At 42.0% G+C, this 531716-nt stretch overlaps 5 protein-coding genes, 4 long non-coding RNA genes and 2 other non-coding genes across 42 annotated transcripts; 5 read left to right on the forward strand and 6 right to left on the reverse strand.

Moving 5' to 3' along the window:
• Positions 1 to 1716: 1716 nt before the first annotated feature.
• Positions 1717 to 65764, reverse strand: MCCC1 (methylcrotonyl-CoA carboxylase subunit 1). 2 transcript variants are annotated; one of them, XM_067738169.1, is made up of 19 exons: positions 65547 to 65764; positions 62898 to 62944; positions 59952 to 60088; positions 56816 to 56911; positions 44566 to 44687; positions 43780 to 43927; positions 43576 to 43697; positions 34595 to 34706; positions 32965 to 33046; positions 24958 to 25085; positions 21680 to 21863; positions 19346 to 19455; positions 17675 to 17891; positions 15519 to 15605; positions 10091 to 10140; positions 6944 to 7081; positions 5312 to 5419; positions 2865 to 2936; positions 1717 to 2083 (listed from the first exon to the last, which is right to left on the reverse strand). In XM_067738169.1, the coding sequence occupies exons 1-19, from the start codon at positions 65633 to 65635 to the stop codon at positions 1955 to 1957; spliced, it is 2178 nt and encodes a 725-aa protein (XP_067594270.1). In that variant the 5' UTR covers positions 65636 to 65764; the 3' UTR covers positions 1717 to 1954. The 2 variants fall into 2 exon arrangements, with proteins under 2 accessions (XP_067594270.1, XP_067594271.1); XM_067738170.1 differs by lacking the exons at positions 44566 to 44687; positions 62898 to 62944; positions 65547 to 65764.
• A 7007-nt stretch (positions 65765 to 72771) lies between these two features.
• On the reverse strand, positions 72772 to 107955 carry LAMP3 (lysosomal associated membrane protein 3). Of its 2 annotated transcripts, none has more exons than XM_067738172.1 (7): positions 107851 to 107954; positions 107127 to 107319; positions 99314 to 100044; positions 98304 to 98432; positions 88584 to 88641; positions 85324 to 85494; positions 72772 to 74488 (listed from the first exon to the last, which is right to left on the reverse strand). In XM_067738172.1, exons 2-7 carry the CDS (start codon positions 107173 to 107175, stop codon positions 74355 to 74357), a joined length of 1272 nt encoding a protein of 423 aa, XP_067594273.1. In that variant the 5' UTR covers positions 107176 to 107319; positions 107851 to 107954; the 3' UTR covers positions 72772 to 74354. The 2 variants fall into 2 exon arrangements, with proteins under 2 accessions (XP_067594273.1, XP_067594272.1); XM_067738171.1 differs by lacking the exon at positions 72772 to 74488 and adding an exon at positions 82369 to 82940 and having other exon boundaries at positions 107851 to 107955.
• Positions 107956 to 112350: 4395 nt separating this feature from the next.
• Positions 112351 to 349679, reverse strand: MCF2L2 (MCF.2 cell line derived transforming sequence-like 2). 7 transcript variants are annotated; one of them, XR_010943598.1, is made up of 30 exons: positions 349046 to 349679; positions 324638 to 324721; positions 314644 to 314758; positions 289012 to 289102; positions 285892 to 286011; positions 275075 to 275191; positions 272201 to 272350; positions 261103 to 261227; positions 260391 to 260505; positions 259833 to 259952; positions 250705 to 250896; positions 248153 to 248344; positions 228263 to 228440; positions 223545 to 223636; positions 209346 to 209431; positions 174327 to 174393; positions 173192 to 173307; positions 171959 to 172028; positions 165441 to 165533; positions 164637 to 164729; positions 162254 to 162325; positions 159974 to 160099; positions 152479 to 152694; positions 151525 to 151617; positions 151274 to 151352; positions 129637 to 129681; positions 126501 to 126589; positions 126023 to 126126; positions 125412 to 125947; positions 112351 to 112628 (listed from the first exon to the last, which is right to left on the reverse strand). XR_010943598.1 is itself a non-coding variant. In XM_067738178.1 (30 exons), exons 1-30 carry the CDS (start codon positions 349095 to 349097, stop codon positions 125815 to 125817), a joined length of 3312 nt encoding a protein of 1103 aa, XP_067594279.1. In that variant the 5' UTR covers positions 349098 to 349679; the 3' UTR covers positions 123203 to 125814. The 7 variants fall into 7 exon arrangements, 5 of the variants coding, with proteins under 5 accessions (XP_067594279.1, XP_067594274.1, XP_067594276.1 ...); XM_067738178.1 differs by lacking the exons at positions 112351 to 112628; positions 129637 to 129681 and adding exons at positions 139341 to 139438; positions 140787 to 140820 and having other exon boundaries at positions 123203 to 125947; XM_067738173.1 differs by lacking the exon at positions 112351 to 112628 and having other exon boundaries at positions 123203 to 125947.
• On the forward strand, positions 188441 to 256233 carry B3GNT5 (UDP-GlcNAc:betaGal beta-1,3-N-acetylglucosaminyltransferase 5). 20 transcript variants are annotated; one of them, XM_067738184.1, is made up of 5 exons: positions 188441 to 188817; positions 192764 to 192869; positions 195258 to 195341; positions 198750 to 198835; positions 202751 to 206624. In XM_067738184.1, the coding sequence occupies exon 5, from the start codon at positions 203047 to 203049 to the stop codon at positions 204190 to 204192; it is 1146 nt and encodes a 381-aa protein (XP_067594285.1). In that variant the 5' UTR covers positions 188441 to 188817; positions 192764 to 192869; positions 195258 to 195341; positions 198750 to 198835; positions 202751 to 203046; the 3' UTR covers positions 204193 to 206624. The 20 variants fall into 20 exon arrangements, 14 of the variants coding, with proteins under 14 accessions (XP_067594285.1, XP_067594289.1, XP_067594286.1 ...); XM_067738180.1 differs by lacking the exon at positions 188441 to 188817 and adding an exon at positions 189398 to 189617; XM_067738192.1 differs by lacking the exon at positions 188441 to 188817 and adding an exon at positions 189881 to 190125.
• A 5400-nt stretch (positions 349680 to 355079) lies between the features above and the next one.
• LOC137224958 (uncharacterized) lies at positions 355080 to 370454 on the forward strand. 2 transcript variants are annotated; one of them, XR_010943606.1, is made up of 4 exons: positions 355080 to 355360; positions 364386 to 364564; positions 366032 to 366141; positions 368741 to 370454. It is a non-coding gene; the product is annotated as an uncharacterized lncRNA (long non-coding RNA). The 2 variants fall into 2 exon arrangements; XR_010943607.1 differs by having other exon boundaries at positions 355081 to 355360; positions 366054 to 366141.
• Positions 366222 to 366392, forward strand: LOC137225637 (small nucleolar RNA SNORA81). Its single transcript, XR_010943946.1, has one exon. It is a non-coding gene; the product is annotated as a small nucleolar RNA SNORA81 (small nucleolar RNA).
• Positions 366715 to 366846, forward strand: LOC137225606 (small nucleolar RNA SNORA63). The gene has a single exon (XR_010943919.1). It is a non-coding gene; the product is annotated as a small nucleolar RNA SNORA63 (small nucleolar RNA).
• Positions 370455 to 405939: 35485 nt separating the features above from the next.
• KLHL6 (kelch like family member 6) lies at positions 405940 to 466609 on the reverse strand. Of its 3 annotated transcripts, none has more exons than XM_067738195.1 (7): positions 466087 to 466609; positions 445887 to 446052; positions 427980 to 428429; positions 420890 to 421127; positions 413316 to 413518; positions 411574 to 411787; positions 405940 to 410223 (listed from the first exon to the last, which is right to left on the reverse strand). In XM_067738195.1, exons 1-7 carry the CDS (start codon positions 466377 to 466379, stop codon positions 409922 to 409924), a joined length of 1866 nt encoding a protein of 621 aa, XP_067594296.1. In that variant the 5' UTR covers positions 466380 to 466609; the 3' UTR covers positions 405940 to 409921. The 3 variants fall into 3 exon arrangements, with proteins under 3 accessions (XP_067594296.1, XP_067594297.1, XP_067594298.1); XM_067738196.1 differs by lacking the exon at positions 466087 to 466609 and adding an exon at positions 457685 to 457824; XM_067738197.1 differs by lacking the exon at positions 466087 to 466609 and adding an exon at positions 457439 to 457655.
• Positions 466610 to 481847: 15238 nt separating this feature from the next.
• On the forward strand, positions 481848 to 493273 carry LOC137224450 (uncharacterized). Its single transcript, XR_010943343.1, has 3 exons — positions 481848 to 481969; positions 482277 to 482341; positions 493236 to 493273. It is a non-coding gene; the product is annotated as an uncharacterized lncRNA (long non-coding RNA).
• A 9952-nt stretch (positions 493274 to 503225) lies between these two features.
• LOC137224961 (uncharacterized) lies at positions 503226 to 510856 on the reverse strand. Its single transcript, XR_010943610.1, has 3 exons — positions 510632 to 510856; positions 505356 to 505413; positions 503226 to 503472 (listed from the first exon to the last, which is right to left on the reverse strand). It is a non-coding gene; the product is annotated as an uncharacterized lncRNA (long non-coding RNA).
• Positions 510857 to 524918: 14062 nt separating this feature from the next.
• Positions 524919 to 529044, reverse strand: LOC137224960 (uncharacterized). 2 transcript variants are annotated; one of them, XR_010943609.1, is made up of 6 exons: positions 528760 to 529044; positions 528539 to 528620; positions 528225 to 528371; positions 526578 to 526743; positions 525420 to 525665; positions 524919 to 525131 (listed from the first exon to the last, which is right to left on the reverse strand). It is a non-coding gene; the product is annotated as an uncharacterized lncRNA (long non-coding RNA). The 2 variants fall into 2 exon arrangements; XR_010943608.1 differs by lacking the exons at positions 524919 to 525131; positions 525420 to 525665 and having other exon boundaries at positions 526287 to 526743; positions 528760 to 529039.
• Between the last annotated feature and the right edge of the window lie 2672 nt (positions 529045 to 531716).

Consider the following 531716-nt stretch of genomic DNA (forward strand, 5'->3'; position numbering starts at 1 on the left):
TGTAAAGGTAGTACCATACTGTGTATATCTCCTGGTATGTGCTATTTCACTACTATGAATCCAAGATTCATCCACGTTGATGCTCTTGTTTAGTTTGCTGTTACATAGTATTCAACCGTGCGCCATACCAGTTATTTACTCCTCCTGCCAGCCAACTCGGACTGTTTCCAGTGCTTTGCTATTATGGGTAATGTGGCTATCAACATTCTTGGTGCACAAGTGCATTTGTGCATTTCTGAAGTGGGATGTTAGGTCACAGGGTATACAAATGTTCAACCTTGTGAAATAATGTCAAAGTTGTTTTTAAAGGGGCACTAACAGCCAGATAATTTTTTTCAAAATCACTGCTTTCCCTGTTGAAAAATAATTCAGTGTAACCACAACTTGCAAGATAAAATCCAAACCTGCCATTCCATGCCAGTTAAAATCTGGTCCCGGGCTTCCCTGGTGGCGCAGTGGTTGAGAGTCCGCCTGCCAATGCAGGGGACGTGGGTTCGTGCCCCGTTCCGGGAAGATCCCACATGCCGCAGAGCAGCTGGGCCCGTGAGCCATGGCCGCTGAGCCTGCGCGTCCGGAGCCTGTGCTCCGCAACGGGAGAGGCCACAACAGTGAGAGGCCCGCTTACCACAAGAAAAAAAAAAATCTGGTCCCAACCTAAATTTTATACCTTTTCTCTTATTGTCCCTCCCTAACCCCCAAGCACCTCCCACCCCAATCGGGCAGATCTGCTCCCAGATATAGAACACAACTTACTCATTTTCAACAGCTCCTTCCTTTCTAGTCTGCAACCCCCCTGCACCCCTGCTACTGCCCTTGGGTTCTCCTTCCTAATGAAACCTACCCTGAGCACACCTGCCCACAGGACTCTCTTCCCCCCAGCTCCTAGAAGACATGTCCTGCCCCAGTCATATGCCATCAGCCTTCACCCCCATCCACGTCTTAGTGTGCTAGGTTTCATGCTGCCTTTTTGGAAAAATGGACATTCTAACTAAGCTGTGTGATCAGATTTACTTGAGAACTCAGTGTTTCCAAATTTAGTATTTGGTACCTTTCTCACCACTCTCTGGACAATGGAATTGCTTAATTGTGGATTTGACTGTTTTCCCACATAACTTTCGACATGATTATGTCTTATTTCCCCAATTAAATCATCAGTATCTTAAAAGTACAGAGACCATATTTTTAAATTTCTTTGTATTCTCTATAACATTTAACATAATCTCATGTGTGCAGTAAGAACTCAGTTCAACAAATATTTAACACTTCAGTGGATACCTGAAAATGCAGGGGACTGAAAGTGCATTTCTAGAAAAAATATGTTCTAGCATACAATTTAAACATATAATATGTAGGTGTATAAAATACATATACACAAAAGCATGTGTGTGTGTATATATATTTATACAAGCTTAGAAAGTACAATAAAGGCAGAGGCAGTCTAGATAGAAACTTTCCAATCACAAAAACAAGAAACAAATAGCATCCATGTGTTTAAACTACTTAAGAAGTTACTCTGGCAAAAAAACTCTTAGGTTTAGTGCTATGGCATCTGTCTCTGAAATATGTTACTGTCCATTTTCATCGTGACTGTGACTAGGAAATAATTCATTTAGTTAAATGACCTTTTCTTTTTCAGTTGTTCTCCTTTGATCAAGTTGCTGCTCACCTTCCTAAAAACACTACATTGTATAAAATTTGAGGCAGAAACAAACTATATTGTCTCCCAATAAAAAAGTATCATTTTATTAGTATGAAATATTCTGAGATAATTTATTGTATTTGTGACCCAAGTATATGATTCTTAAATACGAAACGGTTTTAAGCGCAATCATACAATCATTTAGTAAAAGTGCTGGTCATCAGACCCCGAGAAAAGCAGGAAGGCACTTTCCCATTTTGGTGTAGAGATACTACACTTAAGAGGCTGCTTAATTGGCCGCTTATTTAATGGAGTTTATTCTGCTTCCCTTTTGTCAGATTCTTCCTCCTCAAACTCGACTAAAGGAGCGTGTCTGTTGGCCTGAGAACCTTCTTTGTAGAACACTTTCTTGATAGTGCCATCCTTTGGAGCCTTTATGGTATGCTGCAAAGACAAAAGGCATGACAAACAATGGCTGTGATGCTAATGAGGGTTGAGCACACACCAAGTCAAGAAACATGAAAAGTGAAAAATGAAGCCAATTATTTTGATGTTTTGTCATGTATCAGTGCTTCCCGACCTTTCTCATATCACAGCACACAGAGAAAATAATAACAGTTTTATGGTGCGCTTGGGGATTGAGAAGAATCACTACCTTGATGCATCTGGTCAATAATTGGGAAGCTCTGAATTAGCTAGTAATTCTCAGCTCAAGCTTCACAGTAGACTCTCACCTGGGAAGCTTTTAAAAACTACTGATCCTTGGGCTCCCCTAAAGGAAATCCCAGTTCAACTGGTCTGGGAGGTACTTTTGCAAAAAGCTTCCCCGGTGCAATTTGTGACCAGGGCTCAGAACCAATGGTCTACAATTTCTAACCATCTAAAAACCTAAACAGCTAATTTAACTTGACTGAGGTTTTCACTTTGATACTGATATTTGGCATCCTAGGTATGGCCTTAGAAAATACCAGTAGCTAATATTCTGTTGGGTTACTGCCTGACTCTAGGCTATTGATAATTTCAGAATCACTAATGACAGGCACAATCTCACAAAATGAAAATGTAAGAGAAGGATGGTTTGGTTTTGTTTCCTGCAGTTAATGCTTCATCAATCCATGGTTCTTAATATTTAAAATGGTCTTAATTTACAAAATAAGACAAAAGAATGATTGGGACTGATAGCTCCCATAGTTTATTTGGCAAGTGAACCCGTGATTTCACTTACCTCCATCTTCATGGCGATCATAACCATCAAAGAATCTCCAGCTTTTACTTTGTCTCCAGCTTTCACAAACACCTAGAGAGTCAGAGTGACAGGTTAATATTTAAAAACGCAGAGGTCCTTTGTGGTCCACGGAGTTGGTATATAAATGTACACAGCAGAAGTATGTGTCTGTGTGGCTGTCTTATCTGCCAAAGACAAACATACTGGCACAACTCAGAGACCCATAGGTCAGTCTGGCATTGCGGGCACTGTTGTCAGTGGGGGGCACTCCTTAGCTACCCATCCCTGCCCCCTAACCCACTGAGTTTTCCTTGGATCAGATGAATACACTTAATGTATTTCAAGATCCTTTTGTGTTTTCATGAATACACAGACAAGACATGTCACCAACGGGGAAGGACTGACTACAGGTACACCTCGTTTTATTGCTCTTCACATTTATTTTGCCTCACAGATATTGCTCTTTTTTTTTCTTTTTAAGAAATTGAAGGTTTGTGGCAACTCTTCATCAAGCAAGTCTATGGGCGCCATTTTTCCCACAGCATTTGCTCACTCTGTGCCTCTGTGTCACATTTTGGTAATTCTTGCAAAATTTCAAACCCTCTATGAGTAAAAAGATTATGACTCTCTGAGGGTTCTGATGATGGTTAGCATGTTTTAGCAATACAGGTTTTTAAAAAATTTTTATTTTATATTGGAGTACAGTTGATTACAATGTTGTGTTAGTTTCAGGCGTACAGCAAAGTGATTCGGTTATACATCTATCTAAGTATTTTTTAATCAAGGTATGTACACTTTTTTTTAAGACATACTGCTATTGCACACTTAACAGGCTACAGTGTAGTATAAACATAACTTTTATATGCACTGGGAAACCAAGAAATTCATGTGACTTGCTGTACTGTGGTGGTCTGGAACCAAACCTGCAATCTCTCTGCTGTATGCCTGTACTACACTTAAATGTTTTCACGACAGGCAGGGTGGAGGGTCTTGCCTGGTTTTCTATTTTTTAGGTTGTTTAGGATAGTGTTTCAAGTCTTTAGGGCCTTGTGTAGTAAATGCAAAGACAATCTTCATGTGAAAGAATTAAACTTACTGGCAACACAGAAAAATATCTCTATTTTCCTTTTTTCAAGTATAAATGAACTCATATATCCCATATGGTTTTACTGTCTTCTTGGTTAACATGGTTATCAAGTAGTTTTCAGAAACATCACACAGTAGAGTTAGGTTCTGAAGTCAATGTGTACAGTCAAAACTGTGAAAAATGAGAAATATGTCTGAGAGCCCCACAATCACCCAATGCTGGGTGATAACTTTAGTAGCATTCAATAAAATCAATGATCTGGGTTTAGGTCAGTTATGGGGGAAAAAAGTGCATGTTTAAAAGTACACCCTGAGTAGGGATGCCCATATTACAAGAGGCCTGTGGGAACTGAGACTGAATGAGCAAAAGGCAGGTCCAAGTCCCTCGAGTCTGTTGCCCTTCTGGGGCAAACATTTCCAGACAGGAATGGTGGGTGAAATCACTCACACTATTTAAATAGTTGTTTTCTTCTTTTATTTATGGGTACCAAGAACATACAGTTGAATTTTTATGACTTAAATACATTTAAGGGGACTCTACTATATGTAAGTATATAAAAGGAGACTACTGATCTACCACCATTGGAAGATCTCAACTCTGAATATATGTGGCATTCAACACCAAACCACATTGTTCTTCACCAATACCATTCAAATTTTGGATAATGCTTGGTGAATGTGTCATTTTAATCATATAAAGACAACCTTGATTATTTGTACTTTGATGGAAATTCCCACTTCAAAGAAGAGTCTTTATCATAAATTAGGCAAATGGGGACTTCCCTGGTGGCACAGTGGTTAAGAATCCGCCTGCCAATGCAGGGGACACGGTTTGATCCCTGGTCTGGGAAGATCCCACATGCGGTGGAGCAACTAAGTCTGTGTGCCACAACTACTGAGCCTGCGCTCTAGAGCCCAGGAGTCACAACTACCAAGCCCGCGCGCACCATCTAGTGAAGCCCGCGTGCTCTAGGGCCCGCAAGCCACAACTACTGAGCCCGTGTGCTGCAACTACTGAAGCCCGCGTGCCTAGAGCCCGTGCTCCGTACAAGAGAAGCCACTGCAATGAGAAGCCTGTGCACCGCAACAAAGAGTAGCCCCTGCTCGCTGCAACTAGAGAAAGCCTGCGCGCAGCAAAGAAGACCCGACACAGCCATAAAAAAAAAAAAAAAATTAGGTAAATGGTATTTTCACTGTAATATAGAACTTGAATCTATAATAGATCCTCTTGTTTTCTTGAAATGGATGCTTTCCTATGAGCAAGATTTAGAGAGGGGGAAAAAGAATATATACAACAAAGTTCAACAAAGACATTTATTAGGACTTATTGTACATCATTCTACATACGTTCACATCATTACCTTTTCAACAGTTCCAGTCATAGGAGCTATGGCACCTCCTTGGGTTCCTTCTGAGCTCACTGCGGACAAGTATCTGGGGACTGGAATGCCAATCTGAATACTGCCATCCTATAAATAGAAATGATATTTATGGGGCATATATTTGTAACATAAATCAGAAATGAAATTAAGATCACTATAGTTTTACTAATAGACCTGAGGTGATGATTATTTTCAAACTATTTATTAAATATCAGTCATCTTTAATACCATGGTTCTAGTTTAGCTTTGTACCTTGAGCAAATTACTAAACCCCTCAGTCTTGGTTTCCCACTGTAAAGAAGTAATGGCATACATGCCTCACAGGGGATTAAAAGAATTAAAGGATATAACTGTCGGTAAAAGACAGCCACTGTCTGGAAGCCATTTTTAGTAGCAACCCCACTAGAAGGTGCTTAGTCTAAGCCAGGAACTCTTCTTAACAACTGTATGAACATATAATGTCATTGATGGTCCCAACAACCTTATGAGTTGGGTTCTGTTATTTATTTATTTCTGTTCATAGATGGGAGAACTGAAGCCTAGAGAGTTTAACTTGCTCAAGGTCAAGCAGATGCTGGTAGGGCCAGGATTTGAACCCAAGTAGCTTCATACTCCAGAACTCATGCCCTTCACCACTCCACTCTACGGCCTCTGCCATCATATTGTTCTAGCACATTGACTACGGCAAGAAATGCCTGGTAAAATGAGATCAACCTTGACTCCAAATATGTAGTTTAATTACTGGAATACTAAAGGCATCTCATCACAAAGGACTGTGGTCTGGAAGATGGTTCCCAAATGTGAGAAGACTCCGAAGAGGCCACAGTATATCTGATAATCCATTCCCTTTCTTCGTCCATGCAGAACACCAAGGTCTTCTAACAAGCTCCTAACCAAATCCATGCCGAGCCTACCCCAACCATCCTTTGACTGCCACGAGACCACCACTAACCCCACCCACCGCCCCCATAAGGAGTATTCGGTCCACAGACTCCTCCCACAATGGTCACCCTCCCAAGTCCCCAGGATTCCCAGTGCTAGGAGGATGGTGATTGGGGGAAGTTTTCAGGCCTCAAATCCCTGAGAGAACACTGCCCCCTGAGCAGGGAGATTCGCTCTGACAAAAAGGGGGTAAGGGTGTTTAAGAATTAAAGGAAGAAATGGATATGTGTCTGTCAGTGAGAATCTGTGAGAACAAAAGGGATGAATGGAGAAATAGAGAAGGTGGAAATGTGACAAAGAAATAGACTGAAAGGGAGACAGAGAAAAGGTCACAGCAGTGAGAGAAGGAAGCAGGATCTTTCTACTATCTCAGTGGAATACCTCTGGTCAAGCAATTTTCTCCCAATCTCCACAACAGTGTTATTATATTATTATTATTTTTTTGCGGTACGCAGGCCTCTCACTGTTGTAGCCTCTCCCGTTGCGGAGCACAGGCTCCGGATGCGCAGGCTCAGTGGCCATGGCTTACGGGCTCAGCTGCTCCGCAGCATGTGGGATCCTCCCGGATGGGGCACGAACCCGTGTCCCCCGCATTGGCAGGCGGACTCTCAACCACTGCGCCACCAGGGAAGCCCCCACAACAGTGTTATTATAAAGAAAAGACACTACCATGGAAAATAGGTAAATAGTGTTTTCCAGGATAACCAGCTTAGTTTTACTAGCAACTCCATTAACAGAAGATTTCAGGTAAGTGCAGTCTCCCTCACTGCAAAGATCACCAAGGACATGGAAAGTTTTATCTTCAATCTGAAAAAACAGAAAAAAGATCCTTAAAATAAAATAAATGAACAACCCTACAGAATTAAAATCAAAATCAATTCTTTACTAGTAAGTTTCAAAAGGTAATAGGTAAAATGTTTTTTTTAAAAGTCATGTAGGAAATTTCCTCCTAAGATTCATAAACAAAATACTCTAGAAAGAAACAGCAGTAAGATAATTAAAAGGAAAACAAAAGTTATAGAACATATCTATAGCATCATACTGCTACAGAAAAAGGTTCATTTAAGAATATCAATAAAAAAGTGAAATAGAAATACAGATCAAAGTAAGCAAAATTATTAAAATTCAGTTGAGTATATTACATGTTAGTACTCATTTCTGAGTACCCAAAGTCAAATTTAGTTTTACTGTGCCAAAGTTAGTAATGAAAAAAGCCAGAACCCCATAATTAGATAGATTTTACCAGCATGTAGATCCAATTCATGGGTTTCAGTTATGATTTAAGAAGATAAATTAGCTGGAGATTGACCACAATTTTCTTACTCTGAGAGAGAGGGTACCGAAGAACAGATTTCACACTTAACCTTCCAAGGAAGCTGACAAAAGGACATGAAACCTTTCTGTTTAAAAGGATGCTTTCTCATATACGCACTCAAGAAAAAGATTTCCCTTACACACAGAAAATTCATTTAAATCTTCTTTCTTTATTTTTCATTTCAATTCCCATGTTAGTGTCAGAGTCCTGTGGCTATTCTTTTCAAATATATTATGTAGGCTAAAGTGAAATAGGTCACACTGCAGTATCTATACATGGTTCTCATCTATCCTAAGTTAAAAAATATGACACTTTTCTCTGCTTTGGAACCTACTAAAACAGCCATTTGAATGTTTGTGGAATTCTCAGGACGTAAAGTTTAGATTGGGAACAGTTTTGTTTAAAGATCTACAGAAGCACATTCTAAGTTCGTGAATGTAGTTCCATGAGCAGATTAGAACAAATCTGCAATTTAATTTACCATTTACCAAGGGATAAGAAGGGGTTCCTAAACCAGAGGTACCAATATGAATTGCAACTCTCACATACTAAAGTAAGTAGATTTCCCATCATTTGTCTGAATCTCAGAGAAAGAAAACCAATGTGTCTCAGAGCGTTGGGTAATCTAAAGCACATCATTGATAAATTCATTTTGCAGGATTTGAAATCTCTTAGCTCGTACTAAAAATGATTTTTTCTATTCTCTGAATATATACTTACTATAGGAATTTGGTTGAGTTCTCATATTGTTTTTTTAACCCTTTTAGCATTTCATTTTGCCCGTATAATGGACTTTTGAAAATTGAGGTCTATCATAAAAATTTTGACTAGAGATTCTGAAAGTATGACCTGTGGATCCCTTGGGGTCCCCAAAACCCCTTTAGGAGTTCCACAAAGTCAAACAATTTCATAATAACATAATGTTATTTGTCTTTTTTTACCCTCATTTTCTCAAGTATACAGTGGAATTTTCTAGAGATTGCAGGACACGTGATAATGTTATTGCTCTGTTGGCTAATGGAATGTGTGCTTGTAATAAACTTTTCTCCGTTTATCCTGCAACTCAACAAAAAACCCAACCCGGTTTTTAAAAAAAGGCAAATAATTTGAATAGACATTTCTTTAAAGAAGATAAACAAATAGTCAATCAGCATACCAAAAGATGCTTAACATCATTAGTCATTATGGAAATGCAAATCAAAACCACAGTCAGATACTACTTCCACACCTGAGAATGGTTTCTTAAAAAAAAGAAAAACAACAACAACAAAACAAAAAAACCCACCAGAATATAACTGTTGGCAAGGAAGGATGTGGAGAAATTGGATCCTTTGTGCACTGTTGGTGGGAATGTAAAATGGTACAGACACTATGGAAAAAAGTATGGTAGTTCCCCCCAAAATTAAAAAGAAAATTACCATATGACCCAGCAATTCTACTTCTTTGGGTATATGCCTAAAAGAACTGAAATCAGGGTCTCGAAGAGATATTTGTATACCGATGTTCATAGCAGCATTATTCACGATAGGCAAAAGGTGGAAGCAAACCAAGTGTCCATTGAAAGATGATAAATAAAGTGTGGTATATACATACAATGGAATATTATTCAGCCTTAAAACAGGAAGGGAATTTGGACATATGCTACAACAACAGAAGGACCTCTTCAGCCTTAAAAAGGAAGGCAATTTGGACATATGCTACAACAACAGAAGGACCTCAAAGACATTATGCTAAGTGAAATAAGCCAATTACAAAAGGAGGAACGCTGAATGATTCCACTTATATGAGGTACCTAGAGTAGTTAAATCCACAGAGACAGAAAGTGGAATGGTGATTGCTGGAGGAGGGGTGGGTGGAGAAGTGGGAGTGGGCTCTTACTGTTTAATGGGTACAGAGTTTCAGTTTTGGAAGAGGAGAAAAGTTCTGCAGATGGATGGTGGTTGCACAACAATGTAAATGTATTTAATGCCACTAAATTGTACACTTAAAAATGGTTAAAATGGTAAATTACACATTATGTATATTTTAAAAACGTACATTAAAAGCATAATAATTTTTTTCTCTGTGTAATTTTCTAAATGGTAAATATTAATAGATGTAACTAATACAAACAAAAGCTCTTAGGGGAGTCTCAATAACTTTGAAGAGTGCACAGAGGTCTGGAGACCAAAAAATTTGAGAACTACTACTTTAGATATAAATACATTCACATAATTTAGGGGCTTATTACGTGTCTGATTCAAAACTATTATTATTATTATTATTTTTTAACCCATCTTTTATTCTTAAGGAACCCCACAGACAAACTGAATAAATAATCAGAAACTGTATAGGGGGTAATTTCTCCAAATTGGTCTGAAATAAAAGCTCATGACATTCTCCTAATTATAGTCATAATAATCAATGGCTTAAGAGAAAGTAGAGAGTTAAAAAATACTCTACTTAGTATGACAGAGATCAGATTCAGCTCTGAGCTGTAGAACAAAACCAAAAAGGCTTACCTGCATGCTGTGTGACCCATCACGGTTATATGTTACAGCTATGGTTACATCTTTATGGAGAAAGGGGGGAAATTGAAGAAAAATTAGAAGACATTCATTTATTCAGTAACTGAGATTCTGAAAACATCACTTTCAACCTAAGGATAACTAGTTGTTAGGGATATCAACATCTTTTAACTCTCTGACAATAAAGATTTAAAAAATTTAAAAATCAGACAGGTTTCAATAAAGGTGTATTTCAAACTTTTCTTTTTTAAAACTGGAGTTTTAGCTCTTTTAAGTTTATAGGATATTTCAGATACTTTCCCGTCAACAAGAAAGGCTGTAGTGTCATAGTAGAAAATGTAAGTAATTGGGAAAGAGAAGTTCTGGCTTAAGACCCAAATTTGCCATCTGTGGCAAGATCACCTCTGTGATCTTGACCAAGTCATTTAAAATCTTGCTTTTCTGATCCATTCTGACCCATCAACTGGGTATGAGAATGTAAATGATTAAATAAATGTGAGGGCTTCCCTGGTGGCGCAGTGGTTGGGAGTCCGCCTGCCGATGCAGGGGACACGGGTTCGTGCCCCAGTCCGGGAGGATCCCGCATGCCATGGAGCGGCTAGGCCCGTGAGCCATGGCCGCTGAGCCTGCGCGTCCGGAGCCTGTGCTCCGCCACGGGAGAGGCCACAGCAGTGAGAGGCCCGTGTACCACAAAAAGATAAAAAATTTTTAAAAATAAATAAATGTGAAAGTGCAGACTTTACAAATATAATATACAATATAGTTATATCATTATGTGACTACAGAATAGGTTAAAGGCTATCCTAGGAGATGGAAATTTCGTGGGGTAGAGAATGCAGACCAAAGTCATTTCATCTACTCCTGACACATCAACCAGCATCTTGATGCTGCCAGCTCAAATCTGTTTCCAGCCTTGACCTTCCTTCTCCAGAACTCTAGTTAGTCACTCCTAGCAGGATCCTCCATTGGCAATTTAAAATAAACATGGTGGAGCCAACAAATCATCTCCCCACTCCGCCTGCCTTCCCTCCTGACCTGTGAGCTCCATGACTGACACCATTTTTCTTGTCATCCAGGTTTATAACCTATCATTCTTGCCTTCTCCTTCTCCTTTGCTTTCCACCTCCAAGAGTCACCACAAAGCTGCCAAATTCTTCCCCTGGAGGACCTGTCATCTATACTTCCTCCTGTCCATTCCCATTGCTCTACTCTGATTCAGTCCCACAGCTTCTGGCCTGGCTGCCTCCAAAGAGGTCCTTCCAAAACTTCCTGCTTCCTGTCTCAACCGTTCCAGCTGATGCTGCCTAGCATGTCCCCACCACATTCAAAATACTTGGCCTGGTATGGAAGGCACCAAACTCCCAGTCTTGGTTCCCACTATTCTTCTACATAGCCCTGTGTTCCAAACAAATGGAAAAAATGGGCCAATTAATATTCTCCATATATGCCTCTAGCCTTGCCCACAATTGTGCCTCTTTGCTCATGCTCCTCCTTCACACTTTGCTGGTCCTCAGCCACACCAACTGACACATCACGCTCACTCACTGTCCTTGGGAGGAGTCTGTCTAGGTGGAATGAATTCTCTCTCCTCTGAACATTAAGACTTCGGCATATAAAATACCATTATGATTCTCCCCTCATCCAGTTTTATATGACAGTGATTTTTCTCTTTATCAGTTGTTTTTACAAATTGCAAAAATAGGACTTCCCTGGTGGCACAGTGGTTAAGAATCCGCCTGCCAAGGGAGGGGACACCGGTTCGAGCCCTGTTCCAGGAAGATCCCACATGCCGCGGAGCAACTAAGCCTGTGTGCCACAACTACTGAAGCACATGTGCCTGGAGCCCGTGCTCCGCAACAAGTCACTGCAATGAGAAGCCCGCTCACCACAAGTAGAGAAAAGCTCGTGCGCAGCAATGAAGACCCAATGCAGCCAAAAATAATAAATAAATAAAATAAAAAATATTTTTTAAAAATTGCAAAAATAAAAATATTCACAAAAGTTAAATACTGAAGTTCATAAACTAAAAAGTCCCCTCTACTGCCCAGATGTATTACTACTAAACATTTAATGTGTGAATCCTTTTAGATTTTTTCAAACGCACAAACTTATATTTTTCTTTTATAAAAATAGGATATTGTTATAATATTGTTCTGCAACCAACTTTTAAAAATTAACATGTGACATACATATCTATTTTGTTCTTTTCATAGTAGCAAGGGGATAATTTAATAATAATGATGATGATAGCTACTGTTTATTGACTGCTTGCTCTAGGTCATTCAATGAGCTAAATGCTAATGAGCTAAATGCTTTATAGGTGTTGCCGCATTTCATACACTCAACAACCCAAGGAAGTAACTGCCATCACCATCCCCATTTACGGCTGAGGACACTAGATGCTTAGAGAGGGTGACTTGCCCAAGGGTCACAGACAAGAGGGGAGCGGAATTCAACCCATACAGTCTGACTCCAGGGCCTGCATTATTAACCACTATACCGTCCGTCTTGCCAACATATACACTTCTCCTTTGCCAAGTGGTAAATTTCTTACATCTTTTTTTCTCCTCTTTACATTACTCAGAATATCTGTTTTTTCAAAAACTTTGTACTGAATGTATGAATGAATGAAACTTTCCCCATATATCTTACCAATATCTTTAAACTTTCTTATAAGAAAATACATCCAATTATGCCAGATCAGTTTTCTTTCAATTTGTAAGATATGAAAAGTATTTAACTGACATGAATGCCGAATGAATCATAGTAAAGGACTTCCCTGGTGGCTCAGTGGTTAAGAATCCGCCTGCCAATGCAGGAGACACGGGTTTGATTGCTGGTCCGGGAAGATCCCACATGCCGCAGAGCACCTAAGCCTGTGCACCACAACAACTGAGCCTGTGCTCTAGAGCCCAGGAGCTACAATTACTGAGCCCATGCACCGTAGAGTCTGCGCGCTGCAACTACTGAGCCCACGCACCACAACTACCGAAGACTCTGCGCTCTAGGGCCCAAGTGCCGCAAATACTGAGTCCACATGCTGCAACTACTGAAGTCCACGCACCTAGAGCCCATGCTCTGCAACAAGAGAAGTCACCGCAATGAGAAGCCCACGCACCACAACGAAGAGTAGCCCCTGCTCACCGCAACTAGAGAAAGCCTGTGCGCAGCAACGAAGACCCAATGCAGCCAAAAATAAAAAAATAAAATGAATAAATTTTTTTAAAATTAAAAAATCATAGTAAAGACATTGCCAGGAAAACTCTAAATTCTTTTATATAGTAACTGAATTTGTTCCTCCCTCCTCTAGGTATCTCTTGACCCCCACAAGAGAACCTTAAACATCTTCTTATAAATTTAATATATGTTTAATATCCTCTTACATACTTAATAAAGTATATAAGTTTAGCATGGTGCAGTGTTAGGTAAGCACATGTACCCTGGAGCATGGGCTCATATTCTGGCTCCACCAATTAGTTTTGGTGTGACTTCAAGAAAACTATTAATCTCTCTAAGACATGGTTCTCAATTTACAAAGTTGACACTAATAATAACACTGATCTCATTGGCCTATTCTGAAAATGCAAATGAAATAATCCATGGAACGTGCTTAACAAAGTGTCTGATATATACCAAACACTCAATAAATCTTAGCCATTAGTATTGAGGGTAGGGCAGGGTTCTGTGAAACATGGCCATAGTAACAAAGGAAGATTATTTTTCAAGCCCTGAATATTTAAAATGCTGGGTCGTTCTTACTGAGATCATTAGGAGTTGGTTCTACTTTAGATTCACAAATGCTTCTGGGCTCTTAGACTTCCTCTTTGGAGCACTCTCTTATTCAACCATGGTCACTACTGATTATATTAGAGACTCACCATAACATTCTGAAAGCTATTATATTCAGACCTGGATTATTGTTGAAAAATACTACCAAAAGGATGTAGTGAACAGCATGCATATTGGCTTTTCAATTATATATTTATTTATTTTAAAAATTAAAAAAGCAAAATCCCCAAAAATGCAGCATAATTCAAAACACTGCTCAGAGCCTTAGTGAAGACCCATGCCAGATAACACAGTTGGCTCACCTGAATTACAATCACACATGTGATTTTTCTGTTTAATTTAGGTTGAAGAGGTCACTGAAACTTTGCTGCTGATACTTGTGTTCAGCATAGAGGATTCTAGAGTAAGATATTCCCAGATTTTGGAGGCTGTTTTTTAGGACGAAATGAATAAATACACCAGTATAAAATGGATAGGTTGACCATTTGCAGAATGCTACTTTGTAAGGGATGTTTGCAAACTTTCTTTCCATGTACTCAAGGCACTTAGGGCAATGACCATCTAGGTTCAGAAAGAAAAAATACCTAAAGAGCTATAACCCAATCAACTTCTGTGAACAAAGAATCTTTTAGTAAATGACTGGATATCTACACAGAGTTGAGGCACAGAACATCTCACTCTGTCTGGGGCAGAGGGTGCTGTGATGAGCTGGCAGGAGCATTCTGTTCTACCTGGTAGGCGCATTCTGATAATGGAGTTATCACAGTTCATTGACATCTCACATTTAAGGCCATCCAGTCGTCCCAGCCCTGACTCTGTACATCTGGCTTGCCAGGCAAACTGTCCTGCAGCAAGAGGGATACAGCCACCTGCTATCACAGGATTCTGGTTCCTCTGGTACACTGTTCCAGCCATAAGTTTATAAACCACCTTCTGGTTTAGGTGTCAGCCCTTCCTGACTTAAGTTACAATAAATCAGGCCCCCTCCTGAGCCTATTCAAATTAGTTTGCAATCAAAACTCAATTTTCCACTGGAAAAGTGGTGAAAATAGCACAGGGGCCAAGGTCAAAAAGACTGGGTATCAATCTTGGCTCTGCCACTTACTAGCCTTGAGTAAGTTTTACTGCACCTCCCATGCCTAAGTTTCACCACCAATAGGTGGGTAAAACAGTGACTCCCCTTCATTAACGCTGCCTGAGCATTGGGCAATCCTTCCCTGGAGTAGTTCTGGTTACTGTTTTTCTTCTTTAAAAGTCATACATGCTCATTGAAGAAAAACTGCAAAGCAAAGAAAGTACAAAGAAGAGGCGGAAAAAAGACTGCTTCAAATCCCACCATCCAACGGTAATCTCACTAATGTTTTGTCATATTTCATTTGTCATTTTGCTATGTACGTTTTATGACATATTTTAAAAATAGTTACCAAATATAGAAAAAGTGTAAAAAAAAAAAGTCATTAACTCTACCACCCAGAGCCAATCAATTCTATTATTTTCGCATGCTTCCTTCCAATGTTTAGGCTAGGGATCTGAAAAAATGTAATTGATAGTGGCCAGACTGAATCCTTTTTTTTCAGGTAAATATGCTATATTTCTACAAAGCACATTCCTCTTTTAATAAAACATTACTTACTGTTTTTACCATCCCTAAGAGTCATGCTTCTGGTATAACAGATATTCAGTCTTCTTCCACTGCTGGATACAAAAGGAGAGTATTGATCTAGAAAAAATTTAAAATTCAACAACAAATTAATGAACATCAAGCTTACTAACAAAAGAAAATGTAGAGGTCCTATATCAGCAGCTCAAATGTGTTTTCTTTGTTCTATTCATTGCTTTAAATTTATTTTTAAAAAAGTTTTTTTAAAAGCTATTTTCTTCTTTTTAAAATATTTATTTATTTATTTTTGCCTGCCTTGGGTCTCAGTGGCGGCACGTGGGATCCTTCGTTGCGGCACGCGGGCTTCTCTCTAGCTGTGGCACGTGGGCTCCAAAGCGCAAGGGCTCAGTAGTTGTGGTTCGTGGGCTCCAGAGTGCATAGGTTCTGTAGTTGCAGTATGTGGGCTCTCTAGTTGTGGCGCGTGGGCTCAGTAGTTGCAGTGCGTGGGCTTAGTTGCCCTGTGGCATGTGGGATCTTAGTTCGATGCCCTGACCAGGGATCGAACCCATATCCCCGAATTGGAAGGCAGATTCTTAACCACTGGACAACCAGGGAAGCCCTCTCATTGCTTTAAATTTAAATTAGACACTTTCATTTACGGCTCAGGAAATTTTATATGAAAAATATCCCAGTTTCTCTTGAAAATCAGAATATTTGCAGCCTCAATTCTCATCCTCTGGTTACATAAACTGCACAGTGGTCACCTTTTTTGACAGGACAAATGCATTCCAGGTCACCCAAATCCTCACCACTCACTATTTTTCTTTTACCTGGCCTCTTTTACTCTTCTCTGTTACTGGTCCGCCCCAGACATTTGTGTGTTCACCCTCTGTTAGACAATATCCAGGAGCTACAGAGTAGCTAAATTGAAGCAATTTATTCTGAAACTCCTCACTGTGCTAGTTATAAATTTTAAAAAGGAAAGTGAGAGTAAGAGGACACTCCATTCTAAAAATGCTAAGTCCAGGCTTAGGAATACCAGATGGGGTATAGTTAGATGCATTTATTTAATGTAAAAGGACCAAATGAGGACACAGCACAAATCTCCAAATATAGTTTTATATTTTAAGCTTTCAATGTAACCTTCTTGAATGAATCTAGAAATTAAAGATCCCAATAACAGGATCCTATAATAATAATCCTAATAATAATAAAGGGATAAATGGATTCAATTTTTTTTTTCTGTTTGCTCCAAAGATCAGAAACAGCCTGAGGAAACATTATGGAGCAAATTTGGGAGAGCTCAGATTTTGCCAATTTAGAGGGAAGAACTTCTTAACGGAGAACTGACTGAAACTGTAATTAACTAACGAATTTTCATTATGAATTTCCAGCTTCCTGAGGTGTTAGGAGGCTGGGCAACAACTCAGCAGGGATGCTGAAGCAGGGATGCACGCGTGTGGCAGCCAGGATGAATCTCTCATAGGCCCCCCACCCCCACCCCGTGCCCAGATTCTATGATACAATGAAGTACCTAGGTGTCTAGCTAGTCAGAAATTTGATCACAGAATAGAAAAAGAGAGGAGGAACTAACTCAACAATAAATCATGGGTAACCCAAGGGAATCTGAGCATCTCTGGCGCTCTGTCTTTAGTCTCCAGGACCAAGGAAGTTGCTGCAGGTACAGAGGATACAACAAAGTAGGCCACAAGGAGTGGTGAATAAAAGAAGTTGGAAGGAAATGAAAAATAAATTAAAAAAAAAAAAGTTGGAAGGGATATCAGCATGGGATGCGGGGAGAACTTGTGTTTGCTTGAAAATAATTCCTTCTTTACATTACGCTGTTAGGTGATAAGTTATATTTAATGGGTTAAAGGGTGTTGATGGGCGCACCCATGTTATGTGAGGAGCTCTACTTCACACTAAAAAACACGTTAGCAGAGGAAGGTGTCAATCACTGACAGAAGAAAAGGGAGGTAGGAGTGGCATAAAGAAAGAAAAGCGGGAGTTCCCTGGTGGCCTAGTGGTTAGGATTCTGGGCGTTCACTACTGTGGCCTGGGTTCAATCCCTGGTTGGGAACCGAGATCCCATAAGCCGTGTGGCACAGCCAAAAAAAAAAAAAAAAAGCATGTTCAATGATTATTCATAAAATCTTGATAAGCAGAAGAAAGAGAAAAGCATTCCATACCTTGTGTCTGGATTTTGAAAACATCAGTCATAGCTTTCTCCTTGAGGATGAGCCCCAGAGCTGCCTGGCATAAAAATTCTTTGGCTGTGGTCTTCCGATGGGGCAACAGTTCTTTGCGGTGCTGAGGGATGAAATCAGTGTGCACTTTCCCAGCTTCAAACTCTGGGTGGCCAGACAGTTTGAGGAGGAAGTCAATGTTGGTGTTCAGCCCAACAATCTAAGGGGGAAAAAAAAGCCGATGTCCCCAGTGAGTGGGGAAAACAACATATTCAGAAAAACATTTCTATGGCATCTGCTCTTTCTACTAAGTATTTTCTACTATGAATAACCCTCAGAAAGAACAAAATAAAACGAAAAAACCCACTTCACCATCACTATACATCCGCACACAACACTATGTAATTTACTATGATAAAGACAATGTAGGAAATGGTGTTGGGTAGGTAGTGTGGAGATGTTTAATTGACTCAGATTAGGAAAGCAAGTAAACGTTAAGAAACTTAAGTGAGATTTACTTGCAAGATATCGAAGACTTGCCGCTCAGAACACACCCACGAAATAGGAAAACCACAGAGTAAGATTGCTGCACTGGGGATGGGTAGGATCATACGACCTGAAAAAAGCTTCCTTCCAACACTAAAATCCAACTTTGACACATTGATATAAAAATTTAAAAAGGTATAAAATTAACCCCAATCCACCCAATAAATAGGATCCCAGGCAAAACTGCTATCTGAGCCTTGGGTTCATTCATTCATTCACTCATTCATCCATTCATTCATTTTATAGCCATTTACTGAGTGCCTTTTAGGTGCCAGGCCCTGACCTGGATACTGTGGACGCAGTGAGGAACAAAACACAGTGAGGAAAAAAAAAAAAAAAACAAAACACAGTGAGGAACAAAACACAGTCCTTGCCTCCACATTCAAGGGACACATGACAGAAATATCTAATATAATGGCAGGTGATATGAAGAAAAAGAAGGCTGGCTAAAGGAAGAGAGAATGCAAAGGGTTCTGTGGGGTGGCCTGGAGGACTCTGAGGGTCACAGTGAGCAGGGCTCAGGATGGTGAGGAGGCAGTCATGTGGGGGAAGAATATTCTGGAAGGGAGAACGGGAACACATGGCTCCATGCTGGGGTGTCTAAGGAGTAGCAAAGAGGCCAGTGTGGGTGGAGCCACAGAAAAAGGAAGTTTGATCAAATTCACGATATATAATAATTTGAATATCATGGGTTAATAAGAAGTCCTTCTATGAAGCTAAATCAATGTGGTACGGGACTTACTGCACCAAGGAAATGAATGGCTACAGAAAAGCAACAAACTCTTTTAAATGGATAAGACTGAACATAATTATCTTCCTTCACAGAAAATAACACCAGACTATAGGCCACACGCGTGTCGTGGCCTCATCTACAGGATGAATAGAAATTTCATACTGAGGTTAACACTGATGCTAATAGTTTTAGTCTTGCAATCTTTCTTTTCTAGCTGAAATTAAGAAGTCCTCAAACTCTATTCTGACCCATGGGAAATTCTCCCATGTGAAATTATTCTGTTAGTGACATATGGGTAATTGGAGGAAATAAGTTGACAAGGACAAAGTTGACCAAGCTTGGCTGTAGAGATGCAGAGAACAACAGGGCCACTGACACAGCCCCAGGTCACTCACACTGTACTGTCGAAGGCTGTACTGCAGTTTCGTCAAGGCTGCCTGGCGATCTGCAGCCCACACAACCAGCTTTGCAATCATGGGGTCATAATGCACTGAAACTTCATCTCCTGAAATTGAAAAACCACAGTAACCAAAGTTAAAGAGAGAAAATATGATAAGTAAGACATTCTCCTGGGGCTTTACGTACATTTCACACTTAATCCTCACAAACTCCTGCACCACAGATATCCTTATCACCATTTTATTCATTAGGAACTGAGGCTCACGGGGGTTTAAAAACAGAAGCTGTTAAGGAGGGTGTGGCCATCCAAGAGCACCATGCCCCAGATAGTCATTCAATGACACACAGGCTGGTTTTCCTCATCTTATCTTCGTCTGAACCTTCTTTTCCCTTCTCATTTTGGGAAGTCAGTACAAACTCCCTCTACCTATCATATCACAATCACTTCTGTCTTTGGCATTTCCTTCCCTCCACCCCCTCAGTTTCCTCATCAGAAAAAAAGGACAATAATTCCTCTATCCTATATGCTTGTTGGGAGGATTGACAATCAAGTGTCAAATGCCATACCTGGCAGAGCTGATAAACAAACAGCAGCTGTCATTACTGTGACCAGAGTCTCAGAGAACAAGGATGTGAACCATGCACATCTCACTGGTTAGAATGGTTCAAGACAAAAGGATGTGGTGTATTACATAGAATACTGTTCTAGGACCTTTCTGTGGTTTTGACAGGCCACTGGACCCCTCTGAACCCCAGAGTCTTCATCTGTAGAATCAAGGGGTTAGATCACACTTCCTTATCCACCCATCCATCCACCCACCCACCTACCAACACATATTGAACACCTTCTAGGTCTAGGGTTGAGCAAAGTCCTGCAATTATAACATAGAAGACACAGTCCCTCTCTTAAGACTCTTATAGTCTAATGGAGAAGCTAGACAACAAGTAAAAGATCATCATAAGATAATATAAAAGGGCAATGCCCAAGGAATACACGAGGGACTCAGGGAACACAAAAGAGGAGGGTTGGGGAAATCTTCCTAGACTAGATTATCCTCCTCAGTGCCAGGATGTGAATCTGGGAGTCTGTTTTAGAATTATATCTCTGTTATCCTTTGAGCACCTTTATTAAAGTATATTGCAAGCTTTGCTTGCCTCACAGATTCCTTTTTTCTATTGCAATTTCCCTCTTCTCTCTATGATGTGCCGCTGATATGAAAAAATTTACTGACTACCAAATCTTGCTGTGGGTTAGCCAGAACTCTCAAAATGCTGCCAGTTTATCATTAAGAAGTCCTCATTCATTTTGGCTTTCCAGACCCTATACAATTTGCTTTCATTCTGTATCTCCAGCCATATCTCCAACTACTCAGTCCTGAACCCTTTTCTCCAGCCACATATTTTCTCACAGTTCTTCAAACACATCTTTAGTTAAATCCTCTTTTCTTTACCTTTCTGTATGCTGTTAAATCTGCCTACTCAAATCCACTCCAGACTTCCCCTTAGAAGCGTGTCCTGATTACACCAGCCTAACATAACCTGTTATTCCGAGAATTGCTGTATTTTATCACTCACCATCTGTATAACTTCTCTGGCAACTAAAGTTAAGGTGGCAGTAGACAGTGGTGGCTCAGAGCATAAAACCTGGAGCCAGAATGACTGGGTCTGAATCTTGGCTCCAAGGGTGACCTTGGACAAGTCACTTCTCTGTGCCCTGGCTTCCTCATCTGGAAAATGGGAGTGATAATAACATCTATTCATAGGGTAGTTCTCATAGTTAAAGGAGCCCAGGTAGAAAAATCACCTAGAACAGTGCCTGTACATAGTAAGTACTAAATAACTGTTATGACCATCGTTATTAGTCATATGTGAATCGTGATAGTTCTTGCACTGTCATTTTTTTTCTTTTCTTTCTTTTATTTATTACTGTTTAGCTCGCACTAAATTTATTTATTAATTTTTCAGCTTGACTTTCAGTACCTTGAAGGCAGAGTGCCTTGGACATAGCAGTTATCAGTCACCTTAAATTATATGTGGAACTAGGCAAAGTAAAAAATATAAAACAGTACCCACAAAATATTTGTTGCTTAGGCTTCACTAAGTGCTGCTGCATTTCAAAAAAGAGAGTAGTACTGCTTAAAAATACTAGTTATTCTTTAAAAATGACTATTCCAGAAGGAAAAGTAAAGATTACAGAGAAATCAATTAAATCCTTTATTTTTAAAGCACATTAGATATATCCACAAGACATAGGGAAAAGACCCCATACAAAACCAATAATGTACTAACAACTTTTAAACACTGAGACTTTTTGCTTTATTTCACTTTACCTTGCCGTACTCCAGTTTCAATCCTAGTGGCAAGGTCTGCTCGAGGGGTGGAGAGATGCACTAATGGTCCAGCCCCTGGCATGAAGTTATTGTTAGGATCTTCTGCATATATTCTAGCTTCAAAGGCATGGCCTCGCAGAGTTATCTCTTCCTGGCTCAAAGGAATCTTCTCTCCTGCTGCAATCTGGTAAAAGAAGAGTATGTGCTTCTTATGAATATCCACCTTCTAGCAGCTATGAGACTTAGTCGACGGTCTTATCCTTTTCTACGTAAAATGTACATCAGGACTTTATAATGAAGCCAAATAAAAACTCTTATTTTATCCACCTACTCGAGTATTGGGCAAAAGCAAAAGTAGATTAAAAAACAGATGCAGCTTGAAAATACTGTACTTATTACAATGGGTTTCTAGAATTTTTAAATAGAGAAAACAGGCAAACCAATGACTAAATCACAAATATAAGTATCAGTGCTTTTTCAATATAATGAAAACTGAAATTTCTTACTGGCAAGATATTCTCAGTTTTCATTTAAAACATTAGCACTCAGTTACCAAATCAAGCTTTTTTATAGTAAATTATTAGTTGGTGTTTAGGACTATTTTCACAGCTATGCCTAAAGCGTGGCATTAGTCATCTTTGTCATCTTCATCACCAAGTGATCAAGCAAAACAGAGGAACATGATGTTCTTAAAATTTTGTTATGTTTATTGCAAGATACCAGATTATAAACAGGATGATCAGCATTGTTTACCACTACTGATATTATTATTATTTTGGCTCTTATATACTAATACAACAAATCTCTCTTCAACTAATATAACTTGGAAAAGGCTATTGGAGGGCACACTGTCACTCTCTTCTCTCTTCCCTTAAGTTTTCCTCCAAGATGAGAAAACGACAAACTGAGATGGCAAAAGATACAGGGAAAAACTCTAACTGAGCAGCACACTGAACTAGACAGGTAAGTGTAAAACAAGCAAAGGTCTCATCTCTTTAAATCTGTAGATAAGAAAAATCAGGAACCACAACAGTGAAAATGAAAGGAAAATGGACTAAATTGAATGGCTTTATGCCATGGTGTTTGGAACCAAAGACTCTGCAGCCGTATTGCCTGGGTTCAAATTCTGTCTCTATACTTATTCTGTTCTGGGCATACTCATATTCTGGGTAAGTTTCTGTAACCTCTTAATGCTTCAGAGAAAAATGCCTGGCATAAAGTAAGCACTATGTAAGTGTTAGCTATTATCATTTCATTCTTATCCTTTATAATAAAATACTCTTTAATGTTCTGATAAAGAATTCTATTTCCAAAAAAAATAGAATTCTATTTGTTTTAGTATAAAAAGGAAAAGAATGACCATATGTCCGTATTCTAAGATGTGATCTTATTGCTGACTACATAGCGCAATTTCAACCTGGCTATCTTTGCCTATCTGTTTTCCTCTGAAGTTGGTTTCTATATGGGCCCAGAAGAGACTGACCCAACCATGCCTCTGGGTACTTAGAAAATGGTACCATCTGAGTTCTCTGGGGCTTAGACATTGACTCTTTGGAAGCCCCGGACCTTGGATATTTCACCAGCCTCTCCTGAAACCACTAACCATCTGAACCTGCAGCTGGGTGCTCACATCATTGCACCCTTGCTCTAGGAAGCTGGTGACTCCACAGACAGGTCCTGGAGCTTGAACTCTTGCCTCACCACATGGAGAGGCCCCTTGTTTTACCTCTGTTTGGAAGCCAGACTCCAAAGTACCTTGAACACTGTAAACAGGGTCCAATGGCATCCCTAAGTTCTAGAAACCCTCCCCAGATGATAAAACCCTATTTTTCTTTCTAGAGCTCTTACAGTTTCTTGACTTGCAGAATAAATGTCTGCTCGTCCCTCTAATGTCCAAAAGCTTTCTCCTCTTTAATCCTTGGAAACCCTTTATCCTTCATGATTTCAAAATTCTGGACTCTCGTGGTTACCGCTTCAGAAAAAAATATTCTTTTCCTTGAATTCTGGAAACATAAGCACTCTTTCCAAAAGTTTCTAAACCCGCTACAGTTTTCCTGACACTTACTAACACTTACTAGCCTGATGTGCCTGGTTTTCATTAGCTCCCAATGCCCAGAAGGCCCAGAATAATCTTATGGCTTAATTAAAACCACCAATCATCTCCAAAGAACCAGCAAAAGGAACGTTATATTATTGTCCACAGAAGTTCTGCAAAGACAAAATTATCAAAATAATCACGACTTTAGCATCACAACGTGGAAAAAATAATTTCGTTTCAGGATATATAAAGAACCAAGAATCCTACAGAGATCAAGAATATTCATACTACTTAAAAACATTTTTTATATTAAACAACAGGTTGTAAAAATCTACTGTTTTCAATAAAGAGAACAAAACAGACTAAGTTATTATCATTAATATTTGAAGGAATAAGCTTGTAGAACTCAGATTCAGGCCAGTGAAGAACAGCTGTAGACTTAAGATTTCAGTAAAATTCAGTAGATGTGTCACAGAAATGTTAAAGTGCTTTAAAATTTTCTAAACGTTTACTCTGAGTGGCTACATTTATCCCTTCATGGGCCATCAACAGTCTGTCAGCACTTGCACGTGGACCCCTCTGTTAATCTAGACCCTTCCCTTGGCTCTTCATTCCCATCTTTTCCTTAGCTTATTTCACCTTGGCTAGCATCTGTCCTGCCTCTAAAATCTCATGATGGCCTGGACCTGAATGATGTAGTCTCAGGGCACAAGGTTTTGTGTTGAGACAGTGTAGTCACAAGCAAGCCTCAGTGACAGCAGTTCGCCTGCTGGCTGCCCCATGTCTAAGGGGGAAAGATGGTAAGTGACAGATTAGGAATCTGAGTCCATAAAGTGCATCAAATGTAATGCCACCTTTAACCTCCCATTTTCCTATCCTCATGACAACCACTAAGAATTGAACCCTTGTCCAAAGCAATGCCTCCTTTTAAGAGGTTTTAAGAAGGGAATGTATTCTCGACACTGATTTTTTTTTTTTTTTTTTTCCCGGTACGCGGGCCCCTCACTGTTGTGGCCTCTCCCGTTGTGGAACACAGGCTCCAGACGCGCAGGCTCAGTGGCCATGGCTCACGGGCCCAGCCGCTCTGCGGCATGTGGGATCTTCCCGGACCAGGGCACGAACCCGTGTCCCCTGCATCGGCAGGCGGACTCTCAACCACTGCGCCACCAGGGAAGCCCCTCGACACTGATTTTTTTTTTTTTTTTTTGACACTGATTTTTAACAGAAAAATTACTCCCACCCTAAGCTGCCATTCCACCAAGTCAGTTCCTGTGATCATCTCAGTAACAGGATGTTCCACTTGCAGCCTTGTATTCATCTCCATGAAGTAGAAATTGTGCTTTGAGTCCATAATAAACTCCACGGTTCCTAAATACAAAATACAGTGGGTCACATTTCAACAGTATATAATCAGTAGGAATCAAAATCTTTCTTGATAGATTATATCAAGTTTTACAGCTGCCTTCATTCAATGGTAAACATTTTGCATTTCATGAAGAAAACATCTCACATTTTGTAGCAGCAAATGATTCTCAATCAAAAATATGGAGCCACATGAAATTTAACAATAGAAAAGTATATCTGAGGTTTCAAGCAAATGGTAAGCCCAGGTTATGAATCAGTCTCAACTGTTGTAGCAGTTAGAACATGGTTGGACCATGTGTTACTGCTTCTGTGTACCAAGATCCCTGGAAACCTCACTGTGACATCCCATCTCACTCTAACTCTGTGGAGGAAAACACAACATTTTTTTCTCCTGACTGTGCGCTTTGGAAGTGTCTTTAAAAGTCCTTTTTCTAGTGACCCACTGGGAGATTACTTAGTAACTAACACTATGTTAGTCTTATCTAGTGACATTCTATTAAGTACTACACTTCCCCCAACTTTATTAAGGTATAATTCCAGACAGTAAAATTTATCTATTTTAAATATTGTGTGCTGAGTTTCAGCAATTGAATACAGTCATATAACCCCCACCACAATGAAAATACAACATACTTCCATCATCCAAAACATTCCCTTGTTCCCTTTGCAGTCAGTCCCTTCCCCAGGCCCCAGCTCCAGTCAATCACTGGTCTGCTTTCTATCACAGTTTTTTTCTAGAATGTCACATAAATAAAATAATATAGTATACAGTCTTTTGTGTTTGAATTTTTTTCACTTAGCCTAAGGCTAATTCCATATAATTTAAAACTTGCTTTTCAAACTGTGGATCACAACCTATTAGTGGATTGTAAAAATTTAGTGAAGACTTCCAGTTTCTTGCCCAGCATGGAAGGAACTTAGAAGTTGCCATTCCATTCTGACAACAAGAAAATGCTGAATAAGATGAAAAATCAACAACTCTTCTTAGATGCGTCACAGACATGAGGTTACAAGGCAAGCCGCTGCCCCCCAAATTAGAGAGACAGAAAGGTGAAAACAGAGATTCACAACTTATTGGAACAGAAACCCATGAGCAAAAACCTCTGCGGGAACACATACTGGAGAAGGAAAACCTGGACTGTAATTGACAAATTGCTGGAGGCTCAGTGTGGACAGTTCCAAGAGTTAAAAACTCCAGGGGGGACCAAGTTATAGGGAGCTCCGAACACTTTTATAAGTTTTACCTCCAGAAGCTCTACCAGGTCCTCACAGTGAACATTGGAGAAAAAAACCCCTTGAGTTCCCAGCAGTGGGAGGGGAAAACGAACCATATGAAGTATGCCAGAGTTCTGTTCTTCTGAACAAGATCCGTCCTTAAGAGAAACTATTTTATTACAGCCTAAACTATTGGGATTTTATCAGGGCCTAATTAATGTAATTGAGGGAAGAGAAATACACAACTCCAGCCATTCTGTCCCACATAAGGGAATAAATAAAAAACAAATAAACAAAAACCAACTGAAAAACACTGATGAAGTTCACAGTTCAGAGCGCAAGCTCACCAAAAGACTTAGACTAAATCACAGGTCTATAGAACATTTCACCTTCCCTGTACCTAACCACTACACTACTAAAGACCTATTTACCACAGTTCCTTTTACCTGGTACATCAACGTCTGGCTATCAAGAACAAATTACACGGCATCCTAAGAGGCAAAAAACACAGTTTAGAGAGACTGAAAAAGCATCATAACCAGACTCAGATATGATAGAATTATAATTATCATAATTATCTGATATCATAATTATCTGATAATTATCTGATAATTATAATTATATAATTATCTGATATCATAATTACCTGATAGAATTTAAAAACCCTTTAATTAATATGTTAAGGGTTTTAATGGAAAAAGTACACAACATGTAAGAACAGTTAAATATAAGTAGACATGGAATTTTTTTTTTTTTTTTTTGCGGTACGCAGGCCTCTCACTGTCGTGGCCTCTCCCATTGCGGAGCACAGGCTCCGGACGCGCAGGCTTAGCGGCCATGGCTCACAGGCCCAGCCGCTCTGCAGCATGTGGGATCCTCCCGGACTGGGACACGAACCCGTGTCCCCTGCATCGGCAGGTGGACTCTCAACCACTGTGCCACCAGGGAAGCCCAGACATGGAAATTTTAAGAAAGAAAAAAAAAATTCTACAGATCAAACATACCATAAGAGAAATGAAGAATGCCTTTGATGGACTTATCAGTAGATTGCACACAGCCAAGGAAAGAATCTCTGAGCTTGAGGATATGACAACAGAAACTTCCAAAATTAAAATCAAAGAGAAAAAAGACTGAAAAAAAACAGCACAGAATATCCAAGAACTGTGGAGAACTAGAAAAGGTGTAACATATGCATAATGGGAATACCATTAGATAAGTAAAGAAAGGAACAAAAGCAGTATCTGAAGCAATAATGACTAAAAATTAATGTTGGACACTGAATCACTGATCCAGGGAGGTAAGAGAACACAAAGCAGGATAAATGCCAGAAAAACTATACCTAGGCGAACTATACCTATAATATCATTTTCAAAGTACAGAAAATCAAAAATCCTGAAAGAACCCAAGGAAAAAAACACACCTTATTTATAAAGGAGAAAAGATAAGAATTACATCTGACTTCTCCTCAGAAACCATGCAACCAAGGACAGCAGAGTGAACTATTTAAAGTGTTGTCTAAAAAAACCATCAAGGGCTTCCCTGGTGGCACAGTGGTTAAGAATCCGCCTGCCGGGCTTCCCTGGTGGCGCAGTGGTTGAGAGTCCACCTGTCGATGCAGGGAACACGGGTTCGTGCCCCAGTCTGGGAAGATCCCACATGCCACGGAGCGGCTGGGCCCATGAGCCATGGCCGCTGAGCCTGCGCATCCGGAGCCTGTGCTCCGCAACGGAAGAATCCGCCTGCCAATGCAGGGTACACGGGTTCGAGCCCTGGTCCGGGAAGATCACACATGCCGCGGAGCAACTAAGCCCATGCGCCACAACTACTGAGCCTGCGCTCTAGAGCCAGCAAGCCACAACTACTGAAGCCTGCGTGCTTAGAGCCCGTGCTCCACAACGAGAAGCCACCACAACGAGAAGCCCATGCACCGCAACGAAGAGTAGCCCTTGCTCGCCACAACTAGAGAAAGCCTATGTGCAGCAACGAAGGCCCAACACAGCCAAAATAAATAAATGAATGAATAAATAAATAAATTTCAAAAATCTATCAAGAAACTCAGCCAAGTATACAAAAAAAATCATCAACCTATAATTCTGTATCTTGTTAAGTTATCCTTCCAAAGTGAAGGAGAAATAAAGACTATCTTAGATAAACAAAAATTGAGAGAGTTTATTGGCAGTAGACCTGCCCTGCAAGAAATGTTAAAAGAAGTTCTTCATAGAGAAGGAAATGAAATAGGGTCAATAATCCAAGATGTAACAATACTTAATGTTTACGCATCTGAAAACAGGGTGTCAAAATACATCAGGTAAAAACTAAGAACTGCAAGAATAAATAGATGAATCCACTAATCAATTGGAGACTTTAATACCCCTCTATTAGAAATCGATAAACCCAGCAGGCAGAATATTAGTAAGGACATAGATGAACTCAATAGCACAGTCAATAAAATGGAATAATTGACATCTATAGACTAATTCATCCAACAACAGCAGATTACATATTGTCATACTTGCATGGAACAATCACCATGACAGAACACATTCAGGGCCATAAAAAAGACCTTAACAAATTTAAAAGAATAGATAACATATAATGTCTGCTCTCAGACCACAATTAAACTAAAAATCAGTAAATTGAACTAGAAATCATAACAGAAAGATAGCTGGAAAAAATCCCCCAATACTTGCAGATTAAACAACACACTACTAAATAACACGTGTCAAAGAAGAAATCTCAAAAGAAATCTAAAAATTGTTTAAACTAGATGAAAATGAGGATACAACTTTTCAAAATTTGTGAGATGCATAGAAAGCAGTACTTAGATGGCAAAGTATAGCATTGAATCCATATATTTGAAGAGAAGAAAGATCTAAAATTAATCTAAGTTTCTATTTTAGGAAACCAAAAAAGGAAAAGCAAATTAATTCCAAGGCAAACAGAAGAAAATAAATAATAGAGTAGAAATTCATGAAACTGAAGACAGAAAATAGAAAAAAAAATCAACAAAACCAAAAGTTGGTTCTTTGAAAAGATCAATAAAAGTGATAAGCCTCTAGACAGGCTATCTAAGAAAAAAAGAGGACAGAAATTACTAACATCAGACATGAAGGAAGGAACATCACTACAGACCTTATGAACATTAAAAGGATAATAAAGGAATATTATTAACAACATTATGCTCACAAATTTAATAACCTAGATGAAATGGGCCAATTCCTTGAAAGACATAATCTGCCAAAACTCACACAAGCAAAAAACAGACAATTTAAATAGGCCTATATCTATTAAAGAGATTGATAAATCATTAATAACCTTCAAAACAGAAAGCAGCAGGCCCAGATTGGGTCACTGGTAAATTCTACCAAACACTGAAGGCAGAATTTATACCAATTTTCTACAATCTCTTCCAGAACATAGAGTTTTTCCTAACTCATTCTATGAGGCCAGCATTACCTTAATACCAAAAGCAAAGATGCTACAAGAAAACTACAGACCAATATCTCTTAAGAACACTGATGAAGCAATCCTCAGGAAAATATTAGCAAATCAAATCCAACAATGTATAAAAATCCCACCATGACCAGGTAGGATTTATCCCAGGTATGCAAGGCTGGTTCAACATTAGAAAATCAATTAGTGTAATCTATCACATCAATAGGCTAAAGAAAAACCATGTGATCATATCAATAAATTCAGAAAAAGCATTTGATGAAATCTAGTACCCAATTATAATAAAAACTCTCAACAAACTAGGAACAGAGGGGAACTTCCTCAATTTGATAAAGAAGATTTACAAAAACCTACAGCTACCATCATACTTAATGGTGAGAAACTAGAAGCCTTCCCCCTAAGATCAGAAATAAGGCAAGGATGTCCACTCTCACCACTCCTTTTCAACATCATACGAGAAGTCCTATCTAATACAGTAAGACAAGAAAAGGAAATAAATGGTATATAGATTGGGAAAGAAGAAATAAAACTGACTGTTCACAGATGACTTGATCATCTTTATAAAAAATTCAAAAAAGTTGACAAAAAAACCTCCTGGAACTGATAAGTGACCACATCATTGTTGCAGGATACAAGGTTAATATACAAAAGTCAATTGTTTTCCAACATACCAGCAAACAAGTTGAATTTGAAATTAAAAACACAATACTATTTACATTAGCACACTCCCCCATGAAATAGGTATAAATCTAACAGAATATGTATAAGATCTACATGAGGAAACTATAAAATTCTGGTAAAAGAAGTCAAAGAAGAATTAAATAAATGGAGAAATATTCCATGTTCATGGGTAGGAAGACTCAACATTGTCAAGACATCAGTTCTTCCCAACTTGTTATATAGAGTCAATGCAACCCCAATCAAAATCCCAGCAAGTTATTTTGTGGATATCAGAAAACTGATTCTAACGGTTATACGGAGAGGCAAGAGACCCGAATAACCAACTCAGTCTGACAAAATGACAAAATGACAAAATGGGAAGACTGACACTATCTGAATTCAAGACTTACTATAAAGCTACAGTAATCAAAACAGTGAAGTACCAGTGAGAGAACAAATAGATCAGTGGAACAGAATAGAGAGTCCAGAAATAGACCCACATAAATATAGACAACTGACCTTTGACAAAGGAGCAAAGGCAATACAATGGAGAAAAAACAGTCTTTTCAAGAAACGGTGCTGGAACAACTGGGCAACTACATGCAAAAAAAATCTCAACACAGACCTTACAAAAATTAACTCAAAATGGTTCAAAGACCTAAATGTAAAACACAAAACCATAAAACTCCTAGAAGACGACACAGGAAAAAACCTAGTTGACCTTGAGCATGGTGATGTCCTTTTAGATACAACAGCAAAGGCATGATCCATGAAAAAAATAATTGATAAACTGAACTTCACTAAAATTAAAAACTTCTGCTTGGCGAAAGACAATGTCAACAGAATGCAAAAACTAGCCACAGACTGAGAGAAAATATTTGCAAAAGGTACATCTGATGAAGGACTGTTATCTAATATATAAAGAAACCTTAAAGCTCGAAAATAAGAAAGCAAACAACCCAATTAAAAAATGGGCAGGGCTCCCTGGTGGCGCAGTGGTTAAGAATCTGCCTGCCAATGCAAGGGACACGGGTTTGAGCCCCGGTCTGGGAAGATCCCACATGCCGCAGAGCAGCTAGGCCCGTGAGCCACAACTACTGAGTCTGCGCGTCTGGAGCCTGTGCTCCGCAACAAGAGAGGCCGCGACAGCGAGAGGCCCGCGCACCGCGATGAAGAGGGGCCCCCGCTCGCTGCAATTAGAGAAAGCCCTCACACAGAAACGAAGACCCAACACAGCCAAAAAATAAATAAATAAATAAATTAATTAAAAAAAAAATATGGGCAAAGACCTGAAGAGACACCTCACCAAAGACATACAGATGGCAAGTAAGCATATGAGAAGATGCTCCATGTCATATGTTATCAGGAAAATGCAAATTAAAACACTGAGATACCACTACACACGTATTAGAATAGCCATAATCTGGAACACTGACAATACCAAATGCTGGTGAGGATGTGGAGCAACAGGAACTCTCATACTCTGCTGGTGGAAATGCAAAATGGTACAGCCACTTTGGAACACTTTGGCAGCTTCTTACAAAACTAAACATACTCTTACCATGTGATCCAGCAATCATACTTCTTGGTATTTACCCAAATGAATTGAAGCTGTGTCTACACAAAACCCTGTACACAGATGTTTATAGTAGCTTTATTTATAATTACCAAACTTGGATGTCCTTCAGTAGGTCAGAAGATAAGTAAACTGTGGTACATCCAGACAATGGAATATTATTCAACACTAAACAGAAATGAGCTATCAAGCCATGAAAAGATATGGAGGAAACTTAAATACATATTACTAAGTGAAAGAAGCCATCCTGAAAAGACTACATACTGTATGATTCCAACTATGTAACATTTTAGAAAAGACAAAACTATAGAAGCAATAAAAAGATCAGTGGTTGTCAGGGGTTGGAGGCAGGGAGGAATGAAGAGCATATTTAGGGCACTGAGACTATTCTGTAAGATATTACAATGGTGTTTACATGTTGGACACGTGTCATTATATATTTCTTCAAACTCACAGAATGTACAACATCAAGAGCGAACCCTAATGTAAACTATGGACTCTGGGTGATAATGATGTGTCCATGTAGGTTCATCAGTTGTAACAAAAGCACTGCTCTGGTGCAGGATGTCGACAGTCGGGGAGGCTATGTTGCGGGGGGACGCGGGGTGTGGGAACTCTTTGAACTTGCTGCTCAATTGTGCTGTGAACCTAAAACTGCTCTAAAACATTTAAGTTTACTAATTTCGAAAAACGCAAAAAAATCATTTTAGCGATTTTATTTCAAAATAGGATAGAAAATATCAAATAGCATTATACAGAATTAGGCTAAGTACTGTTTAGTGACGTTTTTCCCCCGATATACATGTATACAAACATAAGCACATTTACATCCTGGTTCTCAACGTAAAATGTACTTCTTAATGTGGATATAGTCAAAAAAGTTTGAAAGCCTATGATTTCAGAGCTGTATGTCTCGTTTCTCTTTCAAAACACAAATGAATTTTCCTCCTCCTCTGTTAGAAGCCAGTCGTGACGTACCTGCGCCAACATAATTTACAGCTTTAGCAGCTCTGACCGCAGCTTCTCCGAGCTTTTTTCTTACTTCAGGTTTAATACCAGGCTATGAAAAAATATTTGAAATAAATTTCCATTAGTACTTTGTTCTACTCGAAGTTTCCATTAAGATTCAATAGTACATTTCTATGTATCAAATATTGCATTAAAGAGATAAGGATAAATATCTAACGTTGTACATTTCAGCATGAAATACTTTCTTATACCACAGTTCAACTATACCAAAGTTTAATGATTCTGTTAGTAATTTCTATGAATTGCAGATATTACTTAGCATAATGACATATCTCTGTCCCTTGTACCTACAAAATAACTATCTTTTCTTTTTTTTTTTGGCCGTGCTGTGCGGCTTGCAGGATCTTAGATCCCCAACCAGGGATGGAACCCAGGCCCACAACAGTGAAAGCACTTAGCCCTAACCACTGGACTGCCACAGAATTCCCCAAAATAACTCTCATGATCATATGTCCACTTAAAATTACATATATCAATAAAAAAACTTTGAATCTCTATTTGTTTCAAGATGATAAAGCAATCTGGGTCATATGCCCAATAATTATCTTGGAATAATGGTAAATGTTGAGATTACAAGTTAATAAGAAAGGTTCAGGGACTTCCCTGGCGGTCCAGTGGTTAAGATTTCGCACTTCCATTGCAGGGGGCGCAGGGAAATAAGATCCTGCGTGCCGTGCATGGCGCGGCCAAAAAAAAAATGTTCATAAAATGTTTATCAATAAGTAGGCAAAGCCTTTTAACACTGTTAAATAGCTCTCTACAGATTTTTATTTAAGCAGTCACTGCTTGAAAATAAGGCTTTATTGAAATTATTGTTGACATTTACTTCAGATGGTATAATGTACTCTGCAACAGAAATTGAATTTTGAATACAGTATGAGAATAACTAACTGATTAATCAGAAACCTTAGATCTCTGACCTTTTAGAAATACATATTGAAAAAAACATGCATATAACTTTGGACAAGAGGCCTACGGCAGTAGCAGATTCCAAAGAAATGTGAATCTGAAAATAGGTAATCCTAGGAGTAGGCCTTGACCTGGGTGATGACCTGAGTCAATCAAGAGGTAGACTCAGATGTAAACAATTATAAGGGGGCAAAAGTGGCCAAATAAGAGCAAATCCAAATCTCTCCTCTATACAACATAACCTTCAAGTTGGGAAGATGACTAATATATTTTAAGAACATCTGAAACACCAGTTAAAAGAATGTTCTTCATAAAAAATACATTCAATGAACAAGACCATTCCATTCCTCAAACACACTAGTTAATTACAATTTAAAATCTGCATGGAAATGGTAGCTGTTCACTGTAAGTCAGATACTACTTGGATCAGAGCAGATTTTCCCAGATACCACCCAGAAGGATCATGGTCTTAGTGCGCCCTCAGTATGGCAGCCCCAGAATATCAACCCTTCCTCATCCCCAACACTGCAGTGAGGCTGTATTACTACTGGGGAATGGTTGTTCAGCAGGACTTTGGGGGAATACTAGCTTCACAGATTTCTGACCCAAAAGTCAGTGACTGAGATTTACAATATACAGAAGTTGACAAATTTCTTTACAAGATCCTTACCCCTGGGGCCTCCTCAATGATCTTCTGATGTCTCCTCTGTACACTACAGTCTCTTTCAAACAAGTACACAGCATTGCCATGGTGGTCACCAAACACCTGGACTTCCACATGCCTATTTAAAAACCCAATGAGAAGTTTCCATTTGTAGGTTGAACATTCAAGAAAAAAAATTATATATATGAAATGAGTGAGAAATAAGAAAAGACAGAAAACACTGGAGACCATATTTATGACCTCACAGTAGGGGCAAGTCACAAGTACAAACTGCCAAGGAAAAGACTGATAAATCTGAATACATCAGAATTACAAGTTACAGTCACAATTCATGTATCCTCAAAAAGTCAATGAAAACACATTTTTATGATCAGGGGATTTTAAAAAAGCAACTCTTACAGTCAGATTTTATAAACTAAGGCAGACTGGAAATTATAATGGCTCATCCGTAGAAAGGTTAAGAAATAAATTTATATGGATCATTCGTTTTTTAAGAATATACTAAAATTAAATCATAAAAAACAAGATAAGGAACTTTATTTTCTTTTTTTTTTCTTTTTTTTTTTTTTTTTGCGGTACGCGGGCCTCTCACTGTTGTGGCCTCTCCCATTGCGGAGCACAGGCTCAGTGGCCATGGCTCACGGGCCCAGCCGCTCCACGGCATATGGGATCCTCCTGGACCAGGGCACGAACCCGCGTCCCCTGCATTGGCAGGCAGACTCTCAACCACTGCGCCACCAGGGAAGCCCAGGAACTTTAATGTTGAGTGTAAAATAGTAAAATTATCAGAAATCATATTAAGAGTAAATGCAGGACTTCCCTGGTGGCGCAGTGGTTAAGAATCCGCCTGCCAATGCAGGGGACATGGGTTCGAGCCCTGGTCCAGGAAGATCCCACATGCCGCGGAGCAACTAAGCCCATGCACCACAACTACTGAGGCCTCATGCCACAACTACTGAAGCCCGTGTGCCTAGAGCCCGTGCTCCACAAAAAGAGAAGCCACCGCAATGAGAAGCCTGCTCCACTGCAACTAGAGAAAAGCCCGTGTGCAGCAACGAACACCCAACACAGCCAAAAATAAATAAATAAATAACTTAATTTTTTTTAAAAAGAGAAAGAGTAAATGCACATAACACTTAAGAAAATAAGGGTAACACAGACCATTTGGTGAACATGAAAGCATTCTTCTCAGGAGATTCATTTTGATATGTTCACACTGTAGCTCACCTCACACATTCACCACCATAATACAGAAATGAGTGACCAGCAAACATTTTTTTCTGTTGAGCTTTTTTTTTTTTGGAAGATGTTGGGGGTAGGAGTTTATTAATTAATTTATTTATTTTTGCTGTGTTGGGTCTTCGTTTCTGTGCGAGGGCTTTCTCTAGTTGTGGCAAGCAGGGGCCACTCTTCATTGCGGTGTGTAGGTCTCTCACTATCGCGGCCTCTCTTGTTGCGGAGCACAGGCTCCAGACGCGCAGGCTCAGTAGTTGTGGCTCACGGGCCCAGCCGCTCCGCGGTATGTGGGATCTTCCCGGACCGGGGCACGAACCTGTGTCCCCTGCATCGGCAGGCGGACTCTCAACCACTGCGCCACCAGGGAAGCCCTCTGTTGAGTTTTTAAAATAAAAATTGTCAAACATAGAAGAAATTTTTTTAAAAACCCATAAAGTCTTATAAATGTACTATTTCAGCACAGTGGCTCATTTCTCTTCCTTTCTGTTTACCTCATGAAACACTTCATTAAACCACTTGGAAGAATTTTTTTCTTGATATATCATTTCTACTGAATGTTCCATTTAAAAATTTCCCAACTTGTCCAACATATTCTCTTGACAAAATAATAGGAGCTGACTTCTTCCTTTTGGATGTGCTTCCTTGATCTTTCCTCCTATTTTTACTTACCCTTAAGCTACTAACACCAAACACATTCTTGCTATTATTATTTTGAATAAACTTATCTGTGAGATCAATTAAGAATAAAAAAACCAAGAGATTTTATTTTGCCTTTGTTTATTCTTTCTCAATCGCTCTTCCTTTCTTTAAAGAGATCCAAGTTTCTGACCTGCATCATTTTCCTTCTCCCTGAAGAACTTAACCATTTCTTGTAAAGCAAGTCTACTGGTGACAAAATCCCTCAATTTTTGCTTGCCTGAGGAAGTCCTTATTTCTCCTTCAAGTGTGAAGGATAATTTCACTGGACACAGAATTTATAGGTTGATTTTTTTTCTTTCAACCCTTTATAAATATTTTACTCCACTCTATTCTTTTTTTTGCTTGAAAATATGCAGTGTTTATTTCAACAGTCCACTCTATTCTTAAGTCTGATGTATTTCTTTTTTTTTTTTAATTTGTTCACGACCCACTATTCTTCTTCTTTTTAATTTTTTTTTATTTTAATTTTTTTTTTTTTGCGGTACGCGGGCCTCTCACTGCTGTGGCCTCTCCCGTTGTGAGCACAGGCTCCGGACGCGCAGGCTCAGCGGCCATGGCTCACGGGCCCAGCCGCTCCGCGGCATGTGGGATCCTCCTGGACTGGGGCACGAACCCGTGTCCCCTGCATCGTCAGGCGGACTCCCAACCACTGCTCCACCAGGGAAGCCCTCTTCTTCTTCTTTTTTTTTTTTTTAACATTTTTATTGGAGTATAATTGCTTTACAGTGGTGTGTAGGTTTCTGCTGTAAAACAAAGTGTACAGCTATACATATACATATATCCCCATATCTCCTCCCTCTTGCTTCTCTGTCCCACCCTCCCTATCCCACCTCTCTAGGCGGTCACAAAGCACTGAGCTGAACTCACTGTGCTATGTGGCTGCTTCCTACTAGCTATGTCTGATGTATTTATTATCCTTGCTCCTCTATAGATAAGGTGTTTTTCCCTTGTAGCTTTTTTCAAGACTTTTTTTGTCTTTGGTTTCCTGCAGTTTTAGTGTGATTCAAAAAATTTTTGACATTTATCCTGCTTTTGGTATACCCTGAACTTCCTGGTTCTATAATTTGGTATATGTCATTAATTTTGGAAATATCTTGGCCATTATTACTTCAAATATTTCTCCTGCCTCTTTCTTTCTTCCCCTTGTAGTATTCAAATGATGCATATATTACACCTTTTAAAATTGTCCCACAATTCTCAGATATTATGTTCTGTTTGTTTGTTTTCATTATTTCTCTTTGCATTTCAATTTGGGAAGTTTCCACTGACATAAGTTCAAGGTCACTGTTTCTTTTCTCAGCTGTGTCCAGTCTACCCTGAGTCCATCAAATGCATTCCTCATTTCTGTTACAATGTTTCTGATTCCTGGCATTTTCTTTTGATTTTTTTTCTTAGAGTTTCCATCTCTCTGCTTACATTACCCATATGTTCTTGCATGTCACCTACTGCTCCATTAGGGCCCTTAACATATTAGTTACTTTAAACTCTAAACCTGATAATTCCAAAATTTGTGTCATATTTCAGTCCGGTTCTGATGCTTGCTTTTTCTCTTCAGACCATGCTTTTCTTGTCTTTTAGCACGCCCTGTAATTTTTTTTGGTTAAATGCCAGGCCTAATGTGTCACAGAACAGGAACTGAGGTGAACAAAACTTTCATGTGACATTTTATGTTAGCCTGGCTAGGAGGCAGGCTGTGTTTAATGTCTGCAGTAGCTACAGGTGCCAGAGGCTTCAGTTCCCTCTAGTGTCCTTGTTTTGTTTTTTCTCCTTTTGTCTTCGGGTTTCCCTAAGAACCCCTTAATCAGAGTCTGTGTCTTGCAGCTCTTTCGGTTGTAACCTGGTTATTATACAGGAGCCCTGGTGACATGGCAGTAGGGTGTGGGCGAGGGAAAGCATTCTATAATCTTAGGATTAAATCTCGGTCTTTCAGTGGGTCTGTGTCCCTGTGTGCCTCAGAAGTGTTTCTTAGCTTTTTTTTTTTTTCTTCCCTTACGTGAAACAGGAAGACTAGAGTTGGCTAACTGCCCTTCCCCCGGGACAGAAAAGGCTCTGGCAAAGTTCCCCTTAGAGTGCTGGCCTTTGGTAGGGAGAACAGACAGCTCTGGGTCTATTTCAGAATGGTTTCTTTTTTCCTCCTCCTGCCCCAAAATGTGAGGGAATTTTTCTTGGATTTTCACTTTGAGAACTTGGTGGTGTCCTTGGAGGAAAAACCTATGAAAATTTGGTTTTGTCACCAAAATTGTCACCATCAAGCTAGTCCACACGCAGCCTCTAGTAATTTGTCAAAATTCCCATTTAAGTGTCCCTATCAGTTTATGGCTCCCGCAGCTTCTGCTCCAGGTTAGCTGATCTTGGCTGTGATTTGCTGTCTTCACTTGCCTGCCCAGATTTCAGGGTGGTGGTTTGCCTTGTGGCCTCAGTTCTCTGATGGGTCTAAAATTCATTGATTTTTATTTTGTTCAGATTTTTACTTGCTTTTTGGGTGTGAGTAACAACTTCTATGCTCTTTGCATGTTGGAGCTGAGCTGTTTGTTTTTCAAATTCCAATTGTAAAACTTTACCACGTCCACTGACTCTCCCTTATCCTTTAGCTGCTCCAGGGAAGAAGGCACTAGAGCAGGAACTCTAGGTTCTGAAGTGAACATACGGGGGCCACACCAGGAGCACAACATAGCTCTTTCCTGACTTCTCAGAAGTTGGAAACACTTTCCTTTGGTTGTTTACAAGGGAAGCTCATTGAGGATCTGTGTTCTGTTAGGATTTCTGCGGTTGTCAAATCACCCTTGTTGTTTTCCTTTTTCTGATGATCCTTTTCTGTGTTGCTTTATCTAACTTAGAGATTCTGGAGCACAGTGCCTGAGAACCAAGAAGTACATCAAATCCCAGTCACTCCAATTCAGCCACTGCTGGGGTCTGGCTAGATGGACAGATGCAGCTGGTTTCTAGTAGGAATGCCTTGATATTTTCTAAGAGTTCTAAAGTTTTTATTTTCCTATTCACAGTTTTTTAAAATAGATTTTATTTATTTATTTATTTATTTATTTATTGGCTGCGTTGGGTCTTTGTTGCTGTGCATGGGCTTTTCTCTAGTTGCCGCGTGTGGGGGCTACCCTTCGTTGAGGTGCATGGGCTTCTCACTGCAGTGGCTTCTCTTGTTGTGGAGCACGGGCTCTAGGCGTGCGGGCTTCAGTAGTTGTGGCACGTGGGCTCAGTAATTGTGGCTCATGGGCTCTAGAGCGCAGGCTCAGTAGTTGTGGCACACGGGCTTAGTTGCTCCGCGGCATGTGGGATCTTCCCGAACCAGGGCTTGAACCCGTGTCCCGCGCATTGGCAGACGGATTCTTCACCACTGTGCCACCAGGGAAGCCCCATGGCGTTGGCTTCGACAAATATTTGCCTCCTAGAAGCTTTATCAGTAAGACGAAGAGACGTGCAGTAGCCAGTCTTCCACTGGACAGAGCAGGAGTGGCCTGCGTGGCTGCTAGGGTTCGGCCCAGAGGAGACTCCACAACCCTCTGGAAACATCTCCCCCTCTCTCAACTGTCTTTAAAAACGTTCGCAAGGGCTTCCCTGGTGGCGCAGTGGTTGAGAGTCCGCCTGCCGACGCAGGGGACGCAGGTTCGTGCCCCGGTCCGGGAAGATCCCACATGCCGCGGAGTGGCTGGGCCCGTGAGCTATGGCCGCTGAGCCTGCGCGTCCGGAGCCTGTGCTCCGCAACGGGAGAGGCCACAACAGTGAGAGGCCCGTGCACCGCAAAAAAAAAACAAAAAAAAAAACGTTCGCAAAACTTTCCCTCACCTGCTGTGTTACAAAGATCTAACTAAATAGACCTCCCTATAGGTTTTACCCAAAGGTTAAAAAAAAAAAAGTCCCATTTCTTTTTCACATAAAAACAGTACAATTGAGAAATGCAAATCAAAACTACAATGAGGCATCACCTCACCCCGGTCAGAGAGGCCATCATCAAAAAATCCACAAACAGTAACTGCTAGAGAAGGTGTGGAGGAAAGGGAGCCCTCCCGCACTATTGGTGGGAATGTAAACTGGCACAACCACTATGGAGAACAGCATGGAGGCTCCCCAGGAAGCTAAAAATGGAGCTACCATACGATCCAGCAATCCTACTCTTGGGCATATATCCAGAGAAAACCATGGTTCAAAAGATTACATGCACCCCAGTGTTCACTGTAGTGCTGTTTACAACAGCCAGGACATGGAAGCAACCCAAATGTCCATCAACAGACGAATGGACAAAGAAGATGCGGTACATATATCAATGGAACATCACTCAGCCACCAAAAAGAACGAAACAATGCCATCTGCAGCAACATGGATGAAACCGGAGACCATCATACCAAGTGAAGTCAGACAGAGAAAGACAAATATCATATGATATGACTCATATGCAGAATCTGCTTGACCCAAAAGGCTGGGGAGGTTAAGCCTCTTAAGCAGGAGCCATTGTTTCCTTTCAAAGCTGGGGATGGAGGGATCTGCTGAGAACCGAGAAGAGAGGGCCCTCACAACCCCTGGCCTCTGCTTCCTCTGTGGCTGCCCCAGCCAGATCTCCTCATCTCATCTGTTCCTTTTCTCGTCCAAAGTCACATGCAGGACCCATTACATAATTTATGGATCCACTGCAAAATGAAAATGCAGGGCCCCTTTTAAAATGTTATTAAGAATTTTAAGATGCCTCCACGGGGTATTAAACCAAATATGGACCCTTCTGAGCTTAGGGCCCTGTGCAACTGCCCAGGTCACATGCCTGGGAAATGGGTCCTGGTCTCATGATTCATGTGTGTGTTAGGTCAGGAGCTGGATCTGAGTCTTCTGCTCATGAAGGTGCTATACAAGGTCAGTTACTGGAGGCCCTGGAGCAGCCAGACAGGCATCAGCAGGCAGACGTGACTCTGAGAACTGGTCGATACTTCACCTTCTGGCCCTGTTTCTCCATCTGTAACAGGGATCATGATACCCTCCCACATTTTTAATCCCTCTAGAATGTGCACTGAATATGAAGTGAGGAAGGAATCTGATGTTTTTTTTAATTCTCTAAAATAGTACACTTTGAAGATTGTTATCTATCCCAACCTTTCAGATAAGCTCAATAGTTCTGATCAGATTTATTATATAATACATCTTGATTTCTACTTTTCTCAGTTATCAGCACCATCCTGACAATCTTCTGGTACTTCATTAACTCAACAGATAAATTACTTAGCAGAATATAAAATAGTGATTATCATGATATTGAAATGTTATTACTAGAAAACACAGAAGAGAAATATGTAGAAATGCTAATACTTATATTAGGAGAATGAGCTTATGACTGACTTGGTTTTCCATCTCTTGTATTTTCCAAGTTTGTAATGTATTCATCTTATTTCTATATTTAAAAAAATATTACTGATGCCTATCATGAAGAAAATAATGCCAGGTAATATATATGGGAAAATAAAAAGAAAGAAACTACCAGGTCCTTGATTCCCAGGAGCTTCCCAGGTATTGAGAGTATAAATTACAATGTGAGGTAATATTTAGCTAACATTTCACAAGTAAAGAATCTACATCTTCAAAAATGTTGTAGGCGTTGAGTTACAGTCACTGAAATAGCTAGCTGATGTCTCCACGACAATTTTAACTCAAGAGTATGCCAATGCGGATAGTTAGCCTATCCTTTACTGAAAGCTACTGTGGAAAGGAACCTTCAGTTCACCTTAGAACTTCCTCCATTTTTGCCTTATTTCCCACTAATAGGTGGCATACGTTGTGCTCTCCTAATCAACTGGCCTATTTTGAGATTGACTTTTTTGTTTTTTTTAACTATCACATTCTAAATGAATTTTAATTACTGTGCCATGCTCAGGGACAGTTCTAAGTTTTGTAGGGCTTGAAACAAAAACAATTTGGGAGCCCACTTTAAGATGAGTACAAAATTGGGTACAGGTTCTTCAAAGAGGTTCATGCAAGAGAAGGGCCTGAAGCTTTAGTTCATTACCTTCAAGGTAAATCTCTCTCTGGTCATGGTCCCCAAATGAATTTTTCTCTATAAAGTCACTTGACTTACAGGTTTATGTGTGTGTGTGTGTGTGTGTGTGTGTGTGTGTATTTAACACAAAATCTATGAAACAAGAAGCTTTTATAATCAATATCTTATTTTAAGCAATACACATGAAAATAAAATTCCTGATAATAAAATAAATTAGAAATCCACATAGTATCTGCTATAGTGGTACCCAGAGAAGCAGTTTGGTGTGGTCACTTAGAGTGTGAATTCTGGAGTCAAACTGCCTGGATTCAAATCCCAGCTTCACCACTTCCCAGCTGGGAGACGTCAGGCAAGTCAGATGACCACTCTGTTGCTCAGTATTTTCACCTGAAACATGGGAACAGGGTCCACCTAATGGGATTGTTGCAGGAATTAGACTAGAAATAGAAGGATAGCAAGATTATTACTTAGTATATGTAAAATACTTAGAACCTGGCACATGGTTAAGTGCAATATAAGGATGAGCTATTAGTATATTTGTTAACATATCACTTACAATTCAATTTGGCTAACTATTACCATTTTCTGAGCATCTCAAATGATGCTTTATCTGTAAGATAGAGCTTAGTTTCTTACAAGAATTTTTTTTTATTTTGAAAAGACTCTAAATTCCATCAACAAGAAATGAATTGAGGACTTCCCTGGTGGCGCAGTGGTTAAGAATCCACCTGCCAGTGCAGAGGACAGGGGTTCGATCGCTGGTCCGGGAAGATCTCACATGCCACAGAGCAACTACGCCCGTGCGCCACAACTACTGAGCCTGAGCTCTGGAGCCCGCAAGCCACAACTACTGAGCCCACGTGCCACCACTACTGAAGCCCGGGCACCTAGAGCCCGTGATCCCCAACAAGAGAAGCCACTGCAACAAGAAGCCCGCGCACCACAACGAAGGGTAGCCCCCGCTCGCTGCAACTAGAGAAAAGCCCACGCACAGCAACGAAGACCCAACGCAGCCAAAAATTAATTAAAAAATTTTTGAGTCAGAAAAAAAAGCTGAACCCACCTTGGTGTGTCCACAAACTTCTCAATCAGCATCCCATCATCATTGAAAGACTTCTTAGCTTCCCTCCGCGCTGATTCTAATTGCTCTTGAAATTCTTTTTCGGATCTAATGATCCTCATACCCTAATATGGAAAGATAGTTATGACTACAACATAAGTGAAACAGATAGCCCAAAATGGAAAACACGAGCATGCGCAATCTTACTTTTCCTCCTCCACCACGGATGGCTTTAATCATGACGGGGTAACCGATTCTCCTAGCATGCTCTTTCAGGCATTGGTCTGATTGGTCCTCACCGTGATAACCTTCCACAACAGGCACTCCAGCAGCAGCCATGATGGATTTGGCTGTGCTTTAGAATAAAAAAACCAAGATGTCTTAAATCTATGGATTATTTCATACAAGAGAAACACAAATACTTCCTAGTCTATAAAATACAATGGAAGTTTAAAAATAAAACATTCCATAGGTAAAAGGACTATAGTCTGAGACAACAAATATTAATACAAATGTTCAAATATCTATTAGTTTTCTCAATCCAGTTTTCATGTGGTAGCTCATCCCACCTTGTTTTTAATCCCCCAAACTGATTAACATATTGATTAGAAACACTAATTAGTTGAATATTTTCTGTAACTCACTGTAGTGGCAAATAAATAACTTTTGCCTATGATGACAAAAGGGTATAATTAACATGTCTATTATAGTTAAAACAAACCATTTCAATTAGTCTTCCTATGGTTGTATTTAAAAGATATAAACTTGGGCTTCCCTGGTGCGCAGTGGTTGAGAGTCCGCCTGCCGATGCAGGGGACACGGGTTCGTGCCCCGGTCCTGAAAGATCCCACATGCCGCGGAGCGGCTGGGCCCGTGAGCCATGGCCGCTGAGCCTGCGCATCCGGAGCCTGTGCTCCGCAACGGGAGAGGCCACAACAGTGAGAGGCCCGCATACCGCAAAAAAAAAAAAAAAAAAAAGATATAAACTCATACCTCTTTATACCCATGTCTCTAATTGCTGATGAAGGAGGACCTATAAAAATAATTCCTTCTTGCTTACACAGTTCGGCAAATTCCATGTTTTCTGAGAGAAAACCATATCCCGGATGGATAGCCTAGAAAGGAGAAATGAAAGGATAAACCTTCTAGTGCTCCCCTGGCAGACTCTGATGCAGGTGATGGAATCCTCCTCTGGGGAGGCCTCTCCCTATACTGGTGATAGGTATACTATGGTCTCTATCAGAATATGTTTCTAAAGAGGGGTTTCTTTAGAACTTTAATACTAAAGTTCTAAAGCCTTACCCAAACCAGAAATATCTATATTTCTTTTCATTATGGTAATACACACATCAAATTTACCATTTTAACCACTGTTCAGTGTATAGCTCAGTGGCATTAAGTACATTCACAATGTTGTGCAACCATTACCATTATCCATCATCCCCCAAAGAAACTCTATATCTATTAAATAGTAATTCCCCATTCCGATAACCTCTATTTTACTTGCCATCTCTATGAATCTGCCTATTCTCCGTACCTGATAAAAGTGGAATCATACAATATTTGTCCATTTGTCTCTGGCTTATTTTATTTAGCATGATGTTTTTCAAGGTTGATCCATGTATCACAATTTCACTACTTTTTATGGCTGAATAATGATCCACTGCAGGTATATTCCACATTTTGTTCATCCATTCACCTGTTGATGGACGTGTGGATTGTTTCCATCTTTTGGCTATTGTGAATAATGCCACTATGAACACTGGTATTCAAATACCTGTTTGAGTTCCTGCTTTAAATTCTTTTAGGTATTGGGTTGGCCAAAGAGTGCCTTTGGTTTTCAAGTAAAAATAAAAGACACATTTTTCATTTTTACCATGAACTTCATTGAACAATGTATTCACCCTTTTGTTCCACTACCTTCTGCCATTTTTCAGACAACTTCATAATTCCATCTTCCCAAAACTTTTTATCTTTTTGAGCAAAGAACTGTTCCAGGTGCCTTTTACAGTCTTCCAGGGAATTGAAATTTTTTCCATTAAGAGAATTTTGTAAAGACTAAAATAAATGGAAATCCGAAGGTGCAATGTCTGGTGAATATGGTGGATAAATCAGAACTTCCCAGCCAAGCTGTAACAGTTTTTGCCTGGTCAACAAAGAAACACGTGGTCTTGCGTTATTCTGACAGAAGATTATGCGTTTTCTGTTGACTAATTCTGGATGCTTTTCATAGAGTGCTGCTTTTAGTTGGTCTAATTGGGAGCAGTACTTGTTGGAATTACTCGTTTGGTTTTCCAGAAGGAGCTCATAATAGAGGACTCTTCCAACCCCACCATATACACAACATCACCTTCTTTGGATGAAGACCGGCCTTTGGTGTGGTTGGTGGCGGTTCATTTCACTTGCCCCACGATCTCTTCCATTCCACACTATTGTACAGTATCCACTTTTCATCACCCATCACAATTTGTTTTAAAAACTGAACATTTTCGTTACGTTTAGATAGAGAATCACATGCGAAAATATTTTTTTTTTGCTTAACTTATGTGGAACCCAAACATCAAAGCGATTAACATAAGCAAGCTGGTGTAAATGATTTTCAAGGCTTGATTAGGATATTCCGAGTATGTTGGCTATCTCCCACATGGTATAATGTTGATTGTTCTCAATTAATGTCTCGATTTGATCGCTATCAACTTTAACTGGTCTACCTGACAGTGGAGCATCGTCCAGTGAGAAATCTCCAGCACAAAGTTTCGCAAACCACTTTTGACATGTTCAGTCGGTCACAGCACCTTCTTCATACACTGCACAAATCTTTTTTTTGCATTTCAGTTGCGTTTTTACCTTTCTTGAAATAATAAAGCATAATATGCCGAAAATGTTGCTATTTTTCTTCCATCTTCAGTATTAAAATGGCTACACAAAAATTCAGCAATTTTGATAAGTCTTTTTTATTTATTATTATTTTATTTATTTATTTATATATTTTTTTGCGGTATGCAGGCCTCTCACTGTTGTGGCCTCTCCCTTTGCGAAGCACAGGCTCCGGATGCGCAGGCCCAGTGGCCATGGCTCACGGGCCTAGCCGCTCCACGGCATGTGGGATCTTCCCAGACTGGGGCATGAACCCGTGTCCTCTGCATCGGCAGGCAAGTTCTCAACCACTGTGCCACCAGGGAAGCCTGATAAATCTTTTTTAAATGACGCTGATATGACAGCTGTCACATACAATCTAACAAAATTGTTTCAAATGCAGTTAAAGACAACTAAGTGCTACTAGAGCCACCTTACAGAAAAAAACGAATGAAACTTTTGGCCAGCCCAGTATACACGAAATGTCAAGTAATATCAGCAAGCAGGAGTAAAGGGCTTCAGAGTGGTAAGGGGAGTGGGTGGCTGTTTGCCGTGTCTCCATATAAAGCTGGCCTAGAACTGAAACCACGTATCCAAAAGCTGAAAAGAGCACCCTAGCATAATATTAACTCATTTAGCTTCAGGTCACTATCTGCCGATGCTACCTTTCCAGAAAAAAAGCTAAGAAGCAAACAAAAGTTCATAGAGTACTAAAGTCTATATATACTTCAGTGAAAGAGGACCCCCCCTCATATTTTAACCTAATCACTTGCAACTTACTCAGAGTTTTAAGAAATTTATTTACTTGGCTTTCTAGGCCACAGAAGAGGAAAATCAGTAACTGAATGACAGCAAGACTGCTAAGAGAAACATGCTGACAGTGAAAAGGGAGGAAACAGAGGAAAGCAAAAAGGCTTAAATGGTTTAGTGAGGAATAAGGCAACTCTCCAACTTCAATAGTTCTGAGGGCATTTTTGTTCTTTTAAAATAATAATTAAGTATGTTTAATTATAACCAAGAGAATGTAAAAATAAAAAGCGTATCCAACCCTATTTCAAAATAGTTATGTCCAAAGAACATTTCAAAATAAAAGCAGTAAGCTTCAGATGTCTGGGAAACTCATGTGAATAGAAAAACCCACATCTTAGTGACAGCAAACAGCAAAATGCTAGATAGTGAATAAAATGCTAAATAATCACATTTTGATGTCAGCCTGGAGTTTTGCTCCTTTTAAACCAAAGTTTAATTTTAGTCATTTTTCATGAAATGTCAAATACTATTTATATCAGGCAAAGTAAAACAGGTCTACATCCCAGTCCTCCCTGGTTTTTTAACAGCTTTTTTAAATGTATGCTTTACAATGCATAACATTCACTCATTTCCAGTTTGATGAATTCAGCAAATTTATACAATGTGCTGTAACTGGACTATAAATATAATCCGGTTTTAGAACACTTCTACCAGAAGTTCCTATGTACCCATGTGCATAGATGATCAGTCCTTGCTCACAGAACCAGGCAACTACTGACCTGCTTTTTCTCTCTATAATTTCGCCTCTTTTAGAGTCTCACACAATGGAACCATATAGTCCGTAGCCTTATATGTATGGCTTCTTAAACTTAGCATAATTTTCGGTGGCTCACCCACAAACAAAAAATGAAATACTGGTGCATGCCACAACATGGATGAATATAGCACATTTATTTACAGATTGTATGGATATACCATATTTTGTTTTTTATTAATTTGGATTTTTCCCAGTTTCTGGCTATTATGAGTAATGCGGTTATAAACATGCATGTACAAGTCTTCGTTAATTTTTCTCAGCAATGTTTTATAGTTTTCAGTACATAGGTCTTGAATTGCTTTTGCTAACTTTATTACTAAGTATTTGATTTTCTTTGATGTTATTACAAATGTAACTGTTTCCTTAATTTCATTTTCAAAGTGTTGGTTGCTAGCCTCCTTTCTTTTGGAACAGATACTTAATTTGACAGAACCCTGATTAACTAGATAAATACTCTCCCTTCATAACTAAGAAGAAAAGCTGCTGTCTCCTTGCAAAAAATAATATTCAAACACATTATGGGAATGGCCTCAAGAAGTTTAATTTCTCTTAGGGTGAACACTTTAATATATCCAAACCACAGTATCCTTGAGCATTTGAATGGATTAAAAAGGAAATCTAGGGCTTCCCTGGTGGCGCAGTGGTTGAGAGTCCGCCTGCCAATGCAGGGGACACGGGTTCGTGCCCCGGTCCGGGAAGATCCCACATGCCGCGGAGCGGTTAGGCCCGTGAGCCATGGCCGCTGAGCCTGTGCGTCCGGAGCCTGTGCTCCGCAACGGGAGAGGCCACAACAGTGAGAGGTCCGCGTACGGCAAAAAAAAAAAAAAAAAAAAAAAAAGGAAATCTAACAATACTACTATTACCAGCGGGCTAATTCCAAGCCATCAGGCATGTATCTAGCTGCCAATTCACCCCGGTGGATCACAGGATTGTAAGCCTGTTTAGATTGTTCATCCCATAGGACTAATATGCCTTTAACAATAAAGACAGAAAACTGGCATCATCTCCTACCCTTAAATCTCTGCCAAAATAATTTCTTCCATGTTTTTAGTTTGTGTCTATTCGGCTCTGTGCTTGTTCAAGCATATGCACGGGTCCAAAGTTGTTGTTGTTGTTATTAGCTCTGTCTTCAGCAAAAATGAGATGTGTCCTTTCCGTGGTGGAGGGGACAAGCCATACTCTTCAAATTCTTTTTTTTTTTTTTTAACATTTTTTTATTTTTGGCCGTGTTGCGTGGCTTGCAAGATCTTAGTTCCCTGACCAGGGATCAAACCTGGGCCCCCGGCAGTTTAAGTCTGGAATCCTAACCACTGGACCACCGGGGAACTCCCTCAAAAATTCTTTTTTTTTTTTTTTTTTCAAATTCTTATTACCAAGAATTTCCTACCCCAATCTGTGATTCTTATGACATTTGGATTTCCTTTTGGTCAACCACATAGATGACCAGTATTTAGTTAAATAACTTGCTATATTCATTAAAGTTATTTGTCAGTGATTTTGAAACATCTCAAACAAAGTTATTCATTCCTGGTGGCACATTAAAAGAAACTGGAGCACTTTTACAAAACATTCATGTTCAGAAGCTAATCCAGATAACTAAGGGAATAAGTGAGGTCTGGCAAAAGCTTTTCACTAAAGAATAATATACTTACAAAAAAGTGCACATTGTAAGTATACAGCTTTTATAAACATAGTTTTCATAAACTGAATACACCTGTGTAGACAACACTCAGCTCAAAAAATAATCACTAGCTTTCCACCAGAGAGCATAAAGCTCCCTTCCAGGTGACTTTAGGCCCCTCCCACAGTACTGTATCAACATACTCTTTAAAAGGCTCCTCAGTGATTCTAATCTTCAGCCAGCACTTACTACTACTACCTCTTTCCCAGCCAGAGAAGGCCTGAGAAAACTGACTGTCAAGAGGACTAGCCTAATGAGCATGCTTACCATTACATCTTTTAGATTCTCTCAGTACAGCCATGTTACCAGGCAAATCATCAGAAATTTAGCTCAAGTGTAAATTTTACTCTAGCATCTATAAAAACGCCTATGTTAAAATGGCCACATTTAGAAGTCTACATGGAAACACAAAAGATCCCAAATAGCCAAAACAAACTTGAGAAAGAACAGAGCTGGAGGAATCATGCTCCCTGACTTCAGACTATACTACAGAGCTACAGTAGTCAAAGCAGTATGGTACTGGCACAAAAAGACACACACAGATCAATGGAACAGGATAGAGAGCCCAGAAAAAAATACCCACACACTTGTCAATCAATCTACGACAAAGAGGCAAGAATATACAATGGAGAAAAGACAGTCTCTTCAATAAGTGGTGGGAAAACTGGACACCTACATGTAAAAGAATAAAATTAGAACATTCTCTAACACCATATACAAAAATAAACTCAAAAAGGATTAAAGACCTAAATGTAAGACCGGATACTATAAAACTCCTAGAGGAAAACACAGGCAGTACACTCTTTGACATAAATTGTAGCAATATTTTTTTTGATTCATTTCCTAAAGTAAAGGAAATAAAAGCAAAAATAAACAAATGGAACCAAATTAAACTTAAAAGCTTTTGCACAGCAAAGGAAACCATTGCCAAAACTAAAGACAACCTATTGAATGGGAGAAAATGTTTGCAAATGATATGACTGATAAGCGATGAATATCCAACATATATAAACAGCTCATACAACTCAACATCAAGAAAACAAACAACCCGATTAAAAAATGGGCAGAAGAACTGAACAGACATTTTTCCAAAGAGGAAATGCAGATGGCCAACAGGCACATGAAAAGATGCTCAACATCACTAATCATCAGGGAAATGCAAATCAAAACCACAATGAGATATCACCTCACAACTGTCAGAATGGCTACCACCAAAAAGAACAGAAATAACAAATGTTGGCGAGGATATGGAGAAAAGGGAACACTTGTACACTGTTGGTGGGAATGTAAATTGGTGTAGCCGCTGTGGAAAACAGTATGGAGGTTTCTCAAAAAACTAAAAATTGAACTACCATATGACCCAGCAATTCCACTCCCAGGTATATATCTGAAAAAAATAAAGACACTAATTTGAAAAGATACATGCACCCCAATGTTCATAGCAGCATTATTTAGAATTGCCAAGATCTGGAAGCAACGTAAGTGCCCATCAATAGATGACTGGATACAGAAGATATGGTATATGTATACAATGGAATACTACTCGGCCATAAAAAAAGAATGAAATTTTGCCATCTGCAGCAACATGGATGGACTTGGAGAGTGTTATGTTAAGTGAAATAAGTCAGACAGAGAAAGACAAATACTTTATGACATCACTTATATGAGGAAATCTAAAAAATACAAGAAACTAGCAAATATAACAAAAAAGAAGCAGGGAATTCCCTGGCGGTCCAGTGGTTAGGACTTGGTGCTCTCACTGCCAGGAGCCCGGGTTCGATCCCTGATTGGGCAACTAAGATCCCATAAGCCATGCTGCGCGGCCCAAAAAAAAAAAACAAGCAGACTCACAGATATAGAGAACAAACTAGTGGTTACCAGTGGGGAGAGGGAAAACAGAAGGGGTAAAATTGGGGTAGGAGATTAAGAGGTATAAACTATTATGTATAAAATAAGTTACAAGAATATATTGTACAACATGGAGAATATAGCCAATATTTTGTAATAACTGTAAATGGAACATACCCTTTAAAAATTGTATTTGTATAAAAAGAAAGAATTCTACATTTTTGGCAAACTTCTTTCAAAATCATTATGCACATGTCATTCAATGTCCTTTATTACTGGGGTCCCCAACCCCTGGGTCACAGACTGGTACCAGTCCCTGGCCTGTTAGGAACCAGGCTGCACAGCAGGAGGTGAGCGGGGGGGCCAGCGAGCAAAGCTTCATCTGTATTTACAGCCACTCCCCATTGCTCCTGTTACTGCCTAAGCTCCACCTCCTGTCAGATCAGCGCCAGCATTAGAGTCTCATGGGAGTGCGAACCCTACTGTGAACTGCGCATGCGAGGGATCTAGCTGGGGAGTGGCTGCAAATACAGATTATCATCAGCAGAGAGGTTTGACTGTACAGAGACCATAATAAATCAATTGCTTGCAGACTCATATTAAAACCTTATCAGTGGGCTTCCCTTGTGGCACAGTGGTTAAGAATCCACCTGCCAATGCAGGGGACGCAGGTTCGAGCCCTGGTCCGGGAAGATCCCACGTGCCGCGGATTAACTAAGCCCATGCGCCACAACTACTGAACCTGCGCTCTAGAACCCATGAGCCACAACTACTGAAGCCCTTGCACCTAGAGCCCGTGCTCCACAACAAGAGAAGCCACCGCAATGAAAGAGTAGCCCCCATTCACCGCAACTAGAGAAAGCCCACACAGCAACGAAGACCCAACGCAGCCAAAACTAAATAAATAAATAAATAAAATTTTAAAACCCCCAAAAAACCCCTATTGGTGAGTGGCAAGTGAAAACAAGCTCAGGACTCCCACTGATTTTGCATTATGGTGAGTTGTATAATTATTTTATTATATATTACAATGTAATAATAATAGAAATAAAGTACACAATAAATGTAATGTGCTTGAATCATCCCCAAACCATCCCCCTACCCTGCACCCGGTCTGTGGAAAAACTGTCTTCCACGAAACCAGTCCCTGGTGTCAAAAAAGGCTGGGGACCGCTGCTTTATTAGAAGGATCAATATGATTCTTCTTCCAAGTCAAAGTGAGGGCAAGGTTTGCTCCCTTAATTGATAAATATCCTCTTATTAAAGAGCCCTGTAAATTGTAACCCACCAAATTTCCTTTTTGATCAGGGCTGCCAGGAAGAACTAAAGAAGCTTTCCTTGGCCTAAGTTTTCTGACTTAATTCCAACCACTATGCCCCAATAATAGTCCCATATTACTTATTTTTTGTTTTTATCTTAGTCTTAACCACTATCTGTAATGTTGCAAGTCACCTCAAATCTTGAATATCCAGGCAAAACGTGTGAAAATTATTTACTCTTTTCTCATTGTTTGTGTTATTAACAGAACATCTAACATAATACTAATCCAGATAGACAGAGTTCACAAATTCTCCAGAATTAACATATCATAAATTTGCTAGAGTCGTTACTTAAAGACATAGGTAATAGGGCTGAGAGTCAGGATACTTTTGTTTAATTCTTTCTCTTTCAATGATGAGATGAGTTTTGCTTTCAAAGCACCTGAGGACCTTGAAAAAATGCAAATTATGCATAAAAATGTAAATTACAGTGGGCTTGGAGTGTGGCCTAAGAAGCTGCATTTCTACCAAATGATGCCATGGACCACACTTTGAGTAGTGAGACTAGACGATTTTGAGTATCACATATCCTGTGCATTTTATATTTGTAAAATGGCGGTAATAATACTGTCTAATGTAAGCTCAAACATGCGATAAGTACAAAGTGACAATTATGTTAAAGTCCCTGGATTCCTAAGGGCCTTTTACTCCAAATGATAACTAAAAAACTTTAGAAACAAGCATATTTTAAATACCTGTGTGTATAAATTAGTGCCTACATTGTTCAGTCTAGAAACTCTGATTCTAAAGAAGAGAACAAAGATGCAGAAACACATAAATACAAAACAACTGCATATATTCATTAATTCAAATTAATGACCCTCTGTGCCAGGTCATGGGAATGTTAGGAGGTAGAGAAAATAAGTCTCAGTTGTGGGTTCTTCTCTTAAACAGAGCACAATTGAGTTGAGGAGTCATGATATGCATTAAAATTTTTAAACAAGAAAATGGCTAATTAAGTATAAAGATGACTGGAACAGGAAAGCAAATGCTAAAGGAAAAGGGAGACATCAGTGTGACTGGAGTCAAGAAAGTAATTGTAAGAGGCAGGAATTCCAGTCCCAGTGAAGGGCAAGACTGCTGCATTTGACTCCTAATTATTCTGCCTGCTGTGTTTGTTACCACCCCACCTTTGCCCCATCCCACTAGCCTATTCCCCACGGGCAGCCACATGATCTTATTAAAATATAAATCAGATCACCTCCCTCCCCTGCTTAAAATTCTCCAATAGCTACTTAGAATGAAATGCAAACTCCTTACTAAGGCCTATAATGCTCTAAATGATGCTGCCTCTACCACTCTCAACTTCATCATCTACCACCTTCCTCCTGTGTCAGTTGGTTTTCCAGCTCCAAATCCAACCTTCCATACTGAGTTAGTTTGGCGACAGGGCCCTGCAAATTACTGTTCTTGCCACTTGGTTTCCTATCAGGTTCCACCAGCAGGGGTCACTGTAGGGAAACTGGAAGCCAGGGAAGCTTCCTGTTCTTCCACCCTGGGCAGCAGCAGTTCCTGTGTTTAGTCTCTCTTGGAACTTCCAGAACCAGCCTCATTATGCTCCCTGCAGCCAGGTAGGGCCCCTCCATAGAGAACTGAGCAAGCGCTGCAGAAGGTCCTTCCTCCAACCTCTTCCTCAGCCCAAGGGGTCGTTATCAGTATCTGTAGTTTTATCATTAGGTAATTTCAAAATACTGTTTTCTCTTCTAGTCCTCTAACACTGGTAGAACTAATCCCTAAATTAATCTCCCTCTGTTGAAATATCTAATGGAATTTCAGTTTTACTAACTGGATCCTGAATGACACAGCCCCTCATTGCCTTCACTCCATCCACACTGAATATTTTTGTCCCTTGAACACAAGTTTATACTCATCTCAGCGTCCTCCCATGTGACTGAACCTTCCTCGTCAAGTGCTTCATATGGCTGGCTCCTTCTCATCAGGCAGGTCCCTGTTCAAGTGTCACCTCTTCAAAGAGGCCTCCACTGATCACCCTATTTAAAAGCATTTCCTAACCAGTCTTTACCCCCTTATCTGGCTTTATTTTCTTCCCACCACTTATAACATTCCGAGTTATATTAGTTCTTTACCCATTTAAATATTGGGTTGGCCCAAAAGTTCGTTCAGGTTTTTCCGTAACATCTTACAAACAAACTTTTGGGCCAACACAATATTTATTTTCTGCCTCAACTACAAGAGTGTAGCTTCAGACATAGGGTATAAACCGTGTTAGTCATTGCTGCATACGTGCTTTCTTTTTTTTTTTTTTATACATGCTTTTTAAAAAAATATTTATTTATTTGGCTGCATCAGGTCTCAGTTACGGCATGCGGGATCTTCGTTGCGGCATGTGGGATCTTTCGTTGCGGTGCTCAGGCTTCTCTCTAGTTGTGGTGTGCAGGCTCCAGAGTGCATGGACTCAATAGTTACGGCACATGGGCTCTAGAGCACGTGGGCTTAGTTGCCCCATGGCATGTGGTATCTTAGTTCCCCAACCAGGGATCGAACCTGTGTCCCCTGCATTTGAAGGCGGATCCTTTACCACTGGAAGTCCCTGCATACATGCTTAGAAGCTGGCACAAAGGAGGAGACCAAGTAACGTTTGTTGAGTGAATAAATGCATGAATGATATGAGAAGGAGGAAAAGAGCATTTCCAGCACACGGAACAATATAAGCAGATGCCTAGAGAAATAAGCATGATGTGTAAAGACAGAGAAAAGTTCATTGCAACCATTAGAAACAAGTGACGATGAGAAATAAGTTTTGACAAATACTGGAAACTCTTAAATGCTAGGCTGAAGAGTTTGAACTTTATCTTGTAACCACAAAAGATTTACTCACTAGGGAATAGAATGAGAAAGGGGTGAAGTTATTGAGGAAAAAAAAAAAAGAGCAGGTGGTAATAATGAAACAAGGGTTTAAGAAACATCTGTCTTACATCTGTCTTGCAGTAAAAACAACTGCTAGCAGTTATCTATCTAGCACAACTCATTGGACGGGCAAGAGATTTAGAAGTAGGGAAACCAGCTGAGAATCAGAAATCCAGATAAGAGATCATAAGGTCTGGCTGTGTGATTAAAAAGAACAACTTCTGGAGACATTTCAAAGAAAGATTCAACACAAGTTGGTTCCTATTTTATTTTGAAGGATGACAGATACAGTAACAGCAAACTTTTGAGTCTGGGATATTGGAAAACAGGGAGCGGGGCCTTAGAATGAGACTGGGAAGTCAAGAGGGAAAAGGATTTCTTTCTTGATTCTATTTTTCCTTGTAATTTAGAGCACCACCTATTTCTCCCAAAGAATCCAATGTTCCTAGGATCTGGCTTTGAAGGTAGAAGAGCTGAATTCCCTCTTAATTTAAATTTGTAATTAAACCCTCCCTCCACCTGTTTCCCCAAAGATCTAAAGTGCACAGGACTCAGTAAGACGGTAGCGTGGCTGAGGAGTAAGAAGCGACACGCCTACTTTACAATAACCATCCCATAATCAAATGTAAAAATCTTGGAAACAGCTAAACATAGAGAACGAGTTCTGTAAATAATAAGCAATTTTGTGTACCTGTACAAAACTTATTCCTTGGGGCTTCCCTGGTGGCGCAGTGGTTGAGAGGCCGCCTGCCGATGCAGGGGATACGGGTTCGTGCCCCGGTCCGGGAGGATCCCACATGCTGCGGAGCGGCTGGGCCCGTGAGCCGTGGCCGCTGAGCCTGCGCGTTGGGAGCCTGTGCTCCGCGGCGGGAGGGGCCACAACAGTGAGAGGCCCGCATACCACAAAAACAAAAAAACAAAAAAAACCTTATTCCTTTTGCTATGCAAATTTCTTCTTTTTTGGGGCCATACTACGTGGCATGTGGGATCCTAGCTCCCCAACCAGGGATGGAATCTGCGGTCCCTACATTAGAAGTGCAGAATCCTAACCAATGGACCGCCAGGGAAGTCCCTGCAATGCAAATTTCTTCATGACTCTTTTACCTGTGCAGCGGAGATCTTGGCCACTTGAATGATTTTCTCCATAGAAAGGTAGCTCTGCTGTGAGGGAGCGGGGCCGATGGAATGTGCTTCATCTGCCTGTTGAAGGAATATTACACGCTTAAAAGACCACACAGCTGGTACACACTAGTACACTATACAGAACTGCTGAAGGGTCATCTTATTATTATAAATAAAAATGCTGGCTCCTAAGAACAATGCAAGAATTGAGAAACACAAGCAGCAGCTCATGTCTATGTTATAAAAATAAGCCAGTTTGGAATCTTTCGCAGGAGGAGGGTACCAAAACTTGACTTTTATGTATAAAACACACAGAGTGAAATTAAAGTGCCTTGGGTTAGAAGGCAAGAGGCATTGGTCACAGTATTAATATTAGCAACAATAGTAACCTTAAATGTAGTTAATGCCAAAAATGTACAATTTGACAAAAGAGACAAAATATACAACAGACGTATACAGTAAGAAATAAAAGTTTCCTTAAGTTTATATAATTATTAGAGTATGATAATACCCCTTCTATACATTTATGAACTATTTTTATATTGTCCCTTAAAACTTTCATATAATCATAGCACCCCTTGAGGCAGACCAGATACACAATATCATTCATTCATTCAAAGACTTACTGAATGCCCACTATGTGCCATGCTTTGAGGTGAAGCTGCCTATACATCAGTAAATAGGACAAGTGTCTCTGTCTAGAGGAAGAGACAAACATCAAACATACATTCACACACTTAATGACAGCTGTGATAAAGGCCAAGAAGGAAAAACAGAGGACACAATGCAGGTAAGAGGAAGAGGATCAGGTTCAGTCTGGTCAGGGAAAGGCTGGGAGGGAAGGTCAAGGGGCTCCTTGACCTGGGACCTGGCCAGGCAAACAGGAGGAGGGGGTGGAGTTCGGAACAGGAATGGAGATGGGGGCAAGCCTCACTGGCAGAGAAAACAACACATACGAAGGTCCTGGGGTGGGAAGAAATCTGGCTCATTTGAGGGACTGAAGGAGGCTTGTGTGGCTGGAGCAATGAATAAGGGGTCAGGGACCAGACATGTGACTGGAAGACAGGGGGATGCAGATTTCAGAGGGCCTTGTGGGAGGTTAAAGCTTTGGATTGTCTCCCAAGGGGACACATGATGAGACTTTTTAAAGTGTGTCTTTTTAATTTAAACTTTTAATTCCACAATACACAAATCCATTCTCATTCTAAAGACTGTGAACAATAATACAGAAGCAAAGGAGTCCTTTGGCATTGCCCCTCTCCCTCACTCTAAACTCCTTCCAGATATAACCTCTATGATCAATTTGGGACATACCTTTCCATATCCACATTCTTATTTATTTGAATATATTTATATAAACATACAACAGTTTTAGTTTTTGTTTTTACACCAATAGGATCAAACTCTAGAGTCATCTTCTGCAATTGCTTTTTTCACTAACAGTATGTCTTGAGAGCTCTTTCCTTGCTAGTACACACGTCTACCTCATTTTTTTATAACAATTGCATAATGTTCCACAGTATGAAGGTACCATAGTTCATTTAATCAGGTACCTCTAAATGGACATTTAAGCTGTAATGGCAAAAGGATGCCAGCAGCATCTTGTGCATGCCTCTAGGTGCACATATGTGTGAGTATGTCTCTGGACAGAGATCTACAGGAGTGTTTGCAGGGCTGGGTGAAAGATATGACATTTTAATCGCTCCTGGTTAATCATCCCTTGAAATGGTGTCACTAATATACATTTCCATCAATAACCTAATTTCTAACCACATTAACCAACACTGAATATTATCCATCTTTTAAATTATTGATAATCTGGAGGATGATAAAAAGGTTTAAAGCATTTAAAGCATAGGAGTAACATGAAAAAAATCTGATTTTTAAGCTATCAGTCTGGCTGAAGTGTAGAAAATATTGTGGGAGGGGGTCAAGGGTAAAGTAGGGAGACCACATACAAGGCTACATACAGCATTTGACCAGGCGAAGATGACAGCGGCTTTGACTTAAGGTGCAGGTGGAAGACGGCAGAAAGAAGTGGAAAGAAATGTTTGAGAAGCAGAATTAACAGCAATTGGAGATTGTCTAGATGGGGAAGGGGGAAGGATGTAGAGACAGGAGGAAGATAGGAGATATTCAAAGACTTCCAGATCTCTGGCATTATTATTTTTATGAGCGATGGTGTTGCCACCTACTGGGTTAGGGAAGTCTGCAAGAAAAGCATGCTCAGTACAGATGAAAGGTGATGAGTTCAATTTCAGACATACTGATTTGGTGCCCATGCAGGTGGAGGTGTTGAGTGGGAGGCTGGATAGACATGTATCATGTTCAAAAGAAAGTCTGGGCTAGAAATAGACATTTGGAAGTTTTTAGCAAAGCCACAGGACTTGATGATATGATCTAGAGTGACAGTATACAGTGAGAAAAGAAGAAAATGGAAGATTCTTAACAGGGGAGAGGAGAAGGACTCCACAGCACAGGAAGACAACTAGCCTTGGATGGGAAGAGGACAGATGCAGATGCAGCGAGCAGATTCTGTGGCAGGAAGCTCAATTCTACGTCCTCTGTGACTCAAGATCATCTGCTGAGAATAGGTGGTAGAGGGAGAGTCAGAGGTTGGAATGGAGCAAAACTGGTTTGAGATAGTCCCCGCACAGAATTCAAGGGAAAAGTGGCAGTGTGGAAAGCCCAGGTGAAGCTGGTTATAATTTTACAGTTAAGTAAAGGCTCAGAAACATTAAATGACTTGTCTAAGATCCCTTGGCCAGTAACTGGTAGTTGCTAAGACTGACCTCGATCCTTCTCCTGGTACATCAGGGATCTGGATGTGCGCCACTGACAGTGTGATCTGTGGGTCAGCCACCTTCTCTGAGCCGTTTTAACCAATCCTTGATGAGACAGGACCTTGCCTAGAAGTCACTAGGCACACAGTGTAGTTCCACTGGTGTTACGTTTGGAAAAGGTTCCCAAGATAAATTTTTAGTGAGCAGTTTGAACTTACCTACTTAGACACTGTTAATACTAGCAAATATAAACCGTCAACAAAGAAGTAAAATACTGACACAATAAACAAATACAATCACTTACAAAATTTGACTTCCAGTCTTTAACAACGTACCATGTCAACATGCATGGAATTCCTGTCGGCCTCACTATAAACAGCCACAGACTGTACACCCATTTTTTTGGCTGTTCGTATCACCCTGCAGGCAATTTCTCCTCTGTTTGCAATGAGGACCTTGGTAATGTTTCGTCCTGTTTAAAATACCATGAAAACCATATACAAATGTTACTGGGGAATTAAGGAATGAGAATGCAAAATATAGTTGTCCCTCAGTATCCATGGTGGACTGGTTCCAGGACCCCTGCAGACACCAAAACCCACAGATGCATAAATACTAATACTATATAAAACAGTGTAGTATTTGCATATAACCTACCCATGCCCTCCAGTTTACTTCAAATCATCTCTAGATTACTTATAATACCTAATATAATATAAATGCTACAGGGACTTCCCTGATGGCACAGTGGTTAAGAATCTCCCTGCCAATGTAGGGGACATGGGTTCGAGCCCTGGTCCGGGAAGATCTCACATGCTGCATGCACCACAACTACTGAGCCTGTGCTCTAGAGCTCGCAAGCCACAACTACTCAGTCCATGTGCCACAACTACTGAAGCCTGTATGCCTAGAGCCCATGCTCCGCAACAAAGAGAAGCCACTGCAATGAGAAGCCCACGTGCCGCAAGGAAGAGTAGCCCCTGCTCGCCGCAACTGGAGAAAGCCCGCGCACAGCAACGAAGACCCAACGCAGCCAAAAATAAATAAATTAATTAATTAATTTTTAAAAAATGCTACATGAACAGTTGTAAGTACAATGTAAATGCTATATAAATAGTTGCCGGTGCATAGCAAGTTCAAGATTTGCTTTGGCAACTTCCTGGAATTTTCAAATATTTTTGATCCTTGGCTGGTTGAACCTGCAGATGCGGGACCTATGGATACTAGAGGGGCAAATGTAAATATTCTATGATATTAACTAGGTTATAAACATTTGTTTTGGTAAAATCAGCATAACAAAGCCTCAAATAACCATTTTAGCTAATATCAGTGCATTTCTTTTCAATGTCCAATATTTGTAGATGTTGCTACTTGTGTAGGGTAAAGTTAGACCTTTGCAGAGATAGGGTCACTTTAACTTATAGTGTCTCTATTGTCTTTATTGCAGATTGTCTCTCTGGGTAAACCAAGTTATCTTCTTTGCCTTTCCTTTTTTTTTTTTGTTTGCTTTGGCTGCACCAGGTTTAGCTACGGGACTCAGGATCTTTGTTGTGGCATGCGGGATCCTTTGTTGCGATGTGCGAGATCTTTAGGTGCAGAGTGCGCACTCTTAGCTGTGGCATGCATGTAGGATCTAGCTCCCGGACCAGGGATCAAACCCAGGCCCCCTGTATTGGGAGTGTGGAGCCTTAACCACTGGACCACCAGGGAGGTACCCCCTCATTGTGGGTTGTTTTTTTTTTAAACATCTTTATTGGAGTATAATTGCTTTACAATGGTGTGTTAGTTTCTGCTGCCTTTCCATTTTGACCTCGATTAGAATCAATGCCAGTGCGATCAGATCAGGGAGAGCTGTTAATAAGCCTTTAGAAGTCATGAAATTCAAGATACTCTTATTAACATAAATTCTTACTCAGCTTTTTCAATTTAAAATAAAAAGATGCTTTGTTATGTCAAAGATCAAATTACAATAGCTAAAAAAAAAAGCAGTTAATAATAACTAAATTTTAATACCTATTTTCTATGCCCCAGGTCCTCTGCTAAACACTCAGCTTGGACTTAAATCCTCACAATCATCATATGAAGTAGAGGCTATTATTATTATCTCAATTTTAAAAATGAAGATATTAAGATTGAAAGAGATACTGCTTTCCTGAAATCACAGAGCTAAAAAAAATGGTAGCTCCAGGATTTGAACCCAGGTTAGCTTCACTCCAGAATGTGAGCTCTTCATCACTCTGCTCCACTGCCTCTATCCCTCTGTACACAGGGGTATGTGGTTCTTGCAATATAAATGAATACTGCACCAGTTCACTGGCATCAGTGTCATATGACATGTTATTGTATTAATAAATAAAATACACTTCCATCATCACACATGAAATAAATGTTTTTGACAGTTTATAATATTTATTTTTCTCAAAAAATAAAGTTTTATATAATTTTAAAGTATGTTTTTTGGGACTTCCCTCGTGGTCCAGTGGTTAAGAATCGGTCTTACAATGCAGGGGACACCAGTTCGATCCCTGGTCGGGGAACTAAGATTCCACATGACACGGGTCAACTAAGCCCGTGCGCCACAACTGCTGAGCCTGTGTGCTCTGCAGCCCGTGCGACACAACTAGAGAGAAGCCTGTGCACAACAACAAAGAGCCCACACGCCGCAATGAAGGATCCTGCGTGCCGCAACTAAGACCCGACACAGCCAAAAAATAAATATTTTTTTAAAAAGAGAAAAAGCTCAGCATCGTTATAAAAAACAAACAAGCAACAAACAAAAAACTATGTTTTTCAACAGGGATCTATAGAACCCAAGCTGTCACAAGGGGTGCTAGGGTGAAGCATGCATGTATATGTTGGAGGAGGGGGCTACACTCAGTCAACCGGAAGTTACACTTTTAAATGTTTACAGTTGGGAACTCCAGGTAACACTTTTTTTGAAATAAAAAAAAAATTCCTGCTACTTGAAAGAACTGTTTTCAAGCACTGATTTAGACCATCATATTTATGCTTTTTCAATTCAATACACTAAAGAGGGTCAAACAAATAACAACATAAACATAAAATGTCCTTAACTATTTACCTATATAGACTCAAAAGCAAGAGAGATTTAACATAAGAGGTGAAAACCATTGACTCAATACTAAGAAAGTAATCATGAAAATTCAAAACTTTAAAAGTATATAAAAACTAATTCTATTATGCACACATTAAATAATTAAACATTTCCCTTTCTTACTTCATAAGCTGAAACAAGGCCAGATCGAAGAGGGTGTCAGTACCTGTGGTAGTTGCATACTTCATGGCTCTTTGCTTCCAAGTCCATCCCCTATAAAATGAATCCAAATGGAATTATGATTAAACAGGATATGTAAGATCTGTCATTGTTCTCTCAAAAGAATCTCAATTTTTAAAAACTTGCAACTAAGTCTAGATATGACTTTAGTTACATTTAAACCTTAAGCCTACAGAGTGATTCAATAAGATTTACTTTGTGGGAAGAAAACGAATCTAGAAATCAAAAGTTACGGTTCTGGCTGTTCTCCCTGGTACTAAGTGTCCTTGAGCAGATCACCTAACCGGCTCATTCCTGAGGCTGGCAAATGACCACGGAGTTAGAAACAATTAGAAAGCCAAGGTACTTCAAGATCATCCAGTTCAGCTTGTTTTCAAACTTTTTTCACCAGAACCCAAAGTAAAAACTATGTTTGACTTCACAAGCCAGTACACACACAGAAGTTTCATGAAAGAAAATTTCCCCTATGTTTCGATAGTTCCTGTTCTATTCCATTTTATTAAATAAAATGTCCTGGGAAGACCCACAGCTTTGGTACTTGAGTTCCACAAGATGGTTTTCTCAGGAGGCTACTGCTTTCCCACATCTTTCCAATCAACTGACCTCGCTTTCTTGATCTTCAATGGGGAGGTGGGGAATCACAGCATCTTCCCATCACAATCTTCAGATACGCTTACCAATAAGATTCAAGGCCTGTCTTGGGCAATGTGTCTATAAAATGGCTGCTTCTTGGTAAATCCAGCTTAAGACTTTGATTCAGTTTTAAGGACACTGCTGAACTAAAGTTTTCTTCTGCCATTTTCCAGTGAAAACCAAGAGACAACCACCTCCCCCACACACCACTTAACTATAATCTTCTATCCCAGCAACGTTCTGATTGGTCTATTCCATTTTCCACCATTATCTACACTACAATTTAAAATGGCTTAAAAAACATTAAGAAGTTGCTTCCATGCGATTATTCCATCCTGATTCAAGAATTTCTATACCAGTTTCTCCTCGTTTTTAAAATTCCACCACTAGACTAGATTTCTTTGCTGAGTTACTACAAAATCATGACACAAAAAGACATGTAAACACCCTATATACTGATAAGATTTTAATTCTACATGCCATTAACAACTCTAACATTTTCCAGGGTGACAACCACTTGAGAATGGTTCTATACATAATAGCTAAGATTTGAGAGGGAGAGGGAAGTGAGAGAAAATGGGTCTGTGTAATATCCTGAAGAGCCCTGGAAACCTAAGAAAAGAAAAATCAGGAGAAAAAGAAGAGCACTAACATTGGTTTCATCAACTGTCATATTTTGCTCTGGGGCTAGTCCTACAATTAAGTAACTGAAAATCTACATCCATAACAATAACTTTTGGACAATAAAAGCAATAAAAAAAAACTTAAGACAGGGCTTCCCTGGTGGCGCAGTGGTTGAGAGTCCGCCTGCCGATGCAGGGGACTCGGGTTCGTGCCCCGGTCCGGGAGGATACCACATGTTGCGGAGCGGCTGGCCCCGTGAGCCATGGCCGTTGAGCCTGCGCGTCCGGAGCCTGTGCTCCGCAACGGGAGAGGCCACAACAGTGAGAGGCCCGCATACCGCAAAAAAAAAAAAAAAAAAAAACTTAAGACAAATCATTGAGTCTGCAAAGGCTACATCTATGGATTGATTCATATGCATCAGATTCTGTTTAAGCCTCTTTACATTAATATTAATTCATTTAATTCGCACAGTCTAAGGCACTAATATTATCTCTTCTAGGGATAGTATCATCACCTCCTCCTAGGTAAAGAAATTGAAGCACTGAGGATAGTAAGTAACTTTCTCAAGGTTACTCACACACCCAGAGTAGCAAAGCTGAGACCCCTGCCTTCTGAGTGCAGAGTCTGTGCCCTTCAGCACTAAGCTATACGGTGTTTCCAGAATGATGGAGGAGGAGGGAAGAGAAGGCAAAGGAAGCTAAAGAAGCTTGCTACCTGGAAACCTGAGGGTGTCTTCACTGCCAGTAATTGTCTCCGAAGCTTAAAATCTGAAACTGATCTGGAGTCAGGTTAGTTAGAGTGAGCCATCTGATAGCTTTGTTCAAATGTGTGTACAAAGCTGTTGACAAAACCTCTCAGCTCTCCGGAGACAAATTTGCTTTTGTTAACTTGATTCATTTCAGCAAAGGGAAAGAACTCCAAGAGTCTTTAGCATCCTGGGGCCATTTCTTACCACTAGTATAAACTAGGGCAAGTCTTTGACCCCTTCGGACTTCACCAGAAGCGGGATCATAACAACGCTCCCCGAAGAGGGAATGCAGTGAAAACACAGTGTTAATGATTAGGAGCTGTACAAGCGTTATTCTCGCCCCTATGGCGAGGGGAGCATGGAGACGGCAGGCTCAGCTCCACCCCTCTCCCACGCCACAAAATTGGACAGAATGCTGAAGGCTGGATGTGTGGAAGGGAGAAGAAAGTGTGTGTCTCCCTCCCGATGCCGAGACTGAAAGCAGAACGTCCCCCGGCCTGGGCTGGAGTTTTTCTTCCGTCCTCCCCTCCTCCCTCTCTATCCTCGGTCCCTCCGCGCCTCTCACACGCCGCACGAGTCCATTCACCCCGGGCCCCGACACTGATCCACCGCCCCTCCACCCGCCGTTACCTCGGCGGCAGCAGCAAACTTGGGACTCGCTGCCATCGGTTCCTCTCCGCCGCCACCAGCACGACCGACAACGCAGAGGCCGCCGCCATGTCCCTGCAGCCCCGTCACTCTCCGACGCTTAGACACAGCAGCTGTGCTGTGTCCCACTCACTGCAAAACCTTGCCTCCGCTCTGCAAGCCTGTTGTCCTCCGCCGGCCACCGTCGAGGTCAGAGCCAAGCAATAGGTGAACCGAAGGGGTGGTGGGGGCGTCTCCACCATAACCAATCAAAGAACAGAGCAGGGCTTGGGTGACGGCGATTGGCCAGTCTGTCCGCGTGCCGCGGGGGTGCGGTTCCCGCTCCCTCCTCCCCTTGCGCCAACCAGAGGAGGGGTCGGCTGTGTCCTCAGCCTTCCTTGGACTCGGATCGCTGTTTCTTCCCTAGGCCCTCGGCGTTCCTTCGTTCTGGAACCCTGCTCCTGACCATTATCATTAAAGCCGCAAGGAAGTGGGCGAGGCAGAGTCATGGGGAAAAAGTCTAATGGAGTGGAGAGCTAGATAAAATTCTCTAGTGATCTCAAGAATGGATAAAATAAAATAAATAACTAAAATTAAATTTAAAACCACCCTGAGCTTTTAAAAAAGTGTTTTAACGGACTGTTGAGGAAAAGAGGAAGTCAAAACCGAATTGCAGAATATCTAGAAAACAAAAGTACTGAAAACACTACATATAGATGCTTATTTGATTTAACTAAAGCCGGGGTTATAGGAAAATTATAGTGAACGTAAAACTAATCATCTAATTTAAGGGTTAGAAAAAAATACATAAATAAAGCATAATAAAGTAGTAAAGATTTTTAAAAAAGAAATAAATGAATTAAGAAAACTAATATCGAAGCACTAATAAGTCCAGGAGTTCAGAAAATAAATCAATAAAAAAAATAGTAACTAATCTAATCAGAAGTAAAGGGGAGAAATGCACACTTGCTATGATTAAAAAGAAAAAAAAAGGTAAGTGGGGAAAAGGTGCAGGTATAGGAAAAAATTATAAATTTGTAAGAGACTATTTTGCTCAACTTTAAGCAAATAAACTTTGAAAACCTGGATGAAATGGATGCTGTTCAAGATAAGAAAATACAGTTTACCCAAATAGATCCTGAGATAGAAAATCTAATTAAACCATTACCACAGAAGAACAAGAGAATATTATCAAAGACCTATCGTTCCTACTGCCTTTATTTCCACCTTCACCTCCATCCCCAAAGCACATGACTCACCTTGTTTCACAAGGAAACTCCACCAAAATAGTAAATACTAGTTGACCCCAATGCTATTAATTCTGACCCAGAGCACAGAAAAAATTGGAAGTCCTCCAAAATCTTAATGAGGTGAGCATAACATTGGTACCAAAATCTAACAAAGATAGCGCACACACACACACACACACACACACACACACAACTATAGTCCAATTTCTTCACTTATGAATATTAATGGAAAAATCCCAACTATATTACTAACTAAAGTATCTGGTAGCATATGGAAAGAGTAATACACCATGATTAAGGTTTATTACAGAAATGTAAGAAGATTCAATATTAATATAACTAATTAATCTTATTAATAGTTTAAAAGAGAAAAGATTGTATCATGTTCATAGATGCTTAATAGGTCTTTGATAAAATTCAACATTCATTCTAGATTTTAAGACTCAATAATTCAAGAGTGGTATTGAGACAAGTGGCAAGCCCTCTGGGGGGAAAAAAAGTTGAATCCCTACTCACTCCTCATACCTAACACTAAAATAAGTTCCAAATGGTTAAAAGATTAAATATAAAAGATGAAATCAGGGCTTCCCTGGTGGCGCAGTGGTTGAGAGTCTGCCTGCCGATGCAGGGGACACAGGTTCATGCCCTGGTCCGGGAAGATCCCACATGCAGCAGAGCGGCTGGGCCCGTGAGCCACGGCCGCTGAGCCTGCGCGTCCGGAGCCTGTACTCCGCAACGGGAGAGGCCACAACAGTAAGAGTCCCGCGTACAGCAAGAAAAAAAAAAAAAAAAAGATGAAATCATAAGAGTGCTAGAATATATCATAGGATATCTTAAAGAAGGAAAGGTTTTTCTAAGTGTAACACAATACTCAGAAACTATAACAGAAAAAGAATTGATAAATTCAACTACATAATTTTTTTTGAAAATCTGCACAACTAAACATATATATAGAAAAAAAGTAAACTAGGAATAATTTTATAACTTATCACAGATGAAGGTCTACTTTCCTTAATATATAAATAACTCCTACAAGTCAATAAGAAAAAATATCTATAATGCAAGAGAAAAGCTTCAAAGAATATGAAGAGACCAAGGGAACAGAATAGAGAGCCCAGAAGTAAACCCACGCATATATGATAAACTAAGCTTTGACAAGGGTGCCAAGTGCACCCAATGGGGAAAGAATAGTCCTTTCAATAAGTACTGTTGGGAAAACTAGACATCCACATACAAAAGAATGAAACTGGACCCTGCCTTACACCACTAGAAGAAAACATAGGGAAAATGCTTCTTGACATTGGTTTTTTATTTTTTAGATATGACACCAAAAGCAAAGGTAAAAAACGCAAAAATAAAGTTGGGACAACATCAAGCTAAAAAGTTTCATCAGCAAAGGAAACAATCAACAAATGAAAAGGGAATCTGCTGAATAGGAGAAAATATTTACAAACCATATGTCTGACAAGGGGTTAATATCTAAAATGTAGAGAGACTTTATATAACTCAATAGCAAAAAACAAATAATCCAATTAAAAATGGGCAAAGGACCCAAATAGACATTTTCCCAAAGAAGACATACAAACAGCTAACACCTACATGAAAAGGTGCTCAACACCACTAGTCATCAGGGAAATGCAAATCAAAACCACAATGAGATATCACCTGTTAGGATGGCTATTATCAAAAAGACAAAAGATAACAAGTGTTGGTGTGGATGTGGAGGAAAGGGAACCCTTGAACACTGTTGGTGGGAATGTAAATTGGACAGTCATTATGGAAAACATCATTATTCAGAGTCCTCAGAAAATTAAAAATAGAACTACCATATGATTCAGCAATCCCACTTCTGGACATATATCTGAAGGAAACAAAATCAGTATCTTGAAGAGATATATGCATTACCACCTTTATTGCTGCATTATTCACAGGAGCCAAGATATAGAAACAACATAAGTATCTGTTGACTGAATGAATGAATGAAGATTATACACACACAAACACACCACAGTGGAATATAATTCAACCATGAGAAAGAAATCCTGCCATTTGCAACAACGTGGATGAACCTGGAGGACATTATGCTAAGTGAAATGAGCCAGATTAAGATAAATACTGTATGATCTCACTTATATTTGGAATTAAAAAAAAAAGTCAAACATATAGAAACAGAGAGTAAAATGGTGGTTACCAGGAGCTGAGGGGTGGGGGAAAAAGGGGAAATGCTGGTCAAAGGGAACAAACTTTCATTTATAAGATGAATAAGTTCTGGGGATCTAATGTATAGCATGGTGACTCTAATTATGATACTGTATTGTATATTTGACATTTGTTAAGAGAGTAGATCTTAAGTATTCTCATCACCTGACTGTGGTAATAATTTCACAATGTATACATATACCAACTCATCACATTGTACATGTTAAATATATACAATTTTGCTTGTCAGTTATACCTCAATAAAGTTAAGGGGGAAACTAACAAGTATAAAGAAAAAAAAAGAATATGAGGAGTTCACAGAATAGGAAATGTAAATAAATGTAAAAGGCACTTGACCTTATTACAAATCAAATAAATACAAATTAAAACTATAGGGCTTCCCTGGTGGCACAGTGGTTAAGAATCCACCTGCCAATGCAGGGGACACGGGTTCGAGCCCTGGTCCGGGAAGATCCCACATGCCGCGGAGCAACTAAGCCCGTGCGCCACAACTACTGAGCCTGTGCTCTAGAGCCCATGAGCCACAACTACTGAGCCCTCACGCCACAAATACTGAAGCCCATGCACCTAGAGCCCGTGCTCCGCAACAAGAGAAGCCATCGCAATGAGAAGCCCGCGCACTGCAATGAAGAGTAGCCCCCTGCTCGCCGCAAATAGAGAAAGCCCACGCGCAGCAATGAAGACCCAATGCAGCCAAAAATAAATAAATAAATAAATAAATTTATAAAAAAATAAAAAATAAAACTATAATGATATACCATGTTTCACCTGTCACATTAGCATATATCAAAAGTTTAATAACACTGTAATTAGTTAGGGGCATGAGAGTGTTATCATTATTGAGTGAAAATTGGTACAACCATTATGCAGAGTACTTTGGTAATAGTTATCAAAATTGCAAATTCACAAAGTTTTGAAACTAGCAAAGCTATCTCTTAGAAATCACCCAAGATATACTCACAGATATTTGAAATGATGCCTGATTAAGGAAACTTATTGTTTCATTGTTGGAAATAACGAACTAATTAAAAGAGACTGGTTAAATAAATGTACATTTATTTGGATTTAATGGATATTTATACATTTAATGGATTACTGTGCAGCCACTAAAAAAAGAATGAGACAGCACTATATGTACTCATATATTAAGATTCATTGATGAGTGAAAAAAGCAATGTGCAGAACTGTGGTTATTATTTTATCATTTGTGTAAAAATAGGAGAAAGACAAAACATACATGCTTATGTATGTAGCAATAGCCTCTGGGAAAGAAAAGTTATTGGCTCCAAGACAGGGACAGGATAGCAGGATGGTGACAGCTTTTTATTATACACCCTTTTACATACTTTGGATTTGTTTTGACATAACTTCAGACTTACAGAAAAGCTACAAGAATAGTACCCTTCACCTATAAATCCCAAGTGTTTATATTTTACCACATTTGCTTTATCTTTTGCTCTCCGTGTACCTACACACACACACACACATACACACACACACACTCATATACTCATACTTTTTTTTCTGAACCATTTGCAAGTAAGTTGCAGACATGATGCCCTTTTTTTACTCCTAACTACTCTAATGTGTATTTCCTAAAACAAACAGATTCTCTTACCTATACATGCTCTCTGAACCTGTTTGGGCTTGATCCTGGTTGTACCATTTCCATCTTGCAATTGATTACTGTTAGACCCATCCAGCTTCCTTACTTAGTGGATTTGACAGAATCCAGCTCAAAAATGGTCAATTCCGGATATATGGTCACTTAGTGTCCCAAGGTCAAGTGTTCCAGGAGCCAGTAACATGCCAAGAGCTGTTTCTCAAAGGGTATATATTTCTCTGCTGCAAATGGCATGGCCATGGCCTTGCTCCAGAATGCCCAGGGCCTGTTATGATTCTCCCACTAGAGTTTGCCAAAAATTTCGTGCTGTACCTTTACCCACTGCTGAAACCTCCAACACTGTAAGGTCTGTCTGAGTGTCTGGCTCAAGCAGCAGGGCTGATTGCATCGTGGCCTGGAGTTGCTGTACTGGCCTTTCCTGATCTGGCCCCACTCAAAACTGATTGCTTTCTATGTCACCTGGTAAATGGATCAGAGGAATTTTCCTAGCTGTAGAATGTTGTCACCAGAACCCAAAGAGGCCTAACTGGCTCTGTGTTTCCTTCTTTGTGGAAAGGATGCAAGATGAAAAACATCTGTATTTTATTTTGGAGGGGATATTCTGGCAGGTTCTTGATCATCTGTGTCCTTAAATACTTCAATGAAGTAGTCAGTCCCTGAATCTTCATACCTCCTGGAACACATATGTTTAACCAAGGCGTCCAGCATAATAACTGCTCCATGCTTGTCCTGTATAATTAGCATGATGTCATCAATGTAGTGGTTCAATGATATTCCATGGGACGTCTGTGCAGTCCAGATCGCTTTGGATTACATTATGACAGAGGACAGGAGAGTTGACAAATTCCTGGGGCAAAGCTATAAATGAATATTACAGAGCATGGGCCAACAACTAGCCTTCGTAGAAAGGCAAGTCAGACCGAGCAGTGGCTGGTCCATAGACTGTCAGTGCCAGGGCTTGAGAGGCTGTTCTCCTGGGGGTGTGCTACATCTGGGGCAGAGTTGGAAGCAGGCTGGAATCAGCCCTGCTCCTATTACCTTTTGTATAGGTTCCTATTAAACCACTTTTCTTTGTGTATGCACTGGAATTTCTTTTTTCTTTTTTTTTTTTTTTGCGGTACGCGGGCCTCTCACTGCTGTGGCCTCTCCCGTTGCGGAGCACAGGCTCCGGACGCGCAGGCTCAGCGGCCATGGCTCATGGGCCCAGCCGCTCCGCGGCATGTGGATCTTCCCGGACCGGGGCACGAACCCGTGTCCTCTGCATCGGCAGGCGGACTCTCAACCACTGCGCCACCAGGGAAGCCCTGCACTGGAATTTCTATACGCGAGTTTCCCCACAGAAGTAAACCAGTAATTCTACCTTGACAGTGGACGTGGGGTAGACAGCATCCAAGACAGCCCCCCCCTTGATTTCTACCTCTCCTGGTCTTCACTCCTACATTGTACCAGGGATGGTCAATGTGACCAACAGGATACAGCAGAAGTGATGTCATGTCACTTCTGTGATTAGGTGGTCGTCTCTCTCTCTTGGATCACTTGCTCTGGGGAAAGCCAGTTGCCATGTTGTGAGCATCCCTTTCGATATGCCACATGGTGTGAACTTGGGAGTAGATCCTTCAGCCCCATTTGAACCTTCAGATGACTGCAGCTCTGGCTAACAGCCGAACTGCCACCTGGTGAGAGACCCTGAGCCAGAGCCACCCAGCTAAGCTGCTCCCAGATTTCTGACCCTCAGAGACTGTGTGAGATAATAAATGTTGTTTTAAGCTGCTAGGTTTCAGGGCAATTTGTTACACAGCTATAGATAACTAACACAGGACCTCTTCTGATTTATCTCAGCCCCTACCAGACTGTCTGGCGTTTAGGAAGTCCTTAATCGATGTTGGTTGGATGAATGAATGAATGGATAATTGTGGCAGCACTTAAATAAACCAGTGATCCAATCAGGTAGTCTGGACTGAGAGTTGAGAAATTTAATTTATAACTTTAATATGGTTTATCTTCTCAGAAATTCAGTTTCTCTCAAATAGGTCTTCCTACCTAGTAATAATGTGGCAGTGGAGAATAGAACAAAATAAATTATTTCTAGGAAGACGATTTAACTTACTGATTCAAGCAACAACCTCCACTAAGGTTGTAAAACAAAATTTTTAATAGCACAAAAACCGAATTATAAGGAACGAATGACATAAATCTCCAAGGTAAGTTTTTATTACAAAAACTTTTAATACAATTCAATATTCTATTAAGACTAAAGGCAGGTCCTTGCCAACCCTACTGAGCCATAAGAGAACAAGTCAGGAAAGTGAATATGTTCTCCAGGGTGACTCGAATCATTCCTTTACTAACGAATGCTAGGGGTGTGTGATCTTTTCTGTTAACATTTCTTTGGTAGTGAAAACAAGGAGGAATAAAATTCTTGGCTGCTCTATAGAAAAACGTGAACTAGAGTGAAAACGTGGCCATAAAACTGCAGAAGAAGCAAGTTACCACAAGAGGGGGATCTACATTCGAGAAAGAAAAGTTGGTTAGCGGTTAAATTTCTCTTTCAAAGAAATAAAAAATGCCTTGAGAAATTTACTCCATTCCTTTATCCTTAGACTCGCAGCTTAACAATCCCTTGAAAATGAGAAACGAATGTTTTACAGAGCCTCTCAGTTTTCTTCGAGGGAGTAGAGAACTTCATTAAAGATAGGCTATTTTATTTCCCATTAAGCCCTCCTTTCATGTACCATAATCTCTCGTGATTCTGGACAAAATAATTTCCTCTGTAAAAGGGAGCATATGCCAGTATGAGGCTTCAGGCAGCGCTTACTGTCGTTGTTCTTGTAGGCAATTTGATGTAGTGAAAAGACCAGAGACCTTGGTACCAGACCAACAGGAAGTCAAATTCAGGCTCTGCCACTTGTTAGCTGGGTGACATTTAAGTGATTAATTTCTTTAAGTCTGAGTTTGCTCACATGTAAGTTGTGCAAATTAAATGAGATGTATATAAACTGCTTAGCCTAGTGTCTGACACATACCTGTTCAATAGTGAAAGGCCATTATTATCGTTTCTTGCTTATTATTTAATTCTGTTGTCTGTAGCCACCTAATTCTTAGTTTTAGTGATTCTGGAGGAGTCATCAAGATAAAAATATAAGCTGATCTATTCCTCTTGGTGTCACATCAAATATCTAGACAACCTATGATATGTTGCTCTTTTTGACGATTTTTAGAGAACATTTAAAGTGGAAAAGGAGGTAGGTCAATTGACATACATCTTACAAAACATGGATAGTAAAAGCACTGAAAATACATTTTACAGGCAAAGCAGAAGCATTTTTAAAAGTGGAAAAGATCAAGGATAAAATAAAATCCCCAACGTGAACACAGGTAACGTTCATTACTATTGATGCTTCGGTGTATAATGTGGAGCATATACCACTTTACATACATTATGTTAATTTAATGTATCTCAAATGTTGACTTTGGTTAAAATATTTTCAAGGACACTAGAAAATATTCTTAAACAGCTCACTAGATCTTTCATAAAATGAACAAAAAATATTTTGAAATTGATGTACTGCTTGAACTTACGTCAGAAATTTGGTTTTTGTGAAAGATAGTGGTTTACAAGGTTGGAAGGACCCACACTCCAAGGGAAGTCTTCAACATCCTGGAAACAATGAAAGAATTCTCTAAACTCCACCTTTTTCTTTTCCCTCGGGGCACCAGTTAGATTCTCTGGTATCCAGAAGATTCACGCCTTAAGCGGATTGCATAGACAATCAAACCCACTGCGAAGAGACCAAGCACGATGGCCCCAATCATGGGAAGCACAATTGTGTAGTCAGATGAACATTCGTCCACTAAGAGAAAAAACAAATACAGCCACTAAGGTTTAGTGCGGACAGACCAGAAAGCAGGCTAGAGTGGGGAGAATATGAGCTTTGGAGTCAGACCTGTGCTTGACTTTTGCTTCTACCACTAACTGTGTGAACCTGGGAGGGTTATTTAACCCTGCAATTTACTCATTTATAAAGGAAGCAAATAATATATAAAATTGTTGGAGGATGAAATAAAATAACTTTCTCTTCTCAGAAATTAATATTTAATAATTGTTAGTCCTGTTTTCTTCCAGGTGTTGCTCTCTGTAAAGTGGGATGTGCTTACGTAAAACAGACTGTGTCACTGTAAACCTTATCTCTTGAAAACATGGGATGTTTCTCCACTTTTTAAAACATTCATTTTTGTCACACTTACAGTTCTGTTTTATTGCTTTTAGTTAGCCAAAAATATTAGAAAATAGACCTAATTATTTACGAGAACTTAAAAGTGAAAGTTTGCAAATTTGTCAAAATTCTTTTTTCTTTATTCTGTTAGAGATTATTTATTCAGTTCATTTAAAATGTAATCAGTCTTGACTGGAGAAAGATGCAAGGCCCTGGGAATAAAAGGGACCTTAATTGAGTACAAATAAATGGAGAACTATATCTATATCTTATTCAAGAACAGATGAGAGGATATGCCCTTGAGGTCTTCCATGAACCAATATTGAAATTATGTCCTGAACCAAGAATCACCATTAATCCAATTCTCACCTGAGGTCCAAGTAAAAAGAATCAGGAGGGGCCAGGGAAGAGGGAATGGTAATTAGAGACTCCTGGGAAAAAAACTAAATCTATACAAGACAGGAACTGTGCTTGTGGTACACTATTTGATTTGGCAGTGGACAATATTTACATTATAATGATGCATACCTTATTGATTTAACAAAAAAGACAGTGATATAACCATAAAAAGGATGGTGTAAGAAGTATTAAATCCTTATCTTCCATAGCAAGAGGTTTAAAGCTGATAAATTAAGAAACAGTAGGATAAGCTTTTTATTATTTTTTAGAGAATTATGGAGATAGTTACCATAAGAAATTGTTAAAACTAGTTAAAGTGCTTTGTCTCTTAGAGGAGGGACAGGGAAATGTTGCTTTTCATGAATCCTTTTAGGGTATATGATAATTTTGTTATTTACATATTTGTTTAAATTACATATAATTTTGTTATATTAAATATTACATGTAAATATTTATATATATTTCTTAGATAGGAAAGAACATAATCTAAGAAGTTAAAATAATTTGGAAAAAAAATACAGAATTGTCAAAACGAAATGTAAAACACATACCTAGCAATCCAGCAATTCCACCACTAGGAATTTATACTGAAGATATATTCATAAAGTACACAAAAATATGTAATAATAATCTCCTTTTATGAGAGGAAAATTGACAATCTAAATAGCCATCAAAAATTTACAGTTGTATATTCATACAATAGACTATGATGTAGCCATCAAAAGGAATGTGGTAGATTTCCATGTGCTGACAGGGAAGTTACCTAAGATCTGTGAAGCACTGCATGGGTGCCTAGAGAAAAAAAATACACAAGAAGCTGGGGGAAGACTGGGATGGGAATAGAGGCAACTTTTACTTTCTATATAGTTTTATACTATTTAATATTACATTGTTTAAACATCTTCAAAATGCAGAAAAGTAAACAAAGAAAATAGTTATCCAATCACCATGTTTCTTCCACTTGAATTAATCACCATAAATCTTTGAGGCATTTGTTTCCTCTGTACATATATGTGTGCATGAGTGTGTGTGTGCTCATGTGTATGCTTAAAGAAAAATCATTGTATTTTTAAAAATGATATATGCTCATTATAAATCTCCTGAAAACCACCTACCCAGAAATTATCATTGGTAAAACATGGACAAACATTCTTTCAGGCGTCTTTCTTTACAACTGTAAGAATAGATGGGTAGAAAAATAAATAGAAGTGGTTTTATCAAAATGGAATCATACAAATGCTATTTTAACCAAAATTGTTCATTTTAATGTTACTTGAATTTCACAGAAGAAAAAAACTAAAACAAAACTAGAAGAATTACTGCACTTCAAATAAACATGTCTTTGCCGTGGGAAATATTGTTGCATAAAAGATCTCTTTAAGGTTCAAAGAAGACACAAAAATACACAAGTAGAAAATAAATGATTATGAAATGCATTAAGAGGTTATAAAATAAATTAGAGACGTGTTTTCGAAACTCTGTTTCCAGTTAGACATTATCTATTGATTCTGTTTTGAAAGATTAACACTAACAGATTCCCTTCTATTTCTAGTCTTCCCAACTCAAATTCTGAACAGCTATACATATTTTTAGAAACATTGTTCAGGTTTACAATATTTCAATTCTATTTGATAATTGTAATGCCTATAATTTCTAAAAATTCGTTTCAAATTTAGAACACATTCACTATTTAAAGTCAAAATAATATGAAATGCTGTACATTGAGAAGTTTCATTTCTACCCTTGTGCCATCTTCTTAGTTCCCCCTGCCAATATTAGACAACTACTTAATTTCTTATATATTTCCAATGTTTCAGATATAAGCAAAAGTGAAAATATACTTTATTTCCCATTTTCTTCACTATTATGCATTACACGTTTTTTAACAATATATTTTGGATAACTTTCCTTATACATACACAAACATGTATGTTCTCATTCTTTTCTTATAACTGTATAGTATTCTGTTGTGGAATGTATCTGTCCCAGATTGATGGACCCTTGGTTTGTTTTTAATCTTTTGATATTACAAATCTGTGATGAATAAGCATGCACATATATCATTTTATATATGAGAAGGAATGATAAAATCTCAGATCCATAATTGTTTAATGCTTTTTATAGTTTACTCTTCAAATAGATAAAATGCCTTAAAAAACAAAACAAAACTGAGCTTTCTCTATTCCTGAAAGATGTTTGCTGATATCCTTGCTTGTAATGTGGCTTCTCTCTGATCAAATTTCATTGTCAAGCTGTATCTTTAAGAAGAGCTCATTTGTGCTGTATCCCTTGAATTATTTCATGTTTGAGGATATCGGTCTATTACCTTTTTACTCAGATTATATTTTGGGGCCACACTTTCCCTTAGGATTTTGTAGACATTGGTCTATTGTTTTCTGGCTTTAAATGTTATTGTAAAGAAATCTGAGGCCAATTTTAACCTTCCCCCTTTATAGGTGATTTGCTTTTTTTAGGGGAAGGGGGAGTTTGTATGTCTAAAGAATTCTTTAGCTTTGGCTTACTTTGGATATATCTTAATGTTAAGCTTTCTGTGTCAGGTTTTTTTTTTCCCTTCCACCCTGGGATAGATACACTGTGCACTTTCAATCTGCAACTTCAATTATTTATTTTAAGGAAAACCTCTTAAATCATCAAATATATCTTCTTTTTATTTTTTAACTCTGTACTTCAGAGGCACCAGTTATCCTTATTTTAGATGATCTGAATAGCTTTCATACCTAGCAGCTTACCTATAATATTATAATCTTAATTTTTATTAACTGGTTAACTCAGTCTTTTTCTCTATGAAGATAATTCAGTTTTCAGCTCTATCTGTTCTGCCTTTCACTATTTCCATTTATTACGGAAGTGTGTTGCTTTGATGCTCAACTTGTTTTCTTAGGAGTGAAATGTCCTATTTACCTCACTCTTTCATTATAACTTCTCCTCTATGAGCTCTGGTTATATGGAATTCACGTTCTTATTAATTGTCAAAAAACAATTGACAGGTATTTCTCTCTGTTCCTTGAGTTAGGTTTTCTTTGTATTTTATCAACTATATTCCTTTCTAACCCTCCCTCCTTTAATTTTTAAAAATTGTGGTAAAATATACACAACATAAAATTTACCATTTTAATTGTTTTAAAGAGTACACTTCAGTGACATTAAGTACATTCACATTTTTGTGCAACCATCACCACTATCCATCTCCAGAACTTTTTTCATCTTGCAAAGTGAAAACTCTGAATCTATAATTTAGTTTAATCTTATATTATTTTTTCCTGCAGTAATTTTGCACTGTAGTCTTGTAGTTTGTTTTCATCTTGCTCGTTTCCTCTTGAGCTAACTAATTGGATTCTATTTTCTTTTCTATACCTTGGGAACTAGCTACAGACTGGGGTGTCCTCTGGTCTGGGGCTGGCTCCCCAGTTCATTTCCAGCAGTCTGTGTTTATTCTGCCTTGTCTCCGCAGTAGCCATTTTCACTACTCCTACCTAGCTTGAAGAAATGCGGGATCCTAGTTCCCCAACCAGGGATCGAACCTGGGCTCCCTGCATTGGGAGCGTAGAGTTTTAATCATGGACCGCCAGGGAAGTCCCAAGTGGCTGCTCTCTTTCTCTCCAGTTTTAGGAAGAGTAGTCAGGATTCACAGAATGTTTTTTTTTTTCACAGTATGGCTCCTTGGGGTAGGTGTACTGGGGAGGGTTAGGAGCCCACTCAGCTGCGCCTCTCCATTCTTCCTCTCAGTCTTGTATCTTTGCTGTTCATCAGTTTAAAATGTTTATTGCATTAGGTTATGTCTTTTTGACTGCTACTGATTCAAAAAAAAATGTTTCTCCCCTCAATCTATTAGACAATGTGGGAGAAAAATTCTGTGAGGAAAATTCTAGTCATTATTATTATTATTTTTTTTTTTTTGCGGTACACGGGCCTCTCACTGTTGTGGCCTCTCCCGTTGCGGAGCACAGGCTCCAGACGCGCAGGCTCAGCTGCCATGGCTCACGGGCCCAGCCGCTCCGCGGCATGTGGGATCTTCCCGGACCGGGACACGAACCCGCGTCCCCTGCATCGGCAGGCGGACTCTCAACCACTGCGCCACCAGGGAAGCCCCTCTAGTCACTATTTTAACTCCAATTTTTCATTTCATATATTTCTGTAGTGCTTAAAATTTTTTTCACAACCTATGTGTTTTTGTTCCCATTTGTTTCTTAAAAATTAAGAATTAGTAGTGAAGTATAAATTATAACCATTTTAAACAGTTTATGAAGCAAACCCAAAATTCGGGCACACATTGATACAAATTTGTTAATCAATGTCTGTTTTGTATGTAATTCATACGTAATTCTTTATTCACGTTATCGTTGTGAGAACCTAGAAACAATAAAAATTCCCAATAATAACAGAATAGTTAAGTAAATTATTGTGTAATGTTGATAGCATATTCAGGATAGCAGCCATAGTAATGACACTTTGTACCTCTAGCAGCATGGAGAAATGCTTATGGAACAAGGATACCAAACTGTGTCCTCTGTGTGCTTTCAGTTTGTAAAACAATATTCTTGAGAAGGAAATACAGTTGACCCTTGAAGGACACCAGTTTGAACTGCACGGGTCTATTTATAGGCAGATATTTTTCAACATTAAATACTACAGTACTACTTTATCCGCAGGTGGCTGAGGAACGCAGGTACAGAGGGAACCACCTAAACGGAGGGCCAACTCTGTTATACACACAGATTTTCAACCGTGGGAGGGTGGGTGCCCTGACCCCCAGCATCATTCAAGGGTCAACTGTACCCCAAAATGAACAATGGATAGGTTATCTCCATGTGGGCATTAGTGAAGGCTTCTACTGTCTCTAGGTAGGTTGCAGAGAGAGGGGTAAATTCAGGCGTTCTACCGTCAGCAGAAGGGAGAAACCGAGTTGAAACCAGCTGGAAGGGCAAGCAGCAGGAGAGCCAAAGGTCAGGGGCCAGTGCCGCCAGAGAGGATCAGAGGCCCCTTGTGAGACTTCCCGGAGTCCTACACAGCAGCCTCCTGCCCCTACCTCAGAAAGGGACAAGCAGTGCTCTGCAGTAAGCCTTTCAGCCCTAAGAGACGACTTGGAGGCAGCACGGCGCGGGGCTGGCGGGGGGCGGGGGAGGGAACCCCAGGACACGGAGGAGGCCACTTCCAGATGCCCAGTCTACCACAGTCCCAACCCCAGCACTTTCCCCTCTAGGACCCTCCTGGGACATCACTGCAACAGTGGGCAGAACTGTAAGGCAATAATGCATCCAGGCATTTATTTACTAATCATTCCAAGGAAACCTGTGTTCTTTTCGGTTACTAGAATGTTAATTCAAAGCAATTTTAAAGATAATTGGCGTGTGTGGGGAGGGGTAGATCACAGGAGTCTAAGCAGCAGCCGTCACTCCACAGAACTCATTGAAGATGGTAGAAAGGAAAATCAAACTCAAGCGAACTGCCTTATCCCTCTCTTCTTGATTTTAATTCGACTTCGTTTTCCTCTGCTGTGGGAGAAATTTCTAAACTAGGACCTCCCTTTAGTCATTCTACAGGGTGGTTAGTGGCACGGTGAATAAACAACCCGTGCTCTGTGGTATAGAACCTAACAAGCACACTTGAGGTGGAACTGGAAATGGGAGTCTAGTGTGGGTACTGGCTGACACCCACTGGAGGAAGGAGATGAAGACAGATGGCATCTCTCCAAGGCCATGCCCTTGCTGCTCAACCCGAGTCACTTTTGGGAACACTGGGTCCTCATATCCCAGATTTGCATCAACACCTCCTGGGGTAAGGAGGAACAGGAACGTCCTCACCCTCCTGCCATCTTCAAGGGCTCTTGAAGCTCTCTGGAAGCTGCTGTGTGCTCTCCCCACCCCCTCACTTCTGAGAAAGTGGAGAGAGCTAAAATACCTCAAAGGAAAGCAGTACACGTCCTAGATAAGCAGTGGTTATAGAGTGGTTGCCAACTTTCATAAACTTCCTCTTAAAAATAATGAATAACACCTCTGGAAAATACAGAAACACAAGAACAGTGTCTGTTAGTAAAAACAGTTAAAAACATCCAGAGGTCCATTACTCTCCCCTTTCTCTGAAAGACCAACCCCAGTTCTGCTATTTAAACAGTCAACGTAGTAGAAAACCATGAATAACATTCTAAACCATATTTTAATAGAACTTTTCCTCCAGACACCAATCACTCCCAATCAGGAATTTTCTGGTTTACGGTTTTTTTTGTTTTTTGTTTTGTTTTGTTTTGTTTTTGGTAAATGTTTGCTAAAAAAGGAAAGTGGATAATAATCTGGGTAGATTTACCTCTTCTCTTTGCCATTTATGACTGTTTAGATGCTTTGCCTACCTCCGCCCCCCACGATGGCCCAACTTAACAAATCTACAAGGATATACTAAAATCAAAGAAAAATAGAGACAGAGCAGAAAAAAGGTATTAAGAAGGCAGACAACAAATTAAGGTGAAGGACTGGAGAACTAACTTGTATGAAGCCTCTTTTGTTTGCTAAGATCTTTACATTAAAAAATGGAATGTTGGGAAGTTTTCTAGTTTTTTTTTTTTTTTTTACTAATAATACATTATAACAGTGTAGAATACGTCCTTTTAAAAATGATAGTCTAAAAAGACCTCCAGGGCTTCCCTGATGGCGCAGTGGTTGAGAGCCCCCCTGCCATTGCAGGGGACGTGGGGTTGAGCCCTGGTCCGGGAAGATCCCACATGCTGCGGAACAGCTGGGCCTGTGTGCCACAACTACTGAGTCTGCACTCTACAACCCGCCAGCTACAACTACTGAGCCTGCGCTCTAGAGTCCGCATCCCACAACTACTGAGCCCGCACACCTAGAGCCCGTGCTCCACAACAAGAGAAGCCACCGCAATGAGAAGCCTGTGCACTGCAAGGAAGAGTAGCCCCTGCTCGTCGCCACTAGAGAAAGCCCACATGCAGCAACAGACCCAATGCAGCCAAAAATAAAATAAATAAATTTATTAAAAAAAATAAAAAGACCTTCAGTCAACCTAAAAAAAAAAAAGATAGTCTATCAAGACTATCATTTAAGTAAATCAGGAGTTGGGCAAAATCCAGGAGTTTAAAATCACTTTAGAATTTATTTTAAAATGGATAGGATTTTAAAAGTAAAAAAGTTTTTTTAAAAAACTAGATATTGAGACTCTTAAAAATGTATACGAAAAATCAATGCAGTTTGAAAATGTCTTTCACACAATCTTCCCTCTGGGTGTTTGCTTTTTCCTTCTCACAGGATCCTGCTCACATCCCTGCCTCTTGTCCCTAATTCTCACGCCAGGCCTGTATTATCACGTGTGGATGGTGGAACTCAAGCCCATATGACCCAGGAAGAAGTGGGGTGGGAGCTGTCTTGTAGCTAGCCTGATGGCCTTTGGTAGAATGCTAATTTCCTAATCGGATTTGGAGGGTGGGGTTGGCAACTAGAAAAGTTGATCCCTTCGCTTCAGGCTAAATATACAGCCAGCATTCCCAAGGCCTTAACCTTGCACACTTTGAGGAAGGTGGGGTTTTACATGCGTTCATATCCTCTCCTGGGCCTCTTTCCGGTCACCAGGCATGCTGTTAGCAAAACGCCAAGCAATCCTGCGATACTCAGGCCCATGGCCACAGGGATTTCTTTCCTGTTTCTGTCACTGAAGCATTCGTCCGCTGTAATTGAAGTCAGAGTAACAGGTGTTACAGGCTGGCCACAATGCTGGGAAGTGATACTGCCCCTGCCCGCCTCAGCTTCACAGAGAAGGCAACTGAGAGAGAGATGGATCTGCAGGAACTGTCCCTGCTGCCTCAGACATATGGACAGGTGAAGATGAGAAGGGAAGGGGTCACTGCAGTGGACTGACTTGTAGTGCCCGTGATCACTTAAGGGGTGTCTTAACTGCAGATCCCCGGGCCCCGCACCCAAGCAGTTTTGATTCAGCGGGTCGGAGGTGGGACCCAGGTGATTGTGATACGGCTGGGAGGCAGATCCAACTTTGAGGAACACTGGTTAGGTCCAGAGGGTCAGGATCAGAATTGTGTCTTGACTCTCAAGCCAGGGTAAGCACGGGAGCCTGGTTTCCCAAGGTTGGAGACACAGACCTGGACCATATCACCTGGCCAAAGTTTTCTATTTAAACTCTGTGCTTCTTGAAGGGACTGCTGGACACCCTGGGCTCCTGGTACTGGAGAGAGCCTTTGCAGGCTCCGAGATTTTAGAGAGAAGGGGTTTAGAAAGGGGGTCAGGGGCCTACTGTTTGGGATGACTGTTCTCTTTGACAAGGCCGAGCGTTACACTTGCTGGATTCCTCTCCGGTTCTCCGAGCCCCTGTTGAAGGGTCACCCATCTGTCAGGACTTCTCTGACCCCCTTCCTGCAACGCTGTGCTCCTCATGCCTTCCTCTGTGCTCCCACGGCCTTTTGTACTTATGCCTTTTATAATGCCATATTGTATGGTAACTTCTATTTTTCAACTTGCTCCTTTTTCTCTCTTCTCTTACTCTCTGGTAGAAAACATTATTTACAGGATGACATACAACTTCACATCTGAGCACCTTTAGTGAAATTTGAGGTGCAAAGACTGGGAATAAGGAGCTGAGCTGAAGCGGGGACAGTGGAATGAACAAGAGAAATATTTTGGAGGTAGAACGGATAGGGTTTTGTGACTATGTATATGAGAGGGTGAAGGAGGGAGAGGAAAAAATGAAAAGATAGCTTTCTACATCTCCTCGTGAGCACTGCTTAATAGCGGCCAGGTGTGCTGCTAAAAGGTTTTTATTTCTCATCTCTGTCACCGAGAGGTTTCCCAGACCTGCTTACTTCCTTCTATACACAGGTTCTGAGGGGGAGGAAGAGAAAGTGTGTGCCTTATTTTTAAGACCACATGATTAAATACAGAGGTTTTTCAAGCCTTCATAATAAATTTTTAAAAGAGTTTCTCAAATTGGATATTTTGAGACAAGATGACAGAGTGGGGGAAATACCTACTAGCAAATTTTAATATTTAATCTTAGGACTCTGGTAAAGGTCCAAAATTAAGATAGAGATTGTAGGACTCAGACCAAACCTACAGATGTCAGGAGATCCAAGGCAAGTGACACTTCATACTGCCTTTGCTGAATGCCTTCCACCAGGTATATCAGAAGTTTTCTGCCAGACACATTTTCAGCTTTACAGTGGAATTCAAGTAGAAATCAGACTCATGTTATAGAAGGTTAACTTACAGCTACACCTCTAGCTAAATCTATTTTTGATAGCTGAGAAGTACTCATAAGGTCATTGACTTATTATGAGAGAGATGTTTTAGAAACTGAAGTTCAATTCTTGCCCTAATGTAGAAACCCTTGTAATACTGTTTTCCTGGTGGGGAGAAAAGGGCTTTTTTGGAAAGTCACCCTGGGCTGCCCCTGGCCTTCTTGTTAGAACCTGCTTCCCTCTGTGGTGGGAAAAACCCAAAGTAGAAGTTGCATGGAAACTAAGACTAATTATGAGGAAGCACTAGTTGGGTAGAACAGCTTGGATTTGAGAAGAGGGGATTCAACAGAGTGTATTTCTGTCTAGAATGATCACAACTTTCTCTTTTCCCTCCATAAGTGGGAAAGAATCTATTCTGAAATCTTGACTTTTAGACATATCACTAATACTCAGGATTTTAAGGTGTTCTCCAAAGACACCTGGGTTTACCAGTATTCAACAGCTTGTCCAGGGGAGGTTACTGATGGCGTTTTCTCACTCTTTGATTGATTGACTGTGTGTGTGTGTGTTTAAATGAGTCAGAATGTGTATCTTGGCCAGACAAGAAGAATGTATTCTGCTGTGGGAGGGCAGTGGACATGAGTGGGTTTAAGTGTCTGATTTTGTGGCTGGTATTGACTCATACAACGGTGGGAGGGAGGGTTGGCCGGAGAAACTTGACCCTGAGAGCTTAGCGGAATCATACTCTTCTAGGAAGTTCATGTGATTCTTGTCCCTTTGAAAGCTTCAACCAGAAAACAACTTGAAACTACTCCTGGGTCTCAGAAGTTTAGGTTTGTGACATGATGATCCCTTAACTTACCATTTCCAAAGTAGTTGCCTTCAAAATCAAAGGCTTGAAGTTGGATATTCATTGTTTTCAGCTGAAGGTGGGTGGAGAGCTGGATGCTCTGTTCGCTCACACACTTGAAGGAATGCCCCGCCACAGTCTCGAACATCACCATTGCACTTTTCATTCCTTGGTAAACTTTCTCTGAAAACACAAAGGTGAAATACCGACATGTAAGAACCCTGGCAAGTATCCATTGAGCCCCAGCTGTTGCTGGATGGCCCATGTGCAGTTAAATGGCCTTCCTTAGATGTGGTTCTCCACAGTTCTGACACCTTCGCCTCATGAAACATCACCCTGGTGCTGTCTGGGGACTTTTTCCTGATGCTCTGTTCACCATATATGGGGGCAATCTCACATAAATTAGAATATGATAACATTGAAATAAAAACTCTTCGGAATCTTTTATTCAGTTATTTTAAGTCACTGGGGGCAGAGTCAATGGGGGCTATTGTCAGTGCCTGCACACAAAAAAGTGTCCACGAAAACTTCAGAAATAAAAGAAGTAAGATTGTTCTCTGAGACAAAAATCACACGCTCTCATAATGCATCAGAGCAGAGACATGCAAAGTTACCAAGCAGAGTATTTGCATGTCACCACACTGAATGCATTCATATAGCAAAAGGAAGGACCAAGCCCATCATTGGGAGGGGTTGTCGCATCATTCATGGAAGCATAGAGAAGGGAGAGGCCCATCTGCATCCATCTGAGTGCTGCTGGGAGAGAAGGACCTGCTCAAGGACTGGCCCTGTCTCGTGAGAGGCTCACGCGTTTCAAGGAGGTGAGTGCTTCAAGGCCCATGGGGTTAAACATTTAAAATAGTTACACCATTGTAAAGCAATTATACTCCAATAAAGATGTTAAAAAAATTTAATAACTCCATTTGCTCTAATTCCACCTCTACCAGGCACCCTTCTGAATATAGTTTGGTTTCCCGAATGGGAGAAAGTTCATTGGCAGAGTACCCAACTGTCTTGGTCCCCTTGCAGTTATAATAAGAAACAGTAGCAAGATGAATGAACAAACTGGCATTCTGATTTTATACATCAGTTTTATGACCTTGGTTTAACATCAGGTTCCTTGAAGAAACAGCCGCTGACGGCTTCCGGGGCTGAGGACCAGACTATGGACCTCAGTGAATTCATCCACGGGCTGTTAGTGAGGGAGTCCGAAAGTTCCCTCCTCTCCTGCTGCTGCGGGTGTGTTCACTTGCATCTGACATAACATCTCACACAGAGGGTCAGCTCACTGTGTTTCAGGTGCTGTGCAAGTACTTGACGTGCATTTTCCTGTTTAATTCCCACAAAAATTTTTTGAGATAGGTACTACTGTCACCATTTTACAGATGAGAAGACGGAGTTGAAAACATTCGTCTAAGAACATACATCTAGTAAGTGGTATTTGGACTCAAGCCGTCTGATTCTAGAGCTTGTTACCTTAACTACTGTGCTGTTGTGTCTCCTGCCTGTTACTGTTGTATTCACTGCAGACTCCTGCATTTATACATTCAAACGTCCTACATGATGTACTGAATTATCCATGTACACTGCTGTATCTTGTGTTATATCCTGGGGTAGTCTACTACCACTGCTCGTGCTAATGTCACCATGGTCACTACCTCTGAACTACAACTAACTACTGTACTCACACCACCACCACTGCCACCATTGACATGAAAATTATCATTACTATGAGTATGACAGTTCCTGCTGCCACTCCTGAGCCTTGAGCATGCGGACCTAGAGTTGTTTTTTCCCCTCCCTCAGCCTCTCAATTAGCTTCTGGTCTGACTTTCCCTTCTCCTGCCCCTTGAGACGTTACTACCCTATTAGTAGCTAAAATTTGGTCATTATCCAGTGATAACATTAGCTGCTTTATGTTAGCATGCACAATATTTATTCCCCAGTCGATATGAGGAGACTCGTTTGAGATAATGTATATGAAAAGGTCAGCTGTGACATCTTACTTACATTTAACCAATAATCATTGACAACAACTTTTTGAGCAATACCAATGTAATATTGCTAATATTTAAAATAGATATATCTTCACATTTTCATTTCTCGGCAAGTTTCTTTAGTATAAGTTCCTTAATTAATAAAAGAATAAGTTTAAGCCAGTCCAAAGAATTTTGAAGAGGAGAAAAGAGACATGAAAACTCTTAGTACACGACCTGGCACAGAGGAGGTGCTCACTAACAGTGTGTTATCGAAGTCTAGGCTTTCGGGAGAAACATCGGAGGCCTCTGAGAAACTCCCTCAACTTGACTGGGAGCATTACTTTCCTAGAAGTGAACGTTGTAGGAGTTCTTTCAACTTGCTCTACTTTGGGTAATTTTTCATATAGCAACCAAAGTGAACCTTTATAAAATATAAATTTGATATATCATTTCCCTATGCCAAGCCCTCCAATGGCATCTTTTCACACTTTAGAATAAAATCCAAAGTCCTCACCCCGTCTTACCCACAGGCTCTCTGTGCTCTGGCCTGGCTGCCCCTCAGACCTCATTGGCTGCTTTGCTTGCTCTCTTGGACACACTGGTTCCTGCTGGTCCTTGAGTGCCCCAGCAAGCTCACTCCTTAGAGCCTGGGCACCTGCAGTTCCTGCCGCCTGGAAAGAGCTTCCCCAGACCCAGATGTCCCCAAATGGGGACAGCTCCCTGCTCAAATCTCACCTCTTCAGAGAGGGCTTTCTCCTCAGAGGGCTTCCCTACTACACCTTCCAGTCCTCTCCATCCTCATCCTGCTTTTTTTGCTCATAGAATTTAGCACTATTTAACTGTATATTATAATTTAATGCATCTGTTTACGGTCCTCTCCCCACTTCTATAATGTAAGCTCCATGAGGGCAGGGACTATATGTTTAGATAATTAGGGATACCGAGTACATACTATAGGACTTGGAACCTAGCAGGCACTAGCTACACTTTCGTAGAATGAATGCATGATTCCCAGAGTGTAAAATAAACCTCACCATTAACGGCAAATCTGTCCAAAAGTCACTCAACTCTATTGTTGCTGATTTGACACAATGTAGCCAACTTGCTGCCTGAGCAGACAAGCAGACTGAAGCACACAGAGGTGTATCAATAGTAAGTTCCCTCAAAGTTACATTGCTGGCTGCTCTCTCAGTCTGTTTCTCAAAGGCAGCATCACATATTAGCCAGGTGAAAACTGGGCTAACCAGAAACATAGCATCATCGCTGGTAGAACAGGCTTCTCCAACTACTTACCTGGATTTGAGACGGTCAAATAGGCTTCCACCTCACTGATATAATACGAGTTTTCATCCTGTAAAACAGCAGTGTGTCAACTTTTGGGTAATCTCTGTTTTTATGTTTATGATCCTAGTTTACAGACTGTTTAGGCAGGATTCCAGCTATTAAACCATTGATATAGGGGTTTGGGTTCGTTGGTATGGAGCCACAACTGTGTTTGAAATTTTCCAAAGAAGTAAATACATCATACAATAAATAGATAATAAGTAATGGCTTGCCCCTGGCTGAAAATTTCTCTATTGCATACTTGTTGCTAGAGCCTGAAATTCAAATTCCACTGGTACTATTTGAGTCCCTTCAGCTGGGCCAAGTTTCCCCCTGTTATAATGCAAATACATCTGGAAGGTGGATGGGTTGGGGGGGGCATACATTAAGCCCTTATTAGTAATTAATATCTTAGGGTAAGGATTCAAGCTGAGACCACTCATCCTTAAGGCTACCGTGGGTGGATTTGATGGGGTCCATAACCCTCCCTGGGAAAAACAGTGTATGCAAAATTGTGTGTGGATTTTCCTGGATAGGGTATCAATTACTTTAAATAGATTAATGGGTTCATGTCTCCAAAATGGTTACATGGGGCCATGAAGGATTCTGGAAAGAAAAGGTTAACCCTGAGATTACTGGCTGTTGTCTAGAAGAAGACCCCAGGTTGTTGTGTTCAGAATTATAAAGCAGTGCTCCACATTTTATCCAGAGACTGTACTTTTGGAAAAAAAAACAACACTAAAAACCCTACAAAACAGCCCTATAACTTCCTGAGAGAATCAGGGTATGGAACATTAAAATGAATTGGATTGAGATATGAAAGTTAAGCTGGAAAAGGAGTTTTTATTTTTTAAAGTAGGTGATTTACGGTGTTATTGCTTTTAAACATTCATTAGAAAACTGTCTGCAAGTGAGTTGCCAAAAACGTTAGTAGAGCAACCAAAATCAGAATCTGAAATTGAATTACTTTTAGTAGTCATTAAAGGAACTTAGCAATAATAATCTTGACCACATTCTAGTCTATTTATATATTGTTTGCAGATGAAATGATGCTTGCTTACACAATAAGGGTTCCAGAAATACAAACTGTTCCAGTGAGGCGACTGCTATCGATGCACTGAACTCTAGATCCTACAGTTCCTTGAAGCAGCTCCACACACTGGCTTCTCACCTCGTGCCAGGCACTTCTTACCTTGTGTGGCAGGCACCTCTGTGCCTCACCTTATTTAATCCCCACAAGCACAAGGAGAAGAAATGGACGCTCAGTGACTTGCCCAAGGTCACAGTCCTAATAGTTGGCAGGTGAAGATATGACCCCAAGCCACCTGGCTAGCCTTTAACTTCTCTTATATCCACTCCAGACCAGGCATTGCTCTAGGTCCTGGGGGAAGAATAAGACCCAGATGCTTCATTCAAGGTGCTCAGTCTTGGGTCTCAAAGGCAAGTTGGATGATGTGCTTGGACCATCCATTTGTTTTAGAGAAAAACAACTGTGACCCAGGCCCTTGGGTTGCTTTTACATACAGTTTATTCGGGTTATTCTTTTTTTTTTTTTTTTTTTGCCACGCCTTGTGGCTTGTGGGATCTTAGTTCCCCGACCAGTAACCCAGGCCCTTAGAAGTGAAAGTGCAGAGTCCTAACCACTGGACTGCCAGGGAATTCCCAGAATATTCTTTACTTGGGATCCCTTTTAGCATAAGAGAGACCTGTATGTCAGGGCCCACAGTCACTGTTATAAAATCCCTGCCCCATCCTAAGGGCTGACAGAATCCATTGAAGGGTTTTAAGCAGGGCAGTGATATGAGGGCTTTGTTTTTGGAAATTGCTTGGGCTGCAACAAGAGATTGATTAAAGAGCAGCAGGAGAACTGTGATGGGGCCAGCGCTGAGCTCCATGGGATACCTCCTGAAGTCTTCCCTCTCCTGTGGCATCTCCTAGAGCTATCCTCGCTGTAAGGAATGGGTACTTTGTATTTCTTTAATCGTTTTACAGTTTACTAAGTGCATTTTTCTGCCTTCTTTGGTCCTCACAACCCCTTTGAGGCAGAATAAATGTTCTCAGCCCATTTTACAGCTGAGAACAAAGAGCTCAGAGGAGGTAGGCCTCTACCTCTGATTCACATTGTTTGTAGGTGAGGCAAAGCAAGACCTTGTCTATGGGATCTTGCTCTACACTTTCCTTCATGGGATGTGTGGTTATAGAGAAAAAATTTGTCGTGCAAGAACTTTCTTTTACATTCCCTGGAATATATTTGCCTATATATAATCATCTATAGGAGGCAAGACCAGCTACATAGTTTGTGGACCTAGTTCAAAATAAAAATGCAAGATCAAAAATTATTAAGAATTCCAAGAGGGGAGGTAAAGCATTAAAGCAAGCATGGGCCCTCCCAGCTGTATGCCCTGACAGGAAGGGCTGTTCCTACTCTACCAGAACTGGTGCTATAATTATAGGGCTAATGCCCAAGGTAAGGCCTTCCAAAGCAGATGGCGGTGATCATACTCACTGCAAGTTTATGTCATAATGTAACAGGACTGAGTCCGGAGCCTGTATCCAGGTTTCCTTCTGTTTTGACTGAGTGAAAATTAGCCAGACGTTGACTGGGACTGAACTGCTGTCTATCTTCATGGTAAAGGAAGAGCATTTGTTAGGTGAACTTTTGTAAACAAGAGGTCAGTGGAATGTTTAGTTTCCTTGAGATTCCAAGTTTTACATAATGTATGCTGCTGATATCAAATGAGTCTTATTTAGACCATGGTACCCACTTTTTCTGTGGAGTTGTGTTAAAGAAAATAAAGTTGTCTTTTATTTAAACTAGAGCAAAGCATCTTTTTTTAGACTCAGAAATTCAGAATTTGGCCCCATTTGAATGGTAACAGAGCTGAAGTTTATTCTATATGAGGGGTTGGCAAGTTTTTTGCTGTAAAGGGCCATATGGTAAATATTTTAGGCTTTGTGGATCTCCCTAGCAACCACTCAACTCCACCATTCTAACACAAAAGCAGCCACAGATGACACATATGCAAATAAGTGCAACCATATTCCCAAAGAACTTCATTTATGGGCACTGAAATTTGAAGTTATATGAGTTCCTGTGTCACAGAATATTCTTTTTTTTTTTTCCCAACCATTAAAAAATGTAAAAGCCATTCTTAGCTTATAGACTGTACATTTTTTTGGTGGCGGCTGGATTTGGTCGGGGGTTGGGGGGGCATAGCTTGTTGACTCCTGGGCTACACCATCCATAAAGAACAAAGTTGCTGAGCAAATCAGTTGGTTATGAAATGTTATAAAGAGAGTGGTTAACCTCCTCTTTGGGAGAATAAACTGTTGCTAAGAATTTTTAAACACTATTTTAAAAATATGTCTCTGTTCCCATGTAACCTAGGTTAAGTTGTTGAATCTTGGTGAACATTGCAAACATTTAATTTTTTTTCCTATTCAGTAGCAGAATGGGGACAATAGTAACAGGACTTACCTCTTAGGTTGATGTGAGTATTAAATGAAGGAATCATGTAAAAAACGTATCACAAAGTCTTTGCTCAAATTTTAACTAGTGTTGTTAACAACAGTAATAAAAAGATTTCCCCTTCCCAGTAAACCTCTCTCACTGAGATCAAATGGTAATTTTTTTTTTTTTTGCGGTACGCGGGCCTCTCACTGCTGTGGCCTCTCCCGTTGCGGAGCACAGGCTCCGGACACGCAGGCCCGGCGGCCATGGCTCACGGGCCCAGCCGCTCTGCGGCATGTGGGATCCTCCCGGACCGGGGCACGAACCCGTGTCCCCTGCATCGGCAGGCAGACTCTCAACCACTGCGCCACCAGGGAAGCCCTCAAATGATAATTTTTAATCTATATCCTAGAGCTCAGATCCACCACAAACAAAAAGAAAGAGAGAGCAAGCCAGTGAGCTAAGCTTAGCTAGCCCTATGGATTAAAGAACCAGGCTGAAACTTTAGCTCTCAGGGACGGGAATGGGGTGGATACAGAGGAGGGCAGTGGTAGGGAGGTTGAGAACTTCAAGCAGGTGTCAGATTTAACCCAAAGCCCAAGGGAAATTACATGCCACACATTCTGCAATTTATATTCTGCAATTTATAGTGCGTTCTCCTTTGACACCCACGGGGTTATTCTCTGCCAGATGTTTTTCTCATTTGGGGTTGAGGTTGGAGAGTGACAAAAGGGGGCCAAGGACTCCTAAGAGCTGAATATGGTACTTTACCACTTATAGCATGTCCATGTGAAGGGACCATTTGCAGAAGTACCATCTCACTACTGAACCAATGGCTGCTGACAATGTGGCTCCTCACCCCCAGTGTCTAAAGAGAACTCTGCAATATCTCCTCAAAAGGTCTTAATTCAAGGAACTTAAACACTCTCCTTAGCAAAGGACAGGGTCCAGAGCAAGCCAGCCAGTCAAGCCTGCCCAGAAATGCAGCTTGCCAAAGACGGTGAGGCCCAGGGTCCTCTCCTCAACTTCTGCAAAATGTATCGTGGGAGTTTCACAGTCACAGATGTTCAGGATGTGGACAGCAAACAGGCCTTTTTTTGTTCAATGTTGTCGACTTCATCAAGAAACCTCTGCTCTGGAAACAGACTCACAGACTTAGAGAATGAACTCTAAGTGTGTTGAGGGGTGGGAAGGATAGTTAGGGAGATTGGGATTAACATACACACACTACTATATTAAAAATGGATCACAGGACTTCCCAGGTGGCGCAGTGGTTGAGAGTCCGCCTGCCGATGCAGGGGACACGGGTTCGTGCCCTGGTCCGGGAAGATCCCACGTGCCGCGGAGTGGCTGGGCCCGTGAGCCATGGCTGCTGAGCCTGCGCGTCCGGAGCCTGTGCCCCGCAATGGGAGAGGCCACAACAGTGAGAGGTCCGCATACCGCAAAAAAAAAAAAAAAAAAGGATCACAAACAAGGACCTACTGTACAGCACAGGGATTTCTGCTCAATGTTATGTAACAACCTAGATGGGAAAAGAATTTGAAAAAGAATAGACACAGGTATATGTATAACTGAATCTCTTTGCTGTACACCTGAAACTAACACAACATTGTTAATCAACTATACTCCAATATAAAATAAAAAGTTAAAAAAGAAAGAAAGAAAAGAAACCTCAGCTCTCAATGTCACAAAAAGAGGCCAAAGAGGCTATTTCTTTAGAGCTGCTGGTCTACTTCTTGGCAACTTGCCCCAGAGTTCTCTGTGAAATTTAGATTCACTCCTTTATGGATTCATTTGCTAAAGGTATACTATGTATAAAGTCAGGGCTGGGCACTAGAGAGAGGAACGTGAATAAGTCAAGACTTGCCTTCAAGATGGCAAAATGTGTGGTAAGTGCATTTATGGAGGTCAGGGAATATATGGAGGGTCAGGAAACCAAGAGAAGAAAGTGTCCCAGTTTTACCTGGGATGGACGTGGGGATTGGGGTGGGGAGACTTCACAGAGTGAAGATGAATTGATAATTCATCTCAAAGGATGAATGAGGGGTGGGAGGGGCATTCCAGGCAGAGGGAACCCCACAAGGGAAAACAGGGCAGGAAATGGTGCCGCACACTTGGCAAGTTCTAAACAGCGCACTCTGAGTGTGTTAACATTTGAACACTGATAACAGTCCTCAGGAGTCTATAAGCTAAGAGGGCTCCGAATGCCCCTGAAAGGCTCTGGAGAAACACCAGGTGGGTGGGCACTATTCGACTTCCAGACCTCATCGACTCCAACTCACTGCCTTGCCCTGGTGCTCCTCTCTCCTGGTGACTGATTTCTCCCAGGTCCCAGAGCCGGCGCTGGAGGCTTGCACTGCCCTTCCAACCAGGTGGATGAGAAAGGGATAGTGTTGAGAATAGAAACATAAACTCTACACAGTTACTGAAAGATGTTTTTAAAACAAAATATCCTTTAAAACAAGGAAGTTGTGGGGAGCAGGGGGAAAGGAGATATATTTATCTTGCCTCTGAAGGGTCTGAACAGCTTTCAGCACTGTCACCTTAATCAAATGAGACATTGACATGGAAACGTTTTTGGTTCTTTAAAAAATGAAACTGAGAGAAACGAGACAGGAAACCCCCCTCTCCAGACGCCGTGCTCAGCACTTTCACATACACCAGCCCAGTTCACCCTCACAGTGGCCCAACAAAATAGGTCCTAGTTGGTCCCATCTTAGAGTGTAGGAAACTAAGGCTCAGAGAGAGAGCTAGTGACTTGTCCATGGTCACACAGTAATAATATGGATAAGTGAAGTCTTGACTGACAACAACATCAAGTGACAGTTTAGGAGGCAAGTTTTTCTTTACGTTTCTGCCATTGGCAGTATTTCAATATTAAAAATGACAAATTATTGTACATGATTTGAAACCTAAAACTATAGCCTATATTTCTTTTATTTCTCCTGTTATGTCTAGCTCAGTGTTGGCGACAAAGTAGGTGCTCAGTTAATTCTTATTGGTAAATTGGCTGACAAATCAGTCTTGCTAATCAGCATCCAGTTATCATTCTACAACTTGGTTGTCTTTATAACATCTATTATGTTATAACATGCATTCCTATTTTCTAAGGCTCTCTTTTTTCTCTAGAGCACTGGTTCTCAACCGAGGGTGATTTTGCCCCTCAGGGGACATGTAGCAACATCTGGAGACATTTTGGGTTGTCACAGCTGAGGTTGGGTGTTGCTACTGGCATCCAGTAGGCAGGAGCCAGGGATGCTGCTCAACATCCCACAAGGCTCAGGACAGGCCCTGCCGCAAAGACTTATCTGTTTAAACCCAAGTGTTAATACTGTTGCTGTTGAGAAGCACTGGTGTAGAAGGTAGCAACATGGGAAAAGTGGTTGACTGAATTGTTGAGCCCACTTCTCTTGTGGAAGGTTCTAGACATCTTTCCTGCCTAAATGCATTTCACATAGTTCCCCCATTAGGGCAGAAGGCACAGTGCCGGGATCCACAGGCCAAAGCGGGCCTACAGCTGTGTTTCGTTTTGTTTGACCAATGGAGTGTTCAAATGTCTAAAAGATGTGTTGCCAACACTAAAAAGTCATGTGCTTTCAGAAAAAGATTGGGATTTCTACCTTCTCTTGAACAAGAAGGGTTGACAAACACTGGTCTCTTATTACTACCCGATAGAGGTGATGTGTAAATATTTAACGGGCACAGTAGGGCAGTGGCCATGCAGGACACACCACCGTCCAGAATGAACACCTACCATAAAGGACAGTGACAGTCCCCAGGGCTAGATGCCAGCCCCACCACCAACCCCGCCAGCTGGAGCTGAGGAGTGGCTGGTAGGGAGACGGGTACTCCCAACCCCTCCCTCTTGTCCCGTCACTACTGGGGCTGCCGCTTGTCACCTCACACTTACTCTAACATTTTTCTTATGCAGATTTAATGGGGAAATAAAGTCTTCCTCAAAGGTGTCAAAATAAAAAATAAGAGCTGCCCGTTTCAAGGAAAAAGACATTTTTACTTTTTCACTACTTCACTCCTTAAGTTCTATGCTTAGCCCCTGTAATCTTTGGATTTGTGGCCACTGCTCTGGCTTAAACAACTTCTCTTTTAAAATGCATAAATTCCCCAGAAGGGCTAAGGCTGGGGGGAACTTTTACTTTCTATGAGCCTTTTTGCTTTCTCTTGGGGCATAGCTAAGGGTGCCTGCTCCGGGTTTCGGTGCTGGCAGTGGAATGAATAAGGTGAGTTTCGTTGGTGAGACTCAGGCAAAGCAGCTGTTGCAACACCTGGGGCCGTGGACTGAGAGCGGCTCACCTTGCTCCTTCCCGAAGGTGTCGGGGGCAGGGAGCCCTGCTGGTCCTTCCAGCTCTACTGGACACTCATTTCCTGTCCACCCTCTGGAGGCACAGAGGATTTCCAGAACGGCTGGGATTCGGCACTTGGGTGGAGCTTGGTCAAACAGAGCCCAGCCTGAAGGCATCGTTCCAGGAGACAGAGGAAAGGAGCAAAGAAAGACATCGAAAGGTGCCAAGACACTTGTTCTGCCTGCGGCCCGGCAGCAGTGGCCACTGTGTGCCCCACACAGACACTGGAGGTTCCTGACGCCTTTCTGTAGGCAATTATTCACAGGGGCAGTGGGTTGGGTGGGATCAAGCCCTAGACTAAAGCATAAATTCTTATGCCTATCCTCTGCCATTTTGCCAAAGTGACTTTCAAAAAATCCCTGACACCTTTTTAGATTAACTTCAGTTGTGCAGGAACAGAGCGTTTATTCTGCCCTGAGTGTTCTTCTGGTGAAGGACTATGCTTGTTTCCATTTGGTACTGAAAGGAAACCACCAACTTCTCAGGGGCATTTCTACCTTAAGGAGAAAAGTATCATGAGAAGGACAAAGGCTACGAGACCAGGAAGCTCAGTTCAGTGTTCTGTGACGACCTAGATGGGATGGGATGGGGGTGTGGGGTGGGAGGGAGGTCCAAGAGGGAGGGGATATAGGTATACATATAGTTGATTCACTTCACTGTACAGCAGAAACTAACACAACATTGTAAAGCAATTATACTCCAGTTAAAAAAAAAAAAAAAGCTTATGAGACCAAGTCAATAACATTAACAATAATAATAACTCCATGCAATAAAGGCCGTTGCATGTATCACGCACTGTGCTAGTCGGTTTACATATACCATTTCTAATTCTCCCAAGGGTCCCACTAAGTAGCTATAACTAGTTCCTTTTTGTAGATGAGGAAACATGCTCCAACTAGTCCAAGGTCACGCAGCTAGTAAGTATTATGGCTGTGAGTCAATCTTGATTTGTCTGATCCCAAAGTCTGTGCTCATTGCTCTCCAAGATCTGCTAACCAAGACCCTCTAACTTCAGAGGTCACGTTAGACAGGTAAGAAGAAGGCCCACACCGAGTCCCAGCTGCAAGGGTCCTCTTGGCTTATTTGAAAGACACTTTGGACCAAGGAGGGGCAAGCCTCCTTTGAGAGGGGGTTGACCATCACTGTGTTCCCAAGACATTTGTCCTTTTCAGTCACTGTAATCACAGCCACAGTGACTATTGAGCATCCACGTTCCATGTACTGAACAAAGCTCTTTACGGGAGTGATCTTTCATTCTTTTCCCCATTTTTCAAATGATAAACAAACAAATAAACAAACCTCAAACAGATTAAGTTGCCTGCCTGATGTCAAAAGGAGAACAGAGTCCAATTTGTAGCCAAGACTCTGATCTCATGACCATGCTTTTCCACTCTACTCAGTTGTCTACCCCACTCCAGGATATGGCCTGGAAAACGCAGCCCCCGGTTAGTCCCTGAATTTTGCCTTCTGTGGTTGGAAAGAACCTATTGTGACATTTGACTCTGGTCTCAGAGTAATCCTGTTTCTTTTTGCCCACTGGGTATTTCTGTGGGTCTGTTCATCAGTACAGCTTCCTCCTTGGGGTGGTTTGCAAATGGCACTTCGGCCAGGTTCCCCAAGGCCACATCTCTCTCAAGAGGCATCAAAGCCCTTCTTGGGCCGCACAGAGGAGGCTGAAGAGGGAAGAAAGCAAACGGAAGATGTCGACACTTGCCTCCTCTCCGTCTCCATGACCCTCATTCTTATCAGAGAAATCTCGAAAGGCTCTGAGGTCTGTTTCCCCTGGAACTTAAAGTGTGGGATTGCACCACCGGGCCCCAGGGTGAGGGACAGGGAAAGCGATGCTAGAGCAGGTTAGTGTAAGGAGTTCAGCCTCACCTTGGTAAATGTCAGATTCACAAATCCGCCCTGGAAATTCAAGAGAAGGTTGGATTTTCGGAAGCCACAGTTCCCAGAGGATTGGGTTGCATTGGGGTCGATGTTGAAGTATTTCTGAGGCGAAAAAACCTAAACCAAATAAAATAGATTGGCTCAATGGAATGTCAAAGAAAACTCTAGCTGGGAGACCAGAAGCACAGGCTGGTAATTGAGCCTGAAACTCCAGGTTAGTGGGTGTTCACTGGAGAATTTCAAAGTCCCTGGAAGACACCTCTCATTTCCAAACTGTTATGTTTAAAAGACTTTTTTTAAAGAAGGAGTGCTCTAACAGAGAGGAGTTCCTTGATAGATAATTCATAGCAGGTATATTCTTGAAAAACCGTGTAGAATTTAATTTTTGTTCAAGCAAACATGTTGGGCGCTACAGGAAAGGTTTTGCTATCTAATGTACTTCTGTTTCAAATAAAAACCAAATGTGGAAGTTTTACTTGACATCATAAAAACTGTGCAAAAAAAGGAAGAATTTTTATAGTGATTCTTTCAGTAAATCAAATAATCTAAGCCCCACTCCCACCCTCTCCAATCTTCTCATTCACCTGGATTTTTCATATTAATGTCACAGCTGGCTGGAACCACAAAGACCGTCTAATGCAAACCTCTCATTTCACAGGAAAGTTGCTGAGGCTTGGAAGTCATCCAGAGGAGCAGGGCCAGGTTGGGGTCAATGCTGGCCACATCCAACACTCCGCCCATGGTGGCTAAAAGTGGAGGGTGTGCATATTTAAAATTTTGGTGTGTGCCTTTCTTCATTCGTACGGTCGCTATCAGTGTCTATTTTTGTATGTGTTCTAAAACAGATCCACCTCGTAACAGAGCACCTTGGAGAAAGAGGAGCCCGCAGATACCTATTTCATTCCAAGATATAGGATGCAGGGGAATGTTCATTTTCAGCAAGGCACTCCCCACTCAAAACTTTTTGAAGCAGTGCTATAGTCCTGTGCCGGACTTACCGACTCCGTGTCTTGAACCGTCAGCTCTATCCCCATCTCTGCTTTGATACAGAGCTTGCTTCCGTTCAGAACTTGATAAATTCCAGTCTTGGCTGACGATGGCTGGGGTGCGAGGGTGGGCCTGGGAGCTATGGTGGCAGGCGAGGCTCTGTGGGTTGCGTTGGTGGGCTCTGGGGTGTGGGTGGGTTGAGTAGGCTTCTGACTGGTTGTGCTGTTGTGTGGTGTGGTGGACAATGTTGCTGGAAGGGTGGTCTGGTTACTGAGTTGGGTGGTTTTCCCAGTTGTGTGGCTGACGGTCGACGGCCTGGCTCCAGTTCTGTGGGCTGGTGGGGTGACAGTGGATGGTGGTGGACTGGGACCTGTGCTGGGGCTGATTGTAGCCTCAGTGACTGGAGCAGCCGTGTGTGACTTGTTGGGTGTGGCCAGGGTTGTGACTAGGGTGTGGGCTGTCGGGCTGGTGGAGGGGGTGCTGTCTGCAGTTACCAGGGAAGCTGTTGCTGGAATTTTTATGGTTGTGTGTGTGGTTAGGGTCTCAGAGGTGGATGCTGTGACAGCTATCTGAGAGGTGACATGCCCATCTGTTGACCTTGCTGCTAAAGTTTTCTGAGGCACACGGTTCGTTGGCTGCAGGAGACAAGGTTTTGCTGTGGTCTGTACTGTTGCAGGTGGAGAATAGCCTGTGATTTCTGGAAACGCTTTTGCTCTCACATGACCGCCATAATGCAAAATCACTGCAAATTAGGAAACAAAAATGTTAATACACCAACCAATGGCTCACATGAGTGAAGCCCTCCCCCACTCCACTTTAAGGTTTCTTCATTAAAAATTAACATGTGTTTTTCAGATTTGGGGGAAATTTACAAGGAAATAACAGTGAAGTGAAGGTCACTCAAAATTCTACCACAAGGCCACAATTTTAACGTTTTGGTCGCACCCATGTTTTTACAGGGTTGTGAGCATACTGGAGATATTCTTCCCATTTCTCTGTGTGGGGTGTGGTACTATCACCCCAGCGAGCATGCTCAGCTAGATATCTAAGTGCCAATGCCTCTTCATTTTCCATCTTCAAATGTGAATCCAGACAGTTCCTGGATAGAGTGTGCTCCTGGGTAGGGTGCTGCTGTGATGACCTGATAGAGCTGGGGCAGCATGAATAACAGTAATAAAGATTTACACAGACTTGTATAGTTTTCAGAGAATCATATAATCCCAGGTTTGAAAGGGACCTTAAAGATTATCTAGTACAAACCCTAATCTGATGTGTGAATTGTACTGTTGGATATTTGCCATGTGTTCCGCCAATCGATGCATAATTACCTCCAATGACAAGAGATTCAGTTCCCTTCCATTTTTTATTTCACCATCAGTTTTCTTTTCTTTTCTTTTCTTTTAATACATTTATTTATTTATGGCTGCGTTGGGTCTTCGTTGCTATGTGCGGGCTTTCTCTAGTTGCGGCAAGCGGGGGCTACTCTTCCTTGCAGTGCGTGGGCTTCTCATTGTGGTGGCTTCTCTTGTTGTGGGGCACGGGCTCTAGGCGCTTGGGCTTCAGCAGTTGTGGTGTATGGGCTCAGTACTTGTGGCTCACGGGCTCTAGAGCGCAGGCTCAGTAGTTGTGGCGCATAGGCTTAGTTGCTCTGTGGCATGTGGGATCTTCCTGGACCAGGGCTCGAACCCGTGTCCCCTGCACTGGCAAGTGGATTCTTAACCACTGAGCCACCAGGGAAGCCCCACCATCAGTTTTCAAAATGTACCCCAGTTTCTGTCATTCCCTTACTTAACCTTTAGAGTAGCTCAGGCTTTTCCAACTGAGGAATTAAATTAATCCATAAGTGCTCTGATATATCTGGTGTGCCATCCTTCATGGTTTGGCTTAAATGTCAGCTCCTCAAAGAGTCTTTCCCATCCTTCCCACATGAAACAGCTCCCCATCCCCACAATTCTCCATCACAGTATTATATTCATTGCCTTCACTGCATTAATCACAGCTTGTAATTATATAAGGGGACGGTATTCAAATATTTAACAATAAGCCTGTCCAGACAGTGTGTACCAGCAGAATAGCAGCCCTGATTATATGTTTATTTATTAATTGTGCCTCTCTCCCACTAGATGAAAAGCAAGCTCAAGGTGGGAACTGTGGGTAATTTTTTTCACCACCAGTGCCTGTGCATAGAAGGTATTCAGTGGATACGGAATGAATGAATAAATAACTGAATGTGTAAATGGTGGTTACAGCATTGTAGACCTCCTAGGGTTATTAACAGGCTCAAACAAGGTGGTTTGAGTGAAAGCCTTCCTGGACTATTAAGCATACCTAGAGTGTGTATTATCGTCATAGGTTCTCTCCTGGGTCATCCCTTCAGGGCCGAAGGCCTCTGAATCTTTTTCAACCAGAATAGTTCTATCCTTGTCTCCTTCCAAGCACAGAGCAAGCCAGAAATTAGACAACTGCAGGTGATGTCCCTTGGGAGCTTACGATCAGGTACACTGAGAGATGGCACTGTCTCTTTAATGCTATGGTTTCACTATATTTATGCATTGTATTTTCACTCATTGGAGCTGTTACTGCCCGGTGCTGAGCAGTGACTTGGAAAAACACGGGGAAAAGGGAAAGAAGATCACTCTACGCTGGTGTTTATAAAGTCCTGAATTTCACATCGAATTAAAGTCATCCATAAACACCTTTACTATCTCTCCCTTTCATCCAATACATTTCTAGGTGGGTACTTTCCCCATAGCAATAAAAATTCCAAGTTACTGAACACTTACTACATGGCAGGCCTCAGGTCGAGGGTCTTATTTCACCAGCTCTTCTCAAAAACCCCCTGACGGGTACTAATCTTTATCTGTCTTTCAGATGAGGAAACTCAGGTTTAGAAAATTCTATTAACTTGACCATAATCACACAACTAGTAAATTTTGAAGCTGAGACTCAAGCCCCTGTCTGAACCAAAGCCTGCCCTTGGATCTGGGCATGGGTGGAGGTGGTGCGTGTCACTGGGAAGAATGGTAAGAGAAGAGACAAAAGCAGAGGAGAGAAGAGTAGGGTGCCCCTCCAGTGACCCCAGTTCACTAAATCCTCATAATGGTGGTCCTCAGAGAGTCTTTCAAAGGCCCACATGCTAAAACAGTGATTATTTTCCAGAAGAAAAGGCTAACTTTAAGCCCAGTAGTAGCACTTATAAATTATTTCTGCACAGCTGGTTTGCAAAATGGGAAAGACAAAAGTATCAGTTCAAAATGCCTTTGATAACCTTTAAAGAAGACATTATTCATGACATTAAGTTACTTGAGACTATTACTAAAGAGTCTTTTCTTGTATCTAAAATGTTTACTTGGACAATTGAAATGTATGATATTTGAGAGTTGCAGATTTTATGGGCTATAGATTTACTTCACCAATCTTTGTAAAATCATACGTGGAGCCTTTATGCCCATACTGTAGAGCTTGGAGCAAGATTTTTCCTTTCAAGATTGTTATGAAGGTTGACAGTTGTTGAAGATTTATTTGCATAATTCATTTGGGCTGAACCTGAGTTGCTGTTCCCTGGGTCAAAAACCCAACAGGAACACAGTTAGGGTCATAGTATTACTATGAAGAAATAGAATTCACTCCCAGATGTGGTATCTAGGAATATCTTGTAGTAAAAAGCAAAGATTGCTGCAGAGAACTCCAGGAGACTGGGAACCACCTGACTTTTGCTCTCCTGGAAGATTAGGTCCTTGATAAAATCCCACTGTGTACAGCTTATGCTTATGAACTAAAGCAAATCTTCTCAACTGAGTAGAATTTCCTCAACTGAGTAGCACACCCTTTCAAAGGGGGAGCCTTCCTCATAATGCAATTAGAACTCCTCTCTCAGCAGTGATGAATGAACTCAAGTAAGGGAAAAAAGCACATTGGCCGTTCATGAACGCACAGCACCCCAAACAGGACAAGAAGACTCACGGTACACTGTCAAGTGTGCTTGGTATATAGGAAGTCTTTGTGAGGTGCCTGGAGGTGATGGTGTCTCCATATGGTATGTGACCTTGAGGCGGACAGGAGCCTGGGCTGGTAGGTGGCAGGAACAAAAGTGACTGAAAGTAACAGAGTGTGTTACAATTAAACAAGTCTGGGAAATATTGTTCTAATATTCTTCTCTTTCTCTACTCTGGTCCCTCCCCTCGTCTCCTCATCTCCCTGTAGGAGTGTGGGGTATAAAAGATGGGCAGGCAGCTAGATGGAAATTTGACAGAGGTAGCTATGCTGTGCATTGAAATACATCCCAGAAAGTCCATATGTTTGTTAGGTACTCAATGGAAATAATGCTCTGAAAAATACTCTGTTTTACAAAATCTATGTTTATGACCACACATATATGACCAATCTTGGTCAAAATTGGGTCATAGTTTTTCAATGGGATCTTTGGCCTAAAGGTTTAGTCAAGTTCACTGGTCTGTCTGAAAACCACAAACTGGGCAGTGGGCAGAAGCAAGGGCAGGGCACAGCTCAGACTCTCTCAGTTCTCCTTCTACTCAGAAGAACACAGCCTGAAGTCCACACACTGATTTGCGAAGCTCCCACTCCCAGAACCTCAGCGTCTCCTCTCCAGGATTCAAGAGACTCAGCAAATGAGTACCCCGGAGCCTTAACCCCTTGTTTGTATTCCTCTATGTGGTGAACTGCAGGAAGGGGCGTGAGAATGTCTTGGTTTCCCTACAACTCGCAGGAGGAGTGAGAGATAACCCATCGGCCAGGCCCTGGCAAAGCCAGTGACCACACAAGAACTGCTTCTTTAGGTATTTCCCAGACAGTCGGGCCTTCCCAGAGAGCCTTAGTTTGGTTTCCCCGCCACACCCAATTCAGCAGATACAGAGGCGCCTCCTCTGAGCCAAGCTCCAGGCCAGGCACTGGGGTTAGGTCTTTGTTCTCAGGGGGGCAAAGCCTTGTGAGGCAGACACAGAAATGGACTATACTCCTCGGTGTGACAAGTGTTATTATTATTATTTTAATAAATTTATTTGTTTATTTATTTTTGGCTGCATTGGGTCTTTGTTACCGTGTGCAGGTTTTCTCTAGTTGCGGCGAGCGGGGGCCACTCTTTGTTGCGGTGCATGGGCTTCTCATTGCGGTGGTTTCTCTTGTTGCGGAGCACGGGCTCTAGGCACGGGCTTCAGTAGTTGTGGCACGTGGGCTCAGTAGTTGTGGTTTGCGGGCTCAGCAGTTGTGGCGCACGGGCTTACTTGCTCCACGGCATGTGGGATCTTCCCGGACCAGGGCTTGAACCCGGAACCCCTGCATTGGCAGGTGGATTCTCAACCACTGCACCACCAGGGGAGCCCAGGTGTTATTACTGAAGCAGGCCCTGAGTCCTATGGGGTGAGGTGGGGAATCCATCACAAGGAGAAATTCTTCAGGCAGACAGGAAAGTAGATGGCATCCCACAGGCAGGAGAAAGAGTATGTGTAAAGGCATGGGCTTCAGAGCCTGGAATGTCTCTGCAGAACAGCAGAGTCAGCATCATGGGAGCTTGGGAGGGTGTGAGGAGGGGTCAGGAGGAGGGCCAACAGGGAGCAGACCTGGCAGGTCTCAGAGGCTACCTTTTGCAGAGCTCTAAGGAGCACAGCTGGGGAGTAGATGGAGTGCCGTGGCCATGTCCAGGGGCAGGGAGTCGAGCTTAACTCCTGAGCACTTTCTCTGGCACCTCCCCGGGCAGCAGAGGTAGCCCTAGCTGGATGCGGCAGGAAGACGGTTTCTGGATGTGTGGGGCAGCAGGGGTGGGTCCTTGACAAGGTTCTGCTCACAGTTTCACAGTTTAATCTTAGGCCTTTTAGCAGAGAGATGTAAATCCTGCCTCTGTCAGTTTTCTGTGGGACTTGAGGCTCAAAGAAAACCCTTGAGCAGAAGGGGCTCTAGCCCTGTGTCAGAGACTGCTGGCTGACTACGCCAAAATCCAGTCTCTCCTTTTTCCTTAGTAACTGAGCCATGAGTTTAAGCTGAGCACTTGCTGCATGGAATAAAGCCCCCCATCTCTAAGCCTCCTTTCCAGATGGGTAGGAATGTGACTGAGTTCAAGTCAAAGCAATACAAGTGGTAGGGTTATGTGGGCCTCTGGGAAGGTTGCTTGAAGGAAGCTCAGTCACCTAGGGGGCCTCTCTATTGCCTTCCTGTTTCCTCCTTTAATCAGGCTGCAATGTGTATGTGATGGCTGGAGCTCCAGCAGACATCTAGAACCATGAGGAGACCTTGCAGGTGGAAGTCACACATTGGATGGTGGGTCCACAAGAATGAGTCCCCATACAGACCTGGTCTGAATTCCTCTGGACTTGCTTTCACTTGAGACAGAAACAAACACTTATCTTGTTTAATTCACTATTTGGCGCTTGTCTCTTATGTGCAGCTGAACCTAAACTTAACTGATACAAACTTAAATCTCCTCATTTTATGGGGTTTGAATTTGAGATCAGGGAAGCAAAGTGACTGTATAAAGATTACATAGTTAGCTTACCTAAAAGCTTTGTCTCTCCAAGCAAAATGTCGAATGGTTTTTGCTCACATGCAATTCAACAAGTATTTCTTGAACATATGCATGTAGAAGTATAGTGCAGAAGTGCAGAGCATGGACCCCGAAGGTGAACTTCCTGGGTGCAAATCTCAGGGCTGCCATCTGTTAGCTGAGCGCCCATGTTCACCTCTAAGAATGCACAACTCAGAGACGAAAGGGCAACGTGGGCATTTCCTTTCCACCTGCCTGTGCATTTATCTCACGTTCATTGCCCTCCTGAATCCACCAGTCGTCTGCCAGCCATTGAATTGGTGCCCACAGACAGGTCACTGAGGGTTACTGCTACATTGAAATCGTCTGCATTTTTATTGGCTTGCTCTGCTAAATATAATGATTAATTTTCATTTTGCCTCCAAAAGAATGTGAAACTCTAATTCTGAAAGTGTGGTACAAAGAAAAACAGCCTGGATTAGGGTCGCTGGCCTGACCTTTCACCCAACTTTCATGACAATTCGTGTTACACTCAAGTGCAGCTGTGTCTCCCATTTGAGCGTGTTAGTGAGGCCATGTGGACAGAGCTAGTTCCCTCACATGTTCAAGTCAGTGGTAGTGGAAGGAATTGTGAATCAACCAGCAAACTTGATAAAGCACATAAGAGGACTCAACGTCCTAGGGAGAAAATGTTCTTGGTGAAAGCAGGGGGCACAGACATAAAAGAATCATTAAAATCTCAGCTTCCCAGACAGTCTCTTTGATCTGACCTATACTGGTAATGAAACAAGAAATCTTTGATGCCCTGGCTGACATCTTTCTGAGACGGCAGTTTGTCAGACCACATCTCGTTCATCTTCACAACTCGCTGTTACATAACATACACATAGCGCTCCATTTAAGAAAAGCAGAAAAAGCAAGGCATGACGTGATTTCCCCAGGCTCTTGGCAAGAGCCCCATTTCTAAGTCCTGGCTCAGTTCTCCATCTCTTAAATCGAAGAGATTTGTACAAACTCTCCCTAATCAGGTGCCTACAGACCATTTGGGAACCAGGGGCAGCGTCACTGTCTTCCAGGGTGGACAGCTACTCTGCCTGACTCATGGAAAACAAGTCCAAACTGTGAAAGCCTCTGGAAAAGAAAATGAAGGTGTGCTCCACACGTAAGGTAATAAAGAGGCATTCCCAAGTCAAATACCCACAGTAGCTGAAGCCACTACAGCCATCTCCAATCTGTCCTGCCCCACCTTGGTCACTGGCACTAGAATGCATTTACATTTAATAGGACCGGATGTGGCAGGGTCACCATGGAAAGTCATGTGTGTCACTCACCGGCCAGGGACACGAAGAGCACCACCACTGCAGACAGCTGCCAGGACATGACTGGGGAGCCAGGGAGTATCGCTGCCTCGCCAAGGGACTGCTGGGCTCAGCGCTCAGCAAGGCTGGGTTTTCCGAATGGTGCAAGGCTAATTCCAGGGCAGGCTCTGGCAACAAAGTAGACACCTCCTTCTGCCCCTTATAACTTGTGGCAGAGAAAACAAAGTCACTTGCGTTATGAGAACTGAAAGGCCCTCCCAAGTGGTGTGCTGAGAGGGGAGGGAAACCACAAGTGGCTCTTGTGTGAAGGCAGGCACTTTTGTCTCTGCCTTTAGTGTTTGTGAGCGACGGGATGGGGGATGGGGCATGTCCCTCAGCCAAGGTGAAGGGCATCTGAGATCATTTTGCACAAGAGGTGGTGGATCTGTGGCAGTGTCTGCTTCCTTCTCTCATAAGTTGGGTCTCCATTTTTCTCTAAGATCTTGAGTACATTTCTGTAAACCCAGAGACACTTCTCAGCCAGGAGAAAACCAGTCCCTCAGTCTTGAGGGTGAGCATGAGTCAAAACTCCATGGGTAGAGTGCTGTCTGTCTCTGTGTGTTTTCACAAGAAGTCTGAGGCAGCCCTGTTCTCTGCTCCAGGCAGCCTCACCTGGGAACTTCATCTTGTGGGGAGGGGTCAGTGTGACCTCAGGAATCAGGGAGATCTGGGTTTGAATCTGGCCCTGCCAACTCACCGGCTGTGTGACCTTGGGTAACCTCTCTGAGCCTCGGTTTCTTCTGTTGTATAACAGGGATAACAATGACTACTCCCAGGTGGTTTTCCTGGAACACAAATAATATTGAATATCTTCAAAAGGCAACCTTTTCATGTCTTATCTCCTTCCTCTATTAATTAGACAAAACAATGGTGGTCTCTCTCCCAGAGCTGTGAGTCCCCGTGAGGAACACACATATAGGCAGTTTATCAGGATACCCTCCTGATTACTAGGTTTAGGGCTTTCAGGTTAGTCTCAAACCATTTCCTGAAAAACAACTTTGGCAACTATTTTATCTTACTACGTTGCTGTAATCAAGCAAATTTACCAAAGCAAGGGGTGTGTTTCCAAATTGAATTTTTATGGTGGAAGGTGAAGATTAATTTGTGTCAGTTGACCTAATTTCAGCTACTTGCTATCTAGAATTCTGGACTTTGAGTCAATTTATTCAACAGACAATAATTAAGCAGATACTCTGTGCCAGACACTCTTCTTATTCCATTTAAGCCCCACAGCCACTCTATGTGGGCACTATAGTATTATTGTTGTCCCATTTCACAGATGGGGAAACTGAGCATAGAGAGGTCAAGTGACTTGCCCAGAATCACTTAGATAATAAATGAAGAAGCTGGGCTATGAATCCAGTCGGCTTGAAAGTCTACGATTTTAAGCACTATGCTGTACTACAGCTGAAGAGGTGCTCTGGACTAGAATATAATATATGCTTTCAAGTTGCTTACTGCCTAGTTGAGAAACATTTATTGATATAAATAGCTAGAGAGCGACTGATCAATTGTTTGCTACTTAGAAACACACTAGATGAGGAAAGGAATAGTCAGAGATGACTTTGTAGGCGTTGAACCTTGGAGAGACTGAAGGTCATAGAGGATCTGGGTAGTTGGAGAATAGCAATAATAATAATAATAGCAGTAATAATGGTTTCCATATAAGGACTCCCTATTATGTGCCTGACACTGTGTAATGCATATGGTACCTCTACAGGGTAGATTTTTTTAATCCCCACTTTACTGATTTGGAAAATGTACCACCCAGCATCACATAACAGGCTAAAATTTGCATCATGCCTCGTCTGGCCCTGAAGCCTGTGCCCTTTCTGCTGGCTACTGGAGCAAAATCTCTTGAGTGGTGATAAGCCTGACTGGAGGGGCCTGGGGAGTTATTTTCTTAGTGGTTGCCCTGAAGATTACTGTACATCTCAGCCTATAGCAATCTAGTTTGGATTAATACTATCTTAACTTCAATAGTATATAAAAACTTTGCTTCTATCTATTTCCATTGTCTCCCCTTCCTTTTTGCTATTATTGCCATATAAATTACATCTTTATTCATTGTATACCCACCATCATGGGTTTATAATGATTGCTTTATGAAGTTGTCTTTTATATCAGATAAGAGAAAAAGGAGTTACAAACAATGCTATAGAGGAAATGTTTGTGTTCCCTCAAAATTCATATACAGAAGCTCTAATGTGGTGGTATTGGAAGGTGGGGACTTTGGGAGGTAATTAGATTATGAGGGTGGAGCCCTCATGATGGGATTAGTGTCCTTATAGGAAGAGGAAGAGAGCTAGTTCTCTCTCTGCTCTCCACCACGTAAGGATATAGTGAGAAAGCAGCTGTCTACAAGCCAGGAAGTTGGCCCTTACCAGAATGCCACCATGCTGGCACCCTGATCTCAGACTTCCCAGTCTCCAAACTTGTGAGAAATAAATCCGTTAAGTCATTCAGTCCATGGTAATTTGTTACAGTAGCCAGAGCTATGACAAACAAAAAAATATATTTATAATGTCTTCTATATTTACCTATGTAGTTACATTTATTGGTGCTCTTTATTTCTTCACGTGGATTTGAGTTACTGTCTAGTAACCTTTCATTTCTGAAGGACTCCTTTTAGCATTTCTTGTAGGGAAGGTATGTTAGTGACAAATTATCTCAGTTGTTGTTTATCTGGAATGTCTTAATTTCTCCTTCAGTTTTGAAGGACAGTTTTGTGGATATAGAATTCTTAATTGACAGTCTTTTTCCTTTCAGCACTTTAATATATCATCTCACTGCCTTCTGGCCTTGATGGTTTCGGATGGGAAATCTCTTATTGAGAATTCCATATGATTTGAGATGTGGATGAGCTCATTGCTGAAAAAATTATCCTTTCCTCACTCTATTGCTTTTGTACCTTTGTTGAATATCAGTTGTCCACACGTATATGGGTCTATCCTGTTCCACTGATATAATTTTCTATCTTTATGTCAAGATCAAATTGCCTTGATTGCTGTAACTTTACAATAAACCTTGAAATCAGGTATTATTAGCCCTCCAACTTTGTTCTTCAACATTCTTTTAGCTTTTCCCTTTCCATTCCCTAATTCCCTCTCTTATGCTTTAAATTAGCCAATAAAGAGTGAACCTGTGAAACCCTAAACACCCCACCCTTGGGCCCTAACAAAGGCAGAGCCCCAGGTCTGTGCTCTCTGTGTCTCAACCTGTGACCTTGCTTCATGGCCCTTGAGTGTGCTGTGTACTCTCCAGGACCTATGAGTAGTAAATCTTGTTCCTCAAAGTTCCCTGATGGTTTTTGGCTGAAGTGTGTACTGCAATCATTATAAGAACCACACGGGCTAGTCCAGCCACAACACTGGCCCCACAAGCTTGGTGAGTGCCTCAGGTGTTCCTAGTTCCTAGGCAAGAGCATCACCATCAACAGGATGGGACCAAACAGTAGGGGGGAACACAATTCAGCCCATAACAATGGTCTGTCTTGTTAAATGTTCCATGTGAACTTAAGAAGAATGTGTGTATTCTTTTGTTGTTGGATTCAGTGTTCTATAAATGTTATTAGGTTAAATTGGTTGACAGTGTTGTTCAAGTATTCTATATTCTCACTGATTTTTTCTTTATTGTTTTATCAATTCTTACGAGAGGAGTTGAAATATCAGATTAAATTGTGGATTTGTTTATTCCTCTTTGCAGTTCTGTTTTTGCTTTGTGTATTCCAAAGCTCTATTATTGATGTGTAAATAGTTAGGATTGGTATGTCCTCTTGACGGATTAACCGCTTTATTTTATTTTTTTTGCGGTACGTGGGCCTCTCACTGTTGTGGCCTCTCCCGTTGTGGAGCACAGGCTCCGGACGCGCAGGCTCAGCGGCCATGGCTCACGGGCCTAGCCACTCCGGGGATCTTCCTGGACCGGGGCACGAACCCGTGTCCACTGCATTGGCAGGCGGACTCCCAACCACTGCGCCACCAGGGAAGCCCAACACATTCTTATTCTTTTTATATTTAAATACTCAATTTTCTTTTAAGCAGACATAAATAATGAGGGGAAAAAGCTTCAGTACTTACTTATGTGATTACCATTTCCTGCAGTCTTCACTCCTTTGTGTAGACCCTTGAGTTTGTTGTTGCTACAGTTAGCCTAAGTACACCATGCACTTCAGATTCCTCAAGTGTTACCTGTGTTTAAGGTATGGCATTGTTTGACCAAATGTTTTTCTCAATGTGTGCTCCACTCTCAGCTTTAGGTCTTCCCTGGTACGTGTCAGAGTCTCTCCATGCCCTTGTAGCTCTCCCAGCAGACTCCACTGTTACTTGATAGTCAGTGCTTGTTAGCCTGGGGCTGGGGACTGAGCCATGAGGTGCTCTGTTCTGATTAAGTCTCAGGCAGGCAGGCACTCTGTCCCTGGGTCTTGAGGGGGTGTGACCTTCAAAGTGTTTCTATCCTCCCCCAGCAGTTTTGGGCACAGCACATATTCCCACCTTTCTCCCAGGATCAGAGGTTTGGTTTTTATTCCATTATTTTTCCCCAGCTGCAGTTGGATTTACCAGCCCTGTAAGGATGTGTTTATTGCCTGTTCTTGGACAGCTGGTTCTACTTTTGTTCTGTTGGAAATATGGGGCAATAGGATCCAAGCCTTGTCTCATGTCTTTCCTGCAGCAACTGATATTCCCCTTCCCCAGGCTATGCCCTCAAGGATGCTTTCTCAGGACTTTTGCTAATCTTTTCTGTGAGTGCCCAGTGAGACCATCGGAGGAGAAAAGCCTGTAAGTGGATGCAAATATTCATTATATCTATGGTCCCTTGGTTTTTATTTTCTCTTGCAAGCCTACACTGGGCCACAAATTTAGCAGAACTCTCTTTGCCAGCGTATAGCAGTGCCTGCTCCAGGTAGGCAAGTGATTGGAGTTCCATCTCTCTTTGTAGGTGCCTGTCTTTCCTTGGTCTTCAGGCTATATGGGTGCCCGGTGAACTCAGCTCTCTCATGGGTCCACAAAAAGTTGTGAATTTGCATATTTTCCAGATTTTCTGATCTTGCAAGTGTGGGGATAGTTCTCTTTCTAGATTTCTACATCTCAAGCAGAAGATATTATTTTTAATAGCTGCACAGAGTTCCATTGTATGTCAGTACAATATTTTATCAATCGGCTTTTTATATTTAATATATTTGTTATCTATCGTTAACAAAACTTAGGTGCTTAAAACAGCAAACATTTATTATCTCATGGCCCTCTGGTAATAAATTCAAGAGTGGTTTAGCTGGGTTCTTCTCGCTCCAGGTCTCTCATGAAGTTTCAGCCAAGACATCAGTTTGAGCTGAAGCCATCTGAAAGCTTGACTAGGGCTGGACAGTCTACCTCCCAGGGGCTCACACACATGGCTGTTGGCAGGAGGCTTCAGTTCCTGCCACGCAGGTCTCTCCTTTGGGCTGCTTCAGCGTCCTCTCAATATGGCAGCTGGCTTCTACAGTGAATAACCCAAGAGGGAGAATGAGGAAAAAACTAAAATGCTTTTTATAACGTAGTCTTGAAAGTCAACGAGCATCACTTCCACCACATTCTATTTACTGAGTCATTAGTACAGCCCACACTTAAAGAGAAGGTAATTTGATTCCACTCTTTGAAGGAAGGAGTCTCAATCTGGGGATAAATTTTTACACTACCACAGACATTTAGGTTGTTTCCCATTTCTCACTACTTGTTTTCCTGTTAAAAGTGATCCTAAAATAAACATCTGTACCTATAATTCTTTGTTCATTTGTATGAGTTTATCATTAAAATAAATTCCTAGAAGTGGAACTGTTGGATCAAATCATATACTTATTTTAAATTTTTGAAAGCTGTTACAAATTCACTTCTAAAATGATAGTACTAATTTACACTCTTACCAACAGTGTATGAGAGTGCTGGTTTTCCTATAGCTTCTCCAACACTGGTATTATCAAAGTTTTAAATGTTGGACAGTCTGATAATGAAATATGATATATCATTGTTTGGCCTCTTTTCATATATTTACTGGATTTTGAATTTTTTTCCTATGTATTCATGTCCTTTGCCCATTTCTTTTTCCATTGTTGTTGATTTGTAAACACTCTTTATACACCAAGGAAATTAGTCTTGTGTCATGTTTTGAAAATGTATTTATCTTTTGAGTTTTAATTTTTCCTTTTTTCTACATATAAGTTTTTGCCTCTTACATAGCTTAATTTGTCAAGATTTTCCTTTGTAGCTTCTGGTTTTAGTTTTTGCCTGGAAAGACTTTATCCTATTCAAGATGCTTTTCAAAATGTTTTGACTTTCATGATTTCTTTAAGTCACACACTTGAACAATAGGGAAACCAAGCAGGACCCTGTGGGAAGGGAGCAATGCAGAGACAAAGGAGGAGCAGTCAAGAAACAATAGTACAGCCCTGGGGCAGGTCCTGGTTCCACCTCAAGGGATACACATAACAATATCTTTGAGCTCTTTCCAGAATTAAAACGCCCAACAAATGGAAGATGTTAGCATTCTTCATTCCAGATGAAAGGAACCACAGAAGCTTATCAGGAGACCACCTGAGGCCAGATTAAAGGAGTGAAGGCCCTGCACACACCCTAATCCTTATCAGCAACTCTGGCCTTGAACCATTGCTATAAAACTGCTCACCAAATCCCTCTGGGTTGAGGACACACTGTTTTTGAGAGGCACAAGCCCACTGTGTCCCCTTTGCCTGGCAAAGCAATAAAGTTATTCTTTCTACTTCACCCAAAATTCTGTCTCTGAGATTCGATTTGGCACCAGTGCACAGAGGCCAAGGTTTTGGCATTGATATGAATGACTTTAAGGGCTGAGGTAAACTTACTATTATTTTTTCCATATTGCTATCCAGTGGTCCAAACACCACTTTTACAAAACATTTATCTTTTTGGTTCAGAACTAATTTGAAATGCCTTTTTTATAAATTCTGAGATGTATCTGGGTCCATTTCAAGATTCTCTACCCTGTTTTCCTTTTGTTAATTTCCATGGTATATGTTCCCTGGCAAATTAAAATATTATGGTATAAACCTACAATTTTTGCTACTTCTATAATAGCCATATTTGAAAAGCTTATCCATAAACAAAAACTGCTACCAGATTAAAGATGCAATTGACAAACATTTTGTAGAGGATTAGTGAAACTATATTTTAAAAAGCTTTCTATCCTCATCTGACAATAAACTTGGAACTCAAGAGACACTTGATACTTGTTGACTGATAAGCAAATGCTAGTGTGGTAACTTAGAATCTTGGCCTAGGAGTTGGAAGACATGGATTCTAGTTCCTCCTCGGCTGCAGGCAGGCTGGGTGACACTGACGCACAGTAACAAAGTTGTAGTTGGGCAATGGCCTCCTAGCTAGCTTCCCAATACTTCTTGCAGCTTGGTGAAACAAAGTTTTAACTAAGGGAATATAAGAAAAGATTTTGCATGCCACTTGCACACTGGGCCTTAAAATATTACGTATGCATATCTTCCAAGTTCTTTCCCTTTCCTGCAATCTGGAAACTGGACATTCCTGAGATCTGCTTTTGACTATGTAGGCAAAGACAATGCTCTAGTGGATGACAGAAAAACCAGAAGGAAGGAACCTGGGCCACTAAATGACCGTGTGGAGCACAGCAGCCTGCAGGCCCAACCCAGGATGTGTCACAAGACAGAAATATTCTTTAAGTCACTATATTGTTGGATATCTTTGTTACAGCAGCTTACTCTTTCCCTTTACACATGGGATGTTACATTCCACTAAGAAAAGGGTTCTGTAGTCAAATAAGTTTGGGAAATCATGAGTTTAACAAAAGTATACAGACATTCTTCCTGAAAGAGTTCTCTGCTCCTTTAATCTACTAATTGGGATCAACCAAGAGAGGAGCAGAACATGTAGTGTTTTTTTTTTCTTTTGGCCATGCCAAAAGAACTAAGATCCTGGCTTGCAGGATCTTAGTTCCTTGACAAGGGATCGAACCTGCGCCCCCTGCAGTGGAAGCGCAGAGTCCTAACCACTGGACGGCCAGGGAATTCCCCTGTGTAGTATTGTTTTTTTTAACCTCTTTATTGGAGTATAATTGCTTTACAGTGCTGTGTTAGTTTCTGCTGTATAACAAAGTGAATCAGCTATACATATACATATATCCCCATATCCTCTCCCTCTTGCATCTCCCTCCCACCCTCCCTATCCCACCCTTCTAGGTGGTCACAAAGCACCAAGCTGATCTCCCTGTACTATGCAGCTGCTTCCCACTAGCAATCTATTTTACATTTGGTAGTGTATATATGTCCATGCCACTCTCTCAGTTCGTCCCAGCTTACCCTTCCCCCTCCCTGTGTCCTCAAGTCCATTCTCTACATCTGTATCTTTATTCCTGTCCTGCCCCTAGGTTCATCGAACCATTTTTTTTTCCAGATTCTATATATATGTGTTACCATATGGTATTTGTTTTTCTTTCTGACTTACTTCACTCTGTATGACAGATTCTAGGTCCATCCACCCCACTACAAATAACTCAATTTCGTTTCTTTTTATGGCTGAGTAATATTGTGCCACATCTTCTTTATCCATTCATCTGTCGATGGACACTTCCATGTCCCGGCTATTGTAAATAGTGCTGCAATCAACATTGCGGTACATGTCTCTTTTTGAATTATGGTTTTCTCAGGGTATATGCCCAGGAGTGGGATTGCTGGGTCATATGGTAGTTCTATTTTTAGTTTTTTAAGGAACCTACATGCTGTTCTCCATAGTGGTTGTATCAGTTTACTTTCCCACCAACAGTGCAAGAGGGATTCCTTTTCTTCACACCGTCTCCAGCATTTATTGTTTGTAGATTTTTTCATGATGGCCATTCTGACCGGTGTGAGGTGATACCTCGTTTTAGTTTTGATTTGCATTTCTCTAATTGATTAGTAATGTTGAGCATGTTTTCATGTGTTGTTGGCAATCTGTATATCTTCTTTCTTCTTTGGAGAAATGTCTATTTAGGTCTTCTGCCCATTTTTGGATCGGGTGGTTTTTTTTTTGATATTGAGCTGCATGAGCTGCTTGTATATTTTGGAGATTAATCCTTTGTCAGTTGCTTCATTTGCAAATATTTTCTCCCATTCTGAGGGTTGTCTTTTCGTCTTATGGTTTCCTTTGCTGTGCAAAAGCTTTTAAGTTTCATAGGTCCAATTTGTTTATTTTTGTTTTTATTTCCATTTCACTAGGAGGTGGGTCAAAAAGGATCTTGCTGTGATTTATGTCAAAGAGTGCTCTTCCTACGTTTTCCTCTAAGAGTTTATAGTGTCTGGCCTTACAATAAGGTCTTGAATCCATTTTATTTTCGTGTATGGTGCTAGGAAGTGTTCTAATTTCATTCTTCTACATGTAGCTGTCCAGTTTTCCCAGCACCACTTATTGAAGAGGCTATCTTTTCTCCACTGTATATTCTTGCCTCCTTTATCAAAGATAAGGTGACCATATGTGTGTGGATTTATCTCTGGGCTTTCTTTCCTGTTCCATTGATCTATATTTCTGTTTTTGTGCCAGTAGCATACTGTCTTGATTACTGTAGCTTTGTAGTATAGTTTGAAGTCAGAGAGCCTGATTCCTCCAGCTCCGTTTTTCTTTCTCAAGATTGCTTTGGCTATTTTGCGTTTCCATACAAATTGTGAGATTTTTTGTTCTAGTTCTGTGAAAAATGCCAGTGGTAGTTTGATACGGATTGCATTGAATCTGTAGATTGCTTTGGGTAGTAGAGTCATTTTCACAATGTTGATTCTTCCAATCCAAGAACATGGTATATCTCTCCATCTGTTTGTATCATCTTTAATTTCTTTCATCAGTGTCTTAAAATTTTCTGCATACAGGTCTTCTGTCTCTTTAGGTAGGTTTATTCCTAGATATTTTATTCTTTTTGTTGCAGTGGTAAATGGGAGTGTTTTCTTAATTTCACTTTCATATTTTTCATCATTAGTGCATAGGAATGCAAGAGATTTCTGTGCATTAATTTTGTATCCTGCTACTTTACCAAATTCATTGATTAGCTCTAGTAGTTTTCTGGTAGCATCTTTAGGATTCTCTACGTATAGTATCATGTCATCTGCAAACAGTGACAGCTTTACTTCTTCTTTTCAGATTTGGATTCCTTTTATTTCTTTTTCTTCTCTGATTGCTGTGGCTAAAACTTCCAAAACTATGTTGAATAATAGTGGTGAGAGTGGGCAACCTTGTCTTGTTCCTGATCTTAGTGGAAATGGTTTCATTTTTTTACCATTGAGGACAATGCTGGCTGTGGGTTTGTCATATATGGCCTTTATCATGTTGAGGTAAGTTCCCTTTATGCCTATTTTCTGGAGGGGTTTTATCATAAATGGGTGTTGAATTTTGTCCAAAGCTTTTTCCACATCTATTATCATATGGCTTTTATCCTTCTGTTTGTTAATACGGTGTATCACATTGATTTGCATATATTGAAGAATCCTTCCATTCCTGGGATAAACCCCCACTTGATCATGGTGTATGATCCTTTTAATGTTCTGCTGGATTCTGTTTGCTAGTATTTTGTTGAGGATTTTTGCATCTATGTTCATCAGTGATATTGGCCTGTAGTTTTCTTTTTTTGGTGACATCTTTGGTTTTGGTATCAGGGTGATGGTGGCCTCATAGAATGACTTTGGGAGTGTTCCTCCCTCTGCTATGTTTTGGAAGAGTTTGAGAAGGATAGGTGTTATCTCTTCTCTAAATGTTTAATAGAATTCACCTGTGAAGCCATCTGGTCCTGGGCTTTTGTTTGTTGGAAGATTTTTAATCACAGTTTCAATTTCAGTGCTTGTGATTGGTCTGTTTATATTTTCTTTTTCGTCCTGGTTCAGTTTAGAAGGTTGTGCTTTTCTAAGAGTTTGTCCATTTCTTCCAGGTTGTCCATTTTATTGATAGAGTTGCTTGTAGTAATCTCTCATGATCTTTTGTATTTCTGCAGGGTCAGTTGTTATTTCTCCTTTTTCATTTCTAATTCTGTCGATTTGAGTTTTCTCCCTTTTTTTCTTGATGAGTCTGGCTAGGGGTTTGTCAATATTGTTTATCTTCTCAAGGAAAGAGCTTTTACTTTTACTGATCTTTGCTACTGTTTCCTTCATTTCTTTTTCATTTATTTCTGATCTGATCTTTATGATTTCTTTCCTTCTGCTAACTTTGTGGGGGTTTTGTTCTTTTTTCTCTAATTGCTTTAGGTGTAAGGTTAGGTTGTTTACTTGAGGTTTTTCTTGTTTCTTGAGGTAGGATTGTATTGCTATAAACTTCCCTCTTAGAACTGCTTTTGTTGCATCCCATAGGTTTTGGATCGTTGTGTTTTCATTGTCATTTGTTTCTAGGTATTTTTTTGATTCCCTCTTTGATTTCTTCAGTGATCTCTTGGTTATTTAGTGGCATATTGTTTAGCCTCATGTGTTTGTATTTTTTACAGTTTTTTTCCTGTAATTGATATCTAGTCTCATAGTGTTGTGGTTTGAAAAGACACTTGATACAATTTCAATTTTTTAAAATTTACCAAGGCTTGATTTGTGACCCAAGATATGATCTATCCTGGAGAATGTTCCATAAGCACTTGAGAAGAAAGTGTATTCTGTTGTTTTTGGATGGAATATCCTATAAATATCAATTAAGTCCATCTCGTTTAATGTATCATTTAAAGCTTGTGTTTCCTTATTTATTTTCATTTTGGATAATCTGTCCATTGGTGAACGTGGGGTGTTAAAGTCCCCTACTATGGTTGTGTTACTGTCGATTTACCCTTTTATGGGTGTTAGCATTTGCCTTATGTACTGAAGTGCTCCTATGTTGGGTGCATAAATATTTACAATTGTTATATTTTCTTCTTGGATTGATCCCTTGATCATTATGTAGTGCCCTTCTTTGTCTCTCGAAAACAGTCTTTATTTTAATCTTTTTTTTTTTTTTTTGTGGTACGCGGACCTCTCAGTGTTGTGGCCTCTCCCGTTGCGGAGCACAGGCTCTGGATGCGCAGGCTCAGCGGCCGTGGTTCACAGGCCCAGCCGCTCTGCGGCATGTGGGATCTTCCTGGACCGGGGCACAAACCCATGTCCCCTGCATCAGCAGGTGGACTCTCAACCACTGCGCCACCAGGGAAGCCCTAGTCTTTATTTTAAAGTCTGTTTTATCTGATACAAGAAATGCTACTCCAGCTTTCTTTTGATTTCCATTTGCATGGAATATCTTTTTCCATCCCCTCACTTTCAGTCTGTATGTGTCCCTAGGTTTGAAGTGGGTCTCTTGTAGACAGCATACTTACAGGTCTTGTTTTTGTATCCATTCAGCCAGTCTATGTCTTTTGGTTGGAGCATTTAATCCATTCACATTTAAAGTAATTATCGATATGTATGTTCCTATTACCATTTCTTAATTGTTTTGGGTTTGTTTTTGTAGGTCTTTTCCTTCTCGTGTGTTTCCTGACTAGAGAAGTTCCTTTAGCATTTGTTGTAAAACTGGTTTGATGGTGCTGAATCTCTTAGCTTTTGCTTGTCTGTAAAGGTTTTAATTTCTCCATCAAATCTGAATGAGATCGTTGCTGGGTAGAATAATCTTGGTTGTAGATTTTTTCCCTTTCATCACTTTAAATATGTCCTGCCACTCCCTTCTGGCTTGCAGAGTTTTTGCTGTAAGATCAGCTGTTAACTTTATGGGGATTCCCTTGTATGCTATTTGTTGTTTTTCCTTTGCTGCTTTTAATATTTTTTCTTTGTGTTTAATTCTTGATAGTTTGATTAATATGTGTCTTGGTGTGTCTCTCCTTGGATTTATCCTGTATGGGACTCCCTGTGCTTCCTGGACTTGATTGACTATTTCCTTTCCAACGTTAGGGAAGTTTTCAACTATAATCTCTTCAAATATTTTCTCAGACCGTTTCTTTTCCTCTTCTTCTGGGACCACTATAATTTGAATGTTGGTGCATTGAATGTTGTCCCAGAGGTCTCTGAGACTGTCTTCAATTCTTTTCATTCTTTTTTCTTTATTCTGCTCTATTGTAGTCATTTCCACTATTTCATCTTCCAGGTCACTTATCCATTCTTCTGCCTCACTTATTCTGCTATTGATTCCTTCTAGAGAATTTTTAATTTCATTTATTGTGTTGTTCATCATTGTTTGTTTGCTCTTTAGTTCTTCTAGGTCCTTGTTAAACAATTCTTGTATTTTCTCCATTCTATTTCCAAGATTTTGGATCACCTTTACTATCATTACTCTGAATTCTTTTTCAGGTAGACTGCCTATTTCCTCTTCATTTGTTTGGTCTGGTGGGTTTTTACCTTGCTCCTTCAACTGCTGCATAGTTCTCTGTCTTCCCATTTTTCTTAACTTACTGTGTTTGTGGTCTCCTTTTCATAGGCTGCAGGTTTGTAGTTCCTGTTGTTTTTGGTATCTGTCCGCAGTGGGTAAGGTTGGTTCAGTGGCTTGTGTAGGCTTCCTGGTGGAGGGTACTGGTGTCTCTGTTCTGGTGGATTAGGCTGGACCTTGTTTTTCTGGTGGGTGGGGCTGCGTCTGGCTGTGTGTTTTGGGGTGTCTCTGAACTTAGTATGATTTCAGGCAGCCTCTCTGCTAATGGGTCTTGCTAGTTGTTTGGCATGGGGGGTCCAGCATTGTAGCTTGCTGGCTGTTGGGTGGAGCTGGGTTTTAGCATTGAGACAGAGCTCTCTGGGAGAGCTCCTGCCAATTGATATTACATGGAGCCGGAAGGGCTCTGGTGGTCCAATGTCCTGAACTCGGCTCTCCCACCTCAGAGGCTCAGGCCTGACATCAGGCTGGAGCACCAAGACCCTGTCAGCCACTTGGCTCAGAAGAAAAGGGAGAAAAAAAAGAAAGAAAAAAAATTTTTTAATTAAAAAATTATTAAAATTTAAAAATTATTAAAATTAAAGAAATAAAAAAGTAATAGAAAAAAAAGGGAGCAACTAAACCAATAAATAAATCCACCAGTGATAACAAGCGTTAAAAACTATACTAAGGTAAACATAAAAATCAGAAACAAGTCATTCGCAGAGAGCAAACCCCAAGTCTACAGTTGCTTCCAAAGTCCACCACCTCAATTTTGGGATGATTTGTTGTCTATTCAGGTATTCCACAGATGCAGGGTACCTCAAGTTGACTGTGGGGATTTTATCTGCTGCTCCTGAGGCTGCTGGGAGAAATTTCCCTTTCTCTTCTTTGTTCGCACAGCTTCTGAGGTTCAGCTTTGGATTTGGCCCCACCTCTGCGTGTAGGTCACCCTCAGGTTTCTGTTCCTGCCCAGAGAGGACGGAGTTAAAGCAGTGGCTGATTAGGGGGCTCTGGCTCACTGAGGCCGGGGAGGGGGGGAGGGACGCGTACAGTGGTTGTAATTGGAATGTGGGGTGAGCCTGCGGCAGCAGAGGCCAATGTGATGTTGCACCAGCCTGAGGTGTGCCATGTGTTCTCCCAGGGAAGTTGTCCCTAGATCATGAGACCCTGGCAGTGGCAGGCTGCACAGGCTCCCGGGAGGAGGCATGTGGATAGTGACCTGTGCTTGCACACAGGATTATTGGTGGCTGCAGCAGCAGTGTTAGCGTTTCATGCCCAGCTGTGCTGTCCGCGCTGATAGCCACGGCTTGTGCCCGTCTACAGAGCTCATTTAGGCAGTGCTCTGAATCCCCTCTCCTCGCGCACCCTGAAACAATGGTCTTTGCCTCTCAGGCAGTTCCAGACTTTTTCCCAGACTCCCTCCCATCTAACTGTGGCGCACTAGCCCCCTTCAGGCTGTGTTCATGTAGCCAACCCTAGTCCTCTCCCTGTGATCTGATCTCGGAAGCCCGAGCCTCAGCTTCCAGCGTCTCAGGCTGGTGAGTGCTGGTTGGCACCGATCCTCTGTGTGGAAATCTCTCCGCTTTGCCGTCTGCACCCCTGTTGCTGCGCTCTTCTCCGTGGCTCTGAAGCTTCCCCCCTGCCCACCCCCAGTCTCCACCAGTGAAGCGGCTTCCTAGTGTGTGAAAACTTTTCCTCCTTCACAGCTCCCATCCCTATTCTTTTGTCTCTGTTTTTTCTTTTTCCTTACTCAGGTACGTGGGGACTTTCTTGCATTTGGGAAGTCTGAGGTCTTCTGCCAGCATTCAGTAGGCGTTCTGTAGGAGTTGTTCCACATGTAGATGTATTTTTGATGTATTTGTGGGGAGGAAGGTGATCTCCACATGTTACTCCTCCGCCATCTTGAAGGTCTCCCCTCCCTGTGTAGTATTTTTAAAGTGTATTTATTTTTAGATAATTCTTTTTCATTGTGGGATTAACTCATTGAATTCTTACACTCTTCTGCCTATGCTGCAAAATATACTCTGGGAAGTGCTGGTTTAGAGGATCTCTAACTTTTCTCATCATTTCATAGTGCATGGCTGGTGTTTAGTGTGGACTCAGACTCTGCCAGATTTTACAGATCCTGGGCCAGACCACTTTCACCTGGGGCTACAGCAGTCCCACTCCTCAGCAACGTGTTGAAATGAGTCCCTCTAGTGGGCAACAGGTGACATGACGAATTGAACGACTAGTAAAAGAAGGCTGGGGGGTTTATCTGATGGTTTTGGATTCTTTTCCATTTACCCAAACAAAATGATGATACAAATGTCACTCATAGAAGAGCCACCCTCTGTTTTTTTTTTTTTCCTGGTTTTTAAGAAGTCTAAAATTTTCAAAACTGTACTTCAGTTCCAGGAGCTGCAGTTTACCATTTTCCCAACACTTCCATAACCAGACTCAACACACAGCAGCAGGGTTGTGTGCTCCCACAGTATGTGTCACACCGTGTTGCGATGATCTGTTTCCACATCTGTCTCCCGCAACTGGACTGAGGAACCTCTCACTCATCTTCAAACCTCCTTGGTCTCTCCCGATGCTGGCACCTTCCTCAGGATGGGGGTGCTCAGGAAATAGGTGTTAAATGAAAGGAGGGAATACATACATAAATAAATAAATATTCTTATGGTCAAAATGGAACAAGGTGGGTTGGAAAATAATGCAGGTAGAAGGAAGTAAGATTTCCTATAGATTTGGGAAGAACTTTATTTGCGTGTGCAAATAGTAAGTATTGTATCCTACCAATTTGAAACACACTCTACCATAAGACAGATACTTTGTTGTTAGGAAAGGGGGCATGAGAGCGTGGACCCACCACAGAGTTCAACTTTCTGAAAAATTTCAAACACTCTGCTGGATAATCGTGCCAAGAAGCCCCTCCCTGATGGTCTATTCCTCAGTCTCTTCCCTTTTTGGCCACCCAGTCAAAGGCCTTCTTTATGGACACACTATTTTGGTTTTCTTGAATTCTTCAGTGATGTTCCCGAGTCTCATGGGAGACACTCCCCAGGTGCCTGCTGACCCACTCCATTCCAGGAATGAATCAGGGGACTGAAAACTCAGCTAGATCCCTCATCCAGTGAAAAGTTAAAATCAAAGCACCCTAACAATTCCAAAAACAACTAAATCCAAAACTACCTCTAAAAATAAACAACTCCAGAGCTCAGGGTGCTGGTTATTAGCCATGATCGCTCAGCTCCCCGCCCACCCTCTGCTCTCTGCTTTGTGGTTGGGGCCATTCGCCTCCTTTGCCAGCGAGGGCTTTGCTCCTCCCTGTGTGCCTGGGTTCCCTTCAGTATTGCCGTAGCAACTGGCCTTCACCCTGAGAGCCCCAGTCGGTTCCGGAAGCTGCAGTTTACCATTTTCCCAACACTTCCATAAGCAGCCTCATCACGCCCCTTCCTCTAGCACCAGCTGGCAGCAGAGTTCTGCATCCAGTTCCCAGGCCCGCCTTCAAGTTCCTGGGGGCACCTGGGGAATGCCACCCCCCCACACACCAGAGGGCTACCCTCAGCCATGTGGGGCTCCCAACCTCTTCCCTTGTTCCCTCTGCCCTTGGGCTGGTAGCTGCTTCTTATACTTAGAATCTTCATGATATCTCATTATCACTTTTTTTCCCATTAAAATCTCCAATAGCTGGATAGCACTTCTTTATAGTAAATCCTTTCTGTTAAAATAACTAGTATAGTGTCTCTCTTGATTGGATCCTGACTGATGAACTAAATAATTATAAAACTTAATAATTCTGAAAATAAACCTGAAAATAAAATAACTAAAAATAGTGAATAGAAAAAAAATTGAATTACAAAGACAAAACTGAAAAGAAATAACTGAGAATAAGTAACTCTGAAAATAACTCAGAAACTAGCTCAAAAATTCTGAAACTAAAAAATTCAAAATATAATGTTCAAAAATGCAACAACTGAAAATAAAATAATTTCAAACCAAATAACTAAAAAATAAAAAACCCAAATAATAAATGAATGTAAAAATAACACAGAATCTAAAATAAGTGAAAATAAATTACTGTGAATATAAGTAACTCTAAAACCAAATAACTAGCGGAAAAACCCCAAAATAAAAACAGCTATTTTATTCTGAAAATAAAGGAATTCAAAAACTTCCAGTGAGTTTTTACTATTCAAATAAGTAACTGTAAAATAAATAATTCAAAAATGCCAATAACTAATAATAGAATAACCATGAAAATAAATAACTCAGATATTAACAACTGAAAAGACAGATAATTAAAAATGAATAATTCTAAAGCTAATTTGGAAATATATAACTATTAAAACAAAGTAACTATAAATAACTGAAAATAAATAACTCAAAAACTAAGTAACTTTAAAGACAAAATAATTATAAACAGCTAACTTTAAAGCTATAAGATTAAATAACCAGAAAACTAAAAACAAATGAAAATTAACTAATAAAACTAAAAATAAATAACCGAAGATAACTGAAACTAAAAACTAACGAGTCTAAACGTAAGAAGTTAACCTGTAACCAACCCTCGCTAAAAGGAAGCAATCCTGGAACAAAGTAACAAAGGTATCACATTAACATTCCTGTGGGGATTAAGGGAGGTGAACACAGGGCTGCCACGTGGAGTCTGAGCAGCTCTGATCTGAGGTGCTCAACCTAGCTCCCCACTTCCACCCCAGCAGAAATTTGGCAATGTCTGAAGGCATTTTTGATTGTCATAATTTGGGTGAGTGGGTGGGGGGGTGTTACAGGCATCTAGTGGGCAGAGGCCAGAGATGCTCCCAAACATCCTACAAGGCACAAGAAGTACCAACAACGAAATATCCAGCCTGCAAAGTCAAAAGTGCCGACATTGAGAAACCCTGCGCTCAGCTCTCCAACACTGGATTATGCTAACCTCCAAAAGGCGCGTGTGCCGAGCAGCTCGAGGTTCTCCGCGGGGTCCACAACCAAGCCGGCTGCGCTCGCGCAGGCGTGCCTCTAATGGCGCAAGGTTCTCCACGGGCTCTGCGCCAAGTCCCTGCGCAGGAGTGCGTCAGCACCTGCAGGGTCTCCACGGGGTCTGTGCCGAGTCCCTGCGCGAGCGGCGCTGCACCAGGAGGGGTGGGCTCCGCGGGCGGATGGTGACCGCTCCTTAAGCTCCGGCAAGATGGTCCTGTTGCCCCCGGGCAGGGCAGCGGAGCCCCAGGTTCGAAGGCCCCTTTGCTGCTTCTGCTTAAGGGCGGGCTGGCCTCTGCAGCCACAGCAGCGGCTCCTGGGAATGCAGGAGGCCGGGGAGGCTGGGTTGTCTGGGACGAGTGTCAGTTCTCTGCGGAGGGCGGCCTCAGGCCCCCTTCCCGCGCCCGCACTGCCTCTGCTCGAAAACCGGTCTCCCCACTGGGGTCGAGCAAGCCAGCGGACATCCCAGGGCTCTCCTCAGTTTTGTTTGTGGCCCTGAAATTCCAAGAAGAAAGTCAGAGGAGCAGTGGCTAACAAGTTCGCTTACTTTTCTTTCCGTTTCACACTCACGTGTCCTCTTCGCCGCCCTCTTTCTCTCCCTGGATGCTTTCTCCCGTTTCCTGAACAGACTTGGAGGTTTCATAACTGTCGTCCAACTGGCAAAGCCCCGACATCTGGAAGGGAAGAGACAGGGGTGTAATGTTGCGGTTGGGTGGGGGGCGGGTCCGGTCCACACGGCGATTCCCGCTGGCAGGGCGGGGCCGCCCCAGCTTTCCTATGGGGCCACGCAGGTCCTCAGCAAGAGACCCTAATTTTGGCCAGAAACCAGGGGATCGCTAAGGAGCCAGGGATGCGGGGCCTGCTGGGCTGGGGGTCTGAGCCACTTTGCAGATCCAGTGACCTCAGCTTCCTGGATTAGGCCGAGTCCTTAATGGGTGAGAATCATGTAAAGGAGGGAGAGGGAAGGAGGAGAGGAAGAGGGGGCAGGAGAAGCTGATGAACAGGAATGAGGGAAAATATGAAAGAGGTAAGAAGGAAAGAAATTTACACTCAGAGCACTGCTCTCCTTTTCCGTATCTTCTGCACCTTCACAATTGTCAAAGTTTTCCATGGAGATAAACTCCCTGCTGGAGCAACCTTGGGGAAAGAAAAGGAAGAATTTGGCTGGCCGTGGGGAAGAGGGCATGGGAGGACAGGCCACGCAGCCTATGGCAGGATGGAATGGGCAGTACCGGTCTCCAGGAACCCATTCTCGCCATCTCTCCCTCCTCTCCCAGGACTGCACTGCTTCACCTGGGCCGGGAGGAGGGGGCCTGTGATCTCCAGGTTCCCTTTTCCAGCTCAAAATTCTGTAACTGTGAGAAGACATGTCCATATGGTGTTCACAGTCCTACCTCCTTGTCCTCCAAGAAAAGTCATTGTCTTTTTGTGCTTGACGACCTTCCTGCCTTCCCTCCTTCCCGCCCTCCTTTCTTCCTTCCCTCCTTCTCTCCCCTGATTACTGCCCATTTCCCATTTCCTTGGCAGCCTCTGCCAAAAGTCACTGCTCTCCCCGTGGGAAAATCAGAGGCAGAGGAAGTACATCCTGCCTCTCTTGCCACTGAATGATTAACTTACCAATTAGCCACACCATTGTGCACCTGTTCTGTGCCAGGGCTGTTAAAGACACTGGGGAGGAACAGCAAATCCCACCAAATACTGAGCCTGCTGTATGTCTGCTGGGATGTCAGGCATTTGTCAAAAGTTAAGCCTCACACAACTGTAAGGACCTTAGCCCTTGGCCTGTAAACACTGCAGTTGAAATCTACACATTTATACTTTTTTTTTTTTTTTTTTGGTGCCGTGCCAATCAGCTTGTGGGATCTTAGTTCCCCGACCAGAGACTGAACCCAGAGATTGAACCCAGGCCCTCGCAGTGAGAGCGTGGAGTCCTAACCACTGGACCGCCGGGGAATTCCCTACACATTACTACTCTAAAGACGGGATCTCTGTCCCCACAATTCTCCCAAGTCAGCTTAGGGAGGCGAGCATCTGCAGAAAGATCTTGATCTGAGGGAGCCCCAGGTTGAGCGTCAGCTGAGTCCAGTCCATCCCGCAGGAATCTCAGCACAGGAGAGTTTCAGTTTCGGTGAGAATTCAGGGGGAGGGGCCTTGTGGGGGCGCAGGTGCAAGCGGAAGTAGCCTGCAGTTGGGGTTGGGGGGCACAGTATCTCCGGGAGCAGGCATCCAGCAAGAGGGAGCTCCCGACCTGCCGCCCAGAGGCCCCCCCAGCTGTGCTCGGGGCATGGGGTACTCCCCGGAGCAGGGCCGTGAGGGCTGTGCGAGCACGACAGGGAGCCGCCGGGCAGCCGCTTCCTGGAGGCCTCCAGAGACGCCGCGGGACGTCGCAGGGGCAAAGCCTGGTTTAACTCCTGCTCCCGGGACGTGGTGGGGCGAGCGGAGGGAGCGCGGAGGCGAAAGTGGCTCTGGGAGGCGCTTCCCACCGCCCTCCTCCAGGTGTAACTGCGGGGCACCCGCGGTAACCCCCAGAGACGCCTCTTTAGGGCGGCCATCCCTCGTGGGTCCCCTTGGACCAGGAGCAGACAGTGAGGACGGAGGGATGGCGGTCTTGCTGGAAAGCTCTTAGGGAGGAACAGAGCAGGAGCGGTCGCGTCCTTGACCAGCCCCTGCGTGGATAGAAGAGCTGCGTCTGCAGGGGCCGTGGCCTCAGTGCCCCAGGCAATGCCGGGTGCCAGGGGCCCCAGAGCCGCCCGCTGGGAGGAGCCGGGGGTGGTAGCGGGGCTGGGCGGCAACCTGGGAACTGAAAGACGTGAGGATGAGGTCCAGACATTCCTCGAGGTAAGTGAAATGATGAGCTGGTGCCAGGGCTGCTTTCCCCTCTCTCCTGTGGACCCTGAGGGCTGGGGAGTGTGCGAGGGCCTCAGCCGGGCACAGGGCTGGCACAGAGGGGCCCTCGCACATTTGGCCACGCGTTGACTGCATTATTTCAGGGTCATCCAGGCCATCATCCCCTGCCTCCAGGTATGGATTTGCCTGGGCTGGCAAGAGGACCAATCCTCCGAGCACAGTCAAGACCCAGAAGCCACCTCCCTGCTGGGGCCGGCGGTGCACATGGGCTCCTCGGCTCCTGGTACCACAGGTGAGGGTGGGGGCCGCCTGGGGCCCCACAGGCCTCCAGTTTAGTCTAGGGCAGGGTTTTCCATACTCCTTAGAGTGTGACCCAGGGATGGGCAAATTTTACATCCCAACGCAGTGTACACACAGAAATACATTCACAGAATTAAAACCAACGTTTGTGGAACCATATTGTGCTTACGGTGTGTGATGTCCTCATCTATTCTGTTCTTTCTAGTCTATTCGTTTGTTCTGTTCTTTTATTCTGTTCTATTCTATCCTGGAGACAGAGGAGGAGAGGGGCTGTGGGAGGCGGCGGGGTCACCCACAGTCTCCTCACAGGACCCTTCGAGGGAGAGTTTCTTCTGAGACAAACTGCATCTGCCCTGGGTGAGCCCTCATGTGTCTCCCCCATGGGCCCCGGGCTCTTGGCAGCAGAGACAATACCCTGTTCACCCAGTATCCCTCATGGCTCCTGGAAGAAACCCAGAATTCTTAGAACCCGCAAGTCTTGGAGAACGTCCCTCAGTCAAAGCCCCCCAGTTGTGCAGGGGAGGAAAGTGCAGCTCACGGCAGTCTTTTGCTGTATCTTTGTCATTTCCATATTTAATCCCTGCCTCCTGGATTCACTGGCCATGGGCTCTGTGGTACTAAAATCTTAGGTACTAAGTCTTAGGTTTTATGGAGGTGGCAGCACTGAGGGGACCCCAGATTCCGGGTCTGGCAGGTCACAGGCACCTGAGTGAATGAGAGGCCCATTGCCTGGGGTAGGAGCAGGGGCTTTGGAGTCAGTCAGACCTGAGTGCAGTTTTGACTTTGTCTCTCATTCACTGGCTGTGTGATCTTGGGTAAGCCACTTAACCTCTCTGAGCATCAGTTTCCTTGTTTCTAAAATGGGGATAATAATACCTATTTTGCAGTGTTGATGTAATGATTAGCAAAAATGTTTGTAAAGTAAAATGGAATTTAATAAATAACACTCATTATTATTGTTAATAGTAATTATGATAATTCTAAAGAGAAGGTCTCAGAACCGCTCTGGGAACTCCAAGTGTGCTATTATTACTCACATTTTGGGGATATTTGTCTGCCATTTTCTTCATCCTCATAAACATCTGGGGGAGGAAACATTATAAAGTTAAAAAATGACTTTAACGGGAAGCAGAGTGCACACACACATGCACACACGCACACACACAGCAGAAAAACCGAACTGAACATACAGACCCTTGACAAATAGTTAATTTGATTACAGCAAAACTTCGAGTGATAGTTGCATTCTTGGAAAATGAGCAGAATGACCCTGGTACCAGCCCAAGGTCCAGCAGTGTGTTGGGAAGGTATACCCTGAGTCTCTGGGGCATTCCCAGTCCATGTAGAGAATAAGCGTAGAGTGTTGGTGGAGAAGGACAGGAAGAATAGGAAAGGTGGGCCATGAAAATTCATGCTGATGACAGGGTGTATTCTCTTTTTCCTCAGTGGGTGATCTTCATAGCATACACCACATAAATCCTAAAATATTTAGGGAATTTAGTTTCAGTTAGCACCTAGTGTTTAAAATCCTGATCTTTTTTTGTTTAAAAAATGAAATTTAGGGACTTCCATGGTGGCGCAGTGGTTAAGAATCTGCCTGCCAATGCAGGGGACACGGGTTCTAGCCCTGGTCCGGGAAGATCCCACATGCCACGGAACAACTAAGCCTGTGCGCCACAACTATTGAGCCTGCGCTCTAGAGCCCACGAGCCACAACTACTGAGCCCACGTGCCACAACTACTGAAGCCCACGCACCTAGAGCCCATGCTCCGCGACAAGAGAAGCCACCACAACTAGAGAAAGCCTGCGCGCAGCAACGAAGACCCAAGTGCAGCCATAAATAAATAAATAAATTTTTAAAATGAAATTTATTAACATGTAAGCCCATTAGTGAGTTTAAACTATCCTCTTCAGAATACATGTTTCTGGTAAACTATAGACTTTGAAGATAAAATTGTGGATTTTCCCTTGCTGTCCACTAGGTGGCACAAAGGGACAACTGTAGATCCTGCTAGTTCAGAGACAGCTCTTAGCCCATAGATTTCAAAGGGGCAAACTATTTCTATTTTCTTTCAAACTAGAGCTTCCTTTGTTCCTCTTTTCCTTTAAAAGAACTATCTCTATTATATGAACTAAAGTACATCATTTTCACCTGGGGTTGGGGGAATGGAGAAGTAATGCGTTAAGCCCCTGGGGCTTTCCTTCCCTTCCCTGGAGGAACAGACATGGGTAACTAGTTGCTATTTAATATGCTAGCAGCAATCTAGGCACCAGCCTAAGAACTTCATCTAATTCTCACAGCAAGACTATACGGTATTGCTTCCATTTTGTATAATAATTAATGAAAAGAATTTAAGCACAAAGAAGTTAAGTAATTCATCCAGAAAGATGGAGCTGAAGTCTGTAAGCCCTCAGCGCTTTGGCCCTTAACTGTGTGCTATGCTGCTGAGCTCTTTCTCTGCCTTCTAGGAGTCAGCCAGTGGGCTCATGTTCTGCCTAATTCATCCCAGTAGCTCTCCAGGGCTCGCGACAGGTGAGATCTCCAGGATGCTTCCACAGGTACTAGGCTGGATTAGGACCTTTTGCTTGGTGCCCCAGAGTGTAAACTTGGATGTCTAGGCTGGTCTATATTTGAAGTGTCCATTTCCTTTGCATACCTGACTCTGGCCAAGAGGAAAGGAATCACTCCTAAACATTCAATTAATTGCTTTCAGATTCCACATATTCTCACAGCACGTTTTTTTTTTTTAGTGCGTTTTTTGTTGTCAAAGTCCCTGCCAGCTTTTAGAGCAGTCCGAGCTTGCCATCTTAGACTTTCAGGGCTGCTAGGAGCTGGGGTCAAAGAAACTTCACAATTGGGAAACTATCACCTAGCTCAGCAACCAGCTGCCCTTTGATGTGTCTAGCTGGTTTTAGCCAAAGCCTTGCCCATTTCATCAGAGATTTAATGAGAATTTTTCCATAAGACTAAAATATAAAGCCCCCCAGGCAAAGGAAACAGTTGTCACGCTTGAGGAAGTCATTGATCCTGATTATCATGAGGTGGTCAGGCTGCTACCTAATAGAGGCAGAGAAGAACACATCCGGTGATCCACTGGGACGTCTCCCAGTGCATACTCCCCTGCCCTGCTGTAACTGTAAATGGGCAAGCAAAAGAACAACAGCTAGACAAGAGTCTGGGACACCCACTACGCATGCCACCAGCAGAAGTGCCAGATGAAGGGGAAGGGGATATAGAATGAGTGGGAGGGAGATGATGGCTCAAAGGTACAACCCAAGTGCAACTGCAGCGGCAGGTGGCAGACATAGATTTAAGTTAAGTAGGACACTTACTATGTCCACTGGTGGAAATGTCTCCCTTGGGAACCAAGACCTCCAGACCCACTGAGGCTGAAGTTGCAGGAATGGGAGGACAGATTCCCTATGTGGGTCACTAGTAGTGTGATAATGAATAAGGTCACAACTCATTCAACCTTTTGGCTCCCAGATTCATATTTTCTGCTTACTGGGGTCCTGGTGCCATAAAGTGGCCATTGGTTTAAGGTATACCCTGCATCCTAAAGTTAGCACCCCAACCCCTCAGTCTCAGGTCCAAACTGCTGCTCACCCTTGCCTTCAAGAGGCTACTCCATGGCTCTATCAGGTCGGCAGCTTCTGAATATGTGGTAGGACCAGTGGGTTGGTCCTGCAGTCACATGCCCATGGCTGTTCCTCTTTTGCCACAGAGTGAGTCCCCCAATCAAAACAATGTTCTATCCTTGGACAGTGTTGCAGACTGAGGCACTGAAGGCAGGAAAGGCACATGTGTCAATCCCATTCAGGGTGAATCACTGTACTTTCCAGCTTGGAGGATCTGATGAAATCAACTATTCTCTTCAAGGAACAGTATCCAACTGAGGGCTCGGCATGGATCTCTGTGCTGGCAGGTTGGACAGTCAACAGTGGCAGTATCTAGATTGGTCTTGACGGCAGGGAGCCCATGCTGCTAGGCCCGTGCACAGCCTCCCATTCTGCTGCCAAAGCTTCTCCATGTATGAGCCCATTGTGCACACACTGGGTTGCCAAGGAAGAAGCTGGCTGACACCTCCTGGCCAAGTCATCTAGGCAGCTTGGTTCTTTGGTAACTTCTCTGCAATGGATGTTCTCTGAGGGGCATTAAAGTGTAGCACAAAGATCCTTACATTTTGAGCTCGTTTCCATAGGTCTATGTGCCTCTTCCCTAGTCAGATTATGTTGTAATTTGACGCTGGTTATTGTTCTAGAAGGGGATTGGGAAGGGGGTGGGGATGTATCCTGAGGAGGGCAAGCATTGTCTTGTACAGTAAGTCCCCTACATACGAACGAGTTTCGTTCTGAGAGCGTGTTCATAAGTCCAATTTGTTCTTAAGTCCAACAAACTTAGCCTAGGTACGCAACTAACACAATCGGCTATACAGTACTGTACTGTAATAGGTTTATAATACTTTTCACACAAACAATACATAAAAAACAAACACAAAAAATAAAACATTTTAATCTTACAGTACAGTACATTGCAAAGTACAGTAGTACAGCACAACAGCTGGCATACAGGGGCTGGCATCGAGTGAACAGGCAAGAAGAGTTACTGACTGGAAGAGGGAGAGGAGGTGGGGGATGGTAGAGCTGAAGGATCGTCAGCAATAGGAGATGGAGGGCAAGCTGCACTTTCAGTCACGCCTGACGTTGATGGCACAGGTTCTGGTTCCTTGCTGGATTCAATTCCATCTACCCTCTTGAAAAAAATGATCCAGTGATATCTGGGTAGTAGCTCTATTTTTCTCATCATAGGTGACACGGTAGCACTGGACTGCATTCTGAACGGCTGCTGCAACCTTCGTGTACCATTCTACATTCAGGTCCTTTGCCTCAAAAACTAACAGTGCCTCCTCAGATAAAGAAAATCTTGCCATTTCCTGCGTCGTGAATCTCTTCCGTTCTTCAGTTACTTCTTCTTCCTCTTGTCGCTCCACTCTCTCAATTATTTTCACTTTCGTTTCCATTGGTATCGCTTGGTGCTTCTTAGCAGTACCAACTACATCACTGCTGCTTTTACACTTGCTTCCAGACATCCTGGGCTTGAAATAAAGATACTGTACTACAGTACTGTACACAGTACTGTAAAGTACACAAAAGCACAACCACTTGTAGAGGATGCACGCATGTGACAACGTACGCCAGACACACGAACTACCGTGACTGGACACGCAAACGCACTTTTGCATCTTTGAAAGTTTGCAACTTGATTGTTTGTATGTAGGGGACTTACTGTATGTCTCATCTGAGACTTCTGCATAATCTTGCGGGGAGGAGAAGGGCCAATCTTTCAACAAGGGGGAGTGGGCCACTTCTGCCAGCCCAGGGGAACAAGGGCATGTACCCAGATATCCTCCAGTTTTAGGGTCCTATATCTTCCCTGTCAGGGCCTGACTTGCCTGCTTCATCTGTTGGCACTAGGGGCCCAAAATAATAAGGCAGCAGACTTGTCTAGGCTGAGAATTCATCCTTTTCTCAAGTACTGCCCTCTGCTGTAGGCGATGAGGGGCTGAACACTGGAAAGGAGGCCCTCTGATTCTCACACTGTGCTTTAAATTGGCGATTAATCTGAGGCTGTCACTTTCTTCACTCTCTTCAATGCATCAGTGGTGCTTAGCAATAACCACCCAGTTCCATGTTCCTGATAGTTAATATTTTCCCTAAACCTCTCAAATGCTAGAGACATTGCGCCAGCTGGTGCATCCCTGTCTGCCTGTATCTGATCCCAGGTCACCACCAGGGAATGTCTTAGCAATTGAACTGCTACATAGGCCAGGGACCAGCACTTCCAACACTCCACCTACCACTAGCAATGGAGTCCTCACTGCTATTTGGCCAGCAAGTGACCCAACACCAGAATCCCATCCTTTCTAGGACCTCTCTGGGTACTAACTGTCTTAGGTCAGGTTTCCCAGAAGCAGATTGTACAAGCGAGTTAAGGAGAAAGGGCTTTCAGTTGAAATGTGTAAGGCAATGAGGGCAGAAGACAGAGCAAGGAAGAAGCCAGGTGCAGACGAGGGTTCAGCCAAGGTCCAGCATCTGCCTGATCCCCTGAGAAATGCTGGAATATGGATGGCACCACAAGTGTCCCATCTGAGGTAGAAGGGCTGGCTTTTGTGCCAGCCAGCCAAGCTGCCCTTGAGGGAGGCCAGAAGCTCTTAGGCATTTCTTGGCTGGATGACTCTGGTCGGCTGAAGATCGAAACTGACTGATAAAAAGGATCTGGATGAGGTCTCAACAACCTCTACTATACTACCATGTGTGGGCTTTTTATTTATTTATCTTATTTTTAGATTTTATTTTATTTTTTAAACATCTTTACTGGAGTATAATTGCTTTACAATGTTGTGTTAATTTCTGCTCTATAACAAAGTGAATCAGCTATACATATACATATAACCCCATACCCTCTCCCTCTTGCGTCTCCCTCCCACCCTCCCTATTCCACCCCTCGAGGTGGTCACAGAGCACCAAGCTGATCTCCCTGTGCTATGCGGCTGCTTCCCACTAGCTATCTACTTTACATTTGGTAGTGTACATATGTCCATGCCACTCTCTCACTTCATCCCAGCTTACCCTTCCCCCTCCCCGTGTCCTCACGTCCATTCTCTATGTCTGCATCTTTATTCCTGTCCTGCCCCTAGGTTCATCAGAACCTTTTTTTTTTTTTTTTAGATTCCATACATATGTGTTAGCATATGGTATATGTTTTTCTCTTTCTGACTTACTTCACTCTGCATGACAGACTCTAGGTCCATCCACCTCACTACAAATAACTCAATTTCGTTTCTTTTTATGGCTGAGTAATATTCCATTGTATATATGTGCCACATCTTCTTTATCCATTCATCTGCCAATGGACACCTAGGTTGCTTCCATGTTCTGGCTATTGTAAATAGTGCTGCAATGAACATTGTGGTACATGACTCTTTTTGAATTATGGTTTTCTCAAGGTATATGCCCAGTAGTGAGACTGCTGGGTCCTATGATAGTTCTATTTTTAGTTTTTTAAGGAACATTTATACTGTTCTCCACAGTGGCTGTATCAATTTGCATTCCCACCAACAGTGCAAGAGGGTTCCCTTTTCTCCACACCCTCTCCAGCATTTACTGTTTGTAGATTTTTAAAATAAATTTATTTATTTTTGGCTGTGTTGGGTCTTCGTTTCTGTGTGAGGGCTTTCTCTAGTTGTGGCAAGCGGGGGCCACTCTTCATCGCGGTGCGCAGGCCTCTCACTATCGCGGCCTCTGTTGTTGCGGAGCACAGGCTCCAGACGCGCAGGCTCAGCAGTTGTGGCTCACGGGCCCAGTTGCTCCGCGGCATGTGGGATCTTCCCAGACCAGGGCTCGAACCTGTGTCCCCTGCATTGGCAGGCAGATTCTCAACCGCTGCGCCACCAGGGAAGCCCCTGTTTGTAGATTTTTTGATGATGGCCATTCTGACCGGTGTGAGGTGATACCTCATTGTAGTTTTGATTTGCATTTCTCTAATGATCAGTGATGTTGTACAGGTTTTGATAGATACATAATGTCATGCATCCACCATTATATCATACAGAATAGTTTCACTACCCTAAAAATCTCCTGTGCTCCACCTACTCATTTCCCATCCCCTACCCTTAACCCCTGATAACTACTGATCTTTTTATTATCTCTTTAGTTTTCTCTTTTCCAGAATGTCATATTTGAAATCATACAGTAGGTAACCTTTTCAGATGGGCTTATTTCATTTAGCAATATGCATTTAAGTTTCCTGCATGCCTTTTTATGGCTTGATAGCTCATTTTCTTTTATTGCTGAATAATATCCCATTGTATGGATGTACTACAGTTTGCAAGTCATTTAGGTAAATACCGAGGAGTATGAGCGCTGGACCATCTGGTAAGATTATCTTTAGCTTTGTGATAATCTGCCAAACTGTCTGTACTATTTTTTTTTTTTTTTTTGCGGTACACGGGCCTCTCACTGTTGTGGCCTCTTCCATTGCGGAGCACAGGCTCCGGACGCACAGGCTCAGCGGCCATGGCTCACGGGCCCAGCCGCTCCACGGCATGTGGGATCTTCCCGGACCGGGGCACAAACCCGTGTCCCCTGCATCGGCAGGCGGACTCTCAACCACTGCGCCACCAGGGAAGCCCTGTCTGTACTATTTTACATTCTTGTCAGCGATGAGAGTTTCTGTTGCTCCATATCCTCACCAGGATTTGGTATTTTCAGTGTCCTATACTACATTTACAATGTAACTCTCAGGTTTTTTTGAGGTATCAGCCAATCTTTTGAAGAGCTGACTGGTTTTCGTGAACTTAACTAGTGAAAAAGTCACCAAAGCTCACATCGACCTAACAGTTACTCCCATGTTGTCTTTCTGTCTCCTGAAAGCAGCCTGCTTTCCTAGCATTGAAGGTGTGTGCATGCATGTGTGCACACAAACAGATACACACAGACACACATAAACATATATGGACAGTCTACGACCAAGCCTAGACTAGGATACCCGTAACTAAATGTCAGCTATTCCTCTGTTCACCTCATGCCTTTGAGTCTGATGACCTTGAATTAGCTGGACAGAGATAGAAGGAAGAAAAGAAAGCACCTGGATAATCCACATCTTTATGTTTTGGGTAAAGGAGGAGTTATAACTTTATTAACTGGCTCATATCTGCAAATTTGTAGATTGTACCAATGTTGGCCTTTCTGTCCTCAAGCAAAGGGTCTTTTTCTTTTTTTTTTTTTTTTTTGGCGGTACGTGGGCCTCTCACTGTTGTGGCCTCTCCCGTTGTGGAGCACAGGCTCCGGACGCGCAGGCTCAGCGGCCATAGCTCACGGGCCCAGCCACTCCGCGGCATGTGGGATCCTCCCGGACCGGGGCACGAACCCGTGTCCCCTGCATCGGCAGGCGGATTCTCAACCACTGCGCCACCAGGGAAGCCCGCAAAGGGTCTTTTAAAGGTCTCTTCAAGGGATTCTTGGAACATGAAAAAGGAGTTAGACACCTCAAGAACAAAACATATTTTATGATACAAGGTGGATAAGCCCAATATTCTAATAGTCCTTGATAATCTGAAGAGTCACTGTTAAGTGGGAAGCTAAGATATGACTTGATCAGAGACAGTATTGGGGGATAAAGCCAATTATTTAAGAGATGAAAATATTGTTTATCTTTTCTTTAAAACATTTTTCACAAGCCAATTACGTCTCCATAGGAAAACAAAACAAATATTTCATATCTCACAGAGATTCCACTACATAAAGGAACAGGTCTTATCACGTAAAGGAAATTTAGGGACTGTAATTCCTGAACTCTCACCAGCCACAATTTTTCTCAAGGCTTACTTTTCCTGGTCTGTACTAAGAAGAAAATAGGTAATTTTTCATTTTTCAAATATACAATTTTATAACACACATACACACCCTAATTGAGAATAACAGCCTTATTAAATGGCATTGCCTTAGTATTTGTTAACCAGTACTAAAAATTCAATTTCTTAATTAATTAACTCTTATTGAGTTAAGAAATTCAATTTCTTAATTTTCATAATTTCATAAGACATTATGAAAATTTCTTTAAAAAATTTTCCACATAATTAAGAAAATTTTGTCATATCCTGTCATACTTTGTCATAAAAAATTAATTTGTCATATCCTGCTCATTAGCATCCAAGGCTCTAGAAGTCTGAAGAGGAAACATACACTAGTTAGCCTTGTGCTGGAGTAGGGGGTGGTCTGTGTACGTTTCCTTAATGACAAGGAATTTGTAGCTTATAGGTGCTCAATAAATGTATTTTGAACTAAAATTCCTTTCAGAGCCCTTTTCCAAATAAAGTGTATACCTGAAGACATACTACATGTCGCACCAAACTAATCACATGATAATCTAAAACCAAAGTCTCAAATACTAAATTCCCAATACTTTGATTATGGGCAGTGGTAAAAGCATAATCTTTTGGAAAAGATTATCTTTAAATAGTCAAGGAAAGAAAAGATGACAACCAAAACAGCACATTCAAGCCCCATAAACACATAATCTATTATGTCATTAAAATAAAACACATAATCTATTATGTCATTAAAATACAAAATATAAAAATGCCTCCACATTTGTTTTTCTTTTTGATCCCACGCCCAATTCTGCCTGCCAGAAAACTGACACACAAAGAAGTTAGAGCTGAAATCTTGCGAGGAAACCCCTGATCAAGTGCTGCTAACCTTTCCAGGAAAGCTTTGGGAGAAGATGAAGTCAATAAACCCTGGATAGAGCAAGAAATACAGTGCCACCATCCAGTGTCTTTATTCCAAAGCAGGGACATTCTGGCAATGCTCTTAGCCTACAACCATTTCCTTAAGAGGACAGCTCTTCCAAAGAGTAAGTTACTTCTCAATGTGAAACATTTGCCCTTCATTTTAATTCTGGCCTAACTGGATCTATGCAAATGAATAGCAGGAAGTTGATTTTATACCTTTCTTCTTACTCACATAATTAAGGAAGGGCTGAGAATCCAGCAATGTCTTCCTCAGCTTCTAAGCAGCTGGTATCATAAAATTATAATACAGCACATTAAATGCTGTGATAGGATACTCCTTAAGGGAGTGGGTACAGAGACGAGGGAGACTCAGCTGTCCACCAGAGCCCTCACCCCTTGCCATCACCCCATTGCTTTCATGCCCCACTCTCCCATCGGATCCTACCTTTAATCTGACATGTGCTAGGGACTGAGACTTCCTTGCTACTGCTGGCTCTTTCCATATTTTCAATCCAGGGTGCAAATTCCACTTCACTGCCTTTGCTTTAGAGAAATATACATGACCTCACTACACTAGTTCTGTACTAGTTGAAGTGGAGCTGGCTCACACCAGATTATCCCCAGCTAAAGCCTTATGGACCTGCTTCCTCCTCCTTCTCTACCTGTGGTATGGAATTGCCCCAGCTCTCTGGTGACATTCAGCAAAGGAATGTTCAAGGGATACCACCTGCTGGATCATATAGTTAATACCTAACTGGCTGCAAATCTGAGGTGAGGAGATGGAATCCCCTTTCATTGTCTCAAAAGCTGTTTCAAGTGCTCAACAAATAAGCACTTGCTAGGCACTGGAGGTCTGAGATGAATAAGATGTGCCCTGAGCTAAACCTCATCACCTCCTAGCTCTGCTTGCAGAGTGGTCTGCTAGCCTGATGTGATTATTCAACCAGTTTTTTAATTTGTTTATTCACTAAATATTTACTGACCACTTACATGAGTGCCAGGCCCTTGTATAATATGAGGCCCGTGGGAAGCTAAAACTAATAAGACAACCTCTATGCCCTAGAGGAAATTCACGGTCTAATGGGGAGGAAAACTTAAACACATCATAAAATTATAATACAGCACATTAAATGCTGTGATAGGGTACTCCTTAAGGGAGTGGGTACAGAGAGGAGGGAGATTCAGCTGTCCACCAGAGCCCTCACCCCTTGCCATCACTATCATCTCTTTGTTTTAGGGCCTGGGCTGCCTCTATTAGGAACAGGCCAAATGAGCCTAAAAAACTAAGCAGGCTGTACCTGAACTGGATCACAGGCTACGGGTTTATTCAACAAGCATTTACTGGGTACGTCCTGAGTGCCTTGGACGGGGAGAGGAATCAGAGATGGAGAGTTTCTAAGTGGGCAGGAATAGATGGGGTAAGAAGCACCAGTGAGAACTGAACCTGAAAGAAGTGTGAGTGTATATTCCTCCAGACAGGGAGGAGTGAAGAGAGGACGAACAAGGATCAGGAGAGTTCCCGATGCAATGAGGGAAGCTGAACCAGTTAACATGCAAAGTGGGAGGCAGGGTGAAAATAGGAGTAGAATTGGAGGTCCTCAGAGGAAAGTTCCAGAAAACAGCCAGAAGCAAAGGCATTTACGGGAAGTTTCAAAATGGCAGGTATGACTCAACTGCAACTCAGCAAGCCAGCATTAGGAAAGATACCCTAGGCTGGCAGTGGGGTCAGGGAGCTAATATATTTTAATTAGAAAAATTAAATTAAAATTTAATTGGAAATCCCTTGTAATAAGCTAAGTGTTGAAGAAAATCAATGAAAGCAATGATGTAGAATCAACAGGAACTATCTGCAACATCTGACACTTGTTAAAAAAAAAAAATCAGTACACACCTAGTGCTTGCTTCAAACTGTATATTCCCTTGGCCTGAAATGAAAAAAACAGAAACAAAAAGCCGCAGCACTCTCAAATGTAAGCCAATTTGAATAGATTTTACATATTGATTTTATACACATGTACACGCACAGAATACTATAAAAATTGATGAGTGTGTAGATCTTGGTCTTATTTTCTTAGTCATTTGGTAAACCTCTCAGCAGTCCTGGCTCACTTGGCCTTGGCAACCCCTCCCACTTCTCTGCCTATCCTGCTGTGTCCCATGTGCCTTGATTCTCAGTCCATCCACGTTTCCACAGTTAGCTCCATTAGCACTGAATTAAGAAATAAACAATGGGCCCATTAAATGCTCACTTTTTCCACCGGAGCCCAAGTTACACGGCTTGGTAAGGGAAACATCATGCATTTCTGGGACAGGATGAGAATCACCTTCTTTGTTCGGGTGTTGTCCCAGCTGTGAGAACAGCACCAGGTCTCAACCTCCAGTGTCCCTCACCGCCTGCACCTGCATTAAACCCAAACTGATACTCCAGGCTTACCTCCTTCTCTCTCAACCTCATTTCCTTCCACTCTACCCATGAACCTCTCAAGCCAGGCTCCAAGTCATCACTGAACATGCTCTCTTGGTGGCAGCTCTGTGATTTCAAAGATTCATGGGTCCACCGTTTTTGTTGGTTTTTTTTTTTTGCGGTACGCGGGCCTCTCACTGTTGTGGCCTCTCCCATTGCGGAGCACAGGCTCTGGACGCGCAGGCTCAGCGGCCATGGCTCACGGACCCAGCCGCTCCGCGGCATGTGGGATCTTCCCAGACCGGGGCACGAACCCGTGTCCGCTGCATCGGCAGGCGGACTCTCAATCACTGCGCCACCAGGGAAGCCCCGTGGGTCCACCTTTATTACCCATGTGATGGCACGAGTTGCCCAGTTGCTAGGATGGGCCTGCGGCCGGGAGCACGATGCCTTGTACCACAAAGGGACTTTGCCTTGTACCACGCACCGTGCTGCCCCTGCGAAGCCGCCTGCCGCCAGAGCCCCTGCCCAGTGAGCCTGATCTCCCAGTGTCCCTAGGCCTCCCTGTCACACAGGGTCAGGCCACACTGGAGGAGGTTGTCCCAAACCACAGGGCCAGCCGCCCTCCTTGACTTGCGCCGCAGCATCCCACGCGTCGGGTTACGCTCTTCTCTTCCCAGCCCAGAGCCTCTCTGACTCTGTAACTCCCTCTGGGCACAGGCCCCTTCTGCCTGGCTGTCTCCAGAGGCCCTGTCTCCACACCCTCAGCGGCTCCCAGGGTCCGTCTTGTCGCCTTAGAGGCCCTCATCGCTGGGGGCCCGGAGGCCTTGCCCAGAGGGCACGGAGTTATCGTGCCCAGCAGTCCCGGTGGTTGAAGGTGGGGTCGGGCAGTGTAGGAATGAACTGGGGTGACGATGTGTAGGTGTCAGAGCCGGGCAGGGGTGAGGTCCTGATGTTCCTGATCTGGCAGCCTCTGAAACCTCCCTCCCCTGTTGCCTGATGCCCCTGCGTCTGTGTTCGGCCCTGGAGTCTCACCTCTCGGGGACCAGCCCAAGGCCCCACTCCTGCTCACTCACCCACAGGGCGCGGAGGCCCCTCTGAATTCCTAGAGCCCTTGCTGTGGGCATCACTCGCAGTGACATTTCATCAGACCCTGCTTGGTGAGCCAGGCTCAGGAGACCTGGTCCTGCTGCAGGAAAGCTGTGTGAAATTGACCCTCAGTTGGCCTGCCTGTGAAAGGAAGGGGCTGGGACCACACCTCTGGGCCGATCTTTCAGTTCAGCTTTTTTTTTTTAATCTAAACTACTTGCTAGCGTTCTGGTTCTGCTTCTTATTTATATTTTACATTCCTGTCACAACCTAGAGCACACAGTGCTGGGACTTGAGGAAGACTTAAGAAATGTGTTTCTGAATTATTAACTGAATAAATGCCATGACCTCACAACAAACGTGTTTTTCTGTGGGGCAGGGAAGGGCAGGGTGATCTAGTTAAAAATCTAGATTGTAGATTAAGCTCAATATTGTTAAGATGTCACTTCACCAAACTGATCTGTAGATGTTACACAATCCCAATCAAGATCCCAGCAAGCTTTCTTATAGAAATCGACAAGCTGATTCTAAACGTATATACAGAAATGTAAAGGATATAGAAGAGCCAAAACAACTTTAAAAAGGAAAAACAATGTCAAAGGACTCAAATGATCTGATTTTAAGACATTATAAAGCTACAGTAATCAAGATAGTAAGGTACTGATGTCAAGACAGATAAATAGATCAATTAAACAGAATACAGCAGCCAGCAATAGATGCACTTATATAAAGAGTCAATTGGTGGAAGAAGAGTCTTTTCAACAATGGTAGTAGAACAACAATTAATGTGCACAAAATTGAACTCTGATTGACACTTTATACCATACACCATAAAACCCCCTCAGAATAGATCAGAGACCTAAATGTAAAACTTAAACTATAAACCATCTAGGAGAAAACATAGGAGAAAATCTTTGTGACCTTTAGCCAAATATTTCTCAGGCACAACACCAACAGTATGATCCATAATTTTTTAAAAATTGTATTTCATAAAACTTAAAATCTTCTGCCCTTAAAAAGGTACTCTTAAGAGAATGAAAAGCTAAGCTACATACTGAAAGACAATATTTGCAAAGTATATATCCAATAAAGGACTTGTACTTAGAATATATTAAAAAAAACTCTCAAAACTAAATAATAAGAAAACAAGGAGATACACGTGTGATACAGAAGCACATAAAAAGACGCTCAACCATTAATCAAAACAAATTAAAACCTCAGTAACATGCCACTACATACCTATTAGAAGGCTTAAAATTAAAAAAAACTGACAATACCAAGTGTTGATGAGGGTGTGGAGCAAGTGGAACTTTCATACACTGCTGTGGGAGTATAAGATGGTATAACCACACTGGAAAATAGCGTAGCCATTTCTTAAAAAATTAAACATGCACCTGCCATCTGGCCTAACCATTACACTCTTAAGTATTTACTCAAGAGAAATGAAAACCTAAGTCCATGAGAAGATTTGTACTCAAATGTTCATAACAGCATTATCCAGAATAGCCCCTCAGAAGTGGAAAGAAAACAAATGTTCATTAACAGGTAAATGGATACGTAAACTGGGGTATAGCCAAACAATGGAATGCTACACAGCAATTAAAAGGAATGTACTATTGCTACACAAAGCAACATAAATGCATCTCAAAATAATTATGCTGGGACTTCCCTGGTGGCGCAGTGGTTAAGAATGCACCTGCCGATGCAGAGGGGACATGGGTTCGAGATCTGGTCTGGGAATCTTCCACATGCCGCGGAGCAACTAAGCCTGTGCACCACAACTACTGAGCCTGAGCTCTAGAGCCCACGTGCCACAACTACTGAAGTCCGTGCACCTAGAGCCCGTGCTCCACAACAAGAGAAGCTACTGCAATGAGAAGCCCGTGCACCACAACAAAGGGTGTTCACTGCAACTAGAGAAAGCCTGCGTGCAGCCACAAAGACCCAACGCAGCCAAAAATAAATTAAAAAAAAAAAAAAAAAAGCTAGGTGAGAGAAACTAGGCCAAAAAAAGTACATGCTATATATTTTCTTTATGGAATTTTAGAAAAATCAAAGTAATCTATAGCGATAGAAATGAGATCAGTAATCACCTGGAGAGCTGTAGGGGGGTAAGAGAGGGGCAAGAGAAAGGTAATAAAAAGAGACATGAGGAAAATTTTGGGGGTGAAAGAAGGGTTCATTATCTTGATTGTGTGATGCTTTCACAGGTATGTACATATGTCAAAATTTATCAAATTGTATAAATTAAATATGTGCAATTTATTATGTCAATTATATCTCAATAAAGCTGTATTTTTTTTCAATAAAACTGTTTTAAAAATTGTAGTTTGGGCTTCCCTGGTGGCGCAGTGGTTGAGAGTCTGCCTGCCGATGCAGAGGACACGGGTTTGTGCCCCGGTCCGGGAAGATCCCACATGCCATGAGCGGCTGGGCCCGTGAGCCATGGCTGCTGAGCCTGCGCATCCGGAGCCTGTGCTCCACAACGGGAGAGGCCACAGCAGTGAGAGGCCCGCGTACCGCAAAAAAAAGAAAAAAAAAATGTAGTTTAAGGCCTCTGCCCAGAAACTTTAATAAGCTACAATGCATATTCTCAGGTATAAGCCCTAGCTATCCTAATTCTACAGTTCTAGGCTAGGACCCAGAAATATGCATTTGACCCAAGTTCTTCAAGTAATTCCACTGCAGGCTGTCCCTAAACCACCCTTTGTGAAACACTGGTCTAGGGAGTAAGGATTTCTAGAACAATATTGTTATTAGAATGTTTGTTTCTGGGGAAAATAAGTAACTTTTTCTACTAGGGTTGTGACATGTTTCTGTACTATGCCCCCAGAGCACGCATATTCCATTACCATAACACATATTTAGCATACTATTAATAGTTCAAAAACAAAATTAAATCATAGTTTTTTTCCAATCTTACCTTTATATAAATTAAAATTAACTACATGATCTTGTTACCATTTCCTGGCAGAGGCCTACAGTGTAAATCGAGAAATTAGGCCACTTGATTGTAACTGAAAACCAATGTGGTGGTTTTTCCAATCACATTTCTTATCTTTTTCGTCATCTTTCGACGCACACCCACCCTCACATCCTCCTGACTAGTTCATGATCAGAGAAGACACAGAAAGAGCGTGAAATGATTTCATTCCTGCTAAGTCTCTGAAGACAAAGTTATCTTTTCACACTTACATAATTTTTCTTAGTAAACAACAAAAATCGTTGCCAGTATAAATGATAGGAGATAGGTTTTCCACATGAGACTAGCATCTCTTAACCCTAGCAACATTACCCGAAGGAAATATTAGAACTCAATTGATGAAGCTTTTTGTGGATTTTCCTATCTAATATCACTTGAGAAGACAAATGTGAAAGGGTAAAGCCTACTCAGAGATGATTTTTAATGATTAAAGGGAATACACTGAGTGACATCTGTGAAAATGGTGCAGGGGAAAAAAAAGCCCTCCAAAAATTCTCTCCTCAATGAAAGCATGGAAAAAACTGATAAAAATAGTCAGACACAATATTTTCAGAATGCTGGAAATTAAACAAAGGCAATCAGGAGAGCATTAATTCAAGAAGAATGGATGAATCTCAGTATGACCAGTGAGCTCTGTGGTGTCTTAGTTGCCCTAGTGCCATCTCACCCCTTCTTGGTGGTGGCCTTGGAAGCCAACAGCCTGCAATCATGGTGAAAATTAGCAAGCTGGCACCTGTAGGAAGGGACAGAACAGGGTTGGAGCTCCTTCAAAGTCTCATTCCCAGTAGACTGTCATTATTTGAGTTGTCTGGGGATTCCCTGGAATATCCTACATGCAAGGCTGTCTTTATTAACCCAACTAAGAGCTTGCTCAGTGTGAAGAGCCTTTTCCCCAGGGGCATTTGTAGAAAATGTCCAGGGTGATTGTTTAACTTCTTGGCTGCTTGAGGCACTGGATATCAGCTGGGGCAAAAATAGGCTAATCAAAAAGTTTAAAAGGAAAAACTTAAGAATAAGATATCCATAGTGGTTAGAATAAGATATCCATAGTGGTTTTGAAAAACTCCAAATAGTCCTGAGAATCTAGAAGTCCATTGTGCACATGACCAGGGTTGTGTGCATGCTCAGGAAAAATCTTAGCAGGGCTTATGCTCTCACCTTGGCTGATCTTGAGGCTCTGCACAAACAGGAATTGAAGGCTAACGTGGAATTGTCACCTGTCTGGCTGAATATTGAAGGTGTGCTTCAAAATCCATGTAGAGGGACTTCCCTGGTGGTGCAGTGATTAAGAATCTGTCTGCCAATGCAGGGGACACGGGTTTGAGCCCTGGTCTGGGAAGATCCCACATGCTGCAGAGCAACTAAGCCTGTGTGCCACAACTACTGAACCTGAGCTCTAGAGCCCACGAGCCACAACTACTGAGCCCGTGTGCCACAACTACTGAAGCCCACACACCGAGAGCCCGTGCTCCGCAACAAGAGAAGCCACCACAATGAGAAGCCTGCACACTGCAACGAAGAGTAGCCCCCACTCGCCGCAACTAGAGAAAGCCCGTGTGCAACAATGGAGACCCAATGCAGCCAAAAAATAAAATATAAATAAATAAATAAACTTATAAAAAACAAAAATCCACAGAACCCCTTGGCAAAGACTGGAATGCTTGTTGGTTTCAGGTGTTTAAGGAAATCTCTGTCCAGTCATGAACCAAGCAGAGACTTCAGTGGCTACACATGACCACGAATACAGATTTTATAGAATTGTTTCAGAAAAGTCAGTAAGTAAACAAACAAAGACAACAAATAGCAACAATAGCAAACACTGGAGATGGAGGAGAATCTGATTTCCAGGGTTGCCACATTATGTTATTTTAAATGTCCAGTTTTCAAAGAAAAATTATGACATGTGCAGAGAAACAAGAAAGTATAGCCCATACACAGAAAAAAAAGCAGTCAATAGAAACTGTCCCCGAGGAAGCCAAGATATTGCACTTCTTAGACCAAGGCTTTAAACCAGCTTTAAAAAAAAGTTTAGAATGAAAGGAAACCATACATAAAGAACTAAAGAAAAGTATGAAAACAAAATCTCATCAAATAGAGAATATAAATAGAGAGAAATTATATTTAAAAAGGGCCAAATAGATGTTTGGGGTTGAAAAGTATAATAACTGAAATGAAAAATTCACTAGAGTGGCTCAATAGCAGATTTGAGCAGGCAGAAGAAAGAATCAGAGAACTCAGATATGGGTCAATTGAAACTATCCAATTTGAGGAAGAGAAAGAAAAAGAATGAAAAAAAAAATGAACAGAGACTTAAAGACCTACAGGACACCAACAAGCATATCAACATACCAAGTATATCAAGCATAATGGAAATGCCAGAGGAAAGAAAAAAGGAACTGAAAGAATACTTAAAGAAAGAATGGGCAAAGACTTCCAGACTTTGATGAAAAATGCTAATCTATACATCCAAGATGATCTACAAACTCCAAGAAATAAAAACTCAGAGATCCAAACCTATACTGTCAAAATTGTCAAAAGACAAAGAAAGGAGAGACAGCCCAGATGGCAGAGTAGGAAGACTGTAAGCTCACCTCCTTTCATGGCCACACCAAAATTAAAACTATTTACAGAGCAACTATTGATGAGAACCACCTGAAGACTAGCAGAAAAGATTTTCCACCACGAAAGATATAAAGAAGGAATCACAATGAGATGGGTAGGAGGGGCAGAGAAGCAGTATAGTCAAAAGCAGTATAGGCAACCCACAAACGGGAGTATAATCACAATTGCATAAGTTTTCCTTAAGGAGCAAGAGGTACAAGTCCCATGTTGAGCACCCCAGCTCAGTGGTCCTGCACCGGGAAGATGAGCCCCCAGAGTGTCTGGCTTTGAAGGCCAGTGCGGATTACTTTCGGGAGAGTTAGAGGGCTCTAGGAAACAGAGGCTCTACTTTTAAAGAGCATGCACAAAATCTCACATGCTCCAAGACCCAGGGCAGAAGAAATAGTTTGAAAGGAGCCTGGGTCAGACCCACTTGATAATCTTGGAGAGCTTCCCAGAGAGATAGGAGGCAACTGGGACTCCCCCTGGGAATATAGATGCTGGCAGCAGCCATCTTTAGGAGCTCATTCTACCATGGTGACACTGGTGCTGGCAAGTGCCACTTTGGAATCCTCCCTCTAGATGATTAGTACTGGGACACAGCCCTACCCAGCAGCAGGCCTGATGCCCTAGGACCCCATGAGCCTCCAGCCATTCAGAGATCTAGCCCCACCCACCAGAAGGCCCGGGACCCAGACGCACTCACCAGTGGGCTGGCACTAGTCCTGGGAACCCCTGAGCTGCGTAGCCAGTTATGCCAGGACCAAGCATTGCTTACCAGCAGGTAGGCAGCCTCCTCCAAGAGGCAGAGCCTTGCAGCCAACTGGGGTGGGGGCCAGCCCTGCTTACAAGTGTGCTTACAGTAGTCAGCCTCATCACAACAGAAGGGTCCACACAGCCCACATAGAAGGCAGCCCTAGAGCACATTGGTGACCAAAGAGAAGCGGGCTGTTGGGCCCCAAAGAACATCTCCTACATAAGGCCACTTCTCTGACATTGGGAAACGTAACTGACTTACCTAGAATATATAAAAATAAAAACAGAGAATTAGGCAAAATGAGGTGACAGAGGAATATGTTCCAAATGAAGGAACAAGATAAAACCCCAGAAGAAATATTAAGGAATACTTATTACTTATCTACCCAATAAAGAGCTCAAGGTAATGATCATAAAATGCTCAATGAGCCCAAAAGAAAAATAGATGAACACAGAGAGAAATTTTTATAGAGTTAGAAAATATAAAGAACCAAACAGAGCTGAAGAATACAATAATTAAAACAAAATATACACTAGAAGGAATCAACAGTAGATTAGAAGATACAGAGGAGCAGATCAGCAAACTGGAAGACAGAATACTGGAAATCACCCAAGCTGACCAGAAAAAAGAAAAGGAATTGTAAAAAATGAGGATACTTTAAGAGACCTCTGGGACAGCATCAAGCATGTTAACATTTGCACTATAGGGGTTCCAGAAAGAGAAGAGAGGGAGAAAGAGGCAGATAACTTATTTGAAGATATAATAGCTGAAAACTTCCCTAGCCTGGGGAAGGAAACAGACATCAGGTCCAGGAATCACAGAGAGTCCCAAACAAGATAAACCCAAAGAGATCCACACTAAGTCATGTTGTAATTAAGTTGGTAAAAAGTAACAATAAAGAGAGAATCTTAAAAGCAGCAAGGGGAAAGCAACTAGTTACATAAAGTTGCAGGATATGAAAGTAATATACACAAATCTGTTGCATTTCTATACACTAACAATGACCTATCAGAAAGAGAAACCAAGAAAAAAATCTAATTTACAATTGCATCATAAAGTATAAAATATCTAGGAATAAATCTAACCAAGGAGAGAAGACTATAAGACATTGATGAAAGAAATTGAGGACAACACAAACAAATGGAAAATTATACCATGCTCATGGATTGGAAGAATCAATATTGTTAAAATGACCATGCTCCCCAAGACAATCTACAGATTCAATGCAATTCCTATCAAAATACCAATGGCATTTTTCACAGAAGTAGAAGAAATAATTCCAAATTTGTAGGGAAACGAAAGATCCTGAATAGCCAAAACAATCTTGAGAAAGAAGAACAAAGCTGGGAGTATCATGAGACATGATTTCAAACTATACTATAAAGATACGGTAATCAAAACAATATGGTAGTGGCACAAAAACAGACACATAGATCAATGGAATAGAATAGAGAGCCCAGAAATAAACCCACACTCATGTGGGCAGTTAATCTATGACAAAGGAGGCGAGAAAGAATATACAATGTGGAAAAAACAGCGTCTCCAATAAATGGTGTTGGGAAAACTGGACAGCTACATACGAAGGCATCAAATTGGACTACTTTCTCATACCATATACAAAAATAAACTCAAAATGAATTAAAGACTTAAATGTACGACCCGAAGCCATAAAACTCCTGAAAGAAAACATAGGCAGTATACTTTTTTTTTTCCCCTGTGCCGTGTGGCATGTGGGATCTCAGTTTCCCGACCAGGGATTGAACCCGTGCCCACTGCAGTGGAAGTGCAGAGTGGACTGGACCACCAGGGAAGTCCCAGGCAGTATACTTTTTGACATAAATTATAGCAATACTTTGTGTATAGAAATACTGAATTCCAGGTGTTGAGCACCTGGAACAAACATAGTTTTGTAGGTCAATTACCCTTTAATTAAAAAAAAAAAAAAGACAAGAGAATCTGGAAAGCAGCAAGAGAAAAGCAATTTGTCACATGCAAAGAATCTTTAATAAGATAAATAGCTTAATTCTTATCATAAACTATGGAGGCCACAAAACAGTGGGATGACAAAAGTGCTAAAAGGAAAAGACTGTCAGCAGAGAATTCTATATCTATGGCCAACTGATTTTCATCAAGCCTGTCTTGGTTCAGGCTGCTATAACAAAATACCATAGACTGGGTGGCTTAAAAATGACTGAAGTTTATTTTTCACAGTTCTGGAGGTTGGAAGTCTGAGAGGAGGGTGCCAGCATGGTTGACTTCTTGCGAGGACCCTCCTCTGGGCTGTAGATTGTTGACTTTTGATTGAGAAAATTGGATCCTGGCCATTGGGTATGTGGGAGTATGTGTAAAAGGGACATGCACACAACCACAAAAACCCACACACAATCTAAAGCATCCACAGGTGCTTCCAGGTACTATGAAAATGTGCCCACAGTTATTTTCTAGGCAAAGCATTTTCTTTAACAGTATCCCCAATCTCCATACCCATTACAAAGTTGGAATCAGTATAACTCTCCAGACTAAAGCCAGCAAGGGTAACCTTACCTTTAATATTGTTTTGTTGTTCCAGCAATAATTTACTTATTTCTGAAAACCAACAATCTCTGGTTTCTTTTGAAGCTGCCTGCAATTACAAATAAGAAAATACCATGAGTATCAGATCACCTGGTGCATTAATTGGACAGGACTTTTATTCTCTGGGTGACCTTTAGAATGTGACAGAAAACACTGGTTGAGTGATGGGAACACAATAGGGAAAGGGGAAAGGACACCTATGGGGAAGGCATGAATTTTACCTGTAGGATGTATTTCTCAAGTCCATTTTGGTTGGCAATTTCAAACTTTCTGTTGCTCCCCCTTCCAAGTTGGCGAATTGAAAGTGTCATTAACTATTGTAAAGAAAGAAGAAAATTTTCTATACCATCTTTTCTGATTTAAAAAAATTATCCCTGTCAGCCACTCTAATCTTTGCTACCCTTGATTGCTCTCTTCTTCCATCTTCCTTCCAAGTGTTTTGCTGTCCTCTGTTAAGAGCCCCAAGGAGCATAAAACATAATCTGGTACAGTGTCATTTGTCTTGTCTGTTTCAGAGGACAAGACAGACTATATGTTTCCATATGCAGAGCTGTAGCCTTCAACTTTAAGCAAAAAGATTATCTCTCCTTTAATACCTGAGTATTTCACAAATCTCTACATAGTAGCAACTGAATTTGTATCCATTAAGAAACAAAAATAACAAAAAGTACTATGAATAAACTACCAGTTTTAATCACAAGAGCACGTGTGTGTGTGCGTGTGATCGCTAGCTATGAAATATTTCTAATATGGGTGAGAGGCAATGTTTGGTGTGGACATGGGTTCCTACACCCCCAGGGTCAGGATGTTGCCTACACTTGCAGGCAAAGATGCATGGTTGAGAAGATGAAATCCAGCCCATGCTCTAATCTCCAAGGCGTTCAATCCTCTGCCTGGAGGAAAGAGGGTACTTTTCAATTAGTTTGTCCAGACAGGCTGCCATTGGGTCCTTTTTCTCCACCCAGCACAAAGGCACCTCTGTGCCAGCGCTGGCCCTATCTAGTGGCTGATTACAAGCTCTGACTCTGGAATCAGGCCTGTGTGTGGATTCTCGCTCTGTTGTGTGGCATTTGGCAAGTTAACCTCACCTCAGTTTCCTTATCTGTAAAATACGGATAACAGCATTTCTCTCCATAGGGTTGTGCTGACTCCCAAGTGCAATAGGACCCCTTTACCTTCATAGACTTCTTAAAGCTGTAGTGAGGAGACAGGCCCTGGTCACTGGGCTCCATTCGGATCTTACAGAACACTATCCCCTGTTCAAATAGATAGATTTGCCTCTGGCTGGGCTTAAATCGAATTAAATCCTTCATCTTATAACGCTCCTTGTGAACTGTCCAGACGTTGAAAGAGCCATGCATCAACAGCTTGCCCAGTTTTCTGATATCATCCTTTGGGAAACACAGACACACACAAAAAGAAGCTGTTAAATTACCTGACAGGAAAGAACTCTTAGGGGTCTGTTTTCAAATTACAAACCATGCTTATTTGAAGCTTACAGTCTTATAAGTGCCAGTCAGGCTAATCTGTCACTAATCAAAACTACAATTTTGTGAGCTTCACTGAGCATGGCATCATTCAGTTATATAAGGAAATAGTGCAGCTGTATAAGGTAATAAACACAACGCATGTTAGCAATACTTTGAACTGAAGATATTGGTCCTCCAATATTTTTGTCTTGCAATTAATTTTAGCTAGCAGAATTCCATTTCTTCTTCTTTGTTTTTGATACAAGACACTACTTAAAAAGGCCAAGAAATTAATATTTTAATTATGCTCGGGACAGCCAGAATCTTTGCTGCATTATGGATCTGTGGTAACCCATGTATTCCATCTGTATCCTAACCTCTCCTTCAGGTATATGAGAACCTGAAAACATGAGATTTGTTCTGAAAGGAGAAAGCTTAGTATGACCTAATCTTCATAACACTGTAATGGAAATGGTAATGACATTCAACTCTGCATTTTTCAGAGTGAGTGAACAGTGCAAAGACAATTCCAAATGACAAATCTTTTATTTCATCTTTTTGGCTCTAAGGCACACACTATGTCTCCTTCCACAATCATATGTCTGGTTCAAAGTCCAAATGAAGTGACCTGGCCTTCTCTGAGCTCTCTCTAAAAGTAGTGGAGTGTGATGAACTAGAAATGTGGTATTTTGTCTGGTATTTTTCAAAAATTATATCACTTAAAGTAGATAATCAAGACTTTATTTCTCTGAATCAAACACCAAAAGGAAAAATTATTTGAACAGGACCAGGACAGAGACATTTCCCTGAGTTATATCTAGCTGAGATAAAGCCCTACAATTTCTGATAATTATTACTAGACATATGTGCATTTTATAACTTATTTATATTGAACAAACTGTGAATACCTTTAAAAAAATGAATGACTTTATATCTGAAAGTCAAACAAAAACTTCAAGGGCAATAAACTCTAGTCATTTCTATGGTGCCTGTGTCATATTTTCAGAGCTATTTTTCTCTTTTTGCTTTGTAAAATTTACATGTGTTAAATGTAGTGAATAAAATCCTCAGTGAGGAATAAGAGCTCCAGTCACAAGGCCTTCTCTCCTAAAAGCATGATGCTTCCGCTGCTGCGTGCACAGGCTTAGCTTGACTGCACCCCAAGACAGATGGGCGATGGGTCCATGAGGACCAGTGAGGAGTTTTTCACTCTATCCACATCCTTCCTGCACCCACTCAAATGGAAACACCCCAGCCCTCAGTGATTGCTTTCTCCTTTACACCCATTCAATTTGTACAATTCAGACCTATAGAGTACAGGAAATATGTTTAGTCAAGGCAGCTGGCAAAAGTTGATGTTTAACATTTGCCACAGGAATGATTGTAATCAGTTTCTATTTAAAAATGTATTTATATTTCACCCCATTTCAAAAATTAGATACATCTTATAAAAATATATACATTATAGGCAGACAGAAAATAACTAAGGAAATTAGGCTGAAGAAAAAAAATAGAGATTACAACAGTAAGATGAAGAGGATGTACATAAAACCCATACAATATAAAGCATGTAAACTTGCTGCAGACTAGACTTTGACCTTCTGGCAGGCAGTACAGAGGGAAATCTGGTGAGTTATATGATTCATTATGTCCGAAGATATACCCAAACCAGTTGTTAAGGGAAAGCATGGCAATTTGTTAATAAGATGTGAGAGAAATTTCTCCCATGGGTCTTCATAAAGGGTCACTGTGTCAAATACTGAGCCCACCTTCAACCGCATCCCAGAATGGATTTTAGGTAAAGCTGTTTCTAATAACACATCTGGGGAATGTGGAGGCATCATTTCATAGTACAGCTTTTAAAAGCAATTCTGAAAGAGGCCAGAAGGATGGGGGAGCGGGAGAACAAGCCCAGGTGTACACTCTGATGACCTGCAGAGGGCTGGGCGATGTGAGTTAAGGCGTCTGCCAAGGCCGTGGGCTGTAGAGGCGGAAGAGGCCACCCTAGGCAGCGACGTTTTTGTCCTTTACAGCCTCTGCACTTCTCATCCCTCCCACAGCCACAGCTGTTTGAACCTTAGTAAGCAATTGGCCAAAGGATGTGAATCCAGAGACGGGCCAGCCCCTGACTACAGAGGCCCGGTGTAAAAAAGATGTGCCAGATGGCCAATCTGATCCCTGTCTGAACTGAGGAGAACTAAGGAGGAAGCAGTAAGCAGCAAGAGTTGTAGCTGTGAGATGCTTTATGAGGGCTGGAGGTGGAATAAATGATAAGGAAGCAGAGCAATAAAGAAGGTAAGTCATCAGAAACTATGAGGAAGAGGAAAAGACACCAATGGAGGGAAAGAACCAGTCAGCAGCCGGTGAGGGGAGAGGACATACCTGGCACATATAGGCAGAGCACACAGGTGAGAACCCCAGCTCCCTCCCAGGCCAAAGTCCTAGAGTTGCTGTGGATCCTGGAATTGTTTAGTTCTCACACCCATGAGCCCTGTCCTGTCATTGTTCTGACTCTTCCTGAGGCTATATGGTTGCCTTTTCCAGTAAGCCTGTCATCATTGAAGGTCACTAGAGGGAATCACTGGGTCTTCCGAGATGAGTTGGAAGAGATGGGCTACCTATCATCCAGGACATCTTGCATAAACTTTCTCAGGACCACGCTCGTGATGGGATCAGACATCTCAATGCTTGAGACCCATCCTGTGGTGGCCGAGGGCACAAGCCCTGTATAGCAGTGATGAAGGACAGGTGTACCTACGTTACTGTCATCCAGGACACATGCCTGTGTGGAGGCTACTCTGCCTCCAAAGGGAAGACGGTAGGGGGATTACTCTGAACAGGACCAAGGATGACCCTTGGCCGCCTTTTCAACCATATATATCCTTTCTTTCCAGTCAGACAGGAGTTGGTCCCAAGGCTAGAGACTACATGTACAACCTCTTGCAGATACTTGTGCCCTAAAGTATGGAATCATTTATTGGCATTTAGTGAGTGCCTGAGGGGACACAAAGCTAAATGCTCAGCACTGTGAGGAAGCTAATTCAGTGATGACCTTGAACTGGCTTGAATAGTATTTCCCAAAAAACTCATGTCCACCCAGGATCTCAGAATGTGACCTTATTTGGAAATAGGCTCTTTGCAGAGGTAATTAATTAAAATGAGGTCATACTGGATAAGGGTGGGCCCTAATCCAATGACTGGTGTCCTTATAAGAAAACAAAGACACACACATAGAGAAGACAGTTAGGACGATAGGCAGAAATGGTAGTGATGCAGCTATAAGCCAAGGAAGCCAGGAAACAAGCAAGGAAGGATTCTTCTCTAGAGCCTTAGAGGAACGGGCCTGCCGACAACCTTGATTTTGGACTTCTTGCCTCCAGAACTGTGAGAGAATACATTTTTGTGTTTTGTAGCCACCTAATTTGTGATGCTTTGTTATCACAGCTCTAGGAAATGAATGTAGCCTCAACCAGTTTTTCCACTAGTGACGTACTAGTGTGGCCATCACTTTGGTGTGTTGATGAATCTGATGGGTGTGAGCTCATAGATACAACATAGGGGCTGCCCCAAACAAATCAGCAAATGAAATGTCAGATGGTCTCCCTGATATGGGGAACGATGGCAAAATAATCTAGTAAATGCTACCATTTTCATGTGTGGATATTTTGTAGGTAAGAGCTCTGAGGTAAGAATTTCAAATGTGACTACATCGACCAAATGAAGAATCTGGCTGAGAGAGTGACCGTAGGAAAACTAGCCTCCAGAAGGAGACTTCTTTTGGGTGCCCAGGTTTTCCCTCCTGGCCATGACAGCTAAAGGGACAGAGCTATATACTTCTTGTACAAAGAGGCAGGAAACATCTGGATAAGTGAATTAGCACAAAGCCTGGTCCAGAAATGAAAAGTAGAAGCTGTGGGACCGAGGGGCCTGTGATTACAACTGGCAGAAGCAAAGGGGTTCCTTCCTTTCCAGCCTAAGTACACAAATAAGTCAGCACTGGGGCCCTTTGTTCAGCATCTACCAGGTGCCAGGCATGGTGCTAGGTGCCCTATGATTCAATCCTCATTTATGCCTCACAATCACCCTCTAACATGGGTGCTGTGAAGGTGGGATGACGTACAAGGCAATTCCACTGAGTCATCAAGATTATTTACTCAGCCTTATCTCTGCAGCCAACACGATGGTAAGGAAAGTGGGAACTAAAATAGAAAATAAAATACCTGGCCCTAGCCCACAATAAATTTGCCATAAAAATAATTCCTTTATCGAATAACATAAATTTGTTTCAGAAAATAAAATATTTCATTCAACCTTTACTATTCAACCTTGGAACATGTTCCTGGCAAGTGAGGATTTAAAAGAACTCTAAATGCATCTATATTTTATGCACTAAATTGAATAGGGGGGGAACTTTTTTTTTTTTTTGCTGTACGCGGGCCTCTCACTGTTGTGGCCTCTCCCGTTGTGGAGCACAGGCTCCGGAAGCGCAGGCTCAGCGGCCATGGCTCACGGGCCCAGCCGCTCCGCGGCATGTGGGGTCCTCCCGGACCAGGGCACAAACCCGAGTCCCCTGCATCGGCAGGCAGACTCTCCACCACTGAGCCACCAGGGAAGCCCCGGGGGGGAACTTTTTTTTTTTGTAAAGAGAGGGAAATAAATTACATCTCAGTGTTCCACAAAACAAATTTTCTTAAAAAATTTTTTCTTAAATCTTTTGTGATTAAATTAAACCAAGAACTAACTGAGTATACACAACAGGGAGAAAATGTAAATATCAGAAGGGCATTTTTTCTAGTTGTTTTAATTATGAATTCATCCCACCAAGTTCAATTTCTTTTCTTCACAAAACCAGGTTAATATTGGATGTCAATAGAGAAACTAAGAAGTTAAGTTCTGGATTCATCTCTACCTACAGCATGTGATGGGAAACACCTTGTGATAAAGTTCTACAAAGCTGATGCAAAGAATCTCAGAATCATTAGATCTGAGTTAACAGTAGTTGAGTTGTTAGTAAACTCTAAACAGAATCAGATGAAGAATGTGTTGAGAGGTTGACACCCTGGATAGGAAGTAAAGAGATCCAGGAAGTGGTCCTGGCTGATGACCACGTGATTGGGGTGAGTCAACTCTTCTTTCCATGGACCTGTTCCTGAATCAGAAAGTTGAAAAGTCCAATGCCTGCTCTTCCATAATTCAGTAGGATTGTACAAAACTGTCAGGATACATTACCTAATGTACTAGATGTAAAGCAAGTTAAGGTCTTAGTGAAAAAGAAACCATGGACTGTATTTCAAAGGTGCAATTCTGAGGACACATGGGGGAGAAAAGTTCTTTGCCTTGGTGTTAAAAAATCTCTAAAATTCTATAAACTCATTCATCTTATTTGCATGCAAACCAGCTTGGAATGAAATCAGAGTAGATTGCTATTTACTCACATTTTAATATTCTTTTCTCATAACTTCCCCTTCCTATGTTACTTACACTCAGAATAATAGCTGGGAGTTTCCTGCCCTGAGTACAGGTTCCAGGACACTCTTTTGATTCAGAGAAAGGGACATCTGATAGGGGTAGCTGACATGTGTTCAAAGATGAAAAGAAGAACAGAAAGATATTCCAAATGATTAAACAAATTGCTCTCTTGACTTTTCTTAGCCAAAGAAGGAAACAGTTATCATCAAGAAAACTATCCCCTCTGCCACACACCCCATGGTTCATGAATACCCTCTTGAATCTTGCATCAGTAGTAAGCAGAGAGCATTCTGGAGTCCCAGGGGACAGTAATAGCATTGCTGCCCAGATCTCAGCAAACCCAGTGGGGCTGTTTCTGAGATGCTGGCCAGAGGAAAACCAGGAGGGAGGGAAATCAAAAATCACAGGGTTTTTTGCCCCTAATTAATTTGTGTGGTTTGATTTCTGACAAGGAAAGAAAAGAAAGGTCATTTCATCTACTAACACCTCAATAAACAGTATGTTAAGTCCAGGTAAAAATGAAAAGGTAAAAAAGAGAAGGAAAGTATCTGTGTGACATGTATCAACAATTCTCTGAATGCTTGATTCCTGTGTGGGAGGCAGAAGAATGGCCTCCCAAAGATGTCCATGCCCTAATCCTTGGAGCCTGAGACTAGGTCAGGTAACGTGACAAATGAATTAAGGTTGTTCACCAGCTGACTTTGAGATGGGGAGATTATCATCGATTAACTGGTTGGGCCCAATGTAATCACAAGAGTCCTTAAAGGTGGAAGAGAAAGAAGGGAAGGTCTGAGTGATGTGATGGGAGAAGAACTCAACCTCCGCTGCTGGCATTGAAGAGGGAGGAAGATGCCATGAGCAGAGGAAGTGAGTGGGTGGCCTTTGTAAACTGGAAAAGGCAGTGAAAGAGATTTTCTCCTAAAGCCTCCAGAAAGGAAGGCAGACACCTTGATTTTAGCCTAGTGAGACTATGTTGTACTCCTGATCCGTGGAACTGTAAGACAATAAATTTGCACTATTTGAACGCACCAAGTTTGGGGTAATTTGTTATGACAATGACAGAAAATACCCCTGAGTCAAAATCTAGAGTAGCTCACAGTGAAAACCAGCTGAATATTAATTATGTCCCAGTCCCAGGGCGATCATACAGTTATAGAGGATAGTTTGCCTGGAATGCCTGGGTCTGGCCTACTTGGGATTAACTCTAATGCCAGAGTTGAGATGGCTCAACCCCCCAGCACTCTCTCTTTGGGTATTTTTCTTTAAGCACTTGGATTAGGGATATACAAGGCCTCTTCTGGGATCTGTGTTGTAAAATGGGGTTGGGTGTTCACTTAGGACCCATTTTCAAAGTAATTTTCACAGAGAAAATATAACTCAAGAGGGAAAATCTTTTAATATTTTAATGGTGCCACGAGTGAGAAAATAAATTACTCCCTCAGCACTTTCCCCTGCCCAATATGTTCTGGTTCCTGAGTTCTTGCTTTTTCCAGAGTATGGGTCAGTTTCCACATTCAGGATCCCAAGGACCACAACCCAAGATTCCTAAAAATGCTGAGGTGCTGCTTGGAATCTCGTAGCACAGGTTTGCTGACCGATTTAGGTAGCTTTCCTCCAGAGTCAAATTCCTTTCCCACAGATCAGTTCTCTAACTTTGCCACAGTATCTGCTACATTTGTAATACTGTGCCTGCCTTTTGTGGAAATGTCCCAGCACTTGCTATGGAACATACCGGACATCCGGTGACTGCTGCCAGGTCCACAGCCAACTCACAGGACTTGATCAAATCCTCCATCATGGCCAAAGCTTGTTGTAGGTCGTCTGAGAAGGCTGAATCCTTGGTCCTCTCTGGCCCATTCTGTGGAAACCAAATGCCTTGTTGGAAATCAAAAGGTAAACCATCTACCAAGGGAAGAAGGGAAACAGGACAGAGATAAGGAGCTACGGATCCAGCCAGCATGAAGTTACTCAGAAGGTAGGTACATCAACCTGTTTCCCTGCTCCCAAAGAATTGTAGCTAAGGATATTTGCTGGTTTAAGTACAATATATGATACACACACACACACACACACACACACACAAGCAAAATCATTACACTTTCTGCACATTGTACTAATGAAGAATGAAGTTCATAAAATCATGGACATTATATTCTGGCTATATAAGAAACATCCTGAGCTTTTGTAAAGCATGAAAACCCCAGCCCTTTTAAATAGGGTGCTCTCCCTTTTACTCCCCTACCCCCAGGGCCTATTGAAAAGTATAATCCGAGTATCATATTCCTGTATTTAATGTGACAGTCTTATTCCTATGGGTAAAATTATACTTAAAACCCTCCCAGAGGAGGATATTTGTAAACTTTAGAGGCAAAGAATGGGCTGCTATGCAGAGGTTTACTAATGATTTATGTGTAAACACCATAACGGTGGCATTTGCCACACTGAATCTCCCCGAGCTCTGCCCTTTCTCTCTCCTCTCCTCCCCCTGCCCTTCCCATATTCTATCACCATTAAATATGCCAAAGAGGTAAGCCAACGTGATCTGCACCTCCCAAACAGCATAAAGACCCAGAATTAAGGGAAAAGCTAATTTAAGACACCGACGTTCCAATTATTACTATTGTGACACTTAGGACATGGTAGGGATGGTTTCAGCTTCAAAGTCTTTCGCTTGGGGTTTCCATATTTTATTCACCTGCTACCTACATAGCGTATTTATCTGTTATCTGCTAAATACAAACAAAAAGATTTTGGCTTCGTCCATTTTTTTTTTTTTTTAACACATCAACTTCTACAACAAAGAACAGAGAGCTCTTTTCTGCTCCGCATATAGCCCCACCTCTTCTTATCCTCTACTGCATGATGTAAGCAAAGGGTTGTGTATTTTCTTAATCTCTACTTAAACTATAAAGATTAGCATGTTTGGATAAGAGATATGAGTGACAGGGCTGATGAATGGAGCAGAGCATGCTGCCTCCACTGAACAATTTTCCATGGATTCTTACCTTCTTACTTATGGTAAATGTGTTCCAGGTCCTGGTGGAAGACAACACACTCTCACCCGAGTTCATTGTAACATCATTAACAACGGATTAAAAGTTCTTACACCAGGCATCTTCCTCTTTCCTAAATACTTGAAACTCAATGTGCTTTTAGAGACTCCACGGCTACCTATTCCCTCTCCTTCCCACTAACCCTCCTCCCACAAACATGGCAAGTGGCTAGTTTTACATTGTGTGATATAGGACTCTTACAAACATTATTAAACCTCTCTAACTCAGGGTAAATTCTTACAAACATTATTAAACTCCTCTAAACCAGGCTAGCTGCATTTGCTCCAGGCTATAAAATTACTACCTGTGCCCTGAGCTTCCTTTAATCTTAAGGCATCCCCACAGCACCATGTGAGCAGAGAGGACATGCAAATGACCGCCCCTTGAGACACATGCCTCATGTTATTCTTGTTAAAACCAGAATTTTATAATAGAAAAATTGAAAAAACCCACTTCCAAGCCAAAAATTTCTTCCCAATCTGGTGTGGCCATCACTTCTTCCAAGTTTCTTCTTGGCTGTCTTAGAATTCACACACATATACACACACATTTGGAAGGGAACAGGGCATAATGTATATAGATTTACTAAGGCGTACAAAGAAGTAAATATAAATCATTCATAATCCTACCATGCAGGAAAACCACCGAAGGGATTTTATTATACTTACTTCCAGTCTTTTATGTATGCATTTTATACCTTCGCTTACTTTTGTATTCCAGTAAAACATTTTTATGTGGAAGGAAGAAGATATATTACCACTTATCCTATTACGAATCCCCACTTTGAAATTGTCTTTATTTTTTTGTTTTTTCCTGACTATGAATTATAGGATGCATATTATTTTAGAAAATTTACACAATAAAGATCATAAACAAAACGAAGTCGCTCTTAAGTCCTTCCATGTATAGGCAAACACCATTAGCAGTTAGTACACAGAACGATATTTAATATCCAGTACCTTAGCCAAACCTCCTTCTAGATCACCTGGGTCCATCTCCAAATCCTCAGGTGACTCAAAATCCAGCAGACCCTGCATTAACCCAAAAGCTTTATTGAAAATCAAAAAGTAGAAGGCCAACTTAATCTGTTGCGCAAACAATCTCCAGCCAATGCTAAAATGAGGATGTATATAAATTTGTCTGTTTGTCACAAGTAAGAGGGAAAGAGTAAATGGTACATTCAGCGCAGTGTTCTTTCCACAAACATAGAACCACATTGGACACACTATTTTGTAGCCTGCTTTTTCTCAACAACGTATCATGAACATTTTCCCATGACATTATATATTTTTTAAACATGTTTTAAAATTGTGGCAGAGTATTGCATCCTATAGCTAAATCATGATTGATTAATCCCCCCTACTGTTGAACATTTAGGTTCAATAATTTTTTACTAAAATAAAAATAATCTTTATACACTTTTCTTAAGGATAAATTCCTACAAGTAGAATTGTTAATGTTAAGAGTTGTGATGCATGTTTCCAAGTTCTTTAGAGAAGGACTATGTTCCCACCAGCCTTAAATGAAAGCTTTTTTCACCAGCCCCTAGCCTACATGGAGTATTACCATTTAACGCTGTACCAAAACATGCTCACAGATGCCGCTCTTGGAGGGAAGCAGAGGCTCCTCAGCCTCACTCCCAGGCTGGTGTGACGGCTCCATGTATAAAACAACAGCCGCACGTTACGTTGAGGAAGCTTCCTGGGGGTCAGCCCTGAGTGAGCTCTCTACTGCGTCACTCACTGGCTCCTCACAGCAACCTGTGCAGGAGGTTCTGGTGTCCTCACTTAACAGGCGAGAAAACCAAGGCCTGACAGGTGCAGGCATCCCACACTGGCAGTGGCAGAGCCGGTGCAGGCAAGGCTGGGCCTGCTGATGCAAAGCTGAGAGGGTAACTTGTTCTGAGGGCAAAACATTGGCAATAAGCTTAACTGCCTTGAGCCTCAGTTTCTTCACACTTCAGAGCCTTTTGGCACATCTGATGGTGGGGATTAAATAAGAAATACAGGTGGGTGTGAATTTTGTTTTATCTAAAACTAAATGACTTCCTCTTGGCCTCTGATGATGGGTTTAAAATTAAAGGAGCATCTGGTTTTGGTGTGGGGATGATCCAGGATTATGTTGTGACTGATGTATATTAGTTACTTGTACTTTTTTTTTTTGGATCTTTGCAAGGGGAAAACTACAAGTAACGAGTTTTATATATTTAATTTAAATCTGTTACAGGTTTTCATGTTCAGGATAAACAATTTTTCAACCTTGGGCGAAAATACCTGCAACGGTTTAAGGTGACTGTGTTTTACCTTAGGACAACTGTTGCATGCCAATTTGTGTACGTGTGTGTGAAAACACTTCAAAGTTGAGTTAAAAGATGTAAATTTAAAGTTGGTTGTGTATCTAATCTGCCCCAGGTTCAGTAAGTAAACAATTCTTTTTTAAAACAAAAACAAACAAACAAAAAGAAATACATGTGGGAAGATACCCAGTAAACAGCAGGGGCTTGTTTTTAAATTAAGTGAGAGTAGCCAACTGGGCAAGAGCTGCTTATAAAGGTTAACTCAAAACAGACCTTGGAGGAGTGACCCAAACCTTTCCCTGAGCTCACACCTGGGGAAGCAGCTTTGACAGAGCTCCTGTCCTGTGTGTGTGTGGGCGGGGTGGGGGGGTGGGGGGAGTGGGGGTGGGGGGGTGGCACACGCGGGTGGGTGGTGGCGCAGTCTGGGAGTGCTCTCCTGCAGGTGTGCTGGCGTCAGAGCAAAGAAAGAAAGAACCACCTAGGGATTCAGCAAAACAAAATTCATTCTGTTATGCTGCTCTTGAGAAAAATCCTCAGTCTAAGGGCAGAGGTAGATGTCGCAAAAGAATCCAGTTTTGTCTTCTCCCCTCCATTGTTTAAATGCACGTAAAATAGTAGCTTTAGGGAAAACCACAGCTCTTTCCTGAAGCTCCTTGCCCCAGCTGTAAGATGGAGCAGATGATATCTTACCTGTAGATATGTTACCGAGAATAGAGGTCTGGCTGCCTCCCCACCCTCTCAGCTGCCAGCAGTGTGGTGGCCTCCCTCTTCCCCACTTTCCTCCCAAGGACCTCTGCTCCCCCAAGCTGGGCTCTCCTTAGAGATCCAAGTTCTGGCCGCAAGCCAGGCTCCCGGGACCCTATGATTCTTTGGTTTTATTCCTCATTGAGGAGGCTGATTTAGACCTGGGGACAGAAAAAGCCTGAAATCTAGACATAGTTTCACCTTTGGAAGTCGAAGTCACAATTCTACGTGTCTAAGGAAAAGAGCACCATAGCGCCCACATCTGTTCTCCAAGCACAGGAAGCACTGTCTCATCGACTTACCTTCAACAACATCTGGTACTTCGTAAGTCTCTGGCTTGGTCCTCTCAGATACTTAAAAAGAGGGAGACTGTGACCCAGTTGACGCTGGCATACCTTGAAAAGCCAAACAGAAACAACATAAAACAAAACAACACACACACACAGAACAGAAGCGGCAGCATTTAAATACAAGAAGTGAAATGAGCTCTTCATGGAGAGAAGGGGCAGCTGTGTCGACCAGTTTCATAATGTTATTGGCTGTTCAGTCCCTCAGGAACAGTGTGTAAAATGAGAGTAATGGGAAAGGGGATGGGCTTGGCTAGTATTTTTATAGGCAAGTGGGAATGCCGGAACATTTATTTCTTTAAGAAAGTAAGTCCATTAGGAGGGAGACAATGGGGCAGGCTTCTGAAAAGGTTGTCTTAGAATTGGGGTTTGGGTGTGGTGGAGTCTAGTCAAGGGTACATGATGGGCTTATTGATATCATTCCAGGGAACCCCAAACTGTGACTTAATTCCACTTTTAAAACCCATCCTAGAAGAGGACCCTGGTTTTCTCACCAGGCTACAGCTGCTCATTACAGAGCTGTCCCATGGAGACTCAGGGCAGCATTGAAACTTCCAGTGTATAATTTCAAAAAAGGAGAGACTTTTAATAAACATAAATCCCAATTAATAAACATAAATCCCAATTAATAAACATAAATTCCAATTAATGCCAAGTTCCTCTTCCTAGTTCATACTTCCAATTTCTTTACAAATTGGATGTACATAAACAGCGTCCAGGGAAAACAGTTTGTGGGAGACCTTAGAAATGCAATGTTACCCCAAAGTAGGTGCAGTCTTGACATTCTTGCCAGATTGCCCTGGCTCGGGGCAGATTCTTATGATATTTAAAATATATTTGAAGGTCTTCTTTCTGGGTGAGAAAAAGTTAGAACAAATTAACCAGGTAGCATTTTTCAGTAAGAGGACAGGATAATACAGTTTATTCATTCATTCAACAGGCCTGAGTATTTTCAATGCGTAAGGAACTGGGGATGCACAATAAATAACCTTCTGTTGGGGTGAGTGTGTGATGGGGAGATGAACACAGGGTTATAAACAACGCAGATGTGAATGGAGTGCTGTGAGAGCAGCTACAGGACTCTGGTAAATAAGTAAGTAAATTCATGAACAGGAGTTGAGTTTTTACTTTATCCTTTCCCCTCTGCTCGTTATCTGGGACACCAATATCTCCCCCAGATAGTTCTGTACTGAGTAATAAAAAGGACAAAAAGTGCTCGTAGCTGATGGCCTCTCCTTTCTCTCTCCCCACTCACTCCTTTTTACAGTTATCATGATGCCACCCCTACAAATAAACCTAAGAAACAACCAAAGGTTAGAAACATCCCAGAAGGAAAATGTGGCAGTCTGGACACAAACCGAAGTGGTCTGGGCAACCCGTCTCAGACATCACCTTCAACCCGCAGCACAAGACTCCAAGACTGGAAAAGCTACATGACTATCTCAGTGCTAGAGATCAAGAGGGATTCCAAGTGCTGTGTGACCTATATTCTCATTGCATCAAAGACTGTGTGAGGTGGGAACACATCTGCCAATATCCCAGATAGAAAAGATACCCCCAGCCTGTGGAGTCAGCTTGCCAGCTTCATCCATTCCATCAGGAGAACCTGGTCCGTCCACTCAGCTGTGCTTGCCACAGAGCCCGGGCTGCTCTGGCAGAGATGACCACGTGGCCACTTCTTTGTGGATTTCTGTGTCCCTGTCCTCTTGCTGAGGCCACTCTTGATGTCCTTCATCTGGACATGGGTTATTTTTTCCCTTACAGCTTTCACTATGTCTATTCTATTTCTAAACACCCTGCTGTAGTGAATGATTTCCATTTCTGTAGCTCTTCCTCTCTCCCGATGGATTGGAAGTGGTCATTTCACTTCACTGCAAGGACTACAGCAACTCTGTCCTTTGCTATTCTCTCCAAGAAAAATCACACACACACACACACACACACACACACACACACACATGTTTAAGAAGGCAGACAGCCCTTGAGAAATGTTGTTCAGATTGGTTAAGAAACTAGAATAATTCAGAACTTAACAATAATAACTTCCTTATTCATTCACTCCAGAACTATCCGTTGAGTGCCTTTGATGTGCCAGGCACTGTGCTAAGTACATTTGTTAAACTCAATGGCTCCCAGAGTGTAGTAGCCTAGACTTGAGGAATACTCCTGCTACACTGAAGGCCAGGCTTATAAAACACTACAAACTGATTAAGGCATTTCACCCACATTTGGTTTGTCAGAGCACAAAGACATTGGCCTTTTGCTCCTAAAAGGATTCAAGGTTTCATTGCTTTCAACACTCAACACCAGAAGATCCTCAGAAGCTGGAGGAGACTGGAGATCCAGACTTCCACCCAGGAAAACATCGCCAACAGTCGGCCACCTTTCCCTAAATCCTCCCAGTAACAGAAAGGGACCTGGTTCTCTTGGTGGATGCTGAGCTGATACCTGTGTTCCTGAAACCTTCACCCTTTGGTCCTGTGTCTGCACTTTGAGCATCACAGAACATTATATGCCTTCCAGTACTGAAACACAACTACTGGCCTAAATTTGCTCTTCAGTCCAAAATTCCTTAGAGAAAGCATGTGCACTAACCAGCAGCATACGAAAGTACCTGATTCTCCTTACCTCCCTATAGAATAAATCAGGAGGCTAAAAAAATTGCTACCCCCTGTAAGGCCAACTGGCCCGAGGCAGGGGAACACAATCAGATTCACAGGTTTCATCAGACCAAAATTCTCCAGACCACCCAGTTCCAGAAACTACCCTGGAGACATTCCGGACCACCCAGTTCCAGAAACTGCCCTGGAGACATTCCGGACCACCCAGTTCCAGGAACTGACCTGGGGACTTTGCACCCGGCCCAGCCTTCCGGCCTTTCGAGGGGTGGGACTAACGGTCCCCTAGGATACCCGAAAAGACCACCAAATAAGGAATACCCTGCGACCTCCCAGATTCACCACACCCCTTTCCCTTCTTCCCCTATAAAATCTTGCCCAACCCTCGCCCGGGTGCGACTTCTCTGGCCCCTTTCTCTCGGACCAGTGAACCTCCCCCGGGAGCGCTCCCTAAAAAAGCTCACTTGAAGCTTTCCTCTGTTTCGCGGTGCCGTTTGTTTAGATCCGACCTTACACGCCCAACCTCATATTCACACAGGAAGATTTCTTATGGATTAAGAAGACTGTGGCTCAGGTTCAGTTCTTGGCTTTCTTACTTACAAACTATTTGGTCCGAGGTCAGTTACTTAACCTTCCTTCGCTTCAGTTTCTCATCTGTTAAGTGGGCTCACAACAGCAGTCAACTTCTATGATGGTTGTGCGATTAAATGGGAAGATGTATAGAAACCTCTCAACAAATGCCCAATACATGCAGAGTACCCAACAAATGGTAGCTATTGTCAAAGCATTTTTTACTTTTGTAGAGTCCTTCTGTGTGCATTATTTTATTTGATTTCCACAACTTTACATATTGGTATTACTAAGCTTGTTGTATGCAGGAGAAAAGTGAAACTCCTGGGGTTTAAGTGACATAATTGAGGTCATGCTGATAGCAAGTGGCTCAACTTAGATAAGAAGTTAAGTTTTCTGAGTCCCACCCCAGTGTTTTTTTCTATTGTACCACGTGAGATCTCAGAGCAAATGGGACTCAAAGTAAACTATTGACAAACGCTATTCTACATGGAGTTTGGTCTCTGGGGCAGAATCTTCCTGGATACTACAAGCTATCAAATCTGACTGAAACACTTGGCTAGAGCAATATTTCAAAATTCTTGTTCATGATTAGTGGAAGTCTGCAAGTATTACTGAGAAGAGGTAAACTGCTGTAGTAAATAGTGGGTGATGGGCCTGCCTTATTGGCTAACCAATACAGGTCTTTGCACAGCTGCGACAATGCCCTCAAGGATTCTCAAAGGTTAAGTAATTGTGGTTTTTAATTACTTCATTTGTCTCAGAGTAATACTTTGTGCTTGGAAAGAATTTATTACCTGTATTTTGTCCCCAACATCATAAATCATATAGGATTATATGCAGGTATGTGGTCTGGATTAATGATTTCTAGGGTTCCTCCCAACATGGGGGACTATAAAAAGCTCTGTAAAACTTTAGGAGAGGAATTTTTCTAAGAAAAGATGTTTAGTTAGCAATTGCCCGACCATTTCCTCAAACTTGGCAATTTTAACTTGATAATATCCTTTTTTTTTCCCCACAGGAATTTGGTCATTTTCTCATTCAACAATTTCAATAAGTCTTTGCAATAATGATATAGTCAGTTATGAAATATTACTAAACTCTGCAACGAGATTTCACATCGGTGGTTTGATTAACCCAAATTGCCAAATAGTATAAAACACGAATAATGCTATCAAAGTAAGTCAAAAAGGAAATTAATCAGATTGAATACAAAATGGTTTCTAATGTATCTTGAATTCTGTCACTGGATGAAAAACCTATGACAAGGCTGTGATGGAAAGCCCAGACAGGGCTATGGAAGGGGTCTTCTAAGTCGGTCAGAGTTCTGAGGGTTGAAGACTCTGTTTCTCCATTATGTCTAATACCTTGAAACCTGGGGATTTTTGTGTTGCTTGCTTTCAGTTTATCACAGGTACAGTAAGTCCCCTCCATGTTCTGAGAGTGTGTTTGTGAGTACAATTTGTTCGTTAAGTCCAAAAAAGTTAGCTTAGGTACCCGAATAACACAATCAGCTATATAGTACTGTACTGTAATAGGTTTATAATACTTTTCACACAAATAATACATTAAAAAAAACACAAAAAGTAAAAAAAAAACATTTTTAATCTTACAGTACAGTACCTTGAAAGTACAGTAGTACAGCACAACAGCTGGCATACAGGGGCTGGCATCGAGTGAACAGGCAAGAAGAGTTACTGACTGGAGGAGGGAGAGGAGGTGGGGGATGGTAGAGCTGAAGGATCGTCAGCAATAGGAGACGGAGGGCGAGAGCTGCACTTTCAGTCACGCCTGACGTTGATGGCACAGGTTCCGGTTCCTTGCTGGATTCAGTTCCATCTACCCTCTTAAAAAAACAGGTCCAGTGATATCTGGGTAGTAGCTCTTTTTTTCTCATCATAGGTGACACGGTAGCACTGGATTGCATTCTGAACGGCTGCTGCAACCTTTGTGTACCATTCTACATTCAGGTCCTTTGCCTCAAAAACTAACAGTGCCTCCTCAGATAAAGGAAGTCTTGCCATTTCCTGTGTCGTGAATCTCTTCTGTTCTTCAGTTACTTCTTCCTCTTGTCGCTCCACTCTCTCAATTATTTTCCCTTTTGTTTCCATCGTTATCGCTCAGCATGTCTTTTTACTTTTTTCTTTTTAGCATCTTTATTGGAGTATAATTACTTTAAAATTGTGTGTTAGTTTCTGCTTTATAACAAAGTGAATCAGCTATACATATACATATATCCCCATATCTCTTCCCTTTTGCATCTCCCTCCCTCCTGCATCTCCCTCCCTCCCACACTCCCTATCCCACCCCTCTAGGTGGTCACAAAGCACCAAGCTGAACTCCCTGTGCTATGCGGCTGCTTCCCACTAGCTATCTATTTTACGTTTGGTGGTGTATATGTGTCCATGCCACTCTCTCACTTTGTCCCAGCCTACTCTACCTCTCCCCATGTCCTCAAGTCCATTCTCTAGTAGGTCTGAGTCTTTATTCCCATCCTGCCCCTAGGTTCTTCATGATGATTTTTTTTTTTTTTAGATTCCATATATATGTGTTAGCATACGGTATTTGTTTTTCTCTTTCTGACTTACTTCACTCTGTATGACAGACTCTAGGTCCATCCACCTCACTACAAATAACTCAATTTCGTTTCTTTTTATGGCTGAGTAATATTCCATTGTATATATGTGCCACATCTTCTTTATCCATTCATCTGTCAATGGACACTTAGGTTGCTTCCATGTCCTGGCTATTGTAAATAGAGCTGCAATGAACATTGTGGTACATGACTCTTTTTGAATTATGGTTTTCTCAGGGTATATGCCCAGTAGTGGGATTGCTGGGTGGTACGGTAGCTCTACTTTTAGTTTTTTAAGGAATCTCCATACTGTTCTCCATAGTGGCTATATCAATTTGCATTCCCACTAACAGTGCCAGAGGGTTCCCTTTTCTCCACACCCTCTCCATCGGCGCATCTTAGTACCAACTACATCACTGCTGCTTTTATGCTTGCTTCCAGACATCCTGGGCTTGAAATAAAGATACTGTACTACTGTACTCTATACAGTACTGTACAGTAAAGCACACAAAAGCACAACCACTTGCAGAGAATACATGCACGTGACAATGTACACCAGACACGTGAACTAACTTACGTTATCAGACACGTGAACGCATGTTCGCATCTTTGAAAGTTCGCAACTTGAAGGTTCGTAGGTAGGGGACTTACTGTACTGCTCTTAGACTTATCAGTCATCATTTGAGCTGTTTAAAAATGCTTAAGTTGTTTGATCTATTGTCTCAGGCTCACAAAAAGAAAACAAGCAAGAGAATGAAAGGAAGGGCCGGTTGGGAGAGAGAGAAGAAATGGGAAAAGTTTAGAAAGCAAAGGGCACCGGGCTCATCTCCAAAGGAGGAAGGAGGCACTTGGTGGGGAATGATGCCGGCTAAGGCATTTCTCTGAGCCAGCTCCCAGGGAGCACAACTGGCCCAAAGTGCCAGCCTATTTATTGCCCAAAGCCAGGTGGAGAACTGGCAAGAGGGGAGAGGTCTGTGTGGTGGGAAGGGAAGCAGACAGAAATACGATGTTGTAGGACAGGAAGTTCACAAATGGGGTGCTAAGTGGAAGACAGGCTGTAGACTTAAAATTTTCTAACTTTCCTTGATGCCGTAGAAAATAAAATGGAAGAAAATGTATGTTCTATAGTTTCAGTTTAGTACTTCTTTTGAGAGTGTTACTACAACTTTAGTGAAGAATTTAAGCCTGCTGTATGATTCTTGCCCTAAAACAGTTAGCTTAGTCATTCAGAGAAGGATCCTCTGCCTCAGGGGTCTGGGGGGCCAGTCTTCCATTTCAGAGGACTTGGCAGGAAGCCAGGCTTACAGTCGTTCCCACCTAGCAGGGTGAGCTCAGTCAAACTGGACTCAGCTCACAAAGGCTGAAGTACTGCAAAGGACTCCCGCTTTGCATTCAAAAGGCAGATGTAAGTTTTTAGACCCCTTGTGTTTCCATTTGCCCTTGCCATTACACAGAAAATTAAGGGCTGACTTTAATCGCACGGTTATTTTGAGTTATTGGGAGCACAGACTTACTCTCTTGAGAAAGCAACGTGCCAGAAGTTCAGGGTTTTCAGTGCATTTTTCCAATTCTTTTAGAAAAGTCCTAGGGAAAGAAAACGATAATAATGCTTTGATTTTTACATGTATGGGGTTAACAAAATTTTCTGAAGTAAAATCACATAAGGTTTTAAGAGGTGCTTAGAAAAATGCTGTTTTCCAGGCTTTACCGCTTTTGACTCATCTTCAACATGCTGATTTGGAAGAAAACAATGTATTCTGTGACATTGCTAGGATTCCCTGAAACCACTCATACCAGTTCTGGTCATTCTAAGCACCAGCCACAGACAGACTGGATACACTGAAGATCCCTGCTACATGATAGTAATGTTAACAAGAACTGCTGTTGCTGCTGCCACTACAACTATCACGGAGAGCTGACTATAAATCAGGCATAAGCTAAGTGCTTTGCAAACAATATCTCATTTAATCCTCCACCAAACCTTGTAAGACAGGGTTTCGTAAGTGTGAAACCTGAGGTTCAAAGAGGCTGCATAACTCCTCCAGAGAAAGCAGAAGTGGGATTTCCATTTCAGCCTTGTGTCTGACCAATGGACAACAGATGTGGCTAAGAAACAACTGTAGTTCAATTCACCAAGCAGTCTCTTCCCTCCTATCATTAGATGTGTGATCCTGGGGCCATTAGAGTGAGTAAAGTTAGTAAACAACTTGTGGTTTTGTCATCTGTAAAATGAAAGGGTTGGAACATGATTTCCAAAGTCCCTTCCTTCTCTCATTCTCTAGAACCCAACACCCAAGCAGACCTGGGCTGAAAGGACAATTCCCTGACCAGTTAGCATTTTCTAACACCCTGGTTCCCAGCACTCCGCTACGATAATAGGTATGTGGACTTGCGTCTTGGTCGACTTTGTATTCCCAATGCTGAACACAGTGCCTGACACAGAACAGGTGCTCAGTAAATGCTGATGCATGAGTAGATAAATAAGGAAAGGAACCCACAAATGAGTACAACATCGATGCCTGACACCCGTACATGCTCCATTAATGTCTTTTCCCTTTTTCCTCGGGGACCTTGTGACACTTCTCGCATCCTTCTTATCCCATACCACCCCAATCCAATCCACTGACTCTGGACTACTTGATTAAGCCTAAAAATGTCTAAGCAACTTTCATCTCCAAATTCCATCATTCTGATTTCCATCCTTCTCTTATTTTCCATTTTCCCTGATAATTTGAATGAATATGTACCTGTTGTGAAATTCATAAAGTTCTCTAATATTCCCAAAGAGAAATTCCTTGTTATTCCGAAGAACATCTGGAATTAGATGCTTCAGCCAAATAAAATCCATTGGAATGATATATCCCTGCAGAGGTGGAAACAGGGTAGGTTTTACAAACAGGAACATATAAGAGATGATCTGACTTAGCCACTTTAATAATAGGGGAGTAAGGCACACATGTCCTGAAAGCCATTCCGTCAAAAACATTCTTCTGATATTATTTTCCTCATGTGTCTATCTTCAGAAGAAGATGGCTTAATGGCAATGATAATAAGATGGCATTTTTATAGGAAGAACAAATCTATTTTTTAAATTCGTCACATAAGTCAAATGTGAAAGGAAAAAACTTACCCATTATTTTATGACCTGATGCAATTACTATTGTCTTATTATATTTCCTTCATGACTTTTTTAAAAAGCTGTTTTATATGGTTATAATCACAGTACATATATAATTTGTAGTCTGTTTTTCCATATGCATTTTAGACTCTTATAAATTTCTACATACATTGTTTTAAATTTAATCTTACAAGCATTCATTTCAATGTTGCTGTATATTATTAAAAATAATTATTTTGTAACAGTTGAATAATATATCATTTAGCATGTATATAAGACTTTATCAACCATTCCATTCCCTGGACATTTGGTTTTCTTCTGATGTTTTATTGTAAAAAATTTCTATTATAACTTTGTACATATAGTTTATTTCTCAAGATTATTACCTTAGGAAAATAGAGAAAATATAAATTTTCACTCAAGCAAAAAATGCTACTTAAAACAATAAGAAACAATTCTCTCATTTATTTATCAAAAACATTTAAATTATCATACCCACTGTTGGCAAGCATATGGTGAACCTAGGTGGGCACTGCTAGAATCATGTGAATTGGTACAATCCGTTGAAAGTTATTTTGTTACATGAATCGATAGTCATAAGAACGTTCTTATTCATACTGAAAAAAACACTTGTGATATTACAAGACCTGAAATTTTGGTGGGGATTCTAGAGACATATGGCAACTCTTTTGAGTTTCTATCTGCAACAAAACTTTTCCAGTTTGAATACATGCTTAACGTCCCCCCGCCCCAAATCTACTTACGTCAATTATGTTTTTAATCTCTTTTATATAAGTCTCTTCCGTCTCAAGCAAGTCACGTATAATGCGCCTAAATCAGCAGCAGGTGGGAAGATGAAAGAAAGAGAGAGACAGAGGTGGGGTGGGGGCGGGAAGCAGTGTTTTAGAATTCTTCTAGAATAATGGTCATCAATACAGTTCCCCTTAGTGGCTCATCTACTTAGGTTGTGGTCAGTTCATTCCGTTCTGTTGAACACCCAAGGCCAACATCTCACAAAAGCACACTCTGATCACACTGGCATGAGAAGAAATGGCAAAGTTAAACGACTCAAAATCCATTTATGTAGCCAGAGAATGATCTGTTTGTGAGCCATAGCAAGGGGGTCAAGAGGGCAGACACTGGAGTCAGAAATACCAGGTTGGGATCCTTGGTCAGGAAGGTCTACCTGATCCCTACGTTGCACATGTGGTTTCCTGCTCCCTTCCTCTGGCATTCCATGTCTCCGTGTGATTGAGTTCCTCAGCCAGAAGACATGAGCTCTGTCTGCTTCCCCTGAGAAAGGCAGGTGGGAGGTGTGGTAGGCAGAATTCTAACACGGCCCCCAAGATTTCTGGTCCCTGGTACACACACACACATCCTCCCAGTTAGTCAATCAAACACTAACTTAAGTGCTGCTGGGAAAGTATTTTGTCATTCGGTTTTGTTCCAAATCAGTTGCCCTTAAGATAGGTAGATTACCAGGTTGGGCACATCCTCATCTCATGGACCCTTTAGGTCTGGGTCTAAAAGTCAGAGAGATTAGAAGCATGTGAAGGCGTTAGCACAAGGGAGATTCTCCTTTGCTGGGTTTGGAGATGGGGGGAGGGCATGTGGCAAGGAAGGCAGGCAGCCTCTAGGGGCCAAATGGCCCCCAGAAGACAGTCAGCAAGGAAACAGAAGCACTAGTCTGCGGTTGCAAGGTACTGAATTCAGCCACAACCATATGAACTCCTAAGAGGATACCTTCTAAGAAGCGCAACTGGCCAACACCTTGATTTTATCAGTGGGACTTGAGCAAAAAGCCAATCTTGTTATGCCTGGACTCCTGTCCCAGGGCAGTTGTGGGCTGAGCTGCTAAGCTTGCGGTCATTTTTTGATGCAGCAATAGAAAACTAATAGAAAGAGTGAGGCCAGTCCCCACATCTATCACCAGACAGACTGCTTTCTTTCTCTCCTCAGGCTGTGTGGCCATACTTTTTTTAGGGCTTTCTTTCAGGCCTCCAAGTGAATCAGTACAACTGTTCACATGTAGAATATATACATTTATGGTTTCCTGTGAGCTGTTGGTGGATTATCTATTAAACAGTAGCCTACCCTAGAAAAGAGTTTCTTTTCCTCTCATAAGAATGGGTATGACAAGGGACAAATAAAGGACACAATGTAGGAAATTCACACAAATACATAAATGGCTATTAGTCTTATGAAAAAAATGCTCAATATATATGAATCCAACAAAAACATATTAAAAAGAAGTACAATTTTCAACTTCTATAATATGGCAGACATTGCAAACCTCAAAGGAAGACCGGCAGATGAAGATATGGAAACACACTCGGATAACATTGGTGAAAGTACAGATTTGTGCAAGATAACTTGGAAATATCTCACCAAAATTTAAAACACATGCTCCTTGACTCAGTAATTTCACTTCTAAGTACGTTCATTGTTTGTAATTAGAACAATAGAACGACAACAACCAGATATAAACTGGAAATTACTTAAATTATGGTACATACATATAATGAAATGCTATGCAGTTTTTAAAAAGAATGAAGCTGACTGAATCATGCTGACATGACACAGTCAATGTATTTTAAGTGAATTTAAAAAAATAACCAAGATGTACAACAGTTTGCAGAGTGACTATTTGTATAAAATTTATACTATGTGTAAAATGAGCGTATATGCATACATATATGTAAAATTGTATATGCTTAGAAAATTCATGCAAAGAAACTTAAAACATTGTTAACAAGGGGGGTGGGAGAGGGTAGGGGTGGGAGTTTGGGATTAGCAGATGCAAACCGGTATATGTAGAATGGATAAATAGCAAGGTTCTACTGTATAGCACTAGGACCTTGGGGAAATATACTCAATATCCTGTGATAAACCATGATGGAAGAGACTATGAAAAAGAATGTATATATATATATGTATAACTGAGTCACTTTGCTGTACAGCAGTAATTAACACAACATTGTAATTCAACTATACTTCAATAAAAAATAAATTAAAAAAACATTGTTAACAGTGATTGCTTTTAGAAAGTGATACTGAAGACTAGAAATAGAGGAGAATTTTTACATTTTATTCTGCACCCTTTTTCAATCTTTGATTTAAACAAAAACTTTAAACATCCACTGCTTTTCTAATTAAAAAAAAATAGTTTACATGACGTTTTAAAATGAATGTTACTGGAGGTAATGACATATAAACCCCATTTGAGAGATATAAATAAATGCTATAATCTACCTATTTTATAGCTCAACAATTATTCTTTCTTAAAAATGACAATTTCCATATCTATTTATAAATGCTTGTTATAAGGCAAGACTGATAAAGGATAGCCATTGACCAAGGATACAATTGTAAGAAGTATAATTCTACCAAAAACGTTACTCTAAGATCATATTTAGCTTAACGGTGTCTCTGAGTTAAGAGGTTCCTTTGCTTTTTGTAAATCATCCTGAAATGATGATAGTTACTATGTCAGAAGGAAATATAGGCCTCAATACCAGTCTGTTTCTATAAGCCATGACATAAAGTACGACCACAGCAACAGTTAAGCATTCATAGAAAGCCAGAGTACAGCCAGCCTCTTATGTCTCCGTGAAGCACTGGGCTTAAGCAACTTGGCAAGGCTGTTTAAGAATGTGTTGACGACTAAATGAAGTCACAAGGCAGAAACAACTAGGTGGTGGGCAGAAATCAATCTTATCATCCAACAGTTAATATAAGAACTTAGAGACCCCTAGGAGTCTTTACGAATCTGACACAAGAAAAAATCCACAACTCAGAAGAAAAAAGTCCCTTGTCAGGTCATATCCCAGTTCCAACTGCTTCATTTTACTTATTTGAGGCAATGGATAAAACTCCAACAATAGAAAGTCTCCTGAACACTGGTAGCCTTCATTTCTGTTCAGATTAAAAAAAAAAAGTTCTCATACCACTGTTAACCATTCTTTTATCTTTCTTCTCCTTTGTTTTCCTTTCAAATAACTTTATAAAATGGGAGAGAATCGATGATTCTAGCTGACGATTGCCTGCTTTATTATTCCAAAGCACATAACTTTGTTCACAGAAAAAAAATCAAGGATTTAATATCTAAAGTCATCAAGTATATATAATGTAGATAAAAAACAGAAAACATCGGGAGTACTCAAGTCATTTTAAAACCTTAAACACCTAGAGCAACTTATGCCCTGGTGGACATCTACCCAGAGGTGGAACACTGTAATTAGGATGGGGTTCACAACGCCAGATCAGCCCGCACGAATGTAGTCTACACTAAATGTATACTCTGGCTTTGTTTTACATGTAAAAGTGGTTCTCCCCTCACCCATACCCCCAGGTCATTAAGGAGAAAATGGAGGCATAATGTGTTTTAAGGGACTGTTTCTTCTCTGAAGCCATATTTCAAGGTAGCATAAAAAAAGAGCTTTGGAGATCTGGTTCCATCCTATATGACAGCTCGTGTTTGTTTAAGATGATACCGTAAGCGAGAGGCAAGAAAGGAAAGCCTTTTAAAAAAATGAATGCAGCCCTATTTGGTAAGCAAGATCATTAATGTAGTATGTACATGTTAGGATCTCCTGATAAGTTTCTTCTTTGCCCACACACCTTAATCTGTTCCCCCTTTTAACCCTTGCCCCTCGCCCCCTCCCCAATTTCCCAGCTCTCCAATAGAAGAGTATCCTTTTGGAAACCAGTCTGTTAGAAATATATTTTTGCTCATTACCTGTCAATACAATTTGCCGTCAAGAGATTTCATTTACTCCTTGTATTCTATCATATCACTCGCGTCAGAAAGTATTATAGATTTTCACTTTAAAAAAGCTAGTTTTCATCTAATACTCTCTTTGCCAAATGGAAAGGTCTATTCTCATCCGTTTCAAACCCTAGAGCATCTGATGTAATGGATACTCATCTTAAACCTTTCTCTTCCTTTGGTTTCTCTTTATTATTCAATCTTCATTCACCACCCACCTCTCTGTTTCTTCTCTATTCCTTCCTTGCTTCATCTTCCTCCTTGTGTCTAATGTTGCTGCTCCCCCAAGGTCTGAACTCAGGTTTCCAGACTTCCTTCCCTCCTCTTCCCTCACGCTGTTGACTCTCCCACATGATCATTTTCCTGCCAGACTTTTGGTCATGCTCAAGCCCATGTTGCCAATGGTCTACATACGTCTTCACCTGGATGCCTCCCAGACACCTCATTACCTCAGGCTGAAATAGAACTCATCAGACAGAAACAGCATGCATATCTGTGGAAGGGTCATAACTCTAGGGTCCCTAAAACACAGTTGTCATTGCAAACTCCTCCCTGCCATTATCGCTTACATTCAATCTGTCACCAAGCCTCATCTTTTCATCTCTGAACACACCTCTTGGAGTCCCTGCTTATTCTCCATTGCCGACGCCACCAATACAGAGCAAACTCCCGAGCCTTCTCATCTTGAATACATTGGTGTACTCCTAGCCGCTCACTCTTGCCTCTGAGATCTCACTCAGATCAATCTATTTTACAGACCTCCAGTCTATTCCCTTCCTAAAGCTTCAAGTCCATTATGCCATCATTCTCCCTCTTCAAAAACTTAAAATAGCTTTCAGTTGCCCACAACTGTCAATATTCCTCCCAGGATTTCAAGACTCTCCATTCATGTGAAAAGAATCTTCCTAGGGGGCTTGCTCAAAAGGTAAGTACAGAGCCACAGATTCAGAATGGGGAGCAATGGATGAAATACAGAGGTAGAATCTGTAATTTTCACAAGCACCCCACATGATTCTAATGCGGATGTTCCCTTATTTGGCTAAGTAACACTGAGCTGATCCATTCCTTTGAGCCACCTACCCCCCTTTAGTTAGGCCAATGGTATCATTATTTTATACTTCTTTTCAAATTCTAGTCATTCCTGAAAGTTCCATTTCTCCCTTTTCCATGAAAACTCTTTCCAACAGCTTCAGGTGAAATTAGTACCACAGTCTTATCCTTGCTTCCCAGACAAAAACCATTAGATCCATTTACCAAGCGTGTACTAGCTCCCTATTATGAGCCAGGCACCATGACAGGCACTTGGGACAGAGAAATGTACCAAAATGCCAGGCCTTAAGGAGTTCATAGTCTAATGGCAGAGACAAGAAAATCAGTGACTCCTGTGCAGAGTGATAGGTACCAGGTAGCCAGAGGAGTCAGGAGCACAGAAGGGAGGGGACACTGCCGATTTTGAGTTGAGTGAAGTTTAATCAGAGTTTTGAAAAAAGCAAGCAAGGGGACAAGGACAGGGAACTGTCCCAGGCCAAGGACGACAGTGTGGAGGAGGGAGCAAAGGTGAGCGATGTATGCTCTCCCAGTACTTGTAAATTCTTTGGTGGGGCTGGGCCAACAGTCTAGTACATTCATAAAATGCCAGAAGCAGATATAAACTTAAAGACCATCAGTTAATCCTTATATTACAGATGGAAAAAGAAAGCTCCAGGGCCATGCACTGACTTGTCCAAGGTCTCTGGCTTTGGCAAAGTCCGTGTTCTTCCCACTACATTATGTTGCTCCTCTTGGCCTATGTTTGGGGTGCATCTAAAGTCCTGTTTGCTGATTATGAAATAAAACACAAATTAAAATGAAACTAGCATGGTGATATAAAAATACTGGGTTTCACGAAAATAGGTTTCCAAGTCTATTTCTGCTTCTAATATGCAGGGTAACTTTGAGCAAGACATTTTCTTTCTCAGGGTCTCCATTTCTTCATGTGTCAAAAGGCTGAATTAGATCATCCTGAGTATCCCTACTGGCTCTCATAGGTCACTCTATAAATACATCATTTTTAAAAATTTATTTTTAACATCTTTATTGGAGTATAATTGTTTCACAATGGTGTGTTAGCCTCTGCTGTATAACAAAGCGAATCAGCTATACATATACACACATCCCCATATCCCCTCCCTCTTGCGTCTCCCTCCCACCCTCCCTATCCCACCCCGCTAGGTGGTCACAAAGCACCAAGCTGATCTCCCTGTGCTATGCGGCTGCTTCCCACTAGCTATCTGTTTTACATTTGGTAGGTATATATGTCCATGCCACTCTCTCACTTCGTCCCAGCTTACCCTTCCCCCTCCCTACGTCCCCAAGTCCATTCTCTACGTCTGCATCTTTATTCCTGTCCTGCCCCTAGGTTCTTCAGAACCCTTTTTTTTTTTAAGATTCCAGATATATGTGTTAGCATACGGTATTTGTTTTTCTCTTTCTTACTTCACTCTGTATTACAGTCTCTAGGTCCATCCACCTCACTACAAATAACTCAATTTCGCTTCTTTTTATGGCTAAGTAATACTCCGACGTAAATAAATCATTTTAAATAAAATGTATGATGTGGTCTTTGGTCTAATCACACCTTGCTTCTCATTTCTCATAAGAAAAGAAGCAAAGGTCGTAAGATTTTCTGTCCATTTACACCCTCAATTAACTAAACACTGAATGTGTGACTGCATGTACAATAGGACGGCAAGGAGAAGGAATCAGCATGGGCTGGAGGGGTCTTGGTGGAGGCGAGATCTGGACTGTCTTGTGTAAGAGGTGCAGACTTGCAGCAAGACAGGAGGGTGTTCCAGGAGGAAGGAAACAGGAGCAGGGCTAGGAGTCGTGGCTACACCCAGGGCCTTGTGGGAACCAGGTGCTGGGGCAGGGTCTGGGTGGGAAGTGTGGGAGTCAGGGGGAGCCGGATGGAGGAGACGGCTGTCACTCCAGGCTACGGTAAGACTCCATGCAGGAGCCGAGGGGAAGGTTCAGGAGACTGAGTTGGCCAACGGGGACGAGAAAGGTCCAGGAGCCCGTTTCATTCAGCACTGAATAGGTCCTGAGGGTTCAGACTTAGGAAAACATGTTCTTAGTTTCACATGCTTCTTCTGTTTTGGTTAGGTGTTGCATAATTGCTTAATAAATTCCCAGAACTATAAATGGTAACAACATGAAACACTATGGACCCATACAATGACCTTGTTGAAATCAGTGATATTTTAAGCATTAATAAAAGGTCTGATGAATATAAACCGTTCTCTGTCTCCTGGAAGGCTAACAGTTGAAAGTTTTGCTCAGTTGCTGATAAGCCATCTGTTCTGTCTTCTCCACTTTTATATCTTAGTTTCTATATTTTGTCTGATGTTAATTGGATTTGATCTCATTACTCTGATGTGTTTAGGGTAAACAACCTTAAATTCTTTTTAGAGAAGGATGGGGCATAAGTAATCACTAAAGTTTATCTGGCTCACTCTTCAATATCACATAATAAATAATGACAAAGTAATTTCACACATACTGCACTTTTTAAAAGAGGGGCTGATTATAAACCAAATCCCATTAATCCTAATTCAAGTTAACAAACCTGCATTTGTGTAGCATTTTAGGGATTATAATTTTTTTTTTTTTTGGCCATGCCACGTGGCTTGTGGGATCTTAGTTTCCCCAACCAGGGATTGAACCTGGCCAGGCCCTGGGCAGTGAAAGTGTGGAGTCCTTAACCACTGGACTCAGGGAATTCCCCCAATTTTTTAAAAATTGTGGTAAAATATACATAACATAAAATTTACCATTTAAACAATTTTTAAGTGGCATTAAAATACAGTCACAATGTTGTGCAACCATCACCAGAACTTTTCCATCAATCCAAACTGAAACTCTGTACCCATTAAACACTAACTCTGCATTCCTTCCTCCCACCAGGCCCTGGTAACTTCCACTCTACCTTCTGTCTCTATGATTTTGCCTAGGTACCTCGTATAAGTGGAATCATACAAAATTTGTCCTTTTGCGTCTGGCTTATTTCACTTAACATAATGTATTCAAAGTTCATCCATGATGTAGCATGTGTCAGATTTCATTCCTGTTTAAGGCTAAATATCTTCCATTGTTTGTATGGACCATTTTTTTTTGGCTGTACGCGGGCCTCTCACTGTTGTGACCTCTCCCGTTGCGCAGCACGGGCTCCGGATGCGCAGGCTCAGCGGCCATGGCTCACAGGCCCAGCCTCTCCGCGGCATGTGGGATCTTCCTGGACCGGGGCACGAACCCGTGTCCCCTGCATCAGCAGGCGGACTCTCAACCACTGCGCCACCAGGGAAGCCCTAGACCATATTTCATTTACCCATTCACTTGTTGATGGCCATTTGGGTTGTTTCCACCTTTTGGCTATTGTGAACATTGGTTTGCAAATCTTTGTTGAGTCATTGCTTTTACTCCCTTTGGGTAGAATTACAGATGGAAATTACAGAAGGAGAATTGCTAAATTATAAGGTAATTCTATTTTTAACTTTTTGAGGAACCACGATATTGTGTACCATTTTACATTTCCACCAGCAAGGCACCAGGGTTCCAGTTTCTCCACATCCTCATCAACACATATTAGTTTCCATTTTTAAAATAATAGCTAACCTCATGATGTGAAGTAAAGTTATTTTTTTAAATGTGCATATCATCTTCCTTGATCCATTCAACACCTGACAAAGAGCTTCTGCAGGGCAGATGTCCTATCATCCATCCCTTGTCCCCATGCCTTACAAGTAGGAAATTCTCAATAAATGTTTATGGAATGGATGAAGGTAGATTTAAGGAACAGACACCAATTCTGTAAGCAGGAGCAGGCACTAATTGCTATTCTCATTTCACAGAAGAGGAAATTGGGACTCAGAGCATTAAGTAACTTGATTGAGGTCAAACTGCTGACTTGGTGCTGCCAGAAAGAGGTCAGGTCCAGGTCTTCGAGCTCTAAAACTAGAGACAGGGGAATTGACGTGCCAAGGGTGAATGTCAGTCCACTGAAACAGTACCAATATTCTGACTCTGCAGCATGGCTCTGTAAGGGACAGGGCCTGCACAGTAAGGACACAGGGAAGCAGGTTGGAGAAAAAAGGGGTGGCTCAGACCATCAGCCATTTATGCCTAGGATGCCTAGGAACCTGGATCAAATCTCAGAGCCACGGTGTATCCGCACATGTGCAATCCAAACATAACAAAACTTCATGGGAGAGATTTCTGGTACCAAGTAGACTCCTGGAATACTGCTGATAGGAAAACCATTACTACCTCAATTCATGGGAAGGGGTAGTACTGGTACTAATTCCAACAGGAGTATCCAGTAACCTGATAATCCTCCCATAAGGAAAAGAAATTGTGAAACAGTTAATAAGCTTCTGCCTCATGCAAAGGGAAATCTATTGCAAAAAAGGAAATCCCCAAAGATTAAAACAAAAAGTGTATAAAATAGTCAAAGATCAAAAATTGATGAAAAGACACACTGCTTTCTTTACCCTGTGTACCTTTTTGCAGACCTATTTGTATCTAGATCTACCAGCAGATATCCTATTATTCTATTAATTCCTTTCCTCCCAAGAGGGTTTGTTTGTTTATTATGCTAGAAACATATTTCTCAGAGATATTGCTCTTTCTAGGATTCCTTAGCCCTATATCTGCAGGATCAAATAGGTGTTAATTAATATTGGGTTTTATGTCCTTAGACCATTAGACCAATCAAGACTGATTCATGAAATGTATATTTTTTCAGAGCACATGGTTTGTCAAGAACTTTAGAATTGGCTTTTGAAAAGTGCTGTTATAAGAAAAATCTCACTGTAGCTATTTTTAATTCCTAACTAATGGTCCATATTTTAAATAATACTCAATATAAATCTCAGGCAGGACTATAACTGCCTTTTAGAATTAATTTGAGTAGGATTTGAAGCATGTATGCTCCATAAAGCAGGCAATGAGCACTTAGTAATTATTAACTATTAAGAAAAGGGTAATAGAGAATTAGATTTTAGTTGTCCCTTAAATATCAGCACAACCAAACTTAAGTGCAAAATTTCTAACTCAAATGATTGCATCTGGGCCAGGCACGTAGCCCCCATGTCATAGTCAACAACTGTTTTCTGAACATCTCCATGTGCTGTAATTTTCTTTTTTTCCTCTGTACCACCCCTCACAGGATCCAAATAGTTTTTCTCAGTTTAGATAACTGTGGGCAGGATGGTACCAATTGTCTTTTAAAAGTTAAGTGTTAATCAGGTAGAATTCAAGATTGTCCCTACACAACTATCACTCGTTCACTCAATTTGGATATATGCTCCTAGCTTGGGGAGAAAAAGGTAGACTTAGAGGCAGCCCCTCGGAACCTGCACAGAATGTTGTATGGCCCTGGGAGTGTGAAAGTGGATATATGATCTGCAGGTGGAGAGGGGAGAAGAAATGCTGAGGGATCTAATGGCAGGGAGTTGGTACCAGGTCACTGTCACAGGGGCTGTTTGAGCATTTGCAGCATGGAAAGGAAACCTGTGCCAGCCTCACTCCCACCTGCCAGTCTTCTTCCCCCACTCCCTCCCCCGAGTGAGGCCCACTCAATCCACAGTACAGCTCTACTGCACCAAGAAGGGTCCCAGCAAGCAGGGCCTGTCCCAGCAAGACTGTCCCTGTCCCTGTGGGACCCCTACTGAGGGTTATAGGGGCCCATGAGAGATGCCCCTATGTATTGATGTGGAAGGAGATGATGAGTTGAGGAGGTCCCTCCCCCCATGCAGAAGTGAAGAGAAAGGAACAAAATGGGTTCTTAGAATGGCCTGTGGGTGAGTACCTCTTTGTGCTGTCAGTTCCCTTCATCTTCCAGCTCTGGGTATACCTAGTATGGTTTCATCCAACTGCCAAGATCCTGGAATTGAGGGAGGCTGGTGAATGGTGCCAAACCACAGGAGCAGAAGCAGGAGCTGTAGGAAAGGGGCTAGTGTGCCTCCAATGTCAGCATTTGGGCCTTGTTGGCATCGAGGGAGAAGTACACTGGGGCCATTGTACTGTAGATGAGGCTTCTTGGACCGAAAGTTTGAACTTTTGATGAATGTGGGAAGCGTTCAGCAAAAATTCAATTCAACCAGCCATTAATACATATTCACTCCATGCAAGGCATTGTGGGAGGCTTCTTCAAGGGAACTGGAGATGACTAGGATGTGATCTCCATCCTCAAGAGGTCTGAGGACTCTCAAAAGAGTAGGGAAAACAGATCCACAGATATTTATACAGTGACATAATGCCACTGACTGTTATTGACACATAACAAACACCCTGGGCTGGGTCCACTGGCGAGAAGAAGGAGGATTCTGGCCCTTGGGGGTCATCCAACACCCACCCATTCACCATTTCACAAAAATGTATTTGAATATTCCATTTTAGACCTGCTAAGCTTACGACTGATGTGACACTTAAGTGAAGACACTCAAGTTTGGAGCTCAGAATCTAGACTAGAAATATAAATCATGGATTAAAGGCAATGGATGAGATCACCAAGCAGCAAGTGTGGTGAGAAAAGAATACCCAGAAGGATACATGTGGGGGTAGGAGGGGCTGGTGGGCAGTAAAGGAGGAAGAGGAGACAGCCAAGGAGTTGTTGCATTGTTTTAACTGCTGATGCTGTATTAAAAGAAAATGTATCTCTAAAGATGTGAAACACAGCCGGTCCTTTTATAGCAATGATGATGATGGGATATAGCATGAAGACCAGCTCACCAAGAGAGAGCTTTCTGTAGCCCACAGTGGCGTGAGGATGACAGCTGTCCACCCAGTCCATGAGGCGCCGTGCTCAGCACCTCACACATGTTACTGCTCTGTAGTCAGCCCTCACTGCACCCTTCCAGTCGGGAATTACCATGGGGCACAGAGAAGTTGGGTCGCTTGCCCCGATCTCGTGGCCAGCAGGAACTAAATCAGGATTCCACCTCACCTCTCTAGCTGCCCAGGCCTTGCATAGATGCTCACTGGTTTCAGAACACACAGCCTGTGGTGTGTCTGAATTCATGGGACAGGGCCTGTACAGGGTCTGTGAGGAAACCTACCTTCTACAGAAAGCTAACAAGTCAAGCATGGCACTATGTTGATATGCTTCAACTGTGTTAGGTATTAAGTAGCAGTTATCAAACCTGTTTCTCCTTTCATGACTTCACTAACACTTCTCTCTTTGGGTCTCTTTTGCTCCCACCATCTCCCAGTTTCTCTTGTACTCGTTTCAGTCTTCTTTTCCCCAAAACTAATAATACATGCTCTACTCTCTGGTCCTCTCTCCTATATCTGCTTCTCCCTCTGCTCTTTCTCCGCCTTATCTTCCCCCTTCTAAATTTAACATGCAAATTGCAATTCCTCTCAGTTTTCAAGTTTACCATCTTGATGCTACAGCTTTCTTTTTGCCACCACTTTCCTAAATTCTGAAGCAAAGTCCTGACGGTGAGATTGAAAGTCATTTATAAATTTTGTAGTGGTCTCTGTTCACAAGCAGCTACTGTGGACACTGAGGGCAAGGCGACTCTGTCTTCCTTCTTTGATGGTCAAATCAGCTTCACTACTGTCAGTTAATTTTATCTCCAACTAATTTCAAGCACTCCCTCCCAACAAAACAAACTGAGTACTTTGTTATATACTATCCAATCTATCATCCTCTTCCTCTCCTTCTGGGGTGGGATGGGAAGCCAGCCTGCTGTAGGAAATCATTCTCCCAGATGGGCAAAGACGCCATCCCTGTTCATGTATGTTCATGTGTGGGCACCTGGGCAGGCATTCTGGACTACCCCATCTCTCATCCACACCCTCTCCCCTCCTCCCACCAAAAGCCCCACATCCACTCATCAATCTCCTGACTTACTTTTGAAGCATTTCTCTGTCTGGCTTGTCTATCTCCATACAGGCTGATGTAAATATGTGATTTTTATATGTATTTATCAATGTTTGGTTCAGTTTGTATTTTTTGTGGGTACAGTCCTATGTGTTCGAGCATGCGGAATACACACATGCTGACACCTGCACCTATGTGGGTTTAGTTCCAGATGACGCGACAGGAATATAATGGCAATTGAACATTTGCACATAAATACAACATACACGATACCTGGGGGAGGGGGAATGTCTGTGGGTTTACTTACCAACAGGGTTTTATTTTGCATAGGTAAAGGGAGTTGCACTGCACTAACAATAAATTAGCTTATTTATGGGTCACTGTCAGTGATTCCCTTACAAATCACATTACCTAAATATTTCTATCTGTGGTCTGACATGCCACGTGGTCTGAGTTGATAATAGCAGTACTGAGCCATGCTCTCTACAGGTAATGTATGAAAGAAAATAACTGCATGGTTGAAAATATACTAAGGAGCTTAAAGAAAGCAATTACAAAACCTCTTAAGGGGCTTCCCTGGTGGTGCAGTGGTTGAGAGTCCGCCTGCCGATGCACGGGACACGGGTTCGTGCCCCAGTCCGGGAAGATCCCACATGCCGTGGAGAGGCTGGGCCCGTGAGCCATGGCCTCTGAGCCTGCGCGTCCGGAGCCTGTGCTCCGCAACGGGAGAGGCCAAAACAGTGAGAGGTCCGCGTACCGTAAAAAAAAAAAACCACCAATAACAAAACCTCTTAAAAATCTAGTTAGAAATAACATGTACAATGTTGTATTTACAGTTTCAAACTGACTCAGTAATCTACTTTTAAGTCATTACCTGTCATTCCTTTTACAATAACAAATCCAAAGCTTTTATTTTACTGAAGTAATGGGTTAATCTTTTGTTTTCTCTCATGTTCTCAAATATATACAATTACAAAGTCGTTCAAAATATCACCTCTGTTAAATGATAATATTTGTTCTATGAGGAGGATGCTAGAACAATATTTGGAGAACAAAAAACTAAACCCATAAAGGATTTATTTATAATCTCTTCCATTCAGTGGAAATTTATGTTCTCCTGATTTTGTCTATTACATGTATTAAGTATTTTGAATGGGGAAAACACCTCAAAGAGGATATTCATGCGGATCCTAGCTCACAGTTGATGATCTGACTAAATGATCTCAAATAACTAAAGAGGTGTGGAGAAGCACTTCCTGGAGTTGCCATGCACCGACAGGAATAGACTCAGGCGGGACCCATCACCTTCCCCAACACGCAGGGGTGGCGTCAAAGGTCAGGCCAGACTGGGCTTCGTCAGTGACGCCAAGAGGGGCAGGAAACGCGGCACGCTGGCCGCGCCCCCGCCCTCCGCTGGGAGCCCCTGATTGGGTCCCCCGCAATCTGCCCTCTGCAGCCCGCTCCCCTCCGGGGAGGCGAGCCCAGCCGAGAGCCGGCTGCCCAGCCCCTGACCAAGATTTTAAACGGGCAAGTTTTGTTCCGGAGACCCCCATGACTTTAGCTTCGCTGCCAGGAGGAGAGCCGACCTGCGATTTGGGAGTTTGAGGAGCTGGTCTTGAACTTGGTGAGTTTTGCTTTAAGCTCTCTTTGAAATTAAGTTGGGATTGAAGGTGGGGCGGCGTGAGTCTCTCCCCACCGTCCCACTGCATTCTTAAAACGAACCGCTGTAGCGAAACTGTATGCTGCAGATTAGAGTTTCCTTCTTTTGTCACTGAGGCCCCCAGAAGCTCGAGGCGTAAGTGGTGTGACAAGAGATCTTTTAAAGTCTAGCCTGCCCTTAGACCTCTTGCTCTGAAAAGGAAAATAAGGTGCTCAGAGAACTGCAACTCAGTCAAAGCTTATCTCCCGCAGATGAGTAAACCTTTGCATGTTCTGAACGAATGGATCGCCTGTCTAACAAATTCTACCTCCTAATGCAAACTGTACGGAGACCAGTTGTTTCATATGGAATTAATATATGTGATCAATCGTACCATTTAAAAAAATGCTCTGCATCCCACCGCATCCTAGCAGGGGCCCAGGCCCCTGGTGGGTGGAAATGTAGTCTTCTCTTCCGGATCACTAAATGTGGTAAGTTCTAGCCCGCTCGGCGGGGATAAATCTCAACTCCCCGCCTGGTTTGTTCTTTGTGAGGGGAGACTGACTCCCTCGGTCCACAGCGGAGGGCTCCGGACCGCCCGGCCTCCGCCCCGCCCCTGCCCGGCCTGGCCGCCTTGCCGCGCCGCGCCTCTCCGCAGGAGCAATTCCCGGGCTGCAGGACCGGAGACTCGGAGTCTGTTCCGCCTCCTCGGTGAGGTTTCCAGGGCCAAGAGGGGAAGAGAGTCGCGAGGAGGTGAAGGCACGCGCGTTCGCACGGTGGCTCAGGTTGGAATGCGCGCTGGGGCCGGGGAGGCACGGCTGAAGCAGACACTGGTCCGGAGCGCGCCCGGCCCGGCGTCGGGAAGCTGGGGCCGCCCTACCCGCCGCGGGTCAGGGCTGCCCGCAGCCCGAGAGCGCGGTGGGGAAGGAGGCGCGTTCCCTCTCCGGAGCGCCTTTGTTTGCTCGGGCCTGCGGGCGGGCGTTTAGCGACCGTGACCCTGGGCCGAGCCTCCGCCCAGGTGCAGCAGGTAGGCTGGGGGGCCCGGAGCTCCGGTGGGGTGAAGTGTCCCGGCGCCGGGCGGGGTTCCCTTTCCTCGGAGCTTCCGCGAGGCGGCCGCTTCGCCGCGATGCCGAAACCGTCCGGAGCCGGGAGGAGAACACCGAGCCCTGCGGGCCTCCGTTCCGGCTGGTGGCCCCCAACCTTGCAGCCACACCTAGGCTGCAGGGGTGAATTCGGGTAGAAATCCTGTGTCGTGTTGGGAATTGGGAAACCGCCAGACTAGGGAAGCTTTCGGTGAGTTACTGGCTGGGGAAATGGAGACAAGGAAGTAGGCAGGCGGGGAAACTGGAAAAAGAGACCTCTTTCTAAGTGGGGAGGTCTTTGCCACGCTTTCCTTTGACTCTGCTGAATTTTATTTTGCATCCTGAAGTGACAGAGTCAATTGCTTACTCAGATACCACTTACGTAGGTCCAGAGTAGGAACTTTTCATCCGACTCTGACTACACACCTTATATTTTTCTTTCCCAGTGTTGGTTTTCATAGTTTATGGGTCATGTTAAAGGGACACCAAAGTTGTAATCGCTCCGTGGCTGGTGGTGGCTTGGAGCTAATATTTAGGGTAATTCTCTGATGCAAGTACATCCATTAGAACTGGATTTGTTCCTCTGTGCCTTTATTTTGGGAAACTTTGCCTGGTCCCTATGGGGTAAGGGAGAAGGGTGTGAGAAGCTGAAACTGACCCAGAAAAGGATGATTGAAGGTAGTTGTATTCAGTGATGGCGCTGAAAAGATCCCATCCTGAACTTTCTGAAAGGGGGATTGGTGATTAGCACCTGAGGTTTTAACTTTCTCAAAAGAAACTTATGGTAGATTTTATATCCTGTGACAGGGCGGGGGAGAGGGGGGAGCAGCTTTTTGGAGTCAACTCTTTTCTTTTTAAAGAAGATAAATTCAATACCTGAAATGTTTCCATTAAATACTTAAAATGATTCTCCCCTTTCCCTCTCCTTCTCTCTCTCCCATCCCCTCTCCCACAGGCACTCTCCTTGAGTGTTTACTGAGCACCCTCTGAGGAAGAGGGTGACTCAGTCTGACTAATCTCAGCCCTCCAGGTGCTCACCGTGACACCTGAAGATGGGAATGAGTGTTGTGACAGGGAGAGTTCAAGCTGAAGCTCAGAGAGGCTGTTTCTGAGGAAGTGAGAAATGAGGGATGTTTAGGAGGCATAGATGATATTGCACACAAATGCTTTGACCACACACACATACACACACCCAAGCACAAACACAAACCATCAGAAGGTGGAGAAGAGTTTTCAACATAAAGTGCAGGCTTTAGCAAGGAAAAAATGTCACATTATATTTCATTAAAATAGAGATCAAATTTCCCTTTTATAAAAGACTGATTCAAATGAGATTGTAAGAAAAGGAAATAACTTTCAAATTCTCAAATATAGAACAGCTTGAATAATAACTCATGGGTTTTGAAATGGGTCATCTTTTAAAATGGGTCACTTTGGCTAGAATCATTGTACTTGGTGACTTTCAAATAGTCAAGGTAGAGTTCTTTCTGAGGACCAACTGCACTAGAGTCTACATAACAGAACATGGGATGTGGTAGAAAGAAACTGGGAAAAATTCAGAAGGAAATGATTTCTTCTCAAAGTAACAAAATGTATCCTGTCTTTTTGGAATGTTATATATACTCAACTGAATAAATCTTAGCTTTGCAATTTATGGCACATTATACCTTTTTGGGAATATTTCCATAGCCATTATTTTATTCCATTGTGGAATAATCTTGTGAGGAGATGTATACATTGTATCTATGTTCCAGAAATTGAGGAACAGCAAATTATTACAAGAGCCCTGCTATTAGATATAGAATCTCTGCCAGCAGAGATTTAGCCAGAACAGTGTAAATCTAGAATATTTGTCTTACAGTTTGCGTATATAAAAGAGATATAAGAATTCATATTTAAAGATAAGCAACTTGATCAGGTGAGATGTAAACTTTGAATAAACTTTGAATAAACTTGATCAGGTGAGATGTAAACTTTGAATAAAGTGATTTCTTTTTGCATTTTAATGCTAGACATTCAGAGGCTGGCTTTGACCAGTAACTTATTTATCTTCCATAGTGAATGTTTTAACACTAGAAGCCAGTTTTTTTTTTTTTTTTAAACAGAAAGGAATGTTCTACCAAGTCTGCAGGCAATAAGCCCCCTAAATTCCAAGTTCAGAGCACTATTACCCAGCTTAAGATTCCCTGAAATTTCATTATTTTGTCTCTTTTATTCCTTTTCTACAACTCTTTTGACAACGTTTTGGTTGTGCTCTAAGCAAAGTAAGTTAAAAAGATGACTCCACTCAGGTTTCCCTCTCCATAATTTACAGGGCCTTACTTTTGGCTGTGTCCTTTGAAATGTATTTTTAAGTGCTTGTGGGAACAATATTGTTCTTTCCTGTAAAGCATAATGGAAGACCATGTTCAGTCAATTAGGAATGATACCTCTGTTCTCAGTCACAACAGTATTTGAGTGGCCCTTAGTATTTAGTGGCCCTTAGCAATCAGATCAGTATTTCAAAAAACTCATATTCAATAAATATTTTTGAGAAGAATATAAAGAGTATAGCTCATCACTTTGAAAGGAAAATAACCCATAAAGAATATTGGCCATCTATTAACTAAACCATCATGGTAAAGATGCATCAGCAATTTCTAGAGAAAGGAAATTAGCATACATCAAACCCCTGATCTGGACCACATTCTGTCAATAAATCTTTTCAAATGATCCTCAGAAAACACTGTTGGTACAAGGTTTAGAGACAAATCAAGCTCATGTGATTAGTAAATGGAAGCTGCAGAATATAAATTACTTTTGTTCACATTCTAAAACTCTTGATTTTTCTACTCTCTTGACCCCATCAGGTCCAGATTCAAGGTTGCACCGGAACATTTTCTTACTCTGTTAGGGGATCTACACTGGAAACATCTCTGAAGCCCTCTCAGCATCCTGTCTGTGGCCTACTACACAGTATGTGATAAATTAATATTTGTTGAATGAATTAAATGTAGGTATTATCCTACTTTCAGGGCTGTGCAGCATAATGCCTGGGATAGGACAGGTGCTTAAATGGTAGTTAACTTATAATAAATGTTGATCAGCTGAGACAGAAATGTGTTATAAATATCTCTTATGTTTTAGACCTTCATTTTTTATACTCTGAACCCACAATCAAATGTGTCCAGAATGAGACATATGAACTGCCATTGGACAACAAGCTAATGTGCATAGCTTATATAACAGGTTTATACCAGGTTATATTGTCACCCTATTTTGAAATCACTATTTTTCATATCATAATTTGACCTCAGCTGTGTACGACTCCTCTCCTTTTATCTCATCCAATACTTATTCATTGAATACTTGCTTAAAACATCCTCTCTGAGTCCTACACGTTTTACTCTCTTCTCCTTCCCTCCTCCTTACTTTTTTCTTTACCCCCTTCTACCACTTTGAATCTCCACCCTTAAATTCCCCAATCTTCCTTGTGCAGGAAAGACTTTATGTACCCAAAGGACCCAGACTTACACGGTCACTTTTGCCCATTGTCTAGTGCTACTGAGATCAAGAAAAGGAAGGAGGGAAACTTGAGATGGAAGGTTAGGAAAAGGGTATGTTACAAAGAAAATAAGAACAAGCTCTGGTGAAGTGCAGGTGGTAGCAAAACATAAATGACTCCAAACTTTAGACAGTGAAGCAAATCTTTTGCCTTGGGTTGCTACTCTTGGTTCTGCCCTACCTGCTTCCCTGTCCTCCCATCCTTCTGGGAGCTCCAGGAAGAGCAGCTGTGCCAGTGCCAGAAAAGGCAGGTGAGGAGCTCAGGGACAGGGCTGTAACTGATCAGGTGCTTCTGAGCTGCCACAGGGTCTGGAATTTATGGAGGTTACATGGTTAATCCCATGTCTCAGTGCCTCAGTTTCTTCTTCTGCAAAATGGGGAGATAATTTCTCCCTCATAGGTTGTTGTGAGACTTAAAGAGTTACTATATATGTAAAGCATTCTGAACAGAGCCTGGTGCACAGTAAACACACCAAGTTAGTAACTGTTGCTAGACTGGGCATAAGGAGAAGTTTGTTCCTTAAGTAGGCAAGAACAAAGCTGTTAAGAATTGTATTTAAAGAGCAAGCAGCCCTGACAACCCAAACAAATATGCCTCAAGAATGAATACAGAAGGCCAAGCTTAGAAAAGCAAGTGCTTGACCTTTCTGAGACCCTCTTTATATTTCAGCTTTTTTGTTTGTTTCAAATTCTGTATAATCAAACTGGTTACTGGGAAATTTCAGCAACTTTTAATATAATTCCTCTGAAATATAATATATTCTATAATCCCTCTGTCACCAGTTTCCTTAGTGCTTATCTTTACTTAGAGGCTGTCTTTACTTGTTTGGTCATTTTGTATTTCCCTGTCTTTATTTTTCCTATAACCAGCAAACAGAAATCGACACCCATGTTTAACTTATAAAGAAACATATAACTTATTTTACATAAGTGGGGAGCAATACATTTTATAACCAGCTTTTCCCACTGTCCCATATCCATGCTTGCAGAGTTGAAATTTAAAGTCTTTGGACTAACACTGGATCAAGAACTAACTCTAAACATGTATTCTTTGTGGAGGGATAACAATTCCAAATGGCTTGTAATCTTTGCCCATGGCTTGAGCTAAAGTTTCATAGCTAGTCACAGCCACAAAACACCTAAAGACAGCTGTTGAGTGGAATTTGTCCTTTTTTACAGCCTTATATTGGAAATTTGATTAAGAATAAAATATAATTGAGAGACTATCTAATTTTTCCCACTTAAAATGTGAGTTGTAAATTCACATTTCAGGTTACTTCCTTCCTTCTTGAGCAAACAGAAGGGGAAATAGTGCTAAACAGTAAGAAGTTGTGTTTCTCAGCACCAATTACTACAACTAATTTACTAGGAAAAGAATCTATGAAGATCAAATTATAGCCTTTCCAGTAAATTCAGGGCTTTTTATTCCTGATTTCTTTAACATGGCAGTTTGGCTCCTGAGGATTGATTCTAGCTATATTTAATAGGGAATAGATGATCAGAACAAGCCAGGAAAAAAAATACTTGGAATGTAGAACAAAATGCAACATAAAGATGGGAGAGAAAATGTTATCTTTCTTTCCTTTGAGTTATGCCTGGAAAGGAACCAAAAACTGTGTCTCACATGGGACTTTAAGTCATGAAAGCTTAAGCATAAAAGTATCAAGTATTGAGGATTTAAAAAAAAATCTGTGACTTACTGGAGGAGCATCATTAGTCTATAGTCATACTTTTATCACTTTAATATTTTGTGCCCCAAACGACTGCCTCACTTGCATCTCCCTTGCCCTCCCCTGACAGTGGTCAGTGTGCTTTATAGAGGGAACGGAGAGGGCTGACCAGCCTGGGGAATTCCCGAAGAGGAAGCACATGTGGGATGAGATGGTGAGAATGTGTGTGATGTCTTTTCCTTTCTCTATGAGGCAGGAGGGGAAGTCATCAGCTAAGAGGAGGAGGACAGGCCTTGGGAGAGGGGGAATGATGTAGCATGGCTGGTGAAGAGCCTGGGAGAGGGAGAAGGTCCAGCACAAGTGGAGGACGGCCACACAGCCTTGAGTACTCTGCCCACAGCTGGATATCGCCACTTGTGGTGATGCTGTCTGCCTGGTGCGTTATGTTTCTCCAGCAGCCCGCAGGTGTTGTAGAGAAGACAGGAATGACCCAAGGTCTGGGGTTGCTGGGGTGGAAGGCCAGGAGCCAGGGAGAGGAGGGCAAAGGTGCCAGGTGATCCTGCATCTGCGACAGGGAGGCAGGTAGAAGAAAGGTCAGGAGATGGCTGGCTGGACCCGGGGTGTTAGGGGGCAGGTGGGGGGTGCAGAGGATTCCAGATGAATATTTAGAGGTTGTGGCTGAAGAGAGAGTGGATTGGAATTTGAAATTTCAGAAGAAATGCAGTTCTAAGTGAAGCCACATAAATGACTTTCTTGCTGGTAAGTTGTCTTGAGTGTGTGGGAAGTAACGTGAACAAAATGGCGCCTACACCATAAAACAAGGGCTCCTTAGGCTTCTGAGTGTTGTATGTCTACTGGGTAAGACGTAGAAATGTAGTTTCCCCAAGATTGGATGTTGTTCATGTATCACAATGATGGCCAGAAACGGTGGTCAAGAAACAAAGGAGTGGACACAAAAATATATGCATTTTTGAATTCAAACTCACTGGTTTCTCTAGTTAACATTACTCAGCCTTCAGGTCTAGATTCAGTGCCGCTTGTCCTCCTGGAAGATGCCTTCCCTAACTCCACCCAACCCCACCTTGAGAGCCCCCTGCGCTCCCAGCACAGCTCTCACTGCTCCACGTCTGTCTTCCCACTCGAGCGCCAGGACTAGCCTTTACGTCCTGCCTTCCGACTGTCTCCATCTTAATTTTCTTTGTTACCCCATCTTAATTTTCTGACGGACCAGCCCTTTAAGCTAGTCCCTGTTTTTTCTTACTCCTCCCCCTTCTCCTTCCCCAGAGTTTACTGTTCCAGGCCTCTGCTCAGCTCCCCCACTGGAGAGCTCACCCATGTTCACAGCCTCCATCGTCTTTACACGCAGGGTGCCCACCGGACCTTCAGTCCTGTCTGCCTCCAGGCTCAGATTACCTACTGGACTTCTCTACCTGCTGTCTCTCCAACATCTCAGTCAACGCAGCCAAAAGCCAAACATGTCCCCTCCTCACTCCTAACTCAGGAGACCAGAGTTCCCTCTTTTGTCAGGAATGCTTGAAACTAGGTTTCTCTCCTCTCCTTTACTCCTTTCCTTGTCACTCATCACATACCACTGGGGTTTTGTTTTTCTTGAGAGGGTCTTCTTTATTCCTTCCTTCCCTCCCCACTTCTACCATCCTAGACTAGACCCTCCTTTCGTCATTCTGCTTCAGTACGAGGCCCTGATATAACCAGTGTCCGATCTCCAGGCATCCTGCATCCATCCTGCATACCGCTGCCAGATTTTTGCATAAAGTTTAATAAATATTGACAAGGGAGTTATCACTAAAAACAAAAAGGGAAACTTCTGGGACTTGCTGCCCTGGGCACTCACTGGCTTCTTGCCTTATTTTCAAGGTTCTCCATAAGTACACCCCAACCTCCTGCTTTCAAACACATGCCTGTTTCTCAAGGATTTGCCATATTTTGTTTTCCTTTCTTGCCTGAAACAGACTGCTTGTCCTTCTGCAGCCACCTAAATCCTGTTCATCCTCAGGCCCTTCTGATCCAACTGTCACTGATCTCTACTCCTGGGGACACTCCTATTGTGCCTGGAGTTGGTATGACCCAGATTAGTGCCAACACACTGTCTGTACCTTACTGTGACATCCCCGTTGCTGTCTGGGGGAACTGTGTTTTCACATGGGCACCATGAGTCTTGTCTCAACTAGATTGTAGGTGCTTTCAGAGCAGAGACCAGAAAATACGACTTCATGACTCCCACTGTGCCTGGGATATTTCCATAGCAAATACTCACACACTTATAGGATTAATTGAAACACTGGACACTGAGGTTGTTTAACTTGAACTTAAAATGCCGACCTCATCATCTTGATTAAAATGTCAAAATTTACAGCAGATTTTGCGTAATATTTTAGGATCACAAAAGTAGACTCAACAAAGAAATGGGTTGACAGCAGTAGTGAAGTAGAAAAAAATCAGGGTTCATTAGTGCCTCTAGATGCACTAATTATTTTTGTTTTTGTTCTTTTTTTTTTTTTTTTTGCGGTACGCGGGCCTTTCACAGCTGTGGCCTCTCCCGCCACGGAGCACAGGCTCCGGACACGCAGGCTCAGCGGCCATGGCTCACGGGCCCAGCCGCTCTGCGGCACGTGGGATCCTCCCGGACCGGGGCACAAACCCGCGTCCCCTGCATCGGCAGACGGACTCCCAACCACCGCGCCACCAGGGAAGCCCTGTTTTTGTTCTTTTTAATCAGAAAAGTTTAAAGAGCTCTCTCGTGAAGAAATATTCTTGAGTGGCTGAGGGGCACAGCTCCTAGACTGAGAAGTATTTGGGGTGGGGTCTGCTACCTTCTTTTCTGATGTTCCTACTCAACTTCTGTTCTTATTCTTCTGACTACTTCTATCAGGAAAGAGAATACTAAGAATATCTGTTCCTTCTCAATCCAGATAGAAGCAAACCCAAGTTATATTCCAAATATTTGCATATTTTCCTCTAACCAGCTCTTTGTCCTGTTCTCTCAGCAGGCTCTGAAGTCATCTGTAATTTTTATATCCCCTCCGTAACAATACTTTGATCCTTGCCCCCAGCTTGCAGATTAAGTCACCACAGCAGAGTGCAGTGAGGGGTGCCCGAGGTTATACAATAAATCTGGCCCCAAACCGGGTAGCCTTGGTTCCAACCTGTTGATTGGTCACCCAGCCGCACTGCAGGCACAAAGGAAGCTGCACCCACAGCATTCTGTTGTGGATGGTTGCTGAGTTCACAATCATTATTGGGATCGCTTTGTTTCCTGTTAGGACTAGCATTTTCTTTCTCCAGGTCAGGGAGGCCTGTGGGCTTCTCTATAGCCCCCAACCCAGCACTTTGAATACAGAAGCTAGAGGATGTGCTTTAGAGAAGCTTTATGGCTGTGTGAACCAGACGGTGGGCCTTGATTGCCTGTGTGTGGTCTCCATCAGCAAAGCCAGGGCTGGGGCAATGTTATTTAGTTGTAACAAATGAATTTAGACCATGGAGGTGTTTTTGCTTTTGGTTGGAAAAGTCCGGGCTAGTGACTAAGTTCACTTTGGAGGAGTTGGGGTGTTCTTTTGCTATAAGAGAAGCTGGGTCCTCTAAAAGAGCCGTTTACCATTCCTAGGTCTTCCCCTCATCACATCAACACTATCAGGGAGACTTGGTTATGACGGACGTGAACAGTGGCTCCAACAATTCAAGCAGCTGCAGGTGGAGAAACCGTGTCTTAGAACTTCACACACTGTGCTGAGCCTGAAGAAGTAGCATGGCTTGTTGGCTTTGTGACAAGTTCTTTTTCATTTTTAAGAAAACAGTTGTGACTCTTAGAGGCCAACTGGGAACAATTGAAGAAATGTAGGAAAATGAGGGAAATACATACATGGCGGGGTAGGGAGGGGACAAAACCAATGTTATGGGCTGGTTTCTTGGCTGTAGTAGCAATGTTAGCAGCAACATTCCACTCGGGTGAGTAATAGACCCCATTCATGGGAGAGAGACTAGGGCCTCTGTGAGCGCAGTGTGCAAGTGGGTGCTGGCGGAGTTGGGCTGGTGGGCTGACTGTCTAGCAAGAAGCTCTGGGTTGTAAACAACTGTGAATAGGTGCAAAGCAAGCTGCCCTTGGAACATACTACTGAGTGCAGCTGCTCAGAAATGGGAAGCTAGTTTTGCCTGTGGTTCCAAGGGTTACTCTCCTCTTTGTTTCCTTCCCAGGATCTCTTGGAATAGGAACAGCAGATTAGTTTCAATTGAGAATTTTCTTAGAATTCTTAAACACTTACGCTGTCTTAAAATCTGCTGTTAGGGATTCCCTGTTACTTCGCATTAAGCCTCCAGTTCCTTCAGTATGTGTCGTGGAAGAAGTAGAAGGGGGTTTTGGCCTTCAGAGGTGGACCTTATCTAAGTGAGCACTGTTAAGACGGAGAGGAAGTGCCCCACTCCCCCCAAGCCAGTGAAGTGATTGTGCAAAGTGTAGGCAGATGCCATCATCAGAAATGGATGCTCCCTGCTGTCCTTCACCTACCCTAGAGCACTCGGTCCGCCATGACCAGCCAAACTAAGGGGGAAATTACCAACGTCGATCTAGCCCTTAGAATAGTATTCCTCACCTTTTTTGACAGTAAAGCACAATAAAAATGCATGTTACTTTACAACCCTAAAGGTATATACACACAACACTTAAAGTTTCACAAAACAATACTTACACTTACTACTTTCAATGCACTCTGCCATTCTCTATTCTGTTCTTCCTTTCTCTTTTCTCTCTTTCTTTTTTTTTTTTTTTTAAAGCTGTTTGTGGCTTCCTAAGTGGTGCTAGCAGTTTAAAAATCTCTACCCTTGGGGATAAGATGCCTGTGCTGATTATCTCTAGACAAGTCTCACTGAGGCTTGGTTCTAATCTCCTGTCCTCCTTGGACTTTTCGCATGCTTGGCTTTTGCAGTTATCACCCTCATGTGGAGTAATCCTGGGGGGATGTGAAAGGCCTGAAGTCAAGAAGGAATTCCCACAGCCCAGGTTAGGCCGGTACTGCCTGGTGCTCTCAGTGTGTGCAACTGGTTTTTAATCAGGGGCAAAGGGTAGGGGACTTGAGGATGAGGTCTTTGGGCACAAAAGCAAAGCCCTTGCCCCGGGGCTTGTGATGTGGGCTCAGCTACTCCGCCAGCCTGGACATCCTGGAATCTGCGTTGTCCTTTCCCTGTCAGTCTGTTGAAAGCCCAGGAGACTGATACGTCAAGCCCGAGGGGAGAGCCTGCTTCTCCAGGCAAAAGGTTGCATCTTAACTGTGGTAAGCACTGGGGACAGAATCCTCGAGGAAGGGTGGTGCTGTCTCCTAGTGGTAGGAGGAAAGGGAGGACACGTGGCAGGCAGTGGTAGCAGGGGCCTCATCTGAGGTGGTACCTGGCTGGGCATCCTGACCCCAGTTCTTCCCAAGTGACCAGCTGCTTGAGTGACAGGTGGCTCCACCCTCAGCATGGTTCTTTGCACCAGCGTTCAGAGAACGCCTACTAGGTATCAGGCACTGACATGGATGCTGAGGTAGGTTATCTACAACAAGGCATCTATCTCGTGCCTTGGGTCAGAGTTCACAGTGTAATTGGGCGGAGGCAGTTAAGTAGAAAATCTCAGTACAAGAAGATGGATGTAAGAAGGTGTTGTGGCTACAATAGCCAGGAAGGACATGGAAGCAACCTAACTGTCCATCAATAGATGAGTGGATAAAGGAGATGTTGTACATATATATAATGGAATATTACTCAGCCATAAAAAAGAATGAAATAATGCCATTTGCAGCAACATGGACGGACCTAGAGATTGTCATCCTGAGTGAAGTAAGTCAGACAGAGGAAGACAAATACCATATAATATCACTTACATGTGGAATCTAAAAAAATGGTACAAATGAACTTACTTACAAAACAGAAATGGAGTCACAGATGCAGAAAACAAACTTATGGTTAGCAGGGGGGAAAGGGGGGGAGGGATAAATTGGGAGATTGGGATTGACGTATGCACACTACTATATATAAAATACGTAACTAATAAGAACCCTCTGTATAGCACAGGGAACTCTTACTCAATACTCTGTAACGGCCTATATGGGAAAAGAATCTAAAAGAGTGGACATATGTGTATGTATAACTGACTCATTGCTGTACAGCAGAAACTAACATAACATTGTAAATCAACTATACTCCAATAAAATTTTTTGAAAAAAAAGAGAAAAAAAGAAGGTGTTATGGCAGTACAGGTAAGAGCAGGGGGCCCAATTCAGACTTCCCAGAGGCAGATGCCTGTAGAATTTAGTTAGGACTAGTAGACTTCCTTTAGCAAGGGGAGTGGGGCTAACAGGCCACAGGACTGCTGGTGCAAAGGCTGGTATGTGTGAAATAGCAAGGGTGTCTGAGCTTTCAGCCAATAATTTGGTATTGTCAACTAGTGGAGAGCATCTGAAGGGGTTTCAAGAGCTCAGGTAGTCTCATGGTTAGATCTGAGTTTTAGAAAGGTCACTCTGTGGGGAGGATGGGTTGGCCAGAGATCTTTCAGTCAGCTGTACTGGTCTGGCTGAGAAGTGAAGATGACATGAAAGGGTGAAGAGAGGTTTAGAAGAAGCAATTCACAAGATTAAATAATTAGATACAGAAGAGGAAGGAAAGGAGGACTTTCAGATTTCTGGCACAGACACATGAAGTGTAGTCAGACACAAAGAAAAAATGGAAACAGATTTTAGGGGAGAAGACAGTAGAAATGGCATTTGAGTACCCCCATGTGCAGGTAATTATTATCTATCTACCTTCCTCTATCTATACCTCTATGTATGTTCCCCTTTAATCTTCCCATTTAAGACTTCAAATTAAGCAGTGTTATTAGAATTTTTTACATTTCTGGGTTAGATGCATGATAAAGTACAACATACAGTAAGTGGCTGAGCCAGCACTGGTGTTCAAATTGCCTGACTACAAAGACAGTGCTTGTTGGTTATAATCCTGTGGCTTCCCAGTTTTGAACATGTTAAATTTGAGGTGCCTGTGGAGTTTCCAAATGGAAAAGTACAGAAAGAAGATGACTGTACAAAGGTTACTTTGGTTAGAGAGAGTTTGGACTATGCTTTTGAGAAGCATATCTCAACTCCTTGATTATGAACCTTAATTTGAAAAAAAAAAAAATCTTACTCCTATTCCTGCCTTGTCTGGGGCAAGCTTTAATGGATTTTTACTATTAGGAACTTCCTTTTCATTCAGTATTGTTCCCTGAACTATATAGCTGCGGTCATCCTGACTATATTCCAAGTTAATAGATTCATCGATACACCCATTTGAGAAATTTTAACTTTAAGTATATAAGATGATAGACATACTGGATGCTTTTTTTTTTTTTAAGGTTGAAAAGAGAAAAGGGTCTCTGTATTCTGAATGAGAAGATGATAGAGAGTGGTTCCTTCCCTTTCCCTGGATTCCCCTGAAAAAATAAACAGCTGTATGCCTCCACGCAACACCAGCTGCCCCATCACCTTTTGTCCAGATCAGTCAGGTTACATATCGTTTTTAAGGAATTAAGAGTAGTCTGTTTCTTTTTGGTAACTCAGTAACCTATTCACTTCTCATTTTTTCTCTTCCTAAATCTAATAGGTTGCACTTAACTTTCACAAAAAGGAGTACACAGAATAGCTGCGTAAGGCCAATCCCGAACTTAATGAAGGATGTCAGAGTGGGAGCATTCTGATGTGCCAGTGTCCTCATCCTGCAGTGTGTTCCGTTTTCTCCCCTTTCCGAAAAAAATGGTATTAAAATATTTTGTGAAATAAGAAGCTCCTTTTACATTTTTAATGACCAACATGCACATCTGTTCTAAAGAATACAAAGTCCTATGGTCTTGAAGAAGGAAGCACCCATTTAAAACTGACCCTGAATAAAAACAGACCTGAATGGACGTCAGAATGTTTGTTAGTGGCAGGAGAGTAAAAAAATGGCAATTTATTCAGTTATTTGCCACTTGTTTTGTACTAAGCCTCATGTTCTTCTGGATACCGATCGATAACCACATCGTGAGCCACATGAAGTCCTACTCTTACAGATACCTCATAAATAGCTACGACTTTGTGAATGACAGCCTGTCTCTTAAGCGCAGCGAGGATGGGGCTCCTCGCTACCAGTACTTGATAAACCATGAGGAGAAGTGTCAAACACAAGACGTCCTGCTCTTACTGTTTGTAAAGACTGCTCCTGAAAACTACAATCGCCGTTCTGCCATTAGGAAAACATGGGGCAATGAGAAGTATGTTCGCTCTGAACTTAACGCCAACATTAAAACTCTGTTTGTCTTAGGAACACCTTCTGACCCACTGACAAGAGAAAGACTTCAGAGAAGACTGGTTTGGGAAGATCAGATGTACAATGATATAATTCAGCAAGGCTTTGCTGATTCTTTCTATAATCTTACTCTTAAATTTCTTCTGCAGTTCAGTTGGGCAAATAGCTTTTGTCCACATGCCAAATTCCTTATGACTGCTGATGATGACATATTTATTCACATGCCAAATCTTATTGAATACCTTCAGAGTTTAGAACGAATTGGTGTTCAAGACTTTTGGATTGGTCGTGTTCATCGTGGTGCCCCTCCCGTCAGAGACAAAAACAGCAAATACTATGTCTCCTATGAAATGTACCAGTGGCCGGCTTACCCTGACTATACTGCAGGAGCCGCCTACGTGATCTCTGGTGATGTAGCCGCCAAAGTCTATGAGGCATCACAGACACTTAACTCTAGTCTTTACATAGACGATGTGTTCATGGGCCTCTGTGCCAATAAAATAGGGATAGTACCACAATACCATGTGTTTTTCTCCGGGGAAGGTAAAACTCCTTATCATCCCTGCATCTATGAAAAAATGATGACATCTCATGGGCATGTAGAAGACCTTCAGGACCTTTGGAAGGATGCCACAGACCCAAGAGTAAAAATGACTTCAAAAGGTTTCTTTGGTCAATTATACTGCAGAATAATTAAGATAGTCCTCCTTTGCAAACTGACCTGTGAGGATACGTATCCGTGTAGGGCTGCCTTTGCCTAATAGTACTTGAATGTTGTATGTTTTCACTGTCACTGAGCCAGACGTGGATGAAAAAACCTTTAAATGTTTGTCTATACCATAAGTGAAATGAATATGAAGAACAAAGAAATATTTTGAAAGCCCTGTCTATCAGAATGTTTCTTTGATTCTAGAAGCCCTTCAATATAACTTATCTACTTCATTGCCTAAATTCATATCAAGGAATTTATATTTAGACAAGGTTTATGAAAACAAAACTAAAGGGAATTTCAAGTTCACAGTACCACGTGTATATTAGAGGTGTAGAGAAGTTATTAAGGTGCCTAGGTGTTAGAATAACTGCTTTTGGAAAATACCAAGTAAGTGTATAGTACAACATTTCAAAGAAATGGATATATTGTTAGACCAGGTATACAAGTTTATTTTGATTAAAGAGCACTTGATGGAGTTGGTGGAGGCAGGAGAGGATTGGCCTAGAAGAAAGTACATGAATCTGGTAAAAGAAAGTTTCCTCTTCTTCAGAGGAGATTTAGGAAAATGTACACAATTTCTTTATAAACTGTCAAATCACTTACTGTCACATCCATGTACCTGGACACTGTTGGAGTCATTTTAAATATATTCATATCTTTTTTTCAAAGTTTAATGTGAAATTTGAGAGGTCATTAGTTCTGCCCTAACTAGTACTTTATTATGGTTCTTTTTGATTATTAGAAAATGACACAAAACATGGACAGTGTCTTACTCATGGGGTCCTTCTCTAGAGAGAAATCATTGTTAATTCAAATAAGCTGATTTTAATTTAATGAATTTTTCAACTGGTTTTTAAATATTCAATATGGGTCTGTTTTTAAGGCAGCTATTTGAATGTAAGTTTACATAGAGGAATATAATAATGAAGAATTCAAAAGGAAAGATAGAACATTAAAAGCCTCTTTTCTCCATAATTTATAAAATAAAAGTTTTAGTGTCTAAATTGTATTGATTACTAAAATTAGCCTACCCCTCTCCAACAGGGTCTCATAAACCACAGACTTTGTTCTGAGTTCAGCTTTTAATTGAGAGTATTAAACATCAAATCGAAGCTGTAGTATTTTAAAAAAATCTACTCTTTCATCACAACAACTGTCAGAGGTTATCTTCAACTTATAAATATTTCCAACTTCAAAGTAGAATGAAAGTGATAGAAACGTCACCAGAATGAGATTTAAAGCATTTGTAAAGCTGTAGTTTTCTTGTAATCAAAGAAATGTGGCTGAGATCCAATAGCGCATTACATTTATTTTACAGAGCAGGATAAAAATGTGGCTATGATGCAAACAACCTCCCCTCACTACAGAAAGAACTAGGTGATGTCTGTTGTTAGGGGGATTATATGAAAGCCAAAATAGTGACTTCAGCAAAAGCAGTCGAACTGATGATAAACCCTTTGTCTGCAGAGGCTCCTGTTAGGGAAAACTAAGATGTATCACTTAGTAAGATGTCTGAAACATGCAAAAAAACTAAAAAAGAATTCTCAGTATACACAACTGGATGATGATATGTATAATTTGTTGCAGGTAGCTTCTCAATGTTTACAGAAATTTTTTGTTAATTTTTTTCTATTTTGAAAATTGAAGCTTGTTTACATTGATTGCTCAGATAATTTAAAATTTTTAACTCATGTCAAAACTATGGTATCAAACATTCTAGTTTTTAGTTACTTTCAGAGTAGGTTCAGGGTTTTTAGATCATTACAGTTTTAATTTTCTGACCAATTTAAAAAACTGTAGAGAACAAAAGCGTATTTTGACAAACCAGGTTTATAATTAATTTTTATTAGTTGATTCTTTAATAACCATTTGCCTTTTGGCCATATATATGCCCTGTGTATCTATACTTGTAACTGTTTAAATTTGCCAGTGGTTGAAAACATCAGTGTCTCTCTGGCCATCAAAATGATCTTGTTTACAGCAATACTTTTATGAAACAGTTATTTATTTGTGAAAGAGCTCCCCTCAGTTGTGTTCATCTTTTTATTTTTGCTTAAAATAGAATGAAACAGTTAAATATGAAGGAAATATGAAGGTACTTCCTTTTTTTAATAAGAAGGAAATTGCTAGACTCTTCCTTCATCAGATTTAAAGTACTGAGAAGATTAATTGTAAATAAAGCATTCCAACCTTTTAAAAAGGAAGGAAAAAACTTTTTGGTGCTCCAGTGCAAGGCTGTCTTTTAAAAATCATCAGTAAAGGGAAAATAAACTCTTAGCCTGGATGGTCAACTGACAGTTATACACAGTGTTATTGCTAAAAACTTTTTACCTCTTGGTTGGTTTGCGTCTTTTTTCCATATTATTAATTTTATACCAAAATGTTAAATATTTATATTATTTGAATTTTGCTTATATGGCAAAATAGAGGGTTTTTAAAAATAAATCTATGATTTCCAATAAACAACTTGAAAATTGTCAACAGATGTGTATTTTCGCAAAGGTTTTTAAACTCGTGTGTGAACACCATTTGTTTATATAATCAACTAGTTCTGTTTAATGTCAGAGAGGTCTGTAGTACATGATCGTAATCCTACTTCCTGTTCAGACTTGCTGCTGTGCCCATGATAGAGGATTATTGTGTCCTCTGCATTGTGGAACCATCTAAAATGCTTCTTTTGTTTGTTGAAAGATTTATGCTGGAATGTCTAGGTGAGGGAATTCTTCTTTCCTAATAGATTGTTTAGGAAAAGATGAAATAAGAACCTATCTATAGCCATAGTGCCTTAAGACACCATTTGAAAGGTCATATTTTCCTTTTATTTGATATCATTAGCTATTCAACAGTTGATTCAAATTTAGCCCTAGTCTCTTAACGTTATGAATATTCTTAGGCCTGCTCTGCAGTGTTTGGTGTTTCAGTATATCTGTACATAGTATGTGCTCATCTGCTTTTCACCTGATTCTGGCTTGATTCTTAGCATAGTACATGGTGTGATTCAATCTATATATTTTTTAAAACTTGGAAGCATCTGAATTATTTGGTTGTAGTAGAACTTTTACTTGCATGGCATGGCTGGGGTGTTTGTAGTTGGGACTAAAATGATGATGACTCAGAAGAGTTAAGTTGACCTATTTTGGGGACTTTAATTGAATACCATAGCTACAGTGAGAATCAGACAGGGTTACTCATTCTTCTGTAATAATGAGAGAAATGTTAGGTGTCTCCTTGACTCTGCTTTCCCTGCAGTGACTGCATTCTGCAGTTGGACTAGCCTCAGTCGCAGCTTTCATTATGATGTTCCTTTGCTCCAGACCTCAAAGGCTCCTACTGCCCCAGCATCAAATCTAATCTCTTCTACCTGGTTTTCAAGGCCTTATCTAATCTTCTTTTCCTCCTTCATTCCCTGTAGCTTTATTTTTCCCACTGCCGCTATTACTCATCACAGATCTCATTCATGAGATCTTACCTTGCATAAATTGGTTTCCCTTGCTAGGAACACTGTTTCTCCTGAAACTGTTGAAATCTTGGATTTACAACCTTACCCTTGCTCCTCCATTAAGCATCTCCTCCCCTCCCTCTAAAGTATATATTTAATCAAATATTTTATTGTGCTACCTAGGAATCACTTCATGTCTTTTTTCCTAGTTAAAATATAAGTTATGAAGGGTAGGGACTATGCACAGTGCTATCACATAGTGCTTAGAATCATTATTTTTCCCAAATATAATAAAGTAATGTTATTCTGGCAAGCCATCCAAAAATGAAAAGAGATTAATTATTCAGGACCCTTAATGAACACTATCTGGTATAACATTTTACCTGCACTGCTTAAAAGCTTATAATTTATTCAACAAAATCTGAATGCTTACTATGTGCCAAGCATATTGTACGTATCAACTCTAGCCCAACAAATCTGTATTAGTTATACATAAAAACTCAAATCTATAAAATCAAAAATGAATAAGGGAATATAGATTAAACTGTTGCAGCAAAGATGGTGATCTTATAGTATTTATTCAAAGCTGGTTGTAGAACTAAAACAGTAGTCTTATAGATTCTCCTGTTTCCTTAATCCACTGGCTAATTTTGCCTTTTCTCAAAGATCTTTTGCAAGAATCTTAGATATTTTTGTTTCATTAAATGCTGTAACTTCTCCCATTTGCATTTCTCATTAGAAGTATGATTTAATCATTTCCTGTAAATTAATACAATAATTCATCAACTAACATAAAGGATTCATTATAAGAATTATAAAATTACAATTATAAAAGTAAGTATGGTTGTAGTAATAGAAAAGTCCCCAATGATATACTGTCACTTAAGGAAAATAACAGAATACATTGCCAGGTGGTGCTTTTCAGACATAACCCAAGTAAATACACTTTCAGATATGCTGAATTGGGCCATTTACTATAACTCAAAGGTATATTCAACCAGTAAGAGCCCACATGTTTCCTTGAGTACACCTTAAAGGGAAAGACTAGGAAGTAATCTAATTAAACTAATACTGGCTTTAATCAAGGGGCAAATTCCTAAAGATGTTTGTTCATTCATTCTACAGGCATTTTTTTGGAGGCCTGCTAAGAGCTAAACATGATAGACCCTTGGGATAAAAGCAGCTCATAAACGAATAAGTCAAATGGTGTGGGTAAAACAATGTGACAAAGGCTAGAATAGAAGTAATGATGGGGATTCTGAGTACAAGGAAAATTTTTTAAAAAATGAATTTCCTCTCATGCTTTTGGTCTTAACTGCCATAAGTTAGGCTTTCTGATCTGCAGAGCATTCACATGCATGCAAACACCTTGCTGTAGGCCAAAAATAGCATTACATTTGTATAAACTGTGTTTATGTGGAACCTGTATCCTTTAAATGCTTTAAAACCAATAATTCAATCAATATTAGCAATAGTTTTTCATTTAGTATTTTCTTGATAATACACTGTTTTTAAAAACTGAGTATCTTGGGAAGCCTGGTTTATGAGATGCCATTTTCAGCTCTTGCTTGTTGCTTTTATGAGATTCATGAGTTTCGTTCTCCGGTACACAATGAAGGTTAGTATAAAGAATAAATATGTGATTTTATCTAGGAAAGGTAAGTGATGAGATTTAAAACAGAGCATACCCTACCCTCCTCCCCCATTACCCCCACCCCTCTAAAGGGTTAAAATGACTTCTACAAAGAGATGTGCAATCTTACCTGCTGGGGGAGAGATGTTTGGAACTGTCAAGCTGCTCTGGCTCAGGGTTCTCCCCATCATGACTGCTTTCCAGTATTTCTTCATTCTGAAGTGAAAGAAATTTTGGTAAGATCATCTATTTGTTTGGGGGAGGAGGGCTCTTACCTATATTTTTCTATTCCTAAATGTCTTTGTTTTGTTGTTGTTTTTAATTTCCTAGATAAGTAACATATTCAGTTTCTCATCTTTCTCTTTCTTCCTGGGTTATCCCCAACCACTCTGTGGATCTTTTACAGTTTCCCCTTGAGGCTTCCTTCAGGAACATCAAAAACTCATTCACAAAAGCAGGTATCCTTTTTCCTTAAATGAAGGGACTATTAACATTGTATTCTTCCCCCTTCCCTGCTGATTCACAAAAATGATTCAGAGTTTGCTACAAGGGACAGCAAAGGGATCATTTGATTCAATGTTTTTTTTTTTTGTTTTTTTGGGGTTTTTTTTTTCTGGGTAAGAAATCAATGTCTGGAGAAGTTGTGGCCTGCCCAAGCCCAGAGAGAGAGCTAGACAGACGGGAGATAAGTCCAGGGTCCACTTTCCCAGGCTGGTAATCACAAGTCTGTTGAATCACACTGCCTTCTTAGGCCAGTGCACAGTGGTCACCAGTGCTGGCTTAAAGCCAGCTGGTGGTCGGAAGCCCTGCTCCACTGTGTGCCACCGCTGAGACCTTGGGGGTGTGTGTGTGTGGGAAATCCGGGAGGGGCCAAAAGGAGGGAGGAGACGCCAGCCCTACTCTGTCCTGCCAACCTCCCAGAAACCCTCATGCTGGGACCCATCTTGGCTGAGAGACGCATGTGCCACCAGGAAAGACCCTGAGTCAGACCAAATATGGGCCAAGCAAGATGACTGGTCAGAGACAACCTGGAAAGCTAACCCCATTACCATAAAACCTAAGACTGCAAGCCGTGTGGCAGAGCAGTTCTCCTGGGTTCCCTTACCCTACTGCTCTCCGCCCAGGTGCCCTTTCCCAATAAAGTCTTTTTTTTTTTTTTTTTAAACATCTTTATTGGAGTATAATTGCTTTACAATGGTGTGTTAGTTTCTGCTGTATAACAAAGTGAATCAGCTATACATATACATATATCCCCATATCTCCTCCCTCTTGTGTCTCCCTCCCACCCTCCCCATCCCACCCTTCTAGGTGGTCACAAAGCACCAAGCTGATCTCCCTGTGCCATGTGGCTGCTTCCCACTAGCTAGCTATTTTACATTTGGTAGTGTATATATGTCCATACTAATAAAGTCTTTTGCTTGTCAGTTAAGTGTGTCTCCTTGGACAATTCATTTCCGAGTGTTAGACAACAGCCCACTCTCGGGCCCTGGAAGGGGACCCCCTTCTGTAACAGCATTATCTGCTGCATAGCGTTGCAGATCTTTTTCAGAACACTGGGTGGACTTCCCTGGCAGTCCAGTGGTTAAGACTCTGCGCTTCCAATGCAGGGGGCGCGGGTTCGATCCCTGGTCGGGGAACTAAGATCCAACATGCCAGACAACGCGGCAAAAAATTAAAAAAAAAAAAAAAAGAATAACACTAAGCATTTAATTCTCAAAAAGAGACAAGACTCCCACTCAATTTACTTTCAAGAAAATATAATTTTAACCAGGAAGTGAATTTGTATATCATATTGATAGCAACGGGAGTATTATAAGGGTATTAACCAATAATGAACAAGTAGATAATTAGCCAGCATTTGAATTCTTCCTGCCTGCTAGGTTCTGTTTAAATGAGTTATTTTACATTCTCACAAAAGGGAGTATAGATTTAGAAAGGGCCCTCTTGCAAAAGTATTATTAAGGGAAATTTAATGAATAAAGATTCCTTGTAGATTAGAGCTAAAAGTTGGACGACGAGCTTTTCCCAGATTCAGATGAACAGATAGGAAGAACCTTGCAAAACAGGTGAGAGTTACAGGCTGCTCAGTTAGTTGTAGATACTGCAAGAGAGTCCTCTCCCTGGATTAACAGAGAGCAGTCAAGGTAAGGCTGTTTTATTATCCACAATGCAGACCACAGAGACAGCAATTTAAAAGTGTTCAGTGTATGAAAGAAAACCATGGATTTTCTGTCTTTTCATAGATGTCTTCCCAAATCTGGTATCATATCCACAAAGCTGGCTAACAAATAAAGGAGGATTTGGGATACTAGTTTGTTAATTTAGCTCTAAAATACACGAGCAATCTTACATTCAGGTTCATATTTTTTCTTTTAAAATAGGATATCATTTCAATAAGAATCTAAATTTTTAGTTCCCTCTCTTAACTATATTTGACCAGAGACTACAATATATTTTTCATTTCAGTCAATATACAGAAGTAAATACCAGTCCCTGGATTCAAACCAATCTAGGTATTTTCACTACACTACCAAAGCTCTTTCTTCACATTTTCTATGTAATGTTGAACTAATTACTATAGCAGTTAATGTTACACTGCATCCCTTTCTAGTTCCTCCTCTGTGATGTTACTGTGCCAGAAACACTCACTGGACTTTGAGCTCCAGCCTTATTCATCTTTGAATCTACAACATGCAATACCATCAGAAAGAGTAACCACCGTTACTAATAAAACTCCCTCTCACTGTAAAACTTGCTTATGCTTGTGAAATGAATTGTGCTCTTTCCAACTCTATTGATCTATTGTTAGTATGGTGGATTGCAGAGTCTCTTATTTCCTGACAACCTAGTATAGTGATGGAAAAATAACACTGACTTAAGGTGCAGGTATGGGCTTTATCATTTTATGCAGAATGATAGCGTCCCTCTAATTTATAGACTTTGTCATGCATGAGATGACCTCATGGGCTTGCTGAAATGCTTAGGCATGGACTTGGTCATGTCAACCCATATTCTTGTGGCCACATGTCAGACAGTTGGTGTCAGGGTGGAGGGAGGGTCCTCTGTCAATCAAGTTTGATGGAATGCAACACCCATGGTTTTGAGAATGTACGGGAAGGATCCACAGCAGATCTGGGGACTGTTTTAATAAGAGCCGGCAGTTAACTGCACTGTATACCAGTGTTTTGCTAAGGTTTAGATGGATTAGTTCTGGTGCAGTGGCTTTAAAAACTGACCACAACCCACAGGAAAAACGTTTACATAATAATACTTATACACATATACTGTGATTTATCATAAATATATATTTGGTCTTCATGCTGTTTCTGGCACAGAGCTCCTAAAACCCTTTAAATTTCTTGTGATAGAGTGTCTTGATATTTATAACAAACCCCTTTCAACCACACTTGAGTTTATGTTAATGAGGTAACTATTAGGAAGCACCTACAGCCAGCCAGTGTCTCAGAAGCACAGGTGACAACGTGGGTTTGCAGATGGTCTCTGAAGGGGCATGGGAGCAGTCTTATAAGGCTGAGCCCTCAATGTTTGGCATCTGATGCCATCTCCAAGTAGACAGTACAGAATTAATTGTTTGTTGGTGTTGGGGAAAAAATATACAGCAGATGTACGTATAACTGAAAAATGTTTGTGTGATTTTGTGATGGGATACATTCTATTTTTAAATTCTATCCCATTCCCTTCTGTTTATTTATTTATTTTTTTAAAACGCTGGTGAACCCACCAAACTGAGTTCACTATCACCATTGTGACCTGTAATTTGAAAACCTCTTAAAGAGTGAAAGGAATGCAAACTCAGGTGTGACAGGTAAATCTGGGTGGGAATCCCTGGCTTCTTTTTTTTTTTTTTTTTTTGTGGTACGCGGGCCTCTCACTGTTGTTGCCTCTCCCGTTGCGGAGCACAGGCTCCGGACGCGCAGGCTCAGCGGCCATGGCTCATGGGCCCAGCCACTCCGCGCAGCATGTGGGATCCTCCCGGACCGGGGCACGAACCCGTGTCCCCTGCATCAGCAGGCGGACTCTCAACCACTGCACCACCAGGGAAGCCCCCTGGCTTACTTTTAAAGAAATGGCCTTGGGTAGCACCTTAGTTCTCTGTCAGTAAAATAGGGGTATTACATCTACATCAGAAGGTTTTTGTGGTAATTAGAGATAATGTATTAAAATGCTTAGCACAAGAAAAGAATAAATGACATTTATGGTTGGCTCTTTAATATCTACTGTGTGGGGATTAAAATAGGTAATTATGGAAAGCACTCAACATGCTGACCTTACCTTCAGTAATTGCTGGATAGTTGCTACTGGACCCCATATTTCTCACTAGCTGGGAGATGTTGGCTGTCACTTAATCTCCCTGGGCAACCATTTCCTTCTGTGTAAAATGAGGGAGATGTTTCATTTGGCTATGAAACATTTCTCTGCTTATAATATAAAATGCCAACATAAGTGCTATTGCTTCCAATTTTGAGATGAAAGCTCAATTGTAGCCAGAGTACTTTTGGGAAAATTTTAAATTAAGCTTCTGAAAGTTCTAGGAGGAAGAGAGCATATTCAAATAAATGCCTGCTTTTTTCAAATATTGGTCCTTTGATTCAAATAATGGACCGAGAAAACTGACCGCAGACCAACCCACCAATTGCTGCTTTATTTCTTTGTTAGGGTTTCCTTATGAGCCTCAGTGAATTATACAGTAAGGTGATTTTAAAGCAGAGCACTAAGTTTCTTGTGAAATCATATCCTGTTTCCCTTCAGTCACCCTGACTTGGGGATGCCCCAGGGCACCAAAGAAGGGATTTTCTCAATCAACTGCTTTAAAAGGGAACCAACCCATAAACTACTCTGTTGGGAGGCCAATCAGGTGGGAGACTCCCTCCTCCTGTACGTTCCTTTTATTCTGAAGAAAAAGGGTGGCAGTGAAGGCAGGCAGGCTGGCAGCTGCTCCAGGCCCAGCGTCACTCCCTGACCCCCACCTCCACCCTAGCCTCTCTCTGGTTTCAAAATGACACCAACCCACATGCAGGTTTTCTAGGATCACCTTTAATGATGACTTCCTGTATCTTCTCAGCAACATAGAATCTGTTTTGTCTCCCCATATTTTGAAGAAAGATATATTTTCAAAATTTGAAAAAAAAACAGGTGAAGTGCCAAACCTGAAGGAATTTTTTTGTAAAAACAATTTATTTCAATTTGTCTGAAGAATCTTTTTTAAACTTATATTTTAAAAATTATCAAGAGGTAATTTTCAATTGATTATTAACATTTTTTTTCTTCCCCAAAGGAGAGAGAGCAACATTTGAAACAGAATCAAAGTTTTCCCTCAAGTTAGGTGATTTCCCTTTATGCTTTTAGGAATGCTTGGAGAGCAATTTCAGCTCCAACTCTTTTAAAGAGATAGTATCTGGTAATTTAAGGTAAAAGTATGATTTATTATATTATCACATTTCTTAAAAAGGAAAGCTGCTAGACCTAATTCTGAGAGAGAAAAGGTAAGGCAGATAAGGAGCTGAACCACCCTCTTCATTTAAAGCATGAAGAGTGATCATTGAAAGAAGCGTTTAAGGTTATTAACTCTTTTCTGGGATTGTAAATTAATTATGAAAACCTGAGAAAGTAAAAGAGGTATGACAAGTAAGAATCACTGAATAATTACAGAATGGCACAGCTTAGAGGAGGAGAGCAGGAAGGAAAGGAAACCTCTCCAAAGGGCAGTAACCTCCAGCCTCAGTCTAGGGTGGCCTTAGAGACACTCTGTTTCCCAGAGTGAAAAACATCAACCTTGGGAAAGAGTAGCCTCCCCTCTCCATTGCTGGTACTGCCGGGAAAGGGGAAACCCCAACCCCCCCCCCCCGATTTTTGAGGTTCAGTGGGTTCTGATGTAGAGAATAGGAAGGACTTCTGAAGAACAGGAACCACCTTGAGAATCTATCCTTCAAGTGAATTCCTACCCGGCTGGTCTGTCCTATTTGCTCCCTCTCGTTGGCCTTTTTCCAGCACATCTTTTCGTACACTTCACTGGCATTGCCTGAAAAAGCCACTACCTAAAGATTCCTTTAGATAATAGGGCAGTCAGTCCGTTTTAAAAGATGGCAAGTGTTTGCAGGAGGGTTAAGGGGCTGTCAGTCACTCAGCCTTGCATTGCTGTGAACTAGCTCATTCAGATTTCTCCCAATTCTAGTCCAGATTAGCTGCATTGGGAGGAGACTTCCAAGAGGGAGGGGAGGGGTGGCGAGGAAAGAGGAAGGTTTTAGGACATTTTATAGACTGAAGCCCTTTGGAGGGCTTGAGGAGACAGGCGTAACTGGTCCTGAAGCTTTGTGGAAAGGGGAAACGACTAGGGAAAGATAAGGAAATGGGTCCCAGATGGAAACTTTACAAAATTTTTCCAGGGTCTCTTTTATCTAAGATCTTGAGTTTCTCAGCTAGACTTGTTAGTAATTAGTTCAGTGTTCTTACTGGTTAAATTGGCTTTTATAGGCTGGACTAATACTCTAAACATTACTTATAGTATTTGTTTATGGGGGAAATGTCTTCTTAAAAAACCAAACATTGCAACGTTGTTTTACCAATGATATGCAAGTCTGTATTTCCGTTAAAAATATCAGAAAGTGAGAAACATGTCACAAGATACCTTTCTCCCATTCCCAAACCAAGAAAATGGGGAGGAAATAAGTAACCCAAGGACATTGAAAAGAAGTTGTCCATACATCCTGAATCTTCTCAGACTGTTTGATTTCATGTGATTTTAACTTTAATGCATAAATGTTAACGTAACAATTTTTACATGTCTGTAAATCTTACTTAACTCATAAATAAAATCACAAATTTGAAAAATGCTTTATTAGATTTGCAAAAGTGCCCTAACCTAGTTAATTTCCAAATAACCTCAAGGCCAACTGGTTGACTCTTGCTGGTGTGGGGAGGAGTAATAGCCCAGCTAACAGAAAGAGAGTGTGTAGGTTACTGTTATAGATCCACGAGACCACAAATGCTGGACTCAGCCTGCATAAGTCCTCACTTTCTACTGTTCCCCCGAGTACTCTATACTGGGCAACAAATTCATTCAATGAAGATTCCAAGATGGAAACCTTGAAGGTATTTTCAGTATCTTCTTTTCCCTCCCTATTAAATCTATCCCCTTATTTCTCTGCCTTGATCTATTGCTTCATTCATCAAATTTTCTCTGACAGTCTAGAGCATTCCAGGCACTGGGGAGAACACCTGGACTAATGGGTATGAGCTCTGCCCATCTCCTTTTTTGCCACTGCCATTAGTAGGCTCTCAACATTGAAGTCTCACCTGGACTGTGACAACTGCTGGCAGCTGGTCAGCCTGCCTCTCTTCATCTAATTTACTCTTCATTGCTGTACCAATGTCAAACTGATAAACAAATGCCCTTGCTGGCAACAACCCTCAACGAAAGCCTTCAGCAACCTGTCTTTGGTCTACCTTCCCAGCTTTCTTGGACTATTCCCGGAATAGCCTATGCTCCCTTCAGACTTCTGAGGCTTTACATCCTTCCCCATCCAGGAATGCCCTTCTCTATCTTATCCACCTTTCAAAGTTGTATTTATTCTTTAAAATTAAGTTCAGGGACTTCCCTGGCGGCCCAGTGGTAAGGAATCTGTCTTCCAGTGCAGGGGATGTGGGTTCGATCCCTGGTTGGGGAATTAAGATCCCACAAGCCACGGGGCAACTAAGCCCACGTGCCACAAGTACTGAGCTCATGTGCCTCAGTGAGAGAGCCCGTGCGCCACAACTACAGAGCCCACGTGCCTTGGAGCCCATGTGCCTTGGAGCCCGTGTGACACAACTAGAGAGAAGCCGGCGCATGGCAATGAAGAGCCCACGTGCCGCAACTAAGACCCAACAAAGCCAAAAAAAAAAAGAAAAATAAATAAAATTTTTAAAAAACTCTTAAAAAAATTAAGTTCAGGGCTTCCCTGGTGGCACAGTGGTTGAGAGTCCACCTGCCGATGCAGGGGACATGGGTTCGTGCCCCGGTCCAGGAAGATCCCACATGCCACGGAGCAGCTGGGCCTGTGAGCCATGGCCGCTGAGCCTGCGCATCCGGAGCCTGTGCTCCGCAACGGGAGAGGCCACAACAATGAGAGGCCCGTGTACCGGACAAAAAAAAAAAAAAAAAAATTAAGTTCAAATGCCACCACCTTTGGAAAAAAACACCCCGACATACTTGCTATGAACTGTTCCCTCTTCTGCCTTCTAACACATTATATTCCTTTTACTAGAGGTAGGTCATTCCGCTTTATATTATAAATTATTGGAAATATGTTGTTTCCCCCATGAAACTTGTAAGTTTCCTGAGTTTAGGCCCCATGTTAGAATTGTTTCCCATATGTGATCCGTAGCAATTGCTTTGATATATATTAAATTGAGCTGAATAAGCCACCCAAATTGGATACATCAAATATTTTAGTCATGTCCATTTTTTACTGATGAGAGAGCAAAGCCAACAGTGGTCTTACTGTTATTCTCTCTTTTTTCTCATGTAGTTCCCTCAGTGAAAAATACATTCTCATACAGTAATTTAGTCACATCCTCACTCTCCTGCATTTTGGACTCTGTATTAGCCTAAGAGATCCATATCTACCTTAATGATTTCTTCTTTATCCCAATTGCCTATGAATATAGCCTCTAGGCCAATGTGACCAAAAGTGCAGTCCCTTGTACCACCTGCATTCTAGTCACCAAATGCATAAGTTAAAAAGTCATATTCTGGGGCTTCCCTGGTGGCGCAGTGGTTAAGAATCTGCCTGCCAATGCAGGGGACACGGGTTTGAGCCCTGGTCCGGGAAGAGCCCACATGCTGCAGAGCAACAAAGCCTGTGCGCCACAACTACTAAGCCTGTGCTCTAGAGCCAGCGAGCCACAACTACTGAAACCTGCGCGCCTAGCTCTGCAATGAGAAGCCGCTGCAAGGAGAAGCCCGCGCACCGCAACAAAGAGTAGCCCCGCTCACTGCAACTAGAGAAAGCCCGCGTGCAGCCATGGACACCCACCGCAGCCAAAAATAAATAAATAAATAAAATTTAAAAAAAAAAGTCATATTCCTGGACCCTAACCCAGACCTCCTGAATCAGTGTCTCTGTGGGTGGAGCCTGAAAATCTGCATTATGAATAAGCTTCTCGGGGTTGTAGCACACAGGAAACCTTGAGGATCTTCATTCTAGATACTGTTCAGAGAGCTTGGCTGAGGAGATCAAGATTTGGTGGATTCTTTGAATCTCGAAGAATGACCAGACTTTAAACATCACAGAAAGTGAACAGTGAAATGTGCTTATGGTTCACATAGTTCTCTTGGTGAGAAACAGAAAAGTAAATGAAAGATTTTGGGATTCAGAAGAGTGAGAAAGCAAAAAACTAAATTTGGCCCTGAGCTCTGATCATTTGGCAAAAAGATACATATTCGAGATTAGGAGAAGCTATTTAATTTAAGACCTGAATCCAACCTTCCTTCAGCTTCTTCTCGTCTTTTACACAAAACATTCTATCTGTAAACACAGGATTAAATGGGAAACTAACATTACTAAGAATCTTCTGTATGTCGGGCATCATGCTAGGTGCTTTCCATATATTTCTCATTTAATCAGCCACCTGTGAGGTTACTTTATTTAACTCCATTTTGCAGAAGAGGAAATTTAGGGGATGAAAGGCTAAGTAAACTGCTAGTTAGGTAGATTAAGTAAGCAATCCGGTAGACAGGTTAAATTAGATAGATTAGGAAACTGCTAGATTAAGTAAACTGCTAATTTCAGATTCCAGTTGGATCATTTACTAGTTGTGTTAGACTTGGGGAAACTCACTTAGCTCCTCAGAGCCTCAACAGCATCACAGATAAAACAAAGGAGACATCACCTTCCTCACAAGTTATTGAGGACTTGAGATGAAATCAGGTACACACAGCACCCAGCACAATGTCTAGCCCTCAGTCAGTGTTAGCAACCCTTCCCTCACCTCTGTTCTCTTCCTGCCTTGACTTTTTTTGTTTTAAAAAAATTTTTATGAAGGAGCCTGTTTGCTCAGAAGCATGAAAAGATCTCGCTATTTTAAACGACTTTAATAGGTGCCCAACGAACACTGTTCGTTGGTGCTCACAGCCAGTAGCTCTTCCTTTTTCCTGAGGGTTGACATGCAGGAAAAGAAATCCTCATCAACCTTTGGCTTCTTTCCACCTCCAAAGAGGCCGTGACGTGAGCAGCCCAGGGAAAGCAGCCCCGGTGAGTCATGCTTTCAGCTTCCAACTGGTGATAGGAAGGGCAGAAAGTAGCCACATCACTACTGCTAGGAGCCACAGGGAAGGACTCCACCATGGCTTTCCCAGACAGTGTCAGTGAGCCAAGCGCAGCCCTCACAGCTGCCAGATGGCCCCGAGAATCTCAGCCGCCTCCTCAAGTTGAGCTTGTCAAGTTCCTGCGAACTGGCACACCAAGGATTCTCCTGCCAGAGAAGAGGGAACGCCTTTTTTGGGAATGAGTTCTCTGCTGATGATAAGACCTTATCATGATTTTAGTTGCAGTAGTGAGTATCGGTGACTCCAGCAGCAATCATGAATGGTTTGGATTTATAGCTTTTTTTTTTTTTCCCCTGTGAGCATTTACTCTTGAGGGCAAGGAGGGGCATTTATCACAATGTTATGATTCACTCTCCTAGACTGGTTATGCCTTCATTTCATCTTTCAGTTCCAGGCCTAAGGCCAAAAAGGTGTCAGAATTGTCACCGAGAGTCAGATGCATGTTCTCGTACTTATCCTGGTCATCTGTCTTGGACAGTGGCCACAAAACACAAGCAGCAGTGATTGTTCTTGATGGTAATCAACCTCCTTGTCCCTCTTTTGAACCGTGCAGAGATGAATCTAAACCTTCTTTTCTAACCTACTTTTTTTCTTACTAGTTTTCTTACATATTTTGGAATGATTATTTCCCTGGTTATATTACCCACCTTGGAAAACACTAATTGCATTTACTGACCCTAAACTGATTTCTAAGTCCAGGATTTGGGGATTTGGTGCACAAATCCCCTTTCTTCCTATTCATATTTTTCACGACTGTGGATTCTGCTCACTCTTCTCATAGCCCTGGGCTTTAGAAGCAGCAGTCTGACCAGCCACTGTTTTCCAAAATGAGGAAGTGTGGCAGCCTTTGTTCCTACCCTGCTTCCTTTTCTCCCTTGACTGTTAATATATATGTTCTTGGGGGAAAAGCCCTTCATTAAATACCCAAACAAGGCAACAGTAAGGGAAAAAGCAACACAAGCACAGAAGGATGATGGTAGCATGTACTCGTGCCTGCTTAGCAGTACCTATGCTGTTGGTGATCTGCCTAAACACAGGGGGAGAGAGCATCTTAGCAGGATGGGCTTGGAGCCTGAATTAAACAAACAGCACAGCAGAAGAAAGAGACCAGAAATCTGGTGGTCAGGGCTTTTTGAATTCTACTCAGCATTTTCCAACCCTGTTGGCCTCTGATTCTATCTCCACCCCTGCTCCTGCAGTGTCTATTTTTACAAGTATGTAACACAGGAGTAAATAATGAATGTAGCTTATGGAAACTTTTGGCCTTAAATACTTTTGAGGTCTTCCCTGAGGAAAGGTGCTTTATGTTTATTGACAATATTTCCTTTTTTTCTTTTACAACAAACAAAACAATAGCACTCATTGTATTGTTTACAATTATTGAAATAATTTACTCTAATTTTAATTCTTATATATGAGAACCTTAACGTACTTACAACTCCCACGGCATCTTTATGAAGTGTGCAGGTCATAAATATGTTGTCTAAAGACGGGCAAAGTAAGTCACAGAGATATGAAGTGAGTTCCAATCACATTGTGAGTCAATGCAATGGCATATGCGTTCAGGTGCCAAATCTGGGCTCTGGTGCACTTGACACAGCCCTCACCTTCAGAGATGACATTCTTTGAAGACCAGCATACAGAAAATGGTTGAGTGATGCTCAGTTTTGAAGGTGAATTAAATCCTTTTTATATTACTTAATGATTTCACAGACTTCATGAATGTCAAGTCAGGTGAATTTTAGTTACATTTGCCCATTTCAAAAAATGACTGATCAAGACTGGATGATACTATGAACAACTATATGCCAATTGGACAACCTGGAAGAAATGGACAAGTTCCTAGAAACATACACCCCACCAAAACTGAGTCAAGAAGAAATAGATAATTTGAACAGACTGATCACTAAAAGTGAGATAGAATCTGTAATAAAAAACAAAACAAAACAAAACAAAACCTCCCTGCAAACAAAAGTTCAGGACCGGATGGCTTCACTGGGGAATTCTACCAAACATACAAAGAAGAACTAATACTGATCCTTCTCAAACTTTTCCAAAAGGCTGACGAGGAGGGAACACTCCCAAAGTTATTCTATGAAGCCACTATTACCCTAATACCAAAACCAGACAAAAACACTACCAAAAAAAAAAAATTACAAGACTGTATGAAATTGCAGACTGTTTCCTAACGCTGGAAGACATGGTGATGCAATAACTCCAACCATGAGGGATTCCAAAACAGCAATGACAGTGTCCTTATCTGCCCAGAACACAGAAGGATGACTGAACAAACTGACAGAAGAATGCAGCTTTCTCTCTCTAAGAAAAGTCTGCTGGGAACTAGTTCCCACATTGTTTCTGCCTCCAGGAAGAAAAGCCTAAGACTTGCTTTCTGCCTGACTCCTTAATGGTCAGCGGAGTCTCTGTGGGGGGCCTAGATTTGGACACATTGGGAATTGATGATGGATATGAACTATTGCTGAAGTCCATTTGAGCCCATGGTCTACTGGCTTCTGTTTCAGAACCATTCAGTCAGCCAGATATTTAATTTTTTTTTTTTTTTGCAGTATGCAGGCCTCTCACTGCTGCGGCCTCTCCCGTTGCGGAGCACAGGCTCCGGACGCGCAGGCTCAGCGGCCAGGGCTCCCGGGCCCAGCCCCTCCGCGGCATGTGGGATCCTCCCGGACCGGGGCACGAACCTGTGTCCCCTGCATCGGCAGGCGGACTCTCAACCACTGCGGCACCAGGGAAGCCCCAGATATTTAATTTTTTAGTGAGGCAGAGGAAAGGGACCACTTCTGGGGTGGCTGTGCAGCAACATATATTCACAATTCATTTTGCTTGGGTTTTTAAATATAATGTTACTTTACGATTATATAGTGCTTGGCCATTTTCAAATTTTCTCTTAATGCTCAAAACAGTTTCAGGAGGTAGCTATTGTTATTCCCATTTTTACAGATGAGAAACTGAGGTTTAGAGAGGTTATGTCACTTAAGTCTAGGTCTGCTAGATTCCAAAGCTTATGTGCTTTTTTTTTTCACTTTTATTTTGAAATAATTATATATAGATTCACACGAGTTTGCAAAGAAATGTACAGGGAAGTCCCATGTACTCTCCCCGCAACCTCCTTCAATGTTAACATCTCACACAACTAGAGTATAGTATCAAAAGCATGAAAATGACTTTGGCACAATCCACAATGCTTATTCAGAGTTCACCAGCTATATATGCACACGTGTGTGTGTGTATGTGTGTGTGTGTAGCTGTATGTAATTTTGTCTTTTTTTTTTTGATAAATTTATTTATTTATTTATTTTTGGCTGCGTTCGGTCTCTGTTGCTGCACACAGGCTTTCTCTAGTTGCAGCGAGTGGGGGCTACTCCTCGTTGTGGTGCGTGGGCTTCTTATTGTGGTGGCTTCTCTTGTTGCAGAGCACAGGGTCTAGGTGCACGGGCTTCAGTAGTTGTGGTATGCGGGCTTCAGTAGTTGTGGCTTGTGGGCTCTAGAGCGCAGGCTCAGTAGTTTTGGCGCATGGGCTTAGCTGCTCCACGGCATGTGGGATCTTCCCGGACCAGGGCTCGAACCCGTGTCCCCTGCATTGGCAGGTGGATTCTTAACCACTGCGCCACCAGGGAAGCCCTGTCATGTTCTTTTTATATATAAACCATACACTGTTCTACCAATTTTAAATATGAAGTCAGATTATAGGAATGAATAAAATGACTTTTCCTTCAATAAAACAGTATCTACCAACAATTATGTACATTATGACCAAAGAGCTTTTGGTTTCTATTTGCAATTAAGAAGAAAGGAAAGGGTGAAATTCTACAAACCTCATCTCTTGGGAGCACTAGTCTGTGCTATGTGCCTTTATGGGCACATCTTCTGGAGGTGATGGTAGGTATGAAATAAGGAAACACAATTTATTGGTTTATTGATAATTATGGCAGCAATCTTATATCATGTCAGAAATTTCTATCAGTAAAGGAAAGATGATCCTACCTTGACTTCAAATTTAGTCTCATCATCTTCCTTTTCCACAGAGTTTAAATCCGTCTCCACATAACATTCCTCAGATGTTTTCTGATAAGGAGCTAGAGAGACAAAGAAAACCTGCCATTAATTTGGCTTATAAATAACTCAGAGCACTTAGCCTAACTTGGACCATGTTGATGCAGTTGATTGACAAAGCTTCATTGAGCTGCTACAGTGATTTCCAAGGTAGTAGATGAAATTGGAGGTGAAGGAGAGATGCAGAAAAGAGAGTCTTTGATCCCAGGCATTTGATTCAAAGAGAAAAAAGTCACACTCAACACCGCAGGAAACATCAAACCACAACAAATCAGTAAATGTAATGTGGTAAAAATGATAGTTTCCATCATTCCCAATTTTAAGGCCCAGCTAAAAAGTCACTTTCTTCATGAAATCTTCCTTAACTATTCCAGACTTCTTGGATTCTTTTAATGCCCTGATATTTAGCATTAATCATCTGCAATGTATAATATTGTACTTGATGCTCTTGGATTAGAAGATTCAATTCTAGGTACCACATTCTATTGAGTGTATTTTTTCCATTATACAGGTAATTAATTTGTGATTATTACAGAAAATTTGAAAAATACTAAACTCTTACCATTTAAACACACTGTGATTATATAAGGGAATGTCCATGTCTGCCCCAGGCAGAAATCGTTGCTAATCTGATGATCTAACAGTTGCATTCCCAAACTGATGCAAACGTATTTTTAGTGGACAGGATGACTGTGTGAAGAATCAGCTGAGTCTAGAGGAAATTGGGCAGCCTTGCTCTTGCTCTCTCCTCTCAATCATTCTCCCTCCCTCCTCTCCTTCCCACAGGGCTCTCAGACACCTGAGAGATACCCTTCTTCAAGCTCCATGGCCATTTGGCAGTAAGATTGGGATTTGGGTAGGAGAAGCCCTGGTTATGCTTGAAGCTTCTAACCCAGCTTTACCAGAGGGCTGCACTGGGGGTGATGGCTACAAGGCTAATAAGTAAGTGGTAACTTGAATTCTTGTCACCATCACCACCCTTGTATATACAGTTTCTTTGGGAAACTCATGGGATACTTGTGATTAATCCAGGACAGGATACGAGCATTTCTGGGTGCTATGGCCAAAATGTCATCCAGCTAATGCCACCAATAGCACCCTGATGCTTATCTGTGGTAGACTTGTTGGAGGTTGACTGTCTTGCCTCCAGAGGCCCCTCCCAAGCCTCAAGTTCTGTGAGACAACTGGAAGCAGCTTGGGCTTTCTGTGGGTTTCCCATACATGTTATGTTGAAATCTGTAGTGAAGCACTGTTTGCTGCCCCAGGTTATGTGACCACTGAAGCTGTTTTATAACAATGGACAATCCATTGGGCTCCTCATTCTCTACAGGATCTCTGTAACCTGAGTAATTCCAGGCATAACAATGGGAAGCTGGAAATGCATACACTAATTGGCAACACCCATGACTGAGAAGCACCTTCCCTTAACGCTAAGTACAGCGATGAAGTTAAAGGCAGGGACGTGGGAGCCATGCTGCCAGCGCTCAAATTTTGCTCTTCCACACATGAAGCATACGTTATCAAAGAGCCTTGGCCTCTTCATCTGTATATGGGGAATAATGAGAAAGCCTACAGTATGGGGTTGTTCTGAGGCCTTAATGAGTTAGTATGCACAGTGTTTAGATCGTGGTAAGCACTCAGTATATTTTAGCTATTATTATAGCCACAAAAGAATTTTTTCATGTTCCTTATGTACTTCAGAGAGGTTGAATGTTGTACGCAAGACACCTGGCTACCAAGAGTCAGAGCTGAGATTCCAGCTCCCGTCTCTAAGCAGCTCTGACCATGTTCCTTACACTGTGAAATATAATGGTCTATCTTGGCACAGACTCAGTTGCTAAAAATCAGACAAATGTATTTGAAAATCCTGTTAGCGATCAGCTAGAATCCACACTTGGTGGTTAATCTCCAAAACAAAAGTGCAGGATTGTTATACAAAATGAGCTAGTTGCCTGACCAAGGTCAACAATACCTGTTCAGACATGTCAAAGATCTGTGGATCCTAGGAGGGTCATTATCTACTATGAAATCTTGTGTTCAAAAAGCTGAGAAACAATCTATCATTCCTGCTTTGTTTACTTGTAACAAACGTATGTCCTTTATATAGGTATACATATAGCTGATTCACTTCATTGTACAGCAGAAACTAACACAACATCGTAAAGCAATTTTACTCAAATTAAAAAAATAATAATAAAGAGGGAAGCAAAAGTCGTCGAAAAGAGCATAATTTAGTTTTGGGAAAGAGCACTAGATGGGAGGTCAGGAGAACGAAGCCCTGTTTCCAAACATCCAAGAAGGATGTCTCTCTGTGTGTGAGTGTGTGTTTCTGTGGTATGTGTGCATAAGTGTGTCTGTGCATGTGTATGCATGTGTGTGGAAAAATTCAGGAAAGAAATTCACTGAACTGTTATCAACTTTTTAATTCTAAAAAGTTTAATATGTTGTAGGAGACAGGGGACTGTAAGCTGTACTAAATGGGGAGTTACCAAAAGACCCCATAATTTTCAGAAAAATAAAAACTGAAAGAATTTGTTGCAGACCTGCAAAACAAGAAATGCCAAAGGGAGGTTTTCAGCCTGAAGAGACAAGACACATGATGGTAATTCAACAAGGAATAAAGAACACCAGAAATGGTGAACAGGATGGTAAAGATAAAATTATATATATATAAAATTATAAATATAAAATTACATACATAATTTTTTTTCATTTTTTCTTCCTTTCTCCCAATTTCTCTAAAAGATATATGACTGTTTAGAGCAAAAATTATAACACAACATTGGGGTATGTAACATATGTAGATGTAATATTTAGGATAATAGCACAGAGGATGATTAAAGGGCACATGGAACTATACTTTTGCAAATTTCCTGTATTTACATAAAGTGTTACAATATTAACTCAAAGTAGATTGTGAGAAATTAAGGATGCACATGGTAAGCCCTAAAAGAAACACCTGGGGAAAAAACAATGCAAAAGTTATATATGTATGTTAAAAAGCCAGTAGAGGAATTAAAATGGAATACTAAAAAACTGGCTAACCCAAAAGAAGCCAGGAAAAGAGATCAGAAGAATAAAAAACATATGAGACAAATAGACAACAAATAACAAAATAGTAGCTCTAAATCCAACTATATCAATAATTACATAGTATGTAAAATCGACTAAACACTCCAATTAGAAAGCAGAGGTTAACATGTTTCTAAAAGGCAAGACCCAACTATAGCTGTCTACAAGAAATATACTTTAAAAATAGACAGAAATAGAAGAATGGAAAAGGTGTATCATGCAAACACCAAGCATAAGAAAGCTGGAATGGCTCTATTAATATCTGACAAAATAGACTTCAAGACAAGGACTTTTACTAAAGATAAGAAGGGAAGGAGAGATATTTCCTAATTATAAAAGGGCCAGTGTATCTAGAAGACATAATAATTATGAATATGTGCTTAATAAAATACATAAGGCAACAAATGACACATATATCATACCCAAGAGTGTTTACCCAGGAATGCATGATTGTTTTAACATTTAAAAAGAAATAATTGTAATCCACCATATAAACCAATAAAGGAGAAAAAAATATGATCATCACAATATATGCACCAAATAGAGCATCTGAAAAATTCAATAATCATTCATGATAAAACTAGCAAACTGGAATAGAAGGGAACTTCCTCAATCTTATAAAAGGCATCTGTGAAAAACTTACAGCTAATATCGTACTTCAAGGTGAAAAATAAACTTTTTCCCTGCATATTGGGAAAAGACATGGATGTCTGCTCTTACCACTGCTATTCAACATTGTACTAGAGTCCCAGCCATCAATCATCATAAGGCAAGGGGAAAAAAAGTATAAAGATTGAAACAGAAGTAAAACTGTCCTTATTCACAGATGATACGATTATATTTCTATACAGAAATATATTCCTATTGATAGTTATATATGGTAAGTTCAATTCATTATAGGGCTTTTTAAAAACATGAAATGCCTAAGATCTTTACACTCAAAACTACTATATTGTTGAGGGAAATTAAAGAAGACCTAAGTAAGTGGAATGTTATAACGTTCATGAATTGGAAGACTCAACATTGCTGAGATAAATTGATCTATATATTCATTCAGTGATCTATATATTCATCCCAGCAGAAACTGATAGGTGACTGTAAAATTTATATGGAAATGAAAAGGACCTAAAATAGCCAAAACAATCTTGAAAAAGTACAAAGTTGGAAAATTTACACTACCTGATCTCAAGGCTTACTAGTAAGCTATAGTAATCAAGACCACATAGGATTGGTGTAAGGACTCATCTTTTTTTTCCTTTTTTTTTCAAAGAACCAATTTTACCCCTCCATTGCTAGTAGAATCTTATGGGCCTTTTAAAGGTCCTTAATGGAGTTTATTTTATGCTAATGTTATTTGTGCATTTATATTATTCTTCTACTAGACTGTGAGCTTTTCCTGGCATACAGGCACTCAGTTTTACCTAAATTTATAAGTCGTCAATGCCTGTACTATTCCATATCTTAAATAATATCTGTCAAAACAGTAACCATTATGCATCTTAAGCAACAATAATCTAAACCCTCATGGGCATCGATGAAACATAAAGCCACAAAACTTCTTTCCCCCAGTAACCTACCCAAGGTGGAGGGCTGGTGGATTTTTGGTGACACCCATTTTGGGGAGAACTCAGGACGCGGGGCCACGGGTTGCACTGGGCGAGTCTGTCTGGCTGCCAGTTTCATCAGACTCATTTGCCTCTTGTGAAATATTTCCTGCACATCACCCAGCTTCTGCAGGACTTTCTGGGCTTTGGCCTGTGGGAACAAAAGCAGTTCATGAGCCGGTCACTCTGCACTGAGCCTGAGGACATAAGGCGTTCCCTTTCTCCCATCTTCCCCTCTTCCTTGCCTCCCTATTTCCTCCCTCAGGTGACCCTTCTCTGGGCATCTATATGCAGGTCATTGCACATCTCGCCTCATACAGAATTGTGCTTCTAAGAGTCTGTACCTCCCACTTGATTGGCAGGAGTTGTATCTTTTTCACCATTCTATCTCCAATGCCTGAAACACTGCCTAGCACCCAGTAGTGCTCAGTAAATATATGCTGAGTGGGTAAATGTTCACTAAGCCATATCCATTCACGGTAGAAAAGGATGCCACAGGCCATGAATGAACGGCATTAGACCAACTTATAAAACAGGAGGATTTCAAAATAAGAAATGTACGCTGAATAAAGGCCCTGATAGAGAAAAGACTGTAAGTATTCTGGGGGGAAAATGTGGTTAAATTCTGAAGCAGGATCAAGGGAAACACAAAGATCTGTAATGAAAAGGATACACATTTAAATTTTAATCTGTGAGACCCCTTCTTTATATATAAGTAGGAAAGAAAGAAACTGAAGAAATACCAGGGGAAAGATGAAACTCAAACATGTTCTCATAACTGACTATATGCCCTAAGGCAGAGAGAGGTTCAGGAGAACAAGAAACAAGACCCGTTTCACCTGAGTTTCCCCAAGGCCTGAATTCAGTTGAATATGTTTCTTCCAGTAGGATGTCCCTCTAGCTCTGGTGGGTCAAGGAAGTGGGTAGCCTTCTCTTTATCATGCTGAGTCTGACATCCACCTTGTGGATGATTTTAACCACCAAACAAGGGACCCAAAATTAGAAAAGCTGAACCACCATAATCCACGCAGGGTGGTCTGAGGATGCCGAACTCCAAAAGTACAGGCTCAGCACACACCGAGGGAGGTTGCCACAGTTTGCAACTGGAAAATGTAAGGTCTTCTCTATGCTGGGCCATCTTCTGACGAAAGGGCAAAGATTCCTAGGACTGGAGTGTTGACTATGCAACAACTGTTCCCTTATAGCCTAAGGCCCTGCTGAGGCTGACCTCTGCACCAAAATCTGGGGCTGGTCTCACTCTTTGGAGAGTCTGAGTGCAGACCTGCACTGTCCATACAGTATCGACTGGCCACATGTGGCTACTGAGCACCTGGAATGCGGCGAGTCTGAATTGAGCTGCTCTGTCAGTTTAAATACATGCTGGATTTTGAAGACTTATTTGAAAAACGAACATAAAATATCTCGTTAAAATACAATTAATTGTACAACAGTGATTTTTGTATGTTGAAATAATATTTTGCACAAAGGTTAAAGAAAACATTATTAAAAACTGATTTCACTTGTTTTTTACTTTTTAAAATGCGGCTACTAGAAAATGTTAAATTACATGTGTGGTTTGCATTACTTTTTTTAAAATTCATTAATTACTTTATTTATTTTTGGCTGCGCTGCGTCTTCGTTGCTGCACACAGGCTTTCTCTAGCTGTGGCGAGCGGGGGCTACTCTTCGTTGGCGGTGCGTGGGCTTCTCATTGAGGTGGCTTCTCTTGTGGTGGAGCATGGGCTCTAGGAGCGCAGCCTTCAGTAGTTGTGGCACGCAGGCTCAGTAGTTGAGGCTTGTGGGCTCTAAAGCACAGGCTCAGTAGTTGTGGCGCATGGGCTTAGTTGCTCCACGGCATGTGGGATCTTCCCGGACCAGGGCTCGAACCCGTGTCCCCTGCATTGGCAGGCGGATTCTTAACCACTGTGCCACCAGGGAAGTCCTCCATTATATTTCTATTGCAAAGTGTTTATCTAGACCAGGGGTTGGCAATTTTTCTGTAAAGGATCAAATAGTAAATATTTCAGGCTTTGCAGACCATCTGGTCTCTGTCGAATCTGCCGAACTTGGCTGTCTTAGCATAAAAGCAGTCGTAGATGATCGATAATACATAAATGAAAGAGAGCAGCTGTGTTCTGATAAAACTTGGTTTACAGAAATAGGTAGCAAGCAGCTTTGGCCTATGGGCTGCAGTTTGCTGACCCCTACTCAGAGTCTGTGTCTAAAAGGTCACTTCAGAGAATGTGCCTCTGGCCTCAGGAAGCTCAGTTGTGCCGTGGACTAAAGGTTCTGATTGCACAGCTATGAGTCCAAGTCCCAAAAAAAGCCAAATTCCCTTATGTCAGGGTGATGTATTTCTGGGGGGATGGTTATAAGACACCACTACTCTGCCCTTCTGGTCCAGTGATGAGCTTAAGGAAACTGAGACATGGGTGTTAATTGCTGCTCAAAGATCAAGAAATCTGACTCAGTGAATGATTGTCAAATTGGTGTTGTGTGGGGGACAGCCCTGGTGTGAGGTCAGTGTCACATGCTAGAGCCCAGTGACTCGCCACTCGGGCTACACAGGACTTGGATCACCTTTGCCCTTTTGCAGCTTTCTCTTGAGACCCCAGGGTGAACTCTGGAAATAATGAGGCAGTCAGAAGAGACCCTAAATTCCTAAACTCAGATGAGGGGGAGGTAGTGCAAGATTAACCATTGCATTCCCCTCTTTCCTCTTTTTACTTGTAAATCCATTCTCCATACCACAATCAGAATTATCTTTCAAAAATTAAATATGATCATATAACTTCCCTGTTTAAAAGCCCTGCAGGGGCTCTCCGCTGCATCTGGATAAAGTCCAGACTCCTCATTCGGGAGCTCTGAGCTCTTCAGGACTTGACCCTGGTCTCCCTCCAGTCTCCCACCTGCCAGTACCCACCCTTCACACTCCAGCCTCCAGCTGCGCCAGTTTCCCTAATACTCGTTTCCAGCCTTTCTGCCTTTGCACCTCTGTTCCTTCTGCTGAGGTCCCCTCCCTCCACTTTGTGTTCCCTGAAAACCCCTACCTAGTCTTCCAGACCAAATTTAGGCATCCTCTCCTATGAACACCTGGCCTCCCCCGGCTGAGCTGACCAATGCCTCCTCTATGTGCCTCACACTCCCTTCCATTCTATCTGCTCTTGGACTAAGGGGCATTTAGTGGGGACATGTTTGTCTTCCACCAAACTGCCAGCACTTTGATTCAGGGACTGTGACTTTCATTGTTGATTCCCAGAATAAAGGGCAAACTGGGTACCCAATGAATATTTGAAGAATCAAATTTTGCTGTTTGCTACTGAGATTGTTTAATTCCCTGGACTGGGCGGTGAAAGTGAATGAGGGAGAAAAATCAAAACAGCAGCACTAAGAGGATAGCACAATAGCAATGTATTAGGAAAAAACACTTTGAAGAGCCTCAGACAGAGACAGGGTGGCTGCTATAAGGACAACAGTTTAACTGCTGATGTCGTTTTGATCATCACTGTGTCTTAAGTGTAACAGACTCAATCTTTTAGACATAGAGTACCTGTTCTTGAGATATAAATTTTATTTTTTAGAATAGTTTTAGATTTACAGAAAAATTGCAAAATAGTACAGAGAGTTCCCATATACACCACACTCAATTTCCCCTATGATTAACATCTTATGTTAGTATGGTACATTTGTTACAATTAATGAACCAATACTGATACATTATTTTTATTATTAAAATAAATTATTATTAAATAAAATCTATGCTTAGATTTTCTTAGGTTTTTTTTTTTTTTTTTTTTTTTTTTGGTATGTGGGCCTCTCACTGCTGTGGCCTCTCCCGTTGCGGAGCACAGGCTCCGGATGCGCAGGCTCAGTGGCCATGGCTCATGGGCCCAGCCGCTCTGCGGCATGTGGGATCTTCCCGGACCGGGTCACGAACCCGTGTCCCCTGCATCGGCAGGCGGACTCTCAATCACTGCGCCACTGAAGCCCCCAGATTTTCTTAGTTTTTACCTAAAGTACCTTTCCCCCCTCCCAGGATACCACATTACATTTAGTTGTCATGACTTCTTAGGCTCTTCTTGGCTGTGACAGTTTCTCAACTTTTCCTGTTTTTTGATGAACTGGACTGTTTTGAGGATTATTGGTCAGGTATTTTGTAGAATGCCCCTCAGTTGGGATTTATATGATGTTTTACTCATAATTAGACTGGAGTTATGGGGTTTTGGGGGGGAAGACCACAGAAATAAAGTGTCATTTTCATCACACCGTATCAAGGGTACACACTATCTATGACTTTAGACTCTTGATGTTGACCTTGATCACCTGGCTGAGATAGTATTTGTTAGGTTTCTCCACTGTAAAGTCACTCTTTTATTTCTTCCTTCCCATACTGTACTCTTTGGAAGAAAGTCATTATGGGCAACCCACACTTAAGGAGTGGGGAGTTATGCCAGAGTATCTACATAAATAATTTGGAATTCTTCTGTATGGGAGATTAGTTTCCTTTCCTCCATTTATTTATTTATTCCATCATGTATTTATATCACAATGGATTCATGATATCTATTTTATACTTTGAGTTGTAATCCAGTAGTACTTTATGAATTTTGTTGCTCAAATTGTTCCAGCATTGGTCACAGGGAGCTCTTTCAATTGCCTCCTATGTCCCATCATTGTGATTTGTTTTGTTTTGTTTTGAGCAGTTCCTTACTTTCTGGCACTATAAGATGCTCTGGGATCATCTTTTTTTTTAAAAATTGAAGTATAGTTGATTTATAATATTATATTCATTTCAAGGGTACAACAGAGTGATTCAGTATTTTTATAGATTATACTCTATTTAAAGTAATTATAAAATATTGGCTATATTCCCTGTGCTGTACATATAACATTGTAGCTTATTTATTTTATACATAATAGTTTGTACCTCTTAATCCTTTACCCCTATCTTGCCCTCTTCTCCTTCCCTCTCCCACTGGTAATCACTTGTTTGTTCTTCATATCTGTGAGTCTGTTTCTGTTTTGTTATATTCCTTCATTTGTTTTATTTTTTAGATTCCACATACAAGTGGTAACACAAAGTATTTGTCTTTCTGTGTCTGACATTTCACTAAGCATAATGCACTCTAGGTCCATCCACGTTATTGCAAATGGCAGAATTTCATTCTTTTTAATGGCTGGGTAATATTCCACTATATATGTATAGTGGAATATATATAGGTATATATATATCAATCACATATATATACACTGTATATATACACAGTGTTATATATTTTCTTTATCCATTCATCTGTTGATGGGCACTTAGGTTGCTTCCATATCTTGGCTATTATAAATAACGTTGTTATGAACATTGGTGTGCATTGTATCTTTTCAAATTAGTGCTTTCATTTTCTTTGGGCATATACCCAGGAGCAGAATTGCTGGATCATATGAAAGTTCTATTTTTAGTTTTCTGAGGAAACTCCACACTGTTTTCCACAGTGGTGGCACCAATTTACATTTCCACCAACAGTGTATACGAGTTCCATTATCTCCATTATCTTCAGTTTGAATGTCTTCATAAAAAAATTGAAGTAGAGTTGATTTACAATGTTGTGGCAATCTCTGCTGTACAGCAAAGTGACTCAGTTATCCACATAGAGACACTCTTTTTAATATTATTTTCCATTATGGTTTATCCCAGGATACTGAATATAGTTCCCTGTGCGATACAGTAGGCCCTTGTTGTTTACCCATTCTAAATGTAATAGTTTGCATCTAACAACCCCAAACTCCCAGTCCATCTCTCTCCCTCCCCCTCCCCCTTGGCAACCACAAGTCTGTTCTCTATGTCTGTGAGTCTGTTTCTGTTTTGTAGATAGGTTCATTTGTGCCATATTTTAGATTCCACATATAAGAGAATATCATATTTCTCTTTCTCTTTCTGACTTACTTCACTTAGTATGATAATCTCTAGCTGCATCCATGTTGCTGCAAATGGCATTATTCCATTCTTTTTTTATGGCCGAGTAGTATTCCATTGACTATATGTACCACATCTTTATCCATTCATCTGTCCATGAACATTTAGGTTGTTTCCATGTTTTGGCTATTGTGAATAGTGCTGCTATGAACATAGGGATGCATGTATCTTTCTGAATTAGAGTTCTGTCCAGGTATATTTCCAGGAGTGGGATTGCTGAATCATATGGTAGTTCTATTTTTAGTTTTCTGAGGAACCTCCATACTGTTCTCCATAGTGGCTGTACTAACTTACATTCCCACCAACAGTGTAGGAGGGTTCCCTTTTCTTCACACCCTCTCCAGCATTATGTTATTAGTAGACTTTTTGATGATGGCCATTCTGACCGGTGTGAGCTGGTACCTCACTGTAGTTTTGATTTGCATTTCTCTAATAATTGGTGATGTTAAGCAGACTTCATGGAGGGCAGGGCAGGTGCCTGCCCCCCGGTGCGGGGAGCTGGGCCTTGGCCCTCTGATAGTCAAGGCCATGTCTAGAGGATGTCTAGAGGTGGCTGTGGGCTCAGGAAGTCTTTAGGTAGCCTGTCTGCTCCTGGGTGGGGCTGAGTCCCCACCCAGTTTGCTTGGCCAGTCCCAGCACTGGAGCCTACATGCTCTTGAGTGGGGTCAGGTCTTGGTGCTAATGAGCTAGAGGAAGGGTACCACAATGGTGCCCACCCACAACGGTGTCCAGTGGTAGAAGGAACTGCCAAGCATGGTTCCAGCCAGTATCTATGTGCCCAGGGTGAGCTGCAGCTGCCCTCCACCTCTCCAGAGACTCTCCAAAACCAGCAGGTGGGTCTGGCCCAGGCTCCTATCAAATTACTGCTTTTGCCCTGGGTCCCAGAGCATGTAGGATTTTGTGTGTGCCCTTTAAGAATGAAGTCTTTACTCCCCCCCCCCCCCCCCCCCCCCGTCCTGTGAAACTCCCTAAATTAAGCCCTGCTGACCTTCAAACACAAATGCCCTGGGGGTTCCTCTTCCCAGTGCAGGACCCCTGGGCTGGGGAGCCTGATGTAGGGCTCAGAACTCTCCTTTCTGTGGGAGAAACTCTGCAATATAATTATTCTCCAGCTTGTGGGTCACCCACCTGGGGGTATAGGACTTGATTATATTGTGAGTCTGCCTCTTCCAGCCATCTTGTTGTGGTTCCTTCTTTATGTCTTTAGTTGTACAAGATCATTTCTTGTAGGTTCTGGTCTTTTTCATTCAATGGTTGTTCTACAAATAGCTCTGATTTTTGTGTGCTCGTGAGAGGAGGTGAGCTCAGCATCTTTCTAATCTGCCATCTTGGCCAATCTCAAAAATAGCCTTTAACATGTTGAGATATGTTCCCTCTATACCAAATTTGAAGAGAATTTTTATCATGAATGGATGTTGAATTTTGTCAAATGCTTTTTCTGTGTCTATTGAGATGATCAGGTGATTTTTATCCTTCCTTTTGTTAATGTGGCTATCATATTGATTGATTTGCAGATCTGGAACTATCCTTGTATCCCTGGAATTAATCCCACCTGATCATGGTGTACAATTCTTTTTATATATTGTTGAATTCAGTTCACTGATATTTTGTTGAGGAGTTTTGCATCTATATTCATCAGAGATATTGGCCTGTAATTTCCTTTTTTTGTGGTGTCTTTGTCTGGTTTTAATATCAGGGTAATGGTGGCTTCATAGAATGAATTTGGGAGTGCTCCCTCTTCTTCAATTTTTTTGGAATAGTTTGAGAAGGATAGGTATTTTCTCTTCTTTATATGTTTGGTAGAATTCCCTTGTGAAGCCATCTAGTCCCGGACTTTTGTTTGATGGGAGTGTATTTTTATTACAAATTCAGTTTCACCACTAGTGATTGGTCTGTTCAGATTGTCTATTCCTTTCTGATTCAGTCTTTGAAGATTGTATGCTTCTAGAAATTTATCCATTTCTTCTAGTTGTCCAATTTGTTAGCATATAACTGTTTGTATTATGATTTTTTTTGGTATTTCTGTGATATTGGTTGTTATTTCTCCTCTTTCATTTCTTATTTTGTTAACTTGGGTCCTCTCTCTTTTTTCTTGATGAGCCTAGATAAAGGCTTTTAAATTTTGTTTATCTTTTCAAAAAACTAGCTCTTGGTTTCATTGATCTTTTCTATTGCTTTTTGGTCTCTATTTTATTTATTTCTTCTCTGATCTTTATTACTTCCTTCCTTCTGCAGACTTTGGGCTCTGTTCATCTTTATCTAATTCCTTTAGATGCCAGGTTAGGTTGTTGGAGATTTTTCATGTTTCTTGAGGTAGTCCTGTATCATTATAAACTCTTAGAACTGCTTTTGCTGCGTGCCATAGATTTTGGAAAGTTGTGTTTTTATTTCCACTTGTCTTGAGGTATTTTCTAATTTCTTCTTTGATTTCTTCATTGACTCATTGGGTTTTTAGTAGCATGCTGTTTAGTCTATACATGTTTGTGGTCTTCCCATTTTCTTCCTGTAATTGATTTCTAGTTTCATATATCTGTGGTCAGAAAAATCGCTTGATATAATTTCTATCCTCTTAAATGTGTTGAGAATTATTTTGTAGCCTGGCATGTGACCTATCCTGGAGAACATTCCGTGTGCACTTGAAAAGAAAGTATATTCTGCTGGTTTTGGATAGAATGTCCTGTGGCTATCTATTAAGTCCAACTGGTCTAATATACCATTTAAGAGTATTGTTTCCTTATTGATTTTTCTGTCTAGATGTGTTGTCCATTGATATGAGAGGGGTGTTAAAGTCACCTACTATTATTGTATTATGGTGGGATTCTCCCTTTATGTCTGTTAATATTTGCTTTATATATTTAGTTTTTCCTATGCTAGGTACATATATGTTAATGAGTGTTATATCCCTTGTATATTCTTTTTTTTTTTTTTTTTTTTAATGTTTTTTCCTTATACTTTATTGTCTGATATTAATATAATTTTCTTTCAGTTAGTAATTTCATAGTATATCTTTTTCCATTCTTTTAGTTTCAAACTTTCTGTGTCTTTATGTTACATACATAATTTTTATAGAGTATTAATTATATATTTTTCTAATATAATATACCTTTATTTTTTTTTTTTTTTAAACATCTTTATTGGAGCATAATTGCTTTACAATGGTATGTTAGTTTCAGCTTCACAACAAAATGAATCAGTTATATATATACATATGTTCCCATATCTCTTCCCGCTTGCGTCACCCTCCCTCCCACCCTCCCTATCCCACCCCTCCAGGCGGTCACACAGCACCGAGCTGATCTCCCTGTGCTATGCGGCTGCTTCCCACTAGCGATCTACCTTACGTTTGGTAGTGTATACATGTCCATGCCTCTTTATTGCTTTGTCACCGTTTACCCTTCCCCCTCCCCATAGCCTCAAGTCCATTCTCTAGTAAGTCTGTGTCTTTATTCCTGTTTCAGCCCTAGGTTTTTCATGACATTTTTTTTTTTCTTAAATTCCATATATATGTGTTAGCATACGGGTCTCTTGTAGACAGCAAATATATGGGTCTTGTTTTTGTATCCATTCAGCCAATCTGTGTCTTTTGGTGGGAGCATTTAGTCCATTTACATTTAAGGTAATTATCGATATGTGTGTTCCCATTCCCATTTTCTTAATTGTTTTGGGTTTGTTATTGTAGGTCTTTTCCTTCTTTTGTGTTTCTTGCCTAGAGAAGTTCCTTTAGCAGTTGTTGTAGAGCTGGTTTGGTGGTGCTGAACTCTCTCAGCTTTTGCTTGTCTCTAAAGGTTTTAATTTCTCCATCAAATCTGAATGAGATCCTTGCTGGGTAGAGTAATCTTGGTTGCAGGTTTTTCTCCTTCAACACTTTCAATATGTCCTGCCACTCCCTTCTGGCTTGCAGAGTTTCTGCTGAAAGATCAGCTGTTAACCTTATGGGGATTCCCTTGTGTGTTATTTGTTGTTTTTCCCTTGCTGCTTTTAATATGCTTTCTTTGTATTTAATTTTTGACAGTTTGATTAATATGTGTCTTGGCGTATTTCTCCTTGGATTTATCCTGTATGGGACTCTCTGTGCTTCCTGGACTTGATTAACTATTTCCTTTCCCATATTAGGGAAGTTTTCAACTATAATCTCTTCAAATATTTTCTCAGTCCCTTTCTTTTTCTCTTCTTCTTCTGGAACCCCTATAATTCGAATGTTGGTACGTTTAATGTTGTCCCAGAGGTCTCTGAGACTGTCCTCAGTTCTTTTCATTCTTTTTTCTTTATTCTGCTCTGCAGTAGTTATTTCCACTATTTTATCTTCCAGGTCACTTATCCGTTCTTCTGCCTCAGTTATTCTGCTATTGATCCCATCTAGAGTACTTTTAATTTCATTTATTGTGTTGTTCATCGTTGCTTGTTTCATCTTTAGTTCTTCTAGGTCCTTGTTAACTGATTCTTGCATTTTGTCCATTCTATTGTCCATTCTATCTCCAAGATTTCGGATCAACCTTACTATCATTATTTTGAATTCTTTTTCAGGTAGACTGCCTATTTCCTCTTCATTTGTTAGGTCTGATGGGTTTTTATCTTGCTCCTTCATCTGCGGTGTGTTTTTCTGTCTTTTCATTTTGCTTATCTTACTGTGTTTGGGGTCTCCTTTTTTGCAGGCTGAAGGTTCGTAGTTCCTGTTGTTTTTTGTGTCTGTCCCCAGTGGCTAAGGTTGGTTCAGTGGGTTGTGTAGGCTTCCTGGTGGAGGGTACTAGTGCCTGTGTTCTGGTGGATGAGGCTAGATCTTGTCTTTCTGGTGGGCAGGTCCACGTCTAGTGGTGTGTTTTGGGGTGTCTGTAGACTTATTATGATTTTGGGCCGCCTCTCTGCTAATGGGTGGGGTTGTGTTCCTGTCTTGCTAGTTGTTTGGCATAGGATGTCCAGCACTGTAGCTTGCTGGTCGTTGAGTGAAGCTGGGTGCTGGCGTTGAGATGGAGATCTCTCGGAAATTTTTGCTGTTTGATATTATGTGCAGCTGGGAGGTCTCTTGTGGATCAGTGTCCTGAAGTTGGCTCTCCCACCTCAGAGGCACAGCACTGACTCCTGGCTGCAGCCCCAAGAGCCTTTCATCCACAGGGCTCCTTAATTTGGGATGACTGGTTGTCTATTCAGGTATTCCACAGATGCAGGGTATATCAAGTTGATTGTGGAGCTTTAATCCGCTGCTTCTGAGGCTGCTGGGAGAGATTTCCCTTTCTCTTCTTTGTTCTCACAGCTCCCAGGGGCTCAGCTTTGGATTTAGCCCCGCCTGTGCGTGTAGGTGGCCGGAGGGCGTCTGTTCTTTGCTCAGACAGGACGGGGTTAAAGGAGCCGCTGATTCGGAGGCTCTGGCTCACTCAGGCCCGGGGGTAGGGAGGGGCACGGAGTGTGGGGCGGGCCTGCGGCGGCAGAGGCCGGCGAGACGTTGCAGCCTGAGGCGCGCCTGTGCGTTCTCCCGGGGGAGTTGTCCCTGGATCCCGGGACCCTGGCAGTGGCGGGCTGCACAGGCTCCCCGGAAGGGCGTGTGGCTAGTGACCTGTGTTCGCACACAGGCCTCCCGGTGGCGGCAGCAGCGGCCCTAGCGTCTCATGTCTGTCTCTGGGCTCCGCACTTTTAGCTGCGGCTCGCGCCCGTCCCTGGAGCTCTCTCAAGCAGCGTTCTTAATCCCCTCTCCTCGTGCACCAGGAAACAAAGAGGGACGTAAAAGTCTCTTGCCTCTTCGGCAGTTCCAGACTTCTCCCCGGACTCTCTCCCGGCCAGCCGCGGTGCACTAACGCCCTGCAGGCCGTGTTCACGCCGCCAACCTCAGTCCTCTCCCGGCGCTCCGACAAAAGCCGGAGCCTCAGCTCCCAGTCCCGCCCGCCCCGGCGGGCGAGCAGACAAGCCTCTCGGCTGGTGAGTGCCGGTCGGCCCGATCCTCTGCGCTGGAATCTGTCCGCTTTGTCCTCCGCACCCCTGTTGCTGTGCTCTCCTCCGCGGCTCCCAAGCTCCCGCACTCCGCCTCCCAAAGCCTCCACCCGCGAAGGGGCTTCCTAGTGTGTGAACACTTTTCCTCCTTCACAGCTCTCTCCCGCTGGTGCAGGACCCGTCCCTATCCTTTTGTCTCTGTTTAGTTTTTTCTTTTGCCCTACCCAGGTACGTGGGGGGTTTCTTGCCTTTTGGGAGGTCTGAGGTCTTCTGCCAGCGTTCAGTAGATGCTCTGTAGGAGTTGTTCCATGCGTAGATGTATTTCTGGTGTATCTGTGGGGAGGAACATGATCTCCGCGTCTTACTCTTCCGCCATCTTCTACCTTTATCCCTTGTATATTCTTGATCCTTTTATCATTATACAATGCCCTTCTTTGTCCTTTGTTATAGACTTTGTTTTAAAGTCCATTTTGTCTGATACTGCTACCTTTGCTTTCTTGTTTCCATTTGTACAAAATATCTTTTTCCATCCTCTCACTTTCAGTCTGTGTGTCTTTAGCTCTGAAGTGAGTCTCTTGTAAGCCACCTATAGAGAGGTCTTATTCTTTTTTTATCTGATCAGCCATTCTATGTCTTTTGATTGGAGCATTTAGTCCATCGACATTTAAAATAATTATTGACATCTTTGTACTTGTTGCCATTTTGTTACTTGTTTTCTGGTTCTTTTTGTAGTTCTTCTCTGTTGTTTCCTTCTTCTTTTAGTTTCTTACATTGTGGTTTCATGATTTTCTTTAGTGGAGTGCTTGTGTTCTTTCCTCTTGGGTTTTTGTGTTTCTATTGTAGGTTTTGATTTGTGGTTACTGTGGGGTTCATTCTATGTTGACCGGTAACTATAATTACTTGTTTTAAACTGGTATACTCATTTAAGTTCAAACACATTCTAAAAGAGCTACATTTTTAAAATTTCCCTTCCCCATGTTCTGTGTTTTTGATGTCATATTTTATATCTTCATGTGTACCCCTTCACTGTTTATTGTAGTTATAGTTGATTTTATAATAATTTTTGTCTTTTAATCTTCATACTAGCTTATTTAAATGGTTCATCCACAGCCTTTACTATATATTTGCCTTTACTATTGGGATTTCTCCTTTCCTATAGATTCTTACTTCTTCTTGTAGCCTTTTCTTTCCATTTCTTTCCATTTACTATTGGGATTTCTCCTTTCCTATAGATTCTTACTTCTTCTTGTAGCCTTTTCTTTCCATTTAGAGAAGACCCTTTAATATTTCTTTTAGCGTCCATTTAGTATCAATGAACTCTTAGTTTTTGCTCATCTGAGAAGTTCTTTATCTCTAAAAGATAATCTTGCTGTGTAGAATATCCTGCATTGTAGGTTTTTCCCTTTCAGCACTTTAAATATATCATGGCCAATCCCTTCTGGCCTGCAAAGTTTCTGCAGAAAAATCAGCTGATAGCCTTATGAGGGTTCCCTTGTATATCATTCTTTGTTTTTCGCTTGCTACCTTTAGAATTCTCTCCTTAATTTTTGCCATTTTAAATATGATGTCTTAATGTGGGTCTCTTTGGGTTCAACTTGTTCAGGATCCTCTTTGCTTCCTGTACCTGGATATGTTTCCTTCCTCAGGTTTGGGACATCTTCAGCCATAATTTCATCAAATACATTTTCAACCCCTTTCTCTCTTTCTTTTCCTTCTGGGACCCCTATAATGCGAATGCAGGTATGCTTGATGTTGTTCCAGAGGTCTCTTAATCTATTCTCCTTCTTAAAATTTCTTTTTCTTTCTGCTGCTCTGATTGGGTGATCTCCATTACTCTATCTTCCAGACAATTTATGTGTTCTTCTGTATCACCTAGTCCATTGTTAATTCCATCTAGTGTGTTTTTCATTTCAGTTATTGTATTCTTCAGTTCTGACTGGTTCTTTTTTTATATTTTCTAGTTCCTTCTTTTTTTAAAAAATACATTTATTTATTTTATTTATTTATTTTTGGCTGCGTTGGGTCTTCATTGCTGCGCGCAGGCTTTCTCTAGTTGCAGCAAATGGGGGCCACTCTTCATCGTGGTGAGCAGGCTTCTCATTGCGGTGGCTTCTCTTGTTGCAGGGCATGGGCTCTAGGCATGCGGGTTTCAGTAGTTGTGGCTTGTGGGCTCAGTAGTTGTGGCTTGCAGGCGCTAGAGTGGAGGCTCAGTAGTTGTGATGCATGGGCTTCGTTGCTCCACGGCATGTGGGATCTTCCCGGACCAAGGCTTGAACCCATGTCTCCTGCAGTAGCAGGTGGATTCTTAACCACTGTGCCACCAGAGAAGCTCTCTAGTTCCTTAATATTCCAATGTGTTCATCTATTCTTTTCCCTGGTTCAGTTAGCATTATTATTACTAATGCTTGGAACTATTTATCTGGTAAATTATTTATCTCTGTTTCATCAGTTGTTTTTTCAGGTTTTATTCCTTGTTCTTTCATTTGAAACAAATTTCTCTGTCTTCTTATTCTGCTTAACTTTTTCAGTCTTTATGAAATTAGGTGAAAGAGTTATCTATCCTGGTCTTGAAGGGTTGTCCTCTGTGGGAGCATCCCTACACAGTCTGCATGTGCCCAGTAGCTTTGATGGGAGAGCCGGATCTGACATGGGCCCAAGTCACATCTTTCCTCAGCGTGTGCTGGCAGCTAGCATCTTGGTAGGTGGTGGGGCTGGAGAAGGAGGGGCTGAAGCCAGGGCCAGGTGTGAGGCAGGACTTCCCCTCTGCTCAGTGGCCATCACTGCCCTGTTGGGTGTGGGGTCAGATCCCAAATTGCTGGAACAGAGGTCCTGAGGGCTGGGTCCGAGCTGGTTCTAAGTGTGTGCTCTCCCCTTCCCCCTCCAGCATTGATACCTTTGCCCCAAGGGGGAGCAGTGCTGGAACAAGAGGTGCCAGAGTGGGCACCTGGTGCAGGCTGGGGTGTGTGCTGGCATGAATCTGTTCCTGTTTCGTAAATAAGTTCATTTGTCATATTTTAGATTCCACATATAAGTGACATCATATGATATTTGTCTTTCTCTTTCTGACTTACTTCACTTAGTATGATAATATCCAGGTCCACCCATGTTGCTGCAAATGGCATTATTTCATTCTTTCTTTATGGCCGAGTACTATTCCATTGTATATATATACCACATCTTCTTTATCCTTTTATCTGTCGATGGACATTTAGGTTGCTTTCATGTCTTGGCTATTGTAAATAGTGCTGTAATGAACACTGGGGTGCATGTATCTTTCTAAATTAGAGTTTTGTCTGGATATATGCCCAGGAGTGGGACTGCTGGATCGTATGACAACTCTGTTTTTAGTTTTTTGAGGAACCTCCATACTGTTTTCCATAATGCATGCACTAATATACATTCCCATCAACAGTGTAGAAGGGTTCCCTTTTCTCCACATCCTCTCCAGCATTTGTTATTTGTAGACTTTTTAATGATGCCTACTCTGACTGGTGTGAGGTGGTACCTCATTGTAGTTTTGATTTGCATTTCTCTGATAATTAGCAACACTGAGCATCTTCTCATGTGCCTCTTGGCCATCTGTATGTCTTCTTTGGAGAAATGTCTATTTAGGTCTTCTGCCCATTTTTCAATTGGGTCGTTTGTTTTTTGGTATTGCATTGTATGAGCTGTTTGTATATCTTGGAAATTAAGCCCCTGTCAGTCACATTGTTTGCAAATATTTTCTCCTAGTCTGTAGGTTGTCTTTTCATTTTATTTATGGTTTCCTTTGCTGTACAAAAGCTTGTAAGTTTGATTAGCTCCCATCTGTTTATTTTTGCTTTTATTTCTATTGTCTTGGGAGACTGACCCAAGAAAACATTGCTGCAATTTATGTCAGAGAATGTTTTGCCTATGCTTTCTTCTAGGAGTTTTACGGTGTCATGTCTTATATTTAAGTCTTTAAGCCATTTTGAGCTTATTTTTGTGTATGGTGTGAGGGAGTGTTCTAACTTCATTGACTTACATGCATCAGTCCATCTTTCCCAACACCACTGACTGAAGAGACTGTCTTTTCTCCATTGTATATTCTTGCCTCCTATGTCAAAGATTAATTGACCATAGGTGTGTGGGTTTATTTCTGGGCTCTCTATTCTGTTTCATTGATCCATACATCTGTTTTTGTGCAAATACCATGCTGTTTTGATTACTGTAGCTTTGCAGTATTGTCTGAAGTCTAAAGGGTTATGCCTCCCGCTTTGTTCTTTTTATTCAGGATTGCTTTGGCAATTCTGGGTTTTTTATAGTTCCATATAAATTTTAGGATTATTTGTTGTAGTTCTGTGAAAAAAGTCATGGTAATTTGATAGGGATCATATTAAATCTGTAGATTACTTTGGGTAGTATGGCCATTTAAACAGTATTAATTCTTCCAATCCAACAGCATGGGATATCTTTCCATTTCTTTGACTCATCTTCAATTTCCTTTATTAATGCTTTATAGTTCTCAGCACATAAGTCTTTCCACCTCTTTGGTCAGGTTTATTCCTGAGTGTTTTTTGTGTTTTTTTTTGATGCAATTTTAAAAGGGATTGTTTTTTACTTTCCCTTTTTTAGTGTACAGAATGCAACAGATTTCTGTATGTTAATATTGCATGCTGCTACCTTGCTGAATTCACTTATCAGTTCTAGCAGTTTTTGTGTGGAGTCTTCAGAGTTTTCTATATATATTATCATGTCATCTGCATATAATGACAATTTTATGTCTTCTCTTCCAACTTGGATACCTTTTATTTCTCTTGTCTGACTGCTGTTGGTAGAACTTCCAATACTATGTTGAATAGAAGTGGTGAGAGCAGGCATCCTTGTCTTATTTCAGATTTTAGTGGGAAGGGTTTCAGCTTTTCACCATTGAGTATTATGTTGGCTGTGGGTTTGTCATAGCTTTTATTATGTTGAGATATGTTCCCTCTATACCCACTTTGGTAAGAGGTTTTCTCATGAATGGATGTAGAATTTTATCAAATGCTTTTTCTGCATCTATTGAGATGATCATGTGGCTTTTGTCTTTTCTTTTGTTGATGTGGTGTATCACATTGATCAATTGGCATATGTTGAACCATACTTGTGACCCTGGGATGAATCTAATTCCATTGTGCTGTCTAATCCTTTTTATGTGTTGTTTGATCCCACTGGCTTTTAATCCAGCTAAAGGGACTTGTCCTCCCAGTGTCAGACCTTGGGGCTGGGGCACCCAATATGTGGTTCAAACTGCTCAACTCCTCAGGGAGCATCTCTGAACCTGTGTAACCCCCCTCCTCTCTGTGTCCCCTCCCAGGGCTGTGGTCCCAACCTGATTGATTTTCTTCCCTTTCTACCTGATTCCATGTGGCTCTTTCTTACAGCTTTGGTTGTGTAAGTGTCTTTCTGCCAGTCTCGTTTGTTTCCAGTGAGAATTGCTCCACTTGTAGATGTATTTTTGACGTGTTTGTTGGGGGTGGTAAGCTCTGCATCCTCCTACTCTGCCATCTTGATCTCCCTCTCTAGGATCATTTTGTGTATTTCCTTTCCCAGGCCTAGATACAGACATTTCTCCAAGGAGCCCTGTTCTCTTCTATTGGAGAATGGTATAAGAAACCAAGATCTTGGTGGTGGGTGTGCTCATTGATAGTAGGGGTCTCATTGTTTCTATGCCTGGCATCAACTGCCCAAGGAGATACATGTGTCTATACCAAAGTGTGTATGTGCATATAAGTAGGATTATTTTTATAGAGAGAGAGTACCAGTTTTGACAACCAAGTCATTACTCTTCAGTGGACAAAACTCTGACACAACAGGATATTTAAATATTATAATCTAGAATTTTACTCCAAACCAAAAGAAGAAAAGATGGGTTTGGGGAATTTTTTTGGTCCATTTTGGATTTTTAAAATAAATATTTCTTCTGGTCTTCTCCTTCCTCCATGTTTCTGCCTATTTCCCAGAGGTGGTTTATTAAGTTTTATTTATTTCCTGGTGGGTGGTGTGGTCAGGAAGTTTGCTGATGTTGGCCAAAATGGCAGCTGTGGCCACAAGTTTCCCTGGTTGACCTGATACACTTGTTTGAGGAGCTAATGGACATGGAGCTGGGTGAGACGGTTCTGCTTTAGGAATATGATATGAGGCTACCAATCCTGGGTCTACAATATAGCACACACACCAGATGGGCCTTCTCTCTGTCCTCTCTGCAGGGAAGTAGAAGGGTTCCTATGTCAGGGGAAGGTAGACCTGCCTAACCACCCCCAGTACCACCTCAAGATCACATCTTACCACCAAAACTCACTGCGAAGAGTCAGGGAAAGAACATCACTGAGGCACAATCCCACACCAAGCTGCCCCCACTGTATCTGACCCACTCTGCCACCTGCCACTTGTTCAGCAAACACGAATTGGACGCCAGGCACAGACTAGGCACAGGGACACAGAGATGGGTGAGGCTCTTGCCTCACTGCAGCTCCCAGTGTAACAGACAAGACAGACATTAAAAATAAATAGCTAGAATATAGTTTGTAATGTATCATTTTGGAGCAAAGTCTCTTAGCCTGGGTCCATGGATGGACTTCAGGGTGTCCCCTAAAATTAATCATAAAAAGTTATATATGCTGGGTATTCCCTGTCTGCTCCCCCACTATATCTTCTCCATACTGTTCTATGTCCCAGGAAGCTGACCTCTACAGACTCCATCAGATGGGCTCACTAGATGCCCATGGGCTTTTAGCTGGATTTGGCTAGTGAGATGTACTACCAGGAAATCTGAGAGGGAGAGAGAAAAGTAGGGGTATATATTTCTCCACCAGTGGCTGCATTCCTCTGCCCAAGGCCACAGATCTTACTGGCTACCTCTCTTACAGTCACAGCTGTAGTGCTTCTTGGGTTCCCCTTTGTCTTTCAGGCTTAGGGGTGGTAACTGCTCCCTGTTTCTTTATAGTCCAGGGTGCTTCACCATCCATATTGGGTTTCCCAAATTCTGCCCATATATTTGTAAACAACGCCTACATCAAACTCCATTCAATCATTTTGAGTGTGCAGAACCCTGAAAATATGTGAATCAGATTTGCAAAAGGGTCCATGACTCAAAAGAGGTAAAAAAGCCCCTTCTGCAGAAGTACATACAAGGTGATGTGGATCTAAGAGGAAGGTGTACTATCTATAACTCTGCTGGCTTCACAGAACAGTGCTCCACTCAAAATGCAAATCTGATCAAGTTATTCCCCTGCTTAAGTCCTTCAGTGGCTCTCAGAATAAAGACCAAACTCCTTCATATGGCCAGCGAAGCCACACTTCATCTACACCTCTCTAATCTCACCCCAAAGACTCTTCCCTTGTTTTCTGTACTCTAGCCATTCTGAATTTTGGGTTCTGTACTTGTGCCAGGCTCCCGTCAGCCCTGCAGCCTTGCACACTCTGATCCTTCTGTCTGGAAAGCCTCCCCCATCTTCTCTACTCATTTTCTGGGCCTTGGCTCAAGTGAGTCTTCCCAGGGAACTTCCCTGACCCTCAGTCCAGGTCAAGTTCCTCTGTCACATACCCCATAGAACCCTGAATCCATCCTTCAGAGCACTTGTCTCAGCTTGCAACACATTTTTGTGTTTTGTGTTTGATATTTATTAATGTCATACATAAACTGTATGACATACATACACTGTAAGTTCCATGAAGGATGGAACCACATCTACTTCTGCTCATAATTGTGTCCTCTGCATTCAGCACAGTGCCTAATACATCAGAGATGCTTATAAGTATTTGCAGAGAAATGAATGAGTGAAAGTGATATTTGAATCAGGCCATGAAGGGTCAGTTTGCCAGGAAGCACAGACCAGGAGTCTAAGAGGCCACCTGAGGGCTCAAGAGCCAGTTAATCTGCTCAGTACATCCTACATAGATTTTCTTGGGCAACAGGCAAAGTCCCCCCACATCCCTTTCCCAACCACAGGATCAAAATAACTCAGAAACGTTACCTTTACATCAAGAGTGAGCATCAGCTCATACTGGTTGTAAAACTCGTTGGGGCTGGGCAACTGGTACTCCTTCGCTGTGCCCAGGAATGTCTCAATGTCAGTCAAGGCAATGTCAACCCCCTCTCGGGACTGGCACTTGTCTACAGCTTGGGAAGCCAAGAGGTAGATTCCTTCTTCACACCACTGGCTGACCTTTTAGAAAGAAACACAGTGCCCTTTGCAGTTAGCCTGCCCACAACTCAGCCACCACAGTCCTCAGGAGGTCCAACCTCATATGGGGTCTACAAGGATTCTGAGACAACAAGGAATTGTCATGGCACAGCATCAAGTTTAGAGGTCCAACCACTATAAATATAACCATGAGGTGGACAGGCCCAAATCAATTTTACATCTGCATACTTTTCAAGGAAGTCACTTAGTCAAAAAATAAATCATATAAGCATTCTTCTTTTCTCCACTGACAGTAATTGCCACATCTCTAAGAGGAGAGAGTTCAGTATTTCTACATTTGGTCTAACCATAGAGAAACGCAACCAGTGGCTTTTTGGGTTTACCTTCTAGGCCAATTTCTTGCATCCTAATTGGTTACAAGAGCACAGAGTAAATAATGAGGCTTTAGACCTGGCTCCTACATGCCTTCCTGGGAGAGGGAATCTCTCTTTTAAAAAGAACACCACTGTCCTCTGTCCACATTTGCATTTATTAGCATTTGTCTTTCCAAGGGAAGCATCTAAGAATGCAAAGCTTTTAGCTCAGAACAGCAGTACTCAAACTTTCCAAAATGCTGGAATGAAAGCAGATAAGTAATGAATTCTAACAATTCAATTTTTTAAAAACTTAGAAAATGACAAGGGCCATTGTGCTGTCTGAATATTTGTATGAAAAAAAGCTGCCCTTGCAAGTACATCTGCATTTCCATTTACCCTGTGACCTGAAAAGCTATGTAAAATAACTGTACAGAGAAAAAAGACCAAAAGGGAGCTCTCTAAAGTAGTTATCTCTAAGTGGGAAAATTACAGGCAAATTAAATTTGTCTTTACTTTCCCTAAATTACCTACACTGAATGTGTACTACTATTAGAATAACAAAAAAATCATAAAGCTATTTAAAAATGGATGATTCCCACTGTGTGGGGATGAGGAGGGGAGTGGAATGTAATTAGTGTCCATAAGTAACTCTTTTCCTCCTCCTTCCTATATTTTTGGACTTTCAAAATAATAGAAAATTATGCTTTGATATATACTGTGAAAACTTTCTCTTTAAACATCATGCCTGTACCTGCAGAAAACACTAAGCTGGGGTCTTCTGCAGAGTCACAGCAGCTACTCACTCTCCGAGACACACACACACACACACACACACACGCGCGCGCGCGCGCGCGCGCAGTCCACAGACTGGCGTTAGGCTATTATCTCTGGCAGGCCCTTCTGAGCCACTTGCTTCTGGAACAGCTACATTTCCTTGACACTAAAATCCCTTTGGCAGTGGGATGATGTAAACAGCCTGGGCGGGTGCCCCCAGCTATCAGAGAGAAACAATTGTGGAAATGGAGCATGCTGACTCACAGCGGTGAGCTCTCTGATGCCTGGGAACAGCTGACAGAGCAGGCTCCAGCAGTCACAGCCCCTGCTGACTGGCACTTGCCTCAGAGATCACTGCTGAAGGGCAGCGGGGGCCGTGCCCCCTCCCCGTGAGCACTCTGCATACAGTGTTGCTGTCTAGTCTAAGGAGCCTGGGGTTTGGAATTTGTCAGTCCTCACTTCAAACCTGTGATCCCCTATTTACGCCATGTGTGGTCTTGGGCAATCTTTTACCCCAGGGTTTTTCAGTGTTGTTCATGTACTACCTGCACCAAATCACCTGGGCACTTGAGGAAAATACTGATTCCTGGGCATCATCCCACACTTACTAAATCAGAGTCTCCCGAGTGGTACATCAGGAAATCTGCAATTATAGCAAGCTCACCTCATGTACTAAATGTTGTGACCCACTGACTTAACTATGCTGAATACCAATTTCTGTCTCTGTTAAATGAGGCCATTAATATCCTCCTCATAGGTTGTCTTGAGGATTAAATAGATGACATAATTATGCTCCTGGTAGGAACACAGTAGGTGCTCAGTAAATGGTAGGAGCGTATAATGGTTTTTATTACCTAGCCTTCTTCAAAAGGATTCACAATCTGATGCCTTTACATGAGGAGAAGCACTTTGCAACTATAGTGCTTGGTTCTCTTTACACCTGATGGGGAATCATGAAAGGCCCCACAGGGCCAGGCCAAAACACACTCCTTAAGTCTGGGTCCAGACAGAGGACACGAACTTTATAGTTTATTCGAATGGGATGTGGTGGATGGCTGGGGCATTTTTGACCTTCAATACCTCTATGACTTAGAATCTGCACAGTTTTTAATGCCTCTTGAGCGCTGTTTTCACATGAAGGACTTTATCCTCTCATCTCAGGAATCGTGAGGGGCAGGGAGGGCAAGTATGATTAAGAATGTTTCACAGAACATTTTGCAGACATCATGTTCGCAGCTTTGTTTTGCTCACCTTGTCCAACTGTCTATGCAACTCCAAGGACTTTTCTAAAATGTCATGTTTTTTCTTGTTTTCATTGATGAAGTCATCACAGAGGTGCCTGAGCTCTGCACACTGGGGTCTGATGGAGTCCACTGCATAGTGGTGGCTTTGGATGAGCTGGTCCCCAATTACTGCAAGCAGCTGGGCCTTTTCCAAGGACTCCTGCAAAGTGAACATCCACAGCCAAGCATCAGAAGCTGAGTCATGGTGAGGCTGGTATCTGCCTGGCACTGTGTGCTCCAAACTTGGAGGGAGGCTACGGAGGGGCTGATCAGGTTTTAGGCTCAGAGACTGGGGCTGGGGAACCTGGGAAAGCACTGGGGTGGTTCAAGGTCCCCAGGAGGTCTAGCCTAGTCCAGGGTCATCTGCATTCTGAAGAAGAGCAAGTCATTCATTCAAATATTTGTTGAGTTCTGGGTTAAGCACTGAGGATATAGTGTTAACAAGCCAGGAATTTTCAGTTCAATGGAGAACTCAGATACTAAACAAATTATACAAATAACTAACTTATTACAACTGTGATAAATTCTAGGGCAGAAGAGCATGAAGTATTATACTGCACAGAATTGGAGACTGAATTATCTTGTCAACTGAATGGAAAAGGAAAAGGGACAAACACGTGGCCCTGAGAAGAGTGGGGAGTAAAGCTGAGGTTGAGAAAATAGTAAAGATCTGGTTTGGGCAACCCTATGGGGGGGATCATGAGACTTAAGAATTATGTTTGTCTAAACCATTTCCTGCAGCCCACAAGGTCCCTGTCTGCTCTGATATCGTCTGCTTAGCAACTGTATCTCCTCCCTCTTTCTGCACAGCTTGTTTCGTTCTAACCATAGGTACCAAGTTTTTCCTGTTTTTAGTTCATTCAGCATGTATCACTGAGGACCTGCCATGTACCAAGCACTGTCCAGGTGCTGGGGGTTTGGTGGTAAACAAAGCAAGCAAAATTCCCTGCCCTCAAGAAGCTTACATTTTAGTAGGAGACACAGGCAATAAACAAATATGTAGATAATATAATATCTTAGACAGTGGTGAGAGCTATGGAGAAAAATCAAACAGGGAGAGGAGGGCGGGGAGCACTGGTGGAGGAGCTGCTATTTTAAATAGGGTAGTGAGAGGAGGGCTCACTGAGAAGGTGCTGGCCGCACTGTGCAGAACACAGCAGCCTGAAACTGCTGTCCTTAGAAAGGCCTGCTTGCAAGGTTGGTCCTCAGCTGGCATCTGGGAAGGTCAGGAGGGTTCCTGTCATCCTTAATCAGAATGGCTCACGGTATCTAAACTGTTTGTGCAAACAATATGTTTTATGCTGAAGATCTGCTTTCTTCTGGGATTCTGGAATTCTGGTATACGCCAGTCAGAGGCCACCAACATGACTAGCCCCCAACAAAAACTCTGGGCACTAAGCCCCTAATGAGCTTCCCCGACAGACAACATTTTACAATGCCGGTGCAAGCCATTGTTGGCGGCACTAAGTGCATCCTGTGGGACTCCAATGGGAAAGGACCCTTGGAAGCCTGCACCTGGTTTCCTCCAGACTTTGCCCCATGCACCTCTTCCCTTTGCTGATTTTCCTTGGTATCCTTTCACTGTAATAAACCATAACCATAAGCATAATTATATGCTGAGTCCTATGAGCTCTCCTAGCAAATCTTCAAATCTGGGTGTGGTCTTGGGGACCCTTGACACAGGAGCCAAGATGTGAAGTGAGGGACAACCATGCAGCACTCGGCTGAGAGAGATGGGGGCATGTTTGACATGTTCAGGTAGCAGGAGGAAGCTACTGTGGCTGCAGCAGAGGAAGCAAGGAGGAAAGGAGGAGACATGATCAGAGAGGAAAGAGGGGGATCTGACCAGGGAGGGCCTTGCTGCCATTGCGGGCACTTTGTCTCTTATTCATTGTGACATGGGATGCACTGGATGGTTTTGAAGACAGGACCTCATTCATATTTTTGAAAGGATCGATTCAGCTGTGGTGTCAAGAATGCTAGAGAAGAGGGAAAGCAAGGAGACCAGTTAGGGGGCTACTGCAGTAATCCAGGTAAGAGGTGTGGTTTTAACAAGGCCGACAACCAAACCAGCTCCTATCTCAGCACCCTTCCCTGGGATGCTCCTCCCAGGTCTAAGCTCTTAGTTCACCCCTCCCAGGCCCTCTCCCTCACTTTGTTCTCATTTTATAACAGCACTTACTTCTACCTGAAAGTATTTTCTTTCTCTGCTTTAAGGTATGATTCCTACCTCTTCCACCCATGTCCACCAATACATAAGTTCCATGAGATCACTTAGTAGGCATCCCATAAATATGTGGTCAATAAGATACAAGAATAAATGAACCAATGAACTAGGGGATGCAGTGATCTGCTTGGCTGGAACTGTGTGAACAACACTGACCTGAGTCAAGACAGATGACTGCCACGTCCCCAAAGGCCTCCGGGACAGAAGGCCCACACACACCCTTGCTGACCAGGTTGAGCATCCAGGGTGCCACATTTGCCCTGGTTTAGCTTTTCATAGTAACACTAGGAAACATGGCGACTCCAGGTGATGACAACCTGCCCCTCTCTTAATTTACAGCGGTTTATGATTTCAACAATTTCAAAACCCCTGCCCCCTACCCAGTCAATCATTCGCCAAGCCCCACAGAGCACACCTCCTTCTTAATCCGTTTTGAACTCAGCCCTTCCCTACCACCTCCTTGTCACTGTGTGCTCAGACCTTGGTGCTTTCTGACTGGGACAGCTGGTCTCCTTGATTTCCTTCAGGCTCTCCTTCAAATCACACTCCACACTACTGACAAAATGGCAATTCCATCACGACGTCTATTCCTGCCTACATCACTCCCGAGCCTCAAATCCTTTCCTGGCTCCCTACTGTCTTCAGGAAGAAGTTCAAACTCCTGACCAATGCACAGAAGGCCTTTCACTCTCTGGCTCATACCTGTGGCTCCTCCTCCTTCACTCTCACCCCATCCTCTGCTGTAACTGGACTAATGACTCCCTTGTAGTCCCCCAAATATTCAGGCAGCTTCAGGCCTCCATGCCTTCTCTACTTGCTCTCTCTGCCTAGAAAACCCCATCCTTCCCTCATCACCCCTCCCCCTACCTCTTCCCCTACCTTTCCCCTACTCCCCCCCGACCATGTACACACACTACTCTGTAACTAACTCCAAATCACCCTTCAGAGTTCATCTTCTCCAGGAAACTTCCTCTGACTCCACCTTTTTATTTTGATGCCCCTCCTCTGTGCTCCCATAACCCTAGGCCTTTCTTTTTTTTCTTTTTTTTTTTTTTTTGTAGTATGCGGGCCTCTCACTGCTGTGGCCTCTCCCGCTGCAGAGCACAGGCTCCGGACGCGCAGGCTGAGCGGCCATGGCCCACGGGCCCAGCCGCTCCGCAACATGTGGGATCCTCCCAGACCGGGGCTCGAACCCGCGTCCCCTGCATCGGCAGGCAGACTCTCAACCACTGCGCCACCAGGGAAGCCCGCTAGGCCTTTCTTGATCAGAGCATGAACTTGACTGTGTTGTGGTCAGTTATCTATTGCCCACACTATGCCACAGACCCTTGTGGGCATGCACCAGCTCTTATTCAACTTAAATAGTACACAGCACGTATTAGGTACTTAAGAACAAATGATAGTTGTGCAAAACAAAAAAAGGAGTAATGATATGGGAATAAAGAGACATGAATCAAGCAGTGGCTATTTAAAAGAACTCAGGGATAAATACTCAGTGCACTTATTCTAAACAGCAAAGGCCCAGATGCACTTGGTCACCATCGCTCAAAGGGGGTTAGAATTCTAATTCCTTGGGCAGTAATTTTTGACTTTTTTGCTCACTGCTGTGTCCTCAGAACTCAGAGCAGTATGTGGTATGGTAGGAGATCAATAAATATTTGCAGAATGAGTATAAGAATGAATGAGACACTCTTACTAGAACTACTCAGTCACTGAAGGTTGAACCTAGGAAATATTCTGCAGCCCAGAATTTACCCCACCACCTCTGCTATTAACAAAAACATCTAACATTCACTGAGAGCTTACTATATGCCAGGTACTGTTTAAAATGCTTACATCAATGATTCCTTTCACTCTTCACAACAAACCTTTAATGTATGTGCTGTTTTACAAAAGAGGAGTGGAGACACAATGGCCCAAGGTGACCCGGGTAGGAAAGAGAAGAGCCAGGCTTCAAACTCAAGCAGTCTGGCTCCAGAATCTGGCTGTGGCCAACACACACAGAGAAAAATGGCTGTGCTTGTCCTGCCTGAGCTTGGAGATCTCATTTGGTTGATTGAACCTGTCTGACTTTAGTCAAATACAGAAACATGAAAACTTGGCCAGTATATCTCTGTTGACTCTTGTTTTTTTTAAGTCCAGCTGCCTAATTTATTAAGAATAGCACAAGTTTTCTGGGCCTAGGGAACTTCACCACAGGATGCTCCCCAGGTTACCTGTGGCAGTCACAGCTGCGTCCCTGTGGCACGCAGCATCTCACCCTTCAGAATTGTTCTTAAAACACTTGAGATGTTGGAGGAAAGATGTCCATAACAGGTCCAAATGGATTTTGGGAAGGGATCCGTAAATACAATACAGAATTCACCACTGGATGGCTGGAAAATTACTCTACTGAAATGAATGGATAATAATAATAGCTTCTAAGCTCTGACCACCTACTACATTCCAAGCACTCTCTAAGTCCTTACTATACATCATCTATTCATTTCATCTTCCCAGGGACTCTTGTGAGGTAGGAATTATTACCCACTTTACAGATGAGAGGGTATGTTCAGAAAGGCTAAGAAACTTGACTAGGGTCACACAGTTGGTAGCTGTTAGAGCCGAGATTTGAATCCAGTTCCTTCTAACTCCAAAGCCTGTGTCTTGCCACCTTCCAGCCTACATGGCTTCCCCACATGTGCTAGAATAATGGCTGCACATGATTATTAACGAAGTCATTATTATTCATGACTATCAAATCCTTCAGCTGCCTGCCAAGAAGTTTACTGTAAAACCTCCAAATTGCATTTTATTTTTCAGTCTATATAGCTTCTGCTCAAGATAATCAGGCAACAAAACCTCCAAAGTAAAAAGAAATAATGAGAAAGAAACGGCTGAAATCAGGTACTCTGATCATAAGCCTGCCTGGCATCTTTCAGATGCTGAAAATTTCAGAAGGCTGGTCAAGTTGCAACATGTAATTCAGAAACCTTTATTGTAATAATAGCTTATTTTCCCCCCAGGACTCTATTGCTATAACAGATGAAGCTGGACATGTTTATTCTGGAAGAAAATGGTGAAGAAGGGGCGATACTGCTATATCAGGGAACCCAGGACAGACCCACAAGTAACGGCATAGGAATGGAATGCATGCGGAAGAGGGTCAGGTGAAACAAGAAAGGCAGAAAGTTAATGGTTGTTGAAACTGAGCTGTAGACACATGGGAGTTCCTTGTACTCGTCAATCTACTTTTTTGTGTGCTTGAAAATTTCCATTAAAGAAAAAAGTCATGGGCTTCCCTGGTGGCGCAGTGGTTGGGAGTCCGCCTGCTGAGGCAGGGGACACAGGTTCGTGCCCCAGTCCGGGAAGATCCCACTTGCGGCGGAGCGGCTGGGCCCGTGAGCCATGGCCGCTGAGCCTGCGCGTCCGGAGCCTGTGCTCCGCAATGGGAGAGGCCACAGCAGTGAGAGGCCTGCGTACCGCAAAAAAAAAAAAAAAAAAAGTCATGCCCCTCCAGCTAGATTACATCCCTAGGAGGTTAATGATCTGGGTTCCATGCCTTCTTGGACACAGTAGTGTAACTGCTGGCCCCTGGCCTTGGAGGGAGATGTCAAGGCTGAGAAACGATTGGGTCTCCCTGTTTTGTCCTGGTCTGCTCCTTGTTGGCCCATCAGCAAAGGTCCCAGCATACCTCACAGCCAAAACCCTATAGCAAATTCTGCTTTTAAAGAAGTAGGAGGGGTACTGGAACCATTGTTTCTTAGAATTAGAGATGAGCACTCAAAAGACGATTAATCCTAGGGGTAAGACGGGAATAAAGACACAGACCTACTAGAGCATGGACTTGAGGATATGGGGAGGGGGAAGGGTAAGCTGGGACAAAGTGAGAGAGAGGCATGGACATATATACACTACCAAACGTAAAATAGATAGCTAGTGGGAAGCAGCCGCATAGCACAGGGAGATCAGCTCGGTGGTTTGTGACCACCTAGAGGGGTAGGATAGGGAGGGTGGGAGGGAGGGAGACGCAAGAGGGAAGAGATATGGGAACATATGTATATGTATAACTGATTCACTTTGTTATAAAGCAGAAACTAATACACCATTGTAAAGCAATTATACTCCAATAAAGATGTTAAGAAAAAAAAAAAAAGAACCACTGGTCTAAAAGGAGAGACAACACTTAGTATCTCTTTTTTTTTTTAACATCTTTATTGGAGTATAAAAAAACAAAAAGACGATTAAACCCTCAAACCAGAAGAGAGTAAAAGAACAGGCTCCACTCTGGTTAGTGAGTTGGTTCAGGGGCTACCATGAGGATGATGCCACTGCACAGAGTAAGGGGGTTGGCAACAATCCAGAAATCAGTGTGTGGCTCTGCTGAAAGGGAAGCTGACTCCTGGGTGCTGAGCAAAGGACAAACCTCAAGCAGGTTTTGGTGGCTTCTACCCAAACATTACCTTTTTCCTTTAACACTTTACAGGACAAATGGAAAGATTAGCCAAGCCCATATCACTTGAAGAAACAATGCCGCTTACAAATCTGAGTGAAGACATGTTTAAAAAGTCCCAGTTATGACAAGATAGCTTTATTTGGTTCACCCAAAGGCAGAGGGATAGGTCTACTGCATCCTTTAGCAAATAAGTAAAAAACAGGGTAAGCAAGGCACAGGATGGGTAAAAGCAATCTTTCTGGGCTCCGGGTTGTAGGTTAGCCCAGCTGTTCAGGAATGTTGCCCGTGAAAGATGCCCCATGACCATAGGTTTTGCCCCTACCTCTGGTCAGTGATTTTTGAAGTATGTACCAAAGATCACAAGTCCAAGGAGGTGGGCAGCAGAGAGGATGTGAATGCAGTCATGCAGATCCACCCCCAGTATTTAAAACCCGACCTAGAGCACCATCCAATGGCTTCCAGTTCCACTGAGAATAAAATCCAGTCCTCATCACCATTGCTCCCACCTGTGTTCTCCTGTCTCATTATGTTCCAGCCACATTCCTTGGGCCCCCAGCCTCGTTCCCACCTCAAGACCTTTGTACTTGCAGCTCCTCTGCCTTGACTGCTATCCGCTAAATCTTTGCATGGCTATACAGATCTCAGATCAAAGGTCTGAGAGGCCTTTCCTGACTACTAAAGTAGCAACCCCCCCAGTCACTTTCTATCATGTCCTGTTACTTTCTTCATCCCACTTGTCACTATCTGATATGATTATTTATTTGATTACTTTTCACTTGTCTGTCTCTCCCCAGTAGAATGTAACCCCCATGAAAGCAGGGTCTTGACTGTCTGGTTTGCCACTATAGCCACAGAATCTAAGACAAGGAATACCTGGTGATGAATGAGTACCTTCCTGGTAGGTCAGTAGCTACCTTGGTGATATACCTTCCTGGTAGGTCAGTAGCTACCTTGGTGAGATATATGTATATGACACCATATTTTTTAAACCAAAAATAAAGGTACTGGGCTTGATGAGGCATTTTCCCTAAAATATGAATGTATGTCAATGAAAATACACAGCGTCTACATTTAATAAGGAGTTCACTTGAAAAAAAACTAAAATTGCATAGAACTGGGACTATCTTGGGGCCTCTGAGACATATAATTATCAGATACATGAAGTTCAATGTTTTTCATTGTTTAATAAACATTTCTCATGCCTTGAGCACTAAAGCATTTAGTTGTCAACGATCATCAATAAGAGGAGTGCTCACCAGGTAAGAATGGGATTGCTGAGTGAGAGTCTGGGTGCACAGGTGGGTCTATTTGTTCACGCATGTGCAAAAGCACGTCCAGCTCAGAATTCACAACTGACAGCTCTTAAAGCCAGAGTGGCCTTGGTTTACGTTTGTTACTATTCTCTGGGGAAGTATGTCTCTAACAATAATGTGAGTGTCAAAAGCCTAACTTTAATGTGTGTGTCAAATGCCTGGGGATCTTATTAAAATGCAGATTCTGATTCTGAGGTGGGGCCTGAGATTTACCCATATTTCTAATAAGTTCTCACTCAGGTGACAGCTTCTGGCCAGAGGATCACACGTTGAGAAGCAAATTTCTAGTACTACAAAATTACCATCTACCATAATCTAGAGGAAAGACACCTCTAGCTTAGATCAGAAAGGAAGTGGTAACCATAGAAGACTTAGTTCCCAAGAGACAAAAATATAGAGAACCCAATTAAAGCAAAGCAGAAAGGAACTTCCCTGGAAAGGTGACTGGGCTTTCTTAAATTCATAATAAGCCAAATTTGTAAGGACGTAAGATAGACTCACTCCTAAGTGCTGATTTGTGTTCAGATCTGGGAAACTGTTTAACTCTGGTATGAGAATCTGAAACATATATTCCTTTCAAGTTCCTTTACAAGTTTGATATTTCCAACTCTTTGAGCATGAGAAAGCTTTGCCAACTCTCTGTAGCAACAGAACTAATGTGGACCAATTTCCCCCTTTTCCCCATCTTGCCTATTATAAAACTAGTTATTTTTCTCTGGTTTGCCCTTTAAAAGTTTCCCCTCCTTACCACCAACTCCTGCCCCAACCTCTGGCCCAGTGGGTAACATACCCAGTGTGACCTTCCTTCCTGTTTTTCCCCCACTAGTCTGTCACCTCATGAATGGGCAGGGCCACCTGGAACTCTCACCCCACCGAAGCCTCCAGCCTCAACTGGGCGCTCTGGCAGCCTTAACAGAACTCTCACTGCCCTCATCATTCCTCATAGTTGTTAATGTGCATATCTCCCTGGAGACCTGGGGTGAGCGCCAGGTCACTGAAAAGGCAGGATTTGGGCATTCCTGTGTCTTTTGGCAACCTTCTAGCAATAATGACTGGCCATTATCTGTCACCATCCACAGTGACCCTCTTCCTGGTCCACAAAAATGGCAAAAAAAACAAACCTGGCCTTTTCCTTCCAGTTTTTTGTATTCCTTAAGAAGTTGCTCCACACGCATCGCACTGTCTCCGATGTCTGTAAACTCCGCTTGCTCTGCCAACACGTTGTCCAGGGCAAGCTTAACCTACAAGACACATTAGAAAAGCCCAGACATAAGCCAATGGACACCCATGTGGAGGTATAGGTTTGTTATACTCTAGACAACTTGAAAATCCAAAAAGGATTCAGGACATATGTGTATCTATATAGATTGTTTTTTTTCTACAGCTCATCAGCTTTCAGATTAAGCTGAGGGTGCTGAGACACATGTGGATGGAATATTAAAGCTTCACTGAATCAAAAAGGAAGGTAAACCATCACTGAAATACCATGTATGCCAACAGGAAAATGGGATTCTAGTACATTGCTAACCCACTGAAAAGGTGAGAAGAGGAATCAAAGATATAAGGAGGGGACTGGATTGGGGAGGGGAGGGAAGCCAGATGCCCAGAGTTCAAGGGCGAAGAGAGAACCAGAAGTCACTGAAACATAATGGACGTTTTATTAAACAAGAAAATAATACCTCACAAAAATTGTGTTCAAAGTGCCGCAGTTGTAGGCATTGATTAAGCTTCAGGTGATGCGCAGACCAGAACTGACTAAAGGCTTTTTCTGTTTCATTCAACTGAACTAATAACCTGTCAAGAAAGAACAAGAAAGGACATGCAGTCAGCATTCATTTCCACAGGCTCATGGAGGTAACACCCGTGTTTTTAGTCAGTGTTACTAATTGTGATAATCTCCTTATTATGAAGTCTGTGTCGCCTATGACTTTCTCCTAGTTCAGCTTGTTTCCACATTTCCCATTTTTTCATCAGGACACCCTCAGGACTAGGCAGAAACTTCACTTCAGATGCAGCTGCTATGCTTTAAAATGTACCCCGGGTAACCTTACCTTTCTCTCTATTTCTTTCCACCTAAGAAGACAGGTGTGCAAAGCACAGCACCCAACCAAACTGTTATTTGGCAATGAAGCTCAGTAAATACTACGACCTTCCTTGATATCCTGGGATGAAAGCAGACCATAGGAAGAGGGAATGGCATTCTCATAAAAAGATCTCTGTAGATGGATGCCAGAAGGATACCATGGTTTTTCCTTCGTTGTCTCAAATATTCTTCTTTCGTGACCCCATCAAGACCCATAAGCAGCTGTTCCAATCTGTTCTTGGTTGTTTCAGATCATCTGGTTCTATGTATTCTCTCCTGAAAAAGCAGATTCCACCCCTCTCACTCACCTTTCCATGGTAGCTACATTCTCAGCTTCATTGAGACTGAGTTTGCTGGTGGGACTTTTGGTTGCTTGTCCTTGAATACATGACAGCAATGTGGTCCCTTGCTTTCCAAGTAATTTTAGCTCATCCTAGAGAAAGGAAAATACAGTCTCTCTTAGGAGGAATTAAAAGCAAATTCTAGGTAGATTTGAGGTGAGGAAAATGGTAGCTCGGTATATTTTTATTATATAGCAAATTAAATGCTAAAGAAGTCAAGCTATAGCTTTTTAAATTGATTAGCTTATTCCTAAATAGGTAATACATGCACAATACAAAATTCAAAATATACAAAAGGGTACATATTGAAAACATCAAGTCTGTGTCCACAGCCCATTCACTTTCCCATTCCAAAAGCAACAACTGTTAAGTTTTTGTGTGTATCTCAAGTTGTTGTAAATTAAAAACAATTAGTTAATAAAATCTGGTTTTAATCCAAGATAGTGACCAGAAACAAGAAAATGACAGATATCAAAAGTTAAGTGCTGGAAAACGCCATGCAATAATAATGTAATCATTGCTAGTTGACCATAAAAAAAAACTTCATCTGGTCTCATCAATAAACACCTGCCAGTCCTGCCCCCAGAGTGTGGCCTTGTTCAGTTATCAAAGTTCAGCAGAGATGGGTAGCAATTTCAGTTTGACAGGGAAAGATTCATATTTCCAAGGCAAGTCTATTCTCCTCTTTTTACATAGGGATTTAGGGCACTGCAACTGGGGAAAATGTCAGCCTCTCTCTTTCCAAATCCAGTGGCTCTAGTCCTCTACTCACATAATACAGGTGGTCTCTCAATGCCCTGAGCATTAAGCATAAGGGTAGCCAAAAGGGGTGGAGTCTCGCCTAGAATTTTGCTGCTGAGAGTTTTGGGTTTTGTTCCTGGGTCACTCAGGATGCTCATTTGGTATGCCCTGAAGGTAAGAATAGTTACAAAACAATCTCCCCGATGCACATGAACACTAAATCTCTTGCTCCAGGCCCAGCCATCTCCAGCCTCACTGATGCAGAACTCATTCCCTGTGGGAGGAGTTTTATACTCTCCGCTCAGTCACACAGAAATCCAGGCCCTCTCAACCTTACGCCTTTGTTCCTCGTCTCCCATCCCACTCCAGTATTCACCCCTTTGAAGGCTTCCATTACCTATACCCAGCCTCAAAATTGTCCCAAGATCTGGCTGATGATAGATTTGACTCCTCTGATCAAAATTCTTTGGACAGCCCCTGTGGCTCTGTCCTCTCCAGGTAATGCCCCAAGTCGGCCACTTGACTGGTATTCCTGCCTGGTAACTGGACATATCCCTTCTTCTCCACTCTCAGGTATCAGCCCTCATTTCTTATCTCATCAGTGCTCATTAAATATTTGTAGGTTGGATGAATTAAAAATGGTCTAAAGGAAATTACATTGCAGATGGATAAAGATAAATAAGATATGGTGGGGGAGAAAAAAACACTCATTAGTAAGTGCTCTTAGCTTTTCCCTCCTCCTTCTCCCCATGAAAAAGGGTCTTGGCTTTTCTACTCAGTTTCTTAACTGCTTCTAAGCTTCCGGCATTCCAGCAGTATTGTGGCATTAGCCATTATCTTATTTATATATATTTATACACACACTCACACACATACAGGATGTGCGATACAGAATCGGGAGGAAAGATGGAGGGACCAAACAAGAAGAAGCATATTGCTAGGGCAAGAAGGAGACATTGGAAGGGGAAACTTGTAAGAGGGATACAGCCAAAAAGCTGCAGAATGTGAGGAAAGTATATGAGAGTGAAAAGATGAATCTTAGTAAGTGATGTCATACACTGTGTATTTCCTTTACATGGTTAAAAATACAAGGAAAGGGACTTCCCTGGTGGTCCAGTGGTTAAGACTCCATGCTCCCAATGCAGGGGGCACAGGTTCGATCCCTGGCTGGGGAACTAAGATACTGCATGCTGCACAGCATGGCCAAAAATAAATTTTAAAAAATACATGGAAAAATTGTAACCTGGTTACACTTTGGGACCAGACCACATGGTCAGCTTCAGTAGGGTTACCAAAATCTGCCATAAACACGGAGGGAAAGAATAACTATGGTACTTGGACAGCATAAAGGTAAGTTGCCTAACCCCAAAATGGAGTTTGTGAAATGCTGAAACAGTCCTGAGGCCAACTGTGGTCCAGGTGTTAACCCTTTAGTGGGTTAAAGGGTTGCCAGAATCATGAGAAGGTCTTGTGGGTCCTACGAAATGGGCCAGGGAGGTAGAATGAAGCTCTCAAGGGATATAAGTCTTTAATTCTTTTAACAACTGGTAGGGCTGTCCGAGTATGTACTCAACATTATGGTTCCATCATTATGGAAACAAGCAGTTGGTCAGAAGAAGACCTACTTAGCAAGGCACTGGGGACTACTTCAGTGTCAAAAGAATTTAAATTTTCTGGGAGGAATTCTTTTCTGTGACAAGGGTAAGCATGAATGTAGACACATATTCATTCATTTAAAATGTATTTACTATAAAGAACTATTTTTACATGCCAGGCCCTGTGCTCGGTTGTGTCATGGGCTGGGTGTGGAGGTAAGGTGGGAAGTAAAACAATCAGTGAGAGCCTAGGGAATACATGAATGCTTTATACTCCTTATTCCACTTTTAATACTTACCCGCTATCTGCCATTAAAAGTTAGCTCTACTATCTTGTGTTGTCTATAATGTTGACTAATGAATTCCAGAATCTGGCCTTTAAAATGTAAATTTCACAATTTAGAGAAAAAAGTCCTTGAAAGAGATGTGACATCCCCTTTCCTCAGTAATCAGAGATTCCTCAGAGATCTCCCTGTGATATAAAACTAGATCAAAACACTGATTATTAGGGTATTAACATCAAAATACCCTATGGTATTTTGTATCTATTGAAATACCTATTGGTATTCATAAGAATTCCAATTCTGTCTTCCTGTGCAAAAACGAGACCTCTCTGCCTACCTCTTTCTAACTTATGTAGAGTTACTGCAAGTAGAGTTTGAACAAAGGGTTTTTAAAAACTCTTAAAACTATAAAATTATTGCTAGGGCCTATGAAAATACCTTGTAATTTTTTTTAAAAGCAAAATTTTTTTTAAAAAATAATTTTTTTAAAAAAAGCTTTTTTTTTGGGGGGGGGGAGTTTGTGCTGAGTCTGTCATGTTGGGCCTGTTATACTCATTTATATGACCGTTGGGTCCCTATTGGCATTTGCACTTACTGCCCATGCTTGAAACTCCCCAGTGTCCCTGTCTTGGTCACGAACCCTAATTCTGTTGACCGAGAAAGTTCTTTGTGGTAGCTTTCTAGCAGGCCTCTCCCCCAGTGTCCCCACCCTCCAGCCCCTATGTCCTAGTGCTTTTTCTACAATGCAGAACTCCTTGTTGTGCAGACCTGATTGCTCCTCGTTGCTCCAGGATCCGTTCGATCCAGTTCCCAGGAGAGCGTGTCTGCAGGGCCCTCTGCGGTCTGCAGTCCTGCCCCCAACAAGGCACCCAGCACCCCAGGTGCTGCAGAGAACTTGCTGGGGTCCCCCGTGCCTTGGCAGAGACAGCTCTCTGCCAGATGCCCTTCCTTCGTCTCCCCGTGTCCTGACCCCTCCTTCCTCTGAAACCTTCAACCTTCCCTCCGGCAGAGTTACTTGCTCAGCTCTGTGCTTCCACAGCGCTTGCCCTGTGGAATTTGAATTCCCTCCACAGCCGTCTTGCTAGGTTGGGAGCAGCTGATTCCCCTTCATCTTTTTCTTCCTTCCCTCAGCCCCACAGCAGGGACACTCTTGGGCACCGTGCAAATTTAATCTTCAATTTCTAGTTGTTATGACATTGCTGCTGTCAGGATACCACCTACATTCACAGTAGGATGGGTAAATGTGTGGGGGACGACTGTAAATACAGATTCTTTGTAAATCCAGGTTCTTAATTCTTCCCCCTTTTAATATTTTTTCCCCTTAAATCACGTGTCCTTTTTGCTGCTCCAGCTCTATAATTGGACTGTCACCTGGGGAGCCTGAGGCAGCAGAATATCAAAGAGGGTAGACACTAAATTTTTAATGTAAATGTCAAACAGGATACCTACTACCTGTGCAAAGGGAGGCCCAGATTCAGGCACAAAGCCTATTACCAGATACTTGGTTTCCCTGCTTGCGTCTCTTCTGTCTGCTGATGTGCACTTGACTCCTATTAACTTTAACAGGAATTATGTGTGTTCCCTGAGGGGCGAGCATTGCTTTTTTTTTTTTTACATCTTTATTGGAGTATAATTGCTTTACAATGGTGTGTTAGTTTCTGCTTTATAACAAAGTGAATCAGTTATACATATACATATGTTCCCATATCTCTTCCCTCTTGCGTCTCCCTCCCTCCCACCCTCCCTATCCCACCCCTCCAGGCAGTCACAAAGCACCGAGCTGACCTCCCGGTGCTATGCGGCTGCTTCCCACTAGCTATCTACCTTATGTTTGGTAGTGTATACATGTCTATGCCTCTCTCTCACTTTGTCACAGCTTACCCTTCCCTCTCCCCATATCCTCAAGTCCATTCTCTAGTAGGTCTGTGTCTTTATTCCTGTGTTACCCCTAGGTTCTTCATGACATTTTTTTCCCCTTAAATTCCATATATATGTGTTAGTATACGGTATTTGTCTCTCTCTTTCTGACTTACTTCACTCTGTAGGACAGACTCTAGGTCTATCCACCTCATTACAAATAGCTCAATTTCGTTTCTTTTTATGGCTGAGTAATATTCCATTGTATATATGTGCCACATCTTCTTTATCCATTCATCCGATGATGGACACTTAGGTTGTTTCCATCTCTGGGCTATTGTAAATAGAGCTGCAATGAACATTGTGGTACATGACTCTTTTGGAATTATGGTTTTCTCAGGGTATATGCCCAGTAGTGGGATTGCTGGGCCATATGGTAGTTCTATTTGTAGTTTTTTAAGGAACCTCCATACTGTTCTCCATAGTGGCTGTACCAATTCACATTCCCACCAGCAGTGCAAGAGTGTTCCCTTTTCTCCACACCCTCTCCAGCATTTATTGTTTCTAGATTTTTTGATGATGGCCATTCTGACTGGTGTGAGATGATATCTCATTGTAGTTTTGATTTGCATTTCTCTAATGATTAATGATGTTGAGCATTCTTTCATGTATTTGTTGGCAGTCTGTATATCTTCTTTGGAGAAATGTCTATTTAGGTCTTCTGCCCATTTTTGGATTGGGTTGTTTGTTTTTTTGTTATTGAGCTGCATGAGCTGCTTATAAATTTTGGAGATTCATCCTTTGTCAGTTGCTTCATTTGCAAATATTTTCTCCCATTCTGAGGGTTGTCTTTCGGTCTTGTTTATGGTTTCCTTTGCTGTGCAAAAGCTTTGAAGTTTCATTAGGTCCCATTTGTTTATTTTTGTTTTTATTTCCATTTCTCTAGGAAGTGGGTCAAAAAGGATCTTGCTGTGATTTATGTCATAGAGTGTTCTGCCTATGTTTTCCTCTAAGAGTTTCATAGTTTCTGGCCTTACATTTAGGTCTTTAATCCATTTTGAGTTTATTTTTGTGTATGGTGTTAGGGAGTGATCTAATCTCATACTTTTACATGTACCTGTCCAGTTTTCCCAGCACCACTTATTGAAGAGGCTGTCCTTTCTCCACTGTACATTCCTGCCTCCTTTATCAAAGATAAGGTGACCATATGTGCATGGGTTTATCTCTGGGCTTTCTATCCTGTTCCATTGATCTATCTTTCTGTTTTTGTGCCAGTACCATACTGTCTTGATTACTGTAGCTTTGTAGTATAGTCTGAAGTCAGGGAGCCTGATTCCTCCAGCTCCGTTTTTCATTCTCAAGATTGCTTTGGCTATTTGGGGTCTTTTGTGTTTCCATACAAATTGTAAACTTTTTTGTTCTAATTCTGTGAAGAATGCCTCTGGTAATTTGATAGGGATTACAATGAATCTGTAGATTGCTTTGGGTAGTATAGTCATTTTCACAATGTTGATTCTTCCAATCCAAGAACATGGTATATTTCTCCATCTGTTTATGTCATCTTTGATTTCTTTCATCAGCGTTTTATAGTTTTCTGAGTACAGGTCTTTTGCCTCCTTAGGTTAGCATATTCCTAGGTATTTATTCTTTTTGTTGCAATGGTAAATGGGAGTGCTCCCTTAATTTCTCTTTCTGATTTTTCATTGTTACTATATAGGAATGCCAGAGATTTCTGTGCATTAATTTTGTATCTTGCAACCTTACCAAATTTATTGATTAGTTCTAGTAGTTTTCTGGTGACATCTTTAGGATTTTCTATGTATAGTCTCATGTCACCTGCAAACGGTGACAGTTTTACTTCTTTTTTTCCAACTTGTATTCCTTTTATTTCTTTTTCTTCTGATTGCTGTGGCTAGGACTTCCAAAACTATGTTGAATAAGAGTGGCAAGAGTGGACATCCTTGTCTTGTTCCTGATCTTAGTGGAAATGCTTTCAGTTTTTCACCACTGAGAATGATGTTTGCTGTGGGTTTGTCATATATGGCCTTTCTTATGTTGAGGTAGCTTCCCTCTATGCCCATTTTCTGGAGAGTTTTTATCATAAATGGGTGTTGAATTTTGTCAGAAGCTTTTTCTGCATCTATTGAAATGATCATATGGTTTTTATTCCTTAATTTGTTAACATGGTGTATCACATTGATTGATTTGCATATACTGAAGAATCCTTGCATTCCTGGGATAAATCCCACTTGATCATGGTGTATGATCCTTTTAATGTGTTGTTGGATTCTGTTTGCTAGTATTTTGGTGACGATTTTTGCATCTATGTTCAACAGTGATATTGGTCTGTAATTTTCTTTTTTTGTGATATCTTTGTCTGGTTTTGGTATCAGGGTGATGCTGGCCCGTATAACAGATTTGGGAGTGTTCCTCCCTCTGCAATTTTTTGCAAGAGTTTGAGAAGGATAGGTGTTAGCTCTTCTCTTGAATGTTTGATAGAATTTGCCTGTGAAGCCACCTGGTCCTGGACTTTTGTTTGGTTGAAGATTTTTAATTACAGTTTCAATTTCATTACTTATGATGGGTTTGTTTATAGTTTCTAATTCTTCCTGGTTCAGTCTTGGAAAATTGTACCTTTCCAAGAATTTGTCCATTTCTTCAAGGTTGTCCATTTTATTGGCATATTGTTGTTTGTAGTAGTCTTTTATAATACTTTGTATTCCTGTTTTGTCAGTTATGATTTCTCCTTTTTCGTTTCTAATTTTATTGAGTTGTGTGTTCTCCCTTTTTTTCTCGATGAGTCTGGCTAAAGGTTTATCAATTTCATTTATGTTCTCAAAGAACCAACTTTTAGTTTTATTGATTTTTGCTATTGTTTTCTTTGCTTCTATTTCATTTATTTCTGCTCTGATTTTTACGATTTCTTTCCTTCTAAGGACTTTGGGTTTTCTTTGCTCTTGTTTCTCTAGTTGTTTTAAGTGTAGGATTAGGTTGTTTATTTGAGATTTTTCTTGTTTCTTGAGGTGAGATTTTATTGCTGTAAAATTCCCTCTTAGAACTGCTTTTGCTGAGTCCCATAGGTTTTGGGTCATCGTGTTTTCATTGTCATTTGTTTCTATGTATTTTTTAATTTCCTCTTTGACTTCTTCAGTGGTCTCTTGGTTATTCAGTAGTGCACTGTTTTGCCTCCATGTATTTGTGTTTTTTACAGTTTTTTTCCTGTAACTGATGTCTAATCTCATATCGTTGTGGTCAGAAAAGATGCTTGATACGGTTTCAATTTTCTTAAATTTTCTGAGGCTTGATTTGTTACCCAAGATGTGAGAATGTTCCATGTGCACTTGAGAAGAAAGTGTGTTCTGCCACTTTTGGGTGGAATGTCCTATAAATATCAATTAAGTCTATCTGATCTATTGTGTCATTTAAAGCTTGTGTTTCCTTATTTATTTCTGTTTGGATGATCTGTCCATTGGTGTAAGTGGGGTGTTAAAGTCTCCTACTATTATTGTGTTACTGTCAATTTCCCCTTTTTTGATGGTAAACATTTGCCTTATGTATTGAGGTGCTCTTATGTTGGGTGCATAAATATTTATAATTGTTATATCTTCTTCTTGGATTGATCCCTTGATCATTATGTCGTGTCCTTCCTTATCTCTTTTAACAGTCTTTTTTTTTAAAGTCTATTTTATCTGATACGAGTATTGCTACTCCAGCTTTCTTTTGATTTCCATTTGCATGGAGTATCTTTTTCCATCCCTTCACTTTCCGTCTGTATGTGTCCCTTGGTCTGAAGTGGGTCTCTACAAGAGACAGCATATATATGGGTCTTGCTTCTGTATCCATTCAGCCAGTGTGTGTCTTTTGGTTGGAGCATTTAATCCATTTACATTCAAGGTTATTATTGATATGTATGTTCCTATTACCGTTTTCTTAATTGTTTTGGGTTTGCTTTTGTGGGTTTTTTTCTTCTCTTGTGTTTCCTGCCTAAAGAAGTTCCTTCAGCATTTGTTGTAAAGTTGGTTTGGTGGTGCTGAATTCTCTTAGCTTTTGCTTGTCTGTAAAGCTTTTGATTTCTCCATCAAATCTGAATGGGATCCTTGCTGGGTAGAGTAATCTTGGTTATGGATTTTTCTATTTCATCACTTTAAGTATATCCTGACACTTCCTTCTGGCCTGCAGAGTTTCTGCTGAAAAATCAGCTGATAACCTTATGGGGATTCCTTTGTATGTTATTTTTTGCTTTTCCCTTGCTACTTTTAGTATTTTTTCTTTGAATTTAATTTTTGTTAGTTTGATTAATAGGTCTTGGTGTGTTTCTCCTAGGGTTTATCCTGTATGGGACTGGTTGAGTGCTGAGGCAACTATGTGCTTATGTGAACCTAAAATAAGGGCTCTCAAAGATAACCTAGAGAAAGGAAGTCAAGAAGTCAAACCAAGTCTCTTAATGCTGTGCTGTTCAGACAAAAACTCTCTGGGCTGGGAGGAAGCCTTAAATCATACACTGTAACTTGTATAGATATTTAAATAGATTTAAAAGTTCACTGTTCTGAGGATGAATCTTACACTATTTTTTCACTTGGAAAAGATGCTTTCCAAATGAAAAAAAAAATATTCAACTAGTTATAGAAACTTTGGTTTTAAAAGATAGGAAAATACTCAAATAAAAATAAAATTATGTAAAATAATCACAAAAACTAAGTTATTCATAAAAGTTTAAATAGTATTCCTTTTTTGTAATATAAACTCTTTCTCTCTCTAAAGCTTTTTTGGATGGGAAAAAGGAAAAATCTAAACCTAGTTTAATGATTTTGGAATTTTTGCTTCTAATTTATAAGATATGAAACACAGAAGTCAAACTTGACTTACACACATAGTGTTTTAATTCCAAGAACAGCTGGCCACCATGAACCAGAAAATGACCTTACTCCATCTTGGAGACTGGTTCTTTCCTTCCCTTTCCCTTTGTGGAACTCTTGGTCTATGTAGAGATGACAGAACATCCACTCATCTGCCTTCCCTGGGAACCCTCACTGCACATACAGCAGGATCTGACTGGCTGGTTTCATCCCTCAGATATGTGTCCTCATCTAAAATCCAATTTGTTTTCACCTTTTCCCCAGAGGCCTCCATGATTGGCCACATTGTCATCTTGATGTTTCTACTCTGCAACCTCTCCCAACCCTTCTTGGAATGAGGCACAGAACACCCTTGCTCATGAGCCCAGGCTGGAGCTCTGATGCTCAACATCACACCTATATACTAACTGACTGCTCTGTAGGCTCCTGTGGTCTGTGACCTGTGGGCGTGGATCACCAGCCCTTTTCTAGCAGTCTTCACAGAGGCACCCTCGACCCAGCCTTCCACACCCCATGCCGTCTCTTCCAAGAAACATGGGAGGTGAACTTGGCCCATTTGTTTGGCAAAGAAAATGGTCATGCTTCTCAGAGGCATTTCCTGGGAAAATTCCAGGATGCTTTCAGGCTTCTACAGTTTCAAACCAGATCTTTTGGTTACTCAGAGTAATTTTGAGAATACATTTTGAATTCTTTTTGGTAACCAAGACCCTTAAAGATAGAATTAAACAGTGCTCCCTGACACATGGAAGAATTAATTTGCCTCAACTACTAGACTCTGACTCCCCTAACTAAACTATGAGTTCCTTGAGTTTGCATTTTGTTTGTTGTTTTCTTGGCATGTGGTGGTGGGTCGTCAATACATGCTGAATAAATAAAAAATCAATCACCTAGCAAAGCAAAGTTTTTGCAAATTTTGGGTCACAGATAAAAGAGTTCAGCTCTTCTTAAGCTCAACACAGCAAGTATACATGCAATGCTACGATGTATCAACCTTCCAATCCTTGATTTGCTGCCCTGTTGAGTTCTGGTCTCCTGCTAAATAATAGACTTGGTCTGTTTCTGGAGACAGAAAGTGGCTGACACCCAGCCAGTAAGCCCTGAGAAGACTTCCCTTTACTGCATGGCCTAAAAGAATCTGCCAAGCTGCCTTCCCAGCAGGTTCTGACATGTTTTTATGAATCCTTCAGTAGATGCCTCTCCTTAAACCCAGTTCAGAGCACCTTTCATAGTTCTCTTTCTCATATTGGTCCCCAAATAAAAAGACACATCCCTGAGAGAGTGAAGCAATAAATCAGCTTACTAGTCTGGCCCAAAACTTCACAACAGCCTCAGGAAAGCTTATGCTTCAAAAGCCGACTCCCATCTCTCCCTCCCTTCCTCCCTGCAATTTCAGCCCATTGTATCTTGTTCTGTCCTGAGAAGATCATAGGAGTGTGGACCTTGAAGGGATGTTCACACACCTTGTCTCACCAGCACAAAGCTGGAATGAGTTCCCTTTTAAGGGGCTGCTTCTCACAACCTGCAAACATTTCACATGTACTACCCAGTCATTAAGAGATTTTCCTCTTTACACACTGCCTATCTAGAAGATTAAAGATGATTAGTGGCTGCCAAGTTACTGGAGAAGTGGAAAGAAGAGGGCCTAACTTTTAATTCTGCTCCCAGCACTCTCCAGGAAGCTGACCATCTGCCAGCACATAGGCTGGCCTCTGAGAGATTACTGACCACTCACCTGCAACTTGCCCTGCTGCCTTGTGTGGGACATGAGAAGGTCTTCAGAGGATGACATGCTTCTGGGCAGTTCTGTTGCGGCTAGGCAGGCCCCAAAAGTCTGGAGCATCTGAGCAGTGCTCTTCAACGCCAGAGCAAAGTTTTCAATGGCCTGGAAGTTCAGACAATCATAATAACAGTGTGGAGGGATTAACATTCACCAATATGCTCTCTCAATAGGACAGGAGAACTATTTCCTGAGTATATGAAATAGGCCATGCATTGTACTTTGTGCTATACATTTGTCTGTCATCTCAATAATCTAGAGTGGAAGGCATTTTATCTCCATTTTATAGAAGAGGGAACTGAAGCTCTAGCAGGTCAAGTAAATTGGCCAAGATCATATTACTAGGACAGTAAGGAAGGAAGGAAGGCAGGATTCAACCAATGGTTGTTCTATTTCTTCAGGAGTTTTCTGAGGATCAAAAGGAATGGCAAATTTGAAAGGATCTTGGGCACAGATGAGTACCTTACAAATGTAACAGTAAGAACTAAGAGAATCAGGTGTAAAGCCTGGAAATGTCATCCTAGAAATAGGGGAAAGCCAAAGGCTTCCTGTGGCGAGTCCAATTAACAAAATAACTTGATTTCATGTGTCTGATTAGTGATTATTAGTAATTGGTGATTATTAGTAATCACTAATTGGAAATTGTACAGAGGACCTGCCCCTAATAGAATGATTCAGAAAAGCTTGGCCTTAGTCTTGGCTCTGCCACTGCTTGACCATATGACCTTAGATAAATCACCTCTTTACTCTGTAAAGCCCGTGAACCACAACTACTGAAGCCTGCACGCCTAGAGCCCGTGCTCTGCAACAAGAGAAGCCCATGCACCGCAAGGAAGAGTAGCCCCAGTTCGCCGCAACTATCTCTGCCCACGCACAGCAACGAGGACCCAATGCAGCCAAAAATAATAAATAAATAAATAAATAAAATTTATAAACACAACCAAAAAGAAAACATAACACTCTAAAACAGGGTGAATTCTCCTACTTAATCAAATGTAGTTGAGGTGTTTGTTCATCAGTAAATTTTTTTAAAATAAATAAATTTATTTATTTACTTTTGGCTGCATTGGGTCTTCACTGCTGTGTGCATGTTTTCTCTAGTGCAGAGAGTGGGGGTACTCTTTGTTGCGGTGTGTGGGCTTCTCATTGAGGTGGCTTCTCTTGTTGCAGAGCACGGGCTCTAAGCACGCAGGCTTCGGTAGTTGTGGCGCACGGGCTTAGCTGCTCCACAGCATGTGGGATCTTCCCGGACCAGGGCTCAAACCCATGTCCCCTGCATTGGCAGGTGGATTCTTAACCACTGTGGCACCAGGGAAGTCCTCATCAGTAAATGTTGAACAACATGTTTCCAAAGTGAGTAGATAGAGAGGTGTGCTGACACTGCAAGGTGTTTTCAGGATGGTGAAAGCAGCTTCTGATTTTGCATAGAAAACCTAATCTTCTCAAGGGTATGGGGCTAGGAGAGCAGGGGAAGGGGAATGACAACTTTATATAGACAAACATTATTTGCTGAGTTTCAATCTCACTTTTTCCTTAATATTCCTGACCCTTCTAGTTTAGCATAATAACCATCACTACGAGTAAGTAGGAAAAAGTAAAATACTATATTTCAGATGCTTTCATAGACATTATATCACTTATTCTGCATATCAAACCTTCAGGTAGCTTTTGTTAGTCCAAGGTTTCCTACCATTGGCACTACTGATATGTTGGTCCAGATAATTCTTTATTGTGGGGGGCTCTCTAGTGCATTATAGATGTTTAGCAGGGGCTTCCCTGGTGGCACAGTGGTTGAGAGTCCGCCTGCCGATGCAGGGGACACGGGTTCGTGCCCCGGTCCGGGAAGATCCCACATGCTGCGGACGCGGCTGGGCCCGTGAGCCATGATGGCTGAGCCTGCGCGTCCGGAGCCTGTGCTCCGCAACGGAAGAGGCCACAACAGTGAGAAGCCCGCATACCGCAAAAAAAAAAAAAAAAAAAAAAACAAATAGAAACATATTAGGGCTTCCCTGGTGGCACAGTGGTTGAGAGTCCGCCTGCTAATGCAGGGCACACGGGTTCGTGCCCCGGTCCGGGAGGATCCCGCGTACTGCGGAGCGGCTGGGCCCGTGGGCCGTGGCCGCTGGGCCTGCGCATCCGGAGCCTGTGCTCCGCGACGGGAGAGGCCGCAGCGGTGAAAGGCCCACGTACCGCAAAAAAAAAAAAGATGTTTAGCAGCATCCTTGGCTCCTACCCAGGATATGCCAGTAACACCCCTCTCCCCAAGTTATGACTATAAAAAACATCTATCTGAAGACATCAATAAACGTCCTCTGCGGGAAAAATTGCCCCAAGCTGAGAACCACTGTGTTAGTTGCAGGGGAGAAAACAAACTCAGAGAGGTTTAGTAACTCCCCTGAGCTCAGATAAGAAGCAATGGTGGCAACATTTAAATGCAGCTTCTTCTGACTTGGTGGGTTTCAATCTGTCTGTACACTAGAATCATCTGGGAAGTTTTGTGACCCACTAATGCCTGAGACCCATCCTAGATCAAGTAAATTAAATTCTCTGAAGTATAGCAGGGTATTTTGCAAACTCCCCAGGTGCACCCTAAATCAAGTCCCCCAAAACCCCCATACCATAAAATGAGCCAAGACGAAGGTAATCAGCAAGAGAAGCCCTAGCTTTTATCCTTGCACCTTGTCTCTCCCCCAGCCTGTTGCTTAGAAAACCCAACCTTCCCGATGTTAGGCAGTCACGGGCAATGACTGCCCAACAGTTGATCTCTAGGTCTCCTGTCTCTAGAAAACCAGGAGGGACACTGAAAAGGGCACATAAATTGGTACTTACAGTTCGATGATTTATCCACTGACTGTGGTGATATTCCAAAGTTCCCCCTAAGTCCTCTGTCAGTTGGCTTTTGTCGATGTAGTGATGAAGGTCAGAAACGGAGTTTAACATAACGATCTAAAACAGAAAAAACCCAATATATTACTCACAGATAATTAAGTAGCTCATCTAGATTCTACTGTTATTTAATTTAAAAATTTGTTTTATTTTTTGGCTGCGCCATGCAGCATGCAGGATCTTAGTTCCCCCAGGGACCGAACCCATATCCCCTGTGCGAACAGGGGACATGGAAGCGAAGAGTCTCAACCACTGGGCCACCACAGAAGTCCCTACTGTTGTTTAAATAGTACTTCAACTTTGCCTAATCAGGCATTTATATCCAAAGATGGTTACTTCAACCAGTAAGTAACTCTTTCCATTTTCCCCCTTTGAGTGAGGAATAGCAGTGTTGAACAGCCTGCAACAAAACAGTGACTTGAATCAGTGAGCTCAGTTCTAAGCTGCCTAGAAGTCAGGTCTTGCTTTAGGTAAATTTTTGTCAAAAGTTCCCAGGCTAAAGTATACCCTTCAGCCACCAAAAGCAAACGCTGTACTGAGACCTAAAAATCTGCAATGAAAATTCAAATAAAAGGTGGGCTGGTGAATATCAAAATAAAATTAGGACACAAGGACCTATTGAGGAGTATGGACTGAGAAGATTCACTACACTGATGCCCCTTCTATGAGGGATGGTGATATACCCCCAACTTATCTCATGTGGAGAAAGTCTGGAGGTGATTGTGAGTGGGTTTTCATAAATTAACAAGCCTGCTGATGAACAAATGCCCAGACATCTAGAGGCGGATGACATACTCCAATCTGTCCCTTTCTACTCCACTGCAGTGGTCCTGCCCAGGGAGCAGTCCCAGCTCTCTGTAGCAGGGACAATATCATACCCCTACTCACTCTCATCTCTGAAACACACCCCCCTTGCAGCCTTTAACTGATGACTTTATATTTCTTCAGTCATTGATTATTTTGACCTGTGAGTATAATAAACTTCTTCCTGCAAAGCCTGCCCCTCATTTCTTCCTGTGGCAGCACTGACTTTACCATGTCATATCCAACATGTACATTCTTAGAACAGATTCTTGGTCAGAGGACATGAGAATATAGGCTTTTTTCTATTTATATAGTTTTAGTCAAGTGATAAATTTGGGATGAAAAGAATAGAAGTTAGACCCCCAAAGTCTTCAGGTAAAACAAAACTGACTGACTCATTCAACATATCTGTATTGAACTTCTAATAATGGCCAGGCTCTGAGGGATAAAAGTAAGCACAAAAAGCCCTGCGTTCAAGGAACTTAAGTTTAGTGGGATTTGATTCTACATATCACTATGTTAACCTTGTTAGGCTCCATGTTCCATGCCTTTCTCCTTCACTTATGGAAAGGAGTTTGGGAATTTTAAAATTTATTTTTATAACATAAGAGAAGGGGGAAAAACAAACAAACAAACAAACCTGAATCCATCTCTGTCTTTCCCTCCTAAAATTTTTTTTTTAATAAATGTATTTTATTTATTTTTGGCTGCATTGGGTCTTCGTTGCTGTGCGCGGGCTTTCTCTAGTTGTGGTGAGCGGGGGCTACTCTTTGCTGTGGTGCACAGGCTTCTCATTGCGGTGGCTTCTCTTGTTGCAGAGCATGGGCTCTAGGCACGAGGGCTTCACTAGTTGTGGCTCGCAGGCTCTAGAGTGCAGGCTCAGTAGTTATGGCACACGGGCTTAGTTGCTCCACGGCATGTGGGATATTCCTGGACCAGGGCTTTAACCCGTGTCCCCTGCATTGGCAGGTGGATTCTTAACCACTGTGCCACCAGGCAAGTCCCTTTACTCTTATTCTTGAAATTTTTCTATGAGTTGAAAATTATTTCCAACTCAACGAAAAATAAAACCAAAAATATATTAGAAACTTTTCTATATCACTATAGATTTATCTTATTTTTCTTCTGTTTTTCATTTCTCAATTGAGATATAATTTACATAAATAAAATGCACAGATTTTAAGGGTACAGTTCAATTCATTTTGACAAATGTATACACACATGTACACTTTTTAACCAAGATATAGAACATTTCCTCAGAAAGTTCTCCTAGGCCTCCTTCTGGTCTCCACTATCTCCACCCCCAACAGCAGCCACTGTTTTAATTGTCTATCACCATAGCTTAGTTTTGCCTCTTCTTGAACTTTATATAAAAAGAATCACAGAATATATAAACTTCAGGGTCTAGATTCTTTCTTTCAAGAGAATATTTCTGAGATAAATGCATGTTGTTGCATGTTCAGTACTTCACTCCTCCTTTATTGCTTAATATTATTCCTTTACATAAATATGCCACAATTTCTTTATCTATTCATCTGTTATTGCAAATGTGCTTTCATTTCTCTTGGGTGGGTCATGGGGCAGGTATATGTTTAACTTTGTAAAAAATTGCCAACTGTTTCCACCATGGTTGTACCACACTGTACCACTTTTGATGGTTGCATAATATTTAACTGACTGGGTAGACCATAATTTATTTAACCAGCTCCCTGTTGTTGGGCATTACTTTTTTCCCAATCATTTACTATTACAGACAATTTGGTAATGAATATAATTATATATGCAGCTTTGTGTATGTGCGTGAGGTAGCTGCAGAATAACTCTTATAGGTAGGTCAGAGAGTATGTACATTTCAATTTTTGATAAACACCGTCAATCAGTCTTTCATATTGGTCACTACCAACTTCATTCCTAACAACAAAGTATGCAAATGCTTGTTTGCCTCATATCTCTGCCAAAGTTAGAGGTAAAAAAATTTTTTTAACATCTTTATTGGAGTATAATTGCTTTACAATAGTGTGTTAGTTTCTGCTTTATAACAAAGTGAATCAGTTATACATATACATATATCCCCATAGCTCTTCCCTCTTGCATCTCCCTCCCGGCCACCCTCCCTATCCCACCCCTCTACGTTGTCACAAAGCACCGAGCTGATCTCCCTGTGCTATGCGGCTGCTTCCCACTAGCTATTTTACGTTTGGTAGTATATATATGTCCATGCCACTCTCTCACTTTGTCCCAGCTTACCCTTCCTCCTCCCCATATCCTCAAGTCCACTCTCTAGTAGGTTTGTGTCTTTATTCCTGTCTTGCCCCTAGGTTCCTCATAACCTTTTTTTTTTAGATTCCATATACATGTGTTAGCATACTGTATTTGTTTTTCTCTTTCTGACTTACATCACTCTGTAGGACAGACTCTAGGTCCATCCACCTCATGACAAATAACTCAATTTCATTTCTTTTAATGGCTGAGTAATATTTCATTGTATATATGTGCCACATCTTCTTTATCCATTCATCTGTCGATGGACACTTAGATTGCTTCCATGTCCTGGCTATTGTAAATAAAGCTGCAATGAACATTGTGGTACATGACTCTTTTTGAACTACGGTTTTCTCAGGGTATGCCCAGTAGTGGGATTCCTGGGTTGTATGGTAGTTCTATTTTTAGATTTTAAGGAATCTCCATACTATTCTCCATAGTGGCTGCATCAATTTACATTCCCACCAACAGAGCAAGAGGGTTCCCTTTTCTCCACACCCTCTCCAGCATTTATTCTTTGTATATTTTTTTGATGATGGCCATTCTGACCGGTGTGAGATGATATCTCATTGTAGTTTTGATTTGCATTTCTCTAATGATTAATGATGTTGAGCATTCTTTCATGTGTTTCTTGGCAGTCTGTATATCTTCTTTGGAGAAATGTCTGTTTAGGTCTTCTGCCCACTTTTGGATTGGGTTGCTTGTTTTTCTGCTATTGAGCTGCATGAGCTGCTTGTAAATTTTGGAGATTAATCCTTTGTCAGTTGCTTCATCTGCAAATATTTTCTCCCATTCTGAGGGTTGTCTTTTCGTCCTGTTTATGGTTTCCTTTGCTGTGCAAAAGCTTTGAAGTTTCATGAGGTCCCATTTGTTTATTTTTGTTTTTATTTCCATTTCTCTAAGAGGTGGGTCAAAAAAGATCTTGCTGTGATTTATGTCATGGAGTGTTCTGCCTATGTTTTCCTCTAAGAGTTTAATAGTGTCTGGCCTTACATTTAGGTCTTTAATTCATTTTGAGTTTATTTTTGATTATGGTGTTAGGGAGTGTTCTAATTTCATTCTATTACATGTAGGTGTCCAGTTTTCCCAGCACCACTTATTGAAGAGGCTGTCCTTTCTCCACTGTGTATTCTTGCCTCCTTTATCAAAGATAAGGTGACCATATGTGCGTGGGTTTATCTCTGGGCTTTCTATCCTGTTCCATTGATCTATCTTTCTGTTTTTGTGCCAGTACCATACTGTCTTGATTACTGTAGCTTTGTAGTACAGTCTGAAGTCAGGGAGCCTGATTCCTCCAGCTCCGTTTTTCGTTCTCAAGATTGCTTTGGCTATTTGGGGTCTTTTGTGTCTCCATACTAATTTTAAGATTTTTCTGTTCTAGTTCTGTGGAAAATGCCAGTGGTAGTTTGACAGGGATTGCACTGAATCTGTAGATTGCTTGGGGTAGTAGAGTCATTTTCACAATGTTGATTCTTCCAATCCAAGAACATGGTATATCTCTCCATCTATTGTATCATCTTTAATGTCTTTCACCAGTGTCTTATAATTTTCTGCATACAGGTCTTTTGTCTCCTTAGGTAGGTTTATTCCTAGATATTTTATTCTTTTTGTTGCAATGGTAAATGGGAGTGTTTTCTTAATTTCACTTTCAGATTTTCCATCATTAGTGTATAGGAATGCAAGAGATTTCTGTGCATTAATTTTGTATCCTGCTACTTTACCAAATTCATTGATTAGCTCTAGTAGTTTTCTGGTAGCATCTTTAGGATTCTCTATGTAGAGTATCATGTCATCTACAAACAGTGACAGCTTTACTTCTTCTTTTCTGATTTGGATATCTTTTATTTCGTTTTCTTCTCTGATTGCTGTGGCTAAAACTTCCAAAACTATGTTGAATAAGAGTGGTGAGAGTGGGCACCCTTGTCTTGTTCCTGATCTTAGTGGAAATGCTTTCAGTTTTTCACCATTGAGGACGATGTTGGCTGTGGGTTTGTCATATATGGCCTTTATTATGCTGAGGTAAGTTCCCTCTATGACTAGTTTCTGGAGGGTTTTTATCATAAATGGGTGTTGCATTTTGGCAAAAAGCTTTCTCTGCATCTATTGAGATGATCATATGGTTTTTCTCCTTCAGTTTGTTAATATGGTGTATCACATTGATTGATTTGTGTATATTGAAGAATCCTTGCATTCCTGGGATAACCCCCACTTGATCATGGTGTATGATCCTTTTAATGTGCTGTTGGATTCTGTTTGCCAGTATGTTGTTAAGGATTTTTGCATCTATGTTCATCAGTGATATTGGCCTGTAGTTTTCTTTCTTTGTGACATTTTTCTCTGGTTTTGGTATCAGGGTGATGGTGGCCTCACAGAATGAGTTTGGGAGTGTTCCTCCCTCTGCTATATTTTGGAAGAGCTTGACAAGGATAGGTGTTAGCTTTTGTCTAAATGTTTGATAGAATTCACCTGTGAAGCCACCTGGTCCTGGGCTTTTGTTTGTTGGAAGATTTTTAATCACATTTTCAATTTCAGTGCTTGTGATTGGTCTGTTCATATTTTCTACTTCTTCCTGGTTCAGTCTTGGAAGAATTTCTAAGAATTTGTTCATTTCTTCCAGGTTGTCCATTTTATTGGCATAGAGTTGCTTGTAGTAATCTCTCATGATTCTTTGTATTTCTGCAGGGTCAGTTGTTACTTCTTCTTTTTCATTTCTAATTCTATTGATTTGAGTCTTCTCCCTTTTTTTCTTGATGAGTCTGGCTAATGGTTTATCAATTTTGTTTATCTTCTCAAAGAACCAGCTTTTAGTTTTATTGATCTTTGCTATAGTTTTCTTCATTTCTTTTTCATTTATTTCTGATCTGATCTTTATGATTTCTTTCCTTCTGCTAACTTTGGGTTTTTTTTGTTTTTCTTTCTCTAATTGCTTTAGGTGTAAGGTGAGGTTGTTTATTTGAGATGTTTCTTGTTTCTTAAGGTAGGATTGTATTGCTATAAACTTCCTTCTTAGAACTGCTTTTGCTGCATCCCATAGTTTTTGGATCGTCGTGTTTTCATTGTCATTTGTCTCTAGGTATTTTTTGATTTCCTCTTTGATTTCTTCAGTGATCTCTTGGTTAATAAGTAGTGTATTGTTTAGCCTCCATGTGTTTGTATTTTTTACAGATTTTTTCCTGTAATTGATATCTAGACTCATAGCATTGTGGTCGGAAAAGATACTTGATATGATTTCAATTTTCTTAAATTTACCAAGGCTTGATTTGTGACCCAAGATATGATCTATCCTGGAGAATGTTCCATGCGCACTTGAGAAGAAAGTGTATTCTGTTGTTTTTGGGTGGAATGTCCTATAAATATCAATTAAGTCCATCTTGTTTAATGTATCATTTAAAGCTTGTGTTTCCTTATTTATTTTCATTTTGGATGATCTGTCCATTGGTGAAAGTTGGGTGTTAAAGGCCCCTACTACGATTGTGTTACTGTCGATTTCCCCTTTTATGGCTGTTAGTACTTGACTTATGTATTGAGGTGCTCCTATGTTGGGTGCGTAAATATTTACAATTGTTATATCTTCTTCTTGGATTGATCCCTTAATCATTATGTAGTGTCCTTCTTTGTCCCTTGTAATAGTCTTTGTTTTAAAGTCTATTTTGTCTGATATTAGAATTGCTATGCCAGCTTTCTTTTGATTTCCATTTGCCGGAAAAAGAACATCTTTTTCTGTCCCCTCACTTTCAGTCTGTATGTGTCCCTAGGTCTGAAGTGGGTCTCTTGTAGGCAGCATATATATGGGTCTTGTTTTTGTATCCATTCAGCCAGTCTATGTCTTTTGGTGGGAGCATTTAATCTATTTACATTTAAGGTAATTATCGATATGTATGTCCTATTACCATTTTCTTAATTGTTTTGGGTTTGTCTTTGTAGTTCTTTTCCTTCTCTTGTGTTTCCTGCCTAAAGAAGTTCCTTTAGCATTTGTTGTAAAGCTGGTTTGGTGGTGCTGAATTGTCTTAGCTTTTGCTTGTCTGTAAAGATTTTAATTTCTCTGTTAAATCTGAATGAGATCCTTGCTGGGTAGACTAATCTTGGTTGTAGGTTCTTCCCCTTCATCAGTTTAAATATGTCCTGCCACTTGCTTCTGGCTTGCAGAATTGCTGCTGAAAGATCAGCTGTTAACCTTATGGGGATTCCCTTGTATGTAATTTGTTGTTTTTCCCTTGCTGCTTTTAATATTTTTTCTTTGTATTTAATTTTTGATAGTTTGATTGATATGTGTCTTGGCGTGTTTCTCCTTGGATTTATCCTATACGGGACTCTGTGTGCTTCCTGGAGTTGATTAACTATTTCCTTTCCCATATTAGGGAAGTTTTCAACTGTAATCTCTTCAAGTATTTTCTCAGTCCCTTTCGTTTTCTCTTCGTCTTCTGGGACCCCTATAATTCGAATGTTGGTGCATTTAATGTTGTCCCAGAGGTCTTTGAGACTGTCCTCACTTTTCTTCATTTTTTTTTTCTTTATTCTGCTCTGCAGTAGTTTAATAATTTCCACTATTTTATCTTCCAGGTCACTTATCCGCTTTTCTGCCTCAGTTATTCTGCTAGTGATCCCTTCTAGAGAATTTTTTTTTTTTTTTTTTTTTTGCCGTACGCGGGCCTCTCACTGTTGTGGGCTCTCCCGCTGCAGAGCGCAGGCTCTGGACGCGCAGGCTCAGCGGCCATGGCTCACAGGCCCAGCCGCTCGGCGGCATGTGGGATCTTTCCAGACCGGGGCACGAACCCGCTTCCCCTGCATCGGCAGGCAGACTCTCAACCACTGCACCACGAGGGAAGCCCCTTCTAGAGAATTTTTAATTTCATTTATTGTGTTTTTCATCACTGTTTGTTTGCTCTTTAGTTCTTCTAGGTCCTTGTTAAACATTTCTTGTATTTTCTCCATTCTATTTCCAAGATTTTGGATCATCTTTACTATCATTATTGTGAATTCTTTTTCAGGTAGACTGCCTATTTCCTCTTCATTTGTTAGGCCTGGTGGGTTTTTATCTTGCTCCTTCATCTGCTGTGTGTTTCTCTGTCTTCTCATTTTACTTAACTTACTGTGTTTGGGGTCTCCTTTTCACAGGCTGCATGTTCGTAGTTCCCATTGTTTTTGCTTTCTGCCCCCAGTGGCTAAGGTTGGTTCCATGAGTTGTGTAGGCTTCCTGGTGGAGGGGACTAGTGCCTGTGTTCTGGTGGATGAGGCTGGATCTTGTCTTTCTGGTGGGCAGGTGCACGTCTGGTGGTGTGTTTTGGGGTGTCTGTGGCCTTATTATGATTTTAGGCAGCCTCTCTGCTAATGGGTAGGGTTGTGTTCCTGTCTTGCTAGTTGTTTGGCATAGGGTGTTCTGCACTGGAGCTTGCTGGTCGTTGAGTGGAACTGGATCTTGGTGTTGAGATGGAGATCTCTGGGAGATTTTCACCATTTGATATTATGTGGAGCTGGGAGGTCTCTTGTGGACCAGTGTCCTGAGAACTTGGCTCTCCCACCTCAGCTGCACGGCCCTGACACCTGGCTGGAGCACCAAGAGCTTGTCGTCCACACGGCTCAGAATAAAAGGGAGGAAAAAAAAAAAAGAAAGAAAGAAAGAAGAAGAGAAAATAAAATAAAATAAAGTTATTAAAATAAAAAATAATTATTAAAAAAATTTTTTTAAGTAATAAAAAAAAGAAAGAAAGAAGAGAGCAACCAAACCAAACAAACCCCCCCCAATGATAACAAGCGCTAAAAACTATACTAAAAAAAAAAGAAAAACGGACAGACATAACGCTAGGACAAATGGTTAAAGCAAAGCTATACAGACAAAATCACACACAGAACCATACACATACACACTCACAAAAAAAGAAAAAGGGAAAAAAATATATATATATTGTTGTTCCCAAAGTCCACTTCCTCAATTTTGGGATGAATCGTTGTCTATTCATGTATTCCACAGATGCAGGGTACATCAAGTTGAATGTGGATATTTAATCCGCTGCTCCTGAGGCTGCTGGTAGAGATTTCCCGTTCTCTTCTTTGTTGGCACAGCTCCTGGGGTTCAGCTTTGGATTTGGCCCCAACTCTGCATGTAGGTCACCTGAGGGCGTCTGTTCTTCGCTCAGACAGGACGGGGTTAAAGGAGCCGCTGACTCGGGGGCTCTGGCTCACTCAGGCCGGGTGGAAGGAAAGCACGGAGTTCGGGGCGAGCCTGCAGCAGCAGAGGCCAGTGTGACATTGCAACAGCCTGAGGCACACCATGTATTCTCCCGGGGAAGTTGTCCCTGGATCATGGGACCCTGGCAGTGGCGGGCTGCACAGGCTCCTGGGAGGGGAGGTGTGAATAGTGACCTGTGCTTGCACACAGCCTTCTTGGTGGCCACAGCAGCAGCCTAAATGTCTCATGCCCGTCTCTGGGGTCTGTGCTGACAGCTGCAGCTTGTGCCTGTCTCTGGAGCTCCTTTAAGCGCGCTCTTAATCCCCTCTCCTCGTACACCAGGAAACAAAGAGGGAAGAAAAAGTCTCTTGCCTCTTCAGCAGCTCCAGATTTTCCTGGACTCCCTCCTGGCTAGCTGTGGCGCACTTGCCCCCTTCAAGCTGTGTTCATGCTGCCAGTCCTCTCCCTGCGATCCGACCGAAGCCCGAGCCTCAGCTCCCAGCCCCCGCCTGTCCCGGCAGGTGAGCAGACAAGCCTCTTGGGCTGGTGAGTGCTGGTCGGCACCGATCCTCTGTGCGGGAATCTCTCTGCTTTGCCCTCCGCACCCCTGTTGCTGCACTCTCCTCTGTGGCTCGGAAGCTTCCCCCCTCTGCCACCCACAGTCTCCGCCTGCAAAGGGGCTTCCTAGTGTGTGGAAACCTTTCCTCCTTCACAGATCCCTCCCACTGGTGCAGGTCCCGTCCCTATTCTTTTGCCTCTGTTTTTTCTTTTTTCTTTTGCCCTACCCAGGTATGTGGGGAGTTTCTTGCCTTTTGGGAGGTCCAACGTCTTCTGCCAGCATTCAGTAGGTGTTCTGTAGGAGTTGTTCCACATGTAGATGTATTTCTGATGTATTTGTGGGGAGGAAGGTGATCTCCATATCTTACTCTTCCACCATCTTGAAGCTCCTCCAGAGGTAAAATTTTTAATCTTGTCATTTTAATTTGTTTTCCTTTTATATGTATCACAACGTTGGTTTTAATTTTTACTCACAGTTGCCTATATTTGTCACCCCCATATTTTAGATCCTGATTTTTCTTTACTCATACTATTAGTTTCTCTTCCTTTTTCAATCTCTTTCTACAGTCTTGGACATCACCTTTTATATAACATCACTGGATTTATATAATTCCAGTACTCCTTTACCCAAGTCACTCCCCAACTCAAAAACCTTCACTGGATCCCCATTGCCTACTGAATTAAATCCAGAACCTTTATCCTTACACTTAAGACATATTCCATGTTTCTTACCTTTTCTTCTAAAATATGATCCTATATGTACTTCCAACAAGAATGGGGCTTCCCCATGGACCTCACATAAAGAGTGTACTTCTTGCTTCCATGTCCTTACACATGCCGTTCCCTCTGCCCAGAATGCCCTCCTCTCCCTCTCTGCCTGAGGAATCCTACCTTCCTTGGAAACAAGCTCACATGCCATCTTCTGCGTATGCCCTAAACAAATGCAGACAAGAAGAAAGGTCATGCTTACCGGCACTTTCATTTTAAATTCATCTCGATAGTACTTAATGCCAATGTCAGTGAATGTCCTCTGGATAAAGCAGGATGGACGAAGAATGAATATGAGCTGCAAGTTTCCTGGAAATGCTACCTGGAAGGATCATAAAAAGTGTCAGGGCAAATGTCACATCCATTGGTCTCCTCTTGCCCAAGATTACAGATGACAAAGTTAAAGTGGACACCATGGATACCAAGAATTAGAATATATTTCACAGGATTTCACAGCTGAAAGAGCTCTTACTGGTCACATAATCTAAACCCCTCCTTAAAAGCAAAACCAAACCAAACAAACAAAAAGATTTTCTGATTAAAAAAACAATTTATACACTTTATAGAAAAATTGAGAAATTAATAAAAGTATACATTAGAATAAGAAAACCACCCATGATTTCATAACCATTCTTAATATTTCAATTTAATTATTTCTAGGCTATTTTCTCTGCTTAAATATCTAGCGTAGTTAAACTCAACCTGTAGAAATATTTTGCAACCTGCCTTTTAATTTAATATTATACCATGAGCTTTTATTCCTGTTATTAAAAATTCTTTGGAAATATTTTTATGGGTGTACTATTTAACCAATCCCTTATTACTAGTGATTTAGGCTCCTCCATATTTTTACTATTATAAATAACACTAAAATGAAATCTTTATCCACATTTTAGAGCATAGCTTCCTAGAAAAATTGCTGAGTCAAAGATTTAGTATTTTAAGGGTTCTTAATGCATCTTATTGCTAAGTTGCTTTCAGGAAGCACTGTTCTCATCTTGAGGTAAGATTCTGAGAAATGAGATAACAAATTCATGTAATAACTTAGTGTCAAAATTGGGAATCCAAGTCTCCCATCGCTCATGGCTTTCCATTCTTCCAGTGGTTCTCAAGAACAACCTGCTGAAGTGCTTGTTAAAATATAGTCTGGTCTTGGGACTTCCCTGCTGGCACAGTGGTTAAGAATCCACCTGCCAATGCAGGGGACACGGGTTTGAGCCCTGGTCCAGGAAGATCCCACATGTTGCGGAGCAACTAAGCCCATGAGCTACAACTACTGAGCCTGCGCTCTAGAGTCCACGAGCCACAACTACTGAAGCCTGCATGCCTAGAGCCCGTGCTCTGCAACAAGAGAAGACACCACAATGAGAAGCCCGCGCACCACAACAAAGAGTAGCTCCCGCTCGCCACAACTAGAAAAAGCCCATGCGTAGCAACAAAGACCCAATGCAGCCAAAAATAAATAAATAAATAAACTTATTTTAAAAATCATAATAATCTGGTCTTTACCCTGAAATATTCTGATTCATTAGAACTGGGATAAAGTCCAGATATCTGTATTTTTAACAAGCACCTGAAGAGATTCTGACTGGTAGTCAGGTTTTCAGATCCCCGCATTATAGGATTTTTCACACATAAAGGTGATCAATGTAATTCTTGGACACATTAGTCTCAAGTATTAGATGAGTCAAGTATTGTCCATGAATCCTGGGAAACCACAACCCTCTGGAGGCCAGAACTCTGGAATGGTCATGGGCACTGTCTAAATCCTCGGGGCATCAACCGTCGTTGTAGTTATCCCTCAAATAAATATGGTAGGGAATTCCCTCGTGGTGCAGTGGTTAAGAATCTGCCTGCCATTGCAGGGGACATGGGTTTGAGCCCTGCTCCAGGAAGATCCCACATGCCACAGAGCAACTAAGCCCATGGACCACAACTACTGAGCCCGTGTGCCACAACTACTGAAGCCCATGCGCCTAGAGCCCGTGCTCCGCGACAGGAGAAGCCACCACAATGAGAAGCCTGCGCACCACAATGAAGAGTAGCCCCCGCTCACTGCAACTAGAGAAAGCCCGCACGCAGCTAGGAAGACCCAGCACAGCCAAAAATAAATAAAGTAATTAAATAAATTAAAAAATTTAAAAACTAAACCAAAGGGACAAAACAATCCATGCACAAAGAGAAGGGAGTCTTCCATTCCCTCATCTTTGAAATTCAAGTTCCTAAACAGAAGATCCTTGCATTTTTTTATGTCTGGACAGGACAAATGAGCTGAGACACTATTTGTGTATCTGGATGAGGCTCCAAAGTGATCTGAGAGAGACTCTGTATGTGTCCATGTCCCTATGTGTGACTGCTTCTGTAAGTAGGCATAACTGAGGCTTCAAACATCCCTCTTCCATTCCAGCCTCTACATTACCATCCTACCATATCCCATCATCTTCAGCCAGTCCCAACTGCCCCAGGGAGGCATGCTTTGGTGGAAATGTTGGTGTGGCTGGCCCTGAGGTGTCTTTGCCTGCTCATGTGGCTGAGTTCCCTGGTCTGAGGTCCCTACAGCTAAAGGATGCATGTACTTGCCAGAAGGCAACAAATAGGGGTAAAAATCAGACTAATAAGATGGAAAAGGAAGCCTATCCAAGGTTCTGCAATTTAATGCCAAAAGCAAGCACCTATTGTATCACTTTTTTTGGCTTTGCCAGTGTCTTTCTAATTTGTGAAAAAATAATTTGAAAACTAAAATGAAGACTGCCTTAAATTAGGTGATCCCCAAAGCAAACCCTAAGATAAGAATTTGGGTCTAAAGAGTTTACTGAGGAGGTGATCCCGGGAAAAAGAGTTAGGGAGTATGGGGGCGCTGGTGAGACAGTGATGGCTAGAGAGCCCGTGTTATCAGTGAGGGGGGACTGCTGCGGGCAGAAAAGGCCAGGACCTTCCAAAATTCTGTACGGAACGTACCTCAGAACTGTCCCACTGAGGGGTGCAGAAGCTGGGGTATTTATCCACCAACGCCCGTAACTCAGTAGCTGCAGGTCACTGCTGGAGCGTTAACTTCCCAGCACTCCCTACCCACTCCTCTCCAGTGACCAGAGAGGTCAATAAGGTAAACAGACTCAGGAAGCCTTTGACATGCTCAGGAATCATCTGTAAGTGACCTTCAGGTGGCAGAGCGGATATGGACATGACACAACAGCCTCTGCTACAAAGAGCTTCCCAAAATTTGGCATAAAATGACTTCCACTTCCCCATGACTTTGATGTGAAATAGTTGAATAGACAATTTAAATGACCTTTATAATAAGAGCACAAAAATAAATATTTACAGCTATTCGTGTCAAGGATGCTTTTACGGAGCTCCACTTGTCCCTTCGTCTGTCGATAACAATGACGAATCCGATGCTGGCAGCCTCCACACTGCAAAAAAGGGTGTGGTCAGTATCAGACACAGTGAAACACATGGGTTCTGTGGGGCTCCTTCAGCAGAACAATTCCACTGTCTCCGTGTCACTCCAGGCTCGCTGTGTAAACACCCTGCACGGCAGTAGGGGATAACCGGGTCTGACTTCCCTGATAAAGGAACCAGCTTCCTCTCCTCATCTGAGCCTGGCAGCCTTCACAAAACAGAAATATTTCATGTCTCAAACCCTCTCAAGGGCTCTGTTTCTCGCTGGCAAACGTATGAAACACCCAACGACCACAAGGACTCACGTCAGTCGGGCACCACATGTCGCAGTGTAGGCAGAGGACCTCGAGGTTGAGCTCTGCCATCTTTCCACTTCCAAGACTGACATTCAAGGAACTATCAACATCCTTCCCTAGGAGTCAGTCCCAGAGGGGTTCAGAAACAACACACGTCAATGGGGAAAACAACTCCCTTCCAGTGCCTGGTCACAAATGGCCAGAAAACCATAGGCACAAGAAGATATCAACTTCATGAAAAACAAAAAAATAGCTGTTTGGTCCCCTCTGAAGTCCCCACAAAATTCTCACAAATTTTTTTAAAACTCAAGCCCTAAAAGGGAAAACATTTTTCTTCTCCCTCTTTGGGAGAAACTATGGGAAGAAAGAGCAAGGGCTTTGGAATCTGGTTCATATCCTACTGCTGCCTCTTACTAGCACTGAGACTTGGGGTCATCACCTAACCTCTTGAACGCTGCTCCCTAATCTGTAAGATGAGACCAATACTACCAATAAGGAAGTGGTTAAGAGCACTAATTCTGAAGCCAGCCTGCCTAGGTTTGAAACATGAATTTTTATATAAATATGAACTTATATATTGTGTACTTGTGGGTAAGGAAAGTTACTTAACCTCTATAGTTTCTCAGACTCCTCATTTGTAAAGTAGGAACAATAATAGTACCTGTCGAGTTGATGTGAGTAGTGTAGAGTTGATGTGAGGATTAAATGAGTATGTATAGATGTATAAGATGCTCAGAATAATGCCTGACACGTGACAACACTGTATAAGTACTACTATTATGATGATTTCTTATGTGCTTGTCATGAAGATTAAAAAATATCAAGGTCACAAAAAGTAGCTGGCCTGTAGTAAACCTTCAGTAACTCTCTAATTTGGGTAAAAGGTGAGCTTTACCCTAAAAAGTATATGTATGCAAATAAGGCAGAAGATCTAAGCAAATTCTGCAAGATAACATAAATAGCTGATCTGAAGTAAGCATTATTGGGCCAACCCATTATCACAGTTCCACATTGACCCAGGTTCTCTCACTGGAAACATTTTCCACTCCAGGCCACAGTGCAAGGAAGGGTGGTCCTACTGGTTGGAAGAGGCAGGGATCAGGGATTAAAGATACAACTGTGGCCGGAATTTGAGGGGCATAGCTGTCAAGAGGGGAAGCCTCAGAGAGGAAACCCCAGAAGTTTTCATGGAAATTCCACTTTAATGCTTAGCCAACTCCTGGGCTCTATGATTTTAGGTGAGACTCCAGGAGTCTGGCAGAGAATAGCAACTGCACATGTCAGAACTGATGAGAAATTATGAAGCTTGCATAGTTCTGGGGAGAGACAACTGGTATTTGGGCCCAGCCAGAAGAGGCAGACTTTGATGAACACCCTGGGCATTCAGGTGAAACTCTATAAAGGCCATACTCTAGGATAAATGAAACACCATAGGAGTTTCCACAGGATTAAGGCTACACTCCAGGAGTAAGGACAAAACAGGAATAAACTTGCCCAAAGCAAAACTAAAACCAGGCCTCAAAAAGATTAAGGTGAGTCACCAGTATTTTAACTGCCAGTGCATATATATGTATAACCGAATTGCTTTGCTGTACACCAGAAACTAACACAACATTGTAAATCAACTATACTTCAATTAAAAGTTTTTTAAAGATGCATTATTTCAACAGAGAACTATAATCCATAATAAAGAATCAAATGAACCTTCTAGAATTACAAAACATCAATGTCTGAAATTAAGAACTCATTCAATTTGCTTAATAGCAGATTGAACACAGCAGAAGACAGGATAAGTGAAATAAGACAGATCAATTAAAAATATTCAAACTGAAACACAGGGGGAAAATGGAAAGAAAAGAATGTAAAGGAGATGTGGGACATGAACAGAAGTCCCAGAAGGAGAGGAGAGAGTGTACGTTATAGAAACAATACTTGAAAAAATAATGAAGAAATTTCCATATCTGATCAACGACATCATCTCACAGATTCAAGCAACTCTTCCAATACCAAGCAGGATAAATGTAAAGAAAAGCTCACCTAGACATATCAGAGCCAAGTAGCTGAAAATTAAAGATAAGAAGAAAATTCTTAAAAGCAACTGGTGAAAAAAGATACATTACCTTCAGAGTAACATTAAAAATAATCACTGATTTTCAAACTATGGAAGCCACAATCCAATGATATATGTTCAGAGTATTTTTTTTGTTTTATTTATTCATTTATTCATTCATTCATTCATTCATTCATTCATTTATGGCTGTGTTGGGTCTTCGTTGCTGCACGCGGGCTTTCTCTAGTTGCAGAGAGCAGGGGCTACTCTTCGTTGCGGTGTGCGGGCTTCTCATCATGGTGGCTTCTCTTGTTGTGGAGCATAGGCTCTAGGCATGCGGGCTTCAGTAGCTGCAGCATGCAGGCTCAGTAGTTGTGGCTCGCAGGCTCTAGAGCAGAGGCTCAGTAGTCGTGGCACACAGGCTTAATTGCTCCATGGCATGTGGGATCTTCCTGGACCAGGGCTTGAACCCATGTCCCCTGCATTGGCAGGTGGATTCTTAACCACTGCGCAACCAGGGAAGTCCCTGTTCAGAGTACTGACCTAAAAAACTATTCATTTAGAATTCTATACTCACTGACAATCTATTTTAAAAAATGAAGGTGGGCTTACCTATTACTCTGGTAATAGGCAAATGAATGTTCCTAAAAGGAAATAATCCCACATGGTAACCTCAATCTCCAAGAAGGAATACAGGGCACTGTATACATTAAGTATGTGGATAAATATTATCAACTATGCTTTTATTTCACTAAAAGACTATTGACTATTCAAAGCAAAAATAATACAGTATTATTAAATATAATATATATGTAAAATGATATGTACTGTAACACTAGAGAAACCATTGCTCTTCTAATAGAAGAGTTAAAATGGAATACTGAAAATATTTGAATGATTCAAGGATGGGCAGGTGCTATAGACTGAATTGTGTCCCCCTCAAATTCATATGTTGAAGCTCTATCAATGTGACTGTAACTGGAGATAGGGCCTGCAAGGAAGTGATAAAGGTTAAATAAGGTCATAAGTGTGGAGTCCTAATTCAACAGGGCTGGTGCCCTTACAAGAAGAGGAAGAGACACCAGAGCTCCCTCTGCCATGTGAGAACACTGTAAGAATACAGCTGTCAGCAGTCAGAAAGAGAGCCTTACCAGAAACGGAATCAGCTGAAACCTTGATCTTTGACTTCTAACCTCCAGAACCATGAGAAAAGAAATTTCTGTTGGTTAAGCCAGCAGTCTATGGTATTTTGTTATGGCAGCCAGAGCAGACTAATATGGCAGGAAAGGAGGAATAAAGGAACAAGTCACAGATGGTACAAATAGCAAGATGGTAAATTTAAACACAACCAATCTCAGTAATCACATTAACTGGAAATGTTCTATATGACTCCATTAAAAAGGCAAATAGTGTCAGGGTGAAAATACTGATTACAAGAGATAGTGATTACACTTTAAACATAAAGACAGATACATTAAAAGAAAGAGGATGGTAAAAGATATGCCATGCAGTCAGTAATCATAAGAAAGCCAGTGTGGCTATATTAATATTAGAAAAAGTAGGGTCAAAGAGAGGGAGTGTTGGCAGAGATAAATGATTCATAAAAATAAAAAAGTCAGGGCTTCCCTGGTGGCTCAGTGGTTGAGAGTCCGCCCGCCGATGCAGGGGACACGAGTTCGTGCCCCCGTCTGGGAGGAAGGATCCCATATGCCGCGGAGCGGCTGGGCCCGTGAGCCATGGCCGCTGAGCCTGCGCATCCAGAGCCTGTGCTCCGCAACGGGAGAGGCCACAACAGTGAGAGGCCCGCGTACCGCAAAAAAAAATAAAAATAAAAAAGTCCATAGATAGCTAGTGGGAAGCTGCGGTATAGCACAGAGAGATCAGCTCTGTGCTTTGTGAAGACTTAGTGGGGTGGGATGGGGAGGGTGGGAGGGAGGCTCATGAGGAAGGGAATATAGGTATACATATAGCTGATTCATTTCGTTGTACAGCAGAAACTAACACAACATTGTAAAGCAATTATAATCCAATAAAGAAATATATAAAAATAAATAAATAGTTTATTAGGAAGATATAACAATCCTAAATGTGTATGTATGAAGTAACATTGATTCAAAATACATTAATAAAAATTTATAGAACTAAAAGAAAAATAGTTAAATCCACAATCAAAGTTAATGATTTTAACACTTCTCTCCTAATAACTGATAGAACAAACAGCCAAAAAATCAGCAAGGATATAGACTTGACTTTGAAGAACTCAGCGTCCATTCTTTTTAGAAGGACACGGGACATCCATCAAATAGTCCATTATCCTAGGCCACGAAGCAAATTTCAACACATTTTAAAGAACTGCAATCATACAGGTTGTATTTCTGATCACCATGGAATTAAATTGGAACTCTATTATTCTGTTTTATTTTTCATTTCCTTCCCCCCTCCCTCCCTCCATCCCTCCCTTCCTTCCTTCCTCCCTTCCTTCCTTCCTTCTTTCCTCTCTCTCTTTCTTTCCAATCCTTTTCTTTTCTTTGGGTTTAACTGCCATTGTATTTTTTTAACTTCTTAAGGTAGAAGATTGTACCACTGATCTTTCCTATCTTCCTATCTTCCATCATAAGTATTTAAAGCTATAATTCTCTCCTAAACACTGCTTTAGCTACATCATGTAAATGTTGATATATTGTTTTCATTATTGTTCAGCTAAAAGTGTTTTCTAATTTCCTTTATGATTTCTTCTTTAGTTTATGGATTATTTAGAGGTGGTTGCTTAGCTTCCAAATATTTTTTTTTTCTAATCAACGATAATAAAATCATAATAGTGGTTTCCTTGGGGGAGGGAAGGGGTAGGAGTGCAGATATTGATAGAAAAGAAGCAGGAGGAAACCTTCACAGAAATATTCTATACCCTCGTCTGGGTGGTTGTTACATGATGCATAGACAGGTAAATATTCATCGAGCTATACAGTTGAGATGTGTATACTTTATGTAAATTATAACTTAGCTTAAAAACCCAAGGAATTAAATAAATTCAAGTTGTGAAAAAGGAAAAGTATTATACAACTTAAAAACAACGATCCATACTTATCAAGTGCACAATAGGTGTCAGGCACTGATCAAAGGGCATACAACAATGACCAAAACAGTTCTGTAGTACAGCAAAAACAAACCAACATCAATAACAACAATAATTTCAGACAACAGCTACTTTAATCTTCAGCTCCTATCATTTATCAGGCATCTTTATTTTTTAATCTTAATCTCATGAAATAGATACTGTTATCTCCATTTTACAGATGAGGAAACAAAGACTGATAGAAATAAAATAACTTGCTTGATATCACACTAGCAAAACTGGATTTCAAACTCAGAGCTCTCTGATAGCAATGCTTACACTCTTAACCCCACCCCATGGCTCCCCTTCAATTTTTTTCTCACAACAGATGTGCCTGTATCTTGTGGCAGTTTTATTTTGTATATTTTGCTGTTACTGGTGTTTTCTATTTCTTTTCTTTTTTCTTTAAAACAAATAATTATTCAATTCAATGTTCTAAGGGAGCATCTAGGGCTCTTCAGCAAGATGGAGCTGGGAGAGGCTCAGCAATATAATATAGTATGTAAACACAGGATGTTCTTTGATCTATGAAATAAACAGCTGCCAGCATAGGTGGCTTCCCCAGCCAAACCAAGGGCAAATGTCCCTCACAACAAGGCTCTTCTCAGTTCCCTGCAGACCAAGGCCCAAGACCAGAGCATCTGGGTTAACAGGGTGCGATCTGCTGGGAAAATACCTGTGTACATAAATGACTGTGTCTCCTGACACAACTGTGTACAGGCCACAGTTGTGTACGGCCATAATTCAGAAAAAAGAGTTAATGAATCATGACAATGATTTTGAATAGAGCCCCTCCCATAAGGAATACATTCTAAAAAACATGCAGTAATATCAACTACTGAGGGGTTTATTTTTCCACCCTATCTGGCTCAACAAAAGGGTCAAAACCTCAACTAAACCAAATGCACAGGAAATGGGGTTTCTAGACAACACATTTCTTTAGGGAACAGTTGGCTGTTTTAATCCCTATTGTTCTTTTGAACACTAAGGTCCTATGATAGATTAGCTGCATGAATACTATTTAATAAAATCCTCACAACCAGGTTGGTGATAATATTTCCACTTTATAAATTAGGAAAATCACCCTCAAAGGTGATTAAAACATAATAATAACTTGTCCAAAGTCACACACTATGTGCGGAGCCAAGATTCAAATCTTCTGACTCCAAGAGCAATGCTCAAGCCACAAAACCCACAGTCTCTTAGTGTGGAAAATCTTTTCACACTATATTCCTTCATTTCCAGTCTTAGTAACTCCTCTGTAACAAATATAATTGAATTTTTGATGAGTCAAAATTTGAATATGACTAAGTATAAATATATGAGTGTAAGAGATTGAGGTAAATGTGTTCTGACCCCAAAATACCAGTTTTGTGGTTGATATGGTACATGTTTTCTTAATTAAGCTCTAATATTAATATATTTTCTATGATTTGCCTTTTTCAGTAAGCTAGGAATAGAAAATATTTAATTAACTGAAATTTTACTGCATTGCCATAAGACTGAGTCAAATGTAGGGCGACCAACCCTCCTGGTTTGTCCAGAATACCCTCCCCAACGTGGGTGGGCATCATCCAACCCACTGAGGGCCTGAATAGAACAAAAATTTGAAGGAAGAGGGGATTCATGCTCTCTCTCGGTCTGAGTGTTGAGCTGGGACATGGATCTTCTGCCCTCAGTGCTTCTGATTCTCAGGCCTTCAGACGAGGACTGAAATCTACAAAATTGGCTCTTTGGCTTTTAGGCCTTCAAACTACACCACTGGCCTTCCTGGGTCTCCAGTCTGCAGAGGGCAGATTGTGAGACTTCTCAGCCTCCATAATTGGATAAGCCAATGCATTATAATAAATCTATACCTACATCTATATCTATATATCAGGGTTCTCTAGAGAAACAGAACCAATAAGGTATATATTGATATATATCAAAAAGAGATTTATTATAAGAATTGGCTCATGCAGTTATGGAGACCGAAAAGTCCCATGATCTGCCATCTGCAAGCTAACGAACCAGAAATGCTAGTGGTGTAACTCAATCCAAGTTCAAGGCCAGAGAATGGAGGAACTGATGATCTAAAGCCTGATCTGAGTCTGAAAGCCCAAAAACCATGAGCACTGATATCCAGGGGCAAGAAAAGATGGATGTCCAAGCTCAAGTAGAGAGAGAATTCACCCTTACTCTGCCTTTTTATTCTATTCAGGCACTCAATGGATTGGATGATACCCACTCACATTGGGGAGGGCAATCTGTTTTACTCAGTTCATGAATTCAAATGTTAATCTCTTCCAGAAATATCTTCGTAGACACATCCAAAAATAATGTTTTACCAGCTAAATGGGCATCCCTTAGCCCAATCAGGTTGACTCATAAAATTAACCATAATATATATATATATATATTTTATTGGTTCTGTTTCTCTGGAGAACTCTGATTAATACATAGGGAGAGTCAAGAAAAGAGGGGATGGAGATAAAATCATTCCCAGTAAAGAAAAGTTCACCCTAAGTGCAAAGATACTGAAAAGAGTCCTCATACCTCAGGGTACTGACTAGAGAAAGACTCAAAGAGGCAGTGTTGGAAAGACAAGCCTTCTGGGAGAGAAAAGGAGATGAAAGGAGAGGTGGTAACTGTGTGGTAAACACAAAAAGAACCAAGAGATAAAATTTAGCATCCTGCAAGACAAAAAAAAAAAAAAAAAATCAAGGATACACACCCTTCCCCTTAACTTCCAAAAAAAGTTTTTTAAGTCCACCAATAAAAGAAACTATATTTAGCTATACTAACAAAAGATGGTGTTCTTGAACTAGGAATCTTATAAACCACCCCAAACCACCAAACCTGTTTAGTAATTGCAAAGATGCAAGCAGTATTCATCTATATAAGTCTACTATAAAGGGGAAAAAAAGAGAATAAGAATCAAAACTTTTTAACTTCAAGAGAATGAGGAGACAAACCACAAATTTTTTTTAAAGAAAATATTTACAAAAGACATATTGGATAAAGAACCATTATCCAAAATACAAGGAACTTTTAAAATTTAACAATAAGAAAACAAACCACCCAATTAAAAACTGGGCAAAAACCCAAAACAGATACCTCACAAAAGAATATATTCAGGTGGAAAATAAGCATATGAAAAGATGTTTAACAACATATGTCATTAGGAAATTGCAAGTTAAAACTACAATGATATTCCACTGTACATCTATTAGAATGACCAAAATCCTAAATACTGACAATAACAAATTTTGGCAAGGATGTGGAGGAACAGGAACTCTCATTTATTGCTGGTGGGTATTCAAAGTGGTACAGTCACTTTGAAATACTATCTGGCAGTTTCTTACAAAACTAAACATACTCATACCATGTAATCCAACAAGTGTACTCCTTGGTATTTACCTAAATAAGTTGAAAACTTATGTCCACACAAAACCTCACATATGGATGTTTACTGCAGCTTTATTCATAATTGTCAAAACTTGGAAGCAACCAAGATTTCTTTCAGTAGGATAAACTGTAGTATATCCAGCAAAACATTATTCAGTAATAAAAAGAAATGAGTTGTCAAGTCATGAAAAGACATGGAAGAAACTTAAATGCATATTACTAAGTGAAAGAAGTCAGTCTTAAAAGGCTATATACTGTATGATTACAACTACATAACATTGTGCACACTGCAAAACTATGGAGACAGTAAAAATCAGTGGTTGCTAGGGGTTGGGGGTGGGAGCATGGGACGGATGAACAGGTGGAGCACAGAGGATTTTTAGGGCAGTGAAACTATTCTGTATGACACTATAATGGTGGATACATGTCAACATACATTTGTCCAAACCCAAAGTATGTAGAACACCAAGACTGAACCCTAATATACATTATGGACTCTGGGGGTTAATGATGTGTCAATGTAGGTTCATCAGTGGTAACAAATGTACCACTCTGGTGCTGGATGTTAATGGGGAGGTTGGGTGTGGGGGGGGGCAGGGAGTATATGGGAAATATCTGAAATTTCCACTCAATTTTGCTGTAAACTTTAAAAAAGTCTATTAAAAAACTTTTTAGATAATGAAAATTCCTTCAAAAAATTAGTCATTAAGCAGACAAAAAGCTGTAACAGCTCTCCAAACTGAATTACATGTCTATAAACAATCATGTAGGGGATGGGGTACAGGTGACACTTTAAATAAGAAACTCAAAAACCAAGAACAGAAATAGGACTTTTCTAATATGTAAAGAAACGAAGAAATAAAGTCAGAAAATTTTTCTGATTGAAGTCAGAAAAATAAAAGGAGAAGCAAAATCATATGAGAAATGGAGTCTAAATAACAAGATACCAAGCAATAACATATGTGAACAAAAGTTTAATAAGGGACAGTAAATAGCATAAAGAAAACAAACAAGTGAATGAAAATGAAAAAAAAAAAAGGAAACAATAACAAAGGTGAGAAAGAAAGTGGTGGAAACAGGCCAGACTGAAAAAGAAGCAACATATTTTTAACTGGAGTCCATAAGATTAAAAGTAAAACAAAGGAACAGAAATAATACTTACAAGTATAATACAAGAAAACTTTCCATAAACAATAAATGACCTGATTCTACATAAACCTGAAAAGGACTAGCAGGCACCTGGGAAAACTGATCTGAAACAATCAACTCTGAGACATATCCTAGTAAAACTGTTAGGCTTAAAGTAAAAATTCTAAGCACCTCTAGGAAAGAGATCAAATAATTTACCAGGAGAAGAGAAACAGACAGGCACCATACTTTTCTAAAGTAGTATACAAATCATGGAGAGAATGGAGCAACATTCTACAACAATTCATGAAGAAAATGTGTGAACCAAGAATTTTTTATCCTGACAAGCTGGCTTTCAAGTATTAAGGCAATAGAAAAACAATTATAAACATGTAAAAAAAAAAAACTCAGGGAATTCTGTATCTATAAGCCCCTTTTGAAGAATCTAGTAAGATTGTCCTTCATCCAATTAAGAGAGAACTTGGGGAAACTGCAGCAAAGGGATTAATTTAACATATTTAATCGTAAGTCTAATACTAACCATGGTAGGAAAATAAGATATAGAAACAATCCAAGTTAAAAGATAGAAGGAAAAAGGAGAAGGGGAGAGAAAAGAATAAGTTCACTGATTGTTGTAATAAGCAACAGGTGGGAATCAATGGATATTACTGAAAACTAAAAAACCAGATAGTAAATTGTTATATTTTAGAAAAGGGACTAAGGGCATTAAAAAGGCATAAATACAAGAACAAAATCACAAATCTTTCTAAATATCAAAAGAAGTTAAAAAATTAAAAAGGAAAGAAAACATATCATGTAGAGAAATACAGTAAATATAACATAATACACCTAGTAGTTATAACATGAAATATATGTTGCTATTTTATGGGGGTGGGACGAATTGGAAGATTGGGATTGACATATATACACTACTAGGTATAGAATAGATAACTAATGAAAACATACTGTTTACCACAGGTAACCCTACTCAATGATCTGTGGTGACCTAAATGGGAAGGAAATCTAAAAAAGCGTGGATATATGTATACGTGTAACTGATTCACTTTGCTGTAGAGCAGAAACTAACACAGCATTGTAAAGGAACTATACTCTGATAAAAATTAATTAAAAAATAAATAATGACGAAATTGAGATCAAATATATCAGTCATATGAACAGGCTTAATGCACTTAATATAAGAAAAAGATTTTCAATTTGACTTACAAAGTAAAAACCGACTATATACTATATCCAAGAAAAAGATCTAGAACAAAGTAATTCAGAAAGGCTAAAAATAAAGGAATTGGCAAAAGTGTACTAGGTAAATGGAAACAATAGCAAGGGGTTTCAGTCTTGGTATCAAAGTAGAATTTAAGCCATAAAGCATTAAACATCACAAGAAACACTTGTTAATGCTAAAAGTCACAATTCACAATGGAGATATAACAGTCATAAATATCTATGCTCCAAATACCCTAATAACCAGTTTTTTAAAGCAGAAACTACAGGAGATACAAGGAAACAGACAGAAATACATTTTACATAGGAGATTTTAATACACCACGTTCAGTACAAGACAGAATAGACAACATATCAATAAAGTTATAGAATACCTAAAACATAATCAAAAAGGAAGAGCTAATTGAAATGTATTGGACTTTATCTCCTGATAATACAGGATTCATCTTCTTTTCAAGCACACATGGAACATCCACAAAAATTAGTCATGATATAGGGCTACAAAGAAAACACCTGAAATTTTAAAAACCTTCTATTAAACAACTCTTCAGTCAGGGAGAAATATAAAACATAATTAGAGAATTGCTAAAATACAGTGATAATGAAAATATTGGGGGTTGGCCAAAAAGTTCGTTCGGGTTTTTCTGTACAATCTTACAGCAAAACCCAAACGAACTTTTTGGCCAATGCAAAACTACATATCAGAATTTATGGGCTACATTCAAAGCAGTGATCAAGAAAATTCATAACACTCAAAAAATGAGAAAAAACTTTCAACTCAAAAAATGAGGAAAAAAAAAAGCAACCCAAAAGAAAGCACAATGAAGAAGATATTAAAGAGAAAGGCAGAGTGAATAAGGTAGAAAAGAGAAAAGCCAATTGATCTAATTAAAAAACCAGAATCCCATTGTTAATTTTTTATTATTTATTTATTTATTTATTTTGATATCTAATAGGATTTTTATTGTGGAAGACATTGCTAACAGCTTACCCAATCACCATTGCCATTTCTCCATCCTTTTCAGAATCCCAGTTTTTAAATAGATCTTTATTGGAGTATGATTGCTTCACAATACTGTGTTAGTCTCTGTTGTACAACAAAAGGAATCAGCCATATGCACACATACATCCCCACATCCCCTCCTCCACGAGCCTCCCTCCCACCCTCCCCATCCCACCTCTCTAGGTCATCGCAAAGCACTAAGCTGATCTCCCTGTGCTATGCTGCTGCTTCCCACTAGCTATTTTACATTCGGTAGTGTATATATGTCGATGCTACTCTTACTTCGCCCCAGCCTCCCCCTCCCCCATCCCCTGGGTCCTCAAGTCCATTCTCTATGTCTACCTCTTTATTCCTGCCCTGAAACTAGGTTCATCAGTACCATTTTTTTTTTCAGATTCCATATATATGCTTTAGTATACAGTATTTGTTTTTCTCTTTCTGACTTACTTCACTCTGTATGACAGACTCTAGGTCCATCCACCTCACTACAAATAACTCAATTTCCTTTCTTTTTATGGCTGAGTAATATTCCATGGTATATATGTGCCACATCTTCTTTATCCATTCATCTGTCGATGGACATTTAAGTTGGTTCCATGTCTTGTCTATTGTAAATAGTGCTGCAATGAACATTGCGGTACATGTCTCTTTTTTTTTTTTTTTTTTTTTTTTTTTGCGGTACGCGGGCCTCTCACCGCTGTGGCCTCTCCCGCCGCAGAGCACAGGCTCCGGACGCGCAGGCTCAGCGGCCATGGCTCACGCGCCCAGCCGCTCCGCGGCATGTGGGATCTTCCCTGACCGGGGCACGAACCCGTGTCCCCTGCATCGGCAGGTGGACTCTCAACCACTGCGCCAGCAGGGAAGCCCCATGTCTCTTTTTGAATTATGGTTTTCTCAGGGTATATGCCCAGTAGTGGAATTGCTGGGTCATATGGTAGTTCTATTTTTAGTTTTTTAAGGAACCTCCATACTGTTTTCCATAGTGGCTGTATCAATTTACATTCCCACCAACAGTGCAGGAGGGTTCCTTTTTCTCCACACCCTTTCCAGCATTTATTGTTTCTAGATTTTTTGATAATGGTCATTCTGACCGGTGTGAAGTGATACCTCACTGTAGTTTTCATTTACATTTCTCTAATAATTAGTGATGTTGAGCATCTTTTTATGTGCCTCTTGGCCATTTGTATGTCTTCTTTGGTGAAATGTCTATTTAGGTCTTCCACCCATTTTTTAATTGAATTGTTTGTTTTTTGAAATTGAGCTCCATGAGCTGTTTGTATATTTTGGAGATTAACCGTTTGTCTGTTGTTTCATTTGCAAATATTTTCTCCCATTCTGAGGGTTGTCTTTTGTCTTGTTTATGATTTCCTTTGCTGTGCAAAAGCTTTGAAGTTTCATTAGGTCCCATTTGTTTATTTTTGTTTTTATTTCCATTACTCTAGGAGGTGGGTCAAAAAAGATCTTGCTGTGGTTTATGTCTACCACTGCGCCACCGCCACCGGGGAAGCCCTGTGGTTTATGTCAAAGAGTGTTTTTCCTATGTTTTCAGAATCCCATTTTTTAAATTAACAAAATAAATAAGCCACTAACTCACTTAATCAAGGGGGGGAAAAAAGGACAAAGCACAGATAAACTAAGAAATAGCAAAGGGAAAATAACCACTGAAACACAAGAAAATTTGTTTTAGGAAAATTACTTTGCATACCTCTATGCAAAGAAACTTAAAAACCAAGACAAAAATAGGTAATTTCCTAGGAAAATACAGTTTACCAAAATTGATCTCATTAGAAATGTAAAGCTTAAACAGACCAATGTCCATAGAGGAAATAAAGTTATCAAGTCCCAGATTCACAGGGGAATTTCACAGGGGAATTGACATCATCAATGACTGTATAAAGTCCCAATGCCACAAAAATAGTTTCCAAGCCTAAAAACTGAAAGAAAACTTCAAAATGCTATTTATGAAGCAAGTATGACAACGATACCTAAACCTAATTCAGTACCAGATAAAATTACCAGTTAATGGATATGATGGTAGAGCTATCCCATTTACAATAGCAACAAACATAAAATATTTAGGAATAAGCTTAACATAAATATACAAAACTATGTCAGGAAAATTTTAAACACTCCTAAAAGACACAAAAGTAGATTTTAACACATGGAAAGACTTTTCTTTTTCTTGATAGGATGATTTTAACACCATATATATGTCACTTTTTCCTGAGTAAACTTATAAATTTAACAGTCTCAATGACAAGACCAACAAGCTTTCTTTTTCTTTTTTTTTTTTTTTAATGGAGATAGACATAGAAAGAAAACAAGAAAGAATAGTAGGAAAACATGAAAGAAGTAAAGCTTAAGGACCTGGGAGGGGAGGGGGAATTAATCCTAGAAGATATTAAAAATATTTAACTCCTCATAATTAAAATAGTATATTACTCACTTATGAATAGGCAGACCAATTGGCTCTCAAATTACTGAAGTGAAGATGAGCTTTTAAAATTAATGGTGTTAGGATAACTGAATAGCCATTTGGGAAAAGATAAACTTAGATCTATACTTCATACCACACATAGAAATAAACACCAACTGTATCAGGGCTAACTGTAAAAAGTGAAATCATACTGTATTACAAGAAAGCTTGGGTGAATTCCTCTATAACCCAGGTATACAAAAGTTTTCTGACAATGACTCAAAATCCAGATGCAATAAAAGAAACACTGATATATTTGATGACATAAAAATTTCACATGGCAAAAAATATCCTAAGCAGAGTTAAAGGACAAACGAAAAACTGAGAGAAAATATATGGAACATACATCACAGATAAAGGGCTAATATCCCTAATCCATAAAGAATTCTTAAAAGTGACAGGAAAATAAAGATAGAAAACTCAATGGGAAAAAAGAGCAAAGACATGAACTGACAATTTATATATATATATATATATGTATTGTATATGACATATACCATATATACACATATTAAAATGTAAAGTGATAGATGAAAAATACAAAAGGAAGTTAAAAACACAGAGGAGAGATTCAGAAGATGTAATGTCCCTCTAATTTGAGTTCCAGAAGCAGAAAACAGAGTTGTAAGAAAGAAATAAACAAAGAAATGACAGAAAAAAAAATTCTAAGCCTAAGAGAGACTTGACTCTTCTGTTCAAAGGCCCAGCAGAATGAAAGAAAAAGTTTGAAATTTCAAACCTGCAAAACATAAAGAAAAAACCACAAAAGTTTCCTATGGGGAGAAAGAAGCAGCTTACCTATGAAGACTCAGATCCTTGTTACAAGGATCAACCTTTTATCAGTAACACTGAATGCCAGAAATCAACGGATGAATGTTATTTTACATAAATTCCATACTCAGACTGTCAGACAAGTGTGAGGTCAAAGTGAGCCATTTTCTGACATTCAAGATCTTGTAAGATTCACTTACCATACACCCTTTCTACAAAAGAAATAATTTGAAAGTTTTTTTTAATGAAAATGAAATCCCAAAAAGAATGAATGACCTTCCCAGAGACAGAATAAAAAGCAACCCCAGGTTGACAGCCTGTAGCAGGTGGTTTACACAGCAACCACCTTGAATTATAAGAGTAGCTCAGAGAGGCTAAAAAGAATTTGTCTAATGTATGCATTAGACAAATTCTATGATAAAGAATCCATAAGATATTAATAATGCAATAGATATATGCCATTCTATAAACAAGAGAAAAAAAAGAAAGGCAATTAGAAATGCTAGGGGAAAAGGTATATAAAAAGTCATTGTCCGAGTCTGAAATGAATTAAATTGTGGCATGGTTGTGAGCAACCCATGGAGTATGAGAAAAGAGAACCTATTTTACCTTAACATTTATAGCATTCTCCTTTGAGTGGCACAGGTTTAATGACTTAGGATTACATCTCTCACTCTAGACGTCCAATTATATTACATATATAAATGCATTCTACTGCTTTCTATTATTTAGGATCAACCTATAATCAAAGAAAAAAACATATATAGTAAGATGTAAAATACATTATAAATCTTAGTAATGGAAAGAAATTGGAATATAGGTAGAAGAACTTGAAGGATGAGAGTAAAGAAAGATATAAATGCACAGTAGTAAATCAACAAGTACAACTGGCCCTCCATATATGTAGGTTCCGCACCTGTGGATACAGAGGGCTGACTGTACTGTGCAATTTTGTATAAGGGATTTGAGCATGAGCAAATTTAGGTATCCTCAAGGGTCTTGGAACCAATCCCCTGTTTATACCAAGGGATGACCATATTGTCTACTATTTATTTTATTATTTATACTATTTACTTATTTACTAATTATTACATGACTTTTTACTATTTATTACTTACTATTTTAAGAAAGCCTGAAAATGATAGGGAAGGAGGATTCATAGTTAGTCCACAATATTAAACATTAAAGGACTCTAGGCATTATTTATTTATTTATTTTTGCGGTATGCGGGCCCCTCACCGTTGTGGCCTCTCCCATTGCGGAGTACAGGCTCTGGACGCACAGGCTCAGCGGCCATGGCTCACAGGCCCAGCCGCTCCGCGGCATGTGGGATCTTCCCAGACCACAGCACGAACCCGTGTCCCCTGCATCGGCAGGCGGACTCTCAACCACTGCGCCACCAGGGAAGCCCTGACTGAATAATCTTTACAACTTAAGTGGGATGATAAACATTGCATTAAATTTTTTAAAATTTGTTTATTTTATTTATTTTTGGCTGCATTGGGTCTTCGTTACTGCATATGGACTTTTCTCTGGTTGCGGCAAGCAAGGGCTACTCTTCGTTGCAGTGCACAGGCTTCTCACTGCAGTAGCTTCTCTTGTTGTGGAGCACGGGCTCTAGGCACATGGGTTTCAGTAGTTGTGGCACACGGGCTCAGTAGTTGTGGCTCGCAGGCTCTAGAGCACAGGCTCAGTAGTTGTAGCGCACGGGTTTAGTTGCTCCGCAGCATGTGGGATCTTCCTGGACCAGGGCTCGAACCCGTGTCCCCTGCATTGGCAGGCAGATTCTTAACCACTGTGCCACCAGGGAAGCCCAACTGCATTAAATTTAGTAATAATGTCCACTAAGTATTATCAGTCCGAATATTCTAGCTTAAAAGTCATCATACTTTTTCTGTAAAGAACCAGAGTAAATATTTTAGGCTTTGCAAGCCATATGGTCTCTGCCTCAATTACTGAACTCTGCTGTGATAGCTCAACAGCAGAGCTACAACATTGAATCACTTTGCTGTACACCAGGAACTAACACAACATTGTAAATCAAGTATACTTCGATATAAAAAATAAAATAAAATAAAAATCTTTCCTCCACATCCTCACCAACACTTGTTATTTTTTTTGTATTTTTGATAATAGCCATTCTGATAGATGTGAGGTGATATCTCACTGTGGTTTTGATTTGCATTTCCCTGATGAGTAGTGATGTTGAGCATCTTTTCATGTGCCTGTTGGCCAACTGCTTATCTTCCCTGGAAAAATATCTATTCAGATCCTCTGCCCATTTTTTAACTAGGTTGTTTGTTTTTTGATGTTGAATTACATGAGTTTTTTGTATATTTTGGAGAATTAACCCCTTATCAGATATATCATTTGCAAATATCTTCTTCCATTCAGTAGGTGGCCTTTTTGTTTTACTGATAGTTTCCTTTGCTGTGCAAAAGCTTTTTAGTTTGATGTAGTCCCAGTTGTTTATTTTTGCTTTTGTTTTCCTTGTCTATGGAGACATATCCAAAAAAATCTACAAAGACTATGTCAAAGAGCATAGAGTCTATGTTTTCTTCTAGAAGATTTATGGTTTCAGGTCTTACATTTAAGTCTTTAATCCATTTTGAATTTATTTTGTGCATGTGTGTGAGAGAGTAGTCTAGCTTGATTCTTTTCCATATAGCTATCCAGTTTTCCCAACACCACTTGTTCAAGAAGCTGTCTTTTCTCCATTGTATATTCTTGGCTGTTTCTCATAAATTAATTGCCCATATGACTGTGGGTTCATTTCTGGGCTCTCTATTCTGTTCCATTGATGTATGTATCTGTTTTTGTGCCAGTGCCATACTGTTTTGATTACTGTAGCTTTGTAGTATAGTTTTAAATCAGGGAGTGTGATCCTCCAGATTTGTTCTTCTTTCTTAAGATTGTTTTGGCTATTCGGGATCTGTTGTGTTTCCATACCAATTTTAGAATTATTTGGTCTAAACAAAATTGATGAACCTTTAGCCAGACTCATCAAGAAAAAAAGAGATGGTCTAAATTAATAAAATCAGAAATGAAAAAGAAGTTACAACAGATACCACAGAAATACAAATTATCATAAGAGATTACTATAAACAATTATATGTCAATAAAATGGACAACCTAGAAGAAATGGACAAATTCCTAGAACTGTACAGTCTTCCAAGACTGAACAATGAAGAATACAAAGTATAAACAGACAAATTACCAGTAAAAAAAAACCTGAATCAATAATAAGAAAAACTCCCAAAACAACAAAGTCCAGGACCAGATCATTTCACAGGTGCATTCTACCAAACATTTAAAGAAGAGTTAAAACCTATCCTTCTCAAACCATTCCAAAAAAATTGCAGAGGAAGGAATACTCCCTAACTCATTCTATGAGGCCAGCATCACCCTGATACCAAAACCAGACAGAAATATCACCAAAAAAGAAAACTACAGGCTAATATCTCTGATGAACATAGATGCAAAAATCATCAACAAAATATTAGCAAACCAAATTCAAGATCATACACCATGATCAAGTGGGATTTACCCCATGGATGCAAGGATGATTCAATATCCAGAAATCAATCAATGTAATACACCACGTTAACAAATTAAAGAAGGAAAATCATATGATCATCTCAATAGATGCAGAAAAAGCTTTTAACAAAATTCAACATCCATTTATGATTAAAAAACTCTCAACAAAGTGGGTATAGAGGGAACACACTTCAACATAATAAAGCCCACAGCTAACTAAAAATAGAGTTACCATATGATCCTGCAATCCCACTCCTGGGCATATATCAAGACAAAACTCTAATTCAAAAAGATGCATGCACCCCAATGTTCATTACAGCACTATTTACAATAGCCAAGACATGGAACCAACCTAAATTTCCATCAACAGATGAATGAATAAAGAAGATGTGGTGTGTGTGTATATATATATATATATATATATATATATATATATATATAATGGAATATTACTCAGCCATGAAAAAGAATGAAATAATGCCATTTGTAGCTACATGGATGGATTTAGAGATTATCATACTAAGTGATGTAAGTCAGACAGAGAAAGGCAAATATTATATGATATCACTTATATGTGGAATATAAAAAAATGATACAAATGAACTTGTTTACGAAACAGGAATAGATCCACAGACATAGAAAACAAACTTATGGTTACCAAAGGGGAAAGGGGGGGGAGGGATAAATTAGGAGTTTGGGATTAACATGTACACACTACTATATACAAAACAGATAACCAACAAGGGCTTACTGTATAGCACAGAGAACTATACTCAATATTTTGTAATAACCTATGAGGGAAAAGAATCTGAAAAAGAATAGATATATATATGTATAACTGAATCACTTTGCTCTACACCTGAAACTAACACAACATTGTAAATCAACTACACTTCAATAAAAAAATAAATATAAAAAAATAAATAAAGCCACAGCTAACATCATACTCAATGGTAAAAAGCTGAAGGCACTTCCTTCTAAGATCAGGAACAAGATAAGGATGCCCACTCTTGCCACTTTTATTCAACATAATATTGGAAGTCCTAGCCCCAGCAATCAAACAAGAAAAAAAAATTAAAGGAATCAAAATTGGAAAGGAAAAAGTAAAACTCTCACTGTTTGCAGATGACATGATACTATACACAGAAAATCTAAAGATGCCACCAGAAAACTACTAGGGCTCATCGATGAATTCAGTTAAGTTGCAGGATACGAAATTAGTATACAGAAATCTGTCGCATTTCTATACACTAACACAAACTATCAGAAATAGAAATTAAGATAACAATCCCATTTACAATTGCATCAAAAAGAATAAAATACCTAGGAATAAATCTAACTAAGGAGGTAAAAGGCCTGTACTCAGAAAACTATTGATATGACACTGATGAAAGAAATTGAAGATGACACAAACAAATGGAAATATATACCATGTTCATGGATTAGAAGAATTAGTATTGTTAAAATGACCATACTACCCAAGGCAATCTACAGATTCAATACAATCCCTATCAAAATACCAATGGCATTTTTCACAGAACTAGAGCAATTATTTTGTTTGTAATTGATAATACCACTGAGTAAAACAAATTTCAGATATTTACAATCATTAGCACTGTTAAATTCAAGCAAGAGGCTGTGTTTTGAATGTCTAAAGAAACCTGAATTATCAGAAAAGGGAAAGTGAGCTCCTCTTTGTACAGGATAGATGGCACAAAGGCAGGATACAGCATGGGTATTCTAAAACAATCACTTCAACAAATGAACAAAGAAAAGCTGTTATATACACACTAGGTCCTTCTACTGGGGAGAAACAATGTCAGACACCCTGGCTCTTACATAGCAAAGACCAGCAATCTGGCATATTAAATTTTTTTCTGGCTTCTAATATAGTCCATTCAAATTCTCCTGGTACATAAGACTTACTTGCCATTGTCACCATTTATTCATAATAAATCCATGGGGTGCTCTCTAATTTTGAGCCTCAGTTGGGTGCCTAAGGTCTGGTCTCCGAAGGTATCCTTCCTGAGAGCTGTGAAGCAAATCCATCCACCTTGGGCAAGACAGCAGCCCAATAAGACTCCCCACTCTGAACCTCTATCCTTAGAAGTCAAATGAATGATTCCATTTTCCTGATTTGGGGGAGCAATTCCATAGCCAGTCCAGGAAATAACATACCTTTTCCTAACTACTCAATCATAGCAGCACCTTTCCTATTAATACTATTCAAAACCACTTAAAAACAGGGGCTTTTCCACTGTCTTCATAATAGTAAAAGGCCCAGATCAAACTCACTTCTCTGGCGAGGCTGGTTTCTAAAGCTGCTGGGTTGCTATAATCCCATTCAGTCTTTCAATACAAACGAGCAAGTCATTATAATTCACAGGTCAAATAATAACACTGTCCTCCTTCCCTCTCTTCCTAAAGTAGAAACGCCCGACAGCATTCTATCAGACAGTGTATTGTAAAAGAGGTACAACTCTTCTCAAAGAATATTCATCAGGCTTTATGGGAGGAAAAGGGACATGGAAGAATTCTTCAAACTTAAACAGGCCTCTGGACAGATTCATTATAGAAAAAGACCTTCAGAAATAGTAAATAATCATAAAATTCAGTTATGAAATATAGTTCTTGTTACCATCTAATAAAAGTACTTTCTCCAATCCCTCTCAGGTAATGAACTCAGAACTATGAGTAAAACAAAGAAACTGAATAGAGGAATAGGGTAATAAAAATGCATGCTTAGGGCTTCCCTGGTGGCGCAGTGGTTGAGAGTCCGCCTGCCGATGCAGGGGACACGTGTTCGTGCCCCCGTCTGGGAAGATCCCACAAGCCGCTGAGTGGCTGGGCCCGTGAGCCATGGCCGCTGAGCCTGCGCGTCCGGAGCCTGTGCTCCGCAACGAGAGAGGCCACAACAGTGAGAGGCCCGCGTACCGCAAAAAAAAAAGCATGCTTAGTTATACAAATATTGATTTTTTGGAAAACATCTGTGATTTAAAAATAGTTGGCCATCTCTGTGGCTCAGAATATTTCACTAATGCCTTTTCAAGCCACTCAGCTACAGTCTGTAGCCACTGGAGACAGCTTTCAAATGAGACCTCAATTCCATGTGCCCAGACATGGAAAAGCAAAAAGATCTGACTGTGAACACAATTCCTAAAGCTGAGGATCATCATTAGTTCCTCACTCTCCCTCTTCCCTCACAACCACCAGTCCTCAGTGCCTGTCCTTCCTGTCCATCCCTGTCCAGTCCTCCTGCCATCATGCAGCTCACTCCCTCCTCACTTTGCACCTATCCCGGGACAGAAGCCCTTAATTGGTCTCCCTGCCCCCTTTCCCCCACTACCTGTGATCCATCCTGCACACCACCACCAAATTCATCTGGTTGCCATTTTCCTCCTCAGAACCTCCAACGGCCTGGTCCTGCTCACTGTGTGTAAACTCCTTAACTTGGTGGAAAACGCCTTGCCCAGTCTGTTCCCCACTGTCTATCCAGGTCTCATTTCTCACTACTATCTGAAAAGGATTTTCACTCTGCTCTGGGCAACCTGGATAGTCTGTAATTCCCTCAAACAAGCTCTATTTAAAACTTCAAAATCCAGCAGTGGAGTGGGGGTTGGAAATAGAAGCCAAGTCATTTGCTCCAGACACAGCTGGGGAGCATAGAATCTGGATTTCAATCCAGTTTGGCCTGTGTCCAAAGCTCTTAAACACCATCCCGTTCTCTCTCTCTCTCTGAAATGTCCCTCTCCGATCTACCTGTGGAAATCTTATCCATCCTTTAAGCCCACTTCATTCTTGAAGCTTTCCTTGTTTTTTCCTGTCTGAAGTGACTTTTCTCTCTTCTGAGCTCCTATAGCAGTTTCTTTGCATATTTCACAAAATATCATGACAACAGAGTCCTGTGATGAATCTCTTGAGATCCAAGGTATTGTCTTATGGTCTTTTTGGTCCTTTATGGCACCCAACCTAGCTCCCTACACATTGATGGCACTCAGCAAAGATCTGATAAAAAATGAGCTACCGTGGGAAGCCTTACGGCACTCACCCAACCCAGCCACAATGAGAGATCCTTATTCATTTCAGGCATCGAGCTTTCCTTTCCCTGCCCTGAGTATCCTGCCATTCTCCTCTTCTAGTGTGTCAATTCTTCCTTGTTGTTGTACGTCATTCCACCTGCCTATAAAACATTGTGCAATCTGGGAAAAGCTCTGGTGCCTGGTTACCACTGTAACATTTAGAAAGATGCAAATTGTGATGAATAGGAATCATAAAAGGAATAGGAGTGGTTTCATTCTTTGGAAACTGAAATGCAAACTGGGAAGCAAAGTTTAGGTCAAATTCTCCTTTCAGACCTTCTTACCTGTTGTCTCTGTTTTATGTTGAAAGTAACAAAGGGTGGGGCAGTGAGCAAGTAGGAGCAAATGCCAGGAAGAGGAAAGAGGAATAACTGGTCAGACAACTACTCTTTCTCAAGAGACAAACTGCACTCTAGGAAAGGAAAATACTCCCTAGTTCACAAGAAATTATACAAGAAGCATAGAGCAGAAAAGGGAAAACAGGCCTAAACAGTAGCCTCTTGATTTTCCTTATCTTTTTTGCCTGTGAGATAGGGTTTCTACCCCTCGATGCTTCTCTCTACACTGGGTCACATGGCACTCAATGTCCAGTCCTTAGCGTGACTCAGAAAAGGCTGCAAGGACAAGATGAAAATGACACTTTTCATTTAGCACATGACTGCATCCAGGGATTCAGTAAAATTAGACAGTGAGTTTTAAACAAATATAATGAGAATGGGGAGAAGGCACTTCCACCCACTACCCACCTCCCTGCTCACCCTCTTCCTTGCTGCTCCTCACAGAAGGACAGGTCAATGTTTTGGTAGGCAATTGAGCCAAAGAGGGAGACCAAGTTCAACTCCCTATAACCCTGGGAGGAAAAGGCAGGAGTGAGGAGTGGGGTTCCCCTCTCTCTGGCAGCATCCCGCTTCTCACCCTATAACAAATACGCTTTGATTGAGATGAATTATATCAGAACTGGAAATTCCACCAACATCACTTCTTGAGAACCTACTATGTGCTGGGCTAGGAATTTAAAAAAAAAGAAAATAAGGGGGGAAAAAAGCATTGGCCCCTACTCTTCACTAGTTCACAGTCTAATGGAAGACGCAGAAATAATTTCCATATACTGTGGCATTATACAAGGGGTACACTCTGGGTTCTGTGGAAATAAAGAGTCTGTGAGAGCAGAACTGGGGTCAGGGCAAGTTTCCTTGAAGAAATGAGATCAGACTAAGGGCTGATGATTGTGCAGGAATTAGCCAGGCCTAGAAGGGTGGCAAAGGCGTTCCTGTAGACAGAACCATGTAAGCAGAACCCAGAGATATACAGCATCCTTCCCTCAAACCAACAAAGCCCAAATCCTCTCGTGTCTGCATAATACATACAATATTCCGGGATCAGAGGCAGAGAACAGGGGAAATGGTGAAATGTAAGTACTGAATTTTGAAGAAGTACATTAAAAATAAATCCATAGCTTTCTCTGAAGAAGAAGAAGGGTAAAAAAAAAAAATAAAAACAAAAAACCAAAAAAGAGTGGGTTTGGTTAAAGCAAACTAATCAACTTCCTAATCTCTGCAGGTGGGATCAGACTCCAGGTGGCCTTTCAATCACAGAGCAGGTGTTTACCTCTAAATCATATAAGGCAGATGGAAAGCAAGCAAAACAGCACACCTCTGGCTGTTGTGTAGACTCCTAACCACAAAATAGTTAAGTAACAGACGGTATCCTAAGCAATACAGACCCATGGAGGGTAGGGCCTTTCCTGGCCAAGTCTGCTTTCTGGGAGAATTGGGTTTGGACCCCACGCCCAGCTCCACCTATGTCTATAAAATGTTTGTCACCAGTATGAACTCTGTACCACATTCCATCCCTTGGAGATCTGGCTATTTATTGACTTAAGTGGCATAAATATGTGAGACCTGAGCCAGAGAGGTGAAAGTAGCAGATACCCAAAAACATCTCTGTTTTGGTCTCAGCTTTAGGCACAGTTTTTATTCCTGGACTTTTAGTTTCCTTGCTCTGTGACTTAGTTTCTCCATCTGACAATGACAACTATAAAATCTACCCCTGAATTCCTTATTTGAGGGAGATAAATTAAATAACTCCTAACATGGCTTGACCTCCCTGAGCAGCGGCCAGGTGTCTGAGACAACAGGCCCCAGGAAGCCAGAATCACCTTAATCTAGAGCAATGAACCTGAAGGAACAAGAGCAGCATTAGCGATTCAATCAATTTTTCATTCACTCAACAATGTTTATTAAGTACTGCGTATGTGCACACCATAAGCAAAACCGATACTCGTGTAACTTTGTTTTCTAGTCTCTTTCCACGTCCCGTGTCTGTGACTGATGGATAAGCAAAACTGGCTAAGTTATATGCCAGTGTGAGCTCTGCTCAGGGAAGATTCCATCTCACCCCAGCCCTTCCACATGGGAAATTCAGGACAAAGCCAGCGACAAGGAAGGCAGCAGAGCACACTGTGTTCAGCTCACCTGGGGACGCTGGTGAGGTAGGTCATGACATTCAGAAAGTCCTCATCTGGGATGTGTTTAAACCCCACAAACTCTGGAAAAGTGATGATGGGGGCACCATCTTTCCCTCGGCCTCCTGCAACAAAAACAGGTGGTCAAGATGTTAGCAAAATGTTTCACATCACACCTCTGCAGGTAAGGAACTTCAATTAATATCGAGATGTGCACTGGCCACCCCCTTTTCTGTCTATATTATTTCAGAGCAGAATGCGGGAAGGTTGACACTGAACTATTTCGAACAAGTCTCTCTCCTTCATGCTTGCTCAGGGGTGTTGTGAGAATTCAATTTTTGAATCCTTTGAAGATAGTTACTGTATAAAAGATAACACTGATTTAAATATTTTTAGCATAGGTAGAATAGTAAATAATGCCAACACAAATACATAATATTGCTCTTTATTTTTGTCGTTAGTAAATATCAAAGGTGAAAGAGCATAGTGGTTAAGAGAGCTGGCTCTAAGGAATTCCCTGGCAGTCCAGTGGTTAGGACTCTGCACTTCCACTGCAGGGGACAAAGGTTCACTCCCTGGTCAGGGAACTAAGATCCTGCATGCAGCGCGGCATGACCAAAAAACAAAAAAAACAAAAAAAAACAGAGAGAGAGAGAGTTGGCTCTAAAATCAGACAGGCTTGTTCAAATTCTGCTTTACCACTTAATCTCTATGTGATTTTAAGCAAGACACTTAAATACAAGTTTCCTTATATATACATATGTATCTATGTCATAGGCATATTACCTGTACCTACCTCAAAAGGTACTGTGAGGATTAAGTGAGAACATATATGAAAAGCACTTTAGCAGAGTGTTTATTATTATATAAGTGCTCAATAAATGGTAACCATTATTACGGTTATTATTCTTGCAAGGAGGCAATAATCAGCTGCCCTTCAGTAACTCTTACAAGGGAATATAAGACATCCCTGTGAGAACAAAAGTATAAAATTAATATTCAAATATTTAAGTCATTGGAGCAGAGGCCACCAGATTAAACAGATTATATTTCTCAATCTCTTTGCCCCTAGATGTACCCACATGATTATGTTCCAGCCCCATGGTTCCCAAACAGGGAACCACAGTGAACTCACAAAACCACCATGAATATTTTAAATTTGGGGGAAAAACAGCAATAATTGGCATCTGTCAGATGCCTTGCTTGCTACTAGCTTGAGGTAGTTCGGAATTTCAATATTAAACTGTGCGGTATTCTTTTGAATGGCATTGCATCTTTGGGAAGTTGGGGGTTTGGTGGCTGCTGGGATAAAAAGCAAGTGCAGGGCTTCCCTGGTGGCACAGTGGTTAAGAATCCGCCTGCCAATGCAGGGGACACGGATTCGAGCCCTGGTCTGGGTAGATCCCACATGCTGCAGAGCAACTAAGCCTATCCGCCACAACTACTGAGCCTGCGCTCTAAAGCCCGTGAGCCACAACTACTGAGCCCGCGTGCTACAACTACTGAAGCCTGAGCACCTAGAGCCCATGCTCCACAACAAGAGAAGCCACGGCAATGAGAAGCCTGCGCACGGCAACAAAGAGTAGCCCCCGCTCGCCACAACTAGAGAAGGCCCACGCACAGCAACGAAGACCCAATGCAGCCAAAAATAAATAAATAAAAATAAATTTTAAAAAATTTTAATTAAAAAAAACAGCCAGTGCAGTATGAAAATCAAGGTGGACCAGGAAATGCAGGTGGTGGTGTCTAGACTGATTCCAAGGTTTGAGATAATTGTGGTTCTCTAAGAATGAAAGTTAAATATTACTTTTTCTTTCAACTGTGTGTATTTATTTTTTCAAACAGCTACTAAGTTGTCAGGACATATAGACTTAAGTTGTTTTGACTGTTAGGTATTGCTTTTGGCCAAAAAGGGCCGTGAAAAAATGACTGAGCTGCTAAGGCACGGAGGACTAAGAAAGTTGGAGCGCTTGTGCACTAGGCAGAGGGACATGAGCTGAAGTGCTGGGAGCACCTTCCAGGCTATGCCCGTGGAGGGAGGCTACTTTCAGTGGAACACGGCTCCCAAGTGAAGTTAACTACAAATGACCGCACGTATTCCACGTATCTAATGAAAGATGCATCAGTGCAGGGTGTGGGTTAATGAGGACTGCATGATTACTGAGGGTGTGAGATCAATGAAGAAACTATGGAAAAGGGAGACTCAGAGAAGCAAAGGCAGGCAGCTATCCTAAGGAGAGAGGGTCCTGGCCCACAACCTCGAGTATCCAGGCCATGTCTCCAGTCTACCTGATGACACCGCCATTAGGATCATCCAATCCACTCTGCTGCTCTGAGTCCACACCTGGTATCTTCTGCTTATACTCTGCTGTTCCATGTAAATTTGTTTCAAGGGAGAGAATGCGCTACTGAGCAAACACGAATATTTGTATCATGTAAAGAGTAAGTCAGCATTGTGGTTTTTCTACACGAGTCTCTTGTAAGTATTGTTAACGTGAGTCTTGGGCTTTCAGAGACCCGTCACTGTGATATTTGTCTGGATGACCATTCATTCTTCTCCAGGAAATGCCTCTTAAATCCTATATACTTATTTTAAATTTAAAAAAAGATACCCGCAGATTAGTTGTTTGACAAGATTGAGTTGCCTCGTATGTTGACTGAAAACAATTTAGATCAGGATACTATCAGTTTTCGACTAATAAATATTATTCCTCTTTCTAGTTTCACAATCATAGGAAGCTTCAGAGAAATGTTAATTAAGAAAAGTTACATCTCGGGTAAGGCTGAATTTAGATGCATTGTAACACTGTACTAAATTGTACAAACAATATTTGCCGAGAGAATGGCTAAAATATTTCAAGGAACCAAAACACTGTAAAATATTCATAAGGATATGATTATACCATTTCATGATTTAACCTTTTCATTAACTATAATGAAAGGTGTTCATGCCTAAATGGAGAAAGATGGGTAGTTTTCTCATATCTTGGTTAATACTGATACTGAACACCAGAGAGGCCCGAGGTTAACTGGGGACACCACGTTTTGTTGAACTTTAGTCTGTTAGTCTTAGAGACAGAAGCACCAAGGAAACGAAGCTGAGCCTCCATCCATAACGAGGCATTCAGCGCCACCTTGCGAGGAAACGTGGAAATGCAAAAGGAAGAAAGATTGTGCAAAGAAGCCCTATTCAAGGAAGGTAAAGAAAAGCAGACTCCTTGGAACTAAGTATTGTACAGTGGTGACTTAATAAAATAAACATCACTCCTCCTGGTATTATTTCTACCTATACATTAAATGCTAGCTTTACTGCAGAAAACACTAGCAAGTGCTTGGGGTACATAAGACCATTCCCATAAGGATCTGGGTGTTGGCTGGCATAAAGACTTGCATCATTTAGAGGAGAATTTGGAACATTGGGAAATCCTATAGGAAGATGGTGAAGAGCAACAGTGGGAGAGAGAGTGAAGTGGTTACTGCTATTTGCCTCCCAGCGTCTATTTTCCCTTTCTCTTCCCCAAAAGAACTGACTTTAGCTGGGAAAATGGGAGCACACTGGGAGGCACCTGGGAAATCTCAGGGCCTGGGATACTAAATAATCTGACCTAATTGTCTCACATCTTGTTTGATTTCCAAATGTCTTACCAGAAACTCAGTATGTTAAAAAATACATTTATATATCTGATCCTAGACTCTTTGTTTTACATACAATCATAAAGTGTTTAAAAATATTTTTCCAGTTTTATTGAGATATAATTGACATACAACATTGTATTGGTCTAAGGTGTACAAAATTGATTTTAGTTATTAACATCCATCACCTCACATAGTTACAATTTTTTTCTTGTGGTGAAAACTTTTAAGATCTACTCTCTTGGCAATTTTCAAATATACAGTATTATTAACTACAGTCACCATGCTATACATTATATCCCCAGAACTTATTTATTTTATATCTGGAAGTTTGTACCTTTTAACTACCTTTACCCATTTTCCCCACTCCACACCTACCTTTGATAACCACCAACCTGTTCTCTGCTCCTATGAGCTCAGTTTTTAGGTTCCACATCTAGGTAAGATCATAAAGTATTTGTCTTTCTCTGTCTGACATTTCCCGTAGCATAATGCCCTCAAGGTCCACCCATGCTGTCACAAATCATAAAATATTTTTAAAGTGTTTCAAAATATACTGAATTTTCCAGAAATTGCAACAACCCTATAAATTGACAGAAGATAATACTTTACCTTACCACCTTGTTCAGAACTTTGTCAACAACTGTTTATTATTTTAGAAAACTACTACAGTAAGGCCACTCAGGATGTCTGGTCACCCATACCACATCCCAGCATTTGTACCTGCTACATTCATGGTGACTCCATGTACAGGGGCAAGCACCTGACTACTTCATTATTTTTTCTAGAATAGCTGGAAATACATATTGAAATACATATTATTTTACTATTGTTTCCTTTTCTTTCTCCTTCACATTACAACGCTCGTTTACATTTAATTTTTTAATTTTTTTTAAGTATATGCATAAATAAGTAGGGGGTGGCTGTTCACCCTCTGTGCACACAGCTAAACTACATTTCCCAGCTTCCTTTGCAGTTAAGTGTATCCACATGACTGAGCTGGGTTCAAGTCAATGGAATGTGGTGCGTACTCTTACTGAGCTGAGGCTTTTAAGAAGTGGTATGCTGTCTTTCCCTGTCTGCTTCCTGGATGCAGCTAATAAGAAAGACACAAAATGGATAATATCAGTAAGAGTCACAAAGTGAAAGGAGGCTTCATTCATGAACGTGAAGAAAAGTTGTCTGCTGACCATACATACATGCTGAACATACATACATGCTGAACATACATGCTGGACTGTTTTCAAGAGTAAGAACTAAATTTCTACTATGTTCATTTGAGCTACTATACATACACTTCGGAGTTGTTATAGCTCTTTATCCCACCCTAACTAATGCAGATTACTACAGTATCTATACATTTCATTTCAGGATGATGAGGGGCAATACAAATTATTTGTTATAAAAAAAGAGGCATTTGGGACTTCCCTGGTGGCGCAGTGGTTAAGAATCCGCCTGCCAATGCAGGGGACACAGGTTCGATCCCTGGTCCAGGAAGATACCACATGCTGCGGAGCAACTAAGCCCGTGTGCCACAACTACTGAGCCTGCGCTCTAGAGCCCATGAGCCACAACTATTGAAGCCCACGTGCCACAACTACTGAAGCCCACGCGCGCCTAGAGCCCATGCTCCGCAACAAAAGAAGCTACCGCAATGAGAAGCCTGCGCACCGCAACAAAGAGTAGCCCCCGCTGGTCGCAACTAGAGAAAGCCCACACAGCAACGAAGACCCAATGCAGCCAAAAATAAATAAATATATTTATTTAAAAATTTTTAAAAAAAGAGGCATTTGGTCCAATGTGACTGAGAATCATTTCTGTAGCCTGCACTGCCCAATATAATAGCCACTAGACACATGGGGCTGCTGAGCCCTTGATATGTGACCAGTCCAAACTGAGGTGTGCTGTAAGTGGGAAATACAAACTATCAACAGATTTCTAAGACTTAGTACAAAAAAGTAAAATACCTCATTAATAATTTTGAATACTGGTCATATGTTGGAACAATATTTTAGCTATACCAGGTTAAATAAAATTATTAAAATTGTTTTCCTAAAAAAGATAAATAAATAAAAGAATCATGAGTCAGGGGGCTGGGAATTTGTTGTAACTGACATCAGCCTAACCTAAAAAACGCATTATTGAAGTGTGTAAGCCTTCAGAGAATGCTTCCTCCTGCTATTATTTTAAAAGGGATTAAAATTATTATTGTGAAGAAAAACTAAATATGGAAATGCGTAAGGAACAATATAAACTGGCCATAGATAACTTCTGCTAATGTTGGGTATATGTTATATATGTCCAGTAATTTTTCATTATATGTGCATATAATGATGCATTCTATAATCCCACATCTGCCTCTTTATCCTACTTATTCTTTCCTAATGTAATTAATTTTGAAAACATTAAATAAATGTTTAATGCTCAAAATAAATAAATAAAATTAATTTCCTGTGTTCCTTTTTGCCTTCTTAATATGGTTACCACAAAATTTAAAAGTACATATGTGGGGGCTTCCCTGGTGGTGCAGTGGTTGAGAGTCTGCCTGCCGATGCAAGGGACGTGGGTTCGTGCCCCGGTCCGGGAAGATCCCACATGCCACGGAGCGGCTGGGCCCGTGAGCCATGGCCGCTGAGCCTGCGCGTCCGGAGCCTGTGCTCCGCAACGGGAGAGGCCACAACAGTGAGAGGCCCGCGTACCGCAAAAAAAAGAAAAAAGTACATATGTGGGTCACATTATATTTCTATTAAACAGCACTGCTCTAGACCTTCTAGCAGTGGTTCTCATTTCACAGGTGCCAAGTTACTAGCTCCATCCCTCACTTAGCAGGTTCCAGTCTTTTTTGTTGATGGTGGTTCAGCGGTTAGCTGTGATTTTGGTGTTTTGGTTAGCTGTGATTTTGGTGTTTTCGTGAGAGGAGGTGAGCTCAAGTCTGTCATCTCTGACTTAGATACCGGTTTTAACTCTGCTCACTTCCTTGGTTTGACATTCTCCATTGTTTCAGGTGAGAACTTCCCACGTGCCCCCAGGAACCCCACCTCTACCAAACCTGGGCTCCATTGTTGTGCAAATGCTGGCAGATGTCGGACTCCACAAGCCTAAGAGTACTTCATGCCTTCATTATTAATTATTTCTAAAAGGATTAAAGGTGTTGAGAGAGACAGAGTCAGAGACAGAGAGACAGAAAGAGAGAAATTCAGGCAGTAATTCCAAGAGGGAAAATAACCATTAAAAGAAAAATAAAAGGATAATTCCTCATAATTAAAGGAAAGGCATTATGGCAGACACTGGCAAATGGCTAATTTATTCCGAACCTCCCTCTTCCCCGACCACCTTCTACTGTGGTGGTTAAAAAACTAAACGTTTGCCTTCTCAGACTCCCTTGCTGCTAGGAATGGCTACATCACATAGTTCTGGAATGAGACATAAGCAGAAGTCTACCAAGAACTTCTAGGAAAGTTATTGCTCTCTTGGCAAAAGGAACAGAAGAAACCATCACTGCTCCTTTTCCTTCTTCCTGCTTTGGACACAGACTTGATGTCTGGAGCTGTAGTAACCATCTTGGGGTCAAGACTTTAAAAACAAGAGAAACATCAAGAGAATCACAAAGATGCCAGCCTAAATGTTGTTGAGCCACTCATCAAATACCAAGAATTTCTACCTCCAGACCTCTTGTTATATACTTTAAAAAACAAACAGACATGTCCTATAGGCTAAGTTCTCTTGTAGCCAGATACTATGCTAAGCACTATCCTTAAAACAACCCACTTTACAGATGAGAAACCCTGTTCAGAGCAACCTACTAATTGTGTTGAAATATGAACCTAGATGGTCTGAGTCCAAAGCCTAGAGTGTTTTCATCACACTAACCTGATTATATTCTCTTGTTTCCTAGCTAAGCCATGAACTTAGAAATATCCCAAGTTCATTGGGAACATGCAAGTTGTCTTCCAAGGTCAGAGCCACTAGATACCCTAGCCCTGGTCACTATCTAATTCCTGCTGATGGCCCTGCTCACTGGCCTCGCCATCCAGAGGCTTCAAACCATCTGGCCACAAATCTGGGTCAGGCATCATGCAATGAGCCCTGTTCTTCCACCAGCCAGGGGAGCACACTCACAAAACACAGCAGGCCAGGCACCTGGGGCTTCACTGAGAAAAAGGCTCCATCCTCTCTTTCCCAGCATGCCTGGCTGATGGGGCCTCTGGCTCTCTCCAGATCTCAGCGGAATCTATAGAAAAGTCTGCAGCTGGAACATCTTCACCCTGCTTGTCTGAATCAGGACAAGGAAAACGGCTGTGACTCAGAGCAGATGCCACAGCTGGACTGCCACAGCCATGGGAAAAGACCTAATTGCAGAGATTTCTGTTTTACAACTACAGCTACACAGGCCCCCACGATAGCCTTGCTGCTGACATTTGCTGCCTCTGCCAGGTGAAGAGGGACAGTTAAAGATGCAAAGCAGGACCGCTGATTCCAAAAAAGTGCTGACTCGGAGAACCCCATGGCTGCTGATAATATTCCTGACTTGTAGTGTTGCAAATGCTATCACAGCTAATCCATGCTTCTCTCTCATAAGAAGGTCAAACTTGAGGCAACAAGCTGACGAAAGAAGCTCAGGAATGAAAGGACTGTCTTTGCCACAAACTGCCTTTCCTAAAGCAGACGTGTCCTCTTGGTCCAGTGTGAGTTTTCAGTTCTATGTTCTGCATTAAACAGTGACAATTACCTCTATTCCTGACTTAATTGCGGCATTATACACTATATTCACTGTATGGTTTTGGTCCCTTATAAAAACGCTGTCATACTGAAAATTATTTTTCAGTTATATACTTTAAAAAACAAATTGTGTTGAAATATGAACCTAGATGGTTCATAAAATAACATTTTTATGGATTAAAATAAACATTTTTATGGATTGAAATATATCAGGAAAAAAGAGCAAACATGTAGTTGGCAGTTGCAATACTAAGCACTTTTCACACATTATGTCTTTAATCCTCAAAATTATGATGATCCCATTCATTACACAAGTGAGGAGAGTGAAGCTTAGACAAGTAAATTACCCAACGTGGTACAGCTAGTCAATAGCAGAATCTAAACCCATATCTAGGGCTGTCTGGCACCAGTTTATGATTTTCACTATACTGCCTCTAAGAAATAAGCATAGAAAGAAATGCCTCAATATTACTCAAAGAGATAACTTTGGATATTTAAATGTATCAATCAGTCAATGGACTTCTCCCCCAGATGAGTCATTGTGCAATCTTATATGCCAGAATCACGTTCCGAGTTGAGGCATTAGAGTTTTGGTGTAAAACTATAGGAATCCACCCAACCCACCCCATTATCCATTCGAGACCTTAATGCATGCTGGCCTTGGGCCTTCTGTGACATAGGGCCATAGCAGCAGTTGCCAGAAACCCAGAGACAGTTTCCCATGCTGCCTTTTGTTGTGCACTATCCTAGGTTCACTGTGGGGAGCTATGACACTTCACCTGCAGGAGGCTGGCTAGGCACTCCCACCAGGGTCAAGACAGTGGTGCCTAGACTGGGGACGTGGGGAGCCTCACAGGACAAAGCAGGAGGACTTGGATAATTTCAACCTCAGCATGTATTATGTTTTAGCCTCTGTTCTAAGCATTAGCAATGCAGGCAGAAATTTTTAAAATGAGAACCCTGTATTTTACGGAGCTTTTAAAAAAAAAATTAGATCCATAAGAGCTAAGAGTAAAAGACAAATCTCTCAGAGAACAAATAACCTCAGCACTATTCATGAGCCCTTAAAACCAAGACTCTCTTAAGGTTGGATCTTGGTAGAACATCCAACAAGAATATTGGAAGAACATCATGGTGACAGCTAATGTCAATAGTTATTTCTTTTTTTTTTTGCAGTACGCAGACCTCTCACTGTTGTGGCCTCTCCTGTTGCAGAGCACAGGCTCCGGACGCGCAGGGTCAGCGGCCATGGCTCACGGGGCCAGCCGCTCCGCGGCATGTGGGATCTTCCTGGACCGGGGCACGAACCCGTGTCCCCTGCAATGGCAGGCGGACTCTCAACCACTGCGCCACCGGGGAAGCCCAGGAGTTATTTCTTTTTCCTTCCTCAAAATCTTTTCAGCTCTGTTCTTTACAACCTCAAAGAAATGTACTCCCTTGGGAAAGATCAAATTTCACCCAACAGCAAAAGGAGTAACATCTATGAGATGCCACCCTCCTCCCGCTCAATATTCCTCAGTTCATTCTAGTCCTGGGTGAGGCTTAAGGGATGACTGAGACTTGAGCATAATGTTAATCAAGTTCAAGAGGCTGGGCCCTCCCAGCAAGACCGCCCAACAAAATCTAGAAATGCAAATGAATTTGCCCCTTACCTGAAAGAATGGCAAATTGTCTGTGAAGTTGTTCAATTATATCCACTGCCACCAAGGGCCTGATTTCCTGCTGCATAATTTCATCTGCACAAATGAAACACAAATTAGGTTAAATCCTTGCAAATTATAAAGAGAATTTAAAGGAAGAAAGGGAAGTTCCACTACTAGGGAAGTCTGGAATTTACCAAGATATGGTTATGGGCACATTATTCTCTTGAGAACTCAATTCCTGAAGCAGGGATGGATCTGGGTTTTGTGTGGTTTGACACTTATACACATGAGCAGGGACATTTCTAGTGCCTCTCCCAAGGTTCTGGGAGGGGTCAGTGCAAGGAAGAGGCCCTGAAGCTTAAGCTTCAGTAGCTTCACAGTAAACCTGCTAGGATGGTCTCATTACCAAGGGAAGTGCTTAGAGATCTGCCCATTCCTTTGGGTCTGCAGAAGGACATTTTAAACACAAACAATGTAAGTTACCAGAGTTCGTCTCAAACTGGGTCAGAAAATCAATCTGGGACTTATGAAGGTTCTTTTGTTTTTATTCCTTCCCTCACTTTCTTCCTTTTTGTCTTTCTCTTAGTCACCTCCATTCCTTTTTTTCCCCTTCCAGAATACTTCAAGGAGCCTCTTCCCACTGCCAAACATGTTTAACGAAGCACACTCCATTTTGCTAAATAAAGATGCTCCTTACTGAATAAAAGGTTACAGGTTCCCAAAGCAAAAATTCAAACCTTTCAAGCACAAACCTGCAAATGTCCTCTAACCACAACGAGTGATTTATAAGCACTAAGATTTGCATTCTATCCATTTGGGGAAAGGGTACTAAAGAAAGGGGGGGAGAAGACTGAGTGGCATCTCTTAGCCTGGTCTGGGAAGGGGAAGGAATTTTCATGCTCCCTCTGCCTACAATATTATTATCCTCATTTAACTATTTGCCAAGGAACCTCAAAAAATGAACTAGTTATTGTTTCTACAGCAGTTAAACATCAGGTTAGATTAAGGTACAAACCAAATAGCCTTGTACGCTGATGCAAAACAGGTATCACCTATTGTTTTGGCATGCAGCCAGGTTAATGTGATATTCTAATATTGATCAATCAGAAAGTAATATTTGGGAAGCTCCTCCCAGAGCCTTGGTTTCCACTTCTCAGCTTTGGTGTAAAGGTTGCAGGAGACGATGCATATGGTGATATACATAGTAGGTGCTAAGTAAACGCTAGTCACATTCATCACTCTGGAAAGACCTTGCCTATATTTGCTTTCTGAAAGTCTCCTAAGGGGTGGGGCAAGTGCCGCTCAAACCCCAAGACGCTTTTCAGTGAATTCTACCACTTTTTCTGGAGAAAAGGACTTTCCACTGTGAATTCACTACAAATTCAAAGACCCCTGTATCACTGCTACAGGTGTTGCCTCTTACAACCTGCCTGTATACAATGATGACACTGTAGTTATATTTTACGAAAAAAGAAGGGCCTTCTCCGTTAGATACACAAAGTAAAGTCCCTAACAGTAAAAAGATACGAAGTCTGAGATCTGCTTAAAAATATTCCAGAATCCCCTTCTGCCAAAAACATACAGGGAGCAGGAAATAGCGGGCGGGGGTTGGGGGAGATGAAACCAGATTGACAAAAATGCGGATAATTGTTGAAACTGGTTGATGGGCCCTTGGCAGTTCATTATAAAATTCTTTCGCATATGTTTCAAATTTTCCATAATAAAATTTAAATTACAAATGGACAAGAAAATAGAAAGCTTAAGCAGAAACAGGAGTTACGTAACTGAAGAGTTTTTCAGAACACAATCTCCCAGTGGTCTGGGAAAGTGGCATACTCAAAAATACTCCTGAGGGAGTCTATTTAAGGGACAATGACTCCAAAGAAAAACCAATATCATAAGATACAATTTATTGTTATTGTACCTCAATATTTGAGATGTGCTTTAAAGTAAACATTTTAAATTAAAGAGGTAAGATCTGAAAGAAACAACAGAAGTGAGTTAAGCTAACCATCCCCCCACCCCCCGGTCCCATCTTATTTTTTAAATGAAGAAACGGAGAGATTGTGACCTTGCCTGTGGTCACACAATAATTTAAGTGTGGAGCCTGGGTCAGCCCTGGATCACTTGACTCTAAGAGGGCAAATGTGATGGAGTTTCTAGACCCTTGGCCTTGAGGAGCATTGGCTTCTACCACCCGAGACGTTGACTAGTGTCTCTCATCTTGGGAATCTGTGGAGGATTGTCCAGCCTTCCAACAGAGACATTTTCACCTGCCTCCTGTGGTTACCAAAGGAACAGGACTAAAATCTACCATTTGTTTTTCCAAGAATAGAAATGAGCTGGTTTGCCTTTGGCCCAGATTTTGCTGAGACAGCCTGGCCCCCAGCCAGGGAGTGACATGGTTATCCTTGAAGACTTCCCAGTGAAGGAACCTCATGACCCAACCTGGCCAGCTGCAACAGAGCATGAGGGTTTCTCAGACTCAGTACTGACCCAGTGCATGGAGATGACCTCAGACACACCCAGCTTTTAGTGATGCCTGACACCTGTGGGCCATGCGCAGTTCAGCCTCAGTTATGCTCTGTACCAGAGGAAACACACAGACCAGCCCTTGCTGCTGGCAGGCCCTGCTACCCACTCCCGTAGAGATGGGGTGGGAAGGGAGTGTAGGAGCTCTCTGATCTAAAGGAACACCTCCCCCTGCAGTGGAAAGGAAGCTGCCTCAGCCCTACATGCCAAGAGCTGTTTCTGCCAAATTCTAGCTGGGCAACCACAGCAAGAACATGCTGAGCCTTAGTATCCACACGTGTAAAATGGCTTTTCCTTCTCCAGGAACAGTTGGGCATGGCCAGTGATGACCCACTGAGGTGGTGGTACCTGCTGCACCCTGCAGGCCCCTCTGTCCTGTATGGAGGCTTCCTGCTTCCTGCTTGCTATTTTTGATGCATGTAGATTAGGGAGAAACTTGTCTCTCTGTAACCCACACAAGGCAAAGTGAAGTAGTATTTGAATTTCAACACAATTTCTATCCTAAGCAAAGTTACAGATAGATCTGGGGAAAACTTGTCTCTTTTCTATCTCTGTGATTATATGTTACCCTGGACCCACAGTGCTAAAACTGCAGGAAGTATCTATCCACAAAGGTCTCCTAGGTGATGGAGTACAGCCCAGCACATCCCATTGGAATTCAGTTGTAGGCAGCAAGAAACACCTCTGTGTTGTCCACCCCCCAAACCCCACACCCCCATCTGAGAGAAATGTGGGCTCTGGGGCAGGACCCTTCCTACTAATTGCATCCTCCTCCTCAGGGCAGAGGGCAGGAAACTGGCTGATAAAAGCTGATGCAGTCTAACTGTTGCAACTAGTAAGGAATATACGGCAGTGAAACCCTTAGCCTCTGCTTTTGCTGTTCTGAAATTTCAGTCACACTGGGATTTAAAAGACTCAAGTATGGTCTGAGGGAAAAGGAACCAAAATACTAAATAAATAAATAAACAAACTACTTAATTAATAAGTTAAGGCGTAAAAGTATGATCTGACCCAAGAGGGAAGGCAGACCCAAGTTTGACAGATCCTGCTGCATTACTATTGAATACTTTGCCCAGGGAATCTGGTGGGCCGAAAGGATGGAAGGGTCGGTTGTTAGCTGAACTAGGAATGGGACCAGGATCTCCACTCAGCCACTGCTCGTGACACTAATGAGAGCACCAGCTGTGAGCCAGCCCTAAGAAGACACTTTACAGATAACTTGTTTAATTAGTTAGACAATGTAAAGGAAGGCACCCTAGCACTAAAATGAAACTCCTCCAGCCCAGCCTGCCCTCCCACTCCCACAACTAGAACAGATGTGACTGCTGAGAAAACACGTGTGGACCAGAGGCTCTGAGGAATCAGTTGCTGGGGTGGTTCAAAAAGCACCCTGGGGTCATGCTGTGTTTCACTTCTCTTTCTTACTGGACAGGTTAGAAAGAACACAAACCCATTTTACTTCTTCTACTGCCTCCTGTGCTACAGGGATGCTTAACCTGAACCAGAAGACTTAGTATTGAAGTTTGTCCATAAATTAACATTGAGTAAGAGGCACTTGAAAAGCAGATGGAAGAATTTTTTAAGGAGAAATTTAGAAGATTTTAAAAACCAAGAACACTAAAAAATGTCCAACTGGGCTTCCCTGGTGGTGCAGTGGATAGGAGTCTGCCTGCCGGTGCGAGGGGACACGGGTTCGATCCCTGGTCCGGGAGGATCCCACATGCCGCAGAGCAACTAAGCCCGTGAACCACAACTACTGAGCCTGCGCTCTAGAGCCCAGGAGCCACAACTACTGAGCCCGTGTGCCTAGAGCCTGAGCTCCACAAGAGAGGCCATCATGATGAGAAGTCCGTGCACCGCAGCAAAGAGTGGCCCCCACTCACCGCAACTAGAGGAAGCCCGCGTGCAGCAATGGACACACAATGCAGCCAAAAATAAATATAAATAAATATATAATCTTGTCTTTAAAAAAAAAGTCCAACTTCCTTGTAGTCAAATAATGTAATTAAAACAGCAATAGAATTTCTCATTTCATCCATAAAATAATACACAATGCTGGGGTTCTGTTCGAAAACTAGTACTTCTGCATAGCCTTGGGGAGTAAAGCTGGTAGTGTCCTTTCAGAAAGTAGTTTCACAATATTTTACCCAGTGATTATTGTGTAGATTACATACTAAACCCCCTATATACATCATCTTATTTAATCCTCAAAACAACTCTAACAGCAATATGGAACTAGATTTGCAATAGCTGGTCCAAGGTCAAGCAGAACCAGAATTTGAACCCAGCTCATTCTAAACTCCAAAGCCCAACATGGTAACCATTACAATACAGAGCTTCAATACATAGTCATCAAAATCTTCATAACCTTTTACCCATTCGTCCTATATCTGGAAATGTATCCTGAGAAAATAACAAAATAAAAACTTTATACATAAAAATGTGGACTGGAATATTATTTATAAGAGTGAAAAAATGGAAGCAATCATGGTATAATTATGAATACCATGTCACAGAAAAAGATTTAAGATGCAATTTCAAGAACATAAAAATCACATGTATGGTGAGATTGAAGCCAGGTTCAGAAAGAAAGAGGAAAGCAGGTGGAGTGTGTGTGCACATGGGTACAGGCATATGAGAAAGGAATACAAGAAATAGTTGTTTTAGGGCTTCCCTGATGGCGCAGTGGTTGAGAGTCCGCCTGCCGATGCAAGGGACGCGGGTTCGTGCCCCGGTCTGGGAAGATCCCACATGCCGCGGAGCGGCTGGGCCCGTGAGCCATGGCCATTGAGCCTGCGCGTCCAGAGCCTGTGCTCCACACGGGGGAGGCCACAGCGGTGAGAGGCCCGCATATAGCAAAAAAAAAAAAAAAAAAAGAAATAGTTGTTTTAGAGTGATGGAATCCTATTTGGTTACTCCCTTTAGTTTACATAGAGAAAAGTATGCTCTGGTAGTGTTTATTTTTTATGCTAATAGGACTTTATTGAAGTATAATTTACATGCAGTACAATGCACAAATATTAAATGTACACGTTGATGAATTTTGACAAACACATAACTAATGTAACCACTAAACAGATCAAGATATGAAACATTTCCATCACCCCAGGAAGTTTCCTTGTGACCCCTGCCCAGGCCCTGTAACCCTCCCTCCGATAAACACATGTGTTAAAGACCACACGGGTGCCTCTGTCCTCATGACCCAGAACTCAGGGCTGGCAGAACACACTGTACCCTGAACAGCTACTCTCTTAACACTATTGGGGCTCCAGGGAAAGACTTCTCCACATCTCTTGGTCTATATCCTCAAAAGAAAAGGCGCACTGCATCCAAATGCTATGATGGCTTGTGGGCTGTGCCACTGCTGGTATCAGGGACAGACGCTGCTTCAGAGTGCTGGGAGGATTTGAGCAGCGGAAGTGCTTAAGTAAGAGAAAAACAAAGCAATTAACTTGTCAAATTCTTCCTCTCACATGGCATGAATGATGTAGATTCTTTTTTTTAATTTATTTTTTACATCTTTATTGGATTATAATTACTTTACAATGTTGTGTTAGTTTCTGCTGCACAACAAAGTGAATCAGCTATATGTATACCTATACCCCCTCCCTCTTGAGCCTCCCTGCCACCCTCCCCATGTAGATTCTTATATAATGAAATATGTCCAGTACTACTGAGCATCAACATTCTCACTTTTTTCTTCCAATTCATGATGCAAATATATTCAAATTTTGAACTCCTTGAACACAATTACATTTTACTTAGATCACATTTACTTTAGATCACTGCTCTCAATGGAGCTCAAATTATGTGAAAATCTCAATTATAACAACATAGTGCATTTGCTGACATGATTAGAAAACAAATTTTATGGGTTAACTAATGCCTTATGGGTTACGGATATCTTTTATTACTCATCCAAATTTCAGTGGCCCATCAACACAACACTCAGATGCATGCAAAAATTCAATGTATTCATCTTTGCTATTTTCTGATTTTTAGTCATATAAAAACCATACCTTTATATACTTTAAATCTTGTTCTTATGGGGGTGTGTTTATCAAGTTAAAAGAATAGTACTTTTTATTTAAATGCCACATATGGGCCTCTATTTGTACTCTTGGCCCAGGCTCTGCAAATACCTGTTTAAAATTGCTTTGAGAAGTGATATTATTAGGCATAAGGATTTCCGTTTTTGAATGCTTATCCAAATCCCTTTTCTTTCTTTTTATTACAAAAAAAATGTTTAAGCTTATTAATTTCTGTTGACATCTCACATGTGCCCTTGCGTGAGACAAGCAAGGCACCAAGGTGGAAGTTTTTATGCAAAGGGTCTCCTTAGCAACAATAGCTGGAGATGACATTCTCCTGCAGTCCTTCATAACTCCAGGAGAGGCAAACCAGCTCTGCCGCCTGGGGCATATTGAATAAAAAGCAATCAAAGCCCTGCAAGAAATTAAGAAACTCTGTGAAAATACCTAATCCCTCCCTCTGTTAAGGCTCTCAAATTTTAGCACTAGGTTTCAAAGTGACCCCACCTGCATTTTAATCAATACTGCCCCAGAGCAGTGCTCTCAAATTACAATGATAAATCACCTGTGCTTTAAAATGCAGATTCTGATTTAGTAGGCCTGGGGTGGAGCCAGAGATTCTGCATTTCTAAAAAACTCTCTTGATGCTGCTAATTCAACTGAGAAGCAAGCACAAGTTGAAGTTCCAAGACTTTAGACCATTCTTGTTCCTTTCCCATTGCTTACGAAAATGCAGTTCAGGGAAAAAAAAAAAACTTTTTATTTAAGTTGTTCCCTAGTGCTTCTCCTATCATTCAATAAAAATAATCATCTATATGTATGCAAAGTATATTTGAAACTGAGGCCTAGCTGGTGTAAACTTTTGGCCTACATTTCCTGCTGTGTTGATTTTAGGATCAGCACCCTGGGAAACAAGCCAACCCTACCTTTAGCACTTGTTTTACCTCTCCTTCCAGCACCCCCAAGCCCTACCCCAGTGCTCAGTGTGGGCCCCTTAATGCAGCGGTCCCCAACCTTTTTGGCACCAGGGACCGGTTTTGTGGAGCGGGGGTGGGGGGGGGTGTTGTGTGTGTGGGTGATGGTTCGGGCGGTAAGGTGAGCGATGGAGATCAGCAGATAAAGCTTTGCTTGCTTGCCTGCCGCTCACCTCCTGCTCTGCGGCCCAGTTCCTAACAGGCCTCGGACCGGTCCTGGTCCACAGCCCAGGGGTTGGGGACCCATGCCTTAATGCCTATCCTCTCATTCTAGGACCACTCCCAGCCCGGCATTCAGTCAAGTCAGAAGCAGTGTCTTTGGTAAAACAACAAAATATGGTCTAATGTGATGAGATGAGAAGACTAGTTATGACTAATGCTCATTCGACATGGCATTCTTCCAAAAGTTTCTGCACATACATTTCTTTCTAAAGCTCTTAGAGGAAAAAATATCTTAACAAAGGAATCAAAGTGGTAGGATCGTAGACATTTTAGCAATACGATGGATACACAATTTTATTTTTGTTTAAGAAAAAGCCCTGGAGGCTCTGGCTAAACATTCCTGCCTTCCTCTCTCAGTGTATTCATTCATTCAGGTACTATGGAAGCAGAATGAAAGAAACTGGACTTGCATCCCAGCTCTGCCACTAACCAGCCCCTCCACCTTCAGGTTCTCCCTCTGTAAAATGGGAGTGGATAATAATTAATAATGTCTCCTCCTAGAGGACTGTTGTGAGGATTAATACTACCATTTATTGAGCACTTTCTACCTACTGGGCACTGTGCTACATGCTGATAAAATAAAAATCATATTGTAAGGCAAGATAAGAAAAATTTAAACATAAAAATTTTCTCTTCCCTTTGGCCTCCTCCCTCCTTTCTAGTGTGCATTACGCATTAACCAGACCTCTCCAATAGCAGAAATACCTGCTCAACCATAAAGATCAATTTTTCTTCTTCTGGTGCCAGCCATATAACTCCTTAGAAGATAACATTCCTTTCTCAATCCCGTAAGAGGTCATGATGACCCACCACTCACCTTGTCCGTGCAGACATCTTCGGTGAACTTTATGTAAAATGCCAATATATCATTTCCCTTAAAGATAGCAATTGGTGCAGAACAGACTAGTCAGACCACCTGCAGAGATACTGGGCTGCACCTAATGGAAGTTCTTAGCTTAAATATTTATTAATGACCTTATTAATATTACTAGCTATATTACTTGTATTCTGCCTATTTTATAAGATTGTTTCTTGCATGACCAAATGTGTGACTAGGTGACTTGAAACGACTGACCAAATATATAGTTCTATAAGATCAATGTTTATACTAGTGTAACTCTAGATATGGGAAGAAGCAATAAGAGGGAACCATAACAGACTAGTAAGACAGCGGGTCCAGAGGATTCTGGCTATTGTTAGGAGGGCCTAGTCCAGTAATGGTGCATTGAGTGGCCTATCCAAAAATTCCACGCCTGATCTAAGAATGAGCATTCTTAGTGTCGTGGGACAAATTGGTCACGAAATGCCTCCCAAACTTTGGTTGAAATTAAGACTGAAAGGGAAAGGACTGTAAAATAAAGAATATTGTCCACCATCCAGTTCTGCAAGAATCAAGTCATTAGCCACTGCTGTCACTGACCAACAATACACTCTGAAAGGAATTCAAGGCGAAGATCAGGATGAGGAACTTTGTGCTCTGGGAAAACCGACAGAACTGGCCCTCAGCTAGTGAAATATTTCCAGAAGAAAATTTTATGAATCTGGTCCTTTCATCTTCCCATAATTAGAAAAGCACTAAAACCATTAACATTAAAACCATTAACTCAGAGATCTGTTCCTTCTACCAAGATGAGTGCTTGACTGCATGTACCCCTTGATCAAAATCACGTATGCACTAGCCTTGCCCCCTCCTTAGCTCTTCAGAGCAGTTCTCAGAGCTCTCTGAGAGACTGTCTCCTGGGTTATAATCCCCAGGTTGGTATGAATAAAAATTTCCATTTCTTTCTTAGATAGACTATTAATTCTTTCATTGACAATGCTTTACATACATTATCTAATTTAATTAAAATAACGTATGAAAGCAATTTGTATATAATAGATTCAACAGAAGCCAATTAAATTTATCATCCAGTTCTTTGAGCCATGATCTCAAGGATGCCGCAATAGATTTTTCTTGAACACCCGCATTACTGCCACCCACTGGTGATTTGCTTTGAAATGCTGCTCATAAATTCCCCACTGATGTCATGTGACCTCCTTCTCTTTCCCTATGAACTAAGTTTGATAGAACTTGTTATGAGGTTGGAAGAACTCAGTAGCAGAAGGGAGATCAGAATTAGACTGAAATATAAATAGTGATGTAGTGTATGATAAAAGTGGCATTTCCCATGGGGCCAGAGGGAGATTACAGATTCCCTCACTATCTGATAGTAGAGTATTCCTAGGAAACCTTTTGTAAGCCGAAAGGGCATAAAGCAAAGAAGCAATTACCTCAGTACACATCTTGCTAATAGATGCACGAAATAAGTCAAGATAAAGCATAGATGCTCACTGACACAATTCAAAGCTATGGCAGCTTGATGCAGAGATGCTGAGTCTCGTTCCAGGGGAAGGAGCTTGGTGGTACCACTCTGCGTGTGCACTGCCTCTATAATGGCTCACTACTAAACAAATGTTGAACACTTTTTGCTTTTCTCCTATAAGTGAAAATCTTCTTTGGAGTTCTTTTGGTTAGCAAAAACAGGTACTAACGTAGGTCTTTCATAAAAACAAAATGGCCAAAGCAAACTTTCGAAAAGCAGGGTTTACCTGTACTCAGCAAATAGTGCTGGGTAACAAATAGAACTTGGCCATAACGGGACATCAAGTATAGTGATTAAGAGCCTGACCTCTGGTGTCACAATGCCTGAGTTCAAACCCTGGCTCTGCCACTTACAGCAGAATAATCTCAAGCAAGTCAATGAACTTCCCTGTGCCTCAGTTTTCCTGATTTGAAAATGAGGGAAATTATAATACATCCACCTAGTATGGTTGTTGTAAGAACTGAGTTAATGTTAGAAAACTTAAGAAAAATTCCCAGTATATAGTAGGTGCATGTACAGGTATTTTATTATTGTCAACAATGTTAAGTTGTATCCAAATTTCACTTCTTGCATCAAAATAAACTCCAGCCACATTAAATAATGAAATGACAGAATTACTAAAAGAAAATATGGGAGAACATTTTTATAATCCTGGAATTGGAACAGCCTTTCGAAGTATGACAAATCCCAATAAGAGTGATAGATTTACTAATTTGAAAACTACTTTGGCAAGGTAAACACACCTTTAACAAACTCAAAAGAAATGTAACCAACTGGAATATTTACAGCACATGTGGCTGATAAAAGGCTTATCTCCCTAGAATATAGAGAGCTCTTACAAAATTCACAAGAAATAGGTAAAGTGGGCTGGATGGTCCCCCTGCCTTCAAAAAGAAAAAAAAGAAAAACATACAGCCATGTCCTAATCCCCAACACCTGTGAACATTATCTTATGGAAAAAAGGGTCTTTGAAGACGTGATTAAGACTCTTGAGAGGAAGAGCCTATTCTGAATTATCCCAGTGAGCCCTGAATGCAATCATATAAGAGAGAGGAAAACAGGGGAGACCTTATGAAGATGGAGGCAGATATTGGAAGGATGCAGCCACAAACCAATAAACACCTGGAGCCATCAGAGGCTGGAAGAGATCAGAAACTCAATTTCCCCTAGAGCCTCTAGAGGAGGGGGGCAGGTACCTTGGTTTTGGATTTCTGGCCTCTAGAACTATGAGAAAATAAATCTCTGTTTTTTAAGCCATCCAATTTGTGGAGATTTGTTACAGCGACCATAGGAAACATAACGTCAGCCACAGACTGAGAACAGACAATTCACAGAAGAAATACAGCCGGTGAATATATATATAAAATGTTTAACCTCACTAATAAATTAATGTAAATTAAAACAGAATGAGTGCTTTTCTTCCTGATAGACTGGCAATTTCTTTAAAGATAAATAACACAGCATTGTTAAGACTGTAGGCAAATTCTCTATAGGTAAAGGTATAAATAGGTACTTTTTAAAAAGTTGATCAATTTGGAAATATCTGTCAAAATGTTAAATATGCAGTCTTCTGGCCAAGAAATTCCATGTCTAGGAATTTAACCTATGGAAACAGTAACACAAGGGCAAGATAAGTGAGTACTAAGATGTTTATTACAGTATTGTTCCTCTAGGGCAAATGTCCATTAATAGCGGATTGGTTAAATAAAAGATGGAATAGCTATACAACAGAATACTAGGGAGCCATTAAATATAGTCAGACAGATCTATATGTACTGACCAGAAAAAGGTTCAAAATGTATTAAGTTTAAAAAAAATAAAGCAAGATACAGAATAGAATGTTATCATTTATGTTAAGTTTATATATATATATATATATATATATATATATGTATGTATGGAGGGCCTTATATATTTGAATGTATTTGCGATGAGATATTGAGGCAGAGATGGCTAGCTGCCCACTCAAAATTCACAGTTCCTCTTGCATACAGTAGCACTATCATTTGAAGGTGGCTGCCAGCCAGAAACTCCATCTCCCACTCACCAGCCCTACCTCCAGTTACTGCCATGTAGCTAGTGAATGCCAATGGGAGATGAGCAAAAATGATGAGTTGGGGTATTTCAGAAATAGGTGGGTCTTCACCACTGTGTCTTTTCCCTCCTGCAGGTGACAACTGCAAGGTGACAACTCTGAGCCAGAGGATGACAGACCCACAAGATAGAAGCAGGCAGGGTCCCTGAAACAGTCTGAGGGAAAATGGCCAACCGACCAGGGCCATTGTATTGGAGTGTATTTATCCAGTGAAATTTAGGGGTTGTTACAGCAGTTGGTGTTACCCTAACTTACAGGCGTGCATTCATTTTCTAATATTTTAAGTACATTTTATTCTCCTTTTAAAAAGAAAAAATGGGGGAGATAGTCAGTGAAAAAAAAACCCAACTTCTGACTCTCCCTGAACCCCCAACAATTAAATAGTATATGAGTCTTGATTAGCACATACTTTAATCAGTGTGCCATCTCTTGAGTTTCATTCCCTTAGCCCCATGAAATCAGTATTATACCAAGAAGTCGACTGATAGCATTCCATGAATGTAAGATTGCGGTAATGTCAGAAAGGCCATTTAGGTACTCATAAAACTTGCATTAAGAGACTCAAACTTTTGTTGTTGTATCACGTCACAGAATAAAGTGACTGACAGCCAGAGTACGTAGGCAAACATTTCACAACCTTTTATAGTGGGAAAAAAAGAAAAGCAACAATAGTATATGTAATGCTATAAGTTTAGGATTCAGAAATCTTCATATTCATCTTTCCTATTACTTCCTCTCCTCACGATCAACAAGACTGTAACCTCTTATGATCTAACTTTAGTAAAATTAGGGCAATCATTTACACCTGCATTCAAACTCTGTAAGGATTTGTGTGCATGCTCAGGTGAGCACCTACGTGTTTTAAGAATGGAAAGCAAAATCTGATTAACAAGCTGTTCTTTCTTAAGTAGCAAATACATAGTAGCCCTTGCATGAATCGTGTCTCAACCAGAAAGTATACTGGAACAATGAAGAATTTGTTTTAAAAGCATACTTCTCCATTCAATAATTCCCCTCCCTTGAAGAAATAGGTTCTAAGTATAGATAAAGAGTAATGAGAGAGACAAAGACATTTGCTTTAATCACCTTTCCTAGTCTGTGATCTAAGGGGAATAAATGTATTATAAACATTTTCAAGGAAAAAAAAAAAGGCCAGGGGTTGGGGAGGAATATATCATGCATGAAAGAAGCAGTCTTAGAAACAAGCAGCTGCTTCAGCTCTTAGAGCATCTGTCTTTTTTTTTTTTTTTTTTTTGTGGTACGCGGGCCTCTCACTGCTGTGGCCTCTCCCGTTGCAGAGCACAGGCTCCGGACGCGCAGGCTCAGCGTCCATGGCTCACGGGTCTAGCCGCTCCGCGGCATGTGGGATCCTCCCAGATCGGGGCACGAACCCGTGCCCCCTGCATCGTCAGGCGGACTCTCAACCACTGCGCCACGAGGGAAGCCCCGAGCATCTGTCTTATTGTCTTCCAAATACATGTAAGGCATACTTAAAATGCTGTTCCTTCTCACCCAGCCCACTGAAGAGAAGTGGTTTTCTTTTTTATTCCTAAACCACCAGTCTGTTATCAGCTGATGTGTCTAACATGAAGTCTCAGCATTTCAGATTTAATGCTTTTCTTCAGACTTAACATTTTTCTTCAGGAATATGAATTTCATAATCTGGATTCTCATTTTCATTTTATAAAAGCAATTATATTGGTTATTTTTAAAAAATAAAAACATACAACTAAATAAAAATAAGAAAAGTAAAACTCCTTACCATTCCTTCACCCCAAATTAAATAGTTATCTTACAGGTGTATAATAGTCAGTATATATATATGTATGTATAGACATATATGCTTTTAAAATGGGTTCATACTTACACATTCTATCCTATAACCTGATTTTTTCAAAATATTTGTTTATCTCTTTTTAATACGAATTTTCAATAAATGACCACCTACAATATTGTTAATAGCTGATTAATGCTTTAAATTTTAAAAGTCCTTTTAAACTCCTTAACAAACTTGAGACAGTATTGCAAAGTAATTTTTTCAATGTAAAATTGGTTAGTTAAACCATTATTCCTCTGAGAATGAGGATGAATAACAAAACATACATAAGAGAAAGGCATCATTGCTCTCACAGTACCTTTTTTTGCCATATATTCTAGCCTGATGCAACTTCCTAGGAAATGGTGGTAAGCCCTCATCTCTGCCTCTGTGATCCGCACGAAGGTGCAAGGTAAGTATCTAGGGTCTTGCTGCCCACACCTCGTACACCAGGAGGCCATTGGATTCCGGGAATGGTGCCACTGCTCTCTCCTCGTTCCTCTCTCAGCACTGCACCTACATAAATATGTTTAATCCTTTCTCCTGGCTAATCTCTCTGAAGTTCACTCAAGGGCATGTCATTGCTGAGAGTTTATCCTTTGGATTAATGAGTGTTCACAGGATTACAGGCCCAAAAGATTACCAGATCTCCTCACTGGGAAACTGGGGAATGAGGAAGTCAGATAGAGAGGGAAATCCTAAAGTTGATGAGAATCAGAATGTTTTTTCTTTTTCAGAGGAATCACATCATAAGATATACATCAGGGCTTCCCTGGTGGCGCAGTGGTTGAGAGTCTGCCTGCCGATGCAGGGGACACGGGTTCGTGCCCCGGTCCGGGAAGATCCCACATGCCGCAGAGCGGCTGGGACCGTGAGCCATGGCCGCTGGGCCTGCGCGTCCAGAGCCTGTGCTCCGCAACGGGAGAGGCCGCAACAGTGAGAGGCCCGTGTACCGCAAAAAAAAAAAAAAAAAAAAAAGATATACATCAGGCCACTGCATATTTAAAATAAGATAATAGACAAGGATAAAAATTTTAAACGATGCTCTTCAGAAAATGTATTCCAGGCCACAATTCTAACCCCTCTCCAGGTTGCCAAGGAATAAAATCTAGAGAATTAACAATGCAACCAATAGAAGTCACTACCTAAACAAGCAACATACATTGGCAGAGCAAATGGCAACATTTCAGATCCTGAGATGGGATGTAGAGTATCTCTTGAACTACTTCTAAAGATCAGGTGCAAGTACAATGTCAGGATTCTAAATGAAGGATGTTCTTTGCCTGTTGTAATCTGACCAAGACCCCACTTAAGTACCACTTGAGTTCACCTTTCAGAACTGTGCCATGCAGAGTGCTATATTCAGAAAGAGGCTGCTTTTTCATAATGCATTTTATCTTGGTTCTTCATGCTTAATGTTTTTGCTTATTGATGTTCTGCTCCAAGATTTAAAGGAAGGGCACAATGCAAACTATCCAATAAGTAAGTATACAATAAGTAACTTATCCAATAAGTTCTGTATACAAGCTTCTAATTTTTATTTGTATGATTCAAGCTAACATTTCAGAGTAAGGCTTGCCGTTGGCCAAGGAGAAAACTGGAAAACTTTTTTCACCAAAAAAAAAAAAAAATTAACTGTTTACTTTTAAGGAGAGGGTAAAATTTATACATTTTAAAATACTCATGAAGTATACATTTTAATGAGTTCTGGCAAATGGATACATCCATGTAACCCATACCCTTTTCAAGATATAGAACATGTCCATCTATAGAAAGTACATTCATGTCCCTTCACAGAGAACCTTTGTTCCTAATCCCGGGGCAACCACTGTTATGATTTTTCAGTAGAGACTAGTTTTATCTGTTCAAAAGCCTCATATAATGCAGTCATACAGTATACACTCTTTTGTGTCTAGCTTCTTTCCCTCAGGATGCTTTTCAGATTCATCCATGTTGTGTGCACCAGTAGTTCATTCATTTTTATTGCTGGGTTGTATCCCATCATCTGGATAGTCAGTTTGTCCACTCTCCTGCTGATAGACATTCAGATTTTTTTTTTTCCCCAGTTTGGGCTGTTAAGAATAAAATTGCTACGAACATTTATGTACAGGGTCTTTGTGTGGACATGTATTTGCATTTCTCTTGGATAAATACCTAGGAGTGGTATTGCTGAGTCAAAGCAGAGGTGTATATTTAACTTGTAAGAAACTGCCAAACCTTTTCCAAATTGGTTATATCAAAAGGTTTTAAGATTAGAGGCTGCTCTCTTTAGCAATCCTCAGAGCCAGTTCTTTATTAGTGTTAACTGCATGTGAAGTACTTTAAGAAAATACCTAAATTAAGAAGAAGAAATATTAATTTAAATTTAGATTCTAAAACTTAAGAAAGCTCTTTTTCTTCCCTACCGTTAAGTATTGAGAATATGTTGACTCTGACCAAATGCAAAGTCTGAAAGTCTAATACAGGGCAGCAAATAAAGCAGTTTTCAAACAACAGTTTATTACATAGAGCCAAACTTCCTCCCAAATGGTTGTACCAGTTTGGATTCCCATCAGCATTATAGAAATGATTCCCCATATGGAGGCTCTTTTTCATACTAAACATTAACTTCTTCAGCCTTTCAGTCAGAAGCAAACAGCCATGAATGCTTAGCTGGCATCACAGCATCTAGGAACATTAAAACTATCCTTGCTAACCACATCCATCCACAATGGCAGTGTGCATGCAACTACACACACCCAGTGATGACCCTAATTACACACCTCAGAGATACTGAGGGTTTGGTTACAGACCACTGCAATAAAGTGAATATTCAATAAAGCTAGTCACATGAATTTTTTAGTTTCCTCGTGCATATAAAAGTTATGTTTACACTATACTGTAGCCTATTAACTGTGCAATAGCATTATATCTAAAAAAATGTACATGCTTTAAAAAATCATGCTAACATTTTAACCATTATCTGAGCCTTCAGTGAGTCATAATCTTTCTCAAAAGTAACAAAGATCACTGATCACAGATCAGCATAACAAATATAATATAATGAAAAAGTTTGAAATATTGTGAGAATTACCAAAATGGGACACAGAGACATGAAGCGAGCAAATGTTGCTGGAAAAAATGGCACCAATAGACTTGCTCGACACAGGGTTGCCACAAACCTTCAATTTGTAAAAAAAAAATACAAATATCTGTGAAGTGCAATAAAGCTAACTGCAATAAAATGAAGTATGCCTGTATATCTTTTTGCAGCTTACAGAACTCTAGGGAGAAGCAGACTGTAAAATCTTAGAAACTTTATACATTTGGATCTATTATATAAACAAACTATACAGCTCTTATAATTCCTACATTCCATGCACTGACCTTTATCATTTGACCAAGATCAAGTATCTACTAAAGGACTGTATTTTCTTTATGTTTAACAACAGATTCTGAAATAACTGGGTACTGTACTAGGTAACTCTCCTTAGAAAAGAGCTGATTATTTCAGGAGTAATGGCAATGGGAGATGAATGTTTCCCCCGTCTTCTCCCTAAGAAACTACAATTACAGGTATTAAAAAAATAAAAATTTTAAAAAGCTTTTCTTAGCACTTCTAGGTGGCAGAGTAGGAGGACTACTCCTACTCTGTAGGAGCTCACCTCCCCTCACTAACACATCAAAAATACATCTACATATGGAGCAATTCTCACTGAAAACACACTGGAGACTGGCAGACTCTTATACAACCAGAGCTGTAAGAAAGACCCACATGGAGCAGGGTAGAAGGGAAAAGAAGACATCAGGTTGTGACTGCACCCCTGGGAGGGAACACAAGAAAGGAAGGGGGATTACATGGGCTTGGAGATCTGCTCTGGGGACTGAGTGGTTTGAACCACTTAATGGACATCCCAGCCCTGGGATCTGACATAGGGAAGACATGTCCCCTTAGCTGGTATGAAAACTCCTGGGAACAAGGTGGGAGGAAGCAGACTGAAATTGCCCAGGATTCTGGCTGGTTTCCTATGACTGCCCCAATGACCACACCAGCCCAAGCTGGCCACTCTTGCTCTGTGGTGCAGCTCCACACTAGGCAAGAGCTGCCCCAGCTGATGGGAGAGTACAGTTGTGGGGGATGGGAGCCAGCTCAGACCGGCCACAGCATCCGAATGGGGCAAGGGAAGCTATTACTGGTGCTCGTGGAGAAGGCAGATCCAGAGCAGTCTGAACTCTGACTGATGTGGCAGGACCACCCTAGCACACACCCCGGCCAGCACCAGGTGCCCACGCTGGCCCCTCTTGTTCTAGCACTGCTCCCCTCTGGGGCAGAGTTACCAATGCTGGGGGGGAGAAGGAAAGCACACACTTACAGAAAACAGAACCAGCTCAGACCTAACCCTCAGGGCTTCTGCTCCAGCAATTTGGGATCAGATCCCACACACAATAGGGTGGTGAGGGTCACTGAGCAGAGGGGAAGTCCTGCCTCACACCTGGCTCTGGCTTCAGCCTCTCTATCTCCAGCCCCACCACCTACCAAGGTGCTAGCTACCAGCACACCCTGAGGAAAGATGTGACTTGGGCCCATGTCAGATCCAGCTCTCCCACCAAAGCCACTGGGCACATGCAGTGCCCAGTGTAAGGATGCTCCCACACAAGGACACCCCTTCAAGACCAGGATAGATAACTGTTTCACCTAATTTCATAAAGACAGAAAAAGTTAAGCAGAATAAGAAGACAGAGGAATTTGTTTCAAATGAACAAACAAGGAAAAAACCCTGAAAAAACAACTAATGAAACATAGATAATTTACCAGATAAACAGTTCAAAGCATTATAATAAGAATGCTAATTGAACTAGGGAAAATAAATGAACACAGTGGGACTATTAACAAGGAACTAGAAATAAAAAAAGAACCAGTCAGAACTGAAGAATACAATAACTGAAATGAAAAACACACTAGAAGGAATTATCAGCAGACTAGGTGATACACAAGAACACATAAGTAATCAGGATAGAATAATGAAAATCACCCAATCAGAACAACAAAAATAAAAAAAATTTTTTAAATAAGAATAGATTAAGGGACCTCTGGAACAACATCAAGCATAACAATATTTGCATTATAGAAGTCCCAGAAGGAGGAGAGAGAGAAAGGAGTCAAAAATGTATTTCCCAAACCTGAGGAAGGAAACAGATATCCAGGTACAAGAAGCAAAGAGTCCCAAACAAGATGAACCCAAGGAGACCTAGACCAAGACATACTGTAATTAAAATGGCAGAAGTTAAAGACAGAATTCTAAAGGCAGCAAGAGAAAAACAAAGTCACATATAACAGAATCCCCATAAGACTATCAGCTGATTTTTCTGCAGAAATTCTGCAGTCCAGAAGGGAGTAGCATGACATATTTAAAAATGCTGAAAGGGAAAAACCTACAACCTAGGATACTCTACCCAGCAAGATTATCATTCATAATTGAAGGAGAGATAAAGAACTTCTCAGATAAGCAAAAATTAAGAGTTGGTCATACTAAACTGATACTAAAAGAAATGTTAAAGGGTTTTCTCTAAGTGGAAAAGAAAAGGCTACAACAAGAAGTATGAATCTATAGAAAAGGAAAAATCCCACTAGTAAAGGCAAATATACAGTGAAGGCTATGTATCAACCACTTAAATAAGTTGGTACAAATATTAGAAGACAAAAAAATTGTAAAAATATAACTATAATATATGGTAAAGGGATAAACATGAACATATAAAATATGACATCAAAAACACAAAACATGAGGGGAACAAAAAAATGTAGATCTTTTAGAATGTGTTTGCACTTAATGACTAACACTTTAAAATATATATATATATATAGTTATAGGTCAACATATATAAACTCCATGGTAACCTCAAATACAAATTCTACAATAGATACACAAAAACTAAAAAGAAAGAAGCACATGCACACCACTAAATAAAATCATCAAACCACAAGGGGTGAAAATAAAAGGAGAAGAAAAAGAACAGAGAAGAACTACAACAACAAAACAAGTAGCAAAATGGCAATAAGTACATACCTATCAATAGTCACTTTCAATGTCAATGGACTAAATGCTCCAGTCAAAAGACATAGGGTAGCTAACTGGATTAAAAAACATGGCATCTTCTGCTGCTTACAGTAGATTCACTTCAGAGCTAAAAACACACACAGACTGAAAGTGAGAGGATTTTAAAAGATATTTCATACAAATGGAAACAACAAGATAGCTGGGCTATCAATACTCATATTAGACAAAATAAGACTTTAAAACAAAGTCTAGGGCTTCCCTAGTGGCACAGTGGTTAAGAATCTGTCTGCCAATGCAGGGGACACGGGTTCAAGTCCTGACCCGGGAAGATCCCACATGCCACAGAGCAACTAAGCCCATGCGCCACAACTACTGAGCCTGAGCTCCAGAGCCCATGAGCCACAACTCCTGAAGCCTGGGCACCTAGAGCCCATGCTCTGCAACAAGAAAAGCCACCACAATGAGAAGCCCGCACATCACAACAAAGAGTAGCCCCCACTCACCGCAACTAGAGGAAGCTCACGCACAGCAACAAAGACCCAATGCAGCCAAAAATAAATAAATAAATAATTAATTAATTTTAAAAAAAAGTCTAGAACAAAGAAGGGCATTATATAATGATAAAGGAATCAATACAAGAAGAGGACGTAATACTCATTAACATATATGTACCCAACATAGGAGGACCTAAATACATAAAGCAAGTACTAACAGATAGAAAGGGAGAAATTAACAATAATACAGTAATAGTAGGGGACTTTAACACCTCACTCACGTCAATGGACATTATCATCCAGACAGAAAATCAATAAGGAAACAATACTGTTAAATGGCACATTAGACCCATTGGACTTAATAGATGTCTACAGGACATGCCATTCAAAAACAGCAGAATACACATTCTTTTCAAGTGCACATGGAACGTTCTCCAGGATAGATTACATGCTAGTCCACAAAACAAGTCTCAACAAATAGAAATTATATCAAGCATTTTTTCTGACCACAATGGTATAAAACTAGAAATCAATTACAGGAAGAAAAATAGGAAAAACATAAACACGTGAAGACTAAACAACATGCTACTAAAAAACCAATGAGGGCTTCCCTGGTGGTGCAGTGGTTGAGAGTCCGCCTGCCGATGCAGGGGACACGGGTTCGTGCCCTGGTCTGGGAAGATCCCACATGCCGCGGAGCGGCTAAGCCTGTGAGCCATGGCCACTGAGCCTGCGTGTCCGGAGCCTGTGCTCCGCAATGGGAGAGGCCACAACAGTGAGAGGCCCACGTACCGCAAAAAAAAAAAAAAAAAAAGGGCAGAAGACCTAAATATACATTTCTCCAAAGAAGACATAGAGATGGCCAAGAGGCACGTGAAAAGATGCTCAACATCACTAATTATTAGAGAAATGCAAATCAAAACTACAATGAGTTATCACCTCACACCAGTTAGAATAGGCATCATCGGAAAATCTAAGAACAATAAATGCTGGAGAGGGTGTGGAGAAAAGGGAACCCTCTTACACTGTTGGTGGGAATGTAAACTGGTGTAGCCACTATGGAGAACGGTATGGTCCTTAAAAACCTAAAAATAAAATTACCATATGACCCAGCAATCCCACTACTGGGCATATACCCAGAGGAAACCATAATTCAGAAAGACACATGCGGGGCTTCCCTGGTGGCGCAGTGGTTAAGAGTCCACCTGCCAATGCAGGGGACATGGGTTCAAGCCCTGGTCCGGGCGGATCCCACATGCCGTGGAGCAACTAGGCCCATGTGCCACAACTGCTGAGCCTGCGCTCTGAAGCCTGCGAGCCACAACTACTGAAGCCCGTGCATCTGCAGCCCACGCTACCCAGTGAGGGGGGCCGCTGTGGTGACAGGCCTGTGCACTGTGGCGAGGAGTGGCCCCCGCTCTCCGCAACTAGAGAAAAGCCCACGTACAGCAACAAAGACCCAACGCAGCCAAAAATAAATAAATCAAATAAATTTATTTAAAAAAAAAGAAATGTGAAAAAAAAAAAAAAGGCACATGCACCCCAATGTTCATTGCAGCACTATTTACAATAGCCAGGTCATAGAAGCAACCTAAATGCCCATCAACAGACGAATGGATAAAGAAGATGTGGGGGCTTCCCTGGTGGCGCAGTGGTTGAGAGTCCGCCTGCCGGTGCAAGGGACGCGGGTTCATGCCCCGGTCTGGGAGGATCCCACATGCTGCGGAGCGGCTGGGCCCGTGGGCCATGGCCGCTGAGCCTGCGCATCCGGAGCCCTTTGCTCCGCAACGGGAGAGGCCACAGCGGTGAGGGGCCCACGTACCGCAGAAAAAAAAAGAAGATGTGGTACATATATGCAATGGAATATTACTCAGCCATAAAAAGGAACAAAACTGGGTCATTTGTAGAGACGTGGATGGGCCTAGAGACTGCCATACAGAGTGAAGTAAGTCAGAAAGAAGAAAACAAATATCATATGTTAACGCATATATGTGGAATCTAGAAAAATGGTACAGACATAACAGTTTGCAGGGCAGAAGTAGAGACACAGATGTAGAGAACAAATGTATGGACACCAAGGAGGGAAAAGGGGGAAATGAATTGGGAGATTGGGATTGACATATCTACACTAATATGTATAAAATAGATAACTAATGAGAACCTGCTGTACAGCACAGGGAACTCTACGTCACTTTGCTGTACAGTAGAAACTAACACAACATTTTAAAACAACTATACCCCAATTAAAAAAAAAAAAAGGAAACAGGAGAGAACTTAATAATCATCCAAGTCTACCTCCTCGTTTAAGAGATGGGAAGCTTCACCCTGAGAGAGGCCCAGTGATCTGCCCAAGATCTTTAGTGGCAAAGGGCCCAGGGACAGGACCAATAATACATTCACAGGTTAGATGGTGTTTTCACCCACATTATCTTACAAGCATACTGAGCTGGGTGGGGAAGGATTATTAAAATTCCCATTTTCCAGCCTGAGGTGGAATGACTTGTCCAGAGCAGAATTCAGATTGAGATGGTCACACACCCAGTCCACTGCTCTTTCCTGCACCACAGTTTCTTGCACACGTTGGTATTTAGCTCAATCATCTCAGCATTCAATATATTTCAAACTACAAATTCTGTTTTATTTTATCCTATCTTCATCAGTATGTCACATTCGGCCTTCTCTGGTAGGATTATACTGACCTTCTGTCTTAAAAAAAAAACCAGTTCAGTGGCCACATTTGGCACCAGAAACATTTTTTAAAACTTAATGAGGCTCCCCATACAAATCATCTTCACAAAATATATCACATGTGTATCATTCCAGATGTATATTATTGCACTAAACACACTGAACCAGTGTGCTCAAAGAGCAATAACAGCTCACTAATTGAAGCAATATTTATCATATAAATACCAAAAAGGCAGTTTTAGCAAATGCGTGGAACACTGAGAAAAAAACTTCCTGACTTCAATAAAAACTGATTTGCATTCACAGAAGGGTCTCAAAGTGAAGTGAGCAACAGAGAGAATTATCGGGATAATTCTAGTCATCTAAATCCAAAGGATCTGAACCTGAATGTGTTTTTTTATTTGAGGAGGTCCAGGGAAGGGGTGGGGGAGAAAATGTTAAGGAGGAATTTCCTTGCCGCTGTCTCAATGTTCTCTTACGGTATAGGGCCTGTCTTTCCACCACAACCCTTATTTCAGGAGGAAGGCACGCATGTTTTGCTCCCCATTTTGAACTCATGGAAGAGGATTAGAATTGCTCAGTCTCGTGGGGCTGGCAGAGGTTTCTCAGTGGGGTTCACCTGGGGCCGGGCGACACCTCCAGGCCGTACTTCTATAGAACAGGCCAGGGAGCTGGACTGCGCCCCGGCCCTCTACTGTGCCCTGCATTCCGGCACGCTGTCTCGTGAAGGACCCTCCAGTGGCCTGACAGCGATTTCTGCTGGAAAGCACCGGCCTTCGCTCCTCCCGTTCCCTCTCCTTTCTCAGTATCGGGTCAATCACTACACAACTGGCCACCCCTGCCCGCGGTCAGCAGCGGGTAACAGATCCTAACAGCCAACTAGCCCCGGGTTTAGCGCTCAACAGACTCGGCAATTGCCTGGTGAAGGCTGTTGCCCCATGGCCTGCTCCGGCCCCGCCAGACGCGGGGGACGCCCAAGGCCGCGAGCGCAGCACCCCAGGGACGCCTGTTACAGAGCAGCACCGGAGGCAGCGAGGCCCACACGCTGGGCAGGCGCCCCTCGACCATCCCAGGGCTGCGACGGAGGGCGGGGTGGGGGGAGACCAGGTCCCAGGCAACGCGCCCACCCTCCATTAATAAAACTTAGAATTAAGCGTCATTTACCGACACGAGCGATCACTGTGGTCAGTCGCCGGGTGAACTCCTGAGGGGCCATTTCTTCTTTTAACCAAAACAGCACTTCGCCGAAAAACCACTCGGTATAAACAAAACAAAGCAACACAAAACTGTTTCCACTGATGCTATGGATGACTTTTTAAAGGCATCTCTTCGCGAGGATGCTCGGCCCTCACTCTTCCTCGCTCTCCTCAGGCACAAAACGAGAGTCACTCCCAGCCAAGGCCAACTCTCCAGGGCCGCGCGGTTAGAGGACGCCAGCCACGCCCCGGAGGGGGTTATTTTAAAGATGAGGTGGAGCGGCTTTTCCAACTTGACAACTGGCTTTACGAGAGAGGGAAGCGGCAGTTCCGGAGAGGAGAAAAGCAAGTCGCCCCAATCTCGCTGTAACGGCGCTCTGGCGTCGCGGGCCGAGGGGGCGCATGGGTTTCTGGATTTGTGGTCAGATGTCCTGCGCTGCCGCCCGGGAAGGTCGCGCCGGGATGAAGGATGCTCTGTCAGCGCGCAGGGGGCACGCGGAGTCAGCGGGTGCGGAAGGCAGAGGAGCTGAGGTGTTCAGGACTCAGCCGTGCAGCCCACCCAGCGTCGCCGCGCGCCCTTGCGCTTCCCGCCTCCGCGCCCACCTTTCCCCGCCCGGGGGCGGTGCCCGAGGCTCCCGGAGAGGCGCGCACGCGCGAGAGCACCGCCCTGTTTCGGGTGGGGCAGGTGCGCCCATTCCTCTAAGAATGGGGGCGATTCAAGATCTGTCCTCCAATTGTGGGAGACGAGACAGCAAGTTTGGTGCGCCCGCCAGCACCGGGGTTCTGAACGCCAGATGCTCGGTTCCCTGGCTTGTCTCTCCTCCTTCCCCGCCAGGTATCTGCGGAGAAACCTAGGCGAGAAAGGGACTGGCAGGGAGTTCTGCGGCCGCCCCGCTGGGGCTCTGGAAGGAAGGCTGTTTGAGGCCCAGCTGCCCGTCCCATCCACTGACTCCGGGCTTGGGGGAGGGGCGGTGGCTGGAGTTTTTTTCCCCCTGTTAGCGGTTGTCTCATTCAGTTATCAGCGTCCACTGGACACACTCGCATTTAGAGCCGGGGGCGCGGGCTGTGCACCGACCTGGCTCCGCACGCGTGTGCGTACGTGTGTCTCCACTGTGTGGGCCTTTTCCTTTGTGCAGCTCCTCCCGTGCGCCCCCGCTCCGTCTGCCAACTGTCAGGCGCGCCAGTGCGCCCTCCTGGAAAGGCTCTGGCACAGCGGCATTGCGGAGAGCATCGGATCCGCAACTATCCAGTGGTAGACGCTGTCCCGGGGCTTCCTTAGGTGGCTCCAGATACTACCTGATAGACGGACTAACCGAATTCAGTAGAGCTCCACGTGAAAAGCCTGAGCAAACGAGAATCTAGTCAGGTTGTCCCCCAGTCCATTCCTAAAAGGGGGGACCCTGTCGCGAGAGTGCCAGGACCACCCACAGGTTCTGAGCCAATTCCGGGAAGCTCAGCTTTCCTCTTTGGCATGTAAAAAGCCAAACCCCAAACAAACACCTCGGATTCAATTTCTAGTAATAGCCACTCATCCCAGGGGTTTGGGGACGTTTTAAAATGCTTTCTGCTAACAATTGTGGGCTGTGGTTAAGAGATGATGTTAGTCCACCTGCTACGTGAAATTTGTGCAGAGGTTCTTCTCTCCTGTGATGTTTGGGCTCTTTGCACTCTGCCTGCACAAGTAGAGCAACCATTTTCATAGCAACCTCCTGCGAGAAATTCAGAAAGGGGTTAAAGTCCCAAAGGAGTAAAACAGCTTTGGGTTGTGTTTCCACGGTAGTATCTGGCTCTTCAAGGGTCACAAGTATTTTTGAGAAACCAAATGAGGTGTTTTCTGTTGGTAGTAGTCAGTACCTGGTGACCAGTCAGAGCCAACTGTGAACTGACCCCTAGAAACCAGCATATTGCTAAGGAGACTGATAATGTGGGACATGCTGGACTTTGCAGATCCAGTGACCTCAGCTTCTCAGATTAAGCCAGGTTTTATGGGTAAGAATCATGGATGGAAGGGACGGGAGAATGGGAAGAGCAAGAAGAGTCAGGTGAAGCTTATGAATAGGAATGAGAGAGGAAAGAAATAGAAAGGAAATAAATCACACTCAGAAGGCTGGTCTCCTTCCCACATCTGTACCTTCACAATCTTCAGAGGTTTCCATGGAGATGAACTGGCTGACTTTATAGCAAGATGTAACAGGCAGTGGCTGTCCTCAGAAACCAGTTCTGTCCCCCCATTTCTAATACACGCTCTCCTGGGGCCTCAACTGCTTCACCTGGGCTATGAGAGGGTGGGTCTGTGATCTCCAAGTTCCCTTTTCCAGTTCTGAAATCCTGTAACTGTAACTAAGAAGAAATGAGTGTAGTTTTCAATAGCCCATACCTCCTTGTTCCTCTGAGAAAACAGTTACTATCTCCATTGCTCTTGTGAATATGGACATGCTTCCTGCCTTCTCTCCTTCCCTGCCCTCCTCCCTTCTGTGCCTCTCTTTATCTTTTCTAATTATGATTTATTTCCTGTCTGTGACAAATCACATTGCTCTAATATATGGCAAAATCAAGGAACAAGTCAGAATAGCCTGCCTTCCTCTCTAATGAATGAATTAATAATCAGTCACATCTATTGAACATCAATTATATGCTCAGGGTTGTGATAGGCAGTGTCAATTATAGCAGCTACCACCGCCATATAGTAAGTGACTGCTCTGTGCCACCTGGTATAATGGTAGGCATTTCACAAACATCATTTAAGCCCCACAATAACCCTTTAGGGCTTTAGTCTTATTTTGCAGATGCTGCTGGCACAAGAACCAAACTGTGTATCACTTATCTTATGAATCTAGACCATTCTCTGCCTTCAGGTAAGGATTTGCCCGAGCTTGGAAAGACAAACTACCCTCCAAGCACTGCCAAAGTAGATTCTACCTCCCTTTTAGTGGATCATCAGCACTGCCTCCAACAATGAAGAGAAAGACAAAGGACCCACCTTGGGTGCCACAGGTGAGGTTAGGCACCATTGGGGCCACCCAGTTTAGTCTAGATCAGTGGTTCTCCAACTAACAGAATCACCTGGAAATACAGGTGATGTTTTTAAATACAAACTCCTGGTCCCCATCTCCAGAGATTCTGATTCAGTAGTGTGGGATGAGACCTGAGAATTTGCATTTTTAGCAAGTACACAGGATGACGGATGCTGCTGGTCCTGGGACCACCACTGGCCTAGAGCGAAGCTCTTCAAAATTCTTAGACTGCAAACCACAGTATGATCTAAAATTTACATCATGACATAGTCAACATAAATTACATAATTAAAACAAAAGTGGTATGGAACAATTTTCTTCCCTTCAGAAAAGTTAACTCAAAATGAATCACTGACCTAAATGTAAAACACAAAACTATAAAATTCCTATAACATAACATAGGAGAAAATCTAGATGACCTAGGGTTTGGTGAAGACTTTCTAGGTACAACACCAAAGGCACAATCCATGAAAGAAAGAATTGACAAGATAGACTTCATTAAAATTAAGACTTTCTCCTTTGTGAAAGATACTATCAAGAGAATAAAAAGAGAAGCTATGGGCTGATAGAATATAGTTATGAAAAACATATCTCTCTGTTAAAAAAATAAAGCCCTGTTATCTAAAATATACAAAGAACTCTTAAAACTCAATAGTAAGAATAACCTGATTTTTAAAATGGGCTAAAGACCTTCACAGACACTTCCTCAAGATATACAGATGGCAAATAAGCATATGAAAAGATGCTCCACATCATATGTCATCAGGGAAATGCAAACTAAATAACAATGACATACCACTACACACCTAATATAATGGCCCAAATCCAAAACACTGACAACACCAAATGCTAGTAAAGGTGTGGAGCAACAGGAACTCTCATTAATTGCTGGTGGGATTGCAAATAATTTGGAAAATTGTGCTTTATAAGATAGTTTGGCAGATTTTTACAAAACTCAACATATTCTTACCATGCATTTCAGCAATTGTGCTCCTTGGTGTTTATCCAAAAGTTAGAAATTTATGTCCACACAAAAACCTACACGTTTGTAGCAGTTTTATTCACAACTGCCAAAACTTGGAAGCAACCTGTCATTCAGTAGGTAAATGGATTAATAAACTATGACACATTCAGACAATGGAATATTAGCCAGTGTTAGAAAGAAATGAGCTATCAAACCATGAAAAAAAAAAAGAAACTTAAATGCATATTACTAAGTGAAAGAAATCAATCTGAAAAGATTGCTTATTGCATGATTCCAAGTACACTACATTCTGGAAAAGGCAACACTATAAAGACTGTAAAGAGATCAGTGGTTGCCAGGGATTATGGGGGAGGGAGGAATGAATGAATAGCCAAAGCACAGACAATTCTTAGGGCAGTAAAACCTCTTTATGATTTATAATGGTGGACACATATCATTATAAAATTTTCCAAACCCATGAAAGTACAACACGAAGAGTGAAGGCTGGGACTTCCCTGGTGGTCCAGTAATAAAGAATCCACCTTCCAGTGCAGGGGACGCGGGTTCAATCCCTAGTGGGGAAACTAAGATCCCACATGCCGCGGGGCAACTAAACCTGCGCACCACAACTACTGAGCTCTCGAGCCTCAACGAGAGAACCCATACGCCCTGGAGCCCATGTGCCACAACTAGAGAGAGAAAACCCACACTCCACAAATAGAGAGAAGCCCATACACCACAACAAAGAGCCAGTGCTGCAAGGAAAGATCCCTCACGCCTCAACGAAGACCCCGTGTGCCGCAACTAAGACCTGACGCAGCCAAATAAATAAAGGAGAAAAAAAAACCCAAAAAACAGTGAAGGCTAATGTGAACTAAGGACTTTCAGCGATTATGATGTGTCAGAGTAGGTTCATCAATTGTAACAAATGTACCACTCTGGTGGGGGATATTAATATTGGGGAGGGGGTATGCATGCGTGGGGGAAGGGGAAAGCTCTACTTTATGCTCAATATTGCTGTAAAAAATAAAGTCTACAAACTTGCAACTAGAAGACTAATAAGTTCTGGAAATCTAATGCACTGCATTAGTGATTATAGTCAACAATACTGTATCATGTACTTTAAAGTTGCTAGGAGAGTAGATCTTAAATGTTCTCATCAAAAAAGAAATTATAGGGATTTCCCTGGTGGTGCAGTGGTTAAGAATCCGCCTGCCAATGCAGGGGACACGGGTTCGAGATCCCACATGCCGCGGAGCAACTAAGCCCATGCGCCACAATTACTGAAGCGCACGCGCCTAGGGCCCATGCTCTGCAACAAGAGAAGCCACCGCAATGAGAAGCCCGCGCACCACAACGAAGAGTATCCCCTGCTCACCACAACTAGAGAAAGCCCGCGCACAGCAACGAAGACCCAATGCAGCCAAAAATAAATAAACAAAGAAAGAAATTATAATTATGTGATGTGAAAGGATTGTTAGCTAATCCTATGGCGGTAATCATATTGCAATATATAAAGGTATCAAATCAACAGGTTGTACAGCTTAAACTTACACAACGCTATGTCAATTATATCTCAATTTTTAAAAATAGCATTATAGAAAAAAATTAAGTCTATCTTAAAATTCTGTAATTTCAATTATGAGACGATTAAGAGGAGGATTTTTAAAAAATACATGTTTTCACATTTTTGAAAACATTATAAAATTTTGTATTCTTCTTACCCCACACCCTTTTATATCTTAGGACAGCTCCCCTTTCTTCTTCCCCTCAAAAAACTCTGAAGATTAAAGGTCATGAAGGGCTCTTCGCCCTGGAATCCATGAGAGGAAAAGAACCCCACAGAAGGAAACATCCATGGCACACGCAGGCAACCTAAGCAGGCTAAACACAGCATGCCCCTACCCCAGTTGGATCCCAGCCCAAGGGGCGGAGGAAACAGGGACCACACCCCCGCGGGCACGCAGCCTCATTGGCCAATCGCCGCTACTGCAGCTCTGCTCTGTTCTTTGATTGGTTTTAGTGGTGACGCCCCCTCCCGAATGCCTCGCTCGGATTGGCTATTTCTTGGTTCGGACTGGATGGAGACCAGAGGAGGACAAGAGACTTCTATGCGGTATGGAGGGACGATTTGGGTGACATCTGAGACGCAGCCGCACTTCAACAAGCGTCCGGGCTCCAGGAACATGGCGGCGGCCTCTGTGGTGTCGATGCTGCTGCTGGCGACTGAGAGGAACCAGTGGCAGTCATTCCAGAGCCCGCTGCTGCTGCTGCTGCCGCTGCCGCTGCCGCTGCCGAGGCAACGGTGGGTGGTAGGACGGCTGTGTTTCTGCCCAGGGATGGGGGCGTGGGGTGTTGGCCGGCCTGAGCTGTGAAAGAGTTGCGGAGGTACCGGAGGCTCGGTAGAATCTGCTTGTCAGGGGATTCTGCTTTCAGTCCCACCCCTGAGAAGGAGTCCTCCTACACCCAGGCCTTCCCTTTCTTTCCCCTCCCTAGGTTCACTCTTCAGCCCGCCCTTTGCCTTCGTTTTCTCCACTTAGGGGTGGGGGTGGGGGGAAGGGAGCTGGGCCTGCCATCCTCCGTGCTCCCCTACCTATGCGGGCAAGAATAGGGTTGCCAGATTTAGCAATAAAAATACAGAATGCTAGCTAAAATTTAAATTTCAGAAAAACAACACAATTTTTTTTAGTAAAAATATGTCTCTGATATCAAATAAAATTAAAATATAAAACATTATTTTTTATTTGTCTGAAATTTAACTGTGCGTCCTGTTTTTTATCTGGCAATCCTAGGCAAGAATACCATTTATACACCTCCTAACCATTTACAGTGTCCTTTCATAGCACTCCCTGTATGGGGAGTGTTATAATCCATGTTCCGATGAAACCCAAAAGGTCTAATCCAAGGTTATGCAACCAGTAAGTAATGGGGCCAGGACACTTTAAAACCCAATTTCAGGGCTTCCCTAGTGGCGCAGTGGTTGAGAGTCCGCCTGCCGATGCAGGGGACACGGGTTCGTGCCCCTGTCCGGGAAGATCCCACATGCCGCGGAGCGGCTGGGCCCGTGAACCATGGCTGCTGTGCCTGCGCGTCCGGAGCCTGTGCTCCGCAACGGGAGAGGCCACAACAGTGAGAGGCCCGCCTACCGCAAAAAAAAAAAAAAGCCAATTTCAGTTCTGTTGTCCCTCTCAGGTGTGCAATTCAAAGAAAGATTTCCTGGGAAGCTCTTATAATTTTTGGAATGAATCTACTTAACAAAAGCAAATTTATCTTTCAGAGGGGCTGGAGAGTTGTTTTATATTCAGGTTCTCTGCTGTGGCGTTTACTTTATATTTGGGGGAAGAAACTGTATTAAACTGTCAAGGTAGTGATTAAGGCAATGAAGTGTACTCTGGAATGAGACACACCTGGGTTCAAAGCGTAGCTTTGCCACTTTGATGGCAGTAGGCAAGTTATGTAATCTTTCTGGGCCTCCATTTCCTCTTTAAAATAGAAATGATAATAATTGTATCCACGTCATAGGATTGTTGTATTAAATTCTTGTCAAGTGCCTGGGACACTGAAATTAGTTAATTTTAACTATGATTAGCCATTATACTTTGACTTTTAGTAAATGTGAATTTTTGGCATAAATCATTAAATAATTAACTATATTTTTAATAGATTTTTATTGGAGTATAACTGCTTCACAATACTGTGTTAGTTTCTGTTGCACAACAAAGGGAATCAGCCATATGCACACACATGTCCCCCTATCCCCTCCCTCTTGAGCCTCCCTCCCATACTCCCTATCCTACCCTTCTAGGTCATGCAAAGCATCAAGCCAATCTCCCTGTGCTATGCAGCTGCTTCCCACCAGCCAACTATTTTACATTCGGTAGTGTATATATGTAGATGCTACTCTCACTTCACCCCAGCTTCACCCTCCCACCCCACGTCCTCAAGTCCATTTTCTATGTCTTCCTCTTTATTCCTGCCCTGCAACTAGGTTCATCAGTACCATTTTTTTTAAATTTCATATATATGCTTTAGCATACAGTATTTGTTTTTCTCTTTCCGACTTAACTTCACTCTGTATGACAGACTCTAGGTCCATCCACCTCACTACCAATAACTCAATTTCATTTCTTTTTATGGCTGAGTAATATTCCATGGTATATATGCGCCACATCTTCTTTACCCATTCATCTGTCGATGGACATTTAGGTTTGTTCCATGTCCTGGCTATTGTAACTAGTGCTGCAATGAACGTTGTGGTACATATCTCTTTCTGAATTATGGTTTTCTCAGGGTATATGCCCAGTAGTAGGATTGCTGAGTCATATGGTAGTTCTATTTTTAGTTTTTTAAGTAACCTCCATACTGTTTTCCATAGTGGTTGTATCAGTTTACATTCCCACCAACAGTGCAAGAGGGTTCCCTTTTCACCACACCCCTTCCAGCATTTATTGTTTCTAGATTTTTTGTTAATGGCCATTCTGACTGGCATGAGTGAGGTGATACCTCATTTTAGTTTTGATATGCATTTCTCTAATAATTAGTGATGTTGAGCATCTTTTCATGTGCCTCTTGGCCATCTGTATGTCTTCCTTGGTGAAATGTCTATTTAGGTCTTCCACCCATTTTTTAACTGGATTGTTTGTTTGTTTTTAATATTGAGCTCCATGAGCTGTTTGTATATTTTGGAGATTAATCCTTTGTTGTTTCATTTGCAAATGTTTTCTCCCATTCTGAGGGTTGTCTTTTTGTCTTGTTTATGGTTTCCTTTGCTGTGCAAAAGCTTTTAAGTTTCATTAAGTCCCATTTGTTTATTTTTTTTTTTATTTCCATTACTCTAGGAGGTGGGTCAAAAAAGATCTTGCTGTGGTTTATGTCAAAGAGTGTTTTTCCTGTTTTCCTCTAAGAGTATTATAGTGTCTGGTCTTACATTTGGGTCTTTAATCCATTTGGAGTTTATTTTTGTGTATGGTGTTAGGTAGTGTTCTAATTTCATTCTTTTACATGTAGCTGTCCAGTTTTCCCAGCACCACTTATTGAAGAGGCTATCTTTTCTCCATTGTATATTCTTGCCTCCTTTGTTAAATTAGGTGCCCAAATGTGCATGGGTTTATCTCTGGGCATTCTATCCTGTACCATCGAGCTATATTTCTGTTTTTGTCCCAGTACCATACTGTCTTGATTAGTGTAGCTTTGTGGTATAGTTGCAAGTCAGGGAGCCTAATTCCTCCAACTCCGTTTTTCTTTCTCAAGATTGCTTTGTCTATTCAGGGTCTTTTGTGTTTCCATACAAATTGTAAAATTTTTTGTTCTAATTTTGTGAAGAATGCCATTGGTAGTTTGATAGGGACTGTATTGAATCTGTAGATTGCTTTAGGTAGTATAGTCATTTTCAAAACATTGATACTTCCAATCCAGAAACATGGTATATTTCTCCATCTGTTTATGTCATCTTTGATTTCTTTCATCAGTGTTGTATAGTTTTCTGAGTACAAGTCTTTTGCCTCCTTAGGCAGGTTTATTCCTAGGTATTTTATTCTTTTTGTTGCAGTGGTAAATGGGAGTGTTTCCTTAATTTCTCTTTCTGATTTTTCATTGTTGGTATATAGGAATGCCAGAGATTTCTGTGCATTAATTTTGTATCCTGCAGCCTTACCAAATTCATTGATTAGTTCGAGTAGTTTTCTGGTGGCCTCTTTAGGATTTTCTATGTATATTATCATGTCATAGGCAAACAGTGACAGTTTTACTTCTTCTTTTCCAATTTGTATTCCTTTTATTTCTTTTTCTTCTCTGATTGCTGTGGCTAGGACTTCCAAAGCTATGTTGAAAAAGAGTGGTGAGAGTGGACATCCTTGTCTTTTTCCTGATCTTAGTCGAAATGCTTTTAGTTTTTCACCATTGAGTATGATGCTTGCTGTAGGTTTGTCATATATGGCCTTTATTATGTTGAGGTAGATCCCCTCTATGCCCATTTTCTGAAGAGTTTTTATAATAACTGGGTGTTGAATTTTTTCAAAAGCTTTTTCTGCATCTATTGAGATGATCATGTGGTTTTTATTCCTTAATTTGTTAATGTGGTGTATCACATTGATTGATTTGCATATATTGAAGAATCTTTGCATCCCTGGGATAAATCCCACTTGATCATGGTGTATGATCCTTTTAATGTGTTGAGGAGGGGAAAGAAGCGGGCGGGGGGGGGGGGCAGGCTTCCTGGGCTCCAGTGGGTGGGGCAAACATCCTCCTCTCCTCTCCTGCTCTTCTGGTCTGGGAGGGCCCCTCCCTGGGGGGGCCCCCGGGCCTCCCTCCTATGCCCAGAGGACCAATGCGGCAGGCTGGGGTGGGGGGTGCCCTTGGAGGGCAGGGGACCGGCCTGGGAGCTCAGCAGGTTCCCCGTGCCTGAGTGGGTGGGGCAATCACTCTCCACTCCTCTCCTGCTCCTTCCAGAGGGCCCCTCCCGCCTGCCTCTCCTGATCTCCACCCCCCCCCCCCCCACCCCGTCCTATACCCCCAGGACCCACCAGCTTGGGAACTCAGCAGGCTCCCCGTGCCTGAGTGGGTGGGGCAATCACTCTCCACTCCTCTCCCGCTCCTCCCAGAGGGCCCCTCCCACCTGCCTCTCCTGATCTCCCCAGCCTCAGGGGCGCCGTTCCTGTCTTGCCTCCACTTCTCCTCCCCGCTCAGTCCCCCTACCTCCTACTGGTTCACTTTGGGGTTCCTCCCATCTCCTTGGGCATCAGAGTCCGCCACCAGCGGCCGGCAGGCACCCTAGTTGTGGGGAGACGCTAACTTCACGGCTTCCCACACCGCCATCTTGACTCCACCTCCCTAAATATTTTAATTTTAAGTTGAAAAAAGCCAGGTAATTAAGAATGTTATGAATATTGTGAATTTCAGTGAAAAGAAATGTACTGTTCAATAATAGTTAAAACAGATACCTTAGACCAAAATATACCAATTTTACCAAATCAATATCTGTAAGCCAGGCTAATATAATAAAATATTTATATGTTAGTCTCAGTAATTGCTCCCCATGTATAATTTTATATGGTTTTCATTGTCATTGTGTTATAAACAGGAAGAAACATTAACAAGCCCCAAGGGAAAGATAATGACTACAGGGTGAGGGATAAAGCCAGAAAGTAGGTTTATGGTCAGCTGTTTATGGTGAAGTAGACTTAGTATATTTTAAAAACCAAATGTCAAGCTTCGTAGGAGTTTTATATTTCTTTGTATATTGTTTTATTTCCTTAGCATTTACAGTGTTAACATAGTTCACTTACAAACCATTCTCTAAAATTCCTCTTGGGAACTTTTCCCAGTTTTTCTCCAAAAATACTACAAAACTTTGCCACCACCTTGAAGAGAATGTGGAATTATGAAAACTGAAGGTCTAATCTTAGCAACTACTCACTATTACCCACGTGATCGTAAACAAGTCACTTAACATATCTGAGACTTTATCTCTAAAATCATAACTAACGAAAACCTACTCTGTCATCCCCAAGGTTTATAAATGCTACCAATTATTACTAGCTGTTATCCAACAGGGAAAACTTCAACCATAGATGAATCCAACTGTCTGTATTCTTCTGCCTGCAGCAAGCCTCCCAGAAGAGCTGGAGAAACTTGCACACTTGAAAGACTTGGTACTAAAATAAATTCATGGTAGTCAACTTCACCTGGGTTTTCACACTGCACAGCAGGCCCATTGTGCTTCTCTAGCCCCCTCATTCTTCCTTTTTATGCAACTGCTGTTTCAAATCCTCTTCACTTTTTTCAAGCCTGTGACATCCCTAATAAGCCATTTTCAGCAAATGGTCTCAATGTTACTGAGAAAATAGAATACCCAAGCTTCTGAGCTTCCTGCCAGCAAAGCTGCCCACCCACCTTCATCTGCAGCCATCCAACTTCCATCGAAGTCTAGTCCCTTTGCCTGTGCTCTGAATCCTTCCCCTCTCACCATCTCAGGGATCTCTACCATCAGTTATCACTTCTATCACCTGGATGGTTAACCACTCCCTCTTTACTAAATCCTTCCCACCAGTATTTAAATATTCCGTAGTCTCTTCTTCAGGGAGTAAGTCCCTGTTTTTCCTCGCACCTAACACTCTCTTTCTTTTCCCATTTTTAATCAGTTTTTTAAGAACTGTCTACCCTGAGGTTTCTATTTCTTTACTTCCCATTCTCTTCTCAACCTGTTGTTCTTCTGTCCTCACCCCTCTCCTGAAACTATTCCTGCTAAGGTTACCAATAAGTTTCTTGTCCCTAAAGCCAATGGATTCTTGACCTCTTAGCAACATTTAACACCCTAATCCAGTGTTTGGGCAAACTACAGCATGTGAACCAAATCCAGCTTCAGCATGTTTTTATATGGCCTGTGAGCCAAATATATTTTTAATCTATCTGGCCCTTTTCAGAAAAAGGTTGCCAACCATTCTTAGGTCACACCCTTCTTTTAGAATAAATTCTTCTCTTGGCTCTTCTCTTTTAAGTAAGTCTAGTTTTCCTTTTACTCTCTCCTCTCTTTCTCAGTCTCTTGCTAGATTACCAGACCCTTAGATGTTGGAACTCCTCAACACTTTATGTTGGAAGTGGGATCTTCTGGATCTCATCTACTCCTATAGCTTTGTTGAAAACCCCCATATTCTGTCTCTAACTCAGATTTCTTCTGAACATCACATGTTGTTCAACTGCCTACTCAACATCTCCACTTGGTGTGCTACAGATACCCCAAACTCAATATATTTGAAATTTAACTCACAATCCTGTGCTAATCCTGCTTTTCCCTGCAGACTGTCATAATTCAGTAGATTATAACATCATTGCCCACAAAGTTAATGTCAGAAATTTGGGAGTCCTTGAACATCTCTCCCTCTCCCTCCCCTCATTTTGTTCCACCCACATCTGAGTAATCACCAAGTGCTATTCTATTGCCTACATGTTTTTTAATCTAATTAATTCATTCTGCCCAATACCACCACACACTTAGGTCAGAAACACCATCATCTGGTCAAATGCTTTAACCTACTAAGTGGCATTCCTATTTCTCTAAAAAAACAACAAAACAAAAACAAAACAAAAAAATGGTTTTAATTGAGATATAACTCATATATCATAGAAGTTACCCCAAATTTTACAATTTAGTAGTTTTTCATATTTACAAGGTTCAAACATCTGTGGTATGTGTCTGGTATTTTTGCCATAAGCATCTTTGCTGTAGACATTTTTGCTGCATAACCAAGTGGTCATAAGGCAATTTTGCCATAAAAGATAAAATAACTAGTTGACAGTTTGGTTTGATAGTCTGGTTTCAACTGGGTGACAGTTTAGTTTCAGTTCTCCATTGACACAGTACTCCTATTTTTATATTACATAAATCTTAGCCCTCATAATGATCTACACAGTGACGAGTAGACATGGTGGTCTTAAAATAGTAGATGATAACAGCTACATATCAACTTGATAGAAAACATGGTGTTAAAACTTACCGGAAGTGTGAAATAAGAGAGTTTAAAGCCAGGTTATATACTATACTAGAAAATGATAAAATATCATTTGCAAATCCTTCAGTGGTTTGAAGGTACAGTGTTGAACCCACATTTCCCATAGAACTTTGGAACATTGATTAACAGACTTGTGATAACACACCAAAAACAAACGGTGTAGAGGCTCCATTATAAACATTCATCCCAGTGTTTGGAAACTGATACCTCTCTTAATGAAGGAAGAAATGGTAGCGAAAAAGGAAAAGTGCTATGCCAAATGAGGAGACAGATTGACATGCATTAAAAACTATGTATAAAATAGCATTCTCTTACATCATAGTACAGTTATCAAAATCAAGAAATTAATTTTGATGCAATATTATTATCTAATCAGCAGACTTATTAAGATTTAGCCAGTTGTCCAACAAATGTACATTTTACCAAAAGAAAAACTGGTTTGGGGTGGGACAAAAAAAAAAAAAGAAAAGAAAAGCTGCTTTTTTAGTGGTCTATAGTCTAATCCAGGATCACATGTTGAATTTAGTTGTCATGTCTCTTTGATCTGCCTCATTCTGGAACAAGTCCTCATTTTTAGTCTTTCATGACTTTAATAAGATGAGATGATGAAGTGTTTTTTAGTATTCATGATGCATCCACAATAGAGAGCTCTACTTGATACTGAAACACAACAGTAGAGGATGGTGTCAGTCACTGAGCATGTAGGCCAGTTTCTTTGGTGAATATCCCCCTTGTCCTCACTAGGGAGCCAGCAAGCTGGTATATCCACCTTCAGTCACTGATGTAGGGCTTCCCCCAGGGGGACATAAATTCCCAGATGCTTCAGGTTTTACAAAAGTGAAGAACAGCTTATGACTTAGTATAAAGAACCTTTTTAAAAACTATTGTCCATGCATGCATAGAGTTTTTGGTTTTGTTTCAAATTAAACTAGGCTTGCATTTATGGTTTGCAGGGCTGTACTCAGTAGACTGAGAAACTAAAGCTTTCTTTCTTTCAGGATACATGCACTTTGTGTTATTGTTGTTAAGTTTAAATGCAATTTTGCAACATGAAAAATGCAGTATCTGTAATTAGTTGGGAATCTTTGTCATTTGTGATACATCTGTTGCCTGCTGTCTGTTTTGAAAGCTTACTGCTGTGTTAGCTATGAAATAAAGCTTTTCTTAGCAAAGCTTTAGGCTTTATTAAGATCAGGGCTATATAAGTTTCCTATTGGAAAGATATTTATTTTTAAAGTGAATGATAATCAAGGAATACATATCAGAACAATTTGCCTTGGAGCTGTAAATGTAGAGCTTATTTCACTACTTACATGTAAAAGAAAAATGTAGGAACTGTTTGTTCTTTAATTGTTTGGTTCTTTAATTATCTAGCTGGTATCTCTAGGAAACTAAGGATCCCAAGTTTGAAAAGGCACAAAAATTTAATTAAAGATGAGATGCTTATATATAACACAGGGAACTCTACTCAGTACTCTGTAATGGCCTATATGGGAAAAGAATCTTAAAAAGAGTGCATATATGTATATGTATAACAGATCCACTTTGCTGTACACCTAAAACTAACACAACATTATAAATCAACTACACCCCAATAAAAAAATTTTTTTAAATGAGTTGCTTAAAGGGATTTTATCTTGAAGCAGTTTAATTTGTCTGCATTGTAAGCTTGGAAGTGATTCTGTATTGTGCTGCATAAAAGCTGTTCGCAGACCAGAATTTTAAACTAAATATGAACAGTTTAGCATTTAGCCATGTGCTTTGAAAGTCATTTGATGGAGCCTTTATTTGTGTAACGTAATAATTTAAGCTTTTGACTTTTAGATCCAAAAGGTAGTTCTGGCACTTGGATACTACTATGTTGGAGCAACTTGTCATGCCTGCATTGTGTGGAACCAGTGTTCAAAATAAAATGCAAAAACTTCAGGCTTGTGGAGGAGGGAGCACATGATGTCCTGGTACTCCAGGGAGACCATTTGATATGTTAAATAGAATATATCATTGTAAGTATTGCCATATTTTTCCTAGGGCATATTTTAACCCGTGATATTTGGGTTATGGGAGGGAAAATAATTATCCTAATCGTTTAAGCCAGTTGCCATGCATGAATATCTAGAGGTGATACTAATACTTTTCTTTAATACGCTTTATTTTTTAGAACAGTTTTAGATTTATAGGAAGATTGAGAAGAGAGTTCCCAGCTTCCTATAGTGTTAACAGCTTACATTAGTATGGCACATTTGTTAAAATTAATGAACCAACACTGACACATTATTATGAACTAAAGTCCAGAATTTATTCAGGTTTCCTTAGTTTTCGCCTAATGTTCTTTTTCTATTCCAGGATCCCAATCAGGATACCACGTGACATTTAATTGTCATGCCTCCTTAAGCTCTTCTTGGCTGTAACAGTTATTCAAATATTTCCTTTTTTTTGATGACCTTCACCATTTTTTAAAAATTTATTTATTTTATTTATTTATTTTTGGCTGCATTGGGTCTTCATTGCTACGTGTGGGCTTTCTCTAGTTGTGGCGAGCAGGGGCTACTCTTTGTTGCGGTGTATGGACTTCTCATTGTGGTGGCTTCTCTTGTTGTGGAACATGGGCTCTAGGCATGTGGGCTTCAGTAGTTGTGGCACACGGGCTCAGTAGTTGTGGCTCGCGGGCTTTAGAGTGCAGACTCAGTAGTTGTGATGCACGGGCTTAGTTGCTCTGCGGTATGTGGGATCTTCCTGGACCAGGGCTCGAACCCATGTCCCTGCATTAGCAGGTGGATTCTTAACCACTGTGCCACCAGGGAAGCCTGACCTTCACCATTTTGAGAAGCACTGGTCAGATATTTAGTAGGATGCACTTGTGTTGGAATTTGTCTGATGTTTTTCTCAAGATAAGACTGTAGTTATGGGTGTTGGGGAGGAAGACCACAGAGGTAAAGTAACATTTTCATCTCATTCTATTCTATCTATTCTATCTCATTCTATTTCATCTCATTCTACCTCACCTGGCTGAGGTAGTTTGTCAGGTTTCTTCACATAAACTTATTCTTCCCCCCTCTCCTTCTGTACTGTAGTCTCTGGAAGGAAGTCTCTATGCACAACCCACTCTTAAGTAAGGCTTTTTTTTTCGCTTTCCAAAATGGATCAAGATGCTTATTTTGGATGAAGCCAGTAAAAATGTTGAGCCAAAGGATTAAAGGTCAAATCCACGAGATTTACCAGAAATCAAACACAAGGACTCAGGTGTGCACGTGATTTTTCTGCAGCTGGCAGGTTGGGTTCATTGTTACAATATAGCTGTAAAGTGCTATATTGTCCTTTCCTCTGCCGAAAGCAATTGTGTCCTACAATCTCTGTCTAGCTCAGTTCTGTAGTAAGACAGGGACGCTTGGTCTCAAACATTATTTCTCTAAGTATTATTATGAAAACTGTTATAATTGATATGTCAACATAGTCATTGTCTCTTTTTTAAGGTTGTGTTGCTTTCTGCCTTAGTGCCAATTGATATGCTGAAGACCTCAAAAAGTTCCTGAGAAATCCATTTCAAATTCTGGTGAAGAAAGAAGAGCTGACCTCTGAAAAGGTGAATATCTTATAATAATTTTGAAAGAGGGTAATGTTTTTCTAATTGATATACATAAAAATTATAGCCAGGATTATTTTTTTAACTTATTTAATCTCTGTGCTAAAATTGCAGTAACTAGTATCTGTAGTGTCTTAGTGCTTGTAATAAAACTGACAGAGTAAACGCAAGGAAAAAAACAACCATACCAGATAGTAGAAAAACTGCAGGTAACTCCAGGGTATTTTGTTCTAAGATTTGGTACAGAATTTAGGCAGAATTAATAGAATGAATTTCTCTAACTGGTTCCTTCCAATGGTAGGGATAGAGAAGTCAAATGGCTTTTTATTCTGACTCTGATCTGAATTAACATTTTCCTCTCTGAAATACTGTAGGGAAGGAATTGTATGCTCTTTGTGACATATGAGAGACCGGCCAGTAAACAGGCTGTTCTTTTTCAGAACACAGACAAAGGGTAGACTGGCTCTGAGAAAACGCATGCCAGGAATTTCAGTTCTGATGTGGCAAGAGCTATTCTTGCCTAGTATTGCTACTTAAGACACTGTTAATTTCTAATTATTTCCTTAAAAACTGAAGCAGGATCTAGTTACAATGTAGCTGTGAAGTGCCGCATTGTCTTTGCCCCCTGCTCAAAATAAGTCTGTTTCCTTTCAAGCCCTGTTAGCCATGGTGCTGTAGCAGCCAGGGATGCATGGTCTCATACACATGTACCAATTTAAACCCTGACTCAACAAATGACTCCTGAGAGTTAAGGCTTATTAATATTTTACAGGTGGTGACAGAAAGAAAGAGACATTACCAAGAGGGAATTCAGATAAGGGACCAAACGCATTTTGATTACTACTGACTTACTGGCATTTAATTTAATTACAATATTTACCTACTAAAAGATCGTTTCAAGGGGAAGATTTTTCATCATCTTTGTCAGCTCAAGCTACGTGGGGGAATAAAGACCATACTCCAGTGAGCTGTGTGATATATATGCAGTTCGCTACTATTTTGTGCCCTGAAAGATTGTATAGAAGTTGCTTTTTGAATCAGAATTTGAACAGATATTATCATATCTCAGGCTCATGATTTTTATGTACAACTAATGTCTATGGTTATAAACTATGACTTGCCCACTACTTATGAAAACTATATTTTCAGTTGAGTATTTGTCATCTTCATTGAATTACTTGCTTTTATTCTGGAAAAATAAATTCATGTGTTGCTTTTCAAGTATGATTTTGTCAGCCAGACAACCTTGAATCAGGAAATGTAGTAACACGTAAGTCGTATTTAAATTGTACTTGGAAATATTCGTGGTTAAACAGAACACAGTGGGAAAACAGTGTGAAATGTAGCCCAGATTTTGGACCCTACAGAGTAGATATTCAAAGGGAAAATCAATAATGCTGTTAGATCTGGTTGTCTTAACTTACACGAGTCTTTTTTTTTTTTTTTTAAGTCATGTTGCTCATGTCTTGTGCTTTCTTGGTGATTCCTCTGTAATTAAGATGTTTCTCAGCATCTTCTGGTGGCAATTTATATTGACCCTGGCTTAGTTACAGTAGCTTTATCACTAAATAAATTGAATTATGTCTTGCTACTAATATAAAAATAACTTGTCAAAAAATATAGTAGTTGGTAAGAATAGATAATGAGGTGATGCTCAGACATGGCACTGGCCTGATTTAGGACATAGATTCATAAGTGAAATAGCATGTTGTTTGGTTAAAGAGCAAGTCAGTATTCTCATATTTGTTTTCCTCTTGTACTGGTTATTTGGTATTTTAAGTTGCTCCAGCCAAAACATTTTTGATTGGTTCTATCATCTGTTTTAGTAGAAAGCTATGGTGGTAAACATATCTCAGGCATCTGCTACAGTGTATGAGGTGACCTGAGCAGAAAGCAATGATAAATATGGGTTACCATAATAAATTTTTAGAGGTTTCCCCCACAATGGAAAAAGTTTTAAGTCCTGGATCAAATCTGTCCAATAGAACTTTCTGTAGTGAGGGAAATGTTTTATATCTGCACTGCCCAACACAGTAGTGACAGGCCATGTGCGGCTACTGAAATATGATTAATGCAACTGAGGAGCTAAATTTTCATTTTAGTTTAAATAGCCACATGTAGCTAGTGGCTATTGCATTGGACGGCATAGTCCTAAACAATAGTTAACATTCCAGAGTTTATATTTTCAGTTTAGAGTTCCAAAATTGTGTCAAAATGGATTACACAGCTGTTCCTTTTGTTTCGTCCCTGGTATTTATGTTTGTCCCAGGCTGACACCTGCTCTTGGCCCACTTAGGTAGGGGCTTTAATTTCACTACCCCAAACACAATACTGTCATCTGCTCTGTAAGTAATAACACTCAAGCCACCTGATAGAATCTGATCTTGCAACCAGAAGAATCTTTTTGAGCTAACCACAAAAGATATCTTTTTTTTTCTCTAGATATTGTGACTAGGATCTAGTACTCCAATTAGAAGTCCTCTAAGTATAATCTTGGCAAATAAACAGCCACTGATGGTTAACAAGTAGCTCATATCATTAGTACTTTATGTAGTGCTTGATAAGTGATATTCTGATTAATAATTTTTCTTTTGTTCAGAATTGGCAGTGGGAGTCAATTTGGGAGGAAGGCTGTGGCCTTAAACATTGAAGAAAAGAAGAAGATTCTTTGTGACACTGAGCCTTTCTACCATACTACACTGGAGGAAATGCCAATGAATGTGGATGACCTAATTTAATTCCTGGGATGAAATGGTTTTGAATGTAGTGCTTGCTGTTGGTGAATAGGCAATCACAAGGTGCATCATGCTTCTTTTGGGGGAAATATTTGAAGTTTTGTCTCAATGCTCATAACAGATCAAAAATATAGATTTTGATAGCAAAGCAACTTCAGCCATGAGCTCATGTGAGGAAAGTCATTGGCTTTATCCTCTTTAGAATTAGACTGTTGGGGTAGCTATAAAAGATGGGCTTGTACCCAATCGAAAAATGGGCAGAAGACCTAAATATACATTTCTCCAAAGAAGACATACAGATGGCCAACAGGCAAATGAAAAAAGTCTCAACATGGCTAATTATCAGAGATATGCAAATCAAAACTACAATGAGATACTGCCTCACACCAGTCAGAATAGCCATTATTAAAAAGTCTACAAATAGCAAATGCTGGAGAGGGTGTGGAGAAGAGGGAACCCTCTTACACTGTTGGTGGAAATGTAAATTTGTGCAGCCACTATGAAGAACAGTATGGAGGTTCCTCAAGAAACTAAAAATAGAATTACCATATGATCCAGCAATCCCACTCCTGGGCATATATCCAGACAAAACTATAATTCAAAAAGATACATGCACCCCTATGGTCATAGCAGCACTATTCACAATAGCCAAGACATGGAAACCACCTAAATGTCCACCTAGAGATGAATGGATAAAGAAGATGTGGTACATATAATACAATGCAATACTACTCAGCCATAAAAAAGAATGAAATAATGCCATTTGCAGCAACATGGATGGAACTGGAGGTTATCATACTAAGTGAAGAAGTCAGAAAGAGAAAGAAAAATACCATATGATATCACTTATATATGGAATCTAAAATATGACACAAATGAACCTACCTACGAAACAGAAACAGACTCACAGACATAGAGAACAGACCTGTGTTTGCCAAGGCAGTGGGGGTGGGGAGAGGAGAGATGGATTGGGAGGTTGGGGTTAGCAGATGCAAACTATTATATACAGGATGGATAAACAATGAGGTCCTACTGTATAGCACAGGGAACTATATTCAACACCCTGTGATAAAACATATTGGAAAAGACTATGAAAAAGAATACATATTTATGTATAACTGAATCACTTTGCTGTAGAGCAGAAATTAACTCAACATTGTAAATCAACTATACTTCAATTTAAGAAAAAGATGGGGTTGTAAATCTTAGAATTTTATCTCCTAGTTCTCTACACATGGTTATATTGAGTGTTCACTATCATTTAATAATATACTTGTTGACTGAAAGATACGTGCTGTATAAAAACAGCCAATTATATTAAACTAGTATATCTGCTGTTATTGTGTTAGCCATTAGACTGAATGGAACTAACTTTAAAATGATTTTTTAAGAAAATATTTGAATTTATTTTGTTTGGTATCGTTTTTATTCAGTAAGGCATTTTATTAGTGGTAAGTGTAAACTAGAGTCTTTTGCTAAACACCAGCAACAATCATGTCCTACAGTTAAATCTCAGAAAAATTGCTGTATTGTATATTGAATTTTCAATAAATTAAAATGACGTATTTTTTCTTTAAAGTTGTTTGGTCCTTATTCCTTAAAGATCTGTACTTCTTGCCATAACTCCATATTTGCAAAGGAAAAGGTTAAAACAGCACTGTAGTAAATATTTTACTCTAGTTGTAAAATTACAGAGGACACAATGAACGTGGCTTTTCGTAAAAAGTTTTAATAGTTCCAAGTTAGCTGCTACATGGCAGTAGCACAAAGACTGATCAACTGCAGATTTCATCAGTACTATCTACTAAGCATTATCTGCTTCTTTGAGAAAAAAGAAGCATTAGAATGTAAGATTCCTCCCTCTTCTGGTATGGCAAACATTTCCTTGTATATACCATGTAGCTACTCAACAGCAAATTTTTTGTTAATAAGCAGTAAATTTCTTTTTCCATAACAATAACATGGAGTTGCTATAGTAGATTCCATTACAGAAGGAATGAGTATGATCCTTGTTTTCTCCTTCTCACAAATTACTTATTAACCAATCTTTTTTCTTGACCACAGTTTATAATTTGTCAAAAGAACAATGCTGACAGACAGTGACTATTCCACCAGTTGCTTTGATTGGTATCAGATAGGAAAAAAAATATGGTAATGAATTTCTAGGGAAAAGCAGCACCCTTGTCCTTTCTCAGTCCTAGAACTGATGCTTGCCACTGTCGACTGGAAAATAATGTACAGTGTAAGACCAGTGAGTTTCAGTTTTATTCAGGGACCTTACTGAGGACTATAGCCCGGGCTATAGCCCAGAGCTTTTCAGATAGCTCTGAGGAACTGCTCTGAAGAGGTAGGGATTGGGGGAGCCAGTATATATATGATTTTTTTGGCTGGGAAATACACGTAGTCAAGCATATATATTGGTAAAAGATTACTGCTAATCACATATACAGAAAAAACCCAAATATCTCAAGATGATTATTTTTGTGCTTATCTATATATGGGAAGATGCAAGAATCTGGGGTCATTGAAATTCTTCCTTACATATGCATCTTAACTACTTAGGGGCCCATATATTCAAAAAACAAAACGCTTCATCCTGAATTCCTTTCAGGGTGTAACATCCTTTGTTTACACAACTTATCATAAAACTGCTGATGTGGCAAATAAGACAAATGCCAGAATCCTTGGAAGTATCAAATGAATTAAAAGTCACCACTGTCTTCAGTAAGTAAATTTTTGAAAGGAGATCCTAAAGAATGAGATGTAGGGGATGGCATCTACCTTAACATCTGTTCCCTACAGAGACTGGAAGGCAGGTGGAGAGAACTACATAAAGATTAGACAAAATCCAACAAACATAACGTGTTGTATTAGGGAAAGGTATAAATAACTACAGAATTTACCAAAAGGCCTGCACAGCCCTGCTTAATAATGTGGATTTTATTCAGAATCAAAGTCAACTATTATCTCCATCTAAAGACATCTTTGATTACTTTCTTGAACTCAATAGCTTCCTCCACAACACTTCTGCCACCAGGGCCCCACTCTCACTTTTCTCCCTCCTATGTATGTGGCCCTCTGCTATGCTCTTGTCACTCTTCTTAGGCTTCCTGTGTGCTCCTCCAAGCATTAGACCAACCACTCCCTGGATGTTTTCAGTCTGATGACTCTGGCACTACAATATGTTCAAAACTAAACTTACCATATTTCTCCAGTAATGCTTAGCTCATTACTTTGTACCTCCTTGTCTTATCTAGACTTTGGCAGTGGTCTCCAAATTTGCCTTCCTGCCCTTGGTCTTGCTTTATCCAATCCATTTACCACTCAGCCCCCAGAGAGACCTCATAAAAATATAAATTATTCAATAGCTTTCCTTTTTTGCCTGGGATAAAGTCCAAAGTCAATAGCTTTCCTGCCTTTGGTGTTGCATCCAAAAAGTGATCACCAAATCCAAAGTCATCAAGATTTTCTCCTATGTTATTTTCCAGGAGTTTTATAGTTTTGTGTTTTATATTTAGGTCTGTAATCCATTTTGAGTTAATTTTTCTGATAGGTATAAGGTCTAGATTCATTTCTTTCCATGTGATGTCCAATTGTTCCAGCACCATTTGTTGAAAAGACTATCTTTTCTCCATTGCATTGCCTTTGCTCCTTTGTCAAAGATCAGATCAATATAATTGACTATATGTAGCTCTATTCCTGGGCTTTTGTAAGGGAAACTATTTTTCTCCTCTACTCACAGAATACTTCACTTCTAGGCACTTCCAAGTCATCAGATGTTGGGTTTTTTCAGTCTCCATACAGGATTTCATATCCGATTCTTCACCATGCCTGCTGTAATCTGTTGGCAGTGATGTAACAAAATACCACAGACTGGGTGGCTTATAAACAACAGAAATTTATTGCTCACAGTTCTGGAGGCTGGAAGTCTGAAATCAGGGTGCCAGCACAGTCAAGTGAGGACCCTATTCCTGGTCGAAGACTTCTAATTGTATCCTCACATAGCAGATGGGAAAATAGAGCTCTCTTGGGCTTCTTCTATAAGGGCACTAATACCATTCATGAGGGCTCCATCCTTGGGACCTAACCAAAAGGCCCCAGCTACTAATACCATCACATGGGGCTTTAGGATTTTAACATATGAATTTTAGGGAGACACAAACATTCAAACCATAGTAATGCCCAATCCCCAATTCTTTTCTATCTATTGTGCAGAATGTACTGTTTTGGTTTTTAAATTTCCTAATCCAATTGTAATAGTCCTTCCATCTGTCATTAAAATAACACAATCATTTAGCCTTCCTTTAAGATGATGTCTACATCATGCCAGCTTTGGTATGGTCATCGTTCTCATGATCATTATCTGAACTCTTAGCAAATACTGTCACACATTCATAGTGTCAAAATTAAACTAGCACTATCTCAACACAAAGCACAATTGTCAATCTACAGGCCAAGTCAAAGAGAGCTGCTAACACTGACACTCCAAATACATTTAGGTTGTACACTTCAGGTGCATCACTTAGAGTAACGCACAAATAGATAATCAATTATTGTGACTACAAATCATGATTGCCAACAACAGCAGCAAGGAACAACAACAAAAAAAAACAACAGCAACTCTGGAAGACATAATCTATGCTGTATCCACTCGATACTAAAAATAGTGTCACTTTCAGCTATTTGGGCATCTACCACATGGACTTATACTTTCTCCCCCAACCTTCAGCATTCATTGCCTAAAACTGGGATTTTTTGTGTACCAGCTTCCAGGAATGCAGGATTTTCAGTGCTAACTCAACAGTCCTGGGCAAATCAGAACTGTTGGTCACTCTCCTCAGTTCAGTGTAGTTAGGAAGTTTTAAAACCAAACCCTCCCATCCACAGCAACTTCAATTGTTTAGCCACTGTTTACATAAACCATATCTAAACCCCAGTGATAGGGTTGTTGTGATGAGGGAAGATCTAGGAAAGGTAAACTCCTCTTTTAGAGTGCCCAGTTTCTCTTTCATAACAAAAGAACACCTCAACTCCTCCAAATTAAATATAGTCACTCATGGCCTTTCCCAACCAAAAGCAAAAGCATCTCCATGTATTGTATATTGGTCTGATATGATTTCAAATCCACTTTTTTATGACTTAAGTTGTTTTAATCCACTTGTTTATGACAAAGACAAACAAAAAGGAAGTTGTTTTTAGATGTAAAGTTGTTTCCACATAAGAATGAAATAAGCTGTGTCAGGATGTCATCATCTCATCGGTGGGGTTAATAAGCACTCAGAGCTCAGCTGCTGAGAGGATGAGCTGGGGGGTTATCAGTAAAAACACATGAAGAAGCAACTAGGATGAGGGGACATTTAGACTATAAATACCCAGAATGTGTAGGGACAATCCGAGAGTTTCGGTTTGGGCAAAGCTAACCTTTGCTGATCTAGCTGTCTGAAGACTGTTGACAAAAAATTAGTTGAGTCAATCAAAAAAAATTGAGTTTTGGGCTTCCCTGGTGGCACAGTCGTTGAGAGTCCGCCTGCCGATGCAGGGAACACGGGTTCGTGCCCCTGTCCGGGAAGATCCCACATGCCGCGGAGCGGCTGGGCTCGTGAGCCATGGCCACTGAGCCTGCGCGTCCGGAGCCTGTGCTCCGCAACGGAAGAGGCCACAACAGTGAGAGGCCCGCGTACCGCAAAACAAATAAATAAATAAATAGAGTTTTATTTGAACCAACTTGAGAATTATAACCTGGGAGACACTCTTTCAGAAAGCTCTAAGGACTGACTGTTCCCCCTGTTAGAAGTCAAACACAGTTAAATACTTTCAGAAACAAAGAGTTATATATCAGAGAAAATATATTGATAGTTTACATAGTCTAGATCTGCACATACAAGGTGATTAGTGGGTGATCGTGACCCCTTACAGGAAAAGGAAAGGAATATTTTCTCCTAAGGAGTTATCTTGCTGGCACTGGGAGAAAATTGCTCTTTTTGGTCCAGCAGGCATTCTTTTGTCTTCTAAGGAGATCTGGTTAATGTATGGTGCAGATGTACGATGCACACTAAAGGGAGGGGCTAGTGGCAGAAAGGGGCAGGGAGAGAATTTTATGTTTGAATTTTTTTTCTTGTCCTGCCTTAAAATAATTTTATTTCATCAAGACCTTGGGACATTGGCTCCTGCAGTGGTAAAGGAGACTCTTACTGGTGGTGGCAGAAAGCCTGCAGCGCCCCACCAGGATCTTCTAGCAGCTTATACCTGCGCCCTCGTTCCCTAGCAACCTGCTATAGCAACAGGGAACTTTTCACTTTCGGTTTGCTAGCAGCTGGACCTCAGCTCCTGATTGGTTAAGCCCACTCTCCCGAGAACCAACCTCAGAGAAAAGGTACACCTCAGGCGAAATGGGACTTCGTCATCTCCCCTCGCCTGCAACAATAGTGTAATTAATCTATCATATCTTTGTAGTGTTATTTCTTTATTGCCTTATTAAGAGACGTTATCATGTATGCTGTTGGCTTGTGAAATTATAATTCTTGTAGTGAACTTGTGTTAATCAAACTATTGGTAAAGACAGTATCAGTCTCTAAGCTTAATTTGCTGTCCCCAAAACAAAACAGCATGATCTAAATTCATTCATTACAACTAAACAACATTGCCCCAGCCCTGGCTTTGCTGTTGGAGGCCACACCCAGGTGATGGAGGCCCACACTTCCAGTTCACACAGAGTCATAAAGCTTCTCTAAAGCACATCCTTGGAGGCAGAGTCAAGACGGAGGTGTGAGAAGACATGGAGTTAGAGTCCCCCCACAACTAGGGCACCTGCCGGCCTCTGGTGGGGGACTCTGATGCCCAAGGAGACGGGAGGAACCCCAAAGTGAACTGGTAGGACGTAGGGGGACTGAGGGGGAAGAGAAGTGGAGACCAGACAGGATCCACGCCCCTAAGGCAAGGGAGATCAGGAGATGCAGGTTGGGAGGGGCCCTCCGGGAGGAGTAGGAAAAGAGCAGAGGGTGATTGCCACACCCACTCAGGCTCAGGGAACCTGCTGAGCTCCCAGGCCAGTCCCCTGCCCTCCAAGGCCCCCTCCAGGCACGTGGGTCCTTGAGGGCATAGGAGGGAGTTACGGGAGATCAGGAGAGGCAGGCGGGAGGGGCCCTCCCAGACCTGAGGAGCAGGAGAGGAGAGGAAGGCGTTTGCCCCGCCCACTCGAGCCCAGGAAGCCTGCTGGACTCCCAGGTGAGGTCCCCTGTCCTCTGAGATCAGGGGTGAGGGGCACGCCTGGGCCCCTTCTGTTCCTTGAGCTAAAGCCCCACCCTCCACAGCCCCTAGTGCCTTTTCCAGCCCTATGCTTTCCTAAGCATAGGCCCTGCTCACCACCCAAACCTCGCCCTTGCTTAGGCCCCACCCTCCACAGCCAAGGCCTCCCCCCACCCCTGCTTTGTTTTTTTTTCTTTACCCTCCTCCTCTTTTTTACTATTGTGGTACTGATGTACCTTCCAGTTGTTGATTCATCTATATTTTTATTTTTATATTCTTCCTAACATATCTGTTACTTTCCTAATCTAATTTTATTTTTTACTTTGTTATTCTCTCTTCTCTCTCTTTTTTTTTTTTTTTTGCTGCCCCAGGCGGCTTGCGGGATCATGGTTCACGAGTCTGGGGTGAGGCCGAAGCTCCTGCAGTGAGAGCTCCAAGTCTGAACCACTGGACTAACAGAGAACCTCAGATCCCAGGGAATATTCATCAGAGTGAGGTCTCACAGAGTTCCTCATCTCAGCACCAAGATCCAGCTCTACCCAAATGCCTACAAAACCCAGTGTTGGAAGCCTCAGGACAAACACCCAGTAAGACAGGAACACAATCACACTCATTAAAAAAAAAAAAAAAAAAGAGATGGCCAAAAAATATGTCACAGCTGAAGGAGCAAGGTGAAAACGTACAAGAACAAATAAATGAAGAGGAAACAGGCAATCTACCTGAAAAAGAATTCAGAGTAAGGATAGTAAAGGTGATCCAGAATCTTGGAAATAAAATGGAGGTACAGATTGAGAAAATACAAGAAATGTTTAATAAAGATCTAGAAGAACTAAAGAACAAACAGAGATGAACAATACAATAATTGAAATGAAAACTACACTAGAAGGAATCAATAACAGAATAACTGAGGCAGAAGAATGAATAAGTGAGCTGGAAGACAAAATGGTGGAAATAACTGCCAAGGAGCACAATAAAGAAAAAAAGAATGAAAAGAATTGAAGACAATCTCATAGGCCTCTGGGACAACACTAGAAGCAGAAACATTTGAATTATAGGGGTCCCAGAAGAAGAAGAGAAAAAGAAAGGGTCTGAGAAAATATTTGAAGATGTTATAGTCCAAAACTTCCCTAACATGGGAAAGGAAAGTCACCCAAGTCCAGAAAGCGCAGAGAGTCCCATACAGGATAAACCCTAGGAAAAACACACCAAGACACATATTAATCAAACTAACAAAAATTAAATTCAAAGAAAAAATATTAAAAGCCACAAGGGAAAAACAAAAAATAACATACAAAGGAATCCCCCTAAGGTTATCAGCTGATTTTTCAGCAGAAACTCTGCAGGTCAGAAGGGAGTGGCAGACTATACTTAAAGTGATGAAAGAGAAAAACCTACAACCAAGATTACTCTACCCAGCAAGGATCTCATTCAGATTTGATGGAAAAGTCAAAAGCTTTTCAGACAAACTAAAGCTAAGAGAATTCAGCACCACCAAACCAGCTTTACAACAAATGCTAAAGAAACTTCTCTAGGCAGGAAACACAAGAGAAGAAAAACACCCACAAAAACAAACCCAAAACAATTAAGAAAATGGTAATAGAAACATACATATCGATAATAACCTTGAATGTAAATGGATTAAATGCCTCAACCAAAAGACCCAGACTGGCTGAATGGGTACAAAAACAAGACCCATATATATGCTATTTACAAGAGACCCACTTCAGACCTAGGGACACATACAGACTGAAAGTGAAGAGATGGAAAAAGATGTTCCATACAAACGGAAATCAAAAGAAAGCTGCAGTAGCAATACTCATATCAGATAAAATAGACTTTAAAATAAAGACCGTTACAAGAGGTAAGCAGGGACACTACATAATGATCAAAAGATCAATCCAAGAAGAAGATATAAGAATTATAAATATCTATGCACTCAACATAGGAGCACCTCAATACATAAGGCAAATGTTAACAACCATGAAAGGAGAAATCAACAGTAACACAATAATAGTAGGGGATTTTAACACCCCACTTATACCAATGGATAGATCATCCAAACAGAAAATAAATAAGGAAACACAAGCTTTAAATGACATGATAGACCAGATAGATCTAATTGCTACTTATAGAACATTCCACCCAAAAGTGGCAGAATACACTTTCTTCTCAAGTGCACATGGAACATTCTCCAGGATAGATCACATCTTGGGTCACAAATCAAGCCTCGGAAAATTTAAGAAAACTGAAATCATATCAAGTATCTTTTCTGACCACAACACTTTGAGATTGGAAAGAAATTACAGGAAAAAAACTGTAAAAAAAAAAATTCATGGAGGCTAAACAGTGCACTACTAAATAACCAAGAGCTCACTGAAGAAATCAAAGAAGAAATCAAAAACACATAGAAACAAATGACAACAAAAACACGATGATCCAAAACCTATGGGATGCAGCAAAAGCAGTTCTAAGAGGGAAGTTTATAGCAATACAATCTCACCTCAAGAAACAAGAAAAATCTCAAATAAACAATCTAACCCAACACTTAAAACAGTTAGAGAAAGAAGAACAAAGAAAACCCAAAGTCAGTAAAAAGACAGAAATCATAAAGATCAGGGCAGAAATAAATGAAATAGAAATGAAGAAAACAATAACAAAGATCAATAAAACTAAAAGCTGGTTCTTTGAGAAGATAAACAAAATTGATAAACCCTTAGCCAGACTCATCAAGAAAAAATGGGAGAGAATGCAAATCAATAAAATTAGAAATGAAAAAAGAGAAATCATAACTGACACTGCAGAAATACAAAGGATTATAAGAGACTATTGCAAACAACTATATGCCAATATAATGGACAACCATGAAGAAGTGGACAAATTCTTGGAAAGGTATAATTTTTCAAGACTGAACCAGGAAGAATTAGAAAATATAAACAGATCTATCACAAGTAATGAAATTGAAACTCTAATTGAAAGTCTTCCCACAGGGCTTCCCTGGTGGCGCAGTGGTTGAGAGTCCGCCTGCCAATGCAGGGGACACGGGTTCGTGCCCCGGTCTGGGAAGATCCCACATGCCGCGGAGCGGCTTCACCGTGAACCATGGTCACTGAGCATGCGTGTCCGGAGCCTGTGCTCTGCAACGGGGAAGGCCACAGCAGTGAGAGGCCCGCGTACCACAAAAAAAAAAAAAAAAAGTCTTCCCACAAACAAAAGTCCAGGACCAGATGGCTTCACAGGCAAATTCTATCAGACATTTAGAGAAGAGCTAACACCCATCCTTCTCAAACTCTTCCAAAAAATTGCAGAGGGAGAAACACTCCCAAATTCAGTCTATAAAGCCACTATCACCCTGATACCAAAACCAGAAAAAGACGTCACAAAAAAGAAAATTATAGACCAATATCATTGATGAACATAGATGTAAAAATCCTGAACAAAATACTAGCAAACAGAATCCAACAGCACATTAAAAGGATCATACACCATGATCAAGTGGGGTTTATCCCAGGGATGCAATGATTCTTCAATATATGCAAATCAATCAATGTGATACGCCACATTAACAAATTAAGGAATAAAAACCATATGATCATCTCAATAGATGCAGAAAAAGTTTTTGACAACATTCAACACCCATTTACTCTAAAAACTCTCCAGAAAATGCGCATAGAGGGAAGTTACCGCAACATAATAAAGGCTATATATGACAAACCTACAGCAAGCATCATACTCAATGGTGAAAAACTGAAAGCATTTCCACTAAGATCAGGAACAAGACAAGGATATCCACTCGGCCACTCTTATTCAACATAGTTTTAGAAGTCCTAGCCACAGCAATTGGAGAAGAAAAAGAAATAAAAGAAATACAAATTGGAAAAGAAGAAGTAAAACTGTCACTGTTTGCTGATGACCTAATACTATACATAGAAAATGTATATGCCACCAGAAAACTACTCAAGCTAATCAATGAATTTGGTAAGGTTGCAGGATACAAAATTAATACACAGAAATCTCTTGCATTCCTATACACTAATGATGAAAAATCAGAAAGAGAAATTAAGGAAACACTCCCATTTACCATTGCAACAAAAAGAATAAAACCCCTAGGAATAAACCTACCTAGGGAGACAAAAGACCTGTATGCAGAAAACTATAAGACACTGATGAAAGAAATTAAAGATGATACCAACAGATGGAGAGACATACCATGTTCTTGGATTGGAAAAATCAATATTGTGAAAATGACTATACTACCCAAAGCAATCTACAGATTCAATGCAATTCCTATCAAATTACCAATGGCATTTTTTATGGAACTAGAACAAAATATCTTAAAATTAGTATGGAGACACAAAAGACCCCGAATAGCCAAAGCAGTCTGGAGGGGGAAAAAATGGAGCTGGAGGAATCAGACTCCCTGACTTCAGACTATACTATAAAGCTACAGTAATCAAGACAACATGGTACCAGCACAAAAACAGAAACATAAATTAATGGAACAAGATAGAAAGCCCAGAGATAAACCTACATACCTATGGTCAACTAATCTATGACAAAGAAGGCAAGGATATACAATGGAGAAAAGACAGTGTCTTCAATAAGTGGTGCTGGAAAAACTGGACAGCTACATGTAAAAGAATGAAATTAGAACATTCCCTAATACCATACAAAAAAATAAACTCAAAATGGATTAGAGACTCAAATGTAAGACCGGACACTATAAAACTCTTAGAGGAAAACATAGGAAAAACACTCTTTGACATAAATCACAGCAAGATCTTTTTTGATCCACCTCCTAGAATAATGGAAATAAAAACAAAAATAAAGAAATGGGACTGAATTAAACTTCAAAACTTTTGCACAGCAAAGGAAACCATAAACAAGATGAAAAGACGACCCTCAGAATGGGAGAAAATATTTGCAAACGAATCAACGGACAAAGGATTAATCTCCAAAATATATAAACAGCTCATGCAGCTCAATAGTAAAAAAACAAACAACCCAATCCAAAAAATGGGCAGAATACCTAAATAGAAATTTCTCCAAAGAAGACATACAGATGGCCAAGAAGCACATGAAAAGCTGCTCAACATCACTAATTATTAGAGAAATGCAAATCAAAACTACAATGAGGTATCACCTCATGTCAGTTAGAATGGGCATCATCAAAAAACCTCCAAACAAGAAATGCTGGAGAGGGTGTGGAGAAAAGGAACCCTCTTGCACTGTTGGTGGGAATGTAAATTGATACAGCCACTATGGAGAACAGTATGGAGGTTACTTAAAAAACTAAAAAGAGAACTACCATATGACCCAGCAATCCCACTACTGGGCATATACCCAGAAAAAATCATAATTCAAAAAGACACATGCACCCCAATGTTCATTGCCGCACTATTTACAATAGCCAGGTCAGGGAAGCAACCTAAATGCCCATCGACAGACGAATGGATAAAGAAGATGTGGTACATATATACAATAGAATATTAGTCAGCCATAAAAAGGAACGAAATTGGGTGATTTGTTGAGACGTGGATGGATCTAGAGACTGTCATACAGAGTGAAGTAAGTCAGAAAGAGAAAAACAAATATCGTATATTAATGCATATATGTGGAACCTAGAAAAATGGTACAGATGAACCGGTTTGCAGGGCAGAAATTGAGACAGAGATGTAGAGAACAAACGTATGGACACCAAGGGGGGAAAGCCGCAGAGGGTGAGGGTGGTGGTGTGATGAATTGGGCGATTGGGATTGACATGTATACACTGATGTGTATAAAATTGATGACTAATAAGAACCTGCTGTATAAAAAAAATAAAATAAAATTCAAAACTTAAAAAAAAAAAAGAACGCTACCTAACACCATACACAAAAATAAACTCCAAATGGATTCAAGACTTAAATGTAAAAGCAGACACTAAAAACTCTTAGAGAAAAACATAGGAAAAACACTCTTTGACATAAACCACAGCAAGATCTTTTTGAACCACCTCATGGAGTACTGGAAATAAAAACAAAAATAAACCAATGGGACTTAATTAAACTTAAAAGCTTTTGCACAGCAAGGGAAACCATAAAGAAGAAAAAAAAACAACCCTCAGAATGGGAGAAAACATTTGCAAATGAAACAACAGACAAAGGATTAATCTCCAAAATATACAAACAGCTCATGCAGCTCAATATCAAAAAAACACACAACCCAATCCAAAAATGGGGAGAAGATCTAAATAGACATTTCTCCAAAGAAGATATACAGATTGCCAACAAATACATGAAAAGATGCTCAACATCACTAATCATTAGAGAAATTCAATCAAAACTACAATGAGGTATCACCTCACACCAGTCAGAATGGCCATCATCAAAAAACCTCCAAACAAGAAATGCTGGAGAGGGTGTGGAGAAAAGGGAACCCTCTTGCCCTGTTGGTGGGAATGTAAATTGATACAGACACTATGCAGAACAGTACGGAGGTTCCTTAAAAAACTAAAAATGGAACTACTATGTAACCCAGGAATCCCACTACTGGGCATATACCCTGAGAAAACCATAATTCAAAATGAGACATGTACCACAATGTTCATTGCAGCACTGTTTACAATAGCCAGGACATGAAACCAACCTAAATGTCCATCGACAGATGAATGGATAAAGATGTGGTGCATATATACAATGGAATATTAGCCATAAAAAGAAATGAAATTGAGTTGTTTGTAGTGAGGTGGATAGACGTAGAGCCTGTCATACAGTGAAGTAAGTCAGAAAGAGAAAAATAAATAGAGTATGCTAAAGCATATGTATGGAATCTAAAAAAAAAAATGGTACTGATGAACCTAGTTGCAGGGCAGGAATAAAGAGGTAGACATAGAAAATGGACTTGAGGACGTGGGGTGGGAGGGTGAAGCTGGGGCGAAGTGAGAGTAGCATCGACATATATACACTACCGAATGTAAAATAGTTGGCTGGTGGGAAGCAGCTGCATAGCACAGGGAGATTGGCTTGATGCTTTGCATGACCTAGAAGGGTAGGATAGGGAGGATGGGAGGGAGGCTCAAGAGGGAGGGGATGGGGGACATGTGTATGCATATGGCTGATTCACTTTGTTGTGCGACAGAAACTAACACAGTATTGTGAAGCAGTTATACTCCAATAAAGATCTATTAAATAAATAAAGCACATCCTCTAGCTTCCTACTCCAAGTGCAGGGGAGGGAACTGGGTAGAGGCCCACAGGCTTGCCTGACCTGGAGAAAGAAAATGCTGAGCTTCCAGGAAACAAAGCGATCCCAATGATGATTGTAACTCAGCTTCCTTTGTGCCTGCAGCATGGCTGGATGACCAATCAACGGGTTGGAAACTCCAGGGCTACCCCGTTTGGGGCCAGATTTACCATGTAACCTCAGGCACCCCTCACTGCTCTCTGCTTTGGTGACTTAGTCTGCAATCTGGGGGCAAAGATCAAAGTATTGTTACCGAGGGGATATACAAATTACAGATGACTTCAGAGCCTGCTGAAAATAGGAAACAGGGAAGACTATAGAAGAGAACAGGACAAAGAACTGCTTAGAGGAAAATATGCAAATATTTGGAACATAACTTGGGTTTATCTGTGTTTGGAATGGAGACAGATTTATATCCTCTTTTTTAATAGGGGGTGGTGGTCAGAAGTATAAAGAAGAGGAGAGTAAAGGAATTTGGGGAAGGGGGTGGTAGACCCCACCCCCAGTCTGGGAGCTGTGCCTCACAACTATTCAAAAAAATAGGAGAGCGTCCTTCCACCTTTTCTGGACAAAGCTAGTTTACCTACAGTCACCTCTTGTCTATTCTATCTCACCCCTGCTGATTACGCATTTCTTTGTTGAGTCTACTTTTGTGATCCTAAAACATATGCAAAACCAACTATATCGGTTGAAATTGTAATTTCAATGACAGACTGCATTTTAATTTACAGTTAATCTATCGCAGTTTCCAGTATTTCAATTCATGCTGTAAGTGAATACTTTCTATTTAAATACTTATACTAGACACAAAGAAAAATAATGAACTAATAGTGTCTTCAACCTCAAAGTATTGGAGACAATTAATTGGAGTCAAGACAAAATCGCAGAAAAAACCCCAGCACATCACTGTAAGGGACAGGCAGGTCAGTGTTAACTTGGGCAGTACCAACGGCAGGCCCTGTAGGGGTGGCCTGAGGAACAGAGATCAGGGAGGGTTGGATGAATCACAGAATTCCAGAAGAACCTGAGGATCAACAGGGCTTAGGTGGTCTCAGAAGGAGAAGCAATCTTTGTTTCAGGTGTCAAAGATAAAGTCAGATTTTAGTTAAAGCGGCGGACACAGATTTTATTCAGTAACCACTGACAGAAGGGGAAAGAGCTGAGCTCCACCCCGATTTGTGCAGAGCGGACTGGGTGCTTTTAAAGGGAGAATAAGGGAACAGGGAGGGGCAGTGGGTGGAGGCTCAAGTAGAGTCAGGGAAGTGAAAAATTATAAAACGCCCAGTAAAAGTGGGTCAGTGTCAATGTGATTAGGCCGGTTGTGTCTGCCAGCTGGCAATCTTAAAATTAGGATTCTGTCTTTCCTGACGATTACATATCAAAGGAATGGCTTTCACGTCCTTGAGAAAGACCCAGTCTTCCGTGTCGCTCAAATAAAACTCTTTTCTATTCCTGTTATAGACTGTTTATGATTTTTCCTGTCGACAAAGCATTCCCGACAAAAGAGGGAACTCTGATCTCCTGAGTTAGGAGTGAGGAGGGGACATGTTTGGCTTTTGGCTGCGTTGACTGAGATGTTGGAGAGACAGCAGGTAGAGAAGTCCAGTAGGTAATCTGAGCCTGGAGGCAGACAGGACTGAAGGTCCGGTGGGCACCCTGCGTGTAAAGACGATGGAGGCTGTGAACATGGGTGAGCTCTCCAGTGGGGGAGCTGAGCAGAGGCCTGGAACAGTAAACTCTGGGGAAGGAGAAGGGGGAGGAGTAAGAAAAAACAGGGACTAGCTTAAAGGGCTGGTCCGTCAGAAAATTAAGATGGGGTAACAAAGAAAATTAAGATGGAGACAGTCGGAAGGCAGGACGTAAAGGCTAGTCCTGGCGCTCGAGTGGGAAGACAGACGTGGAGCAGTGAGAGCTGTGCTGGGAGCGCAGGGGGCTCTCAAGGTGGGGTTGGGTGGAGTTAGGGAAGGCATCTTCCAGGAGGACAAGCGGCACTGAATCTAGACCTGAAGGCTGAGTAATGTTAACTAGAGAAACCAGTGGGTTTGAATTCAAAAATGCATATATTTTTGTGTCCACTCCTTTGTTTCTTGACTACCGTTTCTGGCCATCATTGTGATACATGAACAACATCCAATCTTGGGGAAACTACATTTCTACGTCTTACCCAGTAGACATACAACACTCAGAAGCCTAAGAAGCCCAAGTCATTTATGTGGCTTCACTTAGAACTGCATTTCTTCTGAAATTTCAAATTCCAGTCCACTCTCTCTTCAGCCACAACCTCTAAATATTCATCTGGAATCCTCTGCACCCCCCACCTGCCCCCTAACACCCCGGGTCCAGCCAGCCATCTCCTGAACTTTCTTCTACCTGCCTCCCTGTCGCAGATGCAGGATCACCTGGCACCTTTGCCCTCCTCTCCCTGGTTCCTGGCCTTCCACCCCAGCAACCCCAGACCTTGGGTCATTCCTGTCTTCTCTACAACACTTGCGGGCTGCTGGAGAAACATAAGGCACCAGGCAGACAGCATCACCACAAGTGGCGATATCCAGCTGTGGGCAGAGTACTCAAGGCTGTGTGGCCGTCCTCCACTTGTCCTGGACCTTCTCCCTCTCCCAGGCTCTTCACCAGCCATGCTACATCATTCCCCCTCTCCCAAGGCCTGTCCTGCTCCTCTTAGCTGATGACTTCCCCTCCTGCCTCATAGAGAAAGGAAAAGACATCACACACATTCTCACCATCTCATCCCACATGTGCTTCCTCTTCGGGAATTCCCCAGGCTGGCCAGCCCTCGCCGTTCCCTCTGTAAAGCACACTGACCACTGTCAGGGGAGGGCAAGGGAGAGGCAAGTGAGGCAGTCGTTTGAGGCACAAAATTTAAGGGGGCACCAAAAAAGCACAGTAATCAAAATAAATATTTTAAACAATACTTTTGAAAAATAAAAAATAATGCAAAAAAATCCATGATGAACAAAACATCAAAATTTTAAATGGGGACAATCTCCAACTCTGCACTTCCTTAGCCCTGCCTCACTCCTCTCACCCTAATCCCATCCTGCTGCATGTAGCCCACTGGTGCTGAATATTGCTCACTGAAAAGTAATCTTGACTCTGCATTCGTATGCACATCATGGAAACAAAGTTTCATCAAGAAACATTTACACTTACTATATTCAATACATATTTTCACTCAAAAAAATTTTTTTGTTGATGGTTACCCACCAAACTCCATAAACCTTTTAGTGGAGAACTGCAATTTGAAGAAACCACCAGTAGAGGGATCCAAAGTTCTCTCCTACTGTAAAGGGATCATCTCACCTTTTGGTCATGGACAAAACAAAAACAAACCCCAAAGTTCCATAAAGATAATGTAATCCAAAGGGAAGACTAGGGGAGTAGAATTAGGAGATATTATATGACTGTCAGAAAAATAAAGAAGTCATTTAATCATTCCGCTCTGACTCCAGGTTCCTCTTGTTGGGGAAATAAAGGATTGTAATGAAACCTACCCCTCTGAGTGTCCCTTTATCATATCTATGGAAACACACTCAAACTGTAGGTCTCTTATTCTAGTCTGAATAGTTTCATATGAGTTAGGAAAAAGGACTGGTGTTTTCATTAAAAAATCAATCTGATATTCAAAATGTCTCATGAATCATCAGTATTAAAGGTGAAAGTGTCAGGTTTAAAAGCTATGAACTTAAACTTAAAGGATCCTCTGGGAAGCCACAGTAAAAATCAGTTTTACTCCTTTGTACCTTTTAGTCTTTCAAGTCCCATGGTAGGACAATTCTTGGCTCTTGCCCAGGAATGGCACAAGAAAGATAAAATTACCTGTAAATTCTTAATGTTACATAGATTTCTACATTCTAAGTTTTTTTTTTCCCCCTAGCTTCTTCTAATGATCTATTGCTCATTAAACAAATTTGTCCCTGCTAAAACCAGTCCAGGAGCCAAATGGGCATGTTAAAAGAAGTTACAAATCACCCAGAATTTATTGGAAAGCTTGTAATTTCAACTTTGTAGATTTTTCTCAGGAAACCCATTGCAGCAACTGGTGCTGAGAAGTGTAAATATTTCCTATTTGATGGTAATTGCTTATCCTATCTTCAGGAAGGGAACAACCTGAAGTTTGAATTTATAACCCACATTTTACGTGTGGAAAATTATGTGTTCTCTCAGTTGTTACATCATTTATCAATTCAAATTTGAGGGTTTCCAATTTGCTTGTCCCCTCCACAAAAACCACAATTCTACTCACCAGCTGTCTTCCCGTGTTTTGTGGCTGTGACGTAGGCTTTGGAACTTTAGCTCACATCGTGGGCAAAGATTAGGGGCTATTTGGGGTTACCCCTCCACAAAGAATACGTTTAGAGAGTTAGTTCTTGATGAGTGTTAGTCCAAAGACTTAAAATTCCAACTTAGCACGGATGTGAGACCTAGGCGAAACTTGGGTTACGTTACCATTTCTCACTGTTGGCCACTTGAAACCCACCGAGTGTGGCCAGCAACAAAATCCACACCTACACACCTAATAACTTTCTTCATAAGATACACATGGGGTAGGTTTCAATTCACTGATGTGGAAAGATAAAGGCAGCAAAATGGCAAATGAACAAATAGGCAAAGACAAGCCCTGAGTCTTTACTAAGGGAACTGGTGGCACAGGGATTGAGGAGCATTATTATATTTTAAAGGAGTTAGGTCTTCCTACTCTAACCCATCATCATTGCTATAAAAGGGCCTGCTCTGTTTCACATCCCTAGAGACACAGTTTCCGTCACTCACGGAGCAGGGCTGCGGAGTCAGAAACTGGCTGCACTTTCATCCGTGACTCATCAGTTTCCCTAATGGCCTCTGGCCTTAGAGCCAGGAGCCTGGACCTGAATTCTAAGCCAGCAATTTAACCTCAGTCAAGTCACTTAACTAGTCTGAATCCTAAGTTCAGCGGTATGCTGGCAAATATTTTAAAACTGGCTCTCAAGGGTTCAAGGGGAAGGGTTGTGGACTTACAGCTTTTGCTGATTTCCTTGGTGTAAATACTCCCACCGTGGCCAATCTCAAGCTGCCAAGATGAAGTCACTTAATGGAAGGGGAGCTGGGAAGAAATATATGCCATCGGCTCTCCTGAGCACGTCCTAATTGTTACCAACCAGCGTCCTTGGACCCTTTAATCAGTATAAATTGATAAGAGGCCAGAGAAGGAATTCAGGCAAGGCTTTATTGGGACTCTTGCTGTAGCAGGAGGGAGCAAAAACAAGTAACAGGTGCCCTTGCTCCATCTGGAAAGAGCGTGGGCTGGTCCCTTAAATGAGGTGAGTGTAGGGGTGGGTCTCTGGGTGGGGCCAGAGGTGTGGCTTAGGTGGTCTGCCCACCCCCTTGGTGGTGCTGCGTGCAGGGATCATGCGTAGTACCCTTGCTCCTGGCACCTCAGAAGTGACAGTTGGTTTTAGGCCTTTTTGCATCTTATTGTTCATAATTTGCCCCAACTGCACATGCACGCACTTATCTTTAGTCCCTTAAGATTTCTTTGTATTCTGTTGCTCGGGGAGATGTTTGTCCAGGTGCAAGTTCTCCAGTAAAGGGTCCCAGGTCCCAGGTCCCAGTCTGTCTCATGACTCCAGCACAACACTGCTTCTTCCTCAGTGAAATGAGAAAAATGATTAGTACATATTCCTGCTCACAGAATTGTTATTTCTGACTTAATTCAATCATTCATTCTTTCAATAAGCATTTGTAGGAGTCTACCTATGCCGTAGGTGCTGTGCTGGGTACTCGGGATGAAAGTCAGGACTTTTGTGGCTCAAATAAAATAATGCACATTAACCAAAAAATTCCCACATTTTTCATCCTTAAAATGCTATACATACAAATGCAGGGATTGTTAACTTGAATTAGGTTTAATAAGTTGGATTTACAAAGGACTTCAGATCCTCTGTCCAAAAGGGCTTATGTATGAAGACCTGTTTTGTTATTATTTAGTAGAATGAGATATTGAAGACCATATATCTAGAGAAGCTTTAATAATAATTTATTTGTATTCTACCTACTTCCAAAAAGCACTTGAAATAGTTTTTATGTAAACAAAAAATATTAAAAATAGAAAACAAATCCAATGATCACAGAGATAGAAACTGAGACACAGAAGAAGAGAGGAACGAACAGATGGAAGTTCAGCCACTGAGCAAAATTCTCAAGTACAACATTGGCCTCCTAAGAACCAGGGGAGTGTTTATATTCATCATGTTGTTAAATTAATGCCTAAAAAAAACATTGGTTTCAGGCTTCCCTGGTGGCACAGTGGTTAAGAATCTACCTGCCAATGCAGGGGAAACGGGTTCGAGCCCTGGTCCAGGAAGATCCCACATGCCACAGAGCAACTAAGCCCGTGCACCACAACTACTGAGCCTGCGCTCTAGAGCCCATGAGCCACAACTACTGAGCCTGTGTGCCACAACTACTGAAGCCCATGCGCCTAGAGCCCATGCTCCGCAACAAGAGAAGCCACCACAATGAGAAGCCCGCGCACCGCAAAGAGTAGCCCCCTCTCGCCCCAACTAGAGAAAGCCCACACACAGCAACGAAGACCCAAGGCAGCCAAAAATAAATAAATTAATTAAAACAAACAAACAGCGCTTCCCTGGTGGCACAGTGGTTGGGGGTCTGCCTGCCGATGTGGGGGTCGCGGGTTCGTGCCCCGGTCCGGGGGGGGGGGTCCCACGTGCCGCGGAGCGGCTGGGTCCGTGGGCCGTGGCCGCTGGGCCTGCGCGTCTGGAGCCTGTGCTCCGCGGCGGGAGGGGCCGCGGCAGTGGGAGGCCCGCGTACCGCAAAAACAAACAAACAAACAAAAAAACACATTGGTTTCAATATGGCCATTGTATGGGTCCATAGTGTTTCATATTGTTACCATTTATAGTTCTGGGAATTTATTAAGCAATTATGGAACATCTAACCAAAACAGAAGGATGTGAAACTAAGAACATGTTTTCCTAAGTCTGAACCCTCAGGACCTATTCAGTGCTGAATGAAACGGGCTCCTGGACATTTCTCGTCCCCGTTGGCCAACTCGGTCTCCTGAACCTTCCCCTCGGCTCCTGCATGGAGTCTTACCGTAGCCTGGTGTGACAACCGTCTCCTCCATCCGGCTCCCCCTGACTCCCACGCTTCCCACCCAGACCCTGCCCCAGCACCTGGTTCCCACAAGGCCCCGGGTGTAGCCACGACTCCTAGCCCTGCTCCTGTTTTCTTCCTCCTGGAACACCCTCCTGTCTTGCTGCAAGTCTGCACCTCTTACACGGGACAGTCCAGATCTCACCTCCACCAAGACCTCTCCAGCCCACGCTGATTCCTTCTCCCTGCCGTCCTATTGTACATGCAGTCACACATTAACTGTTTAGTTAATTGAGGCTGTAAATGGACAGAAAATCTTACGACCTTTGCTTCTTTTCTTGTGAGAAAAGAAAAGCAAGGTGTGATTTTGCTTTTCATAACGTTTTTTAGAAATAGAAATATGTTTATAGAATAATCTTAGAGTGAGGAGGGATAGTAAAGACAATCTAGTCTTATTTAATCCCCACCATCAGATGTGCCAAAAGGCTCTGAAGTGTGAAGAAACTGAGGCTCAGGGCAGTTAAGCTTATTGCCAATGTTTTGCCCTCAGAACAAGTTACCCTCTCAGCTTTGCATCGGCAGGCCCAGCCTTGCCTGCACCGGCTCTGCCACTGCCAGTGTGGGATGCCTGGACCTGTCAGGCCTTGGTTTTCTCGCCTGTAAAGTGAGGACACTAGAACCTCCTGCACAGGTTGCTGTGAGGAGCCAGTGAGTGACGCAGTAGAGAGCTCACTCAGGGCTGACCCCCAGGAATCTTCCTCAACGTAACGTGCGGCTGTTGTTTTATACATGGAGCCGTCACACCAGCCTGGGAGTGAGGCTGAGGAGCCTCTGCTTCCCTCCAAAAGCAGCATCTGTGAGCATGTTTTGGTACAGCGTTCGCTTAGGGCCTCATGTTCCTCTGACGGCCCCATCTTTACTGTCATCCGAACTTCAGAAGTCCTACCACTGAGCGCAGTGAGGAGGGAGCAGGACCTACGTGGGGGTCTACACTCCCTGGGCACCCGGTACTGAAGGGCTCGGGCTTTCCCATAGAAGCGATGTTGATGCAACAGCTGCATCTGTACCTTACGTGGAGGGCTGTAGGGCATAGTGATGAGAAACACAGACTGTTGGGCTCTTTGCCTCATGGGATCTTGGTGGGTGAGTGTTGGGGGATGGCGGAAGTTTCTAAGAATAAAACAAGGAGAGATAGTGATAGAATACACCATTTAAAAATTACAAGACAAATGAAAACCTGGGGGAAATATTCACATCGTATACTACAAAAGGTTAGTCTCCTTGATGCATAATGAGCCCTTACAGATTAATAAATAAAAGATAAACAAAGGACATAGGCAGTTCACAAAAGAAGTAGAAATGCTAATAAGCATATGAAAATATATTCAATCTCTTTAGTTATCAACAAACTTCAAGTTAAAACAATAAGATAGAATTGCTTCGTTTATTCAATTGACAAAGGTTTTTTTGTTAAATGATAATAACCTAGGTAGACTAGAGAGAGAATTCGACCTTGCTCTAAGGAATTGTGGAAACATGCATCAACCCCTTACCGTCCGCATATAGCGCGACCAAGCAAGTCCACGTCTATATTATTGGAAAAAATATCCAAAGATGCTTATGATTATTAGAATAGGTTAAAAGTTACAAACAGGGCTTCCCTGGTGGCGCAGTGGTTGAGAGTCTGCCTGCCGATGCAGGGGACACGGGTTCGTGCCTTGGCCCGGGAAGATCCCACATGCCGCGGAGCGGCTGGGCTCGTGAGCCATGGCCACTGAGCCTGCGCGTCCGGAGGCTGTGCTCCGCAGCGGGAGAGGCCACAACATTGAGAGGCCCGCGTACCGCAAAAAAAAAAACAAAAAACAAAAGTTACAAACAACCTGAGCGTTCATGAGTAGAGTAGACAAAATCAATTACGTTTTTACTCTTTGGAATGAAATGTTCTACAGCTATTAAAAAACACATTTTAGAAGAATTATGATAACATGATATGCGAACCTGCTCGTGATATATTGCTGAGTGGGGAAAGCAGGCTGCCTAATAGTAGGTACAGTACGACTCTATGTATTTGCGGGGAAACCTCTGGGCTACACGTGTCATGAATTGTCTCCCTCTTACTCAAGAGAGACAGACAAATTTGAGCATGTTTTCAGTTGTTTTAGCATTGGCTGAGGTTTTCTGCAGAGTAGATTTACTTGGTGTTCTAGTTTTTGATTTACAACGCAGCTCCTAATACAGAGTCTGCTGAGTTTTGCATCTACTGAAGCTTTGGAGGTAGACCCAGGCAACCCCGAAGGAGGTTTGGCTAAGGTACTGGGTATTAAATATGAATGTTTATGTATGACCAACTGTTACTGGTGTTTGTCTATGGGTGAGGAGACTGATGGCAGTTTCATTGTCCTTATTTATCTTTACTGTCTAAATTTTCAAAACTAAATATATATCCTATAATGTATGCTAAAAAATTAAAATTTTAAAGGTAATTTTGAAGTGAGGATATCTAGGAGAGTGAGAAATAGTGTTTTCTTCTAGATAAAAGTATTTAATGAAAATTCAAAACGAGGCTTAGAAATAATTGTGTATGTGTAGATGTGTATATAAAAGACTAGAAGTAAATATGCCAAAAATCTCTACTGTGGCTACCCCACTAGGATTATTAATAGTAAAATTATGAAGGATTAATATTTCCTCTTTATACTAACTATAATCTATATACATATTTATATACCTATGTAATACATAGATAGAGAGACCACATCAGAGCTCCCTTGGAGAAAACGGTGGCCACTTTAACAGGATACCGGCCCCCAGGTTACAAGGAAATATGTGGCTTAGCAGAGATAAAATTTTATTCACCGACACCGGAATTTGAGCTTCATATAATTTTCATGTCATGAGATAGTAGTTTTCCAAGTTTTTTTTTTTCCAGCCACTTAAAAATGTAAACACCATTCTTATCTTGTGGGCTGTACAAAAATGGGCATTTGGTCCACCCACAGGCTGTATCTGCTGACTTCTGATGGAGAAAACAGAAAGAGGTGGGGGAATTCAGGGAGCTGCAAAGAGCAATCTCTTCTTAGTCGCAGAACTGATGTATTAAAAAACAAAGGAAGAAATCAAATGAGGTTAGAGAGAGAAATACGGTAATGGGGAACCAGACTACATAGGGTTCTGTAGGCCTTTGGGATAACTTTGGTTTTTAGGGACATGATGAGGCATTAGAAGGTTTGAGCAGAGAAGCGTCATGATCTGACTTAGGCTTTAAACTTATAAAGTCCAGATTTAACCTGGTTTTCTAATAGGAAGTAGTTGAACTTTAATGGATGAATTCATAAATAAAACACCTAGGGAAAATTCCTTTCTGATACTTAATTTTTCTCCCAGCTGTGCGAACTCAATTCGTTCTTAGCTTAGCTAAATCACAGAGGGAAACACTTCTAAAAAGCTTGTCCACGTGGATCTCAACCAGAATGAAGTTGATTTCTCTCCATGTTTCAAAGGCTTTTCTCTGTTGAATCCAATGCCATAGAAATGCATTCGAATTCCACTTAGATGCTGACTGGTTACCAAAAAGCTCCAAAGTTTGAATACTCAGACTGAAAGAACGGTTTTCTTTTCCGAGACTAGTTTGTGTAACTCAGCAATGGAAGTATTTTCACTGCAAAGGAAGGACCATGGCCTGTAATCTGCTTTAGTCACCACTTCCCTGAGCAGAATGTTGCCTGCAGAGATAAGGCTGAGTAAATAATCTTGACGACTCAGTGGAATTGCCTTGTACGTCATCCCACCTTCACAGCACCCATGTTAGAGGGTGATTGTGAGGCATAAATGAGGATTGAATCATAGGGCACCTAGCACCATGCCTGGCACCTGGTAGATGCTGAACAAAGGGCCCCAGTGCTGACTTATTTGTGTACTTAGGCTGGAAAGGAAGGAACCCCTTTGCTTCTGCCAGTTGTAATCACAGGCCCCTCGGTCCCACAGCTTCTACTTTTCATTTCTGGACCAGGCTTTGTGCTAATTCACTTATCCAGATGTTTCCTGCCTCTTTGTACAAGAAGTATATAGCTCTGTCCCTTTAGCTGTCATGGCCAGGAGGGAAAACCTGGGCACCCAAAAGAAGTCTCCTTCTGGAGGCTAGTTTTCCTACGGTCACTCTCTCAGTCAGATTCTTCATTTGGTCGATGTAGTCACATTTGAAATTCTTACCTCAGAGCTCTTACCTACAAAATGTCCACACGTGAAAATGGTAGCATTTAAACAAAATGAAAGTGACACCTTCTAGTCTCCCTGTGCGGAATGAATACGATGAAGCTCTTGGCACAGCACCTGATTCAGGGTAAGCTTTCACTCATTGGTACCATCAACTGTTTTTTTCCTCAAAGATAAAACACCTGGGGTTCAGGCCTTCAGACAGGGAAATGGCATACCTCTATTTAGCACTCATTTAGTGCTAGAAAGGGCCCTTAAAAAGTTGTGTATAAAGTGTTTACCTTTCTATTCTTAAAGGAAAAGAAATTTTTTACAGGAAACCAAAACAAAAATGCAGTTTCCTCACTTTAACCCTGTGCGGGAAGAGCCGCTTCGGAACTAGTGGGATCTAGAGTGGTCCCATCTCGCCATCTAGTGGACATGTGGGGAAAAGCCAAACTTAGAGCCAAATAATTGATCTAGCTATGATTTTGTTTTCCAAGTCCCTAATTCACCGAAAATGTGTTTTCTAATCAGAATAATTTAAAGTCCCTATTAGATTCACTAGTTAAGAGAGTTCATTCAGGGCTTCCCTGGTGGCGCGGTGGTTGGGAGTCCGCCTGCCGATTCAGGGGACATGGGTTCGTGCCCCGGTCCGGGAGGATCCCGCATGCCGCGGAGCGGCTGTGCCCGTGAGCCATGGCCGCTGGGCCTGCGCGTCCGGAGCTTGTGTTCCGCAACGGGAGAGGCCACAGCAGTGAGAGGCCCGCGTACCACAAAAAAAAAAAAAGAAAGAGAGAGTTCAATTTGTAAAGCAAAACGACAACTCTAGTATTTAAACTCTAAGCCGCAAAACTATATTTCCTAAATTATGTGTTAATGAAGAAGTTCCGCCGAGAGAAGAGAGAATGCTCCCCAGGTGTTATCAGCTTGAATTTTCATGGCCCATCAGTCCCACTCATCTTGTACTTCTCTACCAACAGACCGTGTTGATTCTGGCATATGGACTGGGAGTGCCCCAGAGACCAGGGCTATGTCTTCCCAACACACTGCTGGACACTGGCTGGGACCAGAGTCATTCCATTCATTTTCCAAAAATGCAACTGTCTTTTGTAACCAGATGGATTCTTGGCAAGGACCTGTGTTCTTGGTTTTGTGTGTGTGTGTGTGTGTGTTTCCTCTCCTTTTATTACTAAGGCTGTTCCTGACAAATATAACCTGCTTCCTCCCCTAGATGTTTATGAAAATTTCCTTTTTGCCTAGGATGAAAACAATGGCAGTCAGATTACCTCCAAAACTAAGTAATAGCAGTGTATATGAAGTTGTTCTGAGACCCTCTAGTTAGTGTTACAATTACTATTAACAACAAATATAGCAAGTGCTATTTTTGAGTTCCCAGGCATTGTAAATTATATACATTTTTGCTAATCCTCATAACAATCCTACAAAACAGGCAGTATTATTCCCGTTTTAGAGGTAAGGACACTGATGCTCAGAGAAGTTAAGTTGCTTACCCAAGATCACAAAGCCAGTGAGCGAGAGGCAAAGTCAAAACTGCACTCAGGTCTGACTGACTCCAAAGCCCCTGCTCCTACCCCAGGCAATGGGCCTCTCATTCACTCAGGTGCCTGTGACCTGCCAGACCCAGAATCTGGGGTCTCCTCAGTGCTGCCACCTCCGTAAACCTAAGACTTAGTACCTAAGACTTTTAGTACCACAGAGCCCATGGCCAGTGAATCCAGGAGGCAGGGCTTAAATACGGAAATGACAAAGATACAGCAAAAGACTGCCGTGAGCTGCACTTTCCTCCCCTGCACAACTGGGGCGCTTTGACTGAGGGACGTTCTCCAAGGCTTGTGGGTCCTAAGAATTCTGGGTTTCTTCCAGGAGCCATGAGGGATACTGGGTGAACAGGGTGTTGTCTCTGCTGCCAAGAGCCCAGGGCCCATGGGGGAGACACATGAGGGCTCACCCAGGGCAGATGCAGTTTGCCTCAGAAGAAACTCTCCCTCGAAGGGTCCTGTGAGGAGACTGTGGGTGACCCCGCCACCTCCCACAGCCCTCTCCTCCTCTGTCTCCAGGATAGAATAGAACAGAATAAAAGAACAGAACAAATGAATAGACTAGAAAGAACAGAACAGAATAGATGGGGACATCACACACCGTAAGCGCAATATGGTTCCACAAACGTTGGTTTTAATTCTGTGAATGTATTTCTGTGTGTACACTGCGTTGCGATGTAAAATTTGCCCATCCCTGGGTCACACTCTAAGGAGTATGGAAAACCCTGCCCTAGACTAAACTGGAGGTCTGTGGGGCCCCAGGCGGCCCCCACCCTCACCTGTGGTACCAGGAGCCGAGGAGCCCATGTGCACCGCCGGCCCCAGCAGGGAGGTGGCGTCTGGGTCTTGACTGTGCTAGGAGGATTGGTCCTCTTGCCAGCCCAGGCAAATCCATACCTGGAGGCAGGGGATGATGGCCTGGATGACCCTGAAATAATGCAGTCAACGCGTGGCCAAATGTGCGAGGGCCCCTCTGTGCCAGCCCTGTGCCCGGCTGAGGCCCTCGCACACTCCCCAGCCCGCAGGGTCCACAGGAGAGAGGGGAAAGCAGCCCCGGCACCAGGTCATCATTTCACTTACCTCGAGGAATGGCTGGACCTCGTCCTCATGTCTTTCAGTTCCCAGGTTGCCGCGCAGCCCCGCTACCACCCCGGGCTCCTCCCAGCGGGCAGATCTGGGGCCCCTGGCACCTGGCATTGCCTGGGGCACTGAGGCCACGGCCCCTGCAGACGCAGCTCTTCTATCCACGCAGGGGCTGGTCAAGGACGCGACCGCTCCTGCTCTGTTCCTCCCTAAGAGCTTTCCAGCAAGACGGCCGTCCCTCCGTCCTCACTGTCTGCTCCTGGTCCAAGGGGACCCACGGGGGATGGCCGCCCTAAAGAGGCGTCTCAGGGTTACTGCGGGTGCCCCGCAGTCACACCTGGAGGAGGGCGGTGGGAGGCTCCTCCCAGAGCCGCTTTCTCCTCCACCCTCCACCCCTTACCCATTCCCCATATATTAGTAATCTTTCACTGTTTAACAAATTCCCCAAACCTTAGTAGCTTAAAACAACAAACATTTATTATCTCAGTTTCTTTCTTCCACCAGGGATTAAACCCAGGCCACGGCAGTGAAAGTGCCTAGCCTTAACCACTGGACCACCAGGGAACTCCCGTATTATCTCAGTTTCTGGGGGGCAGCTCAGCTAGGCCGTTCTGGCTCAGGGTCTCTCCTGAGAGTCCAGTAAAGCTGTTGGGTGGGGCTGTGATCATCTGAAGCCTTGAGGACTGGAGGGTCACTTCTAAGACAGATCAGTTCATCATGGCTGTTGGCAGGAAGCCCCCAACAAGGATGCTTGAGGGTCCTCAAAACATGGCAGTTGGCTTCCCCAGAGGGAGTGATCTAAGAGAAAGGAAGAGAACCCAATGCCATTTATGACTTAACTCAATTTAAAAATGGACAAAGGATTTGAAGAGCCATTTCCTCAAAGGAGTTATATGAGTGGCCAATAAACATATGAAAAGATGTTCATCGCTAGTCATTAGGGAGATGCAAATCAAAACCATGAGATACCACTTCACACCCACTAGAATGGCTATAATCAAAAAGACAGACAGTAACAAGTGTTGACAAGGATGTGGAGAAACTGGAACCTTTGTTCATTGCTATAGGGAATGTAAAACAGTGCAGTCACTTTGGAAAATAGTTTGGCAGGTTTCTCAGAATGTTAAGCATAGTATTACTATGTGACCCAGCAATTTCATTCCTAGGTTTATACCCAAGAGAAATGAAAATATATGTTCACCCAGAAACTTGTATAAAAATGTTTGTAGCAGGGCTTCCCTGGTGGCGCAGTGGTTGAGAGTCCGCCTGCCGATGCAGGGGATGCGGGTTCGTGCCCCGGTCCGGGAGGATCCCACATGCCGCAGAGCGGCTGGACCCGTGAGCCATGGCCGCTGAGCCTGCGCGTCTGGAGCCTGTGCTCCGCAACGGGAGAGGCCACAACAGTGAGAGGCCCGCTTACCACAAAAAAAAAAAAAAAAGAAAACTTTGTAGCAGCATCATTCATAATAGCCAAAGGTGGAAATAATCTAAATGCTGTTTCCATAAATTAGAATATTTTTCAGCCATTAAAAAGAATGAAACATAGATACATGTTACAACGGATAGGGACCTTGAAAACATGCTAAGTCAAAGAAGCCAGAAAAAAGACCACATATTGTATTATTCCATTTATAAGAAATGCCAAGAATAGGCAAACCTATAGAGGCAGAAAATAGAGTAGCGGTTGTCTAGAGCTGGGGTGGAAATGGCAGTGACTGTAGATGGGCATAAGGTTTCTTTGGGGGGTGATGAAAGTGTTCTACAATTAGATTTTGGTGAAGTTTGCACAACTCTGTAAGTATACTTAAAATCTTTGAATTCTACACTTAGGTGAATTTTATGGCATGTAAATGACATCACAATAAAGCTATTTTTAAAGGAATGAATGTATCGATACAACAACAGTGATGAATCCCAAATAACTGTTGAGTGAAGGAAGCCAGACAAAAAAAGAGTACATGCTGTATGGTTGTGTTTATATAAAGTTCTAGAAAATGCAAACTGCTCCATACTGACAGAAAGCAGGTCATTGGCTGTCTGTACAAGGCGGTGGAGGAATAGCATGGGTGAGAGGCAGAGATTACCAAGGGGCAGGAGAAACTTTGAGGGTGGGTAGTTTTATTATCTTGTTTGTGATGATGGTTTTGTATGCATATGTCAAAACTTATCAAATGGTACCCTTTAAATATATGCAGTTTATTGTAGGCCAATTTTACCTCCATAAGGCTTTTCTAATAAATGATTTCATGATAAAGCTATGATTTGGCATTGAAACAAAAAGTTATCATGTATAGAAAAGCAAGGAAACAGAGCAGTGGGACATAAATTTTACGTTAGTGAAACAGATATTCATTAGAGGAAGAATGACCACAATCCCATATTTTCTTGTGAAGCAAGAACAAGTGCTGTAGGACACCTAAGTAAATTATGCTATAATATACTTTGTCACTGAGACTATGTGCTAAAGGGCCACCAATGCAGTGCTAAGGAATGCAAGTGAAGGGTGGGCACATGGCCCAACCTCTGAAGACGGAGAAAAGAAATTTCAAAGCAACAAAATCTGGTTGTGACTGATTCGTGCAATACGAAATCTTATCATTAAGGCATTGTGCCATCTTTCCTTTGCTGGGAGTCACCTAAGATAAAGATTTGTCTTATTGTCAATAGTGTCTTAGCCTCAATGACCTTGGGATAGAACAGGCCACAGACCCCCTAAGAGCTCAGTCTGAGAGAGGAGGCCTGGTAGGGAACTGGTGGGGGGGGGGAGTGGCCACAGATTAGAGGTATAGGGCTGGCAGTTCAGACCAGACCTTTCTTTTTTAGGAAAATAAACCCTTGGGAGTCCTTGGCTCTGCCCCATCACCAAGATGTAAGAAGGAACTTCTTGTCATCTTTTGCCCCCATGTGGAACCTTTAAAAGTGCAGTCTTGTCTTCTGCATGAGTCTGTTAGGGCTGGAAGTCAACTTAGAGGTCATCTCCAACCCCTCGCTGCTGCGTTTTTGGGCAAAGGTCTCTGTCCTCGCACAGATCACACAGTGAGTTAGTAGTACGTATTTCTAGATTTTTCAGAGTGACTCTAGAATTGTGATTTGCATGATCTAAAATCCTCGAATCCTAGAAGCATGGAGTTACGTGGGTCCCATGTCATCACTGCAGCCATAGTGGACATAGCAGAAGCATCATCAGCTGGGGAGACCCACAGACAGGTGTCTAGCCCTGATGCTGGGAAAGTACTCAACATCTGTGAGCCTCAGTTTTCTCAGCCATAAAGCATCAATTTACTTCATAGAGTTGGTGCAAAGATTAAACAAGATAGTGTATGTCAGAGGCTGCAAACTCAAATGCCTTTGGGGGCCAATCAGGCCAGTGGAGTCTGGCAAACTGGAAAGCACAGCCCCTTTCTAAAGAGAACTTCCCCTACTCTGTTCTGACCAGTTGTTATGTAGGAATATGGCCCCAGTGTTGCCAATTTTAAAAAAAACATTGCACAGTCCAAAGAAAAGATAGTTTTTATCGTTCAAATTCTGTTATGTGTAAAGTGTCAAGGAAGCGATCAATATGGTGGTGGTCATTGTTGGGTGGCAGCTTCTCAGGAACTCCCCAGCCCCAGCCCTGCCCTATACAGTGTTCCTGGCAGGCGATGAAGTAGCAACATTCTTTGAGTGTTCATTTGTGTGCCCAGCTCTATGGAAGGTACCCTAGATACAAAGACCAGCAGAAAAACAGCCCCTATTACAACCCTCCCTTGGAGGCAGGGAGGTTGGTGACAATGTTACAGCCTAGTCTAACCCACCATGTCTCCAGCCTTGGTTCCTACTGAAAATTTCAGCCATCTTCTAGGAAGATACATTCTCTAAAACCATCTAGAAATAACACTTCTGGCACCTAATTTCTAGTTCCCATCTGAACTGCTACACATTTTACCTACGTTTTTAAAATGGTTTGTTGGTTTGCACTTAACCACTAAGGACGTTTATTAGTTTTTTTTTCTATTGTGCTGAATCTCAGTCCACATTATTTTCGGATACTCATAAGAGTTTTACAAAATCATCTAGGCTTCCTACAGATCACTGCCTTTAAAAGTTCTGGCTTTCATCCCCCTTGTACCACCTACCATTATCACCAGTGATGGTCTCATTTTCACCAGATGCCCATGAACCTGAGTGCTGCCGTTTCCATTTATACAGGGAATTATAGATAATTATTTGAGAGGCTTTCCCCAAATCCCCCGGGGCTCGTGTGACCAGGCAGTTGGGAGAGTCAACCCCATCCCACCGTGATGAGAGTGCACAGGGCAGGGTCAGAAAGACCAAGGTTTTGGAGAAAGCTCAACGTTTGTTGGGTTCACAAAAAACTTGCTTTCAGCAGCCCCTAGCTACGAATTGCCACTGTGAATGTAGCCAACTTGAATTTGTAAACTATGTAACATTTGTGAATCTGTATCATTTCTGAACTTGTCTTATGCCCTGTCATCTTCCTCTGATCACAGGCAAAGTTCCTTTTTTAAAAAAAATTTATTTATTTAAAATTTTTGGCTGCGTCAGGTCTTCGCTGTTCCGCATGGGCTTTCTCTAGTTGCAGAGAGCAGAAGTTACTCTTCGTTGTGGTGAACAGGCTTCTCTCATTGCAGTGGCTTCTCTTGTTGCGGAGCACAGGCTCTAGGCACGTGGGCTTCAGTAGTTGTGGCTCACAGGCTCTAGAGTGGGATCTTCCCGGGCCAGGGATCGAACCCATGACCCCTGCATTGAGCAGGCAGACTCTAAACCACTGTGCCACCAGGGAAGTCCACAGGCAAAGTTCTTACAGGGCCTTGAGACTCCTTACCGTCACTTGGAATTCACTCCAGCCACCAAGACCTTTTTACTGTTCCTGAGTAAACTGAGCCTCCTGCCTTAGGGCCTTTGCTTTGGCTATTCCCTCTACCTGGAATATGCTTCCCCCAGATACTCTCTTCACTCAAGTTTCTACTTAACTGTCTCTTTATCAGAAAGGGCATCTGCTCACCCTCTTTAAAGTAGCATGCATATTCTTAACCCTGCTTTACTCCTTTTCAAGCATCTTTACTGCTTGACATTATATTATATACTTGTTTGGTTGTTGCGTGTCTCTACTAGAATGTTAGCTCATGAGAGCAGGGACTTTTGTTTTGTTCGTGGATGTGGAGCCCTGGTACCTAGAATCCTGCCTGGCACATATTAAGTACTCAATCAATATTTGTTGCACTGTTTCACAAAGACTCACTCAATTACTTCCTTCACTAATGTCTACTTATGACTCAGCCAGAACAAAGTCTAACAAAGTCTAATGTATTGTTTTTCCCCCGGGTTTCTATAGTGACCTTTTCTGGGAATGCAACATTCTACTAGGATGCACTTTGATAATTAAAAATTCCAGAATTTCTACCTAGACTAATTTTATCACTGTTCTATAACTATTTATGGCTCTGTCCATATTTCTGGGAAATTACTCATTAGATGCTCCTATTACTATATTTTAATTATGAAAGAATAGAATTTTACCCACAAAAATTCTGTTTGTCTAAGGTCAGACTCATAGGTTTCTTTGTGCAGTCAGATTTTTCCCTCTGGTTTCTACTGTGTTAAACTAAGGTTTGCCCCTCCTCTCCCCACGCCCCTGCCCTGTCTTTGCCCAGGTCTGCACCCTCCATCCTTGTATTTTTCAAGTATAGGTTGTGACTTGTGACTCATGGCGGGTGATGAAATTAATTTAGTGGGCTGTGAACAGCAATTTTAAGAAAAAATATAACAAGATAGAAAATATTGAAAATGTTTTCATTTTGAAACTGTGGGACATAGTCCAAATAGTTTGAGAGCACTGCTTGGGCCTACATAGGTTGAAAAAAGTTTTAGCCTATTCTTCTCTTTAGTTGTCTTCAGAATATTCTAGAAGAAGGGTACATGTCAGGTTGTAGAAAATGGTCAGTTCTCTTTTAAAACATCCTCAGCAGCAGTACAAGTGGTGGGTACACCTGTTTCTTTAATGTATCTGCTTCATAAAGCAACTGTACCTGGAGCACTGAGACACATGCCTTATTTGCATGAACACTCCATCCAAACCCCTGCATTAAGAAACTTGACCAACCCTTGCATGGCTGCCGGCAGCCTAAGGCCATATCCTGGGGTGACCTGGCTCTCATTTTGAGTTTCTGTCAGGAAAAGCTCAAGGCTCTCACAAGAATTTACCATTCGTTCTAACCAACACCTAATAATAGGCCCCTGACCTCCCTTTCTTAGAGCATTAACTTTTTTTTTTTTTAATATTTATCTATTTATTTTGGCTGCACCGGATCTAGTTCCCGGGGATCTAGTTCCCCGACCAGGGATCGAACCCGGATCCCCTGCGTTGGAAGCGTGGAGTCTTACCCACTGGACCACCAGGGAAGTCCCAGAGCATTTACTAAAGAGGGCTTACAATTGTAAATCCTTCCTCTGTCCCTTTTAGATAAATATCTATGTATCTCCTACAACCCAGGCGTGTCTTTCTCAAGGCCCTGAAGCCATTCTTTTGAAGTGTAATTATCAGGAAGGACAGGGCCTCTGTCTCCCAGCTTTGTGGGAAGAGAGTATGTAACTCCATGGCTGCCAGCCAGCAGAGGCAGCTGCCTTAATCACATTTACAATGACCAACACTTTGTGCTTTCTCCCTTCCCTGACTCTACTTGAGCCCCCACTGGTTCCCAGTCCCCACCCCTCACCCTCCCTTTAAATCACCCGGTCACCTCTGCACAGATCATAGTAAGGCTCAGCCCGTTCCCCTACTGTCAGTGGTTACTGAATAAAATGTTTGCACCACTTTAACCAATGTCCAGCTTTGTTTACCTTTGACAGCATGTATGTACGCACACACATGCACGCACACACACCCCTCCTAAGGACAAACACTGCTTCTCAGAAATAGCTGAATCCTGTCATCTTCATTATCCACTGCATTATTTCTGGGCTTATTTCCCTATCTCACCTCTAAGTCATCAGTAAAGTCTCACTTAACTGTTCCAGCCTGGTCTGTGCTGTCCTTTGGGAAATTAGATAGAGTCATGTACAGGACTCTTCCTTTATAGGAGAAAGTGTAAGGATTATAAGATACAACTATCTGTCCCCACTGGGAGTTTCTCCCTCTACCACCAAACTTGGAGGAACTGGGTTAGTTTTAGTAAGGGAGCAGGAAAGTTTCCTTACAGAGAAACCTTCCTAATGAATTTGTAGCCAAGAAGTCCTATATCCTCTTTTGCTCTTTCTCCAAACTTGAGAAATCAAGAGGCCCTAGGGACACTATGGTGTTGGGGTAGCTAGAGGTCGAGACAAAGAGGGTAGTGGGGTTTCTATGTTTGGAGACCACAGGAGAGGCAGCAGGTAAGGAACCCAGGCAGATGATCAGGGATGGGGCATGCGTGGGTGTCAAGGTCATGGGTGGCATGCAGGAATCGATAACAAAGGAGACATCTGAGCATGCAAGAAGAAAAGGAAAATCCCCAGGTGTTAGAAACGAATGTGCAAGTAAAAACCAGAGTGACTGGTCATCAGGCAGGCTGATACTGGGCAGCTTGGGGGTGGGTGGGACCTGACCCAAATTAGCCCCCATCACCAAGGATCTTCATTGTGGCAGCATACAGGAAGAGAAAATGAGGCATAAGCCTGGAGGCATAAGACCGGAGGAGGCGATGGGGACTGAGATCCTATATAAAGGCAAAATCTCCAGGGAGAAGGAGGTCGGTCCAGGGGAAGCCACAAACCAGCAGAGAGCACCAAGAGCAGTAAGAGGTGCCAAAGAAAGCTAGGCAGATGCCAGGCCCCGGCCAAGCTGTCCAGGCAGCAGATTACCACTTAGATCCAGCAGGGAAATTGGAGGGCTCAGCAGTGAAGTTAAGGTCAAAACCCCATTTTGACTCTCAGCTGGTGCACCGGCTCTCTGATCTACGGCCCAGGATTAACTCCAGAGCACTTCCAACCAGTGAGATGGGGCTGTGTTTCCCAAGATTGTCCGCCCAGAATCCCTAAGACTGAGAAGCAAAAACTTCTGTCTCTAGGGAGGCACAGGGGGAATGGTCTAAATCTATTCATGTGACCCCACATTTCTTTAAAGCCTCAGGTTTTCCTTTTCAATTGCATAGGACCTTTGCATTGAAATCCAAAACAAACTAAATGATGACACGTTTACCAGTGCTTGAGAGTCACAGCTCTCTGGCTCATATGTCCAGTTCCACGTGCTCTGGTTTGAGAAGCATGGGTCAGTTAGGGCTTCAGGGACAACACAGTGACATTGGTGGAGGCAGGGCTGCCAAGTCAGACCAGAAACCAGAAACCTAGAGGGGGGCCTCCTGCAGGAAGGTGTCAGGCCAGGCAGGATGAGGGTCACAGTTTGCAAACTGATTGGTAAATGCTGACTCGGAGTGGCGATGAGGCATTAGGGAGGGAAAAGCTGTCTACTTTTTTGCCGTTCTGTAAACCAAATCTGATTAATTTTAGCCTATGAGTTTATCTAAACCCCCTTGAATCAACCGAAATGTTTCAAATTTCCCCTCCTAAATTAATTTCTGTTCGGATACCACTTACTCATATCAACCAAAACAAGCAAAAAAAAAAAAAAAACATTCAGCCAGTGATTGTACACAACATATACTTATCCACTCCATACATATTTTATTGAATAAATAAAAACTTTATTTGTATTTTTACCTATAAACAATATCTTTAGCTTGATCACTTAAAAAGAAAATACAACCTCATGTAACCAAAATGCTTAAAGGATTTGGTTAACTAAGTGTTGATATTTTTATCTATAAATATGAAAATCTGACCTGTCAGAACTGGTTTTGCAGTAGCCATGTTTGAGATATTTGTGGATTTCCATGAAGGATGACTCTTCAAATTAAAAGATCTCATACAACACCCAGATCAGATACTAAGGGAAAAAAGGATTTTGCAACCCCAAGTTAGGACTTTATATAAGAAATCCCAGTGGTGTTTACCCACTTTGAAAATTTTACTGAGTACTTTCTTTTTCAAAATCAAGTAGGATAAGTGAATAACAGCAGTACCTCAAGGGCTTTTATAAATAGCAAAGCTACACTTTCATAGCTATAAGCAAATATTTGCATTTCCCTGAGAGCACAATTTCTTTCAGTTCAAGAGCTCTGTGTGCCTGTGTGTCTGCGTGTTTCCTGAAGCCAGTGTATGCAGAATGTGATGAAAGCTAAGAAGAGAACATTTAATCTGTTGATGTTTGGGTGAGCTTAGCTCCCCATCCATTTCAGATCAGCCTTGGCAACTGGGGCCCCTTAACCTCCCCAACAGATTCCACCTCATCAGAGCCTCTGGGCCTCACTCTCTCTTGGTCCAGAACGATAAGAGACCCAGCCAAGCAGCTCAGAGGCCGCACAGCAAATGGGTCTGATGGCTGGTCCTGCTCTAACTTTGTCTCACTTCTGAGAAGTGGGCTTCCTCCTGGAACCCACTTGCCTGGAACCCCTGGTTCCTTATTCTGCCCTCACACTTCTTGAAAATGGAGTCGTGCTCACAAACTCCAGGGTCCCTGACATCATTTTCTAGACCTGCGTCCTTAAACCTGACTTTCTCCTCTTCCTACCTCATCCTCTTCCTCCCAGTCAGGGGTACTCTATCCACTCATGGGACCCGCCTCAAGATCCAGTCTGCTGTGCCAGGACATCCTACACACCCTGCCTGAGTCCCAGGGCCCTTTGTCTCTGGCTCATCTGGCACCAGCCTGCCTCGTCCCCCTGTTGGTAGTACGGCTTATGAGAGTTAACTTCCTGCAAACTTGATTTTTGTTTGTTTGTTTGTTCATCTCAGAATGGAAGTTAGATTTTAAGAGATTCCATCCCTGGCTACTGCCTAGAGACTTAAATCCTGATGATATAAAGTTTCCCAAAAATGACTTGAAATTCATTATGTCCCTAAAAGCTACAGACTGGCAGCTTCAAGTGCAGAACTCTGGATCTTCTTAGTAGGTGTCTCTGTCCGCCAACCCATGCCGTTATTGAGAACCCTTGCATTGAGAACCAGATTTATAACACAGAGATCCTAAATCCTCAGTTTCCCGGCATAGGGTTAACCTGCTGAAAATTTGGGCTCAAAGTTTGCCAGTTGCTCTTATCCAAGGACCACCAGGACAAAGAGAACACTCTTTCTTGAGGGGAGGCTCTCTGCATTGCCAATGATGCCGTCATTGAACTTCCTCTTTGAAAGTTCTTTCCTGAAGTTGTCTTTGAAATACGACTGATAGCTCCTATAGCCCAGAAGTGGTTTCTGAAGGCGATCTCAAAGAAAAACAAATATGTAAACAATGGCCACATCATTGACCAAAGAGCACAGCTTCCCAAGGAGATCACTTGGAAGGGCAATAAAGACCTGGATGCAACCTCATAACTTCATACACGTCTCATTTTCTCTAACTTGATGAAAAGAAAAATTATAATATTGACCAAGTGGCCTGTTTACCTGTTTATCGAGTGTTTCTAGGGTGGGGATTGGTCTTGCTCTTTGGAGTCCCTAAGGCTTTGCCAAACAAACATTTCCTGGAATGTTTGCTGAATGGAAGTAGATTAAATTGTTTCAGTTGAGAGCTTCATTAAGGTTATCAGTGTCTGTAAGTGAGGTATGTGTTCTAAATTCCCACAAATGTGTTCGTATTTTCCCATCTCACTTTTCACAGCAAGGAGCTGAACTCTAAGCCACAGAGCTTTTCAAACACCAACATGCATTTATATTTATCCTCAATGATCTAAGCATAGAAATCTCAGTTGTAATTTTCCAAGTCTTTTTATATGCTTTGAACTGTAGCTCCTTCTAACCATAACTTTTCTATGAAAGTTAAATTCACCATCAACTGTTAATACCTTCCCAAACTGCTGAGAAGTACAAGCACACAATGGCACATTTGACATGAAATAAAACTCTCTAAAGAGATTTGAAATCATATGATGAAAATAAAGGACATTAAGTAATGCAGTTACTATGTTGTTACCACTGTTGTTGCTGTTGTTTTTTTTTTTTTTTTTTTTTGGCTGCGTTGGGTCTTCGTTGCTACGCGCGGGCTTTTTCTCTAGTTGGGGCGAGCGGGGGCTACTCTTCATTGCAGTGCGCGGGCTTCTCATTGCGGTGGCTTCTCTTGTTGCGGAGCACGGGCTCTAGGCGCACGGACTTCAGTAGTTGTGGCGCACGGACTTAGCTGCTCCGCGGCATGTGGGGTGTCTCCGGACCGGGGCTCAAACCCACGTCCCCTGCATTGGCAGGCGTATTCTTAACCACTGCGCCACCAGGGAAGCCCCTGTTACTGCCTTTTAAGTACAGCACAGGAAACAGGATCTCTTAATCTGTGTCCCCAATTTGGGGATTAGAACGAATTTCCAGTGAGCTCATATGAAAGCTCCATCTCTTAGAGTGAAGAATAGACGCTGTTCTTTGAGTCAAAACGATGCCAAGCTGATCCAAAAACCACATAGAAGGGAATAAAAGGATCCTGAAAACGAAGGTTCCAGGAGGGTGGGGTCACAGGGACATGGACCCAAATCACTGTCTAAAAAGTAGAAAGTGTGCTGTCAAGAAGAGCCAGTCATTCAGCAGTGGCCAGCAATGTAAGGATGTTTACACTGAAGAAACAAAACCAAAGACAACCCTCCCCCCGCCCCGGAAAAACAAAAACGGTATTCTGAGTCTCTGCAAAAACTTTTCTACATTGCAATACAACTGTTGGACATTGAGAGGCTAGGGCACTGGCCTGTGCTGAAGGTACAGTTCTGTCCAGCCATGACAGTTCCAGTCCACAATGGGCCTCCTGTGATCATAAAAAATAGAGGGGAGGACAGAAGTCTTTTACATTTTTCATAGCAAACAGGTCTTTCATAGCAAATAGAGGAGAGGACAGAAGTCTTTTACATTTTTCATAGCAAACAGGTCTTCCCATAGCAAACAGGACCCGTCTCCCCAGAACTGTCAGATGGAACAACCTATGAGATGCTCTTGACAAGGGGCCCAAGGTTTCCACACCAAAGATCCCAAACAGTTTAAATATAAGGGAAAGAAGAAAAGAAAAAAAGAAGCACCTTTATTTCCCTGCCTTGCTGAGTGAATCCTTTAGCAAACTTGTCAGAACAAAAATGAGCTGTTTTGTGTTTACCATGTTCTGAGATAGACAACATGACAGAACCTACACTAACTTTGAAATTGGAAGACCTGGGTTTAGATTCCTGGTTTAGCTAACTTGTAATCTGACTGACCTGGGGCAAATCACTTAGCCTCTCTTAAACTCGGTTTTCTCACCTGTAGAATGGGAGTAATAAAATCCAGTCACCAGGTCATTTGACGGTTAAAGGAATTGGTATACAAAAGTGCCCGGTATCAAACCTGGCATGGGACAGGTGTGTCTTGAATGTCAAGTATTATTCTTCTTTCCTCCTGAGGTAGGTCTCACATACAGTCCTGGCTGGTCTCAAGTCCCAAAGCTGTGACTTCCAAGGAGCCGCCATGGGGAGCTGCGGTGAGCCCCTGATGTATGCACAGCCTGTAACTCAAGCTCCGCTAGCTGCTTTAGAGCGACCGATGCGGGGGAGAGGGAGGAGGGCTCCCCGCGCGGCTCCGCCCTCCGCGCTCCCGCAGTCAGACCGACACAGCTCCAGGCACGATCCTCCGAATGTGGGTGTACGACTTCCTGATGGTGACACTGCCGTGGTGCGACACCCCCCGGGGCAGGACGCACTCCTCCGTCAGTTTCTGGGCCTCGGGGTCCCAGCACAGCACCGTGGCGATGACCTCGTTCTTCTCGTCCCGCCCCCCAGTGATGTAGAGCCGGTTGTTGCAGGGCGCGATGCCGCAGCTGGCCCTCTCGTGGCTGAGCTGGGTCACCAGGCACCAGCTGTCCTCCAGAGGGCTGTAGGCGTACAGCGCTCTCATGGCCCCTCCTGAAGAGGAAAGAAAACACCGTGGGCATCTCACTGTTTTCTGGTTTTCTTCCCCATTAACCACTAAACTCCTACTCCTGGTTAGGTCAAGTCTACCATCTTGCCAATAGAAAGAGCAAATTCACGGCTCTGCTCTCCAGAAAGCCAGAATGGATAACTAGGGGCAGCAAGTCTCATGCTGGAAACACTTCATAGCCCTTTAAACTCTGCAGCCCGGTGCTAATCAGGTTCTGAAGGACGCCTGTCTTCACATGGCTGCCAAAATGTACCATAAAGACTGCTTCCTGGCAGAAATACTACCTGGTGCATCAGATAGGCCCGGCTCATAATCCCAGCTCTGCCACTTTTGGATCTGTAACCATGAGCACCAAGACCACGGCGGTGATAAGAAATCAGAAGGACCATGCACATAAAGCACCTGGCAGAAGGCCTGGTGCATAGGAGTCTTGCATTGTATTGATCTACATGGCAGTGACTAGAGGTGGTGGCATCTCTAGACTGAGCATGACCTGGGACACCAGCCCAAGTTACCCATCTTGAGATTAGACCTTTGGGGCAGAGTCACGAGTCTGACCATAAAGACACAGGAAACCTGAAGCAAGGGAGAGAAGGGGTTTTGCCTTAATCTGTTCCCATATTTTGCATTCAGGAAGCCTTCTCTGATTAGCTCTCATTTGCTGGAGTTATTTATTTTTGGTATTTCCTTGATCAGTCGTTCTCAATCCTGGCTGTACATTAAAATCACCTGCACATTAAAAACACCTGACACTGTGGCCAGCGTCCTCCTTCTCCTTCTGATATTATTGGTCTGCACGAGCCCCAGCTACCCATATTTTTGGAAAAAGCTCCATAGATGACTCTAATGAGTAGTCAGGGTTGAGATCCATCACCCTTAACAATTACATGTCAACTGTGGTCTGGCTAGTCAGGCTTTCCTTCCAGCTAAATGCAACTGTTCAGAGCCCCCAAAGCAATTCGGAAGAATAAAATTCCCATGAACACAGAATAAGAAATAAAGATAGCTACCATTTATTGGGCACTTATACGGTGCATATTTCAATTTCTGTGCATTGCTAATGCTTACAACACACTTTGCTCCCAAAGCAATTTCTTGCTCCTCCCCTGGGCACCACTGTCCATCTGTCTTGTATGTCTCCTAAGTGGGGGCTGTTTCTGTCTCCAGAACTGCAAGGTAAATTCCACCAAGGCCTGGACCAATCCCATCTTCTCTTCTTTTCAACCCCACCCACATCACCTCAAGAATTCCCAGGAGGGTCTCATGTGCTCTACCTGCAGGGCTGCAGGTGTAGGGGACCCTACACTTAAATAAGAAGCCATTTGCTCACTTACCAACCACATAGATACGGTCCCGGAAACTCACTGCATTGATGCATTTGGCTTCTACTGGCATGGTCGACTTTAAATTCCACTTATTGGTTGAAGGGTCGTAACACTGAGTCTTGTCCGTGGCCAGTTTCCCATTGGGCCCTCCCCCAATCACATAGAGCTTCTTCTTATGGCTGGTGGCTGCGAAGGAACTGACATGGATAAGGAGGGGTGCAGCCTGCAGAGACACAGGGCACCGGGAGAAGCTGTCAGTGACACTGCCCAGATTGCTGCCATGGCTCACAGGACACAGGCCAGGAGCCAGGGGACACAAACCCGGGAATCCTTTGCCTGAAGTCACAAGGCCTGTGGGCCTGACTCCCCTGAGACACAGAGAGGATCAAAGCGTACATTTCCCACCCTCCCGCCAGGCTCCAGATGTTTCTAGCCTGTTTCTCCCAGAGTTCAGTTCTCAGGGCAGGAGGGGTATACAGGAATAAGTGTTTATACAGATGAAGCCAGCCAATGTTGGAGGAGAATGCTTTCTCAGACATGCATATTCATATTTATTCATGTGCTCCTTCATTCAAAAAATATTTACTGAGTGCTACTATGTGCCAGGCATTGTCATTGGTGCTTATAGCTAGGAAGAAAAGCTGGTATAAGGGTTTCAGGTGGCCACAGGTAAGCATATTCTCCCACTCTGGGACAACATACAGATCTGAGGGTTAAGCCAGGCTTGTGTTTCCATCCTGTGAACCCCAGGGCACTAAAGGGGACTTTTAAGGGTCTCTTACCCATTAACATAACCCTCTTGGGTCATGGAGCAACTTTGTGATGGGACTTAAACTGAGAAGTTCTTGGGCACAGCCTTATAAATGTTAAGGGCTCCCCATAAAGTTCTTTTCAGGTTAACAGATCTTGGCTGGATGCCATCATGACCTGTCTACCTTTGCTTGTGCCTGTGATGACCACGTTTCACACACCCCAAAGCTGGAACATGCTCTGACATATAATCTGATAAGGAGAAAGAAAATTTGAAATTGGGAATAATCTGGAAGTACAGGAAGTGAGGTCACCTTACCTTTGTGTGTGTGTTGGGTGGGGGTAAGGATACTTAACATGAGATCTACCCTCTTAACACATTTTAAAGTGTAAAATACAGTATTGTTATCTATAGGCACAATGTTGTATGGCAGATCTCCAGAGCTGGTTCATCTTGCATAACGGAAACTTTATGCCCATCGATGAGTAATGCTTTGCCTTTTCTTGAGTATGATATATACCTGAGATTGCATTGCTAAAGTCTTGTTTGAAGGCACGCAAATGGTTCATCACTAATAGGTAAATAAATAAGGGCTGATTTCTAAATACTACCAAATGACTCTGGATTCAACAAACAGTGTAGTCAAGAGATCCTGGTATGTCCAGTGTGGAGAAGACAAGGGCAGATGGCATCGGAGGAGACAAGAGACTCTAGGCCAAGACATGCAGACCAAGACAGGATCAAGCCTCCCGTCTACATCTGGGGTTCTGGCCAGGATAGGACAGGTACCCACACAGAGCTCCCCCACCTGGAAGGAAATCATTTCCGTGACCTGATCAGCAATGATGGCTCCTATGAGGAGGGAAGCTCAGAGCCACTGAAAATGTTCTCAGTGGGAGCAGGGAGATCAGAAAGCCGTATACCTACATTGGCAGATACCAATTTTTTTTTTTAAGCTTTGAAGCAATAACACAGAGTTACTCATAGAAATAATCTATACCTCTGACCAGCAGTTGTGGAAGGGGTCATAGGTCTCCACATTGTTGATCCTCTGCAAGCCATCGAAACCTCCGATCACATAGACCTTGCCCCCGAGCACCACCATCTTATGCCTCCAGCGGCCTATGTTCAAATACTCAATTTGAATCCACTTGTTGATTGAAGAATTATATTTCCAAACATCATGCTGTGTTTCTTTGCCACCTAGGAGACATAGAGAGCATTTAAGAAACCACTGATACGTCAGAAATGCAGCTTCTCCCATAATTCCCCACTGGCCCAGAGTGTTAAATCCCCAGACGAGCACCAACCCCTGCCCCATCCCCCCAGACAAAAGAAATCATGAAGGTGCACGCAGTGTGGTTGCCAGGACAGAGCCTGCACAGGGTGACAGGGAGACACAGCGTAAGCCTGGGGTGGATCACGCGCTGGGCTGTGCCCTGTGTCACCTCCGTGCTGTGAGAATTCAGAGAAGAGGAGGCTCCGTGAGCTAGGTCCAGAGAAGGCTTCAGGGGAGTAGCACCCAAGTCTGCCTAGGTGAGTGGGGACCAACAGGAGCCTGGACTCCCGTGTTTGTGAGGCTCAGGGGCAGGAGGTCAGGCAGGACAAGTAAAGTTGGACGATTGCAGGTGGGGATAGTAGGGCCTTGACCAGCGGGCAAATGAGAAACCAGCTTAAGTTCTCTGTTTGCTTATTTATTCAAACAAATACAAACCCGGGAAAATCACCATGAAATCTTACAAAATTCTCTTGGTTCATAACTCTGATCTCTATAAAAACATAAGTGAGGTTTGTCCTACTTTGAAACAATTTCTACTGGAACAGAATGAGATGCTCACCCCAGATCATCTGAGAGTGAGCTGCTAAAACATTTTTTCAAGACAACTCAATAGATAGAAAATAGGTAATTCAGTTAGGGAGAGAGACCAAGACAGAGGAGAGCTGACTTTTCTGGTGACTTTAATAAAATATTTTAATGACTTTGTGTTTCCATTTCCCCATCAGCACAGAGTACTACCAACTACCTAAAACAAAGGATGTACCTTTCAGACTAAAATGTGCACCAGTGTGGAAATGAATATCATTAATGACGCTCTGTGTCACGGGTAAGTGTTTCTCAAGGGTGGAGCCCAGAAGTGGGATTCCTAGGTCAATGGTGTGCCCACCTTGAATTTTTACAGGTGCTACCAAAGAACCTTCCAAAGCTGTCCTGGTTGACTTTTCCCCATACCTCACCCACAGCGGATATTAGGAAGGTTTTTTTGGTTGGTTTGTTTTGTTTTACAGCCTGAGAGAGAAAAATGATGCCATAGTTTGGTTTCCCCTGGCTGCTAGGGAGACTGAGCTTCATCCTCTCCTGTTTTCTTTTTGTTCACATGGTTTAACCATTCTGGGGGAGGGGTGTTGTATACCTCTTAGAGGTCTCTATTCAAAGCACTGTGATATTGATCCCATTCAGGTAGTGTCCAAAATTATAAAATAACTATACACTTTCCAAGAAATGTATGCAAACTTTATTAAAAAGGGAAAAAAATGACAATTTTTTTTACTTCAGGATGTAAAAGAAGACCTGATTAACTGGGCAGGCCTATCATGTGCACAGATGATAAGACAGGTTATTGCAAAGATGTCAACCCTCCCCAAGTTATTAGGTGCCTTCAGGGCTTTTCATGGATTGGAGGACATGAAGTGACCATTCTAAGCTTCATTTGGAAGAGTAGATTTGGGAACATTTCTAAGAAACTTTTGAAAAAGAAGAAGGAATGAGAGAGCTCTCCCTAGCAAATATCAAAATATACTAAAAAGCTGTGATAATAAAAATAATGTGCTACTAGTATAAGACAAACTGATCAATTAAAAACAAGGTACATTCTACGAGGCCACCATCACCTTGATACCAAAACCAGGCAAGGATGTCACAAAGAAAGAAAACTACAGACCAATATCACTGATGAACATAGATGCAAAAATCCTCAACAAAATACTAGCAAACAGAATCCAACAGCACATTAAAAGGATCATACACCATGATAAAGTGGGGTTTATTCCAGGAATGCAAGGATTCTTCAATATACGCAAATCTATCAATGTGATAAACCATATTAACAAATTGAAGGAGAAAAACCATATGATCATCTCAATAGATGCAGAGAAAGCTTTTGACAAAATTCAACACCCATTTATGATAAAAACCCTGCAGAAAGTAGGCATAGAGGGAACTTTCCTCGACATAATAAAGGCCATATACGACAAGCCCACAGCAAACATCATCCTCAATGGTGAAAAACTGAAAGCATTTGCACTAAGATCAGGAACAAGACAAGGTTGCCCACGCTCACCACTCTTATTCAACATAGTTTTGGAAGTTTTAGCCACAGCAATCAGAGAAGAGAAGGAAATAAAAGGAATCCAAATCGGAAAAGAAGAAGTAAAGCTGTCACTATTTGCAGATGACATGATCCTATACATAGAGAATCCTAAAGATGCTACCAGAAAACTACTAGAGCTAATCAATGAATTTGGTAAAGTAGCAGGATACAAAATTAATGCACAGAAATCTCTGGCATTCCTATATACTAATGATGAAAAATATGAAAGTGAAATCAAGAAAACACTCCCATTTACCATTGCAACAAAAAGAATAAAATATCTAGGAATAAACCTACCTAAGGAGACAAAAGACCTGTATGCAGAAAACTATAAGACACTGATGAAAGAAATTAAAGATGATACAAATAGATGGAGAGATATACCATGTTCTTGGATTGGAAGAATCAACATTGTGAAAATGACTCTACTACACAAAGCAATCTATAGATTCAATGCAATCCCTATCAAACTACCACTGGCATTTTTCACAGAACTAGAACAAAAAATTTCACAATTTGTATGGAAACACAAAAGACCCCGAATAGCCAAAGCAATCTTGAGAACAAAAAAAGGAACTGGAGGAATCAGGCTCCCTGACTTCAGACTATACTACAAAGCTACAGTTATCAAGACGGTATGGTACTGGCACAAAAACAGAAAGATAGATCAATGGAACAGGATAGAAAGCCCAGAGATAAACCCATGCACATATGGACACCTTATCTTTGATAAAGGTGGCAGGAATGTACAGTGGAAAAAGGACAGCCTCTTCAATAAGTGGTGCTGGGAAAACTGGACAGGTACATGTAAAAGAATGAAATTAGAACACTCCCTAACACCATACACAAAAATAAGCTCAAAATGGATTAAAGACCTAAATATAAGGCCATAAACTATCAAACTCTTAGAGGAAAACATAGGCAGAACACTCTATGACATAAATCAGAGCAAGATTCTTTCTGACCCACCCCCTAGAGTAATGGAAATAAAAACAAAAATAAACAAATGGGACCTAATGAAACTTCAAAGCTTTTGCACAGCAAAGGAAACCATAAACAAGACCAAAAGACAACCCTCAGAATGGGAGAAAATATTTGCAAATGAAGCAACTGACAAAGGATTAATCTCCAAAATTTACAAGCAGCTCATGCAGCTCAACAACAAAAAAACAAACAACCCAATCCAAAAATGGGCAGAAGACCTAAATAGACATTTCTCCAAAGAAGATATACAGACTGCCAACAAACACATGAAAGAATGCTCAACATCATTAATCATTAGAGAAATGCAAATCAAAACTACAATGAGATATCATCTCACACCAGTCAGAATGGCCATCATCAAAAAATCTAGAAACAATAAATGCTGGAGAGGGTGTGGAGAAAAGGGAACCCTCTTGCACTGCTGGTGGGAATGTGAATTGGTTCAGCCACTATGGAGAACAGTATGGAGGTTCCTTAAAAAACTACAAATAGAACTACCATATGACCCAGCAATCCCACTACCGGGCATATACCCTGAGAAAACCGAAATTCAAAAAGAGTCATGTACCAAAATGTTCATCGCAGCTCTATTTACAATAGCCCGGAGATGGAAACAACCTAAGTGTCCATCATCGGATGAATGGATAAAGAAGATGTGGCACATATATACAATGGAATATTACTCAGCCATAAAAAGAAACGAAATTGAGCTATTTGTAATGAGGTGGATAGACCTAGAGTCTGTCATACACAGTGAAGTAAGTCAGAAAGAAAAAGACAAATACAGTATGCTAACACATATATATGGAATTTAAGAAAAAAAAAATGTGTCATGAAGAACCTAGGGGTAAGGCAGGAATAAAGATGCAGACCTCCTAGAGAACGGACTTGAGGTTATGGGGAGGGGGAAGGGTGAGCTGTGACGGGGCGAGAGAGAGTCAGGGACATATACACACTAACAAACGTAGTAAGGTAGATAGCTAGTGGGAAGCAGCCGCATGGCACAGGGATATTGGCTCAGTGCTTTGTGACAGCCTGGAGGGGTGGGATAGGGAGGGTGGGAGGGAGGGAGACACAAGAGGGAAGAGATATGGGGACATATGTATATGTATAACTGATTCACTTTGTTATAAAGCAGAAACTAACACACCATTGTAAAGTAATTATACCCCAATAAAGATGTTAAAAAAAAATAAAAAATAAAAACAAGGTACAGAAACAGACTAAAAGATATAGAGATTATTAAATAAATGGCATTAGAACAACTGGCTATCTGTTTAGAGAAAAATTTAGATCCCTATTTCACATTATACTTAAAATTTAAATGTAAATGCTATAGAAGTAACTGGAGAATATATAGGAGAAGATGTTAATGATCTTGGGGTGGGGGGGCTTTCTAAGCATGACAAGAAACCTAGAACATATAGAAAAGAAAGTTACTATATAAAATATAAATCAAAGTTAAAAGACAACCCCACTGTCTGGGAGAAAGTATTTGTAATACAAATAGCAAAGGAGATATAAGAACTCCAAAAAATTAATAAGGAAAAGACAACCAATAGAAAAACAAAGGGTAGGAACAGATCATTTTTAAAAAACAGATACGTTTACCTAATAAATATATGAAAATATATTCAACCTCATTAACGATCTAAGAGTGTAAATTTACACAATCAAGTCTGTTAAAAATGTAATTGATAACAAAAAATGTTAACAAGGATGTAGAAAATGGGCACTGACATTCATCATTGGTTGAACTGTAAATTGGTACAAACTTTCTGGAGGACAATTTAGCAATATCTACAAAAACTCTAAATTTACACATCTTATGACCACTTCCAGGAATCTCTCCATATATCAGCGCAAGTTCATAAATATATATGTATGAAAATGCCTATTGCGGTATTTTTTTCAGTGGGAAAATAAAAGCTGAAAAAATTATGGTTCATTCATTCAATAGATAGCCCTGAAGCTGGTGAAATGAACAGTAATAACAACCCTCGCAGTAATGATAATGACGACTAACACTGCTGAGCTCTCACCACGTGCTTGGGATTGTGCTGTTCTTTACATGTATTACATTGCTTAACACATACAGTAGATCAATTATACCAACATGTAATGATGTCCAGAACAGATTGTTAGTTGAGTACACATTTCTGTTGATTTAGTACAACAAGCATGCTTTCATGTATTGCCTGTATCATTTTTATTTTTTTAAAATCTTTATTGGAGTATAATTGCTTTACAATGGTGTGTTAGTTTCTGCTCTATAACAAAGTGAATCAGTTATACATATACATATATCCCCATATCTCTTCCCTCTTGCGTCTCCCTCCCTCCCTCCCTCCCTATCCCACTCCTCTACGTGGGCACAAAGCACCGAGCTGATCTCCCTGTGCTACGTGGCTGCTTCCCACTAGCTATCTATTTTACATTTGGTAGTGTATATATGTCCATGCCACTCCCTCACTTTGTCCCAGCTTACCCTTCCCCCTCCCCATATCCTCAAGTCCATTCTTTAGTAGGTCTGTGTCTTTATTCCCATCTTGCCCCTAGGTTCTTCATGACCATTTTTTTTTTTTTTTAGATTCCATATATATGTGTTAGCAGCCTGTATCATTTTTTAAAAGACAACACCAAATTGAAGACGGACAAAAGACAAGTTGTAGAATAAAACACTATGTGTAGTGTATGTGGCAAAGACTGACCATGATTACCAAACCTGTCTTTTCCTCCTGGGCACACGGCTAAACTACATTTCCCAGCCCCACTCCATGGGGGGCGGGGGTGCAGGGAGGGCATGCGGCTGGTTCTTGCCAATAGAATGTGAGCAGAACTGATGCCTCATGTCCAGGCCGAGGCTGTTGTGAGCAGGTGTGTCTTTTCAACTTGTTGGGTTTCTCTCTCTTCCCGAAATGCATCAAGCTTGAAGGTCACGTCTGGAAACAGCCTCATCATGAGATGGAAGGAGCCTAGGTCCCTGAATGACTGAGTGGAGCAGGTGCTCTCCCCCAACCCACACATACTTCTCTGGTGATTCATTGAGATTCAGGGTTTGTTACAGCAGCTGGCATTACTTACTCTAAGACAATATAAAACCATTTTTGTAAAAAAAAAAAAAAATTAAAACATGTAGGATTGTGATGGCACAGAGAAACTGCCATATTTTACTTTACACTCCCCGTATTGCTTAAATCTTCTACAACAATTAAAAAATGTTTCTGTAAGACAAAAGAAAGCTAAACCCTAGTCTGTATTAATAGACTCAAAGAAGAACTGACCTGCCCTTTATCTTGGAGGAGACCAGCTCTAGGAATAAGCTCTTTCCAAAACAAGTTCAGATTAAAGAAAACCTCCAAGAGAAGGGAAGGGATGTTTGTCTTTTCCCTTGGTGCTGCAAGAAGAGCTAGGTGGCTTTTAATGTCATGGGAGAGCATGAGACTCAGAGAACACGGATTGGAATCCTGCCTGACACTTACCAGTGTGTGACTTTAGGTAAGTTCCATACCTTTCTGAGCCTCGGTTTTCTCCATTTGTAATCCGGAGATTAAAATCACCTACCTTATAGAGTTGATGTGAGAGGCAATAATTAATTGCTACCAAAGAGTAAATTCATCTACTATGCTGTAAAGATGGTAGAGATTACATCATTTAATAAATATTTATTGAGCATTTACTATGGCCAGACACAGCGCTAGGTATTGGGAATACAGTGTTGATTCATGGAATTTAAGGACTAATGGGAAACAGGCATAGAGCAGTTAAAAACAATTAAGCAAACAACTTAGAAGTAAGAAATGAAAAAGTACTGGATGCTATTGGAGCATCTAAAAGTAAGACCTAATAAACTTGAGGGGAGAGGTCAGATTTGGGGGGAAGAGCAGACATTTTTATCCATTACTGTATTCCCAGTGGCTAGCTCAGTGTCCTATGCCTATAGCAGACACCGAATAAACTCTAGTACCACTTCCCTTCTTCCTTTTCCATGAAGGAAGTCCTATCTGCCTGCTCCCCCAGTTCCTACTACAATACTGCTCAAGGATTAGGGTTCACTCTCCATGATAAGACCATCTGAGTGCCTGGTTTCCATATCCTGACCCAGTTAGTGCTAGATCAGTGCCATCCACAGTAATTCTTCTGGGATGGTTGCCTGTCTCTCACTCAGGAAAACATGTAGTGCCTTGGGGGCTGGCTTTGGCATCACATGGCTTCTGCTTACCTGAGATGTAGACCTCATTTTTTAATGTCACGCATGCAAACTCCACCCACTTCTTATTCTCACTGTCCAGCTCGTGCTCTGTCATGGGGAGCTTGGCCACCTCCAGGCGGCTGCGCCTCAGGGGATCCAGGCAGGTTACCTCTGCCACAAACCGTTCATCCTTCGTGCAGCCACCGATGATCATGAACACCTCAGACTGGAACTCATGCATCCTGGGCTTGGTGCGCTCCGAAATGATCTGGAAAATCAATGGGAGTACAAAAAGGCAGAATGGTACAGTGGTTCAGAGCTCAGGCTGTGGAGCCAGAGGAGCAGAGCCCAATTCCCAACTCTGCCACCGTAGGACCATGTGACTTCACCTCCTTGGGCCTCAGGTTTTTCTTCTGTATAATGGAAATTTTAGTGGTAACAACCTCATAGGTTTGTCATGAGGATTAAATGAGATAATATATTTAGTGTGCTTGGCCCAGGGCCTGATGTATAGTAGGTACTCAATAAAGGTTATCGGTTGTAGATTTTGCTACTTTTTAAGAAGTTCAGGTCTGTCTACCATCAAATGCACTTTCCTGCCTCTTCCCTCTTGCTTGGTCAGAAGCACTGAATCCTGGAATTTCATTTCTGGCCACCTTCCACTCCCCCCTGGTTTCAGTTTCTTGATGATATCCCAGACTTTGCTCGCTACCAGGCCTTTTCTGGAAGAGAAGTCCTGAGGGCACATAAGAGCATCCAGAGACTTAGGAGAAAAGAACCAAAAGGGAGCAAGGATGTGTCCAAGGAGGTTGGGGGACTGGGTCCCAACATCAAGCATATGACCCTTCAGAGCCTTGAACAAGCAAAGAAATCCATACCACAGATATCTGAACCCAGCTGAAAGAGCAGAGGTTTAGAGTCAAATACACCAGAGTTCCATCCTGGTTCCACCACCGATGGCCATGTGACCTTGGAGAAGCAACACAATCTCTGTAAATTCCTGTGATCATTCCTATGCTACCATGCCACTGTGAGCATTCATGAGGTTGTGATGTAGAGAACTGAGCAGAGCACCTGGCACACGCATGGCCCTCCACAGCTAGTCACGGCAGTAGGAGTGGTGGGAGATGTCATATTGTTGTAATTAATGAAAAGGGAGAGCTGCCCTCCTCCTGGTTCCAGCCATCCCTGGGCTTGATGGGGAAGGTTCTACAGGGGAACTGATGGGAGACAGAGAGGCAGCAGCACCTATTTCCCACATGGCCAAAGCAGCTACTCTTTCCTACAAGGTTAAGCTGACCTAATATGGATTATGGAACTTCAATCTTGCCCACAGATGGTGACAAACAGTTTACCTGAGTCCACAAGTGGTGAATCCAATCAATAGTCACATGTAATCAGATCAGCCAACACCCAACCTCTACTTTCCCAGAAGAGACTTTGTTTTTCTGTGCCAATAGTCAGATACAGTAAATGCTGCATCCTCAGTTATTGAGGCCAGACCATGGCCATCAAGTATGTGGCAGGACTCTCCTTTATGGGTCAGCAGAAAGGAGAGGAGGTGTGTGGCAGTTTAAATCCTGGGCAATGGGCTGAGACCGAGGCCACTGACAGTGGAAAGGCCAGCTGGGATAAGGGTGGAAGGGGTGGTCCCGAGAACTTGGAGGCACTATGAGAAAACCAAGCTGGTAGGAGAGGAATGAGCAATGAGTTGGCACCAAAGACAAACTTGGCCGATCTGAGATTTCTCCCTCCAGCCTCTAAACCTTCCTTCCCACAGCTGAGGGACAACCTCTAGCACCCATCTGGTCCTCTTGCAGGAAGGATTTAGGGATTATAGGGCAATGCTTAGAGGACAGCACTAGCTTCTCAGAACTGGTTCCCTGTGACCCTTACTCTGGTTCTGAGAGCCAAGCCTCAGCCTCCTCTCTGAAGCCCCCCCCCATCTTATTCATAGTGTCTGCTCTCCTGCATCAACAGCCTGCTGACTAGCAGGGGACCAAACCAGCCATGATCTTACTCCTGACTCCCAGGGCTGGCATCCCGGTCCTGAGTCCTGGCCTGTGGAAGACTCTGCTCCCACTGACTGAAGCCTGCATTCCTGCCTGCTGTCTGCATCTCCCCATACTATCTGTCCTCGATTGCCCACACTACCTTCCCAACCACTTACCCTGTAAGCCACTTGACATTATTTTCAATGTCATTTTGTTCTTTCCTCCAGGAAGCCATTCTTGCCTTTCCACACCTGTTCCCACAGTCCTGAATTTCCCTATCACAGCGCTTTTCACCCTCATGTAATTTATTCTAATGTCCCTGATGGCAGGGATAGCCCTTTTCTCCAATGGATCCTCAGCACCAAGAACAGTGCCTGGAGCTTGTGGGTTTCCATAAATGTTGGCTGAATGAATGAATGAATGAATGGGCAAGTTAGTTAACCCAGGACCTGATAAAGACTTTTTTTTCCAGTCTAGATCATTGTGGTAACCAGCTTCCACAATGGCCCCCAGCAATCCCCACCTCCTGGCATTTACATCCTATGTTGTTCCCTCCACATTGTTCCTGGGTTGATCTCTATGCCAATAGAATACAATAGTGTTGGTATACCACTTCTGAAATTAGGTTATGAAGGCACTACAGCTTCCATCTTGACAGCTCTCTCAGTCCTTCTTGGGTCATTTGCTCTAAAGAAAGACAGCTGCAATGGAGAAGCCCAAGTAGCAAGAAGATGAGGCTTCCAGCCAACAGCCAGCAAGGAAGTGACTTCTGTCAACAATCCTGCGAGGGAACTTGCAAGTGGATCCTCCAGCCCCGTTTGAGCTTTGAGATGACTAACTGCAGCCCCGGCCAACAGACTGACTGCAACTTCAGAAGAGACCCTGCGCCAGAATCACCCAGCTGCATCACTCCCAGATTCCTGCAAACTGTGAGATAATAAATGTTTGTTGTTTTAAACAGCTGTTTGGGGATAATTTGTTGCACAGCAATAGATAACTAATACAATCATCTAGTTGATGGGACTGGCTGGGTATTGAGACCTGCCTTGTAACTCGGAACCACAGGACTGCCAGATGGTGGCACCATTACCAAATTGTAAGTTCAGCTACGTTTTGCAAAATATTAACCCCAAAGGCATGACAAACGCCAATCTGAAGTCAGAGATGGGCAAGTTTGTTGCAGACACACGGAAGTAAGTGTTTGCCAAAGAATCACATGCAACCATCAGGGCCTACACAGTTTATTTTCAGATTGTTAGAAGTAGAGCAAAAAAGTTTCCCCTTACTGATTACTCATTGTCCAAAGAACCTATGTGAGAGCACCAAACAGAAGTGACCAAACTGCTTGGATAAAGCTCCTCAGGGTGAGCTTCTGCCCCGCTGCCCTCAGGAGTAGGTCCTCCTGACAGCACACATATCAGAGCAGCCTTTGGTATAGATCAAGTTGGTCCCTGGAGACTTAGGAGGCAATGAAATGAAGGGGTAACTTTCTCTGCCCCAAAAGACCTCTCCCAATGAAGGTACCAGCTACTTCTCCTAAATCAAATGTAAGTTGACATTTGCTTTTAGGGTTCTAAAACTTCCTTCTGTTACCACCTCCATGAGCTCAGAGGAGGGACAAGGTTAAAATGGAGAGATAATGATAGGACAAGCAGGGTTAAAGTTTGGGAAAGGAAGGTTAGGAGGAGAAATGTGTTCACAGAGTATCCTCCAGGCTTACACTAGTGTCATTAGGAATAAAGCCAAGATCACACAAGCAGCGAGAAGGCTGGGAGTTTCAGGGAATCAACTAGCAATGAGACACAACTCAGAGATCACAATGTTTGGTTGGTTCAGTTACCTAGACTATAAAATGAGGATGAGAAAATGCCCTGAGCAGGATTTGGGGCAATAAGGCAGAAAAAAACTAGGACACAATGAAAAGAGAGATTTTAGCCTCAGAGAAAGAAAATGCTTGATTGTGGGAGATAGAGTACCATAAAGAACTGAGTGAGAATAGGAACAGTCTTTATTTCTGGGGCACTTAACATATGCCGGACACTGTGCTAGCACATCTCATTCATTATCTTATTTCATTCTCAAAACAATTCTATCAGTTGGTAGATATTGTTTTCCCCATGTTACAAGGACTGAGCCTTACAGCAGCTAAGTAGCTTGCCCAAGGTCACACTGTAGGTAAACTGTGCAGTCAAGATTAAAGCCCAGATCTGCCTGACTGGGAGCTCAAGTTCCTGACATTTTCTAGTTATCAGAATTCTCTCTCCTCCTATATCCAAAGCTTATAATCCCACTCCCCCATCCCCACCCCATTGCAAATACAAAAGGCAGAGCAGATATTTCATAGCAGCAGTTTTGCAGAAGACATAGTAGGGACATTTTATATAAGAGGAAAGCCTTTATCACCTGCATTTCAGGGAGTTAGGAAATGGGAAGCAGAAACGAAAATAGCAAGAATGTTGAAAGTACAGTTGATCAAGACCCTATACTTTGGTTTTTTTTTTTAGTTTTTAAAAAAATTTATTTATTTTATTTTATTTACTTTTGGCTGTGTTGGGTCTTTGTTGCTGTGCGTGGGCTTTCTCTAGTTGCGTCGAGCAGAGGCTACTCTTTGTTGCGGTGCGCAGGCTTCTCATTGCGGTGGCTTCTCTTGTTGCGGAGCACAAGCTCTAGATGCGCGGGCTTCAGTTGTTGTGGCTCACGGGCTCAGTAGATGCGGCGCATGGGCTTAGTTGCTCCACAGCATGTGGGATCTTCCCGGACCAGGGCTAGAACCCATGTCCCCTGCATTGGCAGGTGGATTCTTAACCACTGCGCCACCAGAGAAGCCCCAAGACTGTACTTTAAATGCTGAACTGAGAGCAGTTGCAGAGATTGATCTTGTCTTCAGGAATATGAGGGCTTTCCCAGTGCTGAGCCAACTGCCAGTGACCCACATATCCAGCATAGGACCCTTGTGGTTATCTGGTCTTTCTCTATCAGTCTGCTTATCACCCTTCATTTGCTTAGTGTCCTGTCTTCTCTGAAAGACCATAAGTTTAGTAAGGTAGAGACTGTTTTATGGTGCTTGGTGCCATGTCTGGCATATAGTTGGTGTTCAGGATTTATTTGTGAAGAATGAAAGTATAGCATATGAAATTATAGCACTAATGGCAATATTAGAAAAAAAATCTCAAATTAGTGACCTTTATTTCTACCCTAAAAAACTAGAAAAGGAAGAGAAAATTCAACCTGAAGTAAGCAAAAGAAAGTAGTCAAGATTAAGGTAGAAATAAATGGAATAGAAAATGTAAAGACTGTAGAGAAAGTCAATAAAACCAGAAGCTGGTTCTTTGAGAAAATCAATAAAATTGATAAACCTCTAACCAGACTGATCAGGAGAAAAAAGGAGACACAAATTACCAATATCTGGAATGAGAGCTATAACATCACTACAGATTCTACAGATATTAAAAAGGATAATAAGGGACTACTGTGAACAACTTTATGCCAATAAATTCAGCAACTTCTATGAAATGGAAAATTCTTTGAAATATACAAACTACCAAAGCTCATTCTAGAAGAAATAGATAATGTGAATAGCCTCTTGTATCTATATAGCTATTAAAGAAATACAATTTGTAGTTTGAAGTTTAAAACCTCACATACACAAAAAATTCCTCCTGGTTCTGATAGCATCACTGATAAATTCTACCAAATATTTAAGGATGTGTTTGCAGAGTGAATAAGTGACAATGGATCTGAGGACAACACAGAATTAGAAAAGGACAGACAGAAAAGAAGGGGCTCCCAAGGGGCCTCTGAAAGACAATTCCTAAACTATTTTGGCTAATATTTCTACCAATGGCCTAATGAAGAAGGCTTGGTAGCCAACCTCAGAACCATTGTATAGTGGTATACACGTATGGCTGTTCATGTGTACAAACGTAACAAACTGCCCCTCTATCATTACTTAATGATTATTTTGTTCCTCTCCACTAAGCCTATTCTTGTCTTTATAAAGTTCTGAATACAACCTTTCTTCAGGAATTGTTAAGGAGAACCAGGTAGATACAAGTGATATGTTTATTCACTATCTTGGTACCCATTTATTCATTCAACAAACATTAACCAATCCCTTGTTATATATCAAGGACTCTCCTAAGGTCTGGATGAAAAGTCCAATAAGACATATTTCCTACCGTAACAACCTCCCTGTCTAGAGATATTTACAGATGAGGAATTCAACGGTTAACATGCAGTGGTTGGTGCTATGACAGAGCAATACTCCAGTGCTATGAGACTGACAGAGGCCTCTGGAGAAGGTGATGCCTAAACTGAGTTTTGAAGCTGGAGCAGAAGTTAACTAGATGAAGAAGAGGAAAAAGTCATTTGAGCCGCACCTGCATTAGCCTGAAGGCTGAAAAAGCGTGTCCGCTTTGGGGAATTACAAGCAGTACACTCAGACTGTAGCAGGAGAGAGAGGTTGCAGATGACACTAGAGCAGCGAGCAAGAGACCAGGCTCAGAGAGTTTAGGCAGAAGTGTGGGCTTTATCCTGAAAGTGGTGGGGAGCCAGTGAAGAGGCTAAGCCCAGGAGTGAAATGATTAGGCTTGAGTTTTAGATCACCCAGCTGATGAATGAATTGCAGGGCGGCCAGATTGGGGGCAGAAAGCTGAGTTTTGAGGAATTCTCAGAGGTTCAGGAAGGAAATAATGAGAGTCTGAACCTAGGTAATGTCAGGGGAGATATAAGAGTCTCAAGGTTTCCCCAGAGTGGACAAACTGGGAAAGCAGCAGCCCTGTGGAATGGCGACTGGACAGGGCACACTCCCTTCATGTGTGTGTCTCCCCCACCAAACTCCCACCCTTACACAACCAGAAAGGGGAAGGATGTGCCAGGCATGGTGCTGGGTGATTTCCAGATCTCACCTAATTCTCTCAGTAGCTGTCTACCATGTAGTATTATCGGCATTTTACAGATCAGAGATCCAGGGCTTCTGGAACTGCCTGACTCAAACTATAAACATCTACAGCATCTACTTCTTGATGCCCTAATGATTTGTGAGCCAGTCTCACCTGTATCTCTGGGAGGTCTGCTAATTCCTTCACTTCGCTGGTTATATACGGCATCTCTCATCATCAACTCACCTCATTGCCAGAAAGGTGGTACATCCTGGCTTCCTGTAGCAGCGGGAAGACCTCTGGGCATTGTCTGATGAGAGGATCCGCTTCCACCATCTCCACAAAGTACCATGGGTCCAGAAGCGGCAAGCGCACGTTCTCCAGGACATAGGGGAGCAAGCAGAGTCGTTCTGACTGTTTGTGCCTGACCCAGCTCATCACAGTCTCAAACACCTGAGACTCTTCTGTCACATAGAGGTCATCGCTCTTCAAGATGTGGTACAGGGTATCCACAGGAAGTTCAAGGAACTCTTCGGAGTTCAGGATCTGCACGAAGTTCTGGATGATGTAACTTTGAACCTGCTTCTTTAGACTGTCCAAGGAATGTGTGTCTGCCAGCCTCAGTATTCCAACACAGTTTTCTGGGTTCAAGGCTTCTGTGAGGAAGCTCGCACAGGCGTCCACCATCCGCAGGAACTAAGAGAACAGAAGGGCAGCAAATCAGGCCAGAAAATGACTAGTCCACAAGGAGGTTTACCAGTGAGTCGTGTGTAGTAGCAAAAATTTAGAAACAACCTTAGTGACCCAAAGTAGAGGACTAGCTAAATAAATGAAAATACATTCATATTTTTGACAGCTGTATGGTCATTAAGAAAGCACGTTGTAGAAGAATAGTAAATGACATGGAAAATGTTCATAATGTATTGAGTTGAAAAATCCATTCACTGAATCTTGATCAAGTGTCTAGATTTAATCAGCAACTTACAGGAAACATAGGGGAAAGAGGAACATGTTAAATGACACCACGTGAATACAATTAGCAAAACCCAGACTGTGGGAAACTCTACAGAGCAACCAGTTCAGTTTCTTCAACAAATACATCAAAAGGGGAAAGAGGAAAAGGGGGGTGGGGCAGGGAGGGAGAGCCGGAGCACAAAAAGAGATTTAAAAGATATATCAACCTACTACAAAGTATGCAGCTTACTTGGATCCCTGACTTAAACAAAATTTTAGAAGAGAAATGTTTACAGTGACCAACATTTGGTGATAGGAAGCAATTATTATTAATTGTAAGTGTGGTAACCATGTTGTGGTTATGCTTAAAGAAAACTCATCTTTTGGAGCTATATACTGAAATATTTTCAGGTGAAATGAGAAGGCACTTCACAAAATCATACATACATTATGATCCTCTTTTTATAAAGAAAAATATATATTGAATATAGGCATAAAAAAAGACTGAAGGATATAAACCCAAATATTAACAGTTGTTAATCTCTGTGTATCAGGTATCTTGGGACAAATTATGCTGCAGTAACAAACAACCCTCAAATCTCACGGGCTCACAACAATAAATGTTATTTCTCACTCACATTACAGGGCTCACAGGGCTTCAGTCCAAGACCAAGGATGATGGAAAAGCTCTTGACATGCCAGTTTTGTGACAGAAGGAGAAAAAAGATGGCAAACTACACAAAGGCTCTTAAAACTTTTGCTGAGAGGTGGCACATGCCATTTCCACTCACACTTAACTGGCCAGAGTAAGTCACAGGGCAAATTTGTTGTCAAGGCAACAATAATCCTCCCACAGAAACAGGTCCCATAGGAATAGATGGAATATACTGTATAAATAATACAAGGCACCACACTCTGTAATAACACTATGAGATTTTTTTTTTCTTTTTTTCCCTTTTTTCTTTTATTTATTTATTTGGCCGAGCAGTGCAGCATGTGGGATCTCAGTTCCCCAACCAGGGATTGAACCTGTGCCCCCTTCATTGGAAGCATGGAGTCTTAACCACTGGACTGCCAGGGAAGTTCCGAGATTTTTTTTTCTTATTTTGTTTATTTATATACTTTTTAAATCTTCTAAAATGAATAAGTAACACTTTTGTAATAAAAAATTAATTTGTAAAATTGGCTTCCATGACATTTTTAAATTATCATCATCTTCATAAGAATATGAGTCCCATATGCGTATATAGCACTTTACAGCTTACAAAGCCCTTTTGTATTCATCATATTATTTAATACTCATTTTACAGATGAGATGTCTCAAATGCACCTGTCCATTCTATTTGCTGCTCTCTGGAGCTCAGCTTTGAAAGAGTTTAACTTCCTACCTTCCCTCCTTGTCCACTGGGCCCTTTAGAGGGTCAAGTTGTCAGTGTTCTTGGTTCGATCAGTTAGAAGAAGGATGGAAAGAGGGAGGCTGAGGGGACAGGGCCTGTTGGGGAGGGGTGGTCTGAAGACGGGGCCTACTGAGAGTACAGATGGGCCGGCCTGACCAAGTGGGAGGGTGCAGCCTGCAGAGGAGAAACTCTAATGACAGGAGCTGGGGGTGGTAGGGTTATGGGTCCTGAAGGGAGGGGACAGGACTGGTCTGAGGGTGGACCATATTGACTTAGGCTTTGTTCTTCACTCCAGAGCATTCTAGGGGGCACACGTCCCTAATATGGGGGGATCAATCCCAATTGCAAAATATTATCTTACCCTGTCAGACCACACTTTTCAATTGTCAATTCAGAAAACACTGACCTGATGGTCAATGTTGCAGAACGCCTAAATTCTGCTTCAGACCACCCTGTGAGCTGGCCCCAACGGCCTGCAGATCTGCTCCTCGCATGAGCAACTGAGGAAACAGTTGAGACTGAGAAATCTAACACCTGTTTAGTTGTTTGCAGATTTTCAGTTCAAAGAGTAAAAATATAAAACCGAGACCAAGGCTCGCTGAGCCCTCAGAAGCTGTAACCAGAGCCCTCTGCGGCTCTGCCCACAGAGACATCATGAGGGCTGAAAGGGAACTCACTTAGACGGCAGCCTCCAGAGCAGAATGGCAGGTACGCCTTGCCAGCATTTGCCTGAGAAAAAGATGATATGAAAATCAAAGAGATTTTCTAAATATGTAGACTGGCCCTGGGAGGCCCCCTAAGAACCTGGTAACAAGGTTGCCTCTGGGAAGTGGAACTGGTGGGCGGAGTGAGGGTAGACAGGGAGAATTACTTCTCACTGTTTACCTTTTTGTACCCCAATTGGGTGCCATGTGGAGGAATTATCTATTTAAAATAAATGACATTTCTCACAAGTAGAGAAAATACTAGAAAGGAATACATCAAAATGCTAATAGTGGTTATTTCAATAGAGTTTTGTAGATAAAGTTATTACAGTAATTTGTCTTTTAGACCTTGCTGTACAGACCAAGTTTTCTACACTGAGCATGAAGTTGCTTTTAAAATCAGGAAAAAATAAAATAAATACTTTCTTGTGATTTTCAAGTACACAATGAGAAAATAAAATAAAATGTAAAAAAAAAAAAAAGTGCACATACTAGGAGCCAGCCTAACCAGCTCATTTAACACAACAGCACTATAAAGTAGGTATTTATTATCACTGCTGTTTTATAGATGAGGAACAGATTCAGAGAAGTGAGGTAATTTCCTCAGAGACTTACAATGAGAGGCAGAGCTAAAATTTGAAATAATCTTTCTCAGTCCAAAAATGCACATTTTTACATTATTTCAAGTTGCCTCCGGTCAAATAGTGTGTGCACAGGACAAGGGCTCGGCAGATGCCCAGGGTCATTTGCACACTTCACTGGAAAACTCAGATGGTCTGATCTGTCCAGACCGAGGAAGGCCTGGCTGATAAGATGCCAGTTGCTACCCCTGTGTGATAAACACCAATGAGCAAAGAAGGGAACAAGGAAGGAGAATAGAATCAAGTACCAAAGCTCCCACGTGTGAACAACAGTGACCCAGACGTGTCTCTCCCCACTCAGAAACCATTCGTCCACCTGTTCTTTTCCCTAATATGTATTGAACATTATTAGATCATAGGCCCTCAACCAGGGCTGGGGGTACAGAGGGGAGCAGAAAGAGACACAGTGCCTGTGCTCATCTGAGAAGGTAGACCGGTGCAGGAGGCAAGCAGGAATCAAATAATCACATGGAATGTGTAGAGTTACAGCTAGGATAAACACTATGTAACAGTTCAGTGATTCCACTGCCTGGACTGAGAAAGTCCACTCCTACCCCTCAAGCTGTGCCCAGTGTGGCTCTAAGTCAGCACTGGGACTCTCCCTGATGGAGTCACACCTGTCTACTCACCTTCTCCAAATAGCCCTAAGCTCACCTGTCACAGTGCCTTTCTATGCTCACACCATTTCCTCAGCCAGGACTACCTTTGTCCCTCATTACTACCTGCTAAAATCCTGCTTTCCTCACCCAAGCAAGTCTGACTCTGGGGCCCCACTTTTAAAGAAAGGACTCAGGATAGCTTATCCTAATTGCAACTGAGAACTCCCCTTTTAAGTATACCTCAAAAGGAAGGAAGAGTTGAGTACCATGGCCATCACTTTATCTACAGGGCTGTTTCCTTCATTCAGAGTTGTTAGATCTGGGACCAACGGATGCTCCAGAGAGTTTATGAACCCCTACATTGTATGCAAACATTTGTTTGCACATGTGACATTTTTCTGGGAATTGTGTTTGCAGGAGACACTGGGTGGCTCTCTGGTATCCATCCACCCAGAGGACAAAGCCAATACAAGAGGGAGAGCCAACCTGAAGGACCAGAAAGACACAGAGCCAGAGTCTTAATCAGACTGTGCTTTGAGCCTTCCCTGCCTCTGGACATTTAAAATTCTGGGTCGATACTTGGTTAAGAAGGAAGAAGGAGAATGGAAGAGAAGGGAAGGGAAAAGAAGTGGAGAAATCCTACCTATTCATGAAGTTCTTTCTGAAAAGCCATTTCCTCCTTCATGGTTTCTTCAATTGCCCAATATGGAATCAATTCCTCCCTCCTCTGGGCTCTACTAGGCAACTCACTCGCCCCTCTAGCAGAACACTGTACTGCCTTGTACTATGGTCAAGTATCTCAAGGGCAGGTTCTAGGTCATCCGTGTGCTTTTATTTCCAGGAGCACCTAGCACAAACTCTGGCAAAAGGAGAGAAAGAAGGGAAGGAGAGAGAGAGAAAGAAAATATTTTTCAGATACCCAGTAGGTACCAAGATCTGTACTAGACAATTTCCCGTCCATTATTTTGTTTAATGAATAAATTTTATTTTTTAATGAATATATTTTAAGTAGGTATTAATATTGCCATTTGTACAGAGGAGGAAATAGAGAATTCAGAGTTGAGTGTGTTGCCCAAGGTCACACAGCTGGTAGGTGGTAGAAGTGATACTGGAGATCACCTGGCTAATTTTTCTCACTGAGCATCACCTTGCCTTTGTGACTGTTGCATTGTTGAGCTAACAAAATTCCAGGAGAGTCTGAAGAGGCCTTATAAGGAGAAGGGTGAGTGGGAGTTCTCCAAGTTGCCTACATTCCCTCCAAAATATGCTTCAAAAACATTTTTGAGTGCGAGGGTTGTGTAGGGCAGCATCATGGGATACCAACCAATGGCTGGGAAACTGCTGATGTGCAGGGCAGTCATGGGGACAAGAACTTGTTCTCTTTAAAAATATCTGGTTTTGGGCTTCCCTGGTGGCGCAGTGGTTGAGAGTCCGCCTGCCTATGCAGGGGACGCGGGTTCGTGCTCCGTTACGGGAAGATCCCACATGCCGCAGAGCGGCTGCGCCCGTGAGCCATGGCCGCTGAGCCTACGCGTCCGGAGCCTGTTGCTCCGCAACGGGAGAGACCACAGCAGTGAGAGGCCCGCGTATAGCAAAAAAAAAAAAAAAAACCTGGTTTTGCTTCTTCATATTTAAGATTATTTAGGACTTTAGGATAAGTTTTCTGTCTCAGCCTGTTCCAATGACACATGAACTTGTTTATTAAAGCTGAGTGATGATAGATAATGGCAACAGTCAACTTCCTATTTGGGAGAACATGTGAGTAAAAATTTACACCCAGGCACCTGACTCTAACAGGGAGACTAAAAATACAATGAAAGAAACCACTTGAAACATGGCTGCAGTTCCCATGAGAAATGTCTGCCTCAAAGAGAGTGCACCCCTCCCTCCCCATCTCTACTGCCCCTCTTCTGCTTCCCTTTATGCTCTCCAAAACCAGGCGTCCTAAAGAACTTCACCACTGTAATTCCACAACTCACTAGAGGTTCCTTCCACTCCAGAATAACTGAAGTACTATTTTGGTCCAAATCAGGAATTCCATTGACCATAGTCCCTACGTGGCCTTGGAGTTCTTGCAAAGGGTCTATAAAGACATTGATATTCTTACCTTCAAGTCCCAACAAATCAGTATATGTGAAGAGTGTGTTAGCTGTCGATGAGATGAATAAAATTCAAATTTATCTGAGAGTGTTTCTGAATTCATTGTGAACTTTTGTCACTATTTTTGTCTTCCCAGACAATAGATACTAAACGTAAAGCCATTCTTTTGTGAGGTCTGTATTGGTATTAAAGAGGGGTCTTCATACAAATTGTAAATTACCACTGATCCTAATCTTCCACCTTTGCCTCTCCCTCCCTCTCAAGCCAGACACCCGCCTCTGACTCTGTGGGAATACACTCTCCCACCCCTCGGATGGCCTCTGCTCCCTCCAGACTTTCAGTTCTTCCTCTAGACTTGACTGAAAGGTCTGCTAGTTCCTGGAAGCTATACAGGGTGGGCAGGAAAGGAAGGAGCTAAGACCTGCAAAAGGCCCACTCACTAAGGGGGGCAGGTGCTGGGGGACTGGGGCACTTAGAGGTGCACCTACCTCAGAAGTGGAATCAGAGGGAAAGGGGAGGGGCAGTGCCCAAGGGTGTGGCAAGTTTGGTAGAGACTCAGGCAACAGACAGCCCCTGAGTTCCCGGAGGACATAGCGGGGGCCCCAACAGGCTAGCAGGGTGCAACAGGGGATATATGTGGGCTACACTAAGATTCAAGGGGATACATGTGGGTCACACTAAGATTCAAGGGGCAAGTCACAGCTGCGGCTTAGTGACTCAGCCCAGGGAGAGGGTGAAGGCCAGGGAGGGACATCATTGTAAGGACTAAATAGAATGATTGTGTCTGGGACGTGGTTGAGGCTCAGGATGTCGGGGAGTTGAGTATGTGTGCATGTGTGTGTGTGCGTGTGTGTGGACACGTGTGTAGGGCACAGAAGAAAGTACCTAAGCAGGAGCCAAGTCCTGAGAAGCAGGTCTATGAATGCAGACAGCTGCAATAGGTGGGGTAGCAGGTAGAGAAGGTGAAACCTTAAGTCTTTGCTTACAAGTTCCTTCTGCCTGGAATACGCTTCTCCAAACTCAACTGCCACTTGTTGAAATCCTACCCATTCTATGAAGTCCACCTCCTTCAGAGCCAGAAATTTCTCAATTTCTACATCCTGCCTTGGGGTCTGGAAGCTCATTGGGAATCCTCGTTTTTGAGGCTTCAAGGGTAGTAAATGGAGGCAGGTACAGGAGCCAGAAGTTCTGGGCTTAGACCCCAGATCAAAGCTCCACCACTTGATGAGCTGGACTCTCTCTGAGCCACAGTCTCCTCATCTGGAAAGTGTTGGGAATAATAAACCCACCTTACAGGCTCATTAGGAGGGTATTACCTGGCTTGCTCACTCTCAGAAATACTGTCAATATCAAATGGGATCATGTAGGGGAAAGAACATGATAAATTGCTACTTAAATGTGATCTATATTTACAATTTTTATCTTTATTTCCCCCTGATAGCATCTCACAAAGTGCCTTGAACGTAGCAGATACTCAGTACTTTGTGGTAGTTAGGTAGCAGAAAAAGTCAGAATCTGGTAGCAACGTGGATTGTATTACAGCTAAAACCCCACATCCCACTTCCTTATTCCACGATCTATAAACAGCAACTAGGGCATTCCAGGCTTACTTACTCAGGGAAGGATGAAAGGGTAGATGAAAGAAGACAATTTTGGCTTTTGTGTTTCTAAATACACTTTTAGAACTTACACTAGAAAAATAGTTTTGAAATACCGATTAGTGGTAATAACTGGGCCCTTTGACCTTCAAAATCTAGAATCCTAAAGAGTGTGTGCAAAAGTTTATGCCAAAACAGTAGAAATAGGAGAATGGATGATAATATAAGAGTCAGCTTTTCCCACACTGGAGGAAATAACAATTCTCAGGCCTGAAAGAGAGAGGAGAAACGGGGAGTCTAGTAATGGAGTGAGAAGCAGGTATGGGTCCCTGGGAGGATCCCTCTGTCTCAATGCAGGCCAGAACTCCAGAGTAAGGGGGATGCTGGAAGCCCTTAGAGGCTGTGGATATGAGAACAAAAGAACATGTACCCTGACTGCCGAGATGAAATCAGAAAAGCAGAAGGCCAGTAGAGCAGCAGCAGAAGAGAAACTGCAGTGTGTTGTTTCTAGACAAAGCGGGCCTAGGGCAGTTGCTCCGAGCTCTCTACAGCTCCTGATCGGCACAGGAGAGGAAATGGATGCTTCTTGTGTTGCCCCTGAGAGGGACATGGAAATACTGAGAGGATTGGCAGGCCTGAAGAGGCCTTGAAAACAGAACAGAGAAAATGCAAAATGACCAGCAAGGACTGATGGCCAGAACCAGGTGGGACTGGCGACTTTCAGTTGATGCCAGTGGGGAAGGGGCTGATGATCAAGAGACAGACCGATGGGAATGCAGACGCTCCAGGAGGTGCCAGCATGGACCCATGATGCGAATGACCACGGTGAGCCTGAGCCAGATGCCCCTTTCTACAATGTTCTGGCACTGTGTAAATGCACCCTGCAACTATATAAGCAGCCCAAATCCTGAACTGATAAGGCTCTCCTGAAGTGGGTTGTCATTAAGTTGCCTACAGCTTCTGCCACTGGTAGAATGGGAAGCTCAGAATAGAGATTAAGTTCGATGTTAGAAAAATGATAGGTTTAGAAAGACAAATACCATATGATATCACTTACATGTGGGATCTAAAAAAATGATACAAATGACCTTATTTACAAAACAAAAATAGATTCATAGACATAGAAAACAAACTTATGGTTACCAAAGGTGATGGGGGGTGTGGGGAGAGATAAGTTAGGAGTTTGGGATTAACATATACACACTTCTATATATAAAATAGGTAATCAACAAGGACCTACTGTCTAGCACAGGGAACTATACTCAATATCTTGGAATAACCTATAATGGAAAAGAATCTGAAAAAGAATATATATATATATATACACATATATATGTATAACTGAATCACTTTGCTGTACACTTGAAACTAACACACTATAAATTAACTGTATTTCAATAATAAATTAAAAAACACAAAAAAAGAAAAAGAATAGGTTAATTCACACTTTTTTTTTTGGCATACCTGAGTTTGTAGCCTAAGATTTAGACCCCTATACTAATTGGAATTCAAGAACAATACAAAATTTAAAAACAGGCAAAATTAATCCATGGTGGCATGGCTAGAGTAGTAGTTATCCCTGGGGAGGTACTTCCTGGGGAGGGCATGAGGGAGCATTTTGAGATGCCAGGAATGCTCTAGAGCTTGATCTGGGTGGTAGTTACAAGGTTCTATACCTAAATAAGAAAAATCATCAAGCTGTACACTTAAGATATGCGCATTTTACTGAACATAAGTTATGCCTAAAAATTTAAAAGAGCAAACATTGAGATCAAACACAGAAATGCAAAGTTAAGAGAGATGCTCTGTGGGCAGCAGTAGGCTTACTGGGGAGACACCTGGTAACCCCAAGTGTCCAAGATTCCCCAGAGGGAGTTGGGTGAAAGGGTTTGCAGCTGTACTGGTCACAGAGCACCATACTAAAGGCCCCAGCTGCCTTCAGGATCATGGCTTGTTTCAGGCCTCGCTCTGAGGGGTGGATACAGTGTGTGTGGTGAAGAACACACAGGCTATGCACAGGAGTTAACTCAGGCTCCTCCTTCTCATTAGCCGTGAAACCCGGAGCATTTCCTTAGCATTGTGGAATCTTATTTCCCTCGTCTATAAATTGGGGGTAAAAATACCTACCTCATTTTAAATGAGATAATACAGGCAAAATAGTTGTTCTGAAATACTCTGAAAATGGCAACCGTTACTGTCCTGTAGACCCAGGAAATCAACCCTGATTTCTTAACACTCACAGTAGCCACACAGTATCACTGATTGACAAGGGGAATGTGTGGGAGAGGGCGCATCAGACAGTAAACAGGCTGATTTTATCTGGATGGTGGTAAAGAAAGCGTTGGGTTGGTTTTCTTGCCTAGATCAACCGGCTATTCTGATGTTGAGTAGACATCATCTGTGGGTCCCTGTCAATAAGAACAGAAATTCATCTGTACCTTACAGTAACGGGACCTACTTTTACCTAGGTGCCTGGCTCTTAGTAGGGGCTTAAAAATGAACAAGTATCAGTATTAGCCTGTGGAATACTTCCTCCTCTACTAGCTCATGGCATTTCCAAGAGCCAGAATTGGGCTTCTTAGTGTCCTGTTGTAGGAGGTCAGGCAAATTTTGATGGTATCTTGAGCAGGTCCTCATGTTCAGCTAGTGATGAACCAGAGCACCACATATTCACTGGCTCAACATGGTACATTTATGTACCATGTTCCAAGTACTGGGAAGCCAAGACGCCAACCCAGCTATCAAGTCAGCCACTGACCACACGACTCCCTCATCATACAGGTCTCACCAGCATCCATCCTGTCATTAGCAAAAGATACAACAGGAAAATAAGCAATGCCAGGACTTTCACCAAAGTCCCCTCAGACTGCCACCATGATGAAAGTTACATCACCTCCCCATGGGGTGCTGTGAAGACACCACATGGGTCTTCTCAGGCTCGGCCCAGGTGATCAGGCTGCCACTTCGATATCTCTCTGTCTTTCCTCACTTCAGCCGTAGGGACTCAGCCTGACCTCCTTTTTCATCCAAGCCCCTTCTAACCAGCTGCTCTGTATCTCGGGGATCCTTCCATCTAAGACTAAATGCAGGATGAGTATGGTCTCCCTGACCTCACATCTTCTTGCTGCCCTGAAGATAAGCTCACAAGTCCTTATTCTTTCATGAGGTTTTAATAATAAAAATGAAACTAACAGATAAGGCAAACTTCCCCAAACAAACATGGCAAAATCCTCCAAGATTAAAAAATTGCCCAAGTTTTTATAGTCATGGTCCCTGATCTGTAGTTTCTGACCACCTGGCTTATGTAGAGCTCAGAAGCCTAGAAGTCCAGTTAAGGCAAGGGAGGGACATTTGCTTCTCTGGAGCCTCCACTGGGTGACAAGCATCTTAAAATCCCTGCCTCACATGTGAACAGGTTACTTGGGCCTTTTCTCTTAGGTGCTTCTCTTACTTTTACCTTCCCCCAAAACTACTTAGAGAAAATATGTTCCTCACCAAAACTGGCTACTAAATTATAGCCAGGTTACTGCAAATCTCCTCAAGTGGGCAGATCATGCAGTACCTAACACACCCAAAGTTCCCTCCAAAGAAACTGTCTGGCCCTATGCCATACCTCACTGGACCAATGGGCCCTTGACCCAAGGGCAATCAGTGTTAACAGGCTAGCCACGCGTGAAGTGGCCTCACGTGAAAACTCTTTTCAAAGAGCCATAGTGGTGATTGGCTTGGTCAACTGAATTCTCCCTTCTGCCTTTCTGGACTGGGAAATCCTGAGAGAGAAGCAATCAGTGTTTAACAGGAAGAGATTAAGAGGAGGCCTGAGAAGAGAAGCAGAAAATGAGAGAGCAGCTGAGCCACAACAAAGGTGTGAAAATTAAGAAACCTTTACTACTGGATGTCACAGGGAAACCAAGATAATCTGATTCCCGCTGATTTCGGTTCCACAAAGGAGGTATTGGCTTCTGTGGAGGTTCTAAAATGACAAAATAAAATGCCAACTCTGGCACATTTTCCCTGAAAGGCAGGTATTATTGTCATCCTAATTTTACAAATAAGAAAGCTGAGTTTCAGAAAATTTAAGTAACTTGTCCACAGCTACACAGCAAATAAGTGACTGAACGGGGATATAAACCCAGGTTCTGCCTGACTCCAAAGCCCATGTTCTTTCTGTTCCACCACCCTGCCTTATAAGAGACCATTACAGATAACTGTATATGTTTGACATCTAGAGAGACCCCAACGATATTATCCAGCATTGAAAAGAACAAGACAGGGCTTCCCTGGTGGCGCAGTGGTCCCTGTCCGGGAGGATCCTACATGCTGCGGAGCGGCTGGGCCCGTGAGCCATGGCCGCTGAGCCTGTGCGTCCGGAGCCTGTGCTCCACAACGGGAGAGGCCACAACAGTGAGAGCCCACATACCGCAAAAAAAAGAAAAGAAAAGAAAAGAAAAGAACAGGACAGCTCTACACATGCTGACCTGTAACAACCTCCAAAACTTATCGTGAAGCTAAGTAAAGCAAGACATCAAAATAGAGTGTTTACTGTGCCAACATTTGTGTTTAAAAAATGGAGGCAATGAGTGAGTGATAGATGCACATATACACTGTACGTGCATAGAACAGGAAGGACAGCAAGACAGGGAAAAGGAAGGTAAGAGTGAAGATGGCAAATGTTTCACTGTATCTCCTTATATTTCTGAATTTAGAACGGGCATATGTCTTATCCATCCAAAAGAGTAAATAATATTTTAAAACCACAGAGTGATTTCAACAACCTATAAACATCTGTCCCTTATGGTGCCTTCAGGCATGAAAATATTCCCAGTTTTCTATGTCTGAGACTTCAAAGCAAGTAGTCCAGAAAAAATATCAGTCAGAAAGCGAGTTAAACAGATGTCCAAAAGCTCACAGTACTCTTCTCTTATTTTCATAAGAATTAACACTCACAGGAAAATGAATAAAATAGCTTCAGAGAGAAACTATTTTTTTCCAAGAAGGTAAATAAGATTTGGAAAATTTTGAGGTGAGGGATTACCAGAATAGGAGAATCAACAATAAACAAAGCTTGCTATAGTTCTATCCTGTCTCCATCTTCCTCTTCAATCCCTCTCATTAAAGCTCATTAAACTCTCCACTGAAGCTCACCACTTGGAGAAAATGAAAAGAAGAAGACGGAGAAGACAAAACTTTATGCCAAAATAATCTCCAGGTATATTAAAGATTTAGGTATCAAATCTGTAGATGTAAAAAGATTAAATGAACTTATAAGTGAGTAAGTACATAATCAAGCAATGGGGAAGGTCTTTCTAAAAAGACAAACCAAAGGCAAAAACCATCAAGGAAATGATCAATAAACCTGACTAAATACTAGTTTTAAGATTTGTACATTAAAAAACTGTAACTAACAATTATGAGTCATATTACCAATGGAAAATATTTGCAACAGTATTACAAAAGATTAGAGTCTTTACTATCTAAACGGTTTTTATAGGTCTCTTGAAAAATCACCCAAAACTGAAAGGAGAACAAGAAACAGAAACACAAACTCCATCCACAATGAAACCAAGAGACATCAGTAACCCCAAACCACACAATATAAAGACTGGTAAGTAACTTTGCTGAGAGGACAGAGGTCACACTAAGTTTTTCCCTCAGAATCCAAAAAAGTAGGAATATTAAAGTCCCCCCAAACCAGGAAGACCAGGGTAGGTGGGAGCTGACAGCAGGGAGTTGGTTTAAGAAGTTAAGCCTCTTGGTTCTCCTCCTTACTTCTTGCAGTCTAACAACTCCCACTTCCACTGGAAAAGACGATTTATCCTGTGGAGAAACCAGACCAGAAAGGTTCTGGACTCAGGGACACCAGAAACTGAAGAAGACACATGAGGACATCTTACTTAAAATACAGGGGTTAAGCAAAGATTTGCACACACACCTACACCTACGTAACCGGTCCAGAATACATGCAGTTGACTTATAACCCCCGGCAAAAGACTGAATGATCTTTATCTGGAGAAACTGAACGGCCCTAGGAAAAGTTCAGCAACTACTGACATTTAAGGAGCCCAAATAAAAAAACTGGCAGGCCACCTGATAACCCTAGTAAAACTCTCTAGTCTGCTCGCTTCCCATTCTACTCCATGTGCACTGAGTTGAACCTAGTATATTACGGCCTCAATATAAAATATGACTGGATAGCAAGGGTATTTGAAGAAACCGTCTGTAGTAGTTGAATGGTGGCTCCCCAAAATATATGTCAACGTCTTAATCCCAAGAATCTGTGACCGTTACCTTATATGGCAAAAGAGTAAATGTTACTTTACATGGCACGAGGCATGACTAGGTCAAGTAGCATGAGAGGAGAAGCTTACCTGGTGGGCCCTACATGCAATCACATATATCTTTATAAAACACAGACACACAGAAGAGGAGGAGACAAGGTGACATGACTGCAGAGATTGGAGTGGAGTGAAGAGATGTCAAAAAGCCACCAGAAACTGGGAGAGGGCAAAGAACAGGTTCTCCGTTAGAGTCTCCACAGGGAATATGGCCCTGCTGATACTTTGATTTTGGACTTCCGTCCTCCAGAACTGTGACAGAATAAATTTCTGTTGCTTTAAGCCACCCAGTTTGTGGTAATTTGTTATGGTAGCAGTCCTAGGAAACTGATACGCCCTCTAAGATGAAAGTTGGAGACCTAAGCAAACACACAGAGTAAAGGAACTCAAAAGAAAGAGAAGGCAGAAGAAAACTTCAAACATATTATAATAGTCTCCAAGAAATAAGAATAGGAATCTATTAAAATAAATAGCAAGGATATGGTGGCAGAAATTAAAAACTCACAGAAGAGTTGAAATATACAGTTGAGGAAATCTCCTAGAAAGTAGAACAGAAAGGTCATTAGGAAAGAAAAGATAAGAAAAAAATTAAATTCAGAAGGTGCGACACTTAACTAATAATAGCTCCAGAGCACAGAATAGATAAAAGAGTTGGAAGAAAAGTATCAAAGAGAAAATACAAGAAAAGTTCCCAGAATTGTAAGACATGAATCTCCCAATAGAAGAAACGAATATAATAAGTGAAAAAAGACCCACAGCAATTGTAAGTGCTGTTGCAGACATGAATCTATTGACATAAAAAAAAAAGATGATATACAATATGGATGAAATAGATGAAAAAACACGTGTCCAGTGGTAACCTATTCTTACAAAATATGTACATAATAGATAACAATATAGAGCACTGCCTTCAAAATGTCAAAGAAAATTATTTTCAACCTTGAATTTTATACCCAGGCAAAATATCAATCAAATATGAAGGGAAAACAAAAATATTTTTAGACATTTAAGTCTCAAAAAATTTCTCTCTTAAATACTCTTTCATTGTAAGATATTAAAGATTGTGATCCATAAAAATGTGGGAGTATACAAGAAAGAAGATATGGGATCCAGGAAGAGAAAATCCAACTTAGAAATGAGGTAAAAGGAACTCCCAGTATGACAGCAAAGGGAACTCCCAGGATAACAACTGTGCAACAGGCCTAGAGAGTGACCAGTTAAAATTAGAGCAGGAGGAGAGAGGGAAAAGAAGTTATCTAAAATTGATGCCTCAAGAGATAACAGTGCACACAAATCATTTAGAAATCTGGAAGTAGATAAAAGAAGAAACATTTAAAAACATGTGAAAGTAATTGTTCCAGAAGAGTGAGCTGAAGGAGGGGGTGGGAATAGGAGATTACTTCTTCATTTTAAGACTTTTAGCTATAGTTTACTTTTTAAGCTTGTATTAGTTTCGTACAGCCGTCACAACAAATTACCACAAACTTGGCAATTTAACCAACCAGAAATTTATTCTCTCACAGTTTTGGTAGTCAGAGGTCTGAAATCAAGTTGTCAGTAGAGTTGGCTCTCTCTGCAGGCTCTGAAGGAGATTCCTTTCCATGTCTGTCTCCTATCTTCTCTCTCCTTGGTATTCCCTGGTTTGGTTGTTTTACTGACAAGGAAACTGGAGCACAGCAAAATTATGAAATACACCCAAAGTCACACAGCCAATAAGTGGTGGAGCTGGCATTTAAATCCAGCAGTCTGGCTCCAAGCTGTGCTATTACCACCCTGCTAGCTGCCTCTGTATAATCAATGCACAGAAAAGGACCCGGAAGTGTATATACTAAGGAAGCTGCCATATTGCCTCTGAATAGAAAGAGGTTGTAGGTAATTTTTATGTTCTTTTTGCTTGTATGGATTTCTAATTTTCTGAAATGAGTTTGTAATGTTATTACAATTTATAAATATTAAAACCTGCATTTTAAAAACAACATTATCTCCTCAGCCTATCATATAAGACCTACTTTCAGTTAGTGGGAAAAACAGGAGACCTTGTTACTAGATCCAACACTGTCACTCAAGGCACACAGTAAGTGCTCAATACAATTTGTATTCATTAAGCATCTACTCTGGTGTCAGACACTGTACTTGAAGCTTAATAAATGCTATTGCTATTATTATTGTCAGTGTTACCTGTCCATCTTTAGACAAGTCAACAACACTTTCTGGACCCCAGGAAAGGATATTAGCATGAAGGTAACAATGACAACTGTGGTTTGATTGAATTATGGTGAATGGGGTGATTCTGCTCAAGCTTATTGGTCCTTTGGGGGGAAGCAGTGAAGAAGCGATACTTGCCTTGTAAGAGAAATTTCCCAAAAAGCATAAAAGCTGAACTAGAGAGAGTCCCTTCCATAACACAAGAAGGATTTCCCTGAAGTTAGACTGGTGGAATAGTGGGTAGAGGGGATGAGTTGGGGATGTTGAGCCTGAGGTTGCTGAGCCCCTCCCTCTACATAACAAAGGAAGTTTCCCTGCCAGTGAATAAGGCTGAGGGTTTAAGCAGATAAGGAGAGAGAAAGGACAAGGGGCTGGGTGAACAGGTGGTAACTGACTTGGCCACATTGCCAGGTAAGGCGTGACCAGTCCTTTGGGAAGTAACTTGTTCTGTATCTTTAAAATGCCCTGAGGAAACTGAGACAAAATTGGCTAACACTGCAGAAACCCATTACTCAGAATCATCAGTGCTCTTCCATGGTTGATTTTTCTCCCTCTTTACACTTTCCCTTCCTTGCTGGGCTTCCTAAATCCTGCCTAGACTCCAGCCTCACAAAGATAATCCAATTGCCCATGATCTTGACCCTAGACTCCTCTTTCCCCACCTTCCCAGACTTTGTTTTCTGTTCTTTTCAACTGCTGACCTACTGATGATCCAAGAGGATGCCAACTCCCAAACTCCCAAACCATGGACAAGACCTGATGCTTGTCTTCAGTCCCTGGGAATGACCTGGCCTGTCCCTGGACTCTGTTTATTATAAATCTCGACATCCTCAGTGGGATAATCTCTGTCATAACCCAATGGAACCGAGCTCAAGGTGCAATCTTAGACCTAGGCAAAGATGGTAACTCAAGCTGGATCTCCTGTGATAATTGTGGATGCAATTGACGTAATCTGTGGGTCTAATTATTTTATGAAGCTAACTATAATTATTATAATCAGACTGAAACACAGTTAAATGCAAACAATAAAACTTAATTCTGAGGGTTCTCTATTCATCTTCCATGACACCCCTCATGAAAAGTGCTCTTCTTTCACACCCACCACAAATTGCTGAGCAGCAAAGTTCCTGCTTCCCCTGGAATCTAGACACTGCTCCCTGAGAGGCTGCCCAGTATAGTGGCATCCATGTGGCCCCTGGGCTCAGAAAGCCCAGGGTTCAAATCACAGCCTTGTGTCTTATTCTCTATGTGCCTTGCTTTCCCCACCCGCAAAGTAGGGGAAAGTGACTATCTCCCTGGGTTGTGCTAAGGAGTAGAAGGTACATATATGAATTGGTGACTGCAGTCCCCACTCCAATTAGCCTTCTATACATTGTAGTCATTGTTCCTGGAGTCAGGAACCAAGTGTAGGTTCTAGGCACCAAGCTCCCCTGGCTTCATCGCACTAAGGGGTCAATGACTCAGCTCTCCACTCCCCGGGAAATTTCAAGTAAGCACAAGCCCAGCTAAGTGTGTATGTGTGTCCCAGGTACAGGCCTGGGAGCCAGGCCAGGCAGGTCTCCAGAGAACTGCTGCTTTTTTCTCTCCAGAGGAGAGCACTGGGCCTGTTTGTTCACACACCTGGAAAAGGTTAGCAGCTTCCAGGACCCGCTGGACGTTCTGCTTGGTGATCAGCGCCTTGCTGGTGTACGTGTAGTTCAGAAGAGTGTGCATGGTCTCCGCGTCGACCCCTTTGATGATGATCCTCTCCTCATACTTTTCCTTTAAATCATTGCAGAACATGGCCCTGGGAGAGAGATATGTGAATGTGAGTCCAACCGTGACCGTTGGTTCCACATCTAAACAGACCCCCTTCAGACCTGTCTGCCCCCATGGGACAGTGAGGTTCCCAAGGTTGGAACCTGGGGCGATTGCTCTCCATCCCTCAGCACCCAGGACCCACCAGACATTCCATGAGTGCTTACTGAACTAATGTGTCCTGCTCTGCTGGGCCTAAGTGTCGTCCCCAAGGCAGTCCCAGGCAGGAAGAAAGACATTAAGAAAAGAGAGAGAGAAAGAGAAGAAGAAATCACTGAGAAAAAAGAGAGAGGAAGAAATCACTTGACAAGCTGATTTTTTTTTTTGTTTAATTTATTATTTTTGTCTCTGTTGGGTCTTTGTTGCTGTGCGCAGGCTTTCTCTAGTTGCGGCGAGCGGGGGCTACTCTTTGTTGCGGTGCGCAGGCTTCTCATTGCGGTGGCTTCTCTTGTTGCAGAGCACGGGCTCTAGGCGTGCGGGCTTCAGTAGCTGTGGCTCGTGGGCTCAGTAGTTGTGGTGCACGGGCTTCGTTGCTCTGCGGCATGTGGGATCTTCCCAGACCAGGGCTCGAACCTGTGTCCCCTGCATTGGCAGGCGGATTCTTAACCACTGCGCCACCAGGGAAGCCCCGACAAGCTGATGTTTGAACCTGTTGTTTTAGCCCATGAGGTCTTCTCCCCTGGGTCTCCCTCTGCCCTTCTTCCTGTCTTTTTTGTTTTTTTGCGGTACGCGGGCCTCTCACTGCTGTGGCCTCTCCCGTTGCGGAGCACAGGCTCCGGACGCGCAGGCTCAGCGGCCATGGCTCACGGGCCCAGCCGCTCCGCGGCATGCTCCAGAACATCAACTCTGCTGTTTGGTCACCCAGATCTGCAATCATCTCAGGGGGTAAAGTGGATGTTACCCACATGAATGTCGTGTACATGACTATATGAGTAACAGGACATTTAGCAGGAGAGGGTGGGCAATGATGATGGGGTGAAATGAAGCTTCATGTACCTGAGGCAACATATCAGTGGAATCCTACCAAAGTGAAATTTAGAAGTACCCCTTCACCTAAAATGTGATTTTAAAATTAGTAAAAGCTGAATTTTGTTGGATCTGCATGATCTCAAACATTCTAATGAAAACTGAAAAAGTCTACAGTAGAGATGTTTTAATATTAAATGAGATAGGTATATAAATTGTCTCATTCAATGCCTTGCACTTCAAGGGGCTCTTCTGAAGCCTATGTATTTTGGGGGTCCCATGTGACATGATTATTGGGATCTCTGGGATCATCTGGACTCTTGATCAGGCTGTCACTGCTAGACACAGCTTCTGAATTCTCTTGGAATCAATCACTGAATAACATCCTGGCCCAGCTCAGCCAATACTTAACTGGGTGTCTGGAATCCCCTGAAGCCAACCCTCAATAGCTAGTGATGTGTTATAGGGGAATGGGGGAGCAAGATGAGGGAGGGGAGGAGGCCAAGCAAAACAGAAGTCATACAGAAAGTCACTTTGGCCTAGTCCTGCAAGGGACCTCTGGAGAATACATTCCAGAATTGTCCCCAAAAGAGGCAAAGAAGCTGGGCTGTGATACTCCAGCACCTTGTGACAGTCTTAGTTACAGGCCACCCCAGAAGTAGGTAAATTCTCACGCCCTTCTGGTTTTTCTTTTTTTTTTTTTGGCGATACGCGGGCCTCTCACTGTTGTGGCCTCTCCCGTTGTGGAGCACAGGCTCCAGACGCGCAGGTTCAGCGGCCATGGCTCACGGGCCCAGCCGCTCCGCGGCATGCAGGATCCTCGCAGACTGGGGCACGAACCCGCATCCCCTGCAATGGCAGGCGGACTCCCAACCACTGCGCCACCAGGGAAGCCCACCTTCTGGGTTTTGATGTGTGTGGGTGTGCATGTGCACAAGCAGCGTGATTCCAGGAGCCTAGAGGAGGGTGGGAAGAAGCGCTGCAGTGCTGGCTTTTGGAAGGTGGAGGGGCTGGGCTGTCTAGGCTCTGACGCTAACTCACCACGTGACTTTGTACAAGGGAGCAAACCTCAGTTTCCTCTTCTGTGGAATGATATAACAATGGTCCTGACCCCAGTGAGCTGCTGGGAAGAATAAGATAATTACCACTCACCAAGTGGCTGGAACAATACCCAGCACTCACTAAGGGAAGGCGTCTCAGACCAGGTCAGAGGAATCTCGGCAGGCTGTGGGAGATAAACTCGGAGCAGGCAGCCGACCGCACTCTGACTCACAAGCCGGGACCTGCCAGCATTGGGCTTGGTCCAGTCAGGTCCCTGCACGGCTGTGCACCACCCATCCAGCATAGAGTTAGGGCTAGGGCCGCTCACAAACTGACTTAGAGACATTAGCATGGTGTGGGCACACAGTAGGAGCTCAATAAATGTTCATGGGAGAGAGAGGAAAGGAAGTGCTCCAAAGACTGTCCTTCCTCTGGGGCTTTTCTGGCTTGGTTTGGGTCCCAAAGTCCCAGCATTTCTCTGCTTTCCTCTGAGACTTTTTCACTGATTTTCTGCCACCTAAATAAACTCTCCTGGGCCCCAGACACCATGCTGAACACAGATAGCATGAAACTAAGGAGAAAACTACATATTTCTCATAGACCAAACTCCTAGGCCTCTTGCTGCTCTCTAGGAGATCCATGGATACACTTTAGCAAAGTTGGGAGCCCCTGGGCAAAATGGGCCATCCCTAGGTTTCCACTTTAATAACAGTAATCTCTCACATTTATGGGTATAGCCTTTGTAGGGCAAACAGCATCATCTCTTTTGATTATTATACCCATTTTATAGGTGATAGACTGAGGTAAAAGTTAAGTGAATTGCCTAGGACCCTACAGGTTGTCGGCAATAGAATGGGGACAAGAACCTAGGACTTTGGGCTCTTAATCTGGAGCTCACCAGTGCACTAAAATCAAGAAAATCAACAGTAATTCAAAGCCATTTTTAGGGAGTCAAACTAAGTGTCAGCACTGAGTGAACCAGACCACATTTTGCTCCCCAAGAGCACAGGTGGGTTAGTTACTAACCATTTCCCCCTTAGCTTTTACAGGAGGTAAATAAAATTTTTGTGTAATAACAATATTTTCTAGACAGACACTGACCAAGTCTCATGAGATTCTTGTAAAACAGAGGTGGCTATGAAGATCCTCTTTTTACAGTTAGAAATAATATCAGAGTAGGGAGTCAGTTGCCCAATACTTCAGCAATGAGTCAGTGCCAATCCCGAAATAGAGCTCATCTTCCACAACAGCCATGAAGACAGCCATGGGCCCAATAGTCTCCTGGAATGAAGTCAGGCCATGGCCCCATCACTCTGCCTGGGCTTCGCTCCCCACCAAGCTCTGCCAACCTCACTCCCGACTTCATTCAGGTCTCTACTCAGATGTCCTCTCCTCAGGGTGACCATCCCTGACGCTCAGTCTAAGACAGTCACTCTCTAACATCGTCTCTTTTATTTTTCTTCATAACCCTGTAACAACCTGAAATTATATTACACATCTATTGTTAGCAAGTTTAATAATTGTCTCCCTGCTAGAATGTGAGCTGAGTGAGGGCAGGGGTTGTGCCATGTTCAATGCTATATCCCTGAGGCTAGAATAGTGCCTGGAACCTAGTAGAGACTCAGTAAATATCTGGAGAGAGAATAAATGAATGAATGAGCTTGTGCTTCTAGCCCTCGTATGTTTGCTTTTGACAGGAATCTGCACCTCCAAGAATTATCAAACACTCTCTGAAGGATGAGGCTGAAGAGGCTGCCCATAGAGAACCGAGTCTAGGGCCTGGAGCTTAAAGAGGACACACCCACACGAGAACTTTCCACTCACAAATTCAATGAGTTCTTGATGCTCCAACAGTTTCTAAATGTCGTCCACTCAGGATTTTTCAACAGCCCAGCTTCGCTATGGCCCACCCCCTCCCCAGGCCTGCACACCTGCCACTGAACTTCCTGCTTCCTGAACCTCTAACCCCAATCACAGTCCTATAAACAAATATTCACCTCCACCACCCCCACTCTCTCATTCTTAGACCAGCTCCACCCATGCTGACCCCTGCTCTGTTCATCTTCTAATCCCTTTGCCATCCCGTTCATACCAGGAGCTAACTCTTCTGCATCAGTGAGGTATTCAGGGTTGGAAATAGCTCTAACACTGGTTGCAAACTGAGTTAAATTCTACTTAAGGTTATATGTCTATATGTATACATTGGCTAAAAATATTTTTAAATTAGTAATCATGTGCTGCTCAATGAACATTATACTGTTAAGAAAGGATTATTGGATATAAACCCAATATGGCCAATCAAAGGGGTTTCCACTCCAAAGGAAGCAGGGAGTCAGCAGATGCAAGGGTGACCTAGCAAGGGATGACATCACTATAGTCCCCCAGCACCTCTAAGCTGAAGACACCAAACCTTCCACCTGCCATTTCCTAAACAAAGGATGTATGTAGGCATTTGGCTCAGCCAAGTTTCTGACCTCAAGCTGTTCCCTAAGCCCTACCATGTAGACCCTGTCCCAACACATGAGTCCTGCCCACATCCTTGGCCTGCAGACACTCCAACCTCAAGGACAGTGGGTCTCAAAGTATATTCCATGGGTAGCTTGCATAAGAATTCCTGGGGTGTTTGCTAAGAATGCAGAATTCTGAACCTCACCCACCCTAGACCTACTGAATCAAAATCTCTGGCAGTGGGAATATGAACGTTATCTGGCTCACCCGGCCCCCGCCCATAATTGTTTTGCAAACCAAAGTTTAAGAACCAATGCCCTAGAGGGAGGTCACCTCACTTTCCAACCCAGCTCCCCTTGGCTCACCCTGAGAATGAGGAGATTGGACAAAGGTCCAGGTCGAGGAAACTGGCTGTGGTTCTGGGACAGACATGTCCTTGAAAGTCTTCCCTCCCTATAGATGCTCATCTTCTGAGATCCAGCCCTCCTAGAATTCCATGAGGCCTAGGGCTGGCCCCCAAATTGGAAGTGGGGATGGGGGTAGTACTCCTCTTCCACTTCCCAACCTGGTGGGGTTTTAGATGGAAGCAGGTCTTGTCCTGGCCTCTTAAGTCTTTCTCTAACTTAGCTGTTTATACAGAGCCCCTGCAGCTTATATTCAAGTAACCCATTTCATTAGATCTAGTAGTTCTGAAACAGGATGTGGTGGCAAAACCCTATAGTCACAAACAGTGCACAATTCCCTGTTCTTAATCTGCTGTGCACATGCGAATCTCACACACCTGGAGGGATGCCTTCAGAGGATTGGGAGGTTCATGGGCACCTCTCTTTCCACTCCAGAGACATGAGTAACAGCACTTTGTTGTCTCTCTCTGGGGCCTGGAGTCAGCTCCCTGAATTCACAGCTGCTGGCTCAGTATTTGCTCCAAGCTGACAGACGAGCTGGAACCCCAGAGCTGCCCCCGCCTGACTCTAAACATCATCAGACCTCAAAAGAACTGCCTCTACTAAGCTCCTTGCCCAAGTTCACCGTTCCTCAAGGATGCTGAACATGTACCCCTAGGGAACCAGAATGCCAGCCATGTTTCTATAGAATCAGAGTCCCTCTCAGCCCTACTGGACCATTGCTGAGGTCTCTGCATGCCGTGGATGGCCTCAGCCCATCCAAATTTGTGACAGAAAGAAGGGCTTGTACTGACCTGCAGGGTCAGACAGGCTCAACATCAGTCACAGCAAATGCTTGTGGCCAGAATTCAGCAATGATTCAGCCACAAAGACATAACGGAAAGTTCTTGCTTTGGCTGCCCAACATCATTCCTAATCACTTTAGGAGGAGGAACCAGATTTTTCTTTGGGGAACGACCCCTCCTGCAATACCAGTCTGGTAGGATGTCTCCCAAGCCACAGTGATTGGGTCACAGATGGGCCCAGGAAGAAGCCAGTCAAATTGAAGCCAATTCCAGAACTTTCTCTGGAATTATTGGGAAAGAGAAGCTCTCTTCCCACTGCAGTTGCTGAGCTGAGAGAAATAAAAGTTCAGAGCTGCTAGAGACCTTCTTGCTTCCATGTGTAAAGAGCCCCCTGAGAGAGAGACCAACACAAAGGAGAGACAAGAGACAGACTGTGAAACTGAGCCCTGATGACATTATATGAGCACAATGGTCCAACTAACCCTGAAACCAATACCACTGGACTTTTAAATCATGTGAGCAAATAAATTCTTTTTTTATATGCTTGAACCAATTGGAACTGAATATCTGCCATTTGCAATGCACAGTCCTGACCGACACAACTGGACAAGAGAAATCCTGAATAAAAACTGGGACCAAATGCTAAAGAAGATTAAATAAAAAGTGCCCAGAAAAAGAAACGTTAAAGTACTCTCAACATTGCTATACAAGGCTCTTCACAGTCTGATCTGTGCACCCACTTCCCCATCCCATGATGTATCAATAGCTAGCAGTTTCCAACATGTGCCTCTGTTTACATCAACACCTTTGGGCTGCAGACAGGACTCTCTATGTACACTCTATAGGGCCTATTTTTAATGTGTCTTTTCCCTCTATTAGATTCATGAGGATCTTAATGGCAAGGGTTGGATTTTATTTCTCTCTCACTTCTTATTTACTGGCCCACAGTAGGCACTCAATATTTGTTGGATGGATGGATGGATGAAAAGGAAGCTACACGTGCAGCTCAGTCCTATACTTGCTCCTGTAGGCCAAGTGGACTCCCCTTGTCTCCAAACCCACATTTCTCCTCTAACTGCCATGAGAATAAATAACAAGGACCTCCAAGACCAATTGACTGGAGCAAAGTATGTGTGTGAAGAACTATATTCTCCAGTGATTTTCTAAATCAGAACCCCAAGCCCACGGTGTTTATCCTAAGCCTTCCTACCTGAGATTTTACATTACAAAACATGGTGGTTGTTCTTCACTTTAATTTGCTTTTGCACATCTTCCACTTCCTTGCCCAAAGGTGAAACCTGGCTTCTGCTAACGAAACACCGCTTCCCTCACAACCCCCTTCAATGAGGTCTGCTCTGATTCTCACTTCCCTTAGTCTGGGAGTCAACATTTGTGCCTACAATCCACTGTCACACCCTGACTAGGCTGTTGCCCCGGAGGCTCCTTGTCACTCTCTTTTTCCAAACATTTTCCATCTCAACACCCCCCCCCCCACCAAGTACCCCACGTTGGTTTCCTTATGGCCTCCATGTCATTATCCAGAAATCAAGGATCAGCCTCTGCTTAGAGATTTTTCTGAGCGTTCCCTGGCTCTGACCACTTAAAAACATGCGAACTGGTCCCAATCCTCACTCCAAGGTATTCAAATGTTGAGGCTTCCCCAGTCCTAAAAGTTATCCCTACTGTGACAGGGCAAAGATGATCATAAATGTGTTCCAGACTTCTCCCACCACCAGCTGCCACAGAGGAATCCGGACTGCCAGGCCTGTTCTTTGGGCTTTTATGATACAGAATCCAGAGGAAAGTGGGAGGGCGAAAGGAGATCTTCTAGCTGGGGATGGAGAGGAGTTTTGAAGCAAGAGGCAAAGGAGGAGTTACCTCAGGCTGGGCTACCCTCAGAGCTGCCCAGATGGGGCCAGAGTTGGGGCTGACATCCAGTCTGCACTCACCAAGTCCTGAGCCCTGATGTGGACAGCAACAGTCCCCAGGGAAAGAAGCACATATTTCTAACTGGTCCACCCAGACAGAACTTTTTAAAATTCATACAAAGATATCCTAAAAGCCAGCAGCGATCAGAGATGTGGATAAGAGAGGGGAACAGATTTTAATAGCTGTGGTGTGTTCTCCCTCAAAGTGTTAAAAACACACACACACAAGTTCAGAGCTTGAGTTACTTTGAAATTACTTGTTCTGGGACTTCCCTGGTGGTCCAGTGGTAAAGAATCTGCCTTATAATGCAGGGGACGTGGGTTTGATCCCTGGTTGGGGAACTAAGGTCCCACATGCCTCGGGGCAACTAAGCCTGTGTGCCACAACTGCTGAGCCCATGCTCCTCAACTAGAGAGCCCACGTGCTCTGGAGCCCACGCCACAACTAGAGAGAGAAGAAACCCGCACGCCACAACTAGAGAGAAGCCCGCACACCACAACTACTGAACTCGCGTGCCTCAACTAGAGCCCAAGTGCCGCAAACTACAGAGCCCACATGCTCTGGAGCCCACGCACCACAACTAGAGAGAGAAAACCCGCACACTGCAACTAGAGAGAAGCCCATGCACCACAACAAAGAGCCCATGTGCCACAACGAAAGATCAGCATGCCTCAACGAAGATCCCGCGTGCCGCAACTAAGACCCGCTGCAGCCAAAAAAATAAAGCAAATAAATAAATAAATAATAAACAAGTCTTTAAAAAAGAAAGAAAGAAATTACTTGTTCTATTTCCAGGTTTGGCTCTACAGTGGGGTGGCACGGGTGGGTGGAGGACTGATAAAATTACACTACCTTCTCTCTCTCTTTCCAGTCTTGAAGCTCAGAGAAGTATGGTTTGTCTTCCAGTTTAGTTTGTCTTCCAGTCCCCCAGCCCTGCTTTCTTCCTCCCCTTCTCACCAGCCAGTGCTGCCCCGCTCCTTTCTGTCTGGCTCTCTGTTGTCTGGCTGCCTTGAGGGCCCTTAGAGAGGACTCAGAATGTCACTTGAGACTGTCTCCCCATCCCCACGGCCTCAGCCTTAATTCCGACCTCATTTCCTCTACCTGTAATTTCTGCAACCACCTGAGGGTCTCCCTAGATTATCAGGGCCTCCACATCACCGCCCAAAGGGTTAACAGAGAGGTTGGATCCCTCTCCTCATTAAAAACTCTTCCCCGTCTTCCCACTTCCTATAAGGTACATTTCACACTCTCCATTCTAACCCAACAAATTTTTCATGCTATCCTACCCTGCCCATCTCTCTTGGCCTTCTTGGTCCACACATATTCTTTACTCCAACTTTAATCTTCTACCTGTGGTCCCTGTCCTTACGCTGCATGATACTTTCCCAGATGTGGCTTTTTTTGGCCTGGAACACTGCTCCTTTTCTCCCCTTTTCTTGGTCCCCTTGGCCCAATGCCTACTCATCATTTAAAACTCTGCTCAGATATCACCTCCTCCAGGAAGCCTTCGCTGACTGCTTTTTCTCCAGTCTGACTCTGTCACTGGCAAAGCCCACTGGGGCCCCCAGGGAAAAATAAGATGGAATCTAGCTGATAAGATAAGGTCTAACGTCTTCTTTTGTGCTTAGTTTGCCTGTAGGGGGTCGTGTGCAGAGGCCTTGCACCTAACTCATCGGATTAGAGTTCCCTGGGCAGAAGTACCGGGCTGGACACCTCAGCTCCCAGACTGTGAGCAGAAGCGCTGCGCTCAACACCGCCATTCAAGAGGGCGGTGGGCCGTGTGCAGAGATGCTGTGCCCTGCACTGCAGTTCGGAGTGTGGGCAGCGCACCTGCGCCAGCCCAGTGAGAACTCGGTACCCTCCCCTCCGAGGAGAGCCTTATAAAAGCAGCCCCACCCACGGCCTCTCGGGCGAGTGTGTGCTCTAGAGTGCCAGCTGGCACTTCTCCATTCTCTGATCAAAGAATAAACCTTTCCTTTGCTTCAGAACCAAACTCGGTCTCGTTCTATGGGCACGAGCGACATCAGGCAGGAGGACCCTTGTTGGGGCACGACTCTAAAGGGTCCGTAACAATTTCATGCCCCTTCCATAAGCAGAGCTCTATCATATCCCTTATTTCCCAGTACTGAAACACTGATTTACCTGTCTCTCTCTTCCAACTTATTGTGATTTTGAAGTCAAGCAAGAACCATAACTCATTCATCTTTGTACACTCAGTGCCCGGCCTTGATAAATTTGTGCCAGTTGAATGAATACATGAATGGGTAAGTGGGTGGAATTTCACTAAACCCACTCAACACCATAGTACTGAAAGCTTAATATTTTGTGCCCCCAACCCCCAGATATTTGCACCTTAAGAGAGGTTATATGATCCGGTGTTCCTCAGTTAAAGGCCTACAGATCACTAGTGGTACACGAAGAAGTGCAGGAGTGCAGCTTTTCACAGCAATTACTAAGAATTCGCCCTCGCTCCTTCTTCGGGGTCATCTGTAAAACAGACATCGTCTGCCAAGCCAACCTGCTATCCTAAGCTTTAAGGATACTGCCAGTCATTTGAGAACTTTCCTAAATTTCCTGATCTCCATTCTCTCTTTTTTTTTTTTTTTTTGCGGTACGCGGGCCTCTCACTGTTGTGGCCTCTCCCCTTGCGGAGCACAGGCTCCAGATGCGCAGGCTCAGCGGCCATGGCTCATGGGCCCAGCCGCTCCGCGGCACGTGGGATCTTCCCGGACCGGGGCACGAACCCGCGTCCCCTCCATCGGCAGGCGGACTCTCATCCACTGCGCCACCAGGGAAGCCCCTCCATTCTCTTTGTCCTGTTTCTTTTGTGTGCTGTGTCCACCAACCTCACCTTCCTGGAATTATTCACCAGGCATCTGCTCCTCCCCTAATTCCCCCAACACCAGCCCCCTGCAAGCCTGAGCTCGCTCTTCATGATGTGATCTCTTGAATGCCAGTCAGTTCTTACTTGACCCAAGACCTGGACCATTATATGCAAAGCTGCTGATCATTAATTTTTATAGATCCCTGAGTGTCTCCTCAGAAAAAGCTATGATGCAACTTTTGGTTTGACTGTGTGGTTTTTTTTTTTTTTTGGCCGCATGGCATGCGGGATCTTAGCTCCCCAACAAGGATGGAACCCGTACCCCTGCAGTGGAAGCAAGGAGTCTTAACCACTGGACCGCCAGGGAAGTCCCTGACTGTGTTTTAAAGTCATAACAGTGTCAGCGCTCCTGCAATTATTGTGGCCTTGAAGCTTTCCATAAAAGTTACACGTACTAAAAGAATAAAAGAATCCTTACAGCTGGCAGAGGACATATAGGTTGGCTAGATGACATTCTTTCATAGCAATGGGGATTTATCTTTATACAGAAATGGCTTCTCCAAAAGAACTTGAGACGGCTTATACTAAAGCAGCAGAGGTATTATAAAATAAAACAGTAACAACAGAAAGAAGATAAGAACTAAGGAATTAAAGTAGGAGGAGAATATATCAAGGAAACCTAGGCTAAGGAAAGCTGATGCACTGAGCTTCCTGACAGCCAAAGCGAATACAGAAGTATAACAAGTTGGCTAATTAAAAAGTAAGCCAGGATCTGTTATCCGTCTTTAATGGAAATTTATTTTTCCTTTTGTCCAGTACCCCGCCTCCTCTTTCTGGAAAATGCTCTTCTCCCCACCCAGGTCCCACTCAAACTATGTGGTTCAAGTAGGAGCTCTCACCTTTTTATAGACATCTCTCTTTCTCTCTGTGTCTCACACACACACACACACACACACACACACACACACACACACTCACCTCTTTGTCCAACAGTAGACTCCTGAGCTAAGTTGGGCTGACCATTGTGTCCCATGTTCCTGACAGTGATTGGTCTAGGACTGGGTAATTGAATGGAGCTGAGCCAATCAGTCTTTCCTGGGGACTTTCAAACTGAAGCTAGCCTCTCAGTTTATCCCTAGAACAAAAGCTGGGAGAATTGAGTCTCAGAGCTGCCAACAGGCAAGTTCCCCATCATGAGGCAGAAGTGCACCTGAGTAATCCTACCTGAGAGAGAAGCCAAATGGATGGGAAGAAATCTCCCTGACTGCATTCAGGGACTTTGTTCCTCTTCCTCCTGGGCTCTGCTACATTCCGGCCCTTCCTATGCTTTGGTTATGTGGCCAAATACCTTCCTCTTTTGCCTAAGCTGGTTTGACTTTGAGTTCCTATCCCTTGCCACCAAGAGAATGCTGACTAATACGGGAACATTGAGCAATGAGATGGATGGTGAGGTCCAAGGAGGTTTTACCAAAAACACAGATATTCTGCATCTGGCCATCTCTTCTCAGGGACTGTTTGGCATTTACTATAGTAGAATTGAGTTCTGTAAAGGCATTTTCATAAAGAGACTGTTACATATCCATGTACTTGATGCAGGGATAAAGCTCAGAACTTAAGATGTAAATGAGGAAAGTATTTCTCTGTTGTGTTTTAGTTGAATGCGACACGGAACATTATTCAAAACTGGAGAAGAGAGATATGGGAACATATGTATATGTATAACTGATTCACTTTGTTATAAAGCAGAAACTAACACACCATTGTAAAGCAATTATACTCCAATAAAGATGTAAAAAAAAAAAAACTGGAGAAGAATATTTTTTTCTGTTCTTGATTGAAAGAAGATCCATATGCTCTAGACACCAGGGTGGAGATGACAGAGCTTACATTTTATTGCAAATTCAAAGGACCTGATTGCACTTCTGCCCTAAGGCAGCACCCTCTGCCCAGCATCTTCCAATCCTAAGAAAGGTCTGCAGGAGTCACTTTGTAGGCATAGCACATCTGTGTCCAGATGGTCACATGAGTGACCTATTGAATCCGCAACATTCTGAAGCATTTGGATGTTCTCACTGCTCCTTCTAATTTTTCCTATGGTGACCACACTTTATCATCCTTCCCTTTTCTAAAGTTGTGCAATGGCCTCCCAACTCTTTGAGGACTTCCTGCTCTGACCAGGATGCCACTTAGTGACAGAACCTGCAGGAGGAATATCAAGTTTTTATTCATGTCAAACATTTACAGGGTGTGCTGAATGCCAGCTACTGCAGTGGTAGCTCACACTTTCAGCCTGATTCTAGTCCATATATGATGGATGATGCCATATACTCTCACAGGTATGCCCAGGGCTACCCACAATTTGGAGGGAGAGGAGGAAGGAAAGTGCAAGTAATTGTCCTCTTGTCTTCTAGGATCTCAGAATCCTTATCTCTGATGCATACGTGACAAGAGCAGTGGAATTCCCTAATACTTGTTTATCTCATATTACTTTAAGCCCTATTCTGCCTCTGATGCAGGCCTGTCACATAGTCGCTGCATATAATGGACCCTTGGCAATTTTTGGTTGCCCAGCATCTGAAACCCTCCTGAGGTGTGGCAAATCTCCCTCTGAATGAGATGTAGTTTGTGGCAGAAGCCACTTCCCTATCTAGAAGCTGCAAAGTCCGATGCTCACTTTCCAGCTTGTCACAGTTAATACCCTAACATGTGTAACTCAGACTTGACCAATCAGCTAAACCAACACCAGGCTATGAACTGGGAGCTGGTGGTGCAAAGGCAGGAGCAGAGGAAAACCTGTTCTGGTAGAGGCAACAGAAGCAGCAGCAGCCTCCAGTTGCCCGAGACTGCAGTGGCAGCAGTGCCAGGAGCCACAGCCGTGCTAGCATTGGCCTCCAAGGTCCTGCAGCAGCAAGGGAATCCTCCCCACAAGGGTTCTAGGTGGCTTTAGGTTGTGGTCCTGGCCAATGCCTGGCCTCCCTTGCTCCTGTCTGTTTTCTGAGTTTGGTACTCCAGCCTTCTGGAGGATTCTGTGAGTTACCTACCTACGTCCCCTTCTCAAAACAGCCAATTGATTTCTATTCCTTGGAACTAAGAAATATGACTTATTACCATGCATAAAATGTTTAGGTGAATAAATTTATGAGTGAATCTGTTTTATTATGTGTATTTCACAATAACTCACCAGGATAGGTAGACACAAATCATTAGCCTCACTGTATTGTTTTTCTGTTTGTTTGTTTGTTTTTTATATAAATGTCTTTATTTATTTACTTATTTTTGCCTCTGTTGGGTCTTCATTGGTGCGCGCAGGCTCTCTCTAGTTGCAGCAAGCGGGGGCTACTCTTTGTTGCGGTTGTTACGGAGCTCGGGTTCTAGGTGTGCGGGCTCAGTAGTTGTGGCGCATGGGCTTAGCTGCAATGCAGCATGTGGGATCTTCCCAGACCAGGGCTCGAACCCGTGTCCCCTGCCTTGGCAGGTGGATTCTTAACCACTGCACCACCAAGGAAGCCCAGCCTCACTGTATTGTTGATAATGGTGCTGAGCCTCAGAGGAGCCAAACAATTCCTCCAACATTTGCACAGCCAAGAAAGGGCAGGGTCTGGACTCAAATTCCAGTGACAGAACTTTAAGATAGTGTTCTTTCCACTATATCAACAGCTATTGGTTCCAGCCCCAATGATGTCCCACAGGTTTTTGAGATCCTATACTTTGAAAGCATACTGTCTCTTCACCTCACACTCTGACCTGCCTCCTGATTTCTCACTTAGCCCTTTGACCCAGGCCAGTACCCTAAGGCATGCTGGGTCTTTGCTACCAGCATCTGTCAGCTCAGCCCCCAGACACAAACTGGGTGAGTGTTCCTACTATATCCTGCCTGTGCATGTGTGTGCAGGCACACAGAGGCAATAATTTTTACATCTTGTCCTCATTTTCAGCTTATGTAGACCACACTAGTGCACGGCAGGGAAAGGGAGTTAATGGTCTTGCACAGGAAATGTCCTAACAGCCATATTTCTGCCCAGTGGAGAGGTCTGTTTTCAGTTTGGATCCCAGTGGGGAAACCGTTCTTCCTAGCAAAGTGAATTCTCTGAAGGGTGAAATGGAGACAATGCTACCTACTTGTTGTTATTAATTGCCAACATTGTGAAGATTAAATGAAGTGAAAAAGAATCCAACAAAGTTCCTGGCATGCAATGAATGCTAAAAAAAAATGTTAGCCTTTCCACTTTCCAAGCTGTGAAAAGTACTTAATACAAGGTGTTTATTACTACATACTTCATAAAAACAAAATTTTGGAAGCAACCTATATTCACGATGAAAGATTTTCTTATTATGCTTCTATTAAAAATGGTAGCTATATAAATAAATAAATAGTAGTTATGAAAACTATGAAGCACTATGGGGGAAAGGTTATAAGAAAAAAGGGTGCAAAGCAAGATGTAAATTATACATAAACTATGTTTACAAGTATATTAAAATATGCAGATGAAAAAAGGTAGAAGAACAACACCAAAATGAAAATTAACTCTATCAGAAAGTTCCATAATCCCTTACCCTAAAATCTTGCAGCTGGATGTGCTCTGGCATTCAGAATTGTTTGGCTATTACCATATCATGAATACCACATAGTACCTCCAGCACTCCTCAATCGAACACATTAGCAACTCAGCAGTGAATATATGAATAGTTGTCCTAAGTGAAATAATAAAGACTCTAAGTAGCCTCCTCTCGGTTCAGAAGAGGAGATGAGTGGGGTTCCAGTTGGATTTGGCCATCTAATAAATTACGAAAAACTTTTCCGTTTTCAGCACTTTGGGGATTTTGAAACTGCAGATAAGAGATTATAGACCTATATATAGTACTTAAATATTAACCACCATATTGGTTCTGCCGAAAGGACAATATCGAAGTGTAAAATACAGAACCCAGTGCCAATCAATGCCAAGTACGATCATCAGTCCATTTGAGTTCATCAGCAGTACCCACTGTGGCAGTAGCAATCCTCAATGTTTTTGCCATTAGCCAGATTTTCAATCCAGACCCAGATGGCTGTAACTCATCCTTGTTTATTCTATCACCTGCACTTACTGGCTCCTTTCTAGATATCTTACGTCGTTATGGAGAAAATGCAAAGGATTACATATAAACAGAAATTATGAGTAGCCTCTTGCCCCCCTTTCTGTCATCCAGTAATTGATTAATACAGAATAATTATTCATAGGTTGTGCCCACAATACCCTTCCCATTCCTGGCCTTGTGCTTGATTTTTGTAGCTAGTGGTTAAAGCCCCCTTATCATAGCTTCAGGGAACCAGACCCAGAGACTGAGGTACTGAGGTGCAAGGCAGGGGCCAAGGAGCAGCAACAAAGGAGCTTGCTGTTGACAGCCTCAGCCTGGAAGCTTATATATTCATGGAGGAAGAGCCAGTCATCACGCAGGACTGAGTAGCCCAGTGACCCCTCCCTACATCAGCACTACCCTCCTCCCTCTGCCAACCCTGGGAATCACAGCATGGTTGCCCTCATGGGTCAACATCAGAATTTGCCATATTCTGCAGTGAGTTGCTCCCCTGCAAATGGACAGAACCACTGGCTTAAATGGAGATCATTTGGGAAGTGGGGCCCTGTATGCAGGATGCACAAGCCCTTCTAATGACTTTGATCTGGGGACCTGTCCAGAGACAAAACACAAATGGCAGCTTTGGAGCAATCTTATAAAAGACACTAGTAATCTTATACACTTAAAAAAATATTATTATAAGTGTTAAATCTGTGCTTCCCTCGATTTTTCTAAGCTTTATTCCCCCTCACCCTTTTCTCAGCCTCAACTCTACGTGTTTTCCCAGATTCCTCATTCCATTGCAGGCTTTTAAATAGGCCCCCAAAGGGAACTACATTGTCTGAGTTACTAATATAGTTCCTATTTACAGCCACCGTGGTTACACATGCAGCTAGACAACAGCTGGGCAGCAGGTTCAGAGAAGCTGTATAGGGTAATGGAAGTGATAAGATAAAGAAGTGGTAGATCCTCTGATGCATTTGGACTACATGAAAGATCACTGTGGAGAGGCTGTGAGCAAAAGATACCTCGAAAACTAAGCAAATGGAAAAAAGAGTGAGTTATTAACTTCAGGAAAGACAAGAAGGTTTACAAGAAAGAAAATGTAATCATAAAACACAGTTTGGCTCAACAGGAAACAATGTTTTCATAGATATAATGTAAACTCTTAATCCAAATGTATGAAAAATGTGATAACATTACATTGAGAGAGGATAGGGAAGGGAAGGGAGTTAGGTATAAGTGCTAAATCCTTATCAGACCTGCTAGAAAATTAATAAATGATGTCTAACCCTGAGAAATGAAGAAAGAGCAGTATAAGAGTATTTTGTAGAAATATAAATATAATACCAGAAGAAACAGAAACAGAAACAGCTAAATTTTGAAAATGGTGGGCTCTAGTGACCAAGACTGAAGGGTGGAGGAAGTGAAGAGGAATTTTTGGTTTTCATTATAAGCCTTTAAATACTATTTGACTCTTTGTTAACTACTTGTACATAGTACTTTGATAAAAATTAATTTTGATTGAAAAAGATATAAATGAGGGGGCTTCCCTAGGGCGCAGTGGTTGAGAGTCCGCCTGCCGATGCAGGGGACGCGGGTTCGTGCCCCGGTCTGGGAAGATCCCACGCGCCGCGGAGCAGCTGGGCCCGTGAGCCATGGCTGCTGAGCCTGCGCGTCCGGAGCCTGTGCTCCGCAACGGGAGAGGCCACAACAGTGAGAGGCCCGTGTACCGCAAAAAAAAAAAAAGATATAAATAAAAGTTTGAAAGGCTATGAAATGAGAGTTCATAGAAATAGAACTGCAGATGACCCTTAAACATATGAAAAGATGTTTGACCTTATAAAAAATAAGAGAAATACAAATTAAAACTAACCTGAGATACTGTTTCTCATCTATCAGATTGGGAAAAACCCCAAAATTAGATGCCATCCTCTTTTGGCAAAGCCATGGGGATTGCAAAATTATTTAACCCCTATTAAGAAGAATCTGGCAATATCCATTAAAACAGCAGATACATTTCTCTTTGACACAGCAAACCCTCTTCTAGAAACGCACCCCCAGACACTCCTGAATGCATATGAAATGATGTATAAGATTATTTATTATAACATTGTTTATAATAGCAAAAAATTCAAAACAATCCAAATGTCTATCAATAGAGGATTGGTTAAATAAACTATGGTTCACTTAGTGGAAAATATTTATGTTCTCAATGAATAAAGAAAAAAAAACCTACATAATTTTACAAACAGCTTCAGGCCCTCCAGAGCACAGAGGGCTATGTCAGAAGCTTCTCAGACAGAGCAGACTCTCTGCCCTTTCAAAGTCTGAGCATAAGAGGAACTTGGCTACCAACCCTTTTCAAAACCTTAGAAACAAAGCAAGACAGGCGGTGAGGCAATGTCAGACTTAATGTCAGTCCTAGGTCCAAATCCCACTTGGGCACTGCGTTAACTGAGACACTCCAAGTTTTGGTTCCTCATCTGGAAATGGGGAGAAAACTCCCCACCTCAGGGGGGTTGTCATGAGGATTAAGTGGGACAGTGTATGTGACACAGGCGGCACAGCGACTGGCCCACAATAAGTGTTCAGCAACAGAAGTTATTTTTAATAGTAGTACCGGAAAAATGAATCCTGTCTCCAGGACTGTGGTCATTATAGGAGGACAGTCACCTTGGAAATACCAAAATGAGAATCAAAAGAGAATGGAAGGAATTTCCCTTCATAACCACGCAATTTGGGAAGAGACTCTTCATCCACAGGCAGACACGTGCACTGCATGGCCGCCTCCAACTTCTCGTTGCCCGTTGCTGCCTCTGGGGCTGGCACACACTTTCCCTAAGCACCCTACATCAGCAGGGTTGGAAGGACCTGGGCCCAAACACCTTCTGTTTAGACTGAGAAACCCCAGGACTGGAGACAGCACTGATGTACTTAAGAGCACAGAGCCAGCGGTCCTGTTTCATAGTCAGGTCAAGCAGCTAATGAAATCACTAATCGGGTATATATTTTATAATAGCAGTTTTCTAGTGACCCAAAACAAAAAGATTAAACCTGAAAGTGAGTGCTCAACACATCAGCTAAGTTGACTCTCATTCATTTCTGAAAGGGGTTGTGATCAATGTGAAATCATATGATCAATATTGGTAGAGTGAATAATGTGTTTATCTGTGTGAACCCAGTGTTATGGCCGTGCCTACACTTTACCTTTTATATACTTCTTGTGGAATAAAGCCTCCAATCTAGGGGCAGTTTGTATTGCAATAAAAACAAAAATTTCTAGAATGTGCCCAATCCTTGCTCCAGCAATGACTAGATATGTAATGTTGGGTTTACATTTCCTCATCTGTAAAAGGGCATATCAGCCACCTTCATTATGCTACTGCAAAAATAAAATCAGATAACTGTCTGTCTGGCATATAGCAGGCCCTGCTTCCTACAAACCCGTATATCCTCTTGCCTCGTGTACATACGGTACCTAATCAGTCCCACAACAATCTGTCAACCTTGCTTTTTGAATTCCAAAGATTTTCTCCTAAGCATATCAAAAAATGAAAAAATAAAATGCCTTCCATGATATTTACATAGGTAAATAGTTTTTAATTTCCTCAGCCAGAACAAAGAATTAAGAAGAATCTTATTAAGAAGAATTACAAGAGTATTTCTTTTTCAAGTTTTCCAAGTACCTTTTGCTTCCACATTTGCCTTGGGGACTGGTTCCCACCATGTCTACATCGATCTGGAGAACTCTGGATCCAGCGGAATTCACTGGGTTCCTGATTCTCCCACATTCCTACCCCCAAGCTTTTGCCCAATACACAGCTCTTAGCTGAACTAAGAAGAATGAGGCGAAGAATTTCAACAGAGATATATTGAGCATCTACGAGATGCTAGGCACTATGTGAGACCCTCTTCCCTCTCATATTTAATTATCACAATAATCCTGAGAGGTAAGCATTATTGTCCCCATCTTACAGATGACAAAACAGAAACTCAGAGCATTAAGTGATTTGCCTCAAGTCACAGGCTCAGGAAGGGGCAGAGTGGGATGGAACCCAGATCCCTTGAATTTGTTGTAACTAGTGGCCTCTCACTTCGAAAGCACCTTTGTAACTGCTTTCCCTTCCTACCCATTCACTGCACTTAAACAGAAGCCCCTAATTTTCAGCAGATCATTGGATAACTTTGAGTGGTCACGTTGTTTTCTCTACATCTATTGGTGAACAAAGACAGCATTATGTTTCCAACACACTAGTCAGATGGTGGGGGGAAAATCCCCATAACTTTGGTAATTTTCCACCCTCTGGAACAAAGACATATACACATTAATGTTCACCATAATGTATAAACATTACCCTTAAATGATGCAAGCTCTCTTAATATGACTTAAATTCTAAACTTTAAAGTTTAATAGCTTCCTTTTTGGAATCTTGAATAGACACACAAACAGAAATAAATATACAAACCGTAAATGCAACAGCCAACTAGTTACACTGGGCTCTCACATCAATACACATTTCCCTGATGACCTGCACCCAATCTGACTCTGGTCTAGGCGTGCTGACCTGAAATAGTTGCTGGCCGCGGCAAGCACCACGCGGTGGCAGGAGAATTCCTGAATGTCCACACACAAGATGACGTCTGTCAGAGCGTTTTCCACTCGGAGGGTCTCCAGGCCATTCTGCAGAATTAAGGAGAGTCCAGTGTCGTCAAATTTTACCTTATCCCCATTTAAGATTTCTACCAGGTCTCCCCTTTTCTGGGAGGGCTCATCTGTAGAAGGTGCCAGGGGCCCTTCCAAACTCTTCTCTACCACGTTGTCCATGGTCCAGGTGCCCCTTTGTCCTGCCATCAACATCCAGACTGAAGAAGTGCCCAAGTTTCAGGCAGGTCACATTGCAGAAGCTGAGCGGATTTCCTGTGCAGGGCCCTCCACTTATCACCAGCTGTCACACACACATAACAGGAAGTCTTGCACTTTCTCATCCTGTTACTACAAATGCCAGTAACTTCTATTCTTCTTCTTTCTGTAATCATCACAAGCTTAGAAATTACTTAGAAGGCTGTGTAGGAAGCCACTCCAGTGAAAAGGAGTGGCTTCTCAGAGTCTGCTATTAGTGCTGTGTGGCTATTTCAGTCCACCTCCCCCACCCCCCTCACATCCGTGAGCAGGAAGCCTCTGGTTCTGGTTATTACATTCATACTTCTGGTGCTTCTGTATCCCAAGGTGTCAATGATGGGATGGGCAGGGGACATTCCAAACCCTCCTCCTCCTTCCTCCTAGGAGTCTGAGACCCCATGATGTGCCCCAGACCAGTCCCTTGGGAACCTTGGAAAACCCACTTACCTTTGGCATTCTCATTTCTATCAGCTCTGCATGTCATCTGTCTTTGTCTTCCTCCCTGCTCAGGGGAAAACAATGTCATGGCAAATATTAATGTTCCCCTTCCCCCCAAAATGTCTATTGTTTTAGATATGCCTCTGGGGGCAGAGAAGAAATGGTCTCCAGAAACTCCACCCCCAGGGTCTTCTCTCTTAGAAGACCAATCAGGGTAGGTCGACACCAGATGGCCCTAGGAAGCCTCAAATTGGCCTGACCTCACCCAGCATCTATTGGTCATGCATCTAGTCGTGGATCATGAAGTATTTTCATTGCCTCTGTAGGTCTCCATTAAATAGAAATAACTGTCTTTTATTAAACTCCTGCTATATCCTAGGAAATGTATAGGAGTTAAGGTATTTTTAAGCTTATAACAACCCAGTGGCACTAACATAACTTTCCTCATTTTATAGCTAAGGAAACTGATCAGCAGGAGCCCAACTGTCTGTCCTTGCCAGTGGTGACCGAAGCCTCTCCCAGAGTCCCAGTTCTGCCTCAGCTCTTCTTCTCTTCTACGCATGGATACTTACTCCTAAAATTGGGGCCTTTGATATTCTCCCAACACTTGTTCTTCATCCAGAGCTCTGTCAATCAAGATGCTTTTGGCTTCTGGGAATTCCCTGGTGGTCCAGTGCTTAGGACTCTGCACTTCCACTGCTGGGGGCACAAGTTCAATCCTTGGTTGGGGAACTAAGATCTCACAAGCTGCGCGTGCATCCAAAACAAAGATGTGTTTGGCTTCAATGACAGAATATCCCATCAAAAGTGGTTTAAACAATAAGAGTCTCATATTATAAGAAGCTAGCGGTGTGGAGTCCCAGGTTGATCCAGAAGCTCAGTGATGTCATCAAGGACAGAAGATTTTCCCATCTTTCACTCTGTCACCCTTGGTGTGATAAAGATGTACCCTCATGGTCACATAATAGCTGGCACAGTACCAAACACCATGTCTTTACAGAACCCTGGTCCAAAATCAGGATGAAAAGGGGCAGGCCTCTTCTCCTCCATCTCTCTCTTTTTATCAGAGAGAAAATTATTTCCTAAAATCCCCATCACACTTTTCCTAGGTCACTTGGCCACCTCAGACCAAACACCAGGAAATATAAATTGAGTACCACAATTGCCTTGCACCAAACACGATTCATGCACTGGGACTAGTCCACCTCCCCCAAGATCAAGGAATAGCCATCTGATAGCTGAACACAATCAGGACCTGTTAACACAGAAGAGGGTGGTGGGCTGGTGTACAGTTATCCCCCTGTGCTTGCCACAAGGACACGCACAACCCAAACTCCTCCTGCAGGCCTGGGCAGGGAAGAGCTCAGAACTGCACCTCCGTGACTCTAACTATGCTCTCTAGTACAGCTGAGGACAACACATGACCCGATGCCTCTCATGGCATTTTGTCCTCTAGAACCTCTCAGATTATAAACAACATTGGCCATAATCCAACTCCATCCAACCACCCCCAAAACACCAAAATTAAGAATATAACTCAATTCTTCATTCATGGTAGATCCTATTCACCAAGTTCCCTCATAGTGCTCCATATATTTACCTTGCAAGCCCACCCACCCCATCCCCTGACATAAGCTGATAACTGCTGTCTTCCCCCCAAACCCTCCATTTTCCTAGTAAGCAAGCACACACAGAGCTGTACCATGAGTGTGATAAGATCTATGATTAGATTTTAGCAGAAACGTTAAAAAACACAATCAGTGCATCTATGTCAACCTGGGTATGTTCTGAGATTCAGCATGAACTTGTAAATATTCTCTACAGATACAAGCAAAATAAATCTGTTCTGTGGAAGCTTTTTCCTACCAGGCAGAAAAATATACAAAGCACTGGCAAAAGCTTTACTACTGAGAAAACTATCTAATTATATCTTACTAAGCTAGTTGGCTTTATGATGTTTGTAAGGAACAGATTCTGTCCCCATACAAATGGGTAGCTGTACTCAAGGAAGATCTCTATTCCTAAGGCCAGGGATTGCCCCTTCTGACCCCAGTCAACAATCTTCCCTAACACAAATTATACTGATAGAAACAAGTCTTGAAGAATACTTTTTTTTTTAATTAATTTTATTTTTGGCCGCTTTGGGTCTTTGTTGCATGCAGGCTTTCTCTAGTTGTGGCGAGCGAGGGCTACTCTTCCTCGTGGTGCGCGGGCTTCTCATTACAGTGGCTTCTCGTTGCGGAGCACAGGCTCTAGGTGTGCAGGCTTCAGTAGTTGTGGCACATGGGCTTCAGTAGTTGTGGCTCGCCGGCTCTAGAACACAGTAGTTGTGGCACATGGGCTTAGTTGCTCTGCGGCATGTGAGAGCTTCCCGGCCAAGGGCTCAAACCCATGTCCCCCGCATCGGCAGGCAGATTCTTAACCACTGCGCAACCAGGGAAGCCCTATGTGTCACTTTCTATATCTATGCTTTGTTTGACAATAAAAAAGTTAACAATAATAATAGTAACATAGTCATCATTTATAGAACACCTACCAGAAGCAAGGGCTTTGCCAACCATTATCTCTTTTAATGCTTACAGTAGTCCTCTGAAGTAGGTATTGTTGTTCCTCATCTTAAGCATGTGAAAACTGAGGCTAATAGAGGATTAATGGCTTGTTAAGAGCATACAACTCCAGGGACTTCCCTCGTGGCGCAGTGGTTAAGAATCCGCCTGCCAGTGCGGGGGACACGGGTTCGAACCCTGGTCCGGGAAGATCCCATATGCCGCAGAGCAATTAAGCCCATGTGCCACAACTACTGAGCCTGTGCTCTAGAGCCCACGAGCCACAACTACTGAGCCTGAGTGCCACAATTACTGAAGTCTGCGCACCTAGAGCCTGTGCTCTGTAACAAGAGAAGCCACCCAATAAGAAGCCCGTGAACCGCAACGAAGAGTAGCCCCCGCTTGCCGCAACTATAGAAAAGCCCACACACAGAAACAAAGACCCAAGGCAGCCAAAAATAAAAATAAATTAATAAAGTTTAAAAAAGTTATTTTAAAAAAAAAAGAGCATACAGCTCCTATCTCATCTTTCCTTCCCACTCACTCAGCCCCTTGACCCAAAGAGATGAAGTTAAGATTCCAATTGCATTTGCTCACTTCGAAGCCTGGGTTCTTAACCATTATGATGTATTCTGTCACTATGATTTTATAACTACATATTTTGTCTCTAAATATGCTTAGAGTTTTCTTGTCTTTTAATTGTATTTATTCCCTTTGCCTAGACTGTCTTTCCCCTTCTCTGCCTGAGGAAATACAACACATTCAGATTAGAAAACTATACATAGATTTAGCATCACTTTTGTAAATTCAAACCAAAACCATATGTACATCCTAGGACAGAGTTCCCCAGTCATGGCACTACTAACATTTTGGACTGGATAATTCTTTGTTGGGGAAGAGGGAGCTGTCCTGTACTTTGTAGAATGTTTAGCAGCATCCCTAGCCACTATCCACTCGATGCAAGTAGCATCCTTCCTCAGTGGTGAAAGTCAAAAAATGTCTGTATACACTGCCAAGTGTCCCCCCAAGTGGCAAAATCACCCTGGCTGAGACCCACTGTCCTAGATATATACCTATCAAGAATTTTAAATGAGGTTATATCTTGGTGGTAAGATTGGTAATGCTTCTTATATCCTTTTTGCTTTATGTGTATATTTGAAATCTACTTAAATTGTTTCTGGTTGAGGGGGATAGTGTTACTTTCTTTTTTTCTCATTACAGAAGTAAGGATGTTCACCGAAGATTTAGGAGCTACAAAGAGTCCAGAATATCATTTCCCAGAAATACCTACAATGTGTTTTGTTTTTTTTTTTAACATCTTTATTGGGGTATAATTGCTTTACAATGGTGTGTTACTTTCTGCTTTACAACAAAATGAATCAGCTATATATATACATATGTTCCCATATCTCTTCCCTCTTGCGTCTCCCTCCCTCCCACCCTCCCTATCCCACCCCTCCAGGTGGTCACAAAGCACCGAGCTGATCTCCCTGTGCTATGTGGCTGCTTCCCACTAGCTATCTATTTCACGTTTGGTACTGTATATATGTCCATGCCTCTCTCTCGCTTTGTCACGGCTTACCCTTCCCCCTCCCCATATCCTCAAGTCCATTCTCTAGTAGGTCTGTGTCTTTATTCCTATTTTACCCCTAGGCTCTTCATGACATTTTCTTTTTTCTTAAATTCCATATATATGTGTTAGCATACGGTATTTGTCTCTCTCTTTCTGACTTACTTCACTCTGTATGACAGACTCTAGGTCTATCCACCTCATTACAAATAGCTCAATTTCGTTTCTCTTTATGGCTGAGTAATATTCCATTGTATATATGTGCCACATCTTCTTTATCCATTCATCCGATGATGGACACTTAGGTTGTTTCCATCTCCGGGTTATTGTAAATAGAGTTGCAACGAACATTTTGGTACATGACTATTTTCGAATTATAGTTTTCTCAGGGTATATGCTCAGTAGTGGGATTGCTGGGTCATATGGTAGTTCTATTTGCAGTTTTTTAAGGAACCTCCATACTGTTCTCCACAGTGGCTGTATCAATTTACATTCCCACCAACAGTGCAAGAGGATTCCCTTTTCTTCACACCCTCTCCAGCATTTATTGTTTCTAGATTTTTTGATGATGGCCATTCTGACTGGTGTAAGATGATATCTCATTGTAGTTTTGATTTGCATTTCTCTAATGATTAGTGATGTCGAGCATTCTTTCATGTGTTTGTTGGCAGTCTGTATATCTTGTTTGGAGAAACGTCTATTTAGGTTTTCTTCCCATTTTTGGATTGGGTTGTTTGTTTTTTTGTTATTAAGCTGCATGAGCTGCTTATAAATTTTGGAGATTAATCCTTTGTCAGTTGCTTCATTTGCAAATATTTTCTCCCATTCTGAGGGTTGTTTTTCGGTCTTGTTTATGGTTCCCTTTGCTGTGCAAAAGCTTTGAAGTTTCATTAGGTCCCATTTGTTTATTTTTGTTTTTATTTCCATTTCTCTAGGAGGTGGGTCAAAAAGGATCTTGCTGTGATTTATGTCATAGAGTGTTCTGCCTATGTTTTCCTCTAAGAGTTTGATAGTTTCTGGCCTTACATTTAGGTCTTTAATCCATTTTGAGCTTATTTTTGTATATGGTGTTAGGGAGTGATCTAAGCTCATACTTTTACATGTACCTGTCCAGTTTTCCCAGCACCACTTATTGAAGAGGCTGTCCTTTCTCCACTGTACATTCCTGCCTCCTTTATCAAAGATAAGGTGACCATATGTGCGTGGGTTTATCTCTGGGCTTTCTATCCTGTTCCGTTGATCTATCTTTCTGTTTTTGTACCAGTACCATACTGTCTTGATTACTGCAGCTTTGAAGTATAGTCTGAAGTCAGCGAGCCTGATTCCTCCAGCTCCGTTTTTCATTCTCAAGATTGCTTTGGCTATTCGGGGTCTTTTGTGTCTCCATACAAATTGTGAAATTTTTTGTTCTACTTCTGTGAAAAATGCCAGTGGTAGTTTGATAGGGATTGCATTGAATCTGTAGATTGCTTTGGGTAGTAGAGTCATTTTCACAATGTTGATTCTTCCAATCCAAGAACATGGTATATCTCTCCATCTATTTGTATCATCTTTAATTTCTTTCATCAGTGTCTTATAATTTTCTGCATACAGGTCTTTTGTCTCCTTAGGTAGGTTTATTCCTAGATATTTTATTCTTTTTGTTGCAATGGTAAATGGGAGTGTTTTCTTGATTTCACTTACAGATTTTTCATCATTAGTGTATAGGAACGCAAGAGATTTCTGTGCATTAATTTTGTATCCTGCTACTTTACCAAATTCATTGATTAGCTCTAGTAGCATCTTTTTGGTAGCATCTTTAGGATTCTCTATGTATAGTATCATGTCATCTGCAAATAGTGACAGCTTTACTTCTTTTCCAATTTGGATTCCTTTTATTTCCTTTTCTTCTCTGATTGCTGTGGCTAAAACTTCCAAAACTATGTTGAATAAGAGTGGTGAGAGTGGGCAACCTTGTCTTGTTCCTGATCTTAGTGGAAATGCTTTCAGTTTTTCACCATTGACGACGATGTTGGCTGTGGGTTTGTCATATATGGCCATTATTATGTTGAGGAAAGTTCCCTCTATGCCTACGTTCTGCAGGGTTTTTATCATAAATGGGTGTTGAATATTGTCGAAAGCTTTCTCTGCATCTATTGAGATGATCATATGGTTTTTCTCCTTCAATTTGTTAATATGGTGTATCACGTTGATTGATTTGCATATATTGAAGAATCCTTGCATTCCTGGAATAAACCCCACTTGATCATGGTGTATGATCCTTTTAATGTGTTGTTGGATTCTGTTTGCTAGTATTTTGTTGAGCATTTTTGCATCTTTGTTCCTCAGTGATATTGGCCTGTAGTTTTCTTTCTTTGTGACATCCTTGTCTGGTTTTGATATCAGGGTGATGGTGGCCTCATAGAATGAGTTTGGGAGTGTTCCTCCCTCTGCTATATTTTGGAAGAGTTTGAGAAGGATAGGTGTTAGCTCTTCTCTAAATGTTTAATAGAATTTGCCTGTGAAGCCATCTGGTCCTGGGCTTTTGTTTATTGGAAGATTTTTAATCACAGTTTCAATTTCAGTGCTTGTGATTGGTCTGTTCATATTTTCTATTTCTTCCTGATTCAGTCTTGGCAGGTTGTGCCTTTCTAAGAATTTGTCCATTTCTTCCAGGTTGTCCATTTTATTGGCATAGAGTTGCTTGTAGTAATCTCTCATGATCTTTTGTATTTCTGCAGTGTCAGTTGTTACTTCTCCTTTTTCATTTCTAATTCTATTGATTTGAGTCTTCTCCCTTTTTTTCTTGATGAGTCTGGCTAATGGTTTATCAATTTTGTTTATCTTCTCAAAGAACCAGCTTTTAGTTTTATTGATCTTTGCTATCGTTTCCTTCATTTCTTTTTCATTTATTTCTGATCTGATTTTTATGATTTCTTTCCTTCTGCTAACTTTGGGGGTTTTTTTGTTCTTTCTCTAACTGCTTTAGGTGCAACGTTAGGTTCTTTATTCGAGATTTTTCTTGTTTCTTAAGGTAGGATTGTATTGCTATAAACTTCACTCTTAGAAGTGCTTTTGCTGCATTCCATAGATTTTGGGTCGTCGTGTCTCCATTGTCATTTGTTTCTAGGTATTTTTTTATTTCCTGTTTGATTTCTTCAGTGATCACTTAGTTATTAAATACTATATTGTTTAGCCTCCATGTGTTTGTATTTTTTACAGATCTTTTCCTGTAATTGATATCTAGTCTCATAGCGTTGTGGTCGGAAAAGATACTTGATACAATTTCAATTTTCTTAAATTTACCAAGGCTTGATTTGTGATGCAAGATATGATCTATCCTGGAGAACGTTCCATGAGCACTAGAGAAAAATGTGTATTCTGTTGTTTTTGGATGGAATGTCCTATAAATATCAATTAAGTCCATTTTGTTTAACGTATCATTTAAAGCTTGTGTTTCCTTATTTATTTTCATTTTGGATGATCTGTCCATTGGTGAAAGTGGGGTGTTAAAGTCCCCTACTATGAATGTGTTACTGTCGATTTCCCCTTTTATGGCTGTTTGTTAGTATTTGCCTTATGTATTGAGGTGCTCCTATGTTGGGTGCATAAATATTTACAATTGTTATATCTTCTTCTTGGATTGATCCCTTGATCATTATGTAGTGTCCTTCTTTGTCTCTTGTAATAGTCTTTATTTTAAAGTCTATTTTGTCTGATATGAGAAGTGCTACTCCAACTTTCTTTCGGTTTTCATTTGCATGAAATATCTTTTTCCATCCCCTTACTTTCAGTCTGTATGTGTCTCTAGGTCTGAAGTGGGTCTCTTGTAGACAGCAAATATATGGGTTTTGTTTTTGTATCCATTCAGCCAATCTGTGTCTTTTGGTGGGAGCATTTAGTCCATTTACATTTAAGGTAATTATCGATATGTATGTTCCTATTCCCATTTTCTTAATTGTTTTCGGTTTGTTATTGTAGGTCTTTTCCTTCTCTTGTGTTTCTTGCCTAGAGAAGTTCCTTTAGCAGTTGTTGTAGAGCTGGTTTGGTGGTGCTGAACTCTCTCAGCTTTTGCTTGTCTGTAAAGGTTTTAATTTCTCCATCAAATCTGAATGAGATCCTTGCTGGGTAGAGTAATCTTGGTTGCAGGTTTTTCTCCTTCATCACTTTAAATATGTCCTGCCAGTCCCTTCTGGCTTGCAGAGTTTCTGCTCAAAGATCAGCTGTTAACCTTATGGGGATTCCCTTGTGTGTTATTTGTTGTTTTTCCCTTGCTGCTTTTAATATGCTTTCTTTGCATTTAATTTTTGACAGTTTGATTAATATGGGCCTTGGCATATTTCTCCTTGGATTTATCCTGTATGGGACTCTCTGTGCTTCCTGGACTTGATTAACTATTTCCTTTCCCATATTAGGGAAGTTTTCAACTATAATCTCTTCAAATATTTTCTCAGTCCCTTTCCTTTTCTCTTCTTCTTCTGGAACCCCTATAATTCGAATGTTGGTGTGTTTAATGTTGTCCCAGAGGTCTCTGAGACTGTCCTCAGTTCTTTTCATTCTTTTTTCTTTATTCTGCTCTGCAGTAGTTATTTCCACTATTTTATCTTCCAGGTCACTTATCCGTTCTTCTGCCTCCGTTATTCTGCTATTGATCCCATCTAGAGTATTTTTAATTTCATTTATTGTGTTGTTCATCATTGTTTGTTTCATCTTTAGTTCTTCTAGGTCCTTGTTAAATGTTTCTTGCATTTTGTCTATTCTATTTCCATGATTTTGGATCATCTTTACTATCATTATTCTGAATTCTTTTTCAGGTAGACTGCCTATTTCCTCTTCATTTGTTAGGTCTGGTGGGTTTTTATCTTGCTCCTTCATCTGCTGTGTGTTTTTCTGTCTTCTCATTTTGCTTATCTTACTGTGTTTAGGGTCTCCTTTTTGCAGGCTGCGGGTTCGTAGTTCCCGTTGTTTCTTTTTAAATTTATTTATTTATTTATGGCTGTGTTGGGTCTTCGCTTTTGTGCGAGGGCTTTCTCTAGTTGTGGCAAGTGGGGGCCACTCTTAATCGCGGTGCGCAGGCCTCTCACTATCGCTGCCTCTCTTGTTCTCTGCAGAGCACAGGCTCCAGACGCGCAGGCTCAGTACTTGTGGCTCACGGGCCCAGTTGCTCCGCGGCACGTGGGATCTTCCCAGACCAGGGCTCGAACCCGTGTCCCCTGCATTGGCAGGCAGACTCTCAACCGCTGCGCCACCAGGGAAGCCCGTTCCCATTGTTTTTGGTGTCTGTCCCCAGTGGCTAAGGTTGGTTCAGTGGGTTGTGTAGTCTTTTTGGTGGAGGGGACTAGTTCCTGTGTTCTGGTGGATGAGGCTGGATCGTGTCTTTCTGGTGGGAAGGTCCACGTCTGGTGGTGTGTTTTGGGGTGTCTGTGGACTTATTATGATTTTGGGCAGCCTCTCTGCTAATGGGTGGGGTTGTGTTCCTGTCTTGCTAGTTGTTTGGCATAGGATGTCCAGCACTGTAGCTTGCTGGTCATTGGGTGAAGCTGGGTGCTGGTGTTGAGATGGAGATCTCTGGGAGATTTTCGCCATTTGATATTATGTGGAGCTGGGAGGTCTCTTGTGGACCAGTGTCCTGAAGTTGGCTCTCCCACCTCAGAGGCACAGCACTAACTCCTGGCTGGAGCACCAAGAGCCTTTCATCCACACGGCTCAGAAGAAAAGGGAGAAAAAGTAGAAAGAAAGAATTAGTAGAAGAAGAAAGAAAGAAGGGTGGGAGGAAGTAAGGAAGGAGAGAAGGAAGAAAAACAAGAAAGAAAGAAGATAAAGTAAAATAAAATAAAGTTAACATAAAATATAATAAAGTTATTAAAATAAAAATATAATTATTAAGAGAAAAAAACGGACAGATAGAACCCTGGGACAAATGGTGGAAGCAAAGCTATACAGACAAAATCTCACACAGAAGCATACACATACACACTCACAAAAAGAGGAAAAGGGGAAAAAATAATAAACCTTGCTCTCAAAGTCCACCTCCTTAATTTGGGATGATTCATTGTCTATTCATGTATTCCACAGATGCAGGGTACATCAAGTTGATTGCGGAGCTTTAATCCGCTGCTTCTGAGGCTGCTGGGAGAGATTTCCCTTTCTCTTCTTTGTTCTCACAGCTCCCAGGGGCTCAGTTTTGGATTTGGCCCCGCCTCTGCGTGTAGGTCGCCTGAGGGCGTCTGTTCTTCGCTCAGACAGGACGGGGTTAAAGGAGCCGCTGATTTGGGGGCTCTGGCTCTCTCAGGCCGGGGGTAGGGAGGGGCACGGACTGCGGGGCGAGCCTGCGGCGGCAGAGGCCAGCATGACGTTGCACCAGCCTGAGGCGCGCCGTGCGTTCTCCCGGGGAAGTTGTCCCTGGATCACGGGACCCTGGCAGTGGCGGGCTGCACAGGCTCCCCGGAAGGGGGTGTGTGTGTGGATAGTGACCTGTGCTCGCACACAGGCTTCTTGGTGGCGGCGGCAGCAGCCTTAGCGTCTCATGCCTGTCTCTGGGGTCCGCGCTTTTAGCCGCGCTTCGCGCCCGTCTCTGGAGCTCCTTTAAGCAGCGTTCTCAATCCCCTCTCCTTGCGCACCAGGAAACAAAGAGGGAAGAAAAAGTCCCTTGCCTCTTCATCAGGTCCAGACTTTTCCCCGGACTCCCTCCGGGCCAGCTATGGCACACTAACCCCCTGCAGGCTGTGTTCACCCGCCAACCCCGCTCCCTGCGCTCCTACTGAAGCCCGAGCCTCAGCTCCCAGCCCCGCCCGCCCTGGCAGGTAAGCAGACAAGCCTCTCGGGCTGGTGAGTGCCGGTCGTCACCGAACCTCTGTGTGGGAATCTCCCCGCTTTGCCCCCCGCACCCCTGTGGCTGTGCTCTCCTCCGCGGCTTCGAAGCTCCCCCCCTCCGCCACCCGCAGTCTCTGCCCGCAAAGGGGCTTCCTAGTGTGTGGAAGGCTTTCCTCCTTCACAGCTCCCTCCCACTGGTGCAGGTCCCGTCCCTATCCTTTTGTCTCTGTTTATTCTTTATTCTTTTTCTCTACCCAGGTACGTGAGGGGTTTCTTGCCTTTTGGGAGGTCTGAGGTCTTCTGCCAGCGTTCAGTAGGTGTTCTCTAGGAGTTGTTCCACGTGTAGATGTATTTCTGGTGTATCTGTGGGGAGGAAGGTGATCTCCGCGTCTTACTCTTCCGCCATCTTCCCGGAAGTCTCCTTGGTGTTTTTTTTTTGGTTTTTTTTTGTTTGTGGTACGCGGGCCTCTCACCGCTGCGGCCTCTCGAGTTGCGGAGCACAGGCTCCGGACGCGCAGGCTCAGCGGCCATGGCTCACAGGACCAGCCGCTCCGCAGCACGTGGGATCCTCCTGGACGATGCATGAACCCATGTCCCCTGCATCGGCAGGCGGACCCCCAACCACTGCGCCACCAGGGAAGCTCAATGTTGGGTTTAAAAAAGAAAAAAATTATAGCCATCTTCATTGAAACTATCTCCATGAAGCCTTCTCTGATAGGTTCGGCTATATATTCTCTCTCATTTTCCTATATTTTTATTTCTCCTAAGACATGATTAAATATTTCTTGAGGATGTGGATCTGAGATCGTTTTCTAGATTATAAAATCCTTGAGAGCTGGGAGGTGTCTTCTGTTTGTAGGGTGACCAACTATCCTGGTTTGCCTGGACTGAGGGATTTCTCAGGATACCGGACTTTCTAGGCTAAAACTGGGACAGTCCTGAGAAAACTGAATTTGGGGACTTCCCTGGTGGCACAGTGGTTAAGAATCTCTTGCCAATGCAGGGGACACGGGTTCGAGCTCTGGTCCGGCAAGATCCCACATGCTGCAGAGCAACTAAGCCCGTGAGCCACAGCTACTGAGTCCGTGTGCCACAGCTACTGAAGCCCACGTGCCTAGAGCCCGTGCTCCGCAACAAGAGAAGCCACCACAATGAGAAGCCCACGTACCGCAACGAAGAGTAGCCTCTGCTCACCACAACTAGAGAAAGCCTGCACACAGCAACGAAGACCCAATGCAACCAAAAAAAAGAAAAAGTAAAACAAAGCCTCCACATTAAAAACAAAACAAAACAGGGCTTCCCTGGTGGCGCAGTGGTTGAGAGTCCGCCTGCCGATGCAGGGGACGCGGGTTCGTGCCCCATTAAAAACAAAACAAAACAGGGCTTCCCTGGTGGCGCAGTGGTTGAGAGTCCGCCTGCCGATGCAGGGGACGCGGGTTCGTGCCCCGGTCTGGGAGGATCCCACATGCCACGGAGCGGCTGGGCCCGTGAGCCATGGCTGCTGAGCCTGCAGGTCCAGAGCCTGTGCTCCGCAACGGGAGAGGCCACAACAGTGAGAGGCCCGCGTAGCGAAAAAACAAACAAAAAAACCAAAACTCAATTTGGTCATCCTATTTCTATTCCCCCTCCAGCATGCCAAACACCTTGCCTATTATAGGCATTCAATAACATTTTCCCAATTAATGTTGGAAGAGAGAAAATAGTAGTGTTTTCCTTTGATGGAAGTGAAAGTGGTCCCGTCTTAGTTTCTTGAGGAGCCTCAATACTGTTTTCCATAGTGGCTGCACCAATTTGTATTCTCACGACAGTGTACTAAGTTTCCCTTTTCTCCAAGTCCTCACCAACGTGGTGGTGAGGTCTTTTTGATGACAGCCATTCTGACAGGTATGAGGTAATATCTCATTTTGGTTTTGATTTGCATTTTTCTGATGATTAGCGATGTTGAGCATGTGTCTGTTGGCCATCTGTATATCTTCTTTGGAAAAATGTCTATTTAGGTCTTCTGCACATTTTTTAACTGGGTTTTTTGTTTTTCTGACATTGAGTTTTATGAGCTGCCTATATATTTTGGATATTAACCTCTTATATGTCATATCATTTGCAAATACTTTCTCCCACTCAGTAGGTTGTCTTTTAGTTTGGGCAATGGTTTCATTTGCTGTGCAAAAGCTTTTAAGTTTAATTAAGTCCCATTTCTTTATTTCTATTTCCTTCTTAAAAATAACTTTTTTTAGGTGTTTTTCTGACTATAAAACAAAAATAAATCACCTTGTTGGAAACTTGGAAAATTTAGAAAAAAAAAAAGTTAAAATTTGGTGCCCTGGAATAGACTCATATTGATTCGAGAGATTGAACTGCATGCATTTCTTCCCAGCTTCAAGCTCAAAGACATCGTATTGGTTGAAACTGGCCGTGACAGGAGTATTTACACAACAGAATGATAAATGCTATGAATCAGGGCTTTTTTTTTAACCAGCACACAACTGATATACCGTCTTCCCCATTACACAACTTAGGTCTCGAGGCCACCTTGAGACCGTAACACCCTCCAACCCCACTTAAGGCTGTACTATCGGATTGCAGGGGCGTTCTGCCTAAATCCCCCTTTTCTCAAAGTAACTGGGTTGAGCCTCTGCTCCTTACATCTAAACAGGCTTCACTAGAACAGAGACAGAGCAGTATCAGGACGCTCTTCCAGCTGACCCATACCCTGGTCAGCACACCGCCCCTCCTCCTCGGACATTGTTGTCGTCCCCACCTCCAAGTACTTGACATGGCAGCCACATCTACAGCCCAGCTTGGCACCTCCAAGCTTCTACACCTGCCCTGAAGGCAAATGCAGTTTTCCTGTAAAGGGAATTTCTCAATAGACACTGATTTTTGAGCCACTTAGCCCATGTAACCTCTCACTCCTTATCCTGTTATGACTTCATGTCACAGTTTGCTACTTAGCTAAGCTTGCTCAAGCTATTAAGGGGTTCTATTTTTCTCTTTTTTGGCTGAAACTTCCAACTTCCAGTAATTTGCCAAAATGACCAACACAAAGGGAAAGAAGAGAGGCACCCACTATGAGTTCTCTAAGCCTTTTAGAAAACATGGAATAGTTCCTTCAGCCACATCCATGTGAATTTACAACAAAGGTGATATTGTAGATGTCATGTTCGAAAAGGAATTCCCCACAAATGTTCCCAGGGCAAAACTGGGAGAGTCTAGTGTTACCCAGCATCCTGTTGGCATTGCTGGAAACAAAGAAGTTAAGGGCAAGAGAAGTAATGTACACACTGAGCATATTCAGTCCTCTAAGAGCTGAGATAGCTTCCTGAAATGTGTGAAGGAAAACGATCAGAAAAAAGAAGGAAGCCAAGAGAAATGTTCTTGGTTTCAACTGAAGTGCCAGCCTGCTCCTCCGACAGAAGCACATTTTGTGAGAACCAGTGCAAAGGAGCCTGAGCTGCTGGAACCCATTCCCTATAATTCATAGAGTAATACATGTAAAAAAAAAAAAAAAAAAAAAAAAAGACCTCTGGGCTGTGAAAAAAAAAGTTATTAAGGGCTTTGGTGGCAGCCCTCAGGTTTGGAATTCATGGAAGAACACTGGCAGTGGGAAGAAAGAGGGTGCAAGGCAAGACTCCAGTCCTGGAACAACAGCAATACCAACCACGGCACTCAGAGGACTGAGGACTAGAGATGGACATAAAGTCAAAGCAAGGTCAGCCGCTTACAGCTTATGGAAAGGATTTTAAGAAACAGATCAATGTCTCCGTTTCTTTATCTGTAAATCGTAGATATCCACCTTGATGTGTTGTGAAGAGGGGGAAATGAGTTAATACATGTGAAGCCTTTAGCACAATGCCTGGCATATAGTAAGCACTATGTAAGCATTAACTATTACTATTTAAACATTTCTGTAGAAAAGAAATTGTGTGCATTTCATTCTAAATCTGGCTTCTGGCTCCAGACCAAAAAACTCCTTCAGTACAATAGCCTTTGTTAGTATCCACAGGCTGTTTATTGTCCCCATGTTATCTTGGATCATTTCCACATAGTACAGAGGGGCCAATAGACCACCATCTCCCCGGGGAAAAAAACATTCCCATCACTCCACCCTGTGCGTCAGAGATATTATTCTACCTAGAGTCACAATTTATAGAAGTATTTATCCATCTGAGAAATTCTTCCCAGAAGTAACCTGGATTAAAGAGGTAATTTGAAACTACATTATCCCATCTCTCTCTCTCTATATATATATATCTCACATTATATGTATTATATTTATTTATAATATGAAAGTATATTATTTTCAAAGAATATATTCAAAGATATAATGTATTATGTATATTCATTATAAACATTAATATGTTATAGATGATGCTATTACAATGAAGAGATGTAATAGTACCTCTTACTAGTTGAGATGCTACTGGGTCAAGTGTTCTGTGTGTTTTATCTCATCTTATTTCCTTATATCCTGAGAATTTGATAAAATAGGTTGCTTTCCTCTTTTTACAGCTGAGGAAACCAAGGCTCAAAACTGAAGTTGGGTGTTTTGTTCCAGGTCACACAGGCTGTACTAGGTAAGTCAGTAATAGCGTCTGATTTGTCCATGCCCTATTCTAATGGAAAATTCCCAGCCCACCTCCTCTGTTGCCCAGGAAGCCATTTTTGGTACTACATGACTCCACTGCTTCCCCTTGTTACTAACTAGAGTGGATGCCCCCATCCAAAGACAGCCAAGTGTATATAGAGATTAGTTCAAGGACATATACAACTGGCTCAACAAGATCAGATGGGACAGCAAGAGTCTCTCTCTCTATTTTGAAATAAGAAACACAGAGTTTGCCATTTGAGAGCAGAAAGAGGTGGCAAAAAGATGTATCAAGAGATGACACAGATAGAGTCAGAACCATGCCAAGTTAAAGCCATTTGCAAGCCAAACTTCTGAAAAGCAAAAACTGTAAGTAAGCAGAGGGACTTGGAAGGTTAAAGAGGAGACTGAAGCTGACATGTAGAGAGTAGCCGAGACAGGTCACCCTGAGACTGGGTGGAGAGCCAGGGGCTCCTGATGCTCCTGGGGCTGCTCTGAATCTGGATCCATCTTCTAGCTCTAGTTACAGCTCTGCTCTTGGATTTCAGAGAGATTTCTGCCTAGATCCCACTTGTCTTGAAGTAGCTTGATAGAGACTTTGCTCATTATATTCACCTGGGCCTCGCTGGGACAGAAGCAGAGCAGTGCTGAGATGCTCATCTCTGACCCCCCACATGCTAACCACTGCACTACCCTTCCTGCGTGGACCAGGGTTGTTGCCAGGTGCCAAGGTGGGCCTCAAAAAAAGATCAGAAACCATAGCTGCAGCCAGTGCTGATTCAGTTTTGCTATTTATACCCAACCCTACAGTGGACTTTCCAAATGAAAACTCAAGGAGTAAATTGGAAACAGCAAAAATTCCAAAGAGTGGGTTTTGTCAATAAAAGCAGCCCCAAAATGTTTGCTTACTGCTAAGTACACGAGGAAAGCTACAGAATGGTAGGTACAAGATGCTTCTATTTCTGCAAACATAATAGTGTATGAAAATAGATAAAAGGCCAGAAGGAAAGGCATTCATTCATTCATCAGATGTTTCATGAGTATGTTCTAGGTGCTCAGGATACAAGGGTGAGCAAAAGGAGACACAGTTCCTACCCTCGAGGATATTTCAGTCTAGTGAAGGAGATCAACACACACACTGCAATCATTCTAAATGTTTGAGGGAAATGTACTTGGCGGAAAACTTTATCAGGGGCAATGTGACCCAGTCAGAGAAGTCAGCGAGGGCTTCTCTGATGACTGAGCTGTGATGGATGAGTATGCAGTACCCGCATGAAGCGTTGTCCAGGCAGAGGCCATAGCATAGGCAGAGCGCAGTGAGGAGGGACCACAGCAAGTATAAGGAACTGGAGGATGGCCGTATGGTTGGAGTAAAAAAAGTAAAAAAGGTTGGGAGAGAATGGTGTGGGATGGAGCTGGAGAGGTAGGCAGGGCCAGATCATGTAAGGTCTTACAGGCCAGGTTAAGGAGTTTTGTCTTTACCTCTGAGAGATTCGGGGAGCCAGTGAGGATTGAGTGTGTAAGATATAATCAGATTTGCACTTTGACAATAGCTGTCTCTGTATGGAAAACAAATTACTAGGAGCCAGCATGGATAAGCAGGAAGAAAAGGGGTCCAGTGTGGAGGCTATCACAGTAATCCAGACGGCATCCAGATGGGAGCTCATTTTACTATTCTTTTATATTTTAAATTTGAAATGTTTGGAGGAGTGTTTAGGGAGCACGTAATCTCCAGGGAGCACACAATCTCCAGCATGGATGGAGAACGAGGCTTGAAAGGTGCAGCTAAGAACAGGCTCAGAATCACTCTGAAGGATCAGCCCGGTAAGGACACCACTTTCCTTATGCCCGAGTTAAGATGCTGCAGTCGGGACTTCCCTGGTGGTCCAGTGGTAAAGAATCTGCCTTACAATGCAGGGGACTCTGGTTCAATCCCTGGTTGGGGAACTAAGATCCCACGTGCCTCGGGGCAACTAAGCCCGCGTGCCACAACTACTGAGCCTGTGCTCCTCAAGTAGAGAGCCCACGTGCTCTGGAGCCTGCACCACGACTAGAGAGAGAAGAAACACGCATGCCACAACTACTGAGCTCGGGCGCCTCAACTAGGGCCCATGTGCCACAAACTACAGCACCCACGTGCCCTGGAGCCTGGGCACCACGACCAGAGAAGAGAAAACCTTCACACCATAACTAGAGAGAAGCCACAACGAAAGATCCCACGTGCCTCAATGAAGACCTGATGCAGGCATAAATAAATAAAATAAATAAATAAGAAATCTTAAAAAAACAAAACAAATTCTGCAGCTTGCTTCACTGACACAGTACAGGGCAGGGATGCCACTGCCAGAGCCTCACCCGGGACTCAATCTCACAACAAGCTCCCAGCTGAGTAAATAAATCCAGCAGAGATGGTCACCTCTGGATGTACCCTTAGAATTAAAGTGTGAACCTGAACAGCTAAGGGTAAGACCGTAGCATAGTGTAGGGTGTAAGAGTTGGGGGACGGGGACTTCCAATCAATCTCATTTTGAAACAGCCAGGTGGCCTTCTCACCCTTAAAACATTTCATCTAGGGTGAAAAAATGTGAGCAAGTCTGTTTGACATTTCAAGCTACAGAATTTCAATACATCTTTAGATGAGAGATGAAAAACAAGGAAAACATTGGGTCAATGAAGTCTACTCGTTCTATATCTCCCTTTCAAGGGAAGCTTTCATGTATGTCTCTGGATATATCATCCACATTATCCAGAGATTCTCAAATTAATCTAAATTCTTTTAAAACTTGACATACTGGAAACCTGATACAATAAATATGATTCAGTAGCTCTGATCTTTTATGATTCTCAGAATATATGTAGAAACATTTTAACACATACCAAAAGCATTCAGGAAGGACTTTTAGATGATCCCCATTCTGGATTAACAACACTGCTGCTCAGAATTGTGGATATAATAAATGAGAAGATAAAATATTATTAAAGGGTACCATGTATAGCCAATAGTCTGTCCATCAACATACTTAGTCATCATGTTAATCCTTCCAGGTACAAATATAGCAGGAAATATTGAGGGGGACAGCACTCAAAAGTAGAAGTTCATGCTCACTTTTGAATCTCACACTGCCTTTTCGTAAATTGTCTCCTTCAGTATGGTGTGTGGAAAGGTGAAGTTATAGTAAACTAATTTAAACCAGGGACTGGAAAACTTAGCCATCACTTTCTCAGAGGGATAATTGGAACTAGAGTGCTTATACCTGGAGAGAGGATCCTAGTGTGGAGAGAGTCAGGAGATCTGTCACTCCATTCTAAGGGTCTAGGGGCTCTGCTTGAACAGGAAAGCAGAAGACCATTAGAAAGGACCAAACTGGAGTCAGAACGACCTGAATTTTAATTCCAGTTATTGCATTTCCCACAGTGTGGCCTTGACAATTTGCTTAACTTTGCAGATCCTCAGTTTCTTCATCTATAAAATGGGTTACCCATCTTATAGCATTGTTGTGGTTATCAAATGAGAGATGATTATGTAAAGTCCTTAGCACCAAACCTGACATACCATAGTGCTAAATAAATAACAACTATTATTAAATAACAAAAGTTTCAAACTCTAAGCAAAAAAGAGCAGAGACGTAAATTCCCTCCAGACATGAGAACCATTTGGGCCACTGCCTGACTGACTGACATGTAAATTATGTCTAGCCCTCTCAAAATAATCCACCTTAACGGAAAGTCATTTCTCTGTCTGAAGTCGACAAAGTACACTCCTCTTGCTAGGCTGCCCCTTTCCCTGCAGGCTCTGTCCTGGATCATAGACAGGTCCAAGATGACACTGATGATGGGGAGTTGAAATGGGCCCTTTTCCAGAATTTAAGTTTAATCAATATGTATTAAATGCCAAGCATGGGCCAGCCACAGTGCTGGACACTAGGAGATACAGAGGGGACTAAATATCCTCCAGCCCTGCCTCAAGGACCTCCCAGCCTAATGAGGCCAACACGAGAACAGAAAATCTCTGCATAGTACGTGGAACATGCAGGCTACTATGAGAAAATAAGACACCCTAAATTATATGAAGTTTTAAATCCAATCTTCATATATTTTCAACATTTTATTCTGTTCCTCAGTTTAGTTCTTTTCCTTAACAATTAAACACTCAGCAAATGGGCTTAAGTCCAATGTACATTCAAATGAGGAAACAAAGTCTACCTCTCTGTTTGCTTCAAAAGTTGCCCTCTTTGTCTCGAATGTGCTAAATTTGTGAGTTCTACAGTCCTCGTCCCTGGCATCAGAGGAGAGGTACCTAATACGGTCTGGAGGAGTCTATGCCAGAAAGGATCTTTATGTCACACTCTCTGTGAGAGTCACATTGGGGATTAGGGCTTTCAAAGTATGAATTTTGTGGGGACGCAATTCAGTCCACAGCATTCTGCCCCTGGCCCCCAAAATCCACGTCCTTATTGCATGGAAATTACATTCACTCCATACCAACAGCTCCAAAAGTATTAACTCATTCTAGCATCAGCTCTAAAGTCTAAAGTCCAAACTCTAAATATCTAAATCAGATGTAGGTGAGACTAGAGGTATGACTCATCCTGAGGCAAACTCCTCTCCAGCTGTGAACCTGTGAAATCAGATAAGTTATGTGCTTCTAAAATGCAATGGTGGGACAGGCATTTCCATTCCAAAAGGGAGAAATAGGAAAGAAGGAAGGGGTGATAAGTCCTGCAGGAAAGGCAAATTGCATTAGATCTTAAGTTTCGAGAATAACACCCTTTGGCTTGATGCCCAGCCTTCCAGACCCCCTGGGGCAGCAGCCCCACCTCCACAGCCAGGGTCATGCCCACAAGTCTCCAGTACTTTTAATAGAGAGAATTTAATATAGAGAATGTTTAACTAGGTAGTAAGGAATTGTTAACTAAGCAACCGAAAAGGCAAAAAAAAAAAAAAAACCAAAAAACAAGCAAACACCACTAAGCTACCACAGAGGTAGCAAAAGCAGGAAGGAGTTCATAGCCCGGGGAATCCAAGGGAAGAGGTTGGAATTATTAAAACTTAGGGATCTGGAGGAGGGTACCAATGGATTGGGACCCAGACTTCTGAAGAAAGGGGGCCAGCCAGCAGGGGCCCTCTGCAGGGATGCCATGAGGTTGGCTTTGCAAGTTGGTAAAACCTCAAACTGGATTGAACTGTATGTTACTTGCTAGGGTGGCCAGAACAAAGCACCACGAACTGGGTGACTTAACAGAAATTTACTGTCTCACATTCTGGAGGCTAGAAGTCCAAAATCAAGGTGTCAGCAGGGTGGGTTCCTTCTGAAAGCTGTGAAGGAAGGATCTGTTCAAGGCCTCTGTCCTTGGCTTGTAGATGGTCTTCTCCCTATGTTTCTTCACGTTGTTTTCCCTTTATGCATATCTCGGTGTCCAAATTTCCTCTTTTTATAAGGACATCAGTCATATTGGATCAGGGCCCACCCTCATGTTAACTTGATTACCTCTATAAAGACCCCATCTCCAAATAGGGTCATATTCTGAGGTACTGAGAGTTAGGACTACAGCATATGAGTTTTAGGGGAACACATTTCAACCCATAACAAACTGTTTCTGGAATGAACTACCTCTGCCAGAGCGAAGGAGCAGCATTGCTGGATGCTGGTGACAGGAACAGGGCGCCAACCAGAAATAAACCAAAAGCAAAGAGGAAAAAGTCCCTTCTTCCTCATCTAGCCCTGCAATCTCCCTCCGACGTCCCTCATTGACAGAGCCTAAAAGAAAGCAGCTGGCCAAGGAAGAATGTTATTCGCAGAATGCCAGTCCCTGCATCACAAAGCAGAATACAGACGAGTAGGTTTGAAGCTGAGAGATGATAGTTTAATAACCGACAGAGCACTGAATAGTTTGTACTTATTAATCACTAGCATCAGAACTTTTCTTTTCATTTTCCACACATTTTATAATATAAAAGGAAAAATTGCAAAAAAATATTTAATGGAACAGACATACTGGCTATGCTGTTAAAGCTGTACTGACGGCCGGTGGGCTGGAACATCACCTGCCTCAGCTCACATTCTTCTGTCCACTGATATACAGCAGTGTATGGGTGGCCTTCAGAACTGAACTGCTGAAGGCCAACGTGTAATACGTATGGTGTGTAAGAAAACAGAAACATTGGAAGTCAAGTCGTCAGCAAGTGTTGTCTCCATTTTGTAGCTCAGGAGGTGAGAGTTCAGAAGGGGAGGTCATTTGCCCAGTGTCACACAGCAAATAAGTGATAGAGCATGGATTTGAGCTGGGGCCTGATTCTCTGCACCTAATCTGCCAAACGAAGATGACAGTACTTACCCAGAAGAACTGTTCCGAGGATTAAATGAGTTAACATGTGTATTGTGCTTAAGACACATCCTGGCAAGTCCCAAGAGTACAGCAAATGTTGGCCGAGTCTGGGGATTTTTCTACCATCCCAGGCTGTCCCGTTACACACAGTCATCAAAACTTTGTGGCATTTGGAGGATAGAACTGCAAAGAATAGAGATGGGGTTGGGAACAAAATTCCTTTAAATTTTTTAAAAATCATAATATATTTTGCTATCCAATCTTTCTGCAGGGAGTCATGCCTTTTGGACTCCCAGGATCTAGTGACAAACATTGATGGGGCAACAGCCACATGGTCAACACTGAGACAGAGAGAGTCCCACCTTCAAGTGACAAGCAATGACAACACAGAAAAGGGCTGTGATGGAGGACATCTAGTGTGGGAGCCTGTATCAGGGAAGCCTGTTGTGGACTTGAGGAAGAGAAAGCTTTCATGGAGGAAGTCACGTTTAAGTTGAAATCTGAAAGACAAGTAGGAGATTGGTAAGCATTTCAAACATAGGCGAGAACTTGAGAAAAAGTCTAGAGGCAAGAGGGAGCAAGGAGTATTCAAAGAACTGAAGGAGGCTGACTGTGGCGTGCAAGTTGAGGTGGGCAACAGACAAAGCTGGCAAGATCCCCAGAGCCTGTTCCTGAAGGACTATGTGAGCCACAGGACCCTGGACATTACCTGGATGATGGTGTAGGACCACAGAAGGGTTTTAAGCAAGTGAGGGACCATTAGACATGCACTTTAAGAAGATCAGCTCTGGACGCAGCATGGGGGATGGTTTGGAGTGAGGTAAGAGGGGAGGTGGGGAAATCAGAAAAGCTGCTACCTGCCAGCAAAAGCCAGATGAGAGTTGACAGAGGTCTGAGATAGAGAAGTGTCTGGGATGGAGAAAAGCACATGGATTCAAGTAATATTTAAAAGGTAGAGCCCACAGCATTTGGGAGGTGATTAGAAGAAAGGAGTGAGGGGCAAGAGGAAGAAGAAAAGAGAGAAATAAAGGAAAACACCCAAGTTTCTACTTTGGGCAACTGGATAGATGGTGATATCCTTTACCAGGATAGGGGCACAGGAGGCAGAGCAGGTTTAAGGCAGAAGAAGAAGGGTTTAGGTTGACGTTTAGGGGTTGAGTTTGAAATGTGAAAGGGTCATCCCGATGGATGTGATCCCTAGGTAGCTGGATTCTTTGTAAAACATCACATCTTATTTTCCCACTTCTACTGGTGACCAGTCCCACTTCTCCAAGCAGCTGAGCTCTCTATGAACCAACCAATAAGTGCCTTGAGTACCACCTGCTATCTAGAGTATTATTAGCCTCTCATTTTAATAACCGATACATTTAAATTTGCTCCCCTCCAAAATTCATTCTTAACAAGAACAGGATGTGGGTGTACCCCACACCTAATTATATATGTATTGTGAACTCTATTTAAAATGAGACCATTGTTATTCAACTGTTAGATACTTTCTAAACCCATACCGATTTTGTGCTCTTTATTTTGCTACCACCAACTAGGATAGAGGGTCCCATTTTTTTTGTAATGTTGTCCTGTCTTATTATTCTTCACAAAAGTAAACACTAAGAAATGGAACACAAGTTATTTGAATTTTTATTCTTGAAAGGAAAATTCTAAGCTTCACAACATCAAATCAGATTTCTTAATCTGAGAATATGGCCAGCTTAGATTCAGAAAACGTAATGGCTAGAACATTTACATAAGTGGATATTACTTTTAATTCAGCAATCCCTATGTACAAGGCTCTGTTGAACAAATTTTGGCCTGCTTTGGGGGAAAGATACCTAAGTGTAATTCTGGTCTCCTCCACAATGGGTCAAGTAGCAGCTGCAGTGGAGGAAGCGGTGAAGTTTTTTCAGGTGTAGGCTTCTCCCAGGTGGGAGCTGCTTTCCCCAGAAGGAGCGGTGGCCAAGCCCCAGGCAGAACATCCAGTGGGACTACACCTTTGAAGACTGAGAGAATAGGAAAGCCATAGCCCACCCAATCCAAAGGAATAATATATGTTGAGAGGGATTCAAAGAAGCCACTTCCTCCAGGAAGCCTTCCCTCATTCCATTCAACCCCGGTTACGTGTGCCTCCCATTTGCTCACATAGAACCCAAGTGCGATGGCACTTGACACCCATTGTTGGAAACATGTGTTCTAGTGCCCATTCCTCCACTACACCAGTGTGCAGTGTGAGGGCAGACACTGTGCCTTGGACATTTGCATCTCCCTAGTGTCAGGCACAGTAGATACTCAATAAAATCGGATAAATAAAACAGTGAATGCCCTCGACACATGTTTCTCAGGCAACTGTAACATCAATAAAGACACTCTGATGCTTAAATACATAAAAACATGTAATTTTATAAAATCTTATTAACTCAGCTCTACTATTAAGGCAAACCCCAGCTCCCTGTAAATTCCTTTTAAAGAAGGAATTGTTTTAGATGTGCTCCACATAAATGTGGTTTCACTTGATCAGCCACTATGTGAAGTTTACCTTTTCTCCTCTGCTCTGATCCACCTCCATGGGGCACCATTCATGCATCCTTCAATTCACGCGCATTTACTGACTGCATACTCTATGGCAAGCGTTGTGCTAAAGGCAGGATGCGCAGCACTGAACATAATAGAACCAGGTCCAGGCCCTCATGGAGCTGAGGCCTGGTATCCACTGGCACCTACCCACCTCCAGAACTCCAAAGACCCTGAGACTGTCACGTGGGCATAATACATTTTTATCTTTAAGCTCTTGAAAATGTAATGTGTTGATAAGGCAAGCCCGTGCTAATTCAGGAATATCTAGCGGTTTGCCATCCAGAGTTAAATAACAAGTCTGCTAAATATTTTAATTTTCCCAAGCCAACAGGGAACTGATCAATCCGAAGGGATTCATACTGAGGCACATCCAAGTTTCCTGTGGCCTCCCTCAGTGTGGGCACCTCCCCTGGGATGTCCGCCCTGATTGCCGTCTTAGAATAGCCAAAGGGAGACAATGATGCCCACGTCATGCAGCATCATTTGCTAAGGTCTTTCCATTGCCTGCTTACAGGCTGCCCTGGTGTGAATTCGGGAAAGGCGCCCCCTCTGGGCAGGCACTTGAGTAAAAGGCCTCCCTTCCTCCCTAGCAGATATAGCCCCACTCAGGGGTGCACAGCTGGGGGAGGGGAGGTCAGCCAGGATTTCAGTCCCAGCGTGCCCCCTCAGCACAGTCCCACGCTGAAGCCCTGTTACCAACTCCCTGTTCCATGCACCGGGTACAAAATGCATTAGTGCATTTACATTACGTGTGTTTAAATTAACGTTCCTAACTAAGGAAACCAGTTTTTCTGGGAAATTACTGAACTATATGGAAAGCCTTTCCTAAAATCCCAGCAGAAGCCACAGAAACTTTAAGCACAATTGAAACTCATTAAACTTTTTCCAAGACTACAACTCATTTCTGCTAAATAACTAACTCTTCAACACCTGTGACTTCACTGAGCTGTGAGCAATTCAGAAATGGAAAACGAACAGAGCCTCCCAGTTGTGCGTTTTGGGACTAAGGCCCGGCACCTCCCTGGACAAATATCAAGGTCAGTGTTCCCCACAACTCGCCAAAGTCACATCACTGAGGAAGTGCAGCCTGGTAGCCTTTGAGTCTCTCAGAGCTTGAACTCCCAGCAAGTCATTTTTCCCAAGCAGCAAGTCAATGAATCCCCTCATCCTAGCCACTCATTATATAAAAATAAGCCATTCGCTCTAGCCTTTGGGTTCAACCACTTCCAAATGCCCATAAACTGGTTATAGTTCAAGCACAGGCCTGAGGAAAATGCATAATCTTAATCATCTTCTCCATCACACCATTCAATAAACCTCACTTGAAATGTGGCCCTAATGTCAGCTGGGGTAGCCCTGCCCCCTTTAAGATCTAGATAAGACAGACTCAAATCCCAATTCCAGGTCCTGTGGAAAGTCCAGGGCTCTCCTGAGATTTCTACAAATGGGGCAGGGCAGCCCTGATTCCCAGCCTCCCCGGAACGGGCTCTCCATTCTGCGCTCTAGGGTTGCTCCTTTATCCTGGCCCTAGTGCAGTTCACCCAGGACCAGCCCCTTCACTTGTGACTCCGAGAAGTGACTGTGAAAATGAGGCTGCCATGGGGAGAGTAATGGTCCCTCAGACACCCGGCACTGGGCAGATCTCCCGACCCACTCCTAGTCCAGACCTCCTGGCCTTGCTTGTGCCTCTCCCTCCTTCTCCTCTCCCCTCTTTCCAGTCACCACCACCCCCTGGTCCAAATTCTCCTCTCAGTTTGAGAGGAGCCATTCAGTACCCCTTTCCCAAGCCACCCCAGGCTCAACTTCCTAAAGCAAGCCCTTCAAGGGGCTCAGCTGAACAAATAGGCCATATGAGTGTTTCAACAGAGGCCTTGATTTTATAGGTTTTTTTCTTTAACAAAATTCACCATCCCTGAAGACAGCTGTGGTTTCAGAGAGCCATCTTCTCTTTGCTTTTGTTTTTCCGATGAATGGCACAATGGAAATCAGGCGCTTGAACTTCCTTCTTCAGCTTGATTAAACAGTGGAAACCATTTTTCTCTCCCAGACCAGGTGTCTGGTCTATGGTAAGTGCATTCAACTTTTCCAAGCTTAAAGTACTGAAATTGCAAATCAGCAGGTGGTTTAGCCCTACTGGTTTAGAGTGCTAGCTACCTAGGGTTAAAGACAGAAAGAGTTTAGTTTAAAGTCTCGGTTGGGCCAGGGCCCGAGACCTGGTCCCCTTTGGTTGACGAGCTCCGTGGGACACAGCCTGTCTCAGGAGCGCTGCTGCACAGTGGCTCCTGCCCACCTGGACGTTCGATGGGCTACACGTGGCAAAGGGCCAGCCTCGTTTACTCTTGTGGCTTCTTTGGGTGACAGTCATTTTGTTGTTTCCTCTGATCCTTCTCTGCCATCCCTCCTCACACATCAAAAGCAGAAAGGGGGCAGCTTCCAGGCTCAGCCTTCCATCTGTGTACCCTGTACAGCTACTTTAAGGCCTCACACCCACCCCCAGAATCACACAAGCCCCACAGGGAAGGGAGACTTCTGCATAAACTTGCTGTTCACATCCTTTGTTTTGAACAAGTCCATTCTGATGCTGCTGCTTGTTTGGGGGATGATTTTTGATTCTCCACCCTGGCCACGTGGCCTCAGACTGCTTCAAGCAAAGAGCCCTCCCTACCTGACCTGCCGGGGATCCTCATGCCCTGGCCCCGCTCTTGTAAGTAGAACATTCTCCTGTCCTGAGAATGGCATCGGGCCACCATGAATCCACAGTCCCAGGCCCAGGAGTGCTTGCTCCTCCCTGGTTCCCTTGTCCCACCCCCTAAAAGCCCCCAGCAATACCTCCCCCCAGGGCTGCTAACGCAGCCCTGAGAAGAGGCCTCAGCCACGTAGGCTGAGCACGGACAGCTGCGGCAGCACTGTCACGGGGCCACTCCTTGCCCAGTTGCCGTTGTTGGAACATTTTCTGGCAAATGAATGCAGCTGCTTAATTTCTCCATGCAGTTTGTGCTTCCATGGCTGTGACTCTCGGCGGAGGCAGAATGAGTAGTGTTTTGGTTCCCTGCCTGGTGAAAGTGATCCACATCCAAGGACACATTCCTTATGTGATATGTACTGCTTTTTCAACTATCTCTGGCAATGGTGAGCTCAAACAGCAGAAAACGCCACTGCTGATGGCAAGGATTACGAAAAAGAGACTCTGCGGCTCAAAGAGGTCATGCTGTCTGGGAAAACGCCCCCACAAAGACATGCAGAAATTTTCTTCCAGACCTTTGGATGCCTGCAGTCGTGAAGCCAGCTGGAAGCCAGGCCCAGTTTGGGGCAGCGACAGGGAAGAAGGCAGCAGCTGTTACAGGGTAAAGTCAGACAAAATGCAGAGGGGGCCAAGAGGCTGGTGTGAGGTCAGGCAGGGTCAGGCAGGACATGGATCAGCTCAGGCCTGTAAAATGCCCGTGAGCTGCGGACTTACAGGAATGGCCCATCTAAGCACTGTCAAAGGTGAGAAAACTCACTGCAGGGATCTAACGAGACTTCCTTCATAGAACGCCACCACCAGATCCATTCTCTTACTCTCTGCTACTGCGGGCTCCTTCAGGGAGGTTGAAGAATCCCTGTTTCCTGTTATCAGATGATTTTACTAACAGGAAACTCTTTTTCCTAGTTGGTGGCATATTGAATGAATGAATGGATGGATGGATGAATGAACGAATGAATAAGAAAGCAAGAAGTATGTGCAGGTGTATTTCGTAGATAGAACCAGTAGCAAGGATTGAGTTTAAGGCCAGGATTTATCACCCTCCCCAAACTATCTCTGAGGACCATACTGACTGTTGAGTTTCCAATGAGGTTAGGGGTATGATTTTCATGGACCGGTACCACAGCAACAGTACTGATAACGTGATCATTTGTCGGAGAGCTGCTGCTATGTACCAAACATTGTGTCGTACGCTGTATTAAATAGGACTCTTGTGTGTTCTGTGCAAGCAACTTTGAGAAGAGTGTTATTTCAGGGAGTGGATGTGATAGCTGTTCTGTAATGCATTTAAAGAAGTGCTTAGGGCTTCCCTGGCAGCGCAGTGGTTGAGAGTCAGCCTGCCGATGCAGGGGACGCGGGTTCGTGCCCCGGTCCGGGAAGATCCCACATGCCGTGGAGCGGCTGGGTCCGTGAGCCATGGCCGCTGAGCCTGCGCGTCCGGAGCCTGTGCTCCGAAGAAGTGCTTAAAAACACACATAATAAAGATGTTTAAAAGAATTGTACATGCAGGATACTTTGAGAAGAGTGTTATTTCAAGGAATGAGAGTGATAGCTCTTCTGTAATGCATTTAGAGAAGTGTTTATAAACATTTGTAATAATTATGTTTATTAAAAACTGGTACCCACTTGGGACAAATAAACAAAATCACTGTTTTATTTGTATTTTTTTAATTTTTTATTTATTTATTTATTTTTGGCTGTGTTGGGTCTTCGTTGCTGCGCACGGGCTTTCTCTATTTGCGGCAAGAGGGGGCTACTCTTCATTGTGGTGCGCGGACTTCTCATTGCGGTGGCTTCTCTTGTTGAGGAGCACGGGCTCTAGGTGCGCGGGCTTCATAAATTGTGGCTGGCGGGCTCAGTAGTTGTGGCTCACGGGCTCTAGAGCACAGCCTCAGTAGTTGTGGCGCATGGGCTTAGTTGCTCCACAGCATGTGGGATCTTCCCAGACCAGGGCTCGAACCCGGGTCCCCTGCATTGGCAGGCGGATTCTTAACCACTGCGCCACCAGGGAAGCCCAACAGTGTTTTTTTAAGTGAAAAAAATAATAGGGCTTTTGTTGTTTCAAGTAACAAAACCCAACTCAAGTTGACGTAAGCATAAAAAAAGAAATTGTTACAGATACAAGGAGATCACTTTGAACCCATGACCAGGAATGCCCTTAGGCTTTCCTAGGGCAGGGAATGAACCAGTAGATGCTCTTTTCTCTTAACATCTGATTTATTATTTTTCTCAGACTGACTCTTTTAACTTCTTTATCCATGGGTAGAAAACACAACTGCCTACCACCCACATTTATGTGCAATCATTTCATCTCTCATAGCAAACGATTACCCAGCGCTTGAGGGGATATTTAAGATACATTCTTAAAGGGCTAGAAAACAGAGGCTTTGAAGAAACCGAATGACATGACAGGGTAATTAACATAGTCTCATGGCCTGTGGAAAATAGTTTTCCATTTGTCTAGGAAGAAATTGAACTGGCCTAGAATGCCATTCCCCTGTTTAAACTTAATCTCTTAAGTCATGATTCAGCCTGCCATCTTATAACCTGCTACTTCTTGGTAACCTCCTATCACTTGGAATTAGGTTGCTTTTCTTTCCAGCATGGATCGCAGGTGCCACCAAGTCTTAAAATACACTAATGATATGTTGGATGTCAACCGTGACCCAAATTCACTGGAAATCAACTTCTTTAAAGCACTTAGCTTCTCTAAAAGGCTCAGATCCTCCAAGGTTTGCAGAGATGTGTCAACAAAAAAATTAATCAATAGTCAAACTAAGAAAGAAATGGAGGGGGATTCCCTGGCTGTCCAGTGGTTGGGACTCTGAGCTTTCACTGCCAAGGGCCTGAGTTCAGTCCCTGGTCGGGGAACTAAGATTCCACAAGCCCCATGGCCTAAATAAATAAATAAATACATACATACATACATACATACCAGGACTTCCCTGGTGGCACAGTGGTTAAGAAGCCACCTGCCAATGCAAGGGACACAGGTTCAAGCCCTGGTCTGGGAAGATCCCTCATGCCAAGGAGCACTTAAGCCCATGCACCACAACTACTGAATCCCACACGCCTAGAGCCCATGCTCCACAACAAAAGAAGCCACCGCAATGAGAAGCCCACACACCGCAAAGAAGAGTAGCCCCTGCTCGCTACAACTAGAGAAAGTCCGCACGCAGCAGCGAAGACCCAACGCAGCCAATAAATAAATAAATAAATAAATACCCAGTGTGATTTAAAAAAAAAAAGAAAGAAAGAAATGGAAGTTTTATTCCAGCCAACCTGAGGATTATAACCCAGGAGACAGTCTTTCAGAAAGCTCTGAGGACTGTTCCGCCTTTTAGAGGTCAAAACACAGTTATACAATTTTTTGAGACAAAGGGTTATACATCAAAGTAACATACTGACAGTTTACATAGTCCAGCGAGGTGAGTAGTGGGTTACTGTGACCCGTTACAGGACTGAGAAAGGAAGGTTATCTCCTAAGGAGTTACCTTTCTTGGGCAAGGAGGAAATGGCTTTTCTTTTTCTTTTTTTTGGCAACTAGGCGTTCCTGTGTCTCCTAAGGGGATCTAGTTAATGTATTATATAACACAAATGCACAATACACACTAAAGGGGAGGGGGTAGTGGCTCAAGAAGGCAGAGAGAGAATTTTACCTTTAAAATTTTTCTTGTCCTGCCTTAAAAATAATTTTATTTCATCAGATGGGAAGATAAAGGTAAGCCAGGCTTTGCATTTTATTATGTTTATGAAGCGTTTTAGCACAATGAGATAGAAATTGAAAATCTCCCACCATAATGACCATACCATCATTTGTCGGGCCCTTCCCATGTATCAGACGCTTATACGCAAACAACTTTGCAAAGATAATTATTTCTTAGATAGAGAAATCAAGATTCAGAGAGATTAAGTGACTTGCCCAATCATTAAGCCAATAAGTGACATAGATAGAATTTGACCCCAGATGTCTCTGACCCCAAAGCCCATGAGTTTTCCACCATACCATGCTGATCAAACAGTCATTTTCATCTACTGCTATTTGCAATTTGAATTTGTTGTGGAGGAAAGAATGGAAGTTTTAAACATAGGGTAGTATCCCAGAATTTCTCATCACTTCTGTGATTCACCACACCCCACCCAAGTCACCTTGGATTTTCTACCAGTTGGGTGTACATGAGATATTTTCAGCCTTAGGAGGTCTTGAGGGCTCCAGTGTAAGCAAGTGTCCTATCCCCAAGGAGGGAGGTCTTCATCTGGGCCCTGAAGGACTGAGGGATTTGTCCTTCAGTCTGGCCGTTATAGGGAGGAATGCTTAAAGTGTTGCCCTTTTTGTCATTCTAACAAGATTTTCTTGGAGAGAGGCTGCCCAGGCCTTAAGTAAGTTTCCTTCTCTGTCATATTCTGACTGCAGAGAAGACAAAACTAATCACTATTAACATCTATCCTCCCCAGACCCTGAGGATCCTGTCCCCCTCTTCCTAGGTAAAATGTGGGGTGAGGCAGTGTCCCGCTCAGTTGGAGGAAACACCACATTGAAGTGGCATCCTCCCCTCTGAACAAGTTTAGGGCCCTGTAATTTCTCTCTGGGCTCTTCTAACTCAGGTCCACGTGGTTCCTCCAGAGGATGACTACTCACTCCTGGATGTTGCCCCTTTCATTCATTTATTCACTGTGTATTTACTGAGCACCTACTATCTGCCAGATACTATTCTAGGTGGCAAGAATACTGGTGTGAACAATTTAGGAATGCTTCCCTCTTCATGAAATTTACATTTTGGTAAAAGAAACAGAAAACAAAATAACTAAACAAAGAAGTAATAAGGTTCTTTAAATTTGTGATAAGTGCCATGGATTAAAAAAAAATAATAAGGCAATTGGATAAAGAGTAACAGGGGTCTCAGGAAGAGCTACTTTAGAAAACGTACTCAGGAAAAGCCTTCTCAAGGAGGTGATATTAGAGCAGAGACCTGAAGGCTGAGAAGGATGCAGCCTTAACAGAGTCAGTAAAAGAGCATTCCAGGCAGAGGCAACAGAAAGTGCAAAGTCCCTGAGGTAAGCAAGAGACTAGGTCATTCAAGGCAAAGTGGTTGCAGCATAGTGAGGGAAAGAGAATGGACCATATGAACTTAAGAGAAAGACAGGGACTAGATCATTAAGGCTTTTGTATTTGATGGTAAGGAGTTTGGATTTTATTTTATAGGAAATAGGAAAATAATAGATGATTTAAGCAGAGCATTGACATGATTAGATTTAAATGTTTAAAATTCACTCTGGTGATGTAGAAAACAGATTTAACATGGGAGGGGTGGAAAAAGGGAGACCAGATAAGAGAGCTTGTCAGTAGCCCAGGAAAAGTTCATGGTGCCTGGGAGTAGGGGATGACAGTAGAGATGGAAAGGAGAGGATGGATTTGGGGTATATTCTTCAGGTAGAACTGACAAGACTTGGTTATGGACTGGAAGTAAGGGATGAGAAAAGGGGAAAAGTCCAAAGTGACTCTTAGATTTTAGGTTTAAGCAACTGGTTGGAAGGGGATGCTTTTTATTTTTATAGGAAAGAACTGAAGAAAAATAAATGGTGGAGAGGGGAAAATTTGGGGCATATTAAGATGCCTATTAGACTGGCAACGAGTAGAATTGCCAGTACCAATTAGATTCTTAATTCTGGGGTTCAGAGAAAATGTTTGGGCTAAAGGTACACATTTAGAAGTCATCAGGATAAGGAGGGTCAAAATCATAAAATGCAAAGGGAGAGCATATCAAGAAAATGTAGGCAATGAAAGGAAGAAGACCCAGGACTGGTCTCGGACACAGTCTCATTTAGAGGTTGGATAGAAGACGAAAAATCCAGTCTTAACAATACATTGAGCAAGAGGAATGCACTTGGAATAATCAGAAAACCACTTTATTCTTTCTCTCCACTACCTGTTCAGACCATCCCCTTGGAACTACTGCTCCTTGAACAAAATCAAGGACAATTTTGTGACTTTTTTAGACATTCTTAAGTAATAAAAAACCATCCAGTCACCTGTGGTCAGACACACACACAGAGTCTAATTTCAATCAGTAATATGAATGGTCCAAAGTAATTACCAAACCTTCCAAACTCATGAGTTGAAGTTTCTCCCCCAGCTGAGGCGGGCTCCAACCTGGCTGTCTCTAGTGGGAGAAGAGAGTATAGATGGATCCTTATTTCTCTCCCCTAAAATGTGCAGTCCCCTTCCCCCCCACTAGGCTGCTCCTTATTCCTCCAGGGGTGAAGCAGAGTGGGGAGGGTGAACTAAACAAAGATACCTGGGCTTGGCAGGTATTTAGAACTTATTCTTTTTCCCATGGGACGATTTATGGTTTTGTTTTGTTTTTTTTTTTAGAGACTCCACCATCTCAGGAAATCTTGCAATGGCGGTCCCCTTCTGGAGGTAAATGCGTCTCCTAGGGCTGGTCACTTAAAATTGTTCCCTCACCACCTCGGAATTCAGTAGTATATCTCCAGGGTTTGTTTGTGGTTTGTTTATTTGTTTTTCTCCAAGGAGCCCTCTTGGGCAGGATCTAAGAAAACCCCATGCCTGCTCTTTAAATGTGTACTACATCAGGTCCATGGAAAGCACTCAAGCCTCATTTGCCTAAAACTCTGGGAGAACAGCCACCCTCACAACACAGCATCTCTTTGCCATCAGAGGAGCCACCAGCCACCGTCAGACTCCAGTCCTCTGTGCCCCACTCTCCAAGTGCTTCCCAGTAAAGCCTCTTTCACCAAGCTACCAGGGAAGAGCAAGCACTCTCACTGCTTCCCTACTGTGAGGGAAAACTTACATTGCAGATCTCTCTAAAGTAATTTTCTCTCCAATTTCCTATGCACTTTGATATCTTCAACCTTTTTCATAAACTGGAGGTATTTAATCAACTAAGGGACATAAAACCCACTCTTGGCTGGTCCTTTGCAAGTCCTAGCTAATTATCTCCTTGAATCATTTTCTAAGATTGTGTAAGGAAGACAAAGCTGAAGAAAAAATAGGACGAGTCCTGTTTTTCAATCGTGTACCTAGAAATCTGAGAAAGAGTAACCAAAGGGAAAAGTAAAACCTGGAGAATATGATAGAGCAGAGGCTGAAGGGTACCCAAGTAGTCACATGTTGCTAAAATGTGGAAAAGATGAAGACAAAAAATGCTCACTGAATTTGGTGCCCTGTGCCACTCCATTTCAGTGTAGTGTTAGGGACAAAAGTTAAATTGATACGTTAGATACTTCCCCAGAACTTGTTCTCGCCTTCTTCCTTGCAAACAAACCCCCTACAGCCAGCTCCACTGTAAATCCTGGTAGGTCCAAGTCAACCACTACAATCTACTTTCCTCTGGCAATGATTCCTTTAGGAATGTGCTTGTGATACAATTCTGGCCAAGATGTGAGGGGAAATCTGTTGGAAGATTTCTTAGAGGTCTCTTTTTTCTTAAGAAGAGCCACAAGGAGAAGGCAGCTCCTCACTTACACTGGCTATTGTCATTTCTACATGTGACATTTAGTTCTGTAGAAACCATCTTGGTAAAAGCCTGAGGATAAAGTCAATGCCAAAGAGGAGGACAGAGCCAAGATAATTGCCCCAAAGCAGAGCCAGAGCCCATGCCCGGAGCCCACTGTACCTGTTGGGGGGGGGGTGGTTCTTGTTATTTAAACTCATAAATCTCCATTTTATTTGACACAGTTGACTCCGAGTTTTCTGTTATTTAATGCCAAAAGAATCCTGAAGATAAAGAGGAGGCTTGAGGGAGGTGAAGAATTGGAGACAGAGCATAGGTAATTCTTTTGAGATGTTTTTTTCTGGAAAGAGAGGCAGAGAAATGGTCTGACAGCTGGAAGGGGATGAAGAATCTAGTGAAGTCTTTTTTAAAGATGGGAGACACAATAGCCAGGTTGTGTGTGTGTGTGACACCTACTGATGGGAATGATCCAGTAGAAAGGAGAGAAGGCGGAGCTGCAAGCATCTTCCTGCCACCTCACTTAAAGTGCACAGCCTTTCCTGGAGTCTCCCTCACTTATCTTGCTGATGCCCCCACAAAAAAAAGGGCCACCAGTTCTCATAGTATTGTTTCCACTGTCTGACTGCAACTGCTTGCGGGCTCCCTCCCTAGTGGTCCGTTAGTGGAATCCCTCCAGCCATCTCTGAGCTTTTTCTTTGTCAGGAGTAAAAGCAACAGCTGATCTCTGCAGGGTGGGTCTCTCTAGGACAACCTCTGCTCAAGCAGGAGTCCAGCTTTTTATTTTCTTGAGGTTCTTCCCAAGGAGATCCCAATCTTTCAAAGTTTTGCTTCCCCTCACAGGGAAACACAGGCTACCAGCTTGCAGTTAACTGTTTATCCTCCAACCAGAGCCTGCCCCTAAGCCCCACTTCACCCAGGGCTGCAGGCAGCTCAACTTAATGAAGTTTGTTGTTACTTAACCCCCTCGTTCCATAACATTTTACTTTCCAGTTACAGTTGCACAAAAGGACATGCACTCGTGTCTGTTGGAGTATAGAGCCCCTCTCCTCCAAGGTGGAAAACCTGGTCTTCAGGTCATCTGCTCTCTCCCCTCCCTAGCCTACTGAAGTCACATACAAATTAACTTAGGGTACCAGGTCTTTCCCCAGGGGAACAGAAAAATTCAGTCCCAGCTGGCTCTTGAGCTACATTTGACTGCATATTTACTGAACAACGGTGATCCAAAAGGGCATTGCTGTAAAGCATTTCCAGTAAAAATATAAAAACAACGCCAAGGACCAAGTGAAGAACAATGTTGATTTGCCTTTCTATTGCTTCCTGTCCAGAGTAATGATTTGTTCCACATTTCACTTCCCCTACTCATTTAACAGTAAAACAAGATATGTAGCCTAAAATGTTTGACACACAGGCTATTAGGTACGATTATCTTCAGTCATATAGGAACACCTGGTAAAAGCCAGACAACTGAGTTTCATTTCCCTATAAAATTTTAACAATTCGTTAACTAAAACGTTACAATTAACCAAAATATTTTAAATATCTAAAACCAGCTCCCTTTGTTGATTACATTCAAATTGATTTACTAGTTCTTGTTTTACCACATTTTCTTACTAACGTAATTTTGGCTAAACTATAGACCGTGTTTAAGTAAAGAGAAACAAACCAGCCAAATACTCACTTTCTAAAATCTTCACACTTACCTGTCATCACTAGGAATGATACTTCCCACTTAGAACAATAAATTAAACTAAGTCACACTTGAAATTTTTAATGATTTAGAGTAAAGAATTTTAATACTAAATTAATTTACTCTCCGGGTTTGTTATATTAAAATTTGCACCTGTGCATACTTTAAGATTCAGCTGTCTCACATTCTTTTTTAGAATAGGGCAGTTATTAATTAATTAAATATTTTTGTGATGATCTTTCTCCAGATGATGAGTCCTTGCAATGAACATCAACAATATATGGCTGTGTGGAACTCTACTCAGTGCTCTGTGGTGACCTAAATGGGAAGGAAATCCAAAAAAGAGGGGTTATATGTATACACACAGCTGATTCACTTCACTGTACAGCAGAAACTAACACAACATAGTAAGGCAACTATACCCCAATTAAAAAATAATAATAATAATTTATGGTTGTAGGAGACTCCTTTTGGGATTCTCCCCTGAAAACTGCCCCTTCTCATGGGGGTAATTTCCATATACATGTTCTTGCTGATTTCACTTTCTTGGCCACATTTGATTGGCCCAGAGACAGACACTCAGCCAAGCTGGGCCAATCAGATTTTCTCCTATGGTAATTTGGAATTGTATATAGCCATTCTAGTCAGGCTTTATGGGTACTTACGAGGATTGATGGGACACAGAGCAGACAAAAAAGCAAAGGAAAGAAAAGAATGAAGCACACTCTCAGAGAGAACAGAAATAAAAGACCATGGAGCCTCAAAAAGAGAGATAAGGAAGGAGAGACAGCTTGGTTTCTGGTGGCTTTCCAGCACCTAATCTGGTACCTCAGAGGCTCTCTTTCATTTGGTTCTCTGAAATACCCTTGTAGACTTGTGTCTTTATTTAGTTTATGAAAGTTTAAGTGAGTTTCTGGAACTTTGAATTAAATCTTCTCTAAAATGACAATGAAGCCCGCAGGGCCTACTAAAGTATAGAGAGCAACTGGCAACAAGAACAATGCTAAATTTCAACAATACACTTTCTTGAGTTCCTGGGTCTGATCTTTGTTTCTTTGATATGTTAAGCACTTATATAGACTGACTAATGCTTTCAAAGTGTTTCTGACCACAACACACAGAGTGACATCATCAAAATGGTGAAATAGGGCTTCCCTGGTGGCGCAGTGGTTGAGAGTCCGCCTGCCGATGCAGGGGACACGGGTTCGTGCCCCAGTCTGGGAAGATCCCACATGCCGCGGAGCGGCTGGGCCTGTGAGCCATGGCCGCTGAGCCTACGCGTCCGGAGCCTGTGCTCCGCAACGGGAGAGGCTGCAACAGTGAGAGGCCCGCGTAACAGAAAAAAAAAAAAAAAAAAATGGTGAAATAGGAGTTTTCTACTATCTTACCCCCAAAGGTCACTGATTCTGACAATCACCCATGGACAAGAGTGCCTCTGTGGAATTCCAGGAGTCCAATGGAGAAGTTACAGAACACAGTTGGAGAAAAAAAAAATCTTATGTTGGACACATTGATGAGAGTAAGAGGAAACAGTTTCACTTTACCTGTGTCACCCCTCCCCCAAGGCAGCACAACTCAGTGCCAATAGAGACCTACTCAGCCCATGATTTCTCCCACAGGAGAAAGTGAGAGTGTGTACCTAGCTTCCCCAGCTGTGTAAGATGCTGCCAAAGAGACCCACTTCTTTCTCACCGCATCTAGAATATTTCTGAGTGCTGCAGGACTTGGGGACAGAAAGTGGCCGATAGACCAGCAAACGGGGCTCTTGGAGGGTATCAAAGGGACAGAGGTCCTATTAACTGCGTCATGGACTCCATCAGGAAGACTTTCCACGAGCTGTCAGGGATACCTCACCTGCAGATCCCCCAAATGGCCCACAGGAACCCACAATGCTCCACATGTCTCACCCACACACACCCTACCCCGTTGCAGGCTCCCTGTGTGCGCACCCTGGAGGGAAGGGAGAGTGAGCCTTTGCAGACAACTAGCGAGCACACACAGAAAGCCGGCCCAGCACTTCAGGACTGGGAGAAAGTAAACAAACTTGTGCTTTAAGCACCACCCTAGGGGAAGCAAACAGGAGGCTATCAGCATCCAGCCTGGTTCTGCATACAATCTTCAGAATTACCCCCACCACCCCTTCCTCCATGTGAGGACAGAGCGCGAAGACGCCATCTATGAACCGGGAAGTGGGTCCTCACCAGACACCGAATCTGCCGGCCCCTTGATCTTGGACCTCCAGCCTCCAGAACTAGGTTGCTGCAAAAGAGGAGGAGGAGGAGGAGAAGGAAAAGAATAAGAAGACCATCAGGATTACTGAGAACGTCTTGGCCTGGTGATGGGCGCATAACCAGGAAACCTAATGATGCTCAAACGGGAGCTGCAAAGTGACGGGCAATCACTGGCAAGAATAGTTTTAAATGTTAATGAAGTCCAGCCTATCAGGACTTTCTTTCATGAATTGTGCCTTTGGTGTTGTATATAAAAAGTCATCCCCCTACCCAATGTCATCTAGGTTTTCTCCTATGTTAACTTCTAGGAGTTTTATGTTTGGGTCTATGATCCATTTTGATTTGATTTTTGTGAAGCATGTAAGGTTTGTGTCTAGATTCTTTTTTTTTTTTTTTTCTGTATGTGGGTGCCCAGCTGTTCCAGCATCATTTGTTGGAAAAGCTACATTTGCTCCATTATACTGCTCCTTTGTCAAAAACAGTTGACTGTATGTGTGAGCCTGGGCTTTCTATTTTGTTTCATTGATCTGTCTGTTATTTCACCAGTGCCGCACTGTCTTGATTACTGTGGCTTTCTAGTAAATCTTGAATTCAGGTAGCATCAGTCCTCAATTTTGTTCTTCTCCTTCAATGCTGTGTTGATTCTTCTGGGTCTTTTGACTCTCCTTAAAAACTTCAGGATCAGTTTGTCACAATCCACAAAATAGCTTGCTGGGATTTTGATGGGGGGTTGTGTGGAATCTATAGATCAAGTTAGAAAGAACTGACAAATTGACACTTTTGAGCCTTACCATCCATGAATGTAGACTGTCTCTCAATTCATTTAGTTATTTGATTTCATTCATCAGGATGTTGTAGTTTTCTCATATAAATCTTTAAGTCTTTTGTTAGATTTACACCTAAGTATTTTATTAGGGAGGCTGTTAATGTAAATGGTATCGTGTTTTTAATTTCAAATTCCACTTGTTCGTTGCCAGTATATTGGAAAGCGATTGACTTTTATTTATTAACCTTGGATGCTGTAACTTTGCCGTAATTGCTTATTAGTGTCAGGAGGGTTTTTTTGTTGATTCGTTGGGATATTGTTAATTTTTGCAAATGTATTTAACTTCTTAGAACAACAAGATATTTGAATGAAAAGGATTATGAAATTTTCACCAACAGAGGTTAAATGACTGTCCCAAGCTCAAATTAATGTCATTTCATCAGTTTTCACAGTGCTTATTTTCCTAGTTTCTTTGATGCTCTAGGACACTATCATTGAGTTCTTTGTGTCACTGCTAGCAGTTCTTTATAAACAGGGTAATCGAACTTGTTCTGCATTTAGATGGTCATGCACTCAACGTGAGGGGTGTTGATGTCTTGACTGAAGATCTCCTCCAGGGTGGAAATTAAGCTAATTGTATTGTATTGATCATCACATTCACGTTGTGAACTGTTCTCTCAAGATTCACTTCCCATAACTTGCACTAGAAATAAAGAAAACTAAACTCCACCAAAAAAAAAAATAAAGAATTACCCCCACCAAGAAAGAACAAGAAATGTGGAGTAGAGATATCCATAGAAAATGTCTGAGAAAGTGTCAGAATCCCTAACAGGGCTGACAGAGGTAGTTCTATTTCTCTCCCAAGCCAGTCAACAAGGACTGAAAGAGGTGACTGCTTCTTCAAATGCGAAGATAACAATGCAAGACTTAAAGAAACATGAAAAATCAAGGAAACATGGCACTACCAAAAGAATACAATAATTTTCCAGTGACTGACACCAAAGAATTGGAGAACTGTGATTTGCCCAATAAAGAGTTCAAAATAGTTGTTTTAAGGAAGTTCAGTGAACTACAAGGAAACACAGAAACACAATTCAACAACATTGGGAAAACAATACTTGAACAAAGTGGGAAGTTTAAAAGAGAGATAGGAATCATAAAAAAGAACTAAGTAGATATTCTAGGATGAAGAATGTAATGAATGAAATGCAAAACACAATAAAGAGCATCAACAGCAGATTGGATCAAGCAGAAAAAATCTGTGAAGTAGAAGACAGGTCATTTAAAATTATCCAGAGAACAAGGGAAAAATGAACGAAAAAGAGTGAAGAAAGTTTAGGTGATCTATGGAACACCATTAAGATAATATTCTAGGCATTATTAGAGTCACAGAAGGAGAAGAGAAGGAGAAAGGGGGGGAAAGCTTATTTAAATAAATAATGACTGAGAACTTACTAAATCTGGGGAGAGATTTAGACATACAAGTTCATGAAAATCACAGGTCCCCAAAATAGTTCAACTCAAAAAGATCTTATCCAAGATATAATAAAACATTCTAAATTCAAAGTTAAAAAGAATTTTAAAAGCAGCAAGAGAAAAAAATCCTCACATACAAGGAAACTCCCATAAGACTATCAGTGGATTTCTCAGCAAAAACCTTGCAGGCAAGGAGAGACTGAGATGATATATTCAAAGTGCTGTGAGAAAAAAACTGCCAGTCAATACTTTACCCATCAAAGTTGTCCTTTAGGGCTTCCCTGGTGGCGCAGTGGTTGAGAGTCCGCCTGCCGATGCAGGGGACAAGGGTTCGTGCCCCAGTCTGGGAAGATCCCACATGCCGCGGAGCGGCTGGGCCCGTGAGCCATGGCCGCTGAGCCTGCGCGTCCGGAGCCTGTGCTCCGCAACGGATGAGGCCACAACAGTGAGAGGCCCGCGTACCGCAAAAACAAAAACAAAAACAAAGTTGTCCTTTAGAAATGAAGAAGACTTCTCCAGACAAGCAAAACCTGAGAGAGTTCGTCACCACTAGAACTGCTTTACAAGAAATGCTGAAAGGAATTCTTCAAGTTGAAATGAAAGGATGCTGTTAGTAACATGAAAATATACAACATGCTAGTAAAGGTATGTATACTGTCAAATTCAGAATACTCTAATATTAGAATATGGTGCTGTGTTAATCACTTAACTCAATATAAAGTTAAAGGCCAAAAGTATTAAAAATAAACATATCTATAATAATTTGTTAATGGATACACAATATAAAAAGATGTTAAGTTGTGATGTCAAAAACATAAAATGTGGGGGCAGAGTAAAAGGGTACCATTTTTATATATGATCAAAGTTAAATTGTTATCAGCATAAAACGGACTGTTATATCCATAGAACATTTTGTGTAAGCCTATGGTAATCACAAATTAAAAACCTACAGTAGATACACAAAATATAAAGAGAAAGGAATCAAAGCACACCATTATGAAAAATCATCCGTTCACAAAGAAGACTGCAAGAGAGAAAAAAAGGAATAAGGGAACAAAACAGCCAGAAAGAAAGCAACATTTCATAAGGCTATAGCTGCCAGAGATAGTGAGTGATTCCTCTGATAGATCTGGGCAAAGTAAATTGAAAACCATCTGGAAAGGATTCTCCATTCTATGTTCCATTAAGAACATTCATGGTTCATGGGAAGAGGTCAAAATACCAATGTTAACAGGAGTTTGAAAGAAGTTGATTCCAGCCTTCATAGATGACTTTGAGGGGTTCAAGTCTTCAGTGGAGGAAATATCTGCAGTGGTGGAAACAGCAAGAGAACTAGAATTAGAATTGGAGCCTAAAGATGTAAGTAACTGAATTGCTGCAATCTCATGATAAAACTTTTCAGTATTTTTTTCTCTTTGTGCCTCATTTTGAATTTGAATTGCTATGGCTTCAGGTTCACTGATTTTTCTTTCTTCTGTAGTATCTTATCTGCTGTTAATCTCATCTACTACGTTTTCATTTTACATATTGTATTTTTCATCTTTAAAAGTTCCATTTGGATCCATTTTGCATCTTCCATTTCTATCTCAGGTGTTCCTTTACCTTCTTAACCATATATAATATATTTATAAAAGCTGCTTTAACATTTTTGTCTTCTCATTCCATCATCTCTGTCATTTCTGGGTCTGTTACTATTGGTTGACCTTTCTCTTGCTTGTGGATCATATTTTCCCACTTCTTTGCATACCTGGTAATTTTTTTATTGGATGCCCGACACTGTGAATTTTATACTTGAGTGCTGGGTTTTGTTTAATTTCCTCAATTAGTGTTGGATTTTGTTCTGGTGTACAGTTAAGTTACCTAGAATCAGTTTGTTCTTTTCAAAGCTTTCTTTGAAGGCAGAGCTGCCTTTAGTCCAGGGAGAATTTAGTCTCACTACTAAGGAAATACCCTTCTGGCATCTCTAGTTGATGCTTTAGAAATTATGAGATCTTTCTACTCTGGCTGCTGGAACACAAACTATGCCCAGCTCTGTGTGAATTCCAGGAATTGTTCAATTTACTGCTTTGTGGTGATCCTTTCCATGGCCTCAGTAGTTTCCTCTCACACATGTGCAGGTCACTCAGCCAAAGGCTTAAGGGAATCTCTCTGAAAATATCCAGAGCTCTTTCTTTGTGCATTTCCCTCCTCTCCAGTACTCTGCCCCCATGAGTTCTAGCTACATTAACCTCTCTGAACTCCAGTTTACATTTTTAGCTCAGAGAGTTCCTTCTCCCTGCACTGAGTCCATCCAGGCGGCACACTGAGTCAACTGTAAAACTCACCTCATTTGTTTTCCTTCTCTCAGGGGCCGCAGATCTGTCCTATCTGCTGACCAAATTCCAAAAACTGTTGTTATATACTTTGTCCAGTGTTTTAGCTGTTAAAGGCTAGAAGGTAAATCCAATCCCTATTATTTAATCATGTCTGGAAGCAAAGTCAGCTCACGGAAATCAGACAGGAATCACCCATTTTATTTAAAATACCACTAATAATTATGGCAAATATTATTAGTCAGGACAAAAGAAAAAAAGAAAAAAAAATCAAGGTAACACTACTATGTATTTAGCAAATACATACTACCTATATTGTGCCAAGACTATTTCTGGTCATGCGAGTCTTATGCAGTTCTTTGAGGGTTGTAATCAAGAAGAGTAAAATGTTCCAGTCCTCAACACACAGGAGATCTTGGGGAACCTATGTACAGAAACCAGTGAGATGATGGTCCACTCTTCTCTGCCTATTTTAATCAACACTAAATCATGAAGTTACAATCATGCTGCCCTCTTATTCTTCATTTCATTACCACTAAAGATCCTATATATCATATTTTTCTTATTTTTAAGTGTATACTGTTCCTGCATGTTCACTACAGAAAAAAATCAGAACATACAGATAAACTAAAATGGGAGGAACATTCACCCAAAGTTTAGATAGAGATTACAGGAGATAACAATTAAAATACCATAAGAGGGCTTCCCTGGTGGCGCAGTGGTTGAAAGTCCGCCTGCCGATGCAGGGGACACGGGTTCGTGCCCCGGTCTGGGAAGATCCCACATGCCGCGGAGTGGCTGGGCCTGTGAGCCATAGCCGTTGAGCCTGCACGTCCGGAGCCTGTGCTCTGCAACGGGGGAGGCCACAACAGTGAGAGACCCACGTACAGCAAAAAAAAAAAAAAAAAAGAGCCAAGAACCCAGAAATAAATTCAAAACACCAGACGTGAAGCACCTACTACACAAAATAAGTAACACATATGAAACATTAAATAAATATTGGCAAATGAATTAATATTGTCTTTAACACACACTGTTCACTATTTTAAGCTGCAGGTGTATTAAAGAACTAAATATTTTAATAAAATTTTTATTTTTGTGTATGATAGATAAGTTTAAGATTATTAAAGAAAAATAAAATGCATTTATATTATTAGAGATACATTTTATACATAGATATATACCAAAACCTCAGTGCAATGGAATAGGACCCAACCACAAATATGCAGACTGGGGAAAAGTATACAAGGCAAATGTGACTGAAAAAGCTCATAAAAATTCTGAGAATTTGAACCTTATATAAAAGCAGGTCTCAGCAGCCACCACAAATGTAAACATTTTTAAAGTATCCTTATTGCCCAGACTTTGGAAATAAATACACCGAAGTGTCACATTTGCATTTCAAATTGGTCCAATTTTTCTTAGCACCAACTGGCAGGCTACAAAGCTGTTGACACATTTGACCTAATTATTTCACTTCTAGGAATACAGCACCAAAGAAGTTTGCATTCTGGGCAAAAGCTTTTATGCTAGTACTGTTTTGAATAGTTTAGACAAACAAATCTTAGAAAACTGAGAAACTTCAAAAACTACAGCTACAGTAAGTATTTAATCAAACTAAGACACTTTAGTTTGATGGAATACTAGACAAAACCATATTAACAATTTTAACCACCTATTGAGCACTTGCTGTGTGTCAGGTACTGTGCTGGGTGTTTTAAATATTCTATTTTGTACTTTCATTTAATTGCTTAATAGTCTGTATCTTAGGTACATATTTACAGATGGAGAAATTAAGGCTCAGAGAGGTTATGTGATGGGCTCTGCAATTAATAATAGCAGACAGACAAATCAGGTCTGTTTGACTCCAATACCTTTCAAAAACTCTTTCCACTTTATCATGGAATTTCAGGATCCAAATAGGGCAAACCCCAAAGTTTGTAGAAAAAGTCAGAAGACATAAATCTTTGAGACCAAAAGGATGAGGTATTCAGAATAAAATTCTCTATTACTGGCCGCCTATAGAGATCTTCCCAGGAAGATTTGTAATTTTTTTCCTTAAATTTATCTATTTTATTTTTGGCTATGTTGGGTCTTCGTTGCTGTGCACGGGCTTTCTCTAGTTGAGGTGAGCGGGGGCTACTCTTCGTTGTGCTGTGCAGGCTTCACTGTGGTGGCTTCTCTTGTTGTGGAGCACTGACTCTAGGCTCGTGAGCTTCAGTAGTTGTGGCACGTGGGCTCAGTAGTTGTGGCGCACGGGCTTAGTTGAGCCATGTGGGATCTTCCCAGACCAGGGCTCGAACCCATGTCCCCTGCATTGACAGGCGGCTTCTTAACCACTGTGCCACAAGGGAAGCCCCAAGATTTGTAATTGTGATTGCTATACAAAATTTCAACACTGTACTCTTTTTTAATCACCTAAATACCAGTGTTTTTGTTGATGTAATACCATTTTTAATCAAAAGCTTCATGCACCCTTCTTGGCTCTCTCTCCAAACCCTTTCTCTGTACTTTCTCTGTCTCTTTGACACCCTTGTCACAAATCCTCCCTCTTATTCAATCAATTCCTGCCAGTCGCCCCCCTCCCTGCCTCTTCCCATCACATCTACCCATCCCCCATGCCTCCCCACCAAAGAAGCAGATCTCTCTGCTGCGGAAGGGACCAAGCACATCTTTCAAGAGCTGGGAAAGAGAATTCAAAACTGCTGCGACAAGTGGTCCTGAAAACTCACTCCTGAGAGCTGAGCAGGGTAGAAAGACACTGAAGCCGGTGGATCTGGCAACTCCAGGAGACCGCTATGACGACATCCCCCTTCTCCAGATGAGGGAACTGAAGTCCAAGGGAACTGAAGTCCAAGGGAACAGCCACACCAGGAGCGACTAGTGGGATGTTTAAAATTTTTTTCTATGTGAAATATAATAAATATGTAGTTTCAATGGTTTTATTTTATTTCACAAATTCTGAGATAAATACAGAAAGACCAATATTGCTATTATGCAATCATAACCTGTACATGCATTGTTGATGAATGTAATTGCTTCATCAATTTCTGTGAAGGGACCCAGAATGCCTTTGATATGTCGAAGACATGAATTTAAAATGTAACTGGTTGGGGAGGAACTGTAGATATTTAAATGATCTGAGAATCATCAGGAAAACCTTCAGATACAAATTGATAATGAAAGAGGAGAGAAAGAAACTACCCGCATTTACCTAGGACTGTCCGCAGGAGAGAGACAGGACTTAATGAATTCTAATCCCTACAAAAGTGCACCTTATAGTGGAAGAGAAATTCTCCATGCTCTGTCATAGCCAAGCTAATGCAATGGGTGCCTGTGCGTATGGGTTCACACACACACACACACACACACACACACACTGGGCTGAACTCAAGAGGTACAAACAAGAAATGGCTTTATTTTTCTCCTAACACTGTCCTTTAACATGCCTCACCGGATCTCTTTTTTTAGCCCCTGGACAGAATCTCAGGAAGATCTTAATGATTTTCAGGCTCTTGTGGTTATAGGAATAGCCTCTACTGGGGACCTTAAAAAAGTCCAGTCCATAGTAAGTTAAAAAACTCACATCCAATTCAATACTTCTCTCCACCTCCCCCCGAGGCTTGACCAGTGGCTTGGGAATCAACACTGGGTAAGAACACATGTGTGGTCTGCAATGTCAACCCTTGTTTCACCTCATCCACCTCATCTTCTGGCTCTTCTAGGGTTGGGTTAGGGGAAAGGGAAGGGGAAGGGAAGGGAAAGTTCTTTTAACTCAGGCTGGTGCAGTCTGTGGTCTCTCTTGACTAACTTAGTTGGCTGAGGTTCACATACTAGGTCTTTAGAGGGGAAACGTCTGTGGGTTCTTCAGAGGCCATCATAGTATCTTTGTAGTGCATGGTTCCCTGATGTGGGTGATGTCCTGTACTCTCTGGTTAATCTACTAGAATCCACCCCTGCATCTCCTGACCTCTGGAGATAACCACCACTTCCTCATACTGCTGGAGTCCTGACAGGTAGCCCTCTGGGACAGGACCCCAGCAAGGCAACTGAAAGCCCACTGCCCACTTCAGCTTCCATTTGGCCAGGGAACTCACCATCCTTACCCCACCAAACTATTGCCCTCTCTCTAACTATACCATCATAGTCTTCTCCAGCCTGCCTTCTACTTTCAGAATTCTTCAGGCTGGAAGAAAACACTGGTCCCTAACCTCACTCCCAGGGTCTGTATGTCAGGCTTCCCTCAAACTCTCTTAGCCCTAAGCTCTGGTTCTTTGGAAGCATGGGGGCTGTAATCCCTTGTCAGTCCATCACTTAACCACATCACTCCCTCCTAGGCAGACTCTCAAATGAGCCGCCTTTGAAATCCTAGTCTCCTATGAGGCTGGAGGTGGGTGACAGAGGCTGATAGTCACAGGACCATCTCTGCGATCTTTTAGGAGGCCCTAAAGGTATGTCTAACAACATTCTTTAGAAGGGGGAGAGGTGTTTATCACTGGCTTTGAGAATTTAGCCAAAATTCTGAGACGTCAGAAAAATCCCATTTCATACCCTTTTATAACAGCAATTCAGTTCTATTCCTTGACATGGTTATTGGTTACTCAAGTGTGTTCACACTAAGAAAAATTCATTGAACTGTGTGTTTATGCTTTGTGTATTTGTCTTTTTGTAGGTTATACTTGCATAAAAGTTTACTTACAGGAAATGATTCTGAACCCATTGTGTGTTGGATTCTGTGTCAAGCATTTTACATATCTTATCTCATTTAATCAGGCTGACTACCATTCATTAAGCACCTACCGTATGTCAACACAATGCTATATTCTCTCCTTTAATTTTTATTGTGGTATATAACATATACACAGAACATGTTCAGTTTAACAAGTAAAGTGAACACACATGTAACCACCACCCAGATAAAAAAATATATTGATTGCCAGCACCCCAGAAGCCCCTCATGTATCCTTGCTTGGTAACAACCCCCTGCAATATTCTTCATATGAATAATTTGATTTAATAAGAATCCTTACAACAATCCTGGGAAATTATCAGCGGTTGCAAGCTGGAAAATCCCCAGAGCTCACCTAGATCTAGGATACATTTGAGTTCTGATCAAGCAGAGTGCAGAAACCCCATTGAGCACCTGGGTCATTCAGTAAAGACCCCAGACGGGGTTTAGGTCTTTCTCTGTCTGACTTATTTCATTTAACATAATGCCCTTGAGGTTCATCCATGGATCAAGCATCTTAATCAGAAATTGAGTCTTAAGTCCCTGTTCAGTTTCTATGATACTGGGTTCTGCCCTGCTCTCCATACCCAGAGGGTAGACTAAGCTCTTGAGGTCCAGTCCCTGGACCTATAGCTCCTGCAATGTTCTGCTTATCTCCTTAGCACTGAATTCCTAGATGTGCCTGGACACTGGCCACTAGAACTTACTCCTTTACCTGCCCCACCCTCATGAGTCCCTAGGCTCTGGTTCCAATCACCCAGGGTCTGGCTCACTCATTCATTCAACAAGCATTTATTGAGCACCTACTATGTACCAGGCACTAAACAAGGTCCTGTAGACACAGCCATGGACAGGACAGACAGAGTCACTTTTCCAAATAAGTTGTAGTCTACTGGGGGATACAGAAAAGTCATAAGACAATTACAGAACATTGTCATAAGTCCTATGAGCAAGCAGGTCCAGGAAGCTTTGAAAGTATAGAGGGTGGATGCTTAATTTGGACTTCAGGTTTAAGAAAGACTTTTTAGAGGTAATAAAATCAAAGCTGAGACTTGAAGGATGAGTCGGAGTCAGCCAAAAGGATAGGAAGAGTAGTAGAATGGTCTAGGCCAGAGGTTCTCAAAATGTGGTTCCAGACCAGCAGCATCAGCATCAACTGAGAACTTGTTAGAAATGCAAGTTCCCAGACCCTTCCCCAGACTTACAGAATCAGAAATTCTACGTTTTGGGCCCATCAGTATTTGTGATTCTAATGCATAGTATAATTTAAGAATCATTGATCTAAATTGGGGAACAAAACGTACAAAAGCATGGAGGGAATGTGGCTTCCTTCCCCTACAAATCATACCACAGTTATGAGAACGATGATGATTCCAGTGCCTCATCTGAGATGGCAACTCCAGGCCATCCCTGGATAACAGAAGAACAGAATAAGAAAGGACTACCATTTGTTAAATACACCTATGCTTCACATAGTTTCTTTTATCTACTTCTCACTACATGCCTATTATCATGCCCTTTTCACAGATTTGGAAACTAAGGTTCAGGTTGCCTAACCTCACTCAGCCAGTAAGTCCCAGAACTGGGATTTGAACCCAAAGATTTTTCTACACCAGCCTACTGCTTCCAGGGAAAAGAGCTCAAGATTGAGAGATGAGGACAAGATCAGAACATGGGTTCAGCTCTGGATGAGCCGTACCAGATAGGGTGGGGAAAGGAAATCCAAGTCTCTCCCTGTGTTCCCTCCTCTCAAACTCCCACTCCCCAGAGAGGACATGACCAACAGGCAAGAGCAAGGAGGCCAAGCTCTTCCACTCAGGTCTGAAATGGAAGTAAGGAAACCAAGCCCAGGTTTTCTCAGTTGAAAAATACTTGTTAAAGCTTAATCATTTAAAAAAAAAAAAAAAAGCTTAATCAAAGTCTGTGTTTGAGACCGAAAGCTTGTTGGAAATAAATGGTATAATTATCTGGAAAGCAACTTGATAATATGTAGTAAGAGCCTTAAGCTTTCAGATGCTAACATAGTTGTATCGGTAAACAAAACATAACCATGAGAAGAGTTGTGATATATTATTAAGAAAAAAGGTGGAATAAAATTATTTATTCAGTATGATTCCAATCATGTTTAAAATGCCAAATAAAAAGACTAGAAGTGAACACACCAAAATGTTAAGATAGTTTTCCTCCCATCTAATACTCACAAAAGAGCTTAAGTTTAGGAGAATGATTTATGTACCAAGATGCTCTTTATAGTATTTTAACAGCAAACTAGAAACAACCTAAATAGTCCACATAATGAAAAGGGATAAATAAATTACATTTTGATCATGTGATAGAATATAAAGCAATTATCAAAAGTGACAGTTGAAAAAAGTATTTTTGCCAAGTCCTTGGCTCCTGCCTGCACTCCCCTGCCCTGGAGGCACGGTCCAGATACCCTCCAAAATGATGGTGAGAGGCAGGGCCACAGAGGGCAAGAATCAGCCACCTCTTCTGGGGCTTCCAGGAAATTTTCAGTTATGAGATAAGGTCCTCACTTTCCTCTCTCAGAGAACTCATGCCACTGTGTTAGGTATTAAATATGGACCCAGGGAACCCCAGACTAAATGGGGCTTGAACAGATTTAAACAGAATGCAATCTGTTTAAATCTCGTCTCTTGCTGGTTTAACCCCCAGCACCCTACACATCTTAGATGGTGAGTTTCCTGTAAGTAGAAATGTGACCAGTTGACCTCTGAATCCCTGAGGAGGAGAGCATCATCATTTCCATTGTCAGCTGTGATTTTATCAGGGGCTGCCCCTTGTTCTGCACTGGGGCAGGCCAGGCATTGGACTCTCTACACCCAGAGTCATCCAGCTGCCGCCCACGACTAAATCTGACCCATCATCTGCTCTGTAGGTAGTTTTACTGGAACATACATACACAGACACACACACACAGACACACACACACACACACACACACACACACACACACAGTATATTTGTGGCTATGAGAATAGCCATGATATTTATTAAGGAACAAATGTGGGGAAAAATTATATATACAGTGTGATTCCAATTTTAAAATGCTTGATGAAAAGAATAGGAGGAAACACACCAAAATGTTAAAATAGCTTCTCCCTCATCTAATATGACAATCCATTATAGTAATTATGCCCACTCCACAGGTGCAGAAGCAGGGTGATTGCCTCTGAAGAGTGGAATTGTGGGCGGCTTATTCCATTTCTTTACCCTGCTTTCTATGTTTTCTATAATTCCACCACTTGTTCTTATCCCAAAAGGTGGGAGGCTGAGTCCTGAAGGAAAAATTCAAAGATGATCCCTGATCCTCAAATGAATCCCCTCTGCCCAAAGGTACAGCCTGCCATCTGTCATGGGCCTCTGGGGAAGTGAGGATGCAGGTGGGCATTGGGCTTCCCTGAGAGGTCTGGTCCCTGCAGGCCTAGAAAGACCATCCTGTGCGTGCAGCTGTCTGTAAAATTTAATTAATTTTAAAATTAAATTTAAATGCAAAAACCTGAACCATCCCTGATTAATTAAACTTAATCCAATTTCTTTTTCTAAAAAAACCTGATCCAGGGCTTCCCTGGTGGCGCAGTGGTTGAGAGTCCGCCTGTCGTTGCAGGGGACACGGGTTTATGCCCCAGTCTGGGAAGATCCCACATGCCGCGCAGCGGCTGGGCCCGTGAGCCATGGCCGCTGAGCCTGCGCGTCCAGAGCCTGTGCTCCACAAAGGGAGAAAAATCCTGATCCAAGGAGGGCTGTGCCCTCCTCTCAGGGAAATTTGGAAATTCTCTGGTGCTGTCTCCAGCCCTGCAGCCTCCATTTCTGCCTTATCCACTCCTCTGGTTCAGAATCTTTTTGTAAATCAGAGAACTCAGCTTCCCTCTGAGGGTTTACTGATCTGATACCTCTTTATGCCCACAGCTCCCCCAGATCCTGTCTGAGCCCCTTGGTGACCCAGCCCTTGGCTTCTGCCAAGCCCCTGATTCCCTGCTCTGCCCCTGCTGGCTACCCACCCAGCCAGCACACTCACACCAGCTCTTGATCTTGTCCTCAGCACACAGATAGACACAACATTTTGTTAGTGAAGGTAGAGATGCAAAGGAGTCAGATTTTATTTCTGATGGTGACATCAGCAGGAGTTTGTGTAGCTCCTGGCTAGAGTTGACAGCACAGAAACTAGCTCAGGCAATTCGCGTGCTCTCCATTTTTGCTCTTTCTCTTTGTCTGCACTTTCCGCTGCCTCTCTTTTCCCACCAAGCTTTGCTGTCACCATTAGATGTTGTCTCAAATAGAAGTTCTCTGATTCTGAGCGGAGTCAGACCCATCAGCTGGACCTTGAGTCCTCCAGCTCCCAGTGGTTCTTTAATAAAGGTTGAGAACTTGTGAAACTAACAGAGGTAAAGTTGTCTAGCAGCACTGGCCAGCTCCCTGCTCTGTAGGGCTTTATACATTACCTCCCTCTAGGCTGCAAATTCACTTTACACTCTAGGGCAAATTTCATTCCTGGGAAGTCTGAGGTACCTGGACCAATAATTCAGGCCTCTGTATCCTCATCTTGTGGCCAGTTCCACTTTGAACCCACTAATGGAATGGGAATGGTTTACAACCAAGCCCCTGTCTTGAAACCTCAGATGACCTTGATCCCCTTCTTGGGTTCCCAAGTCCAAGCCAGCTTGGCATCCCAGGGATATGAAGGCAGTTACCCTACAGAAGAGCCATGTCCTTCTTAAGTACTGTCTCAGGTGCCTTGACAGGTGCTGTTGTGAAGTGTTGTGAGCAGAGGTAAGAGGACCCACCCTGGGGTCTTGGCTTACCTCTGGCCTAAGGTAAATGGGATGGACCTTGGGTGGTAACCAAGGGGTGTCAGCCAGACCTCAATGGGATGGGAACCTTAGAAACTGATCCCAAGACCACCAGCTGCTGGGGTTCTGCCCCGTCCCCTACTGGACTCTGAGAGGGCTCCTAAATTAGGTTGGGTTTAGCCAGCAGAGGATACCTACGACCACAGTTAGGAGGGATGGGGTAAGGCAAAGTCAGAGTCCTTTCCCCTCTGTAATAGTCTGGGTTCCCCAGAGAAACAGAAGCAATGGGATTTATTATAAGGAATTGGCTCACACAATTATGGAGGCTGAGAAGCCCCAGGATTTGCAGTTGGTAAGCCGGAGAGCAAGGATGAATAGTATAGCTCCAGCCCAAGTGACCCAACAGCAGGAGAAGACCAATGTCCCAGCTCAAAGACAGCAGGCAGAAAGAGAATTCTCTCTTACTCCACCTTTTGTTTTATTCTGGTCTTCAACCAATTGGGTGAAGCCCATGAACATTGAGAAGGGCAATCTGCTTTACTCAGTCTACAGATTCAAACGTTAATCTCATCCAGAAACACCTTAACAGACACACCCAGAAATAATGTTTCACCAAATGTCTGGGCACCCCATGGCCCAATCATGTTGACACTTAAAATTAACCATCACACCCTCACTGGGCCTCAGCTTCCTCAAGTACATTGAGGAGATTGGATCCGGTGATATTCAATCTTATTTCTGGTTCTATGAATGGGCCTAGGCCATTCTGTAATCAGACAGGATAATAATGTTATCTAAAAGGTATGTGTTGTGAGAAACAAATTAGATAATATGTAGGAAAGTGCTGTATAAAATAGTGAGATTATTAATATTATTAAAGTGCAAAGTTTATGTGATTATTATTGCTATTAATTATCATAATTATCATGCCCTCTCCCTGGCTTTTAACCATATACCTTGTTAGTTAATGCTACTACTACTGTCAGTTACATCTTGCAGCCCTACTGTCCCCTTACATCGTCACAATGTTTCACCCACCATCATCTCAGTCACTGTTAACTTTAGTACCTGTTTTAAGATGTAGGTTTCATTATTATTCAAGTATAGTGAGGCCAGCACAGGAGGAGGTGACTGCCATTGAAAAGATAACTCGTTATTCAGAGTTCCCAAAAGGTGGGGGCACATCACGCCACACAGGGCCACAAGGGGAAGCACTAGTGTGGATCAGGGGGCAGAAGAATCAAGGGGAAAATGTGGGCAAGACCCTTTATTACGGTTTTCACAGGAAGGAATAGGTGAGGCAGGGTACGTAGGTTTAGGATTGTCTAGTTTGAATAATTTCAGCAGACTCTGGGGCGTTGGGGCCGTCTCTAGTTGCCAGGTACCTAGCCCTGAGGCGATTAAGACAGGGGAATAGTGGCCCAAAGGTGAGAGTCCTGGGAGCACCCAATAAACCAGGTGGTTGGGGTGTGATCTTGAGTTGGTTGGTTTGCTTTCCCAGGGGAATTGTTTGCTTATCTGTAGGAATTTCCTAACCCTGGGAAGACAGAACCTTCCGGTGTCAGCTAAGCTGCAAAAAGTGTCAAAAATAAAAAGACTTAACCCATCCCGATTCTTAATACATACGCTGACTAGGTATTAGTCCTTACTATCACAGTTAATTCAATTGAAACTGAGAGTTCACAGTTAAGAGAGGTCTTTCTTTCTCTAACCTTCATTATTCACTCAACAAGCATATACTAAGCACTTACTATGTAATGAGCACTATGTTAAGCCCTGGGATACAAAAAAGAAAAATAGACAGTCCTTTTCTTAGGGGGTAACAAAATAAAATAAGTTTAAATGTCTTTAATAAACATTACAATAACAGGAAGTCCAGTGTTCCATAGTAGGAGAGGCCCCAAACACAGCCTGAAAGGGACGAGATTCCATAACGCCCCAGTATCCCTACCTCCACACCTCCTTCAACTCCATAGTGTGGGGTTCAGGAACAGAGCCTGTGGCTAAAAAACTGAATAAATTTTCCTGTCTTCTCCCAACAGCTCCTCCAATAAGCTCCCTTTGAATAAAATTATTTTCCGTTTCCATTTCTGAGAACTAACCATAAGGAAATCATGCAGGAGAAGCAGAAACTGATTCATTGCAGAGTTATTGAAATTGGGGGAAAAAATTTGATGCAACATAAGTATCCAAAACCAATGGAGTAGTTTAACAAAGTATAGCATATCTACCAAGGCACATTATTAAGCAAAAAGAACTGTATAATGATTCAGAAGGAGCACAGACCCCAGAGTCAGATTTTCTACGCTCCAGCCTTTGGGCAAACTAGTTAATGTTCCTGAATCTCAGTTTTCCTGTTTATAAAAGCGGGGGCTAGCTAATAATAGTTGCTACCTCACAGTGTTGCTGTGGAGATTAAATAAGAAAATGCAGGCAAAGCACTTAATAAACACCTGGAATAGTGCTCAATAAATGTTGGCCATTACTGTTCTCATTATTAATATAAAGTCAAAAAAAACAGTTAATTGGGTGGACTTAATACACCACAGAAGATATTCCTCATAGAGTCTTAAGTTAAAAATATATATATTTATATAATAGTATGTAATCAGATTCTGAGCCTATGTGAAATGTATATGAAATGTTTAAATAGTTGTATTGGTAGCATAATGGCATTATGAGTAATATTTTAATGAAAGATTTACTTTAACCTTATTGCAAATTTCTGTTTAATAAAAAATGAAAAGGGGGATATAAAAATAAAATTAAAAATAAAAAGCAAGGGAACACTGAAAGAAATTGTATGCTGAGAAATTCAAAAAACATCAATAAATTTGTCCTGGTATTCATGTCTGAAGAGTTGATGAACCTAAATCATCTTCACTTTGCGGACAGATATCTTTTTATTAGCATATAAAACTCTAACTCTTCTCAATATTTAGTAATAACATGCTGATGTAAGCTAGTTCCAAGCTGCAGGTCAGTGTCATTGGGACTGCCAAGAGGTGAAAGATCAAGACAGATCAGAGAGAAGGAAACAGAAAGCCACCTATTAAATGGTGATATATAAGAGTTTATTTTGCATGTAAGTATTAATTCAAATATGCAAAAATATGTATAAATAGCTATAGACACACTATAAATATAGATACAAAGAAATAAAAGGTTGGAAATATATTGCTAACAGTAGCTCTCTTACGGTTGGAAGATCATAGATGATATCCAATTTCTTCCTTATCCCTTCTAAAGTTTCCTACAGTTGGCATGTAATACTTTTAAATTTGGAGGAAGGGAACTTTAAAAACTATTAATTTCTTCTTTTTAAAGCAAGGGATTATTAGTGAGAAGGTAAGAGGGAGAGTGTGAGCCAGTAATGTCATAAATTCCCCAGCACATGTGACTGTTCACTCCCAAAAGTCACTGAGTGGGAAGTTAAAAATAGAAAGAGCTGAGGGCTGAATTTGGGGGGGTAATGAGTCCCACAAGAAGGGCTGTGAGCAGGGCAAACTGAGGTGAAGTACAGGAGTGGGGTGACTTGGAGGGAAAGGTGGTTGACTGGGGTCCACCCTTAAGAGTACGGCTACATAAGCAGGGCGTGCTGGTCCAGGGACCCAGCTTGGAAAGACTTTGTGGAGGGTATTGCTTCAGGAGTGGGAGAGTTGTTTTAAAGGTTCAGTAGAGAAACCGAGTTCAGTCTGATCACAAAGGAAGCAGCCGTGTCCTCCCCCAAATCCCATTAGCCTATCAAGCAGGCTTTTCACTCCCAGAGCTGGAAACTAATTTCTGGTCATTCGTAGCCTCTTACAGCCACCCAACTCCTTCCCAAAGAATTCTATGTGCTCCCAGGAATGTCTTGATTTGGGTGCTTGTTGAACCAAAAGAAATTTTCCACTGCAGTCCTTTCAATCAAAAAGATATACAAGGGGCTTCCCTGGTGGCGCAGTGGCTGACAGTCCGCCTGCCGATGCAGGGGACATGGGTTTGTGCCCCGGTCCGGGAGGATCCCACATGCCGCACGGAGCGGCTGGGCCCGTGAGCCATGGCCGCTGAGCCTGCGCGTCCGGAGCCTGTGCTCCGCAACGGGAGAGGCCACAACAGTGAGAGGACCGTGTACCAAAAAAAAAAAAAATACACAAACTTCCTGTACCTCTAAAACTAGACAGGCCTTTAGAAATAGTTCACCCAAACACCTTCATGGTGGAAGGCACAGTGCTCCTTTTAGAGATGAAGAAATTGGGACTCAAGGAGATTAGGTGATTTGTCCAGGGTGACTGAGTAAGTTATGGCAGGGCTCCCCAGGATCCCTCTCTTTTCTATGTATTTTTTCCATTACCCCATGTTGTTCTTTGTTAAACAGGAAGAATCTTTCTTTGCTAGGATCTGTCAATGCACCATTATGTCCTGTCATAATAGTAATTATCATTATATTTTGACAAAATAATACTTAACCATTATGTCCTGGCTGAATAATACTTAACCATTTATTGAGGTCTATGTGCTCTTTTCATAAGCATTTAATTCTCATAATAAGAAGGTATTATTAGGTTTCACACAAAGAAGCTGAGCTTCAGAGCAATTAAATAAACCATCCACTGTCACCCTGACAGTGGTAGCAGAGTCAGGATCTGAACCCAGTCCATCTGAATCCAAAGTTACCTTCCTGATTCTCCATAAAGAAACACTCACTGTTGGCTATATATACACAATGGAATATTATTCAGCCTTTAAAAAGAATGAAATGTTGTTTGCAACAACATGTATGAATGTGAGGGACATTATGCTAAGTGAAATAAGCCAAACACAGAATGACAAATACTGCATGATATCATTTGTGTGTGGAATCTAAAATGTGTTGACGCTATAGAACCAGAGAACAGAATGGTGCTAACAGGGGCTGGGGGCAGAGGGACGGAAAGATGTGGGTCAAAGGATGTAAAGTTCCAGTTATGCATGATGAATGAGTTCTAGAGATCTAATGTAGAACAACATGATTACAGTTAACAATATTTTGTTGTATACTTGAAATTTGCTAAAAGGGTAGATGTTAAGTGTTCTCACTGCATAAGAAAGGGAAAGAAGCTGGGGAAGGAGTGGCAGACACCATGTCCAGCTGCAAAGGTGGTAAGAAGAAGCCCAAGAAGCAGGCCAAGGAGATGGATGAGGAAGATAAGGCATTAAGCAGAAACAGAAAGAGGAGCAGAAGAAACTCAGGGAGCTAAAAGCGAAGGCCTCAGGGAAGGGCCCCCAGGTCACAGATGGAATTAAGAAATCTGGCAAAAAGTAAGCTGTTCCTTGTGCTTGAGGCAACGATGGTCCTTAATTCCATTCCTATTTAAACATTTGGATCCCCTGCCATAACATCGGTTGCCACCTATAGCTAGAAAAGTGTAGTCTTATTCTTTTTTTAAAAAAATAATTAATTTATTTATTTCTGGCTGCGTTGGGTCTTCATTGCTGTGTGCGTGCTTCTCATTGTAGTGGTTTCTCTTGTAGAGCACGGGCTCCAGGCGCACGGGATTCAGTAGTTGCGGCACGCAGGCTCATTACTTGTGGCTCGCGGGCTCTAGGGCGCAGGCTCAGTAGCTGAGGCGCACGGGCTTAGTTGCTCTGGCATGTGGGATCTTCCCGGACCAGGGCTCGAACCCATGTCCCCTGCAACGGCAGGCGGATTCTTGACCACTGTGCCACCAGGGAAGTCCCTGAAGTGTAGTCTTAGTACCTATTCTACATTTAAGAATAAACTTATGTTAAAAAAAAAAAAAGGAAAAAAGAAACCGGTAACTATCTGAGGTGATAGGTATGTTAATTAGCTTGATTGTGGTAACCATTTCACAATGTGTACGTATATCAAACCATTAAACTGTACAAACTCTACTGTCTAATACACCCCAGTAATTTTTTTAAAGTACATAAATAAAAATACCTTGACTGTACACATACCAAAAAATCCTCTGTAGAGTCTCGTCTTTCAAGGAGCTGATTCTCCATTAAATTCAGCATTCCTTAAAATTCTCTCATTAGTGGGCTTCCCTGGTGGCGCAGTGGTTGAAAGTCAGCCTGCTGATGCAGGGGAAACGGGTTCGTGCCCCAGTCCGGGAAGATCCCACATGCCGCGGAGCGGCTAGGCCCTCGAACCGTGGCGGCTGAGCCTGCGCGTCCGGAGCCTGTGCTCCGCAACGGGAGAGGCTACAACAGTGAGAGGCCCACGTACCGCAAAAGAAAAAAAAATTATCTCATTAGTGAAATTGTCTTTTCTTCAATTAAAATGGCAACCTTTAAGCATCTTGATATTATATAAGAACTAAATCCCTAAACTGGATTCATCCTAAACACCTCCATAGAGCTTTTACCTTGGATTTGTTTTTATTTCACTTGAGTGTGCAAAGTATTATTATGATGTATTATTATAATAATGATTTGCGCACTCAAGCCAAAAAAAAAAAGGAACTCAGGGTAAAATTTTTATGAGAACCGTAAAGGAGAAATCTTAGATACTCCCTTGTGTTTGTTTGTTTTATTTTCCATTCTTTGGGACTTCCCTGGTGGCACAGTGGTTAAGAATCTGCCTGCCAATGCAGAGGACACGGGTTCGAGCCCTGGTCCGGGAAGATACCACATGCCGCGGAGCAACTAAGTAACTAACCGTACTGACCCTGCGCTCTAGAGCCTGCAAGCCGCAACTACTGAAGCCCGCACGCCTAGAGCCCGTGCTCCGCACAAGAGAAGCCACCACAATGAGAAGCCCACGCACCACAAGGAAGAGTAGACCCCGCCCGCCACAACTAGAAAAAGCCCATGCACAGCAACGAAGATTCAAATTTATTTATTAAAAATAAATTTATTTATTATTTATTTATTTATCATTATTTATTTATTTATTATTTATTATTGAAAATAAATAAATAAATTTATTTTTTTAAATGGCAATCTTCAAAAGTTTTGCATTATAAAACATCAACTCTGGCATTTAAAATAAAGTAAATAAATTAAAAAAATAAATAGTAAAAAGCAAGGTGACCTCCAATTCCTTACTCGTGTTGGGGACAAAGATCACTCAGAGTTCATCCTGAAAATCATCTAAATTTAGAGATTTCCTACTGGAGCAAAACTTTCATGCACCAGTAATAGAACCAGGCAGCCTTTCCAAAGTATGTCAGGCATGTGCTTGCAATGCTGTCACAAGCAGCGTCGAGTATCTGTCCCTGTGTGCTGGTGACCTAGGAGCCCTCGCTGTTTTCTAGGCCAGTTGCAGAGAGATCTGGGGCTGGAAGCAAAAGAGATTGCACAATAGTTAGCACAGGTGCTTATTTTTAATCACATTAGTCAGGCAAGCACTTTTTAAAACATTTTTTTTTAATTTGAAAAGTGTATATATGTAGGTAGTTTTTGTTTTTGTTTTTTTTAATTGTCAAAAGCTTACTGAAAAAAACAAAGGTCTCGACCCCTACTCTTAGTCCCTTGGTCTGCATCTCAAAGGCAACCATGGTTTAAGTTCAGCGATGTGGCCTTTGAGTGTGGATATTTTATGAGCAGAGGCAAATTGCTTTTCTACATCTTGTGGGCAGTCTCTCTCTTTTTTAATCTTATAAATGCCCATTGGGAAAGACAAAAGAAGTTAGAGGACAGCACCCTGGTGAATGTTCAAAAAGTCTGGCTTTGGTTTCTAGCTTTTCTAAATCACTTCATGTCTTCAGGATTTTTTTTTATCAAATATAGTTTACAAAGGCTATATGTTCTTTTACTCCTCCTTTCTTTCCTTCTTTACCCCTCCTAAAGCAAAGGACAGAGCATAGAGGACATAGCTAGAATTGGTGGGGAAGGGGACAGTAATAATAGTAATAAATTTGGTTGTTATTGAGCACTTACTATATCCCAGACACTATATTTTTTTTCTCATTTCATCTTCAAAACAATTCTATGAGGTAGATGTTTTTATCCTCATTTTTACAGATGAGAAAACTGAGAAAGATTAAGTAATTTACACAAGACTATATAGCTAGTAAGAAAAAAAGCTAAGTTTTGAACCTAGACTCTTCAAGTCTAAAGCGCCAGTGGAAACACTTAGGTTTCAAATCTTCATAGGGAGATAGAGAACATGACTGTCAAAGTGCTAAGCTATGTAAGGGAGTGAAAAATAACAGCACAAATTAGGGTGGTCCTGGACTAGCAGTGTGTGGGAACTGCTCTAAGATCTGCATTAAAGTTTTTGGGAGGTTGCACTGTTCGCAACAGATGCTTCAGACAGAGCATCCAATGAGCAGTGAGAATTCTTGGGCTGGAGATAGGTGGGCCAACCTCAACCAACACAATCTCCTAAGAAACTGGATGGAGTCTTTCAAGAATAGGAAACGTCTGCTGCAGATATTCGTGGTCAGGTCTAGCCCTTTCATACCTACTGAAGGATTCTGGGAAGGCTGCCCATCAGGCAAAAGGGATGGACAAGACACAAGATGGACAAGACACACTGTCCTAAACTGCAGGCATTTGGAAGAAGAGTGCCAGAGACAGCAGAGGAACATCAAGTTGGAATTAGTACATGCCTCTTAAATGTCACAGGGTGGCAAGAAACTGGAGATGAAGTCAAAGTCTGCTGGGACCAGCAGCAGGAATTCTATGTGGACTCACAGCCATCTGTGGGACAGACTGCTGAGCAGCCTGTGGGATTATGGTCATTTTTAAAAACTGGCCTAAACTTGTGACCAGATGCCATGAGCAGGAGAAGACACTTTCCATATGTGTTCATACCTGAGAGGGTTCTGCAGCAAGTCATAGGACAAGGTGCTATGAGGTGTCCCTTGGAGAATCAGGCCTACCTAGAGCAGTCAGGGCAGGAGTAACTTCCGAAACATCAGGTTTCTTCAGAGACCAGAGGGGCCACCTAAATTCTCATTACTGGGGAAGTAATCAGGAAGAAGAGAGGGAGGTGAAATCAGATGTCCTTGGGGCAGAAGAATGAAGAGAAAAACAGGGACCAGCATCACATGCAGGGAGGAGGCAAGTATGCCTCAGTCCCCTGAAGTCAGAGCCCAGGGCTCACGGTGGTAAGCAGTCATCCTTACCTGCATCTGGTGTGGCAAGTTTGGTCACAAACAGGATCCGAGGCACCTAGGTACCAATTCCTGGCACCTCATCGACTTCGACCTGTGAAGGATGGTTTCAAGAACAAAGCAAGCTTTGCCACTACACCCATACCACTCCCAAGAGAAACATTTCTTGTTTCAGAAGGAAAAGCTCGGGAGCAGGAGTAGGGAGCTCACCTTCTAGGTGGCAGAAGACTTACCTCTTTTCCCAGATCTCAAAATGGAAAATTTTCCATCTATGTCTTTCCTTGCTAAATCCTAATACTACTGTGTTTGACTCCAAGGTTTAACTGGCCTAGTAGGGCCCACGACTCTCTGGGCCTGGGTGAGACAGCCTTCCTGGTAACTATAGAGTCAGAGAGAGTCAGACCTCTGTATCCAAAAGAGCTGCAGAGATGAGTCACATCTCTCTTCACCAGAGAAGGGAGGGAAGGGGTAGGCCTCAAGACTGGAGAGGCTCAGGTGCCACGAGCAAATAGTGTATTGTGTTCACTCTTGTCTCCACTCAGCACTCTGAGGAGTTATTGTGTAACAGACTTGCTGAGATGTTAAACATGTCTGTGGAGGAAAAAAGGGTGGCGGTGGAGTGCGCTGAGATAATTTGTTATTTATGGCATTCTGTATCTTCTGAAGAGTGGAACTCTCTTGTTTGAAAGGTGATGAGTGTGAAAATGCAAAGTACTGAAAAAGAGATGGCGGGGGGCGGGGTGGAAGGGTAGAGGGGATTGTCTAGGGGGAAGGTGGCAGAGATCATGGAAGGGGAGGAACCCCAATCTTGTGGCTGGACAGAGGCCCAGAGAAAGGGTGTATGGTGGGAAAAGAGGAGTAGTTGGTACAAAGGAGGAGCTGAGGTGAGGGAGCAGAGATGTTTAAAGGGAATTGTTAAGGAGTTTTGCGATGTGAGATGCTGTATAATTCTCTTTGTGAAACCTTCAGTAAAATCTCCATTCATCAAGTGCTTTGCAGCTGGGGCTTGTTGCAGGGAAGGGGCAAATGTGCCGAGCCCGTAGCTGGTCAAAGGATCCAGCTGCATTCAAGGGCTGGGTATAAACACAGTGCTAGTGTCACATTATAAAGGATGTGGGAGGTGTGCACAGCTTCACAACGGGTGAGGGAGAGAGGAGAGGATCAGAACAGGTGGCACCAGAGATGGGCCTTAAAGGATGACCAATATTTCTACTGGAATTTGGGACAGGGGGACTTCAAGTGCAAGAGACCTAGAGCAGAGGCAGGGAAGTCTGAAAGTGTGTGGTATGTCTAGGGAGTGATGATTTACTATGTCCCAACTGTTGTCTGCGTGGGGAAGAGGAGCAGGCTGGAGAGAAGTAAAAGAATGGCTGGAGGAGCTACGGACGCTTGGCCACCTTCAGACCTTAAAGGCTGTCACGAATGCTCTGGAGAGCAGAACAAGAACTTCCATGTGGTGTGTGCAAGAAGACAGAATATGCAGCAATATACTGTATCCCTGAAAGGAGAGGAAATTGGTCTGAAGACCCTCGGATTCCCCTCAGTAGTTACCTACTTCAAATGATCAAACTGACCTGGATTGTAAACACTGCATAAAATACATCATGTTACGGGGGGGGGGGGGGATGAATTGGGAGATTGGGACTGACATATACACACCACTCTATATAAAATAAAAAACTAATAAGAACCTGCTGTATAGCACAGGGAACTCCATTCAATACGCTGTAATGGCCTATATGGGAAAAGAATCTAAAAAAAAAAAAGAGTGGATATATGTATATGTATAACTGATTCACTTTGCTGTACACCTGAAACTAACGCAACACTATAAATCAACTATACTCCAATAAAATTTTTTTTTAAATCATATTACCATCACTCAATTTCAGCAGATTGCCCCTGGACTTGACACCTCTGCTTCTGTTCCAGTGCCAGCTGAGGAAAAGGCTGCCAGGCAGGCATGCTCACTGATTTGTGGGGTACGCATAACTCCCAGGGCCCTCTACCAATGCCAAAACCACCTCTGTTCCGGGGGCTGCCTGAGGAGCTCCCACACCCATCAATAGGCCCTTGCCTGTCTCCGGGGCTGCTGTCCTGTGAGTCCCCTCACTCCTTTCCACTCTCAGAACTGTGATTGATCACCCTGCATCCATCTGCCCCAAGAGAATCTGAGGACCTCATCATGCAGGCCAGTCCAAGGGCGTCCCAAGTGGTCTGGAGGCACTTTTATTTCTCTCAAGGCCCCTTAACCTCAAGAAGTAGAGATCACTCACCGGTTAACAGATACATATGGAACATCTACTTGGTATACTGCAACACAAAATGAATAAGACATCATCCCTGACCTCAGGCATTTCAGAGGATACTCAGTTGGGAAAGGCATGTAAATATATAGCTGACCCTTAAACAACAAGGGTTGAATTGCAAAGGTCCACTTATATGCAGATTTTTTTTTCAGTAGTAAATACTACAGTACTACACCATCCAGGGTTGGTTGACTCTGTGGATGTGGAAGCAATACAGAGGAACTGGGTATGTGGAGGACTGACTATAAACTATACACAGATTTTCAGGTGTGCAGAGGATGAGAGCCCCTAACCCCTGCATTAGTGTGATGGCACACAATTAGTGTGATGTCACACAATTAGTATGATAACTGCTGGGAAGGAGGTAAAGATGGGCTGCTGCGGGAAGAAGGAGGGGAGATACCTAGCCCAGAGGGCAATGAGGATGAATGGAGGGTTTCCTGGAAAGAGGACTCACAGGCTGACTCCTGGAAGGAAGAGCAGGAGCTAACCTAGTGAATGAGGTGAAGGGGAAGAGGGGGCATAAGGGGCATAGGGAGCCGGATATGGATGGGAATGGCCTGGAGACAGACAGCGAGAGTCCTTTGGGCAAGAGTCCTGTGGGAAGTTCACTGAGGCTGGTGTTCAGGCTGCAGAGTTGGGCCCCAGGGTGCATCAGGAAGACCCTTAAATGCTCTCTCAGGGAGTTGGAACTTTATGATGGTATTGAGGACCCCCAGGTGCTTAGCTGCCTTTCTACCCAAGGAAAAATGAAAAGCCATCCAAGAAAGGAAGTTGTATACTGTTTAACTCATCGTTGAACAATAAATACATAGTCTTAATAACATAAACATTAAATAATTAGTTAAGCAGAAATGTAAGATAGTGGAAGGATGGGGGAC

Source organism: Pseudorca crassidens, chromosome 5, assembly GCF_039906515.1.
Source record: "Pseudorca crassidens isolate mPseCra1 chromosome 5, mPseCra1.hap1, whole genome shotgun sequence".
In the NCBI taxonomy this organism is placed as follows: Eukaryota; Metazoa; Chordata; class Mammalia; order Artiodactyla; family Delphinidae; genus Pseudorca; species Pseudorca crassidens.

What these genes read in the sequence shown, in the direction of transcription:
- MCCC1 (XM_067738169.1), bottom strand. Translation starts at nt 65,635, where the DNA reads ATGGCGGCGGCCTCTGCGTTGTCGGTCGTGCTGGTGGCGGCGGAGAGG. An exon ending in TGAAACTGGAGTACGGCAAG is followed by an intron (nt 19,456 to 21,679) that starts GTAAAGTGAAAT and finishes TTTCAATTTCAG; the next exon opens with GAGATGAAGTTTCAGTGCAT. An exon ending in TCTTAGGGATGGTAAAAACA is followed by an intron (nt 10,141 to 15,518) that starts GTAAGTAATGTT and finishes TTCTCCATAAAG; the next exon opens with ATGTAACCATAGCTGTAACA.
- LAMP3 (XM_067738171.1), bottom strand. Translation starts at nt 107,175, where the DNA reads ATGTCCTGGCAGCTGTCTGCAGTGGTGGTGCTCTTCGTGTCCCTGGCC. An exon ending in TGAATCTGACATTTACCAAG is followed by an intron (nt 88,642 to 98,303) that starts GTGAGGCTGAAC and finishes GCTGTTTTACAG; the next exon opens with GATGAAAACTCGTATTATAT. An exon ending in AGGCAACTACTTTGGAAATG is followed by an intron (nt 82,941 to 85,323) that starts GTAAGTTAAGGG and finishes CTTCAATTACAG; the next exon opens with CGGACGAATGCTTCAGTGAC.
- B3GNT5 (XM_067738188.1), top strand. Translation starts at nt 203,047, where the DNA reads ATGGACGTCAGAATGTTTGTTAGTGGCAGGAGAGTAAAAAAATGGCAA.
- MCF2L2 (XM_067738178.1), bottom strand. Translation starts at nt 349,097, where the DNA reads ATGGCCCCTCAGGAGTTCACCCGGCGACTGACCACAGTGATCGCTCGT. An exon ending in AATGTAGCTACCATGGAAAG is followed by an intron (nt 260,506 to 261,102) that starts GTGAGTGAGAGG and finishes CTTTCTTGACAG; the next exon opens with GTTATTAGTTCAGTTGAATG. An exon ending in AAGACTGCACCTACTTTGGG is followed by an intron (nt 164,730 to 165,440) that starts GTAACATTGCAT and finishes TGGCTTTTCAAG; the next exon opens with GTATGCCAGCGTCAACTGGG.
- KLHL6 (XM_067738195.1), bottom strand. Translation starts at nt 466,379, where the DNA reads ATGTTGATGGCAGGACAAAGGGGCACCTGGACCATGGACAACGTGGTA. An exon ending in GCGGCCAGCAACTATTTCAG is followed by an intron (nt 446,053 to 466,086) that starts GTCAGCACGCCT and finishes TCTCTCTCCCAG; the next exon opens with GGCCATGTTCTGCAATGATT. An exon ending in ACCACCTTTCTGGCAATGAG is followed by an intron (nt 421,128 to 427,979) that starts GTGAGTTGATGA and finishes TTGATTTTCCAG; the next exon opens with ATCATTTCGGAGCGCACCAA.